At 45.8% G+C, this 552,637-nt stretch overlaps 19 protein-coding genes, 2 long non-coding RNA genes and 1 other non-coding gene across 81 annotated transcripts; 14 read left to right on the plus strand and 8 right to left on the minus strand.

Annotated features, from left to right (window-relative positions):
• Window positions 1-9,663: 9,663 nt before the first annotated feature.
• ARPC2 (actin related protein 2/3 complex subunit 2) lies at window positions 9,664-37,384 on the plus strand. The gene is made up of 11 exons (XM_006046391.4): window positions 9,664-9,824; window positions 10,038-10,119; window positions 18,184-18,218; window positions 19,449-19,561; window positions 23,573-23,618; window positions 25,989-26,175; window positions 26,740-26,833; window positions 32,189-32,315; window positions 33,829-33,929; window positions 34,238-34,338; window positions 36,930-37,384. Exons 2-11 carry the CDS (start codon window positions 10,046-10,048, stop codon window positions 36,952-36,954), a joined length of 903 nt encoding a protein of 300 aa, XP_006046453.1. The 5' UTR covers window positions 9,664-9,824; window positions 10,038-10,045; the 3' UTR covers window positions 36,955-37,384.
• LOC112583103 lies at window positions 12,898-13,034 on the plus strand. Its single transcript, XR_003107450.2, has one exon. It is a non-coding gene; the product is annotated as a small nucleolar RNA SNORA42/SNORA80 family (small nucleolar RNA).
• A 2,640-nt stretch (window positions 37,385-40,024) lies between the features above and the next one.
• Window positions 40,025-46,215, plus strand: GPBAR1 (G protein-coupled bile acid receptor 1). 2 transcript variants are annotated; one of them, XM_044937784.2, is made up of 2 exons: window positions 40,025-43,202; window positions 45,029-46,215. In XM_044937784.2, exon 2 carries the CDS (start codon window positions 45,074-45,076, stop codon window positions 46,061-46,063), a length of 990 nt encoding a protein of 329 aa, XP_044793719.1. In that variant the 5' UTR covers window positions 40,025-43,202; window positions 45,029-45,073; the 3' UTR covers window positions 46,064-46,215. The 2 variants fall into 2 exon arrangements, with proteins under 2 accessions (XP_044793719.1, XP_044793720.1); XM_044937785.2 differs by lacking the exon at window positions 40,025-43,202 and adding an exon at window positions 43,278-43,451.
• Window positions 46,216-46,508: 293 nt separating this feature from the next.
• LOC102403384 (angio associated migratory cell protein) lies at window positions 46,509-51,452 on the minus strand. Of its 2 annotated transcripts, none has more exons than XM_006046396.3 (11): window positions 51,237-51,452; window positions 50,607-50,759; window positions 49,845-49,964; window positions 49,190-49,329; window positions 48,791-48,935; window positions 48,428-48,511; window positions 48,212-48,327; window positions 47,951-48,054; window positions 47,730-47,820; window positions 47,420-47,574; window positions 46,509-46,999 (listed from the first exon to the last, which is right to left on the minus strand). In XM_006046396.3, the coding sequence occupies exons 1-11, from the start codon at window positions 51,355-51,357 to the stop codon at window positions 46,924-46,926; spliced, it is 1,305 nt and encodes a 434-aa protein (XP_006046458.2). In that variant the 5' UTR covers window positions 51,358-51,452; the 3' UTR covers window positions 46,509-46,923. The 2 variants fall into 2 exon arrangements, with proteins under 2 accessions (XP_006046458.2, XP_006046457.2); XM_006046395.3 differs by having other exon boundaries at window positions 50,607-50,762.
• A 278-nt stretch (window positions 51,453-51,730) lies between these two features.
• On the plus strand, window positions 51,731-123,834 carry PNKD (PNKD metallo-beta-lactamase domain containing). 3 transcript variants are annotated; one of them, XM_006046397.4, is made up of 10 exons: window positions 51,731-51,880; window positions 52,636-52,804; window positions 117,653-117,768; window positions 117,886-117,998; window positions 118,574-118,632; window positions 119,247-119,339; window positions 119,703-119,866; window positions 120,559-120,645; window positions 121,557-121,672; window positions 121,899-123,834. In XM_006046397.4, the coding sequence occupies exons 1-10, from the start codon at window positions 51,814-51,816 to the stop codon at window positions 122,070-122,072; spliced, it is 1,158 nt and encodes a 385-aa protein (XP_006046459.1). In that variant the 5' UTR covers window positions 51,731-51,813; the 3' UTR covers window positions 122,073-123,834. The 3 variants fall into 3 exon arrangements, with proteins under 3 accessions (XP_006046459.1, XP_006046461.1, XP_006046460.1); XM_006046398.4 differs by lacking the exons at window positions 51,731-51,880; window positions 52,636-52,804 and adding an exon at window positions 102,146-102,486; XM_006046399.4 differs by lacking the exons at window positions 117,653-117,768; window positions 117,886-117,998; window positions 118,574-118,632; ... (3 more) ...; window positions 121,557-121,672; window positions 121,899-123,834 and adding an exon at window positions 53,920-54,293.
• On the minus strand, window positions 54,991-72,670 carry TMBIM1 (transmembrane BAX inhibitor motif containing 1). Of its 2 annotated transcripts, none has more exons than XM_006046400.4 (12): window positions 72,519-72,670; window positions 63,412-63,644; window positions 62,013-62,113; window positions 60,762-60,826; window positions 60,499-60,552; window positions 59,848-59,898; window positions 59,059-59,098; window positions 58,465-58,502; window positions 58,201-58,288; window positions 57,788-57,883; window positions 56,748-56,801; window positions 54,991-56,367 (listed from the first exon to the last, which is right to left on the minus strand). In XM_006046400.4, the coding sequence occupies exons 2-12, from the start codon at window positions 63,602-63,604 to the stop codon at window positions 56,221-56,223; spliced, it is 927 nt and encodes a 308-aa protein (XP_006046462.1). In that variant the 5' UTR covers window positions 63,605-63,644; window positions 72,519-72,670; the 3' UTR covers window positions 54,991-56,220. The 2 variants fall into 2 exon arrangements, with proteins under 2 accessions (XP_006046462.1, XP_044793721.1); XM_044937786.2 differs by lacking the exon at window positions 72,519-72,670 and adding an exon at window positions 68,442-69,047.
• LOC112582927 lies at window positions 116,136-124,134 on the minus strand. Of its 2 annotated transcripts, XR_006548947.2 has the most exons (4): window positions 124,011-124,134; window positions 118,841-118,972; window positions 116,642-116,827; window positions 116,136-116,253 (listed from the first exon to the last, which is right to left on the minus strand). It is a non-coding gene; the product is annotated as an uncharacterized LOC112582927 (long non-coding RNA). The 2 variants fall into 2 exon arrangements; XR_003107250.3 differs by lacking the exon at window positions 116,136-116,253 and having other exon boundaries at window positions 116,813-116,950.
• A 6,195-nt stretch (window positions 124,135-130,329) lies between these two features.
• Window positions 130,330-136,424, plus strand: LOC102406202 (ciliogenesis associated TTC17 interacting protein). Of its 2 annotated transcripts, XM_025278237.3 has the most exons (10): window positions 130,330-130,456; window positions 130,631-130,723; window positions 131,120-131,320; window positions 131,600-131,655; window positions 131,817-131,903; window positions 132,094-132,261; window positions 133,866-133,990; window positions 134,882-134,958; window positions 135,691-135,779; window positions 136,020-136,424. In XM_025278237.3, the coding sequence occupies exons 1-10, from the start codon at window positions 130,432-130,434 to the stop codon at window positions 136,248-136,250; spliced, it is 1,152 nt and encodes a 383-aa protein (XP_025134022.3). In that variant the 5' UTR covers window positions 130,330-130,431; the 3' UTR covers window positions 136,251-136,424. The 2 variants fall into 2 exon arrangements, with proteins under 2 accessions (XP_025134022.3, XP_045020523.1); XM_045164588.1 differs by lacking the exon at window positions 131,817-131,903 and having other exon boundaries at window positions 131,600-131,778.
• LOC112582928 lies at window positions 133,379-136,038 on the minus strand. Its single transcript, XR_003107252.3, has 3 exons — window positions 135,906-136,038; window positions 134,861-134,940; window positions 133,379-134,462 (listed from the first exon to the last, which is right to left on the minus strand). It is a non-coding gene; the product is annotated as an uncharacterized LOC112582928 (long non-coding RNA).
• An 8,058-nt stretch (window positions 136,425-144,482) lies between the features above and the next one.
• SLC11A1 (solute carrier family 11 member 1) lies at window positions 144,483-155,566 on the plus strand. Of its 3 annotated transcripts, XM_006046402.3 has the most exons (16): window positions 144,485-144,777; window positions 144,984-145,161; window positions 145,318-145,451; window positions 146,481-146,603; window positions 146,914-147,033; window positions 148,137-148,243; window positions 148,667-148,737; window positions 149,077-149,144; window positions 149,516-149,671; window positions 150,281-150,439; window positions 151,779-151,868; window positions 152,012-152,131; window positions 152,541-152,690; window positions 154,168-154,241; window positions 154,632-154,785; window positions 154,914-155,566. In XM_006046402.3, the coding sequence occupies exons 2-16, from the start codon at window positions 145,152-145,154 to the stop codon at window positions 155,025-155,027; spliced, it is 1,650 nt and encodes a 549-aa protein (XP_006046464.1). In that variant the 5' UTR covers window positions 144,485-144,777; window positions 144,984-145,151; the 3' UTR covers window positions 155,028-155,566. The 3 variants fall into 3 exon arrangements, with proteins under 3 accessions (XP_025134024.1, XP_006046464.1, XP_006046463.1); XM_006046401.3 differs by lacking the exon at window positions 144,984-145,161; XM_025278239.2 differs by lacking the exons at window positions 144,984-145,161; window positions 154,632-154,785 and having other exon boundaries at window positions 144,483-144,777.
• Window positions 155,567-158,319: 2,753 nt separating this feature from the next.
• On the plus strand, window positions 158,320-169,214 carry CTDSP1 (CTD small phosphatase 1). Of its 4 annotated transcripts, none has more exons than XM_025278243.3 (7): window positions 158,320-160,473; window positions 161,877-162,025; window positions 162,464-162,565; window positions 162,755-162,811; window positions 163,465-163,557; window positions 163,696-163,881; window positions 167,681-169,214. In XM_025278243.3, exons 1-7 carry the CDS (start codon window positions 160,407-160,409, stop codon window positions 168,107-168,109), a joined length of 1,083 nt encoding a protein of 360 aa, XP_025134028.2. In that variant the 5' UTR covers window positions 158,320-160,406; the 3' UTR covers window positions 168,110-169,214. The 4 variants fall into 4 exon arrangements, with proteins under 4 accessions (XP_025134028.2, XP_025134026.2, XP_006048214.1 ...); XM_025278241.3 differs by having other exon boundaries at window positions 158,326-160,473; window positions 162,461-162,565; XM_006048152.4 differs by lacking the exon at window positions 167,681-169,214 and adding an exon at window positions 164,576-166,290 and having other exon boundaries at window positions 158,377-160,473.
• A 5,466-nt stretch (window positions 169,215-174,680) lies between these two features.
• On the plus strand, window positions 174,681-198,459 carry VIL1 (villin 1). The gene is made up of 20 exons (XM_006048153.4): window positions 174,681-174,763; window positions 179,613-179,698; window positions 180,013-180,087; window positions 181,362-181,558; window positions 182,161-182,269; window positions 182,444-182,554; window positions 184,052-184,254; window positions 184,370-184,448; window positions 184,628-184,726; window positions 185,430-185,583; window positions 186,153-186,253; window positions 186,342-186,479; window positions 187,067-187,225; window positions 189,290-189,469; window positions 190,535-190,680; window positions 191,343-191,487; window positions 191,941-192,129; window positions 193,702-193,770; window positions 195,146-195,286; window positions 198,239-198,459. The coding sequence occupies exons 2-20, from the start codon at window positions 179,624-179,626 to the stop codon at window positions 198,350-198,352; spliced, it is 2,484 nt and encodes an 827-aa protein (XP_006048215.3). The 5' UTR covers window positions 174,681-174,763; window positions 179,613-179,623; the 3' UTR covers window positions 198,353-198,459.
• Window positions 198,460-199,254: 795 nt separating this feature from the next.
• Window positions 199,255-286,479, minus strand: USP37 (ubiquitin specific peptidase 37). Of its 12 annotated transcripts, XM_044937788.2 has the most exons (26): window positions 284,567-284,759; window positions 279,296-279,436; window positions 275,340-275,520; window positions 274,900-275,123; window positions 271,344-271,515; window positions 267,697-267,797; window positions 264,956-265,134; window positions 264,558-264,635; window positions 257,116-257,213; window positions 255,076-255,160; window positions 247,404-247,565; window positions 238,786-238,917; window positions 238,502-238,625; window positions 237,480-237,670; window positions 235,884-236,001; window positions 234,577-234,656; window positions 231,308-231,472; window positions 229,801-229,866; window positions 226,907-227,048; window positions 224,622-224,877; window positions 213,985-214,151; window positions 211,929-211,989; window positions 207,261-207,376; window positions 205,159-205,228; window positions 204,285-204,423; window positions 199,255-203,774 (listed from the first exon to the last, which is right to left on the minus strand). In XM_044937788.2, exons 4-26 carry the CDS (start codon window positions 275,053-275,055, stop codon window positions 203,687-203,689), a joined length of 2,946 nt encoding a protein of 981 aa, XP_044793723.1. In that variant the 5' UTR covers window positions 275,056-275,123; window positions 275,340-275,520; window positions 279,296-279,436; window positions 284,567-284,759; the 3' UTR covers window positions 199,255-203,686. The 12 variants fall into 12 exon arrangements, with proteins under 12 accessions (XP_044793723.1, XP_044793725.1, XP_025134038.1 ...); XM_044937790.2 differs by lacking the exons at window positions 275,340-275,520; window positions 284,567-284,759 and adding an exon at window positions 286,251-286,479; XM_025278253.3 differs by lacking the exon at window positions 275,340-275,520 and having other exon boundaries at window positions 274,900-275,079.
• On the plus strand, window positions 285,197-316,072 carry CNOT9 (CCR4-NOT transcription complex subunit 9). 2 transcript variants are annotated; one of them, XM_006048154.4, is made up of 8 exons: window positions 285,197-285,369; window positions 297,135-297,314; window positions 298,501-298,616; window positions 301,197-301,306; window positions 308,416-308,525; window positions 313,294-313,392; window positions 313,823-313,914; window positions 315,295-316,072. In XM_006048154.4, the coding sequence occupies exons 1-8, from the start codon at window positions 285,346-285,348 to the stop codon at window positions 315,461-315,463; spliced, it is 900 nt and encodes a 299-aa protein (XP_006048216.1). In that variant the 5' UTR covers window positions 285,197-285,345; the 3' UTR covers window positions 315,464-316,072. The 2 variants fall into 2 exon arrangements, with proteins under 2 accessions (XP_006048216.1, XP_025134053.1); XM_025278268.3 differs by lacking the exon at window positions 315,295-316,072 and adding an exon at window positions 314,570-315,017.
• Window positions 316,073-320,106: 4,034 nt separating this feature from the next.
• On the plus strand, window positions 320,107-347,078 carry PLCD4 (phospholipase C delta 4). 6 transcript variants are annotated; one of them, XM_044937796.1, is made up of 17 exons: window positions 320,112-321,926; window positions 322,136-322,279; window positions 327,780-327,835; window positions 327,969-328,024; window positions 329,332-329,560; window positions 330,659-330,788; window positions 331,344-331,575; window positions 338,635-338,836; window positions 339,774-339,918; window positions 340,726-340,878; window positions 342,516-342,683; window positions 343,906-344,062; window positions 344,395-344,511; window positions 344,746-344,918; window positions 345,668-345,803; window positions 346,132-346,281; window positions 346,368-347,078. In XM_044937796.1, the coding sequence occupies exons 1-17, from the start codon at window positions 321,849-321,851 to the stop codon at window positions 346,472-346,474; spliced, it is 2,433 nt and encodes an 810-aa protein (XP_044793731.1). In that variant the 5' UTR covers window positions 320,112-321,848; the 3' UTR covers window positions 346,475-347,078. The 6 variants fall into 6 exon arrangements, with proteins under 6 accessions (XP_044793736.1, XP_044793733.1, XP_044793734.1 ...); XM_044937797.1 differs by having other exon boundaries at window positions 320,115-321,926; window positions 322,140-322,279; window positions 327,969-328,127; XM_044937798.1 differs by lacking the exon at window positions 346,368-347,078 and having other exon boundaries at window positions 320,108-321,926; window positions 345,739-345,803; window positions 346,132-346,275.
• Window positions 347,079-347,770: 692 nt separating this feature from the next.
• Window positions 347,771-367,256, minus strand: ZNF142 (zinc finger protein 142). 4 transcript variants are annotated; one of them, XM_045164591.1, is made up of 10 exons: window positions 367,114-367,256; window positions 366,706-366,858; window positions 363,436-363,746; window positions 360,701-361,300; window positions 359,286-359,420; window positions 357,322-358,151; window positions 354,762-354,934; window positions 350,879-353,801; window positions 350,013-350,118; window positions 347,771-348,643 (listed from the first exon to the last, which is right to left on the minus strand). In XM_045164591.1, the coding sequence occupies exons 3-10, from the start codon at window positions 363,713-363,715 to the stop codon at window positions 348,174-348,176; spliced, it is 5,517 nt and encodes a 1,838-aa protein (XP_045020526.1). In that variant the 5' UTR covers window positions 363,716-363,746; window positions 366,706-366,858; window positions 367,114-367,256; the 3' UTR covers window positions 347,771-348,173. The 4 variants fall into 4 exon arrangements, with proteins under 4 accessions (XP_045020526.1, XP_045020527.1, XP_045020524.1 ...); XM_045164592.1 differs by lacking the exon at window positions 367,114-367,256 and adding an exon at window positions 367,026-367,106; XM_045164589.1 differs by lacking the exon at window positions 367,114-367,256 and having other exon boundaries at window positions 354,762-354,939; window positions 357,327-358,151; window positions 366,706-367,107.
• LOC102395153 (mitochondrial chaperone BCS1) lies at window positions 366,431-371,183 on the plus strand. 8 transcript variants are annotated; one of them, XM_006048161.3, is made up of 8 exons: window positions 366,431-366,551; window positions 368,686-369,054; window positions 369,153-369,292; window positions 369,508-369,702; window positions 369,923-369,986; window positions 370,214-370,383; window positions 370,610-370,727; window positions 370,871-371,183. In XM_006048161.3, the coding sequence occupies exons 2-8, from the start codon at window positions 368,735-368,737 to the stop codon at window positions 371,121-371,123; spliced, it is 1,260 nt and encodes a 419-aa protein (XP_006048223.1). In that variant the 5' UTR covers window positions 366,431-366,551; window positions 368,686-368,734; the 3' UTR covers window positions 371,124-371,183. The 8 variants fall into 8 exon arrangements, with proteins under 8 accessions (XP_006048223.1, XP_006048222.1, XP_006048221.1 ...); XM_006048160.3 differs by lacking the exon at window positions 366,431-366,551 and adding an exon at window positions 367,323-367,546; XM_006048159.3 differs by lacking the exon at window positions 366,431-366,551 and adding an exon at window positions 367,323-367,489.
• A 447-nt stretch (window positions 371,184-371,630) lies between these two features.
• Window positions 371,631-380,642, minus strand: RNF25 (ring finger protein 25). 2 transcript variants are annotated; one of them, XM_006048168.4, is made up of 10 exons: window positions 380,486-380,642; window positions 378,025-378,099; window positions 377,696-377,798; window positions 377,541-377,608; window positions 377,376-377,445; window positions 374,364-374,435; window positions 374,122-374,265; window positions 373,697-373,786; window positions 372,490-372,624; window positions 371,631-372,286 (listed from the first exon to the last, which is right to left on the minus strand). In XM_006048168.4, exons 1-10 carry the CDS (start codon window positions 380,524-380,526, stop codon window positions 371,708-371,710), a joined length of 1,377 nt encoding a protein of 458 aa, XP_006048230.2. In that variant the 5' UTR covers window positions 380,527-380,642; the 3' UTR covers window positions 371,631-371,707. The 2 variants fall into 2 exon arrangements, with proteins under 2 accessions (XP_006048230.2, XP_006048229.2); XM_006048167.4 differs by having other exon boundaries at window positions 373,697-373,789; window positions 380,486-380,641.
• Window positions 380,643-380,652: 10 nt separating this feature from the next.
• On the plus strand, window positions 380,653-407,682 carry STK36 (serine/threonine kinase 36). 3 transcript variants are annotated; one of them, XM_006048170.4, is made up of 27 exons: window positions 380,653-380,787; window positions 381,385-381,554; window positions 382,482-382,622; window positions 382,735-382,812; window positions 383,951-384,081; window positions 384,321-384,570; window positions 387,527-387,620; window positions 387,902-388,071; window positions 388,238-388,425; window positions 388,931-389,030; window positions 390,815-390,958; window positions 395,887-396,066; window positions 396,893-396,990; window positions 397,474-397,579; window positions 399,079-399,229; window positions 399,695-399,822; window positions 400,668-400,772; window positions 401,129-401,227; window positions 401,315-401,403; window positions 401,648-401,711; window positions 401,896-402,006; window positions 403,204-403,278; window positions 403,716-403,890; window positions 404,149-404,296; window positions 404,489-404,636; window positions 405,175-405,921; window positions 407,328-407,682. In XM_006048170.4, exons 2-27 carry the CDS (start codon window positions 381,471-381,473, stop codon window positions 407,469-407,471), a joined length of 3,948 nt encoding a protein of 1,315 aa, XP_006048232.3. In that variant the 5' UTR covers window positions 380,653-380,787; window positions 381,385-381,470; the 3' UTR covers window positions 407,472-407,682. The 3 variants fall into 3 exon arrangements, with proteins under 3 accessions (XP_006048232.3, XP_025134032.3, XP_006048231.3); XM_025278247.3 differs by lacking the exon at window positions 380,653-380,787 and adding an exon at window positions 380,857-380,966; XM_006048169.4 differs by lacking the exon at window positions 380,653-380,787 and adding an exon at window positions 380,861-380,960.
• Window positions 407,683-414,979: 7,297 nt separating this feature from the next.
• On the plus strand, window positions 414,980-451,950 carry TTLL4 (tubulin tyrosine ligase like 4). Its single transcript, XM_025278269.3, has 19 exons — window positions 414,980-415,277; window positions 435,285-436,854; window positions 437,736-437,845; window positions 438,194-438,257; window positions 442,034-442,155; window positions 442,599-442,709; window positions 443,072-443,148; window positions 443,833-444,024; window positions 444,128-444,210; window positions 444,759-444,887; window positions 446,243-446,365; window positions 446,670-446,768; window positions 447,092-447,226; window positions 447,662-447,799; window positions 449,086-449,188; window positions 449,932-450,142; window positions 450,545-450,615; window positions 451,012-451,097; window positions 451,420-451,950. Exons 2-19 carry the CDS (start codon window positions 435,383-435,385, stop codon window positions 451,676-451,678), a joined length of 3,585 nt encoding a protein of 1,194 aa, XP_025134054.3. The 5' UTR covers window positions 414,980-415,277; window positions 435,285-435,382; the 3' UTR covers window positions 451,679-451,950.
• A 19,993-nt stretch (window positions 451,951-471,943) lies between these two features.
• LOC102408966 (sterol 26-hydroxylase, mitochondrial) lies at window positions 471,944-515,389 on the plus strand. The gene is made up of 9 exons (XM_006059025.4): window positions 471,944-472,669; window positions 508,175-508,365; window positions 512,588-512,787; window positions 512,891-513,088; window positions 513,237-513,409; window positions 514,219-514,385; window positions 514,573-514,654; window positions 514,735-514,947; window positions 515,084-515,389. The coding sequence occupies exons 1-9, from the start codon at window positions 472,400-472,402 to the stop codon at window positions 515,201-515,203; spliced, it is 1,614 nt and encodes a 537-aa protein (XP_006059087.1). The 5' UTR covers window positions 471,944-472,399; the 3' UTR covers window positions 515,204-515,389.
• Window positions 515,390-518,242: 2,853 nt separating this feature from the next.
• On the minus strand, window positions 518,243-529,032 carry PRKAG3 (protein kinase AMP-activated non-catalytic subunit gamma 3). Of its 18 annotated transcripts, none has more exons than XM_044937810.2 (15): window positions 528,748-529,032; window positions 527,801-528,058; window positions 526,977-527,034; window positions 526,353-526,508; window positions 525,612-526,015; window positions 524,657-524,738; window positions 524,373-524,431; window positions 524,226-524,271; window positions 523,966-524,020; window positions 523,640-523,766; window positions 523,340-523,508; window positions 522,200-522,237; window positions 521,904-522,050; window positions 521,314-521,545; window positions 518,243-520,731 (listed from the first exon to the last, which is right to left on the minus strand). In XM_044937810.2, the coding sequence occupies exons 2-14, from the start codon at window positions 527,807-527,809 to the stop codon at window positions 521,429-521,431; spliced, it is 1,467 nt and encodes a 488-aa protein (XP_044793745.2). In that variant the 5' UTR covers window positions 527,810-528,058; window positions 528,748-529,032; the 3' UTR covers window positions 518,243-520,731; window positions 521,314-521,428. The 18 variants fall into 18 exon arrangements, with proteins under 18 accessions (XP_044793745.2, XP_045020528.1, XP_044793746.2 ...); XM_045164593.1 differs by having other exon boundaries at window positions 527,801-528,130; XM_044937811.2 differs by having other exon boundaries at window positions 526,977-527,016; window positions 528,732-529,032.
• Between the last annotated feature and the right edge of the window lie 23,605 nt (window positions 529,033-552,637).

Here is a 552,637-nt window from a genome sequence, read left to right on the forward strand (position 1 = left end):
TTTACCTCCGTGGTTATTCTTATTCCTGGGTAATTGATTCTTTTAGATGTTATTGGAAGTAAAACTGTTTTCTTAACTTCCTTTTCAGATTATGTATAGAAATGCAACTGATTTTTGTGTTGATATTGTTCCCCAAAATTTTGCTGAATTCCTTAATTAGCTCTAGCAGGTGTGTGTGTGTGTGTGTGTGTATTCTCTATGATTTTCTTTACTTTATATAGAATCATGTCATTCACAAATAGGGATAGTTTAATTCTTGTGTTCCAGTGTGGATGTTTTTCCTTTATTTTTATTGCCTAATTGCTCTGCTAGGACTTCCAGTACAATGCCAAAAACAATGGTGAAGGTAGACATCTTTGTCTTGTTCCTGATCTGAGGGACAATGTTTTAAGTCTTTTAAAATTGTGAATGATGTTAGTTGTGGGTTTTTTCATAACTGTCCATTATTATGTTAAGGAAATCCCCTTTTGTTCCTAACTTCCTGAGTATTTGTATCATTAAAAAGTGCTCTATTAAAAAAAAGAAAAAGTGCTGCATTACATCAAATGCCTTTTTTGCATCTATTGAGATGTTCTTTATTCTTTTCTTTCATTCTGTTAATGTGATGTATCACATTGATTGATTTTCTTACATCGAACCACCCTGCATTCTTGGAGTAAATTCCACTCAGTCATGATATTCTTTATTCACTAAGTCAGGTCCGACTCTTTTGTGACCACTGGACTGTAGCCTGCCACGCTTCTCGGTCCATGGGATATCCAGGTAAGAATACTAGAGTGGGTTGCCATCTCCTCCTCCAGGAGATCTTCCAAACCTAGGGATGGAGCCCACATCTTCTGCATTGGCAGGCAGATCATTTATCATGGAGCCACCAGGGAAGCCCCGGTTGTGGTATACCATCTTTTTAATGTGCTGTCTGGTTTGGCTTGCTACCATTTTGTTCAAGATTTTTTCATATATATTCATAAAAGATAAGAGTAGTTTGCTTTTCTTGAGGTATCTATGTCTGGCTTTGATATCAAAGCAATGCTGGCTTCACAGAATGTGTTAGGAAGTTTTCTCTTCCTCTTCTGTTTCTTGGAAGAGTTTGGATAGAGTTGGTATTAATTATTCTTTACACAGGGGGCTTCCCAAGTAACTCACTAGTAAAGAATCCACCTCCAATGCAGGAGATGTGTATTTGATCCCTGGGTCAGGAAGATCCCATGGAGGAGGGCATGGCAACCCACTCCAGTATTCTTGCATGAATACTGCAAGAATTGCATACTTCATGCAAATGAATACTGCGTGAATCCACAAACAGAGGATCCTGGCAGGCTACCGTCCGTCGAGTCGCAGAGTCGGATACAACTGAAGCCACTACACACACACACACACACACACACACACATTATTTACATGGTTAGTATAATTCACTAGTTAAGCCACCTGGTCCAGGACATTTCTTTCTCGGGAGATTTTTGATTATTGATTTAATATATTTTTCTGGTTAGAAGTCTGTTGATATTTTCCATTCCTTCTTAAGTTTTGGTCATTTCCACATATCTAAAAATTCTTCATCTACATTATCTAATTAATGGGCATACAATTATTCATAATATTCTCTTACAATCCTTTTAATTTCTGTAAGGGCTTCACTAGTCTGATTTTAGTTACTTGTAACTTCTCTTTTTTCTCTTAGTTGAGTTCAAAGTTTTTCAATTTTGTTGGATCTTTTTAAAGAAAAGAATTCTCCTTTGGGTTTTGTCGGTACTGTGTACTGTTTCTCTGTCCTCTATTTAGCTATGCTCCAAACTTTATCATGGGCTGTCCTTTCTTTGCCAGCTTTGGGTTTAGTTTGCTCTGTTTTCTAGTTTCTTAAGATATGAAGTTAGGGTGCTAATCTGTAAATATCCTCCTGAGGACTGCTTTCAATGCATCCCATACGTTTTGGTATATTTTAATTTTCATTCATATCAAAGAATTTTCTAATTTCCCTAGTGACCTCTTCTTTGATGTATTTGTAGTCAGAGCATGTTGCTCAATTTCCATGCATTTGCGAATTTTTCAGTTTTCTTCTGTTACTGATTTCTAGTTTCATTCTCAAGTGGTAGAAGAAAATGTTTTGTATGATTTTGATCTTTTAAAATTCATCAAGTTTTTTTATGGCCTAACACATGGCTTATCGTAGAGAATGTTGCAAGTACACTTGAGGAGAATGTGTATCTGCTGTTGTTGGGTGGGATGTTCTGTATGTGTTAGGTTTAGTTGATTTATAATAGTCTTCAAGTGCTCTGTTTCCTTACTGATCTTCTGCCTAGATATTCAATCCACTGTTTAAAGTGAGATATTGAAGGCCAACTGCAACTGTCATTGTAGAATCATGTATTTCTCCCTTTAATTCTATCAGTATTTGCTTCTTATATTTTGGGACTCTGTTGTTTGGTGTGTATGTTTGTAATGACTGCTATTTTCTCAATGAATTGATCCTTTTATCAATATATAGCATTCTTCTTCATCTCTTGTAACAACTTTTAACTTAAAATACATATTTTCTGGTGCTAGTATAACCACCTCACCTCTCTTGTGCTTACTATTTGCACAGAATATATTTTTCCAATCCTTTCAACCTATTTGTGTGTGTTCTTCTTAAGTTTCTCTTAAGCAGCGTATAGCTGGATCACAGGTTTTTATATGTTCTGCCAATCTCCATCTTTTAATAAAGTGAGCCTATCAATTTACATTTAAAATGATTACTGATAATAAAGGACTTACTTCTACCATTGTGCTGTTTCTTTCCTTTGTATCTTAAGTCTTTTTTTTCCTTTATTTCCTTGAATACACTCTACTTTTGGTATGACTGATTTTTCTAGTGTACAATTTTGGTCCTTCCTTCTTTTTCTTTTCCATACTTTTTTTTTTTAGTTATTATCAGTGGTTACCCTGGGGGTTACAACAGACATCCTAAATTTATAAAAATCTAGGTTGAATTGATTCCAGGCCCCCAACCCCAATATGACCTCCAGCTTCTGTCTTTAAGACTGAAAGCAGCAAATTTATGGCTGTTTTAAAACAGTCACCTTCCTTATTTTGACCATTGGGGTTCAGCAGAATGAAGGTTCAATCAAGAAGCTACTGTCTTTATTTTTAAATGCAGTGTTAGGTACAGTTTTTTTATACTTTGATTTTATTATACTTGAAACTAAAATGCAGAACTATCCAATTCAGTATTGGATATCTGTATTGCATGTCAAGAGCATGACATTTGGAGTCTAAATCCCAGTTCAATGATCAGCCACATGTAGCTACACATATAGCTTCACATTTGGATACATTTGGATACCTTTGGATACATTCTTAGCCTAAAGGCATCTCAGTTTCATCATCTATAAAATGAACTAATTGTAGTTCCTACTTCTTACAGTTGTCACAGGAATTCAATGAGATACATGTAAAGTTCTTAAAATAGCACCAGCACCTAACAGAATAAATCTTCAACCTGAATAAATGTTAACCATTACTGTGTTTTCAGCTGTCTGCCTCCTGGCATTTCCCTCCCTCCCCCTTCAGCTCTACCCCACAACTTATAGTCTGCTTTTACTTTCTGCAAGATGTCATGTTCTCTTGCCTCTAGGCCTTCATGTATGCCTCTTTATCGACTTGGCTAATTCTTATTTCTAAAACAGTCAGATGTTTTTTCATATCCATCCATTTGAAGTTTGACAATGCCAAGGACAGGGAGTAATAAGAACCCTTGTATGTTGCAAGTGGGAGTATAAATTGGTACAATTTTTTGGAGAGCAATTTGGCAACAGCTGGAAAAGTTAAAGGTATCCATAATCTGCATCTCAACAGCTACACTCCTAGGGATATACATTAAAGAAACTTTCACACCTGTACACAGGAAATATGTATAAGAATGTTTCACACAGCATTGCTTTTTATGGCAAAAATACAGGAAAGAACTTTAGTGTCCTTCAACAGGAGAGTAGATAAGTACCCTGGTGATAATAACATATAATCATATACTGGAATGCTGCTGTTGTTGTTCAGTTTCTAAGTTGTTCCCGTGGACTGCAGCATGCCAGGCTTTGCTGTCCTTCACTATCTGCTGGAGTTTGCTCAAATTCATGTTCATTGAATCAGTGATGCTAACCATCTCATCCTCTGCCACACTCTTCTCCTTTTGCTTTCAATCTTGCCCAGCATCAGAGCCTTTTCCAATGAGTCAGGTTTTCCCATCAGGTGGCCAAAGTACTGTGTCAGGAGCTGTGTTAGGCATTACTGACAAAATGGAGGCACGGCCCCAACCCCCTCTCCTCATTCCGCAGGCACGGTCCCAGGATGAAGGAGTTAAGTTTTGTGATTCTGACTTGTTCTTTCCTTGCTTCGGTTTAGTTGGCTGGAAAGGATGTTAAGGTGCTTATTGTTCTTGAGAGAAGAAGGAGAAAGCACAAAGCCTTCTGCAGTTGTGCCCAGAAAATAATCTATAAAGTAACCATTGACATATGCTCAAGGATTTTTACAAAGAATGTCCCAGGATGAGCACATAGGCCACAGCTTGAGGCCATGGGAAGGATTGTTATCTGAGACCTGTTTGTGAGGGAGATGTTTGTGGCAAAGGAAGTTTGCTGAGTTTAGGGTTTAGGAATAATTAAGAATAGTTGGAAGCCTTTTTAGGAGATAGTGAGCTTACGATACTAGGGGCAAGCAGGATTTAGAAAGATAAGAAATAAACTGAGGAATGTGGAATGCAGCCCAGACATAAGCATGAGTTACAATGTAATCACAAGTAAACATGTTTCTGAGAGAATCGCTGAAGCAGGAACTCTGTTTGAAGGGCAACAAGGAGATAATAAATCTGGGTGAGGGGGAGCTGAAAATGTAAAACCTCTGACCTAATGCTTTTGAAAAAGTATAAAAGAAGACCTGATGCTTGAAATAAACATGTAGTCCCAAACCTCGAGTCAGAGGCTACATCATTCCCTGCCGACAGGGCTCATCCTTCAGGCTGATTCCCTGGCTGCTGGAGCTGGACTCCTGCAGTACTGGAGCTTCAACATCAGCGCTGGAATGCTACATCACAATTAAAATAGCTTCATGTAACAACATGGGTAAATCTCAAAAACATCTTGCTGACTAAAAGAAGTTTCAAAAGGAGATATACAGTATGATACTAATAACAAAAAGCTTAAAATCATGCAAATTTGCTACACATTGTTTATGGATACATGCATATGTAATAACCCACTCCAGTGTTCTCACCTGGAGAATCCCAGGGACAGGGGAGCCTGGTGGGCTGCCGTCTATGGGGTCACACAAAGTCAGACATGACTGAAGTGACTTAGCAGCAGCAGCAGCATATGTAATAAAAGTGTAAAAACATGCCATGGGAATAATAAACACCAAATGCAAGGTGATGGGTGCCTTTGAGGAGGAGGGGGAAGGAGAAAACGGAATAGAGTTGGGTGGGCTTCACAGAAAGTTTCAACTGTATTTCTTCTTTTAAAAAAAGCACTCATGCACATTTAATTATAAAACGTTAAGATTCCAGAAAGCTGGGTGGTGGGACAAAGAGGTTTGTTCAATCAGTCATAAGTTTAAACAAACCAAAAGCCAGATGAAGAAAATGGAAAGATTGGTTGAAAAATCTGCGTAATAAAAAGCCTTTGGCACTCTAGGTTCCCAAACAGTCAAGTGATTACCCCTGTTTCCATCTGACCCATCCATTTCCACCCCTTCCTCCATCTCCACCAACAGAGATTCATTTTCTATACACTCTAGCCCTGGGGAAGGCAGTGGGGAGGCACAGGGCTTACAATGGGATTAAGTGGAAGTGGCTTGGAATTTAGAATGCATTCTTAAGACTCTGGGAACACTCATAGCCAAGTTTATAAGTCCCAAGAAACTAGAGGATGCTTCTCTGGAGAAAAGATCTCCCAATACTGACATTTTTGGGCCCTCTAAGAAATCTGGCACATCAATGCTGTGCTTAGTCGCTCAGTCATGTCCAACTCTTTGCGACCCCATGGACTGTAGCCAACCAGGTTCCTCTGTCCATGGGATTTTCCAGGCAAAGATACTAGAGTGGGTTCCCAAGCCCTCCTCCAGGAGATCGTCCCAATCCAGGGATCGAACCCAGGTCTCCCACATTGCAGGCAGATTCTTTACCATCTGAGCCACCAGGGAAGCCCATGAATATTAGGGTAGGTAGCCTATCCCTTCTGCAGCAGGAATCAAACTGGGGTCTCCCACATTGCAGATAGATTCTTCACCAGCTGAGCTACCAGGGAAGCCCAGCATATCACTGGTACACCTCATAATAAGCCCACTCATCCAGTGCTTCTCACAACGTAAGTTGCATTTGAGTCACGTAGCAATCTTGTTAAAGTGCAGATTCTAAATCTGTAGTTTATGGTGGGACCAGAGATTCTGTATTTCCAAAAAGCTACCAAAGGAAGCCAACACTGCTAGTCCCTTTTGAGTAGTAAGGTGCTTGTCAATGCTTCTTGCCCACACACTCAGCCTCCACTCAGCTTTTTGGAATCTCATCCCTAAATATGAACAGGCTGCTAAAGAAATCAGACTTTTGAGGATGGCCATTAACATAAATGAGACAAAACAAAAATAAACAAGCAAAAAGAAACACAACAACAAAGAAATAGATCAAAGCAAAGAGAAGAAGAAAAACTAAAAGAAACACACTATAGGATGCTTAGAGAGAAGATATTCCTGTCCATAAAATACAATATCCTCTGAAAGATAGAAGATACTCCTGTCAAATAAAACAAGGATAGGAACTTCCCCAGAGGTTTGGTGACTCCCAGTTTCATTCCCTAGTCCAGGGCCCAGGTTCATTCCCTAGTCAGGGAACTACATACCACATGCTGCAATTAAGACCCAGATCAGTAAAGAAAAGAAGCATAAAATAATATGGGAAGGGGAGTTGGGAAAAAAATGTCTTGGGAATTAAAAATAAAAAAACCTGAAACTTAAAATGGTTGAAGATAATGACAAGGAAATATCTCAGAAAAAATAGAACAAAAACAAACAAACAATGGGTACAGAGTTTCAACTTTGCAAAATGAAAAGAGTTTTGAGACTGTTGCATTAAATTCCCAATAAATGACTTAACTGACTGAACTGTACACTTAAAAATGCTTAAGATGAGAAATTTCACATTATGTATATTTACAATTGAAAATAAAAATAAAACACAGCAACCCAAAGCAACAGAAAACAGAAGAAAAAAAAAATGAAAGTATCAATCCAGAAATCTAACTTTTACATAATAGGCATTCCAGAAAGTGAACAAGGAAAATGGAGAAGAAATTATCAAGGAAATAAAGAAAATTGCCTCCAAAGCTAAAGTACATGAGCTTCCATTTTGAATGAGTGCTCAATTCAAAAAAATTAAGTCACAGCAAAGGAAATCATTATAAAATTTCCAACCCACAGCCTAAAGAGAAAATCCTAAAGCCTCCAGAGGCAGAGAAGATGTAACATACAAAGGATCAGGAATATGAATAGGAATCAGGCTTTTCACAATAGCAACCTGGAAGATAGAAGAAAATGAATAATATCCTCAAAATTATGACAGGAAATTATTTTCAAAACTTAAATTCAATAACCAGCCCAACTATAAATTCAACTACAAATCAAGTATTAAAATAGATTTTAAAATATGCAAAGATTCCAATATATCCCCCTATGCCTTTTCCTTTAGAAGTTACCAGAGGCGGTGCTTCAGCAAAACAAGGAAGTAAACTAAGAAAGAAGCCGGCATGGGATCCATGAAATGGGCCAGGAAAATCCCAGAATGACAACTGTACAGCAAGTCTAGAGAGCAGTCAGTTCTGATTGAAACAAGAGGAAGGAGACTCTGGTATGAAGATTCTAGAGAAAAAACAGAACTTATGCATTTGAGTATACAGAAAATACTGCCAGACTTTCGGACAGAGTCTTAAGAGCACTTTCAGGCGTGGGGGCTGCCAACTGTAGATAATACAAAAAACTAACAAGAGAGGGGGAAAAAGGCAATAATTAACTCTAAGAAAAATGAAGGGCTGTATAAATTATAAGGCACAGTTGTAGTACCCATTGGCTCATTGGTAAACAGTATTTGCATACATAATTTAAATGCTGATTATTGGTTTAACTAAAATTTTTACATAAATAAAGGAGGTGGGGAACAGAAGTGATAGACTCATGTTTTTAACTGTCATGGCAGGAAGTCAACAAATAACCCTTAAAATGAATAAATCAAGAATTAGTAGTATATGGATTTATTTAGATATATGGATCTAATCTGGATGAATACATAATAGAGTTGAGACTATCACCTCTAAAAAGTAGGCCAGGGAACAATTTTTTCATTACAAGCCTTCTAGTATATGTATGTATTTTAAAGCTATGTACCTGCATTATTTTAGTTCAATAAACAATGTTAAAACATTAGCATATAATTTGGGAGTAGTTTCAAATAGAAGTTTATCCATGGTCGATAAGCAAAGAAATCCATTTTGAAGGGCTGTCTGGGCCTTGATGACAAGGGCTAGTTATTTGTTCATTTTTGCATTCCCCATCCCTCCCTTTACCAAGAGCACGTGGCAGAAAGTAAATCAATACATGTAAAGAGAACTCAACTACATTTGTTCGATTCTCCTTGGAGAAAAAGACAAAACAAGACGCACAGGCATAAGACACAGACTCAGCACAAAAATGAGTTCATTTTCCACATGCTAATGCTGCTGCTGCTGCTAAGTCGCTCAGTCGTGTCCGACTCTGTGCGACTGGAGACGGCAGCCCACCAGGCTCCGCCGTCCCTGGGATTCTCCAGGCAAGAACACTGGAGTGGGTTGCCATTTCCTTCTCCAATGCATGAAAGTGAAAAGTGAAAGGGAAGTCGCTCAGTCGTGTCCCACTCTTAGCGACCCCATGGACTGCAGCCCACCAGACTTCTCCATCCATGGGATTTTCCAGACAAGAGTACTGGAGTGGGGTGCCATTATGTCTCTGGCAGAGGTACTCGAATGAAAGGGTTTCAAAGGCAGAGAAAAATCATGTTCGGGGCACCTGGAGGCAACTCTAGGCACAGAAATGGAGGCATGACAGGAATCCAGGTAGGCTTATTCACTTCGGTGACGTCTCATTCCTTTCCTTCCTTGACCTTGTTAACAATCTGTAGTTAAATAGAGAATTTGTCCGTTTCCTTCACCAGACTATAAGCTCCTCGAGGGCGGGACCTCATGTGTTTCACTGTATCCCCAGCGCAGAGCAAGAGCCCACTACACATTTGGTGAAATGAATGAGCGACAGTGCCGCTGGACAGCCATTGGTGTGGCACGAGGAAGGGTCACTGACAGGCTGAGAGCAAAGAAGCTGGCTGGGAGATGACACGTGCGAGCTTCTTGCAAGGTCTCTGAAATTACAAGACCGGAAGAGTGGAAGTTAACCTTTGGGGAGTACGGGACCGGACCGCCAGGTGGACCTCGGGGAACTACAGCAGGCCGGGAGACGGTAGGGATACTAGTCAACAGGAGCCGGGACTACCGGAATCGCGCGTGCGCAAGCGCGGCACCACCACCACCACCACCACCACCACCACCTCCCACTACATCTCCACCCCGCCCCCTGCCCGGCGCGATTGCGTGCGCGTGCACGAGGGGTCGGAGCGGAAATGGCGCCGCGGGGCCGCGCGTCCGGGCGGCGAGCGGAAGTGGGTGTGAGAGCGGAAGTGGCCGGCTAGAGCCGGGGGCTGGGCGGGGACCGAGCTTGTCGGTGAGGCGGCAGCGGCGGCGGCGGCGGCGGCGGCTCGGCAGGCGGGTTCAGGCTTCAGGGGCCAGGTCGGTCGGGTGGGGGGTATCTCCACAGTCAGTGCGTGCGCAGGCAGCGCGCAGGTTTTCCCCTTCTCCCACCCCGGTCCCTTTCCCCTTCTCCCCTAACCTCCTACCCCACCCAGCCCCCCTCCTCAAGGGGCAGCAGGGCCGCTCCCTCTGTCCTTTCCTCCCTTACCCACCCTCACCCGCCCTTGTTTCTCCTTCCCCTGTCCGGGGCAGCCGCCGCCATGATCCTGCTGGAGGTGAACAACCGCATCATCGAGGAGACGCTCGCGCTCAAGTTCGAGAACGCGGCCGCCGGGTGAGCGCGCGCCTGGGGCCGGTGGGTGGCGGGGGAGGCAGAGTTGACCCCTAATGATCGTTCAGTCCTCCAGACCCAGAGGAGGGAGGTGGGAGACCTGGGCGGGTGTGGGGACTGCCCCGGCGGGGTTAGACGCGGGAGGTGATTGGGCGCGGTGGGGTGAGGGGCAGAGATGCGTGGGGAGAGGCTCAGAGGAGGGATGCGGAAGCAGTGAGTGGACAGGAGTGCGCGTGCCAAAGGTCAGGAGACCTGTGGGATGTGAGGGGAGCCGGAACTCTCCGCTGGAGGATCCCATTGCCCTCTGGAGCGAGCTGGGGACCACTTCCCTCTGTATTCCCCGTCGTTGTTCAGAACCCAAAGAAAGCCTGTTTGGGATTCGGTTGGAAGGAGTTTTCAGGAATTCCCAGCACTGGAGGAGGAAAGAAGGTGCCAGGCCCAGATTCACCACCCATCTTCTCGCTCCCCACCCCATCTTCTCGTCTAAAGGAGCAGAAGACTGAAGGCAGGTCCTGCCTTGCTGCCGGAAAACCCGTTGATCTCTTTAGTTTTACTTCCCTGAACCCTACTGTTAGAGAGACTGATCATTTTGTTACATTTCTCGAGCCAAGTTAATAGTCCCCCCCCCATATCCACACTCCTTTCTTACGGCTCTTCTGAGGTCCTGATTCTTTTTTCCCCACTCACTGTCCTCTATCTGATTATCTTTTAAATCTTTGTACCGTACCCTGGGTCTGTGATTTCTTCTGTAGTCATTCCGGCCCAGATACGCACGTAAAAGCCTCCAGAGTCTATAATAAAGTTCTCAGATAAGACCTGTTTGTTAACCATTGGCCTTTTTAAAAGTGGGCTTTAGGACATGTTTCTAAGGCAGCCTTCGGTGTCAGACACAAGAATCAATAGAAGACGACCTCCTCCCCCAAAGCTGCTTTGCTTTTCTAATATAATATTTAATACATGAACCAAAGAATCGGTTTTAACTTCTAATTTTTGATGGCTTGTGGCTAGTCCCTTTGCCTCATTTCCCCATGTGTGAGGATGGGAACTTCACATCTTGGTTACACAGTTGAGGAAATAGTGCAAACCGTTTCTGGTGAACTGGGAACTAATAATAAAGTAAGTGCTTGGAAAGCCACCGATGGGAGAGGATTGGTAGAGGGAATTTCTAAGTGGACATAATGAACTTGTGGCTTCGAGGCATTAAAAAAAAAATACTTACTACCTGCCTCTTAAACTGAATATATTGTCTCCTATCTCTTTTATAAGGCCACGGGTTTTATCTGTAGTACAAAGCACAGCTTTCCTTGAAGTAACACAGTGAGCAGTAGTGACTGTTTCCTGCCAGGGGCTGCAGTTTTTTGTATTTTAGGCTTACTTCTTGTCTTCCGCCTCACATACCAGTTCCTTTGCATTTTAAATGTTCAAGCGAATCAGCTTAGTGGCTTATTTTGGGTGATTGCTGTGTACTTTTTTGAGCCGTGTAGCACATAGGAGGAAGTTAAATGAACTTCTGCATTTTCACAGCTTATCTCAAGTGAATTCTCAAGTTTAGACTAGTGAAAAATGAGACCTGGGTGGTTATAAGCTGATCTACAAGATAAATCCTGTGCATTTCAAGTGGAAGCCTGCCTTGTAGTGTAGGAGTACGTTCACATCTGCTTGTTTATTAATAACTTGTGACTCTGAAATGTAGCCCATTATTCATAGCTTCAGCTCTTTTCCTTTTAGAACATTACTCTTAAAAAGAGCTCCTAACTATTTCAGCTGGGAGTAAGTAGTCACACAAGTCTGGAAGGCATAATTTAGAACTTCTCCACTTTTTTTTTTTTTTTTTTTTTTTACAAAGTATATGTTGTAACGATGTTGAATCTTAGGGCATGGCAGCAAATTTTGTTTTTTTTCTGGCCTGTCTTCCAGTTGAGATGTGACTTTAAGTTAGTTGACTCAGAACATACTCTGCTGAAAATCACCTTGAAAAGAGACCATGATATTCAACCTAACAGGTAGGGTTTTCCTGAGATTGCAAATGTAACACCTAGAAGAAGCCTAGAAGTTTCTAGGCATACTAGTAAGGTGAGGCAGCAGTAAAACATTTAAGTATTTATCAAGTAGTTAACTATTTATCAAGGTGCATGCCTAGCCAGAACTTTTAGAGAATGATAACTAGTGTGATAATCGTGAACATTTACAGGGTTCTCTCAGTGCTCAGCCCCAAACAGGAACAGGAAAGGAGGGCCTTTCTAAGGGTATGGCAGCATTACAGAGGACCTAAGGGGAGACACATTTTGGGGTGGAGATCAGAGAAAGATTAAAGAAAGGCAGTAGCTCTAAGGAGAAACCTTCGAGATTGGAAAGGCTTGGCCATTGTGGGAACCTGGCTGGGAGAGGTCAGCTCCGCCCTTCTTTTCCCAGTTGGGGAAATGAGGTTCTGTGCAGCCTTCCCCAGAGTGAAACCTCCAGCTTCACAATGCCCAGTGATAGCCAGTAACTACATGTGGCTAGTCAGGTTGAAATAAAAAAGTGAATTAAAATAATAAAGCTCCCCAGTCACACTAGCCACAGTTATGGGACTCAGTTGCCACACGTGGTTAGAAGCAGCCAAATGTGGGCGGCCAGATGTAGGACATTTCCATTATTGCAGAAAGTCCCCTTGGACAGCCCTGTTGCAGCTACTGAAAACGTGAGCATGAGGTAGTCTTAAAAATAGTTTTGCGGTATATATTTCAGAACACAGTAATTTTCCTTTTGAAGTTGATCTTATTTTAAGTGATGCCTCTCAGAGCATGGTAATGGATTTATGGCAGGTCCTCCTCTGTGGGCCTCTCATAGTGTATCCATGCCAGAGTAAATTGCAGCCTCGAACCATTGCTCAGCCTCCTTACTTGTGGGCTGTGAGCACTGAAGGGGGTTGTACAATGTGAAACAAGAAAGAAAAAAAAATGATGCCTCTCAGATTATCTTGCTGGATCTTCTTGCCTGTGACATCCTTCGAAAAGTCTAAATTTCCTTCAGGTAAAGCAGTTCTGTCATAAATCGCTTAAGAATATACTTGGTCATGAAAACCTTTTAACTTGGAGGCAGTTTTGACATAGCCTGAGAGCCATTTCAGGCAAATTACTTCTTTTTTTTCCCACCACACTCCTGGGAAGGTGGCTTATTGAAATGATTCCTGTATCCCCACAAAATGATAATTATTGGTAAATTGTTTTCTCAACAGCCTCCAAACTGAGAGACTGTCACTGATTAAGAAGCTGTGCACAACACTGCAGATGACCTCATGTGCAGGTCTTGTCAACACTTTCCCCCCCCCCCCCCCCCAATCATTTAGGAATTCTTACTTAGGCTCCCAATTAAAAAAGTACTCTGGCAAATTAATTTAATTCTTTTGTTACTGTATACACACCAAGAACCTTTATAGCCTCCAAAGCTAGGCTTGTCAACTTCACTCTAGTCTGGAGTGCAAAATTGAGGAAATGCTGTCAGATGCGAATTGCTGTTGATTTTAAGTGCGTGCTGGCTCCTTGCCACAGCTGTGCATATTGTGGGGAGCTGTGCTTCTGTGAGGGGGAGTGAAGCTCAGTAGGCAAGCCGTGCCAGTTGGGGTGGGCGAGGACTGTGGGAGGAGAAATTTGAGCGAGGAATAAATTAAATCTTGCTGATACCTTCTCATTCCCAAATATGCTGCATATGTCCTCAGGGAGACAGACTGCTGAGAAGTGATTTGGAATTAGGACATTGTTTAAGCATTTAGAAGAAACTGGATGTAGTGGCTGACTTGCTGAGATGATCTGGTTGGTCTTTTTACCGGTCACTGTAGTCACACACTGCTGCCCACTCTGGCTGCCTTGGAACTACTCTGGGCATGAGGGCCCAGCACTGTGTTCCTTTTGTGTGTACCAAACCTGCGACTCTTAGTGGCAGGGTCTATGGTTCTATCATCTTTGTTTCCCCAGAATTCTTACTGTGTGTATAGTCAGCTTAGTACACTTTTGATGAAGCCAAGTAGAATGGTTCTTAGTTTTTTTAGGAGTTTATCCTTCTTCTGACATTGTGTGAATCAGCTTTTAGACCCTGTTGTTTGGAGACATGCCTTAAGAGAGTAGGACCACCTCTTACCTAATATGATCCATTTTTGTAGGCTTTGCTCAAAAAGGATGATGGGAGCCTTAGAGAGGACTTAAAGGAGATTAATCAACAACTTTATGATGAGATCATGAGCAGAATTCAATAATTCCTCTAATTCAGCTCATAGAAACAGTAACTAGAAGGGGATATAAATGCACAACAAGGAACTGGATGTGTTCAGGAGTAAAAACTCCAAAATCCTTAATGAGCAAAGAGGATTGGATAACAGTTGCCAGGAGTTCTTTAGTGACATTTTACAAACTTCCTTAGAAAAAGGAGAGGAAGAAATTTTTTCTAAAAGAATTTAAGAATGGCTCTTGAAACCCATATGAATGAATTGAGTATGTTTTAGTGTCTTGTGCTGTCCTGTCAGTAACCCTGAGGACTTAGCCACCTGGCTTACTGTAGGATTCCAGACATTGCAGCAGTCTGACACTAATATGGTTCTGTTTCTCCTTGTTTTGCTGACCAATTCCCGATTGTTTGACATGGTTTCCTTCCATTTCAGAATGTGCCTGGGTTACAGATAGCAGCTCTGATTTACAATGGACAAAACTGGGGCTCTTGGGAGTTGCTGAGGGAGTAGATGGATTCAGCATTGTGTAGGCACCCTTCCCTGGTGATTCCTGACCTTGTTATGGTATGTCACATCTGGGTGAATGGTCTAGAGATCTGCCACTGGGCTGCCCTAAGGGCTGTGGGATCGTTATCTCAGCGTATCTGTAGCTGAGTCATAAGACCTTTGTTGGGAAACTGCCATGCATGTAGCTTCTCAGTTAGTCCTCACAGCAGCTTTGTGTGGTAGAGGCTTTTAATCTCCATTTTCTAGAAAAGGAACCTTTGGCTTGCCGATGAGTATCATTGCTGTGGCTACAGTAAGCGGCAGAGCATGAGGTAAAGAGTCAGCTCTGAAAGACATGCTTTTTCTGTGATTAAACTTGCTCTCACTGCCTGAAACAACTATTTGCCCTGCCCTTTTGGCCTAGGGGCTTCTGTGGTAGCTCAGATGGTAAAGAATCTGCCTCCAATCCAGGAGACCCAGGTTCGATGCCTGGGTTGGGAAGATCCCCTGGAGAAGGGCATGGCAACCTACTCCGGTATTCTTGCCTGGAGAGTTCAACAGACAGAGGAGTCTGATGGGCTACAGTCCATGGGGTCCCAAAGAGTCAGACTCGACTGAGTGACTAACATTCTTTTGGCCAGTTAAGAGTACACTTGCTCCCAGACCAATCTTATTCCTGTCTGTGGTTGCTTGTGGTTTAGTCGCTAAGTCATGTCTGACTCTTGCAACTCCACGGACTGTAACATACAGGCTCTTCTGTCCATGGGATTTTCCAGGCAAGAATACTGGAGTGAGTTGTCATTTCCTACTTCAGGGGATCTTCCAGACACAGGAATCAAACACCAGTCTCCTTTGCTACCTGTGGTCTCCTGCATTGCAGGCAGACGCTTTACTAGCTGAGCCACCAGGGAAGCCCTTTATTCCCCAATAGCTCTGTGATTTTTAAACCACAAAACACTTGGTCTTGGACTTGAGCCATGGCCCTGTCATGGTATATTTCCCACTCAGCGCAGTCCCCTTGTTGGGGACAGAGTTAGACAGAAGCCTAACCCCCAAGTGACTTCTCAGGAGGACTCCTTCAGCCCAGTGCTCTCCTCAACAGCCTGCCTGTCTTCTCTGCGACCTCTGTGCAGCCATAAATAGCAAACTAAAATATTAATGACAATGATTTGACAAATATTCCCAAGTCAGGCAGCAAACCACTTAGTATAGATCTTAGCGACTTCTCCCAGTGGGGATCAGTGCTCAGGGAACTTTATGACCTAGAGCAATGCAAAATTTCAGAGTCAAAATGTTGGAACCCTAAGGTTTTTTATCTACAGTTGATCTTTTTTTGGTCAGTTGATGAAGTGAGAAAGTGAGGAACTCAGTCCTTCTGTGGCTGACTTAAAGCCTAAAGGTTAAAAAAAACCCAGCCTCCTCCTAAGTGATACAACATGGGCTTTTATAAGCCTCCACCCTGCCTCTTTGGCACAGCCAGCCTTCCTCAGGAAAGTGCGTTTCAGTGCTTCCTCCCGTTGTGCAGCCTCTTAATGTTTCTTTCAAATGAGCCATAGATTAATGTTTCTACTTCTTCCTTTGCTGTTGTTTTTTCTAGAAGTGAGAAATGGTGGTTGGTCATTCCTCGCATTAGTCACCAGGCTACAGTTACAAATGAAAAATCAGAAACAACTTTTAATTTTTATCCAGTTCTTTCCATCATATCCTGAACTCACTGCTTGTCCATTAAATTTTTATCTAGTTCTTTTCATCATATCCTGAACTCACTGCTTGTCCATAAACCCACTTGATGCTTTAATTCTCAGACACCCAAAGTACTTTTCCTAAGTCATATATGGATGGCTTTGAAGAAGCAGGGTGGAACTCAGTATGTGATTTGTATAGGTTGATTTTACAATGGGGCTAGCATATGTTTAATAGAAGCCAGTTTCCTTGAGAGGTATGGTTTAGCTTTGCAGCAGTGTTTTAACAGTCATAAACCATGTTATTTATTCCGTTACTTCCCAGCAACTCTGGAGGGCAGCTCAATCTTGGTTCCTTCTGCAGATGAGGGAGCAGAGATAGTAAAAGAGATACACATTTGATGGTGAGGTCTTGAGCAAGTTAGGCAAGAATAAATGTGAAAGTGTGTATATCGTGTCTGCTGGCCCATAAAACAAAGTGGAATCATTTGAGTTATAGGGTGTTAGCTAATAAAACTATGGAGTCTTCATTGGTTTCCTACCATTGGGTTTTGAGGAGAAGTGAGGAAAGCATTTGAAGTAGCTTTTCACTGGAGGTTAATTGACCATTATTGTTTTTAACTGGATATATGTCATGCTTTCTGGGTTAATAACTCAGCAGCATTTATCAAACAGAAGTCCATGTACCAGGCTCAGCTGGGAATCACATTGAAAGGCATAGACCGTCAGTGCCTCCCAGGAAAAGTTCTTCCATGTCTGTTCTCTTGTTTTATCTTTAGCAGTTGTGTAAGGTAGGTAGGATCATTTGTGTTCTCCCATTTTAAAGATGAGTAGGTGAGAAAATGAAGGAATGCAGGCATTAATTTGTCTGAAAACATGGTCTTGAAGAAAAGGCTGAAGTTGGAAAACAGGTGTCTTGACTGTTCTCAGTGATTTTGCTCTGTTACTTTGTGCTACACTTTGTAAGAAAGTGCAACACTGAAATTTAAAAACAACACCCCACCCCCACCCCCACCCCCACCCCCCGCCAAAAAAAAAGAAAAAAACAACTAGAGTAGAACCAAAGAGGGCTTCACAAAGGAGAATGGTGAGTACTTAGGTGATGTAAGGGAGAGGGAAACACAGTGTAGAAAGACTTACAGATTGTCTTTGAAATGGAATAGGACTGCTTCATTCTGTGGCCTGAACTCATCCTTTCACTTTACGTAAATTTAAACTGTTCTGCTCTCTGTTTAGCAGTTTTCCTGCTGAGAGTGCAACCAAAAGAGGGCATTTTGTGGGTCATATATACAAACGTGTCTATCATGGTCTTAAAGGAGTTAAGAATTGAAGGTGAGCACCAACCATAGCAGAGATTCGAGCTGCAAAACAAGCTTTTATCTGTCCTTCCTTTTTTTCAGTATTCCACCATTAGTAAGTAGAGACTCAGGTGCATGAAAAAATGAATTGTGTACCTGGATCAAGGTTGTCTGATCTTAAATAAAGCTCAGGAGCCTTTTGCAAGTCTCCCTGAAGGCAGGCAGCAATGTCATTACCCTTTTCTTGGCCGTGTTGCACAGCACTCAGGATCTTAGTTCCCTGACCAAGGTGTGAACCTGTGCCCCCTGCATTAGAAGCATGGAGTCTTAACCACTGGACCACCAGTGAAGTCCCAGCAATATAGTTAGCTAACTAAAGGACTTTTATTTCATTTTGCAGAAACAAACCAGAAGCTGTAGAAGTAACATTTGCAGGTAAGTATCCTTTATCTCACCTATTAAGAGAAGGCACAATATAAAAAATAGAAAAGAAAGTTGTTCCTAAAATAAGCTTTGACGTTTGGGCTCCTGTCTCGATTGTCAGATTTTTTTTTCCTGGCTTTTATTTTAGATCATTATTCATGGATTTAGTGAGCTATATAAAGTTGCCTGCTGATATCTTAGAAGTTTGGGTTTAATTTTGTGGTACAAACTAAGGTTTTTTAAATTTGGAAATATTGTGTTTTTATCTTTAGCCATCATCTTAGTTTGCCTAGCACTTAGAGGAGTAGGGAATTACAAAAATAATCGAGATTTGTTCAACAAGTCAGAGAGAGAGGTTACTGCTTTCTTTTCCCTAGAAAGAATTAGGTACTGACACTACTCACTTGCTCTGTGAACTTTGAGGCGTTGGTCACGCTATTTATTAATAAAATGGGAATGCTTGACCAGGTGATCTTGGAAAACTTTTTGTAGCTCTTCTTTTTGCAGCTCTGAAGAGCTCTGACTTGGAGGCCAGGCACCATCCCCTTCCCCTCCTGCTTACTAGCAATGCCAGAGCTCCCTAAAGTAATGACACTCAGCCCCAGGTTTCAAGAACTTAAGAGCTAGCCAAACACACCGTGTGAGCCTTGGGTGAATCCTAATTCAAATAAGACAACAATAATTTTTTAAAATTCTTGAGGTAATATTTCAGTGCTTGACTGGATATTTAATTTTTTTTTTTTTAATTTAGGCATGACAGTGGAATTGGGGTTATGTTTTTTTTAGAGATGTATTCTGAAATATTTATAGGTGAAGTGACGTGATGTGTAGGATTTGCTTCAGAATAAATCATTGGGAAGGGCTGTGTCTATGTGAAAACAAGGTTGGCTATATGTTGATTAATTGTTGAAGCCATGATGAGAATAGGGGTTCGTTGTATATTATGTTTTTATACATGTTTCAAATACATCGCAATAAAGGTTTGTTTGTTTAATTCTTTCAGCACAAAGTGATGATTAAAGTAAAAATAGCTTTGTAATTTTAGAGAAAAGAGATGAGTACTCAATAATTCTCATCTCAGTGTTTCTACTGATTTTCCACGTGGATTTTAAATGAACGTCATTTTACTTACATGCCTACTTGTAAGGGAAACTTCCTTGTGCCCTGCAACAGGTAGGCAGGCACTTTGAGATGTTACTCCCTATTCCCAAGTTAAGCAAGATTATTTGCCTCTCCTGGCAGATTTTGATGGAGTCCTCTATCATATTTCAAATCCTAATGGAGATAAAACAAAAGTGATGGTCAGTATTTCTTTGAAATTCTACAAGGAGCTTCAGGCACATGGTGCTGATGAGGTAAGTTCCACATCACTTTTCCTTGGGAGTCTTGTTTCCTCCTCACCTTTTCCTGGCAATTTGCCACTCCTGGAAGATCTACGGCACTGAGTCATTCACGTTGGCACTGGCCACTCTGGATGGCTTGCTCACCTAACCAGGGGCTCTTGACTTCATTCCCATTAGTCATAAAGAAGGGTGTTTCTCAGAAAGGGTTTTGGTTCTCTGTTTGACTGCTTTTTACACTGAAGAAATAAAGATGTTCTCTAACCATTGAAAACAAAAACAGATTTAGTTCTTAAAAAATGTAGCAAAGAATACTTCTCCTTGACCAATACAAAAATAGCTATGGCAAGACTGAGATGGATTCAGTTCTATTTCTGTTACATTGTGAAGCAGGTATATAACCTCTGGTCTCTTTCAAGTTTACAGGCTTAATTTCTCATTCTAGAAATTTAGGAACAAATCTGCCCTTTACACTTTTTAATTTAATGCTCTTTAGAACTGGCCTCTGTATCTCTTGTTCCTTACGACTGCCTTAGGGGAAATAAGAAAGGGTGTCCATGTGTTCAGAAACTCTTGGTGGCCATGTTTTATTCACTGACTTCTTTCAATAGGTTTGGTTCCTGTTGAACTGTATTTGCTCTGGGGAGAGCCATTTATGGAAGAAAGAAAATGTTATTACACCAGTGTGTGCACGTTGTGGTTGGGTCTCAAAGCAGGAAGTATGACTCAGTTCCTGAATCAGTTTTCAAGTATCTTCTAGTTTGAACAGAGTAGGTTCTCCTTAATGTGGTGAATGAAGATACAGCCATTTCTATTTTCTTTCTGATTGAGAGTAATGGTAGTTTGTTACTTTTTTAAGTTTATGTATTTTTAATTGAATGATAATTACAGTATTGTGTTGGTTTCTGCCATACCTGAGCATGAATCAGCCGTAGGTATACATATGTCCCCTCTTGAACCTCCCTCCCACCCCCTACCCCTTCCCACCCTTCTGCGTTGTTGCAGAGCCCCATTTTGTGTTCCCTGAGTCATACAGCAAATTCCCATTGGCTATCTATTTTATATATAGTAGTGTATATGTTTCCATGCCACTGAGAGTAGTAGCTTTTAACTTATTTAAAATTTATGTGATGAAAGAGCTGTTTAACAAAAGCATATGATCAAAATCTTGATACTAAAAACTAAAATTAATGTTAACCAAGCCATATATTAAGAGCCATACACAGTCACTTCCCTTACTTCTTCATATGCAGTTGGTTTGCCCTGGAAGTTCAAAGGAACAGCTAAAACCTCTGATTTTGCCTCAAGTTCAAGAGAAGAAGAATGGTTTAGAGAATTTGCATTCAGGGTTATTTTACCTGAAAAGAAAGAGCCTCAGGAGAAAGACTTAAGTCTTTGAACGCATTTGAAAGATTACTAATGTAAGTGAGACCGGCTAACTCTTTACCAGATGAAGATCAAGAGGAAATAAATGGCAGTTAAGGTGGCCCTGCTTTAATGAAGTAGAAGACAACTACCTACAAAGAACATTTCTTTGAAATGTTGAACATTTGAACAGATAACTGAAAACCTGTGCAATCATTCCCCCTAGACCTTCCCCTCTCTTTAAAGACGGTGCAGTAAGAACACTCCTTGGGAGGGAGAGAAAGTGTTAAGCTAGATTTCTTAAATCTCTGTTCCAGTCTGCTTTCCTTACAGTGAAACTCCAGAATACATTGCTATTCTTGTAGCTATCACAAGGGTCAGAGAACCACTCAAGTGGGTGGAATAGGTAACATTGGCTGTGTTGCAGCAGAGTGCAGGGTAAATGGCTCCCTGGGTTGGTTAAACAGTGACCAGCGTGTGATAACCACAGGAAGCTTGTTACTTTGTCACAGGCCTTTTTTCAAAGCAGAAAGCCTCAGCTGCCAGGTGGGAAGGTCTGATTTCCTGGTGTCAGGTTGGAAGAGGGGGCACAAAGTGAATCACAGTTAAAAGTGCAAGTGACGTGAACTAGGAAGCGTTGGCTGGTTTCGCCAAGAGGAGGGAGCAGAGGAGTTGAACTTGGTATAATTTTGGTTCTAAGAACCGCTTAGATCTCAGAATATTAACTTAGTATCTTGGGCTTAAACTGAATAACTTGGAACCTAAACTAGGAGCTGTGGTTTCTCCCACATCTGATTTTCCCTTCCTCCAAGTACACATAGTACAGAATTGCAGATGGTTAAAATTACTAATGGGACATGGGTGCTACTTTTTTTTTCCCTGAAATGATTTAGGAGAAGTGGTATATGGGACACCTGAAGTCAATTCTCTGTGCCACCAGTAGATTCTATGACCTTGAACCTCTCCCTTCAGCTCCTCTTCTGTAAGAGATACCTCACAGTGGGTGTGTGGTCACCAAATAGGAACTACGTGTGGCATTCCTTACCTTTTGCCGTTACATAAACAAGTGTGATCACTGATTCATGCTGTGAAGTCCACCCTGCTAATCCAGGTTTTACACGTTGAGACTTTCTTCCAGCTGTAGGATAACGGTTAAATAAATATGTGGAGTACTAAAAAATATTTAAGAATGAAGAGAAAGAATGTACTATATGATAATTCTTTAAAATGGGACATGAAATAAATGGTTTGCTCCTGGTTTGTATATCGTATGTGTTTTAAAAACCTGGAGAGAACACTGAAAATAAGATTAGAAGAAAAGCATTGACGTTTGCTCAGATCTGTTATCTGAGTCCCCAAATGCTGGAGATGGGCTCTGAGACGACAGGAATGGACCAGACATGGCCCTGCTTACATGGGCCTCCACTCTAGTACTGTCTGTTTTCTTAGTGCTTTTCTCTGGCTAGTGAGATTCTTTAAAACACACACACCACTCTTATAATTAAAGCAAGTTTGTGCTCTTGTTCACTTTTAACTTGGTAACTTATCTTAGATTTGAGTACCTCTTTTTTTGGTATCCCAGAAAATACAAAAGGGTCGTTACTAGTATATTTGTGGTGACACCGTTAAAAATTGGAGGCATAGAGACAAAAGCCCACAGCCTGTTACACGAGTGGGGTTAGTATTGATATATGGGCCTCAATTCTGCCTTCTTGTGGAATAATGCTGACTCCTTCCCTCCCTGAGTTCAAGATTTTATTTTTTTTTTTTTTTCAAGATTTTAATGAGACAAATAATAAGACCTGTCTGTGTCTTGCCTCTAAAACATAATAAAGACTATTAAATACCAAGAGGTTATTGAATTCTAGTAACTTTAATTTTTCTCTCTCCAAATAACTGCCTTTCTCCTGCTTAATGTGTCAATAACATTTAAGTCAGAACTGTTCCTTCCCAAATAAAAAGATTGATTCTTAAACCATGTCAGCCTCAGAGCAGTTCCTACCAGGAAGAGCAATCACACCGGCAGAGAAAAAATAAGAAGGTGTAAAAGGGACTCTTGTTTTATCATTTACTCCAAAAAAGCTGGAAAATAGCCAGCTGTAAGGATTGGTTTTGAGAAAAAAACATTTAGAGAGTACACCCTTCTGTGGACCCCCACAGTATAAATAACTGGCTAAGATTGAATTATCCATTGCTTTTTAAAGCATTCAAGATAAGCAGGCTAACCAGAATCAGTTCCTGACAGTTCTGGTTTTACTGTTTCATTCACCTGAGTTAGTGGTTTGGCCTATATTTGGTTGATAACTAACATGATCAATTCTCACTTTAGTTCGGCATTCTTTTACGCTCTTGGAGGAAAAAAAGGGTAATTATGTGCAATATAAGATCTGGAGGAGAACAGACCATATAAAGGGGGTGACCAAGTGCTAACCTTTTGGAGTTAATCGAAGTTCTGTGAGTAATTTGCTTGATAACTCAGATAAATCTTCTTCCCTCCCTGTATCCTATTTCCCATTCGCCTTTTGAAAGTTAGGAAGAATGCTGGCTTAGGAAGAACTTGGCATGCACAGTGCTTTGAAAATAATGAAATTCTCATGGTCTTTGAATTAACACACTTGTTGATATGTATTTGTATAACATACTTGTTTTTCTATTTTCTAGTTATTAAAGAGGGTGTACGGAAGTTACTTGGTAAATCCAGAATCGGGTATGTAGTAATGTGAATGGCTATGGAATGACTTGGAAAGAGATTCGTCCTGTTTGTGCTATGCCTTTTTTAGCCAACGGATTTTGTTTAAATGTTACTTATTTATGAATATTTCTGCATGAGTTCAGGTCCCACTTCAGCTGTCTCCATAAACATAGCTTTTAAGGGGCTTTGCGTTGTCCAGTAATGGATACACGTTATTGGTGTAGTCACACAGAGAGTTGATGTATGCTGTTTTTAACATTTATTGGGTAAGATCTAATGACTCTTTGTTAATGTTTCAGCCAGAGGGCCACCTTTGTTTGCCCGTAGTGATTAACATGCCTTTTGAGAAGATTAAGCCAATATTGATTCTCCCTCCCAGCTCCCAGTAACACCTTTGTACACTGCACATTTGGAGAAGGAAAAGGAATATTCACAGCTATTTTCACATTTTCAAATAGAAATTTCAGCCCCTGTAATCCATTCTTCTAATCAGTGATCTGTGCCTCCTTGATTAGAAGAGCTATATTATACAGCTTTAAAGGAAGCTTAAAGAGGAAAAAAACTGAACAGTATTTTTATCCCTACGATTAAGTAGTAGTTTCGAATTCTGAGGCATCTACAGCCAGATCCCATAGTGAGGACCAAGTTGTAAGATTGCTTGAATGTAATATTTATTACTCAGATCCTATGACTGGTACCTTGACTTAAATCTTTCTAAAAAGGAAAGTGTATCTGTCTCTTTTTAACAGTGGTTACTTAAAAAAAAAGGCACCTCACTTGCTCATTAGAATACCTTCCCTTGACTTGTATCTGCTGTTCTGAAAAACAAAGTATCTAATAAAGAAAAGTGCCTTCGAAATGTAACTTGTTACTTGGAGTGTTTGTCTATGAGAACTTTGTACTCCATAAAGAATACTGAAATTTATTATTCCCCAAATTGATGGTACAAACATATCTCAGAAATAAAAGCCAAAAGATAAATAATAGTGTAGGCTCTAAGAAGAATCGGGGAATTTCAGAAAGAAAACTAACTAGAGCAGAAAAAGCATAAAGGAACCCTTGGCTGTGCTTGTCACCACTCAGATCCTAAAATCTATCAGAACAAGCAGAGTGTGACCTGGATTTTTCTCTATGGGTTTATCTAGACAAGTTTGGAAAACTCGGCTGGCCATACTAGATTTTACTTTTCTTCATTCACATCATGTTCTCTTCATATATTGGAAGCCATACTTAAGTCTGGCTTCAGTTATAGTTTTATTTAGTTTGTTTTATTTGGCTTCTTAAAACTAACAAACCCCAGCTTTAAATATTTTCTTCTTCTTTTTTTTTTAATCTAATCTTGTGGTCCATTTGTTTATCTGGTTTCCAGGTACCCAAAATGGAAGGCTGATTGATATTATTTAATATTGGAGTGCCAAGAATGTGCTAAACCCTGTCTAGAACAGAGATTTAGATAGCCAGTTGATGCTCTCAGTGAGGATAGATCCAACAAAACACAGACCTCAGGAATGCTCTTGGAAAAATACTAAATGGTAACAAAGTATAAAGGTCTAAGAAACTCAGAAATGTGAAGTCTATACAGTTCTGGTAAAATTATTCCCATCATCTGTTTAGAATATGAAATGATCCTCAGTGATGGACAGATATTTTTGCAAAATCATTTACAGGCTTTTGGGCAGGTGTAAGTCATTGAATTACATAATAAAGCATCCTAGACACTTGGCTTCTTTGAACCTTTTTTTCCCTCTAAAGTGAGAATAACTGTATCTGGCCTATTTCATACAACTCATATGGTGATTAAATGAAGTAAAATGTTTTAAAACACTTGGAAAATTTTACAGTGTACACAAATAAATTTTTTGAGGTGTATTCAGATTTTTTTTCCCTTTTAGGTTTTTGCCATATTTCCATTCTCAGGGCTTACAGTGGCATGCTGACAGGTATATTTTTTCATCAAAAAGCAACCAAGCTGCTCACCATGTTGGCACTTGGCATGATAAACCGTCAGAGAAAAATATGAAACTCATTAATAGGTTGTTAGCATATTCAGCCCGCTTTCACAATTATGTCTGGAACATTAAATTTCTAAAAGTTCCAGGATTATGACTTCCTCCCATTCCTTATTTGTAATCAGTCATCTTTGATACAGATTTAGATTTTTGCATGGTATCTGTTAATTAGCTATATATATATTTACAGTAATTTTACAAGAATTAACGGTTTTATTTCACTTCATTTGCCCTTTGAGGAAGATGGGAGTGGATTGCATTCTCCTTAGGTTAAAAGTATGGACACTGAGACAAAATCAAATGCCTTTTGAACCCAAAAAGCTTTTTTTTTTTTTTTTTAAATATACCTACTGGGTGTTTTTTTTGCCCCCTCCAGGATACAATGTCTCTTTGCTGTACGACCTTGAAAATTTGCCTGCATCCAAGGATTCCATCGTGCACCAGGCTGGCATGTTGAAACGAAACTGTTTTGCCTCTGTCTTTGAGAAATACTTCCAGTTCCAAGAAGAGGGCAAGGAAGGAGAGAACAGGGCAGTTATCCATTATAGGGATGATGAGACCATGTGAGTATAGAGAGAATTTGGTCCTAAAACTTGGTTGTGGCTGTCACATGTGCTTACCAAAAGATATTCAGCTAAGTCAGACCTTAGACTATATTGTGTGAAGCCCCCCAAAGTGTCTTTCTCATAAAATTCTTTAACCCAGGATATAGATGGTGTGGCGAAGGAGAAGGCCACTTCTCCTTGTCTATAGAAAGTTGGCAAAAGATAAAAAGAGAATCCAGCACTTCTTTAAGACACTAACATTTTGAGTCCCCTTCTGTAATTTAGCTAAGTAATCAGGAGGCAGAGCGTGACTATAGGTTCTAAGAAATATTTTTTAAAGTGGGGTTCTGAGAATCAACTAACTCTGGACTCCATTTGGGTGCTTTTCATCTCTTGCCTCATGTAAAGTTTGCATTTATTGTCCTGACTTCGTGGCCATAATTATTCAGTCTCACTAGCACACCTTGTATTATGAATTAAAAGGTTTATGATGGCTTTACCCTCCTGCTTCACTTGTAGATCAAGTTCTTGACAAAACCCTGTTCTGATTCTGTACTTACTCGTGAGTTTTGTTCCCCTCAGGTATGTTGAGTCAAAAAAAGACAGAGTCACAGTAGTCTTCAGCACAGTGTTTAAGGATGACGACGATGTGGTCATTGGAAAGGTGTTCATGCAGGTATGGAGCAGACATCTTGGGGCAGAGAGTAGGGGGACCATGGCCTAGTGACTTACACCTTGGCATCAAAGAGACTTCCCTTGTGGTCCAGTGGCTAAGATTACTCACTCCCAATGCAGGGGGGCCCAGGTTCGATCCCTGGTCAGGGAGCTAGATCCCACGTGCCACAACTAAGACCCAGCACAGCTAAATAATAAATAAGTCAATATTTTTTAAAAAAGGTAAGAACTGGCAGCCCTATTGATGTTGAAACTTGATTTAGTTAAACAGTCCCCCATCAAACTCACTGATTTTTTTTTTCCTTAGTGGTTTTAGCCCTTTTGCAGGACTGAACTAGAGTTGGTTCAGACAGTAACGAATCTACCTGCAGTGTGGGAGACCTGGGTTCAATCCCTGAGTTGGGAAGATCCCCTGAAAGAGGAGCCCCTGGAGTGGCAGCCCACTCTAGTATTCTTGACTGGAGAATCCCCATGGACAGAGGATATAGTAACAAAATGACTGAATATGAAGCATGCTTCCTGCCATGGGGTCTTTGATTTAAAGCTTGGTCCTGTTTCCTGCCCGCTTAAGTTTTCTTAAAGCTTCTAGCAAGGTCTGTTGGCTTGGCTTATTAGTCCTAAAGTCTTTTCAGAATGGAGTCTGGAGAAAATTCTTAGGTGGTAGGTAATGCATTAATAGTGTAGAGTTGTCAAACTGGCAGTGAAGAGAATGGGCCTGCGTTTGGCTGAGGTGCCCACGGAGCGCCCTCAGAAGCAACTCATCCACTAGAAGAGTAGTGGGGGTTAGCAGAACATTTTGTAATTGGATTTCTGGTGTGGTTGGACTCGAGTCTGACACAATAAAACCACTGTGGCTTTGTCATGCTGTCTGCTAACCAGTTGCTGGCTTTAGGACATGAGCTCTCACTGGTGAAGTGGTATCCTGACTGGTTTCTTATGAGACAGCTCAGCATTCAAAGTCTAGTACAGAAGTTAAATTAAAAAAAAACAACTTTGTTCATTCTGTTCTTTGGCAGGGTAATGAAGTTTAAGAATTCCAGGACAGAACCTCTTTTGCCAGGTTGAGTTGAAAAATAATTGTGCTTAATATAGTGAGAATACTTTATGTGTAGGCATTCTGAGTGGCTAGGGAAATCTTCAAAAGGGATATTCTCCATTTGACCATCTGTAGTGGCTTTTTGTGTTAAGCTAATTTAATCAGAAACTAATTTTTTAGTCCCCATGCAGAAAAATTGGAATATTGACACAACATTTGAGAGTACTAAGCTTTCAAAAGTGTATGGTTGTGCACATACCTAAGACATATGTATGTCTTACGTCCTAAATGTAAACCTCAGACAGGCATTTCATGTGTTTTTATGCAGAATTGACAGGGGAATTAAATGCAGTAGCTCAGAAATTGGGCTAAATCCAGACTGACAACCTAATTTTAAAACCTATGAAGTATATATTTAGATTTGGCTGGTTTTTTTTACCAGTCTTCTTCCATTTTATTCCAGACAACATCTTAACTTATTTTTATACTTTAAACAGATCTTGTCTTGGAGAGTGTACTGGAGATTTGTTCCTTAGAAGAATTTTGAGTATTCTTTTTTGCATGTGAACTTAAACGCTCTCCCTCAGAGTCCATGTGATGGGACACTTGTCTAAAAGGGAAAAGAACATTTGCATTTTTGTACCGGCAGTGTCTCCAGTGAGTGACAGGCCTGGCCCCATGTGAAAAGGCAATGCCCAGGAAGCCGTCTGCCCTTCCTGCCTCTCCAGACTCAGAGGCAGTAGTAATTTAACTTGAAATGACCTTAGTAACATGGACTTATTTTGCTGGTTTTCCCCTCCAAAATAAATCAAGCACTGTCCTAGGCCTAGTTACTTTAAATTTCTGGGAAAAAGGAGGACGGTGGATGCCTAGCCTAGAATGCTGTGACCTGGGGAGGCTGGTCGTGGTCACTTGTCTGCCTGCCGTGGGTCCTCGTTTCCTGTGCCGACATGCACCTCCAGCCTAGTCAGAATGCCATCCCTCCGTTGTCATTTGGCAGGCTAACTTGGAGGGATGCTTATTGCTGTCATTTGGAAAAAGACAGGGAGGGGCCATTCCCCACTCTTATGGATATGCTAGTGCTCAGCTTTGAAGGCATATGAGCTGTGAGCATCAGAGAAAACCTGGTAGATGTTATCGTTTCAACACTCATTACGTGAAAAGCAATAGTTACCCTTTCGGAGATTGGTGAACTAAAATTGTTTATATTACTAGATCTTCAAGTTAGTTCAGTAGGTAAGAGAAATTAAGTGGAAGCCACTGGCTACTATATGTTCAGGGACAAGACAAAAGCAGTTTTCCTCGTAGGCAGTAGTGAAGATGTCATTTTGAGGATCCTTGCTGCCTGTATACATGTGGGATTATACCTGTGGGATATTTTCCTGAACTGAGGACCCTGAGGCGAAGTGAATAATTTTAGTAGCATTGCCCAACCCCTTCTCCACAGAGGTTATGCCATTTCCCTCCCACCTCCAGTGCATGAGTGTCTATTTTCCCAAAGTGGTGTTGAACTTTTGGATTTCTGCCAGTCTGACAAGTTAAAAATGGTGTCTGCCTTCTCTTATGAACAAGGTCAAACTTTTTTTTTTTTAACGCTGAAGGCTATTTTGTCTTTTCTTATGAGATGTCTCTTGATGGCCCCTACCCATTTTTCTATTGGGTTATTGATCTTCTTGGTTTCTTCATGTACTTGGGAGACTGGCCCTTTTTCTCTGATAAGAATTGCAGATTTTTTTTTCCCAGTTAGTCATTAGACTTCTTGGGTTGTTTTTGTTGTTTGGTTTTCCCTCATGTAGAACTTTATTTTCATGTAGTGAAATTGATCAACCTCTATGGCTTCTAGATTTTGAGTCATAGTTAGAAACACCTTCCCTACTGAAAGGTTGTAAAGAAATCTACCTGCATTATTTTCCTGGTGTTTTTATACTTTGATATTTTATGTGTAAATCTTACTACTTACGTGTAGTTTCTCTTGGTGCCTGATATGAAAGGCGGAGCCATCTTTTTCCTAAGTGACTACTGCCTTCCCAGTGGCAGCTACACTGCTGGCTGAGACGCTGCCTTTATCATATACTTAATTTCTGTATATATTTGGGTTTATTCTGAGCTTCTGTGGCCAGTTGTGCTTTGATGGAAGAAAGAAATGATATTGTGATGCCCCAAAGAGAAAAAAAGGAAGAAAAAAGAGGCAGTATTGCTGATACATATGTAACAAAGACTCTAAGGCAAAAAGCTGCTGGGTTGGTGGGTTTACTGGCTTTTAAGTGTTGTGTAAGAGAGAAAAACCAAGGAGAAACAAAGGCAGGAGATTGCCTAAATTACAGCCCGGAGTCAGTATATTGTTAACCAACTCTGAAATGTATCACTCTCCATGTACAAAACTGAGAAATGCTGCCAAGTCACCACGGGTTTACAGATACTCCATCTGGTTGTGAACGCCAGCCACATGTACCAGTGAACTGGAGCGTTCAAGAAACTTATGAAACACAAGAAAGTGCTGGCAGGCAGTTTTTATCTGTTCTCCCCGCCGGGGGCTAAAAGAGGGAAACTGATAGAAATTAGAGAAGGTCCCAGCCCAGTTGCAGAATGAAAGGTATTTTCTAGAGGAGGGCAATTTCAGCAGCTTTGCTTTAAGGATTTTCGTTTTGAATTATCTTGAATCCTTCCCTCCCTCTTCAGATATTTTTCCTTTGGGGATCAAAGTTCAGAGGGGAGCTCACCTAACCCAGTGATGTTATTTCCCACCAACCTTTGGAAGCTACACAAGGAGTTCAGAAGGCAGGGGCTGAAACAGACGAGCTCCCCGACTGGGCATTAGACCGCCTCAGGTAGTATTCTTCCTTCACACATCTGCTGCTGAGGGCTTGCCCATCAGTGTGTATCCTCCTGCTGCGGGTGAAATGCAGTCCCTGCTCCTTCTCATACAGTGTGCTGACACTGTCAGCTAGGGAAGTGGTACTTTCTTTCTCATTCTTGTGCTAGACAGTCTCTTTTAAGGGCAGAGGACTAGATACAGAGATGAATAAAAGAATCCTTGACTTGAGGAGCTTAAAACCTGGTAGGGAAGCCAGATGCATTCATGAATAGTGAAATATCACAGTAGAGGTTTGCAGAAAAGCTGTGGGAACCCCCACAGGAGAGCAACTAGCTGTGCCCAGGCTGTTGGAGAGAGCGTTATATCTGGACAGCAGTAGAAAGAACGTTGTAGACTAAAGGGCTGTATAACTTGCTCTCAGTACTCTCAGAAAACTCAGGGACCTTGGAAAACTTTTGATTCCATCCTTCTGTCCTTCAGAGAGTATAAACCCTAGGTTTTACTGGCGTTGCTGGAAAGTCCAGTCCTGTTATTAAGATCTGAGTTGAAACGGGGATGCCTTGTATCACTTACCTGTTTATACAGGAATGTATGGATTGGGAAAGCTTGAGACGTGGGGGTTAGGACAGGGAAGAATGGCTTTGTTTTCACATCCTTAGGCATTTTTCTGTGGTTTGCTGGGGGTGGATACATTTTGTCAAGGGTGAGCTCTTACTTGAGCTCCACTTGATATCTTAATCAAATTTCCTGAAAAATACAACCTCCTTTCATATTAAATCAAAAGAAACTAATAAACTGTCATCCTTATCCTGAACGTAATCTGGTTCTCTGAGTGCTTTGCAATTTGTTATCTGTTTAGCCTCAGAAGTAATTTTATCATGCATATTTTTCCAAAACAAAAGAAGAGGATTAATAGTGCTTTTCTTTGCCTTTGAAGATCGGACTTGTTAAGTACTTCGTGATCTCTCCTCTTTGAATCTGAAGTGCACTGATGGCAGCCAACACTGGTAATATTTCACGTTGTGCTGTGCTGAGTCGCTCAGTCATGTCTGACCCTCTTCGACCCCATGGACGGTAGCCCACCGGGCTCCTCTGTCCATGGGGATTCTCCAGGCAAGAATACTGGAGTGGGTTGCCATGCCCTCCTCCAGGGGAATCTTCCCAACCCAGGGACTGAACCCAGGTCTCCTGCATTGCAGGTGGATTCTTTACCATCTGAGCCACCAGGGAAGCCCAAGAGTACTGGAGTGGGTAGCCTATCCCTTTTCCAGGGGATCTTCCCGAGCCTGGAATCGAATCCACCTGCATTGCAGGTGGATTCTTTACCAGCTGAGCTACCAGGGAAGACCAGTATTTCACATTAGGTGTCATTTATTTTTAGCCTCTGCCAGTCAGAGAGCTCAGAGGTCACATCCACAGGGCAAACCCCAGAGCATAGGTTGCTGTTCTTGCTGTTCATCTCACACCAGATTCTCTTCTGGTTGCTTTTTGCTTCATCCTGGCAGGAGTTCAAAGAAGGACGCAGAGCCAGCCACACAGCCCCACAGGTCCTCTTCAGCCACAGGGAACCTCCCCTAGAGCTGAAAGATACCGATGCCGCCGTGGGTGACAACATCGGCTACATTACCTTCGGTGAGCTGGGCAGGGTTGCCGCATTTGCACACCTTGGTGGGTTCATACTGCAGTTGAAATGGGGCTGAGTGGCAAAAGCAGGTGTGCCAGAGTGTTCCTGTTGCCGGTGCCATGACTGTAGGAGGCATGTCATGGGGCACTAATACAAGTCATGTGCTATTTTTATTTTTATACAGTAATCATTTTCCTTTTTTTCCCTGTTTTATCTAAATCCTCAGGAAAAAAAAAAGGGGTAGCCTAGTGTGAAGTAGGAGGGGTTAGGGCCACATAAGCACTGCTAAGCAGCTGGTTGGGGTTCTCTGTCCTTTGGCGCCTGTTGGGTTTTTTTGCTCATTGGACCAGAGCTCTACCCGAGATTCACTTACCCACTTTCCCTCTGGAAAGATTCATATCCACCCCTCTCACAGTTTGCTTCAGCCTAGTGAGCTGGTTCATTGATAACAGCTGACAATTTAGAATCGCAGCTCATGCACACACTGACCCTGACAGCACTAAAATGTCCCCTTTTCTGAAGTTCTTTAAGTCACCAGAGTGCTGAAGATGCATCAGTTTATTGGAGATAAGCGGGTTGATGAACCAGGTTTCCTTAAGTCTAGTCTACATGTTTTTTTGGTGGGGTGGGGGGGCACATTACTCTCTCTGAGGTTGGGACAGCCTGTTACAGTTTAATTAGCAATGTCTCTCTTTGTGGTACATAAACTGATGGTGAACTTACAGTCATTAGCATCTCAGGACCTCTGCAGTATAGTTATCTCCTGGCCTGGCGCTCTTTTCTCTTGAGGGCAAGTTGACACACAGTGGTCCCACCCTTTCTTAGGAGGCATTTCAGTTCGTTTCAACAAAACCTGATACTCAAGGACTTTGCAGATGCTGAGATCACTGAGAAGTGTAGATGCAGAAGATAGAGGGGATTCCCAGGAGCCAGAGGGAGAGGCGTGCAGGTCTGCCCAGGTGTGAAGCTGAGTGACTGACTGCTCAGGACTTCATGGGGCCAGGCAGTGGCAGGGGCTTTTCTCAGCCCCCAGCCAAAGCAACTCATCCTGCCATTCCTCCTCAGGAGTGCTCAGGTTCTTTCCCTTCCTGTTTGGTGTTCACCACAGACTACATGATCCTGTCTGGATCTAGTTTCTCTGAACGCTTACTCTGCTTCAGCACCAAGGGCCTACAACAGGCAGGCTTTGTTCTCTAATCCCCATTGCTCCAGAGTCCACCCAGGTAGCCAGGTGTGTCATTTTCTAGAGAGACTTCTGAGAATCAGGAGCTAGTAGATTTCGCAGTGCACAGCCGGAGAATCCAGACCCAGAATGAATGCCAGGACCAAGCCCTTTGCCGAGGGAGCCCTGGTTTTTGGCCATGGTCTCCTCCATTTGCACTCCCTGGCAGAAAACCCTAATGAAACAAGTGGACGGTCCCAAAGCAGGGCGAGATGGGAGCTGCCGGTAGGCTGCTGGTCTTTCCACCCTTTGGCATTGGTGTAATTAGACCTTGACACCCTGTCTGTGCCCCCACCCAGTGCTGTTCCCTCGCCACACCAACGCCAGCGCTCGAGACAACACCATCAACCTGATCCACACGTTCCGGGACTACCTGCACTACCACATCAAGTGCTCGAAGGTGAGTGAGAGCAGCCACAGCACCGGTGCTCCGGGCCATTCTCTCCACCAGAGCTCATGGCATCAAGTGCTCTCTGGTCCGGGCTGTTGCTAGGAACTCTACAGAGATGGTTCTAGAGGCTTTGAATCATGGCCTTTCTCCATCTCTCTCACTCCATAGCAGAGAGGTGAATATATGCTTCCTTGCACAGCCCTATGTCAACCCCAGGGTGGATGTTCCCAGACCTTTCTGATAATTTCCACTACTTAGAGCAAAGCTGTCTTTCTGGAACATGACTCTGCTTCAGTACCCATTGTGTTTGCCTCCAGGCCTATATTCACACACGTATGCGGGCAAAAACATCCGACTTCCTCAAGGTGCTGAACCGTGCACGCCCAGATGCCGAGAAAAAGGAAATGAAAACAATCACGTGAGTAGCACCATTCTGCAGCAGGACTGCCTTCCTCTCCTAAGCTTACCAAGGAGGTCATGGGTGTCGGTGACCCAGGTGTCTGTGCAGTGGCTGCAGGTGAGACGGGCAGTGGGGCGCCTATAGCTGCCTGGCAGACTAAAGATGAGATAAACAGGTTTTCACGTCTGAATGGGCCTCTTTGTTTCCACATCTCTGTGATCGAGTAGAGTGGCTGCTAGAAAGAAACACAGACCTTTTTACCAAGATGAACTATGTTTTCTTTGGGTCTGAGTTGAGAGGCCTATCTTAACTGTCTTGATGTTTTCTTGTAGAAATGGAATAATCTGCTTGAGGACATGTAGTTGCATAAATAGGCCTGGAACTGTTCCAAAGCATTCTTTTTCCTGGTCCGAGTCTTGGCAGGAATTTTGCCTAAAGAGGAGGTCAACTTTATCTGAGATAGAGATGATGAGGAGATCCCTAAAGGGTGCAAGACACTGTCTGCAGTAGAGCAGCATGGTCGAGGGCCTGGGGGTTTGGTTCTGTGTCAGATGCCAAACCTTGGGACCCCCTCTGGTAAGGTTTAGGCCATCCTGTTCTCCAAGTAGAGTAATGGGTGCTGGTCTCCTATCACTTGTTCCCATTGAATTAAACGTCTTGAGGTGAACTAAGCCTTTCCACAACCCACACAGCCATTTCCAGCACCCACACTCTTGGGATAACCTTCTATAGGTATGTTGTGCCTAGGCCTTCAGGCTCCTTCCCTTGGCCTCTTCTACCAAGCTAGTTTTTGCTGCCATTTAACAAGATGAGAGAGGGTCTGACTCTTGGGTGCCTGGGCAGAATGCTTTTAATCTCAGAAGCATCAGACACTTATACAGAGCAGTGTAAGTCACCCCTGCCTTCTATACTTGAGAGGCTGCCTGTCTCACTAGGAAATTGATACCAAAGACCTTTCTCTAGAATAGCTCTTCCCACTGCCCAGAGCCAGCAGAGTGTTCAGTCCACAGCTGGATCCTCTGCTTAGAGAGAAGTGCCCAGGTGCCATTGGCAACACAGTGGCAGCATCATTCCTTCTACTATGCAGCTTTGTGGCACAGCCTAAAATGGGCAGAACTCGAAAGGTGGGGAGGCGGGAAAGGTGGGGGGCACGTGCTTTTGCTGCCCTGCAGACTCATACTTCTATCATGGAGTTGACAAGTCTCCCTTTCCTTTCCCTGCTTGCTTCTCTCACTCATACCATTTTGGTGACCCTGAATGTGAGGCAGCCAATTTTGTGCCACTTTCAGGGCCCCGTTCAGTAGAGGCTAGGAGGTGAGCCAGCAGCCAATACAGCAGAAGGCAGCCTGACCCACCAGCCTGTCGCCCACCAAATGGGGGGCTGGGTGTCATAAATAGTCAGGAACTTCTGTCGCCTTCAGCCCTGTAACTGCCTGTCCGTTGAGGAGAAGCACCCACCAGGCAACCACTACCCAGTGTCTCCCCCACAGGGCTTCTCCCCTGGTTCCGTCACACAGCTCAGCAGCCTGGAGTGGGGGGTTACTGCAAAGCAGATGCAGTGGAAGGCAGGAACAACTCCCTGTCCTGATGGGGGACTAAGAAAAGATGAGTCCTTGAAATGAGCCAGTCGTCCATAAACTTCCTTCCTGGAACTTAGGGAGAGCAGCTTTGCCTTTTTCCATCCTGTGACCTCTCTTTGGCAGAGGTGAGTCCCAGAAAGGAGAAGCAGGAGGTAAACAACCCTGAAAACCAGATTGAGTTCCCAAAGCTAAGCAGGAGAAGCCAGGACCCCTCTTCTGCTCTGGCTTCTTAGAACCTGGACCAGCATGAAGCAGGGTGGCAACCCTTCTGTGATCAGAAGCCAGCCATCAGCACCCCACAGAACTCTGCCGGAATTGAGCTTTCTACTGGGGAATGGATAACAAAATATTTTAGCTTCATCTGTGGTAGGGTAAGACATTCCAGAGAGGAAAAATCTTAGTTCCCATAGTCCTCTGCTCTAGCTTCCATCCAGGCTTCTGTGCCAGATAGGTACCCTCCATCTTTAGGAACCATTCCCAAAGTTGGCCTTTTTAGAATGCTGGGTAGGACAGGACACCCCAGCTCAGGAGCCTAAAGCGAGGCAAGTGTTTTGTGACTGAGTGTAGTCACCGTATGACAACACAAAACACGCTTAAACTTGGAAAGTTTGGAGGGTTGCTTCTTCTGACACTCTGGCCCCATTGGGAAAGATTTAAGGAACTGCTGTCTGCTAGGCTGAAAAAGTATAAGCTGTGTTAGGAGGACCCCAAATTATTTTACTCAGAAGAGGGTTGAGACCAGTCTAAAAGGCAGGTAGATCTAGGCCATCCAGAAATTGTGGGCAGGTGATTCTCCTGTCTAACTTGGTATATTTACTGTCCTCATGGGCTTATTACTTGGTACCCTGAAGTATTCAATAGGAAGAAAGAGCTGATGGGTTGTTTCTGTGAAAGCCGGGCCTTAACCCTTGCCTGGAGTTCCCGAATACCTCTGCTTGAGAAACATGGACGCCATCTCTAGTGCAGAGCATGGAGTGGATGGGAAGGGGAGCAGAAACGAACCTTCACACTTAATCTCTGCTTTTGAAGGGGGAAGACGTTTTCATCCCGCTAACTCTTGGGAACAGGAAGAGGAAGCGGCTGGCAACTGAAGGCTGGAACACTTGCTACTGGATAATCGTAGCTTTTAATGTTGCACCTCTTCAGGTTCTTAAGGGATTCTCAGTTTTGGTTCCATTTTGTACACGTTTGGAAAATAATCTGCAAAAACGAGCTGAGCTTGCAAGGACTTCATGGTTCCCAAGAATTAAAAGAAAAAAAAGAATTCTACTTGATCAACTTAATTCCTTTTCTTTATTTTCCCTCCCTCACTCCCCTTTCCTGCCCCTTCTTTTCCAAGCTGTTTTGCTTTGCAATATGTTACTGGTAATGAGTTGCAGGATAATGCAATCTTAACTTGTTTTCTCTTAAGTATTTGAGTTCAAAACTCCTGTATCTAAAGAAATACGGTTGGGGTCATTAATAAAGAAAATCTTTCTATCTTACATGAGAATTCACTTGGTTTCTGGACTGGGAGTCCAAAAAAAAAAAAGGGATGAAGGATACATCAGTACTGCCCTTGAACCTGCAAACATGCGCTGGAGAAGCTCAGGTTCAGGAGCCCCCCACCCCCACCCTCCCTGTAGAGGGGAGAGAGGCTCACTGGTGAGCTCTTAGTTGGCATTTCTAAGTAAACTTGAATGTGCACTGCAGGCTTTTTAATTTGTCTCCATCAAGTTCATTGTTTCAGACTGGTTTGAAACTGTCAATGAGTTGTGAAGTCTGGTATTTCCTCAACAATTATGAGGTATTTGTAGATTAACTGCAGTTGTAAGAAACAGTGCTGAAATCCTGTAATACAATATAATTGCCAGGAGGAAGCTGATGTTAACAGGATCACAGCCTTACTCATATTTCCCCAGTTGTACATGCAGCTCATCTGTGTGTGTGTGTTGTTTCCTGTGTGTTTTTTTCCACATATGTGACTTCATCTTCAGTGTTTTAAAATGGAATAGTAGAAACTGTTGTGTCATATATGCTGAATACATCACTCCTATTATAGGTAAGTACTGATTCTGAAATATGTCTTAGTTGTGGACATATTGACTAGGTCATAAAAATGTCTTTACTGTGGGTCATGGTCAGATTTGAAGGGACAGGTTGTTTAGTCATCAAAACTTCACTTTACTCTTTGTCAATGAGATCCTGGAAAGCTCAGGATCAGTTATGTTCCCTTGCCCTCAACAACCAAGTGCCCTGGAGAGTGCTCTCCCTTTGGGGAGGCCAACCATGACCTGCAGTGGAGAGAGTTCACTGCCAAGGCTGCCCCGTGTTCTCCTGGGATGCAGCCCCTCATCACCTACTGCTGGTGGATGGAAAACTGGGCTAAGGTAGATCTGTTAGGAGACAGTGACATAGCTGTGCTCTGTACCCCTGTGTAAGGGGTTTGTGAAGGGAATTTTGCTAGAAGGTGTGTTTGCCATCCCGCTGAGTTTAGAACAAACCTTCTTAGTAAGTTGGAACTCAACTGTATTTTGCCAATAATGGAGATTGGATTCCTGAAAAGTGCTGTACATGGCAAAACCAAAATTGCTTAGAAGATACAGAGAAGAGGAGGCATTAAGTATTTTTTACAGTGGTAAACCGTAAGGAATTGTCTTAATTCCAAGACTTCATCAGCATAAAAACTCATACTGTTGAAAACCCCCTCCAAACTGGCTCCTTTGTCTACATCTGTTTCCAGGGCACACTTAACTCATTCTCAAGGGCCCGCCTTCACCGTTATGGACAAAGGCCCACTGTAACTTCAGCCAAAGCCCATTGGAGGAGGACTTCAGCACACTGGGGATGTGGGCTGGGGAAAAGGGGATCTAATCTCAGTGCTGATTTGCTCCTTTGCCCAAAGGTCCATACCTGGGAGGTGTAGATGAGCTGGGATGTAAACTGGAGAGTTGCAAAAATGTTTTTTAGACAGACCTGGGTTTGAATCCAGGTCTCCAATGCGGGGAAACCTGGGTTTGATCCCTGGGCTGGGAAGATCCCCTGGAGAAGGAAATGGCAACCCACTCCAGTATTCTTGCCTGAAGAATCCCATGGACGGAGGAGCTTGGTAGGCTACAGTCCACGGGGTCGCAAAGAGTCGGACACGACTGAGTGACTTCACTTTCCACTTAATAGCTATGTGACTGAGCGGATTTCTTAATCTGAGCACCAGTGGCCTCATCTTTGGTTGGACATGACTCCACCTATCTCACCAGGCTCTTAAAAGGAACAAACAACAGATAAGTACCTATCACATCAGATCAGATCAGTTGCTCAGTCGTGTCCGACTCTGTGACCCCCTGAATCGCAGCGCGCCAGGCCTCCCTGTGCATCACCAACTCCCGGAGTTCACTCAGACTCACGTCCATCGAGTCAGTGATGCCATCCAGCCATCTCATCCTCTGTCATCCCCTTCTCCTCTTGCCCCCAATCCCTCCCAGCATCAGAGTCTTTTCCAATGAGTCAAGTAGGCATTTATAATGAGTGAAAAAGTTGGCTTAAAACTCAACATTCAGAAAACTAAAAGATCATGGCATCTGGTCTCATCACTTCATGGCAAAACAGTGACAGACTTGATTTTTGGGGGGCTCCAAAATGGTGACAACAGCCATGAAATTAAGATGCTTGCTCCTTGGAAGAAAAGTTATGACCAACTTAGCATATTAAAAAGCAGAGACATTCCTTTGCCAACAAAGGCCCACTAGTCAAAGTTATGGTTTTTCTAGTAGTCATGTATGGATGTGAGAGTTGGACTGAAAAGAAAGGTGAGTGCTGAAGAATTGATGCTTTTGAACTGTGGTTTTGGAGAAGACTCTTGAGAGTCCCTCGGACACCAAGGAGATCCAACCAGTCCATGCTAAAGGAAATCAGTCCTGATTATTCATTGGAAGGACTGAGGCTGAAGCTGAAACTCCAATACTTTGGCCACCTAATGCGAAGAACTGACTCATTTGAAAAGACCCTGATGCTGGGAAAGATTGAAGGTGGGAGGAGAAGGGGACGACAGAGGATGAGATGGTTGGATGGTATCACCAACTCAATGGAGATAAGTTTGAGTAAACTCCAGGAGTTGGTGATGGACAGGGAGGCCTGGCGTGCTGCAGTCCATGGGGTCGCAAAGAGTCGAACACTGCTGAGCAACTGAACTGACTGATAATGCCTATAATTACAGTTGATAATGCTTTCTAATAAATCTTAGTTCCATTCTTACACTCCCAAGGAGATCAGAAGGGGCAGCATAAATCAAGGTTATTCTGCTTTGGGGTTTTTCAGGTCCTCCCCCAAGATGGTGATATTTTTTGCTGGTGGCCCTCATACTGCAGTTTGAGGTGAGGAAGGTGTTGCTGGGTATCTCCCAAATCTGGAGAAAGTAGGACCTGGGGAAGCTAAAATCCAGGAGCTTGGTGGGAAGACAAAGACGATAACAGGAAGTGGATAAGTGGACGTGTGGAACCAGAGGGCGGGAAATTGAAGCCAGGAAGAGGAAGTAACACCAGCTACTGTGTCAGCCCACATACCCAGAGCTGCTTCTCCTCTGTTACCATTTCAGTTCCTTCAGCCTCGTTCAAAGTAGGCCAGATGGACCCTCAGCCTAAGCCCAGCAGCCACAGAGGCCCTAGACCCAAAGCCTGGGTCCATTCTGGGGGCTCTTCTGAGTTCAAGCAATGCTGCCCCCTTCTGGGGATTGCTAAAAGCACTGTTAAATTTCTGTGAGAGATCTGTCATTTATCCCTAACGGGAAGGACAAGTTTCCTCTGCTCATACAGCTGACTTAGGGCTTCCTCAGTCTTGGTCATAGTATTGCGCCCACAACCCTCCAGAGACCCCCAGGGGCTCGTCTGCTGTTGCATCTTGGGGAGGGTTGAACAGTTCCATAGCCACTCATCACCCCTTTGCCTCTGTTCATCCAGTCAGTGAGTACTCACCACCAAGTCCCAGACACCCAGGGTCAACAGAAAAGTTAAATACCCAGGAGAACAGAGTGACAGAGGAGACCCAGGTGCATTTTCTGCCCCTGTCCACATCGGGCATCGTGAAAACAGGCTGGACCTAAGGAGAGAAGGGGGACGGGTGGGGACTCTAGGGCCCGAAGAGTCAGCTGATTGGAGCATCTGAGGACTGCCTGCATCAGAGCCCTCCTGTGAGCAAAGGAGAGAAGGCTGTGGATGAGTCAGTCCCAGGGATTGATGGAACAGAGGAACCAGACGATCAAGTCAGGAGGAAACAGCTGAGTGGAAGACAGAACCCAGGCTGCCCGGCTCCTGCTCCCAGAGTTGTTCTTTACACGTCATCCCACACACTGTTTAGACAGAGCAGTGGAGAAGAAACACAGACATCCTGGAGGCTGCCGGGAGGAGGCCAGGGTTGGGAACAGAAGGAGGTCTGTTTATTCTTGGCAGTCCAGTATCCAAGTATCCACTCCCACTTCTGTCCAGACCCCAATCTGAACTCTCCCAGAGCCTCTCGACTTCTGCCCAACCAGAGAGCATGGGGCTGGGAGCCATCCCCTGGAACGCTGCGTCCTCCTAGCCCACAGCTCCCTAGAGGACAGGCCTGAGACTGGATGCTTCTCCCACTTTTTGTCCAGAGACCCTTCTCTCCAGGACCCCTGACTGCCGTGCAGAGTTGGCAGAGCCAGACCTCTCAGGCCTCCCGCCCTTCAGGCCCAGGTCATCCTGGGAGAGGGCAGAGGACCCCTTGCTCCATCTTCATGTGCTCTTGAACAAGAAAGCTTTTCCTAATGTCTAACCTCCAGCTTTCTTGCTGAAGTTTTAGCCTGTTTCCTCCCATTTCAGGTCTCAAGAAAATGTAACTGCTTCTCTCCCTCTCCCCAAAGTTACACTTGACACAAGGTGGAAATCAGGGCTTCCTGGCCTTGAACTTGCCCTTCCACTCACTCAGTTTCCTGTGTTTCCTTGTGGAGTGAAAGTGTCATTACCCTCTTGCTATTCACAAGCTCTTCGTCCGCTTATTTCAATGGAATTCTCAGAGGGGACGTGCAGGAAAGGCCAGAAGTTCCTCTCATTGACTGCTTCTGTGCCAACCACTGACCGAAGTCCTTATTACACTTTTTTTTGCCCACACCACGTGGCATGTGGGATATACCCCAACTAGGGATTGAACCTGTGCCCCTGTAGTTGAAGGGTGGAGTCTTAGCCCCTGGACCTCCAGGGAAGTCTCCCCACATTTTCTCATTTAGTCTCACAATAGACGAAAATGGTACGAGCCCCCATTTTACAGATGAGGAAACTGAGGTAAGAAAATTTAATAATTTGTTCAAGTTTACACAGCCAGTAAAATAGGATCCAAGTAGGACTCTGAGATTTAAACCCAGGCCTTCTGATTCAAGCACTGGCTGTTTCTTAGTCTTCATGGAGGAGAAAAGAAGGATGTCATTTGTTGAGACCCCTCCCCCAGTTAGGTGTCCGGCAGTGGGATGTATGCAGTTACGTATATTATCCCATAAGACTCCTGGCAACACTGACTGATGGTTTGCCTTGCTCCCATTTTACAGGTGAGAAAATAGAGGCCCAGAGATAGCTTGCCCAAGAGCCATTCATGCCTCAGCCCAAAACGTGACTCACAAAGTAATTGAGAAAAGTGCGGAATGAACCCAGATTCTAGGAGGTAAGGCTGGCTTTATAAGCTGAAAGTTCCCATCAGGTAATAGGAAGGGGAGATAGTAAGGATTCTCACGTTCCAAAGGCCCCCACCACCGCCACCATCAGACTGTACTCAGCAGAGTGGCAGAATTACAGAGCTGGATGCGCTATCAGCTGGCTGGCCACTGATATATTTATAAAATGTAAATATATCAGCCGGGAGATGGGGAGGATAGACTAAATCATTGTTCACTAACTGGAGTGCATTTCTCAGATTAGCTAACCAGCAGCAGGCCAGAGAGCTCCAAGCTGCCTCCTTGGAGCCAAGCTATGTCCAGTGGCTGGAAACAGGGCCACTGGTATGGGAGGAAGACGTGGAGGGCGCCCAGGGGAAAGGGGAGGAAGCCTTCCCAGCACAGCAGCTCAGGGTGTGTCGGGCCCCACCCCCAGAGGCGGGGCCAGGCTGGGTCCCACCAGCCTCAGCTCCATCCCAGGCGAGGGCAGAGCCAGGGCAGCAGAGAGCTGGGGGCCCTGCTGTCTCCACACAGTGGAGGTACCATGACCTCAACGGTCAGGACACCAGACGTCGCCAGAAGCCCTGCAGCACTGGCTGGGACAACTCCCTGACACTCGGAGGGAAGCCCAGGCTGGACAAGCCACACCTGTCACCTACAGTCATGTGAGTAGCTACCTAACCCTAACCCTAGCCCCCACCTGGCCCCCGGGCCACACCTGGAGACCTCAGCCGCAGGGCCTGAAGAGGCCTTGCACCCAGCCCAAGCCACCTGAGCCTCCATGGTGTGACTGCTGAGAAGTCCCCCCACCCCCAAGGCTGACCCTGGCTGTCTTGCTGCTCTGGTGGAGGTGGGGTGGGAGACTCACTCCCAGCGAAGAGCTGGGAGTGCCAGCCCGTGACTCCAGAGTCCAGGTTTGAAGTCTCAGGTCCCTGAGATCTCCTGGGGTTTGAACAAGTTAACAGTGTGGGGATGAAGGGGAACAGAAACCAGAGGGCCGCTGGAAGGGAAAGATGTTCCCAGCAGAGGGCACTGGGGGACACTGAGAAAGAGGAACCAGGCTGAGGGTAAAGGGGTGCAACGGCCTGGGGGAACTGGGGGAGCTGGGAATAGAAGGGGGAGCATCTCCTGTGCTCAGGGTGGCCTTGAGGCCCTTCGACCCTCTGACCCCGGGGAGGGGGCAGGTAGGAATCCTTCCCTTATTGACTTTGATCCTAGCAACAGCAGCTGCTCCCCTGTTGACAGAAGCAGGAGTTTCCCACAGGGCCCAGGCAGGATACCCCCTCCCTCATCCCCATGATGCGGCGGCAGGGCCAGGGCATGGGAGGACTGGGACAGGTCAGAGCCACGGAGAGGCCAGGCGCTGCCCAGCGGCTCCCCCTCCATCTCTGGGCTCACTTCAGCCCCCCTTGCCCTCCACACTCACTACCAACCCTCCCCCTCACTCAGCAGCTCTTCCCCTCCTCCAGTTCCCAGGAAAGGCCCCGTTGCTAGCTGCTAGCCTGGTGCGGACGTCAAGTTTATGGGCTGGAAGTCCTACCCGGAGGCTGCTCACTGAAGTGTAACCAGCCACAAGGCGGATGGAAGGGAGGTGCTGGGGACAGGGCAACCCCTTGGTGCTGCTAACTCAGCGAGCCCTGCCTCAGACTGACTTCTGCCCCCCCCCACCCCCACCCCCCAATCCTTAGTAACCTACCACTTTTTAAGACACTGATGCCAACCAGCCTGCAAGCATCTGAAGACAGGGACCACTCTCCACTCTCCCACCCCTCCCCACCCAACCCCAGCCCTAGCCCCTAGTCCAGGGCCCGCCCATGGCCCAAAGAAGGCTGTCAGCTGTTGGCTGGCCAGAGGATCACTACACACCAGCCAGACTCCATCCTATTCCTTTAGCTGATTTAGACGCCTCACCTGGTGGAGGCAGGATGGTCCAAATGCTGTGGGGATGGGTGTGTCTAACCAGAGGCATAAACACCGCTGCCCAGAGAGGGTCAGGCAGGTAACAGAAATGGGGAAAGGGCTGGGTGGGGAGCTTTCTGAAGGCAGTGACAGCACAACTCTAGCTGGTTGCTACTACATAGGCCCTGATTGTTTTTTTTAACCCAAAATATGAATTTTTATGTAAATTTTAATTGGCAATTCATTGGAGGAAAAATGTGTATCAGCAAACAGGATATGGTCCACAGTCCATTGGTCTGCAACCTCTAGATAGCTTCCCTTGTGGTTCAGAGGTAAAGAAATCCGCCTGCCAATGCAGGAGACGCGTGTTCAGTCCCTGACTGGGGAATAGCTCAATAGTTCAATCGAGAAGGGACTAGCTACCCACTCCAGTATTCTGGCCTGGGAAATCCCACTGACAGAGAAGCCTGGTGACCTACAGTCCCTGGGGTCACAGAGTCCGACATGACTTAGCGACTAAACAACAACTTGCCGAGAGAGGACAGTGATCCGCAGGCCCATCCTAACTCCAGCCACCCCATCTTCTGTCCAGGCATGCCTGCTGCTGCTCCAGGTCTCCCCCGTCCCCAGGCCCAAGATGACATCCAACAGCACCAGGGAGGTGCCCAGCCCCGTTCCTGCAGGGGCCCTGGGGCTCTCTCTGGCCCTGGCAAGCCTCATCGTCGCTGCCAACCTGCTCCTGGCCCTGGGCATCGCCGGGGACCGCCGCCTGCGCAGCCCGCCCGCTGGCTGCTTCTTCCTGAGTCTTCTGCTGGCAGGGCTGCTCACCGGGCTGGCGCTGCCCGCGCTGCCCGTCCTCTGGAGGCAGAGCCGCCGGGGCTACTGGTCCTGCCTCTTCCTCTACTTGGCTCCCAACTTCTGCTTCCTCTCCCTGCTCGCCAACCTCCTGCTGGTGCACGGGGAGCGCTACATGGCCGTGCTGCGGCCCCTGCGGCCCCGCGGGAGCATGCGGCTGGCCCTGCTCCTCACCTGGGCTGCCCCCTTGCTCTTTGCCAGCCTGCCTGCCCTGGGCTGGAACCACTGGGCCCCTGGTGGCAACTGCAGCTCCCAGGCCGTCTTCCCAGCCCCCTACCTCTACCTCGAAATCTATGGGCTCCTGCTGCCGGCTGTGGGCGCGGCTGCCCTCCTCTCGGTCCGCGTGCTGGTCACTGCGCACCACCAGCTGCAGGACATCCGCCGGCTGGAGCGGGCCGTGTGCCGCGGGGCGCCCTCGGCCCTGGCCCGAGCCCTCACCTGGCGGCAGGCCAGGGCGCAGGCCGGGGCCACGTTGCTCTTCGGGCTGTGCTGGGGGCCCTATGTGGCCACCCTGCTGCTCTCTGTCCTGGCCTTTGAGCAGCGCCCGCCACTGGGGCCCGGAACTCTGCTGTCCCTCATCTCACTGGGCAGCGCCAGTGCGGCGGCCGTGCCCGTGGCCATGGGGCTGGGTGATCAGCGCTATACAGGCCCCTGGAGGGTGGCCGCCCAGAGGTGGCTCCGGATGCTGCGGGGCAGACCCCAGAGCAGTCCTGGCCCCAACACCACCTACCATACCAGCAGCCAAAGCAGTGTGGACCTTGACTTGAACTAGAGGGAGGGCCTCTGCTCATTCCAATTAGAAGCATCCATCCATCTTGGCTGCCAAGCCCGTCTCCACATGTCCCCACAGATTTGGATCATGGATCAGAGAGTGTCCCTGTATGACCCCACTCTGACTGAATAAAGCTCCTTTGGCCCAGGTGATGGTTATCTCATTCTGTGTCTTAGCCAGGGAGGGACAGGTGAACAGCTGGGGAAAGAACCTAGAGGATCCAGGGAGATTCCATGTCTCAGCCAGGGAGGGACAGGTAAACAGCTGGGGAAAGAACCTAGAGGATATATATCCAGGGAGATTCCTGGTAGGCAGGCAGTTGTAGGTGAGGGCGGTGAGTTGAGGAACCCTGAAATCCAGCAGAGGGGGAGGGTAGCAACACCCTGACATGCCCCTCACTGGTTCCTCCTCATGTCCAGCCACAAAATCCACACAGACACGCCTCTGGGAAGTATATTTTATTTACATTTTTAAAATCTGTTAACTAACATCTCTTCCTCCTTTCCACCCCCAGAGACTTGGGAAGGGAAAGAACGGGAACTTCAAAGACCTACTCCCCACATACAAACACACACCCCCATGGCTCACACCAGCAAAGGAAGTGAAAGAGAAAGAGGTCTGAACCTCCCTCTGAAGTATCCGCCAGGTCTGGGTGAGGGGAAGGGGAGGGGGGAAAGGAGGGGCCCGAGGGGTGGGTTTCTTAAGAAAAGGAAGAGACAGAGAGGGAGCAAGTCAGTTTGAAGGGGTTGGAAAGTAGTCTGAGGCCCCTCCCCTCCTCTTCCCTCCTACCCGACCACCTCTGCTGTGGGGGGTCTCCCTGCGCCCCCTCCACACCAGACACAAAGCAGACGCTGCAGCTATTAGCGGTCAGGTCTCTGGACACAAAATACTTTTGCTTTGTGGTCTCCTGACGTGGTCACCACCAAGGAGGCATCTCTGTGGACAGAAAGCACGGTTGGAAAGGACTGGAGAACCTAAGGCCCACCCCAAGCCCACCACCCAGGGGCCCTTTGGGGGGCTTTTCCAGTGTATCCTCAGCTCTAGACCGCTAATGCCTGGCACTGGGCTCACCAGCCCACATCCGGTGAACACTCCTGAAGCCAGCCATCAGCCTGGGGATCAGGGGAGAGCTGCCCACATGGGGGAGGCAGTCCCAGCCCCTGAGCCCGAGAGTGAGATGAGAGGCCATACCATCAACAGAGGACGACTCCCGCAGGCCCCCAGCACAGCTGCCTAGGCAGGCCCAGGCCTTGGGTCCCAGCTTCCTTTAGCAGCCCTCCCACACTTTAAGAGCCCCACATGCTGCTCTCACCTTTCAAATACGCAGAGACCCTAGCCCATGCCAAATTCACTTACTTGCTGAGGGCAAAGTCCAGGATCTCGGCCGTGTGGCCCCGGTAGTCAGTAAGCAGGCGGCCAGTCCGAGCATCCCAGAGGCGCACGATGCCGTCCAGGCTGCAAGTGTAAACCACGGCGGTGCCTGCCTCCCACAGCAGCTGCACAATGCCCGACTGCAGAAGGGTACACAGAAGCGAGGTGCGTCATGGGCATCTGCTCCCAACTCTCAAGGAGGGAGTGGGGGATGATGGACCATAGGGAGGACTGGACAGGAGCCATATCTGCGGCAGATGCTCCCAGAGAACCTGGGCTTCCCCACAGCCTGTACCTGGTGCTGACACTGGTGCCTGAGGGTCTGTGTGGACAGGTCATAGATGGCCAAGGTCCCATCCAGGTAGCCAACAGCTGCCAGAGGCATCCTGGCAGAAGAGAGCATCACGAAGGCTCGTGGGGGGACCTGCACTTGGACCCTCTGTCCTCCCTGGTCCCCAGCCCCCTCCCCCAAGCCCCCTGCTCATGTGTCCAGGCTGAGGCCGCGCTCACACTCACACACTGCAGAAGCCCAAGGACTCCACGGAGTTGGACTCACTCTCCTCCCCTTCTCCCAGGCTCGGCTGGGAGGCCACAGTCTCGGGTCTGAAAACGCCCACCACCTATGAGCCAGAGGAGAGGATCAGAAGAGAGCCTGGAAACATGATTCTCCAGTAAGAGAAGAAAGGCACCAGGGCAAGGAGGCTGAGTGAAGAAAAAGAAGAAACGGAGACGTGGAAAGCAGAGGGCCCCACAGCCAGACTTCCAGGTCCCACTCACCTTGCCAGTGGTGGCACTGACCAGCTTGGCCTGGCAGTCCACCGAGCCAGTGAGGATCAGGCTGCCATCCTGGTTGGTGGCGACACAGGTCAGAGGGCCCTGGTGACCCTCAGTCCCTAGGTTGAAGCAGGGAGGAAAAGTCAGGCTTCATCCTGACCCAGGTCTCGGCCCTTTCCCCACAAAAGCCTAGGTTAACACCTTCGCCACCTCCAATACCTTTTAGTACGTGGATAGAGTTTCCCTGTTTCAGGTCCCAAATCCTGATGGTGCCATCTTCATAGCCAACTACAGCTCGCTTCCCTGAAGGATCAGAGATGCAGGTGAAGAGACGACAACCAGCACAGACACACCAGCACATCAGGCAAGAGAAGAAGGAGGCAGGCAAGGAAGCGAGGGAACAGACAGTGCCCCAGGGAAGACCCAGTTCCGGGTGAGAAAGGGGAAGCTGTTTGCTCTGGTCCTGGGAGGTCACTGCTCTCAACAGCAGACCTCGGAGTTTGCTGACCGTGGCCCAGGAGGGTGTCAGGCATGTGTGGAACCCAGACCCCACCTGTCCACACTCAGGAATGCTGCTCTCACCATCAGGGAGGACTCGGCCGCAGGTGGCCGGGCAGTTGGGGCCCTGGAAGGTCTTGCAGTCACCAGTCGGAACCTTCCACATCCAGGTGTTGCCATCAGCCGTGCCCGCCAGGAGGACAGGTGCCCGAGGGTGCCACTCCATCCACTGGGCAGAGACAAAGGCTCAACAAGGGTACCCCTCATCCCATCTCACCTAGGAGTCTGCCCCCAGAACCCCACCAAGCTCTCCCTGCTTCCCAGTCAGTGGGGACATCCCAGGGGACGGGCCCAGACACTCCTGCTGTCCCCTGGGAGAGCACTGGCTCAGAGCCGGCTTGATCCATTCAAGGTGGTATGGGCCCCCAAGCTCTCCCTACTCCACCCGGCACTCAGAGTTGAATCCCACTGTGACAATCTCACCTCTAGATCTCCTGCTTCAAAAGACCAGACCTCCTCCTTTGTGTCCACCTGCCACACTTTTAAGAGACCACTCATGTCTCCTGTGGCCACTAGGGTAGAGTCATGGCTGAAACCAGCACAAGTCACAGAGTCTTTATGGCCTGCAGAGAGTGGGCAGAAAGAGAAGAGAATGTCAGGGAACCTGGTGCTGGGGATACAGGACCCAGGTATCTGGCCCCCAGAAAGTACCAGCTGGGAAAAAAAGGATGAGTCCCCACAAAACAGGCAACCAAACTCAGAGCTGCTGCAGAAGCCAACTGCTGCAACCCCCAGCTCTCCCCAGGCAAGACACTACTGGGCCCCCACTTGACCATGTGTAGCCCAGACCTATGTCTTCCCCATCCTGTCCGCACTTCTGCCTGAAATATCCACAGCCTCCTTCCCACGCCCATTCTCCGTCACTAGTGTCGCCTCCTCCAGGTCTTTCCCTGACTCCCTCGGCCAGTCAGTGTCTCCCTCCCCCACACCCACAAAAGACTAGGATATTCTTTGGGGCTCTGGGGCCAAGCATAGAGCTGGCAAAACAGGGGTCAATAAATGGCTGCTGGATGCACAACCACTGCAGGCCAGCCCCCTAAGACCTCCAAAGAGGCAGGACTTCACCGAGCTCCCTCACCTGCACACTCAAAGAGCAGTTCCCCATCGCTGAGCCTCCACACAAAGGCTTTGTCGTCTTCACCTCCTGTCACTGCCAAGGTGTTGGTCTTGGGATCCAGGCTCACACAGAACACTGATGCTGTCCCAAGAGATATTCCAAGAGTAAGGAAGTGGGGATCCCACCTAGAGTCTTGTCCTTCAGGACCTTTGGGGAGCCCACCCCCCTTCCACCTAAAGCAACATGTCTTTCTTCCTGGAAAAGAAGGGTGCATTCAAGCTCTTCTAAGTTTCAAGCATTCGGTTGTTGGAGAAGTCCCTCCCCAGGACACATCGCTCTCCTGTACTCTTTCTTCCATTCACCCCACATTTCTGTGGTGGACAAGAGGAGGGAACGAGTGTAGGGCTTACAGTTCTCAGAGTGGGATGCCACCAGGTTGGGGGCTGAGTGAGAAAAGCCTGCTTTACTGGTTCCTTATCAAGAGTTAATATTTAAGAGGATTATCCAAAAGATGATCTAAAAGGTACTATTACCCCTAATTCAGAGTAAAGGAACTTTTATCAATGACAGCTTTTTAAAACGAAACTAAAGCTCAGAGACGTCAATAAAGATCATAAACAACCAAGTAGCAGAGACAGGATTTGAACCCAAGTGTGTCTCAACCGACTCCAGGAGCCAACAGCTCCTCCACCACAAAGGCAACATTTTCCCACCGCTACACGGCGGATGATGTGCAAATGTCCACCTGGACTGAACTTAGGACAGCTCTCCCCAGGGACCTACCAGAATGCAATGCAAAAGTGACCTCGCTGTCGTCGGGGCCCTCCATGCTGCCGACCACCCCTTCCTGGGGTTCCAGGACCCAGCCCTCCTCATTGCCCTCTTCTTCTTCCTCTTCCTCGAAGTCCACATCTTCCATCTCCTGGACCAGATCGTCTGCTTTGGGGAGAGGGTTAACAGACGGTGTGCGGCAGGCGGGAAGAGGGATGACAAGTGTGGGGAGGCCCGAGGCTGGGGTGGTCATGTGGCGAGAGGGCAAGGTGAGGTCAGACAGGAGGGGTGAAGCGGGGGGTGAGAGGCGGCAGGGAGGAGGGGGCGTGCAGAACGGAGGACCGGAGAGCTCTGAGGACCTGGGGTTGGCCCGAGACCGTGTGGGAAGGGAGGACCGAGGGAATGATGGGAAGGGGGTGTGTGAGGGGAAGGGCCAGGGGAGGCGTCAGGGGAACCCCCACCCCGGGCCAGGCCTGAAAACTAAGTGTGGGGTTGGGGGAGAGGGGAAGGGCGAAGGAGGTAGGTAGGAATGACAGGGGGGGTGGGGTGGGGTGGGGTGGGGAGCAGAGGGGGGAAAACCCGGGGTCAAAGGCCAGGAGTAAAAGCCTCTTGTCCCATGGCCTGAGGATCCGCAGCTCTTACCCGGGTCCGGCGGACCAGGATCCAGTTCTACCACCTCGATAATCTCTTCATCACCATGGAAGCTTAGAGTCTCCAACGGGGGGGTGTCAGCAGCGGCCCCGCTCTCCGATTCGGACTCCATGCGGCGCAAGCGGCGGACCCACTTCTCTGGGCCCAAACGCCTCCCAGAGTCAGCTCTGCGCGACGACGCGGAACTCGAGCCCCTCCTCCCGGGAGGAAGTAGGCGTAGGCGACTCCCCGGCAGGGAGAGCGACGGCCTCTTGACCAATAGCGAAAGGGGTGGGCCGGCTGAGTCACCAATCACAAGGCAAGAGTGGGAGACGAGGCCGAGGCGTGGCGAGGAGAACCCAAACTCCGCCCAACCTGACTCCGCCCCCAACAGGAGGGAAACAAGCGAGCGTGCGCGCTTCCGGGGCTCTCCTGGGAAGAGTAGTTCTCCTGGGTCCGCTGCTTGGGCTTCTGGGAGTTGTAGTTTCTGGTCTGTAGGACGGGCAGATACAGCGGGGGAGGCCCCTTACGCAAACTACAATTCCCAGCGGGGACTGCGGTGAAGGGGGGGTGGGATTGGGATCTGAACATGGCGGCGGTGGTAGCTGCTACGGCGCTGAAGGGCCGGGGGGCGAGAAATGCCCGCGTCCTCCGGGGTAAGGAGAGGGACCCCGGGGAGGGCAGGACTGGAGGGGATACCCTTTTTTTTCACATCCCGCTAAGCTGTAGCAGGAGTTCAGGGCTGTCGATTGCTGCCCGCATCCCTCTGCAGGATTTTAAAGAGTCTGAGGGCTAAAAGGTGCTCTTTAAAAGTCAACCAGTCCATCCCTCAGCCTACGACACCTCTGGGGTCTTGCACGGAAAGGGAGCCTCAAGGAAGCCTTTTAGACTCCCGCGCTCCAGGTGTTTCACACTCACCGCAGTGCAGAGGAAAAGAGCCCTGGGCTTCTGGAGGCTTGGGTTCTAGCCCCGGATAATTAGCAGTTTGACCTTGGGCGAAGCAGTTCGTCTCTTGGGGCTTCAGTTTCCTCTTCTATAAAATGAGGGGATGGAGTAGAATACCTTTAAGCTCCCCCTCCAGTGCTAAAATTCTGCAGTTTGCAAGCCATTTCTCGGGTTTTCTTTCATACGTCTCACGCGAGCCCCACTGCAGTCCCTTCACATCCTGAGGTCTGAGGAGATGAAGAACAGCGAAGCTTGCTCTCCCGGCACCAGGGTGATGAGCCCGCAGTGACGTGGAAGCGGCTTTCAAAGGTGCCACCTCGATGGCGATTCTCCCATTTCCCTCTGGACTCGCCCAGGCACCTGTTACTCCAAATTGCAGTCACTCCCCTTCCTCAGATCTCAACCACTCTTCCCTAGGCTTTCTTCTCCTCTTCTCTTAGCTGACCTTCTTTGCATCCATTCACAGGGATTCTCTCAGGAGCCACTGCTAACAAGGCTTCCCAGAACAGGAGTCGGGCACTGCAAAGCCACAGCTCCCCAGAGTGCAAGGAGGAGCCTGAGCCCCTCTCCCCTGAGCTGGAATACATCCCCAGAAAGAGGGGCAAGAACCCCATGAAAGCTGTGGGACTAGCCTGGTAAGTTTTAACTAACTCTTTGCCCACTAATGGGGAGTGGCACCAGGGGCGGGTGGGACCCAGAAACTTCTCCAAGTTTCAGGTGATGAACTGAATCCAGGGTTGCCGGGACAGAATGGCTGGGTGTGAGGACTGGAACCTCAGAGGACTGGAGCAGGGGAGGGAGGTGGCAAAGTCTGTGAACTGGAGAGAGAGTGGGTTTTCTGTGTGCTGAGCTGAGGTAATCTGATTTCAGATTTCGGTCTATGGCCTCATCCTCTCTTTTGGGAGCTTGGGGCAGGACCCAAATGAGGTTTTAATTGAGATCATGCAAGATTATGTTAGTTATACAGTAGCAGCACCTATAAGATGTTCAGTGCATTGTTATTTGGATTTGATTCTGATCTTAATACATTGTTGTTCAGTCGGTCAGTCGTGTCCGAGTCTTTGCAACCCCATGGACTGGAGCTTGCCAGGCTTGAGCAATATTAAAAGCAGGGAGAAATTAATATTTTTTTCCAGCACCCGAGGTGTGCCAGTCCTTTACTGTGTATTGTTTTAGTCTTTCTGAGATAAATAGGACATCCCTATTTTACAGAGGAGGGAACTGAGGCTCAGAGCTGGGTTTTCACCAGGTCTTATAACTCCACGCCCTTTCCCCATGCCAAGTGCCTCCCACATAGCAGTTGCTCAGGTTAAGGAGAGTCAGGGATGGGGTGTGGGGCAGTTTAGGCAGAGGGAACTTTTGCCAAGACTTGGAGAGGGAAAGAGGATGGGCTGTCCGGAGAACCCTGCACAGTTGTTAGGGCAGGCTGGCAGGGCTCATGCTAAGGAGTGTCAGACTAAAGGGAAAAGGAATGATAAGGTGGGCAGAGACCCAACCACAAAGCCTTTTGTGCCATGCCCAGGAGTTTGGTGGACTTGGCCGGGAAGTGATGGAGAGCTGTTGCGGTGTTTTGGGCAGGGTAGTGGCAGGATCCGATTCGCGCCGGGGCCTTCCAGCAGCCAGCACTGAGGCTGAATAGATGCGAGTAGCATTACAGTGTTGGTGCAGTTGATGAAGCCGGAATGAGGTTCTGCCCAGCTCCTCTGGCTGAGGCTCGGCCCCTCCCCAAATCCCATCTCCCCACCCCTAGGGCCATCGGCTTCCCTTGTGGTATCCTCCTCTTCATCCTCACCAAGCGGGAAGTGGACAAGGACCGTTTGAAGCAGATGAAGGCTCGGCAGAACATGCGGGCATCCAACACGGGCGAGTATGAGAGCCAGAGGTTCAGGGCCTCCTCCCGTCATGCCCCATCTCCTGAAGCTGGGTCGGGGGTGCAGTCCTGAGGAGCACTGCAGCCCTCCCCTAAACTCTATTGACTGTGGCCTGCAGACTGTCCAGTCCTTTCTGGTCCTTGCCTCTGAGGCCCACCAGAGGGCGCATGAAGCCCAGGCTCCTGCCAGCCCCATTCCTCCTGAAAACCCAGCAAAAGGCAAATAAAGTTACCAAGTGTCTGAGTGGAAAGGAGCCAGGACTGGGTTTGTGAGTCCCCTGGGATGGGAGGGGCACAGGGTGGGGTTGGTTACTCCTGTGTACGCCCTCTCACAGAAGCCTCAGTGTTCTAGGCTGAATAGTTGGGGAAACCACAGAGACTTAAGTACAAGCCTAGGCTCAGGCCCTGGGGAGTGAGCCCTCAGAGCTGCTGGCCAGGAGGGTGGGGTTCCACTCAGACTAAACAAATAATAAAGAGAATCAAAGAGGGTGTTCAGGGTGTGGAGTTTTTAAAAGACACTTAATCTCAGCTGAGTCCAAATGACTCAACCTCTCTGGGCCTCAGTTTCCTTATTTGTAAGAGGGATTGAACTAGTGATTTCTAAGGTAGGAGTTCTAAACCTGAACACTGTGGTCCATTCCCACCCCCACCTCCACAGGCAAAACTGTGTGTATACATAGAGCTTTGAGGGGAAGACCATTTATAGCTCTCGTGTGCTTTTGTGAAGGGTCTGTGATTCACAAAAGGTCATGTGCTATGAATCTGAGCAGTACCTGCCAGACCTGGGGTTGAGCCATCCATCACCAGGAAGTGCTGGGACAAAGTATATTTGGTTATCATAGAAGGTACCAAGCCAGAAGGCAAGGATAGGATATGGATGTTTGGGGCAGAGCCAGACTAGTTCTCCGAGAACTGACCCCTTAAAGTGAAGAAAACCAGACCCAAACAGGGTTTTACCTTCTAAACATAAAATTTTATTTCTAGTTACGTCCCTTTGTGGGATATACTTAGGACCAAATACTTAATAAAGAAGTCTTAATTATATCCTTGGGCTGTTTTGGTTTCCACCCCCACCCCGTAGAGTGACCCTTGTCCCCCTTCCCCATGCAGCTTGAGGCACTTGGTGTCATGAAGAAAGCGGTAGTTGGCTGGAGAGATGGGGCATCTTAAATCCCCTCAGCGTGAGTTCACAGACTAAGAGGGGCTTCTTCCTCTCAGGGCCCTCCCCAGTTAGCAGAAGGGAAGCCCGTTGGGTACCACATAGGCTTCCATATCTGTCTGACAGGGTGGGGGACCCTGCCCACACCCTAGGCTCTCTTCACCCTAGTTACTTCCTGGCCATAGTGATCCTACACACCACCCCATCTCCTGACTTCTGCCCTCACTTTCTACTCTGAGCAGCCTGAGCACAGGAAGCAAGTGGTCCCACAGACTATAGAGATCTCAGAAGTACCAGAGAGGCCCCGGGCAGCTGTGCTATGGCTATCGGAGAACCAGGTGACTGCCAGGGGGCCTGCTCTCTACCACACAAGCCCTGAGGAAGCTTGGACAGATGCTGCTCTCAACTGGCCTCAATGTTTGATTTGGCTCACTCTCCACTTCCTCCCCACCCCTGACCCAGAAGACCATCATATATATGCTATCAAAAGAAGGGGTTGAAGCAAAGGAGACAAACCCCCTCTACCTTCCTGTGTTGAAAGGTGCCACGGGTTGCCAAAAAGTACAAGATATGAGTCCAGGAGGCAGGGGACAGCTCTCCGGGTTTGTTGGGATTGAGAGAGGAAAAGTGTTCCAGCTGTCAAGCCCAGAAGCCCATGGCGGGAGTGGGAGGGGAAACCTTATCACCAGGAAGTCCCTTCTCCTTCTCATGTTCCCTTTGAGCTACAGAATAGGCTCTTTTCACCCCACCCGACTCCAACCCCAGCTGTTAAGGCTTTGGTGCCCTGTAGTGGAGTGGAGGGAAAACACACATCTTTGGCCCAGCTCTGTCCACTAAGGGCAAGAGTTAGTCCCTAGTTCCTCCAGCCGCACCAGGTGCCTATACATCCACAGCGAGAGAAGCTGCCCATCCCGGGACAGAAAGAAAAATGGGCGTATTACTTGAGAAGGAAATGGGTGTAGGCCCAGACCAGGATCATAGGGCCCAGCCCTCTAGGGAAGGGAAAGCCCTGGAGGTGCTCCTTAATCGCGACTCCCCACGAGCTGCAACACAAAGGTGAAGATGTAGACGATATCTGTGTAGATCTGCAGGGCACCGGTGATGTAGTCCTCCGGGCTGATGGTGTGCTTCCGGTTCCCCAGGACCAACTGTGTGTCATAGGCCAGGAACTGCAGGGACAAAAAGCCACGCATGAGGATCCAGGGGCTCACTGGCCCACAGACCTGTCCTGGGAGCCTCAGGGCCATGAGGTGTGCTTAGGGAACACTTTAACAAACAGCAGAAGGCACAGTCTCTGTCTTTAAGCAGTTCACAGTCCAGAAAGGGAGAGGGACACTGGAAAAGGGTCGCCTCTGGAATATGGCTTACTGAGTATTCTCAAAGCAAGCGATGTGAATTAAAGACAGGAATGCCCAGGAAATCAGTGGAACCTCCAGACAGTAGGGAAAGGCAGCCGTGGCCCCCCTTCCTGCCTCTCAAGCAGCCTACATTCAGCACCCACCCGGTCCCATACCTCCCACTCCCCTTCCTAGAGTGGGCAGGATCTTACCAAAGTGAAGCAAATGGCCCCCAAAGCGGCATAGACCATGTGCAGCCAATAAACCTGGGGAGAGAAGACAGGGATGGCATTAGGAAACTTGGCAAAGCCCAGACTGAGGCAGGCACTCAGGACCATCTTCCCCCCTGGGATTCTGGCCACGTGGGAAGATCCATGAGAGAACTACCTCTCCCTTCCAGATCCTGGGAGAAATTAAGAATGCTAACATGTTTGGCAGAGAAAACAGAGGCCATCGTCCAATGGCTATATGAAATCAATCACAGCATCTTTTAGCCAAACCAATTTCCAGTTAGTCAAGGTACAGAGGTGTCCACTCTGCTTCTGGAAGAAAGTGGTTGAGCTATGGCTCTGGGAGGGGCAGGCCCAGCCGTGCACTCCTTGAAGAGCCCCATCACCTTTACCCTTGGTCACGTCAGCAGTCACTAGACCATGTTCCTGCAGCCCAGCCTAAGAGGGACACCCCCTAACCACCAGGTGAACAGCAGAGTCGGGGAGCACCCCCAGGGCAGCCCTGTCAGCAGCCCTCCAGGGACCTGTCCAGGGCAGGGCCAGCCGGGGTCACATGGGCAGGCTCCTGTCACGTTCACTCTCCCTCACGGGCTTCCCCTTCCCACCGCAAAGCTACCGTCAGCCGAGGGCCTCACATGCTGCCCCCTGCTGCCTGGAGAAAAAAGGAGATACAGTGGTCCCTAAGGGCCCTTCCAGCTGAGCCCATCTCTGCCCTCTGGATTCCTCTGCCAACCTTCCTCCGAGAGCCTGGTCTCAGCTGTCAGATAGATCACACTGCTGCTTCTCATAGGAATCCCATGATGCTGTCTGGGGCCTCAGGTGCTATGGCTCCCAGGACCTGGGTCTCCACTGATACCCCAGTCCAAAGGATGGCGCTTCAGCACAGGTGCTTTGGCTAGCCAGTTGAGAGGTTCTGGAACCCAGAGCCGTCCAGAGGCCCATGGGGCCTGCCGCACGGAGATACACAGAAAGTCTGCCCTGAGCACTGGGTTCACCAACCCCAGCTCTGCCGGGACACTCACGTATTTGAAGGCCAGCACAATGACAGTGATAATCCCAGTCACTGTCATCACTATTCCCAGGACACAGAAGAGGCCTGTGCACGAGGTGAAGTCCACCTGCCAGGAAGAGAGAGGGAGGCATGTGTCAGACGGCCACAACTAGCAGCCCGGCCAGCCAGGCCCTGCCTCCTCCAGGGGGCTCAGTGCTGCCTCCTGGGGCACTCGGGAGTGACCATGGCATTCTAAGGACAGACACAGGAAGCAGAGTTGTGGATGTAAATGTGAAGGGAAGGCTTCGGGTCTCTGAGGGAGACCCCTACTATAAGGATCTGGGCCCTCCCAGGCCTGCTCAAGTGCCAGGCCCAGAAGATCAGGTCTGTATAAGAAAGGGGGATGGGGTGGCCAGGGAGGGGCCGGCCCTCCAGTGCCCTCACCTTGGTCTGGAAGCAGAAGATGGTGACTGAAATGGACACCACAGCAGTGATGATCATTGCAATGATGACGGCTTTGGTTTTATACACACTGCAGGGAAGGAATTAAGAGAAGCCAGAGGCATAAGCCATGCACAAATGACTTCAAAACTACAGCTTTCTGGAAGTACCGTGCCCAGCATGCAGCCATACAGGCGGCTGCCAGCCCAGGGGTGCCCCAATCCCCTATAAAACACACCACCGTGTACTGACTGCCCCTGAACGCACCTGGAGATGGTGCCAGTCATGTAGGCCATGGCAAGAGTCTGAGGGAAGAACAGAGACGAGTGAGACACTTCATGGAGCCTGTGGGACATCCCCGGTGGCTCAGTGGTTAAGATTCCAAGCTTCCAAGGCAGGGGGCGCCAGTTCATCCCCTATTCAGGGAACTAAGATCCCACATGCCTCGTGGTGTGGCCAAAAATATATTTTTTTTTAAAAAAAAGAGAGACTTCCCTAGTGGTCTAGCAGTTGGGACTCTTTACTCCCAATGCAGGGGCCCAGATTTGATCCCTGGTCAGGGAACTAGATCCCACATGCCACAACTGAGACTCGGTGCAGCCAAATAAATAAATCAACAACAACAAAATTAAAATCAATTTTAAAAAGAGGGGGCAGACAGAGCCCTGGAGGCATGGTGGGGACACTACCACAGCTGGTGGTACGTGTCACCTCGCATGAAAGTGGCAGCCACAAGGAAACCGAGGGCAGAGTCAGGTCAGGGAGAGAGCCAGGGCCATCTTCCCCCACAGGGTCCCATTCCTTCCCTGGGCCCAGCCCTCCCTCACCAGCTCCACCCCCTCCCTCGACCCTCTGACTCACAAAGAGGATCAGCAGGATTATGTTCCATGGGAAACGGCGTCTGAAGGGAAAGAAACCATGACTTAGTGGCGTGTGGCCGGCCAGGTCTCAGAAGGAAGTTCCTGGCTTGTGCACCTCGAGAATGAGGCTTGGACTCGAGGGAGGGGAGGCTGGCATGGCCCTGGGGACCTGCTCGTGTTCTATGCAGAGACAGCAGGGGGAACAAGACAGACCTGGGCTATGGGGCCACAGAGACCTGGATTCGTCTGCAGCTCTTTGACTGCTTGTGTGACTGTGAGAAAGTTCCTTGGCCTCTCTGAGCCTTGGGGTCTTCCTATTTATTAAAGGGTTAAAATACCACGTATCTTGTAGGGTAGCTATAAGAATAACAGCTAAATAGCTAAATAGATCCTGCACACACAAGGCACTTGGCACCCGGCTGAGCAGTAGCCAGTAGCTGCCACCACCATCTTCTTCACCTTCATCATCATCATCATCACTGCTGGTTAAGTCTCCACTCAGATGCTATAAGGGGGCTTCCCAGGTGGCGCCAGTGGTAAAGAACCCGCCTGCCAAGGCAGGTAGACATAAGAGACTCAGGTTCGAACCCTGGGTAGGGAAGATCCCTTGGAGCAGGGCATGGCAACCCACTCCAGTATTCTTGCCTGGAGAATCCCATGGACAGAGGAGCCTGATGGGCTACAGTCCACAGGGTCGCAAAGAGTTGGACATGACTGAAGCGATACGGCACACGTGCACGTCCTTGCCCCCCCGCCATCCCTTCCCATAGTCTAAGTCTCTGGGACTCACCTGGGTCCCTGGCAGCAGGCGAGGGTCAGGTATGTGACCAGGAAGACAGCACTGGGAAGAAAGAGACAGGGAAGTAGTCTCAGGCCCACTGTGCCCCTCAGCCCCCTCCTGGCCCAGCCTGGTGGCACTCACCAGCCCGGCAGCCTGGAGGCCCAGAGAGGCATCTAGAAGTCTAAGGGGAAGCTGCCCAGCAGGACAGGATCACCCTGGCCATGGGCACTGAGGCCATCAGTAACAGGAGGCCAGGCCTGGGAGGCGGAGGAGGAGCCGCCAGAGAGAGAGGCGGCCAAAGCATGGGCCTGGCCTGGGAGGAGGCCATAGGAACCACAGAGAGGCGGCCGGAGCCTGGGAGGAGGCCACAGGAGCCACAGAGGGAGGTGGCCGGAGCGGGGGCCTGGCCTGGGAGGAGGCCACAGGAGCCACAGAGGGAGGCGGCCGGAACAGAGGCCTGCCCTACAGGATGCACGCGGCCATGGGTCCCCCACTCCCGCTCTCAGGAGTCCCCTGACACTCACACTCAGTGGCACACACCACACGGCCCAGCACAGCTGGCAACTGGGACAGCCCTCCCTCCGAAAGGATTCTGATCCCTGCTAGTCAGTTGTCGCCCCTCGTCGCCCAGCCCCCAAGCAGAGAAGAGCGCACACTCACTAGGATGCGTAGTACACGGCCATGTTTGCCCTCACGAAGTCACCGACCGGCTTCCTGTGGAGCAGATCAGACACAAGAAGAGTCATGCCAAGGCTGTCCGCCCCCTGCCGAGGCCCTACCCCCATCTTCTCTGGGCACCTGCAGCCAAGCCCCTCTTCCTGTCCATGGGTCGAGGGCCCACCCCAGCCATGCTCCCAGCAGGGGACCCAGAGTCCAGGACCCCAGAGCCGCCTCCAGCTGTGCAGAGAGGCCCAGAGACTCACACGAAGGTGAAGACAGCGATGATGCCCACCGTGACGAGCAGCTGGACGGAGATGATGGTGTAAACCTGGAATAGACACACCGGACAGCACCGTCACCAACCTCCGCTCCCAGCCTTCCCCCAGGAAGCAGCCAGCCCCGAGACCAAGGAGCCCAAAAGACCTTACCACCCGAGGTCTGCTCCCATCTTCCAGAGGTAGGGAGGAGGTTCCTTCTTCATTTTGAAGGATCTACTCTTCTTTTCCACCTGAGAGCCCACCCCAGCTGCACTGCAGCCTGCCAGAGAGGCCAGCCCAGTGACAAGTCTGGCTCAGATGCTGTGCACACCCGCAGGGCTGATCCCACCCCGCTGCTCCTGACATCTCCCCTTCCTGGCCCAACACCTGGCCTTCACTGACATTCACTGCCCTGCCTCTGCCCTGCCCCACCACACTCCCGGGTATGGCCTCTGCGCCTGCAGCAATTCAGCCTGAATGTTGATCAGGTATCTCTCTACCCTGAGCAGGTGCTAGGGCGAGGTGAGATGGCGGGCAGGGGCCTGTGAGTGCATGCGATCAATTCTGGCTTCAAATTGCTGCAGTGTAACAGGAGAAAGAAGTTTGCAGAGGGCAGAACACTTCAGCAGGGCTGTTCAGATTGAACCTGCCCCCCAAAACAAGGGCAAGGAAGAAACAAGCAAAAGCAGGTGAACACAGCTTAGAGGAGCTGGAGTTCCCTCAGAGGAGAGCGCAAGGCTAAAGAGGACCAGAGGACCGCCATTCCTGTTGAGGCAGTCCCAGCGCAGGATGGAAAAGAATTTCCCGACACAGAGTATTGCAGAAAGGAGTTCAGAACGAAGAGCACAGATAAAGTGGGCACTGCAAGCTCAGCAGCCGACAACTCCTGAAAAGCCAGGGAGAATCGACAGTTTTCATGGGTTAATAGCCAATTTTTATAGCCTCAAGACAAAGAAAATTCCTGGAAGGTTGGCGTCAGGTGACTGGTTGAAGCGCTATAGAGTGTTTACTGCAGTCGGCATCTTTGCCTAATTGGGAGTCAGGAAGCTTGTTAGTAATGATTAGGGGGGCTTTTGGCATTGGGGCTCAATTAGTTTTGGAGGTAACCTTGGTTCTGGGCTCCACTTCTGTGGCCTTGGTGCAAAGCCTCCCACCTGTGGCTTAGGGCAGGACTCCACATTCACCCCTCTTCTTATCAATGGGCCAATTCACAGCCCCAGTGGCCCAGATTCACCTGCCCACCAGCCCATATCTCACCTTTCGGATGAAGGCGTGTCGGACTTTCCTGTCATCCCAGTCTCCAGATCCAAAAGTGTCACTCACTGCTCTCTCCCCGCCATCATAGCCATGGCCTGGGCCTGGGGACAGATCACACATGACCAACTGGGGAACCGGGACCTGTGGCCTCAATCCCCAAGCCTCTGGAACACTATCTCAACAGTCTCAGGGATCTCCAGCCAAAACTCAGGAATTCCTCTCCCCAGCTGGCCCTCCAGGTGCCCCCGGAGTGACCTGAGTGGACACTATAGGGAGCGATAGGTCCCTGGCCGAGAGGGCCCTGAGGTGTAAGCACTCCATCAGCATGATTCCACTGAGGGGTGTGAATACCCGCCGCCCCTGCCGGCAAGGGAACACAAAATCTTAAGGAAGCCAGGCAGGTGTGGGTCAGAGGAGCTGGTAGGGTCAGAGCAGGGACTCAGGGATCGAAGGAGGGAAAGGGAGACAAAAATAGCACATGCGTGCAGAGGACAGAGTGTGCAGACTGTGGTCTCCATCAGGCAAGCGTTAGGATTCTGGGAAAACAGAAACGTCAGGGCTATCTGTGCACAGGACAAAGCATCGTTGTAAACGTGACTGGTGTGCCGGTATTCACACCAGAACACGAACGGCCTGATGAGAGCTGGCTGCACTCCAGGGTTCCAAAGATGCTGCAGGGGCTCAAAGCATTCCTCAAGTGCCTCCCTGGGATCTGCTTTCAAAATCCGCAGGCGAGCCACACAGGAAAATCTCACCACATTCTAATATCATTTCTCACCAGATTTACCAGCCATGACGTTTATCAAACATCCAAACGGGTTCTGGATGTTTGCAAGTCAGATGTTACCTTAAAAGATGAGGATCCGTCAGCACTGAGAATATTAAAAAAAAGAAAAAAGTGCTTCAGGTTCCAGTGAAAAGTGTTAGTCGCTCAGTCATGTCTGACACTTTGCAACCCCATGGACTGTAGCCTGCTAGGCTCCTCTATCCATGGGATTCTCCAGGCAAGAATACTGGAGTGGGTTGCCATTTCCTTCTTAGCGGCAGTTCCTAAAGAAGAGAGGGCTGTGGGTGGGTGGCAACTGCCTAGCAGGGAAACAGAAATGGCCTCCTGAAGTAATTCCTTCAATAGCCACTTTCTCATCTGATGTGTAAGTTCTGGTGTGTGTCTTACAGACTCAGTCTCCTCGCTGAATAAAGGGGCTGGCAGGTGGCCCGGAGATGGGGGGGCTAGGAGCTGAAGGAAAAGGCAGAGAGGTAACAGAGATGGGGAAATAGAAGGAGAGAGCTAGAGAGAAGATGAAAAAGGAGATGAAGGAAATTACGAAGGAAAGAAAGGAAGTGGCCTCATCAGTATTGCCTCTTCCCACCCACCCTCAGCTGCCCTGCAGGGACTTACCATAGTTCATGGGCATCGGGTGGACTGGGGGCATAGGCTGTGGGTAGCCAGCAGGGTGACCGTAGCCAGGCTGTGGGTAGGCGGGATACCCCCCGGGCACGACAGACGGCTGCCCGTAGCCCCCTGGGGGTGGAGAGCCAGGGTACAGGGGGCTGCGGTCCTCATATGGAGGAGGGGCACTGGGATGGGACATGATGGCTCAAAGGCTGAGGAGAGACCCCAGCTGCTGAGACCTGAAACAGAGATGAGAAAAGTAGTCATGAGTGCATAGGCCCAGCTCACTGAGCCCCAATCCACCCTGCCTCTGCAGAGAGGACACCTTCAGTCTCTCTCCAGCACCAAGTGTCATTTTCCTGCAGGCCACTGTCCCCACCCCCGCAGTCCCGCCCACCCCACCAGCTCAGCCCCTGCCCCTCTGCCCTCACACCAGCCCCTCCTCACTGTGCAGTTTCCTGTCATAGGAAAGCAGCAGGTGGGGATTTAGCGCAGGAGCCGGGGCAGTCACATGGGTGGTATGAGAGCAGGGGGTTCTCTTAAGTGATCACTTCCAGTGACCAGGGAAGGAGCCCGATGACCCCAGCAAAGCCACTGGTTGAGTCACAGAGCCAGCCAAGACCCACTGAAGGGGGCAGCCCAGCCCCCACAACAGTTGGCAGGAGCTGCAGGCCTGAAAGGCAGAGCTGGGGAGAAGCCAAGGCCTCAAATGGAAGACAAGCTGGTCCCAGGGCCGGAGCTGCCAGGCCCAGAGGAGGAGGGCACGAGGCTGTGGAAGGTGTCAGGCTGAGTCAGGGGCCGCCAGAGAGGCCTGAGCATGTGGGTACATGGGCTGACCCCTGGGGGCTGGGAGGCTGCACAGAAAAGCAGGTTGGAGACAGGACTTTCTGGTTCCTTCAAATTACAGCCGAGGAGGAGCTTCAGGCATGTGACAGCCTGTGGCTGCCACCAGTGGCTTCAGGGCCATGCCAGGGAGTTGAATGCCAGGGAGTTCAGGGCCCTCAAACCCCTGGGGAAGGGTCAAGATGCCAGGCCCTGGTGGCCCTGGGATTCCTGCCTGTTTGCCCCCAGGGTTGGAGGCTGAGAAAGGCTAGACCACTGAGAAGTGATGCCAGAGCCAGCCAGTGCCCTCTCTGAGGCAGGAGAGCCCCATGGCCGGGGAAGGGCAGAGGAAGGAGGGGAAGGGAACCCCAGAAACCATCCCAAAGGGACCCCCAGACTGTACAGCCCCAAGTGCTCAGTTCCACGGGGGGACTCAGGCCCAGAGCAGTAAAGTGACTCCCAAGATCACAAAACTAGCTCATTTAATAGTCCAAGAGCCGAGGTCTTCCTGCTCCTGGGTAAAAGTGAAAGTGTTAGCTTCTTAGTCATGTCCGACTATTTGCAACCCTACGGACTGTAACTCGCCAGGTTCCTCTGTCCATCGGATTCTCCAGGCAAGAATACTGGAGCGGGTAGCCATTTCCTTCTCCAGGGGATCTTCCCGATCCAGGAATTGCACCAGGGTCTCCCATTTTGCAGGCAGATTCTTCACCATCTGCGCCTCCAGGGAAGTCTAGGTGTCTGCTCTAGTATGCGGTGTTCTCTATGCCTCTTATGCCAGATAACTGTCCTCTGGACCTGGTATCCCCCTCTGAGGTGGCAGAGATGGGGGCTTGGGAAAAGTTGAGGAGGAGGTCCCTGGAAGGGCCGAGCCCTGACAGAGTCTGGGCCCCTTCAGAGGGCCACAGCCGCCCCTAAAGCGTCTCCCAAGGGCACATCTTCCTTCAGGACCCCACAGGGAGGATACATGCCCAGGTCAAGGTCAGCAGACATCCCCAGAGGCTCTGCCAGAAGGGCAGAACAGACCCTTCTTTTTAGGGCCCCCTGCACAGTTCAGGGAACAGATAAAGGACTGTCCTAACTAACTTCTCTCTCAACTGGGATAACGTAGAGGGGAGGGGAAGGTGGCAGGGAGGGGTGGGGAGGAAGGCTCACGTAACAGGCCAAGTCTCTTAAAAGAGTTATTTTGAGGAAAGCCGTTCTCCATTTTCCAAGAATGAACGGACCAGACAGCAAGAGTGTGTCAGGTCAGAAATAAGAAGGACCTTCCTGACAAGGTATGGCAGCAAACCATGGGCCATGGTGGAGGCCCCACACGCTGGGGTAGAGCGCTCTGAGGAAATGGAGCAGAGGGAAACAGGAAGACCCAACGCTGAGTGGTGTGAGTTCAAGAAACAGAGCAAGCAACTGTTTTTGAAACCATTTGTGGTTTATGTCAGGGTAGCATAAACAGTTACAATATGTATATCTCCTTAACAGACCTTCTTAAAAAAGGAAGGAAGAGAAACCAGACCCTCCTCCCTTGAAGCAAGAGTCTCCTCTCCCCACCACCCCCTCTCCCCAAACACCCCTTTAACTCCACCAGGAAGACAGCTCCCCATCTGCAGGAAGCGGGAAGGGCAGGCCACCCATGGAGTAGGGGTATCTGTCATTACTGCCCCGGACCCAGCTGACAACAGGGTCAACACACCCACGAGACACTGGCAGGGAGGACCCTGTGGTCGGAGGCCCCAGCTGGCTGCCTGACCATGATGTCACCATGACCCGGTCCTGTCAGCAACTCAGGGTGCCCCTCTGTGAAATGGGGTGAGGGGCCCAGATGATCCTTGAGCTCACGTCCAGCTCTAACAGACTCCAGGCCTGGGACTTATCTGAGGAGCCCAGTTATGTGGGGCCTGTCCTTTGCCCGACCGGCCAGCTGCCCCACCCCCTCAAGCCAAGCCAGACAAACAGGTCCCTCCCCAAGGGAAGCGCAAGGCCGGCCTTGGATAGGCCCCCAGGACGCCACGGTTCAGGCCTGGCACAGAGGGCCGTTGACTCGCGGAGATGCCCTCTGCCCTCCCGCACCCCTCCCTGTGATGTTCCTGGTTTCAGAGGAGCCAGACCTTCTGCAGGGGGTGCGGCAGCTCACAGCCCAGTTCTCTGGGGGCTCGGCCACCAGCCCATGCTCACCAGAGACCAGCATTAACCAGTTTACCTCACTGTGTCTCAGTTTTCCCACCTGGAAAGTGGATTTACCACTACAATAGTACCCTCCACAGAGCTGTTACAACATTTAAAAGAGAAAATATGTGTAGAGTACTTAAAATGGTACCTGAACACTACCTGTAGTTGTTATTTCATTAAATTCTTATGATATCCCAATAGGGTGGATACATTATTACCTCTGTTTACAAACAAAAAAATAGAAGCTTAGAAGAATTAAGTCACTTGCCCAAGGTGACTTAGCTAGGGTGTGATAAAGGCAAGACTCAGCTCCCAAAGATTCCAGAGCTCTGAACCCCTCTGCTTTCCTCCTCATCCCCCTTTCTGTCCACTCATCACTTCTCAGCTTCCCATCTCAGCCTCTCTACTGACAAAAGAGGGCTCACACAGCAAGTGCACACTGAACCATTCAGCCCCTTCCATCATCCCCATGGTTTCCAATCTCTGTGCAGCCACCAGAAGAGGGTGGTCAGAGATAGAGATTCTTAAAACGTCAGCACTGAAAGGAAACTCGATATCTAAGGCAAGCTGACCCCTCCCTTTAGCAGCCAGTCCACCACGGTTGGGGGTGAGGGGGTGTAGAGGGACCTGTCCCGGGCCATAAAGCAGGGGCCAGGGCCCAGAACTACATCCCAGCTCTCTGGTGTAGAGGCCTGTGCGCAGGAGACGGCGAGTGTTCAGGCCAGTCAGGGGAGTGCTAGGCATAGTCACACCCCCTCTGAGCAGGACCAGATGGGCAGGAACCTCGGGCCCCAGGGCTGCCAGCATGGGCAGCTTCTGAGCCTGCTCCCTGGCCAGGGCTTGACCTACCTGCGGCCCTGACCCCTTCCCCATCATCAAGGCCTCAGCTGGGGATGAGTTTGGGGCTGGTAGGTGACCAGGAGTAGGGAAAGGCAGAAGTGGTCTGAGTCTACTTTCATGACTAAAGGTGGAAGCTGCAGGAGAAAGTGGAGTCCAAAGGAAAGGGGAAGAAGAAGTGGGAGAAGATACAGAGACAGAGTGCAGATACTTGATGCCCAGAGACCAGAAACCAGGAATTGGGTCATTTGAATTCCACCGGTAGCTAATGGAAGGGCTCAGTCTCCAGGGGCTAAAACGGACCTTCAAGGTGTCCCATCAGAAGTCTGAATTATCCTAAAACACAGTAGGCATTCGGTTTCTACTGAACACACTCCCACAACAGGAAGCAAGACTGTTTTGTGGCAAGGAGCTTGAATCATTACAACATGCTTCCTCACGATGCCTTTTATCAAGCATTCAGGCTCCACCGCACCCTTGTCAATTTAGATCTAACCTTGCTCCCCATTCTTGTGACCCCCATTTTCATGACCCATCAGGAAGGAGCCAGAACCTCTCCTTTCTCCTACACGATCCCCAGACCCAGCCATCAGAAGTCGGAGGGCCCAAACACAGGACTTGTTGGCTGTCCAGGTTTTCAGAGGCAGCTTTGGGGAAACCAGCTCCTTCCCCTGGTGCTGTCTCAGTGTGGCCAGTGTGCTCTCCGCCAGCTGGGGCCCAGGTTCAGGCTCCCTGGGAGGAGGGCATCTGAAGGGTTAAGCCTCTGGAATCTGCTGAGAGGAGGCTGGATCTACTGGGGTTACAGCAAAAGGGTGTGTGTGTATGTCTGTTTGTGTGTGCTGGAGGGAGGGGTGGAAAGGAGCAGCTGACTGGTTCTGGCAACCCGTGCTCCTCTCTGCCAGGAACGGGTGCCCAGGGCCAGAGTGGAAAGAATAGCTCAGGGTGAGTATCTCAGGAAACCCCACCCAGCAGGAAAGCCCCTGGCCCACTGTGACCAAGTGTCTCGTGACAGCCTCCTCTCCCTTTCCCTACCCCAAACCACCCCCCACCCCAGCTCTCCACTCCCCTCCAAGAAAACACTTGGCCCTCCTAACCCAGCACAGAGCCAGGAGGGCAGAGGAGTAAAAAAGATCCACCAAGGAGTGGCTGGGCTCGCCACCATGTCTGACACAACACAGACCAAGGGCCCAGAATCAACTTAGCCTTCTGACCATCTGGCCTCGGAGGTCAACAGGATGAAGCCGAGAGGATCTGAAAACTGAAAGCGTCAGAGCTGGAACAAACTTTAGAAATCATCTGGTCACTTGACAGACTAGGAAATCCCAGAGCCAAGGAAGTTCCTGCCCAGCCAGTGAAAGGCCCTCTTGGTCATGGGTTTGGAACTTTCATTCCCAGCCCTGCCCACTGTCGGAGAACACAGAGTAACAGACGTCAGCGCACACACCCCTGAGGCGGAGCCACAACCAGCTCCCCTCCCCCAGTTCTCCTGGCCCTCCTGCTCAGAAACAGATAAGGCTGCCAACTCAAGACCTCCCTCCCAGCCCTGGTCTCCAGGAAACTGAGGTGGCTCTAGTCTCCCGGGAAGGGGAAGCCATGGGAAGACCCAGGCACCCAGTACTCCCATAACCCTTCAGCATCATCAGTGCGGGTGATTTCCGAGACCCCAGTCAAGCCAGAACAGCTCGGAAGTCCAGATAAGGAAAACAGGTGGCATTAACCGGGGCTGGATGCAGCTTCAGAAACACAGCCCCATCCACCTCCTTCTTTGTGTTTCATCTTCTGCCTTTTCAGTTCAGTTCAGTTCAGTTCAGTTTCAACTCCCAGATGAGGCGGGGAGAGGCAGACAGATAATTAACAACCCCTAGTGGAGAAGGGAGATATACCCCCCTCCTGCAGTGGGCAGGGAAGGAAGAGAACCACTTAGAGCAGCAAGTACTGTCTACTATCAGGTACCAAGGACATCTGCTCCTCACAAGGGCGCTATGAAGTGCAATCCTTATCCCCACCCTACAGATGAGAAAACTGAAATTCAGAGAGAAGTTGATCCAAGGTCCCAGAGCAGGCAAACAGCAGAGATAGGTTTGAACCCAGATCTGAAGTCTGACTTAAGGTGCCGTTTGGTTTTACATCTGCCTGGAGGCAAAGTCCCTGAGGCCCCCATCAGTCGCCTGTGTGAACAAGCCAACAACACATGGATGGACTGAGGAAGTAAAGACCTTTCTCTCGATACCAATTCCTTTCCGCTTGTCAATCCGAAAGTCAATCCTTGTCAGAGTCCTGGCTTACAACGCAGGGAGCTGAGTTCTTGTCCTGGTTCTGGTCCTAACTCCACTGTGAGAGTCAGGATGGGTCTTTTCACATCTCTGGACCCAGTTTCCTCATCCATAAAACAAGTGTCATGTCCAACTCTTTGTGACCCCATGGACTGTAGCCCGCCAGGCTCCTCTGTCCATGGGATTTTCCAGGCAAGAATACTGGGAGTGGGTTGCCATTCCCTTCTGCAGGGGATCTTCCTGACCCAGGGATCAAACCAGGGTCTCCTGCATTGCAGGAGGATTCTTTACCATCACCAAATGATCAAAGTCCATTCAGACTCCGAAAATGTCTGCTTTTGAATGAACAGCTAACAGACCAGAGCAGAAACCTTCAGGGCAAAATGTCTTGCTTCCTAAAGAGTTTCTGCCAGATGCAGCCTCATCCTTATCCGGTCTGGAGGAGGCTGAGGCACAGGGTATGCACTGGGTGTGGGAGTGGCCACAACTCCCTCTCCTACCTCTCTGGACTCTAGAAAGCTAGAATCATCCAGCCAGGTGTTTCCCAGGCTGCTCTAAAGAACACGAGATGTTCTCCTCCCCAGGAGATCTCCTGCCCCAGGAGATGTTCATGGATGAGCTCAGAAACAGAGAATCCATATCCCCTTTTGGAAATTCACAAGACACCATGACATAGGAAGCTTCCAAGTTCTGCAGTGAGCAAAGCTATTCAACTTTGTTTCCTTCAAACTTTCTTAAGCCTGAAACATTTTTATACAGTCACACCTAGTTGCCATCCTGTGGGCTGCTGACCAGGCCACCTCTGTTTTACAGATAGCCCTGGGAATGATTCATGTCCTAACTCATCACCTTGTTAAACCCCTGTCCTTAGCCAGCCCCTCAGAACAGCCACACTCAGTACCAGCTGTGCCCCCTCAACTTGTAGGGCCAACTCAATGCCCTGATCCTCTGCGACGGTTCTTCCTCTCTGCCATCCCCACACAGCTGCTCTAAACTCCAAAGTGGAACTCACTGCAAAGGGCTGGGAGCATCTCCAAGCAGCAAAGAGCCAGGAGGCTGCCATTCCTAACATCACCTTCATGTAATAGGAAAAATACCAATCATTATATATACAAACAAATGGGCTTCCCTGGTGGCTCAGCTGGTAAAGAATCCACCTGCAGTGCAGGAGATCTGGGTTCGATCCCTGAAGAAGGGAATGGCTGCCCACTCCAGTATTCTGGCCTGGAGAATTCCATGGACAGAGGAGCCTGGTGGGCTAAAGTCAATGGGGTCACAAAGAGTTAGACACAACTGAGCGACCATGACTGTCACTTTCACATATATAAAAACAAGGACTTACTCTCATCCTCCTCCCTGACCAATGTACTGACTATCCTCCAGGTACCCAGCACTGTGGCCTGTGGATTTCTAGGTATCATTTCTACTTTAAAACAAGACCCAGGTTTGGGCCCAGATCCCCAGAATCTTAGGGGTGGAAGAGTCCATAAGGGCCATCCCTTCCTCTGCATTCCCATCAGAATACTCCAGAAAGCCCACATGAAGGTTAGCCATATGGTTAGCAGAGACCTTCTCCCCCAGTTGCTGTATGAGCTTCCACTCTCTGGCCCTTCGGGTGCGGCTCTCTAAAGACACACAGTATGTGTCCCTTCCCTGGGGCTTCTGCTCTTTCTGAAGGGTCCAGGGTGACAAGTTTGGGGAATGTAAATGCTCTTCCAGCTGAGCCATTCCCATGGGAGGAGGCTGAGCTGAGGTGGCTATTACCCCAGCTCATGACGTGAGGTTCTCCCCACACTGGAGGTGTACCCCGTCATTACCTCTCTGACGTGCCCACTTTTACAGGTGAGGCCCTGAGGTCAGGGCACAAGAAGAGAGGAAGTCAGGGCCCCTGACCCCTTGTGTGGTCCCACCACTTTTAAGTTATAAACCAGGTCTCTGGAGCCTCGTGGCTGGAGAGACAGAGTGGGCAGGTGAGGAGGAAGTATGGCTGCGCCCTTGCCTTTGCCCCAGACAAAGCAGCCCCAAGGGCTCCTGGCTCCTCCTGCCACCACTGGCCAAACCAAAGGCGCCAGCTTTGAAACCAAAGCTCACCAGTGAGATAAATATTTCAGAGCCCCAGAGAACTGGACACCCGAGGGACCTTCCGTGACATCTGGCTCTGACCCTAGTTCCCAGGCCTACCCCCACCTCCCCCAATCCCATGACCAGGCTCCTCGGGGCAATCCCAACCCCAGAGGCCACTGTGGGGTCAGAGGGGATGGCGACCCCCGGGAAGACAACAGCTAGAGCAAAATCCACAAGATCAGGGCAAGCCTCCGAACGGCCTGCCTCCACTTCCCTCCTGCTGTCTCCACGGTTCTCCCCGCTCACGTTTTCCTGCTTGGTTTTTACTCCCACCCAAAGAGGCCACAAGGAAGAGAGTACTGGCTAGTCCTTTTCAGAACTCAGCCTGAGGGCAGTGGCCAGACCACTGTAGGGGAGAGGGGACTGAGGCAAAGGCCTGGTGACAGAGGTGACAGGTTCCCCACACCAAGGATGTGAGCTGCCGGGGCTTCCCAGCGGCGCTCTCCCTCACTCAAATACCCGGTCACCTGTCTACACCCAAGCTGGTACCAGGGCGTCAGAGGCGGCCAGGCCAGGCCCGGGCCACCTCCCCTCCCCCTCCCACCAGCTGAAGGCCCGACACCCTTTATCCCACGCACAGCTGGCCACCCTGGGGCTGGCCCTGTGGACACGCCCGGCGACAGATCCGCGATAGGAAGCAGGGGCCCGGGACACCCTCAGAGTCCCCGGCCTGATCACCCGCGCCCACAACCCCGCGGCTGAACTCCCAAAGCTAAACAGGCGCCACTCGCCCGCCGGGGCGCACAGAGAAAAACTCAAAACTGAGGGCGACAGAGCCCCATTCCGGCCCGCCGCGCACTCCGAGAAAGTTTGGGGCGCCGCCCAGTCCCCGTCCGGTCCCCGCCGGTCTGCGGTCCCCCGCGCCCGCCGGCCCCGGGGCCCCTGGCTTGCCTGGCGCTCCGGACGGTGCGTCGCCGGCCTCCTGGTGTCGCGAGTCCAGCACAGCCCGCGCCGGCCTGGGCAGGGCTGGGGCTCCGCGCCCCGCCCCGTCGCGCCGGCCCCTGCGACGCGCTGGGGCCCGCCCCGGTCCCGCCCGCATCCGCCTGTTCCCGCTCCTCCCAAGTCCGCCAGGACTTACCAGGATTTTCGGATTTTAAAGCAATACGTGGTCATTGTTGAAAACACAAAACTACAGGAAAAGATCACGTCTTTCCACTCCTCCCGACTCCCAGCGGCCAGCGCTTGCTGGTGATGCTTCTCTGCCTAAAGATCTACATATTTTCCTTCTTTTTTTGCGCGGTGTTTTGCATCAGTTGACCATGATGGCTACTCCATTTCTTCTGAGGGATTCCTGCCCGCAGTAGTAGATATTATGGTCATCTGAGTTAAATTCACCCATTCCAGTCCATTTTAGTTCGCTGATTCCTAGAATGTCAACATTCACTCTTGCCATCTCTTGTTTGACCACTTCCAATTTGCCTTGATTCACGGACCTGACATTCCAGGTTCCTATGCAATATTGCTCTTTACAGCGTCGGACCTTGCTTCTATCACTAGTCACACCCACAACTGGGTATTGTTTTTGCTTTGGCTCCATCCCTTCATTCTTTCTGGAGTTATTTCTCCACTGATCTCCAGTAGCATATTGGGCACCTACCGACCTGGGGAGTTCCTCTTTCAGAATCCTATCATTTTGCCTTTTCATACGGTTCATGGGGTTCTCAAGGCAAGAATACTGAAGTGGTTTGCCATTCCCTTCTCCAGTAGACCACATTCTGTCAGACCTCTCCACCATGACCTGCCCATCTTGGGTGGCCCCACGGGCATGGTTTAGTTTCATTGAGTTAGACAAGGCTGTGGTCCTAGTGTGATTAGATTGACTAGTTTTCTGTGATTATGGTTTCAGTCTGTCTGCCCTCTGACGCCCTCTTGCAACACCTGCCGTCTTACTTGGGTTTCTCTTACCTTGCATGTGGGGTATCTCTTCATGGCTGTTCAGGCAAAGCGCAGCTGCTGTTCCTTACCTTGGACGAGGGGTATCTCCCCACTGCTGCCCCCTCTGACCTTGAACGTAGAATAGTTCCTCTAGGCCCAGCTCCTTGGAGGTGGGGTTGCTCCTCCTGGCCGACGCCCCTGACCTCAGACATGGGGTAGCTCCTCTCGGCAGTTCCTGCGCCATTGCATTCTGGCACTCTTGGCCGCTGCCCCTGACTTCAGACGTGGGATAACTCCTCTTGGCCGCCTCCTCTCAGGCATGGGGTCCTCCCGGCTTCTGCCCCTGACCTCGGACGTGGGGTAGCTCCTCTCAGCCGCGCTAAGTGCGCAGGTCGCAGCCGCCAACGCTGCGAATGATCAGAATGATCTCTTCGTTTCAAAGGCAAACCATTCACTATCACAGTAATCAAAGTCTATGCCCCAACCAGTAACGCTGAAGAAGCTGAAGCTGAACGGTTCTATGAAGACCTACAAGACCTTTTAGAAAGTGAAAGTGAAGTCGCTCAGTCGTGTCCGACTCTTTGCAACCCCATGGACTGTAGCCTGCCAGGCTCCTCCATCCATGGGATTCTCCAGGCAAGAATACTGGAGTGGGTTGCCATTTCTTTCTCCAGGGGATCTTCCCAACCCAGGGATCGAACCCACGTCTCCCGCATTGCGGGCAGACACGTTAACCTCTGAGCCACCAGGGAAGGCACAAGACCTTTTAGAACTAACACCCAAAAAAGATGTCCTTTTCATTATAGGGGACTGGAATGCAGAAGTAGGAAGTCACGAAACACCTGGAGTAACAGGCAAATTTGGCCTTGGAGGACGGAATGAAGCAGGGCAAAGATTAATAGAGTTTTGCCAAGAAAATGCACTGGTCATAGAAAACACCCTCTTCCAACAACACAAGAGAAGACTCTACACATGGACATCACCAGATGGTCAATACCGAAATCAGATTGATTATATTCTTTGCAGCCAGAGATGGAGAAGCTCTATACAGTCAGCAAAAACAAGACCAGGAGCTGACTGTGGCTCAGACCATGAACTCCTTATTGCCAAATTCAGACTGAAATTGAAGAAAGTAGGGAAAACCACTAGACCATTCAGGTATGACCTAAATCAAATCCCTTATGATTATACAGTGGAAGTGAGAAATAGATTTAAGGGACTAGATCTGATAGATAGAGTGCCTGATGAACTATGGACGGAGGTTCGTGACATTGTACAGGAGACAGGGATCGAGACCATCCCCATGGAAATGAAATGCAAAAAAGCAAAATGGCTGTCTGGGGAGGCCTTACAAATAGCTGTGAAAAGAAGAGAAGCAAAAAGCAAAGGAGAAAAGGAAAGATATAAGCATCTGAACGCAGAGTTCCAAAGAAGAGCAACGAAAGATAAGAAAGCCTTCTTCAGTGATCAATGCAAAGAAATAGAGGAAAACAACAGAATGGGAAAGACTAGAGATCTCTTCAAGAAAATTAGAGATACCAAGGGAACATTTCATGCAAAGATGGGCTTGATAAAGGACAGAAATGGTATGGACCTAACAGAAGCAGAAGATATTAAGAAGAGGTGGCAAGAATACACAGAAGAACTGTACAAAAAAGATCTTCACGACCCAGATAATCACGATGGTGTGATCACTGACCTAGAGCCAGACATCCTGGAATGTGAAGTCAAGTGGGCCTTAGAAAGCATCACTATGAACAAAGCTAGTGGAGGTGATGGTATTCCAGTTGAGCTCTTTCAAATCCTGAAAGATGATGCTGTGAAAGTGCTGCACTCAATATGCCAGCACATTTGGAAAACTCAGCAGTGGCCACAGGAGTGGAAAAGGTCAGTTTTCATTCCAAGAAAGGCAATGCCAAAGAATGCTCAAACTACCGCACAATTGCACTCATCTCACACACTAGTAAAGTAATGCTCAAAATTCTCCAAGCCAGGCTTCAGCAATACGTGAACCGTGAGCTTCCTGATGTTCAAGCTGGTTTTAGAAAAGACAGAGGAACCAGAGACCAAATTGCCAACATGCGCTGGATCATGAAAAAGCAAGAGAGTTCCAGAAAAACATCTATTTCTGCTTTATTGACTATGCAAAAGCCTTTGACTGTGTGGACCACAATAAACTGTGGAAAATTCTTTGAGAGATGGGAATACCAGACCACCTGACCTGCCTCTGAGAACTTTGTATGCAAGTCAGGAAGCAACAGTTAGAACAGGACATGGAACAACAGACTGGTTCCAAATAGGAAAAGGAGTACGTCAAGGCTGTATATTGTCACCCTGCTTATTTAACTTCTATGCAGAGTACATCATGAGAAACGCTGGGCTGGAAGAAGCACAAGCTGGAATCAAGATTGCCGGGAGAAATATCAATAACCTCAGATATGCAGATGACACCACCCTTATGGCAGAAAGTGAAGAGGAACTAAAAAGCCTCTTGATGAACGTGAAAGAGGAGAGTGAAAAAGTTGGCTTAAAACTCAACATTCAGAAAACGAAGATCATGGCATCTGGTCCCATCACTTCATGGGAAATAGATGGGGAAACAGTGGAAACAGTGTCAGACTTCATTTTTGGGGGCTCCAAAATCACTGCAGATGGTGACTGCAGCCATGAAATTAAAAGACACTTACTCCTTGGAAGAAAAGTTATGACCAACCTGGATAGCATATTGAAAAGCAGAGATATTACTTTGCCAACAAAAGTCCATCTAGTCAAGGCTATGGTTTTTCCAGTGGTCTTGTATGGATGTGAGAGTTGGACTGTGAAGAAAGCTGAGCGCCGAAGAATTGATGCCTTTGAACTGTGGTGTTGGAGAAGACTCTTGAGAGTCCCTTGGACTGCAAGGAGATCCAACCAGTCCATTCTGAAGGAGATCAGCCCTGGGATTTCTTTGGAAAGAGTGATGCTAAAGCTGAAACTCCAGTACTTTGGCCACCTCATGCGAAGAGTTGACTCATTGGAAAAGACTCTGATGCTGGGAGGGATTGGGGGCAGGAGGAGAAGGGGACGACAGAGGATGAGATGGCTGGATGGCATCACTGACTCGATGGACATGAGTCTGAGTGAACTCTGGGATTTGGTGATGGACAGGGAGGCCTGGCGTGCTGCGATTCATGGGGTCGCAAAGAGTCGGACGCGACTGAGCGACTGAACTGAACTGAACTTGCATCAGTTTCCTTCTTTAAAGGACATTTTAAAAATGCTGTTTCCCATTTTTCTCATTATTAGACAAAAATCAATGATGAACATCTTTGACAATTATATGCGTTTTTGCCAGATGTACTTTTCCAGTTTAAAACTTAAAATTTGCAAATGTAGAAACAAAGTGTTAGTCGCTCGGTTGTGTCTTTTTTTGTGTCTTCATCTTTGACAATTATATGCTTTTAAGCCAGATGTACTTTTCCAGTTTAAAATTTGCAAATGTAGAAAGAAAGTGAAAGTGTTAGTAGCTCAGTTGTGTCCGACTCTTTTCCACCCCATGGACTGTAACCCACCAGGCTTCTCTGTCCATGGATTCTCCAGGCAAGAATACTGGAGTGGGTAGCTATTCCCTTCTTCAGGGGTCTTCCTGAACCAGGGATTGAACCTAGGTCTCCCATATTGCAGGCAGATTCTTTACAAAGAACATAGCAATAGATGGAACTTAGAATTTCCTGAGAATAAGACATTTCCTGCCTCAAGTTACTTCAACCAGCAAAGTAGGTGTTTTAGAGTCAGAGATCCTATAGATAACTAAGTCAACGCACAACATTGGGTTTGAGGCTTTCCCCCGGTAGTCTGAACCCTCGCAGCCACTAATGGTAGAATGTGCTAGTCTTCCATTTTAGAGACAAGGAAAGAGACAAGGAAATAGATTCTGGGAAGTTTTGTAGCATTACCAGAGATTTCATAGTTCCAAAGTCCATGTTTTTGTCTTTTTTTTTTCATTAGGCCAAGACAGCTGGTAGAATGACTGTATTTAACGTGCTTATCTTAAGCTAGTAGCTTCAGGTTGACACTGCCACTGAATGTCATTCACAGCCTGTAGACACAGTTCCTTTCTGAATGGGGGTGAGATGACTTGACAAAACACAGAAATGAATGCAGTTAGACAGCCAGGACAACCTGAGCACCTACTGATTCCAAACCCAACAGGATGCACTTTGTGATCTTCAGGGCCAGTCTCCCTCTTTCACAGAGCTAGGCTTAGGAAACAAGAGCCCAAGGACTTATCTGGAAGCTCGTCTGCATACTAAGCATTAGTGAAAGCAGGGTTTTTACTACTAGAAAGGATAATAAACAAGGTTAGCACTTGGTAAACAAAAAAAGATGTTTTTTGTTTTTTTCAAAGATGTTTTTAAAGTCCCCCCCTCCACACACACACTATGTGTGTTTATTTGTATATAACTTAAATAGAAGGTTACTTAGGACTGGTAGACATTATGGAGGGCTAACTCCCCCAGCCACCTTCAGTGTAAGTTCCATGTGAGATCAAAGAACTCACTTGAGGAAAGTGAAAGTGTTAGTTGCTCAGTCTTGTCCAACTCTTTGCCACCCCATGGACTGCTCTGTTCATGGGATTCTCCAGGTAAGAATATTGGAGTGGGTAGCCATTCCCTTCTCCAGGGAATCCTCCTGACCCAGGGATCAAACCCAGGTCTCCCACATTATGGGCAGATCCTTTACCATCTGAGCCACAGGGGAAGCCCTAAACATAAGAATAGGGCTTCCCTATGGCTCAGTGGTAAAGAATCCATCCACCTGCCAGTGCAGGAGACACTGGTTCAATCCCTGGTCCAGGAAGCTTCCACATGCCTCAGAGCCATTAAGTCCATGCATCGTGACCACTGAGCCTGTGCTCTAGAGCCCGGGAACTGCAACTACTGAAGTCATGAGGAAGTCCTCTCCCAAAGCATGAGCATGGGAACAAGAATGCAATGGGGAAAGGACAGTTTTGGTCAGTATCAATTTTCCCCTGGATCACAGAGTCCTCATGAGCTACAAAACCCTGCAGTATTTGGCTGGGTCTCCTAACATTGTTTCATGCTCTCTGCACTTGAACCCTTTTGCCAGAAAGTACCCTTCACTTTCTGAAACAAAGGGGTTCATTTTCCATCTAGCAATCACATTTGCCCCCCGAAAAAGTGGACAGTGCGGCTGCACACAGACAAGCCCCACACAAGCCTTCCTGAAGGTTCTTTCTCCCGTTGACTAAAAAAGATGCACAAGGTGAGAGTGGCGAGTTAAGTTTTATTTGGGGCAAAATGAGGACTGCTGCCTGGAAGAGAGCACCTCAGATAGCTCAGATAGACTGCTCCAAAGAGGCAGTGCTGTGCTTAGTCACTCAGTCATGTCCACCTCTTTGCAAAATGGACTGTAGCCCACCAGGCTCCTCTGTCCATGGGATTCTTCAGGCAAGGATACTGGAGTGGATTGCCATGCCCTCCTCCAGGGGCTCTTCCCAACCTAGGGATCAAACCCAGGTCTCTTGCATTGCAGGCAGATTTTTTACCTTCTGAGCCACCAGGGAAGCTCAAAGAGGCAGTGGGGGAAGGTCAATACGTAAGACTTTGGTAAAGGGGGAGTGCAATGCAGTCAAGCCCTTACTTTACAAAAGGTTTTCTGCTAGTCCTGAGGAGCTTATGTCACCATGAAGGGATTTCGTGATTTTCTAGATATGAGGAGATGTGAGGATTAGGATCATTAAATCAGTTCCTGAAAATGTTTAACTATTTAAAGACCTATTTCATCAGATTCCCTGGAGCACACAGTGCTTCACTCTCCACCCTGAACCCCCTCAGCGAGTGTTGAAGCTACCGCTGCAATGTCACAGTGTTCAGTCTCTGCAAAGGCAGGTGGCAAATGCCCTTGTTGTTCAGTCGCTGGCAAATTCTCTTTGTTGTTTAGTTGTTAAACAACCGTTTAGTTGTTAGTTGTTTTTGAGACCCCACGGACTGTAGCCCACCAGGCTCCTCTGTCCATGGGGATTGTCCAGGCAAGAATACTGGAGTGGGTCACTATGCCCTTCTCCAGGGGACCTTCCAAACCCAGGGGTCGAACCTGTGTCTCCAGCTTGGCAGGCAGATTCTTTACCACTGAACCACCTGGGAAGCTCAGCAAATTCTCTTGGCAAGTGCCAATTTGTAGTTGACACCCCTAAGCCCATTTATTTATCTTTGGCTGTGCTGGGTCTCCGTTGCTACAAGGGCTTTCTCTATTGCAGTAGCTTCTTTTGTGAAGCACAGGCTGTAGGGCGTACAGCTCAATAGTTACTGTGCACAGGCTTAGTTGCCTGGAAACATGGGGGGATCTTTCTGTAACAGGAATGGAACCCATGTACCCTGCATTGGCAGGTGGATTCCTAACCACTGGACCACCAGGCTTCCCAAGTGGTACAGTAGTAAAGAGTCTGCTTGCCAGTGCAGGAGACTCCAGAGACTCTGGTTTGATCCCTGGGTCAGGAAGAGCCCCTGGAGTAGGAAATGGTAACCCACTCCAGTATTTTTTATTTATTTTATTATTATTTTTTGGCTGCACTGGGTCTGTGTTGCTGTGCCTGGGCTTTCTCTAGTTGCAGAGAGTGTGAGCGGGGACTACTTTTTGTTGCGGTGCGTAGACTTCTCACTGTGGTGGCTTCTCTTGTTGCAGAGCACAGGCTCTAGGCAGGAGACTTCAGTAGTTCTGGCGAAGGAACTTAGTTCCTCTGGGGCATGTGGAATCTTCCCAATCCAATGATCAAACCCACGTCCCCTACACTGGCAGGCAGATTCTTACCCACTCTGCCACCAGGGAAGTCACACTCCAGTATTCTTGCCTGGAAAATCCCATCGACAGAGGAACTTGACAGGCTACAGTCTATGGGATCACAAAGAGTCGAACACAGCTGAGCGACTGAGCATGCAGGCACGCACAGACCATCAGGGAAGTCCCTCCTGAGCCTATTTTCTGATCCTGAAATTGTTAGGGGAAGCACACTGATTGAAACCGCCCACCCTGCCAGGCACCATAGTAACTATTTGCATGAATTGTTTTACGACAGGAGGTCTTGGTAAGGAACAGGGAACTAATAGGCCTCCACCAACCAGAAGAGTTCGGGAAAGGTCAAAAGGAGACACCACCTGTCCGACCACCTCCCAGAATCCTTCTCTCTGGTATCCATCTTGGCTGAGCAATGCGTGCTCCACCAGGAAAGACTCTGAATTAGAATTATTAGCCAAACACCACCCGGAAACTAAGCCCATCACCATAAAACCCGAGACTGCGAGCCACGCGGCAGAGCAGTTCTCCTGGGTTCCCTTACCCTACTGCTCTCTACCCGGGTTCTCTTTCCCAGTAAAATCTCTTGCTTTGTCAGCACATGTGTCTCCTCCGACAATTCATTTCCGAGTGTTAGACAAGAGCCCAGTTTCAGGCCCTGGAAGAGGTCCACCTTCCTGCAACAAAATCAAGATTATGTGAACTGAAAGAAAAAACACACATTAAAGTTGTGAGTTAAGTTTTATTTAGGGTACCTTACTGAGGACCTTAGCCTCTCAGATAGCTCTGAGGAACTGCTTCCAGAGAGATAAAAGAGGAGCCAGAATATTCAGGATCTTTTTTTTTGGGTGGTGGGGGGTGGCGCTGGAGAAAAAAAAAAACCCTGCTTTTAAGCAGAAAAAGATAACTGTTAATTACAAAGAACAGATATGTCAAGTTAATGACTTTAGTGCTTAAAGGGACAATGCAAGAATCTGGGGTCATTAAAATTCTTCCTTAGATAGGTATCTTAACTATCTACGAACTCTTGTATCCAAAGCAGAGAATGCATCATTGTGGTTATTTTTTTCCCTTCATCCCCGCCTCAGGGTACACTGTTGGTGGGCGACTGCAGAGACCAGTGCCTCGATCCTGTAGTACCAGAATGGCAGGCATCATTTTTTTTTTTTTACAACTGTAATTCTAAAAGAACATCTGCAGAACCAGGCCCAGAGTGACCATTCACACTAGGTACTCAATAAGTGATGTCTTCTTCTCTGGACCCTATCTTATGCCTGGATAAAAGAGATAAAAGGCCTTTATCTCTTAAGACCCTTAGCAGATTATTAATTAAGCCCCTACTGTCTGAGAGTAACCATCTTGTCGAAGTCTGGATGCCAGTTTCTTTTATAGAATCAGAGAGAAAGAAGCAATGAGGAACTAAAATCCAAAGGCAGAAAAGAGAGGGAGATGCGGCAGGGAAATAAAGTGATAGGGTCTTCAGTTTGTGTGCAACTCAGTCGTGTCCAACTCTGCAACTCCATAGAGTGCAGCACGCCAGGCTTCCCTGTCCATCACCAACTGAGACACTAGTCTGGCGTCTTCTCTGTCAGTGGGTTTTCCAAATAAAGTCGTATTCCCTGCCTTAACACTTCTCTCGGATTCATTGGCCTGTTGTGCAGCGAGCAGAGGGAGCTTGGACTCTGTAACACTATCTCCCTTAGACTGTGAAAGGGTCTTCAGTCTTGCAAAACATCTACAAGGGAATGGCCAGCCTTTGGAAGTGGGGTGTTAATCTCTTCTTTTGTTGCAGCTATTCACAGGTGGGCAGGGTCAGATTATCTCTCTAGGAGTTGAACAAAGGCCCTTTAATTTACAATCAGGCAGAAGGGCAGGGTCTTCTGAGGCAGGCCATTATGTATGATTGTAATAACAAAAGCAACAAAAAAGCAAGTCAAAGAAATAGTTTCAACATGGAGTCAGAGTTGGCTTCTTCACCTCAACACTAGTAAAAGACCAAATAATTGCAGTCTTGCCAATTTTACCAGTGCTGGGATAGAGGAGTGCTCACTTGCATTGATGGAATCCCAGAGAAAGGAGCATGGGGAGGGAGTGAGGGGATATTTCAGGAAAGACTCTTGAGGGGGAATTCCCCAGTGGCCCAGTGGTTAAGACTCTGCCCTGGGGTGGGAGGATCGCCAGGTTCCATATGTTTTTTGTTGTTCACTCATTAAGTTGTGTCTGATAAAATGTGCCTATTCACCATTTCCATGGAGGCAAAATATATTTCTCCCACACCACTGATTTTGGACTTGGTCTTGTGACTCACTTTTACCAATGGAATGTTAGCGGACATGATACAAAAGAGGTCTTAAATGTGCTATAATGGTTAACTTGGACTCTAGCCACAACTTTCACCATGCGAACATTCCAGGTAGTCAGTTGCTAGGCTAAGGAGAGTCAAAGACACATAGAGGCGACCTGGACCCACTCACAGCTGGAAGTCAGCCCAGCCCAGTAGTTGTTCAGTCGCTCAGTCCTGTCCAACTCTTTGCGACCCATGGACTGCAGCATACCAGGCTTCCCTGTCCTTCACCATCTTCCTGAGTTTGCTCAAACTCATGTCCATTGAGTCGGTGATGCCATCCAACCATCTCATCCTCTGTCACCCCCTTCTCCACCTGCCCTCAATCTTTCCCAGCATCAGGGTCTTTTGCAATGAGTCAGCTCTTCGTATCAGGTGGTCAAAGTGTTGTAGCCACACATTCCGGGAAACAAACTCACTCAGAAGGGCAATGCAGATGGTGGAGTGCAGTTTATTACACCAGTGGGTACAAGGCAGTCTCCTCTTAGGACCCCAACTAGTTTTTGTGAAAACCTTATATACCCTAAGTGTATAAGGTTCCCTGAAACTAGTCTGAACAAAGGAAAAAGAAAGATACAATCAAAGTTAACACGTGATCAAGATACAATCAACGTTAACCCGTGATCATATTCCTTAAGCCTGGGTAGTTAACAGTGGACAATTATCAATACGCCTGTGGTCATACCCCAGTAAGCATAATAGAATGTATGATTCTATTCAGTTACACAGATAGTTAGGGTATTCTTTTAGGCAGTGGAGAGCCCTGGAGCTCTTCCTTCCGGAGGCCTGGTTTTCCAGTTGGTATGTCGTTACCATAGATACATAGATACCATAGATACTGGGCATACAGCTCAAAGTCCACAGTCCGGCCCAAGATGGAGTCCTGCTTTCAAGATAGAGCCTGTTCTGTTTCCTCCTTCAAAAGTATTGGAGCTTCAGCTTTAGCATCAGTCCTGCTGAAATCGTTTACCTCAGACTGGGACTTGAACCTACATGGCTGGGCTCTAACCCGGCCAAAACCCACAGTACCTGGTTTCAGAACCTAATGAAGGTCAGGTTCTTAATGTCTCATCACAGAAAGAATTCAGTGAGAGACAAAGTGATAGGTAAGAAGTGGATTTATTCAGACTCAGAGAGAAGGACACTCCAGAGTGTGGGCCATTGCAGAGGACGAGTGTGGGGGCCCCGAAATGTGGCCTGGTTAGTTTATATGAGCTGGGTAATTTCATAGGCCAATAAATGGGAAGATTATTCCAACTGTTTTCGGGAAGGAGTGGAGATTTCCAAGAATTGGGCCCCTACCCACTTTCTGGTCTTTTGATGGTGCCTTGGAGCTGTCATGGTGCCTCATTTAGCTTGTTGAGGATCAAGATCTAGTGGAAGTTGACTTGTCTGCCATCTTGGACCCATTTTATTCTTTTATTTTTTTGATATTTATTTATTTGGCCGTGCTGAGCTTTAGTTGCAGCACGTGGGATTCTTCATCTTTGCTGGGGCATGTGAACTCTCAGTTGTGGCATGTGGGATCTAGTTCCCAGAGCAGGGATCAAACCCAGGCCCCCTTCACTGGGAGCTAGGAGCACAGACGCTTAGCCACTGGACCATCAGGAAACTCCTGATGGATTTGATTATAATTGGTTTATGCTGTATCCTTGGGCTATGTCATTCTTTTAAAAGTTGTGCCCTGCCCCCTTCCTTCCTGTTTCCCTTCCAGTGAATATTCAGGGTTGATTCCCTTTAGGATTCACTGGTTTGATCTCCTTGCTGTCCCAGGGACTCTCGATAGTCTTCTCCAACACCACTGTTCAAAAGCATCCATTTCTTCTTCATGGTCTAACTCTCACATTCGAACATGACTACCAGAAAAACCATAGCTTTGACTATATGGACGTTTGTTGACAAAGTGATGTCTCTGCTTTTTAATATGTCTTGGTTTGTCATAGCTTTTCTTCCAAGGAGCAAGCTTCTTTTAATTTCATGGCTGCAGTCATCGTCTGCAGTGATTTTGGAGACTAAGAAAGTAAAGTCACTATTTCCACTTTTTGCCCATCTATTTGCCCTGAAGTGATGGGACCGGATGCCATGATCTTAGTTTTTGAATGTTGAGTTTTAAGCCAATTTTTTCACTCTCCTCTTTAACCTTCACCAAGAGGTTCTTTAGTTCCTCTTCACTTTATGCCATTAAAGTGGTATCATCTGCATATCTGAGATTGTGGATATTTCTCCCAGCAATCTTGATTCCAGCTTGTGAGTCATTAAGCCTAGCACTTCACATGATGTACTCTGCATATAAGTTAAATAAGCAGGGTGATAATATACAGCCTTGACGTACTCCTTCCCCAGTTTTGAACCAGTCTGTTGTTCCATGTCCAGTTCTAACTATTGCTTCTTGACCTGCATACAGGTTTCCTAGCAGGCAGGTAATGTGGTCTGGTATTCCTATCTCTTTAAGAATATTCCACATTTATTGTGATCCACACAGTCAAAGGCTTTAGCATAGTCAGTGAAGCAGAAGTAGATGAGATTTTTTTTGGAATTCCGTTGCCTTTTCTATGATCCAGCATATGTTGGCAATTTGATCTCTGATTCCTCTGCCTTTTCTAAATCCAGCTTGTACATTTGGAAGTTCTCAGTTCACATACTGCTGAAGCCTAGCTTGATGGATTTTAAGCATAATCTTGCTAGCATGTGAAATGAGCGCAATTGTACTATAATTTGAACATTCTTTGGCATTGCCTTTCTTTGGGATTGGAATGAAAACTGACCTTTTTCATTCCTGTGGCCACTTCTGAGTTTTCCAAATTTGATGGCACATTGAGTACAGCACTTTAACAGTACTTAGCACTTTCATAAAGAAATAGGAATAGATAGCTAGTTGGAAGCTGCTGTATAGCACAAGGAGCTCAGCTGGGTGATCTGTGATGACCTAGAGGGGTGGGTGGAGGGAGGGAGGCTCAAGAAGGAGGGGATATACTTATACATGTATACATACAGTTGATCCACTTTGTGGTACAGCAGAAACACAACACTGTAAAGTGATTATACTCCAATTAAAGAAGAAGTAATAGGGAATAGAAAGAATGGCAGATTCAACATCCCAGGAGCAAGGGTGTATCCCAGCTTTGCCACAGAGGGGCTGTGAGACCTGGGCCCAGCTCTTTTCCTATAATGGGTTTAGTGGGTCTAATCCTACTGCTCTTTCCTACCTCCTATGACTTACACATTGTGATGTTGTTAGTGACTCTACTAGATGAGTCTCCAAGAGTCAGACATGACTGAGCCACTGAACAATTCTTAGATGAAAGAGAACTGGAATCAGGTGTGAGAAATATGCTCACCAGCCCAAACTCAAAGATGGACTTGGAAACACAAGTTGCAGCGGGAAGCAAGCCTTTAATGACAGTCTTGCAGATGTCTGGTGGGCCGGCACACCCAGAGCTCTTACACTTGTCCTTAACACGCAGGTTCCCTCCCCTCGTTCCTCACTGACTGACTACTCTGGGGTGAACAATCACCAAGGTTTGTTCCCACCCTCTTTATGGGCTGGCCCTTCCCTGACATCATCTTTCCTCCTTTCCTGCGGACCTATTCCTGTTCTGATGTTTTGAATTTACCAATAGAATGAACCTTTGTGAAAATCCTAGGCATCCCACCCTCCATTTGTTCGTCTGGATTTTCCAGTTTTATAACCCTTATGAAAGTGAAGCTGTTAGTCACTCAGCTGTGTCCCATTCTTTGTGACACCATGGAATGTAGCCCACCAGGCTCCTCTGTCCATGGAAGTCTCCAGGCAAGAATACTGGAGTGGGTTGCCATGCCCTTCTACAGGGGATCTTCCTGACCCAAGGACTGAACCTGAGTCTCGAGCATTGCAGGCAGATTCTTTATCGACTGAGCCACCGAGGACGCATTTGTAATCCTTACAGCTATCCGCTATTACATCATCAAAGCTGGCTGTTCTTGAAAATGGACCACTGTAACTTTTAAGCCTTCCTCAGCGGGCAGCTCACTCCAGTACTCTTGCCTGGAAAATCCCATGGACGGAGGAGCGTAGTAGGCCACAGTCCATGGGGTCGCAAAGAGTCGGACACGACTGAGAGACTTCACTTCAGCGATCAATGCAAAGAAATAGAGAAAAACAACAGAATGGGAAAGACTAGGGATCTCTTCAAGAAAATTAGAGATACCAAGGGAACATTTCATGCAAAGATGGGCTCAATAAAGTGCAGAAATGGTATGGACCTAACAGGAGCAGAAGATATTAAGAGGTGGCAAGAATACACAGAAGAACTGTACAAAAAAGATCTTCACGACCCAGATAATTATGATGATGTGATCACTCACCTAGAGCCAGACATCCTGGAATGTGAAGTCAAGTGGGCCTTAGAAAGCATCACTACAAACAAAGCTAGTGGAGGTGATGGTATTCCAGTTGAGCTATTCCAAATCCTGGAAGATGATGCTGTGAAAGTGCTGCACTCAATATGCCAGCAAATTTGGAACACTCAGCCATGGCCACAGGACTGGAAAAGGTCCGATTTCATTCCAATCCCAAAGAAAGGCAATGCCAAAGAATGCTCAAACTACCACACAATTGCACTCATCTCACATGCTAGTAAAGTAATGCTCAAAATTCTCCAAGCCAGGCTTCAGCAATATGTGAACCGTGAACTTCCTGATGTTCAAGCTGGTTTTAGAAAAGGCAGAAGAACCAGAGATCAAATTGCCAACATGCGCTGGATCATGGAAAAAGCAAGAGAGTTCCAGAAAAACATCTATTTCTGCTTTATTGACTATGTGAAAGCCTTTGACTCTGTGGACCACAATAAACTGTAGAAAATTCTGAAAGAGATGGGAATACCCACCTGACCTGCCTCTTGAGAAACCTATATGCAGGTCAGGAGGCAACAGTTAGAACTGGACATGGAACAACAGACTGGTTCCAAATAGGAAAAGGAGTACATCAAGGCTGTATATTGTCACCCTGCTTATTTAACTTCTATGCAGAGTACATCATGAGAAATGCTGGGCTGGAAGAAGCACAAGCTGGAATCAAGATTGCCAGGAGAAATCTCAGTAACCTCAGATATGCAGATGACACTACCCTTATGGCAAAAAGTGAAGAGGAACTAAAAAGCCTCTTGATGAAAGTGAAAGAAGAGAGTGAAAAAGTTGGCTTAAAGCTCAACATTCAGAAAACGAATGGCATCTTGTCCCATCAATTCATGGGAAATAGATGGGGAAACAGTGGAAACATTGTCAGACTATTTTTGGGGGGGCTCCAAAATCACTGCAGATGGTGACTGCAGCCATGAAATTAAAAGATGCTTACTCCTTGGAAGGAAAGTTATGACCAACGTAGACAGCATATTGAAAAGCAGAGACAATACTTTGCCAACAAAGGTCCGTCTAGTCAAGGCTATGGTTTTTCTACTGGTCATGTATGGATGTGAGAGTTGGACTGTGAAGAAAGCTGAGCATCGAAGAATTGATGCTTTTGAACTGTGGTGTTGGAGAAGACTCTTGAGAGTCTCTTGGACTGCAAGGAGATCCAACCAGTCCATCCTAAAGGAAATCAATCCTGAATATTCATTGGAAGGACTGATGCTAAAGCTGAAACTCCAATACTTTGGCTACCTCATGTGAAGAGTTGACTCATTGGAAAAGACTCTGATGCTGGGAGGGATTGGGGGCAAGAGAAGGGGACAACAGAGGATGAGATGGCTGGATGGCATCACAGACTCGATGCACATGAGTTTGTGTGAACTCTGGGAGTTGGTGATGGACAGGGAGCCCTGGCATGCTTCAATTCATGGGGTCGCAAAGAGTTGGACATGACTGAGCGACTGAACCAAACTGAACTTTTATTTCTTACATCAGGTTAGATTAGAGCTTCTCCTTCCTACAAGGAAATGTTGCTATGTGAGGAAGAGCCACAGAATCAGCCTGACATCCACCTGGGGCACCACAGTGGTTAGCCAGGGTGGAGGGCAAAATGTTTTTCAGTCTCTCCTGACTATCAGAATCCCCTGAGGAGCTTATGAATATAATATATAGATTCCCTTGGCTCTGAATCAGAATCTTTAGGGAATATAGTAATGAATGCCTGAAGGCAAATCCAATTATCAGCCAGCATTGGTGCCAGATAGAGCTGTTGTTCTGTCACTAAATTGTGTCTGACTTTTTATGACCCCATGGACTGCAGCACGCCAGGCTTCCCTGTCCTTCATTATTTCCTGGAGTTTGCTTGAACTCATGTCCATTGAGTCAGTGATGCCATCCAACCATCTCATCCTCTGTCTCGTCTGCTTCTTCTCTTGCCTCCAATCTTTCTCAGCATCAGAATCTTTTTCCAGTGAGTCAGCTCTTTGCATCGGGTGGCCAAAGTATTGAAGCTTCAGCATCAGTCCTTCCAATGAAGGAATATTCAGGGTTGATTCCTAGGGGCTTATGTAACATGAAGGCTCTCTGTCAGGAGTCAGTGATGAGGAACAAAGGAGTTAGGACCTTAATTTCTTCCTCTTGCATTGTTTCAAAGACCGTAGCCTAGTAATTGAATTCTTGAGCCTTCTTTCTGATATGTAACTACAAGGGGAAGGATGTTGAAGGGGTAAACACCAGATACATGATGTATTTAGCATAGAGTCAAAGGAAAATAGGTGTGAAATGTAGCTCTTGCAGAGTTAGGGGCAGAAAAGCAAAGATAGTTACAGACATGCAGAGTTAGGAGCAGTTAAAGTAAAAAAGACTAGGAATGTTCAGGCCTGCTCACTGTTCTCTTTATATTCTTTGTTATCAGGAAAGGGAAAGAAAAGAGCCTCATTCCTCTTCTTTTTTCCTTTTCACTGCAACACTTCCTTTGTCACTGAGCAAAGAAAAAAAAACAGAGAGAGAGAACTGCCCCCTGTATCTCCACTTGGCTATCGAATAGGTGACTGCTTCTCAAATTTTTGGTGCAAACAAAACATGTGTTGTGTGCGTGCTAAGTCGCTTCAGTTGTGTCTGACTTCATGACCCCATGGACTGTAGCCTGCCAGGCTCCTCTGTCCGTGGGGATTCTCCAGTCAAGAATACTGGAGTGGTTTGCCATTCCCGTCTCCAGGGTATCTTCCCGACCCAGGGACTGAACCCGTATCTCTTATGTCTCCTGCATTAGCAGGGGGATTCTTTACCCCTAGCACTACCTGTTGTTGCTGTTGTTCAATCACTTAGTCATGTCCGACTCTGGGACTCCATGGACTGTAGCACACCAGGCTTCCTTGTTCTTCATCATCTCCAGGAACTTGCTCAAGCTAATGTCCACTGAGTCAGCGATGCCATCCAACCATATCATCCTCTGTCATCCCCTTTTCCTGCCTTCAATCTTTCCCAGCATCAGGGTCTTTTTCAATGAGTTGGCTCTTTGCATCTAGTGGCCAAAGTATTGGAGCTTCAGCATCAGTCATTCCAATGAGGGTTAATTTCCTTTAGGGTTGACTGGTTTGATCTCCTTGCAGTCCAAGAGACTCTTAAGAGTCTTCCCCAACACTATAGTTCAAAAGTATCAGTTCTTCGATGCTCAGCTTTCTTTATGGTTCAACTCTCACGTCCATACATGACTACTGGTAAAACCATAGCTTTGACCTCAGAAGCCCATAAATCATGTGGAGATCTTGTTAAAATGCAGATTCCGCTTCAGTAGGGGCTTGGGGCCTGAGAGTCCACATTTCTAATGTGTTCCATGTTGTGCTGGGCTGTGGGTGGGAGGCCCACACTCTTAGTGGTGAGGTCATGGGCATCTCAACCTTAATAGGTCCACCATTTAATTCCTAATTCCTCCACCTATCCAAAGCCCAGTCTGAATGAGGATTCTTGCAACTTCCTCCATCCTTTCTCCATCAGGGATGCAAAATGCACAGGAGGGGCTGGAGGAAGGGACATGAGAAGGAGCTTCAGCTTTGTGAGTGCTGTCCAACAGAAATACAGTGTGAGCTACATGAGTAATTCAAAATGTTTCATTAAGCACATTTAAAAAGTGAAAGGAGGGATTTCCCAGGCAGTCCAGTGGTTAAGAGTCCAAGCTTCCAGTACAGGGATATATGGGGCTCAGGTTCGATCCCTGGTTAGGGACCTGAGATCCCATATACTGTGCAGTGTGGCCAAAAAATAAAATAAAAAGTAAAAAGAAACAGATTCATTTAATTTTAGTAATATATTTGTTTAACCCAGCATATCTAAAAATAGTATTTCAACACTTAATCAGTATAAAAATTATTAATGGGAATTTTTTCCATGCTAAGTCTTTGATTTTTTTGTTGGGGCGGGGGGTGGTCTGTGCAAAGCACGCAGGATCTTACTTCCTACGTCACTTCCCCTGTAGTGGAAACACAGGGTCCCAACCACTGGATCACCAGGGAATTCCCTCATGCTAAGTCTCTGATGTCCAGTATGCCGTGTACACTTATAGCATATCTGGATTTGAAATTTTCATCAAAAATATGGAATCTTTAGTTTTTATTAAATGTACAGTTGAAAAAGTGAATTCACATATCAAGTTTGTTCCAAACATATTTGAGTGTTTTCCAATAACTGAAAACATTTAAAATACAATTAAATTAATAGTAAATTTGTTAGTTGCACTGCTGCTGCTGCTGCTAAGTCCCTTCAGTCGTGTCCGACTCTGTGCGACCCCAAAGACGGCAGCCCACCAGGCTCCGCCATCCCTGGAATTCTCCAGGCAAGAACACTGGAGTGGGTTGCCATTTCCTTCTCCAATGCATGAAAGTGAAAAGTGATAGTGAAGTCCCTCAGTCGTGTCCGACTCTAGAGACCCAATGGACTGCAGCCTACCAGGCTCCTCTGTCCATGGGATTTTCCAGGCAAGAGTACTGGAGTGGGGTGCCGTTGCTAGCCGTACTGAAATATTTAGTAGCCAAATGTAGCTGCTGGCCACATTGGACAGCACAGACCTAGAGCAATTACGATGTGGTCATCAGTTGGGAGAATATTCTTTGGGTCGAGGTCTATGCTGTAATTCTTCTCAGACCCCAAGGCTTCAGATCCATGGCCTGCACTCAGAACTTATTACTGGAAAAGAATGTATTCCCCACCTTGTATTCCTCTAAGACACGACCAGTTTCCAAACGCGACCACTAGGGGGCAGGATCTGACTATCATTGGCAAGGAAAGGCGCCCCCCCGCCCCCCAACCCCCCGGCCGCACAACGTTTTTCTAGGTGGAAGATGGTTGCAATGTAGCGTTTTTCATACTGCTGGTCGTGACCCATTAGTAACGTCAATTAAATGGATAATGCCAACATTAAAAAAAAGGACTAGAAAAAAATGAGAATATAGGCATTGTTATTGTTTTGTGGAACTTTGATTCAGTCTTATTTCTGTATGTATTGTATATGGGTCTTCATTTAAAATGTCTTTCTTACTGTGAGTCAAGGCCAAACAAGCCTTAAAATCACTCTAATTTCCCTTGTCTACAGATAACATCCTTACAGATATGGGTGTGTGGTGAGTGTGTGTCTGTGTGTGCGGTGGCAGGCATGCTGTTACTATTCTCTAAGTGACAAGCTATGTAAAGGTGGTGGAGGCTACTCAGAACTGAAAGGGCTTGGGATATTCCAGAAACTTCCAGGAGAGCTGTGTGCCTAAAGAGCGGGGAGCACTGGGCATGGCCTAAGAGGAGGCTGACTGAGGACATGAGCAGGGCCTGGTCTGCAGAACCTCCAGGGCCTTGTTAAGGATTTGGAGTTTCACTGTATAGGGAAGCCACTGACTGGTTTTGAGTAGGGGAAGGACATGATCTGCTCTGTATTTTAAGAAAATCCCCTGGTTCTGAGCAGTGGATAGGATGAGGGGTCAGTTCAGAGCTGTCTCAGTCAGTGGATGAAAGGTGGTGTCTGGCCTTCACCTTTAAAGGGCCAGTACGCCCCACCCACAGTCACCCGCCCGAAACCCATGTGTCTTCTCTGGCCTCGTTTGGCTAGCTCCCTTCCATCTGCCCCCCACACCCATCTCCACCCTCCTCCCACTGGGCTCAGGGCTGGCCTGGGTGGACATGGCAGGGAGCCCTTTGACCTCCAGCCTCAGCTAGGTTTGGTCAGTGGAGAGCCCCACAGGAGAGGGGTGGCCGGGAGCCAGTGGAGCTGGGATATTTGTTCTTCCTCCCAAAGGGTCACCAAGGACTGGCTTATTCCACAACCAAAGGTCACAGCGGCAGTCAGGTGGCCCTGTCCCAGCAATTCTCTCCCTCCAAGTTCCATAACTGCTCCCTACCTCGCCTGTCAGGCCTACAGGCAGTGACAGCCCCACTGCCTCTAGCCCTGGAGAGCCACGTGTCCCCTGCCCGACGCCTGTAAAGTAGTCCTTCCATAAAGCTCTCCTCTGGTTACCAGTTTGAGGAAGTCATCTGTTTCCTGGCTGAATCTGACCTAACCACCCCCTACCTTACTCCCTACCCCAACTGGCAACATGGCATCAGTGGATAGAGCTTGGACTCTCTCTCTCTCTAAGTCACTTCAGTCGTGTCCGACTCTGTGTGACCCCATAGACGGCAGCCCACCAGGCTCCCCCGTCCCTGGGACTCTCCAGGCAAGAACACTGGAGTGGGTTGCCATTTCCTTCTCCAATGCATGAAAGTGAAAAGTGAAAGTGAAGTCGCTCAGTCGTGTCCGACTCCCAGCGACCCCATGGACTGCAGCCCACCAGGCTCCTCCGTCCATGGGATTCTCCAGGCGAGAGTACTGGAGTAGGGTGCCATTGCCTTCTCCAAGAGCTTGGACTCTGGGGTCAGATAAAACCAGGACCGGATCTGGCTCTGTCACTTATGAGCTCTGTGATGAGGTACTCCGCAGCCTCTCTGAGCCAGGGCGTTCACCTTAATTGAGGATACGGCTAGGGTGATTAAATAATACATGTGAAGACTTGTATGTACATGTCTAGGGCTTAACGGACAATCAAACTCGCTGGTTCTAGTCTTCCTTGCCCCGTACCCAAGGAAACACTTAGGCCTCTGTGATACTAGGTGCTAGGTGCTGGATGAGGCGCAGACCAGGAAGCACAGGGCATCATTTCTGCCCACAAGGAAGCCACGGTGGCACCCCCCACCACCACCCCTGAGCTGGACTCCCCATAGTTCAAAGTGGAAAGCAATAAGGCTTACATTTCAAACTATTCATTTCTTTTTGACTACCAGGTGGCAGGCAGTTTTCCAGAGTCTGGAGGAAGAGTAGTGACCAGGCACTGCAAAGAGTTATGGTGATCACAGGGGCTTCAAAGAGGATGTTCGACTTTCAAGGAACTGTTAGTCAAAGGTGGGGGCATCTCAGTCTCTCTGGGCTTGAACTCTCCTTCTGGAAGGGCCTCCTCCCTCCCTCCTCCTGGGAGAACCTGCAAAACTTCCCAGACCAAGAGAACCTGGCCCTTAATTGGTTGCAGTTATCCTGGAAAGCTTTAGATCATATCCAGTGTGCTGGGGCAGAAGGTGAGCCCTAAAGGATTTCTCCAGGTGGTGGGGCAGGGGTAAGGGGGCAAAAGTATAGGAAAATGACTGCTGCAGGCTGCCTGAAAGCCAGGGACATGGAAGGGAGCGGTGTGAGCACAGAACACTGGAAAACTGGGTTGAGACTGTATTGCTAAACCAAGTCAAACGAATGTAATGCTGTAGATACTGGCTTTGAGCAGGAGGCAGATCTGATTCAGACCTGGGCTTTCAAAGCCTTTGTCTGATAACCTATGTAAAGTGGACAGGGACGGGGAGGTAACCACAACGGACCATGTGTTGGGACTCAGGGCCCAAATTCGGGTGATGACGGAGCACTCACAGGGACCAGACCTTGATGTTGCAAGAATGATACAAGGTGCAATAACTTCAACGAACGTTTAGTGAGTACCCACAACAAGCTTGGCACTATATCCTTTACTTGGGTAATTATGCTGCTGCTGCTGCTGCTAAGTCACTTCAGTCGTGTCCGACTCTGTGCGACCCCATAGACGGCAGCCCACCAGGCTCCCCCGTCCCTAGGATTCTCCAGGCAAGAACACTGGACTGGGTTGCCATTTCCTTCTCCAACGCATGAAAGTGAAAAGTGAAAGTGAAGTCCCTCAGTCGTGTCCGACTCTAGCGACCCCATGGACTGCAGCCTACCAGGCTCCTCCGCCCATGGGATTTTCTAGGCAAAAGTACTGGAGTGGGGTGCCATTGCCTTCTCCGAGGGTAATTATAGTTAATCCTTAATAAATACTTGGTGCAAACTATCTGTTCTTTTTACAGAGGAGACTGAGCCCTCCCCATCCCCTCCCCCTGCCCCACCACACCTGGAGATGACCAGAAAGAGGATGGGCCTTTAGGTTTGGAACTAGAGGGGGAAGCTGGAGTGGACACTTCTCTTTGGGAGTGATGAGTGATAGCAAGTGATTGAAGTCAGGGGAAGCAGTAAATGTGAGGGATGACAGCAGAAGGGGAAGCTGTAGGGGGTGTGAGAAGGGAACCAGAGGACAAACACAACGTTGATAAAGGAACTGTACTCCAATTTAAAAAAAGAACAAGGCACAGTCATGACCACTGGAAATTTATTTCATTGCTTAAATACTCTTCCACACATCATGGGACACATGTTTTCGATCGGAAAGCAGAGCCTTGTAAGAATTCTTTTTTATTCATCATATTATTTATTTGGCTGCGCCTGGTCTTAGTTGTGGCGTGTGGAATCTATAGTTGTGACGTTCAAACTCTTAGTTGCAGCATGTGGGATCTAGTTCCCTGATTGGGCATCTCTGAACCTGGGCCCCTGCACTGGGAGTTCAGAGTCTTAGCCACTGGATCACTAGGGAAGTCTTAGAATCCTTTTTTTTTTTTGATAAATAAAATATGTTTTATTTCTTCACACACACACAAAAAGACCCAGAGGACACCATGACATGGAAGCTGAAGGCTCTGCTCAGAGGTTAAGTGACAAGGACAGAACAGTGACAAATTTGTTGGAGGTTCCTGTGGTCAGAGTCAAATTAGGATTGAATGATGAGGGCAGAGGCTCAGGAGAGGGACCCAGGAATTGATGGGAAGTGAAAATGAGGCAGCAAGGAGGACTACTTTCTTTGTTTTAATAAAATAATACTTTTTAATTAAAGTAGTAATTCCTTCTTATCATAGAAGTTTAGAAAATATTTTTAAAGCATAAAAAAGAAAACAAGTGATACCCCATTAGTCAATCAATTAAAGATCATCATTATAGCATTTTGAATATTTTTCCATGCATTTTTGTTTATAGCCATCATATCAATTACACAAAATTTCTACAATTTTGTATCTTGTTTCCCCTCCCCTTCATTTTAGATTAAAATGTAAAATTTATCTATAGGACTAGTTTGGGTGTTTTGGCTGCAAGTATCAAAAAAAAAAATTAGAAGTGGCTTAGACAGTAACAATAATATTTAGCTCACATAACAAGAAATTCAGGGGCTAATCCAGACAGGTTAATTCAGGGGCTTGGTACTGTCTTCAAGGATGCTAGTTCCATCCACACTTTTGCTCTGCCATCTTTAGCTATTGGAATTGCCTCTTGGGCTGCTCCCTCATAGACCTAAAACGGCTGCCATAGTTCCAGGCATCACAGGCAGGCAATAGCATCCCAGAAAAAGAAAAGAGCAGAGCCCTATTATATTCTGTTTTGACAACTATGAAAAGCCTATTTGGCTCAGATGATAAAGAAACTACCTGCAATGTGGGAGACCTGGGTTCGATCCCTGGGTCGGGAAGATCCCCTGGAAAAGGAATGGCAATCCACTCCAGTGTTCTTGCCTGGAAAATCCCAGGGACAGAGAAGCCTAGGGGACTACAGTCCATGGGATCGCAAAGAGTCAGACATGACTGAGCAACTAACACCTTCACTTTCCAGCCTATTTCCCTCCCCATCTCAGCCTGGAGCAAATCACCATGTGACCTGGAGGGACTGACTTGGTATTTCGGTGCCCATGTTTTATCTGTGCTAATGGGAATTATATCCATGTTTGATTCATAGGGTTGTCGAGAGAACTGACAGTTTAACTCTGTAAAGCACTTACAATAGTGCCTGGCACATGATTTGTGCTATATAAATATTTGCTATTATTATCTAATGGCAAGAACTGTCTCATATTCCTGAGTCTAATCAATCACTTGGCAGGGCCACGAGAGCACCAGTTGGCTTGCACCAATCGGGAGGAGGGGCTCACATGGGAGCCCTAGCTGTTCACAGGCTCAACAGGGGTTAATAAGGAAAGCAGGGAGGGTTGGAGAATGGGTATCAATCAAGCAGCAGGATCAACCACACCGGTACTGTTTTTTAAAAACGATGTTTATTGACATATGAACTCTGTTCTGTTTGTGTGTATTCTGTTCTTTAAAAAAAACTTTTTATTTTGAAATTACTTCAGGCTTAGAAAATATTTGCAAAAAATACAAGGCGGTCCCATACACCTGCCATCTAGCTTCCCTAAATGTTCACTTCTTACTTTTAACTACAGTGTTAGAATCAAAACCAGGAAATTAACATTGATACAAATCTAAAAACCTCTCTACAATCATTATTCAAATTTTGGCAGTTATCCCCCAGTGTTCTTTTTCTGGTCCAGGATCCAATCCAGGATCAATCATACCACCGGTTCTAACTATAAACACCATTTTAGGGACTTCTTTGGTGGTCCAGTGGCTAAGAATCCACCCTCCCAATGCAGGGGACCGGGCTTCTGTCCCTGGTCAGGGAACTAGATTCCACATGCCACAACTTAAAAAAAAAAAAGACCCTGCATGCCACAACTAAGACCTGGAACAGCCACATAAATAAATAAATAAATATAATAAAAGAAAAGTGATGACTCACACATCATCTTTAAACGAAATAGAATAAAAAATAAACATTTTAAAGCCACACAGAGGATCATAGAACCTCAACTCTTCCCTTACTGCCTGACTTCTTGGCTGTTTACAGCCTCACCATTGTGTACATTAGGGGCAGATCTTTTGCAGGTTGCTAAAAAGGAATTATTGAGTCAAAGGATGTATATTTTTTAAAACCTTGATGCATATTGGAATTGTTGTCTAGAAAATTGTACAAGTTGATACCCAATCTGTATGAATCATACAATTCATACCAATGTATGAATACTCAATGTATGAAGCTTTTGACAGAGTGGATCACAACAAACTGTGGAAAATTCTGAAAGAGGTAGGAATGCCAGACCACCTTACCTGCCTCCTGAGAAACCTGAATACAGGTCAAGAAGCAACAGTTAGACCCTGACATGGAACAACAGACTTGTTCCAAATTGGGAAAGGAGTATGTTAAGGCTGTATATTGTCACCCTGCTTATTTAACTTCTGTGCAGAGTACATCATGCGAAATGCCACACTGGATGAATCCCAAGCTGGACCAAGATTGCCAGGAGAAATATCAACAACCTCAGATATGCAGATAATACCACTTTAATGGCATAAATTGAAGAGGAACTAGAGAGCCTCTTGATGAGGGAGAAAGAGGAGACTGAAAAAGCTGGCTTAAAACTCACCATTCAAAAAACTAAGATCATGACATCCAGTCGCATCACTTCATGGCAAGTAAATGGGGGAAAAGTGGAAACAGTGACAGATTTTATTTTCTTGGGTTCCAAAATCACTGCTGATGGTGACTGCAGCCATGAAAGACGCTTGCCCCTTGGAAAGAAAGCTATGACAAACCTAGACAGCATGATAAAAAGTATCACTTTGCGGACAAAAGTTTATCTACTCAAAGCTATGGTTTTTCCAGTAGTCATGTACAGATGGGAGACTTAGATCATAAAGATGGCTGAGTGCCAAGGAATTTATGCTTTTGAATTGTGGTGCTGGAGAAAACTCTTCAGTTTCTTGGATAGCAAGGAGATCAAACCAGTCTATCCTAAAGGAAATCAACCCTGAATGTTCACTGGAAGGACTGATGCTGAAACTGATGCTCCAATACTTTGGCCACCTGATACGAAGAGCTGACTCATTGCAAAAGACCCCGGTGCTGGGAAAGATTGAGGGCAGGAGGAGCAGGGGGTGACAGAGGATGAGATGGTTGGATGGCATCACCAACTCAATGGACTTGAGTTTGAGCAAACTCTGGGTGATTGTGAAGGACAGAGAAGCCTGGAGTGCTGCAGTCCATGGGTCGCAAAGAGTTGGATAGGACTGAGCGACTGAACAACTACTGGGCTGGGCTGACTTCCAGCTGTGAGTGGGTCCAGGTCGCCTCTATATGTCTTTGACTCTCCTTAGTCCAGCAACTGACTACCCGGGATGTTCTCACAGTGAAAGTTGTGGCTAGAGTCCAAGTTAACCGTTACAGCATATTTAAGACCTCTTTTGTATCATGTCTGCTAACATTCCATTGGTAAAAGCAAGTCACAAGACCAAGTCCAACATCAGTGGTGTGGGAGAAATATATTTCACCTCCATGGAAATGCTGTGTAGTCACATGGTGAAATGTATATTTTCAGGGAGAGATGAAGAATTGAGAACCAAAATGCAATCTATTAATACCACACACAAGGAGAAAGCCTTTCAGGAAACTAGGTTGTGTTAAGATAAAGGCAGAACATAAATTAGATATGGACCCAAGGTCAAGGCCAGATTTTGTTTTGTTTTGTTTTGGTTCCACTACATGGCTTGTAGGATCTTAACCAGGGATTGAACCCTGCTCTGTGCAGTAGAAGTTCAGAGTCCCAAACACTGGAAAGTGAAAGTTGCTCAGTCATGTCCAACTCTTTGCAACCCCAAGGACTATACTGTCCATGGAATTCTCCAGGCCTGAATACTGGAGTGGGTAGCCTTTCCCTTCTCCAGGGGATCTTCCCAACCCAGGGATCGAACTCAGGTCTCCCACATTGCAGGCGGCTTCTTTACCAACTGAGCCACCAGGGAAGCCAACCACTAGACTGCTAGGGAATTCCCAAGGGAAGTTTTTAAGGCAAGGAGATACTTGAGTTTGCTTATAGAGTGAGAAAAAGTGGAGGCCAGGAGAAACACTGCTTGACAATATGAATAAGAAGAGCTAATAGCATTTCCTCTAAAAATTTTGTATGTAAGTCGCAAAATTTGTAGAAGGCTGGCTGGGCAGGGAAATTACTTCTTCTAAGAAGCATATTGGCTGAAAGCAAAGGAACTGGAGCTGGGCCTGAGGTTTTCAATAATAACTGTGGATAATGAGAGGAGATCTCAGCAAAATAAAAGCTCTGCCAAGCGCAGGCTGATCTTCATTTTAGCAGTGCCCCCCAAGCCAAATGTCTGCAAGCAGTGAGGTATTACCAGGTATAAAGTGCAGGACAGGGTGAATAATGAAGCATCAATCTGGCTAGGACAAAAGATTCTCATGGGAGAGGTGTGTGTGCGCTCAGTGGTGAGGTTGTGTCCAGCTGTTTGCAGCCCCATGGATTGTAGCTTGTCAGGCTCCTCTGTCCATGAAATACCGGAGTGGGTTCCCATTTCCTACTTCAAGGGATCTTGCTAACCCAGAGATTGAACCCATGTCTCTTTAGTCTCCTGCATTAGCTGGTGGGTTCTTTACCACTAATGCCACCTGAGGTGAAACCAAAGTGGATTTGGAGTGAATATTGAACATCTTCCAGAATAGTTCAAGAGGGGAGGGTAGTTTCCTGGCCCTGTGTGAATTCTCCAAAACACCCACTCTCACTGCTTATCCCCAGCTTTGTCCAGCTCCTTGCATTTCATAAAATGTATGTTGGATGATTAGCTACAATCTTGTAAATGTGTGTATAGCATGAGATAGATTTAGCCTTCAATCATTTCTGTATCTGCAAGCTCATGCTTGAGCCTGCATTTCCTGTTTCAGATGTCAGGGACTGTGTTTTGATTTCTCAATATCATGCCTGGCACAGCCATACCTGCAGAAAGGTGTGTTCACAGTGACTTTTGACCAGGCTCCATAATTCTTCACTTTGCATGTATAGACACGGACTTAGAGACACACAAGCTCCCTTGGCCCAGAAGGGCCTTCTACAAACTAGCTTGTTAGTGTTCTCAGCCCCGCCTCTTTTGCAGCATACACAGGGGTTTAATTCTTTTCGATCTGATTCTTGTTTATTGGGAGCCCTTTATGTGCCAGGCACTGAGAAGAAGCTGAATTATGGGTATGGAGACAGGAAGGGAGAAGGCTATAGTTCTGACCTTTAAGATAAGAGAAACTTAACTGTCTGGAGTTACAGAATGAAACCCAGGATTGGGTGTTGGGATTATAATTCAGTTTGGGGATAATTTAACATGTATCTTGGCTTTTTCTTCAGAGGTGGGTGAGGAGTGAGGCCTCCAATTCATTGTGCATAATGAGCCTATACCTGGATGCTCTCCATACTGGGAACTCACTCAATCTTTAGATCCAGTGATCTACTCAGAGTACATCAGAGGGAAAGAGAAAATGTGTGGTTTGGGGGTCAGGTTATTCAGCCTCTCTCAAGCCAGAGCACAGGCGGAAGCAAAGAAACAGAAGAAAACAAGAGCCCTGCCTCCCCTGCTCCCTCCCCAGCCATCTTCCTGCAGGAGAGATCACTGCCTTCACTGTTTGCAGATTTCCTTCCCTCCCTCTGCAGGGCTAAGGCTAGGGTTGCAGCTGGAAGGAGTCCAGCCCCAGTTCCAGTTTGCCCACATTTATAAAGATCACCATGCCTGTCTTCACATTTTCTTCCAGCCCACTGATCTTAACCTCTGGAAGTCATCTGGAAGGCAGTATGGTGGGGGTGGAGGGGTCAGTGATGTGGAAATCCCACCGGCTTGGGCTATTTTGGGTCCTATTCCAGTTTCTGCCATCATTTTTGTATAATCTTGGTGGAATCACTCCCTCTCAGCCTCTGTGACTTACCATTCGGGGCATGGCTTACATTTCACTTGCTCAGGGAAGCCCTTCCACATCTAAATTGGCCCTCTCTGACCTCCATAAACCACAGTGTTATAATCACACAGCAGGTAGGTATGTATGTGTATATATACACACATATGTATATGTATATATATATGTGTGTATATATACACACATGTGTATATGTAAGTATAGTAAGTGCACAGATAATTGTTTGCTTATTTGGTTTGTTTCTCCGAGAGATTCTAGGCTCCAGGAGTGCCGAGAATGTGTGTCTTTGACCCTTGCATCCTCAGATCCTGGCACGGAGCCTGGCACAAAGGAGGACACAGAAAATTCATTTAGTTAATGAATAAATGAATGAACGGCAGCTGACCTACGTTATCCCCCAGGTTCCTTCCAGCTGAAAAAGTTTATGAGGCTAAGGTTTCCTGCCAAGAAGACGTCCCCAGGACCTCTCCCAGAGCTCCCTAATGGGGCAAGGTGGGGTGTAGGGCCGAGCTCTGGGCTCTGGCAGTTGTACACCGGGAATAGCGCAGGTCGGATGCTGGCTCCGGCGCGGCCCCGCCTTCCGGCCGGCCAGCCCGGGGCGGGGCCAGGCCGCCTCCAGCCGGGTGGTATTCGGGGCGTCCACAGTACCCAGGGTGGCGAGTGGGCGGGTTCGAACTCGAGTCAATGGAGGGGCGGTGCCAGAACGCCCCCAGTCTCCCCGCTGGCTGGTGCAGGGGGCGGGGCCCCAAGACCTCAGGTTCGCCACGTGGGGGCCTGGGCCGAGCCGTCGCCTAGCAACGCCCCGCCCCGCCCCCTGGGTCGCGGGCGCCTGCCCCCAGCATGGCCTGGCGAGGCTGGCCTGCGTCGTGGCTGTGGGTCGCCAGCTGCGGGCTGCTGCTCCTAGTCTTCGTCCTGCTCTTGAGCCCCCGCAGTTGCCGAGCGCGGCGGACCCTCCGCGGCCTGTTCATGGCGCGTAGCAAGAGGCTGCTCTTCCGAATCGGGTTCGTGCGGGGCTCCGGTGGGCTGCGGGGATTAGGAAAGCTGGCGTGCTGGAAAAGGGACTAGAGGAGGGGTGCCGGGGGAGGGCTTAGGGGTTCTGACAGGGCTAGGGCTGGGGGATCCAGGGCCGGAGCTAAGAACGATCGAAGAGGCAGGCTAGAGAAGCTACTGATTTGGCGAGGGGGCGGCGTGGGCTGACGAAGTGAAGAAACTGGGGGTGAATGGAAAATTGGGTTGGGCTGGGGAAAGCAGTTTGCTGGGGGAAGCAAGTCGGGGTAGCCAGAGAAGGGGGCTTTGAGAGGACCTCTAGAGAAAAGAGCCAGATGAGGGGTTGGAGACAAGGGAGCTGGGAAAAGAGAACAGGTGCAGGATCCCGGGCTCCGCCCACTCCCCAAGTTCCCTCCGGTGGGCAGGTGCTGGAGAGAAGGAATGTCAGACGACTGAGTCTCACCTGAAACCGCTAACTCTTTCCGTGTGTCCCTGGTCCTCTCCCCATCACTCAGCTTCCCACCACTCAATGCAAGCACTTCTGTCCCAAGCGGGATTCCCCACTCCCACTCTGTAGGTCAGTCTGTCCCTTTCTTTCGACATCCCTGTCTCCCCCACCGCCCTTGTCATAAGCCCCAGGCTGTGAAATCCGACCCTAATCACTCAGCCTGACTTGTTGAAGGTTCACTGACCTCCAGTGACTTATTCCTTTCTGACCCCCACCCCTTAACCCCAGTCTTCACTCTTCTCTTACCCCTACTTCTCCTGACAGGACTGAGTAAGGATGGTAACCAGCCCTGTTCTGCCTTATAGGCAGTAAGAGTCAGGGTAGGAGTCACAAGAGGAAGGCTTCCTAGGGTCTCCATCCCCTTCCCAGGACCAGCAGGGCCAGGGGGCAGGCCCTCAGGCCACACTTGAAGGCCAGTGAAGTTGGCCTAGGAACTGTGGGAGCCCTGGCCCAAGGCCAGGTTCAGGCGAGCCGAAGCTGGGGAATTTCCTGAGTTTCAGAGAAGAGGTTGTACAATTCACCCCTCCTCTCGTGATCACCCCAGATAGCCCAGAAACTTTATCCCTAGGATTATCCTCACTCAGTCTAAGACAAAGAGATGTAAGGGCCCAGTGGGGGAAAAACGGAAAAAACAAGGGGTGAGGAGGAATCCTGTGTGTGTGCCTTATGGGGGCATTCACATCTCTAATAACCCACACAATGGTCACATTCTCAATAATGCTCCAGCTAAGTCACCATTGCTGCAAACAGCATTAAAATAATAAGATTCACAAATAGTTAAATATTTCCATATGTGAGATTAAAAAAATATATTGCTCCTCACAAAATTTCTGAGAATTTTATAGCTCTATTTGGGGAAAGATTTTTAAATCTATTTCTAGCTTTCAACATCGGTAACATTAAAGTCATACAAATAGCCAGAGGAAGTGAAAAAGTCTCCACAAGTGACTGGAATCAGAAGTCCTGAGGTCAAAATTTCCAAGATTGCCAACTCAGAATCTGGAAGGTTTGGGTATTCCTAGAACATGGGATCTGGGTGTTTCCAAATACTCAAACCTGGAATTGTCTGAGAGCTTCTCAGGAATTCAGTAATCCATGAGCTTTTCTGTGGCTGGATTTCAAGGTTGCCTTGGAATCAGCTCCCCAAATTTGCAGAGCAGGAGGGCGTGCCTGGAATCAGAGTCCCAGATCCTGCCTGTCCAGGATCTGGGAAACAATCAGTCCAGTCCCTCGGGGGAGAGGCTGCTGGCTGCTGGGAGGGACTGCGGGTGTCAGCAGGAAACTGGTCTGAGGGAAATGGGCAGGTGTTGATGCTGTGAGGGCGCCTCCAGGAAGGATGGAGAGGGAGGGGCTGGGATGGGGCGTGACGTGAGGGGAGGGGCAGAGCGCATGGAACACTCCACCCTGAACGTGTGGCTGAGGACCACAAGGAGAGGGCTGTACTGGGGGGCTGGAAAGTGGACAGTGGAGATGGGAAGCTGTACTGGGAGAGGAGTCCTTGCTGATGTTATCAGTAGTAACAGTACTCACTGGTATTTGATGTTATAAAGTGTTATAAAGGGCTTTCTTCAAACATAACCACCATTGTCTTGGGATGGCGATAACTGGGCACAGCAGAGGGTCGATCTGAGCTAATCTGACGTGGACACACGCATTCAAGACTCTGCAGGGCCTGGGAGGCAATGTGCGGTAGTTAAGCGCATAGCACTGGGGTCAGATAAATCTGCTTTGGAATCCCAGCTTTATTGCTCAGTAGCTGTGTGACCTTGGACAAATAACTCCGCCTCTCTGTGCCTCAGTTGTTGGCATCTGTAAAATGGGCCTGGTGATAGTGCCTACCTCAGAGGGCTCCTATGGGGATCAAATGAAATTGTACACAGAATCTGGCTTGTAGTAAGTGCTCAGGAAATGTTAGCAATTATTCTTTCTAAATTATGGGGGATGTGGAGAGGGAAGATACATGGCATTAGGCCAGCCGTGGCTCCTTCTGGAGCTTCCTTTTTTTTTTTTTTTTTTTTTGGCCACACCATGTGGCATATGGGATCTTAGTTCTCTGAGCAGGGCTCGAACCCATGCCCCCTGCAGTGGAGGCACAGTCTTAATCACTGGGCCACCAGGGAAGTCCCTCAATTTCTTTTTTTTTTTTTTTAAGCTTCCTTACGTGCTTCTTCCCAGGTGGCTCAGTAATAAGGAATCCACCTGCCAACGCAGGAGCTGCAGGTTCAATCCCTGGGTCGGGAAGATCCCCTAGAGGAGGAAATGGCAAACCACTCCAGGATTCTTCCCCAGAAAATCCCATGGAGAGAGGAGCCTGGTAGGCTACAGTCCATGGGGGTCCCAAAGAGTCGGATGCAACTGAGTGACTGAGCACACACACATGCTTCTGTTGTCTTCCAAGTGTATCCTGCTCACTTACTCTCAGGAAATCCCACATCCCTTCATTCATTCAGTGACCCCCACCCCTCCTTACTGCCCTGGGTCAGGATTGCGGGATCACTGATAGGAGCTGTTCTCAAGGAGTCAGAGAGAGGAACAGGGACCCTAACTGGCCAGAGACACAGGGCATGATAGATTCCCCAAGAGTGACAGGGTGTGCCTGGGGAGGCTAGGATTGGGAGTGTGTGCTCCCCTCTGTGTGCCCCCTGCCTCATGCCTCAGTTTCCCTTTTGCCCCTTTGTCTTCTCAGTGGTAGTTGAGGAGGTTTGGTTAGAGAACAGAACCCTGAGCAGGGCCTGTCTGCAGAGGGACCAGTGAATGGGAATTAGGCTGGGTTCCTGCATGCAGGGACGAGAACCGTCTTTCAGAGCTGAGAAAGTGGAAGGCAGCCAGCCTCTGAAATGGACAGTCCGGCAGACAAAACCCTCCCACCCTCCCTGACCAAGTCCCCTCTTCATTCCTAGGCATAGAGGATCTTTCTTGAATCTCCTGACCCAAGTGAAAAGCTGTCCCAGGACAAACCTTGCTTGCTCCACTTCTGCAAGAGAAAAGCCCTTCTCTGGGGCCAGTGAGGACCAATGGTTTGATTTCAAAGAGGGGGCAGGAGTCCTGAGCTGAGGACCCTAGAGTGAATGGCCCACTTGCTTGTGGCCAAGGCCACACAGAGGCAGTGGGCTGGGCCATCCACAACACAGCCTTCAGGAGGGAAGCAGGGAGGGTCCTCTTCTGCAGGCCTTGGAGCCCTGGAGAGCCACAGCACCAGCACCCATAGTGGCTCCTCTGCCGTATGTCCCTGTAGGTGTGCCCTTCCCCAGGCCATGCTGCCTGCAGAATGGAGTCCACACCCCTCGCCCAGGCCTTTGGGGCCCTCCCACACCCCCTCCAGAGCTGCCCAATCCTATCTTCCCTAGGCCCTGTGCTCTTGCTGTACTTCTCTCTGGGGTCTGCCAGACCTTCCTCCCTACATCAAATATCATTTCCTCGAAGCTCATCCTCAAACTATGCCCAATATCTGAACACTCACCCCACTTCCACTGCTACGACCCTGGGCCAACCCCAGGTCGCCTCGCACCTGATCTCCTAAATTGACAGCTCCCTTCAGCCTTTGTACCCACAAGAGCACTCTCAGCAAGGCAACCAGAATCAAACCTTTAAGATTTAAGTCAGAAATGTGCCACTCCTCTGCTTAGAACCCTCCAGAATGGCTCCCTCTGGACCTGCCCATCCTCCACCTCACTGTTTTTGGTGGTTTTTTGTATGCCCTTCACCTTGCTCATTGGATTTCAGCCACAGGCCACTTTGCTGTTCCTCAAGCATTCTGAGATAGTCTCACCTCCAAGCTCTTTTGTCGCTGTTCTCTCTCACTAGACCCTTCTTCCCCCAGATGGCCACGTGGCTGTGCCTGGCTTCCTTCAGGTCTCTGCTCAGATTTCACTGTGTTAAAGAGGCCTACCCTGACCACCCTGTGTAAAAATAGCAGGGTCCCAATGCCTGCAGTCTTACTCCACAGCATGCTCACGTGCGTGCTCAGTTGCTCAGTCACGTCCAACTCTGCAACCCCATGGACTGCAGCCTGCCAGGCTCCTCTGTCCATAGGATTCTCCAGGCAAGAACACTGGAGTGGGTTGCCATTCCTCCTCCAGGATCTTCCCGACCCAGGGATTGAACCTGGGTCTCCTGCATTTCCTGCATTGGCGGGCAGATTCTTTACCTCTGAACCACCTGGGAAGCCCATTCTCCACAGTACATATCACCATATGACATCCTATATATCGACTTGCCTGTTGTTTACTGGCTTTCTCCCTCAACCAGAATATGAGCCAGATGAGGGAAGAAACTTCTTTCACTACTGTATCCCAACTTCTAGAACAGTGGCTGGCACAGAGTTGCCCTCATTAAAGGGCTTTGGAGTTAATAAAAAGCTTGGCCCAAATGCTATCTCCTCCACAAAGCTTGTCCAGCCTCTTCAGTCAAAGTTCGTCACTGACTCCAGACTGACCCGTGGCATTGTCTCCCCTCCTAGAGCTTTCATTGTGTATTCTTGCTTGTTCCTGCGTCAGGTGTTCATAGGTGTGATTTCCTCACTGGACTCCCACAGGCCAAGCCCAGGGAACAGGGCTGAATCAGGAGGGCCTGGGGTTGGGGTGAGGAGGGGAGGGATGGAGGCGGGAGGGAGGGCCAAGAAACAGACCCACACCAAACAAAACCCTAGGGCCTTGGCTGGGCAGGTGGCCTGGGATTTCAGGCAAGGAGACACAAATAGTCCAGGCCTCCTGCTCAGGACTGAGATTTGACTACCTCTGGTCCTCCCCGGGAGCCCTCAGGAGCCACTCCTCCTCCCCTTGGGAAAGATGCTGAAGGCTGGAGAGGGCTGCAAAGTCAGCAGAGGACCGAACCGGATGAGGGGATGGGTATGAAGATGGGGCCTGTGGTCTCCCAGTCGGGCCTGTGTCTTGACATGTTGCAGGCACTGCCCCTCTCCTGGTCATGGGGAAGTTGTCCCCCGACCCCTCAAGGCCTTGCTGGCAGCTTCAGGAAACTCTTCACCCTCTAGGGCCTTTTTCGCTGTCTTGTTATCTTCTTCAGTTTCCTCAATTTGGGGAAAGTGCAAAACATCTCGTGGCTCAGTTTGTTCCTGAGGGGCCTCCGAGCGGGCTGTGCTCCAGCAGGACTGTGTGTCCTGGTGGAGTCCAGGTCCCTAGGCCCGCAGACAGGCATTTCCTGTTTGCTTTCATAAAGATTGCCTGTCGCTGATCAGATGAAAAGCCTGGGAAAAGCTGGGTCCCGGGTGGAGGCCGGTAGGGGAGGTGGGCAGGAGAGGAGAAGCCAATAGCACCCCTGACCAGAGTCCTCTCAGCCTGGGCTTGTTGTCCAGCTGGTGGAGTCTGGGGCCAGGGCCCAGCTGGGACAGGCAGCCCCCAGGCCTGTCTCAGGGCTGCCCGGGATGGCGAGACTGCTCTCGGGAGGAGGGGGGAAAAGAAGAGCTTCATTGTGTGCTCTCCACTGTGTGCCAAGAGAAGGGGGTGGGGGGAGGGCAGTGTGTCGCTCTCCCCAGCTGTCCCTTGGGGCCTCCCATGGGGCCAGAGGCTCAAACTGATACCAGAGAAGCCACGCTCTGGTTCAGTGAGGCGAGGAGTGAAAGGTATGCCTGTGGCCCCCAGTGGGGATGGCAGGTGCTTCATCCTGCAGCCCTGACCCCAGGCAGAGGGCCCCTCAGGCCCCTGCAAGGCTGCCCCAGGCCGGCTACCCCCACCCCAGCCCCACCCAGTAGAGTGTTTTTTCTGTCGCCCACCTGGGTCCCAGAGGACCAATTAGGAAACTTGCTTTTCTTTTTGGTGAGGTGATGGTGGGTAGTTCCGGGCCCCAGAACTGCTGAATCAGAGTCCACGAGTGGGTGGTAAACAGAAGAGGAAAAGGTCAGCATCTTCGGGTTCCACCAGCACCCCCAGATCATACTGAGGCACTCTGGCACATTCTCATGCTGCAGGGAGTTTGAATCCCACATCAGGCCCTGCAGAGATCCATGTCATTGTGTAAGTCACCTGAACTTTCTGGGCTCAGCTGCTCATTCAGAGGGGAAGAGCACTTGGTTTTACAGAGTGGGAAACTGAGGCTTGGGGAGTGAGTTTCTGCTTCTTACCTCGGGCAGCAGAAGAAAGGGAGCTGTGAGCCCCGTTACAGGGGACGGCGACATCCTAGCAAGATGCGGGGCTAGGAGATGGGAGGCAGGTTCTTCCCAGGGACTCATTCACTTTTGCATTTCCCCATCTTTTTTTCCTAAATTCTGTTGTCCATCTGGCTTGCGCTGCTCCCTGTGGAACCATCCACCCAGTCATGGTTCAGGGTAGAGAGTGGCAGAGCCTAGACTGAAAGAGGTCTCCAGGATTCTCCACTCAAGGTACCTTCTCCTGAGAGCTGCTGGGGTCTCAGACCCTCTGCAGTCCTCAGGAAAACTGCGCATGTGAGGAGGTGGTCTGGGGAGAGAGTTCACAGGGTTCAAAGGCTTGTGTCTCATAGAGACTGAAACTAGTGCTCCAGGAGGTCCCAGAGGCCAGATGCCCGGCTGTGTCTGAACACTGTAATTACCCCGACAAATATGTTTTCCCAGCAAAGGCCCTCAAAGGAATTGAGTCTGACCCCAAATGGTTCAGGCCCACTCATCTCATCCTACCTGCTAATAAATTATTAGGGGGTTGCAATGGTTAAAAGTGTAAATGAACTCCAGGAACTTTCCTGGTCATCCAGTGATTAAAACTTCGCGCTTCCACTGCAGAGGGCGTGGGTTTGATCCCTGGTCAGGGAACCACATGCCATTTAAAAAAAAAAAAAAAGAAGAGTGTGGGCTCCGGGGTCAGGCTGCCCAACCACTCAGTCCACCTCTCTGGGCTCCGTTGGCCTTATCTGTAAAGTGGAGGAAATAATGATACCTGACTCGGGGTTGCTTGGAGGATGACAGGAGATAACCAACGAGAGGCACTGAGCCCACTGGTGGGGTCTGGGAAAGCTGAGGGAAAGGTCATTCTTATTAAAGATGAGGCCAGTGGGCTCCGGAGAGATGTTCTAACCTGTGGGGCAAAGCCAGGACTGCGGACTTGTCTTCAGACCCCCTTTCCTCTGCTCCCCCATCTCCTCCACTTTAGAGGCCCTGGGTCCAGACCCTAGGCCGGGGAAGTTGAGATTTTGTGCCCCATTGACACAGCCTCACCCAGGCCCTTGGGTCTAGATGACCTGCTTATCAGAGCACCCTGCTCCACCTTGTGGGTCCCACCAGGAGAGGGGAGGGACTTGGAAGCAGGTGGGTGAGGTGGGAAGGAAGAGCCAGGGCAGAGGTGGCTGTAATTCGGGCCTCCGATACCCTCACTGGGCATCACAGCCTGGCCTGGGGCTAGTTAGGTGGAGCCGCAGTCAGTGCTGACAGTCCGCTTTCTATGCCCGTCACTTTTATACTTACATGCCTGGTCCTGTGCTGCCTTTCCTGCTCACTTAGCCAGGGTTTTGTGAGTCCCGGTTCTGTGCTGGGCCACTGCTAGGGGATTGCAGAGGAGCCACGAGAAACAGGCTGGTGACAGCCCACCCCTTGCGGGCGCTGCATGGCACTGCATGGCGCTGATTAGGGCACCAGGTAGAAGTTGATAAGGTGCAGCCGCTGCCCCGGGGCTCAGCTGCTCCTGAGCGCCCCAGATGGAGCAGGGGATGGCAGCTTTCTACCAGGATAATCAGGCCCTGGGGTTGAGCCCAGCCCTGAAAAATGCTTGTATGTGTGTGTGTTAGTCACTCAGTCGTGTCCAACTCTTGGTGACTGCATGGACTGTAGTCCGCCAGGATCCTCTGTTCATGGAATTTCCCAGGCAAGAATATTGGAGTGGGGTGTCATTCCCTTCTCCAGGGCATTTTCCCAACTCAGGGATCGAACCTGGGTCTCCTGTTTGGCAGGCAGATTCTTTACCATCTGAGCCACCAGGGAAGCCGTGAAGGATGCTTGGGGTTCCTGCATGGTGCTGATTAGGGAGTGGGTAGTGGTCCAGTAAGTTAGGCCTGGAGGCTATTCCAGCCTGAGACCTGTGGGAGCCAGGCAGGACTGTAGTTCTGAAATTTTAATGAGCTATTTCAGGCATTCAGAAGACAGATAAAATAATACTCCCAGCTTAAGAAAGACAATGTTACAGACCCTGTGAAGCTCGGCGCCCACCTCCCCAGCCCACCTTCCCCCTCTCCCAGAGGAAACCCTACTAACCATGCTGACCATGCCTTCCCCTCGGCTGCCTTTATTCTTTTACTATTTACTTTATTCTTTTACTATTTACGTCTGCATACCAATGATGGTTTTGCTTGCTTTGGCCTTTTTTTTTTCTCCTAGCCACACCACGCGACATGTGGGATCTTGGTTCCCTGACCAGGGATTGACCTGCACCCACTGGACCACCAGGGAAGTCCTTCTTTGGCATTTTAGGGAAATATTGTCAGGTTGTCTGTTTTCTGTGGCCCGTCTGTTAGCTCAGTGTTACGTTTGAGCTCTGTGCAGGCTGAGAACGGGTAGCCTAAATCATTCACTCCCCTGACGTGTAGTTTTCCATGGTCGGAATATGTCATAATTTATTTGTCCATTGTGCTATCAATGGACATTTGGGATGTCCACTTGTTCACTCTTGGGACACGGGGTTTCCATGGGGCCATATTGGGGAGGGGACAGAGGCTTGCCTCCTCCCGGTCCACAGAGGGCCTGCCTGGGGGTTGGACACTCTCCCACCAGCCCTGGGGAGCCACTGAAGGCTGTTGAGCAAGAACAGGATGCAGTCAAAAGTGGTGCTTTGGGAGTATGAGCATCTGCCAGTGGTTTGCAGTTTGGTTCAGTGAGTCAGAGAGCTGACTAGAGGAGGCTTTCGTTAGGGCCTCGCCAACAGTTTCTCTTTGCAGGGGTGAGCCCATGAAGGGAAGTGAGAAATGGAGAGGAATTCTGTCCGAGTCACCGAGGAAAGGGTTAAATGGATGCTTGAGTTGTGAAACTAGGAGGGTGACAGCGCCTTTCCCAGAAAGAGAGGCAGCAAGGGGAAGAGCTGACAGGCATGGTTATAGACCCTGGTGATGCAGCCAGCCCGCCAGTGGAGGGGGAACAGAGCTCAGGGACTGGAGAGAAGCACGAGGAATCCTTTGTCTGCAAAGAACCAGGCCCCATGCAACCGGGTCCTCAGGCCCCTCCCCCCTGCTCTGTGCTGCGATCCAGACCTCAGGGCCACAGGGGCCACCCTGGCCAGCACAGATCTTGGGTCTGACAGCCATCCCACCACCACCTTTCTCCACCTGCAACACCTCCTCTAGTCCAGGCCCTTGTCGTGTCCCTCACTGCGTGACTCCCCATCCCCCTTCCCCTCCGCTCCAGTTCATTCTACCCTCCACACAGCAGCTGAGCAAGCTCTTAAAAAGGAAGTTAGAACATACGCTTCCCCTCTTTCAAACCCACCAGCAGTTTTCCACCCCCTCTCCATGGCCTGACCCCTGCGCACCTCGCTGACCCTTTCTCTGCCTACAGGCTTCGAGGTCTCTTGGCAGCTCCTCGAATGTGCCCCACTAGTGCCTGTATAGGGACGTTGGTGCTGCGCCCCCCACAGTCAGTCAGCACCGCTGGCTGCCCCATCTGTCTGTTCCCTGCTCAAGGGTCGCCCTCAGAGAAGGAGCCTTTTCCAACCACCCAGTCTACTGGGAAACCATCTTCCTTTCCCACCACAGTTAAGCGCTTGCTTGTTGATTGTTTTGTTTTCCGGTTCAGTGTCTGTTGGCTGCTCCTCTCATTATGTTGGCAGGGAGCCATCTGCCTTGTTCTCTGCCTTCTGTACCCGGTCCAGCACGTGCAGTAAATATTTGCTGGTTAAAGCCAATGGAAGAGCAGAGCCTGGTTTACTGCAGCTTCTTACTGCATAGTCCCTGCCCTTGTACATCTTGATCTTTGTTGGAGGACAAAGTACGTGTACTAAGTATCCAATAAGGGAAGACGGGGAATGTTTACCAGTCCCTCCCAGATTGTGCACAGCCTTGTTCTAGCAGCTGTGAAGGGTGTCCTGCTGAATTTGGGAAGGAAACAGCAGTTGCTAAACTCCTTCCACCCTTCAGCCCCTGGAAAAGGCTAACATTTGTCATCTTGTTTTATGTCACTTAATCCCTACACAGTCCTGCAGGGGTAAGTCGTGGTATCGCTATTTCATAGATGAGAAGTCTGATCTGTGAGACCATTGACTAGCTCAAGGTCTCAGACCAAGGACAGCCCAAGCCGTGATGAGAACCCAGAGCTTCCTGTTGCCAGGGGTCCTGCGCTTCCTGTAAGCCTAAATAGGAAGAAATGAAGTCAGGAATAGGGCCTAGATGCCAAGTGGTGGCTGGGTACAGAGGCAAGGGTGATTTTCTTTTCTTCTTTATTATTTTTAAAATTTTCATTTTGAAATCATCTCAGATTTGCAAAATTTGTGCAAAGAATTCCCATATACCCCCTCACCCAGTTCTCCGAAATGTTAACATCTTCCATAACCATGGTACAGTCATGAAAACCAAGAAATTAACATCCATCCAAACCACTCTCCAGACTCCAGTGAAATTCCATGCATCATCTCCCAAACGTTCCTTTTCTGGTCTACCGTCCAGTCCAGGATATGTGGGTTGATCCAGCCAGTCCCCTCTGTGCTGTGCCGAGTGTTTGTTGTCCCAGCGGCACAGCAGGCGGAAAGGCAAGAACCAGCAGCTCCCACCAGCGCTCACCCAGTCTTGGTGTGCCTTCCCCAGGTTCTCACACGTCCTGTCCCCTTTCCTTCTTGGAAGTGTCACCTCCTCAAAGAGGCCTTCCATGACTGACCATCAGATCTAGAATAGTAGCTCTTGTCCTCCTTCTCTATCCTTTCGCCTTGTTTATTTTGTCATCTTCTCTTGACAGTGAAAGTGAAAATGAAAGTCACTCAGTCGTGTCCTACTCTTTGCAACCCCATGGACTACACAGTCCATGGAATTCTCCAGGCCAGAATACTGGAATGGGTAGCCTTTCCCTTTTCCAGGGGATCTTCCCAACCCAGGGATTGAAACCAGGTCTCCTGCATTGCAGGCAGATTCCTTACCAGCTGAGCCACAAGGGAAGCCCAAGAATACTGGAGCGGGTAGCCTATCCCTTCTCCAGCAGATCTTCCCTACCCAGGAATTGAACCAGGGTCTCCTGCATTGCAGGCGGATTCTTTACCAACTGAGCTATCGGGGAACAGTGTGTTTATTTATTTATTTATTTGGCTGCCTCGGGTCTTAGTTGTGTTGCACAAGGTCTTCATTGCATCTTGTGGGATCTTTCACTGCGGTGCAAGGACTCAGTTGTTGTGGTGCGAGGGCTCAGAAGTTGTGGCCTGTGGGCCTAGTTGCTCCATAGCGTGTGGGATCTTAGTTCCCCAACCAGGGATCAAACCAGAGTTCCCTGCTTTGCAAGGCAGATTCTTAACCACTGGCCCACAGGAAAGTCCCTTGACAGTATGTTTACTGTCCTGTCTGTCCTGCTAGAGTAGAAGCTGCAAGAAAGCCGGGACTCTGCCTTACCGCTGTGTGCCCAGAGCAGGCTAATAGCAAGGCCTCACTAAATATTGTGGAATGAGTGAAAGTAGGAAGTGGTCGAAATTAATTTTAAAATAAAACAAAAACAGGACCCATAAAAAACAGTCATGAAGACTCCTAAAGGATGGTAGAACCCCTCCACAGCGCATTCAATTTCCCAACTAAAACAAGTGCTCAGGCACACAGAGCTGGGACAGCAGTGATTCACCTTCAGCAAACTGTTATGGAAACATGCTTGCTGCTGCTGCTAAGTCGCTTCAGTCCTGTCCGACTCTGTGCGACCCCATAGACAGCAGCCCACCAGGCTCCCCCGTCCCTGGGATTCTCCAGGCAAGAACACTGGAGTGGGTTGCCATTTCCTGCTCCAATGTATGAAAGTGAAAAGTGAAAGTGAAGTCGCTCAGTTGTGTCCAACTCTTAGCCACTCCATGGACCGCAGCCTACCAGGCTCCTCCGTCCATGGGATTTTCCAGGCAAGAGTACTGGAGTGGGGTGCCATTGCCTTCTCCATGGAAACTGCTTGGTTTTGATCAAATCAGCTTGCCCTTCCCAAAGGGCCCTCCCCCTACCCCTGCCCCCCACAGACACAGTAAACCTCTGTAGGGATTTGGGGTCCTTCATCCAGCATCCCAACTTCTACTTTTCTGTCTCAGGCTTGATCAGCCAGAATCCCACCCCCATTACCTCCTGCCTTGCTGTGTAAACCTAAACACTGACCAAACCCACCCACAGCCTAGCCTGTCACCCTCCTGCGACCCCAGGGCCCGAGATGGCTCATTCTTCACAGGGCCCAGTATAAAATGGCATTTGGACCCTCTTGCTCAAAAAGCAAGAAAGAGGTGCCACATCCGATACGAAATTATGAAGACTTTCCTTTGTTCTACAATCTCTCTCTCTTGACTTGCCATGATGTTTTTAATTTGCTACTTAATGTCATTTGAGTAGGGGAACATTTAAAATGTTAATTATTAGCATGAATTGTGCCATTCATTATATATCATGCAATGTCAATTTTAAATGCAAATATAAGAACACTTGGGGCTTCCCAGGTGGCTCAGTGGCAAATGAATCCACCTGCTAAGCAGGAGATGAGAGTTCAATCCCTGGATCAGGAAGATCCCCTGAAGGAAATGGCTACCCACTCCAGTATTCTTGCCAGGGAAATCCCATGGACAGAGGAACCTGGTGGGCTACAGTCCATGGGATCGCAAAAGAGCTGGACCTGGCTTAGCAACTAAACAACACCAACAGCAACAATAAGAACATTTAACTTATACGTGGGATCACTGAAACTACGTAACTCACATTTCTTAGCTTGTACACAGATATGTGTTATGTTCTTACCAGAACAGTGGAAGTGTGGCAGCAGACCTAACTCAGCTGTTTTTGTTTCACTTCTTGATGCATAGCATTCTCAGCTCTCTCTGCTTTCAGCTTTCTGATGAATGAGGAATAGCTGGAAGGAAAAGGACAGATCCGTGGCCTCTTTCCCTTCCTTTCTGTAACAGCATCATTTGCAGCACTAATGGTAGGATTATACATAAGAAAGGATGTGGTAGGGTTCCTGTGTCTCTTAGAACACCATTGCCTCTTGATGCATTTTAAGCAAATTCCTTTTTTTATATAAGATTTTTTTTTTAATGTGGACCATTTTAAAAGTCTTTATTGAGTTTGTTACAATATTGCTTCTATTTTGTGATTTGGTATTTTGGCCACGAGGTGCATGGGATCTTTGCCTCCCAACCAGGAATCGAACTCACAACGCCTGCATTAGAAAGCAAAATTTTAACCACTGGACCACCAGGGACATCCCACAAGCAAATTCTAGTTTGAACCCAAAGTGTGGCTCACAGGTCAGCTATGCTAAGTCACTTCAGTCGTGTCCGACTCTGTGCGACCCCATAGACGGCAGCCCACCAGGCTCCCCCGTCCCTGGGATTCTCCAGGCAAGAACACTGGAGTGGGTTACCATTTCCTTCTCCAATGCATGAAAGTGAAAAGTGAAAGTGAAGTCGCTCAGTCCTGTCCGACTCTTAGCGACCCCATGGACTGCAGCCTAACAGGCTCCTCCGTCCATGGGATTTTCCAAGCAAGAGTACTGGAGTGGGGTCAGCTAGTGCCCTCCAGCCCTTTACTCATAGAGGTACACTCACTTGTCTTCACCTTGGGTCTTGAATTCCCACACATAGAGGGTCCACCAGAATTCTGTGCTCATGGCCATGGTGAACACGGTGTGTGAAGCAGGGTCAGGGCAGCAGGGACCGAGCAGACACGTGTGATGTGACGTGATGATATGTGCATCACCTCTGCCCATGTGCATGTTCCGTTGTCCCATCAGACTTCATGTTCAAGACACAAGTTCAAAGAGAAAATCCTTAAGGATTTCAGGATGGTGGCAGCAGAGCGTCATGCCCAGTGTGGGGCCCTCGGTGACTGCCGGGTCGCGCATCTGTAAAGCCGCCCTGTGTGCCAGAATCCTGTGTTGGGGGACTCTGTCACTCATGAGTCCCCTCTGTTCCACGTGCCCCCTTTTCACTGTGTAGCCTAGAACGTGGCAGGTGGAGGGAGGGAGTGTGGTCAAACCATCCAGCCTCACTTCTGCTGGCTTCCTCCACTAAAGAGCCAAGCAGAGCTTTCTATCATTTCCCTCAGTGAACCCTGCTGTCTGCTGTCCCTGGGCCTGGGCCTGTTGTTTCCTCTACCCTAGGGGTTCTCAGCCTTGTGGTCTCTGGGCCAATAGCATCAACATCACCCAGAGCTTGTTAGAAATGCAGATTCCTGGGCCCCACTCAAACTGCCTAAGACTCAAAACGCTGGGATGGGGCTGAGGAATCTGGCCTTCAGTAGGTCCCACGCGTGACTGCGATGCACCGCTGCTCTGCCTGAAATAGGGTTCCCACCTCCTAGCGGCTTCCTAACTCCTGTACTGCCTTCACTGAATAAAGCCCTCATCCTCAGATCTCTTCTGTGAATTCCTCAGTTCACATCTGGCCTGATGAGCTTTGAGCTTGGGGTCTGTCTGTTTCATTTTGCATCTTGTCCTGAGTCCTGAGCAAGGCAGACAGTCGGCACGCAACAAGTGGCGGTGGAGTTGCACTGGCGCAGGGGGTGACCGAGGCCGTGGAGACGTGGGGCCTGGGCTGAGCAGACGTCCCGCCCCGCAGGTACAGCCTCTACACGCGCACCCGGCTCGGGTACCTCTTCTACCGCCAGCAGCTGCGCAGGGCTCGGAATCGCTACCCCAAAGGCCACTCCAGAACCCAGCCCCGCCTCTTCAATGGTGAGCTCTGGCCGCCCCAGGCCAGCAACCGCCCCAGGCTGTGCCCACCCACCCCATCTCTTCCCCCAGTGGATGGGCTACCTGCCCTGCCCCCCAACCCACATCTCTATTCCCCAGGAGTGAAGGTGCTCCCCATCCCCGTCCTCTCGGACAACTACAGCTACCTCATCATCGACACCCAGGCCCGGCTGGCTGTGGCTGTGGACCCGTCAGACCCTCAGGCTGTCCAGGTGAGGGGAGGACGAGGGCAGTGGGACCTGGGCTCACCTGGGGGGCTGGCAGCTTCTTGTTAGAGAGAGGCTGACCTTGCTCTCTGCCAGTGGGAGGTGCCCCCTCCATGTGCACTCACACAGCACACCCTGACCGCCACAAACACACGTGACCCACTGGGGAAGGCTCAGTGTGCAGGGTGTGGCCGGGGGAGGAGGGGAGGACAGCAGTGGGAGAATCAGAGCTGGAGGGAGAGTGGTGCTGACCCGGGGCTGTGGGTCTAGCCGGCTTCCTTCTGCCTCTTCCTCTCTGTGGCCCCCTCTCTGAACCTTGCCTCTGTCTGTTGTGTTTGGGTCCCTTCATCATTCTCTCCATTTCTTATGTCTCTGTGTACATGTACCTGTGTATCCACCTGCTCTGCCAGTCTCCCTCCACCCTGTGCCCGTGCTGGGGCTCAGGTGCCCCCCTTTATCCAACCCCCTCTTCCCTACCCCCTTCCCATTCTCTGGCTCCATCGCCTTCCCCACATCTCTCCCTGCTCTCCTCTCTACCCAGCATCCCGATCCCCAGTCTGACTACCTCCTCTCTCCCCCAGGCTTCCATTGAAAAGGAAGGTGTTAACTTGGTTGCCATTCTCTGCACCCACAAACACTGGTAAGGGGCTGAGGTGGGAGGTCTGAGTGCAGATCATCTTCCCTTGGCCGGCCCTGGCTCCGCTGGGCTTTCCAGGACTGGGACCCATGAGAACACACTGGGCTGCGGGTCAGGGATCAGGCTGGGGGGGCACCATCCTCATGAAGTCACTGGGGCACCAGGGGAGGGGGGGAAGAGGGAGGGACGGGTCTCCCCGTCTTCTACTTACCAGGCTCCTGAAGCACCAGAGGAGGACAGGGCAGGCATTTATCTTTCATTCCATGGGCATGTCTGCTGGGCATGGGCAAACCTTGTCATCTCTTTCATCCAGGGAGGTTTTAGTCCAATAGGGAAGACAGCCCTGTGTGAAAGTATACAAACAATCACAACTGTGGCAGCCAACACAGGGTTTGGGGGGCAGGGGCACTGGGTGGGTATGATGAGATCCACGTGGAGGAATTAGAGGGCAGGATGACAGCTTGAACAAAGGTCTGAAGCGGAGCGGATGGCTTGGTTCAGTCCAGGAGCCAGGAGTCGCAGGGCTCAAAGCCCTGGAGATGCTTTGGGAAGAAAGAGGCTAGGAGGCCCAGTGCAGCTGCCCCTTAAAGCCCCTGCCTGTCTGTGCCATCCTACAGGGACCACAGCGGAGGGAACCGCGACCTCAGTCGGCGGCACCAGGACTGTCGGGTATATGGGAGCCCTCAGGACAGCATTCCCTACCTCACCCAGTAAGTCCCTGACCCAGGGGTGGGATGGCCCTGTCCTTCACCCTCATCCTTCAGTTATGTGTTTCAGGGCTATCAGCAGTTGGATCTTTGCTGATGCCCTTCCTGGCCCTTCAAGGGCAGATCACAGCCCATCTGAAGCATAACACTGTCCACCCCACAACTGATCCAGCCATAGTCCCCCAAAGAGGAAGCAGAAGGGCTTGAATCTGAAGCCCTGGGCACTGAGGGGGCCCATCTTTCTCTGGTGGGGAAGCCCTGCCCTTGCACATCACCTATCCCCTTGGGCCTGGGCAGTGCAGGGGAGGGAAGAGGAACGTGGCCCAAGTTCTAGTGCCTTCTCTCCACTGTTGCCTCCCTCCTCAGTCCCCTGTGTCATCAAGATGTGGTTAGCGTGGGACGGCTTCAGATCCGGGCTCTGGCCACCCCGGGCCATACACAAGGCCATCTGGTCTACTTGCTGGATGGGGAGCCCTATGAGGGTCCCTCCTGCCTCTTCTCAGGGGATCTGCTCTTCCTCTCTGGCTGTGGTGAGTCCCCCAAAAGGGAAGGGGGAGTGCGGGGATGAGAGGGAGGAAGAGAGGCCAGGGCAGGGGCCTGAGGACAGCCGCAGCCCTACGCAATGCATGGAAACGTTGGTTTCCGCACACGTGTTGCCTTAGCAGTTATTTCCACCTTTGTTACCTCGATTTTTCTTTCATATCCTCATGACATCCCAAAGGGGATGGATGGAATGAGGTGAAGCCTATAACTGAGTACCGACCTCAAAGAGCATTTGTTTCCATTGGGTGGAGCCGGGTTCTCTGATAGAGTGACTGGCAAGACCAGTTACAAAAACCTGAGAACCCCTGAGTGACAGGCTGATCCTGTGGGTGGGGGATCACCAGTCCCAGGCAGTGCAGGCAAAGAAGGCGGTGCTGTGTGCAAAAGCACAACCTTGCCTGGAGTGGGCCTGGAGCCACAGAACTCAGCCTGGAGGCTCCACACCCCCTCTCCCGCCACGTGTCAGTCTGTGCCCTCAGACAGGCCCAGCTAGGGCTGAATGTTTGGGTCCAGCTCTCAGGGGAAGGGAGGGATCCATGCCAGACAAATGGGCATGGCAGGGGCACGGGTGAGGGCTGGTGGTCAGCCCCAGCTATACAGGGGGGTCCCCACCCCTCTCCATGGACCTTACCCTGCTGTGTGATCCTTGTTCCTCACACATACCCGCTGACCCTACCAGGACGGACCTTTGAGGGTACTGCAGAGACCATGCTGAGCTCACTGGACACCGTGCTCGGGCTGGGAGACGACACTCTTCTGTGGCCTGGTGAGGTTCCCCTCCATCTCTTCCCAGCCCCTCACACACCCAGAGTCCCAGCCGACCCAGTTCCTGACCCAGAGGTGATACAGCTCTACCTCCAGTGCTCCTGGGAGCCATCTCCAGCAGTGGGGCACACTCCCTTCTTTCTGGAGCACTGGCTGTGTAAGGCCTCTTATGTCAGCTGCCCCTGGCAGCCAGCCCGCAGCCTCTGGGGAGCCCTGTAAGCCCCAGAGTGTCCCCATGGGATGGCTGATTTCTCATAGCCAGAGCCTAGAACAGAAAATAGCCTTTGCTTAATGAGGCGCCTTAAATCCACTCTGAATGGATCATTACCTGTGTCCATCACACCCACATGGCACACCCATCATCCATATGCATGTATGTGGAATATCCATCCATCCATACATACATACATGCATGGGTACATTGCATATCTGTAGTTTCTAAAACACATCTACTAATATCTCAGTCAGTCCTCAGAACATATATTCATCCATTCATTCCATTCAACAAATACTTTGTTGAGCACCTAACGTGCACCAGGTCCTGATCCCAGCCCCAGGGACACATAACGTTCTAGCAGCATTATTATTTTCCCCACTTGCAAAGGAGAAAACGCTGGCTCAGAGAGGGGCCATGACCTGACTGAGGTTGCACAGCTGGGCAGAACCAGCAGCACTAGAATGCAGGTCTTCTGGCTCCAGGTCTGTGGTTTTCCCCCCTCAATTGCTTCTGCAGCGTCACTCGTGGCTGACTTGTGTTTATAGAAGCAGCTCCTTGTGGTTGGGCTTTTTCTAGAAGCACTGTCCCTCCTCCTCAGTTGTTAGGTTACCCATTGGCCTGGGAATGGGAGGACTTTTCCTAACCATAACCTGTCTCACTCTGCCCTGTGTCTCGGCCCCCATGGCCATCCTTAGGCCACGAGTATGCAGAGGAGAACCTGGGCTTTGCAGGCGTGGTGGAGCCCGAGAACCTGGCCCGGGAGAGGAAGATGCAGTGGGTGCAGAGGCAGCGGATGGAACGCAAGAGCACGGTGCGGGGCTGGGGTCCAGGAGGGGCCGGGGGCACTCCCCAGAGGGATCCCATCTCTGCTGAGCCAGGCCCTGCAGGCCCCTCCCCAGAGCTCTGGCCTGTTTGGCACAAGGGCCTTCCAGTGAGAACTCCTGAACCCCAGGATGGGGCAGGAGGTGGGGAGGTTTCCCTGGTCAGATCCGTTTTCCAGATCCTCCCCACCAAACCCCGTGTCTCTCCTCCCACAGTGCCCGTCCACCCTGGGGGAGGAGCGCTCCTATAACCCGTTCCTAAGGACACACTGCCTGGTGCTGCAGGAGGCTCTGGGGCCAAGCCCCGGCCCCACAGGCGACGATGGCTGCTCCCGGGCCCAGCTCCTGGAGAGGCTCCGCCAGCTGAAGGACCTGCACAAGAGCAAGTGACCCCACCCTGGCCCGGCCCAGCCCACATGCCGCGGTGGGGAGACCGCCCATCATCGCCCACACCACACCATCCCTCTCTCTGCTACCACCCCACCTCCATCAGCTCGTCAGCGGGCACCACCCGGACACTGGTCAAGGGCAGAGGAGGGACAGGCGAGGAGACCCTGAGACCGAGAGGAGGCCAGCTTACGGAAGGCTTGGGGACTCCACGGGGTGAGGCTGAGTCACCAAGGGCAGAGCTGACACTGGGAGTTAGTTCCCCCTGTTCCTGCCATGGCAGTGAGGACGCAGAGCCCTTGCTCTCGCTGCAGCCTCTGAACTCAGGGCAGCAGGAGTCCCAAACAGGGTGAGTCCATCTTCCCCTTCCTCCCATCCACGGCTGGGAAAGAAACTCGCTCCCCCAGACTGGCCTGAGGTGAGGTGCTTTGGAAAAGCAGTCACTCAGAGGGGCACCTGGGCTCTGGTTTTCTGAGCCTCCGCCCCTCCTCCCCTAGGCATTTTTGCACAAGAGCAAGGCACCCACAAGAGCAAGGCCACCCCCGCCCCCACAAGGGCATTTTTTTTAAACAGAGCCATTTCTGAGAAAGAGGAAAGGGCTGGAAGCCTGGCTGTGGACAATCTGCCTCTGTGACTCCCCTGCTGCCTGGAAGGGGGAAAGTCCCGGTTGCCAAGGAGACACCAGGAGGCTGGGACTGGAGGCCCACGGTCATGTAGGTCACACATGCTCCCTGCACAGCTGGCCTGGTCCTGCCCGCTGGCCTCTGCCCTTGCCCTGGGCCAGCAGGGCCCCTCCTTCCCTGGGGACCAGAGAGCCATTGTCCACCAGGTCCACTGTGGTTTTCTCATTGTGGCCCTTATTCTTAGAAACTCCTGCTTCATCTTCAACCCTTGCCCCTTTCACTTAGTGAAGCCATTCATCTGGCCCTTTGCAATTGGCCAACAACATCGCCTTGTCATTTCTCATTTGCCCTTGGCCCCATCCTGGCAGGAGCAGGGGGTCTACACAGCAGAGAGCAGAAATCAGAAGTCCAGGAGTGGACAGCTCTCGAGTGAGTGGCAGCTTCTAGGACCCCCGGTCCGGGCCCTTCCGCTCTGCTCAGCCCTCCCTCAGCTCAGCTCCTCCTCTGGCCTTGGGTCCAGGTCCCTTTGGGGCCACAGTGAGGACAACGATGGTCCTCAAGCAGGCGTACCTGGGGTCAGCCAGGAGCCTTCTCTTCCTGGGTGGAAGCCTTCCCTCAGGCTCTGCTCCCCACTGGGGAGCCCCCGAGATGCCCCTGCCCTCAGTTTCCCTCATCATCCTGCCTCTGCCTCCCTCTTCGGCCACAGCCACTGGTACCAACTCTAGCAATACCGCCAGGATAGTCAGAGCTCCCCGCCCCTCCAGACCTGCAGTTCCTGCCTCTGTGCCTTCGCTCCTGCTGTTCCTCAGAATGGAATGCCTTTCCCTTGCTCCTTCTGCCTTGTCTGCCTGGCAAACACCTAGTCATCTCACCAATCCCCCTCAAGGTCCCCCTCCTCCAGGAAGTCCCCCCTCCTCCTCCCATGCCCCTCCCCCTCCAGGCTACCTCTGCTCTTTGTCAATGCTTCTCTTGCGGCACTTATCACACTGTATTTTACTTGTTTACACATTTGTCTCCCCCTTCTTGACTGTGAACCCTTCAGGGCATGGACTGTATCTTATGCATCTCTGTATTTTTGCGCCTAGCACGGTGCCTGGCACACAGTAGGCGCTCAATAAATGTTGAATGAATGAATGATTTAACTGAAGCTTGGTCCCTCAGTGGGCTTGTCTTTATTGGTAGCTCTGTTTCCCTCTCTGGGTTACAGTTCTTGCTTACTCAGAAGGACTGCACTTCTAGAACTCTGGGCAAAAACAAAGCTATAAATATATCCTTCCATGGCTCATGAGAATTTGTTCAGGGTTTATGATTTGCTTACCTTGGTGTTTTCCAAAGCTTGAGATGCACAGATGCACCGCTAGCTGCAGGGTCACCACCCATGCTTCAGGGACAAGGCCTGGGCGCTGACCCCTCTTTAAGGCCCTTTAAGGCCTCTGCAATTAACAGCCGGACTCGTCTGTTAATTGTTAAACAGGTCGGCTGTCAAGCCTGGCAGCTATCTTGAGTTAAACTTTAACAACATAATTTTGTGTTCCTTGTATTTATCCTCAGGGTCAATATTTTTGACAAGTGACACCAGTTTTCAATTCATGTAGGTGATTAAAGGTACAGGCATATCTCATTTTACTGTGCTTCACTTTAGGGTGCTTTTCTGATAATTGCATTTTTCTTTTACAAATTGAAGGTTTGTGACAACCCTGCATTGTCAGATGATGGTTAGTATTTTGATCAATAAAATATTTTTAATTATACTTTTAATTAAGGTATGTACCATTTTTTAGACATAATGCTGTTGCACACTTAACAGACTACAGTATAGTGTAACATGTGTTTTCTTGGTGGCTCCAATGGTAAAGAATCCACTTGCAATGAAGGAGACCTTTGTTCAGTCCCTAGGTTGGGAAAATTCCCCTGAAGGAGGGCATGGCAAGCCACTCCAGTATTCTTTCCTGGAGAATCCCCATGGTCAGAGGAACCTGGTGGGCCAGAGTCCATGGAGTCACAAAGAGTCAGACACAACTGAGCGACTAAGCACAGCACAGAGTGTAATAAAACTGTGTGTGCACTGGGAAAAACATTTTTTATGTGACTCTTTATTGCGACATTCATTTTATTTTGGTGGTCTATAGCTGAATCTGCACTATCTCAGAGGTGCGCTTGCGTTATTGAAACAGGAAAATATGAAATAAAGGTGACACTTGGCTTTAGCAGAATTCTTGAAGGTGACCTTGTTGTGGCTGAAGACTGGGAAACACTGGTTTAGCTCCATATTTCCTTGGGCCCAAGTCCGAGTTTTCCCACCCCTGGTAGTACCTCGGCCTCCCATCTTGGTGTCCCTCACCCTGAGCCAAGGACCTTGGCACTGGCTCCCGACCCCACCCTGGCTCAGGGTTGCACCAGGGTGGGATTGAGGGAAGAAGCGGTAGTCCTTACCTTCCTGAAGAAGGGCGAGTCTCTGCTCTGTAACTGTCTCTTGACGGGCCAAGCCCCAGGGCCAGGTCACTCTGGGTGTGCCCAGTTTTGAAGGACAGATGGTTCTCTAGGGCTTAGTGAAGCATTTTCTGCAGCCTTGGCCAATCCTCCCACTGGGGCACCCGTCCTGAATGACGGCACGTGCTTCAGCTGGAACCAGCACTGACCAGCAACAACTAGGACACCTGCTCTTTGCAGAACAGCAACAGTGACAACTCGTGTTAAGAGATCTGATTTCTAGTCCCAGCTCTGTCACTCAACATCCAAGGACCTTCATCTCAGTTTCTTCATCTTCCAATGGAGACAACTTTGAATGAGACAGAACCTTTACTGTGTATGTACTTTCAAGTGCAAGTGACAAATGCTCGATAGAAAGGGGCTCAAACCAAAGGGGAAATTTATCAGCTCATGAAGTTGAGAAGTGTGGGATTACATCATGGTAACTTCAGGCATGGCTGGATCCAGGGATTCAAAAGCAGTTTCGTCATTCAGCTCTGCTTTCTTCTACATTGATACCATTCTCTATCAGTCTTTTTCCCCATAATGGAAAGATTTTCTCTAGAAGTTCCAGGTTTACAGGCTACTAGTTCATCAACTAGGTTTACAAGTTAATAGCAGAACCTCTAATAGTCCCAGGGACTGAGTTTCATTGGTTCGGTTTGGATCATGTGCCCAACCCTAATCTATCATAGGAGTTAGGGGAATGGGCTTCTCTGACTGGCCAGGTTCAATGACATGACCACACCTGGAAAGCCAATGTCAGACTCAGTTGAAAAACAGTGTACTGGGAGTGGGGAAAGAGTTCCTCAGAGGAATAGGGGGTCTGATATCAGAAATGATGCAAAGCAAAATCATAAACAATCACCAACAAGTCCACTTATTTGGAGGCTATTAGAAGAGTTAGATGAGAAAGGCATATAAAGTCACTTTGGAAAATGCTACGTCTGATTTCTGGTGCTGTGATTCATTATATGAGAAGAAATAGAGGTAGACTCGTGGTCTCACAGGTATTTGAATACTGCATAATTTTAAAAATAACCTGTAAGCACCTCCATCTTTTTTCCCCTAAATAATAGTCTCTTTCTTTCTAAATCACAGAAAAAGAAAAAGGGAGGGGTATGTTAAGTGGGCAGCCTTAGAAGTTCCAGGGAAGGACAGAGAACAGGATAAGTTGTAGATGTGAACTTGAAAAGCCCTGTGTGTACACTTGTGTGTATTGGGGGAGGGGGTCATCCTAGTCCTCCAAGGCCCTGGCCACAAATGGAGTCTTTGGAAGCAGGTGGAAAGCTAACCCTGATGGTCAGTAAACCCTAGGCTTGGGCCAAAGCAGGGACAATGTGGGAGAGAGAGGACTTGGACTGGTCTGGATTTGAATACAGACTCTGACCAACCATGGGTAGCACCAGACAGGGGACTTCTGTCTCTTAGCCTTCTTCTGGAGTGGCTGGGGAGCCAAATGAAATGCACATAGGTGTTCCATGAACAGTAGTCTCTTCTTCCTCTTACTGTTCTTAAAAAACTTGCTGCTGCTGCTAAGTCTCTTCAGTCGTGTCCGACTCTGTGTGACCCCATAGACGGCAGCCCACCAGGCTCTCCTGTCCCTGGGATTCTCCAGGCAAGAACACTGGAGTGGGTTGCCATTTCCTTCTCCAATGCATGAAAGTGAAAGGTGAAAGTGAACTTGCTCAGTCGTGTCCAACTCCTAGTGACCCCATGGACTGCAGCCTACTAGGCTCCTCTGTCCATGGGATTTTCCAGGCAAGAGTACTGGAGTGGGGTGCACTTAGTGCTAGTCTATCAGGGACAAGAGGACTTCCCAGGTGATGCTAGTGGTAAAGAACCCGCCTGCCAATGCAGGAGACCTCAGAGACACGACATGGGTTCAATCCCTCGGTCGCCCCTGGAGGAGGGCATGGTAAGCTACTCCAGTATTCTTGCCTGGAGAATCTCATGGAAGAGTAGCCTTGCGGGGGATCACAGAGTCGGACACTACTGAAGCAACTTATCACACACCCACAGTCTATCAGGGACAATAGGGCAAAGTGATTAAGAACATGGACTTAAGCCAGCCCATCTGGGGTGAAGTCCACGTCTTCCATTTATTAACTGGGTGACCTTGGGCAAGTTACTTAACCTTTCTGTGCCTCCACTCTTCATCTGTCCAATGGGGTTGATGCTCACACCACCTGAGAAGCTGATTGGAAGGATTAAATGAGTTACACCCTGTAGAGCCGGGCACATAGGGCACCCTCTCTGCAGCAGTGGCTGTTGTTCAGTAGATGCCCACCCCAGCCACTGGGAGGGCACTGGCCATCCACGCTACAGGCTCAGAGAGGCCAACCTGTCCAACACAGCTGCACAGCTAGTACGTCAACTTCTCCAGAGCATCCTTCCACTGGTCTATCAGGCCCTAAGCAGCAGTGGTAACAAGGGTCCCTAACAGATGACTAAGAAAATAGACAAGAAACTGGATGTTGATCCTTCTGTGAGTCTACGGCCATACCACCCTGAACGCGCCCGATCTCGTCTGATCCTTCTGTGATCCACCTTGCCAACTTGCTCTTTCCCCTAAGCGACCAGGAGGAAACAGCCAGAACCCAGGGGAAGGGAATTAGGGGAAGTGAGAGAGCTCCCCACAGGAGGCGGGAGCCTGTCAGGACAGGTAACTGGGGGATTCTGTGCAACTGGAGAGCCTGAGCAAGGGGAGGTGAAGGAGAGCTGGAGTGACAGGAGAAAAACTCTAAGGGATAGAGGGCTCAGGGAGCAAATTTTCCCTCAGGCCAGGAGTCCAGAACAGCAGGGATACGGGGTGCAATAAGGAGGGGGACTGTGTTCAGTTCAGTTCAGTGAGCATCCCTTAAGGAACAAAAAATAGCAGTTTGCCCTTTTTTTGACCTTGCTGCATGGCATGTGGAACCTTAGTTCCTGGACTAGAAAGTGAACCCATGCCCCTTGCAGTGGAGTCTTAACCACTGGACTGTTGTGGAAGTCCCTGCTTCTTCTTCTTTTTTTTTTAAACTTTGCCTAATAGAAAAGATTTTGTCAAACTTTATGTAATTCACACATGAAAGCAATAGGTTTGTTTTAAATCATCTTTTTATTATTTTTATTGAGATACAATTTATATAATACAAATGACACCCTTTTAAAGTATACAATTCAGTGGGTTTTAATATATGTGCAGTTTTGCAGCTACTGCCAACAATCTAATTTTAGAACATTTTCAACACTCCCAGAAGAAACCCTGGGACCTTCTGGTGTCAGGTGCCTGCCTGCCTCCACGCCCCACCCTTCCCCCACACCAAGCAACCACTGATTTATTTTCTGTCTCCATAGATTTGCCTGTTCTGGGCATTTAATCATATAAATGGAATCATACAATATGTGGTCTTTTGTGACTGGCTTCTTTCACTCAATACATTTTCAAGGTTAAAGCATATTATGGCATGTGTTAGTACTTCACCCCTTTTTACGGCTGGACAATATTCCATTATATCTATCTATCTATCTCACATTTTGTTTATGCATTCACCAGTTGATGAACAATTGGGTTGTTTCCACTTTTTGTGTATTCTGCATAATGATGCTATGAATATCTGTGTGTACGTTTTTATGTGGACAGATGTTTTCAGCTCTCTTGTGTATACACCTCAGAGTGGAATTGTCATATAGTAACTTCACATTTAATATTTTGAGGAACTAACAAACCACTTCCCAAAGCAGCTGTGAATTTTCTTAATGCCACCGGTGGTGGCTCATGTGCAGAGAAAGACTTATTCAGAATTCACTTGGGCTTTTAAAAATTAGTGCTCGATGTTTTAAAATGCAAATTTTAAAACATAAGTATTTTTAAAACGTCTAAGTTCAATTTTGTCACATCATTCTAATTATAAACCTAGCTAATGCTTTTTAAATGTATTTATCTATTTTTGGCTGTGCTGGGCCTTTGTCGGTGCTCAGGCTTTCTCTAGTTGCAGTGAGCGCTGGCTATTTGTTGTGTGCATGGTCTTCTCATTGCAGTGGCTTCTTCTGTCGCAGAGCACAGGCTCTAGGTGCTCAGGCATCAGCAGTTGCAACCTGTGGGCTCTAAAGCTTGGGCTCAGTACTTCTGGTGTACGGGCTTAGTTGCTCCTCAGTGTGTGGAATCTTCCTGGACCAGGGATCAAACCCATGTTCCATGCGTTGGATTCCTAGTCACTGTACCACCAAGGACGTCCTAGCTAATATTAACTTTTAAGGGGACTTCAATTAACAATATGTCCTCTTTACAAAATTAAAACTGCTTTAGGCAGTTTGTGCCTTATTTATTCATTCCATATATTCTACTACTTTTTTAAAAGCAACTGATTGTTATATGCCAATTATAAAAAGCAGAGACATCACTTTGCTAACAAAGGTCTGTATAGTCAAAGCTATGGTTTTTCCAGTAGTCATGTGTGGATGTGAGAGTTGGACCATAAGGAAGGCTGAGCATCAAAGAATTGATGCTTTCAAACCACAGTGCTGGAGAAGACTCTAGAGAGTCCCTTGGACTGCAAGGAGACCAAACCAGTCAATACTTAAAGGAAAGCAACCCTGAATATTCATTGGAAGGACTGCTGCTGAAGCTGAAGCTCCAATACTTCGGCCACCTGATGCAAAGAGCTGACTCATTGGAAAAGACCCTGATGCTGGGAAAGATGGAGGGCAGGAGGAGAAGGGAGCAAAAGAGGATGAGATGGTTGAGTGGCATCATCAACTCAAAGGACAGTGAAGGACAGGGAAGTCTGGCATGCTTCAGTCTGTAGGGTTGCAAAGAGTCAGGCACAACTAAGCAACTGAACAACATATCCTGGTAACGTTGGAAAAAATAAAGGAAAAATAATTCTCAATTTTTTTTAACAAATTGATAAACCAGCTTCCCAAGTACTTTTAATGCAATCTAATAAAAGTATACATATAAATACAGTAAAATTTAAAGTTTTTTTTAAAGTATTGGTTCTATTTACAATCCCAGTAAGAACTGAACTCCAAAGTACAGTTGTATGTTACAGCTTCCAAGGTCATTGTAAATGCTCATGTCATCCCCTCTGCCACCTAAGAATGTCAAATACTCCCTCTGCTGGACAGTACCTCAAGTTTGGGCTTAGCCCAGAAGTCACAGTTCCAACCAGCTACTCGAAGTTCTGGGTGTTTAGTGAAATGGGTTGATGGCCCTTTAAGAGGCGGTAGGGAGCTCCCAGTTGCCATGGAGACATCTGGATACAAAGCGGGTAGCAGCAGGCAGCATGTCCTCTAAAGTTCAATCCAAAGGTGAGAAGGGGGCTGAGGAGTTGGGGGGTGGGGGCCTGGAAAGTGAGGGGGGCATCTCTCCCTCATCATCCCCCTTGGGGTGGCCTTGGAAGATTCTACTCTTGGGACTCTGGCCCCATCACTGTCTTTCTCAGGGCCCACCATCTGCCATCTCAGCCTCTCCTCTCTCCATAGGCTCCAAAGCCAAGGACCACCAACCCTCAACCCAGGAGAATCTGCCACCCCCAGAGGCCAATGCTGAGGCCATCCACTTCCTCAACTCCCTCCGTGAGCCTGGGCGGTGAGGGTGGAGGGGGTGGACAAAACTGTGGACCAGAGGGAGGAGAGAAAGCCCAGACATGGCCACCCCTCTCTCAGCCTTGAATCTCCAGGGACTCAGAAAGGGCCTGAAGCATATTGGTTGATAGTCTTCAACTAATGGAAGACCCCAGGGACACAGTGGGGGTGGGGATCGCTGTGCATGTGTGTGTGTGAGGAGGGGTGGGTGTGTCTTCACCTCTGACCCCTGCAGAGGCCAATGGAGGGGAGGCAAGGGCTGCCTGGGAGACGTGAGATGAGGAGAGGGTGGGTGGAGACCATGGGGGCACTGCTGGCCAGGGGGTCAGAGAGTTGAGGGCTAGGAGCTGGGGCTTTAACTGTTCCCACGGGACCCTCACTCCGCAGGGCAGGAAGAGCTGCTGCTGCTGTTCTTCTCGGAGACTCTGGTCATGGTCTCGGACACAGGGGAGCCTCAGGGAGAGCTGACCATTGAGGTGCAGAGAGGGAAATACAAAGACCAATCTGGTGTCATAACGTACTTCCCCTTCGTGCATGCCTCCAGCCGAGGCTTCGTGGACAAAACACTCTGCGGAAGCTCCCTTCTGGGTAGAGTTCCTGACCACCGCCACCCCCCCCAACCCCTACCGTCCTACCCTGCCCCCCACTCCCAGCCCCTAACTCCCAAGACGTTCACTCAGTACCAACCCTTTGATTTCACCTTGGGACTAGAACAAGGCAAAGAGAAAGCATGGGTTGTGGGGTGACAGCAAGATAATCACAGTCTTAGTTTTGACCTGTGGCCACCCTACTCCTGAGTTGTCCAGCCCAGGCCACCACCTGCCCTTCCCACAGTCTCCAGCCCTGTCTCCACCTCCCTCCCCCCAGCCTATCTCTCGTGGAAACTGGAGGTTGTGGAACAACAGAGTCAGGAGTTCATCAAGGTACCTCCTGGGCCCCCAGCCTTGACCACAGATGGAAGGTTTTCTATCCACATCTCTCCTCGGTTTTCTCTTTATGGAGGACGGACAAGGTGGCCTCCGGGGGATCTCACTCATATACAGTCGGTGAGTCCCTGATTCTCCCCTCCTGCTCTGGCCCCTAGTTCCACATTCTCCCCATGGAACAGAAGATGAGTTTGCTGAAGCAGGATGATCAGCTGGCCATGACCAGAATGGTCAAGGAGGGTGAGGTAAGGTGAGAGCCAGGTGGGAGCCATAACTCAACATCCTCTTTGGAACCACAAACAGGGGACAGATGGTGTCAGGCCAGGAGCCTGCCCTGGGAACCATAGGGACTGGACCGGATGCTCAACATCTGGCTTGCCCAACCTCCCCCTACTTCCCAGCTCAAGGTCCCTGACCCAGATTTGTCCTGAACAGGAAGTGAAGACCGAAGTGACTTTCTTCCCCAGGCCCTCCATTGAGGGCTTCGTCTCCCAGGCCGCTAACCTGGTGTTGCTGAGGGTGATGGCCTGGCGGCATACGGTGCCCAGCAACGCCCGTTTCCTGGCCTTGGACACTGAAGGCAAACTCTGCTGTTCTACTTACGTGAGCCATCTCCCTGGGTGGGGACTTGGTCTGCGGGCAAACTAGAGGGGCAGAGCTGATTTGGGAGAAAAGGCAGCTGTGGAGTGGAAGAGCAGGTGGGGTCGGGATAAACCCCGGCGTGTGGGGGTGAAACTTCCAAGGGCAGGAGAAAACAAGATTGCATTTGTTAGAGAGAAGACCAAGGCAAGTGGCGTGAGGAAGATAGGGACTAAAAAGGTGGGAGCAACGGAAGAAAGTGATGCTTTTTGCACAAAAGTCAATACAGGAAAAAAAAACATAGTGTGGGGCCACTTTTAGAGACTTTTTTTAAACATCAGGAAATTTAAATCTCCAACTTCACTTGAATTTTATTTTATTATGTCTCAGCCCCGAAGGGTGCTTCTTTATTTTGGCTAAACTTTCATCACCAACCTACCTAGGACTTCCTGCAGTATGTGATTTTGAAGCTGTGTCTGTGGACATACACTTTGGGGGCTGATTTGACCAGCTTTGTAAATGACACGGGAGTCTCTTCTGTCACAAACATGACAAACAGCAATAAGTTTGCACAAACAGGCACATACCATGTCCCCCCAATTTTCTCTGAAATGTTTTTATGTTAGCACTTTTCTCCTCGCAGCCATAGCTGTAATAGGGATTTAAGTTTTAATTACAACAGGTAGTTTGCATGGGTCTGAGACAGCCCCAAATCTCAGTCTCAATTCTTTCTCCTTGGAAGAAAAGCTATGACAAACCTAGACCACATGTTAAAAAGCAGAGATAGCACTTTGCCAACAAATCTCCATATAGTTAAAACTGGTTTTTCCAGTAGTCATGTGCAGATGTGCGACTTGGACCATAAAAAAGGCTGAGCACGGAAGAATTGATGCTTTTGAACTATGGTGCTAGAGAAGACTCTTGAGAATCCCTTGGACAGCAAGGAGATCAAACCAGTCAATCCTAAAAGAAATCAATCTTGAATATTCATTGGAAGGACTGTTGCTGAAGCTGAAGCTCCAATACTTTGGCCACCTGATGTGAAGAGCCTCCAATACATTGGAAAAGACCCTGATGCTGGGAAAGATTGAAGGCAGGAGGAGAAGGGGGCAACAGAGGATGAGATGGTTGGATGGCATCACTGGTTCAATGGACATGAATTGGAGCAAACTCTGGGAGATATTGAAGGACAGGGAAGCCTGGCATGCTGCAGTCCATAAAGCTGCAAAGTGTCAGACACGACTTAGAAACTGAACAATAAAAAAGTCCCTCTCTAGAGCCTCACTACCTTCTATCCCCCCAGTAACCCAACCCCTGCCCTCTCCCACACTCACACCTAGTTGGTGTTACAGAATCTGCCAGCTAGAAGCAGTTGGTCATGGAGCTGGCATGGACAGGGGTTGAGGCAGGAGCAGGGTGGAGCTGGCTCTCTATGAGAGGACCTCAACTTAACCCGGGGCTTCAACCCAAATCTTGTGGAGCCTAAGGGTCTGGACAGCCAAGGGTTGCTTATCACCAGTGAACAAGCAATGAAGCTACAAGATGGAGAGAGGGGCAGGGTGAGATGCAGGGGGAGGTCCTGGTGGGCATCCGCCTCACCTCCCTCCCTTCATTTCTGTTGCTGCCAGCAAGCCCTGGGCTCCCAGACAATCCAGGTGGGCCATCAGCAGGTGGAAGTGTTCATTGTGGAGCAGATGGTACACTCAGAACAAGGCATCCCCATGTCCTGCCAGTTCTACCTGCTCTCTGATGGGTGAGCTACTGTCGGTGAGGCCAAGGGGGCAGTACTGAGCACAAACATGGGAGCTCAGTCACCTGGGCGGAGAAGGGCCAAGTCTTCCTTCACTACCAGGGAGACTTGTTGTTGAGATCGGAGTGCCCCCAGCGTTACCCACTCATTCACCTTTTTCCATATACTCACTCATTTTCCTGATCTTCACAATGCCTCCCAAATCTCATCAAAGAGCCCTGAACAGCTGAGGGAGTCAAGGTCAACTTCACAGGGGATAGCTAAAGTAGCTGCCACAGGTGTGGATGTAATATTGAAAAACACAAAAGTTTGAACAGCTTTTCACTCGATAAGATCATCAGGTTGGAGGAAGCATCTTAATACACTGCCAAGCTGTCACCAGCAAAGCACAGGCACCGAAATCCTGAGAAAATTCGGGAAGGGAGAAGAGCTTTGTTTCTTGAAATTTCCACGGAGGTACTGACAGAATCACCAACTGGGAAAAGCAAACAAACAAACAAATTAGAACTTTGTTGGCTTTCCTTATTTCATAAATTGGCTTGCCATTTCTTTTTTTTTTTTGGCTGTACTTCATGGCTTGTGGGATCTTAGTTCCCCAACCAGGGATTGAACCCAGTCCCTTGGCAGTGAAAGTGTGGAGTCCCACTGGTGTGCCAGGGAACTCTTTCGTGGTTCTATTAGCACGCACACCTATAAAGGTCTTGCACATGTGCACACATCTTCAAAGTAGACACAGTCCCCATTATCTGGGGATCTAGACATGAACAGCACCCTGGAACTCAAAGACAAGTGGGGGAGGGGGAGAGGACGGCAGTAAAGGGAGGCCCCCAGGACACCCTTCAAAGGAGCCGGCTGGTATAGGAAGACTCACACCTTTTCCGTGTTGCACTCCAGGCACCTGGCCAAGAGGATCCAGGTGGGCTCCCCGGGGTGCTGCATGATCACCAAGGTGCCTGTATTGAGGGAAGAGGGTGAGTGAAGCCGCCGAGCCTCCCAGGGTGCAGGGGCTGCCTTGAGTGCGCCATCTCTGGGGTGGGAGGCCAAATGAGACACAGAGGCTTTGCTTTCCAATAAGTGCTTGGTCCCTCAGTCATGTCTGACTCTTTGCAACCCTATGGACTATAGCCCGCCAGGCTCCTCTGTCCATGGGGATTCTCCAGGCAAGAATACTGGAGTGGGTTGCCATTTCCTTCTCCAGGGGATCTTCTCAACCCAGGGATGGAGCTCAGGTCTCCTGCATTACAGGCGGATTCTTTACCATCTGAGCCACGAGAGAAGCCCTTGTTTTCCAGTCCCTGTCCCTAATTAGGAGAGGATCACTTTGCTGGGAACTCTGCCCTTATGGGCAGCCAGAACCCTGAGGTTTTCCCTGAGCCTGCCTAGAACAGGTGTCCTCCAGTCATCCCTCTATATCTGAGGAAGGTTCTGGGGTCGGAATAGGCATGCAGCCTTCCTCCCACCCAGGGGCTTCCCTGGTGGCTCAGTCGGTAAAGAATCTTCCTGCAACGCAGGAGACCCAGGCTCTATCCCTGGGTCGGGATGATTCCCCTGGAGAAGGGAATGGCAACCCACTCCATTATTCTTGCCTGGAAAATCCCATGGACAGAGGAACCTGGCGAGCTACAGTCCGTGGGAGTCGCAAAGAGTCAGACACGACTTAGCGACTAAACCACTACCACCTTCCTCCCACGGGACTCCTTCAGATGATATTGAGCCTCGCCCAGTATTTACGAAGAAGCCCCTGGTGTGGGAGGAGGACTTGGAGCTCTACTCGCGGTTCCTGGACCGAAAGGTGAGGAGCGGCTGCAGGCAGCCTGAGGTCCCCACCCCTCCCCAACCCCCTTAACCCCCTACCCCCGCCCTGGGCATATATTCCACCCTTGGTCATCACTTTTCCTGCCCGGTTGAAATACTGCACCCCGAGGGGTTGGGGACCCCAGCGTTCCTAATCCCTCCATGGGTCAAAGGAGAGGGGTGCGCCCCAGGGGAGCGGGAGTCCGGGTCCAGCTCAGGCTCTTCACGGCACCACCAGGAGGAGCTCCGTCTCAGCCACAACAGCTATCTACGGCAGCACCCCGAGGCCCAGGCGCTCATCTCCGACTTCCTGCTCTTCCTGCTGCTGCGCCAGCCGGTCGACGTGGTCACCTTCGCCGCCGAGTACTTCGGCCCCTTCGCCAAGAGACGCTCGCCCACCCCAGCCTTGCGCTCCTCCAACCGGCCCAGCCCTTTTCGCGAGCTGGAGCCGGAGCGAAGCGAGGCCTAGGCGGGAAGCACGGCGGGCCCGGGGCCTCCCTGGCGGGCACTGGACGGGAAGCGGGGGCGTCAGGGCTGGGCTGGGACGGGACGCGGGCGGGACGCACCCCGGAGGCACCATTTCCTGCCTGCGGTTTCTAATGGGAATAAACGGGGCGCTCCCCAGCCTCTGCTGTGACCCGGATCCTTCTCTGGCCAGCGTCTGGGGCTAAACATAGGAAACGTGAACAGGGTTTATCGAGCGATTTTCAGCCCTTCTTCCTAGGTTTTTATTATGATCAATATCCCTATTTTGGGCTTCCCTGGGGGCTCAGTCACTAAAGAATCTGCCTGCAATGCAGGAGACCCAGGTTCGGTCCCTGGGTCGGGAAGATCCCTTGGAGAAGGAAATGTCAACCCACTTCAGTTTTCTTGCCTGGAGAATTCCATGGACAGGCGAGCCTGGCGCTACAGTCCATGGGGTTGCAAAAGTCCGACACGACTGAGCGACTACACCGCCACCATCCCTATTTTACAAATAAGAAAATAGAGGCACGAAAATGTTAACAGAGTTAACACGTGGGAAATAGGATTCAAACCTGGATGTTGGATCCCCAAAATGGACATTTTAGGAATTTCTCTGGTGGCCCATTGGCTAAGATTCCAAGCTCCCATTGCAGGAGGTCTGGTTGGATCCCTTCTGAGGGAACTAGATCCCACTGTGTGTGTTTGTGTTCAATATAGCTCAGTCATGTGGGACTCTTTTCAACTGGAAATCTTTGCCATCTCATGGAGTACCAGGTTCCTCTGTCCATGGAATTTTCCAGGCAAGAATATTGGAGCTGGTTGCCATTCCCTTCACCAGGGGATCTTCTCAACCCAGGGATATAACCAGCATCTAGGGCTCCTGCATCGGTAGAGGGATATTCTTTACTGCTTAGCCTCCAGGAAAGCCCTTAAGATTCCCCTAACCCTAACCCAATTAACAATTTGCATGCTGCAAATAAAGATCCCACAGGCTGCAACTAAGACCTGATGCAGCGAAATAAACAAAATAAGAAAACCCCACATTTTTAGTCCCTAGGTTAGTCAGGATAGAGGGGCGGGGCTTTTGGCAAACAGAATAATTAATAGAGCCCACTCAGCATAATTGCCGGCTACCATCAAAGAAACAAAGAAGTCAGTGTGTTCACCAGCAGCCTTGCTCAACAACACTCCGGAAGCTTTCCAACCCTCCCTCCCTCCCCATGCCACCAGCTTACCTTCTTCCCCCCAGTCTCCACTACACATAGGAACCCCTAAACTGCATGGAGAGTCCCCAGTTACAAAGGGTAGGCAGGCGATCATCACCTCTTTTTGGCTCCTTGGTTAATGACAGTTCTGGCCAGTGACTTGTTTCTGCCCAATACAACTCAGTAACAAATAGGGGGCCACCCCCAATGTGGCAGCTAGTAATTGGTACATAGACTCCATCCTTCCATCTGTTCATTCCTCCCACCAGCTAAGAGACAAGGGTCCCAGAGCTTTGCACTCCAGTGGACAAGAGGGACCAATATCTACAAGACTGTAATGATAGAAATGTTCTCTACCTGCCAATGTCCAGTAGGGTAGCCACAAGTCACATGTGGCCACTGAGTACTAGAAATATGATTAATATGACTGAGGAACTGAAGTTCTACTTTAATTTTAATTAATTTCCATTTAAATAGCCACACGTGGCTAGCGGCTATCAGCCTGGATAGCAACAGCTATAGAGGATGAGGTCTTTCGTTCAGTCAGGCAATCAGCTCAACAAATATCGGGTTCCTTCCATGCTCCAGGATTGTTCTGAACACTTGGAGATCAGCAGGGACAAGACCAAGTTTCTGTCCTCACGGCACTTGCAGATAGCATGAGGAGACAGACAGCAAACACAAAAGATCATTTATTATGTGAAATTTCAGATATTTTTATGAAAACAATTATGGCCGAGTCATGGACAGAAAGGGATTCATGCGTGGAGGCTTAAGGGAGGGTTTCTCTGATGTCTCAGCTGAGTTGGGATCAGGAGTCAGACCTGTGAAGAGCTGTGGGAATAGCAAGCCAGAGGAATGGCAAGTGCAAAGGCTCTGAGCATGGCAAGTTGGTGTCAGAAGGCCAGCAAGGCTGATCCACAATGGGGGTGGGGCAGGAGGGAGAAGCTGGTGTGAAAGTGCTCAGTCATGGTGAGGTAGGGACAGCTGGGTCTTGAAGAGCCTCCTAAGCACTGCGAGTTCCCATCCGTGGAGAACTGAAACCAAGGTTGACCCAGCCCAGTGCACCCAGAATGTTCCTGCAGAGACCTTGAGGGCTCCCTCAAGTGCCTGATGCTTTGCTGTGGTCGGAGGGAAGGGAGGGCAGTAACGTCCAGCCCACAGACATCCTTCCTCTGCAGAGCATCAGGTGACTTGGGAAGGGGTCTGCCACTTCCCTACCTTCTCTCCCATTCCAAGACCAGTTTGTTTTTAGATTGTATCATTTGTCCCCAGAACTTCTATGACTCCCTCTTCTTACTCCATACTCCTAAGCTATATATCTCTCTGAACATATAGAAAACTATAATACAATATGGAACATCCCTGGTGGTCCAGTGGTTAAGAATCTACCTGTCAATGCAGGGGACACGGGTTCGAACCCTGATCCAGGAAGATCTCACATGGAGCAACTAAGCCCACATGCCACAATTACTGAGCCTAAGCTCTAGAGAACCGTGCTCCGCAACAAGAGAAGCCCAAGCACCACAAGGAAGGGTAGCCACCAGTCACTGCACCTAGAGAAAGCCTGCATGCAGCAACAAAAACCCAGCGCAACCAAAAATAACTAATTAAAAAACTAAAAGACAATATCACAACCAGGATTTTTTCCACATTTTTTTTTTTTTTTGGTGGTAATATATACATAAAGGGGCTTCCCTGTGATTCGGCTGGTAAAGAATTCGCCAGCATTGTGGGAGACCTGGGTTCAATTCCTGGGTTGGGAAGATCCCCTGGAGAAGGGAAAGGTACCCATTCCAGTATTCTGGCCTGGAGAATTCCATAAAGTGAAAGTGATAGTCATTCAGTCGTGTCTGACTCTTTGTGACCCCTGTGGACTGTAGCTTGCCAGGCTCCTCTGTCCATGGAATTCTCCAGGCCAGAATACTGGAGAGGGTTGCCATTCCCTTCTCCAGGGGATCTTCCTGACCCAGGCATCGAACCTGGGTCTCCTGCACTGCAGACAAATTCTATACTGTGTGAGCCACCAGGGAAGCCCAAAATATACGGTACCCTTTTAACCATTTTTAGGTGCACAATTCACTGGCATTAAGTACATTCACATTGTTGTACAACCATCACCATCTGTTTCTGGAACATTTTTGTCATCCCAGACAAAATCTTTGTACCCATTAAATAATAGCTCCCTTTTTTCCCCATACCACAGCCTGTAGTAATCATTGTCCTGTTTTCTGCCCCTGTAAATTTGCCTTGTGTAAGTGGAATCATACAATATTTGTCCTTTTGCGACTGGCTTATTTCACTTAGCATAATGTTTTCAAGGTTCATCCACATGGTAGCATTTATCAGAATTTCATTTCTCTTTAAGGCTGAATAATATTCCATTGGATAGATATAGCACTTTATTCCTCTTGATAGGTAATTGAATTATTTCCTCCTTTTGGCTACTGTGAAAAACGTTGCTCTGAACACAACTGTACAAGTATCTGTTTGAATCTCTGCTTTGAATCAACCAGGATATTGACCTTGACACAACCCACAGCTCTTTTTTTCAGATGTCCCTAGTTTTACTCTTACTTATGTACAGATGTTACATAATGAAAGAGTAAAACATGAAAACTTTACAAATTGATTTTTTTCATTTAGCATGATTTCTTGGAGATTCTTCCAAGTTACTGTATCAGTAGTTTGTTCCTTTCACAGCTAAATAGGAATCAATGGTTTTACTGCACTTAGTTTAACCATTCTCCTGTTGAATGACAGCTAGGCTAATTTTAGTTTGGGGCTATTAGAGATAAAGCTGTTATCAACATTCATATACAGGTTTTAGTATGAACATAAGTTTTAACCTCTCTGGGATACATGTATACCATAGTATAGTATGAATATCACAGTACAGTCTATGGTATGGATGTACTGTACTTTGGTTAACCATTCACCTGTTGAAGAATGGTATGGATTGTTTCTAGTTTGAGCTCTTATAATTAAAGCTGCTATAAAAATTTGTGTACAGATTTCTGTGTGAACATAAATGATCATTTCTCCAGTTTTAAAAAAAAATGCCCACGAGTGCAGTTGCTAAATCATATAGTAGTTGCATTTTTAATTTTTGGGGGGAGTTATAATTTTATTTATTTTTGGCTGTGCTGGGTCTTCATTGTTGTGCCTGGGCCCTCTCCAGCTGTGGCAAGTGGGGGCTTCTCGTTGCAGTGGCTTCTCTGTCCCTGAGCACGGGCTTCAGAAGGTGCAGTATGCAGGCTGCCAGGCTCCAGAGCACAGGCTCAATCGCGTGGAGCTCCGGCTTAGCTGCTCCACCGCACTGGAATCCTCTAAGATTAGGGATGGAACTCATGTCTCCTATATTGGCAAGCGGATTCTTTACCACTGAGTCACCAGGGAAGACCACATTTTTGATTTTTAAAGAAATTTCCAAAGTATCTCCTGAGTGGTTATACCATTTTATATTCCCACAAGCAATACATGAGTGATTGACCTAGTTTCTCCACATCCTCATCAATATTTGATATTGTGACTACTTTTTATTTTATCCACTCTGATTGGGATGTAGTCATATCTCATTATGATTTCATTTGTATTTTCCTAATGGCTACTTTGGCCACCTCATGCAAAGAGTTGACTTTTCCAATGAGTCAACTCTCATTGGAAAAGACTCTGATGCTGGGAGGGATTGGGGGCAGAAGGAGAAACGGACGACAGAGGATGAGATGGTTGGATGGCATCACTGACTCAATGGACGTGAGTTTGAGAGAACTCCGGGACTTGATGATGGACAGGGAGGCCTGGTGTGCTGCAATTCATGGGGTCGCAAAGAGTCGGACACAACTGAGTGACTGAACTGAAGTGAACTGAACTGAATGGCTAACAACACCGAACATCTTTTCATTTATTTGTTTGCCATCTGTATGTCCTGTTTGGTGAAGTGTGTGTTCATGACTTCTGCCCATTTCTTTTTCTTTTTTTTTTTTTGGCCACACCACGAGACTTGTGCGATCTCAGTTCCCCAACCAGGGATTGAATCCCTGGTCACAACAGTGAAAGCACCGAAGTCCAGCCACTGGACCACCAGGGAACTCCCTGCCCATTTCTAACTGGGCTGTTTGTGTTTTCACTCTCGAGTTTTAAGAGAGTTCCCTATTTCTAGATACTGGTGTTTTGTCAGATATGTGGTTTGTAAATATTTTCTCTGAATTTTTAGCTTTTCTCTTAACATGGTTGTTCACAGAGCAAAAGTTTTCATTGTGATAAAGTCCAATTCATCCTTTTCCCCTTTATCAGTCACGCTTTTGGTGTCAAGTCTAACAAGTCTTCATCTAGTCCTAGATCCTGAAGATTTTCTCCTACTTTTTTTTTTCTTTTTTGTTTTGGGCCATGCTCTGCGGCTTACGGATCTTAAGTCCCTCCACCAGGGATGGAACCCGAGTCACAGCAGTGAAAATGCAGAATCCTAACCACTGGACTGCCAGGGAATTCCCTCCCTTACTTTTTTTCTAAAAGTTTTATAGTTTTAAATTTACGTTTAAGTCTGTGATCCATTTTGATCGAATTGGGCTTCATGCAGTTTCATTCTATGCATGTAGGGCTTAGTATTCAGCAACAACTCCAGTTCTGAGGGGACCACTATGCAGATTTCCAGAGCTCTGGCTCATGGAGACACTGGCCAGAAAGCCCTGCTCTTAACCATTACACATACTGTTTCTTGTGTAAAGCAGAGTTTGTGCTGGATTTAATCAGTCATTAAGTTACACTCACCAAGTTCCTAACTATAGGGCAGGCCTCAAAAAATGCAAAGAGGAAGACCTCTGTCTTAGGGTCTCCAGAGAAACAAAACCAACAGAAAATATAAATAGATAGGCAGATAGATAGATAATAAGGAACTGGCCCATGAGAGTATAGAGGTAAAGAAGTCCCAAGATCTGCAAGCTGAAAACCCTGGAGTCAAGGGCATATACAATTCCAATCTGAGTCTGAAGGTCTGAGAAACAGGAGGGCTGATGATATATAAGTTCTAGTCCAAACTAAGTCTGAAGACTGGAGAAGACTAGTGTTCCAGTTCAAAGGCACTCATCGAGAGAGAGAATTCTCCATTACTCAGCCTTTTGTTCTTGTCAAATTCATCGGATGATACCCACATTAGGGAGAGAAATCTGATTTACTTAGTCTACTGCTGCTGCTAAGTTGCTTCAGTCGTGTCCAACTCTGTGCGACCCCATAGACAGCAGCCCACCAGGCTTCTCCATCCCTGGGATTCTCCAGGCAAGAACACCTGAGTGGGTTGCCATTTCCTTCTCCAATGCATGAAAGTGAAAAGTGAAAGTGAAGTCACTCAGTCATGTCCGACTCTTAGTGACCCCATGGACTATAGCCTACTAGGCTTGCAATTAAAATATTAATGTCCTCCAAAAACACCCTCACAGACACACCTAGAATGTTTGACCAAATTACTGGGCTCCCCATGGCTCAAATTGACATACAAAAATTAAACCATCACAGCCTCCTACCCCAGCCCTATCCCCCAGCCACCCCACGTGAGTCCAAAGTAGTGATTGCAAACCTGTGTAAACCCTAGAGGTCAAGGCTGGTGACTTGAGCAACGGGATTGCACAGCGACAAACCACAGTGCTGCTCTCTCATTCGTGACTCAACCTTTCACCCCTTTACCCCTGCCTCTCCTGTCCCTCCAGCCTCTCTCATCAACGAGGAGCCAGGAAATCGGCTGCCTCCCCCCATCCTGGGGTTCCAAGCTTTGGCTCAAGTTTTTGACTCAACCTGGGGAAACATCACATCCCAGATCAAGCCTGGGCTTGGGAACAAGCCCTGATTTTCTGTGTGTCTGGAGGTCCAGACTTTGGAGTTGGAAACACCATGACAATTCTAGTTTTGAATCTTCTTGGCAGAAAAGAAAGGATACAGGATAGAGGACATGAGTGGGCATGGCAGGGAGAAGACTCCGAGGGAGGTAAGTAGGGGGATAAAGGAGCTGGCAGCTGGCAAGGAGAAGAGATTGGGAGCTGGAAGGGTCTAGAGCTAACAGATTGATCATCCTAAAGTGGAATCTGGCCTATAGAAACGCTTGCTTAGGTCACCCAATATTTGCAAAACATTTGAGCCCAGTATTCAAACAGCATATGTTGCATAAATTTTCCAGCATCCTTGACAAAACAGACGACTTAGTGACAGTGGACCCACATCCTCACATGACAACTGGCTGGAACTCTGTGAGCACTGCCCTCTTCAGACAGAGTTTATGACCTTTGTCTCCATCATTCCCTCCCTCCCTCCCTCATAGCTCTGTTGGTAAAGAATCTGCCTGCAATGCAGGAGACCTGGGTTCGATTTCTGGGTTGGGAAGATCCCCTGGAGAAGGAAATGGCAACCCACTCCAGTATTCTTGCCTGGAAAATCCCATGGACAGAGGAGCCTGGCGGGCTACGTCCATGAGGTCGCAAGTGTTGGACACGACTTAGTGACTAAACCACCACCACTCCCTATTACTTCCCCCGATACTGAGGCTGAGCATCGTTTGTCATTGAGCACTGAGCCAGCACTGTTCTTCTCATTCCCAGCCTGTCTCATAGTTTATCTTACCTGCCTGGCCTCCTTGGGTACCTTTTGACCTTTTAGCTAGACTGAACCCTTCTTAACAGAAGGAACAAGGTCAGAGACAAGACGTGATCTGGTGACAATGTCAAGTGGATCGGTGGCAGAACCAAGACCAGAATTCCAGTGCCTCTTTCTTCTGGGGATCTCTTTGGCCTGAATCTTCAATGTATGTCCCCGTGGCAGTGGCCGGAAGATCTTTCCCTCTAAGGCACTCAGTGGGACACTGAGACCTAGACAGCCATCAGAACTCCCTTCCTCCCAGTGGCCATGGGACCCAAGATTAAAAAGGAGAAGGACCTGACTGCTTGTACAGGGTGAGGGTGGGCTAGCGGGCAGTCACGTGATCTAGACATGCATGCCCAAGTGGCAGGAAGTTGTCCAAAATCAGAGCTAACTTGGGAGAGGTGCAGAACTCGGGGTGCCTGGAAGGGAGCCAGAGGTGTTGTGGGGCTCAGGCCAGGAGGGGAACAAATGTCCTTACTGTGGCCACCCAGACCCTTCCTCCAGAACTGGCCACTTCTGCCTTTGGAAAGTGTTTCACAACGTGCCTGCGTGTGAGGACAGCTGAGGATGGGTAAGAGGGCGTGGACCCACACAATCGCCACTGCCTAGAGAGGAAGCACAGGCTTGCCATGCCCGTGGGGGGCTGCCCGGCACGCCAGCCACTCGCACAGAGAGTGCCCGAGCCTGCGGTCCTCATGTCAGGTGAGCAGCCCCCTCCAGGGACAGAGCCTGAGTGGGGACGTGATGGGGAGAGTCAGGGCGGGCAAGGGAAGTCCCTGCTGCAGCGTGGGGGTCTGGATCTCAACCACAATCCAGACACCAGCCTGGGGCTGGGCTCTTCACACCTCCAAGGGCAGAGCCTCGTCTCTGTGAACCCGGAGCCCTTGCAGCTTCCTTGGCTCCTGCAGGCGGCAGGGATACAGCACGCGGTGGTGTCAATATTGCCTACTCGGAACCCACGTCCCTCTCCACATCCTCCGTGGAGAGAGAAGTAGATCTGGGAATCTCTGCCCTCCCATGGAAGGAGGGAACCCTGAAGGCTCCACTTCTCACACGTCTACTGGAGTGTCTGTTCCATGGGTGGAGGTGATGGACCCAAGATGGGAATGAAGGGCTCTTATTCGGTGGGGCCTTCATTTCTCCTGTCTGCCGGGAGGAGGTGGGGAAGAGGACAGATGGCTTTAACCCTGGGCCAGCAGAAAGAGGCAGGTCACTCACCAAGGCTCATGGGGCCCTTCGCAGGTGACACAGGCCCCTCAAAGCAGGGAGGGACCAGATATGGCTCCATCTCCAGCCCACCCAGTCCAGGGCCACAGCAAGCGCCTCCCGGAGGGACCTACCTAAGTGAGAAGATCCCCATTCCGGATACAGAATCGGTGAGAACGCTGGAGACTTCCTGGGGTCTTTTAGGATGCACCGGATCATGCAAGATCTCACAAGCCTGGGGAGGGAGGGAGGTCTCCTGAAGATCAGGGCCAGTCCCTCTGGGCTCTGAACAGCTGTGACAGACAACGGGAACTGGCGCCCTCCTGCTTCTGTCCCCAAGTGCTTAGCTGGGGCGCTTAATATTTGTCTAAAAATTACCAAGTGACTTTTTAAATGACTCTCAGCTCTCCTAGGAAGGGGAAAGGACCTGGGATGAGTTTGGATTGCAGCCTCAGGGATTTGTTGTAATATTTAAGGAAAGGAAGCAGACAAGGGCATGGGGAGAGGTGAAGCTGGCGGGCTGGCTTCTGGGACAGTGTGTGTGTTAGTTGCTCAGTCATGTCGGACTCTCAGCGACCCCATGGACTGTAGCCCACCAGGCTCCTCTGTCCATGGGATTCTCCAGGCAAGAATACTGGAATGGATAGCCATTCCCTTCTCCAGGGGATCTTCCTGACCCAGGCATCGAACCCAGGTCTCCTGAACTGCAGACAAATTCTTTCCAGTCTGAGCAACCAGGGAAGCCTAGGACACATCATCCTGCATTTCCAGAGTCTTCAGAAAGACTCAGGCTCCCCGGAATGGGGGTGGGGAGACCCTCCGCTTGGTGGACTCCAGAGAGGAGGCCCTGTGGTCTGAGAAGGGGCTGCAGAGGGAGGAGTTGGACCAGGGAGGTCTGACCCAGGAAAGCTCCCCTTTGGGCTCTGAGGATCTGCTGAGTCAGGGCCTGCATGAAGCGGGCCAATCAGGTGCAGACTGCAGAACTGACCCATCCAGACAGCCGATCTGCCGTGACTCAGCAAATCCTAAATCCTTCCCACCCCATGTGCTCCACTAACCCTCCAGGTGATAGCTCCAGGAAGGGGAAATCAGGGCAGGGCTGGCCAGCCTGGGCTCCTGAGCCTGGGAAGGTGTCAACTGGGGGCTGGCCAAAGCCAGCTGGACCCACCCAAGACCCCTCATTCCACTCCCCTCCACAGGGTGCATTCAGCCTGCGGAAGCTGTGGGCCTTCACGGGGCCTGGATTCCTCATGAGCATCGCATTCCTGGACCCAGGAAACATTGAGTCGGATCTTCAGGCTGGGGCTGTGGCTGGATTCAAAGTGACGGAGTCGGGGCACCATGGGGAGGGCAGTGACCAGGCTTAGTGGGTGGAGACCCCCAGCTTTGCCACAACTCCCCAGAGTCGCCTGCCTGGCCAGTGTTGCTGGGAACAGGTGTTAAGTTCAAATGGGCCAGAAAAGGGTCTCCAAGGCAGCCGTGCCAGAATGTGGGGTGTAGGGGGCATTGTCTTCCAGCTTTGTCTCCCCCATCCTCTCCCCAGTGAGTGTCCTAGGTTAGAAGGTCCCAGCAATTCGGGGGTTATAAGAAACTAGCCCCTCTGGCTGATGGCCTCTCCCTAAATTCTCGCAGCTGCTCTGGGTGCTGCTGTGGGCCACAGTGTTGGGCTTGCTCTGCCAGCGACTGGCTGCCCGGCTGGGTGTGGTGACAGGCAAGGACTTGGGCGAAGTCTGCCATCTCTACTACCCTAAGGTGAGCTTGGTGCCCCTGGACAGGAAGCATCTGTAGCCTTGAAATCCCAAACAGCCATTGAAAGCTTCGATGATCAAATAAAAATATCATCTCAAGTGGAGCATTGCAAGTCCACGTGATAAATAAGGCTGAGGCTCAAACGAATAGAACGCATAATGAGAGGGACACTAGAGGTATCTTGTTCTTTTTACCGAAAAGGACATTGAAACCTGGAGAAGTGACTTGCCTAAGCAGAAAAATGGTTGGAGGGGGAGGCGCAAAATTGGTGTGAAATAACCATTGGCTGGGGTGGACACTGGGGACTAGGCTGTTGTCAGCGTCCAGGCAAGCAAACAGAAATTATACCACTGGATCGGTCAAAGGCATCTAATACAGGATGTAGTCCCAAAGGTGTTGACAGAGTTGAAGGAGCAAGAGAAGGAGGTGTTACCCAGAGATCAGAAAGCTGCTGGACAGAAACCCGAGGACCATAATTTGCTGTCGAGCTTCTAGAAACATTGCCACCACTGCTGATTGGAGCCCAGACTATGTAGTGCCCTTGCTGGGGCCAGCTCCAAAAGCAGAGGGAAAAGATCTCTACCTGTTTTTTAATTTTCCTTAAATATTTCTTACTGTTGACCTAAAACATATATTTTAGGTCAGATATTTGTCCAGCAAAGATGGGTTTATTCAGAAACAGCAGAGAATGATAATTCAGGGTCTTGTAGCCATGGGGAGCCACCTGCAAGGTCTCTACACAGCAAGGGAAGAAGAACGCTTTTATGGAGGGAAAAGGGAAGGTGGGAGGCTGATAGCAAACAAAGAGTCCATGACTTTTCAGTGCCTAAGTCCTTTCCAGGAAAGAAGAGTCTTCTTTCTCTTGGGCTGTGCTATCTTTGAAGGGTGTGGAAGCTTCCCCTTCTTATCTCCTGACTCTATTTAATTGAAGTTTCTGTAACTAATTTTACATGTGAAACCACCATGGCACCATGAAGCCAACTGGCAAGGCCAACTTGCAAATGTAGTTTGCAGGCTTCCAGGCATATAGGTGCCAGCTGCAGACAGGTGAGTCCAGGACTGAGACAAGAGACAGCCTTGCTGACGGGACTACGTCCTCCCCGTAGGTGCCCCGCATTCTCCTCTGGCTGACCATCGAGCTAGCCATCGTGGGCTCAGACATGCAGGAAGTCATCGGCACAGCTATTGCATTCAGTCTGCTCTCCGCCGGACGGTACTCCAGAGGGGCCCTAGTTCTTCAGCCCAGGGCTGGGAACAACTGCCGCTTCCTCCCCAGGCCTTCTATTTCCCCCTGGCCACTTCATCCTGCAGTCATCTCTGACTCAGTTATTGCCCAATCTACCAGATGGGGAAACAGAGACCCAGATATGTAAAGCGACTTGCTGCAAATCAGACAGATGTTGGTCATCTTGCAGGCTTCAATACTGCAGCCTCAAGCTCCCTACCACGCTGGTCCCCTGCCCAGCATGGAGGTGCCATTTTAGGTCTCCAGCACCCTGGCTCCCCTCTCCCTCAGCTGTCTGGGGCCCCTTGAGTGCCTGCTCCCTGGAGGCCCCATTCCACGGCTCCAGCCCTGAGGGTGGGAGATCCAGACTCCTGAACTGGGCTAGGCTGACCCAGGCCACTCTGGTTTCAGAATCCCACTCTGGGGTGGTGTCCTCATCACCGTCGTGGACACTTTCTTCTTCCTCTTCCTCGATAACTACGGTGGGTGTGTGCCCCTCATCCCCAGCGGGACTCGGGCGAGGAGGGGGCTGGCAATGAATGTAATGGTACTTTGGTGAACTGGGAGAAGGGCTCTGAGCAACCTTGCTCTGCACAGCCTTGAGCAACTTAGACTAGTGTTTCTTCATCTACAACACGTAGATACTAGCACAGAGGTCACAGGGCTGTGGGGAGGATTCACTGCGGTAACACTGGTCAAGTCCGGGGCACAGTGCCTGGAACAAGTGCTCAGGATATCAGCCATTAATAATTGCTTAAGTTACAATTTTGGTTTTGGGTGGTTTTTATTGTTGTTGTTCAGCCCCTTTGCTCTCTCCCTAGGGTTGCGGAAGCTGGAAGCCTTTTTTGGATTTCTTATTACCATAATGGCCTTGACCTTCGGCTATGAGGTGGGAAGCCAGAGCCATAACAGGGCCCTGCACCATAGCCACCCTATTCTGCCCCATGCAGAGCCCAACAGGACAGGGGAGAGGACCTTAGCTACGCCCTACCCCCGCCCCACCTCACCCCCCATTCCCGCACCCCCCACCCCACTAGTCCCTCTCCCCTACTCCAGCCTCCGGAAGTGGACTGGAGGGTAAGAACGGAGGCTCGGGGTGGAGTGGGGCCTAAGGAGGCTCCTCCCCACAGCACAGGAAGATCCCCTGGAGAAGGGAAAGGCTACCCACTCCAGTATTCTGGCCTGGAGAATTCCATGGACTACAGTCCATGGGGTCACAAAGAATGGGACATGACTGAGCGACTTTCACTCACCCCACAGTACGTGGTGGCTCAGCCTGCTCAGGGAGCATTGCTTCAGGGCCTGTTCCTGCCCTCGTGCCGAGGCTGTGGCCAGCCCGAGCTGCTGCAGGCCGTGGGCATCATTGGCGCCATCATCATGCCCCACAACATCTACCTGCATTCCTCCCTGGTCAAGGTGAGTAGACTGGAGGGGAGGGAGACATGCTCTCTCCCTTAGAGCCATGCTGGCCCCGCCCCCAAGGCTGAAGCCACGCCCCCTCGACTCCTGCCTCTGAATTGAGGAGGGAAGTGAATCACTATTCACTATACAATAATAGAGAGGGTCTACTGTGTGCTGGGAGCTGAGGATCAGTGAGGGAAAAGATAAGTCTTCTGACTTCTTAGAGCATGCATTTCTAGTAGGGGAGGCAGACCATGAGCAAGTCAACAGTAAAGGAAAGAAGTGGATTGTGAAAGATGCTCTGAAGGAAACGAAACAGAGCAGCATGATGGAGGATGACTGAGCAGGGGGCTCCCCTAGAAAAAGTAGCCAGCAAAGGCCTTTCTAAGGCAGTGGCTTTTGAAACATGAAGGATGGGAAGGAAGATTAGGGGAGAAGATATTCTAAGCAGAAGGACCAGCAAGTGCAAAGGTCCTGAGACAGAAACAAAGGACTATCCTAGACTATCATGCAAGGGGGCTTTAGAGAGAGCAGGGTTTGGGGGAACGTAAGCAGACTGTGAGGGTAGAGAGTTCTGGGACAATGCTAAGGGACTTCGATGCTTCCGTCCTTTTACCTTCGTAGTCTCGAGAGGTAGACCGGTCCCGGCGGGCGGACATCCGAGAAGCCAACATGTACTTCCTGATTGAAGCCACCATCGCCCTGTCTGTCTCCTTCCTCATCAACCTCTTTGTCATGGCTGTCTTTGGGCAAGCCTTCTACAAGCAAACCAACCAGGCTGCGGTGAGGCACACCCCATATATTCATGCCCCTCAAGTTCTGCAGGGGACTCCAAAGAGTGCAGCTAAGCCCTTTGAGTCGCTGTCTTGCACTACAGGCACTGGTAGGGCAGGGAGTCTTGACACTGGCCTCTGTCTGGGAGCCCCTTTCCCACCCCACTGGGGAGACACAGCTGCCCCCTGTAGGCTTGTAGAGGGTCAACCCCCACATCAGGGGCTCCAAGGCACACACATCCAGGGGAGGTGATGGCGGGGGGCGAGGAGCTGAGTCTTGGAGGACTCAGCATTCCAGCTGCACCTGAAGAATGGGCAGGATTTGCCCAGCCAGCTGTGGCGAGAAACCTCTGGGAGGGGGTCCTGCCTAAGGATGAGCATGGGGTTGGGAATATGCAAGCAGTTTCTTCTCCTGAATTTCTAGTGATAGTCTTCATTACTGGCAGATAAACCATCATTCATTCAGCAAATATTTATTGAGCATTTGTTATGTATCAGCCAGTGTCTTAGACCATGGGAATACAACAGCCAATGATACAAAGGCTTTGCCCTCTTGTAGATTAACTTTGAAGGCAGTGAGTAAACTGGAAAAAAATCAACCAATCAGTTGACTGATTTCAAAGGAAAATATGAACAATGTTGTAAAGAAAATAAAGGGGGTGATGAAACATAATTGGGGGTGTGGTGGGGGAGGGGCTTCTACATTAGCCCAGGTGGCAGGAGAGGCCTCTAGGACGAGATGGCATTTGAGTAGACTCTGAAAGAGAAGGAACCAACCAGCTCCTCCCTGGCTTTCTGGGATTTGGGACCTGGGTCTGTCTCAGTTTTTGGGTAGATCTCTATCCAGAGGCACTAAAGGGGGTTGATGGGGTCAGAACAGACTAGTCAGGACTCCGAGCACACAGGCACTGTTGTGTGCCTTGCTGTGTGACCTTGTGAGGTCATACCTCTCTGTGAGTCTCTACTCCTTAGCACAAGGAGAGAGATCTAAACAGGATGGCAAACTATAGTCACACATTGTCTTCGAGACCAACCGAGTCACAGAGCTGTGGGAAGTCCCAGGGCCTGTGGGTCTGCTTGAGTCACTGCCAGCCAGTTGCGTCTCTGTGGTAATGCCAGCTCTCACCATCAAAGAGAAGCTAGAAACCAGGCTTGTTAATGCATCTCAATTGTAAATGTTGTTAACAAATTCACATTAAAGAAAAACATTTGTTGGCCAAGCGAAATATGTCGTGCTGGATTCAGACTGTGGGCCACCAGTTTTCAACCCTTGGTCAAGGCTTGGAGGTCTGATTTTCCAGTATTGAGTGTGTGCTTCACATCTCCTTCCTACTGCCCGGTGCCCGCAGTTCAACATCTGTGCCAAGAGCAGCCTCCACGACTACGCGCCGATCTTTCCCAGGAACAACCTGACCGTGGCAGTGGACATTTACCAAGGAGTAAGCAAGCGAACGGCAAGGCTGGGGCTGGGCGAGGAAGGGCTCCATCCAGCAGGAACCCCCCCCTCGCCACGCCCACTCCAGGGGCGGAGCCTGCGTGAGAAGGGGGTGGGTCCATGGCCTGACCACACCCCTCCTCCCAGGGCGTGATCTTGGGCTGCCTCTTTGGTCCTGCAGCCCTGTACATCTGGGCCGTGGGTCTCCTGGCTGCTGGGCAGAGCTCCACCATGACCGGCACCTACGCGGGACAGTTTGTGATGGAGGTGTGGCTGGGCCGGGCTGGTGTCTGAGCACAAGGCAGACCACTCAGGACTCGGACATGGGCCTCCTTGATCCTTAAGGCAGCCCAATGGGTACCCTTATAAGCCCTACTATACAGATGAGAAAACTGAGATTTAGGGAGGTGAGGCCTGAGACTCACCCAGGACTAATAGGAGCCTTTTCTCCAAAACCGTTTAGGCTTCAGCAATCAGCTGTAGGGGGGAAAACCTCGCCCCCAATTTCCCCCCATCTATCCCTTCACCACCAACTATAGACAGAGCTGCCCCCATTTCAATGATGGAAAAATAGAGGGTTCCTGCAGGTATCAGATGGGCTGAGGGAGGATGGAGGATTCGTCCCCTGGAACCCCAGTCCTGCATCCCACCACCGAGTTCCCCCTGCATGCCCCAGGGCTTCCTGAAGCTGCGGTGGTCACGCTTCGCCCGAGTCCTGCTCACTCGCTCCTGTGCCATCCTGCCCACTGTGCTCCTGGCTGTCTTCAGGGACCTGCGGGACCTGTCAGGCCTCAACGACCTGCTCAATGTGCTGCAGAGCCTGCTGGTGAGCCTGCGGGCCCTATCACCCCCTCCACCCTGTGGGGCCAAACAGGAACCACAGCAATCCCCTACCTCCCTAGACTCCCCCACCTCCCAGGCACTATTCTAAACACACTTTACCTACAAGTTTCTGGTACTACCCATAGCTGCCCCAGGGTGTAGGAACCACCATTAGCCCCATTTTGCAGATGGAAAAACTGATGCATGCAATTAAGTGACCAGTAGCAGAGCCAGGGGGCTTCCCTGGTGGCTCAGATAGTAAAGAATCTGCCTGCAATGCGGGAGACATGGGTTTGATCTCTGGGTTGGGAAGATCCCTTGGAGGAGGGCATGGCAACCCACTCCAGTATTCTTGCCTGGACAATCCCCATGGACAGAGGAGCCTGGTGGGCTACAGTTTATGGGGTCACAAAGAGTCGGACACAACTGAGTGACTAAGCACAGCACAGCAGAGCTAGGATGCACACTCAGATAGTCTGGGGCCAAAGCCCCCAAACACTTCCTCCTGCTTTGGAGCCCCCACAACCTTGGGGCTTCCTTGGTGGCTCAGATGGTAAAGACTCTGTCTGCAGTGGGAGATCTGGCTTCGATCCCTGGGCTGGGAAGATCTCCTGGAGAAGGAAATGGCAATCCACTCCAGTATTCCTCCAAAATCACTGCAGGTGGTGACCGCAGCCATGAAATTAAAAGATGCTTGCTCCTTGGAAGAAAAGCTATGACCAACCTAGATAGCATACTAAAAAGCAGAGACATTACTTTGCCAACAAAGGTCTGTCTAGTCAAAGCTATGGTTTTTCCAGTAGTCATATATGGATGTGAGAGCTGGACTATAAAGAAAGCTCAGCGCTAAAGAATTGACGCTTTTGAACTGCGTGGTATTGGAGAAGACTCTTGAGAGTCCCTTGGGCTGCAAGGAGATCCAACCAGTCCATCCTAAAGGAAATTAGTCCTGAATATTCATTGGAAGGACTATTGCTGAAGCTGAAGCTCCAATACTTTGGCCACCTGATGCGAAGAATCGACTGGAAAAAACTCTGATGCTGGGAAAGGTTGAAGGCAGGAGAATGGGATGACAGGATGAGATGATTAGGATGGCATCACTGAGTCGATGGACACGAGTTTGAGTAAGCTCCGGGAGTTGGTGATGGACAGGGAAGCCTGGTGTGCTGCAGTCCATGGGGTCACAAAGAGTCGGACACGACTGAGTGACTGAACTGAATTGATTTTTGCCTGGGAAATCCCATGGACAGAGAAGCCTGGTGGGCCATCGTTTGTGGGGTTCCAAAGAGTCAGACACAACTGAGTGGCTAGCACACACAGTGGAAGCAATGGATGTGGAGAAACAGGTTCAGAGTGGTTAGGGGACTTTCCCAAGGTTGCACAGTGAAGCAGAGGGTGACTGGAGCCCTGGCCTGCTCCTCCCCTCCTCACTGTTTTCTAACGGCAGGGTCCTTCAGCCCCTTCCTTCCAACTCTCCCCAGCTTCCCTTCGCTGTGCTGCCCATCCTCACCTTCACCAGCATGCCCGCCCTGATGCAGGAGTTTGCCAATGGCCTGTGAGTACTCCCCAACCCCAGCACTGGGCTTATCGCACTTGATCCTCACAACCACCAAGAGGTAGGAATTCTCACTATTCTAGATAAGGAATATCTGATAAGATCAGAGAGGTTAAGAAACCTGCCTAGGGTCACACAGCTAGCAAGGGGAGGAGCCAGGACTGGAATCCTGAGCCAGGGGCTATTTCTAGAGCTTGAGCTCCTCCCCCTCACCTCAGCCTGTACTCTTGCCAAGTCCTGCTGGTGTGGTGCCTGGCCGGCCCAGGAGGCAGAAAATGGCCAGGGGTCTACACCAGACCGCACAGCCCAGGGAAGCCCTAGTTACCTCCAGGCTGACTGTGGGCCCTGAGGGAGATGCAGCCGATCCTGAATCTCTCTCTCATTCCCAAGGGTGAGCAAAGTTATCACTTCCTCCATCATGGTGCTGGTCTGCGCTGTCAACCTTTACTTTGTGATCAGCTACGTGCCCAGCCTCCCCCACCCTGCCTACTTCAGCCTTGTAACACTGCTGGCCGCAGCCTACCTGGGCCTCACCACTTACCTGGTACTGCTGGGTGGGCGGGTGCCTGGGGGATGGGGAGGCAAGGAGAGGAGACCACAGATGGGGGGCGTAGCGGGGATGCACCCGCCCTCGTAGGTCTTCTCCCCTCCTCATAGCCACCCCTCCCTCAGGTCTGGACCTGTCTCATCACCCAGGGAGCCACTTTTCTGGCCCACAATTCCCACCAACGCTTCCTGTATGGGCTTCCTGAAGAGGATCAGGAGAAGGGGAGGACCTCGGGATGAGCTCCCACCAGGGCCTGGTCACGGCTGTGATGAGTGGGCATAGTGGCCTGTCAGACAAGGGGGTGTGTGTGTGTGTGTGTGAAGGCAGCAAGACGGAGAGGGAGTTCTGGAAGTTGGCCAACGTGAGTTCCAGAGGGACCTATGTGTGTGTGTGTGACACACTGGCCTGCCAGACAAGGGTGTGTGTGTGTGTGTGTGTGTGTGTGTGTGTACGCACAGCAAGACGGAGAGGGAGTTCTGGAAGCCAGCCAACGTGAGTTCCATAGGGACCTGCTATTTCCTAGCTCAGATCTCAGTGTTATTGACTATAAAATGGGGACACCTACCTTGGAATGGTTGTAAATAAGACACTTGAACGCAGAGCCTAGCACTTCAGATTTAAAAACAAAAGAATCATAATTCCAAAAGTTACTGAGCACTAACTATCACAGGAGTGACCTGACAGACCCACCCAGTCCAGGGTGGGACCCAGGCTCCAAACTGACTTAAAATAAGAGTCTGAAAATGCTAAATAAATGCTGTTGTGCTTAGTCTCTTCAGTCATGTCAGACTCTGCTTCCCCATGAACCGCAGCCCACCAGGCTCCTCTGCCCATCAGATTCTCTAGACAAGAATACTGGAGTGGGTTGTCATGCCCTCCTCCAGGGGATCTTCTCCACTCAGGGAACCGCCATCTCCTGCATCTCCTGCAATGCAGGCGGATTCTTTACCGCTGAGCCACTGGAGAAGCCCAAATAAATGCTAATGGCACCCCACTCCAGTACTCTTGCCTGGAAAATCCCATGGACGGAGGAGCCTAGTGGGCTGTAGTCCATGGGGTCGCTAGGAGTCGGACACGACTGAGCGACTTCACTTTCACTTTTCGCTTTCATGCATTGGAAAAGGAAATGGCAACCCACTCCGGTGTTCTTGCCTGGAGAATCCCAGGGACGAGAGAGCCTGGTGGGCTGCGGTCTATGGGGTCGCACAGAGTCGGACACGACTGAAGGGACTTAGCAGCAGCAGCAGCAACAACAACAACCGCTTAAACCAAAAGAGAAGGAAATGGAGACAGGCAAGCACAAGATCCCTGAACTATCAAGTGTCCCCCGTCCTCGAATGTCTGCCTCTCGCTCCTACTCTCAATGGAGTGGCCTCAGCCTTTCGGTTCCACCCGAAACCCATTTTCCAGGCAGTAAAACGGAGGCGTGATTCTCCTCCCTTCGGGCACCAGGTCACAAAGAACCCAAGAGTCCATGCCTCCGAGGCCCAATTCATTTGCCATCTCCCCAGGGGACCAGGCGGCCGAGACTCCCACGCCGCGCAGTAGACGCCCCCAGGGCGCTGTCTCCCAGCTCCCCCTAGGGGCAAGGGACGGTCCCGAGCGCCGGTACTCTCCGCCTCCAAAGAGGAGGCGGACACTCCGGCCTCGCGCCCGGGGGCCTCGGAATCCGCCCAAGCTGGAGGTAGGGGTGAGCTTCGTGGGCTGGGAACCCCCTTGGCCGTAGGGAGCGGCCCGGCGCCCCTTCGCCCCTTACAGGGACTGCACTTTACAGACGTTCCCTGAGCTGTTTCTAGGCTCCCCCAAGTCCCTCCTCCAGCCTCTTCAAGTCTTTGGGAGCCCCCCCACCCCGCCTCCACCCCGCTCCCAGCCCCGGTGGCGAGCAGCGGCGTGGAGGGGCTGCCAATCTTTCCCCCTAGATTGAGCTTGGAGTGGGCGGTGTGCCTGGAAGCACCCCTGATTTCCCGGGGATGCGGCGGGGCAGGCAGTCGGGCTCCGCACTCAGGTTGAGGCGCTTGTTTATGAGAAGAATTTCCTCTTTCTTAAAAGGGCAACAAAACAAGTGGGGCCCTCTGAGAGGACCGGGATGGGACAGGTCTGGCTCACCCCACACAATAGTGGAGAGGTACCCAGACTAGAAAGCTGCCCAACCCTCTTCTCCTGGCTTGGCCCTGGAGAAGATGGGGCCCACGGGAACTGGAAGAGGGGATGAATGGGGGCCAGGTAGCCGAGAAAGGGGAGACCCTTTTTCCTACTTCCTGGAGGTGTCCCAGCTGTACCCCCTGTCCACCTCTTTAAACAATTCTCGAGGCATTAGTTTGGCACCAGGCCTGTGCTGGACATGGGGGAGGGAGGCACAGTCTCTAAATAAAGACTACCTGGCGGAGTTGGGGCGGGGGCGGGGGGCGGTGGAGGATAAGTAAACCACAACTCACCGATGTGACAGCACACCTGCAAAAAACGAGGCAAGGTCCAGAGATCAAGTACTAGACAGTATTTTGAAAACTGAATAGATGGAGGGGGAACCCTCAAGGGGGAGGTGAGCATGCCAGGAGCTGGGGTTGTGTATTGGTGTGTGCAAAAGCTAGAGACATGCAACCTTGTTGGGAGTTCCCCAGAGAAACAGGCCGGCTGGTCACATGAGTAGTCAAGCTTGGAACTTAGAACTTGGGGGGAAAAGAAGGGGGAGGGGACCAAAGGGCCAGCTAAGGGGTTAGCCATGAGGTCAGGCCAAGGCCAGTCATTCCCCTGCCTGGACCCTTCCCTACCCAAAAGGCTGCCCCTTCCCCAGTAGCTCTGGTCCTCCTAGCTTTTCCCCACCCCCTCTTGCCATGTTCAGATCTAACTAGAGAATCCTCCAGCCCCTCCAGCTGGGAGTGGCCTGACACCTTAACTCTCCCCCAAAACTTCCACCCACAACTCTTATCACTACACACCCCCAGACCTCCTGACTCACTCGGCATCCACCCTGCCCTGTGGGAAGGTGCACCAGGTGTGCCTCGGGCAGGGCCTCCAGTCTTTCTCTCCACATGCTGCCTACCCACTTGCCCGGGTGGGACCTCAGCTGTCAGATGGGGGAAGCTGAGATGCTGGATGATGTCCCGAGTTGCCAGACCGAGCCTGGCTGAGTCCCAGTGTTTCTTGACTCACAGTCCCCATGACTTGATTTCTCCTGGAGTGCAAACCAACGAAACACAAAACTAAACTGCACAGCGAACCCCACCTGCTGTAGCAGAGAGGGTAAGGGAGACAGCAGCTGGGTGTGGGTTTCCTTTCCCGGGGAAACCCGAAGAACCCGCCCCACCCTCCAGAACGCTTCCACCGGCAACTCACTCCCCACAGACCCCTAGAGCCCGCACTGCCCGGGTGTCAGGACTCGGTCTGCATCCACCCCGTCCGCGCGGAGGGGGCACCTCGGCGAGCCCCGAAGCCGGGGGATGGTGGTGGGGAGGGGTGGGCGGGGTAAGCGGGGTAGGGCAGGTCTCCTGGGAGGAGTCAACAATCTCGAAGTCTTGGAAGGGACGATGGGGGTGTGTCTTAGGGGCCAGAGGTGAAGAGAATATCGACTGGGCGGGCGGGGGGGCGCGGTCCTGCCCGCCCTATCCCCGCTCCTCTGACCGTCGTAGGGACAGCCGGCCAGGTTCCAGCCTCCAGAGAAGGGGAGGGGAGGGGAAGGAAGGCGAGCCGGTCAGACTAGAGACGAGGCCAGGGTTTCGCTCAGCCCTCCGTCGCCCATTTCCTTTTGGGGTCAGCACCGGCTGGGCATCCAGAGATAAAGTCGAGGCGCCGCCCCGGGGCCGCACCGTAGGGGAGGGGACTCCGCCCGGCAGCCGGAATCCCACCTCTGTTCCTGCCGCAGGGCTGGCTGAATCGCTCACTAGTGGGGACTCAGTTTCTTTATCTGTAAAACGGGTTTTTAAAGGAGTCGTTAAATGAGATGAGGGGCGCAGCCACAGCCGGACCCAGAAGTAAGTGCTCGCAGCACGTTGGCGATTATTGTGACTAAAAGCAGAAAGCGAGTCGTGCTGTCCAGAGGATCCATAGACCCCGACCACCTCCCCACCCCGCCCTGGACCCCAGGCCCGAAGCGAACGCGCCCTGGGGCCAGCTCTGCTCACGACCCGTCGCCCGCGCGGGGCCTCTCCCTCCAGGGCGCCCTCTCCGCCTGGCCGGGAGAAAGCGCGCCGCGCTCACACCGGGCTGCCGGACGGGACACGACGCGCCCGCCCCGCCCCGTCCCGCCCGGCGGGGGAAGGAAGTGCTGGGGCGTGTTTATCAAGCCTTGGCGTTATTAATATTTTTAAAATGTGAACACAAAACAGTAACGACAAATATAAGGAACTTCATAGACAGGAAAACAAACCAACCCCGCCCGCAAACCTCACCGCGAAGCACACGGGAGTTTTGCTCGGGAAGAATCCGCGTGGAAACGCGAGCCCCGCGCCCGGGGCGAGTCTGCACGGACCTGAGTGGAGCGGGTGTGCCAGTGGATGTCCGTGGTCCCCACGGTCCGGCATCGAATCCCACTGTGTGGGGCCGCGGCCTGATTTCCCCTCCCCACAGAGGGGCCGGCGGGTGGGAAGCAGAGGAGGGGGCCTGGGGAAAAGGAGGGTTTCATTTCTTCGAGGTCGGTAGGATTTGTCTATGCGAAGCGGTAGGAAGTGCATTCAGGCAGGACGAACAGCACGTATAAAGGCCATGAGACGTGGAGGCCCTTGGCTTCAGGCAAGAAAACCAGGTGGCTGCAGTGGGTATGGGGAGTGGACGTGGCCGGGCGCCCGGTGAGGAGAAGTCGGCAGGGGGCACCCCGGGGCAGACAGCTGGAATTTCTACAGCTCCGGGTTTAGAGAAAAGGAGCCGAGACTGAGGGTAGGTCACGGTCTGGTTAGGGACCTAATTGTGTGGATCTGCATAGTCGTTGGGAGGTGCAGCAGAGGCTTTGCACACTCACGACTTCCCCTGCGACCACCGGAGAGAAGACCCACTTTTCAGACCAGATGGTGTTATCCCCATTTCCCAGATGAGAAGACCGAGAAGCTGCCAGTCCCCGACCTTTGGAATGTTCAGAGGTGGAGTCGCGCTGCCTCGGGGCACTCCCGGGCGCGGGCGCCCCGGGCGGGCCCTGGTCCCGGGCCGCTTAGCGCGGAGAAGCGTGGGCCGGGGTGCCGGCCCTGCCACGCAGCCGCAGAGGCTTGGCCTGGCTGGCTGGCGGGCGGGCGGCGGGAAAGGAGGCGGCGCCCCCGGGAGCGCGGCAGGAACCTGGCCGGGCCCGCCTCCTTGCCCGCCGAGCAGCGCCGGCCCCTCAAGTGATGAAAGCCCCGGCCGAGTCCAGGTCACGCTGAAGCCGTTGCCCTTTTAAGGGGGAGCCTTGAAACGGCGCCCGGGTTCCATGTTTGCATCCGCCTCGCGGGGAGGAAACTCCATGTTGTAACAAAGTTTCCTCCGTGCCCCCTCCCTCCCCCTCCCCCTTAGAACCTGGCTCCCCTCCCCTCCGAAGCTCGCGGGGATCCCTCCCTCCCACCCCTCCCCTCCCCCCCGCGCCCCGATTCCGGCCCGAGCCGGGGGGGAGGCCGGGCTCCCGGGCCAGAGTCCGGCCGGAGCGGAGCGCGCCCGGCCCCATGGACAGCTCGGCCGTCATTACTCAGATCAGCAAGGAGGAAGCGCGGAGTCCGCTACGGAGCAAAGGTACTGGGGCGCGCGGAGGGGAGCTTAGACCCGGCGCCGCAAAGAGGAGGGAGCCGAGACCCTCTCGAGGGCGACAGTTGCCGCCACCGCCCGGGGCGCCCGCCTTGGCGGGACCCGGAGCTTCCAACTGGAGGGGAAGCTGGGAGAGAGTTTGAACTTGCAGAGACTCGGAGACCTGGGGCGGGGCCTGGCGCGTTTTGGGGCGCTTCGGTCTGCTCGAGGTGGGGAAACTGAGGCAGGGGTGGAGCACGGGGCGCCCTCCAGGTTTCCCAGACTGGGTGTGCGCGAGGCCGAAGAGTCGTTTCCCCCCCCCCCCCCCACTCCCCCATTGGCGCCAAGGGGGCTGGGAGATGGGGGGGCTGAAGAGGGCGCCTTCAGGCCACCAGCTGAGACTCCACCCCCTCCGGGCCGCGGTCTGGCTGGGTCGCGGGAGGGGGCGCAGAGGTGACAGCGGGCTGGTGAGGGTTGGAAAGATCTCCCGCTAACACAGGGCCACGTTCCCCACAAACTTCCGCGTCCCGCGTGGAGGCGCGGAGAGAGACAACCACTTCTAAGGATCGCCCGCGCGCCCGCAGAAGACGCGTGATCGGACCGCGCACTTGGCTCCCGGAGCCGGTGGGCGCCGTGTCTGTGCATACAAGCAGAGACCCGAGATGCCGCCAGCTTGGGCCGGGCACCCCGGGACTGATGGTTCTGGTCTAGGGGGTCTGCCCCTCCCTGTCCTCGTGTGGACTTAAGAGGCTAGGAAGTCCCTCCAGGTCTGTCCACTTGTGGCCGGGACCTAGGTCCGCCCGGGATCGGGGGTGGGGGGTTGGATAGGGGGTCGGGTGGAGGGTGGGCCAGTCTATCAGCGGGATCTAGGTTGGAGGTCCGGGCGGGGGCGGAGGAGGAGGAGAAGGAGGGGCCAGTAGATGGCTGCAGGACGCTAGCTTCAAGCCCCCACCCCCTGTGTCTGGGCCCAGCTTCAGGAAGGACTTTGGACCTTTGGAGGTGGAGGATGGAAGGAAGGCGGGAGTGGGCCCCAGGGCCCCAAGCCCCAGCCCTCTTTGGTAGGGGCCCCACTGACCAGGGGCTGCTCAGGTCCGGTGGGTGTCAGGAGGTGCCCCTATGCACTGCTCCCCCGGCAGAGATGGAAACTATTGGGAAGAGAAAACACCTCCTGTCCCAGCCTCCAACCAGCCCACTCCCTAATGTGGGTGACGTTGTAGCCACATTAGAAGAACTTGTGGGGAGCGGAGGGATGGCCTGGAGCCAAGACTGTCAGGCTGCCACCTTAGTGTGTCTCCCTCAATGAAGGAACCATGGCCAGATCCTCTCAGCCCAGGGGTTGGCAGCTGGGCATATAGGCACAGCCCTGCAGGCCAGGCAGTGTGCATGCCCCACCTTGGGCCTCCCTGCTTCAGGTGACCAGAAGTCAGCAGCCTCTCAGAAGCCCCGGAGCCGGGGGATCCTCCACTCACTCTTCTGCTGTGTCTGCCGGGATGACGGGGAGGCCCTGCCCGCCCATAGCGGGGCACCCCTGCTCGTGGAGGAGAATGGTGCTGTCCCCAAGGTGCGTGCTGGCCAAGTGGGGGCTATGGGGGCACCTGGACTCAGCCCTTTGGGGGGTGTAGGGGAAGGGGGCTCTTCATGACGTGCTGCTAGGCCCTGTGGAGGAGGGTGAAGCTCCCCCTACCCCCCACCAAGCCCTCCACCCTCCCAGGCCTTCCCAACCCTGACTGCCTCCTAAGGGCCCCCAGCCCCGAGGATTCTGAATTTCCCCTTCAGAAGTGGAGGCTTTCCTCTGCGTTGGTTTCCCAGGTCAGGAAGTGAAGCCCCGAGAGCCAGGCAGCCTACCCCCAGGCTCCAGGGTTGGCAGGGGCAAAGCTGGGAAGGGGCTGGTGTTTCCACTCTGTCCTTGGGGCTCTCCAGGAAGAGGGCTGGGGTAGGAGAAATGACTGGGGCTTGAGAGAGGTGGCAATAACCAGCTCCCCCCTTGTCCCCACAGCAGACCCCAGTCCAGTACCTGCTCCCTGAGGCCAAAGCCCAGGACTCGGACAAGATATGCGTGGTCATCGACCTGGATGAGACCCTGGTGCACAGTTCCTTCAAGGTGGGCCCCCACCCAGCAGCCCTCAGGCCCCGGTCTCTGAGCCCTAGATGGGATTTTGATAAATGTGGAATTGTCAGAAGTCCAGAGAGGATGTGAGACTTGGCTGAGGTCACACAGACCCTGGCCTGGCCTGGGAGGGTGGTCCTGGCGGGCCTCGCCCCAGCTCCAGCAGCTCTCTTCCCTCTGCAGCCAGTGAACAATGCTGACTTCATCATTCCTGTGGAGATTGATGGGGTGGTCCACCAGGTGAGGGGCTGGGGGTGGGGGGGAGGTGGTAGGGTTGGCATCTGTCTTCCAGACCCCAGGTTCCTCCCACCAGTCCTGAGAGCCCTAGATGGGATTTTGATAAATGTGGAATGTCCGGGGCCCAGAGAGGGTGTGAGACTTGCCTGAGGTCACACAGACCCTCAGGGACTTGGCCCAGCTCCAAGGCCTGCAGGGAGTGGGGTGGGGGGTCTTCCTCGGTGCCCCCTCGCCCCCACCCTGCCCGGGACCCAGTTCAAGTAATTCAGGATAGGTTGTGTGCTGTCCAGCCTGTTCTCCATTACTTGGCTCGGGGGCCGGTGCCCTGCAGCCTTGGGGTGAGGGGGTTGCCCCAGGCCCCCACATCCGGCGGAGGCCCTGGCGGAGGAAGGGGTGGGAATTAGTGATTCCCTCTGAGGTAGGGCCCAAAGACAGGAGTCGGAGGTTATTTGATCCTCTTCGGGGACAGTGGGTGGTTTACCTGGCGGTGGTGGGGGTGGCTGGCCAAGTGGAGCCCACGGGCCCTGGGACCAGCTGCCCTCCTGTGCTCCTCTACCTCCTGCACCTAACTCCTGCACAGCCCCCCGGCCACCCCACCCTGCCCCACCCTGCCCAGGCCCATGGGCCAGCAGTCCCCTCACTGGCCCACCCCCCAGGTCTACGTGCTGAAGCGGCCCCACGTTGATGAGTTCCTGCAGCGGATGGGGGAGCTCTTCGAATGCGTGCTGTTCACCGCCAGCCTGGCCAAGGTGAGCCTTCCACCTTCCGCAAGGCTCCCTGGGCACCTCTGCTTCCTGTCTGCCTCCAACACACAACCACTGGGCAGAGGTCTCTGGGTCCCTCTTGGCGCCCTCCCCGCCCCCGATGACCCACCTCCCACCCCCCAGTACGCAGACCCGGTAGCTGACCTGTTGGACAAGTGGGGGGCCTTCCGGGCGCGGCTGTTTCGGGAGTCGTGTGTCTTCCACCGGGGGAACTATGTGAAGGACCTGAGCCGACTGGGCCGAGACCTGCGTCGGGTGCTCATCCTGGACAACTCGCCCGCCTCCTACGTCTTCCATCCAGATAACGCCGTGAGTGCCCAGCAGGATGGGGGTTGGGGCCCTGCGGGGGTCTGGTCCCTCCCGTTCCTCCCTCTTTTCTCTCCTCGGTGGCCCCTGGCTGCTGCCTGCTCACCTTGTCCATCCACAGCTGCCCCAGGTCTCTTTTCAGTCACTCAGCCCATTCTGCCTGCATGGACAGGGGGCCTGCCATGGGTTTGGGTCCCTTGCTGGGCACTAGAGCAGTTTCCACTTCATCCTAACAGTTGTGAACTGTTAGTGGATCCCAGAATTAACTTTTTTAAAAAATGAACCGAAACTGTCCAAGTGCTTAGCACACAATAGGGTAAGGGCTTCCCAGGTGGCACTAGCGGTAAAGAACCCTCCTGCCAAAGCGGGAGACATAAGAGACGTGGGTTGGATCCTTGGGTCAGGAAGATCCTCTGGAGAAGGGAATGGCAACCCACTCCAGTATTCTTGCCTGGAGAATCCCATGGACAGAGGAGCCTGGCGGGCCACAGTCCATGGGCTCCCTAAAAGTTGGACACGACTGAAGAGACTGAACTCAAACATGCAGGGTTGAGTATGGTTCCCTAAGACTTCTGCTCTGACTTGTGTGGTCAGTGCAACTTACTGGGAAACTGTAAGTGACGGTGCTCGGGGCTGATGTGGACGCTCTGTGCCCAGGGCCCCCTGCCCCCCTCATTGCCCCACACCCATCTTCCAGGTACCAGTGGCCTCATGGTTCGACAACATGAGTGACACAGAGCTCCACGACCTTCTGCCCTTCTTCGAGCAGCTCAGCCGTGTGGACGACGTGTACTCAGTGCTCAGGCAGCCTCGGCCGGGCAGCTAGTTAGGCGCCACGGGGCTCGGACCTGCCCCTGACCACACCCGCACCCCTCTCACTCGGACTCTGCCTTAAGAAAACTCAGTGCCATGGGGAAGCGGGGTCTCCCCCCACCAGCCCCCCCACCAGCCTGGCCAGGCTCTGGAGGGGGCAGCAGGCTGCCCGGAGGGCGATGAGCCCCTGGGTCCCTGAGTCAGTGCCTTAGAACCTCCTCCTCGGGGGACCTGTGGGGCTCTGCATGCCACTCCCCCTTCCTTCCTCTGTCTCTTTGCACCGCCATGTTTCTCTGCTGCCAAATTGGGCCCCTCAGGCCCTTCCGGTTCTGTTTGGGGGAGGGGCAGGGTTTGAGCTGCCCTCTGCCTTGGACCCCCCTCCCCGCCCCCCAACCTGGGAACAGTGGACACCAAGTGCCTTGCACAGAGCCCTCTTCCCAGCCGATTTTCCCAGGGCCACAATCTGGGTCAGCTCTGCCCGGAACAGCCTTCAGGTTGCTGCAATCTAGGCTGGTGGGGCAGGACTCAGTCTCCCCACCTCTTCCCTGGGGACTGCTGCAGGCCCCCCTCACCCCACCTCTGCCTAGGGCGGGGAGGGTTGATCTGTTTTCACTTGTGAAGGGAGCAGGGGTCTGTTGTTCAGGACCCCAGAATCCAGCTGCTCTGGGCTCACCAGCTGCTGTGGGCTACTTCCCACACTGCCCCAAGTTCCAACCTCTCACCTCTGCCTTGGCCGCCCTGGAGGCCCTGGGGCTTGGTGCCCCCAGCTCCGTGTGGGGGCCCAGGCAGTATCCTGCGGTGCCGTATAAATATGTATATGTGTATATAGACTTTTAGGGGAGGGGGAGAGGGAAGGATCCAGGTAGAGACACCCTTCCCTCGCCCTTTCCTGGGCCCATAAACAAGGGGGGGAGGAGGGAAAGGATTTTTACATTTTTTAAACTACTATTTTCTGAATGAAGCAGGCTGGCCCAAGGGGCCCCAGGCCCTGTCCTTTGTCCCTCACACCCTCTATGCTCCGTTCATTCATTCATTCAAGAAACATGTATTGAGCACCTTTTCTGTGCCCAGTGCTGTGCCAGGCCCACCAGCGGAGTTTGTGTGTGGGTCTCTATAGACCACCTAACTGGTGCCTCCCCACCCCACCCCATACTTCACCGGTGCCTTTAGGGGATCTGTAGGAGGTGGGACCCTTCTTGTGGGGTTTGGGGGTCTCCAGGAAACCTGGCCAAGCTGTCCCCCAGCCCCTGTGCCAACCCCACCCCTGCAGCCCCTCTGCTTTGCCCCCTGCTGGCTGGGGGCAGCTCCCAGGACGTCCTGCCTTCCAGCTTTCAGTCCTTTATCTGGAATCCCTCCCCCAAATGCTGAGTCTGGAGGCCAGGGCCTTGGGCTCTCCCAAAGGCCTAACGGTTAAGGGGACCCACATACCAGTGCCAAGGGGGATATCAGGTGGATGTGTCATTACCCTCCACCCCAGAGAGCTGGGGATGGGAGGGAGGACAAAGTTGGTCTGACTCAGGTGACCCTCCCATCTAAGTGCCTTCTCTGTAACGGAGAACCCCACAGTTTGATAAGAACTAAAGCTAAAGCCAGACCCCACTCCCCCAGTTCTGGCTGTGTGGTTATTGATGGGAAGGGGGCTGTTGAAGTTGGGGGGATGTCCAGTGAAGCCACACCTGCTTCAGCAAACCCTGTGGAGGGAAGGGCTGCCCTCACCCTTCCAGGGGCATCAAGCCTGAAAATGCAAACTTTGAATGGGTCCGAGTGCATCTGTACCGTTTGCTGTTTAGTCACTAACTCGTGTCCAACTCTTCTGAAGCCCTGTGGACTACAGCCCACCAGGCTCCTCTTTCCATGGGGTTTCCCAGGCAAGCATACTGGAGTGGGTTGCCATTTCCTTCTCCAGGGATCTTCCCTCCCACCCGGGGGTCGAACCTGTGTCTCCTGTATCGTGTGCATTCGCAGGCGGATTCTTGACCGCTGAGGCACCAGGGAAGCCCGAGTTCATCTGAGTGTTATTTAATTCTACCCGTTTTGGCCTCAGTTATCTGATCAGCAAAATGGAGCTAGGCCCTCTTTGCAGAAGTGATTAAATAATGCCTGCATCGGGAAGACTCCATAAGTATTAGCTCTGAGGCGAACTGAAATGCGTCCCTAGGAGAGGCCCCTGGAAGGTATTTGGAGACTGGAGGGGTGTGGTCTCCGCCACGGAGTGGAGGGGAGGGACCCGTGAGGCCCCTGAGGGTGGAGGGGAATGGGGCGAGCTAGAGGGAAGCCAAGTTCAGCTCCAAACGGAAGAACTTGGAACGCGGCTGACCCAGGCCGCGCGCGGACGGCCGAGGCGTCGCTGGCAGTGCTGCGCCGCCGGACCCGGCTGCGGGGCCCCGCGGGGGATGGGTGGGGTCGCGGCCTCGGTCTGGTTCACCTCCGTGGCCCTCCCCCGCTCCCGGCCGCAGCCTCTCACTACCCGCCGGCCGCACCCTAGCGCGAGCCTCCGGCCCACTTCCTGCCTCCGCCCCTGCGGCCCTGGCAGAACTTCCTTTGCGAAACTGGGCTGCCCCGGGCCTTGGCAGGAAGTGCCCTCCGGGCTCGCCGTCGCCTGCTGGCCGCTAGAGGCCTCTCTGTCCTCGCGGAAGCCCGGGCTCCCCTGCGCCGGGCCTCTCCCGCCGGCCCCCTGCCTGGGCGCAGACCCTCTCCCTGGGGCTGGAAGGATGAGGGCCGGCCTAGAACGAGGCCCTCTCCCGGGGGTGGGTAGCTTTTCCCCCAACCCCCCATGCACTGGGGAGAAGGAAGATCTGCCCCTCTCAGATCTGATTCCGGGGCTCCGCTCCCCCCATCTCCACCCTCTGCCTCTCCCAGCCCTCATCCCCTCACCTTGTGACTTCAGCCTCCTGGCGCTCCAGACGCTGCCGTGTCCCCCCAGGTCTCTGCAGCGTGTGTGTGATGCTGCCCCCTCCCCCCTCTCTCTCCCCACTACTTTTCCTGGTAGAAAAGCGTCACGAAGCCATCACCCGGGAGGAGAGCCCGCAGAACCCTCGCTCGGCACCCTGAGCTCCAGTCCCAGTCTGAGCCGAAGCCCGAGAGCCCTTGGCCGGGTCAACACCGATCCCTCCCTGCCTCCGGCCCGGCCCTCCTCGGGGTCCTGCTCTATTTCCTGCTCTCCATGCAAACACTCGCCCCCCGCCAGATTTGCATCCTGAAGGGCCTGTCACTGCAGAGAGTCACCACCGCTCCCAACTTTGAGACCTCAGCCAGCCTTCCACACACAAACACACACACACTCTTCATCCACAGAATTCAACGCGACAACGTGGATTGTGGTGCCAGGCACTGGGCCAGGACCTGGGGATACGCCATGACTAGGATGCGCTTCTGCTCTCAAGGAACTCACATGCTAGTGTGGAGAACAGACTTCTGAACATGCTGTCCAAACCGGAAATGCTGCAAATGGGTCGGGGGCGGGGGGGGGGGGGGAGGGGGCGGGAGGCAAGAGATAACATGGGGGAGGAGCACAGGGGACACGGTAACCTCCCCTGGGGGTACATGGGGAGCCTGGAAATCCTTGCCAAGGATTTGGGAAGGAGGCAAGGTTCAGGGGAAGGTGGTCAGTGCAGAGAGGTCCAAAGGGAAAGGAAGCCAAAGCCTCAAGGGACACACTAGGGAGCGTGGGAAGTGACAGTTTCGAAATTGCACACAAGAGGGGAAGGAGGGGAAATGACACTGCAGAAAAGCAGGAGCGAGATAATGCAGATCTGTAGCCAGACCAAGGGGGTGGCCTTTTCCTTGCAGGGAGGGGGGTGCCACAGAGGGACGCTGAGCGGGAGAGAGGCACATGCAAGCCTGGCAGCCACCCGTTGGAAGCTGCATTGGGGGGTGTGTGTGTGTGTGTGTGTGTGTGTGCTGTTCTGTCCAATTCTTTGCAACCCAATGGACTGTAGTCCACCAGGCTCCTCTGTCCATGGAATTTTCCAGGCAAGAATACTGGAGCGGGTTGCCATTTCCTGCTCCAGGGGAATCTTCCCAACCCAGGGATCAAACCCGCATCTTTGTCTAGTATGTTGGCAAACAGATTCTTTACCACTGAGCTACCTGGTTAGGGACCTAAGTCTCTCCCTAAGGGGAGACCACAGAAATGGTTTCAAAGACAGAGGATGAAGACCTGAACTGCAGCCAAGACAGTGAAGAGGGAAGGACAAAGTGATGGATGTGACACAGGAGATGAACTTGGCAGGAAGCTGCGGCTGGTTGGCTCTTGGGACGGGTGGAGGGAAAGGAGGAAGGCAACCTGACTTCTGGCTTTGGAGACTGTGAAAATGTCTCTACCTGAGGGGCTTAGTTACTTACTGTTTGCTTGTTACTCATAGAATCATGGATACACCACTGCTGACAGGAGTGTACATTTGCTGCAGCCTCTTTGGAGAATAATTTGACCGTTGAAAATATTTTTAAAATGCAGATACTTTTTCATCTGGCAGTTGGATTTTTAGGAGTTTATGTGGTAGATAAAATGTATATTCATGTAACTGTATGCATATGGGTATTAATTTTGTTGGTAATACCTGATGCGAAGAGCTGACTCATTTGAAAAGACCCTGATGCTGGGAAAGATTGAAGGCAGGAGGAGAAGGGGACAACAGAGGATGAGATGGTTGGATGGCATAACTGACTCAATGGACATGAGTTTCAGTAAACTCTGAGAGTTGGTGACGGACAGGGAGGCCTGGCGTACTCCATGGGGTCCATGGGGTCGCAAAGAGTCAGACACGACTGAGTGACTGAACTGAACTGAGCAGCAAAGCACTTGAAATAACTTCAGTGTCCAAGAATAAGGAACTAGTTAAATACATGTCGCTGTATCTATACCAGAGAATACTATATAGTGATGAAAAACAATGAGGTGGAACTATCTATCTACAGATAGACATAGACCGTTCCATGTCTGTCTACAGATACAGAATGATCTCCAAGATAAACCAATCAACAAAGCAAGCTTCCTAACAATGGTGATGGTGGTTTTCCACTAAAGAGAAATATAAAAGTAGATACAAATACATGTATATAATTTTGTATACTCCTGTATGGTACACAAGAAATGGAAATTGTGGCTAACTGTGGGTAGCAGAGATGGCAGACTGGATGGGAGTCATTTAAGATGGGAGCAGTTGTCTCAGCGTGAATGATGCAAAGTTTGATCCCATGTAATATAACACATTATATTATATATCTGTTTATATTGGGAATTATTTTATCAGGTCCACTTATTAATTTTTAAAAATAAAAATTAGCTTAAGTTAAAAACAGCTTTCTAAATATATTATCAAAGATAGAGATCACAAATTTCATTTCTTTTTTCAGTCATTGCATGCCTGCTCCATACCAGGCGCCACAGTATAGCAGTGAGCAAAACGGACACTGTGGGGGGAAAAAAAACAGGTATTAACAAGTAATTACATAATAATATTACAAAAGGAGAAGTGCGTGTGTGCTCAGTCATGCCCAACTCTTTGTGATCCCATGGACCAACTGTAGCCCACCAGGCTCCTCTGTCCTTGGAAGTTTCTAGGCAAGAATACTGGAGTGGGTTGTCATTTCCTTCACAAAAGGAGAAGTAGAGAGTGGTAAATAATTGGAAACTTGTGCTGCAAGTGCCCTGGGATGACTTCAAATTGCCCCAAGATTACTCCAGTTCAGTTCAGTCACTCAGTTGTGTCTGACTCTTTGTGACCCCATGGTCAGGCTGCATGCCTGACCCCCTGCAGCATGCCAGGCTTCCCTGTCCATTACCAACTCCCGGAGCTTGCTCAAATTCATGTCCTTTGAGTCGATGATGTCATCCAACCATCTCATCCTCTGTCATCCCCTTCTCCTCCTGCCTTCAATCTTTCCCATCATCAGGTTCTTTTCCAATGAGTCAGTTCTTCGCATCAGATGGCCAAAGTATTGGCCAAAGATTACTCCAAGATGACTTCTAATTGTAAAGGGGAAGGGTGCCTTTAGGGTGGCAATCTCTGGCAATAACTGCCATAATCAAGGGATCAAACTTCACATCACTCATGCTGAGATGTCTTGATGCTGGGCAGAATGAAGTGCATAGCAACACCTTTGACCATGTTGCTCACAGTGTGGTCCAAGGACTGGAACATCAGCACCACCTGGGAGCTCGTTAGTAACGCAGTTTCGGACCCCACCCCAGACCTATGGAATCAGAATCTGCACTTCAAATAGATTCCCCATTGACTCTTAAGATATTATAGCTGGAGAAACATGGCTCCTTTTTACATATTCTTGAAAAAAAACTGTTAAACCAGAACCTAACCAAACCTTCAGAGGTGCTTTCAGTTTGTGGGAAATACAGGAGGAAGAGGAACAAATTAAATAGTACACAAAGAAAGACTTAGAGAAATCCCAATGTGAACATTCTACTACACACTGCCCTTGATGTGGGTAAGTCAGCTTCAGGAAAAAGTCGGGGCTATTCTAGATTTAAAAGATACTGAAGAGATGTAACAGTCAAAGAAAGTGCATGATTTGATCAAGAATCAATGAAACCAGATATTACAGTCCTCCTGGGAGGAACTGACTGGATTGAGTAGAAGATGATATTAGACATAATTATTAATGTTCTCAGTTGTGAAAATCTTATTACAGTTATGAAGGAGACTGTCCTCGCTCTTAGGAGATGAATGACAAATATTTTGAGCTAAAGTACAATAGTATCAGCAGCTTACTTCCAAATATGTATATGTTGCAGATCTTAATTCTTGAGTCCGTGGCTGTTTATTATACTATCATACTTACATATTTATACTTTTCAATATGTTTGACATTTATCAAAATTAAGAAATTGGGAATAATTTTTAGAAACATACGTTCTCTGGACTTCCCTGGTGATCCAATTGTTAAGACTCCGTGTTTCCACAGAGCACAGCTTTGATCCCTGCTTGGAGAACGAAGATCTCACACACACACACACAAAACCACAAAACACATATGTTTTCACCCAAAATTCTGAGGCTAAATTAAAAGTTTAGCAACTAAATTAGAGAAAAGTATGCCCTAAATGACAGGCGGGTTACAAACCTTGATACATTAAATATATAAACAACTCCAACAAATCAATTAAAAATTCACAAAAGACATAGCCTACATATATGTATATATACACACACACATAATATAATATATATATTTATGCCATGCCCTTCCCACCTAACCACTGGATTGCCAGGGAATCCCCCAATAAATATATTTTTAATGGTCTATCTCGCTGGTAATCAAAGAAATATAAATTGACACAATGACAATTAACACTGACAGAAATTTTCTTAAAAGCTGGAGTTCAATGCTGCGGAAACCAGGCAGGTGCCACTAATACAGATGTGGCTATAAATTAATGTGACTTTTCTGGGGGACAACTTGACTAGTCATATCTTTGACCCAGCAATGCCACTTTTAGGGAGCTTATGCTAAATAAATGATAATAGATGCAATCTATTGGCAAAAGTTTAGTAATAATACTTACCAAGGCATTCTTAGTAATTTCAAATAATTGGATATAATTTGAGATATTGGTTACATAAACTATGCCATCTATCTAATGGATTACCATGAGACAGTTAAAAGATAGATGACAGATACTATATACATATAGTATACTTATAGTATATACATGTAGTACACATATATAAATATGGTATACATATATACATAGAGTATACACCCCCAGCATATGTACTGGGCAGTACCTTGAAAGAAATACTCCAAAATACAAAAATACATTACTCAGATTTATCTCTGTAGTGGAATTAGGAGTTTTTTCTTTCCTTTTTCCTGTCTGTATAATTAAGGACTAGAGGCCATCAGACTCCTCTGTCCATGGAATTCTCCAGGCAAGAATACTGGGAGTGGGTAGCCATTGCCTTCTCCAGGGCATCTTCCTAAGCCAGGGATCCAACTCATGTCTCTTGTGTTGCAGGCAGATTCTTTACCATCTGAGCCACCAGGGAAGCCCATATAATTAAGCGAATATATATGTTCCCTGGAGGACGAAATGGTAACCCACTTCAGTATTCTTGCCTGGAGAATCCCATGGACAGAGAGCCTGGTGGGTTATAATCCAGAGGGTCTCAAAGTCAGACATGACTGAAGCAACTTAGCACACACACACACATACACACACACATATTGGTTGCACTGCTGGGCATGTGGGATCTTAGTTCCCCAGTTCAGTTCAGTTCAGTCGCTCAGTCATGTCCAACTCTTTGCAACCCCTTGGACTGCAGCATGCCAGGCTTCCCTGTCCATCACCAACTCCTGGAGTCTACTCAAACTCATGTCCATTGCTTCGGTGATGCAATACAACCATCTCATCCTCTGTCGTCCCCTTCTCCTCCCACCTTCAATCTTTCCCAGCATAAGGATCTTTTCAAATGAGTTGATTCTTTGCATTAGGTAGCCAAAGTATTGGAATTTCAGCTTTAGTTTCAGTCCTTCCAATGAAGATTCAGGACTGATTTCCTTTAGCATGAACTGGTTGGATCTCCTTGCTGTCCAAGGGAATCTCAAGAGTCTTCTCCAACACCACAGGTCAAAAGCATCAATTCTTCAGTGCTCAGCTTTCTCTATAGTCCAACACTCACATCCATACATGACTACTGGAAAAACCATAGCTTTGACTAGACGGACCTTTGTTGGCAAAGTAATGTCTCTGCTTTATAATATGCTGTCTAGGCTGGTCATAGCTTTTCTTCCAAGGAGCAAGCATCTTTTAATTTCATGGCTGCAGTCACCATCTGCAGTGATTTTGGAGCCCCTAAAAATAAAGTCTCTCACTGTTTCCATTGTTTCACCATCTATTTGCCACGAAGTGATAGGACTGGATGCCATGATCTTAGTTTTCCGAATGTTGAGTTTTAAGCCAACTTTTTTCACCCTCCTCTTTCACTTTCATCAAGAGGCTCTTTAGTTCCTCGCTTTCTGCCATAAGGGTGAGGCAGATTTGATCCAACCAGGGATCAAACCCCCTGTAGAAGTGTGGAGTCTTAACCACTGGGCCATCAGGGAAGTCCTGAACATATACTTTTTATTCACACAAAAAAGGTGCTTTTAAAGAAACCAGATAGCACCTGAACTGCATTTACTCCTCTTACCAGACTGCATGAGTTCACACACGCACACCTGCACACACATGCACAGATGTTCACATATGTGTACATCTGGTCTTGAGAACTCTTGGGAAGGTATGGCCAGAAGTAGCAGCTGGCCTCACCCCGCCCACTTCAGCTCACCTCCCTAAGGACCACCGTGCAGAGGTGACAGGAGAATCTCTGCAGGGGTGGAGCTTGAGGGACAGCTGCCCAGGGGGCTGAGTTTGGGGGTGATGCTGATTGCTGAGTGAGACTGGTTCCTTTCCCATCTTGAGCGAGAAGCCCCCTAGGATCAGGGTTCAGAAATGCAAGACGTGGCTTCAGGGGAGAACGGCAGAGCAGAGTCCAAAGGAACCGGTTTATTGCAGCTCATAAAAGCTGGAGGAGGAGCCAGCGCCTCTGGAGGGGCAGACAAGAAAAGCTCTGTGCCCCTTGGAGCAAGCGAGCGACCTCTAGGGGTGCTAGGGTCCCGTCAGTCCTGAAGGGCCCTAAATTCTTGTTCCCCCACCCCTGGGTCACTCCCCCAAGGGGAGGAAGGAGGACGGAGGAGAATGCTCCTCTGGTTTGGTAGGATGAAGGGTCCAGGCGCCCCTACCTTTCCTGGCAGGTGCTGTCCACCTGCAGCGAGCATCTGGGCCCCGGGCAGAAACGTATCCCATCCCTGGGTGCTTGCCGGGGAACCAGGGGTGGGGCCCCTCGGCTGTGGGTGTCTGGCAGTCACTGGGCTTCTGGCTCCCAGGGACACGGAGGCCACCTGCCTCCCCGCCCCCTCACCCATTCCCTCTCTCCCTGGGGCCCTATCTTCCCTTATATGGTGAAGGCAGTTCCTGGGGGGGGGTGGGGGTGGGGACAAAGGTCGCTCTCCTCCAGCCAGCTTGCCACAACTCCCTGAGATCTCCCAGGTGGCAGCTGCCTCCCCCAGACAGGTAAGGCCACCCTGCGGGGACCCAGCACCGTAGGTGGTGGGAGAGGGCAGGACAGGGTCGGCTGCTTCCGGCCGCGGGCAGCCTGGGGCCTCCTGCAGTTTCTTGGCGCAGGGGTGAGGGAGAGGCTTGGCTCTCTGGAGAGTCTGGAAAGGGCAGGGAGCACAGGGTGGCCTCCCAGGCCTCCAAAAGAAGGACAGTGGAGCTTCCACCCCAGACAACAGCCCTTTCCTACCCCACTGCCTGCCATCGGTCCCCACCCTGTGTTGGGTGCCACCTGGCCCGGATCGCCCTGGACAGAGAAGAATCTGAGGACTTGTAGATGTAAAACCCGCCAGTCCTGGGCCATCGGGGAGCAGCTGGTCACCCTGACCTCCCTCTCCCCCTCCCCTGGCTCCCACCATCTTTTTGCTCATTTCTTCCTCATCTGAGATGGTTTTTTTCTCTGCATCTCCATTTCCTTGTCACTCCTGGGACCTCAGCACTCTTGTCTCCTGGATACCAAAGTGTGAGCAACAGGCATCAGGGATGGAATGGGCAAAGACAGAAGCAGGGGCAGGGGGCTGGTGGTGGCAGGGCCCGGGCCCCCGTCTACCCTCGGCCGCCCTTGCAGGCATGCTATCCCATCTCTCCTCCCCCGGACCCAACCCCTCAGTCTCACCAGGCCCTGTAGCCCCATTCAGCTGAAAGGAGGTGGGGCAGGGGAGTGGGGGCAAGTCCAGGTAGGATCTTGGGACATACTGACCACCCGCTTCCCAGGAAGCCTGTTCAGGTGCTCTTCGGTGGGGGTGAGGCTGAGTCTGCAGGCTGGAGGGCTGGGATATGTCACTCGCTCTGCTCTCACTGGCCTAACAAAGCAAGAGTGTGTCCTTCGTTTCGAATACTGCCACATCCTTGTTCTGCTCAGAACTGCGTGACTAGGGACAGAGAGCAGTGGGAGCACTCTGGAGCTCTTTGGAGCCCGAACTCCCAGGACCATGGGGCAGCAGTTATAAAGGGAAGATGGGACCCAGGGGACAGCAGGAACCCTAATTCTTCCATGGCCCTAAGAAGGGCCACTCCTTTCATTCTACAGTTCAGTATTTCTGCTTCAAGAATATTTATTGAGCACCTAGTATGTGCTGGGGGGCTTCCCAAATGGTGCTAGGGTAAAGAACCTGCCAGGCAATGCAGGAGACTTAAGAGACACGGGTTTGATCCCTGGGTTGAGAAGATCCCCTGGAGGAGGGCATGGCAACCCACTCCAGTATTCTTGACTGGAAAATTCCATGGACAGAGAAGCCTGGTGGGCTACAGTCCATACGGTCTGCCAAGACCTGAACATGACTGAAACGACTTAGCATGCACGTGTACTAGGAGCTAGGGGTTACATAGACAAACGCGTCTGGGTCCTTGACCTTGGGAGCCTCATACTTACAAACAGAGCCTATCACCATCCTGTGGCGAGAGGACCAAGAGAGGCATTTTTTGGCCAGGATGGCTTGGGGTCCCTGAGGACAGGTCTCTCGTCTAACTTGAGGATTCTAGGAAGGCATCTTGGAATAAATGAGACCTAAGTTGAGACCAGAAGAGCTTGGGAGTGTTGGCCAAGTGAAGAATGGTGGGGAGTGCATTGGAAAGGAAAAAAGAAGGGACATGAGGGGAGAGTGAGAAGCAGCATGGGGCGGGTGGGTGTAGCCAGGGCCAGTGAATGGTATGCTGTTACCAGAAGCAGAGAGGGATGGGGGTGTGTTGGAGGGCAGGAGAGGGAAGGTTTCGGGGTGTGCACCAATGGCTGACTTCGGGGTCCGGGAGTGATTGTGCCCTTCATTGAGGTGGGGACAGAGGAGCGCGGGGACCAGGAGTGAGGGGGGAGCCAGTGAATTCAAGTTGAGGGAGAAGACATCACATATTCAAACCCAGGGCAGGGCTGTGCTATGGGCAACGGGGGGTCGGCATGGGCCCCCTACTCCTCCCAGCAGTTCAGGAGATGCAAGGCTGGAGAGGGTCCATTGGAGTGGGGGCACTGTGGGACAGAGGCATCTGCTCTAACCAGCATCTACGAGGCAGGAGCAGCTGGCGAGTATCCATGGGGTACTCTTGCAGTGTGAGTCCACCTCTTGGGGCGGCTCTCCCAGAATCTCCTTGCCCACCTCTGCCCTCTTCAGGCTGCTGGAGGTCCCCAATCCTGATTTCTCTCTAGGGAGGCAGAGCGCCAACTTTTTCAAACCCCTGCTCCCCTGAGTCTCCACTGTTTTGATGGACAAGAAGGGCCTCATCTTGTCTGCCCTCTTTTGCTTTTGCTGGTCCCTCCTAGATTCAGAACACATTCCTGATGGGACTTTTTTTTTTTAATTTTTCATTTATTTATTTTGTGCCACACTGCATGGCACCTGGGATCTTAGTTCCCCAACCAAGGATTGAACCTGTACCCCCTGCAGTGGAAGTTCAGTCTCAACCCCTCGACCACCAGGGAATTCCCCCAGTGGGACTTTAGGGATCACCTGGTCGTCGACTGCCAACCTCATAGGTGAAGATACACACCATGTTCACACAGCTAGTGAGGGTCGGTCTGTTTTGGCAAAAAGAGGGATATGGGCAAAAGTGGTGATTGAAATAAGAGGAAACATTTTCTTCATTTGTACCCAAATTGGTTCAACTGAACAAGGAGTCCTGGGAACCCTGAGGTCTCCATGGATTGAGAAATATCTCATGGAGGAGGCCCTGACCCACAGGGATATCAGACAGGACCCAGGCATTAGGGGCTCCTACAGGTGCAATGCTGGCCATCAGCAGGTGGCCCTAATTTGCTGGAGGGGGCGCTAATCAGAGACTGGGAAGGAAGACGTTGTCCCCAAATTCCACAATGCCAGGGAGAGGGTGGTCACCCTTCAGGAGTCGGAAGAGGGAGTTTATCAGCAGTAAAAGACCAGGTCATTGTTCCAAGGGGTGACTCAGAGTCCAGGTGCAAGGAGAGATTAGGTAGGTTCCAGCTGTCAGAGCACGGTGGTGGGGGCCACATGATCTTTCATTCATTATTCATCGGTTCAAGGAGCATTCATGGAGGGCAACTCCAAGCCAGGCTGGGTGGTAGACTCCATGGGGAATGGGATGCCCTCCAGACTGGGAGGGAGGGGCAGGAAACCCGGGACAAAAATTACTGGGGACAAGTGACTCTCCTCCCTAGCTTATCAGAATCACTGGGGAGTTTTGAAAGCACCTCTGGCTTGCCTCCCCAAAGGCAGAAAATAAAGTGCCCAAGCCTGGGCCCCACCCTGGCCTAATTAAATCAGAATCCTTGGGGGTATGAGATAGCTTGAGCATCAGAGCACCAATGTTGTTTAAAGCTCCCTAGGCGATTCTGATGAGCACTTGGAGTAGAGAATATAGCTAGAGGTCAAAGGAAAAGAGCCATAAAAGAGAGCATGAAAGAAGATAGGGGAGAGATTTCTTCAAGCTCAGTGGGTGGAGGGCGGTTCCCAGTGGGAAAGGTTCATTCATTCATTCATTCACTCATTTATTTCCTCATCCATCCACTTAATCACTTTTACCCACAAACTCAGCCAACCACCCAACCACCTGACCATCTACCCACACACCCATTCAACAAAGTTCCAGCAGAGCTGGAAGCTGGGGATTCAGCACTGAACAAACAGGGCCCTACCCTGGTGGGGTCCACATCTTGTGGGCCACCAGAACAGTAATTGAGGGGTGTTTGAGGGTTTGGGACTTCCCTTGTAGCTCAGCTGGTAAAGAATCCACCTGCAATGCAAGAGATCTGGGTTGGGAAGATCCCCTGGAGAAGGAAAAGGCTACCCATTCCAGTATTCTGGCCTAGAGAATTCCATGGAATTTAATGTCCATGGGGTCGCAAAGAGTCGGACATGACTGAGCGACTTACACTTTCACTTGAGAGTTGGGGGTAGCAAGAAATAGGAAACTGCTGCACACACTTTTCTATTGTGATAAAATACACAGAACATAAGACTTACCATTTGAACCACTTTAAAGCATACAATTAGGGGGCATTCAAGACATTCAAAATTCTGTGCAGCCGTCACCGCTGTCTAGTTTCAGAATATTTTCATCATCCCAAATGGAAACGCCACACCCACAAGGGGTTACTTCTCATTCCTCCCTTCCCCGCAGCCCCTGACAACCACATGCTGTCTCTATTGATTTGCCTGTTCTGGACACTTCATGTAAATGCAGTCACACAAAATGGGGCCATTGTGTCTGGCTTCTTTCACTCGGCATCTTGGTCAAGGTTCACCCACGATGCAGGGCGTATGGTGCTTAATTTCTTCTTATGGCTGAGTACTATTCCATTGTGTGGACAGACCACCGTTTGTTGATTTAGTCATCTGTTGATGAACATTTGGGTTCTTTCCACCTTTTGGCTCTTGTGAATAGAGCTGCTATGAAACTTCATGTACAAGTTTTGTTTGAACACCTGTTTTTCTTCAATTCTTTTGAGCATGTATACTTTTCAACCCTTGTTTATTCTTTGCTTAAAAAAAAAAAAAAACAACTCTGTATGATATATATTTTTTAGCCAGGCATGACTTTGATCAAAAATTTTTAGGCAGAAAAATTGTTTGGGTCTGCATCAAGAAGGACCTTGCGTGCCAGGCTTAGGAGTGGAACCTTTTTTCAGTAGGTGATAGGGAGTCAGGAAGGGTGTTTGAACAAGAATGACAAGATCAGAGCCAGGTGGGACCCCCCTGGCCAGTCAGGGCCCAGGGTGGGGACCTTCTCTCAGAGCCCTGAGCCCTGGAGAGAGAGGAGCTCTCCGGGGCTGGGCTGGAAGAGTGGCTCCTGAAAGCCAGGGTTCCCAGGTCTTCTTCTTGCTCCCACACCACTTCTCCCCTAGGCTCATCCGCCATGACCAAACTGAGCGCCCAAGTCAAAGGCTCCCTCAACATCACCACGCCCGGGGTGCAGATATGGAGGATCGAGGTGAGGATACTGCCTGGTCATAGGGCGGGCACTGCAGGCTGGGGATGTACTGAGGCGAGGAAGGCTTGACTGTCCTCCACCCTGCCCTCCTGGCCTGTGAGCCCCTGGTGCCATCCCCGCCCTGTCCTCAGGCATCGACCCCTCCTCCAGCTCCTTCCTTTCCCGGCCCGCCCTCCTCACATCCACCCTCTTGGTCGGTTTTCTCGTGCTCTCTTCCTGGCTCTTCCTTTCCCAACTCTCCGTTTGGTTAAAGGGAGGCAGGGAAGCTGGGGGTCCTGGGTGGTCAAAAGCTCTGACTTCCCTTCTCTCCTTAGGCCATGCAGATGGTGCCTGTTCCTTGCAACTCCTTTGGCAGCTTCTTCGATGGTGACTGCTATGTAATCCTGGCTGTAAGTGGGGAACGGGCAGGGGAGGGGGTGCAGCAGAGAGCAAAGCTTAGGGCAGCAGCAGGAGGAACTGTGAAGCTGGGGGCAATGGGGACTGCTGCCCAGCTTCATCCCAAGATAGTGTTCAGTGGGCGTTCCCAGCCTAGCCGTAGCACCAGAGAGTCAGAGATCTAAGAGCCAATTGCTGCCCTTGAACCACTGAGCTCCCAGCTGGGGTGACTCTCTGTGGATTTACAGTCTTGGGCGAGCTTCTGAACTGGGGGGTTGTCACCCTACTTTGAGTCCATGTTCCCAAAATCTGCAGTCAACTTCATTTGACTGTCTTGGTTTCTTCTGCATCCTGTATCATTAATGCATTTGTACTTTTACTGATTCACTTTTAAAATTTAAATCTATTTATTTAAAAACTTAACTCATGGAGAAGGAAATGGCAACCCACTCTAGTAATCTTACCTGGAAAACACCATGGACAGAGGAGCCTGGCAGGCTACAGTCCGTGGGATCACAAGAGTCAGACACGACTTAGCGACTAAACCATCCACCACTACAAAGTGAATATATGCCTAAAGATAATATGTGAAAAGAATATTTGCCATATACTAGCTAGTTTTTTGGTGGGAGGGTGGGAGTCAAGGAAGACTTGGGATTATTTTTTCATCAACTTCCATTTTATACTTATTTATAATGGCCATTATTTTTACTAATACCGTAAAACTATGAAAATGAATAAAATACTAAAAGTTTCATATAAAAAAAACTTAACTCAGTGTCATTATCACAAATGGAAAGCAGTATCCCGTTTCACAAACAGAAAGTAGCTATAAAATATTTCCATAATCAGGGATTTCCTGGAGGACCGCTGGTTAAGACTCCACACTTCCACTGCAGCGGACGTGGGTTCTATCCCTGGTTAGGGAACTAAGATCCCCTATGCTGAGAGGGGTGGACAAAAAAAAATTTCCAAAGTCATCTCACTGTATACTACCAAGTCACCTCCTAGACCTCTGATGGTCTGTGCACATAACTTTGGAAAATGCTGCCGTAGTCCAACCAAGTTATTTCCAAGGCCCAGGGGAAGACACCTGCCCCATGTCTCAGAGGGTCTGAGGAACTACAACAACGCAGGGCTCCTGACCACTCGTCCCATGAACTTCTCCATGCCAAGCTCCCCTGTGGTGCTGGCCCCACATGTTCAGGAGACCATGTAAAGCAGGGAGGCAGGGAGAGGGCTGTGGGAGCCCAGGGCCTTGGGTCCACTGGACGTGTTCTCTCCCTAGATCCACAAGACAGGCAGCAACCTGTCCTATGACATTCATTACTGGATCGGCCAGGCCTCGTCCCAGGATGAGCAAGGGGCGGCTGCCATCTACACCACGCAGATGGATGACTTTCTGAAGGGCCGGGCCGTCCAGCACCGTGAGGTCCAGGGCAACGAGAGTGACACCTTCCGAGGCTACTTCAAGCAGGGCATTGTGTACGGAGGTGCACGCTACAGGCTCGGGAATGGAGCCAGGGCTGGGAGGGACACCTGAGGCTGGGGGGCAGACCTGGGGCTGGAAAGGGAGCCTGAGGCTCTGCAGGGAGCCCATGAAGGTAATTTTTATTCACCTTTCCATTCCCCACCCCCATCTCTCCTGCTGCCCTGTCCTTGGTCTTCAGCCTTGAGTTTGGGAGGAGACACAATTCTGTCTTCAGCATTTCCCCTCTTCCCTTTGCTTCAGCCCCCCTGTCCTATCCTTCCACATGGCCCCATTACCATGCACCCACCTTTTGCAGGCCTCTCAGCAGGGCTAGGACTAGGGTGAGGCAAGCGAGGCACCTAGGGTACAAAGTCCAAGGAGGCACTCACGGCCAGGGTCATGCAAACGGAGGTGATAGAGTGACCTTGCACTTGCATGGCCCTGAGAGTGAGTGCCTTTTTGGGGTTTGTGACCCCAAGGCCTCAGGCACCCCTTTACTCCCAGCCCCAGCCCTCAAATGGGCCCTGTGGCAACCACATCCCCAGGATCTGGGAGGACGGGGGGTCTGTCACACCTCCCAGCCCACTCCCTTGGGTCAGTTCACATCTCTTCACAGGATCCGGAAAGGGGGCGTGGCTTCTGGCATGAAGCAAGTCGAGACAAACTCCTATGACATCCAGCGGCTGCTCCACGTAAAGGGCAAGAGGAATGTGGTGGCCGGAGAGGTGGGCATCAACCAGGGCTCAGGGGGCAGAGCCTCCTCTCCTCCTATCCACTGCCCTGTCTGGGCGGAGGGCAGAAGCTGAGGAGGGGTGAGGGGCAGGGAAGGGGTGGGGGAGAGATTGATGGATGATGGACAGGGTCTGAGTGGGGTCTGTGCCTGCCCCATGGCTCCCCAGGTGGAGATGTCCTGGAAGAGTTTCAACCGTGGGGATGTTTTCCTCCTGGACCTTGGGAAGCTCATCATACAGTGGAATGGGCCGGAGAGTAACCACATGGAGAGACTCAGGGTAACCCTGCGCTGTGCCCACCCCCAAATCGCACGTTGCTCCTCCCTGCTCCTGCCTCCAGCACCTGGCCTCCCTCCCAAACTTGCCAGACTGCTGCCACGCCTCCACCAGCCCCCATTTCCTCAGCGCTCTCTTCCCTGACTGTCCAGGGTGCTATGTTTGAAGGTGGATCTGAGTCTCCATGTGTATGCAGTGAGGTATGCGTGCAGGAGTCCGCATGCATGCACTGTGGTGGATCCACTAACGTCTGATGAGTCCCTGCTTGTGGCAGACGCTGTGCCCAGCACTGGGAGCCGGTGGTCAATGAAATGGGCAGAGCCCTGCCCTAGCTCTGGCGTCCAGTGGGCCATCCAGGAGGGGAGACAGATGTGAAGGGAATATTGGAGAAGTGAGGGGTGGGGAGTGTGGCTCTCAGGGTTCGGAGGGGTCTAAGAAGGCTTCTGGGAGGAGGGCAGGTGGGGAGGAGCGGGCCCTAAGGCAGGAGAGAGGTGTATGGCAGACAACCTTCCAGCTCAGATGAAGCCCGAGACGGGGACTTTGGGGAGTTTGGAAAGAAGGGTGGGGGTGTCTCAAAGGATGTGCTGTGTGGTCAGGAAGCCATGTGAGAGGGCTGAGGTTTGTTCTCAGTGCCTGGGATGCCGTTGAAGGGCACCCTGACTTCTGAGGGGCAAGGGGAGCGGAGGAGCTGAGGGCACATGCCTAGGTGAGGAGGGGGCTGGGAAGGTGGAATCACAGGACGTATGTCAGGTTGGGGGTGACAAGAGAGGAAAGAGACAGAAGTCAAAGGTTGTGCTTTTTGTGGGGATGGTAGGGTCCCATTTTCTGAAATGGAAAGATCAGGGAGCAACAGAGTTGGGGAGAAAATCAAGGTTGGGTTTGGGGCATCTTAAAATGGGGCTGTCTTGGGAGCTGGATAAATAGGGCTAGGCTGGAAACAGAAATGTGGGCCTGGCAAGGGGGACAGTGGGGTGAAGGGAGCAGTGGAGAGGGGAGGGGGCCAGAGTGGAAAGGCCGGGAACTGGGTAGGAGACGCTGGGCTGAGAGAGTGAGCCAGGCTGTGTGTGTGTGTGTGTGTGTGTGCACATGTGTGTGAGCCCATGTGAGGCTTTGTGTGTGTGTGAGTGTGTGAGGGTGTGTGTACACGGCTTTGGGACAAAGAGACAGGACTGTGATCTTCAGGGCTCACCTCTCATGCAAAACTTTGAAGCAAAATCACATATTTCAAACAATGTCAAAACCAAAGGCCTGGCAAGTTCTGCCCCCTCACCAGACCCCCTCTTGATCATGAAGAAGACTGCTTTTCCTGAGGTTTTAGCTTGGCTTCCTGACACACATCTTCAAAGCCTGGTCCCCTCCTTGAAAGGGAAGCGCCAGGCAGGTGCCTCCCCCTTTGGGGCTGCTGGGCTCTCCAGGTCTGGGGTGGCGGATGCTGCCCTGTCCACCGCCACCCTCCCCGCCCCCTAGCCAGACTTCATGCGTCCTGGGGCCTCCCTGCAGGGCATGAACCTGGCCAAGGAGATCCGCGACCAGGAGCGGGGTGGGCGCACCTACGTGGGCGTGGTGGACGGGGAGGACGAGAAGGCCTCACCACAGCTGATGGCGATCATGAACCACGTGCTGGGCCAGCGGAAGGAGCTGAAGGCCGCCGTGGCTGACACGGTGGTGGAGCCGGCCCTCAAGGCTGCCCTCAAGTTGTACCAGTGAGTGCCCGGCTGCGTGGGGCTCCTCCTGGCACAGGGGGTACCTCCTGGGGGAGGAGACCCCGGGGCGAGTGTCCAGCATCTTCCTTGTCTATGCCACATCTTTGTCTTGCAGTGTGTCTGACTCAGAGGGAAAGGTGGTGGTCAGAGAAATCGCCACGCGGCCACTCACACAAGACCTGCTCAGTCACGAGGTGAGAGGGTCCGGGGTGCCCCCAGCCCCAGCTCCCCATCACCCACCAGCCCCCTGTCCACTCTCCACCAGTGGCCTGGGGTGGTTGGGGTGGGGTCGCAAGAGGCAAACTTCTGTGTCTGCAGCCCCCCCAGCCTGCGCCCTCAGGCTCTTGCCCTGTGCTTTCTTTCCCGCCTCCAGGACTGTTACATCCTGGACCAGGGAGGCCTAAAGATCTATGTGTGGAAGGGGAAGAATGCCAACGCTCAGGAGAAGAAGGAAGCCATGAACCAGGCACTGGTGGGTCTGGGCGTCGAGGAGGAGAACTTGGAGGAGGGGCAGAGAAGGCCACCCAGCAGGGAGAGGGCAGTGGGGGCCAAAGACCAGTGGTGGCTCTGGGGCTGACTTAGCTCTGGGGGGTCATCTTGAGGGTTCTCTGCACCCCAGGAAGCCAACCACCCAGCGACCTCAAGAATCATCACAAAAAGGGAGCCTCCTCAGGGCTTGCACCTTGAGCTTGGCTCTGAAAAGGGAGGAAGAAATGGAGGCCAGCCTCCTTACAAGAAGCGGGGTGGGTCAGCATGGGGCTGAGGCCAAGTCAGAGTTTGGGATCATTGTAGGAGCTGGAGTCAATAACCCTGAACTGGGTGGGGGTCAACGTTGGATTGGGGGTTGGGCTCAAGTTTGGAGATGGAGGCTGGGGTCAGGTTTGGGTCAGATATGGCCTTGGAGTGAGAGGTCTGAAGTGGGTTTGGGGGTTAGCGTTAGATTCAGGGTTGAGGTCAGGGTTAGGTTTGAGGTGGAGTCTGGTGTGACCTGGGGTGGGAGTCAGCTGGGTTAGGTTTGAGGTCAGCACTGGGACAGTGAATAGAGTCTGGTTTGGGCTTGGGGCCAGGGCAGGTTAGAGGTGGGTTCTGATTGGGGTTACAGCCAGGCTTTGGCTCCTGTTGAGGGGTGGAGGCTGGGGGAGGGACACATCCCAGCCTCCTCCTTCTCTTCCCAGAACTTTATCAAAGCGAAGCAGTACCCACCGAGCACACAGGTGGAGCTGCAGAATGACGGGGCCGAGTCAGCTGTCTTTCAGCAGCTCTTCCAGAAGTGGACAGTACCCAACCGGACCACCGGCCTAGGCAAAACCCACACCGTGGGCTCTGTGGGTGAGGGCTGGCCTGAGGTGGGGTGGGGCCGGAAGCGGGCAGTGGGGCCGGGAGAGCACTAGACCTGCCTCCCACCCTCCTTGAACACTCCTCTCGTGCACACTTCACCCTGACTCTGGGCTCCCCAGGTGGAGGGGCGTGGACACAAAGGGACTTGGATAAACTTAAGAGTTGTCACAAAAAGGAAGCTGAGAACAACTCACCTTTCATTTGGAGTAGTGTTAGGTCTCCTCAGAACCCAAACCCAAACATCTCCAGTCTTCCAGACAATATTTGCTAAGGACAAGCTCCATGCCACGCACCCGGGGGAGGAGAAAATGTCCCTCCCGTGGCTGCTCTGGGAAGCCCCGACGAAACGTGAGTCTTACTGGAAGGAGATAGGGTTCTGTGTTATAGCTCTGCCACTGGCTAGCTGTGTGACCTGGGATAAGCTACCGAATCTCTCTAGCCTCAGTTGCCTCATCTGTAAAATGGGTCTAAGAATTGCAGCTCCCACTCAGGGCTGTTGTGAGAACCTGGGGGAACTTAGCTGGTGACACTGGGTGTCATGATTTCCCCCCTCACTCCAGCCAAGGTGGAACAGGTGAAGTTTGATGCCATGTCCATGCATGTCCAGCCTCAGGTGGCTGCCCAGCAGAAGATGGTGGACGATGGGAGTGGGGAGGTGCAGGTATGATGGGGGGAGAGAGGCCCGGGCCGGGGGGGCGGGGTTGGTGGAGTCTGTCCTGGACCTCACACTAGCCTGGTACCGGCCCCAGATGTGGCGCATCGAGAACCTAGAGCTGGTGCCTGTGAATACCAAGTGGCTTGGCCACTTCTTTGGGGGCGACTGCTACCTGCTGCTCTACACCTACTTCATCAGTGAGAAGCCACACTACTTGCTCTACATCTGGCAGGTCAGGCCCCACCACCCTGTTTAGAGCGCAGCTGCTCAACCCCACTTCACTATACCCCTGCCAAGCGGCCATCGCCCTTGAGTTGAATACCTCTGGTGTGGGTATCTTACCCCCTTTCCATTTTGGAACTGCTTTGGCTGGGAGATCCCCCTGACAATGGGTACCTCCACTCACAACCCTTCCCCTTTGGCTCTCTGAGTCTCCTTTCCAACTTCCATGGCTTCCTGTGCCTTCTCTTCACCCGCTCTGACTGTGGGTTTCTATGTCCAGATGTGAGGGAGCGGGAGATGTTTGGTGGTGCTGGGGGGTGAGTGGGGGGTTGTTGTGGTGTTTCCTCAAGAAAGGTGCAGTAAGCGGGAGAGGAGGTTGGGGGTCAAGGTGGGTTGGGGTGGACTGAGGCTGGAGAAAGATTAGGTGTGGGGCTGGGATCACAGCTGAGGTCTGGATTGTGGGGGGGTGGATTTTGGTTTTGTTCAGGGTGGGGTTTGGTGGGGAAGACAGTTGGGTTTAGGGCCAGTCAGAATTGGATATGAAGTTAGAACTGGGAGCTGGCCTCACCTCACCCCTCCCACCCTGCACATCCCCAGGGCAGCCAGGCCAGTCAGGATGAAATCACAGCCTCTGCCTATCAAGCCGTCATCTTGGACCAGGAGTACAACAATGAACCGGTCCAGATCCGGGTCCCGATGGGCAAGGAGCCACCTCACCTCATGTCCATCTTCAAGGGATGCATGGTGGTCTACCAGGTGCGGCAGTGAGGTGGGGTGGGCTCCAGGAAACAGGGGAGAGGACGTGGGGTGGGGGACAGGGCTAGGGGGCAGCCTACTCTTCCTGGGAGGGGACTGTTTGAGGCTCCATCACTGATGTGCAATGGAAATAGAAACAACTACTCAATATTTTAAAAAATCCATTTAATAAACATTTAACATATATAAGACTATTACTCTCTACACCCCAACTCCTCTTTAGATTAAAAAAAGAAGTTATTTTGGATAGATTTGCCGATTGATGAACCTAAGGTGCCCTGGCACCCTTTTTTTTTTACTTTTTATTTTGTATCGGCGTGTAGCCAGTTAACAATGTTGTGATAGTTTCAGGTGAACAGCAAAGGGACTCAGCCATACATATACATGTATCCATTCTTCCCCAAACTCCCCTCCCATCCAGGCTGTCAAATAACATGGAGCAGATGTCCCTGTTGAAATAGCCATCTCTTGCATTCCTTTAGCAATAACCTATTTATTGAACACTTACTAAGTACACAGCCCTCTGCAAAGACCGAGGGGGAGAAGAATGCCATGCTAATGCTGCTTACCATCTTGCTGAACGAGCAGTGAATCAACAGTCCAAGGCAGTGTGTACATCAGTTCAGTTCAGTTCAGTTGCTCAGTCATGTCCGACTCTTTGCCACCCCATGGACTGCAGCATGCCAGGCCTCCCTGTCCATCACCAGATCCTGGCGTTTACTCAAACTCATGTCCATTGAGTGGGTGATGCCATACAACCATCTCATCCTCTGTTGTCCCCTTCTCCTCCTTCCTTCAATCTTTCCCAGCATCAGGGTCTTCTCAAATGAGTCAGTTCTTTGTATCAAGTAGCCGAAATATTGGAGCTTCAATTTCAGCATCAGTCCTTCCAATGAAGATTCAGGACTGATTTCCTTTAGGATTGATTGGTTTGATCTCTGTGCTGTCCAAGGGACTCTCAAGAGTCTTCTCCAACACCCCAGTTCAAAAGCATCAATTCTTCAGTGCACAGCTTTCTTTATAGTCCAACTCTCACATCCATACATGACCACTGGAAAAACCATAGCTTTGACTAGACAGACCTTTGTTGGTAAAGTAATGTCTCTGCTTTATAATAGGCTATCTAGGTTGGTCATAGCTTTTCTTCCAAGGAGCAAGCATCTTTTAATTTCATGGCTGCAGTCACCATCTGCAGTGATTTTGGAGCCCCCCCACCCGAAATAAAGTCTGTCATTTTTTTTTTTTGTCATTTTTTTCCACTGTTTCCCCATCTATTTGCCATGAAGTGATGGAACTGGATGCCATGATCTTAGTTTTCTGAATGTTGAGTTTTAAGCCAACTTTTTCACTCTCCTCTTTCAATTCATTAAGAGGCTCTTTAATTCTTCTTCGCTTTCTGCCATAAGGATGGTGTCATCTGCATATCTGAGGTTATTGATATTTCTCCTGGTAATTTTGATTCCAGCTTGTGCTTCATCTAGTCCAGAATTTCTCATGATGTACTCTGCATATAAGTTAAATAAGCAGGGTGACAATATACAGACTTGACGTACTCCTTTCCCGATTTGAAACCAGTCTGTTGTTCCACGTGTGCTTAAATGCCAGAAATACGTTTCATTCAAAGGGGCTCGTGAATACAGTGATCAGTGAACAGGCCGAGTCCATGGTGGAAAGAGGGTTGGGAGGAGATTTTGACACTGGGGGGGGGGGGGCAGGGGTCAGAGCTCCGCAGGGGTCAAATGAGGGCGATGCAGAGGCATAGCCAGGATGAAGGCCCAGGGGAAAGGCCCTGTGGGGAATCATGAGAAGCTTGGCTGAGCTAAAAGGAGGGTTTGGAGAGCTGAGAGTGACCCTGGAAAGGCAGGTTGCCTCCTCATGTGAGGCCTCAAATGACCCCCTGAAAGCTGGGTTCCGGTCTGTAGACCTAGAATGGTTCTAGTCTGAACCAAGCTGTCAGGCAGGGGAGTGCCCGTGACCAAAGCAATGTTTTGGGAAGACCAGTCAGGTGATGGTGTATCAGAGGACCACCTTTGGTAAGTTACTCCTGCCTGTCTCTCCCTGCAGGGAGGCACATCCCGGGCCAACAGCGTGGAGCCTGTGCCCTCCACCCGGCTATTCCAGGTCCGAGGAACCAGCGCCAACAACACCAAGGCCTTTGAGGTCTCACCCCGGGCCACCTCCCTCAACTCCAACGACGTCTTCATCCTCAAGACTCAGTCCTGCTGCTACTTGTGGTGTGGGAAGGTGTGTGCAGAGTTGAGTGGCCTCCCCCTCCAACTCCCCCGGCCCCCCCATAGGCCCCGCCTCCTGGTTTCCCAGCTGCCTCTGGCCCCGCCTCCCGCCTCCTCAACACTGGATCTGGATCCCTACTCTCTGCCCCTGTGTCTGAGTAGGTCTTTCTCATTCTGTTTGTCTCTGGTGACTCCTGTCTGTCCCTGTGTTGGTCCGTCTTCATGGTTTTTTTTTAACCCTAGCCTGAGATCAACACGTGCACAATGCTGTATTTATTTATGGCTGCGCTGGATCTTCATTGCCGCATGCGGGCTGCTGTCTGGTCGTGGTGCGCAGGCTTCCCATTGCAGTGGCTTCTCTTGCACAGGCTCTAGGCGCACGGGCTTCAGCAGTTGCAACACTGGGGCTCAGCAGTTGTGACCTGCTGGCTCTAGGGCTTGAGGGCTTCAGTAGTTGTGGCACAGAGGATCATTAGTTGTGGCTCTTGGGCTCTAGAGCTCAAGCTCAGTAGTTGTGGTGCACAAGTCAAATTTGCTTCGTGGCATGTGGGATCTTCCTGGATCAGGATTCGAATCCGTGGTCCCTGCATTGACAGGCAGATTCTTATCCACGATGCCACCAAGGAAGAACATTTAAAAAAAATATTTATTTACTTATTTGACTATGCTGGATCTTAGTTGCAACATGTGGGCTCTAGGTCCTTGATCAGGGATCAAACCCAGGCCCCCCGCATTTTGAGCACAGAGTCTTAGCCACTGGACCACCAGGGAAGTCCCCCGTCTTTATGTCTTGGGCTCTCTGACTCTCCCTGTGTGTGCCTGTTGCTGCCTCCCCCTTTATCTCTGTCATGAGGACTCAGTCTCTTGGAGGCCTCCGCCTGTCCACTGGGAGGGCAGTCTCCCTTGTCTCCTCTGCCATCCTTTGGAGCATCAAGGACGCTGGGCTGTGTGCACAGGGCCTTGATCCAGGAGAGCCTCTCAGGCCCAGGAGCTCTAGGCCATTGAATGTGGTGGAAGGAGGGGGAGGCGGGGCACTGGAGGTGGACCCCCCCAGCACAGCCACGCCTCCTTTTTCCAGGGTTGCAGTGGGGATGAGCGGGAGATGGCCAAGATGGTTGCTGACACTGTCTCCCGGACTGAGAAGCAAGTGGTGGTGGAGGGGCAGGAGCCGGCCAACTTCTGGATGGCGCTGGGCGGGAAGGCCCCCTATGCCAGCACCAAGAGGTAACTCCCAGGTCCCTCGACCTCCTTTTGAGGCTGGAGAGCCTCCCAGCACCTCTACCCGCATCACCCAGAGCCTGCAGCAGGCGTGGATTGAGGACTCAGTGTGTCTGGCTCACAGGGCTACCAGATGAGGAAGGGGCAGCCGAGGCTCTGGGAGCCTCTTGGCACAGGGGCTGTGTCTGTGCTACTTACTGTGGAATTCCCAGGGCCTGGGGTGGATATTTCCTGTAAAGGGAGTGCATACCCAGAGGAGGCAGCTCAAAGAGAGGGGCGGGACTCTAGGTGTGCCCTTTGGGAGGAAGATTCCAGGGTCCCATCAGCCACTGTCCTTCCATGCTGCCACAGGACCAGATGCTGAGGAACACAAGTTGTAAGCCTAGTTTTCTGAAGAAGGTCCATGATCCACCATTTCCTCAGTTCAAAAGCAAAAGGGCATGTACAATATTAGCAGCAAGAGCGATAGAGGAAAGATATTGGGAAGAACTTCCTAACAGGACTATAGAAGAGCCCACTGAAATGCTTGTCCTGGGAGAGTAGTGGGAATTTCTCCTTTGGAGGGCTCCTGGACTTTTGGTAGGATGGGGGACTTTTGGTGTGATCAGAAGAAAGAGCATTTTCCTAGGAGATGAGCTTTCCGACACAATTTCCTTTCCGTCTTGCAGGCTGCAGGAGGAAAACTTGGTCATCACTCCCCGGCTCTTTGAATGTTCCAACCAGACCGGGCGCTTCCTGGCCACAGAGATCCCTGACTTCAATCAGGATGACTTGGAAGAGGATGATGTTTTCCTGCTAGATGTCTGGGACCAGGTAGTTTTGAGGCCTGGGGACCTCCCTTCCGACCACCCTAATCCCCAGGGCCAAGAAATAGTGGCTCTAAGGATAGGTAAGGTTTGATGTTTTCTTGGCTTCCATATACATTCTCTCTGAGATTGGTGTTACGAACAGCAGGAGTATAAGAAAGAAGAAGGCAGGTCGGAGAGGAGGATGCCCAGTGGGGCTGCAGGGCACGACGTGTACTTCTCCCAAAGTCCAATTGATTTCATGAGGCAGAGGAGTGTTTCTGGGGGTCTTTGGCTCTGAAGAGGCTGGGAGTCACACATCTACAGAATATTGAAGTAGAGGGCATCTGTCCAACCCCAATTTCCAGAGGCAAAATCAAGGCCAGATGGGGCTTGCCCAAGGTCAGGGTCCACAGCAGGATGTCTGAGCCTGGGTGAGCCGAGGGAGGGCAGGGGAGACTGACTCTGGGATGCTCTACAGGTCTTTTTCTGGATTGGGAAGAATGCCAATGAAGATGAGAAGAAAGCTGCAGCCACTACGGTGCAGGAATATCTCAAGACCCACCCCAGCGGCCGGGACCTTGAGACCCCCATAATTGTGGTGAAGCAAGGGCACGAGCCCCCCACCTTCACAGGCTGGTTCCTGGCTTGGGATCCCTTCAAGTGGAATGTGAGTGGCCCCGGCCCACCTGGTCCTCCCACCCCCGCACATGCTTCATAGCACATGTGAGGAGGCCAGGGTAGACTCCTGGGTTTTTCTGTTCATTGGGATAGATGACCTGTGATGTATTTGTAAAGGGGCTTGAAGAGACTGAGAATGGACAGTAAGGCTGAAGGAAGACTATGAGGCCCCCTAGTAAGGGAGAGGGAAGAAAGTCCATCAAAAATTTAGGCTAATGACAGTGTCTTGCTTGTACACTAGATTTAGCTCAAAGCTCCTGGACATTATTGGGAAGAGCTGTACTGATTATTTAAATGCAAATGAATTGAAATTAAGCAAAATCAAAGAACTGATTTCTCACATTTCTCACTAGTCATGTGTGGCTGGTAGTTGCCATACTGGACAGCACAGAAAAAGAACGTCCATAATCATTGTGGAAACTTCTATGAGATGGCATTGATGGGTCCTCCAAACACATCAGTTCTACATGTCTAAATATGTGTCTTCTAGCACTAAATTCTAAGCAAAATGGGTCCTATACGTGATCCTGACCTGAGGAACAATGAAGTAGACTTCCACAGAATTTTCCTAAACAGGCCCCAGAGAGAAGCAGAGGGCAGGTCCTCAAAATGGAAAAGGAAATGGCAACCCACTCCAGTATTATTGCCTGGAAAATCCCATGGACAGAAGAGCCTGGCAGGCTACAGTCCATGGGGTCGCAAAGAGTAGGACACAACTTAGTGATTAAACCATAAATCACAGTGAAGGTTTTCTGCAGGAAGAAGGAAAGCTAAGGTAGAATGAGTGTTACCCTGGTGGCTTTGGGTACACAAAATTGGCACAACAGATGAGATTAGGGAAACTGAGAGCTTAATTTCCTCAAATGCATTAAAAAGAATCAGTGTTTGATGAGCTAAGTTAAGTCTTGATGAGGGAGCCCAACAAATCTCAAGTCTGCACACCTAGATGTGTCCAGAACTTCTCAAACCCAGGTCAGTGTCCCACATCAACAACTCTGGCAGGTCTTCCCCCACCCAGATCTGTGCGGGTTTCTTTCTCAGACTCATTCATGTACTCACTAGTTCATGCTGTCAGCATAGCTGCAACTCATAATGTGCCATGCCTGCTGCCAAGTCCTGGGATGTGGAGATGGGGCTCCCCATGGAGCCAAGGTCCCCTCTATTCCTTTCACTCCTCTGTGACAGTGTCCCCTCCAGGCTCCGAGGGGAGCTCCCCAGTTCCCCAGGACCGCTGAGTCCCCCACAGTGTGGGTAGGGTTTCCAAGGCTGCGTGTAGCTTCTTAAACTCAGAGGGTGGGGAAAGATCATACTCTCCATCTCCGTGGTGGGCTGAGCGAGGCAAATAGTCCCTTGCCCCAGCCAGTTACCTGTCAGCCCTTCATGCTCATCCTTACCATCCAACCTGATTTTTCAGGGACAGCCTCCAGCCTCCCCCTGATTCCCCCTTCCCCTTCTCATCGCCCCTCGGCCCTAGAGCAGCCTTCTTTCAATGCCTGAAGGAAAATGGTCCTGTCTCCTCTGCTGAAACCCAGGTCTAATTTGTCACTTACTTTATATGCAGAACTCCAAATCCTATGAGGACCTGAAGGCGGAGCTTGGAAACTCTGGGGACTGGAGCCAGATCACTGCTGTGAGTACGGGGCAGGTGGCAGGGGCCCCCACAGTGTCCACTGACAGTGGTCAGACCCACAAAAGCTGAGAAAGCTCCAGAGAAGGTGCCAGGGTCTTCTGCTTTCTTTCCACCATTTTCTCCCTCTTCTCCTGGAAGTTCTTCTTGTTATTTAACTTCAGTGTCTCGCGTGGATTTGTCTCCTCCATTCCCTAGTGAAATGGTCCCCAAATTTTATCATGTGTAAGAGTCTGGGTGATGGGGAACTTGGGGGTGGGGGAAGCTTATTGAAATGAAGATTCTGGGACTTCCCTGGTGGTACAGTGGTTAGGACTCCGTGCTTCCACTGCAGGAGGCACAGGTTCGATCCCTGGTCAGGGCACTAAGATCCCACAAGCCGTGTGCACCCCCATCCACAAAGAAGGAAATCCCAAAGTCCCATTTCCTGAAATTCTGGTTTGTAGAATTGGGTTGAGACCTGTTAATATGTGTTTTTCACAAAGGGCCCAGGTAATTTGATCCAGTTAGTCCTCAGACCATGCTTGGAGAAGTAATGATTTCTCTACTATCATCACCCTTCTTCAGGTAGAAAAACCTTCTCCTTCGATCTTTCAGTTAGTTCATAGAGATATGTTCAGCCTGCAGGCTTAGAATGTGGAAATATGAAGTCAAAGATGTTCACAGGCTTGCAGGGGAGATAAGACCAAGTAGACTCTGCAGAACTGTGGCCAGTACATGAGAACAATTTCCCAAGCACACCGGGGTTATCAGCAAATAACATGTGAATTCCTCAGACCCACCCACAGCCTGGGAATCCCATGGCACTATTAACCCTTCTTGGTTGACTGATGGTGCAGGCAGGAAAGCATAGGTAGTTAGGTCAAGGCTAAGAGAATTTATGGTTGACAGTTTCATATCAGATAAGAGAAAGGTCATAAATGTCCAAGGTAGACCTCGAACATTAGGGGTAGCCATAGAGAAGTTTATAAGTCATAAAACAAAACAGTGTTGTTTACGTGTTTTTCAAAGCTGGTCATAGAGCCAACCAGCTTTGGTTGAATGTAGACCTCCAAACTTTAGCTTGTGGATCCTGTCCAGTATGCCATATTCTTATGAAGAGTGTGTGTATATGTATGTGGACAGTGGGAGGCAGGGGTCATGGAAGGCTTATATTTTTTTGGTCACACTGCACAGCTTGAGGGATCATAGTTCCCTGACCAGGATTGAATGTGGGCCCTCAGCAGCGAACGTGCTGGGTCCTCACCCCTTGACTGCCAAGGAACTCCACAGAGGGCTTCTTGAAGGTTCCCTAGGGTCATTGATGACTTCAGAGAAAAATGCAGCCTGGGAGGCAGCCACAAACCAGCTGAAGTAACGTTTTCTGTTTCTTCCCCAGGAGCTCACAAGCTCTAAACCGGAGGCGTTCAATGCTAACAGCAACCTCAGTTCTGGACCTCTACCCATCTTTCCCCTGGAGCAGCTGGTGAACAAGCCCACAGAGGAGCTTCCTGAGGGCGTGGATCCCAGCCGAAGGGAGGTGGGTCAGGGCCTGATTTAGTCAGAGATTTTTTCTTGAAAGATGAATGGCAATTATTCAGGCAGAGTGGGATATTCTTGGAGAAGGGAACAGTATACATGGAAGCCCAGAAGTAGGATGTAAACACAGCTTGGGTGAAAGGGCAAGGTGGCCAGAGCAAGGGGTGGGTGGAGCTGGGGAGAGGCAGCTGCTGGGTGGAGGGGGGCACTGGGCAGCACCTTTTTAGTCAGGCTGGGGAGGGTGGTGTCCACCCTAAAAGTCAAGGGGAACTATTATGGGTGAAGCAAGGGAATGGCCGTCAGGTTTACATTTTTCAAAGCCCACTCTAGTTGCTCAGTGAAGAATGGACTTGCTAAGTCTCCTTTAGTCATGTCTGACTCTTTGTGACCCTATGGACTGTAGCCCGTCAGGCTCCTCTGTTCTTGGGATTCTCCAGGCAAGAATACTGGAGTGGGTTGCCATGCCCTCCTCCAGGGGATCTTCCTGACCCAGGGATTGAACCTATGTCTCTTATACCTCCTGCACTGGCAGGCAGGTTCTTTTCCACTAGCCCCATCTGGGAAGCCCAAGAATGGGTGGGGATGGGTGGAGATGGTTTCGAGAAGTATTTAGGTTAAATCAGCAACACTTGGTAATGACTGGATAAATGTCATGAGAGGGGGGGTAATTGTGTCATTTTCTGAGATTAAAAAATACCCTGGGTCAGATCCAGCTTAAGACAGGGACAATCATGAGTTTAGTGGCACCGGGGGGACACCCAGGTTGGAATATCACTATGTGTATGGTAGGCCGGCAATTCAGAGGCGTGCCAGGGAGGAGACGAGTCAGCACAGGGTCCCTCAGGGAGAGCAGCTGCTGTCTGTGTGGTTTTGGAGGAGAGAGTTTGGCAAGAAGGGCATGTTTTAAAAAACACATTTCTAATATTCACTCTCTCTTCATGAAGATCCAAAGTAGACTTCAAATCTAGCTTGAGAGGCTATTGAGAGAAAATTTCCCCAGTGTACAATAAACCATAAAGAAGCCTCAGAAATGAATTAAGGAACCTATAGATGTGAGTTGGCTATTTCCTCCAGGAACATCTGAGTCTGTTATGGGTTTGGGCCCAATATACACATAAGTGTATTGTTTCTAGAACATTTGCATCCTCCTTGTCACCTTTAGACCCCTTTATGCATTACCTGTGTCTTCACTGTAATATTGGGATGATCCTAATAGCATATATTATTCTTAAAAATATTACAAATATTATTTCCCCAGCCTTGGTCCATAGGAAGTGTTCTGTATGTGTAAGCTGTGATTGTCATTGCTTGTTTTACACCTCAGAAAACTCAGATCCAGAGCAGGGAAGTGACTTTCCCAGTTAGTAGTCAAGTCAGAGCAAGAATCAGGTCTTCTGAGTCCCACTCTTACTGTCATATCACATAACACACAGAAAGTATTTCTAAAGGGAAGGGTAGCCAATATTATTGGGCCAGGTGATTTAAAGGAGGCTAAATAATGACAATGTACTTTGTTGGTAAGGCTGTGGAACAACATATATTATTTTGCTGTGAGGGCAGAATGTTACTACCCCTGTAGAGGGGAATTTTGCAATATCTAATAAAATATACATTAGCCCTTTTTTTTTTAAAAAAAGGTAAATAGATCACTAATTTTGAATATAAGAAACAGAGTCAAGACAACCCCACCATGGTAGAAGCGGTCTGAAAGGCTTCAGTTCAGTTCAGTCGCTCAGTCTTGTCCAACTCTTTGTAACCCCATGGATCACAGCACAGCAGCACGCCAGGCCTCCCTGTCCATCACCAACTCCCGGAGTTTACCCAAACTCATGTCCATCGAGTCGGTGATGCCATGCAACCATCTCATCCTCTGTGGTCCCCTTCTCCTTTTGCCCCCAATCCCTCCCAGCATCAGGGTCTTTTCCAATGAGTCAACTCTTTGCATGAGGTGGCCAAAGTATTGGAGTTTCAGCTTCAGCATCAGTCCTTCCAATGAACACCCAGGACTGATCTCCTTTAGGATGGACTGAAAGGCTTAGATTCTTTTAAAAATTTTGTCACCGATGATTGAATTGTGGGAGTAGTGTGCATTCTTATAGAAGAGTTGAGGGTTCCAGGCTAAGTTGGGAGAGTGCACACACTCTCTGGCTGCTCCAAACTCAGAAGGGAGGGCCAGTAACAGTGAACAGTGGGCTGGTGGGTCTCGCTGCAGGCAGTAGCAAGAAGGGCAATCCGAGTACCCATGAGTAAACCACAGAGAGGCGGATGTGGGCATGGGTGAGGCTAGTAATCAGCTGGCAGGACCGCAGGGTTCAAGAACAGGACCAGTGGAAAGATACAAGTCCACTGGGATGGGCAGTCCCTGCTATCTTGCCTGGGGGGTCAGAGTCCAGAAGTCTCAACCAAGCTGCAAAGCCAGCTTGGGTGGGACAGAGGGCACCTTAAAGCATTTGCAGACCATGGACACAACCACCATAGCTGTCAGGGACCTTCTTCCAAAACAAAGTGCTCCACCACCCTGCCTGGGGGATTGGGGAGCTCAAGGCTCCAGGAGCATTGAGCAGAAAATGCCCAGAGGTGGGAGGCAAAGGATAACAGGTTAGAAAACCGGAGCTTCAGATCCACCTGAGTTTGAACTTCATCTAAAGGTGTTTACTAAGAAGCTGTTCTGTGCAACCTGGGCTTGAACTCCACCTACAGGTGTTAACTGTAAAGCAGCTGTTCAATTCAGGGCTCTCTGCAGGAGTCAAAGAAACTTTCTCCAGGGCAATCCTACAGAGCAGAACAGCCCCAGATTGAAAAGAAATGCCACCTCCCCCCTCCCTGTCCCTTTCCTGACCCTCACCATGTTGCCTCTTTTTGCTCATCATCTGATTTCTGTGCTACACCTCTGTGACTCATCAGAGCTAACTCTAAGCAAGAAGCTGACCCTCTGGTCCCTCTCCTCTTCCAGGAACACCTGTCCATTGAGGATTTCACCCGGGCTTTGGGGATGACTCCTTCTGCCTTCTGGGCTCTGCCTCGATGGAAGCAACAAAACCTCAAGAAAGAAAAAGGACTGTTTTGAGAAGCAAAAGTAGCTTGTAGTTTAAAGTAGTACCCTACCCTGCTTGCAGAGCTTTGTTTTGTTATTAATGGTATCAGTAAATTGAAGTCAGTCAACTGAAGTGAAAATCCAGTCTGGTGATGCCGCTTGTTTAGTATCTACCTGTTCCTCCAGAAAGATGATTCCTCTATAAGGAGACTGTGGTCCCAATTTCAGCTCTCAGGAAGTTGGCTGCATTGTTTTTATCCAGGGGTGTTGCATCACTTTCAATGCCTTCTGCTCTAGTGCTTTCCCTTCTGAGACGAGCAACCCAGCACTCCATGGAACCTCAGTTATGGAGTGCCTCCCCTAGGGCTTTATCATGGCTCATCTTTAATTACAGCAGGTGGGCTGAAGCATTTTTCAGTTTTACATATTTCCCAGAGTAATAGCTTTTCCTTTTCACATGTATTTTATTACTGCCTTCCTCAGGTTATAAGTTAAAGGGACTTGTTCTTTGGAAGAGCTGAATGGTCCAGGTGATGGCCCTATTTAGGAGGTTCCACAACACTCACTAACCAGTACCCAGTGAGAAACACATACCCACTGGGCCTGGGCTAGGGGTCTAACAGCAAGTATGAAATGCCAACACTATTTCACCTTCTCCCTGATACTCTTAATAGTAAGGCAAAGGAAGAACAGAGTTTAGGCCAATGTTGGATTTAAAAACTGTTATGCACAACCTCTGCAGAGCTTCACAGGCTCCTCAGAGAAGGTTGGTGCTGACTCAGCCATACTCGGTGTGCGGTCCCACTCCCTTTAAGGTACAACAGTGTTGCTTCAAAGTCCAAGTCAGAAGACCAATAGAATGTGATTTTCACAACTTCAACAACTGGTTAGGTGTCTGCAAGAATGTGTCCTCAGAAATAAACAGTCGAACAACACAAGGTTAATAAAGGCTTTAATTTCACACACAAAAAAACTCTATGCATAATTTAAAAGGTAAACAAAAAAATAAGAAAAAACCGTAAGGGGTACAGAGGAACAGTTCTGCTAAAACACAGATAAAGTGCCGCTCCATACAAAATAATGAATCAGAATCAAAAGTCACTCTGAACACAAAGAAAATCACCTCACAAATAATGTGGCCAAAGCTGCCAGGTTTGCCTGGTAGTGGCTCAACTAGATAAAGATGAAGAAGCTTACTTCTGTTCTCCTCTCCGTAGCATAAACAACACTGAGATAGGTCAGAGAAGTTGGAGATGGAAGGAAAAAAGAGTGGGGGTAAACCTAAAGACGAGGTGTGTCTCTCTTCCACCCCTCTGTTCTTGAGACAGACCAGTTCAGATGACTGCTCGTTTTGGCATTGGACCCTGATCCAGACCCTCATCTACTCTATTCAGACAGCAGTGGACATCTACTTCAAACCCCTGCACTTCTTAAGTCCAAATGACTGAAATCAACTGCTTATATCCATACTGGCACATTTTTTAAACTTCAAAACCTCAGATACATAGCACACACGGAAAGGAAAATTTACTGTGTATAAATATATGTGATACAACAAAAGAGTCTGTCTGAAGTTTAGTAATCAAAGCATGCCATAAAGGAGTCAGTGGTCGTGGTGAGACACAGCAAAAGAAATCTGTCACAAAATTCTCAAGGCCTAACAAACTATTGTCTTCCAATAAAATATATATATATATATTTTTCAGATGTTAATAAGACACGGATAGAGACAAAATTAGAATTCTGAAGTAACACATCAGAAAGATGTTAAGAGGGAAGAAATCTGTTTAGTTTTTGTACACAATTTAAAGATCATTATTTGGTGTAAAGCAAGATGGGGAGAAAGAAAAAGATGTATCTGTTTTGGGGGGGATACTTTTATGTGACTTGCATCTAGTATTGGGTTGCTGGTGACTTTTCTGAAAATCTCCATGTGTATACAGGATCCACTTGGAGATCCAGCTCTGCTTCCCTGACTTAAAATAAAAGACCACTTCAGGGGAATCACTTAAACAAGGCAAAAAGTACTAAGAGCATCCACTATAGTTACTCCAGAGGACAGAGAAGAAAGGGGAAGAAGGGTAATTTTTATTTAGTATAATCTCTTTCTAGTAGATCACAAATGAGTTTACAAAGTACCTTTTCTTTCCCTGTCTCCAACCCCCATGCTCTCTCTACACTCGTCATGCTCAATTACATATGAGAAACTGCCAAGAATCTCTTTAATTTAGGTGTTTCCAAATAGTTTTCATTATATAACTACATATTCAGCTGTACATGTGTAGAGCTGTATTTATATAGATACATAATGGTAACTGCAGTATGGAAGAATAAGTAAATTCATGAATTCACTTGCTGAGGTCTTACAAGTTTTTCTTTTAGAAGAATTTTACACTTGATCAAGGAGAGAAATAAATATCTAGTACTTGCCTCCCAGAGTTAATGAACTGATCTTTAAGTATCACTGTATACTTCTTAAAATGTAAACATATTTACATTTGTTATTGAGCCATTAAGTTAGGTCTGAAATTAACAGACCACGGCAAGTAAACAAGTAGCTCTTGGAATCAAAATACAAATAGAAGAATAATTCATGGATTTGCTTCTTATTCTATTTTGCTGAGACAAAACTTCAGAGTTTGTACACACATACATATTCCCAACACAACAGAATCTATCTTCCTGTAGGCCTAAATTATAGTTTGGACTTCTAAAATGATAGTAACATCTGGCCACATGCAACTTCCCAATCCTTTGTAGTAATACTAGGTGGTAAGAATTAATGTTTGAATTTTAGTTTCATTTTCCCGTTCAAAATATTCCAATTAAGATGAACTGTGTGTAAAATTAAGTACTGTCAAGTTTCAATTCAAAGTCATTTAAAGTAATGTAACCGTATTTGGTATTTTCAATAGAATATTAGTTATTGTGCAAGCTGCCTGGAACTGAAGCACTCTGTCCTTATCTACTTTGTCCCTTTCTGGCACTAACATGTCAAGTGCCCCATCTCCTGATTCTGAGCAAACTGCACAAAAAATATAATCTACCGGTAATTTTAAAATAAATACTGTCAGCTCAAAAAAACAAAAAACAAACCCCATCAATATGGTCTGGCTGAGCTTTCCATCTGTAGTCATTAACCCTTCACGGAACCAAAATGAGAAATTAACTTAGTAGTGAAAGGGGTAATAGTTGAAGGAGTGAAGGGAGAAAGGAAGGCTGACCAGGCCAAAACAACAGATGTATCAAGGAAACTTCAAGTCCCAAACATGCAAGTATACGAGCAGTGAGATAACTCATCTCCTAGTTTGATCTAATAAGTCCTGCCCGAGACATGAAGAGCAAATTAAATTAGGTTTAAGCCAAGTGTACTTCAAAACCATACACACAAGCTACGAAAAGCAAGTCAAACAAAGATACTTCACGGGCAACCTGGGCTTACGGCATCACTTCTATTTGTTTAAATGCCCTAAATGCACCCACTAACGTCAAATCATTCCCATTTTTAAAAGCACCTCTCTCAAACTCTCAAGTATAGACACAGAGAAGTAATAAATAACTAAAGAATTTGATTACCACTTCACTCATATATGAGAAAACAGTTTTTTCCCCAAGGGGAAAAAAAAAGCCTCCCTAGTGGAAACAAAATTTTAAAAGCTAGCTTTTTAAACAAGTATTTTCCCCTGCTCTATACTGCTCCTGCATATCCTACCACCACACCATTCAGCAACATTCACTACATTGACAGGTAGGAGACAAAGCTTTCATCAGTAGTTAAGCAAAAGTGCTGGGGCCACTTACAATAGAAAGATTCAGCATTTTAGAACAGGTTACTATGTCAGAACATATCCAAGTTTCTTTTTTTTTTTTTTCCCATATCCAAGTTTCAGGAGTAGGGCTGGAGCTCTCTTAAGGCAATCTTCTAGAAAAGATGTTACATTTTCTGTGATGATGGGCTTAAAAATGAAAGAAAATGTTGAAGGTTTCATTTTGCTATACTTAACTCTGTGTGATCCTAATGATTCCTGGGCTCACAAAATTATTTTAGGAACAGAGAATTCTACTCTCAAACTCATTCTTTATATGGTTTCACAAGCTGCTTAACCAAGCAGGTTATGTCAGCTGAGTGATATAACTCACTTAAATGTTGCACCCCTATTTGACCTCAACTCAAAGCACCTAAAAAGTAATAAATCTATTATGCACCTTTGTTATTCGTTAGCTTCTGGAATTACCTAAACCTATCACATTTTAATTCCCACCCTGTTTGAATAGCAAGGCAAATGATTAATGGTTAAGCTTTTCCCGCAGCTCACGCGCTCAATTTCACCTTTGCAGCAGGGCTTTCAGCTTTAGTGGTCCAGAGTTTCAGCTTGAACACAAGAATACTCCTCCTGACCTCTCTATGTCTGGGAGACAGAGATGCTAGTATTCTTCATTTTCCTTAGGTATTCTTGTTGGGGAGTCCCAACTGGGACATCACTTTCCTACCTCTTACAGTTTTTCTTCAGTCTGTTAGGGTAATGCTTGCTCCATGGAAGAATGACACAGAAGAAAAACAAAAGATTCTATCTTCACCACAATAATACAGATGATACACAATGAACATACTGTGTGAAGATTCTTTTGAAAGAAAACAAAGTGTACAATGAATATCAAATGTGGCAACACAGCACATTCCAAAGCACCAAAAATCCATTTCTTGGGACTGCATGTAAACAGCAAAAGCATTACAAATCCATGAAATATATATTTTTTTATAAAAGCTCCTCAAGTCAGATGGCAGAAATGCCCCTCCTTTGCCAGGAGGACAAACTGTCATTAGTGTAACATGGGGAGCTGGCTTTCCAGTGTACTAATAAGAAACACACATGAAAGATCAGACTTGAGTGAAATCACTGAAGGAACATAAAAGCTAAATGCCAAATGATATGTATATCTGCATACATTTCTCAGGTGAATGGACTCTTTGACAACTTTTCTTTTCCAAACTGCTGTGCTATTAATTTTGAGCAGGCATACTCTGGTGGCCTATTCTAACTGTTTAAGGCTCCATTCATTCCACAAATATGTGTGTATGTACATATATATATATATTTACAACATGTATTCCTAAGACAAAAGGAAGTGCCACTCTTGTAGGAGAAAAAAAAGGATAATCAGCTACAGATGTGAGACCAGTTTCCATAAAACAATTAATATGGAGCGTTCCGCATAATTGCAGTTCTCGTCTTTTGGTTTGGCCCTGAGCTGTTTGTTGCTCCCGCATCAAGTAGAGTTCCAAATTCTTCTCAGGCAGAGGAAAGAGAAGTGGGTGGCAGTAAGAAAGAATATGCAGTGCACACTGCCAACCCAGGGGTTTGTTCCTCATGAAACCTGACGAGTGGTCTTCCCCACTTCCAGGTTAAGTGCCTGAGAGTTCTTTTCTGTTTCCAGCAGCTCATCAAATATCTCCCTTAAAATAAAACAAAAAAAATTAAACAGGAAATTCAATGAGCAAATACAAGGACAGACAGAAAAATAGACATAGATAAAGCCCGCATTATCCCATTTGATGCCTAAATTGTATTACATAAGCAGCTCATTCATTTTATTATCATCTTAACCCCATGTGCTGATTCTTGAAAATACTTAGGGGGGAATGGCAACAGCTAGCTTTGATAGAAAGGCTATGTATTTCCCATCTATGGAACTCAGATCTTCTAGCTGATATAATGCAAGACAATAACAGGACAGCTTCCATCATAATAAGCTCTTAAGCTCTATATCTACATTTTACTGTGAGATGAGTAATAAATGCTGAGTTAAGAGAAACATCATTTTGGAAATATCAAGATATGAGCCCTAATAAAAATAATAAATTGTCAACCAATTTAACTGATGGGTACATTTTATCCTTAAAGGAAAAAGAAAAGAGTTTAGGAGATTTTTAGCCAAAAACTTCAGACTGGGCAACGCTTCTTACTTGTGCATATAAAAGAAGATGTAGCCACTCCGATCTCGATCGCTCTGCACAGAAGCCTCTTGGATTTTAGATACCTCTAGGTCATTATATGTAAACCATGCCTGCTTCTTAATGTCGTACACATCACTAATGTAGTGACCTGAAAGAAATAAAAATTAAATTTTTAAAAATAAAATATTGAATTATTCTCAGGTATAGGAAATGGCAGAAACAGTCAACCTCATTTCACCTTACTTCCAACAATATTTCTAAAACCCATTAAAAAATTACAGAAATTTAAGGGGGGAATACTGGAGAAGGAAATGGCAACCCACTCCAGTATTCTTGCCTGGAGAATCCTATGGACAGAGGAGTCTGACGAGCTATAGTTCATGGGGTTGCAAAGAGTCAGACACGACTGAGCGACTAAACAGAAAGGGGCAAATATGCTATGCCAGGACAACTTTTTTGATACATGTATTTTGCTTAGGAAAATCTGGGTCATTTGTGAATAGAGAAATCAGAACAGCTGCACCTATTAACACATACAATGTGATAAAAGAAAATATTTCAAAGTTTTTCTTTTTTCTCAAAAGATTGATTTATTGCGCACCTCCTGCAAGTGACACACCTTTGCTCTGGTGCCTCATGGCACCCCAGGATGACCCTGGGCTGGGGTCACTTATGTGGACTTGGGCCCAATCTCAAAGCTGGCGTTCTTTCCTCCTCAGCAGTCTGCCTCTTGGCTAAGGCTCTGAGAAGGGGCCCCCAGGGTTCAAAGTTTTCTGTGATGCATTCAACTCACACCTCACAAAGCTAGGCTCAGAGAAACTCAATAAGGAGTAAATGCTAACTGGTCCATTTATAAAATGCTGAAATCCTAATGTCCGTTTACCTGAAGACGAAGTGCTACCAATGTGACTGACAACACTGATGAGCCGATAGGAATGAGGAAGATTTCCTGTCTGGAAAACAGAAGTGGGCATGACTTTTAACTCTTAATTTGTATAAAAGCAAAACACAATTTATTATCAGAGCTGACATGGGGAAGTTTCAATGTGTGAGGGGTTAGATTCAATAAAAAACTCAGTGGTTGGTACTGTTCATGTCCTTTGACCCAAGAATTATACTCCCAACTAAGAATTTATTCTAAGAAAATAATTAAAAAGAAGAAAATGTATATATGTATAAAACTATTCACTGTAGTATTATCTATAATAATGAATAACTGGAACTAAAAATACATCCAGTAATAAAGGTTACAGGTATTTCAACACAGTTCAATATTATTCAGTTATTTAAAGAAAAAAAAAAAAACCATGGTTCAGCAAAATGTTAACTTGTTTTTAAAACCTACATGAGCATACACAATATAACTACAGATCTCTATGAATAGATAATGTTAATGGTTAAGTACTAAAAAACAGAATGAAAATAATGAAAAGAGTTGCTATATTGTTGTAGGGATTATAAACTTTTACATTTTAAATATTTTAAGGAAAAGAAAATAAAACTGAAAAGTGATATTCATGCACTTTAGGCATTACTATACAACATAATTTTGGGAAAAAATTGGAAAGAAATATAGCTATAGGTAGTCAAGTATGGATGTGAGAATTGGACTGTGAAGAAAGCTGAACGCTGAAGAACTGATGCTTTTGAACTGTGGTATTGGAGAAAACTCTTGAGAGTCCCTTGGACTGCAAGGAGATCCAACCAGTCCATTCTGAAGGAGATCAGTCCTGGGTGTTCTTTGGAAGGAATGATGCTAAAGCTGAAACTCCAGTACTTTGGCCACCTCATGCGAAGAGATGACTCATTGGAAAAGACTCTGATGCTGGGAGGGATTGGGGGCAGGAGGAGAAGGGGATGACAGAGGATGAGATGGCTGGATGACATCACCGGCTCAATGGACATGAGTTTGAGTGAACTCCGGGAGTTGGTGATGGATAGGGAGGCCTGGCGTGCTGCAATTCATGGGGTCATAAAGAGTTGAACACGACTGAGCAACTGAACTGAACTGAAGACAGAAACAATTAAAATGTTCAAATACTCTGATGCAGTAATTTATTTCTGAGGATTTCCTTAAAGAAGAAAATCCTAAATATAGAAAACATTATAATCATACACAGTTCCTTGATATTATAATGAAAAAAGAAAATTTAAATGCTCAGTGTTAGCTAAAAATTAAATAAAATAAACAGAAGTAAGAACAGTGGGATCTGGGTAATTAAAATTATTAAAAAAAATTGGAAAATGGGAAAAGAGCAATTATTTAGGGGAAAAGGGGTTAAAAAAAGATTCCAAGTGCTCTAGTTAAAAGTTATTAATTCAACAGGTTTCACTGAGTAACAACTAGTTTTAGTATTTAACCTTCACTGGGACGACCCAGAGGGATGGTACGGGGAGGGAGGAGGGAGGAGGGTTCAGGATGGGTAACACATGTATACCTGTGGCGGATTCATTTTGATATGTGGCAAAACCAATACAATTATGTAAAGTTTAAAAATAAAATAAAATTAAAAAAAAAATAGTTTTGGTAAAACTGAAGGTGATTTAACATATATGTAACTTTGAGAGCTATTACTAAGTTATTACCTAAATGGCTGGATGGCAACACCAACTCGATGGACATGAGTTTGAGTGAACTCCGGGAGTTGGTAATGGACAGGGAGGCCTGGTGTGCTGCAATTCATGGGGTAGCAAAGAGTCGGACATGACTGAGCGACTCAACTGAACGGAACATGTACATAAGGCTGTCAAGGATGTATTTCTGTTTTTTTTGTTTGTTTGTTTTTCTCTTTCATTTTGTTTTGAATATTCTGTGTAAGTAATGAGAAGTAAAGCTCAAGAGAAAAGTGAGGACCATTTGATGGCTGCCAAAGGGGCAGAAATGAACCTGCAATGGACAATGACCGAGTCCTTTGAAGATAAGGAGCAGGAGGAGGAGTATTGATAACGTGACCAGTTGTTTTACAAAAGGAATATGTCACTCACCTCAGCATTTCTTTTCAGTTCCTCAGCTTCAGCTTCTGTGTACTCCATATCTAAAACATCTTCATTTCCAGAGTCCTCATCAGAGCCCAATGAATCCACAAAAGAGTTGTTAAACTCTAAAGAACACAAAGACAAAGTCTTGTAAAAGCTCTCAGAATAGACACAAAGAGAGACAGTTGGGAAAAGGAAATACATCTGGAAGTACATATTTTATTATCCTAAGAAACAAAAGACATATTATTATTAGGGTTCCAACTCACCCAGCCTACTTTAGGGAATAACAATTCAGGCACCAGTTATCTGTAAAAGAAATGTTTCCCTTTGTTTTAAACATATGTATATCAAAGAGGACAATACTCTTAAGAAAGGAATGAAACTGAAAAAGAGAATATAATTTGTTCAGTTCAGTTCAGTCACTCAGTCGTGTCTGACTCTTTGCGACCCCATGAATCGCAGCACGCCAGGCCTCCCTGTCCATCACCAACTCCCAGAGTTCACCCAAATTCACGTGCATCGAGTCGGTGATGCCATCCAGCCATCTCATCCTCTGTCATCCCCTTCTCCTCCTGCCCCCAATCCCTCCCAGCATCAGAGTCTTTTCCAATGAGTCATCTCTTCGCATGAGGTGGCCAAAGTACTGGAGTTTCAGCTTTAGCATCATTCCTTCCAAAGAACACCCAGGGCTGATCTCCTTTAGGAGGGACTGGTTGGATCTCCTTGCAGTCCAAGGGACTCTAGAGTCTCCTCCAACACCACAGTTCAAAAGCATCAATTCTTCGGCGCTCAGCTTTCTTTATAGTCCAACTCTCACATCCATACATGACCACTGGAAAAACCATAGCCTTGACTAGACAGACCTTTGCTGGCAAAGTAACGTCTCTGCTTTTCAATATGCTATCTAGGTTGGTCATAACTTTCCTTCCAAGGAGTAAGCATCTTTTAATTTCATGGCTGCAATCACCATCTGCAGTGATTTTGGAGCCCCCCAAAAAATAACGTCTGACACTGTTTCCACTGTTTCCCCATCTATTTCCCATGAAGTGATGGGACCGGATGCCATGATCTTCATTTTCTGAATGTTGAGCTTTAAGCCAACTTTTTCACTCTCCTCTTTCACTTTCATCAAGAGGCTTTTTAGTTCCTCTTCCCTTTCTGCCATAAGGGTGGTGTCATCTACATATCTCAGGTTATTGATATTTCTCCTGGCAATCTTGATTCCAGCTTGTGCTTCTTCCAGCCCAGTGTTTTTCATGATGTACTCTTTAGAGAAGTTAATTAAGCAGGGTGACAATATACAGCCTTGACGTACTCCTTTTCCTATTTGGAACCAGTCTGTTGTTCCATGTCCAGTTCTAACTATTGCTTCCTGACCTGCATATAGGTTTCTCAAGAGGCAGGTCAGGTGGCCTGGTATCCCCATCTCTTTCAGAATTTTCCACAGTTTATTGTGATCCACACAGTCAAAGACTTTGGCATAATCAATAAAGCAGAAATAGATGTTTTTCTGGAACTCTCTTGCTTTTTCCATGATCCAGCGCATGTTGGCAATTTGATCTCTGGTTCCTCTGTCTTTTCTAAAACCAGCTTGAATATCTGGAAGTTCACGGTTCACGTATTGCTGAAGCCTGGCTTGGAGAATTTTGAGTATTACTTTACTAGCGTGTGAGATGAGTACAATTGTGCGGTAGTTTGAGCATTCTTTGGCATTGCCTTTCTTTGGGATTGGAATGAAAACTGACCTTTTCCAGTCCTGTGGCCACTGCTGAGTTTTCCAAATGTGCTGGCATATTGAGTGCAACACTTTCACAGCATCATCTTCCAGGATATGAAATAGCTCAACTGGAATTCCATCACCTCCACTAGCTTTGTTCACAGTGATGCTTTCTAAGGCCCACTTGACTTCACATTCCAGGATGTCTGGCTCTAGGTGAGTGATCACACCACCATGATTATCTTGGTCATGAAGATCTTTTTTGTGCAGTTCTTCTGTGTATTCTTGCCACCTTTTCTTAGTATCTTCTGCTTCTGTTAGGTCCATACCATTTCTGTCCTCTATCAAGACCATCTTTGCATGAAATGTTCCTTTGGTATCTCTAATTTTCTTGAAGAGATCTCTAGTCTTTCCCATTCTGTTGTTTTCCTCTATTTCTTTGCATTGATCGCTGAGGAATGCTTTCTTATCTCTCCTTGCTATTCTTTGGAACTCTGCATTCAGATGCTTATATCTTTCCTTTTCTCCTTTGCTTTTTGCTTCTCTTCTTTTCACAGCTATTTGTAAGGCCTCCTCAAACAGCCATTTTGCTTTTTTGCATTTCTTTTCCATGGGGATGGTCTTGATCCCTGTCTCCTGTACAATGTCACAAATCTCCATCCATAGATCAGGCACTCTATCTATCAGATCTAGTCCCTTAAATCTATTTCTCATTTCCACTGTATAATCATAAGGAATTTGATTTAGGTCATGCCTGAATGGTCTAGTGGTTTTCCCTACTTTCTTCAATTTAAGTCTGAATTTGGCAATAAGGAGTTCATGATCTGAGCCACAGTCAGCTCCTGGTCTTGTTTTTGCTGACTGTATAGAGCTTCTCCATCTTTGGCTGCAAAGAATATAATCAATCTGATTTCAGTGTTGACCATCTGGTGATGTCCATGTGTAGAGTCAGACATATATAAATTATTTGTCTAGAATATAATTTGTTCTAACATATAATAAAAATATGTTAGACCATTCAGATTCACTGAATACCCATATGTATATGTTAGATTTAACACATCTGTTGCATATTATAGGTGCCACCAGCAAACATAAAATATCTCATAGAAAAGAGACCATAAAAAAATCAACATCCTTTCATTTTCTTCAATATTAAATCATACTTTGAACAAAAATAATGGAAATTCAACATTGAACTAAGTTTTACCTAAAATACACTAAATAGATAAATAAATCCAAGATCCATTTTTTTTCCCCTCCTTAATGATGTGCTTGCACTGGAAGAATCCATCTTTACTAATGGCTTCAAATAAAAAATCCCAGGAGCATTTGTACAGAAACAAAGGCTTGTTTTATGCTTGTTTAAAAGTCATGAATACTTAAGAATGGGAAGAACAGGAAGAGATTATAGCATCAAAATTCTGGAAGCTGGAATGTACAGGGGTGACAGACTTAGCAGACCTAAGATAGTCAAAGCCAAAACCTAAGTCAGTAATGCAAAAGTTGAGAACCAATCCAATTTATATCACAGGGTCTTCAAAAGACACAACTTGGAAATACCAGGTACCTCTGAAATTGGAGGCTAAGAAGAGGATAAAAATAAGGATTAGGGAAAAGCTGTTTGAGTTACAGACTCCTAGAGCCACCCCTGCGCCCTACTTTATGCTGCTAGCCAATGACAGAAGTCTAGAGCTTTGCTCTCTGGAGAGTTGGTAAAACAGTCTCTGGATTGGGGGATTCCAGACACAAGGGACTACCATACCGAAAATGGGAGGAGTCCACAGTGTGCATATTCAAAGATGTAACTCCCACCCTGACCCGCAGCAGGCCCTATTCCTATACTTTGCTTCCAGAACTCTGGCAGCAACATCTTTTACCTTTAGGCAAAGGCATAAAACTAGAACACTTTCTTTAGGAATCTAACCAGCCCAAGAGGAGGCCTAAAATATTAATACCATCCCCTAAATAGCAAAATCCTATAAAACTCAAAGTTGACAAGCTCTAGCTATTCATATACTCAGAGCTTCCAATAATCTTTTTAGTCCCTTACCCTTTTTTTAATAAAAAAGATTTATTTATTTATTTTTTGGCTGTGCTGAGTCTTCACTGCTGTGCGTGGGCTTTCTCTAGCTGCGGTGAGCTGGGGCTATTCTTTGTTGTGGTGCATGGGCTTCTCACTGCAGTGGCTTCTCTTGTTCACGGCTCTCAGGCTATAGTGTAGGCTCAGTAGGTGTGGTGCACAGGCTTAGTTCCTCCATAACATGTGGGATCTCCCTGGACCAGGGATTGAACCTGTGTCCCCTGTATTGGCAGGCAGAATCTTAACCAATGGACCACCAGGAAGTCTTTAGTTCCCTAGTCTTAATCATGAATTGACAGCCAAGGATCACTAGAGACTGAGGATTACTAGATAACTGAGGAAAGGCTCTAACACGGAATATAAAGACAAAAATAAACACATAGGACAGAGCAAAATGGAGAAAAGAGATCTACTCAGGGAGATGAAAACATCAAATACACACAAAAAATGAACTATGTTTAATATCCTCAGAGTTGAGATGGTATTGCTTTCATGAACCACCCTACCCCAAAATCTTATAAAATGTAGCAATCACAAACCAGTTCTTGAAAATTAGAAATATAATAGACATAAAATACTAAAAAAAATTTTAAGTTGGTGATAATGTTGGAGAAACTTTCCACAGAGTAGAGAAAAATAATAAAAAGATGGAAAACTAAAGAGATGAGAAAATTATGTTTGAGTGTTTGGTTTCCTCCGGGAGGGAGGGAAGGGGTATACAAGTAACTTCTAAGGTTCTATTTCTTTACCTGGGAGGTGTTCAAATTTGTTATTGTTATTAAAAATGACAAAAACATTTGATATACTCCTGTGTGTGATACATTTCATCATACCAAAAAAAAAAAAAAAAATGTAATTAAAGTAATCTCCATACCTTGAAGACTTAACTCTGTAGCTCTTTTGAGGTCATCATCTTCTTTCTGTTCCCAAGCCTCCTAAAGGAACAAGGACAAAACTAAGGTATTTAAAGAAGTACTGATTAAACTTACTTAATAAGGATAAAGTCAGCTGCTCTGAACGTATTTGCTAATAATGCTTTCTATAAAATTATGAATGTTTAGAATATGACCTCTTGAGAGAGATGGAGAAGTTCTTTACTTTTTCCAAAACCGTCTTCCTACTATGGCCAGTTTTAAGCTACCAATGTAACTCTGCAGATTTGGGAAGAGCTATGTATAGTGGGCTCTCTTAGGCTGACAGGGAGCTGGCTCTACCACATCACTGAGCCTACATCTATGACAACAAGGTAAAACAAAATTTCCACAAAATACTATTAATAGATTTCTATGCTTTTCTAATATATCTGAGGTTTTCTTTAAAGAAAAAAAAAATTACCTCTGAAAATGTCTCAACTAGATACTAATTATAAAAAGGAATAGGAAAATGTTAACTACAAATTTTCCCTTTCATCTTGAGAGAAAAGATCATTTACAAAGGATGCATGATTAATGAAAAAAGTATAAAACTGTTTTTATACTTTTGTCAATTCTAGACTTGTTTTTAAAGCTAAATATGTAAGAAGCTTAGAATGAGCTATTCTGCATTATAGTCCTAGGAGCAATAATACTGTGTTCAAGAAAGTCACAGAGGTGTTCTCTAAGAGGAAATATGATTACTTAAATTTATCCAAGTATATAAAGTCTACATTGAGACAAGATGGTAAAGGACTCTCTTTTAGTAATTAATAGAATTATGCAGGGCTTCCCTGGTGGCTCAGCAGTAAAGAATCTGCCTGCCAACACAGGAGACATAGGTTCAACCCCTGGGTTGGGAATATCCCCTGGAGAAGGGAATGGCAACTCATTCCAGTGTTTTAGCCTGGGATATCCCATGGACAGAGGAGTCCCGGGAGCTACAGTCCAGGGGTTGCAGAAAGTTGTGTGCACAACTTAGCAACTAAACAAGAAGGTGTGCCAACTAAAGAAACCTTCATCTCCTAATCCTCACATCTGAGAAAAAGAAGACAATTTTAACCAGGTCAGTTGACAAGAAAAGTATGTCTTTGTGAAAAGGAAGGTTGCTAAAATATTTTCTTTTTCCTTCTTTTCTCCTTTTCTGCAAAGGGCAACCCACCCCAGTATTCTTGCCTGGGGAATCCTATGGACATAGGAGCCTGGGGGGCTACTGTCCACAGGGTTGCAGAGTTGGACATGCCTGAGCACGCACGCATGCCCTATGAGGAACTATTGCTAAGAAATAAAATTTCTTTTCCACTGAAAGTAAGTTTTCTGAAAGAAATGATTACTATTCACAATCTGTAAAACAGTTTGACATATATATATATTTTTGATGACAAGGCAATTAGGGAGGTACTTTTTATAAATAAAAGGATACAGAACAGCTGGTTCTGAAACAGTTTTAAAGCAGCAGTTCTCCACACTGCCTGCACATTAGAATCATTGCTGGAAGTTTAGGAAAATAAAAAAGAAGAAAGAAATCTAATCACCCAGACCACATCTGAGATCAATTATATCAGAATTTCTGAGGGAAAGAACAACCCCGGCATCAGTATTCTTTTTAAAGCTCCCCAGATAAAATGCAGTTAAAATTAAGACCCGATATTCTTTGCCTTAAAATATTAATGATAAAATCATGATCGCATATTGGCTGTTTTAACTGCTTACAAAATAAAACTGGATTAGGAATGATCTCCAATAATCCATCTTGCTTTAGCACGCAACAAGTCATTGTAATAGAAGGTAACCAACAAGACATTTTGTTGCCACTTGGATTAAAAGAAAAAAAAAATCAGTAATTGTTTCAAACCTAAGGAAAAGGCCCAAAGCAAGTTTAGTTTGTTTAGGTGGCTCAGTGATTTACTGTATGTAAATCACCTGGAACAATGCCTGACATAAAGTGCTTAACAAATGTTTTTTACTATTATTATTGCTCTATCTCTTGGAAAAGACAGATATGGAGATATTTCTTACTTGCTCCTGGAGGCTCTGAGCCAATGCCTGCTGAAGCTCTTGTTCCTCCCTCTCACGCTCCATATCATACTGCTGGAGCCAATCAACCTCTCCTTGAGATCCTTCTGGAGTTTTGTTCTCTTTATTTTCATCACAGTCTTTAGTTATCTCAGTAAAACTTGCAGGATCTGAGGAAGCAGAAGAGAACATCACTGGGAAATTCTCTTATAAGCTGAAATCTCTGCACTAGAGTAATATGTATTATTCAGAGTAATGTATCCTAATCCCAGACATAACTTGCTTGGGACATACAATCTCCCCTTGCTATATCTAGATCAGGGCTTCCCTATCTCAGTACTATTGGCACTTTGGGTGGGATTTTTGTCTGGATGGGGAGAGGGCTCCCCTGTATGCTGTATAATATTTAGCAATATCCTTGACCTCTACCTACTAGATGCCAGTAGCAACCCCACCCTCCCTAGTTGTGACAACCAAAAGTAACACTGTTAAATGTCCCCTGGGGAACAAAACTGCCCTCAGTTGAGAACCAGTGACCTACAGTAATGGTTCTGAACCTTAACCAATCATTAGAAGCACCGTGGTTAAGGATAGAGACAAAAAATAGCCATATTCATAGGTTATGTCACATGACAAATTACTAGAAATAAAGTATTGTTTAGGGTAAATAAAGTAAGAATTAGGATAGAATGATTAGGCTAATTATTGAGATTTTCCCTTACTACATTGTATATCATGAGTGTTTTTACATTAACAATCCTATGAGCCTTGTGCATATTCTAAATAAAAGAGCTACATAAAATACGTAATAAACAGTTCATGTACCATACAAGTATATGACAACATATTATGTTTAAAACATTTACCCATGGAGATAAGAAAAAGATTAATCCTTCATTTTTTTCTGTTCATTCTCAATTTCTAGATTAGAGCCTCCTAGTGCTAATACCCAGATAAGGCAATGGCACCCCACTCCAGTACTCTTGCCTGGAAAATCCCATGGATGGAGGAGCCTGGCAGGCTGCAGTCCATGGGGTCATGAAGAGTCGGATACTACTGAGCGACTTCACTTTCACTTTTCACTTTCATGTATTGGAGAAAGAAATGGCAACCCACTCCAGTGTTCTTGCCTGGAGAATCCGAGGGACAGGGGAGCCTGGTGGGCTGCCATCTATGGGGTCGCACAGAGTTGGACACGACTGAAGTGACTTAGCAGCAGCAGCATCGCTAATGCCACTGCCTCATACGTCCAAACAACGAAGTATGATGTTCCGACCATTCAGTCAGTGCATGTTCTGAGTTCTAGTAGCAGAACTCCTTATACTTACATGGATTGGAGGATAGCCAGTAGAGCACCCATTCATCACCACTGGACAATTAGCATCTATTATATACTTTCTCCTTATTCTAGTGTTAGCCAGAATAAACAGTATAGGTATAATTTTATTCTGGTTACCTGAAATTTCATTGTAATTTTTAATACAGGTAAGAGTGGGGAGAAAAGCAAGGAACCTCCTTCCCTCTTTCCCTTCTCAAACATTTTACCAAAGCAAAAACTTTCACCTCAACAAGTTAAGGAAGTTCTCATAAAAAAAAGTTTAGCCAGTCAGTAAGAATTTTGACTTTACAGGCTTATTTCATATAGACTGTTTTAAAATTAGTGTGTGCTCTTTACCTGCCCCAATACTGCATTGGAACCATTGGAAATGGTAAATACTTTTCCATAATACAGACAACTCAGAAGCTTACAACATCTTGGTTTTAGACTAAATCAGCAACTAGTCATTTTTTAGTTGAACTGACTTACTGACTGAATTAGAGAAAGAAATAGCAACCCAATCCAGCATTCTTGCCTAGAGAATCCTGGGGACAGAGGAGCCTGGTGGGCTGCTGTCCATAGGGTCACAAAGAGTTGGACACAACTGCAGCGACTTAGCATGCATGCATGCATTGGAGAAGGAAATGGCAACCCACTCCAGTGTTCTTGCCTGGAGAATCCCAGGGACAGAGGAGCCTGGTGGGCTGCCGTCTATGGGGTCGCACAGGGTCGGACACGACTGAAGTGACTTAGCAACAGCAGCAAGTGACTGAATATTTACCATTAAAACTAATTCTGAATATTCATTAAAAGAAACTCAGGATATATTAAGTGCAAAAAGCAGTATGATTCCAATTAAAAAAAATTTTTTTAACTCCTCCATTTTTGGAGAAACAATCATTTCCAAAGCCTAGAAGGGGTGGCTCTGAAGCATATAAAATCCTGCCTGTCCCTTTGGCCTTAGCTTACTGGACCAGGAATGAATATCTGAGAGAGTTAACCAGAGAGTTAAATTCTGGAAATTTGGAACCGAGACATTCAAAGTTAGTTGATGTTAAGCACTTCAAGTGGAAAAAAGATTTGGGAGTTGAGGCTGCTATTTTAGGAAATAAGATGAACATTATTACTTTTATTCAAAACATACTCATAAAAATAGGTGACAGAGGCACAATTCTTAACCAATAATTTTCAGCACTCAATGTACCAATATATCTCATACAATCCTAGAATTACACTAGCAATTAATGCATGTGATAGCAAACAGGTGTAAGAAACTTTGAGAAGCTAAAAAGCTCAATATACATCTGTCTTCAGAACAAGATTATCAGATGGATACAAAAAACAGTTTAGATCTAGAAACAAATAAGACTATGAGATAAAAAACAAACTTTAAAGGAACTGGCACAGTGGATCAGAGGGGGTGCATGTGATAAAAACTCAACATTCTTATACTAAGTAGATCATCTGCTGCTTCTCCCATCCCAAATGAAAGCTGCTGCTTCTTTTCTACATTCTGTATTTCAGTCAAGGGATAAGTGTCCACCCAGTTTTTTTTTTAAGACAGAAATCTGGGAGTCATTCTGACTTCTCATTTACCCACTCATATTAGATAAAGTGTTATTTCCCATCTCTCTCTCAAATCCATCAACTGTTATTTTTTTTCCAATGCCAAATGTTGCTTCAGGGTACATTAACTTTTGGTTTGGGCTACTGTAGTAACTTTCTAACAGTTCTCACAGGATGCTTTGGTTCTTCTTTAAATTATGCACTACACTGCAGTGAATTATCTTTTTCAAATACAAATCTTTATCAAATACCTTTTGCTTAAAATTATTCAATAACTTCCTAATGCTTTTGAAATAAAAGTCCAAACTTCTAAACATGATTTTAGGCCAGGTAAAAACTGGAGTCTGTGTAACTCTCTGGGCTCATCTTTTGCTTTTTCCCCCTCAACACTAATGTTCTAGCCATGCAGATCATTCTGAACTTTTAAGGTTCATTAACTTACCATGGCCTTTCTCACATCTGGACCTTGGCACACACACTCTCCCCCCGTCTTTGGTTAACAGTGAAATCTTACTTAACCAGTCTTTCTTTCCCTCTTCAGTTGATTCAAGAGATGAGCAATGTGACGCACTCCAAATATTTACTGAGAATCAAGCTAGGTGCCAGGTACTGCTAAAGAAGCTGAGGATATAGTGATAATTAAGGCAAGATGACCCTTTCCCTGAAGGAGCTAAAGTGCAAAGGCTTGGAGATGAAAATGAGCTTAGCATGAGGGACACACAGAGAGAATATTAGTATGGCTAAAACAGCAGAGTGAAAGAGGGGCAAAGGTGAAGACAGGCCATAGTGAGAAGCCTGGATTAAGTGTAATGGGAAATCACAGTAAGTTCAAGGCAGAAGGGTAATGTATGATTTATGCTTCAGAAAGATTACGCTGGCAGCTCTGCTCATGAAAGAAGGTCTGTAGTGGGGTGAGAGTGAAGGAAGAGACATTAGGAATCAACTGTAGTGGCCCAAGTGAGAGTTGGAAGACTAGAGTTATAGTTATGAAGATGTTGATAAGTGACTGGATTCAGGATATATTTTGGAGGTATAGTAGACTAGACCTATTGACGGACTGAATATGAGGTATAAACAAACCAACAAAAAAAACCAAGGGAGATATATTTTTGGCTTGAACCAAAAAACGGTGGATGGTGATACCACTTGCTGATATGGTACAAGGTTACTGGGGTGGGGGTGGCAGCTAAAAATCAGTCAACCAAATGGACATTTCAAGTAGGCATTTAAATATGTAAGTTTAAAGCTTAGGGGAGAGATCTAGGCAAGGATATGAATTTGATATTCCATCAGTATGTGAGGTTATGGGAACATGTAAGATCACTTAGAGAGAGAGCTTTAGAAAAAAAGATAGCTAAGGATAGTGTTCTGGGAATATTCCAACAGTTACAGTTCTGATGAGGAAAGCAAAATCAAAACCAAAAAAACCCTAGGATGAATGGTTGGTTTAGTAGGAAGAAAAAACCAGGCAAGAGTAGTTTATAGAAAAAAGTTTATAAAGCTTTAAATGTTAAGGAGGGAGTGGTGGAGTTTATGAAATATTGCTACTATAAACTTGATACATTTTAGTGGAGTGGTGGAGTTTTAAAGCCCATTTTGAGAGCGTAGACAAGAGAATGGGAGATGGTAAGAAAAAAGAGAGAATGGTTAAAACGACTCTTTCAAAGGATTTTTCCGGGAGGGGAGCAAACAAAAGGGGCAACAGCTATAGGGAAACACAAGGTCATAATAAGGTTCTTTAAAATGGGTAATATTAAGAAACAACAGAGTGATTTAGAAAAGATGCATAAGAGAAACAGTATAACATAACAGTATAATTTCAACACAGTCTTTAGAAGGCACAAGTAGATGAGATCCTGGATATGAATGAATGAAGGGACTGGCCTTAAATAAGAATAAGGACATTTCCTCCATAACAAAGATGAAGGCACAGCTTTCATCTGATTGCATCTATTTTCTTTGAAAGACCTACAGCTAAGTTGTGAGCCCAGATCATATGTGGAAGGAGAACTATAGATTTAAGACATTATGGAGACCAAGAAAAGAAATTTACTAAGGAACTATAACAGAACTGACAAGTAGAATTTAGTGCCCATGTTACAATGTGGCTGTAAATTTGAGGAAAGTATAGTCATCACAGTTTTGTGATTTTTCTCCAGCAATCTTTAGCTGCTTGGGTGAAGGTATGGAGTAAAAAGATGGTTGAGCTGCGAAATGGGATTTCATTAGGCAACATAGGAACAAACAGAGGAAAGAGAGAAGAGAATCAGAATATGGCATATAGGCTGGGGAGGGAAGTGATAACAAAAGGGAGGTGATGAAGAGCCAAAAAGTAGAAGACAACAGACTGGAAGTCTTAATGAGATCAGGTAATTGTTGAAGTAAGTTTTTGTTGTTCAGTCACTCAGTCGTGTCCTTTGTGACATGACTTGGACCTCTTTGTGACCTCATGGACTGCAGCATGCCAGGCTTCCTTGTCCTTCACCATCTCCCAGAGTCTGCTCAAACTCATGTCCATTGAGTCAGTGATGCCATCCAACCATCTGATCTTCTGTTGTCCCCTTCTCCTCCTGCCTTCAATCTTTCCCAGCATCAGGGTCTTTTCAAATAAGTCAGCTCTTCACATCAGGTGGCCAAAGTATTGGAGTTGCAGCTTCAACATCAGTCCTTTCAGTAAATATTCAGGACTGATTTCCTTTAGGATGGACTGGGACTCCCAAGAGTCTTCTCCAACATTACAGTTCAAAAGCATCAATTCTTTGGCGTTTAGCCTTCCTTATGGTCCAACTCTCACATCCATACATGACTAGTAGAAAAACCATACCTTTGACTATACAGACCTTTTTGGCAAAGTAGTATCTCTGCTTTTTAACATGCTATCTAGGTTTGTCATAGCTTTTCTTCCAAGGAGCAAGCATTTTTAAAACTTCATGGCTGCAGTCACCATCTGCAGTGATTCTGGAACCCAAGAAAATAAAGTCTGTCACTGTTTCCCCATCTATTTGCCATGAAGAGATGGGACCAGATGCCATGATCTTAGTTTTCTGAATGTTGAGTTTTAAGCCAACTTTTTCACTCTCCTCTTTGACTTTCAAGGGTCTTTAGCTCCTCTTTGCTTTCTGCCATAAGGGTGTTATCACCTGCATATCTGAGGTTATTGATATTTCTCTTGGCAACCTTGATTCTAGCTTGTGCTTCATCCAGTCTGGCATTTTGCATGATGTACTCTGCACAGAAGTTAAATAAGCAGGGTGACAATATACAATACAGCCTTGATATACTCTCCTCAGTTTGGAACCAGTCTGTTGTTCCATGTCAGGTTCTAACTGTTGCTTCTTGACCTGCATACAGGTTCCCCAGGAGGCAGGTAAGGTAGTCTGGTATTCTCATCTCTTTAAGAATTTTCCACAGTTTGTTGTCATCCACAGTCAAAGGCTTTAGCATAGTCAATGAAGCAGATGTTTTTTCTGGAATTCTCTTGCATTTTCTATGATTCAACAGATGTTGGCAATTTGATCTCTGGTTCCTCTACCATTTCGAAATCCAGTTTGAACATTTGGAAGTTCTCAGTTCACGTACTGTTGAAGCCTAGCTTGGAGAATTTTGAGCATTACTTTGCTAACGTGAAATGAGTGCAACTGTGTGGTAATTTGAACATTCTTTGCCAAGAAATAAAGAGAATAGAAGAATGACATTACTTGAGCTAGGAGGAGAAATGGGTTAGAGAAAGATATTTGAAATTAGTATTTCAAAGGTGATACAGTTACTGATGATGACAAAATCTAGGGAGATAGTTCTCAAACTTTGGCATCAGAATCAACTGGAATCAAAAGACAGAATGCTGAGCCCCAACATCCAGAGTTTCTCATTCATTAGGTGAGGGGTGGGGATCAAGAATGGCATTTCCAGCAAGTTCCTACATGATACTGATAGCCTGGAGATATACTGTGAGAACTACTGGTTTGAGTTTCGTCAGTTGTCAAGATGGGGAAAAAGAAAAGTTCTTTGGAATTCAGATTAGGAACTGAGAAACCAGGTGGTTGATACGGACGTTTAGGAGGATGCTGAAAGCCCTAAGAATGCTGATGGGAGTGGAATGATTGGAAGGTAAAAGATAGCTATAGAAAGAGATAATATGGCAAAGTCAGAAGTTACATGCTTCAAACGAGCAGGAATGTTTTTTAGGATGAAAGGAGACAAGCAGTTGGAATTGGCAATGGGAAACAAGGAGAAAAATGATCCCATCTCCATGCTCTGATGTTTCAGGGTATGAAGTGGGGGGGGGGTGGAGGGGGGTGCAGAAGAATCCAAAACAGCTGTTAAAGAATAGTAGGACAATTCATAATGGGAGCTTTTCAAAGAAAAATTGGCCTTGACTAGAGACTAAAGGGACCTAACAACAAAATGCAATGGGTAAGCTTTGGATTTGAGTTTTTTTTTCAAAGTGTAAAAAATACGTTACAGATCAATGGGAAAACGTATATGTGGGATCTCTATATATGGAATTATATATGGAATCACTCTTAACATTCTTAGGTATGCTAACTGTTACATAAGAAAATTTGCATGTTCTTAGGAGAGTCAGGTTGAAGTGTTTCAGGGTAAAGTGTTATGATACTTGCAATTTCAAATAGTTCTATTAAAAAGAAGAGTGTGTGCATGCTCATTCTCCAAAGATGGCATCCAATGAACCATGCATATAGGTATTCTAACTCTGTGTAGTCCAACTCACAGTGAACACTTGCAGATCCTGTGAGTGCTTTAAGAAAATGTGACAGAACTGATTCTGTCCTAATTTTGAGCCTATACATTAAGGGCTTCCCTGGTGGCTTAGAGGGTAAAGCATCTGCCTGCAATGCGGGAGACTGGGGTTCAATCCCTGGGTCAGGAAGATCCCCTGGAGAAGGAAATGGCAACTCATTCCAGTACTCTTGCCTAGAAAATCCCATGGATGGAGGAGCCTGGTAGACTATAGTCCATGGGGTAGCAAAGAGTTGGACACGACTGAGAGACTTCACTTCACTTCATACATTAAGGACCTGGCAGATGCCTCTTTTGTGTTCTGGGGAGCCCTGAGCTATCGTGTAAGACATTTGGCTACCATACTGAAGAGACCACATGGAAAGGGAGAGTCCCTGAGATTATATGAAGGGATGGAAAAGATGAAGAGAAGAGGAGGAGAGACATGGCCAGGGAAAGGGGACCAGAAGAACAGAGAGGCTATCTAGGCATCCCAGCTGATCCTTCTCACCAATACCACCAAGGCGCCAAGGTGAGCCTTCTTGAATGTTACTGCCCAGTCAACAATACAGGGAGCAGAAGAACTACCATCAAAGACCAGTCAATCTATAGAATTATGACATATTAAAATAGCTGTTTTAAAGCACTAATTTTGGGGTAACTATTGCACAACTACATATATACATGGGGGTGGTGTGGAAGGGAGAAGAAAAAGAAAGTTACAAAATGTTAATGAATCTAGGTGAAGGGTATAAAAGTGTGTATTTTATTTTTCAACTTCTCTCTGGATTTGAAATTTTCAAAATAAAAACCTTATGGAGGGTTTGATCATATTTGATCATTCCTTAGAATTATTATTACTTTTTAACGTATGATAATGATATGGAGGATATGTTATTTTGAAAAGAGTTCTTATCTTTTAGTGATACTGAAATCCTGATTCACTTCCAAAGGCAGTGATTGTTAGTTTAGTAAGAGAAGGGGACTTCATAAGGATATTTACCATCAAGAGATAAAAAAATTCTATCATATACTAGTATTGTCTTCACTTCCAAAATCCTAGGCTTGACATACTGACACACATTAGCTAGCTATATAGATATAGATACTAAATCCTTAGTATTTAGTACCAGCAGAAAAAAGTCAGACATGGCCAGAAGGAGAGGCAGTGAAAATTCTTTACTTAAAAATCTTAAGACACCTGTAGCGCAAGGCAAGGAGGTTCAGTTCTGTTGTTTGCAGTGATAGCTTGAGAAACAACAAAATGTGAGTAATAATTACCACAAAAATATTTGTATCTGTATAGCACTTAACATAATACGTATGTATTATTTAACATTTTACCCCAACCATCTGAAGTATGTCTCATAGCTATCAAGGGGTTAAATCACTTATTTAAAAATTTATAACTAGTAGGTGGTATAGCTAAGACTAGACACCCAAGACCTGCTCTCTTAGTTCAGTGGTTTTTCCACCATTTTAAAGGGATGAACCCAAAGAAGAATGGAGAACTTGATTTATACATTAGAACTTGGTATAAGTTCAGATATGAAAAAATGAAGAAAGAATTATACAAATTTCTGAGAGAAGTGGTAAGAAAAAAGTGACCAAAAATTGACACAAACAATTTTTAAATGCAGGAATACCAACATTTCTTTTGATGTACACCTACATCCGCTGGATCATGGAAAAAGCAAGAGAGTTCCAGAAAAACATCTATTTCTGCCTTATTGATTATGTCAAAGCCTTTGACTATGTGGATCACAATAAACTGTGGAAAATTCTGAAAGAGATGGGAATACCAGGCCACCTGACCTGCCTCTTGAGAAACCTGTACGCAGGTCAGGAAGCAATAGTTAGAACTGTACATGGAACAACAGACTGGTTCCAAACAGGAAAAGGAGTACATCAAGGCTGTATATTGTCATCCTGCTTATTTAACTTATATGCAGAGTACATCATGAGAAATGCTGGGCTGAAAGAAGCACAAGCTGGAATCAAAACTGCCGGGAGAAATATCAGTAACCTCAGATAAGCAGATGACACCACCCTTATGGCAGAAAGTGAAGAACTAAAGAGCCTTTTGATGAAAGTGAAAGAGGAGAGTGAAAAAGTTGGCTTAAAGCTCAACAATCAGAAAACGAAGATCATGGCATCCGGTCCCATCACTTCATGGCAAATAGACGGGGAAACAGTGGCTGACTTTATTTTTGGGGGCTCTATAATCACTGCAGATGGTGATCGTAGCCATGAAATTAAAAGACGTTTACTCCTTGGAAGGAAAGTTATGACCAACCTAGACAGCATATTAAAAAGCAGAGACATTACTTTGTCAACACAGGTCCATCTAGTCAAGGCTATGGTTTTTCCTCTAGTCATGTATGGATGTGAGAGTTGGACTATAAAGAAAGCTGAGTGCCGAAGCATTGATGCTTTTGAACTGTGGTGTTGGAGAAGACTCTTAAGAGTCCCTTGGACTGCAAGGAGATCCAACCAGTTCATCCTAAAGGAGATCAGTCCTGGGTGTTCATTGGTAGGACTGATTTTGAAACTGCAACTCCAATACTTTGGCCACCTGATGCGAAGAGCTGACTCATTTGAAAAGACCCTGATGCTGGGAAAGACTGAAGGCAGGAGGAGAAGGGGACGACAGAGGATGAGATAGTTGGATGGCATCACTGACTCAATGGACATGGGTTTGGGTGAACTCCGGGAGTTGGTGATGGACAGGGAGGCCTGGCGTGCTTCGGTTCATGGGGTCGCAAAGAGTTGGACACAACTGGGCGACTGAACTGAACTGACACCTAAAGGGACAAGGAATACTCTACCACTAGCCTCTGACACTAACTCACAATATTCACTTATTTCTGTTAGAAAAAGAAGAGAAAGAGCACAAAAATATTATAGCTCTATTATACAGATCCATCTCATCTCCCATTATGTAGAAGTCATTTGCTATTACAAAGCTTTTAAAACAGTTGTGTCTTATTTACCAGATGTTTATCTTTAAACCTACCAGGCTCTGTGATTGTCTTCGGCTTCTCAGTTTCCACAGAGTCTGGATTTTCAGGCATTTCTTGAATATCATCTTCTGCAAATCCAGTATCAGGGCTGCTAGTTGGTTTCTCATCATCTTCATGACTGAGAGATGGTGAAGCTTCTCTTTTACTTATCTCTAAAACAGCTGCTAGAAGCTCCTCTTCACTCATTCCGTCAAATCCAGAGTTTTCCAATTCAGATTTATCAGGTTCTATTCTGCATGATTTTGAATCCTAAAGAATAGAACTCCTTTTAGAAGAAAACAGAATGCCTACAAATACAGCAATCTTAGAGTTTAAAGTGATATGTTCATTTCTAAGAAGTTTCCTTTCCTTTTTCTTTTTCTGGCTGCGCCACGTGGCATGTGGGATCTCAGTTCCATGCCCTCTGCAGTGGAAGCGTGGAAACCTAACCACTCATCTGCCAGGGAATTGCCTAAATTTCCTTTCTTTGATGTTTTGGGTTATTTAACAACTAATAACGAATAAATAGTCACTGGGAAGCCTAATTTTCTTTTAATTTTTTATGTATTAACTACATATAAAGATACATGTTTACTTGCTTGATTATAATAAATGTTAAGTATACTCTTTGTATACATTTGGAAAACACATAAAAATAATAAAATAAACTCATTCAAAAATCCACCACTCAGAGATATTTAAGTGTTTTTGGTATATTTTTTCCAGATATACATGGATCACACTGTAAATATTCTGTCACTATACCTAACATTCTTTTTAAAATGTGGGTAGCTCTCATTCCTTTTTTTTGAATAGATGAAAAAAATAAAAACTATCAAGATTTTATAAATATTTAGAAGTTATTTTCTGAATAAATTTCTCTGATTTCTGGGAGAATTTTTCACTTTGTCATTTCTCACTCAAGGTCAGCAACCACAAACTACCTCCAACTTTAAAGACAGGAAACAGTCTGAACAAAAAGTAACTACTGAAATAATTGTTATTTTACTGAAATGAGGTTTAAAATCAGTTTCATGAGATGATGCAAACTCCTAAAAAACCTTGTATCTTCAAAAATGTTAACTATCATTATTATGTGTCAAGACTGAAGATGCTGAAAGTTGTGCCTTCACACCCATCAAACGTTTAGACTACCTAGTTGGCCTGTTAATGTAAAATATTTACTATGGTTCCCTCGTATTAATAATTAGTATCAAAATAATGCAAGTAATTATCTGAGGACCTGGTGGCTCAGACGGTAAAGAATCTGCCTGTAATGTGGGAGACCTGGGTTCAATCCCTGGGTCTAAGATCCCCTGGAGAAGGGCATGGCAACCCATTCCAGTATTCTTGCCTGGAAACTCCCCATGGACAGAGGAGCCAGGCAGGCTACAAAAGGGGTCACAAAGAGTTGCACATGACTGAGTGATTAAGCACACACAGCACATGTAAGAGTAGCTCTGAAGATTAATATTAATAGGAGGAAGCTATTTATTTACAACAACTTTCATTTCTTAATGTATCAATCTTGGAAGCAACCTAAGTTTCTACTGATGGATGAATGGATAAACAAGACGTGAAATGAGTGTGTGTTTAAGTGCGTGCACACACACATGATGGAACATTATTCAACCATGAAAAAACTATGGAAAACAATGAAATTTTGCCATTTGTGACATCACTGAAGGACCCTGAGGGAAATAAGTTACATAGAGAGAAAGATAAATACTGTATGATTTCACTTACATGTATAATCTAAAAAAACAAACAAAAAAACTAAGCCCACAGATACAGAGAACAGACGGTGGCTTCCAGAGGTGAGGACTAGGGAGTCAATGAAATCGGTGAGGGGGCAAAAAAGTACAAATTTCCAGTTATAAAATAAGTCATGGGGATGTAATTTACAGTTAATAATATTGCATTGCATATTTGAAAGTTGCTAAGTACGTCTGAAAAGTTCTCACTCACAAGAAAAAAAATTTTTTTGGTAACCAGGTATAGTGATAATGTTAAATAGATTTCTTGTGGTGATCATTTTGCAATAAATATACACAAATATATCATGTTATACAGTTGAAATTAATCTCATGTTTTATGTCAATTATACCTCAATTTAAAAAAAAGTCTCAATCCACGTTTAAACACACAAGTTTTGTAGCTACAAACAGCAGACTCTTAAAATTGTTTGAACAGGTGCATTAAGTTTACGATCTATTGTATGTATTTATTAAGTTTGCCGATGTTGCTTATGAAAGGCATTGGTTTCCATAGTCAGATATTTTGGTAAGAAACCACTTACCTTTTCCAGGTCCTCCTGCTGCTGTTCACTGCCTGACATTTCACAAAGCCTATGGCTAAGGGCCACAGAGCGTTTAAGCTCATCTTCACTGTCTGAATCAAGGGATAAAGCCAAGGAGGTCTTGGATTTGAAGGTGAAATTCCTATTATTTAAGAGAAACAAACAAACAGACAACTCTATGTAAGTGATAAGTAAATATCTGTCCTTGTTATTTCTTTGAAGTATAAATATCAAAATAAAAGTTTTTCCATTATGGAGAATGATTTAACAGAGAAAAAAAAAATATATCAAAAGAGGTATATTTAAGCATTACCTTTGCCCTACTCCAAAAGAGCCATGCTTTGAAAATCAGACAACTCTTATGCTATTTTATATTATCAGTAAACCAATCACTTCGTGCCTTTTTTCTTTTAATGATCAACTCCAAAGAAGTTTGTTACTGTCTTTATAAAGCAAGTACTCTACTGAATGCATGCAGACATAGCAATGAATATGTTTTTGACAACAGAGTGTATGAGGACTAATTTTTGCTCTTTAAAATTATGATCCATGTACTTTGAAATTAACAGTAACATTCCACTTATCCATTTATATGCACGTCCAACTTCTGGCAACCTCTACCTTCTAGAACACAGAGACTCAAAAGGTTAAAAAAAAAAGGCTTCTGAGGAAGGCAGTAGTTTCAAAGCTCATGAACTTTACTGTTTAGACAGGGACCCTTCCTCCCCAGGAAATGGTGAGCAAAATAATGTAGCAAGTTCATCAAGAAATGAGAGCTAAGAAATGAGAGAGAATAACCACCAAAAGGACAATAAAGAGCTATAAAGTAATTTAATGTAAAGGCAAACTGTCTCATAAGAATTAAGAGCCTCTGAGGGCATTACCATATTAAAACACAGTGTAATAATGGATACTTACAATGCTGGTTCTAAGTCATTACAATATATTTAAATTATCTTCAGTGTGTTTCATTTAATAACATAAGGAATTCTGCAAGGTTACAGAGATATAACCATCTAAAATGGTTAAAACATTTTAAAGATTAAAATTAAAAAGGCAATGTTTTAAAAGGCAAGCTTCAATCATATAAAAATTTATTTATTTGGAATATGAAATATTATTTTTCAATGATACTAGATAAGTAAGGTGTTACTGTGTTGTCTTCTAAGTGAGCCAAAAATAAACTAAAGGAAAAAGTGGTAAAGGTAAAAAAGCACAAACTTTCTTTGATGAAGGTTAACATAAATTCATATGCTATACTAAAAAAAAAAGTCAAATGGAAGTTAGAAAATGCAATAATCTAAATGTGAAAACTATAAATAAACATATAGAATGATGTCATCAAGAAATAAGAGGCCACAGTGGAAACCAGGAGAATGTATAGCAATGTAGATCAAAGAAAAGAGGCAAGTGGTCAGCGATAAGCCCAACCATGGTCTTTGGCTGAGAGCAGTCAGGGTATCACTGCACTTCAGCCTGAACACTTGAATAGCCTCCCAATATGTATTTAAAAAGTTTTTAATATAACTTCAAAAAAGCCAATTAGCCATCTTAATTCTTCATTTCTGATTCCATGCTCACCAAGCAAAACTGAACATACCATTTATTTATTTATCTGTGTAAATACTTTGCTGAAGGAGGGTGACACCTGGCTACTAATATACCAGGGTCAAATGTGACAAAGAATATTACAGAAGAACCAATGGTATTTTGGTTCATAATTCAGCCTCTTTTAAGTTTGATCGGCATGACAGGTCTTCTAGGGCCTAGTCATCTTTATTGACCAACTCTCAAATTCTCATACCAGTAAGACCCTGGAGAACAGATTGACCATGCCAAGTATAATGATGCCCAATGAAACCATCTCTTTCTTGAAACTATAGTGATTTGGTACATAAAGAGTGCATTCCATTAATAGTTACTATATTCACAGAAGGCAGCTTGCCTGTAGTAAGGAAAAATATTCATCCTGTAAAGGCATCACTTGCTCACTTTCTAAGCAGCCAAGTGGTATTGCTCATTTGTATCTTGAGAACGGGCAAGAGTATTCATATCGGTACCATTTCAGATTTCTAGTCAGTTAGTCATCTGGTTCTAATTGCACTGAAAAATAATTAACAGGAGGAAAAGAAAACAGCAGTTCCCAAATGTCATTTTATGGTTATATAAGCACCCCAAAAGCCCTTAAACAACAAAAGTGTCTCTTTTCTAAAAGTACTTTGGGACATCAGATCTTTAGAAAAATTAGTTTTAAAGTCAAATGACAACCAAGTCATTTAGAAATGTCTAATCAGGAACTGTAGTTCTAGTCAAATCATTGAGGAGGTATATTAAAAAAAATAGTATTTGTCTCCTTCTTGGACAAACTTCTGGTCTGAAGCAAAAATATATAAAATATTTGTAGAATAGCTACATTCTAGTATGTATTTGTTTTCCTGTCCCCTTTCAGAATGGCTCCAGTTCAGTGTCTAAGATAAAAAGTCCCACACTAGTTAGCTATAGGTGAAAAGATATTTTGAGATCTCCATGCGTGTATTTGAAGAATGGTGCTTTTTATACCAGTAAGGGTTACTTTAACTCTTCAATCCTAAAAATTCCTTGTCATCAGTCAATTTCTAGAGTTGTAGGATGAAAATATTACATACAAAAGATGATCTAAGAAGTTTTAAAGCAAAATTTTGAGAGGATCATCAGAACTTGCTTCAGTGTTAAAACTTGATATACCCTAATTACAGTTCAAAGCAGATTTAGGAAAATTCCAAAATACAGTAATGCAGAGCAGTTATCATGCAAAAAGAGAAACAATATGAAAAGGGAAGGGGATAATCTTGGAAATTAGGGTAAGCCAAATCCTTAAAAATACAAATTTTGGGTACACAAGAAATATAACTCACTTTGAAGGTGTAGAAGGGCTGGTGATGCAGGAATTCACCATTTGAGAGGCTTTCAATGGTCTAGAACTATCAGAAAATTAGAAAATATATAATGTATATAATTACATTACTAAAAAAATATACACTTAACTTATAAAATGAATTATCCTGTATTACAGTCCCTTATATCCTCTTGAAAAGCAAACAATTATACTTTTCAACTAATAATAGAGGCCAAAAGAGAAAACAAAATACTTTCTCTAGGCTTTGCCTTATCTAATGATCTAAATAAATAATACTGGAAATGAAGTCAAATACTGATACAACAGGAAAAGAACAACTTGGGAAATTCTCTTTGTCTCAGTTCTTTTACGCAATAAAATAGTAACAGCTCTCATTTATTGAGGACTTACTAGATGTCAGGCACTATAATAAGAACTCATACATATCTCATTTAAAGTTCACAACTACTCTGTTATTTTCTCTACAGACAGGTCAAGGAATTTGTCCAAAGTCTCCAAGGTATTAAATTGTACAGTCAGAGAGCCCAGTTTCAGGCCTGTGATCGTAAAGAGCCTTGGCTACTTGTATGAAATGGTAATATTTCCACAAAGAGTACTAGCTCTACCAGTAGAGGGCAGTTTGCATCAAGCAAAAACATCCATTCTACAGAAAGGCCATCAGAGAACATCCAGAAACACTGACTCTCTGGAACATGTTATTGACTCAGTGAGGCGTTCAGTGTAAACCTATACGATGTAGAATATATTTCAAATATTAATCCAAAAGGGAAATAATTTTTACAAAACTTCATCAATTCATTTTAGCAAATGTTTATCACTTAGTGTGTAGGTATAAAATGGAACTACAACATATGGCTCAAAGTAATGCAAGTATGCAGAAACATCTGAAGAAATCTTTTCCCAGGATTCATGATGATAAAATAAAAAGTTACTTCTTTTCTCATGGAAAAATTGTAAGGCACCATTGAAGTTCTTTGCTCAAACTGGAAATACTTTTATGAAGACACAATCTATTTTAAAGGTCCCAGCATAATATTTAATATACTGTTTCTCAAGTTTGCATACTTCAAAGAGTCAGCAAAGACATTCATTAAAAATACTGATTCCCCAGTCCTATATCAGATTTGCTGAAACAGAACTTCTAGGGAACAAACACAGGAATTGGTATTTTTAGTGTTCAGGGGACTCTTAAGACCATGTAAATTTGGTTTGTATTCCTCAAATGTATAAAACTGTCTTCCAGTGATCTAAAAGAGTAAGGAGTACTCCCTAAAAAGGTAATTTATTATGAAAGGCAATTAATGCACATTGAAAATTGTTATTAAAGCATTTTTTCAATTACTTAAATCACATAGTAATTTAGCACAGAATCCTCAAATAAAGCAAAATTAAAATCTTCTTGGTATGATTTTACCTGCAGTCGTGTTATCTAATTCAGTCATTCTTCTGATCAGATAGTAGAAGTCTTTCTACTTCAAAAGGGAAAGAAATTCTCAAGGACTTACACTGCCATCTGTGCACTCCAACCAAGGTTAAAGGGTGGTTTCGTATTTTCAGTGCAATGAGATGAGAGGGTCAGGTATCTTGGAATGATGACTTGCTGCCCAATCTTGTTGTTAAGTGAGAGAGCAACATTGAAGCTGTATCGTTTCAAATGAAGTATGAGGATTCTGAAAAACAAGATGATGACACTACTAGTTCGAATATAACAGAGATAGCTCTTTTACAGCTAAGAAGAGATCACTTAACTAACCATGTTAGACAGCTTTTGATTTAAAGACTACAATAGGCCAAACTAAAGATCTGTCAAGGAACATTTACTGAATACCTGCCATGCACTAGGCATTGTGCTAGATACTAAGAACACAAATAAAAATAAAACACAGACACTGGGTAGATACTATTAATTGAGAGGCTTGGGTAAAATAATGTTACTAGAAAAAAACCAAAACATCAGTTCAGTTCAGTCCCTCAGTCATGTCCGACTCTTTAAGACCCCATGGACTGCAGCACGCCAGGCTTCCCTGTGTATCACGAACTCCTGGAGTTCACTCAAACTCATGTCCATTGAGTCGGTGATGCCATCCAGCCATCTCATCCTCTGTCGTCCCCTTCTCCTCCTGCCTTCAATCTTTCCCAGCATAAGGGTCTTTTCAAATGAGTCAGTTCTACACATCAGGTAGCCAAAGTATTGGAGTTTCAGCTTCAGCACCAGTCCTTCTAATGAATATTCAGAACTGATTTCCTTTAGGATGTACTGCTTGGATCTGCTTGGAGTTCAAGGGACTCTCAATAGTCTTCTCCAACATCTGAGTTCAAAAGCATCAATTCTTTAGCGCTGAGCTTTCTTTATAGTCCAACTCTCACATCCATATATGACTACTGGAAAAACCATAGCTTTGACTAGACAGACCTTTGTTGGCAAAGTAATGTCTCTGCTTTTTAATATGCTGTCTAGGTTGGTCATAACTTTTCTTCCAAGGAGCAAGCATCTTTTAAACCAAAAGATATCAGACAAGAAAACTGAATTTTAAAATACTGTATTGATACTGGGTCAAATCCTTATTTATTTCAGTGTTATATAGTTTATAAAAAAAAATGGGTGTTATATAACCATAAGGGTCTACCCTGCAGCTCAAATGGTAAAGAATCTGCCTGCAACACCGGAGACCCGTGTTTGATCCCTGGGTCAAGAAGATCCCCTGGAGAAGGGAATGGCAGTCCACTTCAGTATTCTTGCCTGGAGAATCCCATGGACATAGGAGCCTGGCAGGCTACAGTCCATGGGATTGCAAACAGTCAGACACGACTGAGTGACTAACACTACTACTATATAACCATAGATGGTAATTTAAGTGTTAAACAGCCCTTATATTTGATAGTGAAAAATTTTTAAGATGACTTTTGATGAGAACTATTCTTATCTCTTCTCTAGAGAAAACAGAGAAAACAAAAAGTTTTCTCCACATTCAAAAAAAGTTCTATAAAATGTACATGCCCAATCTGGTTTGTGGATCTGAAAAGGCTTTTAGCTCTGTAGTTTTTTAAAATTACTACTGTAGCAACCATTTTACCTCTAATAAAGAATATAATCTGTTTAATAGACTAAACATATTTCATAGCCCACAAGAACACTTTCAAAATTGAATTTCAGAACACTTATGGGAATAATGTTTATGGAAAACTGTTTCCTTTCTTACTATATATACCTTCACCAAAAAACCACAAAGTCAAAAATTTGTAGAAGTTACTGACTGTACTTCTGTTAAAAAGTACGCAAGAATTCATAGCCTTCAAAATCACAACTTGAGAGAGTGCAAGAATCCAACTGATGTGAAGAGACTAAGATGAATGTCAAATGTCAAATATTTTGACTAAACTTTCAAATGATCCCACCAAAATAAAGGGTAATATGATACAGTCAAATTATCACTCATCTGTAAAGGTGAGGTGGACTACAAATGAACAGTTTTGATAAAGATATCAGGGCCTTCAAGAATAAAACAAACTGATATAATACTGAAATGAACAAAATAGAGCAAGTCCAGTAATTAGGATTTATGACACAAAGGCTTGACTGATTTCCTTAGTTAGTGACAGCTGGTAACAATCAATCCTTTTCCTTAAGATTTATTCCCCCGACTCTCTTGCCTTCCCTGATGGCTTGGGCTTCCCTGGTGACTCAGACAGTAAAGAGTTGCCTGCAACGCGGGAGACGCAGGTTCAATCCCTGGGTTGGGAAGATTCCCTGAAGAAGGGAATGGCTACCCCCTCCAGCATTCTTGCCTGGAGAATTCCATGGACAGAGGAGCCTGGCAGGCTACAGTCTACGGGGTTGCAGAGATTCAGACATGACTGAGTGACTAATGTTCTCTTGCCTTAAAACACTCACAAATAGGAAAGAATAAGTCTCTTAAGGAAAAAAAGACAGACTATGGTCAACAGAATACTGCTATGATTTAGAAAGCCATTTCTTTCAAAGAAATTCATTTTCTAGAAAGGCACAGATACAGAATGTAAAAGAACTAGTCCCTAGGGGCTGGTTCCAGAAACTCCATATTCACTCATAGAAAACTGAAGCTTCTAAAAGAAAGTAAGGCAATCTGAAGGCAAAGTGCCACATAAATACTTAATGTTAATAATAATCTTGTTTGTGGTTGAGATCTAATCTTGGAAAGAACTGAAAGCTGTTCTACAATCATATGACATTTTTTAAAACTAGTTTGGCTTTATGTTTGTTTATACAGATTAATACAATATAAATTAATTTCCTTCCTAATTCATAATTCTTATGACTACCATTGTTATGAAAGAATTCTTATGAAACTTACCAACTTACCCTCTGAAAAAAAAGAAAGCACAAATTGCAAAAAAAATAACTTTTATTTTCACATGCACATGTGTATGTGTCTGTAGCATATTTTTATTGAAGGTTTGGGTAAGAGAGGGAAATTACAGCATGACAGATTTTAACTAAGTGGTACACATTATTGAATTAAAATTTTACTTTACTATCTAGTTTCTATCATTATTCCAAAATCTCATCAGCCTCATCCTCTTGTTGCCAACTTCTTGGGGCTCTCAGGTTCCCTCTCTTTTTCAACATTCCAAATTCTCTTCCTTTCTTATACAAGGGAATTCTAGCCTTCCATTCTCTATCCTCTTCGTATCTTAGCTTTGCTAACCTTTATCAATCCATCTGATAAGCCTCATTTATTCACTAATATTTTTCAGTACTTTAAAGAAGAAAAAATGAAGAGACAATTAATCTTACCTGGGTAGCCTGTTAAATTTGTGCCTGACAAGAGCACATTTCCCACCACATTTCTCACAGGAATACTCAAGTTCTTCTGCCTGTTAAAAAGACAAGAGGGAAAAATAAAGAAGTATGAAGATGAATTAGCACTGCCACAACTCCACCCAGTTTAAATTTTGTGTCCAGAAGCACAAGCCTTATTAAATTAAGACCTAATCCTCAAAATATAGTGTAACATATGCCCTGTTTCACAATTTCTAATTTCCTTTTTTTAACCATGGAAACAGCTCAATTTATAGTAGTAACCACAGTAGCAGATTCCCCATGGATACCTTTTCCCCATGGATACACAAGAACCACTGCTAGAGTATATCCAGATTTTAACATTTGGCCATAGCAGAGATAAGATCACCTTCAGGTTAGGCGGAGTTCCTGGTCTGTTAGGTGTAACTCTACCCCTTTCTTATAATGGAACTCAATCTTCTGGTGACAGCCCACTAAGAACAACTGCTCTAAAAGGACCAAAGTTTGGGGCAGATATCATTACCTAGAGAAAACTGAAACAAGAAATCCTTAAAAAATGGGGGTAAAGATACACAGGAAAAGCTACAAATTCTATGATAACAACAGGAATAGTAAAGAATGATTAAAAAAAAAGAAAAGCAGAGTATTCATCTCTGAGTGGAGCTGAATTTTCATCATTTTAAGAACAGAGGTTTTTTTATTTTTGAATCTTAGAGTGATAACCCTGCCTATCTACTACAACAAAACAAGAAACACTATTATATAGACTAAAGGTGATCCTGGCACATTTCCATCAATTATAAGGACTACTACACAACAGTTCAATTATGTCCCAGAAAATTTCAGAATATCTATAGCACTGAATCACATATGCAAATATTCATCTATAGCTCTACAGCTCTAAAACAAACACGACTCCCCCTTTCTAACAAGGCACATATAACCTAAAGAAAAGCAGAGTATTTTTTCATTACTCAGATCTTAGTATACTAACTCTGTGCCTCCAATTCTGATTTGCATTACCCAATTTTAGCATGTATCACTCTGTATTATTAGTTTCTAAGGTTGCCTAAAACACTTGCTGTTGAGTTAGATGTATAATCCACTTGAGCAATGGATTTTCTTCTACACTCAGTTAACAACCATATCTATTAAACTTTTAAAAATAAATACTATTTATAAATATTTCTCATTTGTTTCCTCTGCAAGTATTTTGTCAAACTCAAGAAAGCAACTTCAAATACGATTATCTATGATATATAAAATTTAGTTATGTGAAAATACCAAAAAACAGTATTTACTCTAAAGAAAAGATCAAGGGAATCTTGAATTGAACGAGGAGGGAGTGGCTTTTTCCTTCGAGGAAGGTCAATGGAGAGGTCATTAAACTGTTCTCTTTTGGGAATAATCTCTCCACATCTGCAAGAATAAAAGAAGATAAATGTAAGAATTCAGAAGCCTAAGTGTGCAATACTAAATAAAAATATACTTCAGAAACACTGTTCCCCCAAAGAATTTCTCATGACTAGGCATAAGAAGGGGCTTAAAGTGTGGCGCCAGTGGTAAAGAACCTACCTGCCAATGCAGGAGACATAAGAGACTGGGTTGGGAAGATCCCCTAGAGGAGGGCATGGCAACCCACTCCAGTATTCTTGCCTGGAGAATCCCATGGACAGAGGAGCCTGGTGGCTACAGTCCACAGGGTCACAAAGAGTTGGACATGATTAAAGTGACTGAGCAAGTGTATGGAGGCATGAGAGATAAACGCTAAATTTTAGATTTTTTTATTTTCCCAAACCCCACATGCCCCTAAGCCAGTGTGCCCCAACTATTGAGCCTGTGCTCTAGAGCCCAGGAGCCACAATGACTTGAGTTCTTATGCCCCAGCTACTGAAGCCCACGCACTCTACAGCTCATGCTCCACAACAAGAGAAGTCACTGCAATGAGAAGCCCATGCATCGCAACTGGAGAATAATCCCTACTCTCTACAACTACAAAAAAGTCTGTGTGGCAATGAAGACCGAGCACAGTCAAAAATAAATAAATAAAATTATTTTTAAAATAATTAATATAAACAGAAAGAGAGAATTTGCTCCCTCTGCCTAACTACTTGAGCCGGACATCAGTAGTATCCTATCCTGGGATTGGTACTTACTCCGTTGGTTCTCTGGTTCAGATCTTGGAACTGTGCTTGTGTGTTCAGTTGCTTCAGTCGTGTCCGACTCTTTGCGACCCTATGGACTGTAGCCCACCAGGCTCCTCTGTCCATGGGATTTTCTAGGCAAGAATACTACAGTGGGTTGCCATGCCCTCCTCCAGGGGATCTGGAGGGATTGAACCCACATCTCTTGCATTGCAGGCGGATTCTTTACTGACTGAGCCACCAGGGAAACCCCCATATATAAACAAGATTAAAAAGCATTGCAAAAATTAAAAATAATTTATATTTTAAAGTATTTTATAAAAAACACATTTTTAATAAAAACAATTTGGTTCAACAAAATAAACAACTAATAGGAGGGGGTATTTTCAGGGCATGGGCACACACAAAAAGTAGAGCAAAATTAACCATTCAGTCAGCACTAAAGCATTTAACAACTATTTAAGTTCGCTTTAGTTCTCACCCCATCACGCATCTTCATAGAGGATAGAGATAATGAACAAAGATATTTATACTCATGTTTCCCCATGACACAGGAATGAAGATAAGAATTATACCCTTCTAGAACAGTTTGGACAGAGAAGTCTAGCGGGCTACAGTCCCAGTCCATGGGGTCGCCAAGAGTAGGACATGACTGAGCAACTAATACTCTCAGAGAAGAGTTTTAGTCACTTGCCATAAAGAATTAAAAGGAAAAAAGGTGTTGTTGTTGTTTTTTTTAAAGAGATTACTTACATTTTACAGATGATGGAGTGCTGAACTTCAAACTCCAAATTAGTAATAACAGGGCAAGTGTATACTCTAGTAGCTGAAATATCTGGTGAATTTTCTTCTCCAGGAATAGGTTCAATCTTCCAAGTTTTATTTAATTTTTCCATATCTTCTTTCAGCTGGTCTAAGCACTGACTTAAAAATTCATGAGCATCCTAAGAAGGTATAATATCCTTAATCAGATCAAACCATTTCTTGCTACAATAATAGGTTAGTAACATTGTGATCTATAAAACTAAAGCACTTGGAAGTCAATAACATGTGGAAAAGGTCAGATTTACTCTAGTGCTTTAGGGTACATATTTTGTGAAAAACGACAACAAATGACAGATTTTACGCTCCTAATTATAAGTTAGATTAGCATGACTAATAAGTGAATTGTTCCTTCATTTGTTTTTTAAAAAAGAGTGATTTTTCTAAAACAGGCTTTGTAACTAAAATAGTCTAAGGTCCTAAAATGGGGCAAATCACATCTATATTATTAAAATGATAAAATACACAGAATCATATTGAGCCTTACTGGAAGTCCTCCAACCTGTAATGAACACATGTATACAAATCTCATTTTAAAATAAAATTGCGATTTCCTTGGTGGTCCCGGGGTTAAGAATCTGCCTGCCAATGCAGGGGAGATTGGTTCAATCCCTGGCCTGGGGAACTAAGATCCCACATGCTGTGGGGCAACTTAAGTCCATGCATCACATCTATTGAGCCCATGATAGAGAGCCTGTGCTAGAGAGCCAGTGCTCCGCAATAAGAGAAGCCATCACAATGGGAAGCCTGCGCACCTCAACTACAGAGTAGCCTCTGTTTACCATAACTAGAGAAAGCCCATTCGCAGCAACAAAGAACCTATGCACCATAACAGACACCCAACACAGCCAAAAGTAGATAAATAATAAAATAATAAGATAAACTAAATTGGGTGAGTAAAATCATCTCCATTTTCCTGATCTCTAAGGTGTTTAAAAACAATTAGTACTCACATTCTGCATATAACCAGAGAATCTCTCTGCTGTAGCTGAAATGGCATTTTTAACCTTCTTGAGTAAGTCTTTTTTGGTCTCTGAATTACAGATATCTTTTTTAACAAGCAAGTGTGCAAAGCGTCTGATAAAACAAAAGAGACAAGTTTAGCAGGTTTTATAGAACACTGGAAGGTGTATTTTAAGGACTGCTAACAATGGCACATAAAATTTTAAGTCTCTAAAACGCCATTTATTCTATAATCGATAGTTAAGAGGTTACTCAGTAAGTATATAACAATTACCTGATAAGTGCATTGAGTGGAATTTTCTTCCATGGGATACCTTGTTTGAGCAAGTCATTTGCAAATGATTGGAGTGAAAATAGAGATTGTAAAATAGCATTCATATAGCAGGTATTTCCCAAATTGGAGAAGCTGAAAATGAAAGAAATGGTACTTTTGAAGACAACAGTACTTCCTAAAGTATGCACTTGAGCAGGGGTCCTCCACTATAGTATGCATCAGAATCACCTGGAAGGCTTGTTAAAGTACATACTGCTGGGCCCCAACTCCAGAATTTCTGATTCTGTAGGTCTGGACAGGAAACGAGCTAAAATGTGCGTGTCTAAAAGGGTCTCAGTTGATGCTGATGCTGCTGGTATGGAGACCACACTTAGAGAACCACCACAGTATAACATGATTACACTTTAGTTTCAACTCAAGGAAAATTCTGTTTTCAAATGAATGCTAAAACAGGATTGGGGACTTAGTCAGAACATATGTATGCTTAATGGGTACTGTCAAATATTATTCCAAAGTACACTGTTTTTTCCCAAAGTTTGAAAAAAATGTTTATTTGTAAACATTCTCTAACTTTCAGAAAAGTTGCACAGAAAAATATTTTTTACCCAGACTCACTAATTTGTTAACCCTTTTGTTACTATATGCTTTATCATTTAAACATCTCTCCCTATATATTTTTCCTGACCGATCTGAGAATAAGTTGCATAGATCATAGCCATTTAGCTCTAAATACTTCAGGATATATCTCACAAGAATAAGAATATTCGCTTATATAGCTAGAGTACAGTTACAAACATTATAAAATTTAATGCTAACATAATACCTAATATACTAAAAAGCCTCTTGATGAAAGTGAAGAGGAGAGTGAAGAAGTTGGCTTAAAGCTCAACCTTCAGAAAACTAAGATCATGGCATCCGGTCCCATCACTTCATGGGAAATAGATGGGGAAACAGTGGAAACAGTGTCAGATCTTATTTTTTTGGGCTCCAAAATCACTGCAGATGGTGATTGCAGCCATGAAATTAAAAGATGCTTACTCCTTGCAAGGAAAGTTATGACCAACCTAGAAAGCATATTAAAAAGCAGAGACATTACTTTGCCAACAAAGGTCCATCTAGTCAAGGCTATGGTTTTTCCTCTAGTCATGTATGGATGTGAGAGTTGGACTGTGAAGAAAGCCAAGTGCCGAAGAATTGATGCTTTTGAACTGTGGTGTTGGAGAAGACTCTTGAAAGTCCCCTGGACTGCAAGGAGATCTGACCAGTCCATTCTAAAGGAGATCAGTCCTGGGTGTTCTTTGGAAGGAATGATGCTGAAGCTGAAACTCCAGTACTTTGGCCACCTCATGTGAAGAGTTGACTCACTGGAAAAGACTCTGATGCTGGGAGGGATTGGGGGCAGGAGGAGAAGGAGATGACAGAGGATGAGATGGCTGGATGGCATCACTGACTCGATGGATGTGAGTTTGAGTGAACTCCGGGAGTTGGTGATAGACAGGGAAGCCTGGCGTGCTGCGATTCATGGGGTCGCAGAGTCGGACACGACTGAGCAACTGAACTGAACTGAATATACTTTCTTTAATCCAATTTTCTCAACTGACCCAATGTCTTTATGTACTGTTTCTCCCTAAGCACAAAATTCAGTCCAGGATAACATAATGCAAAATTTAGTTTTCATGTCTCTTTAGTTTTCTTTAATCTGAAACAATTCTTCAGCTTTCACTTTCAAGACACTGACAATTTGTGCAGAATGCAGCACACCCCTCTGCTCCCCACACCATGCGCCCCATCCATCCTGGTTAATGGAATGTTCCTCATATTGGGTTTGATATTTCCTTATGATAAGTCAGCTCAGACTGAAGTCCACATAGTGATACATAATGCTACTATGTCCTTCCAAGGGCATCACCTTCAGAGGCACATATTTCTGTGTTGCTCATCAGTGACATCAACTTTAAATACCCTTAAAAACTTCCACTTCAGACTGTGAGAAAGTATCAGGATCTGGAATATGACACAAAGAAAAACTGGACAACAGGCAGCACAGGACTGCAATCCTTAAGAGAAGGCAAGCAAATACTATCAGCCCTACCATTTACGCAGGGTTTCAGCCTGGAAGCAATTTGTAAACTAGAGTTCAGGGGAGTTCAGGGAGTGGTACCCAAACAGAGCCCAGAAATCTTGCTGAGTTGAGTTGAAAGAAACTGGAGTTTGAGATGCTGAAGTTGTTAAAGTTTCTGGGACAGAGAATCTGGGAGAAAGAAACTGTACAAAGGAGGAGCTACAGAAATCTGCACAGGGGTCTGCTTGAGCATTAGATTGAAAAACCAACTTGTGTATGCATAAGGTGAAACCCCAAGATAGCATGCAAGAAGAACTTCAAGGAAAAGAATGATTACTGGAAAGCTATTAGCCAAACACTTTCCAGAGCTCATGCAGAATCTAAGTTTTTAGGTTCCCAACAGTCAGAGTAGAGAGATGTAGATGAATTCATGGAGCATTAGTAGAGACCACAGAGGGCCCATGCTTCAAGAAAGGAATTAAATCAGCCTTAGAATAAAGGCCATTTAAGATTCGACCCCAAAGAGCTTAAACACAAGTCTCAAAACAAACCCAACAGCAGACAGGGATATTAAAACAGCTATTATAAATATGCTTCAAGGATGTGAAGTATGTGATCAGGATGTATGTGATCAAGTACATGATCAAGGATGTGAAGTAAAACAAAAACACTAGGAAAGAAATGAAGATATTAAAAACTGAATTTCAAGAAATGAAAAAAATATTTGAAATGAAATTTTATCGAATGAAATTAATAGCAAATTAAACACTGAGGAAGGAAACAGTGAATCTGAAGATACAGCAACATGAAATATCAATAAAGAAGTATCTACTTACCTTATATTTAATATAAAATATTACTTTTATAATTTAAAATAATTTCTATACTTAAAATACTGAATATATTGTATAACTATATTTTATATAGTATTTTAAATCTATATATATATACATACATAAGCAAAGATACATGTCTTTTCTTATTTCCCCTTCTTTCTTACACAAAGGTAGTATACTACTATATACTATTCAGCAATGTGGTTTTTTTTTTTAACTTACCAAAACACCCTTTGTTATTTCAGGGGTTTTTTTCTGTTTCTTTCTAAATTACAGCCATACTAGCGGGTATAAAGTGGTATCTCACTTTGCTTTTAATTTCATACACCTACTTCTTACTTTCTTTACATTTTTTTTTCCTACAACCTCACAATTTTCCATTCCTTACAGGAATTTGACCCTTTCACCTAGTTATCAAATTTGTTGGATATTCTCTTATAATCCTTTTTATCTTAGTAATGTTGGTGCAATGTACTTTTATTTTTTTATTTTAGTGATTTGAGTCTTCATTCTTTTTTCTTTGCCTGTTTATCTAAAGATCTGTCAATTTTGTGGATCTTTTCAAGGAGGTAACTTTCGGTTTTCTCTATTATTTTTCTACTCTCCAGGCTGTTGATCTCTGCTCTAATTTTTATTATTCTCTTTCTTCAGCTAAATTTGGGCTTCATTTGTTACTCTTTTTCTAGTTCCTCAAAGTGTAAAGTTAGGTTATTAATTTGAGGTCATTAAAAAAAAATCATAGTAAAATACATAAAACACAAAATTTACCAAAAAACCCATTAAGTGTACAGCTTACAAGGCATTAAGTACATTCACCACCATTCATCTCTAGAATTTTTTCATCTTCCCAAACTGAAATTCTGTACCTATTAAACAATAATTCTTCATTCCCCTTTCTTTGGCAACCACCATTCTACTTTCTGACCCTACAAATTTGTCTACTCTAGGTAATTCATTTAAGTGGAATCATATAGTATTTGTCCTGTGGTGACTGGTTTCACCTAGCATAATGAGTAGATTCACGGTTCATTCACACTGTAGCATGTGTCAGAATTTCTTTCCTTTTTAAGGATGAACAGTATTCCATTGTATGTATATATTAATAACACATTTTGTTTACCTACTCATTCATTGGTAGACACTTAGGCTGCTTCCACCTTTTGACTATTGTTTATAATGCTGTTATTAATATGGGTGTACAAACATATGTTCACATCACGGCTCTTAATTATTTCAGATATATGTGCTGGATCGTATGGTAAATCTATTCTTAATTCTTTGAAGAACTGTCATACTATTTTCAATGGAGAAGGTGATGGCACCCCACTCCAGTACTCTTGCCTGGAAAATCCCATGGATGGAGGAGCCTGGTAGGCTGCAGTCCGTGGGGTCAGAAAGAGTCGGACACAACTGAGCGGCTTGACTTTCACTTTTCACTTCCATGCATTGGAGAAGGAAATGGCAACTCACCCCAGTGTTCTTGCCTGGAGAATCCCAGGGACAGGGGAGCCTGGTGGGTTGCCATCTACGGGGTAGCACAGAGTCGGACACGACTGAAGCTACTTAGCAGCAGCAGTAGCAGCAAGGATCACTTAATAGGGTTTTTAGAATTTCTAGTTGGAAGTTACATTTTTAATATTTAGTTTCATGTTTATTATCCAGTTTCATTTCACTGTGATCAAAAGATGGTGGCTGTCCCATTTCTACTTTATGGGGTCTCCTGATTTTTCCTTTGTGCCCTGACATATGATTACTTTTTGCGAGTGCTCCATATGTGCTTGAAAAGGTCTATACTCTATGATCAGAGTATGGCATTTACTATTTTCCGCAGATCTATCTGATGATGTTTTTTATCTTTTATGTCCTTAAATATTCTATGTTATCAGCTATTAGGACTGCAACCTCTGCTTTCTTAACTGTTTCCATCAGACGGCCAAATTGCTTTCCCTCCCTTTATCTTACAACTTTAAAAATCACTGTTCTAGGTATATCTCTAGTATACAGCATAGAGTTGGTTTTGCTTTCTGAGCTAATTTGAAAATATTTTTCTATTAGATGTGTCAGCCCATTTACATTTCTTGATGTGACAAATACATTTGGACTCAACTGTGTCACATTGGTATATTTTACTTATTCATCTGGTGTTTTAGAGATATCTTGATTTTAAAAAAGGTTTTTTTAAAAAGTGGTTGTATCTGTATTTGTACTTTTTTATAGTGCTCGTTAATTTTTTTTTTTAACTAATCTGTCCATTTTAAATAGTACTTTTTGACTTGCACTTATTACTGATGACAGTCAATTTAGTTATTCTACTTTTCTGCTTCCATTTTTAGTTACAATCATACTCCTTTGTCAGAAGAGATAATATCTATATGTCATCCTTATATATTGGTGTTTCCACTATTGTTTTAGTCTTATCTCTATAACTGAATATATGAAATATTCACCATCTATCTTTTGCCAGTATCTCCTTCATTACCTCTTGGCTGGATGAAGCTCATACCCTATAGAGACCTAAGGAAGAGCTTATGTGTACATTATTCCAAGTTCTTCCACTTTAAAACTTATTTTTTCCTAGCCCACATACCTGACAGCTTAGATTGGCATATCTGTTTATCCTTTCTTTCATCAAGTTTCTTGAAAATGATGTTCTTTTTTCATCTGCTTTTAATGATGACTGAGAAGTCTATTCCTCTTTCCCTCACAAATTATTTCATCTTTTGACTCAAGGCACTGAGGATTTTTCCTCATCTTTAAAGTCTTATACTTGTACTAAGATGTGTCTTATTCATTCAATATTCCAGGTACTTGGAGGGCTTTTTGAATGTATAAATTCAGTAATTTTATTTCTGAAAATTTTATTTCAAAGTTTTCTTGGGTTATGGTTGTAAATACTAGTTCTGTTTCACTGTCAGGATTTTTTTTTCTTCAGCGATTCTAATTTTATGTGCCATGGGACCTTCCTTGTCTGTTTTCTAATTCAACCACTTCCTCACTGACCGCTTATACTTCTTTATCTTATTTTCCTCCTTGTTTTTTCCTTCAAAGTCCCTTATTAAATTTTCATTTGAACTTATTTTCCCTTGGGGAACTTTCATTTAGACTTAATTTTTGATATGATGTTGTCTTTCTTCCTCTCTCTCTTTTGTGTTCAAGCAACTGTCATTTCTTCCTGCTTGCCCATTCTGATTGTGGGTTAGAATTATTGATTTATGGTGCTTTTTTTCATATCTTCAAATGCTTATTTGAAGATATTTAATTCAGTTTTGAGTGCTATATGACAATTTTCTTGCAGTTCATATTGGTTTTGGGGGCAGAATTTTTACTGGACTAAATATTTTGATTCATATTTCTGTTTTTCACTTCTAGTCTATATAGAGGTGGCCTGTTTTTTAACATTTGTATTCATTTTGTGGATCTGGTGACTAATTCAAGCACATCCTCTTCTGTTAGTTTAACAAAGTGCACTTTCCTTAATGGGTGGTGGTGGTAGTAGAAGAATTACCAGATGATCCAGCAGTCTTACACCTGGGCATGTATCTAGACAAAACTATAATTAAAAAAGACACATGCAGCCCTATGTTCACAGCAGCACTATTCACAGTAGCCAAGACATGGAAACAAACCCAATGTCCACTGACAGATGAATGGATAAAGAAAATGTGCTGTGTGTATGTATATATATGACTACTACTCGGCCATAAAAAAGAATGAAATAATGCCATATGCAGCAACACAGATACAACTAGAGATTATCACACTAAGTGAAGTAAATCAGAAAGGGAAAGACAAATGCCATATGATATCACTCATATATGGAATCGAAAATACATCACAAATTAACCTACCTATGAAACAGAGTCATGGTCATAAACAACATCTGGTGGTTGCCAAGGGGAAGGATAGAGTTGGAAGTTGGGGTCAGCAGATCTAAGCTATTATATACAGAAAGGATGAACAGCAAAGTCCTACTGTATAGCACAGGGAGCTATATTCAATATCCTATGATAAACCATATGGAAAAGAAAATTTTAAATATGTATAACTGAATCATTATGCTGTATAGCAGAAATTAACACAACACTGTAAATCAACTATACTTCAATTAAAATTTTTCTTTTTCTATTTATGTAAGATGACTGATAGTCACTAAACTTACTGTGGTAATCATTTCATGATGTATATGAGTCAAATTATTATGCTGTCCAATTTAAACTTATACAGTGCTGTATGTCAATTATACTGCAATAAAGCTGGAAGGAAAAAAATGAAAGAGGGCTCCAACTGCCTAGATTCACTATTAGTGTATTACAACACCTCAAGTAAGTTAATGAATTCCTCTAAGCCTTAGTTGTGCTGCACTGTGTGTAGGCGCTCAGTCACATCTGACTCTTTGTAACCCCATGGACTGTAGCCCGCCAGGCTCCTCTGTCCATGGGATTCTCCAGGTAAGAATACTGGAGAGGGTTGTCATGCCCTCCTCCAGGGGATCTTTCAACCAAGGGATCGAACTCAGGTCTCGAACCCAGGTCTCCCACCCTGTAGGCAGATTCTTTACCATCTGAGTCACCAGGGAAGACCAAGAATACAGGAATGGGTCTCCTATCCCTTCTCCAGGGAATTTCCCCGACCCAGTAATTGAGCCAGGGTCTCCTGCATTGCAGGTGGATTCTTTGCCAGCTGAGCTACCAGGGAAGCACAAGCCTTCCTCCCTTAATCTACAAAAACAGATTTTTAAATACATCTAGCTCAGAGAGCTACTGTGAGGATTTAAAGACAAAATTCATTGAAACACAGTTTCTGGCACATAACAAACACTTTAGCTATGATTGATATTATTATTATAGCTATTATACCATGATCTCATTTTTTATGGTTAATAAAAATAAAAGCATGAAGGGGCTGGGAAAGAGAAAAATAAAATAAATACTGAAGTATCTAAGGAGATGGATGAAGTATATGAGATTTAAGAATACGCATTTTCTGCTTTATGATGTTTCATATATATATACACATTTGGAGGAGCCTGGTGGGCTACAGTCCATGGGGTCGCTAAGAGTCGAACACAACTGAGCGACTTCATTTTCACTTTTCACTTTCATGCACTGGAGAAGGAAATGGCAACCCACTCCAGTGTTCTTGCCTGGAGAATCCCAAGGACGGGGAAGCCTGGTGGGCTGCTGTCTATGGGGTCGCACAGTCGGACACGACTGAAGCGACTTGGCGGCAGCAGCAGCATACATTTACAAAGAAACACACACACGTGTATTTTGTTTTCAAGGTCCAAAAATCAGAGACCAGATAATGAACGGAACTTCATGGACGTGATAAATCTTTAATAAGTGAAAAAATATTTGAGAACTATAATTTATGACTCTTTTAATCATTTTTAATACCAAGTAAAAGGGCTTCCCAGGTGGTGCTAGTGGTAAAGAACTGGTCTGCCAATACAGCAGATGTAAGAGACCAATATAGCAAATGTAAGAGATGTGGGTTTGATCTCTGGGTCAGGAAGATCCCCTGGAGGAGGGCATGGCAACCCACTCCAGTATTCTTGCCTGGAGAATCCCCATGGACAAAGGAGCCTGGTGGGCTACAGTCCATGGGGACACAAAGAGTCGGACACAACTGAAGAGATTTAGCATGCACACATACCAAGTAAAACATACTTCAGTTGAATCACTTTATAAAAAGAAAGCAAAATAAAATAATTTACCTACCCCTGCAGTTGCTGCTGTTGGTGAGAGGAAAGGGGCACTCTTGGCTTGTTCCAGCCAGTGTAATCCTGGTTACACCTCAGTTTTTTAACAGAAAGAGGAGCTGGCTGAGGAAGAAATCCCAAACTTCTTTTGGCAGATGGAGTTTGGCTTGAAATATTAGTCCTATGAAAAAGAAAAAATAATGAAGAAACAAAACAAATTTGAATACTGCTTTCTTCCCCTACTAGATTCAGAGAAGTCAATGTCTAGGGGAAAGTAAATATCCTAAATTTGAGGAAATATCAGTAATAATGATCACTTGGGAAAAAAATTTCACAAATGTAAACTAGCAAATCTGGTGATAGGGAGCTGAAGAGGCAAATAATATGGTAATGTACAATCAAAATAAGCCAAATTAATGGCTTGAGAAAAAATAGTTTTACTTTTTATTCACTTTTATCCACTCGATGGCTATCATACATCAGTTTACCTAGTCTTGAAAACCTTTAGGCAGTGAACTCTTTTCACTATTATGCAACATATATTCTTACCCAATCTCCTTGAGAACTTACTCTAATTTATATGCTTAGCAGTGAAAATGTTAGGAATATTTCTAATTTTCATTTAAAATTTTCCTAGCTAATGACTGTTTCCCAAAAATGCTGTACCAATTTATATTTCCACCAATAAAGAATTTCCCCCAATAGAGAATTTCCCCTTTTCACATAGTCTCCGTTACAGTATTATCCCTCTAATGAATGGAACATGATTTCATTGTTATTTTATAATTTCCTCATTATTACCTAAGTTGAACATATCAGTCTTTCTTTATGGTTTCAATTTCTGTCTTAAGAATCATTCTATAAAGTAAGGTCAGAGAAATGGTTTCCTATATGCTTTTAACAATTTAAAATCTTGTTTTCCCTCCTATTCAGGTCTTTAATCTGCCTGGACATTTACTTTTTGCATCCTATAAAGCAGGAATATGATACACTTTTTTATAAGGAAAAACCAACTGTACTCGAACAACTTACTATGTGCCAAGGACATCTGTTAGCCACTGTTTAGTTTTTTACTTAAAAAAGAAAATTGTGAAATAGAATAGAAAAGTCCAATGTGTAGCACAGTTGTTTAAAGTGTGGAGCTTAACATATTTTTATAAAGCAAACACATAAGTAACAACTATTAATGTCAAAAACCTCCAAGTGCCCCTTCCCAATCATAACCCTGAAGTTATCATTAGCTTTCTATCAGCTTTATTCCTTACTATGTACTCCTGTACACTATAGTTTGGACAAGACAAATGTATATTTTTTCATCCTTCTGTTTTCAACCTTTCTCCATCTTTATACTGCAGTTCTCTTTTACATAGCATATAGATTATTATTCTTCCTTTAAAATCCAGTCTTTTACTGAAACATTTAGTGTATTTATACTTACTGCCATTACTGATGTAGGTTAATAACCTAATACCCTTGGTCTACTAATTCAATCATGTGTCATTTCTGAGTCAGTATTTATTAATTTTTCTCTTCCTTATGAGTTGTTTTTTCCTGTTTCTTTGTACACTTTATAATATTTTCTTGGATGCCAGACACTGTGAATTTTATCTTGTGGGGTATTGGATACTTTTTATTTCTATAAACATTCTCAAATTTTGTTCTGGGATGTGGTTAGGTTACCCAGAAACAGTACAATGTTGGATTTAAGGTCTGTTATCTGGAAGCAGAGCAGCAATTCGTCTAGGGTAAGTTTTTCCTCATTAATGAGACAAGTCTTTTTGTAGGCATTCAAACTGTCATTAGGGAACAGGAACTATGCCTGGCTTTATGTATATTCTAAGTATCATCCACTTAGATCCTTTAGGGTGGTTCTTTCCCTGGCCTTTACCAGTCTCCTCACCTGCACATGCTGCTCAGCACTCAAAATGAATACTCAAGGGGGACTCTGCAGATCTCTACAATTCCTTCTTTGTGTAGCTTTCCCTTCTAGTACTCTGCTCTGTGAATTCTAGCCACCTTGCATTCCCTAGTTTCCTAGCTCTGCTTCCTCAACTCAGGAAGAGCCCAGGACTGGCTCTGCCTGGTTCCCCCTCCCTGTGTGGCAACCTAGAAACTTTCACTAGCAAGCAAGCTAACATAGTCATAAGGCTAATTTGTTTCCCATCTCTCAGGGATCACTGTCCTTCACTGATTCATGTCCAATGTCTTGAGATGCAATGTTTCACATAGTTTGTCCAGGTTCTTGGTTGTTTAAGGAAGGAGGATAATGTGGTCCTTGACAGTCCATCTTGGACAGAAGTGGAAGTCATCTTTAACTTTTTAATGTCTAAGTTAATGCCAAAAATGTCCTTTTCATCATAGGGGACTGGAAAGCAAAAGTAAGAAGTCAAAAGATACCTAGAGTAACGTTTGGCCTTGGAGTACAAAATGAAGCAGGGCAAAGTCTAACAGAGTTTTGCCAAGAGAATGCACTGGTCATAGAAAACATCCTCTTCCAACAACACAAAAGATGACTCTACACATGGACACCACCAGATGGTCAATACTGAAATCAGATTGATTATATTCTTGGCAGCAGAAGATGGAGGAGCTCTATACAGTCAGCAAAACAAGAATGGGAGGTTGAGTGGTTCAGATCATGAACTCCTTATTGCCAAATTCAGACTTAAATTAATGAAAGTAGGGAAAATCACTAGATCATTCAAGTATGACCGAAATCAAATCCCTTACGATTATACAGTGGAAATGACAAATAGATTCCAGGGATTAGATCTGACGGACAGAGTACCTGAAGAACTATAGAAGACGGAGGTTCGTGACATTGTACAAGAGGTGGTGATCAAAACCATCTCCAAGAAAAGAAATGCAAAAAGGCAAAATGGTTGTCTTAGGAGGCCTTACACATAGCTGAGAAAAAAAGAGAAGTGAAAGGCAAAGGAGAAAAGGAAATATATAAGCATCTGAATAGAGTTCCAAAGAATAACAAGGAGAGATAAGAAAGCCCTCCCAAGTGAACAATGCAAAGAACTAGAGGAAAACAACAGAAAGGGAAAGACTAGAGATCTCTTCAAGAGAGTCAGATATACCAACGGAACATTTCATGCAAAGATGGGCATAGTAAGGGACAGAAAAGGTATGGACCTAACAGAAGCAGAATATACTAAGAAGTGGCAAGAATACACAGAAGAACTATACAAAAAAGATCTTCATGACCCAGATAACCATGATGGTGTGATCTCTCACCTAGAGCCAGACATCTTGGAATGTGAAATCAAGAGGCCTTTAAGAAGCATCACTACAAACAAAGCAAGTGGAGGTGAAGGAATTCCAGTTGAGCTAATTCAAATCCTAAAAGATGATGCTGTGAAAGTGCTGCACTCAATATGCCAGCAAATTTGGAAAACTCAGCAGTAGCCACAGGACTGGAAAAGGTCAGTTTTCATTAAAATCCCAAAGAAGAGCAATGCCAAAGAATGTTCAAACTACTGCACAATTGGACTTATTTCACATGCTAGCAAAGTAATGCTCAAAAGTCTCCAAGCCAGGCTTCAACAGTACGTGAACCGAGAACTTCCAGATGTTCAAGATGGATGTAGAAAAGGCAGAAGAAACAGAGATCAAATTGCCAACATCCGTTGGATCATCGAAAAAGCAAGAGAGTTCCAGAAAAACATCTCCTTCTGTTTTACTGATGTTGCCAAAGCTTTTGACTATGTAGATCACAACAAACTGTGGAAAATTCTTCAAGAGATGGGAATATCAGACCACCTTACCTACCTCCTGAGAAATCTATATGCAGGTCAAGAAGCAACAGTTAGAACTGGACATGGAACAACAGACTGGTTCCAAATTGGGAAAGGAGTACGTCAAGGCTGTATATTGTCACCCTGCTTATTTAACTTATATGCAGAGTACATCATGCGAAATGCTGGGCTGGATGAACCATAAGGTGAAATCAAGATTGCCAGGAGAAATAGCAATACACAAATGACACCACTCTTATGGCAGAAAGCAAAGACGACCTAAAGAGCCTCTTGATAAAGATGAAAAAGGAGCATGAAAAAGTTGGCTTAAAACTCAGCATTCAAAGAACTAAGATAATGGTATTCAGTCCCATCACCTCACAGCAAACAGATGGGGAAACAATGGAAACTGTGACAGACTTTATTTTCTTGGACTTCAAAATCACTGCAGATGGTGAATGTAGCCATGAAATTTAAAAAGATGCTTGATCCTTGGAAGAAAAGGTATGACCAACTGAGAGAGCATATTAAAAAGCAGAGCCATTACTTTGCTGAAAAGGTCTGTGTCATCAAAGCTATGATTTTTGCAGGAAAATCAATTCTGAATATTCATCGGAAGGACTAATGCTTAAACTCCAATATTTTGGCCACCTGAGACAAAGAGCCAACTCATTAGAAAAGACCCTGATGCTGGGAAAGATTGAAGGCAGGAGAAGGGGACGACAGAGGACAAGATGGTTGGATGGCATCATGGACTCAAGGCACATGAGTTTGCATACGCTCCAGGAAATGTTGAGGGAGGCCTGGTGTGCTGCAGTCCACAGGGGCTGCAAAGAGTTGGACACAAATGAGAGACTGAACAACAACAAAGTTAACTGTGGCCTCCTCTCAAACAAAATAAGGAACTTAAAATGTTTTAATTTCCCATACTCTTCTCCACTCATTTATTGTAACCTCTTATTAGTATACTATTCTGTTAATCTTTTGTTTTCAATCCTAATCATTTTTATAAAAACTATTAAAATATATTTAGATGCATAATAAGTCTGGAAAGATATTAGTAATAGCAGTTGCCTCCTGAAAGAAAATGAACAAGTAGGAGTTAGGAGAGATTTACTTTTCACTGCATGCACTCTGTAGCTTCTGAAGTTTCTACCATATGCCCCTATTACTTCTACAAAAGAATAAATTTTAAAGGTACTTAATTTTTAAATATGCTTAAAATTTTTTTTGCTCACTGATTTTTCTTACTTCTACTCCTTCCTTTGTTCACTTTTCTTCTTGCTAAATAAATTCTGTCCTTGCATTTTTGAATGAAAATTTAACTGGATGTGTAATTCTTTGATATCCTCTGTCCCTACTGTTGCTGATGTCAGTCTGTTTTCGTTTTATAGATGATATTTTTGTTTCTGGCAGCTTTTAAAAATTTCTTTACCCATCATCTTCCACAATGTAGATTTAAAAAATATGTATCCGCTGTTTGGCATTTGTTGAGGCTTTTCAGTGTGGACTTTCATCATTTTCATCCAGTACTTCTTTGACAAATTTCCTTCCTTTATTCTCCTTAGTCTATTTTTTTTCTTCCAAAATGCTATTAAGACATAGTTAAGTTCAGTCGCTCAGTTGTGTACGACTCTTTGCGACCCCATGAACCTCAGCACGCCAGGCCTCCCTGGCCATCACCAACTCCCCGGAGTTCACCCAAACCCATGTCCATTGAGTTGGTGATGCCATCCAACCATCTCATCCTCTGTTGTCCCCTTCTTCTCCTGCCCTCAATCTTTCCCAGCATAAAAAAAGAAAAAAATGGAGGGTAGACCAAGAAGCCCTACATAAATCTCTTTTTTATAAATTCATAGATTTTTAATGAATTTGAAATAAATTTTCCATAAATCTTTTTAAATAAAATTCATTTACATTTACAATCTCTTTATCTATGCTACATCCTATGATCATGCATTTTTGCTTGTTTAGTAGCTGTCTCAGTCTGGACCTCTAATCTGCACAGGACTTTGTATCAGGGGTTCAGAATTTTTGCCCCTACATAGGGAACATTAAAGCAGATACCAATTAGTGCAAACCCCATTTTTGGATATTTGCTTTCTATCAGGCTTCCCCAGTGGCTCAGTGGTAAAGAAACTGCCTGCAATGTGGGAGACGTGGGTTTGATCCCTGGGTCAGGAAGAGCTCCTGAAGGAGGGAATGGCAACCCACTCCAGCATTTTTGCTGGGAAAATCCCATGGACAAACGAGCCTGGTGCGCTACAGTCCATAGGGTTTGCAAAGAGTTGGACACAACTGAAGTGACTGAGCACAAGTAGAGGGAGCATCAGGTAAGCAGCATATTTAAGGTTCCAAACGTAGGCAGTTACACAGAAGTGTCTGGGCTTGGTTTACTAGCACAATGGAGAGGGAAATGGCAACCCACTCCAGTATCCTTGCCTGGAGAATCTCATGGATGGGGGAACCTGGTGGGCTGCAGTCCATGGGGTCGCAAAGAGTCGGGCATGACTGGGCGACTAACACTTACTTACCAGCACAGAGGGCAGTTCGAGATATCCAGCTTCATGTATCTTCAGATAAGAAATCAGGTTCTGATTGGGGGTCATGTTCAGTTTCCAACCTCATGTTGGTTTTGAAGACCCAGCCCTAAATACTTGACTCCAGTCTGGGTTTTATACGTGCTTTATGGCTTCAGCCTTTACTCAGCACTATTTTTCTTACCAGTCTGAAAATTTTCATCGTCTCTTTGAGGGCAGTTTTGTATTAAAAGAAATTTTTATTTCTTCAATAATTCCTGTGTGCAATGAATATGCTCATTCTATTACTTTGAAAAGAAATCTGTATTGTATTTAAATAGTTGAAAACCAAATTTAGTTTTTTTTCAACTTGGATTCCTTTAAGATTCTTCTAATAAGCAGAAATATATTAAGCTTCCTCTTTTAAATTCAAAGAGTTAACCATTGCATTCATAAAGTGCTCGAAAGATTCCACCCAAGGCTGAGTATATCTAATATCAAATTCTTTAACTCACCTTAATCATTTAACACAAATAATCTAGGTGTTTTTACCACTTTGAATTAAATTCCAGCAAAAAATAAAATATGACTTAACTGGTCATTATCTATGAGTGGTCATTATGCTATATAATAGCATATTTATACTCTCACTTTTTACAACTGCCCTTCTGTGTGGCAATCTATGAACACATCTCTTTGACAAGTGCTTAGCAGTTGTCTTATATATTCATACTCAATAAACCTCAAAAATTTAACCTACATCTCTGTGTGTCAGTCGCTCAGCTGTGTCCGACTCTGCAACTCCACGGACTGTAGCCCACTAGGCTCCTCTGTCCATGGAATTCTACAGGCAAGAACACTGGAATGGGTTGCCATTTCCTTCTCCAGGGGACCTTTCTGACCCAGGATCAAACCCGGGTCTCCTGCATTGCAGGCAGATTCTTTTCCATCTGAGCTATATTTCTAGAATCACCAAATTAAATTTCTGACTAGCCTTTTCCAGTAAAAGATACTAAGGTTAAACTTTTTGCTCTTTTAGGAAAACACCTTAAATTCTGGTAGGTAGCTTAACAAACATGCAAGCAATAAAGGCAATTTTAAAATGTCTCAGTGGGGAATTACTTTACTTGGGATGATGGAAAATACACTGGTCTAGAATCTGATCACACTGCCAGTCACAACCTGTGGCCTCAGGACAAGTCTTCCTAGACATCAGGTTTATACACGTGTTGAAAAACATAAAAGGTAATAGTTTGAACTAAAACACTTCTAGAGTACCCTGTAAGTAAAATGTCATGAATCTGTAATTTTCATCTATGTTGTTAAATACACTGGTATTCATTTAGAGCACAACACATAGATCCTCCCATCATTTAATATTCTGAAGAAAACTCTTTAAGTTCTCACAAGGCATATAGTCAGTGCATACCTGTCTAAGTTAGTGCTGCCAGGAGAATAGTCCTTGGCTGCAGTTCTGCTACCATAAAAAGATGACGACTGCAAAGGTAGAAGCCCTAAAAAAATGAACAGACACAGGAAAAATTTAACTCCTAAATCAACCATTCAAGTTCATTTAATAATAAAATTACGCATTGGGCTTGTTTACATTTAACTCTATTTTCCCCTTTCTTTTCATCAAAGTAATACATACATATGCATGTCTGAAGAGCAAATGCTGTGAAAAAGTTTATAAGAGGTTACAAAAGAATATTCTCTAGTCCTAAAGCTCCACAAATTTTTCTCCCAATTTCTAACCAGTTTTTGCAATTCAGTTTCTCTGATTTCCTCCATAACATTAGGTATAATTTATATAACATTTGTATAATTTCTCAATTTATTAATTTTAAACAGCATCAGCTGGCTCCCTCAAGAAAAATTAGAATTTCTCATTTATATCATCTCTACTCTTCTTCTCTTCTCTCCAACCAATTATCAGTTGTGTTATTTTATTATTTTATTTATTTTTTGTCTGTGGCTTGTGAGATCTTAGTTCCTCGACCAGGGATTGAACTCCGGCCAATGACAGTGAAATCACCAGGTCCTGACCACTGGATTACTTGGGAACTCCCCATCAGTTGTGTTATTTGAGTTCTACTGATGAACTTTGCAATGTTAACACACTTAAAACTCTCTACATTTTGTTCCATGAAACTTTTTACCACCTGACCCCTTATACTTTCCTCTCTCTCTCCTCTTCCACATCAACACTTGTAAGATGTACCATAACTTCAACAGTATTAAGTATTAATGCATCTATTAAGTATTAATACATCTTTAAGTATTCTGTTTTCTAACTATAGTGAAAGTGAAAGTGACGTTGCTCAGTCGTGTCCGACTCTTTGCGACCCCATGGACTGTAGCCTACCACGCTCCTCTGTCCATGGGATTTTCCAGGCAAGAGTACTGGAGTGGGGTGCCATTTCCTTCTCCAGAGGATCTTCCCGACCCAGGGATTGAACCTGGGTCTCCCGCATTGTAGGCAGACGCTTTACTGTTTGAGCTACCAGGGAAGTCCTTTCTAACCATAGGTTGATTGTAAAAGCTGAAAACCAAAAAACAGAATTTATATAATGAATTATTACTTCAGAAGTGATAATTATATTAGAGCTTTCTCTTTCTGTCAGAGTCTCTAGAGTTCAGATGAAATGAATTCTCTCCAACTCCCAATTTATCAAAATCATGCCGTATTTTAGCTTTCTTCAATTTCAAGTTAAACACAATATTCAAATCAATACTAGATACATGAGTCTCTAAGAAGTTCAGAGGACCAGAGTGATGCTAAGTATAGGAAGCAGCAATAAAAATTCAGAGACAATCTTTTAGTTTTTGTTAAAAACAAGGTGAGCTTATACAACTGCTTTATGCGATAATTACAAGATCTTCTGGAACTTCTAATAACCAGCAACACTGATAAGTTTTAATTTCAATAACTTTAACTCCTTGGATTCATTCCATGGTCCAGGTACTTTGACAATGAAAGAACTTAATTCTAGGTAGTTGAATAGGGAGACGTAAAGCTTAAATTCCTTGTAAGCAAAATAAAAATTCCCTTATAGTTCTAATATTTTAAAAAATATTTTAGCTAAGTACTAGGATACAAATTAGGACTTCCCAGGGGACTCAGTGGTAACTAACCCTAACCTGCCAAGCAGGGGACATGGATTTGATCCCTGGGTTGTGAAGATCCCCTGGAGAAGGAAACGGTAACCAACTCCAGGATTTCTGCCTGGGAAATCCCATGGACAGAGAAGCCTGGTGGGCTACAGTCCATGGGGTCACAAAGAGTTGAACACAACCGAGTGAATAAACAGCAACAACAGGATATAAATTGACATCCAATAACTAGTACAAAATTTATGCAGTGTTCCTAAATATGTGAGAAATATGCCTCAGTTTACATTTCTATTCCTAGTCTAATACTATATATCATATCATAAATGAGTAAATTATGCAAAGACCAAATACTTACCTGATGTCCTATTCTCTTCTGACTGTTTCAAACTCAGTTGCTTCTCTCTACTGCTGGTTAAATACTTTCTTGAGGGATCTGTCATAGCCTTGTTGTTCCTATAGTTAATAATTTAATTCAAAACATATATGTATAAAGATATAATTCTTAATTTTAAACAGTTGTCATTAGAATTTACATTTCAATTGCTGAATTAATTGATGTGCTTAGAAGTTACGCTACAAGGTGTTAAAACCTTATGCAAATGAGAATCATAAAAACAAGCTTTTCATTACCTAGTCAAAAGTCAATCCAATCCAAAACCCTGGTTATTAGGCAAAAATGAAGGAGCAGTTCCTTTATAAAAAAGTCAAATCAGAGACAGCAAGAATATATAGGTTTTCTTTGCCAAAAGCAAGCCCAGCTGAAATGACTCAGCTACTAAGACCAAAAGAATCAATTAAGAACTAAAGTGAAAAAATTAAAAGTAAAAAAACATTGAAAATAAGTAAATAAAAAGAAGCAAACCATTCAAGCTTGATAATGAATAGCTCTAAAAAGTAAAATAAACAAAATCCAAAATGTTCTTATAGTCTATGTAATTTGAAATGTTATTTACTAAATGTCAACATTTCAGTTCACAGTGACTAAACTACTTTAAGTTCATGAACATAAAGTTAAAATTTCTTAAGCCCCTTTCCCCTGATCTATTATTCCCAAATACCTGAACCTATATTAAGTAAAGAGGGTCCATTGAGAAACATGCTCATGCTTTGATTAAAAGTGCTTATTTTAGGAGATCCATCATGAATAAAGCCTACAAGCAGACAATGTAGATGCTCCACCCAGATTCCCTCTGATTTTATTTTTGTATCTTCTCCTTCACACCAATTAAAGTTTTTTTCCTCCCAATTTTTTTTTTTTAATATTAGAGTATAGGTGATTAACAATGCTTTGTTACTTTCAGGTGTACTGCAAAGTGATTTAGTTATGCATATACATGTATCTATTCTTTTTCAAGTTCTTCTATTTGGGTTGTTTTTTAAATTTTTTTGATAGCCAGTACCTAGGGTTCCTCTTCACAAGATTGTCCTCAAGCTACTAGAGCCTTTGCCTGCACTCTCAGAGTCAAAAGTAAGGTCAGGTGCTAAAGGATAGAAGTCAAGCTCCCCTGCCTTGGATTAGAATAGTTTTAAGGTGAAATGCATGTAACAGATTTTCTCTCTGGGATTAGGATGAAGCCTGAACTCTGCATTTTTCTGGTCAGAGATCAGATTTCTGTCTGAGATCACACTCACTCATTTTCTCCTGCACTGCAGTATCTTGCTTCCCCCAGTCCCTTCCTGGTATCCCCTGGGAATAATTCCTAACTAAATCACCTGGACACTACTCTCCATTTCAGGGTTTGTTTCTGAGAAACTTGAACAACAGTTAGTGCTAGAAAAGGGTCTAGGAAGCACACTCTAAGGACAAGATTCTGGAACTGGATCAATTGTTCGGCAATGGTAGCAGAAATACCATTGGCTGGTGGTAAAATCTTTGGTATCCTAAAGTGTAATACCACCAAGACTTTTCATTTGTAGTGAACTGCGCTGGGACAAAGTAGAAGAGGATATAGCTCATGCAATCTTTCCATCGTCTGAAAAATGTGGTAGACAGCGTTTGAAAAATGCGGTAGAACATAGAAATGTTCTAAAACTGGATTATGGTGATGGTTGCACAACTCAAAAAATTTACCAAAAATACAGAATTATACATTTAAAACAGGTGAATTTTATGGTGTATAAACTGTACCTCAATAAAGCTGTTGAAAAAAAAAATCCCAAATTATTTCCTTCCTTGTATCCAAGCCCTCTATTATGAAATGCCATCTGTTTCCCTATCCCTTAATGAGGCTGGCCTTGTGATTTCCTTTTCCCAAAAGACTCTAACAGACACAACAGTACCTGAGTCCTGATTCTAAGGCTACAGGCACCTTGCAAATTTTCACTCATTCTTTTGGAACCCTACCACTGCCATGTGCTTAACTCCAGGGTAATCCTACCAGGTGAAAAAAAAAACATGGCTAGTCTCCTGCATCACCCCAACCACTAGACAGCCAATGGCCAGTCATACAAGGAATGCCACTGTGGACCAGCTAATCCCGAGCCAACTTACCAAATGACCATGCATGTATGAGAAAATTAGAGAATCCAGTCACAACTGGCCAAGACAGGCCTAGATATACAGAACCACTTAAGTGACCACTGACTTATAAGCAATAGTAAACAGTTACTATTTTAAGTATATCGTTATTGCTACTGCTAAGTCATTCAGTCGTGTCCAACTGTGTGTGAACCCATAGACGGCAGCCCACCAGGCTCCCCCGTCCCTGGGATTCTCCAGGCAAGAACACTGCAATGGGTTGCCATTTCCTTCTCCAATGCATGAAAGTGAAAAGTGAAAGTGAAGTCGCTCAGTCGTGTCCGACCCTCAGCGATCCCATCAACCGCAGCCTTCTAGGCTCCTCCGTCCATGGGATTTTCCAGGCAGGAGTACTGGAGTGGGGAGCCATTGCCTTCTCCAAGTATATTGTTATACAGCACTAGATAACTGATATAGTGATATGGGTTAAATAATAATCATAAAGACTATGGGTCATCAAGGAACTATGCAACCAGAGCAAGCCATCATAAGCTGGGTGCTATCATATCCATGAAGTTGTAAGATCAGGAAGTTACAGCAGTAATCCATCATAAAATGCAAGTGGTATATCCAAGTAAACAAGAATAGATAATGAAAACAGATCTATGAGGATTCTGGTGACCAGACAGAAGAAGAAAAAAACCTGTGCCTGATTCATGGATGGATCGTCTCGGTACATTGATACAAGCTGAAAATGAACTGTTGCTGCATTGTAGCTCCACTAAGGGACTGCCCTGGAACACAGGACTAAGATGAAATCCTCCACTGTACAGAGTTTGAGAAGTGCACCTCACTGTCCATTTTGTATGGAGAGAAACGTGGGCCAGAGGAACCCTGGATGGTGGTAAATGGTCTAGATGGATGATCAGGGGCCTAGGAGTAAGCCTGGAAAATCAGGGAAAAAAGATTTATGAAAGAGGTTTATGCACAGTATGTACAAAGGGTGAAGATCTGTTTCACATGTTAATGCTCACCAGAGAACTTCACTGAAGAGACATTAAACAATCACCCATGGTAACTTGTCTAGTGGATGCCAGTCAATCTCTGTACTCAGCCATCCAAATACTTCCACAAAGGGCCCATGAGTAATAGGCATGGTGGTAGAGGTAAAAGCTCCAAGTGCACCCTAAAATAGGGGATCCCTTTTAATAAGTCTGGTTTAGCAACTTATGCTGCTCAATGTCCAATTGTTCAGCTACTCTAGAGGCTGATCCCTGGCCCTTGAATGAATACTATCCCCTAAGGAAACCAACCAGACATTTGGTGATAAGTTGATTACATTAGATTCCTTCCATCCCAGAAAGGGTAGCAATTAATTCTGGCTGGGACTGGCATATTATTTAAGGTTTGCTTTTGCCTTTCCTACCCACAGTGCCTTGGCTACACTGCTATCTGAGGGCTTTATAAGAGTATATGATTTATTAACATGAAATCTCACATAACATCATTGTGGAATGAGGAATCCACTTTACACAAAAGAAAAGGAGGAAAATAGAGTAAGGGCATATGGACCAAAGGATCCACTGGCCCTACTGCAGATCACATTTACCTCAAAGCTGACGGCCACAGCCTTTTAAAGGTGTAGATTAGAGATGATCTCGTTAGGAACTGGGTGCCCTTCAAGATGCAATATATAACATAAACCAACAGGCCATTACATTTATAGAGAATACATGGGTCTGGAAACCAAGAAGTAGGAATGCCTCCGCTATCAGTCTTAACAACACACTTGGAGAATTTGTGCTTCTTGTTCCTTCAATTTAGATTTTGTGGATCTAGTGGTTCTGGTTTCCAGAGGAGGAAATTTTTCACAAGAGAGGACAAGAAGAATCCCATTTAATCTAAAGCGATGGCTGCTACTCATTTTGGGCTTCTCATGCTGGCAGAGCAACAGCCAAGGAAAGGAGTTACCAAACTGTAACTGACTTAAATTATTATAAAACAGCAGGGTAGCTGCTACATGATAAGAGCAAGAAGAATATGTCTGGTATAAAGGAAATTCACCAGGGAATCTCTTGGTGCTTTCAAGCTCAGTTTTAACTCTGAATGGGTAATTGCAGCAACCACAGCCTGACAAGTGCACAGTGACCATGGGCTCAGATCCCTCAGGGAAGAAGATATCAGTCATACCACCAGGAAAGTCATCAACACCATTAGAAGTGTTAATGAAAAAAGCAGCAAATCCAGAATGGATCCTAGAAGTAGATAATATAAGTTATAGCCTCAAGGCTATTTGTAGCAGTAAGGACAAAAAGAGCTACAGCTCATCCCACTAATCCTCCTTTTTAAATATTCTCACCCAGAAATTGAAAAGCATCAATGTGAAGAACCTATAATAAGATGGTGGGGCTTTCCTGGTGGTCGTGTAAAGAATCAGCCTGCCAATGCAGGTAACATGGGTTCGATCCCTGTTCTGGGAAGAACTAGCTCAGTAGTAAGACAGAGGGTAAAAACACAGATATTACTGACTGGAAAGCTGGTGAGCACTGTTATATCTCAGCAAAATAGTCATAGAACTGTTACCTGTAATGTCTTAGGAGGCAGAACTCAAAGGAAAAGACTGAGACAATTAAGAACACTGGTCTGTGTTAGTGCTTTTTACTGCTCTCAGCAAGTTCTATCCAAGACAGATAAATCTGGGTTAGAACTAGCAGGTTTGCAATCAAGGTTGAAAATGAATACATCTCTCTGTGCCAATGTCCTAGAATTAAAATTGTGTGGTAAGTGGAGGTCATATGGGACTAAAAAAATCCAATTGCTTCTGATTCTCAAACTAAGGCAATGCTAAGAGGTAACTAGAGAAGTAGTTTGTGAAAAACTGATGTTAATATTAGGGAAAACTGGATGAGGGGTATATAGGCACATCTCAATATTATCTTTGCAACTTTTCTGTAAATCTAAAATTATTCCAAAATTTAAAAGAATCAAAATAATAATTAATTAAAAGAATCAAAATAATAACAAAAATACTGGCCCTAATTATTTCTCAAGCCTATAAAACCCTGCATGTTCTACCTTTAAAAAAACTTCTAAAACTTTTACATTTCTAGACTTTTCTAAACTTCCAGGACTACATCGGCATCAACTAGGCTACAAAGCTGCATGGCTCCAAAGAACAGAGTCTTCAAAACCCCCTTCAGCTATGGCCTTGAAAGATAACAGACAAAGGGAATCTGTTAAAGGGCAAAGCCACGAGTCATATGAAGTACAATGAGCAAGGGTTCCTCCCAGAGGATCGGACAGACTGTTACAGGGGTTAATTAAGAACTTATTCCACTGCTTTCACTGTCTTCACAATTTCTGCCTAACAAGATTTTATCTCTACTATAGACCAGTGACTCCTCAGTTCCCAATCCTTGTCTTTTCTAAATGGAAATTTTTGCTGTGGTTATCCTTTGCTTACTCCAGCAATGTATAATAAATGCTATGTGTGTGGAGACAGGAGTGAGGAATGCAGATTAACTTGCTTTTTAGTTTTTTGGTACAACACCACTTTGCCAACAAAGGTTCCTATAGTCAAAGCTATGGTTTTTCCAGTAGTCATGTATGGATGTGAGGGTTGGACCATAAAGAAAGCTGAGCACAGAGGAATTAATGCTTTTGAACTGTGGTGCTGGAGAAGACTCTTGAGAGACCCTTGGATGGCAAGAAGATCAAACCAGTCAATCCTAAAAGAAATCAACCCTGAATATTCATTGGAAGGACTAATGCTGAACCTGAAGTTCCAATACTTTGGCCACCTGATATGAAAGAACTGACTCATTGGAAAAGACCCTGATGATGGAAAAGATTGAAGGCAGGAGAAAGAGACGAGAGGATGACATGGTTGGATGGCATCATCAACTTGATGGACATGAGTTTGAGCAAGCTCCAGGAGTTGGTGATGGACAGGCAAGCCTGGTGTGCTGCAGGCAAGGGGGTTGCAAGGAGTCAGACACAAATGAGCAACTGAACTAAAGTGAACAAGACCATGAGGTGTATAATCCAAGGCACAGCTGGACCTTATGGAGAGAACTGCACATAACCCAGAGATCCTGGACTCTGAGCTGGATATAATGACTAAATGAGATTTAAAGGCTGTCTCCATCAGGGTGAAGGTAGGGGTACTCTGCATATGGGAAGAATGATTAACAAAGGTAAATCTTTAGCTAGAAGGGTAAACTATGGCAGACTGTTGTCCCCAAATAACCACTGTACTCCTTTGTCATAACAGTAGAATTTGGGCGAGGCATACTTCCCAGATCTCCTCGTAACTTGATATAACCACATGACCAAGTTTTGGCCAATGTAATATGCATAAAAGTTATGTATACAAATTTTCAGCCTACACAAAAGCTGTATGCCCTCCCTTTGCTCCTTTCCTCCTTCCCAGTAGGAATATAGATATGAGAGTGGAGGCTGAAGCTAACTTGGTTCATCAAAGGGAATATACTTATTAAGAATGGCAGATAGAAGACAAAGGAACCTGAGACTATGGTGATTGTAGTTTAAGAGAACACACCAGTCTTATCAGCTACCTAGATTTTTGTATCTGTTACAGCAATAGAATCAAGAACTCAAACTATAAAACGTTTCTTTAGCTTTTTTCCCAACTTCTTTCTGGTGACCCTTTGGCCTTCAACACCAGTTAACTGACTACCAACCGACTTCTGTTAAGGTATTAACTGGCAACTGTGTAATAAGTTTTCTCTCTCAGAAGACAGAGACAAAAAAACAAAATCCACAAGTCTCCCATTATGAGGAAGAGGATTGTGAGCTAGTGACTGTCCTACTGCAGGCATGCTCTTTGTCCTACTGCAGGTGTGCTCTTTTGTTCAACCCCAAAAGTAGCTCTAAAAAGACTGATGCTCCTTGCCTAGAACCTATGCTGGTTTTAATACCCTTTTACCCCTAAGTTAACTTTTCACACAAATAAGGTAAAAATTGTACTTTTTTTTTTTTTTTTTTACAGGTAAAGGGAAGAAGGAAGGAAGGGGGTTCGTATTAAAAGAGCAGCAAACAAAAAAACACTTACATAGAGTTCTTCAGCTCTATCCTTATTATAAGTGTTGCAAACAAATAAAGCTAAGATGGGAGAAGTGCACCAAAATGACCAAAGCAATACTAATGGCCAAATCCTCTCTCTATTGAGCCTACAGTGTACTGTTACCAAAATACTCTAAATCCTGTTCTGTCTTTGCGATTCCCATAAACTGAAGACCATCCCAATTTTCTCTAGTGGTTGTAATTATTAATGGAAGAAATACCGATTAAATGTTATATAAGTTCTTAAAACTTACGATGATGAATCATTTTCCTTAGGGTAATCTTCATTCAACTCTGAGCCAGATGACAGCATTCTTTTTCTCTTTTCAGTCCTACAGAGAATAGAGAAAAACGGTTATTTCACATTATTAAAAAAGTATAAACCAACATACTCAAGAACAAGAACTGTGACTACTGCTATCTAACTCTATACACCACATTTAAATATACTGTGTGTCTGCAAGCTCTATACATGTCACTAACATAAATCACAAAAGACAAATATTATCTCCAAAAAATGCGCTTTACAAGTTGTTTTTTAACTAGAAGTCTCCTTCTTTTCCCCAAGTTATTGGACTTTCTAAAAGGCCTAAAAGACATTTCTAAATAGGCAGAGTTAATGACTAAGAAAGAAAAAAAAAATCTTTCATACCTATTTTCTAATAACCCTGATCTAAGAGGTGTGGATGTAGATGTCAAAGAGGGAATTGTCCGGGCAGGAGTTACTCCATTTCCTGCTGCAGCCTTAATCGATCCTCTACTTGGATTACCAAGAACTTTTCGAAATGGAGTATCATCTTTAGTTTCCAAACTTCCTCTTTTTGAAGAGACCTATAAGAATAAAGTTTAACATAGCTATTTTTTCACATTAATTGGCATATGTTTAGACCAGTGATCCTCATATATGGAATTTTAAAAAAAATATCCACAACTGGAGACCCATCTCCAGAGATTCTAGCCTATCTGGTCTGGGGGTAAGCTCCATTCATCAGTACTTCTTTTTTTAAAGAACATTAGGTGATTCTAATCAGTGTCAGATATTGAGCTTGACATGTATTTTCCTATAGTACTCTTGTAAGCTTAGAAATTCCACAGCATACCTAGAAGCAGAAAAGAATTTGCTCTGAATTACTGATTAAAAAAACCAAAGAAAATAACTTCACAGACATAAGAGCCACATGAAAGTAGATCTGTAAGAAAGAAAATCCAATTATGAGTAATTTAAAGTGAGCTTCCCTGGTGGCTCAGCTGTTAAAGAATCTGCCTGCAATATGTGAGACCTGGGTTCAATCCCTGGGTTAGGAAGATCCCTTGCAGAAGTACATGGCAACCCACTTCAGTATTCTTGCCTGGAGAATCCCCATATACAGAGGAGCCTGGAGGGCTACAGTCCATGGGGTCACAAAGAGCTGGACACGATTGAGCGACTAAGCACAGCACATTACATCAAAGTGACATAAATGTGAGAAAAAGGAGCAACAATGACATTTGGTTGCCACAATTTAAAAGCCAAGTCACATGTACAGCATATGATTTTTGAGGGGGTTCTAGTATGGAGAAATGAAACAAATACATATAATGATGGGGAGATTGAAGGTGAGACAGAACCTACTGGCAGAAGATGAATCAAAGAGTCTACCCCAAAACACAGCAAAAATATTCAGAGAGAATACACACTTTAACTCTATGGAAAATTTCTAATTACTTTCCACAGAATTACAATCTTAGAATAAAAAAAAAGAATCTGAGGTCATCTGGATGAATGATTTAAAAAGCTGATTTTCAAATGAATAATTGATTCTCAAGATTAAAAAAAAAAAATCAAAACACTATTTTAAAAGCCATATACTGAGAAGTCTCTTTTATCACCCCAATGTCATTCACTCAGTTCTTCTACTTCCCATCCTCCTACACCTTGTAAGTATTCTACATTTTTAAGGAAATGAAAATCAGTATTTTATTTTTCTAGTTACACAAATGGTAGCATGCTATGTGCATACTGTTTTGCATATTTTTCAACCTTTTTTGACCATGACCCCACAGTAAGAAATATTCTACAACGCAATCCATTATACATACATACAAATAAAACAGAAAATTTCAAAAATCAGTACTTATCCTTACTGTGTAGAATATGTTCTCTATTATTTTCTATTCTATTTTATTTAATGGTAGTCACAACCCACAAAATTGATTTTATAATCCCACTATTAATAGAAATCATTATTTGTGAAAGTATAAATATTTGCTTCTGCTAGATACATTAACACTTACAATTTAAATATTCTAACACTTAAAATTTCTACCTGTAAGTGGATGAACCTCAAAGTAATTATGAGTGAAAAACCCAAACAAAAAATTATACACTGATTCCACTTATATAAAACTCTAGAAAATGCAAAGTAATCTAGAGTGACAGAGAGCAATTCAGTAATGGCTTAGGGATGGGGCCAGACAGGGAGCTGGAGAGAAGGATTACAAAGGGGGGTGAAGAAGCTTTCAAGGGCTATGGCTATGTTCACTAGGTTGATTATGGTGATGATTTTGCAGGTACGTACATAAATCAAAACATATCAAACCGCACACTTTAAATATGTGCAATTTACTGGATATCAATCATACCTCAATTAAAATGTTAAAAAAACAAAAACAAAAAACACTCAACTTGTAAAAAGAAGCTAACAAAAAGAAATCTTATTCACTGATTGCTTAGTCCAGTAAATGGTTTAAGTAATCAACCCATCTCTACACAGTCAAACAGAATTCATTACTTACAGGAGAGTTTCAAAGTTTCTCTATACACCTGGTTTACCTTTGTAAGACAAATTAAGAGAGACATAGGACTGCTAAGGTGCAATAATGCAACGTAAGTCTCAGGACTGGCTGAATATTTATGAAAGAAAAACTATTAAAAAGCAAATAGAAGACCCAACAAATCAGTCTAATATCATATAGTATAGGTAAAGTTCATAATGTAGAACAGACTCAAAAAAGCATCAAAGAAATAGCAACAGCAAATATTTACAGGCTTGTTAGTGGTATTGGGGGCTAAGCATTTTTATAATACACATTATTTCACAGCAATGCTTAAAGTATTTTTGCTGTCTCAATTTTACAGATGGGTACTAAGGCTTGAGATACTTAAGAAGGAGCTTCTCCAATGGCCTATAACTAGTAAGAGGCAGCACCGAATCTCAAACCCACATCTAACTTCAAAGCTATGTTTTCAAAAACTACACTGTGATAAATTTCAGGTATGTGGAAAGTATCCTTGTGATAATGCCAGAATTATTAGACATTACAATCTAAATTCTACTTCCTGCAACTACCTTATAGAATGTCTAAAATTATCATCTTTAAAAAAAAAACCTAGAAAGATTCAAATGAACATACCTGATTGTCTGAATAAGAAAGCTGCCTGTTGGTTTCCTTCTGTGAGGTCCTGCTGCCCAGAATAGCTCCAAAACTACCAGAACCCTGAGAAGGTTTCATGGCTGGTAGGGGGGAAAAAAAATCCAATCAATTACTTTACTAAGAGATTTGTCATTATTATTATTTAATACTAAGGAAACAGAAACAGGAAAAATAAAACAAATCTAAGTGCTTATCTAACAGAAAATAATTCTGACATGTACAGTGACAATTTAGAGCTAGGATCAAGCAAAAAATTAAGTAACAATGCAAAAACTTGGAAGTATGTAATGGAAGGATAAATTTTTGAACGCCAGAGATTCTCCTGTATAAACATTTGCTAATTAACACTACAGCAAAGTCAGTCAGTGAACTAACTTTGGACACTGGATGCTAAGCACATGTCAGAACCAGTGACCGACATACTTTTAATAATGCATACCCCAAAACTTTCAAAGTTCAGCAAAGAGAGTAAGTGGCTTTTTTTCTAAAGAAATCAATGCTAGTTTAAAGGACATGCAAGGTAATGTATAAATATGGATTTTTATATACTTTAGAAAGTATTTCAAGGAAATTTCCTGGCAATTCAGTGGTTAGGACTCCGTGCTTCCATTGCCAGTGGCCCTGGCTGGGGAACTCAAGATCTCATAAGCTGCAGGTGGCCAAAAAAAACTCCCAGTAGTCTATATTTTAATTTTGTTAATTTCCCACTGAAGATCATTTAGAATGTTTTAATTTAGAAACATTGCAAATAATGCCAAACATCTTTTTACATATCTTCTTGCACTACTGCAACAATTTTCATAGGATAAAATTCCTTAGAATAAGAATTGTTGGAAAAAAAAAAAAAAAGAATAGTTGGGGTAAAGGATGTACAATTTTAAACTAAATTGATACTACCACTATTCCTCAAAAAAAAAAAATCTCCAAGCTCCTACCAAGTATATTAGAATATCTTGCCTCCCCTCACACTACTGCCAAGGTGATAAGAATTTGATTTGTTTAATTATTGGTGAAGCTGAGAATTTTTTCACATTTATGAGACACTTGTTTTTCTTCCTGAGTTTTCCTATATGTCTATTTCTCTACTGAACTGTCTTTTTCTTACTGATTTCGAAAGTCAGTATTTAGCAATATTAGAGTTCATTAATGTAAGTCACAACCGGTATTTGATAGGTACACAGTAAAATTTAGCAATATTAACTCTATCACTGTGACTAATACTTTCATCTTTTCTTCTTTCCTTGTCACAGAGATCATTTAAATTTTTTACACAGTCCAAGTTATTAATCTTTTCCTTTATTGATTCTGGTTTTATGTCTTACTCAGAAAGGTCATTCCCATTCACATAATATGTTAAAATCCATTCTACTCTTCTAATAATACTTTTATCACTTTTTTTTAACACTGAAATCTTTGATCAGTGTAAAATCTATTTAGATGAAGGAGTAAGATAAGGACTCAGTTTTACTATCTTCTTAAACGTTAGCTAGTTGTCCTATTTATAGACAACACTGTTCATCAACCATTAGTCTTTTTCCCATTGATTTCAAACACCACACATTATACTTTAAATGTTTCAAAGTGTTCTTATATTCATTAACTTACACTTTGGGGCAGTTACGGCAACTTAAACCTAAAAGATTAAAACAACTTGCCTAAGGGTACAGAATAAGTTAAGTCCACAGCTAGTCACTCTAAAAGCCACAATGACTTACTGTGTACCTATCAAATATCGGTTGTGACTTACATTAATGAACTCTAATTTTTTATTAAGCACTGAAATTAAGGTAAGAAAACATTCATTTTAGAGATGAGGAAACTGAAACTCATTTATTAAAGGAACTGCCCAAAATTGCACAGGATATAATGAGCAGGGCTAGGATTCAAACCCAAATCTGTTTAGGTCCAAAGTGTTTTTCCATTACACCATGTTGTTCAGACTCAAATCTGGGCCCCAGTCTGCTGTGCTTTCCACTCTAATACATTCAGAGACATACTTTCTTACATATGTCAATTTTTAAAACAGTGGTTCAATTAATATGATGGAATAAAACAAAAATGTAAACAGAAAATAAAACAGAAAATAAAATAATAAAATAAAAAGAAAAGAAAAATAAAACAGAAATGTAGACATAATCCCTAACATATTCTAAAGCTTTTAAATGGCACTCAACTCAATTCTAAAATTCAGTATTTAGAAAACTGACATGGTTCATTCAGATTTGGTAACATGAACACATGATGAATATGAACCAAATGGCAAACAACCATAAAAAAATTTTTTTAAACAATAGTTTATCAAATAGTGATTAAATTCAAGCAAAGAGGCACTGCTACATCTTTATTTTCTAAATGTTTTTAATGTGTTATATTTGTTAAAAAAACACTCAGCAGTTTTTTAACTATAAAATACCAGTAATAACAAAGTTACTGATGATGACAGAGCTGGAGAGTAATAAAAATAAGAGTGAAAAACTCATTTTGAGCAACAGATTACTCCTAAAATGATGCTTATAAATATGTGTTCTTTAAAATCAAAACATTTTACATGAAAGGGGTTGGAGGAAGTAGGGGAATCTGATCACACTACTTGAATTTCTATGGTACCTTCTGTTTTTATAGAAAAATAAAACCTCAGAAAAAGTTTCATATAAAAAAGCAACTATATAACATTTATGTAACAAGTTAAGTTTTCCCAAATGTAATTTAAATCCTACTCCTTCCTTAGACACACACTCTTTTGTGGAATCCTTAGGGTGTTCTACATAAACAATCATATCATCTGACAACAAAGACAAATTTACTTCTTCCTTTTCAATTTGGATTCTTTTCATTTCTTTTTCTTGCTTAAGTGCTCTGCCTAGGACTTCCGGAATTATGTTGAATAGAAGGGGTAAAAGAGGTCATCCTTGCCTTGATTCTGATTTTGGAAAACCTTTCAGTTTTCTATCACTGAGCTACTGGCTTTTCATATAAGGCACTTATATGTTGAGGTAAGATAGATTCCTTAAATTCCAACTTTGTTGAGTGTTTCCATCATGAAACAAAGTTAAATTTTATCAAATGCTTTTAATGCATCAAGATGATCATGTGGTTTTTGTCCATCATTCTGTTAAATTTGATGTATCACACTGCCAGATTTTTCCCATATCTTAAACTATTCTTGCATTCCAGAAGTAAATCCCACTTGGTCATGGTGTATACTCCCTTCAGTGTGATGTTGAATTAGGTCTCCTAGTATTGTGTTGTTGGGAGAAGGCAATGGCACCCCACTCCAGGACTCTTGCCTGGAAAATCCCATGGACGGAGGAGCCTGGTAGGCTGCAGTCCATGGGGTCGCTGAGGGTTGGACACGACTGAGCGACTTCACTTTCACTTTTCACTTTCATGCATTGGAGAAGGAAATGGCAACCCACTCCAGTGTTCTTGCCTGGAGAGTCCCAGGGACGCGGGAGCCTGGTGGGCTGCCGACTATGGGGTCACACAGAGTCGGACACGACTGAAGTGACTTAGCAGCAGTATTGTGTTGAAATTTTTGCATCAATATTCAAGAGGGATACTGGCCTACAATCTAGTAATATTTTTTATAACTGCTAATGTTAGACCCTCGGATGATTAGTGCTTACCTGCATTAAGCCTGTTTTGATGGACTGCATCTAGAAACAACCTCATTTCCTCTGCATCCTTACTTGGTACTTTATCAATAGACAAGAAGCTGTTATCTTGTAGAGTTAACATTAAGCGGCTTTGCTTTGCTCCACTGGGTCGAAGCACCACATTTTTAATGTTATGACTTAGCTGATCAACACAAAAGAAGAGTACCATTAAAAATGAATTATAATGAAGCATAATAAGTTGTATAATGAATACTAAAGTTTATACGTTCTAAGATACATTTCTTACTCTTTCCCATATTAATTTAGTTTTTTTTTCTTTATCCAATCAAAAAGAGTTTCCATTTCTTGATACATTTAAATCAAAGATTTCATTTCTAGGAGAGGCAAACACTATTAAAATTTTACAGAGTAATCCTAACACTCTTGACTTTTTTGGTAGAAACTGCATATTTTCAGGTATAGTTACAAAAACAAAGAAGTTAATTTTCTAAGCCTTGATGGTTATACCATCACCAGTTTAGAAAGTCATATTGGATTAGAGGTTTTTTTTCTTTTTAAACAAAAGCTTATAAAATATCTAGGAAGTGGTTTATGTAGTTGCAATGAAAAAGGATATTCTGATCCAAACTATAATCCTGAAAAGAATTCTATTTCTCAAAAACACATCAACATAAACCTTTACCTACATTAGAACATCTTTTTTTTTTTTTTAAACTATCTAAGCAGGCTCACTTAACTTTCAATCACAAAGCTCATAAGTTCTCTGGAACTCTCTTAGCTTGCTTCTCCCACTCCCCAGAACTGGTTCAGTACTTCTCTTATACTCTTCCAGACTCTGGATATATGCTATTAAGTGATAACTTTTATTTTTTCTTGAATGAAATTTTTCCAAGACTAAATCAATAAATCTTGAACTTTATCTTAATAATTCTCACAACCAGTCATCCTTATTTTCTAACATTCTCCCTCAGCAGGCATATACAGAGGTTTCTAAAGTTGCCTTTTGCTGAAGACATACCCTCTGAACAGCATAAAGAAAGAAGTAAAAGCATCTCACAATTTTTAAAATTAGGGATAAGTGACCTTGTGACATTACTTTGTCAACAAAGGTCCGTCTAGTCAAGGCTATAGTTTTTCTAGTGGTCATATATGGATGTGAGAGTTGGACTATAAAGAAAGCTGAGGGCAGAAGAATTGATGATGCTTCTGAACTGTGGTGTCGGAGAAGACTCCTGAGAGTCCCTTGGACTCCAAGGAGATCCAACCAGTCCATCCTAAAGGAGATCAGTACTGGGTGTTCACTGGAAGGACTGATGTTGAAGCTGAAACTCCAATACTTTGGCCACCTGATGCGAAGAACTGACTCATTTAAAAAGACCCTGATGCTGGGAAAGACTGAAGGCAGGAGGAGAAGGGGACCACAGAGGATGAGATGGCTGGATGGCATCACCAATACAATGGACATGAATCTGGGTAAACTCCAGGAGTTGGTGATTGACAGGGAGGCCTGGCGTGCTGCGGTTCATGGGGTTGCAAAGAGTCGGACACAACTGAGCGACTGAACTAAACTGAACCGACCTTACGACAATTTTTAGATAAAGATGAAAAAACAATTTACCAGACTTAATTTATATTTCAAATTTAAACAGGTTTTAGACTCAAGCAGGTCTTTCCCTCACCTCCCAAATCTAATATTAGAGTTAAATCTTGAAATCTCTTGAAATCTGTAGTTTCTTCCTTTTGCTTCTTTCACTGTCTTATCCTTTGCTCAAGATTTTCATTTCTCATCTAACTCCCACAATAACCTCTTACATGTCCTTATTCTCCCACTACCTCTTGAAAGTCATCTGCCTAGCTGCCAAAGGAATTTAAACTTAAGATTCTTGGCTCCCTAGTAACTGAGTTCCCTTTAGTATGACAAAGAAGATCTGGATATTTCAAGATCTGGTTTCTATGTAGCTCTTAGCCTCTACTACTGCCATTCACTCTCCACTGTGCATTTACTTTAAAATAATTTTCTGGTTTCCTGAATGTTGATTCACACTAGCATGTGTCTGTACATTATAGAAATCATCTTCACCTTAACTTCACTGTGTCTAGCAAATTCTTACCTATCCTTTAAATCCTCAGAGCACAAAACACTTCCTTCTTTATGTTACATCAGTATCTCTGAGGTATCTTTACAGATGAGAATGCATTTGGTTACTCTTAAGTTTGAGAGGAAAAGTGCCTCACTCAGCTCTGTATTCTTAGCCCAGTACCCATCACAGTAATCTACAGGTGGTTAACAAATGAATGCTGAATGCAAAACTGATCTAGAACCAAGATGAAAAGTTTAATCACAGGTAGACTCATCATGCTTCTAAAGATCTATGTTTGCTTAAGTATTTAAATATTTACTGAATGCTAATTTGAGTTGAGGACTGAAAGACTGAATCTCTGTTTTAAAAAAATCTTTCATTGAGATGGTCATATGTATATGAATGTGGTAGAAACTATTGTTTCTATTACCCATGTCACCACCTACAATCTATTTAAGAATACTTTTGATACATAAAATCATAACCAATTTATTTTCAATAGTTTAAAAGCAAAAATTAATAGAAACTTTACTTCAGCTCAAGTTCTCAAGCATAAAGTTTTATAAATTAATCTTCAAAAGAGTACTTTAGAATATTACACTTTTATATAATCTAATTAACAAACATAGCATTTTTAAGTGTAGAAAATGTAAGGCATTAAATTCAACTCATATCAACAGAAGTAATTCTTGGCTGTACAAGATAAAATTGAAAACAAAATTATTTTTTACAGTGATAAAATAACGAGGTCCTTCAAAAGTTAACAGAAGAGGGACTTCCCTGGTAGTCCAAAGGTTAAGAATCTGCCTTACAATGCAGGGGACTCGGGTTTGATCCCTGGTCAGGGAACTATGATCCCACATGCCGCAAAGCAAACTAAGTCTGCACACCAAAACCAAAGAATCTCTGCACTGCAACAAAAGACCCTGCATGATGCAAAGAAGATCTTGTGCTGCAATTAAGACCCAATGCTGCCAAATAAACAAATAATTTTTTAAAAAAAGTTAACAGAAGAAAACGGCTGTAAGGATGACCCTGAATATCATCCCTGAATGGTCCATACCACAACCTTTGGCAGGATTAATTAGGAAGACGAAATTAAAAAGACACTAATGAATCCTATTAAAAGCTAATACTAAATAGTGATGAATTTATCACATATGTTGGTTGCCGGGGGGTGGGGACATAACTACATAACTGAAGTTATCCTAATGTGGTTTTAAAAATAGCTTAGACAGTATCCAGACTCAGTTTCTCCCAGCTTCCTGTTCCCACCAGTTTCTTTTCAACAATGGTGACTACTTCCTACTCTTTATTATACACCATCAACAATTCTGCTGAATAATTTTTAACAGTATTAGTGACCTGAAAATTAAACAAATAGTAATCTAGTAGGGGTACTATGATACTTAGTGTGGCAGAGAATAGCTGTTCACTAAAGGATGTGATTTGAAGGTCTATTCCAAATCAAAATTTGGTAATACCTGAAATATCCTTGGAATCCCTCCAGTATTGTAGTGAACTACTAGGCTGACTTTATTCTCTTTTTCCACAACTTCAAAGGATCCTTCTTTCCATTTTGTAATCCCAGTCTGCATACTTCGAATTCTGATAGGGCCATGTATCTTCAGAGGAGACATATTTTCTTTAAAAATAAATTGCTTCTAGCCAAATTAAAAAGAAAAAATACACCTTCACCTGACAGAGTCTAAGGAAGAAAAATAAAATAAAATAATAAGTTACAACTTACTAGTGATTAAAACAAGAGTTTGAAAGAGAAGATTTAATGAACCATCATACGTCTTTTTCTCCATTTTCAATAAACTACCTTTTATTAACCCTTAAAGGCTCTGATTAGCTGGATAGCACTGGTAAGAAGAACAAATGAAGGAGTCACTGATGTTCAGTGACTGAATTTACCCACCTTTTATTTTTTCTGTACATGCTCTCTCCTTAGCCATGTACCTGAGTCCATTTAGTGTCTAAATTTTGCATTTTGCAGCATTACCAACCATGACAATCAGGAATACTAAAGGTTCCATTCTCAATGTGAGTGCCCATGGCAATATGGCCAACTTTTACCTTCCTTCATGATTCTAAAGGATCTTGAATTTCAAATATAAGTAAAAAAAATAATTCAGTCAGCTGATTCCATTCTTTAGAATTGAGTTCCTATTGAAACATCAAATCATATCACCTAAGCATATCCACATGTATAAAACATATTATATGAATAAATAATTGTGAGAATAATCAAATTAATTTAACCTCAACAACTACATTGAGAAAATCATTTATTCTCTAGGGAAAACTAACCAAAAAACCCCTCTCCCTAAGATCCACCTACCATTTATGTTTAACTCTACCATTCTTGGAAAGAATTTTTACCAATTTTATCTTTCACAAATATTCAAATTTCCCAAGTGAACTTCTGATACTTATAGATATGACATAATGTCTATGACTCTTAAAACTAGCTTAACAGATGTCAGCAAGTAAATACAATTAAACAGCAGAAAATGATTATCAAATAGTGTGTGATACACATATACGCAATCAAATAAAATTAAAACAAAATTTACACTACAGCCTTCAAATCTCTAGAAACATGGCCTCTAATACAGATTCTTGTTTATAATTTAATACGTTAAAAACCATTAAACTTTGCCTCTGCCTGAACAACTCAACTAGAAAAGATAAAAACAGTAATATATGTACAAAGGAAAAACATACTAGATCTAGGTATCAGGAGCCAGCTCTGTCACTTACTAACTTTTAACTTACCTTTCCTCACCACTAGTTTTCTCAGTTGTAAAACAGCAATGCTACAGTGTTGCAGAATTAAATGAAATATTGCTAAAACTCATTAGGCACTCAATAGACAGCAGCTTCAATATGAATGAAATTAGTGTCCACTTTCTGAATTTATTCCTTGTTTGCAACACATCTTTCTCCAAAGATCGCAGACAAATAACAACGGTCACCAACTCACTGTCTATAGAGGCTAAACAGGTGACACAAACGATTTCGACAGGCAAAATATGAACACTTCTATTCAAAGCTAGCCAGCTTTGCCATGAACCCAGCATTACCAGATCATCTAATTCTTCAAGAAAATGCAATCAAATTTTTATGTCAAACTGCCCATTTTAAATTCTGGACAATGAATTCAAAATTTCAAATCAAACAAAACCCACCTAGAGGTAAGATATAGACTGGAGAACCCTAGTTCAAGGCCCCTAGGTGCTATATATCAAACAACTAGGAATAAATTTAAAGAGAGATAATGAAAACACTTTGAATTGTTTAAGGTGTTTTACATCGAAAGTCCTCTAGTATTATTCAGTGATTGAACTTTTTGAGTGCCTAACTGTGGCCAGATTTATATACTCTAATTAGCTGGGTGTATGAATCCATCAAAGTAATAGAGGCCACTATTGTTCACAGACCTGTTTGTTAATGTGACATTTTGTTCCAACTAGTAACTACAAAATCAGCAATGTGTTTGTAATGCCTTTTTTTTTTTTTACAATTAATAATTTAATGCTTTACTGCTTGGATATAACCTTGAGATTTTTTCCACTCTGTCTCATAGCACTGCCAAGAATATGTGATCCCTCTCCTACTCCAGTTGTCCATGCCAGAAACATGAGTTATCTTTAACACCTCTCTTTATGATTATTAGTACTGGACTGGAAATGCAAGGTAAAGTTGTCAATTTAACCTCTATATACCTTCCAGACATCTTCATAATGAACTTCAGATCAACTCACATCACTATCCACAAAATCATTCAACAGCTCCCCATGCGGGCTGCAGTCCATCGGGTCACAAAGAGTTGGACATGACTGAGCAACTGAGCACAACACAGCACATGCCTTCACAATAAAATCTACTCATTCACATGACATAAACACCCTTCATGATTCAAGCCCTGCTTACCTCTCTAACCCCAATAAACTCCAAATTCAGCCATCTAAACTATTTACAATTTTCCTTAAAAAGGCATATATTCTCATGCCACTATACCTTTGCACACACTGTGGTCTACATCTGGAGGATTTTTTACCTACTCTCCCCATCCTCCCCTTTTAAATTCTCCTGGCTATAAAATCAAAAGTCAATTTAGATACTATCTTCTCTAAGAAGCCCTTTCTAGCTATCTTTCAATTACTCTCTCATCCCATATACACACGGAGAGCATTTAATGCTTTGCTCTTCTGCTGTACCCTGCACTTACCTCTAGTAGAGCGTTCATCACATTGTATTATAAACTATCTATTTACCTCTTTGTCTCTCTCTTCTATGTGGGATAGAAGACAGGCCCAACTGTCCTAGACTTATCAGTTGGGGTATGATGGATGTTGAGAAGCTCACCCCAGTGCTCCCTACAGAGAGCCGCCAAATGAAAATGGAAAACTCTGTTATTTGAAGACAGGGAATATGTTCTTTATCTTTGCATCCCCACTAGGACAGTGTCTGGCACATAAGAAACCACGTCATTATTCAAGAATAATAAATCAGCACAATCAATTTTATCATTTTCCAGTTAAAATATACAGCAGCAGATACTAGAACCATAAATCCCTTTTATATGGCCAGTATAGGATTAAATTTATTAAGCTCTTTATGGGAGCATCATTCTGTACTGTATATCTCATTCTTTGAAAACTACTTCCAGGCTTTTTCTATGTGCATCTGAATTTCTCCTAAATGCAAAGCTGTCCACATATCAATGAGAAAAACAAGAATATGCAGTTACAGAATGCGTTATTAAAACAAAAAACATTAGCAAACTTGTCTAAACTGGGATTCACATAATCTACTGCTCAATGAAGAAACTATACTTTAAGAGACTTATCAAATTATCTCATCTTTTCTTATACATTTAGGATGCCAAATTATAAGGGAATAGTTAAAACCCCATTGTCTCAGTGTTTTCCTTACAGACCAAAAAGTAAATAAAGGACATTGACCTTGAATTCCTCCAACAAAAACATATTTTTAAAAATTAGATTATTTAACAAGATTTGGAGATAAAGATTTCAAAGTTCAATAAAGTATGTAGGAAAAAACTTTATTGGTTACTTCTGTTTCCCTCTATAATTCTCTCTACATGTAATACATGATTTCTCTAGATATAATTCTCAAATATTCTGATGATGAGTTTTGGTTAAGTGCATAAAATTTTACTTCAGATATTGAACATTTTCTTAACCATTTCTACTAGTAATCTCTTTCTTCTAAGAGAAAAACCTAAAAGGTACAAGACATAAAATTGGCAGAATCAATACAATTTTTTCTTAATGTCTCTCTCAATCCAGTCCATTGTCTGCTCTTGCACTAAATGAGTTAACTGCATTTACTTTTGTACACTGATCATATTATCAGTTTGCCCTATTTGGTTAAGAGAAAAAAACACTAAGTTTCCCATCAAGTATCTAGCATGATCCAGTAACAGTTCAACTTTCTATGAACCTAACAAAGACAAGGTTTCATTAAACTCTGTAATGCTAATTCACTGTCAAAGTGATATTAGGAAGACAAAGTACAAGAAAAACCAAGTATTCTTTAGGTATATCCAAAGAGATTTGCTTTTCCCTAAATTTCTTCATCATTTTTGAAATCACTCTTCAATTCTGAGCCATCTGTGAAAGCTCAATAACATTGGCAAAAATGTTTTTATACCCTTTACAGTTATTTAAATGCTCTTATTTCAGGTACTGCTTTGAAAATATTCTTATGCAGAGGGTATTCTGTGGTTTAAGAAAGCATGCGAAAACACAAAAATTACTGCTACAAAATAGAAGAAAATGGTCAGTTCTTGCTAGTTAGCATACTCTTGGAAACATATATATCCAAAATAAAAACATTACTTACTTTTCAGAGACTTTTACTGAAAAACCCTATGTAATAACAGTTCACCTTTATTCTGATCCTTGTGCCAAAGGCAATGCACTCTTCTTGGGGAACTACTCATATTCTGCAGCTATGCCAGTTCTCCAGGTGCCATCAACTCAGCTAAAGGAAATATAAGTGTGCCTTTTTAAAAAAAAATCTCATTTACAAAATTACAATTTTCAAAAAGTGCTCATTTACACAACGAGGATTAACCTTCTATTTAAAACTCACAAACTACTAAAAACATTTAAAGTATAATGCTCAAGATACACTTGTACACATACCACACACACACACACACACACAAACTCAACAACTTTAGGAATATATCTGCTGTGCAAAATAAGGGACTCCCAGAGCCTGCACCTATTTGGTTTATTTATTCCTGTTACATTTTGAAACTAAAAAGGCAGTATTCCTTTTATTAACTTTACAAACATTGTTACATATCATGGTTTTAAATCTTAAAACACCACTTCCAAAAGATGTTGATACAAATTTCAAAAGGTGGGTAAACTTGGTTTTTACTTTTCTTTTAAAACTAAATTCATGGGCTTGTTTCTCAAATTTAGGCCTCTTAAAAGCCTCAACTTTCCCTGAAGTTCTTTTACCCAAACTTTTCTCACTATCTTATTAACTGTTACAACATCAACTCTAAACTCCTTTGTTCACTTGGTAAAAAATCATTTATTGAGTTACTCCAATTTGATGGCACTATGGTAGGGACACAAATGTGAACATGACACAGTCCAAGTCCTCTTAAGAGATTCCCCAGACTTTCCTGCATTTGTCTTTCCACTGTCATTTAGGCAAAAAAAAAAAAATCTCTGCATCAGATTTAGCCTTGTTCTTATTTATTTCAAACAGTCATTCATCACTACCACCCTAATTCAGAAACACATCACTTTGCTAATCCTTCCCACCTATTATTTATTATGCAACGTTTACTAAGCACAGTATGAAGCACCACACATGCAATATTTCATAATCCTTACAATAATCCCGAAGAACAGGGATTATTAATATCACTAATTTACAAATGAGGAAACTGAGGCTTAGATTACGTAATTTATCCATGGTTACTTAAGAGTCAGTAAGAGACATACCAGATCTCCTGTTTTTAACTGCTACCATACTACATCCTCAAAGGTTTGTAACAACCACTTTCCAGTCTTCATTCTCTCAAGATTTTTCTATCCAACAAATCCTTTATCCTATAATAACCTTTTCTAAGGACTTTTGAAAAATCTCTTACCAACTCAGGTGGTGCTAGTGGTAAAAAACCCACCTGCCAATGCAGGGGACATAAGAGACGTGGGTTTGATCCCTGTGTTGGGAAGATCCCCTGGAGGAGGAAATGGCAACCCACTCTGGCATCTTTGCCTGGAAAATCCTATGGACAGAGGAGCCTGGCAGGCTACAGTCCATGGGGTGGCAAAGAGTCAGACAAGACTGAATTGACTTAGCACACAAACTAAAGCGTGCGCAAGTTCTCTCAACTTTCTCTCTCAAGGGGAAGGGGGAGATGGAGGGGACCTGTCTTATTTTCTTTTTAACTCCAACAAAACAATGGGTACTTAGTAAATCCTAAAATACTTGCTACTGAGGCTAATTCCCCTCCCAAACATTAAAAAATTTTTTTAATCTTATTGTGGTAAGAATATTTAACATGAGATCTACCCTCTTAACATTTAAGCGTACAATACAGTATTGTTAACTATAGGTACAATGTTGTACAGCTTATCTTTAGAACTTATTCGTCTTGCTAATTGAAACTTTCTCTCAAACATTTTAACAGCTCATCACTGCCTATCAAATCCAAATGCTTCTGTGTTTGGCACTCCTTTTTTTAATTTTCTATTTCTCTACACAAATTTTGTTCTACACACTGCTGCTGCTGCTAAGTCGCTTCAGTCGTGTCCAACTCTGTGCGACCCCATAGACGGCAGCCCACCAGGCTCCCCCGTCCCTGGGATTCTCCAGGCAAGAATACTGGAGTGGGTTGCCATTTCCTTCTCCAATGCATGAAAGTGAAAACTGAAAGCGAAGTTGCTCAGTCGTGTCCGACTCTTAGCGACCCCATGGACTGCAGCCCACCAGGCTCCTCCATCCATGGGATTTTCCAGGCAAGAGTACTGGAGTGGGGTGCCATTGCCTTCTCCGATTCTACACACACAACTTATTAAATTTTGGTATTCTCTTCCATAGCCACCACCAGCCACTTACTTAAACATGAAATTTTCCTTTATGTATTTTTGGAAACTTCTTTACTGGTCTTGCAGTTTAACCTGTTGTTAAAATATGCAAATCACTGCTTTGATTTTTAAGGGCTTTCTTTCCTAAAATGAGCCATAAAACTAATGCACAAAGAGATAAAATTGTGTGGTGGCTGAAAATAAAAAGAGAAGCTGACCTTAATGAAATTTTTCTTCAATTCAAAGAATCTAAAACCTGAATGATTCTATGATCTAGGAACAGGTAATATTGCCCAAAGAGGTAAACTTTGTCTTTTTGCATCTTTTGTCTGTGGAGTGAAAAAAGGTGCTTGTCATCAGATGACAAAAATATCAGTAAGCTGGTGTTTCCCAAAGACATGATGGTTCTTCTAGCAAGCTCCAATTTATTTATTCATTTCAACAAATTCTTGAGAAATAGAAATGAAATAATTTCTAACCCATATTCTAGAAGATAGACTTTAAATAATCACACAAGTAAATATATAATTAAAAGTACTGAATATGGTATAAAGTTCAGGGCATCGTGAGAAATTATCACAGGGTACCTAATTTAGGATTGGGTAGGGGGATACACGGAGAATGCAATGGCACCCCACTCCAATACTCTTGCCTGGAAAATCCCATGGATGGAGGACCTGGTGGGCTGCAGTCCATGGGGTTTCGAAGAGTCTGACACGACTGAGCGACTTCACTTTCACTTTTCACTTTCATGCACTGGAGAAGGAAATGGCAACCCACTCCAGTGTTCTTGCCTGGAGAATCCCAGGGACGGGGGAGCCTGGTGGGCTGCCATCTATGGGGTCCCACAGAGTTGGACACGACTGAAGCAACTTAGCAGCAGCAGGGGGATACAGGTTAAAGAGTATCAAGAGTAGGCTTCTCTAAGGAAGTACCACTTCAGATGAAAATTGAAAAATGAGTTAATTGAGAGATAGTCATTCTGGAACAGTCCATAACCAACATGCAAAGGTTCTGTAGTGGGAAATAACTTTGTGTAACTAAGCAAATGAAAAACATTGTGGCTGGAGTTTAGTGAGGGAAAAGAGAATGGTGCAAGATGAAGTGGGAAAGAATCAGGTTATGCAGAATCTTACACACTGTAGTAAACATTTTGAATTTTACCCTAATGTAATAAATATTTAGTCATGGGAAATCCACTGAAGGTTTTTAAGCAGACAAATTACATGTTACTGCTAAATGGAAAAGTGATGTGTTTTGCTTGGGTTTGGGAAGGAGAGTGACAGAAGCAAGAATGAAAGAAATTAGAACCAGACAGGACAGTATTGAAGTGATTCCGCTTATAACAACAATTACAATAATAGTTAATACTCACTGGCTATTTACTTTATGTAATGTGCTTACCATGGTTATTTCATTTAATCCTTATAGCAGTCCAACAAGGTGATCATTCCCATTTTACAAATGAGAATATAAGGAACATTAAGTCCAGGTGAAAAAGTGTTGTGGCTTGAATTACAAAAGTGATAATGAAAATGTACAGAAATAGATCCAAGACACATAATGGAAATACAATAAAGGGAACCTGAAGAGGGTATAGATACATGGGATGACGAGAAGTCAAGAATGGTTTTCAAGGTTCTAGACTACGTAAATGGAAATACCACTTAATTAAATGGGATACTGGAAGATAACACATTTAGGTATGGAGAGGAGACTGGTTTCAGGTTTGTTCTTCTGAAACTCCTAAGGAAAAAAAAATCAAATTAAGATGTCCAGCAGACAGTTAGCTATTTAGACTTCGAGCTGAGAACAGAGGAAACACACTGGAAATAAAACTTCTCAAGTCATCTATTATTGTTAAGTCACTAAGTCTGTGTCCAACTCTTTGCGATTCCATGGACTGCAGCACACTGGGCTTCCCAGTCCTTCACCATCAACATACAGGTAGAATCTAAAGCTTAGGGTGGAAGGGAACAGTAAAAGGAGAACAAGACTGCACCCAGATATCCATTTTATTCCATCAAACATCTCTCACTATCATCATCGATTACTTTGATGTCAACAGGCTTTTCAGTCCTCATTTATCTTTCAACAGAATTCAACATTATTGACAACTTCTTTCACCTTTTCTGCAAAACTTGTACTCCTCTATCAGGTACTAAACACCAAGAATCTCTCAGCGCTCCATCCTAGGTCCCTTTCCTTTTTAGCAATGCACTCTCCTCAGGCAATTTCATCCACATCCATGGCTTCAATTACTATCAACATGGCAGATGATGTCTATATATATATATATACACACACACATATTTATCTATGCATCCAGCTTACTACTAAGCTCCAACCCCAGTATAATCCAATTGCCTACTTGACATCCTCTGTTCAGACAGCTCTTCCAGTTAGAGTCATGTCAGACACTGCCACCCCCAAGAGGCATTTACACAGAGCCTAAATTTTGAAAGGATTACAAAACCACCCACAGACCAACTTTCTAGACAGAGGATTTTGTCATCAATTATTATTTCCTTTCACAGATCATGACCTAAAATAGGTAAACGTGACAACCTGATTTGATGGCCAGAGATGGGGAACAACCAAAGGCACGAAAAAACTATATAATCCATGCCTTAGAGTGAAAGATGACTAGGATAGAGGTGAAGAAGAGCCAAGAAAGTGAAACAGTATCATATCCCAAGGCCCGATGGACATGCGGCAACGGAAGTCACCTGAAGAGATAGCAGGCCTCGCTAAGGTGCGAGTGACGGACAACGACAACCCCCAGCAAAGAGGGGCCAGGTTCGGGTCACGGGGGGAGCGAGTGACAGTAAAGACCCGGTCAAAGAAGAGGAAAAGCCTGGGGGAACACCCAAGTGGAGTACCTGTGCGGCGACAGACGGCGTCGCGGGAATGGGGGCGGGCTGAACCGCAGCCGGTGAACTCCAGAAGAGTGAACGCCGAGTGGGCGGACCGCACGGGGCGAGAAGTGAGGGGCGGGGGGGGGGGGGGGCAGGGTAAAACGGCTCCGTTGAGACGCTCGCCGGGCCCGCCTTACCTGTACCTGCGAGTCGGAGCTTTGGACAGGCCTGCCGGAAGCACGGAGTCCGCGTGGAGGGGGAGGAGCTGGGGGTCACGAAGGAAGGGATACCGGGTACGGAGAGGGGCCGCTCACTCCCCCAGTTAGGGAGAGCGGCTGATGGCGGGAACTGTGACCACACGCAAACACGCACGCACGCACGCACACCCGACGCGACCAGGAGAAGCGCGTGCGCGCAATCCTGGAAACTCCGCCCCCTCTACGCCCTCTCCCCGCCCCAGTACCGGGCGAAATCACGCCGAGGTAGCCCCGCCCCTGCCCTGACCGTAGTACGCACGCGCACTTTCTACTTCACGCCCTTTTTCGCTTTCCTACCATTTCCCTCCTACAGAGTCCAGTTGGGCATGCGCACTAGTTGTCCTCCCGGACTGCCTGGTTTTTCCCGCCCTTCACTGGCCTCCGGAGGAAGGTCAGAGTTCACGCCCCTCTCTGGAGATACCTGCTCCAAGCCGGGGATGGGGAAGACTAGCAGGAGGCGGGTGTCCTTCCGGTCCTGAAACTTATGGGACAAAACAGACTCGAGGATTAACTCCAGAAGCTGTGGGGGGGGGCGGGGGCGGGAAGAGGTTGTGTGGGCGGTGTCAGAGGTGAAAGGTCAGAGGGCTGCGGAGGGGGCGGAGCGAGCCGGAGGCGGATGGCGGCTGCGGCGTGTCATCATCTTCGGCAGCTGAGGTGCTGAAGCTGGGACGCGGCTTGGTGCGTCCGGCAGTGGGAGGAGAGCGGCGTCCGCTCCCAACATGCACAGTCTGGCGACGGCTGCGGTAAGTGACTGGGCCCCCGGCTTGGGCCCCAAACCTCTTCTCAGCCCCGCGTTTCGGCCTTCTCTCCTAGCTCCCTGTGGCAGGCTGAGAGTCCTCCAGCCCTCAACCTGCGAGCACCCGGCCCCGCTCCTCGCTGAGCTTGGCTGTGACAGAGCCGGCCCCCACTCTCCCCGCCGGCCGGCTCTCGCGGCCTCTGGCTCCGTGTAGCGCGTACTTTTCCGGCCCCGGGGCCTGGTCGCGCGGCTGGACCGCCTCCCTTGCGGCCCAGAGGGTCCATTCATTGATTCATTGCTCTACCAACAGTTTTAGGCCGCCGTTTGCGTGCTTGGCGTTGGCGGGGGCGAGGGGACTTCCGAGGTGCATCTGACCCTCCCTGCCTAGCCACATCGCGGCGGGGAGGAAATGGCTTCTAGCTCAAACCACTTGCTTTACAAAGATACAAAATCCGAAACCTAAACAAGTGACTAGTTAGGATGTCTGGCTTACGGTTCTCTGCGTTTAAAACCTTTTTTCATACATCTCGTTTTACCAGCGTGATTTTTGACCAAGAAAAACAGTGTAAACTCCTAATAACCATCCACTGTGGCTCAGAGGGTAGAGTCTGCCCGCAATGCGGGAGACCTGGGTTCGATCCCTGGGTCGGGAAGATCCCCTGGAGAAGGAGATGACAACCCACTCCAGTATTCTTGCCTGGAAAATCCCATGGACGGAGGAGCCTGGCAGGCTACAGTCCGTGGGGTCGCACAGTGGCGGACACGACTGAGCGACAAACACACACACAACCTAGCTAAAGTAATCCTGCGGTTTCCCGTTTTGTTGAGGTAAAACCCAAACACTTTGCATTGCCTACAAGGCCCTCCCTGAGCGTTAATGTTCCTTACCCCTGTTTTCAGTCTCGTCTTCTATCACATTGCTTTGCAGGCTCCAGCTACAACTGGCCGCCGTTCCATCTTTTCTGCTTAAGCTTTTCCCAAGTTTTGGTTCATTTACTTGTTTCTTATTTGTCCCCCTTTTGAGGTCAGAGACAGGGATCATGTAGATCCTGTTTACATGATTACTTCAGTGCCAGGACCGTTCCTGGCACCAAGTAAGAGCTCAAATATTTTTGCTGAATGCCGGGGTATTGATGAGGGCGGTGACCACTGAGAGCAAATAGCCGTGATGGGCAGACAGTATCATGTGATTTGAGCATACTCTTCTGAATGCTCATCCAACTTTTTTCAGTTGCATCAAGGCGAAGTGGCTTAAAGAGAGAATAATATACTGAAGTTGCATTACCAGATAAAATGACATAAATCCTCAGTAGAGGACAAAAGTTAAATTTAAAGTTTAAAAGTGAGTTGGGTGTGACTAGGTTACAGACAGCCTTGTCATTTCCCGGGTTAGTGGCATCTCTGCCTCCTGGCACCTTCTTTCTAAAATGTTTGAAACTTCACGGGGTGAGGTACTTTTTATATAATCTCTTAACTCGGTGACTGCAGTTTCTCCAGCTTTTTTGTTTATTCCACGTTCTACATGTAATATGACAGTAAAGAATCTGCCTGCAGTGCAGGAGACCTGGGTTTGATCCCTGGGTCAGACCCCTTGTAGAAGGGAATGGTTACCCATTCCAGTATTCTTGCCTGGATAATTCCATGAACAGAGAGGTTGCAAAGAGTTGGACAGGACTCAGTGACTAACATGAGAAGAAGCCAGTCAGAAAATGAGGTTGCTGCTGGTTGGAGGGGACAGTTTAAACAAAGAATTCTAAGGTTGGCTTGTCTATGTCTCAGAATCTGATTGTGACTTCTCTAGGTTTTGATACCAAGCTGCTGTTTCCCCTGTGCCTCCTCAGTCTCTACCTATTCAACTTTTCTTTGCAGTTGCTCCCTAATACATCTTTGAAACAGCCATTAGAGCTCTGGTTCATTACTTAAAATATTCAATGCATGTTTCTTCAATTAGATTTACAGTGAATTACCTTTATTAGGAAATTGAACTTTTGGTGTTTTTTTCACCCATTTTTCTGTTTGGACTACACAAAAGCTCTAAGTTCATTTGTACCATTTATTCACTGGAATATTTGGTTAATGAAGAGACTGAAGCGAAAAAAGGTTGAGCCACCCCTTTCCCAATCCTTAGTGCCTTCCTTTAGGCTAAACTGACTGTATTGTTCTCATCTGGGTAAAGGGACACTGATGGTGTATCAGTTCAGTTCAGTCGCTCAGTCATGTCTGACTCTGCGACCCCATGGACTGCCGCACGCCAGGCCTCACTGTCCATCACCAACTCCTGAGCTTACTCAAACTCGTGTCCATTGAGTCGGTGATGCCATCCAGCCATCTCATCCTCTGATGGTGTATATTCCTCACTAAAAATTGTGTCAATAAGACATGCAACAGTGCCTGCAATAATCTAAACTGCTTGAGAAGATGCTTACTTTTTGTCTAATGATGAAAATTTGTATTTGTGTATACCTTTATTTCTTTTTTAAATTGCAAATAAATAATGACTTCATCTAGGGAGACAGTAGTATCAAAGGAGAATGTGATCGCATATGAATGCAGTATGTTATTCACTGGAGGAATTGAGATCATTTGGGATATCTTAAATTTTCACTCTTTTAATATTTTATTATGCCAATAATTTCAAGTAGATCAGACTCTTTTCATTCTTTACAGAATACTTCGTCCTAACGTCTTCATTATTGCCATCACAGAATATAGTTACGTTCTCAAATCTAACAAATAAAAACAGAAGTACCACACAGGATTGTATTAAATAAGAATAAGAAAGTGCTAAGTGGTTGACTGGGTTCATTCACTGGTTAAATGACTTACTCCCAGAATTTAGCCTTCGGACTCTTAATTCTTGCATCAGCAAAGTAGCAAATCACTTACTATGGACCTTGAAGTTTGCTTCAGCTTAATAGAACCACAAATTTTCACATATACCATGGATCTTCTGTAACAAATGTTATGCTAGTGATCTAAAACAGCCAAAGGTAAGCCTTTAGGAAATGCACTGTATATGCTTTTTTAAAAATTTCCAGTGGCAGTTCTAACATCCTTAAACCCTTGTTTTTCCCTCACTATGTAACTAGCAGCTGCATTAGTTATTTCATATCTCTGTTGAAGCAGTGCTGGACTCCCAGATACCCTCCTCTTTGGCAAGTAAAAAGAACATTATGCACTCTGAAGTATCTAATTTAGACACTATCTCCTTCTTTGTCTCCTTTTGAAGTTTTAAGCAAGTTGACCAAATTTTCTTTGTTTATTCACTTCCATTTTTAAAAAGTTATTTTGAAGAACATTCTGGCCCGTCTTTTATGAAGATAAAAATATTAAGCTAATTTGATATTTCCCTTTGGCGCTGTTAAGAAAGTGAGTTTTCTTATTGTATCATCATTATATAGACACTGAAAGCCATGTGTTGAGCCTTCTCCAGACTTTGGAAAATAATCTCTATTTCAGTCAGGATACAGTCTAGAATACAAAATTCTATTTTGTATTCACAATGGCACCCCACTCCAGTACTCTTGCCTGGAAAATCCCATGGATGGAGGAGCCTGGTAGACTGCAGTCCATGGGGTCACGAAGAGTCAGACACAACTGAGCGACTTCACTTTCACTTTTCAGTTTCATGCATTGGAGAAGGAAATGGCAACCCACTCCAGTGTTCTTGCCTGGAGAATCCCAGGGACGGGGGAGCCTGGTAGGCTGCCGTCTATGGGGTTGCACAGAGTCGGACACGACTGAAGCGACTTAGCAGCAGCAGCAACAGGGACTGGCACTTAGTATGTTCAGTAAATATTGCCTCCTATTAAAAGTTCCTAGAAAAGTCAAACCTAGTCTATGGAGGGCTGAATGTGGGGTTTACTGAAAGAAGTATAGAGAATTTGGGGGGATAATGGAGTGTCCAGTAATGTATCTTGATTGTAGTGGTGGTTACTCTGGTATATAGATATCTCAAAATTCATTGACATGTATACTTAAATGAGTACATGTAAAAGTTTTATTGTATGCAAATTATGCCTCAATAAAATTGTTTGGTAGCCATTTAGTCTCTCACTTTTAACTAAAGGAAGAAAGTTCTGAGATTTTAGAAGCAACTAAAACTTAATTATTTAATATAGTTCTCTCATCTAACCAGTGAATATTGAGGCTCAGAAAAGTAAATGGTTTATTCTAGGTTGCGCAATTATAGAAATGGCAAAACCGTTTTGAAACCACTTCTAGCTCCCAATCTAGTGTGCATTCCAGTTAGGTACTTGTGTTGTTACTTGCTAATTGAGGTCTTTCTGATTTTTTTTTTTTTTTTTAACTTTTTTTGGCCACACACAAGACTCAATCCAACCAACAATTGAACCTGGGCCCCCTGTAGTGGAAGTGCAGAGTCCTCTAACTACTGGACCACCAGGGAAGTCCCAGGGTCTTTCCTATTCTTAAACCTGATAAACAGTTTCTTAATCCTGGGTCTATTAATGGATTACAGGTAGACTCTATGAATTCCCTGGAATTATTTGTAAATTTTAGGGTAAATGTAAATTACATGCAAGACAGTTTACAGTTGTTTATTTTTCTGAGGAAATGATCTAGAAATTTCATTTGATTCAGAAATTGCTAACCTCTGCTCGTGTGGTAGTGTTCTGCTGTTAGTGTGTTTAAGTTAGGTGGTTTCCAAAAGGTGAAAGTGAAAGTCGCTCAGTGGTGTCCAACTCTTTGTGTTCCCATGGACTGTGGCCTGCCAGGCTCCCATATCCATGGAATTCTCCAGGCAAGAGTACTGGAGTGGGTAACCATTCCCTTCTCCAGGGGATCTTCCCAACCCAGAGATTGAACCTGGGTCTCCTGCATTGCAGGCAGATTCTTTACCATCTGAGCCACCAGGGAAGCCTCAGTTTCCAAAAGGTAAATTAGATGAATTTGCTTCTTTGTCACTGGATGGTATGTGCAAGTAGATTGAGTTTGTATCAGCCACAGCCTCAGAGGTATATTAGTAAATTATAAATTAGAATTGTAGCAACTGAACTAAGAATCTTTAGAGGTGATCTTTAAATAGAGAACTGGAAGAGGGCAGAAATCTGCCCACTGTTTACTCATAGTTCCATCAGCTGTAAAATGAGGGTGATACCATGATGCTGTGATCATTCAGTGAAACCATGTTTTAAAGAGTACAATTCAGGGCTTTCCTCGTGGTTCACTGGTAAAGAATCCGCCTGCCAATGCAGAAGACCCAGGTTTGATAACTGATCCAGGAGTATCTCACATGCCAAGGAGCAGCTAGGCCCACAGCTAGTGTGCCACAACTGTTGAGCCTGTGCTCTAGAGCCCAGGTACCACAAGTCCTGAGCCCACATGCTGAAACTACTGAAACCCAAGTGCCTTAGACATTGTGTTCTGAAACAGAAGCCATGGCAATGAGAAGCCCCCACCCTATAACTAGAGAAAGCTCACGAACAGCCAACAAAGACCCAGCACAGGCTAAGTACATAAATTAATTAAAAAATAAATAAAAGTACAATACAGTTACCCTCTCTTTCCTCATCTACCCTACCTTCTCTTTTACATCCCATTCCCTTTTAGGAAGTCATCAATTTTCAGATTCTAGTATTTTTGTGAAAGGTGTACCTAAATAGTCTTTGGACTTCAGAAGAAGAGGCAGATGCATCGGGCTTTTAGTTAATATGGCCATCAAGATCAAGTGAGGACTTCCCTGGTGGCACAGTGGATGGGAATCTGCCTGCCAGTGCAAAGGAAACTGGCTGATCCCTGGTCCTGAAGGATTCCACGTGCTGTGAAGGGACTGCGCCTGTGAGCCACAGCTACCAAGCCCGCATACTACAGCTTCTGAAGCCCACACACCTAGAGCTCCACTGCAATGAGAAGCCTGCCCACTGCAACAAAGAGTAGCCCCTACTCACTGTAACTAGGGGAAGCCCTTCAAAGCAACAAAGACCCAGTGCAGCCAAAAATAAATAAAATTAAAGATCTAGTGAGATGCTAGAGTTGTGCCTTGGGGTTTTATTCAGGGATGATGTACAAAGTATTTTATCAATTGTCCAGTAATATAAATTAATATGGAAATCAGTGCATAGTTCAAAATGTAAAAAGTAGGGAATGCCCTGGCAGTCCAGTGATTGGAACCCAGCAATTTCACTTCCAGGTCCTAGATTCAATCCCTGGTCAGAGAACTAAAGATCCTGCAAGCCTCAGGGTCAAAAAAAAAAGGGTTGTAATATTTTTATTCTCCAAAAACCTAAATTTCCTTGTTTGTTACAAAATTATTTGTTGATATATTGGTAGAAGTAGGGAAGGGGTATGTATGTTTGTGTGTGGGTGGGTGTTGGTGGCTAGCACTAGCTAAATTATGCCCATCTGAGCCTTGATTTGATACAGGGAATTATGTCAAACGATTTAATTGACCCTTCCCATTACAATGATGGTTATTAAGTACCTCAAATCTCATTAAGAAGAAAATTTCTCAATTTTGATATTGGGATCAGTGATATTGGGTGCTGGTTGTTTATCAGATTCTGCTGAACTAACAACAGTAGTATTTTCATTTTTGTTTGCGATTTTTATGTATTCCCTATTTCTATCGTCACAGGGTCACAGGAAATAGTTTTTTTGGAAAGTTGTCTTTAGATTAGACCTGATCTTTAAGGAAGTAAGAAGCAGCATTCGCAAAGCAGTTAAGAGTATGGACTTTGATGCCCGACCACCTGAACTCAAATCCTGAGCTTTGCCACTTAACCTTTAAGTAACTTCTCAGTTTCTTCATCTAAAAAATGACTGTGATAATAAACATTTATTTAAGAAAGTGCCTAATAGAGTAAGCGCTATGTATGTGAACTCCCACTTTTAAAAAATAACTATTCATCCCATAACAAATAGGTATTCAGTGGGTTTAAACTAACTTCTGCTGTTAAAATCTGGGGCAGAATTCACCAGGGGTGATGAAAAGGAAAGTCCCTACCTCAGCTATTTTCTGGTACCAAACTGCCCTCACTGCCTCCTTCTCCTTGTTAGAGTGGGTGCAGAACTCCTCTCTAAGCTTGTACCTGAGGGCCACATTACTACCCACCTGACCTCCCAAGACCTTCTAGAACTAATCTCCAAAAGATATGTCCTTTTCATCATAGGGCACTAGAATGCAAAAGTAGGAAAGCAAGAGACACCTGGAGTAACAGGCAGATTTGACCTTGGAGTACAGAATGAAGCCAAGAGAATGCACTGGTCATAGCAAACACCCTCTTCCAACAACACAAGAGAAGACTCTACACATGGTCAATAACGAAATCAGATTGATTATATTCTTTGCAGCCAAAGATGAAGAAGCTCTATACAGTCAGCAAAAACAAGACCTGGAGCTGACTGTGGCACAGATCATGAACTCCTTATTGCAAAATTCAGACTTAAATTGAAGAAAGTAGGGAAAACCACTAGACCATTCAGGTATGACCTAAATCAAATCCCTTATGATTATACAGTGGAAGTGAGAAATAGATTCAAGGGATTAAATCTGATAGAGTGCCTGAAGAACTATGGACAGAGGTTCGTAACACTGTACAGGAGGCAGTGATCAAGACCACCCTCAAGAAAAAGAAATGGAAAAAGGCAAAATGGTTGTCTGAGGAGACCTTATAAATAGCTGAGGAAAGAAGAGACGTGAAAGGAAAAGGAGAAAAGGAAAGATAAAGCATCTGAATGCAGAGTTCCAAAGAATAGCAAGGAGAGATAAGAAAGCCTTCCTTGGTTATCAGTGCAAAGAAATAAAGGAAAACAATAGAATGGGAAAGAATAGAGATTTCTTCAAGAAAAGTAGAGATACCAAGGGAACATTTCATGGAAAGATGGGCACAATAAAGGACAGAAATGGTATGGACCTAACAGAAGCAGGAGATATTAAGAGGTGGCAAGAATACACAGAAGAACTATTAAAAAAAGATCTTCATGATCCAGATAACCACAGTGGTGTGATCACTCACCTAGAGCCAGACATCCTGGAATGCAAAGTCAGGTGGGCCTTGGGAAGCATCACTACAAACAAAGCTAGTGGAGGTGACAGAATTCCAGTTGAGCTATTTCAAATCCTAAATGATGATGCTGTCAAAGTGCTGTACTCAATATGCCAGCAAATTTGGACAACTCAGCAGTGGCCACAGGACTGGAAAAGGTCAGTTTTCATATTCCAGTCCCGAAAAAGGGCAATTGCAAAGAATGTTCAAACTACCCCACAATTGCAGTCATCTCACATGCTAGCAAAGTAATGCTCAAAATTCTCCAAGCCAGGCTTCAACAGTATGTGAACTGTGTGTGAGCTTCCACATGTTCAAGCTGGATTTAGAAAAGACAGAGGAACCAGAGATCAAATTGTCAACATCTGCTGGATCATAGATAAAGCAGTAGAGTTCCAGAAAAACATCTACTGCTTTATTGATTACGCCAAAGCCTTTGACTGTGTGGATTACAACAAACTGTGGAAAATTCTGAAAGAGATGGAAATACCAGACCACCTGACCTGCCTCTTGAGAAATCTATATGCAGGCCAAGAAGCAACAGTTAGAACCGGACATGGAACAACAGACTGATTCCAAATTGGGAAAGGAGTACGTCAAGACTGCATATTGTCACCCTGCTTATCTAACTTATGTGCAGAGTACATCATGCGAAATGCCGGGCTGGATGAAGCACAAGCTGGAATGAAGATTGCTGGGAGAAATATCAATAATCTCAGATATGCAGATGACCCCACCCTTATGGTAGAAAGTGAAGAGGAACTTAAAGAGCCTCTTGATGATAGTGACAGAAGAGAGTGAAAAAGCTGGCTTAAAACTCAACATTCAGAAAACGAAGTTCATGGCATCCAGTCCCATCGCTTCATGGCAAATAGATGGGGAAACAATGGAAACAGTGACAGACTTTATTTTGGGGGGGAGCTCCAAAATCACTGCAAATGGTAACTGCAGCCATGAAATTAAGACACTTGCTCCTCGGAAGAAAAGCTATGACCAACCTAGAGAGCATATTAAAAAGCAGAGACATAACTTGGCCAACAAAGGTCCATCTAGTCAAATCTATGGTTTTTCCAGTAATGTATGGATGTGAGAGCTGGCCTGTGAAGAAAGCTGAGCACTGAAGAATTGATGCTTTTAAACTGTGGTGTTGAAGAGGACTCTTGAGAGTCCCTTGGACTGCAAGGAGATCCAACCCGTCCATCCTAAAGGAAATCAATCCTGAATATTCATTGGAAGGACTGTTGCTGAAGCTGAAACTCTAATACTTTGGCCACCTGATGTGAAGAACTGACTCATTGGAAAAGACTGATGCTGGGAGAGATTGAATGCAGGAGGAGAAGGGGACGACAGAGGATGAGATGGTTGGATGACATCACTGACTCAGTGGACATGAGTTTGAGCAAGCCCTGGGAATTGGTGATGTCCAGGGAAGCCTGGTGTGCTGCAGTCCATGGGGTCACAAAGAGTTGGACATGACTGAGCAACTGAACTCACTGACCTCCCTAGCTCTCTTAGAACCAAAGTCTCATAGAGGCTAAAATTTCCACGAGTAGTTTCAAAAGGTGGAGTATTACTAGCAGCCAGTGGTCATGGCCGTAGGGAGCACCAGACACTGGCCCTTTAGAGTGCCAATATCACTCCAGGGGCACAGTCTTCTCTGTTGGAGTCAAACCAGCTCTGGAAATGGGAATATGTGGAGACCAGGCCTACAGTCCCAAATCCATTATATGCTAGCTGGTACCTACCACTGCAGCCTGGTGGTGTTCACCTAGAGTTCCCTGGGATGGGATAGGGTATAGGAGTGCTGGATACAAGTCATAGGTTGACTCTGGAGAGGATGGTGGAGCTTACTGATGGTAGTATCTGGATGGCAGGCCTCTAAGAGTGAGTAATGACTAATCAGGATAGATGCTATATCGCTAGAACATTGTCGTGGGGCCCTCTTTAGGATTGTAGGTCATCCAAGGGATTCTGGGCAGGAAACCCAAAGCTACAATTTTAGCCCTTGTTTTCACTGAGCTTTTAAGGTGATGTAATACTCTAAATAAATATACCCTATCTTCTTGCGGAATTACATTTCCAAAAATAATTTTTAAAGTTGAAGGCCTATCTGTGGCAGCATAGAAAAGGCAGATGCATGGAACATACTGTTATTGCTATTGGGAATGGGGATCAGAAAACTACCCTATTCCTTCTACATCATTTAGGAACCTCATGTTTTCTTGAGCATCAGTGATGGGAATTACAAAACAGCTTTTAGCAGATTACTCTGAGACACTTAAGGAGGACTTAAGTTGCAGGGTATATAGTCCATTTAGCAGAACACTTTGTGGTTCACTCTAGCACACAAGAGAAATGATAAACATTAAGCTGAAAGCTTCTAATTGAGCTTCTAATTATAGAAGGCGATTGTTCAGCTTGAGTAGAGTAAATGTGAGTACTCCTCAAAGTCCACCTTAGACTTCATTCTGTTTTTCAGCGAAGACAGTTGTGCTTTTTGTTCCTCATCTTTATATCATGTGGGATGGGTCGATCATTATTCTATCACACTAAGGTGTTATGGGAACAAATAAATACTATAAGAAGCTGTGTAATATGGTTCAGGAAAGATGAGAATATGCAACTTTGTACTTGTGTGAACTGAGCAAGTTGATTCCTCTGAGCATTCGTAGTCTAATCTACAAGTGTAGATCTCTTTTCTATCTACCTACTCTGTTAATCCTCATGGTTGGGGGGTGCGGGGAATGAAGTGAAACAATATTGGGCTAGGGATAGAAATAGCTATGAATTTGTTAGGACTTCAGAGCCTGAAGTAGCAATGGTAATCATTTTTCTAGTGTTTCATCTTACTTTCCAGGTAAGAATAATTAAGGAACTTAACCAAGCCTATTTGAAAATGTGAAGAATTATAGAAGTGCTCAAATTTTTATTGGAATATTGAGATTCTTTATAGCACAGTAATGAAAGATTCTTTATATAGTTTATACATGAGTAAGAAGTGAGTAAATCTCCAAGGGATGGAGGTAGAGTCTGTATAAGAATCATTAGAGGAGGGAGCTTTTCCAAATTATGAAAGTTTTCTCCTTAATGGAGGGGGATGCTGGAGTTACTGGGGAATGAAGAGCAGTTGGGGGGTGACTTTTTTTTTCAAACACCATGATAGTCACATGGTTAAAAAAATTTAAACTGTATGTAAAAGATTTTATTGTGTACAATAAAAATAAGTCCCCCATATAGATTCTAACCTTAAAGGTAACTACTGTTAGCAGTTTTTTATGTGTCCTTCTAGAAATGTTGTATGTAAATATATAGGAATACATGTGTGTGTTAATGGAAGCACGTAAGCTATTTTACACTCTTTGTTTTTTTTGCTTCTTATTTAGTATCAGCACAGTATAGAGATAACTTTTTTAAAGGGCTATGTAGTATTCCAAATAAAGATGTACCCATAATATTTAACCAGTTCTTTTTTGATAGATGTTTATAGATTTCAAGTTTTCTGCTTTTAAAATAGTACAACAGTAAACATTCTGATATGTCTTCAGTACAACCCAAGTATACCTGTAGGGTAAATGTCTAAATATGGTATTATTAAGGAGTGTGTGTGTTTTATTGAATTAGTTTACATCAAATATATGTTTCTAGAAAAGATGCCCTCTTATTTACAAAAAATATATTCCCTCTAAAGGCTACAGCAGAGTTAGACTTGGTTTGATGCTAATGAAACGCACATGTTTCCTTTTACTTTTCTTACTTTCACTTGCAGCCTGTGCCTACTGCACTGGCTCAGGTGGATAGAGAAAAGATCTATCAGTGGATCAACGAGCTGTCCAGTCCTGAGACGAGGGAAAATGCGTTGCTGGAGTTAAGTAAGAAGCGAGAATCTGTTCCTGACCTTGCACCCATGCTGTGGCATTCATTTGGTACTATTGCAGCACTTTTACAGGTGGGTGTATATATCCATGAGTTGCATTTCATTCCTAATTATCGCAATTGTATCTCTCTGCCTTTGTACAAATGATTTTGAAAACTTTGGTAAGTATTTTTTTTTTAAGTGTTAACATTTGTAAGAATCTTGTTTTAGAAAAATCTAAGATACTCATTAAAATGAAATTCTTGGATTCTACCCAGGAGATTTGATTTATTTAGTCTAAAATGAAAAATCTGTATTTTTAACAAGCAGCTCCTACTCCCAGATGATTTTGATGTAGGTGATGTAAGAACTGCACTTTGAGAAACACAGCTTTAGGAGTACTGTAAAATAATACTGCATGACAAGGTGGACTGGGGATGGTGGTGGGGAGAGAGGTATAAGAACTGAAAGGTATATTCTGGGTAAAGAAAATGCTAGGGTAAAGACATAACAGCCATAGGAGTAAAGGTGGGTATTCTTGTACATTAAAGAATAAATAACTAATATTTGATTCTGACTAGAACAGTCATTTCCGGGGAATAAATTGATATGATGTAGTCCTAAGAACCAAGATGTGATCATCTTCTAAAGTATTGTCCACATTCCTAATAATTAGATTAATTTTTAAAATCTGTTGAGTAAATTCATATTCTATGTATACTGCATGTACCCAGGAAACTAGTCTTTCTTATGTGTAAAAATTTTACAGTTAAGATAAATGGAATTGTGTTCAGCAAATCATCACCTTTTGACAGAGAATACGTATGTTCTCTGCTGTTTGTACATATCCCCACACATATACGCACTTTCTTATCTCCCCCTTTTTGCACTTGCTGCATGACCAAACAGAAACTTTATGAGTTAAAGTGGTTGATTTACTGACATTTTCTGGCCAAGTGTCTCATCACTACAACCTAAATAGGGTGTTGACAAAGGTGGGGGAAGGGGAGTCCCTCAAGTGAAAGCCTCAACAGATGATACAGAATATAGGGAAAAGTATGGGTAACCATAGTTACCTCCTTAGAAATCTTCCTAAGGATAATATATGTTTCAAATAGTCTCAGTCAGGTATATTTGTGATGAAAGGAATATTGTTTATTTCTGCCCCCTCTTTGATGGTTCTGTTCTTATTGGGTATACAGAGTTAAAATTGTTGGCTTTCATACCATGGGAATTAAAGTTATTCCGTGCTCATAGGGTGTTGATTTCCATTTTTTAGGAAATTGTAAATATTTATCCATCTATCAACCCACCCACCTTGACAGCACACCAGTCTAACAGAGTTTGCAATGCTCTAGCATTACTGCAATGTGTGGCGTCACACCCAGAAACCAGGTAAATACTTTGGATGGATGTGTGGGTAGAGGTTTGTATTGAATGTGGTCCTAAAACTTCTGAATGATGAGAGGAGGGGCTTGCAGGAGGGTGCACCTGTGTGGGTATGGATCTTCAGGATTCCTACTTTTTTTTTCCTGAAGAATTTCTGGTTTCTAATTTCACCAAATTTTGGTGTAGTGGCAATATGGTATTGTTTAACATGTTGTGTGTTTCTTTTTTTACTTGAAGGATAATTGCTTTACAGTATTGTGTTGGTTTCTGCCTAACATCAACATGAATCAACCATAGTAACATGTTCTTTTACAATTGATTTTTTAAATTGTGGTAAAAAAATATAAATAACATAAAATATATCATTTGAACCATTTTATTTTTATTTATTCATCTATTTTTGGCTGTGTTGGGTTTAGTTGCAACATGCAAGATTTTCATTGTGGCTTGCAGGCTTCTCTCTAGTTGTGGCATATGGGCTCAATAGTTGTGGCACATGAGCCCAATTGTCCTGCAGCATGTGGTATCTTACTTCCCCAACCAGGAATCAAACCCACATCCCCTGTATTGCAAGGCAGATTCTTAACCACTGGACCACTAGGGAAGTCCCGATTTTAAGTGTTCAGTTCAGTAGTTTTAAATACGTTAATAATGTGCCACTATCACCAGCATCCATTTCTGTAATTCTATTCATCCTGTAAAACTGAAACTCTATACCCATTAAACAATAACTTCCCATCCCCCTGTCCCCTAGCTCCTGGCAACCACTGTCCTGCTTTCTGTCTATGATTTTGACTATTCTGAATACCTCATTATAAATGGAGTCATATAGTATTTGCCTTTTTGTGATTGGCTTATTTCACTTAACATAATGTCCTCAAGGTTCATCAGTACTGTTGAATATGTCAGAATTTCCTTCCTTTTTAAGGCTGAATAATATTCCATTGTCTCATTTACTTTTTGCCTGTTATTAGTAAGTAACTTTAAAGCAGTGGTGATCACCTCTCAGGAAGTCAAGTATACAGCTACTACTTGCTCCTGAATCCATGGTAGGCATCACTATGCCATGCATGAGGCACAGTGCATTGTATTTAGTAGGAATTCAGTGTCTGTACTCAGCACTTTTTCTCACATAGTAAGCCAGATTTGGCTTCAGAACCTTTTTGAACACAGGATTCTAGTCAACCTCTGTCATAAATGAGAACTGATACGCAAGTTGAGAAATTTTTGCCTTGCTGCTATATCTGACAAGAAAGGGGAGATTCTGTTCAGAAATCTGCTCTGTGGCTTTTATGGACTTAAGGTGCTTAATAGTCATCTTATTAAAGCCTTTCCTCTCTTTGTCAGGTTTTCCTTATAAAATCTGAGTGCTGGATTAGCACTGACCTTTTGGAACGTTAGAAACTTTGCTAAGAAAATTACTTTTAAGTACTTAAGAAAAATACAAGAGTATTTGGTTAAAATTTTGGAGTATTGACTCTCCTGTAAGGTGTAACAGTTATAAATTATATAAAGTAATACACTGATTCCATATTAGTTGCTGAACATTCTCAGTTCAGTTCAGTCGCTCAGTCGTGTCCGACTCTTCGCAGCCCGATGAATCGCAGCACGCCAGGCCTCTCTGTCCATCACCAACTCCCGGAGTTCACTCAGACTCACGTCTATCGAGTCAGTGATGCCATCCAGCCATCTCATCCTCTGTCGTCCCCTTCTCCTCCTGCCCCCAATCCCTCCCAGCATCAGAGTCTTTTCCAATCAATCAACTCTTTGCATGAGGTAGCCAAAGTACTGGAGTTTCAGCTTCAGCATCATTCCCTCCAAAGAAATCCCAGGGCTGATCTCCTTCAGAATGGACTGGTTGGATCTCCTTGCAGTCCAGCTGCAGATAAAAGTGTTTCTAGGATACTTGGTTTATCTGAAAGCTCTAACAAAGAAGTATATTTAAGTGTAACAGATAAAACCTTGATAGTGGCTGCTTTATTTTGTTGTCTTGGTTTATAAGGCTTTGTCAGCTTGTACCTGTGAATATTATTAATATTGTTATTCACTCATAAATTAGGTGAGAGAAGACATATAGGAGAATCTCTTGTGCACTTAAGTACATTTTATGACCTATTTTTAAAATTTGCAATTGGATATTTTATCAGTTTTTAAGTACTTGGTACTGGTTTCAGGGGAAATTTTGTGTTCTTTTAACCATTGGCCTAGGCTAGGGTTTTTCAGCCTTGACACTGTTGACATTTTGGGCTGGATTAAGTCTTTGTGGTAGGAGGAGGGGGAAAATGGGACTGTCCTGTGCACTGTAAAAATTTTTTAGCAGTATCCCAGTGTCTGCCCAGTGGATGTCAGTCGCTTCAGCTGTGACAACTAAAAATATCTCCAGATACTGCCACATGACCCAGGGGGTCAAAATTACCCCAGCTGAGAACCACTGGGCTAAATTAAAAACCAGTAATGGTCTTCCCTAGAGATTTCTCGGTCAAGCAATATTAAAGGCCTTACAAAATTAACCACCTGGAAATTTGAATGTTCAGAATCCTTATAAATTAGCTCTAAGCTCAGAATGCAATTCTTTTTTTCTTTCAGGTCAGCATTTCTTGCAGCACACATCCCACTTTTTTTGTACCCCTTTTTGCACACTGTCAGCAAAACACGACCCTTTGAGTATCTTCGGCTAACCAGTCTTGGAGTTATTGGTAAGTTATTAGGATCATTCTGCAAGCCTGGAATCATCATCATTCATAATAGTGGTCCTGGCTTAGGTGTTTTGTCTGGTCTTTTATAGCTTTTGTTTACCTATTGTTTATTTTTGTCTTTGGGGTTGAGTCTAATAAAACAGTTTTTACTAATGAATATCAGGAACATGGTCGTTCTTACCAAGTACCATTCTGAGTGTAAGGCTATGAGGCCCAACATTTGGGATTAAATTCAGTGTATATGTAGAAATGTTTATTAATTGTAGGAAAAGTAACATAAAAGAGCATTAATCAACAAAGAATATTGTTACAGGAATAAGAGTTTTAGTTTGTTATTTTCATTTGATTTTTCATCTTTCTCACTTCTAGGCTGTTCTCCCCTAATTCCAGGGATTTACCTTCTATTTTACCTTGTTGAATTTTTGCATGTTCAAGTTAATGTTTTCATATGCATTTATTATTGGACATGTATCTAAAATATTTTTTACTCAAGCAAATTATATATTAGCTATTTCACATCTCAGGCTCCTCGAAAGTAAAATTGGTAGATTTGTGAAATGTAAATACAGTCAGGAAAATTTCTTTCTTAAATTGGCCCTTCCTTTTTTCAGTGTCTTTTTCTCATAGTTTTTGCTTGACATAATAACCAAGTAATAAGAACATCAATTATAGAAGCTTTGTTTTGTTAAATTATTATTTTTATATTGAACCTGTCTTTCATCCTTATGATTGTAAACCATGAATCAGGAGGTATAATTTGAAAGTTTGGTATTTCTCAAAAACATTTTATTCTACTTTGAAGGAGTATCTGTTATGAATGTTATGGTTTTTTACATCTTCTCCTAAGAAGTCCTCTAATTAGAAACTTTTTTCCCAGTATATTCTTTTCTGCTTTTAAGATATAAAAGCTTCTCATGTAGGCTTTGAAACATCAGCATGATTCTAGCCAAAGGAAACATTTATGTTCATTATTCTAATTCAGATCATCCTACTGCTATGGTTGGATGCTGCATTTATGTTAGGATAAAGGTTGATAGTGGGGAGGTGTGGGAAAAAATAGTTGGATGGTATTAAGTTAGTTGTCTATCCTTGCATATATTTTTAGAAACTCAGTTTCTCCCAAGTCATTTGAAAGAACAAGCAGAAGGTGAATGTTTGTGCCTAGACTCTTTCCTACAATTCAAGGCTTATCAGATCAGTTTGAATATAAATGAAGTGATAAATAGCATAAATTAGAGAATACCTGAAACTGAGTAAAAATAAAAATAAAACATATCAAAATTTGTAGCATCCAGATTTAAGCAGAGCTTAGAGGAAAATTTGTATCATTAAATGCTTATACTAGAAAGAAAGAGGTCTTCAATCAGTGAGCTAAGCTTTTCTTTAAGAAATTAGAAAAAGGAGCAAATTTAACCAGAGCAAACAAAAGGAAGGAAATAATAAAGACTAGCTATCAATAAAAATGGGAACAGAAAATCAATAGATGACATCAGTGAAACCAATAGCAGGTGTTTTTTTATTGAGACATGACAAAAACACTGTATTAGTTTTTGGTATACAATATGATGATTTGGTATATGTATATATTGCAGAGTGACCACTACAGTAAGTTTGGTTAACATCCGTCATTACATAGTAAAAACTTGTTTTCCCCTTGTGATAAGAACTTGGAATATGGAATGAAGCAGGGCAAAGACTAATCAAGTTTTGCCAAGAAAATGCACTGGTCATAGCAAACACCCTTTTCCAACAACACAAGAGAAGACTCTGCACATGGACATCACCAGATGGTCAACACCGAAATCAGATTGATTATATTCTTTGCAGCCAAAGATGGAGAAGCTCTATACAGTCAACAAAAACAAGACCAGGAGCTGACTGTGGCTCCGATCATGAACTCCTTATTACCAAATTCAGACTGAAATTGAAGAAAGTAGGGAAAACCATGAGACCATTCAGGTATGACCTAAATCAAATCCCTTATGATTATACAGTGGAAGTGAGAAATAGATTTAAGGGCCTAGATCTGATAGATAGAGTGCCTGATGAACTATGGACTGAGGTTCGTGACATTGTACAGGAGACAGGGATCGAGACCATCCCCATGGAAATGAAATGCAAAAAAGCAAAATGGCTGTCTGGGGAGGCCTTACAAATAGCTGTGAAAAGAAGAGAAGCGAAAAGCAAAGGAGAAAAGGAAAGATATAAGCATCTGAATGCCGAGTTCCAAAGAATAGCAAGAAGAGATAAGAAAGCCTTCCTCAGTGATCAGTGCAAAGAAATAGAGGAAAACAACAGAATGGGAAAGACTAGAGATCTCTTCAAGAAAATTAGAGATACCAAGGGAACATTTCATGCAAAGATGGGCTCGATAAAGGACAGAAATGGTATGGACCTAACAGAAGCAGAAGATACTAAGAAGAGGTGGCAAGAATACACAGAAGAACTATACAAAAAAGATCTTCATGACCCAGATAATCACGATGATGTGATCACTGACCTAGAGCCAGACATCCTGGAATGTGAAGTCAAGTGGGCCTTAGAAAGCATCACTACGAACAAAACTAGTGGAGGTGATGGAATTCCAGTTGAGCTATTCCAAATCCTGAAAGATGATGCTGTGAAAGTGTTGCACTCAATATGCCAGCACATTTGGAAAACTCAGCAGTGGCCACAGGACTGGAAAAGGTCAGTTTTCATTCCAATCCCAAAGAAAGGCAGTGCCAGAGAATGCTCAAACTACCGCACAATTGCATTCATCTCACATGCTAGTATAGTAATACTCAAAATTCTCCAAGCCAGGCTTTAGCAATACGTGAACCGTGAGCTTCCTGATGTTCAAGCTGGTTTTAGAAAAGGCAGAGGAACCAGAGATCAAATTGCCAACATCCGCTGGATCATGGAAAAAGCAAGAGAGTTCCAGAAAAACATGTATTTCTGCTTATTGACTATGCCAAAGCCTTTGACTGTGTGGATCACAATAAGCTGTGGAAAATTCTTCAAGAGATGGGAATACCAGACCACCTGTATGCAGGTCAGGAAGCAACAGTTAGAACTGGACATGGAACAACAGACTGGTTCCAAATAGGAAAAGGAGTACGTCAAGGCTGTATATTATCATTCTATTTATTTAACTTATATGCAGAGTACATCATGAGAAACGCTGGACTGGAAGAAACACAAGCTGGAATCAAGATTGCCGGGAGAAATCTCAATAACCTGAGATATGCAGATGACACCACCCTTATGGCAGAAAGTGAAGAGGAACTAAAAAGCCTCTTGATGAAAGTGAAAGAGGAGAGTGAAAAAGTTGGCTTAAAGCTCACCATTGAGAAAACGAAGTCATGGCATCCAGTCCCTTCACTTCATGGGAAATAGATGGGGAAACAGTGGAAACAGTGTCAGACTTTATTCTTCTGGGCTCCAAAATCACTGCAGATGGTGACTGCAGCCATGAAATTAAAAGACGCTTACTCCTTGGAAGGAAAGTTATGACCAACCTAGATAGCATATTCAAAAGCAGAGACATTACTTTGCTAACAAAGGTCCGTCTAGTCAAGGCTATGGTTTTTCCTGTGGTCATGTATGGATGTGAGAGTTGGACTGTGAAGAAGGCTGAGTGCCGAAGAATTGATGCTTTGGAACTGTGGTGTTGGAGAAGACTCTTGAGAGTCCCTTGGACTGCAAGGAGATCCAACCAGTCCATTGTGAAGGAGATCAGCCCTGGGATTTCTTTGGAAGGAATGATGCTGAAGCTGAAACTCCAGTATTTTGGCCACCTCATGGGAAGAGCTGACTCATTTGAAAAGACCCTGATGCTGGGAAAGACTGAAGGCAGGAGGAGAAGGGGACGACAGAGGATGAGATGGCTGGATGGCATCACTGACTCGATGGACGTGGGTCTGGGTGAACTCCGGGAGTTGGAGATGGACAGGGAGGCCTGGCGTGCTGTGATTCATGGGGTCGCGAAGAGTCAGATGCGACTGAGGGACTGAACTGAACTGAACTGAAGATTTCTCTTAGCAGCCTTCAGACATACACTACAGTGTTGTTACTGTAGTCACCATGCTATACATTATATCTCTGGATCTTACTTACCCTGTAACTGAAAGTTTATACCTTCTGACCACCTTCACCCATTTCATCCATCCCCAATTTTTTGTTGAAAAAAACAATGAAATTAATAAACCTCTAACCAGACAGACGAGGAAAAAAAAGGACACAAATTGGCAAATGTGATAAATGGAAGGGGATACATTGTGTAAGACTCCTCAGACAAAAGGATAATAAGATAATACTGCTAATAACTCTCTGTCCATAAATTTGACCACCTAGGTGAAATGACAAATTCTTTGAAAAATACAGTCTGCTAAAGTGCACTTAAAAAGAAAAAATGTTTAAGACTTTTCCAGAACGTGCAGAGGGGGCTTCTCAACTCTTGATGAAGACAGCAATACTCTGATAATGAAAACTTCAGTTAAAATTTTTTTAAAAGAAGCAAGAATAAGATTGTCTATTCATAGACAGCCTGTGTTGAAGAATCGACAGAAAAAAGCTACTAGTACTGGTGAACTTAATAAGGTTGTAGGATACAGAGTTAGTACATAAAAGTTAGTCATATTTTGGTATGCTTGAGCTAAATAGAAATTGAAATTTTACCAAAATATTTGAAAAACTTGGGTGTAAATTTTACAAAATATGTGCAAAGTCTGTAGTTACAAACTATAAAGCAGTGATAAAATAAATCAAAGAAAACCTAAATAAATGTAGAGATAAACCATGTTTATCAGTTGGTATATCAGTGATTCAATATTACGATGTCATTCTGCCCACAAATGATGTATAGTTTTAGAGCAATTCTAACAAAATTCCAGTAGAAGTTTTTAATAGAAATTGGTGATCCTAGTGAAAGTCTCTCAGTCGTGTCCGAGTCTATGTGAGCCATGGAATTCTCCAGGCTGAATACTGGAGTGGGTAGCCTTTCCCTTCTCCAGGGGATTTTTCCAACCCAGGAATCAAACCCAGGTCTCCCGCATTACAGGCAGATTCTTTACCAGCTGAGCCACAAGAGAAGCCCTTGGTGATCCTAAGATTGTATCTGAAAAGGCAAATGAACTAGAATATCCATTTTTTAAAAAGAAGGATATAAACTTGGAAGATATAGTCTACCTAATTTCCAGATCTACTGGGAAACTACAAAAGTCAAGATATTGTGGTGTTGGAGAAAATAAGGACTTACAGAGCAGAGTGGAGAGTACAGAAATAAACCCACACAAATAAGGTCAATTGGATTTTTGACAAAGGCACAAAGAGAATTTAGTGAAGAAAGGATAGTCTTTTCAATAAATGGTGGTAGAACAATTGGATATTCATATGTAAAGCAATGAACCATGACCCATATCTTGTACTCTATAAAAATTAATTCAAGATGGATTTTAGACCCACATGTAGAAAGTCTAAATGAGATAGTAATTTGACATCTGTTGTAGGCCATGTTAGTTAGTTTTGGTTTGTGCTGTTTAAAGATGTAGTATTTGTAGATTGCCAGTTCTGATTAAAGCAAATGATACCACTCTCTTCTGAAGTAATTGACTATAGTTATTACAGGTCGAGTTAACTAAGGCCTTTGATACAAAAGCTAGCAAAGCATTGGACCACTCAGGGAACAGTCATTTGTTTAATGGGACTTTGACTCCCTGTATACAGAATGAAGAGGATATCACTGAACTGTGTCTGTCATCTGGTCAGTGGTGTCAGTTTAGAAACCAGCAGAGTAGTAGAATTGGGATAATTTTGGAAATTATTTGTCTAGCTCTTATTTCGGAGAAGGCAATGGCACCCCACTCCAGTACTCTTGCCTGGAAAATCCATGGACAGAGAAGCCTGGTAGGCTGCAGTCCATGGGATCACTAAGAGTCGGGAACGACTGAGCGACTTCACTTTCACTTTTCACTTTCATGCATTGGAGAAGGAAATGGCAACCCACTCCAGTGTTCTTGCCTGGAGAATCCCAGGGACGGGGAAGCCTGGTGGGCTGCCGTCTATGGGGTCGCACAGAGTCCGACACGACTGAAGCGACTTAGCAGCAGCAGCAGCAGCTCTTGTTTATTAAAATAGCAGAGGCTTGCAAAGTGAAGGTAACTTTATCAAACTTCGGTGGAACCAGAATTAGAATCTAGGTATGTGTTTCTTGTTTAGGTATGCCCTACAGTGTTTTGCTTTTTGGGGAAAGAGGGGCAATTAAATAACCAGGAAGTCATTTATACATATTGTGAGTAGGATTCAGAGGGCATTGTTTCTTTGTACCTGAGAGTATGCTTTAATACTGATATAGAACTTCTCTCACCAGGGCTTCCCTGGTGGCTCAGACTGTAAAGAATCTGCCTGCAATGCAGGAGACCTGGGTTCGATCCCTGGGGTGGAAAGATCCCCTGGAGAAAGGAATAACAACCCCCTCCAGTTTTCTTGCCTGAAGAACTCCATGGACAGAGGAGCCTGGCAGGCTGTACAGTCCACGGGGTCACAAAGGGTTGGACATGACTGAGCGACTAATACTTCACTACTTTGCCCTGGTGGCTCAGGGGCACAGAATCCACCTGCCAATGCAGGAGATGCAGATATGATCCCTGGATCAGGAAGATCCCCTGGAGAAGGAAGTGGCAACCCACTCCAATATTCTTGCCTGGGAAATCACATGGACAGAGGAGCCTGGTGGGCTGTGGTCCACGGGGTCGCAGAGTCCAACATGATTAAGAAACTAAGACAACAATGATGACAAGAATTCTCTCTTACCTAAAGTACATGGAGAAGAGATGGTGATATTATTGTGTGATTGTCTACCAAAGTGATAGAATAATTACTTAAGTAGCTGAACTGATGCTAACTATGTGATGGACCAAACTTTGTACCTGATCTTTTAGTGTCAACAGTCAACCTGTGCTTTTCTTGCTCCCTTTTTTTTTTTTTTAAGCCAGGGTTTGAATCTGATTCTCTGACATATAAACCACAGTTTGTGTTGTATGTTATTAAGTTCCACAACTAGACGGATGAACAATTTTAGTTGGAAACCCTGACTCTGAAGTAATTTCGTTTGTCCATATTTTCTTTAGGGGCTCTGGTGAAAACAGATGAGCAGGAAGTAATCAACTTTCTATTGACAACAGAAATTATCCCTTTGTGTTTGCGAATTATGGAATCTGGAAGTGAACTTTCTAAAACGGTGTGTGTTTTTATCTTAGATTCTATGTTGTGTTGACTGTTGGACTACTTCGTGGTTGAGTTATCTTTTTCTGCCTACCTTCAAGGTTTTGAAACTTTCGTGAATGTTTTTTTCTCTTTTGAATAAAAATTGTTATATAATGATGATTTAAGAACCTAGAACCATCAGAAGAATATATTAAGTTAAATATTAAATTTCTCCCTTTTATCTGAACCCCCTTCTGACTCCACAGGTATATTTTTCCAGACATTCTTTATACATAATCAAGTATGTATATATATATATATACTTAAGCTTCTGCCTGCTTTGTATTTTAACCATGGATGATAATGTAACTGGTTATAGAATTCTCACCTCTGTCTTCCCTCTCAGAACTCTATTATCATAGCCATGTTGTCTTCTGGTACTGAATGTTGTAGTGAAATCTTGAGTCAGCCTGATATTTTCTTTGTCAGATTTTTTTCTGAAAGAGCCTACTCATTGTGTCTTTTTTGTTGTTGTTAATTTTTATAGTTTCCTCTTTGTTTTGGCCTCTTGCTTAAGCAACATCAGTTATGCTGTATTGTCTATTTTTCATGTGTCTCTTCTTACCCTCTAATTACTTTCTATCTTTAATTTCATATAATGTAATTTTTCTCAAGGCTACTTTTCCATGTTGCTATTTTTAGCAATATCTAACCTCTGCTTCTAAAGTATATCTGGTCATATTGACTATTCACTTTAATTTTTAATTAGGTAAGTATTGCTGAGTTGGATATAAGCAGATGTAATGATTTAAAGTTTGTTTGTTGTGAATATGCAATACAAATAAAGTAAAAATTCATATGCTACTACAAATAGGTATACAAGCAAATAAATGTAAGTCTTCTACCTTACCTCTCAGTTCTTCTCAGTAGTAGCCAGTATTACTACTTTCTTGTAGAATCTTTCCATAAATATTTTATGTATACATGTAGCAGTTTAATTTTGTATTAATTTTTATTAATTTGTATTAATTTTGTGTTAATTTTTGTATTAATACAAATTGTATTGTATTAATTTTTTTCCTCTAGTCTGTGCTTCTCACTTCTCCTGTTTCAGCTCTTCTTTGAATTTTGTATTTTCTTTTAACTTTTTAAAAATGTTTTTTTAAAGTTCATATTAGCTTCAGTTTCCTTGAAAATGCAGATAAGTATTACTTGCTACCGTTTCTTGGGTTATATCTCTATAAAAGTTTCCCTGTGGGAGTCTTTCTATCCAGGATTGCTATTTGTTTAAAAATAATGGATGGAAAGAGAGATGTTATGAGCTGAAGTTGGCAGTTTTTAAGTCAAGTGTTTTGCCTCTGAATACTTTTCCACCCAGCCTGCCAGTCTAGGGTGTGTGTTTTAGGGAGGATTTATACCTCTGCCTTCAACTTTCTACTAAACACACAAAGGATAAGTGACATGTGATCTGTGTTCATGCTTTTCTTTTCTCATTTCTTCCTTAATTTTATTTATTTTGTTAATTTCAGTGGATTTCTGGGACAGGATTGGAATGGGTACAACTGTATTCTGTTGTTTTTAAATTCGTAGTTGCCTGTGAATAGGTGTTTTTCAAGTTGGCTTCTTATGGCTGGGACAGTTTTCTTCTTTTGTGACATTTCTTCCAGGAGCCCCCATCCTAACAATCCCTCCGTTTTCATTCCTTGCCCATTACTAAAATTAACTCATCCTTGATGTTTAGAAGTTCCCATCAACCTTTACACTTCAACTAGAATGCTTCTCCTATCCTGCCTTATAACATGGTTTGTAGTCAGTTCCTGGCATGTCTGTCTTCTTTTGGTCCATGCAAGTAAAGACCTTGTCGTGTTAACTTTTCATGTACAAATCCTTAGTCTCAGGCCTTGTCATAGTAGGCATCAGGTGAAACAGAGGTTCTCAATCAAGGCTGTGTGACATGATCACCTGTCAAGTGTTTTAAAAACATCAGTGTCCAGGTTCCATCTCTGACCTACTGAACCATTGTCCAGAGTGATAAAGTATGGACATTTTTGTGGTTTTTTTTTGTTGTTTTTTTAAATCCCTCTGGATAAGTGTATAGTATGTAAGTTATTTTGGAAAGCTGTTTAGTGGTACCCACTATAAACATAAGTCTACCCTGTGACTCAGCAGTCCCACTCCTGCATATATACCCAAGAAAAATGAGCTCTACAGAGTTCCCTGGCGTTTAGGACTCCATGCCTTCACTGCCAAGGGCCCAGATTCAATCCCTGGTCGAGAAACTAAAGTCCCACAAGGCACGTGGCACACACACACACCCAAAAAATGAGCTCTTATGGGCCATCAGAACATGTATAGGAGTGTTTATGGCACTTTTGCTCATGAAAGATAGAACTGTAGTATATTACAAAATAAACTACACAGTAGTTAAGAAGAATGAACTGCTGATATATGCAGCATAGGTGATATTACATCAGATGAAAGAACCCAGGCACATATGAGTTCATACTGTATGACCATGTATGTGAAAGTCCAGAGTGGTCAAAACCAGTCAGTGAGGATAAATCAGAATAGTGACTCCCTCTCAGGGAAGGATATGACTGGGGAAAGGCACACGGGGATCTTCTGGAGTGCTGAAAATGTTCTATATTTAAAATTTTTATTTTATTTTTATTAAAGTATAGTTTATAGTTGACTTATACAATATTGTGTTAGTTTCAGGTGTACAGCAAAGTGATTCATATATATATATTCTTTATATATCTCTATATATAGAATATATAGATATATATTCTCTTCCACTGTAGATTATTACAAAATACTAAGTATAGTTCCCTATGCTATACAATTGGTCCTTGTTGGTTCTCTGTTTATATTGTTGTTGTTCAGTCACTCAGTTGTGTCTGACTCTTTGCAACTCCATGGACTGCAGCACACTAGGCTTCCATCTCCCACAGCTTGCTCAAACTCATGTCCATTGAGTCGGTGACGCCATCCAACCATCTCATCCTCTGTAGTCCCCTTTTCCTTCTGCCTTCAATCTTTCCCAGCATCAGGGTCTTTTCTAATGAGTCAGCTTATAGTATTGTGTATATGTAAATCCCAACTTCCTAATGTTCTGTATTTTAATCTGGTTGTGGTTCACAGATGTGGAATAAGTAAAAATCAAAATACACTTAAGATTAGTACGCTTAACACATTTTACTGTGTATATGTTTGTTTGATTTTCTTATTGGTGCTATAAAAGATTGTCACAAGCTCGGTGGCTTAAAACACCACCAGTTTATGGAAGCCAGAAACCATAAATTCAGTTTAACCAGCTTAAGTCAGGGCGCCCGTAAGGATGGCATTGCCTCTAGAGACTCTAGGAGTGAATCTCTTCCCTTGCTTTTTTTCAGCTTTCTTTCTTTCTTTCTATATATATATATGTATATGATTTTATTTGTTTATTTTTTGCTGTGCTGGGTCTTTGTTGCTACACACGGGCTTTCTCTAATTGCGGCGAGTGGGGACTCCTCTTTAGTTTTAGTGTGTAGGCTTCTCATTGCAGTGGTTTCTCTTGTTGCAGAGCATGGACTCTAGGGCTTAGGCTTCCATAGTTGAGGCTCCTGGGCTTCAGAGCATAGGCTCAGTAGTTGTACATTGGCCCAGTTGCTCTGAGAAATGTGGGATCTTCCCAGATCAAGGATCAAACCCGTGTCTCCTGCATTGGCAGGTGAATTGCCTTTTTCGGCTTTTAGAATTGCACATCTTGGCTATTCCTCCCTCTTCCATCTTGACAGCCAGCAGTGTAGCATGTTTAAATCTCTGCATCTGTCATATCACCTTCTCTATGGTCACATCTCCCTCCACTTGCCTTTTATAAGAACCCTTGTGATAATGACCTTTAGGGCCCACCTGGATCATCCAAGATGGTTAATCCCCCCAAGATTCTTAACAATCACATCTGCAAAGTACCTTTTGCCTTATGAAGTAGCATCCCCAGGGTTTAGTGATTACAACCTGGATATGTTCGGGGGCCATTATTTAGCTGACCACAATGTTATACACCAGTAAAATAGTAAAATAAAACAAATAATTCCCACAGTTGATTCTGATGAGCAGCTAAGGAAGAGAATCATTATAATAATCATTTGACTTGAATTAAAACTTTTTTAACCCCATCTGTGTAAGAGTTAATGAGCTTAAATCAAGCTTAAATTGAGTGTATTCTTTATTACTGTTGGAAGTTTTTGAAGGGAGGCTTAAAAATCTTATTTTCTTAATGGTCTTTTAAGAATAGGAAAAATCTTACCTAACTCATTTGGAAGAGATGAGGCATGGCTGCATTTCTGAAATCATCTTGGCCCATGGAAAACTGGGAAGCTCTGTGTTTAACTAGGTTTGGATCTCAACTCTGATTTAGTCACTTTGTTGCTTGGGATCTTAACCTGGCAAGTTAAGATTGATTAACAGTTATACCTGGCACATAGGTGTTCAATAACTAAGAAAACCTCTCTGTTTTTAGACTCTGATGATTACCTGCTCTTTTTAAGTAAAAGAACAATGGTACCTACCTCATAGGTTTGTTGTGAAAATAAGATAAGACATGTTACAGCTTTAGGAAAAATTCTGGCACATAAAGTTGAATATGGTAATATTTATTAATTTTTTTGTACTGTGCATAAGTTGTCATAATTAAGTTATCTAGAATGCAGGGGTATTTTCTTAGTTTTCTGCTTCATGGTTATTCCTAGGAGAGGAGTAGACAGTTGGAAGACAAGTCTGAACAATGTTTTAGACTCCTTAATTTTGTTTTACTCCAGGTTGCCACATTTATCCTCCAGAAGATCCTTTTAGATGACACTGGTTTGGCTTATATATGTCAGACATATGAGCGTTTCTCCCATGTCGCCATGATCTTGGTGAGTTCTTTCCTTTACCTTTTTTATTTATTTGGCCATGTTGGGTCTTAGTTGTGGCATGGGGGATCCTCTGTTGCGGCGCGTAGGCTTCTTTCTAGTTGTGACACCCGGGCTTTAGAGCTCACAGGCTCAGTAGTTGTGTAGGCTTAGTTGCCCCAGGACATGTGGGATCTTAGTTCCCCAACCAGGGATTGAATCCGAGTTCCCCTGCATTGCAAGGAGGATTCTTAACCACTGGACCACCAGGGCTTCTGATCACACAACTTAGTTTCTTTGCAGTCGACATTGAGCTACTTCAGTCTCCCAACAGGAAACAACAACCATGAAACCTTGTATAACAGTTCTTGCAATATCTGGTCTCTGATACCAACTAGGATTATGTTGTGTTTTGTATGTTCTCTCCTACCCCACCTTGTTTTGCGGAAAACAGGGTAAGATGGTCCTGCAGCTATCCAAAGAACCTTCCGCCCGTTTGCTGAAGCATGTAGTAAGATGTTACCTTCGACTCTCAGATAACCCCAGGTAAACATTTATAGAATTTAGAGGACTTTGGGGAAATACTCTGATGAGCGTCTGCCCCATTTCATGTCATGGCTTCTGTATCTTTAGGACAGGGAAGGGATAAAACTTCAGGTCGTCTGAGACAGACCTTGATTAATTTCTTTTAAAATCTGAAATGCTAAATTTAAAAATCCATCAGTGTTGTCTCCCCACCAAAACTCTGTACCCTACTCTAAAATTCCCGAGAGTTCAGATAGTGAATCTCATGATCCATTACTCCTGTGGTTTGAGCTTTCTGTTCTACTCTAGGCAGTCAGAAAGAAAAGTATATTTTCAAAGATCTCTTAAGAAAGGAACAAGCCCAGAGGGTTCTTGAATTGTATCTCTAGTTCTCCTCTTGATTCCTGTAAAGTCCTTTAGCTAATTATTTTACCTCCGTATTTCTTTCTGCCAGAAATCATACATTGTAGATACAGTGCATTTTAGAAAAATTTGACCTTTTGCTTTGTAAATCCATAATTCATGCTGAAAGCCACTTGCTCATATTCTGCTAAACCACATAATGGGATGATTTCTGTGTTCCTAGGAATGGGGATAACTTGATTAATGTGAACTCCTGCCACTGAGGTTATTTAAGCCCTAAGTATTTCTTTGACCATTTTCTCCTGTTCTTTAGTGGTTCCTGATTTCACCAAGTTTGAAAATACGTTTATTTAAAACTCTCCTTGTAAAAGAAACTAGGCTAAGTACAAAAGCCATAACTTTAAAAAAAAAAAAAAAAAAAGCCTTATAAATAGTTAATTTACCTTAATGAGTTTTCAGATTTGACTTTTACTGGTAATATTTTAAAGAAAATGAAATATTGGAAAGTTCATCTGATAATAACTTTATGATAGTTTTACTGCTCATCTCTTAAGAGTTTTAACATAAAACTGAAGCTGTTTTTGGAAAGACACAAATTTTTATCAGTTTAGAGTTAAAAGTTCATTAACTTATCCTACTATGAATCAGGTCATATCCCCTGTTATTGTTCTGATTTTGGAATGTTTCATTTACTATCACCCATGTATTTTTAACATGAGTATTTCGACAACTGTAATAAATCAGAAAGTAGTTTGAATTGAGGTAAATTGTTGCATCATTTTATTCTATTTGCTTTGTCACAAAGTTCAATGTAGGGGAAACATTCTGAAAATGTTTACAGACAACAGATCCTGGAGGTCTCTAAGCCTGTGTCTAATATAAGCTTTAGATAATTTTAATGGCTTATTAAAGTACTTGACAGAGCCATAGATTCCCAGGATTCTTTATATTTATATCTAAGAAAAGGGCTCTTCCCTGTCCCCCAATATGGGTTTATTTGTTTGGTCTCCCTGGTTGGTTGGTTTGTTTTTGATGTAGGGCACGTGAAGCACTCAGGCAGTGCCTCCCTGACCAGCTGAAGGATACGACCTTCGCCCAGGTGCTAAAAGATGACACCACCACCAAACGCTGGCTTGCACAACTGGTGAAGAACCTGCAAGAGGGTCAGGTCACTGATCCCCGGGGGATTCCCCTGCCCCCTCAGTGATCCTCCCCCATCCCCTCCCACTACTCCCCCCAAGTTGGGGGAGGGAGGGGAAACCTGCAAGGAAAACAGCTCAGGTTTTATCGCCGACTGGGAATAGACGACCTCAATGCTGAACTGCACTGGAGAAAAGGGGCACGGTACCCCCGCTGAGGTGTATGAGCTGCCATCTCAGGCTGCCTTGAGGACCTGGGCTCCCTCTGCTACTCCCAGGAAACGGGTTCCTGACACAGCAGTCTGCCACCATAGCCAAGGAGGGTGTCAACACCAGCAAATGCTGTATTTGCAGCAGGCCCACGATGACCCTTCTCCCTCACCTCTACCCAGCCACTGGCGGGAGGGAAGACTGGTGGCAGCAGCAGCGCTCTAGGCACGGTGAACGCCTGGGACCAAACCATGTGGCGTTTTCTTATTTTGCCTTCCTGGAAGACTCAAGATGTGTCACTTCATCCTCTCTCTCAGTATTTGTTTACTTTGGTTTTTTGTTTTTAATCTTAGAGAGAGGTGTGTTTAGTGGACACAAGCTGTTATATTCAGCAAACCTTTGTCAGTTGGCACTGTTTACAAGTCTGTTAGCTGCATAAGCTCAATAAAAAGTTGGTCTGGGCATTACATCCCCTCTAGGAGGCCAATAGCTGCGTGAGCTGTTGGGGGGAATGGGAGGCAGGGGAAGGATATGAAGCCAAAGGACAGCAGGAACCCACCACCTATTTCCCTTCCCTTCTCCATTCTTCTACCCCCAGTTCTGGATGCCACAAGGACCTTAACCTTGCTTCTGGCTTTCGCTGCTAGCTTTTCCAAATCTCAGTGCTCTTCCCTTGTTCACTTTCCTAAACTTAAAACAGGCGTCTTAATTCACCAGACTGTCCTGGAAGGATATTGTATTGAGAGGAGATGATGAATGTCACCTTCAGTTCAAGTCCTCAGAGACATTTCCTGGATGACTTTTAAAAGGAAGGTTATCTGGGCTTACGATGATAGGCTCCTTGATCCTATTCTTTGCTTTGGTGTGAATCTACAATTCCAAGTGTCTTCATGATTGTACTTGAAGCAGTATTAACTGAATGAGTTAATTTTATTCAGATTTAAGCTAGAGCACTGGACTCGGCTTGCTCAGTCTTGTTGGGTTTTTTGTTTTTTTTGGTTTTTTTCTTTTGTTTTGGACACATTCCCTTATTGTCTGTGGGAATTATGAGATTGTCTCTGTAATATTTTTCACTTTTTCGTACTGTGTCAGAGACTCTCCGTTTCTTCTGTGGATCTTTAAATGACTCTGTTCATAATCTAGAGGTTTGAATCTGCAGTCCAATGTAAATTAAATTGCCTTGCTTTCCCCCAGTCCTTCCACCTACCATTACCTACTGTCTCTCTAATCCCCATCTGCAATCAGAGATGGAATTTATAACCCAACTAGAGAGACCAAATATTTTCAGTCCACATCTTACACAGTTGAAGGTGAGTCTGAACACATTTGAGGAGAGTTACAGGGGGCAGGCTCAGAAAAACCTTTGCAGGGGCAGTTTTGCCAACCCAAGGGCTCTTTCAAGCCGACTTTCACAAAGGGAGCCGGCCTTATTAGTTGGCTTCTGTCTCTCTAGAGCCAAGAAAGTAGTAATGAAGTAGCCTAGATGTAGGAAGGGTAGAATAAGCACTTACTCCGCAGCTTTCAAAAATGAAGAGGAGAACCAGACCAGCTCTCACTAAGCTCAAGCCTGAGGAGAAGAAGCCTTGGAGAAAGCAGAGAGCAGCATGGACTAGATAAACGTCTTGACTCCCTTCAGCCCACAGTTTCCTGCAGACTCCAGCTAGGTTAACCCTGGTTTTTGCCAACCGCCTTCCTGCTGAGCCAAAGTTTTCTCATTCCCTCTCCTTTGGGGAAGCAGTTGAGGCCCCAGGCCCCAGGCCATGCTCCCTGAGAAATTCTCTTCTCCATCTTTCGGTGCATTGGCCATTGTACTGTGCCAATAGTGTCTTAATTCTTGTACCATCTAATCTCAGCGGGCCTTGGACCCCACGTAGGAGTTGAGGGGAGGGGTGGAAATGGGTATTGTTCCTTGTAGTTGGTCCTGATGTCGTGTGTGAATAAAGAGACCCCCTCCCCTCACTTTGTGTGTTCTGTCCCTTTCACTCTCTCAACAGGACTGAAATAAAAATGCTTCTGTTTTTGTAACAATAGTTTTTCCTTTAAACTATGGAGATTGGATTTTGTCAATGTGGAGGTATCTAGGCACTTTGGTCAGATGATCCTCGTCAACCTTGCCTCTCTACCTCTGTGCACCTACACACATGCACTGTCCTGCCGAGAGGGCAGTGATGGTTCCTCTGTGGCTAAGTCCTTTGGAAGAGTCTTACTGATGTGTAAAAACTGTTCGGGAGGCTGGGGTGGCATCTTTTTTCTGATAAAGTGTCTTGCTTAACAGAACTTCACTCCTGGCTGTAGTGGCCAGAACCTAGTACTGGTGTGGGAGAGGCTTCCATAAATGAAGAGATAAAACTTGAAACATTTTACCACCAACTTTAATATCCATTTCCTTCCGGAGTTCAAGACTTCTTCTAAGTAAAATCCCAGCAGGTTTATTTTTGTGAAGATTGACAAGGTGATTCTAAAATTTGCATGGAACTAGAGAAAAGCCCGAGCAAAGCAATGAAGACCCAGCTCAGCCAAAAATAAGTGAATAAATAAAATTAACTTTTTTTTTATTTCATGGAAATGGATAGTGCCAAAACAGCCAAGACAGAAAAATGAGATTGGAGTCCTTCCACACCCAGATACCCTCCTTTAACCTTTTAGACCCACCTTCCTGAGACATGACTTATAAATAGCATACAGTTGTATTTTATTTTGTGAACTTTTCTGAAACTTTTATCTCTCACAGTGGTATATTATACCCTTTGCATTGTAGATTTTCTTTTTGGCTGTGCTGGGTCTTTACTGCTGCATAGGCTTTTCTCTAGTTGTGAGTGGGGCCTACTCTCTAGTTGCAACACGCTAACTTCTCATTATGGCTTCTCTTGTGGTGCACAGGCTTAGCTGCTCTGAGGCTTGTGGGATCTCCCTGGACCAGCGATCAAACACATGTCTCTTGCATTGGTAGGCAGATTCTTTACTACTGAGCCACCACTGAAGCCCTGGCTTTTGCATTTTAAATTCTAATCTCTATCATCTGATCTCTTGTTTCTCTTATACCTCCTTGCCCCCCCCCACCTTGATTTTTTTGGGGAAGGGGGGTTATTTTGGAGGTTTTTGTGAGTGTTTTCTCTGGAATGGAAGTGTCTGTATATTCTGTTATCTTTCAAAGTTATATATCCTGGCTTTTAAGTTAACAGGTGTGCTTAGTCACTTCAATCATGTCCGACTCTTCATGACCCCATGGACTGTAGCCTGCCAGGCTCCTCTGTCCATAGGATTCTCCAGCTAAGGATACCGGAGTGGGTTGCCATGCTGTCCTCCAGGGGATCTTCCCAACCCAGGGATTGAACCCAAGTCTCTTGTGTCTCCTGCATTGGCAGGTGAGTTCTTTACCACTAGTGCCACCTGGGAAGTCCAAATCAACAAGTGGTCTCACAGATTATTTTTTAGGTGAAACTTAATACTTTAAGTATTCCTTTTTGACCAATGAGAAAGGGGAGTTTTATTTCAGAAGTGTGAGAAGTTAGATTGGATGGTCTGGGAAGTAAGTCTCTGAAATCCCAGCCCTGAAGCAGAGAAGTTTAAGGCATCTCCTCTGGGAGTCAGGAGGAGAGCCTAGGCTTGCCTGTGCAGCAGTGTCAGGGTACACTGTTTAGGTCTTCCTCTTTGCCAGCTGCCCCTTCATTTCAATTTAGGGCTTCTAGGCCTTTCCTGGGCATGGTTCCCAGAAAATCCCTCTGCTGCTGCTGCTGCCCTGATCAGGTTTCTGCATCTGTTAATAATAGACAAGAGTGTGGGGATGGGACAGGATCATTATGGAAAGAGGAGCAACTAAACCAGATGGACAGCTCCTGTGCTCAGGGCCCTGTCTGCCTGCTTCTGTCCTGGATCTGAAGGAGATCCTGCAGTGGACCTGTCTTCTAAGTCATTCCTTGGAGCCACAGTAACCTTGTGAAGGTTTTCTAATGGCTTTCCCCAAAATCAGAATACATAATCTGGAGTGCTTATAAGAACACTGAAACAGAATGTTTGAGATTTGAACTCCATCAGAAAATCCAGGAGGAGTGATAACACCTCTCACAGAACACCCAGAAGAGTATGAGGTTGTGCTGCAACTAGGTGAGGCAAATAGTGACTCAGAGAGGCAAACCATATGTATACTCCTGGAGTGTATGGACTTCCCTGGTGGTTCAGTGGATAAAAAACCACCTGTCAATGCAGGGGACATGGGTTCAATCTCTGGTCTGGGAAGATCCCACCTGCTGCGGGGCAACTAGGCCCCTGCACCACAACTACTCAACCCACGTGCTCTAGAGCCTGTGAACTGAAACCACTGAAGCCTGCCCGCCTGGAGCCTGTGCTCCACAACGAGAGAAGCCACCACCATGAGAAGCCCACACACCACAACCAAGAGTAGGCTCTGCTCTTTGCAACTAGAGAAAGCCCGTGCACATCCACAAAGACCCAGCACAACCAAAGATAAAAATAAATAATTTTTTAGAAAAAGAAAAAGAATTTGCCTTGCAATGCAGGGTACTTGGGTTCGATCCTTAGTCAGGGAACTAAGATCCCATGTGCTATGGAGCAGCTAAGCCCATGTGCCACAACCAGAGAGTCCATGAGCTGATCATGAGATTATGATCATGAGAATCCATGAGATATCCCACATGATGCAGCAAAGATCTCCCAGGCTGCAACTAGGACCCAAAGTAGCCAAATTAAAAAAAAAAAATCCTGGAGTGTAGAAGGGGAGTGTGGAAGGGCTAGTATGGAAAAATAAGGACAGGACAACGTTGGAGGAGTGGAAACAGAAGAATAAGACAAGCATGGGAAACAGCCTCTATGAAGTAAGATATGAAATCAGCACAGTTTAAACTTTAGTGCCTCCTAATCTTCCTGTTCCCCAGGAATGGCCTTCCCTCTTCTGCCTCTACTCCCTGCATATTCCTTTTCCTTTATTAAAACCTGCTGTCAGTGCAGTAAACTCAGCTTAGGTATAAATTTTGAGACTTGTAAGGCTTCAGAAATTACCAGTTACTAAAACATGAAACCCTTTTGTTGTAAAATATAACAAAGCTACAGAAAACTACATAAAACGTATAGCTTCATAAGTTATTATGAAGACCCTTATCAGCAACCCAGGACCAGAAACAGAACTTGGCCAGCTATTTCAGAAGCCAGCTATGTGCCCCATCCCACCGCAATGCCTCTCTCTTCTTCAAAGTAACCACTATCCGGACATTTATGGGAATTACTCAGAAGGATTTTATTTTAATGGGACTAAAGGTTTAGCTATAAATAAGCACTAATGGTAGAATATTAGGCAGTTGAGCGATGTTTGGAGGAGCCACAAGAGGCAGCCAGGTCCCAGCACACTCAGAAATGACACCACTTTGTACAGTTAGTTCCCTCTGTGCCTGTGATTAAGACACAACTCACTGGGAGATGAGCCCACAGAAGTCCAAGTACAGAGCTGTGCCCCTACCCTCAGCTCCATTCTGTCATACACTGATCCAAAAAGAGCCATACCCCGCAGTCTTCCCAAGGCAGAGCAAAAGTAGGTCCCAGCTCACAATACTGGGGAGAGTGTAAGGGACTGGCGGTCTCTGCTCTGACCTGTGAGTCCGGGCCATTGCTGAAACTTCCCTGGGCCTCCGTTTCTCACTGTGAAGTATGGAGCCGTAATAAAGCCCTTGACAATCCCCTATTCCTCTCCTAACTTGGCCCCCTTTCCTCAATCTTGGTGTTTGTTTCCGCTGCCTATTCATACACGCTTTAAGAAGTTCATTACCTTGCTTTCCCAGCTGGATGTCTTTCCAGCCTTGTGTTCCTCTTTTTGCTTTTGATCCTTATACACTATGAGTCTGCTTCATTTCTACATGTACTTTATAAACACACAGATATGTCCTTGCCTGTTAGAGATGCTGAACAAACGGTTGTAGGATGAATGAATCTATGAAACAAATTGTCTCCTACATTCATATATACATTCCTTCAATATTCAGCAGATATCTAATACATAGAGAGACGCCAACCTTTCCCTCTACACTCTAAAATCATTCTTCCTCCTTTTGTCCCCTTCCCCCTTGCTCACCGTATCTTTTCTCCTTTCCCTGAGCCATAAAGTTAGACTGAGTGCTCAGCAAGACAGGATACAGAGACACACAACCAGGCCAATGGAAACAGACACCATGGAAGGGAGCCAGATGAAATAAGGGCAAAGACAGCTGTACAACATGCAGAGAGAAACCAACCAGAATGAAAAACAGTGATTCATGGAGCACTGCCACTCGGATACTCCTTGGGTTTCACTCTGAAAGCTACTGCGAGATTGAGGTCAGTGAGGGCTGGCATGGAGAAGGGCAGACAGGCTCCTCCTCCCTGGAGATGCACTGCTCGTCAATCCCTCCCCTTAATCCTGTGCTACCCACCCCACCCCCACGACTCCCTCACGCTGACCAGTGTCCTGGGCCTTTAAGGGATGGGCTGGACTGAGGAGAGAACTCACACCTCTCCCCACCCCACTCCTTCCATCTGGCTGTAAGTCAGCCAGCGACAGCAGCAAACTGCAGCAGAAGAGGGGAGGAAGCCAGCGAGTGCAAGAAGAGCAAAGGAGCCCCACTGGATTTCCTTGCTCCACGGCGGAGAGCATCCCAGAGCTCAGACATAGGACGGCTATCCTGCCCACGGTAAGGGCTGGAGGCTCTGACCAGCCTCTGCTCCTAGCTCCGACACGCCCAAGTCCTTGCCCGTGGCCTCCACATGCTTATTCCCCCTGACTAAATCATACCCTGGACTCCTTTGCCTGAACAGGTTTACAGGCCCCCGACCTGCTGGTTTTCTCTAGCTTATCCACTTGGACTTATAGTTTTCCTACTAGCTATATCAGTCACCTTTTTATATGAGGACCTCTTAGCTACCCAGGGCTGCCACTGTGTAGATAAGTGGTGATCCCACCCCAGGAAGGGGAGAGAGAGAACTGAAGCAATCATGCTTCAGCATGAATTCATTAACAGATTGTTGAGGATTACCACATGAGGGTTGACCAAGACCCACGGCGGGGGTGGGGGATCTTCTATTATCAGAAACCCCTGGTAATAGGCAGAGAGTTGTGAGACTTCCTTGGAAAGAGCCAGGGTTTGAGTTCTATGCCTCATTCTTAGCCTGCTCAATGATCCAGGGCACTTTGTCGGTGCCCATGAAAGAGAGGCCTAATGGGAAGGATTATAGAACCGAAAAACTGATATTCAGACAAATTGGTGTTGAGACCAAAACAACAATTCACACTTCAGGGACTCAGTCTGACCTATTCCCAGCTGCCTCCTAGGTCTGACCAAGTGCTGTCAAATAGGAGGCACTTGAGAATTTATGGGATGAGTGGAGGCATGAACAAATCTGGTTGATTCACAGGCGTCCATGAGAACATTAAATTGATGTGCACAAGAGTACAACAGAATCTTTCTAGGCACAGGAAACATTCTTTCATTTTTACTGTAACTTCTCTTTAAATAAAGCTGCCTTTTTGGGGAAGCATTATAAAAAAAATATTGGGAAGAGTACCCTCTCCTAGTCCTGTCTCTGATGTTAACTAGCTCTTTGACTTTGGACCATGGCTTCCTGATCTACTATGGGGGGAGTAGAGGGGTCCCTAGATTTGCTTGTGTCTCAGGAGCCCTTGTTAAAAATGAGTATTCCTGGGCCCCATCCTTAGAAACTCTGATCTGGTAGATTTGAGGTGGGGCTAAGGAATCTCTATTTTAAGACACTCTACAGGAGACATTGATATAACCAGGAACCACTAGATTGATGTGTTGTATGAGTCTTGAAGCTCTAACATTCTGAAGGCTATGACCTGTGACTGGAGCCATTCTGTCCTCTTCATATGAACCAGGTTTGTCATAATTCTGCTCCAAAGAAAGAGAGTAGACAGGATGAATCTCTTCCATCCTGCCCTCAGAGAGACTGTAGACACCTTGAATTCCACTATAAGCCACCGGCAACTCTGCCAAAGTCCATCTCCAGGTGATATGAAGCCACCTGTCAGCTGAGGACCAAATCTTGCTTGGCAACCCTTGGCCACTTCCTGCCCTATTTGTGTGTCTCTTTTCTCATCTGTATTATAGAGGTAATTATCTGTATCCTCAGGGAGCTCCATATATGTGCCTAGGCATAAACAGTTAAGACCCAACCTCTCTCTCAATCATTATCCTCTGATTCTTGCCTCTTTCTCTTGCTCCCACTCCCAAATCCTTTTTCCCTCCTCTCCAAACTGTACCTGCCTCAGCTGTGACCATCCTCCCCATTCCACCTTCAGGTGCCAGAGGAAACACCAAGACCTAGAACACCTAGGTTCTAAGTTGCATTCTCTGAGTAGTTTAGTCGGTCTCCTAGGATACAGGGGAAAATGAAGCTGAGCAGAAGGATCTGTTACTCAGGATCCCAACCCAAGAGTCCCTCTTCCTGAACCAAAGTCTCAAGCGCCTTTCAGGGGACGAGAATCCGAGTCATTGCAAATTAGAAGAGAAAAAAAGAGCAAGGAGTAATGAGGAGAAGGGATGAGGAGAAGGATGAGAAGTCAAGAGCAAAGAGAGGCTGACTTAGGTAAGCAAATAGGAAGGCAAAGGGAGGGTCAGGAGAGAGAAAAGTGAGCTAGGAAGAAAGGAAAAGGAAGGGGTCAGGTAGAAGAGGGGGAAGGGGAAGAAAATAGGAAGAAGGAAAAGAAAGGCTGTTGAGTGGGATATGGTAGGAACAGAAAATGATGGGGTGGCGGGGAGGGAGAACAATGTCCCTCACTGGGTCCCAGCTCTGCTTTCATCAGCTTGCTAGAGAAAGCCTTTTCTAAGGGTAGTCTCGGTGAGGTCTCTGAGTTGGTCAAATGGAGACCTCAGTTCTAGCCCCAGTTCTGCCACTTAATTCGTTAGGTGACTGGCAGTTCAGCTAGCCTTCTGGCCTTTTATTTTTTCTAACAAAAGGGTTCCCATACTTATAACTGAGCTCCATAGACCGCTGGTGGGGAAACAGAAAGCACCGGGAGCCAAGCATTTCGTCTCCCCTGTGAGTTGTTCAAAGAGCGGTGATGTTCTGTGATCTGGTTGGTTAACGTACAACCTTAACACAGGATAAATGTGTGCCACTTCATACGTGAAGCTTCTGACACAGCCAGCTTGGTTCTTCTCCAGTGTCTTCTCTTGGAGTTGTATCTGATTACCTGTTTTCATTGGAATCTATTGAGGAATGGGTGATTCTGCTTTTTTTCGTGGTCAGGAGTTGCCTGATCCTGAAAGTCTTGTGAGAAGACATGGTGAGGTGCAAACTCAATCACACGTAGGATGGCAGAGAAAAGAGCTCCTCTGTCCCTTTTCTACAAAATGAAGTCCAGCTCTGACATCCTGTGGCTCCCTGAGTTGAACCTAGCCCTCTATCGGCCACGTGTCACCTAGATACAGTTTTAAAACAGTGACTCAAGAATGGGAGCAGGGCACGCCAAGCTCTGAGGTTGAAAGAGTTTGACAAAAGAGTATAAAATCATTTTCTAAGGCTGGTTTGAGACGCGGTAGGGATGTTCCTGTGCTTGGGACTGTTCTCAGACCTCCCATGTCTTGACATTGTGGTGAGGCTCCCAGACACAGGCATATAGACAGAAGGTAATTCTGTCTTCTCCCAGGGCTAAAGCCCACCCATCCCAGAAGTTCAGAGAAGAGAGGAGGCAGAATGTTGGCAAAGGGGATTAGACTTCAGCCCCAGGTTGACCCCAACCCCTTTTAGAGTCTGAAACTCTAAGACATTTAATGAAGATCTATTACTTTTTAGTCTTCATAGAACTTTTGCAAACCTTGGATTCCAAGCTGTGCAACACCACCCAGCAAAGCAGAGATGCTTTCCTGTCTTCTTTCCTTCCTTCTTCCATCCAGAGGTCTCCTCTGGTCTCACTCAGGATTCTACATTCAGCCTCAGCCAGTAAAACCTTTCCCTCTTGGGACTGAAGCTGTGTTCTTGCTCTCCTGAGAGTTGCCTTATCTCTTCTGCTTAGACTCAGATTGGTTTCCTGCACATTCCTACTCCTTTGGAAAGTCTTCTCTAGGTCCTTCAGTCAGGAGAGCTATAATTTCAGTGACTTCTACATCATTCCTGAAGATCGTCACCCTGGGTGGCTTTACAGGCTCTTCCTAATTAAGGGAGATGGGGCACTAATATGCTGTGTGACCTCAGACAAGTCACATCATGTTTCTGGACTTCTGCTCTAACGTAGGGAGTTGAACTACATGATGTTTAAATGGAGTACTAACTGAATAATTAGTTGAAGGATTCTTTCCTTTTTTTTTTTTTTTTTTTTTAGATGTTCACCACTGACAAATTGTTAAACTTATTCAGGGATGTTCCTGGCAGTCCAGGGGTTAAGACTTCACACTTTCACTGTAGGAGGCACAGGTTCGATCCCTGATTGGGGAATTAAGATCCCACATGCTGCAAAGGGCAGCCGGAAAGACTTTTTTTAAGTTTAAACTTACTAATTAAAACCCACAATATTTCTCTTCAAGCATGGATCCTTTGCTTATACAAAAGCATAAAGCTTTATGTTCCATGGACTTTGCCAGTTTCAGCATGATTTGCTTTAAGCACTGAGTATATTTGTTCTAGGCACAAAGCTAGGATCAAAGTGGCCACAAATCAAATCATCCAGTTCTTTTCAAGGCAAGTTTGTTGTTAGCTCTTAGGATAACTTCAGTTCAGTTCAGTCACTCAGTCGTGTCCAACTCTTTGCGACCCCATGAATCGCAGCACGCCAGGCCTCCCTGTCCATCACCAACTCCCGGGGTTTACCCAAACTCATGTCCATCGAGTTGGTGATGCCATCCAGCCATCTCTTCCTCTGTCGTCCCCTTCTCCTCTTGCCCCCAATCCCTCCCAGCATCAGAGTCTTTTCCAATGAGTCAACTCTTCGTATGAGGTGGCCAAAGTATTGGAGTTTCAGCTTCAGCATCATTCCTTCCAATGAACACCCAGGACTGATCTCCTTTAGGATGGACTGGTTGGATATCCTTGCAGTCCAAGGAACTCTCAAGAGTCTTCTCCAACACCACAGTTCAAAAGCATCAATTCTTCGGCATTCAGTTTTCTTTACAGTCCAACTCTCACATCCATACATGACTACCGGAATAACCAGTCCTAAATGAGCAATGGCACCCCACTCCAGTACTCTTGCCTGGAAAATCCCATGGATGGAGGAGCCTGGTGGGCTGCAGTCCATGGGGTCACTAAGAGTCGGACACGGCTGAGCGACTTCCCTTTCACTTCTCACTTTCATGCATTGGAGAAGGAAACGGAAACCCACTCCAGTATTCTTGCCTGGAGAATCCCAGGGACGGGGGAGCCTAGTGGGCTGCCGTCTATGGGGTCGCACAGAGTCGGACACAACTGAAGCGACTCAGCAGCAACAGCAAATGAGCATATATTTAAAGGTAGGAACTCTCTCTACTCAAGTAGAGAAAACTTGAACATGCTGTTCTGAGACTATGTAACTTATCTGGTCCATTAAAACTGTGAGAATTACTATTATGAATAAGAGTATGAGCTACACTTTATCATGTGAAGGTAGAAGTGGCTTATTTAGCAAGGCGCAGTTCTAAGTGTGGTAGAAGAGACAAAAGAAATACTCTGGCCTAGCCTGTCCAGAGCTGGAGGATCCACACAGGAGCGTGGAGAGGGCTCCTGGAAGGGAAGTTGAGATGATTCTGCTTGGAGAAGGAAAGGCTAGGAGGCAGAGAGATTCCAAGTTCTGGAAGGGGGAAGCCAGCAAGTCAGTGATTCCTAATAATGGGGAACTGAGAGAGGTGTGGTCAACATGACCTCGTGGATTGTAGGGTGTTGGGAAAGAAGAGGGTATTTGGCAGAAACCCCTGGGTTGGCCCTGTCGGAGATGGCTGTGGGAAACGGCAGAAACTCTGAAATCAGATATATTTGGGTTTAAATTCCAAGTCCCTGTGTGATTGAGACAAGTTTCTTAGCCTCTCTAAGCCTCAATCACTAAACTCAAATTAGAAGTGAAAAGAGCTACAAATTATGTAGATGAAGTAGCTGACACAATGCAGGCAGTCAAGGAACACTAATTTCCTTCTCTTCCTCCCTTGATCTATTACTGTAAGCCCTCAAGATTAACCTGAAGTCTCTTGCTGCTCCTCGCTCCTTTAGGTGACTCTGGCATCAGCTGGTGAAGCAGTGGGTGATGGCGTATCTGCTGCAAGGCCGTGAGTACCCCTGCAGAAGAGGCTTGGGGAGACAGCCCAGAGACAGGGAGGAGGCTGGACTCCTGTTCCAAAGCTCGTCCTGGGCCCTCCACCTTCCCTACCAGCTACTCAGTCCCTTCTTCTCCTGGCTCAGGGCTGCCCATCAATCAAGATCTGCTGCTGATGCAGAAAGGCACAATGATGCGCAAGGTGAGGTCCAAAAGCTGGAAGAAGCTAAGATTCTTCAGACTTCAGGATGATGGCATGACAGTCTGGCATGCCCGGCAGGCTGGAGGCAGGGCCAAGCCCAGCTGTGAGTGATGTGGGTAGCCAGGGGTGGGCATGTGGGTGGACAGGACCTTACAGGCCCAGCAGCTTGAGGGCAGAGGAGTGACCAGTGTCTTATGATGTGCCCTGCTCTGGTCTCTTTAGTGTCTTTATCTGAGCCTGTAAAATGGAAATTATAACTGTACTAGCCTCTTCAGGGTGTTACAAGGATCAAATTGGTTATGGCATGCAAAGATCTTCCAAGAGTCTTTGCCACATAATAAGGCTCAATAAATCATAGGTTTTATCTTATTACTATCATCATCATCATTATTATTATAGCATGATCTCGGGTAGCCAACTGTCTAGATAAAAGCCCTGGCTCTGCCAATTTCTAGCTGAGTGACTTTGGACAAGTTATTTAACTTAAGCTAATATAAGTTTCCTCATCTATAAAATGAGGATTAAACAGCCTAGTACATTACAGGAGCTCAAGAACTTAATGTATGTAAACCACCTAGCATGAGGCCTGAAACCCAGATGAATTTAGTGAATTAACCATTATAGTGAATATTTCTAAATATCGTAAATGTGTCATAACAGTGTGCCTCCTATTGGCCAAACACTTTATGATCCCTCTAAAAATGTGACCACAGGACTCACTTAAGAGAATCTACTTTAGAGACATAACCAGAGCTTACGATCCACACCAGCCCCAGCTGAAGAAGCGGGGGGAAGGATTTCTCTGGCTCCCTCCCAGACATCTGGAAAGAGGAAGCCCTCAAACCTGGAATGAGAGAACTGAATTTGGGCGCGTCATGCTTTGGTGTAACTGCTTCTATCCTGCAAGTGTGCTTCCACTTGTCAGCCCCACCAGTCTTCCTGTAATTGATCACCATGTGGATTGGCCATGGAAGGGACCATCCCTTATTTAAGATTAGGACACTGAGGGGCTACGTCATTTTTGTCCCTGTCACACTGCTAGTTGGTGGCTGGAAGCCAGGTCTTGCCATTTCCAGCACAGGCCCCTTGTCATGCTGCTATGAAAACAATGACTCATGTGGCAATCTGAATTCCAAGACTCTGCATCTCCCTGTACTAAGGCTTTGGGGGTTTTAGTCTATGGAGGCTGGGGTCCCTCCTCCTGTGGTTTCAGAGAGAAAAAGGGGGAATACTGGTCCTTGGCTCTCAGCTGCTGTGATTTGTCAGACCCTTTGCTCAGGGCCCCCCACTCACTTCTTCCCTGGCAGTCTCAATCTCCGACGTGGACACAGTACGTGAGGGCCACGAGTCTGAGTTGCTGCGCAACCTGGCAGAGGAGTTCCCCCTGGAGCAGGGCTTCACCATCGTCTTCCATGGCCGCCGCTCCAACCTGGACCTGGTGGCCAACAGTGTCCAGGAAGCCCAGACCTGGATGCAGGGGCTCCAGCTGTTGGTGGGCTTTGTCACCAACATGGACCAACAGGAGAGGCTGGACCAGTATCAGCAGGATGGAGTCAGAGTGGGATCCAGGGGTCACTGAAGGAGCCAGATGCTGAAGGGCTAGGGACAAGTAGGAGGGGGCACAGGGCTAGAGAGTCCAGATGGGGTGGCCAGGGACAGCTTGGGCTGATGTGAGGCTGAGATACTGAGGGAAGAATGGAGGCCTGTGATGGCACAGACAGAGTCACACAGAGTTTGGAGAGGAATCAGGGCCCCCAGGATTGGGTAAAGGGACCGTGAGAGGCAAACTAGGAGCTGATCCTGAGAGCTGAACAGAAGATCCCAGTGGCATTAACTCCCATAGGGATGGGGAGCAACTCCTTAGGGGGCTTAGTGGGATCAACTCACTTCAAGTTTCCTAGACTGTATTCACCTTCTATGCTGGTCCATTCATTTATTCACCATCTATTAAGTAGAATGTAAGAGGCACTATGCCAGGCTTTAGGGATACAAAGATTAATGAGGCTCAGATATTATTTTAGTCAGCAGAGAAAATAGAATTGTGTGAATAATTTAATTTACCAGCATTACAGTACTTAGCTGATATGTGGGTGTTCAAAGGAAGGAGAAATACTTATTTCTAGCTGAGATGGTCATGAGAAAGCTTCAGGAGAAAGTAGCGTTTGAGCTGAACCTTGAAAATGAGTAGAATTTGAACTGAAGGGAAGAGGAGGGGAAGGCACTCATGTCTGAGGAAACATCATGAATAAAGGCCCAGAGGTAGGAAGCTGAAGAGCTGGGACATCACCAAGCAGGGGCTTGCTGAATCTGTCTGAGGTGCAAGGTAGTCATTTCTGTGTTGAGAAGGCTGGTTTGGGGCCAGATCACTGGGGTGAAGGAGATCTTAATTTCTATGTTAGGGAAGTTGGGCTTCTTTTTGCAGGCAACCGGGATGTCCCCAAAGGCACCTGAGCCATGCAGGGGCAAGATAGATTGGTGCTCTGGGGAGATTATTCCAGAAGCTAATGTGGAAAATGAATTGGCTCTGGGGAGGGGACTGGCAACAAAGACAGGGGAGCAGTCAATGGATGAATGTGCACACACATCTGCACACACAAACACACACTCAGTGCTTTTGCCTTGACTCAGACCTGGATGGCTGAGTGATTGGTTCCAGCGCGGAGACAAAAACCAGGATGGTCGGATGAGTTTCGGAGAGGTCCAACGGTTATTGCACCTGATGAATGTGGAAATGGACCAAGAATATGCCTTTCAGCTTTTCCAGGTGAGTCTTCTGGGGAAGCCAATCAAGGCCACATTCTCCCTTAGCCAGAAGTCCTCCAACCCTCTCCAGCAACACACAGCTGTTGAATCTCTCCTACTACGCCAGGTTCATTGGGAAGTGTGGGTAGGACATGGTTCTTACCCTTCAGTCTTGTTGGAAAGATGACTCATAATCTTATGAAAGGTAAATAACAACATGTTATTACATCAGACCTCAGGGACCTCTCTGTCCTTGGCCAGGATTTCACAAGTGCCTAGTACAGTGGAAAACTCCAACTGGCATGTGAGTAAATAGAAAAAGGGATCTTCTGATCTTTTAGGGACATGTTGGGGGCATTTAATTCTTTCTAGTTGAAATTTTTCTCTAGTAGCAAATGGTATGGCCGAAATTTTGCTTTTTACTTCCTGTAGTGGCTTTTCCTATGAACACTAAATGTCAGGAGTTCTGTGGAAGCCTGCCTGGCTCCATCAATAATAACGCCCTTACAAGGAAAGTCAAAACTGCAACATCTGCCGTTAAAGGGTTTTTTACTCTCCTCTAAACCCTCTTCTGCAGACAGCAGACACATCCCAGTCTGGGACTCTGGAGGGAGAAGAATTTGTAGAGTTCTATAAGTCATTGACTCAGCGTCCAGAAGTGCAGGAACTGTTTGAAAAGTTTTCATCTGATGGGCAGAAACTGACCCTGTTGGAATTTGTGGATTTCCTCCAAGAGGAGCAGAAGGAAGGAGAACGGGCTTCTGACCTTGCTCTGGAACTCATCGACCGCTATGAGCCTTCAGAAAGTGGTAAGAGGACTAGGGTGGTGAGGCAACACACATGGGGGCCAGATGAGGGACCAAGAGACAACTAGCCTTCTGCCTAACTAAGGGAAAATTCAGTCCCCCAGACCCCCTTCCCAATCATCTTCATCTCATTCAATCACTCCTCCAGAAGGAGAAAGCCATTTCCTGCCCACATAAGACAGGAGTCTCCTCTGTAGTGCTGTATCTCTTAGGAGGAAGAACATTCCGTAAGTCCCCTTTCCTCTACCACGCTCATATTTCTCATCCTTCACTTTCACACTGTTCTTCCTGATATCAACCTTTGTCCCAGTGGAAACATAAAATCCTGCTCCTCTTACTTTTGGCTTCTTCTCTAGGGCATGTGATTCCTTTCCCTTTAGTTCCCTTCATGGTTCCTGTTTGCTGTCTCTTTAAGTGCTGGCTCTCTGCCGTTTCCTGGACTTTCTCCAAGTTCCCCAGGTGGTTTTTGAGTCCTAAGTCCCTGAGCTGAGCACCTAGTCAGCCCCTGGCTGAGGCGGATGATGAGGTAGACAATCATTTGGCTCTTAACAAGCAGTTAAAATATGCCCTCTCTGCCCTCAAACCTTCTCCTTGCCCCTTTAGTAGACACCTTCCTGCCCTTCATTCCTTGCAGAGCATGAAAAACTTACATTATTAATATAAAGAGGGCTTCCCTGATAGCTCAGTTGGTAAAGAATCCGCCTGCAATGCAGGAGACCCCAGTTTGATTCCTGGGTTGGGAAGATCTGCCGGAGAAAGGATAGGCTATCCAGTCCAATATTCTTGGGCTTCCCTTGTGGCTCAGCTGGTAAAGAATCCGCCTGCAATGCAGGAGACCCCAGTTTGATTCCTGGGTTGGGAAGATCTGCCGGAGAAAGGATAGGCTATCCAGTCCAATATTCTTGGGCTTCCCTTGTGGCTCAGCTGGTAAAGAATCCTCCTGCAATGCAGGAGACCCCAGTTTGATTCCTGGGTTGGGAAGATCTGCCGGAGAAAGGATAGGCTATCCAGTCCAATATTCTTGGGCTTCCCTTGTGGCTCAGCTGGTAAAGAATCCGCCTGCAATGCGGGAGACTTAGGTTCAATCCCTGGGTTGGGAAGATCCCCTGGAGAAGGCAAAGGCTACCCACTCCAGTATTCTGGCCTGGAGAATTACATGGACTATATATATAGTCCATGGGGTCGCAAAGAGTCTGACACAACTGAGCAACTTCCACTTTACTTCACTTTATAGCTCTTACATTATTTAGTCCTTTGTGTGTGTGTGTGTGTGAGTGTGTGAGTGTGTTAGACGCTCAGTTGTGTCCAACTCTTTGCGAACCCATGGACTATAGCCCACCAGGCTCCTCTGTCCATGGGATTTCCCAGGCAAGAATACAGGAGTGGGTAGGTATTCCCTTCTCCAAGGGATCTTCCCAACTCAGGGATAAAACCCCAGGTCTCCTGCACTGCAGGCAGATTCTTTACCATCTGAGCCACCAGGGAAGCCCTTAGTACTCACTGCTGCTACTGCTGCTGCTAAGTTGCTTCAGTCGTGTCCGACTCTGTGAGACCCCATAGACGGCAGCCCACCAGGCTCCGCCGTCCCTGGGATTCTCCAGGCAAGAACACCGGAGTGGGTTTAGTACTCACTACATCCTTGTAAATCAAAAGCAATAATCTTTATTGGGCCTTTGCTAAGCATCCCATAATGTGCTGATGATATCTCTACATGCCTTTTCTAATCCTTCCAACAACCCATGGAAGTAGATTTCTATTATCAACTCAGTTGTACAGAAGAGGAAAACTGAGATTCAGAAAAATTAAGTGACTTGCTTAAAGTCAACAGTTAATGAAATGAGGAATTGTAATTCAAAGCCAGATCATTGACTCTTACCTGGTGCCTCTCTTGAGAATGAGAATAAGACATGAGAGGAATGTGAGCTGGACAGGTGACCCAGGTTTCTTAGGTCTCAATTCCCATTCCCTTTCATTCATTGATTCATTCACTCGCTACTTCAGCAAATGCTCACTGAGTACCTGTAATGTGCCAGGACCAATGATAGGCAACAGAGATACAGTAGTAGGTCAGACAAGGACACTACCCTCATGGACCGTGGAGCCAAACAAAGTGTTGGAATCACTGATTCCAGATTTATGTGGGTGCTTAGAGAAGAAAGGGGCTGTGAAGCAATCTTTTCAGAAAACTAAACAGAAGAGGAAGTTGAAGGGTTAAGACAGGATCCTCTGTTTCCAATGAAGAATCCAGCATACATCATTACATTTATTCTGCCTGTGTGCATGCTCAGTCACTCAGTTGTGTCCAACTCTTTGTAGCCCATGGACTGTAGCCCAACAGGCTCCTTTGTCCATGGAATTTTCCAGGCAAGAATACTGGAGTAGGTTGTCATTTCTTACTCCAGGGGACCTTCCCAACCCAGGGACTGGATCCTTGTCTCTTGGGTTTCCTGCACTGGCAGGCAGATTCTTTACCACTGAGCCACCTGGGAAGCCCCACATTTATTCTATCCACCCTTTTTGGAGTTCTTTCCCTTTTCACTTGATTATCAGATACAACAACACTGTGGCTGCAAAGTGTGGTATCAGTCAGGAGACAGAGGCTCAAGTCCCCACTCTGCTTCTTAGAGTACTGAGTTGCTTAACCTATCAGAGGCTCAGTTTTCTCATTTGTAAAATAACTGGTGATCAAATGAAATAAAGCACATGAAAAGTACCTGGTAGCTATGGACTTTAGCAATTTGCAATTTGAGTTATTACAGTCAAGAATGAAACTTTGTGGGATTTCTCTGGCAGTCCAGTGGTTAAGACTTTGAGCTTCCACTGAAGGGGGCATGGATTTGATCCCTGATCGGGAAACTAGCACCCTGCATGCCTCAAGTCCGGAGAAGGCAATGGCACCCCACTCCAGTACTCTTGCTTGGAAAATCCCATGGACGGAGGAGCCTGATAGGCTGCAGCCCATGGGGTTGCTAAGAGTCAGACACGACTGAGCGACCTCACTTTCACTTTTCACTTTCACGCATTGGAGAAGGAAATGGCAACCCACTCCAGTGTTCTTGCCTGGAGAATCCCAGGGACGGGGGAGCCTGGCGGGCTGCCGTCTATGGGGTCACACAGAGTCGGACACGACTGAAGCGACTTAGCAGCAGCAGCAGCATGCCTCAAGTCATGGCCAAAATATAGAAATAATGAAACTTTGCGCCCAACTTCTTGCCATTTCCACCATTGCCAGGCCTTGTCACACCTGGAATGAGGAAGCTAGGCATGAGAGTCAAGCTGTTCTGCCTCCCCTGTAGCAAAGTTATCCTCAGTGAGACTTCACAGTCCAACAGTGTAGAGCAGACTCTGACATCTGACTCCCTGGGTTCAAATTCCAGCTCCTTCACTTATTAGTTATTAGTTATGTGACATAATATTATACAGGAGGCGGTGACCAGAACCATCCCAAAGAAAAAGATGTGCAAGAAGGCAAAGTTGTTGTCTGAGGAGGCTTTACAAATAGCTGAGAAAAGAAGAGAAGCAAAAGGCAAGGGAGAAAGGGAAAGATACCCAACTGAATGCAGAGTTTCAGAGAATAGCAAGAAGAGAGATGAAAACCTTAAGAGAACAGTGCAAAGAAGTAGAGGAAAACAACAGAATAAGAAAGATTAGAGACCTCTTTAAGAAAAGTGGAGATATCAAGGGAACATTTCATGCAAGAATGGGCACAATAAAGGACAGAAACAGTGAAGACCTAACAGAAGCAGAGGAGATTAAGAAGAGGTGGCAAGAATACACACAAGAACTGTACAAAAGGTCTTAGTGATCTCGATTTCCACGATGGTGTGGTCCCTCACCTAGAACAAGACATCCTGGAGAGTGAAGTCAGGTGGACCTTAGGAAGCATTACTATGAATAAAGATAGTGGAGGTGATGGAATTCCAGCTGAGCTATTTAAAATCCCAAAAGATGATGCTGTTAAAGTGCTGCACTCAATATATCAGCAAATTTGGAAAACTCAGCAGTGGCCATAGGACTGGAAAAGGTCAGTTTTCATTCCAATCCCAAAGAAGGGCAAAGCCAAAGAATGTTCAAACTACCACACAATTGCCATCATTTCACATGTAGCAAGTTTTAAATGCTCAAAATCCTTCAAACTAGGCTTCAGTAGTACACGAACTGAGAACTTCCAGATATACAAGCTGGGTTTAAAAAAGGCAGAGGAACCAGAGATCAAATTGCTCACATTCTTTGGATCATAGAAAAAGCAGTAAGGGAATTCCAGAAAAACATCTACTTCTGCTTCATTTATTATGCCAAAGTCTTTGACTGTGTGGATCACAATAAACTGTAGAAAATTCTTCAAGAGATGGGAATACCAGACCACCTTACCTGTCTCCTAAGAAACCTGTATGCAGGACAAGGAGCAACAGTTAGAAATGTACATGGAACAAGGATTGCTTCAGAATTGGGAAAAGAGTATGTCAAGGCTGTATGTTGTCATCCTGCTTATTTACCTTATATGCAGAGTATCTTATGTGAAATGCGAGGCTGGATGAATCACAAGCTGGAATCAAGATTGCCTGGAGAAATATTAGCAGCCTCAAATATGCAAATGATACCACTCTAATGGCAGAAAGTGAAGAGGAACAAAACAGCCTCTTGAGGGCGAAAGAGGAGAGTGAAAAAGCTGGCTTAAGACTCAACATTCAAAAAACGAAGATCATGGCATCTGGTCCCATCACTTTGTGCAAATAGAGGAGGAAAAGTGGAAACAACGACAGATTTTATTTCCTTAGGCTCCAAAATCACTGCAAACAGTGACTGTGTGCATGCTAAGTCACTTCGGTCATGTACGATTCTGTGCAACCCTAGGGACTGTAGCCTGCCAGGCTCCTCTGTGCATGGAACTCTCCAGGCAAGAATACTGGAGAGGGTTGCCATTTCCTTCTCCAGGGGATCATCTTGACCCAGGGATCAAACCAGGGTTTCTTATGTCTCCTACAGTGGCAGGCAGGATCTTTACCACTAGCGCCACCTGACAGTGACTGCAGCCATGAAATTAAAAGACTCTTGCTCCTTGGAAGGAAAGCTGTGACAAACCTAGACAGCATATTAAAGAGCAGAGACATCACTTTGCTGACAAAGGTCTGTATCGTCAAACCTATGGTTTTTCCAGCAGTCCTGTACAGCTGTGACAGTTGGACCATAAAGAAGGCCGAATGCCTTGAAATCGATGCTTTTGAGTTGTAGTGCTGGAGAAGCCTCTTGAGAATCCCTTGGACAGCAAGAAGATCTAACCAGTCAATCCTAAAGGAAATCAACCCTGAATATTTACTGAAAGGACTGATGCTGAAATTTCAATACTTTGACCACCTGACATGAAGAGCCGACTCATTAGAAAAGACCCTGATGCTGGGAAAGATTAAAGGCAGGAGGAGAAGGGGACGACAGGAGATGAGATGGTTGACTGGCATCACTGACTCAATGGACATGAGTTTGAGCAAACTCTGGCGGACAGTGAAGGACAGGGAAGCCTGGCATGCTGCAGGGCTGCGAAGAGTCAGACATGACTGAGCGACTGAACAACCACCACAGATGTGACCCTGGGTATGTTACCTAACCTCTCAGGGCAGATTATATTATATCCACCTGATTGTGTTGGTGAGAGCATTAAGGGAGATGCTGCATGTTATGTCCTTGGCAATGCTCAAGAAACCCTCAGGCCATAGTAGGCAGTAGCTACACAGCCCAGGGCATAACACACAGGTACCTTGGTCTTGGGGCTTCCCAGGTGGTGGTAGAGCTGAAGAACGTCTGTGCCAATATAGGAAATGTAAGAGATGTAGGTTCGATCCCTGGGTTGGGAAGATCTCCTGGAGGAGGCATGGCAACCCTCTCCAGTATTCTTGCCTGAAGAATCTCGAGGACAGAGGAGCCTGGCAGGCTACAGCCCATAGGGTAACAAAGAGTCTTCAGACGTGAAGCAACTTGGCATTCATGCATGCACCTTGGTCTTGTCACTAACAAGTCTTTGACTTTGATCCTTTCTGAGCCTCGGGTGCCCCATCTATGAAATTAGTCCTTTGGACTAAATACTGTGCTGTCCTTCATGGTAACCCTGAGCCCCATGTGACTATTTAAATTTAAATTACAGTCGGCTCTCTGTATGTACAGGTGCCACATCGCAGATACAGAGGGTCGACTGTACCATGAGATTCTGTGTAAGGCGCTTGAGCGTCCATGGATTTTGGTATCTGCTATGGGGAAGGGGCCGGAGAAGGCAATGGCACCCCACTCCAGTACTCTTGCCTGGAGAATCCCAGGGACAGGGGAGCCTGGTAGCCTGCCATCTCTGGGGTCGCACAGAATCGGACATGACTGAAGCGACTTAGCAGCAGCAGCAGCATGGGGAAGGGGCGGAGAAGGCAATGGCACTCCACTCCAGTACTCTTGCCTGGAAAATCCCATGGACGGAGGAGCCTGGTAGGCTGCAGTCCATGGGGTTGCTAAGAGTCAGACATGACTGAATGACTTCACTTTAACTTTTTACTTTCATGCATTGGAGAAGGAAATGGCAACCCACTCTAGTGTTCTTGCCTGGAGAATCCCAGGGACGGGGGAGCCTGGTGGGCTGCTGTCTATGGGGTTGCACAGAGTCAGACATGACTGAAGCGACTTAGCAGCAGCAGCAGCAGCAGCATGGGGAAGGGGGAAGTCCTGGAGCCAATCTCCTGTGAATACAAAACTGTAATTCAGTTCCGCAGTCACACAGCAACATTTCAAATGCTCAGTAGCTTTATTTATTTAAAGGTTATCGTACTGGGCTGTGCAGACCAGAGAACACTTCCATCACTGTAGAAAGTTCTGTTGGGCAGCACTGGACTAGCATGATCTTAATAATTCCCTTTGTATCTTTATGGTTCTCTGAGGATGGGGATGCTTGAAATGACAGGCTGGATAGGGCAATGGGGTCTGGAGGCTGGGAGTGGACACCATTTGAAAGGCTGGGCCCTGGAGAGGGGTGGGGTGCTCTGAGCACTGCCGCTGAGAGCTTCTCACTCTAGCCACTCCACACCCCAGGAAAACTGCGGCATGTGCTGAGCATGGACGGCTTCCTCGGCTACCTCTGCTCAAAGGACGGAGACATCTTCAATCCAACCTGCCACCCCCTCTACCAGGACATGACTCAACCCCTGAACCACTACTACATCAACTCCTCCCACAACACCTACCTGGTGGGGGACCAGCTTTGTGGCCAGAGCAGCGTGGAGGGATACATACGGTGCTGTGGGGCTGGGGGGTGAAGGGGTCCAGCTCATGAGATGGAAAGATCTGTGGGAAGTTGGAGAGGAATTGTTAGTTGACTGCAGGAATTGAAACGCTGTTGTGGGGGGATTTGAGCTGAGGATTCCTTGGTCCCTGAGAGACTTGGAGGAGATATTGAAGACTGGCAGGAGAGTGCTGTGGAAACCCTGCGGGTAAACACGGCTTCTCTTTCATAGGACATGAAATTACCTTGGCACCAGAGGTCCTGACAGATTTATTTTGAACAAATGAATAAACTCAATGTTAAATGGGAGGCAGTAGGGAAGAGGATTTAAAAACATAGGTTCTGGAGTCAGACCATTTGAGATAAACAACTAGCTCCCTCACTTGGTACTCTGAGGTCAAATACTTAACCTCTCGCTGTCTCAGCTTCCCTATCTGAGACACAGAGATGATTACTATTCTGTCTATTCTGTCTGGCTTGTTGTGAGGATTCAATAAGGTAATTTATGTGTCAATAGGTAATAAATGGTACCTGACTTTATTGTGATTAACCATGCAATAGATCAAATAGTCAAGGCATCTTTGTAATGCCAGCAGCTGAACTAGTCACTTCAAGTGCAACTTCCCTAGGAAGCCTAGCAAGGAAGTAAAATGTAAATTTACCAAGAGTTTGAATAACTCAGGTGTCATATAAAGATATACAAGCAGAATACCAGAAGGCAGTATGTGATGGCTCCCTAAGGGAGGATTGTTGAGTAGGGCCTGGTGGAGATCAGTGTGAGCTGCAGGTGTGTCCCAGCAGACAGACAGGGGTCCACGGAGATGTAAATTGACAGAGTCTTGATGTGTGAGTGCCGGTGAGCACTGTTCTCTCCAGAGAGGGAAGAGGGTCCCTATGTGAAAGATCACACCTTGACCCCTCCTGTCCCTGGGGGGTGGGGTTCTTGCAGGGCCCTGAAGCGGGGGTGCCGCTGTGTGGAGGTGGATATATGGGATGGACCAAGCGGGGAACCTATTGTTTACCACGGACACACCCTGACCTCCCGCATCCCATTCAAAGATGTTGTGGCCGCTATAGGACAGTATGCCTTCCAGGTGGGAGCCTCAGGATGGAAATACTGGTGATTAGCAAGAGGATCTGAAGGAAGAGACTCTGGGTCTGGGGTTGGGGAGGGATGCAGGGGAAAGTAAAAGTATTAGTCACTCAGTTGTATCCAACTCTTTGTGACCCTATGCACTGTAGCCCAACAGGCTCCTTTATCCATAGAATTCTCCAGGCAAGAACACTGGAGTGGGTATCCATTCCCTTTGCCAGGGGATCTTCCCGACCTAGGTGATGTCAAATGACATATACGTAAAAGAGATTTTAATTGTGAAGCATCAGGCAAACATTAAGGGATTATTATGAATAAGTGTTGGATGTGTTACTAGTTAAGTAGTCATAGAAGTAATTGCTAACTGTAATGATTACTTCTAAAAACTTCTGTCACCCACCTGGGAGATGGCGGAGGAGGAAACAGACAAACTGGTGGGTAGAGCTGGGAGGCAATAGCTATCTGGGGATGAAAGTCTGAAAGTGTAATGTGAACATGTCAGGGGCACTGGCCTGGCTTTCCCACTCTAAGCCTGAAAACTCAAAGGTCCCATAAGGACCTGAGTCAGACCTGGCACAGATCTGAGATTTGGGGTCCCAAGAGTGACTTTTAGATGTGGGGTGCCTAGACCCAGGCAGATCTCCTGGAGGCCTGGCATGGAGTCAGAGGACTTTTGGCAATCAGGGTACTCAGTTGAGTAATTGGCAGGGGGTGGGTGGTGGGGTGGTGGGTGGGGGTGGAGCTGGAGAAGCAAGAGGGTTATAGGCCTCAGAACTTTGGCTCCAGCATGCCTTCCCCTCCTGACCAGACGTCAGACTATCCAGTCATCTTGTCGCTGGAGAACCACTGCAGCTGGGAGCAGCAGGAGATCATCGTGCGCCATCTGACGGAGATCCTGGGGGATCAGCTACTGATGACAGCCTTGGATGGGCAGCCTCCCACTCAGCTGCCCTCCCCCGAGGTAGGGACCCTGCCCTTCCAGCCCAGGCTTCCCTACCGGCCTTGGCTTTTCCTTCCAGGCCCATCTGTTCCCTTCTTCTCACCCTCAGATGGACCATCTTGCTCTTTAATATTCTCAGAGACAACTTTAATTTTTAAAAAATTGAATTCAGGGTGTTCCAATGTGGCCTAGTGGTTATGATTCCAAGCTTTCACTGCCAATCCCTGCTCCAGGAACTGAGATCCTGCAAGCCGAGTGGCATGGCCAAAAGAAATAAAAAGAAATCTAATTCAACATAAAATTCCAGATATAGCTTTCTAAATTTAAAACCATTTGTTTACTTTATATTTCTTTTTTCAATGGAAGATCTTTTTTTTTTCCTGATAGTTCATTATTATAGGCTCTATAAATATAAAGGGAGAGTCCCCCACCATAATCTCAACCTCTCCAATAACAGCTGCCAACATTATGGATTTTTTACACACTTATATAGACATATATATGTATATATGGTTACATTTTTAAAAAATGTGAATGGGATCATCCTTTCTATCCCTTTTATATATATCACAAATATTTTTTCATATATATTTTCTTTTTTAACAGTTCTATAGTATTGTACTTTATGTTACTGACCATAATTTACTCAACCAGTAGGTGGTAAAAATAACCAGTAAATGGTAAAAATTTAGGTTGTTTATAATTTTTCATTTGTACATAGAGCTTTGCTCATTTACTCTTTCTTTGAAATGGATTCCTAGGAAAAAAATTGCTGGGTTGAAAACTGCATGTTGACATTTTTGGTTATTATTGTCAAGTTGCCCTCGTGGTAGGGGGGCAGGGTGCAGAAAAAAAACAAATTTCACTCCAACTGAACAGTGTAAGGTAATGACTACAAACAATTCCAGTAGTGAGATGATTCGTAATGGCAAACATGAAAAAAAAGTTTTTAAAAAACAAAGGTCTGTTTTATTCTTTCAAATTAACTGATATTATTTACAAACTTTTTATATTAGAGTTTATAATTTTTCTTGATATATAACTTTAAAAAATGTTAAAGATATTAATGCTTTAAAAATACTTTTTTGCAGTCTATTGGGGCAGAGGGTGGCCACTCTGTGCGACTTGGATGACCTAGTTCATAACCAGGGACTGAACCCAGGACACAGCCGTGTGGAGTCCTAACCACTGGACTGCCAGGAGACTCCCCTTGCAGTCTATTTTTTCTTTTTGTCTTCATAGCCTCTTCTGCTCTACGGGTTTTTAACCTTTATGTAGTCACCTCTGCCAATCATTTTTTATGTCTTCTGAGTTTTCAAAGGCTTTCCTACCTTGAGGCTTTTCAGAAAGAGTCTCTATCTTCCTCTAATACTCTAATGTTTTTTACATGTAAATCTTCAATCTATGAGGAATCTTTATGTCTCAAATGTGAGGTAGGGGTTCGCATGTATTTTTTACCTTAGAGATGTTACAGGTTGGCTTAACCATAAGAAATCCCTGCTGTATGTATCAAGTAGCCTTCCTGTGGGAACTTCCGACCACTTACTTGCTTCCTTTGCCTTTGAGGTGGTCCTGTGAGAGCTGCATAGGAGCTACACGACCCACAGGAGGGGCCCAGAGCAGACAGGTAGACAGGCCCCTCTGTTTTCATCCCCTAGGACCTTCGGGGGAAGATCCTTGTGAAGGGGAAGAAGCTAATGCTTGAGGAAGAGGAGGAAGAGCCAGAGGCTGAATTGGAAGCGGAGCAGGAGGCTAAGCTGGACTTGGAGGCCCAGCTGGAGTCTGAGCCCCAGGAGCTGAGCCCTCGCAGTGAGGACAAAAAGAAGGTAGGCCAGAAGGGTGGTCTTTCTGCTCTGGTGTTTGATTAGTCAGTACTACAAGCTGAGACCCCATGTGTGAAGAGACTGGAGCCAGGCAGGGTGGAGAACCAAGGAGCAAAATGCTCCTTGCCTCCAATGACAAGAGGCATGAGAAGCCATACACAGCATCACCATATAGATTGCCATATACAGACATATGGCAGTGGCTTTCCAACTTCTTTGTTCTGTGAGATCTTTTTTTTTTTTTTTTTAATGAAATTCTATATGGAAGCTCAGGACACAAAATAGATATATGCAGAGTCATTCTGGTTGAAGTACTTCTTTGGCTCTCTCCTGGGTCTCCCAGGTGACTTCTGAGACATCTTTGTACTACTTCCCAGTCTCTTTAAATGATACTTCAAAAACCACTGATGTGTGCGTGTGTGTTGTTATATTAGGTAAGTAGGGCTTACTAGAGTGACTGCTATGACCTCAACTAAAGTGAGTTTATTGCTAGAAAGTTTCTTGGAAAAGGTGAGTCTAAAAAGGGACCAAAAATAGCCAAAGAGGAGGAGCATGGAAGGTTGGGGAAGGCCTGCCAACGGTGGGACCGCCAAGATCTTGCTTTGAAGTCTGCATTTCTCTCTCTTATGCACTTGCTTGGCTCAGCTGAATGACTTCTAGCTTATTATCCTGTTCTCTCTGGAGCTGTGTTGTCTCACCTGCTGCCATGCCCAGGGATGGAAATGGGAATTCAGAAAAATCTATAGATGTTACTCTGGGACTCTGACATCCTTCCAGGTGTGAGTTCCATGACCATTTGCATAACTTGATGTATCTGGATTCATATACATTTTGATAAAAAATTAATTTGTTTTAAAAGATGAGAGGTAGTGAGGATGACATCTCTGTTTAGCAGTAATAAGTTAAAGACCTGTTACCTGCACAGTAACCCTTCAAGCCCAGAGGCTGAAACTGATCCCTTTAGTATACGCAGACTGCTTTTATTCCCATTCCCATCCTCAGGTTGTGATGTGCCCGCTGTTGTGTCGGCCTTTGTGTTGTCAGATTATGGCCCAGGCTCCTATTTCCAAGCCTGGGCTTCTTCTGTTTCCCAAGCAGGTGAGGCAGGAGGGAGGCAGCGGGCAGAGCCTTAGGTTGGGTGGGGAAGTTCAGATCTTGGCCACTGGCTTCTTCCCTCTCGGATTGCTAATGGCTCAACTCTATCATCCTCTCTCTCCTTTTCCAGAAACCCAAGGCCATCTTGTGTCCAGCCCTCTCTGCCCTGGTTGTCTACTTGAAGGCTGTCACATTCTACAGCTTCACTCACTCGAGGGAGCACTACCACTTCTATGAAACATCATCTTTCTCTGAAACCAAGGCCAAGAGCCTCATCAAGGAGGCTGGTCAGGACCAAGAGGGAGGGATGGAAATGGGATGGGTAAAGTCAGGTCTGACGGGCAGGAGGATGAGTTCCAAGAAAGAGGATGAGGGAGCAGAGGGACGTTGAAGTTAAGGAACTCCCCAGACCAGGTATGGGGATAGGAGGTGAACAGTGGACTCAAGGCTCTAGGGGAAAGACAGCTGGGGGAGGTGGTCTGCATGGAGCAGAGACAGTCACAGCCTTAGGAGATGCTGGAGAGAAGAGTGAAGTAGGCGGGCGGGGGCCTTTGAGACCAAGGAAGTAGGAGGGTCCACTCCACCCACTACCATCTCGGGACCCACACCCTCTTTACAGGCGATGAGTTTGTGCAGCACAATGCCTGGCAGTTAAGCAGAGTGTATCCCAGTGGCCTGAGGACGGATTCATCCAACTACAACCCCCAGGAATTCTGGAATGCAGGCTGCCAGATGGGTGAGGGAGTGGTACGGACAGGGAAGAGGGAGTGCAAGGGCAATGGATGGGAAGTCGGTCCCTGGGTGGCAGTGGGGCCAGAGAGTGCTTCAAGGGGAGTGCCGGGCTGAGAAAGACATTCTCCAGTGTTGCCAGCAGCCCTTTTACACCCCAAAAGTTCTGTCTGGTTTCCCTGAAAGATGGCTGCCTAGCCCCCAAGGTGACTCTTTCCTTTTTTTCTCCTGGGGCCCTCAGTGGCTATGAACATGCAGACAGCCGGGCTGGAGATGGACCTGTGTGATGGGCTCTTCCGCCAGAATGCTGGCTGTGGCTATGTGCTGAAGCCAGACTTCCTGCGCGATGCCCAGAGTTCCTTCCACCCTGAGAGGCCCATCAGCCCTTTCAAAGCCCAGACCCTCATAATCCAGGTATAATGGAAAGAAAAACCACTGGGAAGAAACTGGGATAGCTGAAATAGAGCCTGGGGCAGGGGCGGCTAGGTCTGACAGGAGTGTAATAGAGGGAAAGTTCCTCATGGGGCAGCATAGACTTTGGAGTCAATCGCCTAGGTTCAGACCCATTTACTAGTCATGTAATGTTTGGCAAACTTAACCTTATTCTCACCTGCAAAGTAGGGGTAATACTGCCTACTGTACAGGACTGTTGAGATTAATCTGTGTGTGTGCTCGGTCCTGTCTGACTCTTTGTGACCCCATGGACTGTGGCCCACCAGGCTCCTCTGTACATGTAATTTCCCAGGCAAGAATACTGGAGTGGGTTGCCATTTCCTACTCCAGGGGATCTTCCCAGGGATTGAACCCGAGTCTCCTGCACTGGCAGGCAGATTCTTGACCACTGAGCCACCTGGGGAGCCCCTCGTTAATCTGAAGTGCTAACAACGGTGCCTAGGGCACAGAAGTGCTAGAGAAGGGTTGCTGTCGTAATTTTCCCCCTTTCAGACCTTATTAAATTTCTACTTGGATGCATTTTAAATTGCAGGTGAGGTACTAGAAGAAAATATATTACCCATGAGAATTAGTTTTGTAAACCATAAGCATATAGTGCAAGGTCCTATGTCTCCCCCTCCCCTCAGCCTTCCTCCTCCCCCCAGGGTGTGAGAGCTGGAGGGGGGCTGGGCTGAGCAGGAACTAGTGAGGTTCCAGAGCCCTGGTTGCAGGTAATCAGTGGTCAGCAACTCCCCAAAGTGGACAACACCAAAGAACAGTCCATTGTGGACCCCTTGGTTAGAGTGGAGATCTTTGGCGTCCGCCCAGACACAACCCGGCAAGAGACCAGCTACGTGGAGAACAATGGTGAGACGCTGGGCAGTGCTGGGGAAAGTGGGAGGAGCATGGCTGTGGTTTTCCCACTGTCCAGGTCTCTGTTAAGCACAGTCCATCATCCTTCCTGCCCCCTCCAGGGGAAGCAGTGCAGACAGGACAAAGGATGAGGACTTGGGTCTGAAGCCAGGTCTCTCACTTACAGTGACCTAAGCAGACTGCTTATCCACTTGGTTTCCTCACCTGTCAAGTGCTGACTGCTCTGAAAATGAAGCAAGAGAACACAGGGCAAGCAACTCACCAGCGCGGTCAATAACGTCTGTTCCTTCATCCTTTCCCTCACTCACCCTCCCTGGCTCAGGTTTTAATCCATACTGGGGGCAGACACTGTGCTTCCGGATCCTGGTACCTGAACTGGCCCTGCTGCGTTTTGTGGTCAAAGACTATGACTGGAAATCCCGAAATGACTTCATTGGTCAGTACACCCTGCCGTGGAGCTGCATGCAGCAAGGTGAGATGGTCCTCCCTCTCCCGGCCCACACCCCAGCTCTGGCCGTCTTCCTGATGCTGTCCTCTCCACCCTCCAACCACCCCCAGGTTACCGCCACATACACCTGCTCTCCAAGGATGGCCTCAGCCTTCACCCAGCTTCCATCTTTGTGCACATCTGCACACAGGAAGTGTCAGAGGAGGCTGAATCTTAAGGCAGCCACTTCACAGGCAGAGTGGATTCACTGGCTGTAGATGGTGAGAAAAATGAAAAAACCTGGAAGGATGCTCCAGAAAGCAAACAGTGGTAAAAACCCAAGCTTTGGACTGTGCCTTCTCAGGCACAAAATGACTTGGTCCTTCCTGACAAGCAAATGTAGGACCCGATTTTTCACCTTCTTTCTCTTCCCTTTCTTCGTTGTCACAAGCTTCTGGCATCATTCCTGTCCTTTCCCTCTGCAGACTCTACACTGGAATTCCTTCCTTCCTCTGGCTATAGGCTCAACACCATACCCAGATCTAGGACAGTGCTTTCCCACCAACTCTGGCTCAAAGGCACATTGCAGCTAGAAATCCAGAGAGGGACTTGGGGGCAGAGAAACCCAAAACCCAAACCTCCACCCCTAACTTCCTCAAAGTCCAGAGCCAAGGGAAAGACAAATCAAGCCTCAAGTCTCCCCAGGCAAAGGCGGGGGAAGGAGATCTGATCCCCTGTATTGACTCTCAAGAGAACACTGCATGGCCCTGAGAGTCCCCACTGGACTCCTGCTCACTTGTGCCACCAATATAAATAGAGCTTCTCTCTCAAATTGGCATGAATGTGGTCTCTTATTGTTGGGCAAGGAGATATGAGGGTTGGGGGACATTTGGGTAAGACAGGTTGGGTAGAAAAAAGTGGGAAAACAGGGTTTCCCAGGCCCCTCAGGATTCACTACACAGAAAGAGTAAGAAGTATGACTTCTACGTGGCAGGGTAAAAGGAGAAGACAGAGAGTTACGTGATCCCAGCCTTCCTAAAGAGTTGGCCTGGAATAGTCTTGCTTTATGTCTGGTGTCTCAGCATAATTATTAATAGTACCCTCTTCGATTTTCCCAGTGTCCCAGTTTAGATGATTCATGATACAGTCACTGTGAAGCACCGACAGAATTCTGGGTGAGAGATTTACCTCCCCAACTGTCTGTCTTCCACTATCCTGTGCTTCAACTCCAGTCCAGCAGCTGAGCTGGTCTGAGGATGCTGCTGAATTAAAGCTGCTTCTACGAGAAGGCTGAATGGGTAGCAATCCTCCCTCTACTGGAAGACAAAGGGACTTGGAAATAAGGAGCAGGCAAGGGCTAACTCAGGCTCTAGGACAGACAGAAGGCAGACCTGGTCCTGTTTCAGAACCAATCACTCAGCGAAGATGAAGGAGACAAAGGAGTGAAGGAAGCCTGAGAGGGGACAGGGCACACTGAGAGACAGCCTGGCAGTATTAAAGTCGGGGACATGGAAGAGTCTATATAAGCTACGAATCATTTAACCATGCTTTATGGAGCAGGGGGCACGACGGCACATGCGGTTAGATACAAATGTTTTCAGGATGCTGAGGAAATAGGAACTTGACACAGTTAAGAAGGAAAGAGATGAAATGGGTAATCCACGATCTTATAGCCAGGGACTTTGGTGGGGCGATGGTGAAGAAATTAAGCACACACAGGTCAAAAACACAGTGTGCCTCAACAGAAATCAATTTGTGGTCCAGATCTCGCTTTTACATCAACTTCCAAGTACTACGGGCCAGATTCCCAGGAGGGTTCCAGCCTCATTTATGCCCTGAAGCCAGCCCCTCCCACAGCCCTGAGCTCCTCAGGCTAGCTCTGGGTCCAGTCTGCACATGGGTCCACACCCTCCTCGTGTCTGGGAGGTGGGGGGTGCTCAGCCCTCAGGTCCAGTGGGCGGAGCAGCAGGAGCGGGCGGGCCAGGGTCTTCCAGTTGCACGTCGTGCAGATGCACCGTGGGAGTGGTGGGGTCTTTGCCCACGCCTTGGTTGGGGTCAGCCTGGTCAGGGTGGTGCCTGCGCACATGCTTGACCACCTGGAATTTCTGCTTGGCCTTGTAGCTGCAGAGGCGGCAGAAGAAGGGGTGGCGGTCGGTGTGGGTGAGGGCGTGATGGCGCAGGCCGGCGGCCCAGCGGAAAGCCCGGTGGCACACGTTGCACACGTAGGGCTTGGCCTCACTGTGCTTGCGCAGGTGGGTGCGCAGCAGGAAGCGCGTCTTGAAGGCTTTGCCACACTGCTCGCACATGAAGGCCCGAGCTTCCCGGTGCCGTGTCTCCTGGTGCACGCGCAGTGCGTCGGCCCGGTTGGTGCAGTACTCACACTCGGGACACTGGTATGGCTTCAGTCCTGTGGAACAGGGGAAGGACAGGGAACGGGTTGCCACTGAAAGAGGTGGAACAAGGATCCGTGGACCAGAAGTGCCACTGTGATCCTGGCACATAAGGAACGCAGCCAGCCAGCTGACAAAGGACCATGTCTCTGACATGTTCCGATCCTGTCTAATGTGCTCCCGTTCTTCCACACAATCCCTTGTAGACAGTGGGTGCTCAATGGATGCTGGTAACTAACTGGACCCCTAAGTAGCCATCTGACAGCAATAAAGACTCAAATATACTAAGTTTTCTACATGCGGAATTCCAACCCCCTTTTGGTCCTGGGTCTTCCTCCCAAACCCCCACATCAAGGCCACCACGAGAAAACCACCAGAGAAATCCCAGCTGAGGGACCTTCCACAGAATCCCTGAGCAATCCTCAGAATTGTCAAGGTCATCAAAGTACAGGAAGTCTGAGAAACTGTGCGTCCCAGAGGAGCCCAAGGAGACATGACAACTCAAGGTCGTCGTGGGGAAAAGCAAGACAAGTGAAATCAACTCTGGGCTTCCCTGGTGGCTCAGATGGTAGAGACTCTGCCTAGAGTGCGGAAGACCTGGGTTCGATCCCTGAGTCATGAAGATCCCCTGGAGGAGGAAATGGCAACCCACTCCAGTATTCTTGCCTGGAGAATCCCATGGACAGAGGAGCCTGGTGGGCTACGGTCCATGGGGTCGCGGAAAGTCGGACACAACTGAGCGACTTTCACTTTGGTCTTAGAGTACTCATGGAACTGGGAATCTATTTAAATACAATTCCTTGTTCAACTCAGGAAGTAAAAGAAAATACTTAAGAGGGGAGAGGTAGAGGTAAAAGGTAGTGGCATCCATAGAAGCAGAGGGTCTTGAAATGCACCTGGTTAATTCCCTTACAGGGTGGGCCATATGCAGCAATCAAGACACACCATCATTAACCCATCTCTGAGAACCTGTGGTCCATGAACTCTACTCAGGAGGGAAAAAAAGGACAAGTTAAGACAGGCAAGCCCTCTACTTTCTCCTCCTCACTCACAATAGTTCCATCCTGTTTCGACAGGAACCAGGTAGATCTGGCTCCTCATGCTCAAGTTGGGGGTTCTCAACAGGAAGGGGGTGACCGTGTGCCACAATCCCCTGGGAAGGTTTTGCAAAGCACACATGCCCAGACCCCCAGGTTCACCTCTCCTGATTCTGATAGGCTTTCAGTGGGTTGGGAAGTTATTCTGGCTTTTCAACTGACCCACTACCTTGATGTGAAAACTGATATGCACCCCAAATCTGCATAAGGACATACACCACCTCGGGGAGGCTGGGTGTGCCAGGGCACAGGGGAGCCCCTCGGGCCCGTGGAAACCACGCAGACTCACCTGTGTGCTTAGTCATGTGGTACTTGAGCTGGTTGACCCACTTGCACTTGTAGCCACAGTCAGGGCACAGATACTTCCGTTCCTCCTTGTGGATCCGCATATGGTACTGGAGGAGAGAAGAGCAGAGAGCACCCAGAGAACATGTGCCTAATGGGTACTCACTGGATGTGGAAATAGGACTAACAGGCAGAGAAACTGCTGGCAGATAATCCTGTTCCCTGCACCAAGCCGACCTATTCCCCCCACTGCCAATCAGGTCCCCTAGGCCAGTCACTTGGACACCACCTTGATCCATTTGGCCAGTCTCAGGTATACCCAATCTCAGCTCTGCCACTCATTTAGCTGTGTCTTTGGGCAACCTAACCCCTAATTCTCAGTTTATTAATCTGTAAAATGGGAAACAGTGAAAGCAACTATATTTCATATTTTCATAAGGATTAAAATTAATGCCCAACATACAGTATAAGTGATCAAAAAATGTTAGCTATTATTATCTAGATTATCTACAACCTATTACATGGCTTTATCGTATGCCAAGCATATATTACGGAATTTTTTTTTTGGTTACGTGGCATGGGGGATCTTAGTTCCCTGACCAGGGATTGAACCCATGCCCCCTGCACTGGGAGCACAGAGTCTTAACCACTGGACCACCAGGAAGTCCTTGAATTCTACCTTTGTAACAACCCTATGCAATATTATCCCCTTTTCTCACAGATGAGGAACCTGAGGCTTGGAGAAGTTAAGGGACTTGACCCAAGTCACAGAGCTAATACTTGGAAGAACCAGGATTAGAGAACCTAGGTGGTTTTAACTCTGCAGCCTGCTTTCCTTCCGTTTCCGGACCCCATGGCCCCTGACCTTACCTTGAGGCGAGAGGGGTCCGCACAGGCATAGGGACAGAGGTGACAGCGGTAGGGCTTTTCCCCAGTGTGGATACGGCTGTGCCAGGTGATCTTCTGCCGGTTCTTGGTGCTGTAAGCGCAGTCCGTGCACTTGTAGAGCCGGGTGCCCCCATGCCCTTTCACGTGGTGATCGAGCACCAGCTGGTGGCGGCAGGCAAAGTCACAGAAGGGGCAGCGCAGAGGGGGCTGACCAGAGTCCCCCTCCCGGGCTGAGGCTGCCGCTGCCTCGGAAGTCTCCTCGTGCTGTTCCAAGTAGTGCTTCACCAGGCCCACCCGCTCCCGGGCAGCAAAGTCACAGAGCTGGCAGCGGTGGCTGAAATGCTGCTGCCTCCGGTGCTCGTCCAGTGCCGGCCGGCTGGGGAAGGCCTCCTGGCAGGCCCCACACTCGAGCCGGGGGTGCTGCTTCCGGGTGTGCCCCCGTAGGCTGGCGGGGCTGGCGCACAGCAGCCCGCAGCGGGTGCAGTGCAGGGGGCCCTCAGTGGCCTCCGCCGGAGAGCCAGGGGTGGGCAGCGTGGGCTCTGGATGCCGGCGCAGCGCGTGCTGCTTGAGTGCGGTCTCGGAGCTGAACTGGGCCTCGCACTGAGGGCAGGCAAAGGCCGGGGTGCCCTGGTGGCAGCTGTTGACGTGGCGGGTGATGTCATGGCGGAGGTAGCCGCTGTAGTCACAGAGGGGACAGAAGTGGGTGGGCGTTTTGTCGTGCACCCTCAGCCGGTGCAGGCGCAGTTTGGAGTTGGTTCCGAACGTCTGAGGACAGGAGTTGCAGCGGATGCGGCCAACCCCTGTGTGTCGGGACTGGTGGGCCTCGAGCCGGTACCGTCGGGTGGTGGAGAAGTCACAGAAGGGGCACTGATGCGGCTTCACCCCCTCGTGCTTCAGCCGTCGGTGCTGCTGCAGGCACCGGCTCTGCTTACAGGTGAAGCCACAGTCCCCGCACTGCAGAGGGGGCCGGGGGCCTCGGGCCGGGGTGGCGGCGGGGTGCCGGCGCTTCTGGTGGAGCTTCAGGGCAGCAGGAGCGGGAGCAGTGAAGGGGCAGAGGCCGCAGCGCAGCTCTCCAGAGGGCTCCAGGGGACAGCCCCGGGTCTGGTGAGTCCGCAGAGCCCGCTCCTGCTGACAGCTAAAGGGACATGTGGGGCAGGAGAAGCGGGCCGCCTTCTGCTTTGGCAGCAGAGCCGGCTCCCCATCCCCTGGGCTGCGCTCTGTAGTCCCACCGCTCAGGGGTGCAGAATCCCTGCTGCTCAGTGGGGACAGGGCAGACTGGGTCTGGACGGCCCCTCGCTTTCCTCCCCAGCCACGTCCACCCCGGCAGCCCTCAGCCACGTGAGAGGTGATGGAGGAGAGGCGAGAGCAGAGGAACGCGCATGAGTTGCAGTGAAACTTGCCCTGCTCAAAGTGGAACTTCTCAGGGGCCTTTGAGGGCAAGGAGTCTCCCACAGGAAGGACTGTAGAGCCAGAGAGCAAGGCAAGAGGCTCCCCTATCTTCTCTGGCTCTCTAGAAGGCTCAGGAGCATCTCTTGGGAGCATGATCTCTTCTAATGGTGCAGCTGGGGGCTTCCCACCTTCTGCATCCTCTGAGGCCGCGGTGCTTGGGGGCAAAGGCTGCAGAGTGATGGGTGAATCTGGTCTGGGCAAGCCCTTGTTCTTTCTGAGCAGAATTGGGCACTTCTTCAGCAGGTGTGTGCTGAGGCCACGCTGCTGCTTAAAGCTAGCACCGCACTCGGGGCAGAGCAGGGGCTCTCGGCGGCCCTGGCACCCAGCCCTGGAGTGCAGACTCAGGGCTTTCTCCCGGCGGGTGATGAATGGGCAGTGTGGGCAGCGGAAAGCTCTCCCCTCTGCCTGAATCACGACCATCTGGACTCGCCCTTCTAGCACCAGTGCCTCTGCCTGCTCTTTGTCCTGCCTCCTTAGGGCCTTGAGTAATGACTCGGATTCAGGGAGCTGGGGCAGAGGTGCTGTCTCGGTGGCTGTAGTTGCCTTGAAGGTTCCCACCCAGCCATCTGGGGGCTCCTCTGAGGAAGGAGGATTGGTTGGGGGCTGAGAGACTGACTTTTCCAGAATGGGTTCTTCAGCACCCAAGTCAGAAGTTCCAGCACCCTCAAAGGTAGACAGCTCTGTCAAAGTTCCCTCTGGCCCTTCCAGGCTCAGGGGCCCTGGGGGGTCCAGGGGCCTGAACTCCACAGGAACTGTTTCGGTGACTTCCTCAAGGGGCGGGTCAGCCACAGGTCCCAGCTCGACTCCCAGGGCCTCGAGGTGTAGTGTGCAGCTGCCCTCGTCTACCTCCACTGGACTGGGGCTGCCAACGAGGTCATCCCCCTGGGGAACCTCGCTGCTGTCCTGTTTCCCAGCACTGCCCTCCTCGCTGGTCTCTGGCAGGGCCTGGATCAGGGTGGGGTCCATCACAGGCCCGGGATCATGGTCCGGCCCCTCAGGCTGGGCAGACGGTTGACTTGCAGTCTCTGAGTCTGGTGAGGTTGTTGGGCACTGCCTGGCCCCTTCTGGCTCCTGGCTGGCACCGCGGAGCTGCCAGACCTGGTCGCCGGGCACGTAGCCATGGGCCTTGCGCTTGTGGAAGAAGAGCGTGGTGTTGCTGAAGGTGCGGTAGTCACAGAGGGCACAGCGGAACTCGCGGAGGCGGGTGTGCTTGCAGTTCTCGTGGCTCAGCAGCGCCTGCTTGTGGCGGCTCTGGTAGCTGCAGTAGCGGCAGGGGTAGAGTGGCACTGGAGTCCCCGGGTGGTGCTGGGAAGCCATGTGCTTCTGCAGCTCGTACTTCCGCTTACAGGCGAAGGCACACACCTCACACATCAGGGACTTGCCCTGGTGCCGCAGTTTGTGGCTGCTCAGCTGATCAGCCCGGTGGCAGCGATAGGAGCACTGGTTGCACTGGTATCTGGCAAAGAGGGAAAGATCACAATTATTAAGTTAATCATAGCCACTACCAGTCACTCATAAATTCATACCATGGGCCAGGTTCCACATTTACTTGTACATGTGTCATCTGATTTAAAACATTTTCTTAAAAGTCTTTATTAAATTTGTTACAATATTGCTTCTGTTTTGTTTTGGTTTTTTGGCCGTGAGGCATGTGGGATCTTGGTTCCCCAACAAGGGATCAAACCCATACCTGGTGCATTGGAAGGCAAAGTCTTGACCACTGCACTGCCAGGGAAGTCCCTTGTCATCTAATTGAATCATCTTTTCTGCTACCCTATGAACTAGGTATCTCCATTTTATCAGTAAGGAGACTAAGGCATAGAAGTTAATAACTTGCCTCAAGTTACAAAGGAAGTGAAGGGCAGTGACAGTCTAGCTTCAGGGCTTGTATTCTAACTCTTAATCTATGTTTCTTCCTAAAGGGAAGATATGAATCAGCAAACTTCTGCAGACTTCCAGGGTGCTGACATGGCTACAGCCCCTCGGGCAGGTTTCTGCACCGAGTTCCCATTCTCCACAGAGGAGTGAAAGCTAAGGAGACACTCCCTAGCCAGCTGAACCCACTGGTCAGAGGGGAACTTGACAGGATGTGGAAGTGCCAAGGTCGGGGTCACAAGCATAGCCCATCTGTCACCAGGACTGGGCTCAGAGCTCAAATGACACCTCAGTCTCGGGGCCTCTCCTCTGGGTCTGCGCTCCCTTCCCTGAGCCCAGAGAGGTCTCACTGGGCTCAGGTCTCAGCCTGGCCCACAGGCAGGGATCAGTTGGAGGCAGTGGAACAGAGATGACAGGAGCAGAGGGGTGTGAGGAGGAGTCTCTCGGAGCCAGAAGAGAGACGGGGCTGGGAGCCGACTTCAGCCAGCTTAACCCCCGGCCACTGGGGGAGGGAGGGAGGGAGGCACACGTGCGCGCGTGCCTGAGGTCGCCTGCGTGCTTGCGCATGTGCACGCTGAGGTAGTGCTTCCACTTGGTGACGTAGCCGCACTCAGTGCACATGTAATCCTTGGTGCTGGAGTGGGTCAGCATGTGCTTGGACAGGTAGCTCACGTCTCGGCAAGTGAAGTCGCACAGTTCACACTTGTGGGGCTTCTCTCCTGTGGGGGTGGGGTGAATGGGGAGAGGACACAGGTCAGACATGGACCAACTGAGGATGCCCTGATGCCCGGCAGGAGTGGAAGCTGAGGTGCTGATGGCAGAGTCAACTGCCCCATGGCCCTCTCGGATGACCACACCTCCACCCCGAAACCAGGGAAGATGGGCGGAAACAAAGACCCAGCTTTTTTCAAAGTTGGTTCTAGATTTGTTATACAGCTTGCTGGCACTGGTGGCCAACTGCTCCACTTAGCCCAATCCACTTCGTTTTGTGGAAGAGGAGGAGGAAAAAATTAGGTAATATGACATAGTGGTTAACTCTGGAGTCCAACACAGTCACAGAGATATTAATAGCTGACATTTACACAGTGCTCACTATGTGCCAGGCGCCTTTCTGAGCACTTAATCAAAATGCCTCCCCTTACTGAATCTTCACAACAGCCCCACGAGGCAGGTGTTCTGATTACCCCATGTTACAGAGGAAGAAGCTGAGGCACAGAGAAACCATAGAGCTATTAGGCAGTGGTTGAAATTCCAGTTTACTACTGTGTGGCCTTGGGCAGGTCATTTATCCCCTCTAAGTCTCAGTTTCCTGGTTTCCCAAAAGGTGGGGGGAGGGGAGGGACACAAAAATACTGACCTCACACAGTAGACATAAAGTTTAAATAAGATGCCCCAGAGGACTCCAGGACGAGCTGTCCGTGTAAGCTGGTCAAGACCTGGCACTGACTGGTGAGGCTGGGGCCATATTCCTTTCAACACCTTTCCCTGAGGCCCCTGCTACCCACTCAGCTTCTCCCCTGGTGGTGAAAGAAAAGCAACCAGCTGGCTCTGGTTCTAATACCAGCTGGTTGTGGGATCCTGAAACAGGCCATTTAAATGTTCAGGGTCTCTCATCTTTACCTGCCTCCCTCACAAGATTGTTATGAATAATAAATATGAAAGAACTCTGTAAACTGTAAAGGGAAAGGGAAGTCGCTCAGTCGTGTCCGACTCTTAGCAACCCCATGGACTACAGCCTACCAGGCTCCTCCATCCATGGGATTTCCCAGGCAAGAGTACTGGAGTGGGGTGCCATTGCCTTCACAAACATCTCAGAGACATTATGGGCTCAGTTCCAGACCACTGCAGTAAAGCATATACTGCAACAAGGCGAATCACACAAATTTTATGGCTTCCCAGTACACATAAAAATGTTCTGTTCACATGCTGCACTGAAGTCTATCAACTGTGTAATAGCATTCTAACAAAACAATGTGCATGCCTTGATTAAAAAATACTGCTAAAAAGTGCTAACCATCACCTGGCAATGCAAGGTTGCCACAAACTTTCAATTTATAAAAAACATAGTATCTGCTAAGAATAATAAAGTGAAGTACAATAAAAGAAAACATGCCTATATTGATGTGAGGTTTTAGGAAAGGCCCCCCCAAATGAGATTTTGTGACAAAAGCCTATATAGTAATGAACTGTTTAATGGGAACAACAATGGCTTTGCCACAAGCTGCCTAAAAACTGTCCTCCCAAACTAAAGAATCTTTGATGAGATTTCTTTTAAATGTCTGGTCAATCCACCGATACTTACATAGAGATCACAAATGGGCAGATGCTATATAGCCAGGGAGCCTGATTTGGTTTTTACTCAAAGTACCAGTAATGCTGATAACGAATTAAAAAGTCTGAGTTGAAAAACCTGCAACTTTCAGGTCATGAGACATGATCATCTTTCAGTGTCATGGCTGCCAAGACTGTACCATATAAGGATGGCTCAGTCCCGTCAGCCCCATCTCTCACAGCACATCACAGAACTAGAGTTACAAAGACAGGCATCTGTCCTGGTTTGGGCTTCTTTGCTTTAACAGGCTAGGTAAACATGCCTGACTAGGGGTGGGCAGAACCCACCAGGGCATTAAAGGTGAGGCACAAGAGCACAGGGTCTGAGGAAAGTGAAAGTGAAGTTGCTCAGACGTGTCCAACTCTTTGCGACCCCATGGACTGTAGCCTACCAGGCTCCTCCGGCCATGGAATTTTCCATGCAAGAGTACTGTAGTGGGTTGCCATTTCCTTCCCCAGGGGATCTTCCTGACCCAGGGATTGAACCCAGGTCTCCCGCATTGCAGGTAGATGCTTTACCGTCTGAGCCACCAGGGAAGCCCCTGGGTCAGAGGGCCTGAATTCAAACCCCAGCCTGACCACTTTCTGAGTTGATGGACTTTCAGCTTAAGGCTCATTTGTGAACTTCAGATGCTAGATTTACCTCATGAGTCCTATGCAATGTATGCAAAGCCCCACCATGTGCCTGGCACACACGGAAAGCTCCCATTTGCCGCCATCATCACCGTCATCGCCCCCACTACATGGAGCGAGGGAAGGGCGGAAGCCACCTCACCGGTGTGCAGCAGCATGTGGCGGATGAGCACCCTCTTGTGGGCGGTGGCAAAGCTGCACTCGGGGCACTGGTGGATCTTCTCGTGAGCGTGCATCTTGCCCACATGGTCCTGGTAGGCCACCGGGTTGAAGGTGGCAAAAGGACAGAAGGTGCAGCGCAGCTCTTCACTGCCCGGGTGGCCCTGCTTCTTGTGTTTGCGGAACAGGTGCTTGTTGGAGCAGGCGAAGTCACAGTGCGGGCAGTGGAAGGCATAGTGGCTCTTATGGTGGGCTTCCATGGCTTCCACCGTGGCGAAGAGCATGGGGCACGAGTGGTGGCGGCACTCCACGGCCCGCACCCCGTGGGTCTCCTTCAGGTGCTTCATGAAGGCCTTGCGGTCGGGTGCCGTGTGGCCGCAGCCCTCCTGGAAGCAGCGGAGGGGCTGTGGCTCAGCCGCGGCAGCCACGGTGTGGCTCTTGAGGTGCTCCTTCAGGGCCTGGCTGAGGCGGAACTCCTCCCGGCAGACGGGACAGGCGTAGGTGTCCGAGTAGAAGTTGGAGATGTCCTCGTGCATGCTGGCCATGTGGCGGTTGAGGGCATTCCTCTCCACGGCACTGTAGTGGCACAGTGGGCAGCGGTGGGCCTTCTGGCCCAGCTCCCGCAGCAGGTGGGTCTTAAGCTTGCTCTTACTGGTGAAGAACTTCTGGCAGTTGGGGCACTGGAGACTGGGGTCTGGGAAGTGGAGGTGTAGGTGCTCCACCAGGTGAGTTCGCTTCTTGAAGCAGCGCTTGCATTCTGGACACATGTGGGTCTTGAAGAGGGACTCGGTGCCAGAAGCTATAGTGCCTGGGAGAGGGAAAAAGGAGGGGAGGGTTGACAATGAGATTCTTCAATAGGCCAGGGACTGACCATATAATAGGAGAACCACAGTCTGCCCAGACAAAACATGCACGCCTGCATGGCCTTGCTCCTTTCTCTCCAGGAAACCAAACAGTAGCATCTCAAACTCTGCAGGCTCAAAGAGGAGACAAGACATTCAAATATTTAGAGAAAGAAAATCACAAGGACTTCTCAGACCATGCTGTGGCCTGTAAGAAGTGCTTCACCCAGCCACCCTCTATTCCTAAGACTCTATCCAGAAAAGCTCAAAAGAACAATCTTGATGGAACATTCTTGTCCCTCCTGCCCTCCATGGGGGCAGTTGGAAGAATCAGGAGGGCTGGTTGGAAGGAGAAGGACCTCACAGGGAGTGAGCAGAGGGAAGACAAGGTAAAGTACTCTTACTTCTGAATACTCCGGTCAGAGAGCTGGTAATACATATAATCAGATCCTTCCTGGTCATCTGTTGGTAAATATGCTCCCTGTGGGAATGGGCTTCAAATGCTGTTCTACTCAGATGGAAAACTGGGAATGCAAGGGTTCAGAAATGCAGTCTTAGGGGGCTCAATGTCAGACAAGACAGGCTGCCAGTTGCTAACCTCTGGCATCTTCATACTATGAATATCACCCTCTCTCTCCTCACAGAAGAGCCTTCTGCCTGAGGAAAACCAACTCTGAAAGCAAATGCTATTTACCTTTCCCCGCATCACCAGGGGCTTCCCAGGTGGTACCAGTGATAAAAAACCTGCCTGTCAATGCAGGTAGATGTAAGAAGCACAGGTTCAATCCCTGGGTTGGGAAGATCCCCTAGAGGAGGGCACAGCAACCCACTCTAGTATTCATGTCTGGAAAATCCCATGGATAGAGAAGCCTGGCAGGCTAGGAGGTCGCACAGAGTCAGACTGAAGCGACTTAGCCCGCATGCACTGTGTCACCAGGGACTGTGCCCATCTATCACTTCCCCAGTAGCTGTGTCGAAGAAGAATGTTAGCAACGGAAGGATGTGAACCAAAACTCAGAAAACCAAACCCCAGAGCCTCAATGCCAGGCCCTCCAAGTCTGTTCCTCCCCACCAAGAGGTTCAAGCCCATCAGGCATTACCTTCCAGCTCCATGGCTTTCTGGGAGCTCTTCTGGCTACCACGCTCCTCTTCCTCCTCTTCCACTGACTCCTGCCCAGGTGAGGGTGCTCCTGTCTCCTCTGAAGGCTCTCCCATTCCTGGAGGCACTTTGGGAGCTGCAAGTGCAAAGAACTTGATGACTAGAGAAGCCAGCGCAGCACTGAGTGCTTGAATTTCCCTCTTACTGGCCGGGAAGAATCACCTCTCACTGTGAAGCGTAAGAAAATCCTGGGTTCTAAGCACATACGTTTATTCCCACGGGGACAGAAAGACCAGGAGCTAAGCTGTTAGTAATGCTCCAATCTAAAGTAAATCAAGGGCTTCACTAGTGGCTCAGACAGTAAAGAATCCATCTGCAATGCGGGAGACCTGGTTTCCATCCCTGGGGTGGGAAGATCCGCTGGAGAAGGGAACAGCTACCCACTCTAGTATACTGGCCTGGAGAATCCCATGGACAGAGTAGCCTGCCAGGCTATAGTTCATGGGGTCACAAAGAGTTGGACATGACTGAGCGACTTTCACTTTCACAAAGTAAATCAAACCTCAGATAACACCAAACTCAGACCCCTTGAAGGTAAGAGCTTTGAGGTCACTGGAGTGGGGAGAGGGGCACAGAGTAGAGGAGGACAGACTAGACTGTACTTCCTTGACTCAGGTCTCCAGGGCTAACAGCTGGTGGCTCAGTGCGGGCAAATATCCCTGACGTCTAAACGTCTACTGAGAAATCCAACTTAGCAATTCAGGGACATAGCCTGCTCTCCAAACCCATTCCTTCTATTCCTCAATAGAGACAGCTGCCACTGTAAGGCAAAGATGTATGATTTTTTCATTCCAGGAAAGAAGAATCTTCTGTTTGCCCCAGAGCACAAATCAGTGTTAGCAAGCCAAATTCTCTCATCAGAACCCTGGCCCTGCTGGTCTGATTTCTCTATTTCCTCCTGCTCCTCTACTCACCTCACGCTCTCTTTTTGAGACCAAGAGGAATAAGAATCATTGAAGCACCACCTCCAATGAAGATTTCTTTTTAAAATAACCCCAGCTTCTCCTGCCCAATTCCACTTGCTCTAACAGGAGTCCACAGGCATTCCACCAGTGGATATAGCCACTGATGGGCAGGGCAATTTAGCTTCTGCCCTCTAAAGTTCTAAGATGGATCAGAAGAGATGTTGGTTAAATCACTTCAGTGCAGCCTAAGCCAATCTTCAGTCACTGCCTGCCTGGTCCAGGATGTCTAGATGCCCTCCCACATCAGTCAGTAATCCTGACCTCCTGAGCTACTACTCTGGATTCTCTTAAATTCATGCATGCATTCATGGCATCTGTAACAACTGCCTCTTCTACAGACCAACTGCAGCTGTGTTCCAGGCAGGAGACTGCTGGGCCCTTGACCTCATACCTGGCAGTAACTCCTGGGAAGGAAGACCCGTTACAGCATACAGTTCTCGCTGCGTCCCAGCCCCATGACTCCGCTGATGCTGCCGGAAGAGTTTGACGTTGGAGCCCACGAAGCTGCAGCGGTTGCAGTGGAAAGGGTAATGGGTCTGCCGATGCAGCTCCATGCCCTGCTGGCTCCCAAAGAGCAGGGGGCAGCCCCGGAAGGAACAGGGCACCGGAAGCGCTCTGTGGGTCAGCCTCAGGTGCTGGTGGAGCTCCTTGCGATCTTCAGTGGAGAACACACAGCCAGACTCTGGGCAGGAGAAGGTGTCGGGGGTGCCCCAGTGCATCTTGAAGTGGCTCTTCAGGGCCTGGGGTTGGGCAAACTCTTGTCTACACACAGGGCATGGCAGGGGGCTATCTGGTGGGCTCTGGACCTGCAGAGGGCTGGGGAGGGTGAGGTTGCTGGGGGGCAGCTCTACAGAGCAGGGTGGGGTAGGGAGGCCCTGCACGGGCTGCATAAGGGTCTCAGTGCACTGGTGCAAGGCCAGCAGAGTGGGCTCTGCGAAGCTCTGCTCACAGCGCTCACAGAAGTACACCTCCATCACCTTTACCAGGACACCTGTAGGCAGAGGACCGGCAGAGAAAGGCACAGAATCAGACAGAATGAGACTCAGAGGAGTTAGTTACCAGCAGAAAATATAAGTGGATCTTTTCATGTCTGCGGAATGGAGATGGACTTACGTCTGATTCTACACCTGACTGTAAGCCCCTAAGGTCAAGGACAGTCTATCTTACATGATACTCAGCACAAAATAGGCATTTCATAAATATTTGTGAAGTGAAAGTAACAAGCATTAACCAAATCCAAAAAGCATTAAGAAAAGGTGATATATTTTGCCCAAACGAAAAATTAGAAACTCTCACAAGAAGAAAATGACGATCTGGGGGTAATGTCTGTGACATACATGACAATATATATGTTTACTTTTATATTCTGTGAAAAGACTTTCAAATGCACAGTGACTCATAAAATGGAGGACAGCCTTTCTGAAATGAGCCAAATCACATTCATAGTAATTGCTGCCATTTCTTAAGTAATGGCAGGACCTTGACAAAGAAAGGCTTAGGAAACACTTTTACTTGGTCCTCCAAATGCCCTATGAGAAGAGGGACCTGGGATTCTGCAAGGTTAAGGCCACCATGCTTGTTAACAGTGGAGTCCAGGTTTGTCCTGCATTCTGGTAGTCTTTTTTCTCTTTATATTTTTCTTTGTTTAAATAAAAATTCAGTGCAACAGCACATCTATATAAGAATATCCACCTCCCAGTCTCACACACACAATTTGGTCTATATCTTTTCAGGCCTCATGGGGTCACATTTTCATAATTTTTTTTTTTCTACTTGCTATATATCAAAGATATTTTTATCTAAAAGTAGTACATTTAGATCTATCTCATATTTTTTTTTGTCCAGTTCACGATACTTCAGAGCATGGATAGAGCAAAATGAAATTACCCTTACTGATGGATATCTGGGTTGTTTCCAAATACTGTAAAGAAAGCTGCCCTACACATCCTTATTCCTGTATCTTTGTGTGCATATGTGACACATTCTATAGAACAGATACCTAGAAGTAGAATTACTGGGTCAGAATACACTCATTTAAATTTTGTTATGTGGATAAATTGACCTTCAAAAGATCACGCTAACTTATACTCTCCATAAACTATAAGATAGGGTCTGCTTCCCATAGCCTCACCAACACTAGTTTTATTAAAAAAAAAAAAAAAAGAAAGCTTAATTTTTGCCCAAGTGTTGCAAAACAGAAGTGGCACCTCATAGGTACTTTTAACTGGAATTTGTCTGTTAGTGAGATTATGGTTAGAGACTTTTTTTTAGTGAATTGCATGTAGGTTTCCCCCTCCCCCCTCCCCCCACCCTTTTTTTAAAAAACAAAACAAAACAAAACTGTTTCTTTTTCTCATTGTGCAGCTCTTTGAATTTTAAAGATATTAACTCTTCTTATATATTGCAAATGTCTTTCTAGGTTCCTTCTCAATTTATTTACTATTTCTTTCACCACATTAAAGTTTAGAAATGTTATAAGATCAAACCAGCTAATCTTTCCCAGTATTCTTTGCACACTGACAGGGAAAATTGGTACAACTGTAGCTGGAAGATGACAGTTAAAAAATAGGGAAGCTACCCAAAAATAAGAAGTTGTAGATGTAGGAAGAATAACAGGGAGAATCTTTCTTCTAACATAAATTGTTCAACTCCCAGTCATAACGCATGCCTTGGGAGTTATCCACAAGAAATCAGAGCAGGGAAATAGCAGATTACCTCTAGGAAGCCCTGCCAAGCCCTGGGTTTGGTAGAGAGAGGCTGGGCCTTTTGCTTAAACCCTGGCGGCAGTCCCTGGGTGGGAGGGTCAACGTGGAGAAAAGAATCCCTGAGGATGATAGCAGTAAGAATTGGGCAGAGGTGTCAGAAAGGTCTTCCCTCCTGGATTACTGCCTAGCAGACATAAAGCCCTTTCAGGGAGACTGCCAAGAGCTTGGTACAAGTTGTGCACCACCTTGCCAGCCTCCAATCAACATTCACCAACTGCAAATCAAATTACAACATCTCTAAGTATAAAAATAGGATGCTACCTTGTGTCTTCATCTTGTTTACAGGCAAGGATCAAAAATAGCACAGACAAAAAACTCAGGCTTGCTTATCCTACTGCCCTGCTAGCAACTGTGTTTATACCTGGAGTCTCTCCAGGAGCACCTGGGGACAGATTTCCAGCTACTGCTTCCACAATGATCTCCATGTTCCCTGTATCCTCTTCAGTGGCTGTGGCTTCTACCAACAGGCAGCCTGGGTCAGGAGGCAAAGGTGGAGGGTTCCCAGGACAGGGGCTATGGACAGGCTCTAGGATTCCATGGTTAGAGAGAGGTGGGGGGATCAGCAGTAGCTCAGGGCACAGTCCATCCATCTCCCCAGCGCTGTTGGCTGGCTGTGAGTTCAACACGGTGTCCGTCATCATCACCAGTTTCTGTGCTGTGGCCTCTTATATGCTGATAAACCAACCAGAAGAAAAATCGAACAACATATGATTAGATCTCTCACTTTCTTCCCAGTTGGGGTGGGTGCACAGCCCAATGCCTGCCGCAATTAGGCATATCCTTGCATGGCAGCATGCCATACCTAGTTAACATGGACATTTTCTTTTTAAGACAATGTTTACCTGGAGAAGGAAATGGAAACCCACTCCAGTATTCTTGCCTGGGAAATCTCATGGACAGAGGAGCTTGGGGGGCTACAGTCCAGGGCATCGCAAAGAGTTGGACACAACTTAGCAACTGAACAACAACAGCAACACACAATCAGATAGATTGTGATTTTTTTACTTTACAAAACTGTATTGGTTTTGCCATACATTGACATGAATCCGCCATGGGTGTACATGTGTTCCCCATCCTGAACGCCCTTCCCATCTCCCTCCCCATCCCCATCCCACCAGCCCCGAGGACCCTGTATCATGCATCGAACCTGGACTGGCGATTCATTTCACATGTGATAATTTACATGTTTCAATGCCATTCTCCCATATCATCCTGCCCTCGCCCTCTCCCACAGAGTCCAAAAGACTGTTCTATACATCTGTGTCTCTTTTGCTGTCTCGCATACAGGGTTATCGTTACCATCTTTCTAAATTCCATATATATGTGTTAGTATACTGTATTGGTGTTTTTCTTTCTGGCTTATTTCATCTGTATAATAGGCTCCAGTTTCAGGAAATATCTCTTGACAGAAATGTGGCATAAAATGGAAAGTGAAGTGACCTAGCAATATGGAATATAGAGTTTTGTAAGAAATTAAAATTTGTGTATAGAATAATAGTTGCAAATATTCAAACAATAAAGTCTATGGCTAAAGGAGAAAAACAAAAGAAGACAATGTTTAGAACAAAGGCATTAAAATGATAATAGTGGTCAATATAGCAACGAGACAAGAAATTGTGACCCATATACTAAACATTGTTTCTTGGAGCTAAGTGACCTTTGTCATATCAGTAAGCAATCTGGGTCTCAGTTCTCTTATCTGCAACAAAATTGGGTAGGGCCAAGCTATCAGGGATTCCCTGATAGCTCAGCTGGTAAAGACTCCACCTGCAATGCAGGACACCCCGGTTCAATTCTTGGGTTGGGAAGATTCACCAGAGAAGGGATAGGCTATCCACTCCAGTATTCTTGGGCTTCCCTTGTGGCTCAGTTGGTAAATAATCTGCCTGCAATGTGGGAGACCTGGGTTCGATCCCTGGGTAGGGATGATCCCCTGGAGAAGGGAAAGGCTACCCACTCCAGTATTCTGGCCTGGAGAATTCCATGGGCTGTATAGTCCATGGGGTTGCAAACAGTCAGACACAACTGAGAGACTTTCACTTTCACTTTCAAGGGATCTCAGAGGTCCCTTCCCCTCTTAACATCTTAGGATCTCACTATTCCTTAGCTCAAAGCCCTTCCTTCATGATCTGGTCCTGCTGCCCTCTCTAGATTCATCTTCCACCTCTCTCTGCAGAAGATCTCTGAGCCAGTGATTCAACTTTTCATTGATTTGCCCTTTCCCAGACTCACCACATTCTCTTCTGCTTCTATATACTATACATCTCTCAGCTTGCTGGGCCTTCTCCCCTTTGTCATCTCTCTTGTCTGGCTAACCAACTCCTAACTATCCTTTAAGAATCTGTACAGGGACTTCCCTGGTAGTCCAGTAGCTAAGACTCGTGCTCCCAATGCAGGGGGCCCTGGACAGGGAACTAGATGCCACATACCACAACTAGGAGTTTGCATGCCACAAGTAAGATCAAAGATAACTCAGACCTGGAGCAGCCAAATAAATAAATGTCACTTTACTATGATGGCATCCTGACACGGTTCATCTAAGTTTCTCTCTCTAGGGTCCTCATGGCACTTCGTACATAGTTCTATCAAAAACATGTCACACTGCACTACTGTTTACTTGTCAGTCTCCCTCCCTAGACTTGGAGCTTTCTGAGTGGATTTTACGGGAAGTTATCACTTCACTGAACATAAACCACAACAGCCTATGCAAGTCAGACAAGGGATTCTAATGAAGAACTGTGATGCAGTGGTAAAGAATCTGCCTGCCAATGCAGGAGACACAAGAGACATAAGTTTGATCCCTGCATCGGGAAGATCCTCCGGGGTAGGAAATGGCAACCTATTCCGGTATGCTTGCCTGGGAAATTTCAAGGACAGAGGAGCCTGATGGGCCACAGTCCATGTGGTCACAAAGAGCTGGACACAACTGAGCACACACTTACACACAGTTAAGAACTGAAGACACAGAGATGCAAGGCTAGGCTTCTACTAAGATAACAAACCAGAGGCGCCTTATGTATAAAGTAACACACCTTGAGAAATTTCTCATTCATTGACTATGACCTAATATTGAACACTGGAACTCAACTCAGAAGTGAATGTCAACTAAATTGCATATCCTGTTATACATTGCTAAAATTTGTTTGCGCTGAGTAATTAGGAATTAAGGATGATAGTATAATCACTCCATGAAACTGAGCCATGAAGGTCAGGGAAGGGGCGCCGAGGGCTAGAAAATCATTTTGTGGGTGAGAATTCTGCAACTCAAAGACTCAGATTAGGGAAATTCAGAAGGTGGTAGAGCAGCGCACTTCCGCCCTCAGAGGGTTCTCTGGAAACCACAGACTCCAGGTATCGCTGCTCTAAGGAATCTTCCAGCTCCAGTAATAATTGCCTTAACGGGGAGCCAAGGAGGAGGGGGTGTCCTCCAGACTGAGAACCGTCAGCCGCTGGAAGGCCAAGTGAGGTGGGACACAGGTGGGCACAAGAGAAGAAATGAGGTTATCTTCGGGGCAGCGGTACCGAGGAAAAGAAAGGACACATTAAGGCAGAGAGAAGGCCTGGGGAAAGGGTGAGATCGGGTCTGGGGACCAAGGCACCCCATTTCCACTTGCCTGTGGGCTCTACTCACCGCGTGGCCTTGGGCAGATTGTAGTCCCCTCGCTTCCCGGGCCGTCAGCTTTCCTGTTTGTAAAGTGGAGGCGAAGACAGCCTCCACATCGTTGGGCGGGAGCGGGAATCACTATTGCCGGCAAACGGGAAAATCGTTTTGTAACCTGCAAGGCTAAGGAGGGAGCATCGTCATGCTTACTGTCCTAAGGAGAGGCAGCGTGTAACCGGGTGGGGTCCACAGCAATGACGCCGGGGTTGCTGATCTGATGCGCCCGGGCCTCGCTCGTCGCCGCGCTCCCTTCTGCACTTCTCCCGAGCATTCCCATCGCCCAGGCCTACCCCTCATTCTGCGGTTTGAGAAACTTTTGCCTCCGGCCTGCTCCGCCCGCGCTCCCTATTAGTTCCCGCCCCGCAGCCTCCGGCTTACCTCCGGCCCTAGGCGGGCAGGAGCCTCATCTCTATGGTCGTCCAGCTGCTGGAGTGGCCTCCCGGGACTCTCTTTGTGCGACCGCCTTCGGCCCAGAAGCCTCTAGGACCGCGGCATATGGAGGCCGCTCTCTCTTTCTTTGTGAGGCTGGTGGAGTACTCTCTCTATGGTTCTTCCTATCGTTTCCCCCCGCCCCCACCTCCCCTCGCCCTGAAGCCCAAAGAGTACCATCGAGAGTTGTGGAGCAGAGTGGTGTGGCCGTCTCGGTGGGTGTGACGGGAAGTAGATGAAAGAACTCAGGGGCGAAGCCAAGTGGAGAGTGCCCAAAGAGCCGAGGGGTGAAACCATCGAGAGGAAGGGCCAGAGAGTCATGGCGGTAAGGGGGAGGAGTGACCGATTGCTGCAAACCACGCTGCTGGAGGCGCGAGCTGGGGTGTGGAGGGGGTTCGGGAGGAGGCTTCTGGGCGTCCGACAAGGACCGGGAGCTGAAAGGGCTTTGTCTGTGGCCTTCCACGCATAGGAATTTTGGAATTCTGGATCCTGTTCTGAGCTTCAGCAGAGTTCACTGCTGTCAGTTCACCGCACTGCGTGCCGGCATAAAGCAAACCGGCGAGGGGTCGGGTGAAGTGTGCTAGAAACGATTTGACCTCCTACCCACTTCGGGATCTTACAGCCTAGAATCAGGCCCAGTTACATTTTATTGCGGGGCGGGGAGTGGAATTCGGGGGAATCTCCGTGGAAAAGGTAGCAGATGGGCGGGATTTGAACTCTATAGAGATTGGAGGAAATAAAATGGGCATTCCGAGTCAAGGAGGAAGGAGGCTTGTATATTTGTTCAACAGAGAATATTGGGAACTAAGCTATTAAAGGTACATGGGCCCCGTGTTGTGGTGGCCGAGTTTTCACCTAATTCAGGGACCTGTTGAGAGCCAATCATTGGAGGTGCTGGAGTAGGGAAACTAATGGCATTGAAGCAGAGCCTTATGAAGAAAACTCTCGACCCCTGTATAGCAGTTTGGTGAAGCATGACCAAAGTGGAGATCCACTAAGATGCCACTTAAAGAATTAAAATTAATTTCGAAGAGACAGTTTAGATGGGAGGTAATAAAAGGGCTAAGAGGACATTAGAATGTAAAGTAGATGAAAGGATACCTGAAAGACGTGATAGCAAGGCATGAGGATATTGACAGATTGACAGAAGAGAGTAACTTCCCTGCTCATCCTGGCCAGTGGTCCCCTGTCTCAACTGATCCTAGGGACCACAAAAATGCTGTCCATCTATTATTCCTGAAGTCGGTTATATCATTCAGTCAAGTTTAAGGAATTCCAGGATAGTATCTGGCAGGACACAGGTATGAAACAGGATAATGAAAGGCAAAATGGGACAAGTGGCTCAGAGTCTCATCCCTTGGGTCCAACACCAGCCCCACCCCACGAAGGGAGGATATTGAAGCACATTGTAATACTGACCTGTCATTCCTCTCCCAGCTTCTGTGGGGCGGGAGAGGAATTTGAGTCCTTTTTTACAACTAATTAGTGCTTTATCCCATCTCTACTGCTCCCCATCTCCAGGTCTTGAAAATGCCTCGGGGCCTGTGAGGTTCAGTGTTTTCCTTTCAAGATGCCCCTCTCAGACTTTGTTCTGGCCCTGAAGGACAATCCCTACTTTGGGGCTGGATTTGGGCTGGTGGGTGTGGGCACTGCCCTGGCCCTGGCCCGGAAGGGCGCCCAACTGGGCTTGGTGGCATTCCGGCGCCATTACATGATCACACTGGAAGTCCCTGCTCGAGACAGGAGCTACGCCTGGTTGCTTAGCTGGCTCACCCACCACAGTACCCGAACTCAGCACCTCAGCGTTGAGACGACGTACCTTCAGCATGAGAGTGGCCGCATCTCCACTAAGTTTGAATTTGTCCCCAGCCCTGGAAACCACTTTATCTGGTAAGGCTGGAAGCCAGAGAGGGCTCTGAGAGTGGAAAAGAATGAGAGGAGGTGGACTTGACCTGTTTGTTCACCTCATTTTGCTCATTCTTATTCAGGTATCAGGGGAAATGGATCCGGGTGGAACGGAGCCGAGAGATGCAGATGATAGACCTGCAGACGGGGACTCCTTGGGAATCTGTCACCTTCACGGCTCTGGGCACTGATCGAAAAGTTTTCTTCAATATCCTGGAGGAAGGTGTGGGATGGCACAGACAGCCTTTTTGGGGGTGGGGGTTGGGGGGTGGCAGTTGCAGGGATGGAGTATTTGACATCAAAGGAAGAGAAGCTTGGAGAGGCGGAATAGGAGGATCTGGGCCCATGGAGCAGGGCCTGGGGACTGTTTGGGCACAGCTCTGCCTAGTAGCATGGCAAAGGGTAATTATGAGTTTTGTCTCATCTTCCCCCTCCCAGCTCGAGAGCTAGCCCTGCAGCAGGAGGAAGGGAAGACAGTGATGTACACCGCTGTGGGCTCTGAATGGCGCCCCTTTGGCTATCCACGCCGCCGCCGGCCACTGAATTCTGTAGTTCTCGAACAGGGTCTGACTGAACGAATTGTCAGAGACATCCGGGAATTCATTGATAACCCCAAGTGGTACATTGACAGAGGTGAGAAGCAGCTGAGGTCTTGGTGGCCAGATGGGGCAAATATAAAGCTCTATCCTCATTCCCAGAGATGAAAGGGAAAGAAAGGTTGCCTAAAAGGAATGATTGCTTCCAATGCCAAGGCCATCAGGCCTCCAGGGAGCAGGGTTGGGGATGAATGTGGACATCTAGGGCAGAGTACATGATTCATTTGCCTTGACGATCATCCTGGCTGTATTCCTAGGCATTCCCTACAGACGTGGCTACCTACTCTATGGGCCCCCTGGTTGTGGAAAGAGCAGTTTTATGTGAGTAGAGTCAAACTTGTCTTAACCCTCAAACTAGAGAGAAATTGGGCTGGTGGGGTTGGAAAGGGAAATAAATGTGGGGAACAGGAAAACATGAGACACATGGAGCACTAGTGTGAGGTGGTGGAAGGATTAGGCCTCAGATTCAAAGCTAGTACTGGGAGGAACAAGCAGTTGGACCCAAGGACCAGTTCCCAGCTTGCCAATTACCTATCACCCCTCCATAGCACAGCCCTGGCTGGGGAACTGCAACACAGCATCTGCCTGCTGAGTCTCACGGACTCCAGCCTCTCAGATGACCGGCTCAACCATCTGCTGAGCGTGGCCCCACAGCAGAGCCTGGTGCTCTTGGAGGACGTGGATGCTGCCTTTCTCAGTCGAGACCTGGCCGCCGAGAGTAAGTGAGGGGGTGTTCACGGCACAGCGGGGAGAGGGGGTATTTCTAAATGAGGAACAGTGGAATAAAGGAGAAATCCAGAGAGCAGGTGGAGGATACCTGGGTTAGCAATCAGAGTCCACTGGAGACATGGATAAGTAGGGGGCACGGTAAGCAGGGAGCAGAGAGGGGTGCTAATTTGAAGTAGGGCTGTGATCACTCATGCTTCCTCTATGCCTTCCTCCAGACCCAATAAAGTACCAGGGTCTAGGCCGGCTCACCTTCAGTGGCCTGCTCAACGCCCTGGACGGTGTGGCTTCCACCGAAGCTCGCATAGTATTCATGACCACCAACCACATCGACAGGTACGGAGTGAGGTACTCAGACCTGGAGGCGAGACTCCATCCCCCTCAGCCTCTCTGGAGGATCAGGAGGTTCGGAGGAACCATTTTGGGGGGTGCCAGTGGCACTGCTGCTCACGGCTGCTTTCACTGCCTTCTCTTTTTAGGCTCGACCCTGCCCTGATACGCCCCGGGCGAGTAGACATGAAGGAGTACGTGGGCCACTGCTCACGCTGGCAGCTGACTCAGATGTTCCAGAGGTTCTACCCAGGGCAAGCAACTTCCCTGGCTGAGAACTTTGCAGACCGTGTCCTTCAAGCTACAACACAGATCAGTCCTGCCCAGGTGCAGGGCTACTTCATGCTGTATAAAAATGACCCTGCAGGGGCCATTCAGAATGCAGAATCTCTGAGGAGTTGACAACTGGGCTGTGCCCAGCTTTCTTCTCCTCCAGAAGATCAATAAACACCTGCCAAGCTACTCTAGTGTCTGACTTCCCTCCTACCCCCCCCATGTTGGCACTTGAATAAAATCCTGGGGCTGTAAACATAGATGCCTCCAGGGACCCTCAGGTATCCACGTATACAAATGCTAGGGACACAGCCTGCCTAAGACAAGGTGGGAAGAAGAGAGACTGTAGTAAACAGGAAAGTACTATCCTCCACCTAAAGGTATTCAGATAGACAGAGAGATGTGGCTGCATGCACAGTGGCTTATGTAGCAGGGTGGGGCCTGCATATTCTGCTTAAATGTTGGCCTCTTCTAGTTTTCCTTGGAACCCACTATTCTAGCTGAGATGTCAGACTCTTCCTTTATCCAGACCTCGATCTCTTGGGAGAAGAGATTTCAGAACAAAATTGGGGCTACTCTGGCATGCTCGTCTTCCTGGAAATTTAGAAAGAGCCACACTTCAAGGTTAGGCACTGGTGAGTAAGGAAAGCCAAACAAGGCCAATCTCTTTATTACCCATTCCCGACCCAATTCCCTGTCCCCCCACAGTACTGCTAGGAACCATCCTCTGACTCGAGGCTCACAGGTTCTCTTCGAGGACCAGGCCGGTAGGCTCCCCGACCCCGAGGCAGGCGGGGATAGGAAGAAGCTGGTGTCCAACTCTTGGTGCGTTCCCAGTGGGCACAGTCCCGAGTCCTGCGGGGTGGGGGACCCTGCCATTCGCCAGGCCCCTTATCTTGGGGAGAACCTTTACCCCCTTGGTTATGAGACTCTGGCTTTAGGTCCATGGACTCCTTGAGGGGCCCCTCAGGAGACTGCAGTTCCTGGGTGTCACTGGTACCTTTGAGGGTATTGCACTCCCCTCCTTTCAGGTGCCTCCGTTCAGGCTGTCTCCATGGGCCTCGACTGGCCCGGCGGGGATCGAGCACAGCTTTCTGGGTCTCGCCCAGCTTTGGCAGATGTGGCCCAGCCCCTGGAGTCTTCTCACATGTGTACTGGGAGGCCAGAGGCAGAGAAGCTGACAGGGCAGTGTGAGTAGCTGATGTGGTGGATGGTTCGGTGGCAAGGGCGCTGGGCTGGTGGGATCCTCTGGAGACATCTATAGCTGACTCGGGTTCCAAAGGGGCAGGAGGCTAGGAGGAAGTGAGCAGAGACAGTGATGGAGATATAGTTCCTTAGAGCAGAGAACTGCAGGACCCTTGCCCAGAGTCCAAGCCAACCGCCATCAGCCTAGACCTCCCAGGGTAGAGCAAAGCTCACCCATGGGCCATGGCAGGGGGTTGCTGGTTAGGAAGGTAGCTGTCATCAAGGGAGGAGAGGGAAACTCTTCTCTCACCTGCTGAAGGCTGATGAAATACCGGTTACGCTCAGCCTCAAGGTCGATGATGCCCCCCCTCTCCTGCTGTCTCTGGTACAGCCTCTTGCGCTCTTCTTGCTGGCGCAAGCTCTCTGCATCAGGCTGGTACAGCTCCTGGAGGAAAAGGAGCAGAGTGGAACAAAGGGAAGAATAAACAGAAGGCAGACCTGAAATCCCTGCTCTTCCAGACCGCCTCAGGAGATGGGCTCAAGGTTCTTGGTTTTATCCCCTGGATTAGGCTCATTAGAGGGCTTCCCTCATAGCTCAGTTGGTAAAGAATCAGCCTGCAACGCAGGAGACCCCGGTTCAATTCCTGGGTCAGGAAGATCTGCTGGAGAAGGGATAGGCTACCCACTCCAGTATTCTGGGCTGGAGAATTCCATGGACTGTATAGTCCATGGGGTCGCAAAGAGTCGGACATGACTGAGAAGCTGTGTTGGAGAAGACTTAGAGTAGTGCAGCCATGAATTAAAAGACGCTTACTCCTTGGAAGAAAAGTTATGATCAACCTAGAGAGCATATTAAAAAGCAGAGACATTACTTTGCTAACAAAGGTCCATCTAGTCAAGGTGATGGTTTTTTCAGTAGTCATGTATGGATGTGAGAGTTGGACTATAAAGAAAGCTCAGCGCTAAAGAACTGATGCTTTTGAACTGTGGTGTTGGAGGACTCTTGAGAGTCCCTTGGACTGCAAGAAGATCGAACCAGTCCATCCTAAAGGAGCTTAGTCCTGAGTGTTCATTGGAAGGACTGATGCTGAAACTGAAACTCCAATACCTTGGCCACCTGATGCGAACAGCTGACTCATTTGAAAAGACCCTGATGCTGGGAAAGATTGAAGGCGGGAGGAGAAAGGGACGACATAGGATGAGATGATTGGATGGCATCACCAACTCAATGGACGTGAATTTGGGTAAACTCCAGGAGTTGGTGATGGACAGGGAGGCCTGGCGTGCTGCAGTCCATGGGGTCACAAACAATCAGACATGACTGAGCGACTGAACTGATTAGGCTCATTTGGAATAAATTTTAGATTTCTGCTGGGGGCCACAGCTTTGCAGAGGGGGCCCAGGCAGCTTAAGCCCAATTCCTGAAGTCCCATTCGAAGCAGACAAGATGCCATTGATCTTTTTTTGTTTTTTTTTTTTTCCATTGATTTTGATTTAGACTAAAAGAGTTCTCTTACCATGGGCTGCTGGGGTTCAGGGGCTGCTTTCAGGGAGGCAAGATCGTACACGAGTGGCTCTCTGCACACTGGGCACTGCACACCAACGGCCTTCTGAAAAGAGAGGTGAAATCACACCCCAGCTTCCCAGCCCAAAGCACTCGCTAGCTGACCAGCCTCAACTGCAGAGGGTTGGGACAAAGGGGCATGGGCCCACCCACGCAGCAGTGAGAGGGGACAGAGCGGGGGCTGCTGAGCTAGAGGTCTGAGAACCTTCTGAAACCACATGCAATATGATTACGCAGATATAATGATGCCCTTTCTCCTGGACAGAGGTGAACTTTCATTCATCTCAAAGGTACCTATGACCCTGAAAAGGCTAAGAAGGCCCTGGAATGGAGGGATAGAAAGGCTGTGAGTCATGTAAACAGGGGTGAGGAGTCGACCTGTTCGGGTGCGGCGTGCTGCCGTTCCTGCTCTCGCTCCCGTCCCTGGGCCTGCAGCTCATGCTCCATGTGCTGGATGTACCGGGCCAGGCAGTGGCAGTGGAAGTAGTGGTAACAGGGTGTTTTGGTAAAGGCCTCCTTCTCCTGGAGGGACGGTGGAGGGGGGACACTGTCAGCACTCTCCTCACTGAGCCCCTGTGTCTGTCACCTGCAGACCCCCAGGTCCCAAGAGAGTAACCCACCTGGAAACCATAGAGGCAGATGACGCACTGGCCATGGGGGATGTTGTTATCTGTGAGAATTTCCTTCCCTTTCTGAGAGGAGAGAAAAAGCTGTTCAAATAGGGAGGCAGGGGTGGGAACTGGGAACGAAGCTTGTCAAGCTGTTCCCAGGAGTGACTGGCAGGGCTGTCTCCCAAGGGGCCAGTTTATCTCGTGGTCATGCATTTCAGTCTTGGTGATCATTTCTGCTTAGAATCAATCCTTCCCTATGTGCCACCCCTCCCCTGCAAATCTACCTAGCTCCAAAATCCAATTTAATTGTTTTTCCACTCATTAAGTCACTTGAAATACTGGGGATGAAAATAAAAACAACTTAGAAAAAAAAGTGTTCAGTTAAAACTCACATCTTCTGGGAGGCCTTTCTTTAAGTATCTCTCCCTCAATGGGCCTGTTGTGGAGTCAGCTTTCAGAAAGAAAGTGAAGGCATGGACACCCGAAACGGACAGAGAACTGGAAAGGCAGCAAGCTATGAAATACACATGCACACTGTCACTTGGATAGCGACTACTCTGGAATTCCACAAAGTTCAAAGCTGCATTGTGGAGGCTGATTCAGAAATGCTACAGTGCTCCATGCCCATTCTGACTCCAGGCCACCCACCTTCATTCTTTTATGAACATTTTCCTTAAAAATTGAAAGCAGAGGAAAATAAGGCTGCATTTGTGTTTCTGATCTCAAACAAAAGTTAGCTGTGTATATTAACTTGTAGCTCTAGGCATAATTTCATCTGGGTTGTTTCCTTCATTAGGGTAGAAACTCTGAGGAAAAGAACCAAGACTCTTTCTAGTCAGCTCCACTGGCAGACTACCAGAGATCTCTTCAAGAAAAGTAGAGATATCAAGGGAACATTTCATGGAAAGATGGGCACAATAAAGGACAGAAATGGTATGCACCTAACAGCAGCAGAAGATATTCAGAAGAGGTGGCAAGAATACACAGAATTATACAAAAAAGATCTTCATGACCCAGATAATCACAATGGTGTGATCACTTACCTAGAGCCAGATATCCTGGAATGCAAAGTCAAGTGGGCCTTAGGAAGCATCACCACGAACAAAGCTAGTGGAGGTGATGGAATTCCAGTTGAGCTATTTCAAATCCTAAAAGATGATGCTGTCAAAGTGCTGCACTCAATATGCCAGCAAATTTGGAAAACTCAGCAGTGGCCACAGGTTTGGAAAAGGTCAGTTTTCATTCCAATCCTTAAGAAAGGCAATGTCAAAGAACACTCAAACTACCGCACAATTGCACTCATCTCACACACTAGAAAAGTAATGCTCAAAATCCCCCAAGCCAGGCTTCAATAGTACATGAACCGTGAACTTACAGATGTTCAAGCTGGTTTTAGAAAAGGCAGAGGAACCAGAGATCAAATTGCCAACATCTGTTGGATCATCGAAAAAGCAAGAGTTCCAGAAAAACACCTTCTGCTTTATTGACTATGCCAAAGCCTCTGACTGTGTGGATCACAACGTGGATCACAACAAACTGTGGAAAATTCTTAAAGAGATGGGAATACCAGACCACCTGACCTACCTCCTGAGAAATCTGTATGCAGGTCAGGAAGCAACAGTTAGAACTGGACATGGAACAACAGACTGGTTCCAAATAGGAAAAGGAGTTCGTCAAGACTATATATTGTCACCCTGTTTATTTAACTTATATGCAGAGTACATCATGAGAAACGCTGGGCTGGATGAAGCACAAGCTGGAATCAAGATTGCAGGGAGAAGTATCAATAACCTCAGATATGCAGATGACACCACCGTTATGGCAGAAAGTGAAGAGGAACTAAAGAGCCTCTTGATGAAAGTGAAAGAGGAGAGTGAAAAAGTTGGTTTAAAACTCAACATTCAGAAAACTAATATCAGGGCATCTGGTCCCATCACTTCATGGCAAACACATGGGGAAGCAATAGAAACAGAGACAGACTTAATTTTTTTGGGGTCCAAAATCACTGCAGATGGTGACCACAGCCATGAAATTAAAAGACGCTTGCTCCTTGGAAGAAAAGTTATGACTAACCTAGATAGCATATTAAACCGTAGAGATATTACTTTGCCAACAAAGGTCCATCTAGCCAAAGCTATGGTTTTTTCCAGTAGTCATGGATGGATGTGAGAGTTGGACTGTGAAGAAAGCTGAGCACCGAAGAATTGATGCTTTTGAACTGTGGTGTTGGAGAAGACTCTTGAGAGTCCCTTGGACTGCAAGGAGATCCAACCAGTCCATCCTAAAGGAAATCAGTCCTGAATATTCATTGGAAGGACTGATGCTGAAGATTAGCTCCAATACTTTGGCCACCTGATGCGAAGAACTGACTCACTGGAAAAGACCCTCATGCTGGGAAAGATTGAAGGCAGGAGGAGAAGGGGATGATAGAGGAGATGGTTGGATGGCATCACTGATTCAATGGACATGAGTTTGAGTAAGATCCGGGAGTTGGTGATGGACAGGGAGGCCTGGTGTGCTACAGTCCATGGGGTTGCAGAGTCAGATGTGACTAAGCAACTGAACTGAACTGAAATGTCAGACTACCCTTCAAATGTTCATTTATGGCTAGACCCTCCAGGCAAGATCTCTAGCTACTATCAGTTGCCAATGCCAGAACAAGAAACGCACTCTTGGTGAAGCATGAGAAATACAAGTTAAAGAGGAAAAATAATTTTGTCAAGATGCTGGTACACCCGTGGTGGATTCATGTCAATGTATGGCAAAACCAATACAATATTGTAAAGTAAAAAAAAAAAGATGCTGGAATAGGCAACTTGGGGAAGCTACAGTGCTGTCTTTTGGGGAGATTTTTTGAAACAGAAGACAGTCTCATCTTCTGGATCAGTTTAGGCCTTACCCAAACAAGAACTAAATGAATGTCTCCAAACATATTTAAGATTCTAGGCTCAAAACCTCTGTTGAGAGACACTGCTGTAGCTGGAAGGGAAGGAAATTTCCCCAGGCTAGCACATCTCTTACCTCGATGAGTTCATAGAGCATGGCAGTACCCAGTCCAGCCTCAGCCACGTGACTCAGCGCCTGTGAGATCCTGGCGGGAGAGGGCAAAGCAAACATGAGGCTGCCCTGCCCGCTCCAGACTGAGTTGTTTCCCACATTTTCCCTGCTCTGACTAGCCCGACTCACTTGTGGATCTGTTCATCTGAGAGTCCTCGGGGGTTACGGATAGAGATCTGTGGCACCTCATGGGGATACTAGAGGGAGAAAATAACATGTTACTGCTAAAGCCCTCTACCCCCAAGGCCTCTCCCTTCCTCCCGTTGCTGCCATAGAGGCCTCACCTGTGTTGGAACCTGAAGCACCAAAGTGAAGCAGACATACTGGGAATCCTGGTCCTCTGCAGTGGCAGGGTGCAGGGTGATGTAGATTTCCCATGGTGATGACCTGCAGGTGGATGAAGTGGAGACCTGGGATGTGACTGTGCAGGGGCTTAATGGGAAGAGAGTGAAGTGGGCAGAAGAAGTGAGCTTCAGGCTCTTTCTTTTGGGGTGATTAAAGGAACAGTGTTTGTCCATATGACAGAAATATTTTTGAATCAAGGCTCACAGATACTGCATGGAATCCTCTTATTACCAAGGGGACTCCTGCCCATCTCCAGTTGAACACATACCTGCCATTTCCTTTAACCACCTGTAGTTCGTCCAAGTAGATAGACTCTAACACTTCAACTTCAGAGGGAAGGACCCTAGAGAGACCGGGGGAGATTGACTTACTGTTACAACTCTTCATATTAAGTCCTACTAAGGTCAAAAAAGGCTGGCTTTGTAGAAAAATGGCCATCTGTCTGAGTGTATTCTCTTGCTGACCTCCATAAAAATTCAGGAAATGTTTGTCAAGTGGCCAGATAGGAAGCATGGGAATCAGTGTTTTAGAGATCATTTCTGCCAACAGATGGGCAAACAGATTCCCAAAAAGATGAAAAGGCTAGCCCAAATCTCAAGGCTTAATGGAGGCAGAATTGGGACCAAAGCGGTTTCCAGCTGCCTGTTTTAAGTTTCATTGCACTGTTGGCTGTTTGTTAGTGGCCATCTCCCTGACCCAGAAATATGACATTCATTGATTAGCATTAAAGTTACCAATACCACTTCTGGCTTTCCTTACACCAGTGTTCATCATGGATCCCAGCGTCTACGCACACTGCCAATACGAGTCATTGCAAACCTCCTCAAAGGAGATACAAACTTGAACAGAACAGATCTATGTGCTGTAAAGGCTGTGCTGCAATGGAAGAGCCATCAGCCTTGGAATGAGGAACAGGTACCAATCACTTACCAGCTACGTGATCTGAGTAGTTTCTTTTATCTGTCAGCCTGAATTACCCCGTCTACCACATATAGATACTATCACCCACTCCAGGGTTATCATAAGAATGAAAGGTGATTTGTTTATGTGAAGTGCCTAACAGTATTCTGACTATAGTAGTTAGTCTATGTCCCCTTTTTTTCCTGTTTGTGTATAACCTTTTCCCATAAAAGGAAAGACAGAAGGATGAGGTTAATACTCAATATATTTATGGTCCCTGTTGTCTGACTGATCTAGCTCAACCTGTCCAGGTCAGGATCCTGTGGTCCTGATGTAAATCAGAAGACACACGTTTCCTTAAAAGAAACAGGAGATGTAATGCCACTGAAGATGAGTGGCTGGCTTGAGGGCACAGCTTTACCCAGATAATATGTGGAAAGATGCATGTTTGGTTTGCTTTCTCATACTTATATCTTACCCCTTCTTCACTAAGAACAGAGTTACCCTAGCTTGATATATGTGTGTGTGTGTGTCTGTGTGTATACAGAGAAAGATTGATTCTCAAAGCTTTAAAAGTCTTTTTAAGTCTTAAGCAGACAATATATAAAATAGATAATGTAGGTAACAGTTGAGTAGTTCCAGTTGGCAAGAGAGTCAGAATGTTAGAGCACCACAGACTAGCTGTACAGTCAGTACTGCCCTTGTCATGGCACAAAGTGTCCCCTTAGAATCTTAAAGTCCCCCTGAATAAGTTGTAAACCACATCTAGGAGGTCTCAAAAAAGGCTAGCACTGGCTGGGCTCCCTGAACCAATGAAACACTGAGGTACAGCCTCCATCAAGAGGTCCTTCAATACTTCCCACATCCTACCTGTGACTTGGGCTCTGGATGTGAGATATGGGATGGGACGGTGGTAAGATGGTGACAGATAAAAAGGGAAAGGGGAACTGTAAAATGCCCTAGAACTAAGAATGTAAGTTTTGGAATCAGATAACCTGGATTCCTAGTGATTACTATGTACCTTTTGGCAAATCATTTAATCTCTTCAGGTCAGGTCGTCTCAGGTGCTATACTACAGAGTTGCTAATGAAAAGGAGGCTTCTGTATGTTACAAACCAATCTTGATTTTCTCAGCTATTCTGAGGTGGATGACACACCCACTTTTTTAACATTTAAGGACACTGACTCACAGAAGCTAGGTGGCCTGGTCAGCATCGCATAGCTAATAAAATGTGAAGTGAATCCATATTTATTTCCAAACCCCAGAGTCCTTCCAGGTTTCTGGTCCCCTTGTTAAGAATGTTTAAGAGAAGGACTAGGAGAGCTTTTGTGAGGTGTAAAGCTTTATTCAGACAACAGTCCTCATTAATGCTATCGGTAAGGGAGACGGCTGAGGCTGAGGAAAGCCTCAGCGAAATAGACTGATTCAAGGGGAACGAGGAACGGGGGGCTGACTGGAGGATATCGGTTCCGGGGATAAGGGATGGGGGAGAGATTTGATAAACTGGCATTCCTCCGCATCGGGACCCTGAGCAAATCCACTTCAGATAGAGAAAATGGGACGGGGTGAAGTCGGATGATCGAACCAGATAAGGCGCGGCCCGAACTGGCCAGGCCGGCGCTGATGCGGTCTCCCGGTCAGACAAGCGCCCCTCCACCACCCACCCGCTCCTCAGTCCAGAACTCTCTTAAGTAGAAATGTCAGCGTCTCTAACATCCCTCATCCTTCGCCCCGCCATACACGCCCGCCGTACGGACCATCCGCGGCTGCCGCTAGTCCCCTGGACCGGATTCAGGCGGTCAGCCAAAGCCCATGCCCCCAAAGTTACCAGTCCTCATCCCCTGCAGCTACCGACGCAGACACCGCCATGTCTTCTGCGGCCCGCAGCCGGAACCGGAAATACTCTTCGCGCAGTCGGAGGCGGCGAGTTAAACAGGGGAGGGAGGGTGGCTAGCGGCCGTTTCTAGGCAACCGCCGAGTCCGGGTCCTTAGATGGTCCTGATGGCCAAGGGACGGTTCGGAAGTGCCCGTAGGAAGTGCCTATGGGCGGCCCACTGTCTCGCCCACACCCCTGAACCTCTTTGTTCTCCGAACCTCTGACCAGTTCTACCGAGTAAAATTGGTAACAGTGTGAGTCTAAAGAGACCGGCAGTGGGGGTGGAGAAGAACGCTAACTCAGGCAAAGTACGAAGGCAGCCAGAAGGGGCGGAGCTGAAGGCCAGGGCCGACGTCCCTCGGCCTGAGGAGCTTGAAGCTCCTAGGCTGGGAGTAAGGGAGGGACTCCTGTCCGCTGAGCGCGCGGGGTGAGGGTGCAGAGGAGGGTGGCAGTGGCAGGAACTTTGGGGTGGCTGGAAGGGGCGGGGTCGGTGGGCGAGGCTGGACGGAGAGGGGCGGGGTCGGCGGGAGCGAGGCTGGGCGGAGGGGGCGGGGTCGGGGGGGGCGTGAGGCTGAGTAGAGGGGGCGGGGCCGAGGGGAGAGGCCGAGTGAAGGGGGCTAGGGTCGGGCGGGCTAGGCTGGGTGGACGGGGAATGGGTCTCGGGGTTGGGTGGGAACGAGGTTTGGTTGGGGGGCAGCAGGAGAAAAGGAAGACCTACAGGAGGCGGTCTGCTTCAAGATAACATCTTTTCATCCACTACACCCTACCTTGTTTATGAGACCTGGATTGTTACGAAAAAAAAAGAAAAGGCAAGGCGGCTAACGTTAACCTTTCTTCTGTGCCCGAGCCAGGCCTCCCAGATGTGTGGAACTGTCCCTGGAGCTGAAGCCCTTCGTCACCATCTCCCTTCCTTCAGAGTGATCCTGAAATCTCTGTCATGGAAAAGTACCACGTATTGGAGATGATTGGAGAAGGCTCTTTTGGGAGGGTGTACAAGGGTCGAAGAAAATACAGTGCTCAGGTGGTGAACAAGGAGGGACATCTCTTGGGTGGGATTCCACACTCTGAACCCCAGTGGAGTATGGGACCAGAGCAGTGACCTGTGTTCCTAAGACACTGACTCCTTCATACTTATGGAATATGAGCTCTGAAATTGGCTTACTTGGGTTCAGATCACAGCTCCACCACTTTCTAGTCTTAGAACTATAGACAAGTTACTCAACCTTTCTCTGTCTCAGTTTTCTCATCTACAGAACGAAATTAAGAATAGTGTCTGAGTGATGGGGTTTGAGGATTAAGTGTGATGTCACACTGAATCACTTGACACAGTGTCTGGTACCTAGCAAACAACAAGTTATTGTTAGAAGTAGTAGTAGTATCTGGGGCTTCCTGGGTGGCTCAGACTGTAAAGAATCTGTCTGCAGTGTGGGGACCCAGGTTCAATCCCTGGTTTGAGATCTGGAGAAGGGAATGGCAACCCACTCCAGTATTCCTGCCTGGGAAATCCCATGGACAGAGGAGCCTGGTGGGCCACAGTCCATGGGGTCTCAAAGAGTCAGACACGACTGAGCAACTAACACTTCCACTTACCATATAGGAAGGGATAAACCACTTGAGCTCTATTCTACCCTCTTAATTTTTCCTTCCTTCCCTTTCTCCTAAATCCCTTAAACCTTGAGTTCTTTATCCAGATCAGAACACCTGTCCCAGAATCCACCAAAAGGATCTAACTGACAAAGGCAGTTTCCTCCTAGGGCAAGAGGCAGGGGAAGCCTGGGTAAGGTCAGTTGGAGGCTACCCATGGAGGGTACCATGGGTAAGGTGGATTGGGAGACTAGCAAAGTACAGTGAGAATTGTTCTCAGACAATCTAAAGTCAGCTCCAGAGCCCTGATGCTGATGTTTCAATAGTTCGATTAGGCCTTGACTCTTGACTTTACCACTGACAGGTGGTGGCCCTGAAGTTCATTCCAAAATTGGGACGCTCAGAGAAGGAGCTGAGGAATCTGCAACGGGAGATTGAAATCATGCGGGGTTTGCGGCACCCCAACATTGTGCATATGCTTGATAGCTTTGAAACTGAAAAAGAGGTGTGCTTTGGTTTGGGGGGTCACTTCTCCCCAAGAGGAAGGGTCCCAGGAATTTCCCAGCCCCAAAATGCATACATTTGGAGCCATCAGCAGCACTGCCTATTCCCTGCAGGTGGTGGTAGTGACAGACTATGCTGAAGGAGAGCTCTTTCAGATCCTCGAAGATGACGGAAAACTTCCAGAAGACCAGGTATTCCCGGCTCAAACTTCTCCCGCCCCTGACCTCTCCTCAGGTTAAGAACTGTAGGGAGAGCTGAGGGTGCAGAGAGTCTCTATTCTGAAATCTCCTGAGTAAAATATAAGAGTCTGTGTGTATGTGGAGGCAATGTGGTATGACAGTAAGGTATGTGAAAACTGGAACCCAAGTTCTCTGAATACAGAGATTAGGTCTGACACTTTCTAGCTGGGTCTTCTTGGGCAACTTAGTTTAGCCTCTCTTTACTCAGTTTCCTCATTTTAAAATGGAAATAATAATAATGTCTACCTCGTAAGGCATTAATGGGAAGATCAATGAGTTGATTCATGTAAAGTGTTTGAAAGAGTACCTGACACACACTATTCAATAGTTAGCTATTATTTTAGGGAGCTAATATTATTCCTGTTGTTAGGCACCTTTAGGAAAGAAGTCCAGGTGTGGTGGTACCAGAGAGACAGGAAGGGATAAGAGTTGTGGTTAAGGCAGGATTTACCACCAAGACACAGTAGTTAGCAGTAGGTTGAACACATTCTCCAGCCATATTCATTCCAGGGATTTTTGTGTACTCTGGCAAGTAGGCCCCCATCAGGACTTCCCTGTCACAGCATTCTGCTTCCTTCCAAACAACCATCATTATTTGTAAGTCATCACCTTGTTTATTTTGTCTGTCTTGTTTGTTTGGCTACAGCTCTTGGGAACAGGGACTTTGTTTTATGTAATAACAGTTAATATATATGAATATATAATTCATATAATATATATGAATGCTTACTAAGTTCCAGGCACCATTCTGAGTGTTCCATCACTTTACATGCTTGAACTCATTTGAATCCTCACAATCATCCTATGAGACAAGTAAAATCATTATTGTTGCCTTATCAATAGATGATGAATCTGTGAGGCACAAGAAAATTTGCCTGTGGTCATGCAGCTAGTCAGTGAGACTCAATTTATTTTCCTCAAACAAATGAATAAACAAATGAAATACAAGAACTAGGAAAGATATGGTGTGATGCTCTGGAAGAAAGGGAGGGAAGAGAAGGTCATGTCTACAGAACTATTAGGGTGGAGTCCTTGGGCTCCTTCCTTTTACCTCTCCTTGCTTCCTCCCACCTGACTGTTTGACCTGTAGGTTCAGGCCATTGCTGCCCAGTTGGTGTCAGCCCTGTACTACCTGCATTCCCACCGTATCCTCCACCGAGACATGAAGCCTCAGAACATCCTTCTTGCCAAGGGTGGTGGTATCAAGCTCTGTGACTTTGGGTGAGGAGCCTGACCTTGTGTCGCCACTTCTGGTTTTGCAGGGAGCCGTGTACTGTATACTTGACTTCCCTGGGCCTCCTTTTAGAACCTGGGCTGGAGAATGGGATTCCTCCTGGGTCTTTTAGAAGGCATTCTCTCTGTTCAGGTTGGGGAGATCTCACACAGTAATAGTTAGCAGTGAGCAGCTCTAGTTTTTACTGAATATCTTCACTCCATTGCCATTCCATCATCTCCTGCAGGTTTGCCCGGGCTATGAGCACTAACACAATGGTGCTAACATCCATCAAAGGCACACCACTCTACATGTCCCCAGAGCTGGTGGAGGAACGACCTTACGACCACACTGCGGACCTCTGGTCGGTGGGCTGCATATTGTATGAGCTGGCAGTAGGCACCCCTCCCTTCTATACCACGAGCATCTTTCAGCTGGTCAGCCTTATTCTCAAGGACCCTGTGCGCTGGCCCCCCACCATTAGTCCTTGCTTCAAGGTAATGGATACTGACAGATTGCTTTTGCATCAGAAACCTGTCTCTGTCCTATTCCCTTTTCCACAGTTTTTTTTCCCAGAGCTGGGGTTGCACTTTGAAGTTACTGAATTAATGCAGGAGCTGGGGCAAGCTGCCTTGCCTTTGTACTGCAGGGGCTTATTCTGGGAGGGTGACCTAAGGTCTGCCAAGCCTTCGAGTCTTCCAGGTGGTCCTATATCAAAATGAAGAAGAAATGTCAAGATCCCAGAAACAGTTACTGCTCCCTTTCAGTTCAGTTCAGTTCAGTTCAGTCACTCAGTCATGTCTGACTCTTTGCAACCCCATGAATTGCAGCACACCAGGTCTCCCTGTCCATCACCAACTCCCGGAGTTCACTCAAACTCAAGTCCATCAAGTTGGTGATGCCATCCAGCCATCTCATCCTCTGTCGTCCCCTTCTCCTCCTGCCCCCAATCCCTCCCAGCATCAGAGTCTTTTCCAATGAGTCAAGTCTTCGCATGAGGTGGCCAAAGTATTGGAGTTTCAGCTTTAGCATCAGTCCTTCCAGTGAACACCCAGGGCTGATCTCCTTTAGAATGGACTGGTTGGATCTCCTTGCAGTCCAAGGGACTCTCAAGAGTCTTCTCCAGCACCACAGTTCAAAAGCATCAATTCTTCGGCGCTCAGCTTTCTTCACAGTCCAACTGTCACATCCATACATGACTACTGGAAAAACCATGGCCTTGACTAGACAGACCTTTGTTGGCAAAGTAATGTCTCTGCTTTTTAATATGCTATCTAGGTTGATCATAACTTTTCTTCCAAGGAGTAAGCGTATTTTAATTTCATAGCTGCAGTCACCATCTGCAGTGATTTTGGAGCCCAAAAAGTAAAGTCTGACACTATTTCCACTGTTTCCCCATCTATTTCCCAAGAAGTGATGGGACCAGATGCCATGATCTTCGTTTTCTGAATGTTGAGCTTTAAGCCAACTTTTTCACTCTTCTCTTTCACTTTCATCAAGAGGCTTTTGAGTTCCTCTTCACTTTCTGCCATAAGGGTGGTGTCATCTGCATATCTGAGGTTATTGATATTTCTCCTGGCAATCTTGATTCCAGCTTGTGCTTCTTCCAGCCCAGCATTTCTCATGATGTACTCTTCATATAAGTTAAATAAGCAGGATGACAATATATACCCTTGACGTACTCCTTTTCCTGTTTGGAACCAGTCTGTTGTTCCATGTCCAGTTCTAACTGTTGCTTCCTGACCTGCATATAGGTTTCTCAAGAGGCAGGTCAGGTGATCTGGTATTCCCATCTCTCGAAGAATTTTCCACAGTTTATTGTGATCCGCACAATGGCTTTGGCATAGTCAATAAAGCAGAAATAGATGTTTTTCTGGAACTCTCTTGCTTTTTCCATGATCCAGCGGATGTTGGCAATTTGATCTCTGGTTCCTCTGCCTTTTCTAAAACCAGCTTGAACATCTGGAAGTTCACGGTTCACATATTGCTGAAGCCTGGCTTAGAGAATTTTGAGCATTACTTTACTAGCGTATGAGATGAGTACAATTGTGTGGTAGTTTGAGCATTCTTTGGCATTGCCTTTCTTTGGGATTGGAATGAAAACTGACCTTTTCCAGTCATGTTGCCACTGCTGAGTTTTCCAAATTTGCTGGCATATTGAGTGTAGCACTTTCACAGCATCATCTTTCAGAATTTGAAAGAGCTCAACTGGAATTCCATCACCTCCACTAGCTTTGTTCGTAGTGATGCTTTCTAAGGCCCACTTGACTTCACATTCCAGGATATCTGGCTCTAGGTGAGTGATCACACCATCATGATTATCTGGGTCATGAAGCTCTTTTTTGTACAGCTCTTCTGTGTATTCTTGCCACCTCTTCTTAATATCTTCTGCTTCTATTAGGTCCATACCATTTCTGTCCTTTATCGAGCCTGTCTTTGCATGAAATGTTCCCTTGGTATCTCTAATGTTTTTGAAGAGATCCCTAGTCTTTCCCATTCTGTTGTTTTCCTCTATTTCTTTGCACTGATAGCTGAGGAAGGCTTTCTTATCTCTTCTTGCTATTCTTTGGAACTCTGCATTCAGATGCTTATATCTTTCCTTTTCTCCTTTACATAGTCTCTATTCTCCTAATTTCCTATCAGATGCAATGTCCGAATGATTTCTAGATTTGCCAACAGAGCCATCAGTCCTCTTCCTGAAAGGAACAATCTTTAGATATCCAAATGGCCAGAGCTAGTGGAGCTAGCTCACTTATTAGGAGCAGAGTATAGAGATGGTGACTGTTCATTGCAGTTAAATCTCAGTAGGCCAGGGAGGGAGGAAAAAGAGTTGACCCTTTTTATTTCAAGGGCCTGATTTGAGCCTTCAATAAAGTCTAAATGCAGCCTTCTCCCAGAGTAAAATCTCATTATAACTTTCCTTTATTTTAGCTAAGATGAAAAGAGACAAGTTTCTCCCAAACCTATTTAGTTAAGGAGGCCCAAATAATGACCAAAAAGAATCTGAACAAAGGAGGGACTTCTTTGGTGGTCCAGTGGTTAAGACTCGGGCTTCCACTGTAAGGGGCATGGGTTTGATCCCTGCATGGCGAGCATACAATAAATAAATGTGTGTGTGCTCAGCTTTTAAGACATGTCTGCTGGAAGAATGCACTCTGGGGACTTCCCTGGTGGTCCATTGGTTAAGAAACTGCTTTGCGATGTAGGGGACGTGGGTTGGATCCTTGGTGGGGGAACCAGGATCCCACATGGCATGGAGCAACTAAGCCCATGTGCCATAGCTAGAGAGTCTGTGCTCTGCAACAAAAGCTCCCAAGTGTTGCAACTAAGATCCAACACAGCCAAATAAATAAATAAGTTTTTTTTTTTAAAAAAGTCTTGGTTGACCAGTTCTGATGAGTTTGAGAGCCCATGGAGAAGCGCAGACTGATGAGGTATCCTTTCTTTCCACAGAACTTCCTTCAGGGACTGCTCACCAAGGACCCCCGGGAGCGTCTGTCCTGGCCAGACCTCTTACATCACCCCTTTATTGCTGGTCGAGTCACCAGTGAGTCCTTAGGGTTCCCAGCGCTCTCGCACTTCTACCCAATATAAGCCCTGGCCCCAACATCTGGATCCAACGTATATTCTTTACCCCTCCGGCTTGAATTTTCTTTTTAGCCTTTTGCATGACCCTTGCACTTCCCTTGCAACCCCCTTCCCTCTTTGTCACTTTGACTGAAGGGCCTCTTTGCACAGAAGCCTGAAGATGCTACCATTGTTTCTGGCCAGGTGGAAACAGTGGCACAGCTCCAGCATGATCATGTGTTCCCTCTTCTCTTTCTGCAGTACTAACCGAGCCAGCAGGCCCAGATTTTGGTACCCCATTCACCAGTCGCTTACCCCCAGAACTTCAGGTCCTAAAGGACCAACAGGCTCATCGGCTGGCCCCCAAGGGCAATCGATCTCACATATTGCGGCAAGCCTGTAAACGCATGGCTGAGGAGGCCAAGCAGAAGGTGAGTGGGGGCAGAGGGGTATGTGTGACCTAGCCAGACTAGTGACTGGGGAAGCTAGAGCAGGAGGGTGACTTTCTAGGGTTGGGAAAGGGCTTCGAATGAAATTCATAGTGTCTTATGGCAACCAGATAGTTCTGACTCAGTGTCTCCTGCCCATTTCCTGCAGAAACACCAGAACACAGGACCTCCCCTTGAGCAAGAGGATAGGACCAGCAAGGTGGCTCCTGGCACAGCCCCTCTGCCCAAACTCAAGGACACTCCTCAGGAACCAGGCCTCTTAACTGGGGTTGTAGCATCAGAAATGAAGAGCAGCTGGGCTGAGTGGGGTGCTGGAGAGGCGCCCCCTGCACCTCGGTGAGGAGGGTAGAGCCCAGGATCTATAGGATGACATGATTTGCAGAGCTTTGGCTCCAGTCAAAGCAAATGCAGCATGGTTCCTGTCACTCATCACTGCCTAAATGTGGACAGGGCTCTGGGAGTCTAAGTTTTGGGTTCTTGAATTCTGATTCTAGATGCTTTCCTGATTTCATCAGGAAACATGGTAACTTTCCTTTCTCTATGTCTCAGTTGTACATTAACCAAAAAGAAAAAAAATCATCTCCAAACACACGGAAAGATTATTTGAGTTGAGAGCTACAGGGGAAAACCACCAAGGTAGATATGAAAATAAGGTTCACAGTGGGAGGCAGTCAAGGATATGTGTGTAATGAACATATGCTGTCCTGGCCAGATCCTAGAAGATCTCCTCTAGCCAGTCCTCTATGGCTTTCCATTCCTACACTGGACCTAGAGGGAGGGACAAGTTAACACTAAGCCTCACAGGTCTGGAACTCATCCTACTCCCTGCTTCCTCTGGCAGGGAAAACTGGATCACTCAGGACTGTGAGCGAGCGTTCCCAGAGCTGAGGCCAGAGGTGATGGGCCAACAGAGCCTTGATGCAGTGGATCTGGAAAATGAGGTGAGCCCTAGAGGTTCCTCTTGACTTTGTGCCTGCCATGGGTGTTAGGTCTTGGTAGTGGTTTTCTGTAGCAGTGATTCCCAACCATCTAAGGATGAGTCCCCTTGTGTTAAAAATTGCTTCCTTCTTATTCATAGATTTTAATTGCATAGTATGTGAACATTTAATTATAAAAAATTGGAGTACATTAGTAAAAAGGAAAGTCCCCCTTAGCCTTATCTCAGTCCCAAGGTATCTGTCTCCTTCCAGACTTTCTGTGGTTTTATATGTATGTATGTAGCTACATAGAATATATCGTTTGGCTGTTTTTACATTACTGAGTCCAGACTGTAGGTATTGTTTTGCCTCATGCATCTATTACTGTATAATCTGTTGTTAAGATTTTTCTACATCTACTTTAATCTTTTGTTTTTTTAGGGTTTTAACTTTTTATTTTGAAAAGGTTTCAAATTTAAAGAATAATTGTGAAAATAGCACCAAGAATTCCTATATACCCTTTTACTCAGATTCACCAGTTGTTAAAATTCATTTTAGGGTGAGTTGCAGATATGCCCCTTCATTGCCAAAGACTTTAGTGCATATTTGCTAAGAGCTAGGTGATGCACTTGCACTACCTCAGTACAATTTATAGAAGTCAGAAATCTGACATTGATATGGTTCTGTTCCTTAATCTACAATCTATATTTTGATTTTCCCAATTGCTCCAGTAATGTTTATAGCAAAAACACATTTTCCTCCCAATCCACAATCCAGTCCAGTGTCATTCATTGCATTTAGTTGTTATACCTCTCTCCTTGTTTTTCATGATTGACAGTTTTTAGGTGCCCAGGTCAGTTATTTTGTAGAATGTTCCTCAGATTGATACTTCCACATGGTTAGATTCAAGTCATGCATTTTTGGTAAAAACGGTACATGAGTGATGCACTGTTAGTACTACGATCTTTTTTTTTTCCTAAGATTTGCTTGTTTGTTTATTTTTGGCTGTGCTGGTTCTTTGTTGCTGCATGCAGGCTTTCTCTAGTTGCGGCAAGAGAGGGCTACTCTCTAGTTGCAGTGAGCAGTCTTCTCATAGCGTGGTGGCTTCTCTTGTGGTGGTGCACAGGATCTAGGACACATGGGCTTCAGTAGTTGTGGCATGTAGGCTTAGTTGCCACACGGCATGTGGGATCCAACCTGTGTCCCCTGCTCTGGCAGGCGGATTCTTAACCACTGGACCACCAGGGAAATCCTAGTCTTTTTAATAACTTCTTAGTGTTTCCTAACATGGATGTGCCATGATTTATTATTCCCTTACTGACTAGCTTTATGATGTTGTTATTATAAACCATGCAGTGGACATTTTCCTAGGTATCTCTTTATGTACACATGCTAGTGTTCTCCAAGAGACTTTTCAAGACCTCTCACATACTGCCAATTGTATCTTTTTAAATTGGTGGCTGAAAAAAATACAGCTGTGCCAAAGGAGTCACTGGCTTTTTGCAGTTACTTCATGATTCCCTGGGCTTCCCAGGTAAAGAATCTGCCTGCAATGCGGGAGACCTGGCTTGGATCCCTGGTTTGGGAAGATCCTCTGAAGAAGGGAATGGGAACCCACGCCAGTATTCTTGCCTGGAGAATCCCATGGACAGAGGAGCCTGGGGGGCTACAGTCCATGGGGTTGCAAAGAGTCCATCATGACTGAGCAACGAACACTTTCATTTTACTTTCATGATTCCCCAGGGTGGGAGCTATTGCCTCAAACCTAACACACGCCTCCTGACCTCTTTCTCTCCCCGATACCTCAGGAGCAAGACAGCGATGATGAGTGGCAATACCTGCTAGAGACTACCGAGCCTGTGCCCATCCGGCTGAAGGCCCCTCTCACCCTGCTGTGCAATCCTGACTTCTGCCAGCGCATCCAGAGTCAGGTGCATGAGGCTGGAGAGCAGGTAACTGGCAGAAGGATACCATGGATGGGACTGGAGACTGTTTTCACAGATGAGGTGTTAAAAAACATTAATTAGCATAAGGAGAAAGTCCCTTTCCAATGTTCTTTCACTACTGTCTGTTTAATTCAGGGAGGCTTGGTAATTTCTTTTAGTAATACAGAAAGAGCAGACCTTGGGTTTCTCTTTCTAAAGGGAAAAAGTATTCTTCAGAGCAAGGATAAGAAAGCTTTCAGCTGTAACCTTTTTAGGTATTGACTGCCAAGAGGGAAAAAAATGGAGGATATCATTTAATTGTTTCTTTTTTTTTTTTTAAGATTTTTTAGATGTAGACCATTTTTAAAGTCTTTATTGAATTTGTTACAGTATTGCTTCTGTTGTTTTATATTCTGTTTTTTTGGCCAGAGGCATGTGGGAGCTTAACTCCCTGACCAGGGATTGAACTCACACTCCCTACACTGGAAAGCAAAGTCTTAACCATTGAACTGCCAGGGTAGTCCCATAACTACTTCTCTAATGAGAGAAAACACATTTCTACAAAATTTTTGACAAAATTAAAAATACAGATGTAACAATTTATTTTATTTTCTAATACAGATATATTAATGATCACCATAATTCAGCTTTAGAATATTTTCATTACCCTAAAAAGGTAATTCCTAGCTATTTACAGTTAATCATCATTCCTACTCATAGCACTTACAAGGAGTTTCTGTCTCATAGATTTGCCTTTTCTGAACATTTCACGTAAATGTGATCATACAGTGGATAGTCTTTGGCTTCTTTCTCTTAGCATGTTTTTTGAGGTTTCATTCATGTTGTAGCCTGTATCGGTACTTAGTTCCTTTTTATTGCTAATTAGTATTCTATTGTATGTATATATCACATTTTGTTTATTTGTTCCACCAATTGATGGAAATTTGGGTTGTTTCCACTTTTTGGCTTTTATAAGCAATGCTACTTTGAACATCCATGAGGAAATCTTTGTGTGAACATATGTTTTCCATTTCGTTTCTGGAAAAGGTCAGTTTTCATTCCAATCCCAAAGAAAGGCAATATTCAAACTACCGCACAATTGCACTCATCTCACAGGCTAACAAAGTAATGCTCAAAATTCTCCAAGCCAGGCTTCAACAGTATGTGAACCGAGAACTTCCAGATGTTCAAGCTGAATTTAGAAAAGGCAAAGTAACCAGAGATCAAATTGCCAACATCCATTGGATCATAGAAAAAGTAAGAGAGTTCCAGAAAAACATCTACTTCTGCTTTATTGACTACGCCAAAGCTTTTGACTGTGTAGATCATAACAAACTGTGGAAAATTCTTCAAGAGATAGAAATACCAGACCACCTGACCTGCCTCTTGAGAAATTTGTATGCAGGTCAGGAAGCAACAGTTAGAACTGGACATGGAACAGACTGGTTCCAAATTGAGAAAAGAGTATGTCAAGGCTGTATGTTGTCACTCTGTTTACTTAACTTCTGTGCAGAGAACATCATGCGAAATGGCAGGCTGGATGAAGCACAAGCTAGAACCAAGATTGCTGGAAGAAATATCAATAACCTCAGATATGTAGATGACACCACCCTTATGGCAGATAGCAAAGAGGAATTGAAGAGCCTCTTGATGAAAGTGAAAGAGGAGAGTGAAAAAGTTGGCTTAAAACTCAACATTCAGAAAACTAAGTTCATGGCATCTGATCCCATCACTTCATGGCATGTGGAAGGGGAAACAATGGAAACAGTGACAGACTTACTTTTCTTGGGCTCCAAAATCACTGTAGATGGTGACTACAGCCATGAAATTAAAAGACTCTTGCTCCTTGGAAAAAAGCTGTGACCAACCTAGATAGCATATTAAAAAGCAGAGACATTACTTTGCCAACAAAGTTCCGTCTAGTCAAAGATATGGTTTTTCCAGTCGTCATGTATGGATGTGAGAGTTGGACCATAAGGAAAGCTAAGTGCCAAAGAACTGATGTTTTTGAACTGTGGTCTCAGAGAAGACTCTTGAGAGTCCCTTGGACAGCAAGGAGATCCAACCAGTCCATCCTAAAGGAAATCCGTCCTGAATACTTATTGGAAGGACTGATGCTGAAGCTGAAGCTACTGTACTTTGGCCACCTGATGCGAAGACCTGACTCATTGGAAAAGACCCTGATGCTGGGAAAGATAGAAGGCAGGAGGAAAAGGGGACAACAGAGGATGAGATGGTTGGATAACATAATCGACTCAATGGTCATGAGTTTGAGTAAGATCTGGGAGTTGGTGATGGACAGGGAAGTCTGGTGTGCTGCAGTCTATGGGATCGCAAAGAGTTGGACACTATTGAACAACTGAACATTTAGTTTTGAAATGAAATGAATTTTTTCATTTCTCTTGGCCCTATGCATGGGAGTGGAATTGCTGAGTCAGATAGTAAATTTATGTTTAAGAAACTGCTAATCGGTTTTCCAAAGTGGCTATACCATTTTGCATTCCCAGCAATGTATGAGGGTCCTCATTTCTCTACATCTTTGCCAACATGTATTCAGTTCAGTTCAGTTTAGTTCAGTAGCTCAGTCGTGTCCGACTCTTTGTGACCTCATGAACCACAGCACACCAGGCCTCCCTGTCCATCACCAAATCCCGGAGTTTACCCAAACTCATGTCCATTGAGTTGGTGATGCCATCTAACCATCTCATCCTCTGTCGTCCCCTTCTCCTCCTGCCTTCAATCTTTCCCAATATCCCATCCCTCCCAACTTCTCTCTTTTCAAATGGGTCAGCTCTTCACATCAGGTGGCCATAATATTAGAGTTTCAGCTTCAACATCAGTCCTTCCAATGAACACCCAGGACTGATTTCCTTTAGGATGGACTGGTTCGATCTCCTTGCAGTCCAAGGGACTCTCAAGAGTCTTTTCCAACACCACAGTTCAAAAGCATCAATTCTTCGGTGCTCAGCTTTCTTTATAGTCCAACTCTCACATCTGTATATGACCACTGGAAAAACCATAGCCTTGACTAGACGGACCTTTGTTGGCAAAGTAATGTCTCTGCTTTTTAATATGCTGTCTAGGTTGGTCATAACTTTCCTTCCAAGGAGTAAGCGTCTTTTAATTTCATAGCTGCAATCACCATCTGCAGTGATTTTGGAACCCCCAAAAATAAAGTCAGCCAACATGTATTATTATCTGTCTTTTTGAATATAGTCATCCTAGTGAGTGTAAAATAGTATCTCATTGCTATTTTAATTTGCATTTTGCTAATGACTAATGTGAGCATTTTTTCGTGTGCTTACCAGCCATTTGTAGATCTTTGGTGAAATATCTAATCATTTGCTTTGCTTATTTTAAAGTTGTCTTCTTATTGAGTTGTTAGAGTTCTTTATATATTCTGGATATAAGACCTTTATCAGATATGCGATTTGCAAATTTTTTCTCCCAGTCTTAATCTGTCCTTTTATTCTTAGAAGAATGTCTTTTAAAGCACAAAGGTTTTGGAGTTTGAAGTCCAGTTACCATTTTTTCCCTTTGTGGATTTTGCTTCTGATATTATATTAAGAAATCTTTTTTTAAACCCAAAGTCTTAAAGATTTTCTCCTATATTAAAAAAAAAAATCTTTCCAGAATTTTAGCTCTGATGTTTAGGTCTCTGACTCATTTTGAGTTGATTTTTATGTGTATTTTGAGGTAGGGATCTAAACTCATCTTTTTGCATGTGGATATATAATCATCCCAGCACCACTGGTTGAAAAGACTCTCCTTTTACCATTGCATTGTCTTGGCACCCTGCACCTCTCATTTGGCCCCTACATGGCCTCCTTGTGTCAGATAATTTTTCAGTGGGAAAGGAGGTTAACAACTCTGCCTCCAGGGTAAGACTTTCTGAGTTGGAATTCCAGCTGAACTACTGTGTGTGTTTATTTATTTATGGCTGTGCCAGGTCTCTTGCTGCCAGGCTTTCTCTAGTTGTGGTGAGTGGAGACTACTCTTGGTGGCAGTACAAGGGCTTCTCATCGAGGTGGCTTCTCTTGTTGTGGAGCACAGGCTCTAGGGTGCATGGGCTTCAGTACTTGCAGCTCCTGGGCTCCAGAGCAAGGGCTCAGTAGTTGTGGCGCATGGGCATAGTTGCTCCTCCTGGGATGTGGGATCTTCCAGGACCAGGGATCAAACCCACGTCTCCTGCATTGGCAGGAGGATTCTTTACCACTGAGCCACCAGGGAAGCCCCCTGTGTGTGATTATTGACTGTTTACTTAACCTGTCTGGAAGCTTCAGTCTGCTTCTCTATGAAGTTGGTAATTGTATTTACTCTACAATAACTGAGGTTATTGTAAAGATTTGAGTAAATAAATGAGCAGATTTAGAACGGTGAGTGGCATATTGTCAAGTACTTGATGTAAATGTTAGTCTTCTTTTGAAAAATAACCTTGTAAAAAATAACCATTTAAATATAGTACTGTCCTTAGCTTATAAGCTGTATGAAAATAAGTAGTAGGCTGGATCTGGCCTGCAGGTCGCAATTTGTTAACCCCAGAGGCAGAGCTGAATAATACTGTTTTGTCTGTCTGGAGTTGAACAGCACTGTTTTGTGCCCATTGTTTTTAATTGTCAGAAATGTGCGTGTGGTTTCATTTCATTTTATTTTAAGGTGAAGGGCTGGAGAAGGAAGGAAGCAGATAGGAATGGTGACTAGGTCTGTCACTGACTGAGGGGGAGATCCCGCTCCCCCTTAGTCACCTCTAAGTCAGGGGCCCTGGCCACCTATAGTTCCCTTTCCTGGTGCACTTTCCCTGTTTCTCTGTTCTCCTTCTCTGGGTTTTAGATTTCCAAAAAAAGGAGTAAGAACACTGGGTCTTCTTTGTCAGCTTCTTGGGGACACTTGGTATCTGTAACTCTCTTTTATCTCTCACAACATGGATTACTGTCTCTTTCCTTCGTGTCACCCAGATCCTAAAAGGCGCCCTGGAGGGTGCTCCCCGCATCCTTCCTGCACTCCGGGTACTGAGCAGTCTCCTCTCCAGCTGCAGTGACTCTGTTCCCTTGTATTCCTTCTGCCGTGAGGCCGGGCTCCCTGGGCTGCTGCTTAGTCTCCTCACACACAGCCAGGAGAGCAACAGTATCCAGCAGGTAAGTGCTGCCTCTCAGGACTGACCGGCATTTCTTCTCTTTGGATTTCTTTTCTTCGAACTGCCATCTCTATCGGCCCCTCTGCCTTTTCTTTCTCTTCTTCCTATCTACTTAGTAGATTATGAGTTGCAAATTCTCACGCCTTCCGAGGCCAGGCAGATAACGTCATCAGGGGAGTAGACTGTGTGTGACTGTATGAATAGCAGGAATGTGAAGAACTGAGGTCCCGTGCCCAGGCCCATCCAGCTCACTCTTGCTCGGTGGGAAAATGGGCTTATGGTGCCACATCTTCCAGTTTTCTGAGAGAAGCTGGAAATCCAGATTTTTCTGTGTAATTTCTCAATATTCATAGATTAACTCACCCACAGACACTATCCTGTAAATGGTCATGGAGACGACCAGCAGGAGAGCTCAGGTTGAGACTCAACATCCATGTGCCCATGCTGTGTCCCGCCGCAGCTGAACCGAGAGGCTGGAATGCAGAAGTGTTTACTGGGCCAAGGCTCAGGTGGCTGGAAGTGCACTCTGCTGATGAGTGTTAGTCTTGAGTGTTTTTAAGGCATTTAGAAGAGAATTTGTGCTATTTTGAAAAATATAACCTGCTATACTCCAAAATGTTGTCCAGACCAAACAGGACACATTTTGGGCTGTTCATAGCCTGTTGGCCACCACTTGTGACCTTGAGATCTCCTCTCTCTGTCTAAAGGTTCTCTTCACTCTGTCCCTTTCTGTTTGGTCAGCCTAACTGGATCTCTGACCCATTTTTCCCTTGGTCTTTGTTTCTGTCCCCTGAGTTTCGCTAACTCTCTGTCCTCTTCCCTGGCAGCAATGTTGGTATGGGGCCTTCGTACGGGACCTGGTGGCTGTGATTCAGGCCTACTTTGCCTGCACCTTCAATCTGGAGAGGAGCCAGACAGGTGACAGGTGGGATGAGAGGCAGTCTTGCGCTGCTGGCCAGTTTGGCTTCAGTTCCTACCCCCATTTCTTCCCCTCCCCATTATGAAGAGCCTAAGTAAGGAGAAGCCATGATTTGTGACAGGTTTAAGGGTCAGCTGAGTGACCTCTCAGAGTATAGCAAGTCCTTTTTTTTTTTTTTTTCCAGCAAGTCCTTTTAAGGACCTTGAGTCACCTCCAAATTTGCCCACAGAATTTCAGGTTCTAAGGGTCAGCAGTAGTCACCATACACTGAATGGAAGGCTCAGGGTGGGAATAAGCTAGAGAAAATGGCAGAGAAGAGGCCTGGAGGTGTGTATGTGAGACCCTGTGTGTATGTGTGAGGAGAGAGAGGGAGAGCATTCTGATGTGTTCCTTTGCAGAGATTTTCCTACCCGCCGTGAACTGACCCATTCACCACATGTGGGCATTTAATAGAGAGATGAGAAGAAACCAGGACTCATTTTTTTCCAGCCTACAGGTATTTCAGGAGGCCGCCAGCCTCTTTCTGGACCTGTTGGGGAAACTGCTGGCCCAACCAGATGACTCCGAGCAGGCTTTGCGGAGGGACAGCCTTATGGTAATCTGCTCTCCCTTCCAGATTTCTATTTCTGTTTTTCTCCATATTCCTCCCATTCTGTTTCTCATGACTGTATAGAGTTAGATCAAGTAATACAACAAATGTCTGTTGCCTGCCAACTATGTGCTGTATACCATCTGAGTTAGAGGAAGTCTGTATCTTCAAGGGTCAGGGCTAGTCTAGTAGGATAAATGTGATAAAGGACAACAGTGTGAAAAGTACAGTAGAAGGACTTCACTTGTGGTCCGGTGGCTAAGACTCCAGGGAACTAGATCCCACATGCTGCAATCAAGATGGTACAGCCAAATAAATAAATATTAAAATAAAATGTATAAAAGTAATAAAGTAAATTAAAAACACTAGAACTTCATATAAAACACAGAAGCACCACTGAGGAAGACTCACACTACCTGGAGTGTCATAGGAAAAGTCTTTTTTTTAGTTTTTGGCTGCACCACACAGCATGCAGGATCTTAGTTCCCTAGCCAGGGATCAAGTCGGGACCCGCCCCCCCCCCTCCCCTCCCCCCTCCTTGGGGAAGTGTGGAGTCCTAACCAATGGATTATCGGGGAAGTATGTAGGATCATAGAAGAAATCTTGAAGAAGGAAATCATCTCTGCTAGGATTTGAAGGATGCCCAGAAGTTTGCCAGGTGGATGAGACAAGGAAGCAGGCAGGACGTTCCAGGCAGAAACAGTAATGTATATTAAGGTGCAGAAGCAGTATGCAGTGTGACCTATTTTAGGGAACCACAAATAGAAGTAATTTCTTCTTGAATAGACTTACAGATCAGCTAGTATTCCCAACCTTGTTTGTCCTACAGACTAGCAACCTAGATGGATCAACTCTGCATGTGAGGGACAGGAAGGGAGGATTGAAAGAGAAAATAGCCGAGTTCTGACTGGTCTCAGAAGAGACAGTTAAGAGAGGAACGTGTGCAAGGAAGGAAACAATTGTCTGATTAGTTTCAGACTGGCAACTGGGAGCACAGATGTGGGCTGCAGTCCTACCTTCAGCTAGCAGTCCATTCAATCCCTTCTAGTCTGGGAGCCTGTCTTAACATCACTCATCCTTTCTGGTCAGGAAGCTGTTAATGTCTAACCTAAATTTTGGCCAGTAGTGACTCCCATTATTGGTCAGCACTTCTCATATGTCACTGTGCTGTGAGTAGCATGGGGAGTTTGGAATAAATTCTGAAGACCGGGTTGGGAAGGACCCATGAATCCCCAGGAATTCTTATATTCGGGGTCCACGATACTACTTTGAGAAATATCATTTAGGGAGCAGCTGATCAAAGTAGGATTGACACCTAAAAATCCTGTTCCCAAACATGAAGGCAATTACTCTGCACTTTCTCTGTGAGGAATACTTAGAATTCAACAACTGGTCCCCCTGGGTTTTCCTCCTCCTTTCTCAGGTTCTCCGGGAACGCTTGCTCCTTACCCTGAGTCCAGTCTGGTTTCTGATGTGCTAATGTGAACCCTGCCTGTCTCCCCTAGTGCTTTACTGTTCTGTGTGAAGCCATGGACGGGAATAGCTGGACCGTCTCCAAAGCCTTCTACTCCAGCCTGCTGACTACACATCGGGCTGTGTTGGACGGGCTCCTTTATGGCTTGACAGCTCCACAGCTCCCTTTCCATAGCCCCCCAGGTAACGGAAATGGGGAAGGGAGGTTCTCTTGACTGACTTGTCAGCAGGACCAGCACTGCTCTTTTTCCTGCCGGTTGCCTAGAATAATGTCTGGCATTTAGCGAGTGTTAAGTAACTATGACGGAGAAGGCGATGGCACCCCACTCCAGTACTCTTGCCTGGAAAATCCCAGGGACAGAGGAGCCTGGTAGGCTGCAGTCCATGGGGTCGCAAAGAGTCGGACACGACTGAGCGACTTCACTTTCACTTTCATGCATCGTAGAAGGAAATGGCAACCTACTCCAGTGTTCTTGCCTGGACAATCCCAGGGATGGGGGAGCCTGGTGGGCTGCCATCTATGGGCTCGCACAGAGTCAGACACGACTGAAGCGACTTAGCAGCAGCAGCAAGTAACTATGAACTGAGAGAAAGAAGGGAGAATTTGAAACAACCCATGCCTTTCTGCATTCTTTGCCTTTTGCACAGGAGCCCCCCAGGTGAGCCAGCCGCTTCGGGAGCAGAGTGAGGATCTGCCTGGAGCCATTTCTTCAGTGCTGGCGGCCATGTGCACAGCTCCCGTGGGGCTGCCAGGCTGCTGGGAAGCCAAGGAGCAGGTCTAAGCTACAAATTTTTTTTCAATTTTTATTTTAAATTTTATTTATTTATTTATGGCTGCTCTGGGTCTTGGTTGCTGCATTCAAGCTTTCTCTAGTTTCAGAGAGTAGGGGCTACTCTCTAGTTGCAGCGAGTGGGCTTCTTATTATGGTAGCCTCTGTCGTTGCAGAGTAGAGGCTCTAGAGTGGAGGTTCAGTGATTGTGGTGCATGGGATTAGTTGCCCTGCTGCATGTGGGATCTTCCTGAGCCAGGGATCAAACCCGTGTCCCTTGCACTGGCAGGCAGATTCTCGACTACTGGATCACCTGGGAAGTCCTGAACTACAGTTATTTGTTCTTGTTGTCGCTGTTGCCAGAGTTGGGGAGGTTGGCCCCAGTGTCTCAGAAAAGCAGAAAAACAAGCTTCTCTGTCTGCCTTTACTCAGTACTTCCAGAAGCAGATGCTAACGACTAGGTTTGGGCTACTTGTCGAACATGATGTAGCCAGAATCCCAGGGCCCTTGGCCAGCTGATAGAAGAGCTCCATGACAAACTGCCCATGTGGTGGGGTGGCTGATCTGAAGCCACCAGTGATGCTTGCTCAAGGGTTCAGGGTTCAGATTTCCCACTCCCTTTGGCCAGCAACACTTTCCTCTGTACCCACCTGCAGTGGGACTTACCTAGGCCTTGTCTTTTGCTTTTCCACTGAGCATGAAGACTGGGGATAGAATGAGGTCTGAGGTTCCTGGTGAATCTGGGGAAGTGTGGCAAGCAAGGGGTTGAGAGTCCTGATTAGTTGGAGATATGAGAAGAATAGGATTGGAATAAAGGGAATGGGATTGAGTCTTCAGGTATGTCTCCACAGATCGCTCAGCATCTGGCTGATCAGCTCACCAAAGACAGCAACCACCTGAGGTCATCCCTCATCTCTGCCCTGCAGCATCCCATCTTGTGCCTACCCCTTCTCAAGGTACTGCCTGCCCAGAACTCTTGGCCCCTCAGATTTCTTTTTCACTTCCAGGAATGAGAAAGAGAGAGAAAGAGACACTGAAAGAAACAGAGAGAGATGAGAGACATCCCCCCCTGTTGCCCTCCCACAGAGGAGGACCCCTTTTTGCTTTTAAATCAGTTAAGCTGAGATAGCCCAGCTGTCAGCCAGTCCTCACTAGAACTGAGACATGTCTGTATCTCAGTCTCTCAGCAAGAGGTGAACATGGCCTGAATTTCTCTGACACCCCTAGATCTGTCAAGAGGCTAGCCTGCTTTCAGCTGAGCCTTCCGGTCTAGGACCTGCCTCCCTGACCAACTGCTTCCCACACCCCTTAGGTTCTCTACTCCTGCTGCCATGTTAGTGAGCGCTTATGCCATCTTCTTGGGCAAGAACCCCTGGCCTTGGAGTCACTGTTGAACTTGGCTCAGGGCAAGGTAGGCCAGTGGCACAAGTGGGCATCTCTTAGGGGGTCCCACCATCTCAATCAGAGGACACTCTGATGCCTTGGGTTTCCTTTATAGGTAAAGGTAGTAGATAGGGAAGAGTCTACTGAAGTGACTCTCTACCTCCTCTCCCTTCTTGTCCTTCGCCTCCAAGATCTGCCTTCTGGGTGAGTCATAAAGTAGGGTCACCCTGACATGGATTATGTGGAGTGACACCATACAGCCTGTCCTTGGGAGGGACTAGGACAGAGTGAAGGTTTCTCTGCAAAGAAGAGACCTAGATTCCCACCAACTCTGTGCCCTGGAGGTGGACATGCAGCTTTGGTGGAAAGCGCCATCCACGGGAGAGGGCAGGTCACTCAGCAGCCTCCTTTCACACGGCTGCATCCCTGATGTATCTCCTTATTCCAGAATGGAGAAGCTAGGCAGTGAGATTGCTACCGTCTTTACGCATTCGCACGTCGTCTCTCTCGTGGTGAGTTCTCAGCGTTCATCTTCCTCCCCTTTTCACCCTATCATCCCACCTTCTGGGAGCGGGAGAGTTGTTTCCTAATGTGCAGCTGTTTGTGAGGCATTCTTCTGGAGACAGACACCCTCTCCACCTGTCCTGAGTACCATTCAGATTGGGACATTCCTCCTCCTCATCTGACTCTCCACAGAGTGCGGCGGCCTGTCTGTTGGGGCAGCTTGGTCAGCAAGGGGTGACTTTTGACCTGCAGCCTGGGGAGTGGATCGCTGCAGCCACACATGCCCTGTCTGCCCCTGCAGAGGTGAGTCCTCCCAGCGCTGAATGCAGAGATGTGTTTTCTTTGAGTCAGATAAGGTCTGTGTTCAGGGAGAAAAGCCTGAAGTTCCAGTAAGCCTGGAGGGAATCCAGGAGTCTTTCCTGTCCTGTCGTTCTGCACTCAGATAATATAGGTCCCTCTGAGCCCCGACTGTCAGGGCTTTAGATTTATTGTTAATACACAGGACCTCTGAAAGGGGAGGAAGAGGCATCGTCTTTCTCCCTCCTTCCCTCCCTCTTGCTCTCTCTCTCAGGCTCTGGCCCTTGCCTCCTGAAGGATCTCTACTCTCTAGTGTTCTTCCCTGATGCCAAAGTGAGCTTTCTTAAAGGAAAACCTGCCTATTGCTCAACCAGTTGTTATTTCACACATAAATATGTGCTGAGTACCAGGCACTAGTCTTACCTATATGGATGGAGCTTGTGTAGGTCCTCAGTACCTTCCCACGGAGTTTCTGGGTTAATGACCACATTTGCTAGCAGGCTACACAGAGCTCATCCATTACCCCTGGGCTCTCTAATCCTCCTCTACCAAAGAGTCCACATTTCAAAAATTCACTGTGGCCTTTCATGACCTGTCTTTTATATAAGCTGTGCCTTCTTCCTTCCTTGTCTGCCTTTGAAACTTTGAATCCCATCCGTTTCCTACCTCTAAGGGCAAAGTTAGCATCTCAGCTATCCCTCCTCCCTCTCCACAGCCCCTACCTCACAGCCTTTTATTCAGTCAGTGTCTTCCTAAACTGTAATTGTTTGTGTGGCTGGTTACCCTACCAAACTGCGTGTCTTTAGGACAGATATAGTTGTTGAATGAATAGGCAGGAACCAAGACACACAGTGATAAAGAATCTGCCTGCCATTGCAGGAGCTGCAGGAGATGTGGGTTTGATCCCTGGGTCAGGAAGATCCCCTGGAGGAGGAAATGGCAATCCACTCCAGTATTCTTGCCTGGAAAATTCCATGGACAGAGGAGTCTGGCAGACTGCAGTCTGTGGGGTCACAAAGAGTCGGACACAATTGAGCACGCTGTGCATCCATCCATCCAAGACTCCTAAGTCCAGAAGAACTCTCCCCACTACTCTGGGCCAAAGAAGAGCTCCTTCTGCCTGACTTGGAGTTGGCTGTGCAGGTCTGTGCGGTCAGCTCACCCCTCTCAGGGATCTGCTGTCTTCCTGACTCTCTCTACCAGGTCCGGCTGACTCCACCTGGTGGCTGTGGATTCTATGATGGCCTCCTCATCCTTCTGCTGCAGCTCCTTACCCAGGTACAGCTGCATCCCAGGATGCGTGGGAACTAAGGAGAGAGAAACTGGGCGCTTTGGGGGGCCGCTGGCCAAGAGGAAGGAAGAAACCACACAGTCACCTCCCCTCTCAGAGTACCAGTGATGGCCTTAGATTGGGCCCATCTGCACCAGTACAGACCCTTTAAGGGGAACCATTCAGCTGCATCCCTTAGGATTCAGTGGAAAGAAAGCTGTAATTGCCTGGTTTCCAGTAAGCATACACATGGGTTGAGAGGTCAAGGGGGTTAAGATGTGATAAGAGAGAAAACTGAGACAACAGGGAAATCTTAGGTGGGAAAACAGGAAGAATTGTTTCTGGGACTCCCCTTCCTCATAGATCAGGAAGAAGAGTGAAAAAAAGGCATTTTTGACTCCTGACTTGGACCTCCCCCTTCTCCCCTTCTCAATTTTGGCTTTAGCAAGGGAAGGGTAATCCGATAAGGGACATGGCCAGCTCAGAAATGTGGACCATTCTGTGGCACCGCTTCTTCATGGCTCTGAGGCTCCCTGAGGAGGCATCTACACAGGAAGAGGAGGTGTCGCTCTCCAGCCCACAAAGCCCAGAGCCAGACTGGACACTGATCTCACCCCAAGGTATCTCACTTCCGACAGCGTGGCTCCTTTTGTCGGGCCAGTGTACTGATCCCTCTTCAAGAGGAAACAGCCTGGAACTGGGTTGGCCTATGGCGAGGGCTACTAGTGCTGCTGTCTTGGGAGGGGATGGCAGAGTCTGTGCGGGAGCTGCTGTAGGATGGGGAAGGGATCAGGGAACAGGTGGTGCCCCTGAGAACCATGGGGATGCATCTAGGCCTCTTACCTGCTCCACTGGGTCTCCACTGTTGGTGTTTTCAGGCATGGCAGCCCTGTTGAGCTTGGCCATGGCCACCTTTACCCAGGAGCCCCAGTTATGCCTGAGTCACTTGTCTCAGCGTGGAAGTATCCTCATGTCCACCTTGAAGCATCTGCTTTCGCCCAGCTTCCTGCATTACCTGGGCCAGGCGTGAGTTGAAAATTTCAATTCTGCTATTATGGATGGGATGGACGGGGGGGGCAGGCAGGAGAGAAAGAGCTGACAGCTTGAGCTGTGAGACAAGAAATATGATTACTGAGGTTGGGGAAGGAGGGTTGGGGGAAGAATATGGAAGGCTGGGTGAGCCAGACCGAGTCCATCCTTCCACTCTGCCCTCCTTAGGCCACAAGGGTCTGAGTTTCTCCCCGTCGTGGTGCTCTCTGTCTGCCAGCTCCTCTGCTTCCCTTTTGCCCTGGATGTGGATGCTGACCTCCTTGAAGGTGTCTTGGCTGACCTCACAGACTCAGAAGTCACCGCCCACCTACTGCAGGTACCAGGGAAGCCACCCAGGCAGGAAGGTGGTCAACCTTGTGTCACATTCACTTCTTGACAGCTCTAGGGCTCTCCCAGGTCCCTGGAGGCATATAGCATCTGAGACTGGAGTGGAGGAAGCATGCAAGCCTGAACAGAGGCCTGTGGTGGGAGCTTGGGCTGGTGACTCCTCTCTCCATCAGTCCCTTGTCTGGATTCTCTTGATTCTCTCATCCTGGTCTGGGCCCTGGAGACGCTGCTCCTAAGCCAGGAATTGCTTCTCTGGCGATTGTTGGCACTAAACAGTGAGTGAGTCTCTGAAGGCAGAGAGACCGAGGCCTTGCAGACTGCGGCCTGGCCTTGGGAAGGACACGTTCTCCCAGGCGCCAGGTTGTGTCTGTCCCGCGTGCGGTGCTGTAACTCAGGTCTTCCGTCCCCCTGTGGTGTTCTCTGCAGAACTTGGCTTCTCTCCCAGGTTTTGGGCTCCTTGTTATTTCTCAGCAGTGCATTCTCCCTCTCCCTCAACTGTTTTGCCCACACCCCTCCCCCTTCTTCAGGTCTGCTGCCACCATCTCCCATTGACACAAGCCGAGCTGCCCATCAGTCTCCTCACACGCCTGGCTCTCTCAGATCCCGCTTTTCTCAACCAGTTTGTGAACACAGTGGTTGCCTCCCCTAGAACCACTGTCTCATTCCTCTCCACTGCCCTCCTGGGTGACCAGCCTCTGCTGACATCTGACCTTCTCTCCCTCCTGGCCCACACTGCCCGGTTACTGTCTCCTAGCCATTTGTCTTTTATCCATGAACTCCTGGCTGGCTCCGATGAATCCTATCGGCCCCTGCGCAGCCTCCTGAGCCACCGAGAGACTTCTGTGCGAGCCCGTACTTACGGGCTCCTGGGACACTTGCTCCAACACAGCATGGCCCTGCGTGGGGCCCTGCAGAGCCAGGCAGGACTGCTCAACCTTCTGCTGCTGGGGCTCGGAGACAAGGACCCTGCTGTGCGGCGTGGAGCCAGCTTCGCTGTAGGCAACGCAGCCTACCATGCTGGTCCCCTGGGACCTGCCCTGGCAGCCGCAGTACCTGGTATGACCCAGTTGCTTGAAGATCCTCAGGCTGGTATCCGGCGCAATGCCGTATCAGCTCTGGGCAACCTGGGGCCTGAGGGTCTGGGGGAGGAGCTGCTACAGTGCCAAGTGCCCCAGCGGCTCCTGGAGATGGTGTGTGGAGACCCCGAGCCAAATGTGAAGGAAGCCGCCCTCGTTGCTCTCCGCAGCCTCCGACAGGAGCCCTGCATCCATCAGGTACATCCCAGGGGAAGTGTGAATCACCACAACAGGGCTGTTTTCACATTTTTTCTGAGATAGTCTAAGGAATTGGGACATCTGGAAACCCAAGCTGCCTCCTTCTCTGGGAGCAGGAAACTCAGGGGGCATGACTTGGACATGAGTTTTTCACCTAATATCTCCCACCGGGAGATGGGAAGGGGCCTGAAGAGGGCTCCACTGGGCTTGGAAATGCTTGGGTTGTCAAGGAGCAATGTTACTCTCTTCTGGAAGCTATGCAGGAGAGGGGGAGGGAAGACTAGAGGTGCTGAGGCAGAGAGTCATTTTTTTCTGAGGGCTATGAAGATGCTATCTTTTCTAGCGCTTACCATATTAAAAGTACCATGCTTAGCATTTTAGCTTCATTATCTGGTTTAAGCTATGCTTCTCACTTGGCAGGCAATGAAACTGAGGCACAAAGAATTTAATCACTTGTCCCAGTCACACAGCTAACATGTGGGATTGGACTTTTGAACTCAAGAGTCTGAGTCCAGAGCCCATGTTCTTTTTGGTCATGCCATTTGGGATACCAGATCTTAGTTCCCTTCCTGATTGAACTCGTGGCTCCTGAAGTAGATGCTTGAACTCTTAACCAGGACCCCTGTTCCTAGAGCCCATGCTGTTAAGCACTGCTTTATTCTGTTGTTGTTTTTTGCTCAATTTTCAGTATATAAACAGCCCAATTGAAAAGCACACATCTACCTAGGATAAAGTTGTGTGCTGTGAGTGCTTAGTCGCTCAGTCGTGTCCAACTCTTGAGACCCCATGGATTGTTGCCCTCCAGGCTCCTCTGTCCATGTAGATTCTCCAGGCAAGAATACTGGAGTGGGTTGCCATGCCCTCCTCCAGGGGATTTTCCCAACCCAGAGATTGAACCCAGGTCTTCCACATTGTAGGCAGATTCTTTACTGTCTGAACCACCAGGGAAGCCCATGATAAAGCTAAACCCCCAAATTATAATAGCTCCGTGTGGTGGCATTGGGCAGTTCTTGCAGAAGAGAAGTTTTGACAGGATGGTGATGATATATACTACAGAATTTTCTGTAGTCTGTGTGGGGAAATAATAAAAGGGATTTTTGGTGGTAATTCACACTGGTCTAGATCCATGGTTGGGAGTCTCACCTTCTGGCTGCTGCGTTTGTTATCTCTTCCTGGGGACAAGTTCATGGGTCCTTTGGTGCCTTGGTTTCATGGTCTGTGACCAAAGAGAATGGAAGTAGTCTGGTCATAGTGGTTCCTGTCTCCAAAATCTTTCTTTTCCCACATAATCTATTTTGAGTCCCCGAGAGCTCATATTCTTTTGCTTTCTTTTCTAGAGTGGGAATTGCTTGGCCAAACGAGAGTACTCTGCATGTCGTGTTTTGTCATCTCTCTCTGTCCCACAGGTGCTGGTGTCCCTGGGCGCCAGTGAGAAATTAGCCTTGCTCTCTCTGGGGAATCAGTTACTGCCACACAGCAGTCCCAGGCCTGCCTCTGCCAAACACTGCAGGAAACTCATCCACCTCCTGAGGCCAACACACAGCACATGACCCCAGCTTCCTGGGGTCCAACCTTCGTTGCCCTGCTGTTGCCAACCCTTCCTTCTACTCAACAAGCCACCTACTAAAGAGACTGAAACAGACAAGCTGCCAATCCACTGATTTGAGAACGAGAACCTAGAAGAGATTTATGTATAAAGCTCCTCCTTTCCCCCAGATTCAGGATGATTTTAACCAGTAAACTTCATGATTGTTGGTGCCAGAGGAGATGTGTTTTTTCTCTACATCAAAGGGTCTTTTCTCCAATAATGTGCCTTTAAACCCCAGGAGCATGCTTCCAGGACACCTTCTGCCTGAGAGGTTTTCTTCCTTTCTGGAGCTCCTGAAATTTTCCCAGCAGGTTCTTTTATTTAGACCTTATTTTCATTGCCCATTGTCTGTATTTATATTTTGGCAAAAATAACATGTTTTCTAGAGACCACCATAATTTCTTCCTATCCAGATTATTTCATTTCAATTCAACATATTTATTTGTTTTTTTAATTTATTTTTAATATTTATTTATTTTTAATTTATTTATTTGGTTGTGTCAGGTCTTTGTTGTGGCACACAGGATCTTTTTTGGGGGATGCACAGGTTTCTCTAGTTGTGGGGCGTGTGGGCTCAGCAGTTACAGTGAGCCAGCTCAGTTGCCCCAGTGCATGTGGGGTCCCAGTTCCCCAACCAGGGACTGAATTCATGTTCTTTGCATTGGAAGGTGGATTCTTAACCACTGGACCACCAGGGAAGTCCCTAAATTTATTTTTTTATTGAAATATAGTTGAATTACCATGCTGTGTTAATTACTGCTGTATAGCAAAGTGACTCAGTTATATATATATGTATATATATATTCTTTTGCTGGGAAAGATTGAGGGCAGGGGGAGAAGCGGGCAACTGAGGATGAGATGGTTGGATGGCATCACTGACTCAATGGATACGAGTTTGAGCAAACTCTGGGAGATAGTGAAGGACCAGGAAGTTTGGCATGCTGCAGTCCATGGGGTCACAAAGAGTTGGAGACGACCGAACAACAGTTCTTTTTCATATTCTTTTCCATTATGGTTTATCACAGGATATTGAAGATAGTTGACTGTGCTATATAGTGAGACCTTTTTATTTATCCATTCTGTATATACAGTTTGCATCTGTTAAACTCCCAATCCAACCCTCTCTCATGCCCCTCCCCACTTGGCAACCACCAGTCTGTTTTCTACAACATATATTTATTGAGTCCTTTCTATATGCCAGATACTACTCTTGGCATTGGAGGTAAAGCAGTGCTTGTTTGTCAGAGACTTTCTATTCTGGTCAGGGAGATAGAGAGCTTATTAAAATAAGTGAATTGTTTAGTATGTAGGAATGTGGTAAAAGCTCCAGAGAAATGTAAAGCAGGAAGAAGGGGATGAGGAGAGCTGAGTTGGATAGCGGGGGTAGGCCTTTCTTAGAAGGTGACGTTTGAACAAAAACATTTGAAGGAAGCAGTACAGCTCTCTCGGGAACGACTATGCAGGGAGAACGGTCTTCAAAGGCCCTGAGATGGAAGCATGCCTGGAGTGCTGGAGGAGCTACGAGGAGGCCATGTTGGATGAAAGACGTGTAGGAGGGGGGAATCGTAGGAAATGAGGACAGGAAGGTAATGGGAACCAGATGGAGGCCTTGCAGACCTTCTACTTTACACAGAGCAGGGATCTATTAGAGAGTTTGATCGGAGGAGTTCTAAGATCTACCTTATGTTCTAGAAGATTGCCCTTCATTCTGGTGTTGTGAATGGACAGGGGAATGGGGAGGATGGGAAGTAGGGGGAGTACTTAGGAGGCTTTGTAATACTCCTCATGCGAGATAATGGTGTCCTGGACTGGGGTGGTGCCAATGGAATGGTAAAAAGTAGCCAGATTTTGAATATATTCTGAACATGGAGAAAATAAGTTTTCTGGACTGATTGGATGTCAGAATATAACAAAAGAAAGCAGTCAAGAATGACTTTTTGGCCTGAAAAGTTGGAAGGATGGAATTCCTGTTAACTGAAATGGGGAAGGCCATTAGTGGAGTGGTAATGGGTAGGGAAACTCGAGTTTAATTTTGAACATATTATGTCTATTAGTTGGAAACTTTCAAAGGTACACACAAAAAGATTAGTTCAGTGAATGCCATCGACACTTCAGTAGCTACCTTATCCTTTTTTTACTTGAGTATTTTAAAACAAATCCTGGACAACATATAATGCTATCCATGAGCACTTTGATTACTTGGAGTACTTTTATCTCTAACAAATTAAAGCTTTTGGGTTTTTGGTTTTATCAAAACCATAGTACTTCCCTAAGACCTGTCTACCTTAAGACAAATATGTAAACAGTATTGTGTCTTTAAATCTGGATATTTTTTTCCTAAAAGATAAATGAAGGGGAAATTACCTTGTAAAAGAATTGTCTTTTCCAAATAATTTGTTAGATACTAGCTTGAGATATCTTGCTTATCTGATACATAAACAATTTAATGTAGAGAAGTCACATTTACATCAAAACTTTCTAGGCCATGTATTGCATCAAACAACAATCAGTTTAGAGGACTCATAATAAGAAAATACGTTCCCATCCCTGTGAGTTTATAATCTAGAGGATTAGAAATATGTAAACAGTTTTACACCCAGCAGTTATCACAGTGCTGAGGGGATTTGGAGTGAAGTCTGAGTGGTACCTGGGATTTAGAGAATGTCTGGAAGGCTTGAGGATTTGTGCTTCTTTTACATGCATACGTGAAGGAAATGGCAACCCACTCCAGTATTCTTACCTGGAGAATCCCATGGACAGAGGAGCCTTGTGGGCTACGTCCATAGAGTCGCAAAGAGTCTGATATGACTGAAGCAACTGAGCATACATGCATACAAGGGTGTATGTATTTAAACTTTTGGGGAGGGGAGAAGGAGATTAAAGTTTTCAAACACAAAAAAGTAGAATGGCAGGTGGAACACCCATGTCCTGATCTCACAAATTAAGCCACCATCAACATTTTGTCACACTGGTTCTACCTTTTCCATTTTAAATTTTGTTACTGCTATCTGTTAGCATTGGGTCGCTGAGTCGTGTCTGATTCTTTGTGACCCCACGAACTGTAGCACACCAGGCTTCCCTGTCCACTATCTCCCAGAGTTTGCTCAAATTCATGTCCATTGAGTTGGTGATACCATCTGACCATCTCATCCTTTGTCACCCCCTTCCTCTCCTGCCTTCAGTCTTTCCCAGCATCAGGACCTTTTCCAGTGAGTCAGCTCGTCACATCAGGTGGCCAAAGAATTGGAGTTTCACCTTCAACATCAGTCCTTCCAGGGAATATTCAGGGTTGATTCTCCTTTAGGATTGACTGGTTTGATCTCTTTGCTGTCCAAGGGACTCTCAAGAGTCTTCTCCAGCACCACAATTCAAAAACATCAATTCTTTGGTGCTCAGCCTTCTTTATTGTTATTGCTATAGTTTTAAATTATTTTTTGGAAATAATAAGGACAGTGTGAAGAATTCCCATACACCCTTCACCCAGATTCACGAATTGTTAACATTTTGCCACAATTGGTTTTATCATATTTTTCTGAACCATATGAGGCTAAGCTGTAAATACCATGCTCTTTTACTGTTAGAAAACTTGCATTTCAGGGACTTCCCTGGCAGCCCAGGGGTTAAGACTCTGCAGTTCCAGTGCAGGGAGCACAGGTTTGATCCCTGGTTGGGGAACTTCCCTGCATGCCATGCAGTGCAGCCCCCCAAGACTTGTATTTCTTAAGATCAAGGATATTTACTTATATAATCACAGTATAAGAAATTCAACATTGATATAATACTATTTAACCTACAGCCATCATATCCCAGTTGTTCCAATAATGTTCTTTATACCAGTTTTTCTCCTGGTCTAGGTTCCAACCCAAGATCATGCTTTGTGTTTGGTTATGAGATCTCTTTTTGCCTCAAATCTAGAACCATTTCTCATTCCTTCCTTAGTTTTATGATCGTGATTGATATTTTGAGTGTGTCTGATATTTCTTTGTGGTTTGTGTAAATCTGATGTTTGGGTGTATCTGATTTTCTGTGTGTGTGATTTGATGCTGGTTATACATTTTTGGTAGAAACACTATGTAAGTGATGATGTTTCCTCATAGTACATTGTATCTGGAGGCTGATGATATAACTTATTCCCATTATTGGTGAAGTTACATCTATGATTTGGTTAAGGTGGATGAGGCAAATTTCTATTGCTAGGTTTTTGGGGTTTTTTTAGGATTATATATAAAGACTTTATATTTTAGAACAGTTTTAGATTTACAGAAAAATTGAGCAGATAGTACAAAGAGTTCATATATTATACCTTGCCTCTATCTATACACAATTTCCCCTATTATTAGCATCTTACATTATTTTGATATATTTGTTACAATTAGTGGAATCAACATTGATACACAGTCGACCCTTGAAAAACTTAGGGCTTGGGGGGCCATTACCCCCATACAGTTGAAAATCTGAGTATAATTTTGTAGTCAGCCCTCCATAACTGAGGGTTCAACCAACTGTGTATTATCTAGTACTGTAGTATGTATTTACTGAAAAAGATTCACGAATAAGTGAATTCATGTGGTTCAAACATTGTTTAAGGGTGAACTGTATTATCAGCTAAAAACCTGCATTTTATTCAGAGTTCCTTAATTGTTACTTAGTGTCCTTTTTCTGTTCCAGGATCTCATTACACATCATTTAGTTGTTTCCTTGAGCTCCTCTGGCTATAAGAGTTTCTTTAGAAATATCTCGTTTTTGATAACCTTGACAATTTTGAGAAGTACTGGTCAGGCATTTTGAAGGATGCTCCTCTATTGGAATTTGCCTGATGTTTCTCACGACTAGACTGGAGTTACGAGTTTTGAGGAGGACAATCACAAAAGCTAAATGCCATTTTCATCATCTATCAAGGGCATATACTATCTACATGATGTTGACCTTGATCACCTGGCTGAAGTGATGTTTGTCAGATTTTTCTACTGTTACTACTTTTGCCTTACGCTACCCCCCTTTTCATACTGTACTCTTTGGAAAGAAGTCACTCTGCACAGCCCAAACTTAAGGAATGTGGATTATTCTTCCCCACCTTTAGGGCTGAATATCTACATTTTTTCTTTTAATTTTTCTGCATAGGAGATTTGGCTCTTTATCACATTTGTGAATACATTCAACCATTTATTTATTTTAAAATTTTATTTATTTTTGGCTTCATTGGTTCTTCATTGCTGCATGCAGACTTTCTCTAGTTGCAGTGAGTGGGTTTCTCATTGCGGTGGCTTCTCTTGTTGCAGGGCATGGGCTGTAGAGCACATGGACTCAGCAGCTGTGGCACAAGGCCTTAGTTGCTCTGCGGCATGTGGGATCTTCCTGGACCAAGGATCAAACCCATGTCTCCTGCATTGCTAGGCAGATTCTTTACCACTGAGCCACCAGGGGAGTCCTCAACCATTTATTTATACCAGTGACTCATGGATATTTGTTTTATACTTTGGGTTATAAAAGCACTGTTACTTTAATTTTAGTGCTCAAATTGTTCCAACTTTGGGCATTGGGAGTTCTTTCAGTTAGTTCCTGTTACATCTTCCCACCAGTCTGTTGTTTTGGTTTGTTTTGGTAACACTTTCTTTCTGGCACTGCCACGTACTTCCAGCTCATTTTGTGTATTTCCTGCCCTAGTCCTAGAATCAGCCATTTCTCGGAGGAGGCCTGGTTCCTGGTAATGGAGTGATATTAGAAGCTAAGACCTGGGTGTTAGGTGTGCTCATTGCTACTCCAGTGTTTGCTGTAGTATTTTAAAGCACACACACACACACACACACAAGCAATTCCTTGGTATCATGTCATTTAATACCTTAAAGTATCTGGTAAAAAATAAGGATATCTTCTTAAATAATGTCACAATATCCATCCTGTGGCTGCCAACACATTACCACAAATTTGGTGACTTAAAAGAAAAAATTCTCTCGTGGTTCTAGAAGCCAGAATTCTGAAATCAGCCTGTCTGAAGAACCTCATTTCCTCAGAAGATTCTAAAGGAGAATCCATTCTTGTCTCTTCCACCTTATGGTGCCCCCAGACATTCTACTTTGCTCTGATCTCTACCTTCTTGGTCATAAGTCACCTCTTCCTTTTTTCTGTGCCTTCTCTGTGTCTCTCCTATCTCTTTCTGCCTCACTAGGGATTTTTCTTATTGGATTTAGGGCCCACTCAGATAATCCAGGAAAATTCCTTAATCCTTTCAAGATCATCTCAAAATCATTAATCACATATTTTGCCAAGTAAGGTAATATTTACAGGTTCCTGGAAGTAAGACAAGGATATATTGGGGGGAGGGGGGGTTGTCACCATTCAATAAACTAACTAAAAAAACTTAATAATGATTTCTTAACGTTATCTATGTTCTTAATGTCCCCTGTCTATATTCAGATTTCTCTATTGTCTCAAAAGACAATTGCAGTTGGCTTATTTGAATCAGTATCTAAACAAGGTCCACTCATTGATGTGATTATGTCTCTTAAGTATCTTACAACATAGGAAACCTCACTCTTTTTTTATACTCTGAATTTGTTGAAGAAATAAGGTCATTCCTCTATACATTGGCCTACATTCTGGATTTGTCAGATGGCCTTCTTGTGACAATGTTTCTCTTTATTTCCTATAAACTGGAAGTTGGAGCCAAAAGCTTGATTAGATTCAGATTCAACTGATTTTTAGACAAAAATATACTACTTTCTAATGTTACTGTGTAGTTCAAATTGCATCGCATCATGAGATATAATTTATAGCTGATCAATGACTGTTGCCTGAATCAATTATTTATTAAGCATCTTTGCTGTGGCCCAGATTGTTTTCCTTAAATTAGTTTCATCTCTTATAGTTCCTATTATTTCTGTAGCGGACTATTTAGAAAAGCTCTTTTCGCCCTCCAGTTCTTTTAAGATCTCTAAATTTGTTAGAACCAGGGACATCTGAGTCTGAGGGGGCAGTATCTATCTTGCCTGGGGAGATAATTAATTGAGTCAGTGTTTGCTAATGTTCACACTTGAAGCTCAGAAAGCAGGTGATTGTAATTGGAGCCTGCTGCTTGGGCTGGGGTTAGGGGAAGGTAGGAAGAGCGAAGCATAGCGGATCTGGCGATCTCTTCTTTCCTGGGGTCAAACTCAAAGGCTTTTAATTGGAAAGTGCTACAAGAAAATTATTTAATGAACTCTAAGTTCTTTGGTTTTAGAGGAGTGAATTAAGGCACGGCCAAATAAAGAGTCCATAGGGGTTCAGATCAGATCAGTCGCTCAGTCGTGTCCGACTCTTTGCGACCCCATGAATCGCAGCACGCCAGGCCTCCCTGTCCATCACCAACTCCCGGAGTTCACTATGGTTAGGTAGAATCAAAGTATAGAGGGTCGTGGCGTGCCGGAACGTAGCCTTTCAGGGCTTTAACCTTGAGACTACATCTCCCAGAATTCCGCTCTGCGAGTCCCACCCGCGTTAAAGTGGCTGCGCGTGCGCGAGCCCTGTGACCGCCGCCTTTCCAAGCTCCATTAGCCCCGAGATTCCGCGCGCCTGCCTCCCTCCCGCTGGGATCGCCCCTTCAGGCCCTCTGTGCGTCCGCTGGGGGCGCGCGCAGTGCGTGTCTGGTGGCAGCCGCGCTGGCGGCTGAGAGCGCGGGTCGCGTGGCCGTGCGTGGTTGCTAGGGGAGCCTGAGGCCGCCAGCTCGCCCGCAGGCCGAGGGAGGAAGCAGCGCGGAGCCGGCGCCCAGCCGCGGCGAAGCTGAGTCCGCTGGGTGAGTGTGGCCGAGGAGCCGGGGCAACGGACCCTCTGCTGGCTCGACTCTCTCTCCCCTTCTTCTGCCCCGGGCCTTTTGACGCGGCCTCCAGCCCTCTGGCCGCTCCTGCCCAGCCCTGCTTCCTGCCAGCCACCTCTCCATCACCTGGGAAGAGAGGGATCCGCGGCCTCCTACCCTGCCAGGTCTTCGCGCCTCCTCGCAACTCCTCTGCACCCTTTCTTGCCCCCTTTCCCGCCGCGCCCAGTGAACTTAGTCGCTGCTCCTCTGGTTCCCCGAACCCTGCAGCATCTTTTCACCCTAGGCCTCGAGCTTCCTTTCCCGCCCCGCTGTAGTTTAAATTCCCCTCTCTTTAGTGTGAGCCCAAGGTCCTCTCAGGCCTCACGGCTGAATTTAACATGAATACCCCGCTTTTAACTTCCCCATCTTCACTGTCTGTAGAGAAATACTTTCCTTAACTGTGTAGAATTTAACTCTTCATGTGTTCATCAATCCATTATTTCCTTTAATCATTCAACAATTTTTAATAAGCATCGACAAATACTTAGTGAGCCAGGGCATTATGGAAGGCACTAGGGGATACAGGGATGCACAGGGCAGGCGTGTTTGCACAGAGTTTACGGGAAATTTTAAGCCTGTAAACAGCATTTGTCATATTGTGTGGTGTGTGTTCTAATAGAACATTAGAAAAATATTTAACCCAAATTTATTTGGAAAACTGTATTATCTTCACATTTCCATTCTGCATCTAGGAAATGTTTTAATCCTTCCTTCCTTGGGGAGTTACTCCTATCTACTCAGATACTCCAGATTCCATCCTTAAGTTAATTACCTGTTGATTTAGGCAGTCAACAAGTAGCAGGGGGGCCCTTTGGGAAAGTGTTCTATCCTTAGTTATTTGCAATAAATACTGAGGTACTGTTTGTATGAAAACCACCCCCTCTTAGTTCCCAAGAGTTAGGAGCTCTTTATTGATTGGACTGAATGTAGCACTGAAAAATCATCAAGTGTTTTCTGGGAATAAAGAGGTGAGAGGACCTTCCAGATACAAAGTATCTTTAGTAAAGATACAGCAAGGCCTGAAAAGAGAACTGGAAACAGTCTGACAGACCTGAGCTGGGTTTGGAGGGAACTTTCCTGCTCAATTCTATCCTACTCTTTGCTGCCCAATGGACTGTATCCTGCCAGGCAGGCTCCTCTGTCCATGGGATTTCCCAGGCAAGAATACCAGAGTGGGTTGCCATTTCTTTGTTCAGGGAATCTTTCTGATCAGAAATCAAACTCGAGCCCCGCTGCAGTGGAAGCTTAGTCTTCAGCACTGGAAAACAAGGGAAGCCCCACATGCAGTTTTAGAAGAATCAATTTCCAGATCCTTAGCTTCCAAATGAACTCTTCTAAAACTGACCTTACAAAAAAAGGGGTAGAGAGTATCATATCTGTTATGCTTCCAAATTTTGCTGTAGTGTGTTATTCTGTATATAAAAACTTCAGGTTGGGGGCGGTCCCAAGATGGCAGAGGAATAGGACAGGGAGACCACTTTCTCTCCCACAAATTCATGGGAAGATCATTTGAATGCCGAGCAACTTCCACAAAACAACTTCTCAATGCTGGCGGAGGACACCAGGCACCCAGAAAGGCAGCCCATCCTCTTCGAAAGGAGGTAGGACAAAATATAAAACACAAAAAGAGAGACAACAGAGTTAGGGATGGAGACCTGTCCTGGGAAGGGAGTCCTGAAGGAGGAGAAGTTTCCAAACAGCAGAAAACCCTCTCGTTGGCGGCTCTGTGGGCAGTTTTGGAATCTCAGAGGGCTACATAACCAGGAGGAAAAAAAAAAAAACAAAAAACCCACAGAATACACGCCTAACCGCAACTTCCAGCGGAGAAGCAGCCTAGTCACAGGCATGCATCCGGCACCAGCGATCGGGGGGCTGGACAGGGAGGCGTGGGCTGCATGCTTTAGGGTAAGGACTGGACCAGAATGCCCTGAGGACCATCTGAGGGAGCTAACGTGAAATAGCAACCCAAACCATGGGATAGCCAGAGAGGGGAAAAAAAAAAAACTTTCCCGCGAAAGGCTCTAACCTAACCCAACCTGCAGCCTGGCTGACTCATAGAACAAAGGATTGAGCAAATACCAAAGGAGAGCTAGCTGGCTGCACACAGGCTCCTCCCCGCACCAGAGGCAGAGAGGCAGGTGTGTGACAGCCAGAGCCAGAAGGCAAGGGGCAATCTTGGCCCCAGAGACTGGGATCCTCCACCAAACTGTGAGCAGGCTCCCAGTTGCTAACCACGTCTTCCTGGGATCCTGGATGGTTGACATCTGCCAGGAGGGTCGCAGCCTGAGATCATCTCCCCAGAGGAGACATGGCACACCTGAGATGGTGCTCTTGTTACGCACCTGGGAAACAGAGCGGCTGGACCAGGGAGGTGATTAAGACACACGGCCCACCTGGGACAGTGTGCTCACCAATCACCTGGTCACCTGAGCTGCTCTGACCTGGGAAGGGCACAAAATGCACGCCCAACTGAGTCTGTGCCCTTGTGGAGTAGCCGAGAACCTGAACCTGAGCAGCTTAGACCTGGGAAGTGCACGAAACACAGGGCCCACTTTAGACAATACCCCTGCAGAGCAACCTGTTGCCTGAGCATTGTAGACCTGGAAAGCATGCGCTGCCGTGAGCTGGGGCAAACCCAGTGTGGTCCATACATTGCAAGCACTCCCCACACATGCCAGTGATATTTGTTTGCAGTGTTCCTCCCTCCCCACAATACAGCTGAACAAGTGAGCCTAAATAAGTGACCACCTTCGCCCCTTTGTGTCAGAACGGAAATTAGACACTGAAGAGACTTGCAAAAAGAGGAAGCCAAAATAAACGAAGAGGAAACCACTCTGGAAGTGACAGGTGCAACAGATTAAAAACCTGTAGTTAACATTGACTAAGCATTGGAAGGGGCCTATTAGACCTCGAGAACAAGTACAAGCTGGAACAAGAAACTATCTGAAACTGAACTGACCCCACACAGCCCACAACAGCTCTAGAGAAATTCCTAGATATATATATATATATTTTTAATTTTATTTTATTTTTAAACTTTACAATATTGTATTAGTTTTGCCAAACATAGAAATGAATCTGCCACAGGTATACCCGTGCTCTCTATCCTGAACCCTCCTCCCTCCTCCCTCCCCATACCCTCCCTCTGGGTCGTCCCAGTGCACCAGCCCCAAGCATCCAGTATCGTGCATTGAACCTGGACTGGTGACTCGTTTCATAGATATATTTTTACTATTATCATTTTTTAATTTTTAAGTTCTCTATTACTCCTTTAATTTTCATTTTTATAACTTATTATTACCTTGCAAAAAAAAAGACTGCATTTTTAAAGCAAATTTCATATATATATATTTTATAATTTTTGTGATTGATTTTGTTTTGTATTTTTAACGTATTTTTGAGAGTCTAACCTCTATTCTAGATTGTTAATCTTTGCTTTTTGGTATGTGTTATCAATTTTGTACCTTTAAGAATCTAATCTTCAGTATCTTTTTTTCACTTAGGGGTGTGATTACTGCCTTGATTGCTCTCTCTCCTTTTGACTCTCCCTTTTCTCCCCCAGGTCACCTCTTTCTCCTCCCTCCCCCTTCTCTTCTCTGCTTAACTCTGTGACTCTCTCTAGGTGTTCCAGGCTGTGGAGAATGCATAGGGAACTGATTACTGGCTAGATTGGTCTTTCCCCTTTTGACTCCCCCCTCTTCTCCTCCTGGTAACCTCTGTCTCCCTCCTCCCTCTTCTCTTCTCCATGTAACTTTGTGAACCTCTCTGGGTGTCCATCACTGTGGAGAATCTTTTCACCATTAACATAGATGTTTTATCATCTGTGCTGTCTTGAAGCTACTGTAAGAATAAGACTGAAAGCCAGAGGCAGGAGGCTTAAATCCAAAACTTGAGAACACCAGAGAACTCCTGATTCCAGGGAACATTAATAGACAAGAGCTCATCCAAAAGCCTCCATACCTACACTGAAACCAAGCTCTACCCAAGAGCCAACAAGTTCCAGAGCAAGACATACCATGCTAATTCTCCAGCAATACAGGAACACAGCTCTGAACATTAAAATACAGGTTGCCCAAAGCCATGCCAAACCCATAGACACCCCAAAATTTACTACTGGACACTTTATTGCACTCCAGAGAGAAGAGATCCAGTTCACCCACCAGAACACAGACGCAAGCTCCCCTAACCAGGCAGGAAACCTTGACGAGCCACTAGACCAACCCCACCCACAGGGAGCAAGCTCCACAATAAAGAGGAATCACAGACTTACAGACTTACAGAAAGGCCACCCCAAACAGCAATCTAAACAAAATATAAAGGCAGAGAAATATTCAGCAGGTAAAGGAACATGATAAATGCCCACCAAACCAAACAAAAGAGGAGGAGATAGGGAGTCTACCGAAAAAGAATTCAGAATTATGATAGTAAAGATGATCTTAAATCTTGAAAACAAAATGGAGTTACAGATAAATAGACTAGAGACAAGGATTAAGAACATGCAAGAAATGTTTAACAAGGACCTATAAGAAATTAAAAAGAGTCAATCAGTTATGAATAATGCAATAACTGAGATCAAAAGCACTCTGGAGGGAGCCAACAGTAGAATAACTGAGGCAGAAGACAGGATAAATGAGGTGGAAGATAGAATGGTGGAAATAAGTGAAGCAGAGAGGAAAAAAAAAAAGAAAAGAGGACAACCTCAGAGACCTTTGGGACAGTGTTAAACACCCTAACGTTCGAATCATAGGAGTCCCAGAAGAAGAAGACAAAAAAAAAAGGGCATGAGAAAATACTTGAGAAGATAATAATTGAAAACTTTCCTAAAATGGGGAAGGAAATAGCCACTCAAGTCCAAGAAACCCAGAGAGTCCCAATCAGGATAAACCCAAGGTGAAACACCCCAAGACACATATTAATCAAATTAACAAAGTTCAAACACAAAGAACAAATATTAAAAGCAGCAAGGGAAAAGCAACAAATAACACACAAGGGGATCCCTATGAGGATTACAGCTTATCTTTCAACAGAAACTCTTCAGGCCAGAAGGGAATGGCAGGACATACTTAAAGTGATGAAAGAGAAAAGCCTACAACCTAGATTACTGTACCCAGCAAGGATCTCATTCAAATATGAAGGAGAAATCAAAAGCTTTACAGACAAGCAAAAGCTGAGAGAATTCAGCACCACCAAACCAGCTCTTCAACAAATGCTGAAGGGTCTTCTCTAGACAGAAAACACAGAAAAGGTTTATAAACTTGAACCCAAAACAACAAAGTAAGTGGCAGCAGGATCATACTTATCAATAATTGCCTTAAATTTAAATGGGTTGACTGCCCCAACCAAGACAAAGACTGGCTGAATGGATCAAAAACAAGACCCCTATATATGCCGTCTACAAGAGATCCACCTCAAAACAAGGGACACATACAGACTGAAAGTGAAGGGCTGGAAAGAGATATTTCATGCAAATAGAGACCAAAAGAAAGCAGGAGTAGCAATACTCAAATCAGATAAAATAGACCTTGAAATAAAGGCTGTGAAAAGAGACAAAGAAGGACACTACATAATGATCAAAGGATCAATCCAAGAAGAAGATATAACAGTTACAAATATGTATGCACCCAACATAGAACCACAATATGTAAGACATATTCTGACAAGTATGAAAGGGGAAATTAACAATAACACAATAATAGTGGGAGACTTTAATCCCGACTCACACCTATGGCTAGATCAGCCAAACAGAAAATTAGCAAAGAAACACAAACTTTAAATGATACAATGGACCAGTTAGATCTAATAGATATCTATAGGACATTTCACCCCAAAACAATTAATTTCACCTTTTTTCTCAGGTGCACATGCAACATTCTCTAGGATAGATCACATCCTGGGCCATAAATCTAGCCTTGGTAAATACAAAAATATTGAAATCATTTCAGGCATCTTTTCTGATCACAGTGTGGTAAGATTAGATGTCAACTACAGGAAAAAAAAAAACTATTAAAAATGCGAACATATGGAGGCTGAACAACATGCTTCTGAATAAACAATAATCACAGAAATACAAAAAGAAATCAAAATATGCATAGAAACAAATGAAAATGAAAACACAACAACCCAAAACCTATGGGATTCAGTAAAAGCAGTGCTCAGGGGAACGTTCATAGCAATACAAGCTTACCTCAAGAAACAAGAGAAAAATAAAATAAATAACCTAGTATGACACCTAAGGCAACTAGAAAAAGAAGATATGAAGAACCCCAGGGTTAGTAGAAGGAAAGAAATCATTAAAATTAGGGCAGAAATAAATGAAAAATACACGAAGGAGACTGTAGCAAAAGTCAACAAAGCTAAAAGCTGGTTCTTTGAGAAGATAAATAAAATAGACAAACCATTAGCTGGGGAGAAGAATCAAATCAACAAAGTTAGAAATGAAAATGCAGAAACCACAACAGACAACACAGAAATACAAAGGATCATAAGAGACTACTGTCACCAACTGTATGACAATAAAACGGACAACTTGGAAGAAATGGACGAATTTTTAGAAAAGTGTAACCTTCCAAAACTGTACCAGGAAGAAATAGAACATCTTAACAAACCCAACACAAGCATGGAAATCAAAACTGTAATAAAAAATCTTCAAACAAAAGCCCAGGACCAGATGGCTTCATAGGTGAATTCTACCAAAATTTAGAGAAGAGCTAACACCTATACTACTCAAACTCTTCCAGAAGACGGTAAACTGCCAAACTCATTCTATGAGGCCACCGTCACCCTAATACCAAAACCAGACAAAGATGCCACCAAAAAAACTACAGACCAGTATTACCGATGAACATAGATGCAAAAGTTCTCAACAAAATTCTAGCAAACAGAATCCAACAACGTATTAAAAAGATGATACATCATGACCAAATGGGCTTTATCCCAGGGATGCAAGAATTCTTCAATATTTGCAAATCAATGTGATATACCACATTAACAAATTGAAATATAAAGACCATATGATTATCTCAATAGATGCAAAGAAAGCCTTTGACAGAATTCAACATATTCAAACCCTCCAGAAAGCAGGCATAGAAGGAACATACCTCAAAATAATAAAAGCCATATATGATAAACCCACAGCAAACATTATCCTCAATGGTGAAAAATTGAAAGCATTTCCCCTAAAGTCAGGAACAAGACAATGGTGCCCACTCTCACCACTACTATTCAACATAGTTTTGGAAGGTTTAGTCACAGTAATCAGAGAAGAAAAAGAAATAAAAGGAATCCAGATTGGAAAAGAAGAAGTAAAACTCTTACTGTTTGCAGATGACATGATCCTCTACATAGAAAACCCTAAAGACATCACCAGAAAATTACTAGAGCTAATCAATGAATATAGTAAAGTTGCAGGATATAAAACTAATACACAGAAATCCCTTGCATTCCTATACACTAACAATGAGAAAACAGAAAGAGTAAGTAAGGAAACAATTCCATTCACCATTGCTATGAAAAGAATAAAATACTTAGGGATAAATCTTCCTAAAGAAACAAAAGACCTATGTATAGAAAACTATAAAATACTGATGAAAGAAATCAAAGATGACACAAATAGATGGAGAAATATACCATGTTCATGGATCAGAAGAATAAATATAGTGAAAATGGGTATACTACCCAAGGCAATCTATAGATTCAATGCAATCCCTATCAAGCTACCAACAGTATTTTTCACAGAACTAGAACAAATAATCTCACAATTTCTATGGAAATACAAAAAACCTCGAATAGCCAAAGAAGAATGGAACTGGAGGAATCAACCTGCCTGACTTCAGGCTCTACTACAAAGCCACAGTTATCAAGACAGTATGGTACTGGCACAAAGACAGAAATATAGATCAATGGAACAAAATAGAATAGATCAATGGAACAAAATAGAAAGCCCAGAGGTAAATCCACACACCTATGGACACCTTATCTTTGACAAAGGAGGCAAGAATATACAATGGAGAAAAGACAATGTCTTTAACAAGTGGTGCTGGAAAAACTGGTCAACCGTCTGTAAAAGAATGAAACTAGAACACTTTCTAACACTATACACAAAAATAAACTCAAAATGGATTAAAGATCTAAAGGTAAGATCAGAAACTATAAAACTCCTAGAGGAAAACATAGGCAAAACACTCTCGGACATAAATCACAGCAGGATCCTCTATGAGCCACCTCCCAGAGTAATGGAAATAAAAGCAAAAATAAATAGGACCTAATTAAACTTAAAAACTTTTCCACAACGAAGGAAACTATAAGCAAGGTGATAAGATAGTTTTCAGAATGGGAGAAAATAATAGCAAATGAAACAACTGACAAAGAATTAATCTCAAAAATGTACAAGCAGCTCCTGCAGCTCAGTACCAGAAAAATAAATGACCCAATCAAAAAAGGGGCCAAAGAACTAAGCAGACATTTCTCCAAAGAAGACATACAGATGGCTAAGAAACACATGAAAAGATGCCCAACAGCACTTATGATCAGATCAGATCAGATCAGTCGCTCAGTCGTGTCCAACTCTTTGCGACCCCATGAATCGCAGCACGCCAGGCCTCCCTGTCCATCACCAACTCCCGGAGTTCACCGAGATTCACGTCCATCGAGTCAGTGATGCCATCCAGCCATCTCATCCTCTGTCGTCCCCTTCTCCTCCTGCCCCCAATCCCTCCCAGCATCAGAGTCTTTTCCAATGAGTCAACTCTTCGCATGAGGTGGCCAAAGTACTGGAGTTTCAGCTTTAGCATCATTCCTTCAAAGAAATCCCAGGGCTGATCTCCTTTAGAATGGACTGGTTGGATCTCCTTGCAGTCCAAGGGACTCTCAAGAGTCTTCTCCAACACCACAGTTCAAAAGCATCAATTCTTCGGCGCTCAGCCTTCTTCACAGTCCAACTCTCACATCCATACATGACCACAGGAAAAACCATAGCCTTGACTAGATGAACCTTTGTTGGCAAAGTAATGTCTCTGCTTTTGAATATGCTATCTAGGTTGGTCATAATTTCCTTCCAAGGAGTAAGCGTCTTTTAATTTCATGGCTGCAATCACCATCTGCAGTGATTTTGGAGCCCAGAAAAATAAAGTCTGACACTGTTTCCACTGTTTTCCCATCTATTTCCCATGAAGTGGTGGGACCGGATGCCATGATCTTCGTTTTCTGAATGTTGAGCTTTAAGCAAACTTTTTCACTCTCCACTTTCACTTTCATCAAGAGGCTTTTGAGTTCCTCTTCACTTTCTGCCAAAAGGGTGGTGTCATCTGCATATCTGAGGTTATTGATATTTCTCCCAGCAATCTTGATTCCAGCTTGTGTTTCTTCCAGTCCAGTGCTTCTCATGATGTACTCTGCATATAAGTTAAATAAACAGGATGACAATATATAGCCTTGACGAACTCCTTTTCCTATTTGGAACCAGTCTGTTGTTCCATGTCCAGTTCTAACTGTTGCTTCCTGACCTGCAGCAAATTTCTCAAGAGGCAGATCAGGTGGTCTGGTATTCCCATCTCTTCAGAATTTTCCACAGTTTATTATGATCTACACAGTCAAAGGCTTTGGCGTAGTCAATAAAGCAGAAATAGATGCTTTTCTGGAACTCTCTTGCTTTTTCCATGATCCAGCGGATGTTGGCAATTTGATCTCTGGTTCCTCTGCCTTTTCTAAAACCAGCTTGAACATCAGGAAGTTCATGGTTCACATATTGCTGAAGCCTGGCTTGGAGAATTTTGAGCATTACTTTACTAGCGTGTGAGATGAGTGCAATTGTGCAGTAGTTTGAGCATTCTTTGGCATTGCCTTTCTTTGGGATTGGAATGAAAACTGACCTTTTCCAGTCCTGTGGCCACTGCTGAGTTTTCCAAATGCACTGGCATATTGAGTGCAGCACTTTCACAGCATCATCTTTCAGGATTTGGAAGAGCTCAACTGGAATTCCATCACCTCCACTAGCTTTGTTCATAGTGATGCTTTCTAAGGCCCACTCGACTTCACATTCCAGGATGTCTGGCTCTAGGTCAGTGATTACACCATCGTGATTATCTGGGTCGTGAAGATCTTTTTTGTAGAGTTCTGTGTATTCTTGCCATCTCTTCTTAATGTCTTCTGCTTCTGTTAGGTCCATACCATTTCTGTCCTTTATCGAGCCCATCTTTGCATGAAATGTTCCTTTGGTATCTCTAATGTTTTTGAAGAGATCCCTAGTCTTTTCCATTCTGTTGTTTTCCTCTATTTCTTTACATTGATCGCTGAGGAAGGCTTTCTTATCTCTTCTTGCTATTCATTGGAACTCTGCATTCAGATGTTTATATCTTTCCTTTTCTCCTTTGCTTTTCACTTCTTTTCACAGCTATTTGTAAGGCCTCCCCAGACAGCCATTTTGCTTTTTTGCATTTCTTTTCCATGGGGATGGTCTTGATTCCTGTCTCCTGTACAATGTCATGAACCTCAGTCCATAGTTCATCAGGCACTCTATCTATCAGATCTAGGCCCTTAAATCTATTTCTCACTTCCACTGTATAATCATAAGGGATTTGATTTAGGTCATACCTGAATGGTCTAGTGGTTTTCCCTACTTTCTTCAATTTCAGTCTGAATTTGGCAATAAGGAGTTCATGATCTGAGCCACAGTCAGCTCCTGGTCTTGTTTTTTCTGACTATATAGAGCTTCTCCATCTTTGGCTGCAAAGAATATAATCAATCTGATTTCAGTGTTGACCATCTGGTGATGTCCATGTATAGAGTCTTGTGTTGTTGGAAGAGAGTGTTTGTTATGACCAGTGCATTTTCTTGGCAAAACTCTATTAGTCTTTCCCCTGCTTCATTCCGTATTCCAGGGCCAAATTTGCCTGTTACTCCAGGTGTTTCTTGACTTCCTACTTTTGCATTCCAGTCTCCTATAATGAAAAGGACATCTTTTTTGGGTGTTAGTTCTAAAAGGTCTTGTAGGTCTTTATAGAACCGTTCAACTTCAGCTTCTTCAGTGTTACTGGTTGGGGCATAGACTTGGATTACTGTGATATTGAATGGTTTGCCTTGGAAATGATCAGACATCATTCTGTCATTTTTGAGATTGCATCCAAGTACTGCATTTCGGACTCTCTTGTTGACCATGATGGCCACTCCATTTCTTCTGAGGGATTCCTGCCTGCAGTAGTAGATATAATGGTCATCTGAGTTAAATTCACCCATTCCAGTCCATTTGAGTTTGCTGATTCCTAGAATGTCAACATTCACTCTTGCCATCTCTTGTTTGACCACTTCCAATTTGCCTTGATTCATGGACCTGACATTCCAGGTTCCTATGCAATATTGCTCTTTACAGCATTGGACCTTGCTTCTATCACCAGTCACATCCACAGCTGGGTATTGTTTTTGCTCTGGCTCCATCCCTTCATTCTTTCTGGAGTTATTTCTCCACTGATCTCCAGTAGCATATTGGGCACCTACTGACCTGGGGAGTTTCTCTTTCAGTATCCTATCATTTTGCCTTTTCATACTGTTCATGGGGTTCTCAAGGCAAGAATACTGAAGTGGTTTGCCATTCCCTTCTCCAGTGGACCACATTCTGTCAGATGTCTCCACCATGACCCACCCGTCTTGGGTTGCCCCACGGGCATGGCTTAATTTCACTGAGTTAGACAAGGCTGTGGTCCTAGTGTGATTAAATTGATTAGTTTTCTGTGAGTATGGTTTCAGTGTGTTTGCCCTCTGATGCCTTCTTGTAACACCTACCATCTTACTTGGGTTTCTCTTACCTTGGGCGTGGGGTATCTCTTCACGGCAGCTCCAGCAAAGCGCAGCCATTGCTCCTTACCTTGGACGAGGGGTATCTCCTCACCGCCGCCCTTCCTGACCTTCAACGTGGGATGTGTGTTATTCAATCAGATAGTTAAAACTCACTAAATCATCATGAAATATTTGTTTAAATTACAGTTAACCCTTCCTTAGTTCTTTCTATAAATTGTTTAGTGTTTTCTACCTTCTCTTAACAAAAGGATAAACTTGTGATGAAAAATTTTAGAGTTCAACTTTAAGATGTACAAGGAATACATGGGTTTAATTTTTTTTTTTTTTTTTTTTTTGGCCTGTACTATCTGGCTTGTGGGATCTCAGTTCTCTGACCAAGGATTGGAACCTAGGCAGGCCATGGCAGTGAAAGCCCAAATCCTAACCACTAGTCCACCAGGGAACTCCCTAAGGAATGTATGGTTTTAAACATTCCTTGGGGAATTCTTGGATAAAATCTGAAAGAGTATATTGCGGGAAAACTGTGGAATGATAATTAGCAGGAAGGTAACATCAGATCTGTCTTTAAGGTTACTGTAGTGTCAGTGTGCAGTTTGAATAAGTAAGATTTTAGACTGAAATCTGGAAGTCAGTGAGAAAACTAGAGACCAGGCCAGAGACCATGAGGGCTTTATGGTGGTTGTAATGGGGGAGAGGGTTTAGAGAGAGATTAACAGTGGTAGGGGCTTCCCTGGTGGGTCAGCTGGTAAAGAATCTGCCTGCAGTGTGGGAGACCTGGGTTCGATCCCTGGGTTGGGAAGATCCTCTGGAGAAGGGAATGGCTACACACTCCAGTATTCTGGCCTGGAGAATTCCAAGGACTGTATAGTCCACGGGGTTGCAGAGTCAGACACAACTGAGCGACTTTCACTTTAACAGTGGTAGAGTGGACAAAATCTGGTGGCAAAGTAAATGTCAGGAGAGTGGGACCAGGAGCAGTCTAGAATGATCCTAGGTTTCTGAATTTAGTGATCAAATGGGTGGTGCTGCAGGATGAGGCAGAAGGAGGAGGGGCAGCTTTGAGGACAAAGATAAAGAAGTTACACTTTGGACATGGTGAGTTGAGGCTCCTTCAGCTTGAGAGGTTGTTCTGTAGGCCTGAGAGATGGAAGAAAATTGGAGAATGTAGGATGTGGTTGAGGTCATGGGATAAAAGAGGCTGCTCTGAGAGAGTCTGTGTTAATAGTTGAATCTGCCATTTATTGAGCACTTATTGTGTGCCTCCTTTGGGGGAAGGGGGAGAAGGGAGAAGACTGCATGTGGAGGACACTGACTTTGAGGGAGTAGATAGGGGAAAAGGGATGGAAGTAGGAAGGCAGAATATTTAAAGTCAGATCCAAAAATGAGTATGTAAATGAAAAGTAACTTTTTCATTGGCAAAAGTTTTTCACTGAAAAACTAAGTGTTAGTTGCTCAGACATGTCCAACTCTTTGTAACACCATGGTCTGCAGCCTGCCAGGCTCCTCTGGCCATGGAATTCACCAGGCAAGAATACTGGAGTGGATAGCCATTCTCTTCTCCAGAGGATCTTCCCCACCCAGGGATCGAACCGGGGTCTTCTGCATTGCAGGGAACCTTTAACCGCAGGATCTGGTACTTATTATGTGGAGTTGAGTTTAGCTTTCCTGTTAGATTCCTTCATCCTATGATAACCTTGGAATTGTCTAGTCATAAGCTTTCTGGACTTGAGCATGAAATCAGATGCTTTGATCTGTCAGTGAAATGTGAGAAAACTTTTCTTTAATGCTCTTAACTTCTCACTGTCTCTTCTGGCAGAACTGGGAAGCCAGACCTGGTGTTTTGGAATAAATACTGAGAATACTAATTTCTGTTAGGCCCTGAAATGAAAAAGACCTCATCCTTAGGAGCCTCTTGGATACTCTGGACAGGCAATGCCATTGTAGACCAGAGCTTTCAAGCTTTTTGGTCTCTTATGTGCACTTTTTTATTAAAGATTTTTGGAATCTGCAGTATATTCTTTTTAATGTGGAATATGTATCTACTCCACATTAGAAATTGAAGTATTTATTAATTCAGTTAGAAATAATAAACTCATTACAAATAAACATAAGTCACATTTTTAAAAATGAAAAATGCTATTGTTTCAAAAATGTTAGAAGAGTAGCATTATTTTTGAGAATCTTAATGTATGGTTTAATTGGAGACAGCTGCATTTTCCTATTTTTTTCTGTTGTTTCAGTTGGTTCAGTGTACTGTTTGGTTGAATTATGTGGATTATCTAGCCTCATATAGAGGATTAGTTGGAAGAGGGAGGAATGTTTGTGTAGCCTTTTCAGATAGTGGGTATTCTTTGGTGCTGCTGCTGCTGCTAAGTCGCATCAGTCATGTCCGACTCTGTGTGACCCCATAGACGGAAGCCACCAGGCTCCCCTGTCCCTGGGATTCTCCAGGCAAGAACACTGGAGTGGGCTGCCAACGCCTTCTCTGATTCTTTGGTACTACACAGACGTTAACAAGGGGTGGTGTTATGAAGGTTAGCTGCTGTGGAATCTGAAATGTTATCAGGGAGCTTTTCATACTTGGTTACATTAGAATCCATTATGGTCTATCTCTGACCAGATCTTTTACCCATGTCTGATTTTTTGACATTGTGTGATAGATAATTTGGAAAATACTGGTTCATTGAGTTGTTGCCACATTCTATTTGACAGTATAAAAAAATAATATCACCACAGTCATCAGAAAAATGGTTAAGTATTGGGAAGCTGTCAAGCTCATGGTGGCAGATACAATTTTGCCCAAATTCTCATTTTCTCTTGGAAGCTCAAATTTTATCATTGGCAACAAACACTGTCAGTTGTTTCCTTTGAAGTGACAGGCGTCCTCTGTTTCATTTTCTAGAGAACGCCTGCCAAGTGTCAAAGTCTGAATAACCATCACTTGTGTATCCTTCGTTCTTTCAAGTAAACATGATGTTCCACAGAAAAATTTTGCAATTCAAACAAGTGCTTTACTTACAGATAACCGTTGTCTTCTGTTTTATATGTACTTCTTATTTTATCACACAGAATGTTAAAAAGATATACTTGAGGATTGGGATTTCATTTTTTACTGTGTCATCAAGGACATTCTTAAGTAAACCTGGCACTTCTTCCTTTGCTGTGCCGTGTAGAAGTGTGTGGTGGTGAAAAATCTCACGTGGTACCTTTGGCTTGAATCCTACTCGGGAAACAGCAGTTTGACCCACCATTGCTCTTGCACCATCAGTGGAAAGGCTGGCACAGTTAAAAAGGCAAATCACATCTTAGTTTTGTTATGGAAATAGTTTCACCTAGCGGAACCCCTGAAAGGGCCCACACTTTAAGGACCACTGCCTTCAAGCTCACCCAAGGTTTCTTTCTGAAGCTGCTGAAGGTCAGGGCTTCAGGAGAGCTAGTCACTTAATTATGTTAGGATGTACTTAATCGCTCAGTCATGTCCAACTCTTTGCGACCCCATGGACTGTAGCCCTCCAGGCTCCTCTGTCCATGGGATTCTCCAGGCAAGAATACTGGAGTGGCTTGCTATTCCCTTCTCCAGAGGATCTTCCCAATCCAGGGATTGAATGCAGGTCTCCTGCATTGCAGGCAGTTTTTTTTTACCATCTGAGCCACCAGGGAAGCACCTAATTATGTTAAGCCTTCAACTGTTTCCACTTTTCAGTAATTTGCAGATGGACCTCCTTTAGCTTTAGCTGCTATAGGCTGTTTTTTCCCCCTGAGGTTGGCTAACTTCTTTTGCAGTAACAGTGTTCTGCAAGAGCCGCCCCCTCAACTTCTATTGGCCCTCCCTTCTCATTAGGTTGGCGTGTGGGCCTTTCTTTCTCAATAGGGCTTTACAGAAGTTCCATGCTCCTCCAACTTTCTTTAGGGAGACAGAATTTGGGATTTATCTCTTAAGAGAAAATGTGTCTGATTCCTACACTCCTCATTCTGTTTGATTCCAGCCAAGTCACTTCTATCTTCTTATATAACTATTGGGCAACTAAAGTGATCTCATCAGAGATCTTGTGACTCTAGACTCTGAACTGTTTCTGATGTTCTGAGTTCCTCTAGTGACTGAGTGAAACTCTCAGATGGAAGAGGAAAAGGAAACTGCAGATCCCAAGAGCCACACACTCCTGTAATATAGGAGAGTGACACAGTCAATGTGTAATGAATAATTACTTTCTGTAGAAATAGATACCTTGTCCAAGTTGGTTTGGTCTGGCCTGGCCTCTGGAGACCTGGTGGTTTGAGACAACAGTCATAGTTTTTCTAGCATAGGCTGCTCATCATTCACTCTCACTTAAGGAAGAAACTTGAGGCAAAACGCCCCATAAAGAGTGGAAGGCAGAATGAGATGGACAGCTTCTGAATGTTGTTTAAAGATGGTGGGGCAGGACGTTGAGATTCCTGAGACTGGTTGCTTTAGAAGAAGAGAGGTTGGATCCAGGGAAGGCAGGCAGGATGCTACTACAAATGCAGGCCTGCATTTGGTGAGGCAGGTGAGGGACTAGGAATTGGACAGAGCTAGCCACACAAATAGAAAGAGATGTTTGAGGCCATTTTGTTTATCTTCAGAATGTTCTGCAGTTCTTTACTTTTCTTATTCCCTCAGGGGAAAAAAAAATTGTTTCATTTTTAACAGCTTTGTGGAGGTATAACTGACCTAGAAAATATTCATTACCCTGAAGTCAATTATTTTTTAAACTTTATTCTAGGAACTCTTAACATCTTATGATATTTTAGGGGGAGGAAACTTGGGCAGCGTTGCTGAGAAGGAGGCCAGACTAGGGCAGTGATCTTCCAACTTCTACTAACATAGCTGTGCATTTATCTATTACAGATACACAAGATTTCCCTATAAAAATCATCAGGGGCTTATGAAGTATATTCATATGAAAAGAGAACAGTGGTAAAAGATAGCCTTTGCAAAACATTAAATTAGAGGAGTAAATACACAGCAGATCTTCATGGGTGGGATGGGGTTTGAGTTGGGCCTGGAAAAGGTAAATGCCGGGCCACTTGCGTCCAGTGTTTCTGGCACTGAGGATTCATGCGGAGGGATGCAGAGCAGTGTGTGCGGGAGGTGAGTGGAACGGTTGTCTTCACCCAGCCCTAAGGGGGTGTGCAGTGGGGGCCCGTGGCTATGAGGGAAAGCAGGCTTGGCTATGGTGCAGATGAGGACACAGTGGTGGGCTCTTGGGTGCTTCCCCACAAAGGGGTTCAGCATAGTGTTTCCAACCCGCCTTTTGTCTTCCACCTGAAGGTTAGGGATAAGTTTGGAAACAGGGCCTAGGTGTGTGTTTCATTTCTATTTAAGAGGAAGCGTGGAGCCAGACAAACTCAAGTTTTAATTTGGCCACTCCTTGTTAGTTGTTTGTTTATCACCATAAACAAGTTACTTAGCTTTACTGAGTCTCGGGTTCATCATCAGCAAATTGAGCATAGCTCAAATTGAGGATTAAATGAGCATAGTACCTGGTATTTGCTAGGTGCCCAAACTAGCCTTCATCAGTGCTAGTGTTCAGTTCAGTTGCTCAGTCGTGTCTTTGCAACCCCATGGACTGCAGCACGCCAGGCTTCCCTGTCCATCACCAACTCTCGGAGCTTACTCAAACTTATGTCCATCGAGTCGGTGATGCCATCCAATCATCTCATCCTCTGTCGTCCCCTTCTCCTCCCACCTTCAATCTTTCCCAGCACCAGGGTCTTTTTTCAGTGAGTCAGTTCTTCCCATCAGGTGGCCAAAGAACTGGAGTTTCAGCTTCAGGATTAGTCCTTCCAATGAATATTCAGGACTGATTTCCTTTAGGATAGACTGGTTGGATCTCCTTGCTATCCAGGAGACTCTCAAAAGAGTCTTCTCTTGGAGAAGTGCTAGTGTATTTCCCCTTTATTTACTTTTTTTTTTTTCCAGTTTATCCAGTCAACAGAATATTGAGCACTTACTGTGGGTGAGACCTTGTACTGGGAACAACATGTTCGTTGCTCCTAGTCAGATGAGTAGTCCTTGTTAATGTTCAGTGTCATAGAGACAGCAATGGTGGCCAGCACAGAGATGAGGCATCCTGTTTGAACTGGGGAGTCCAGAAAGGCTACCTAGAGATGGTGACACAGCCTTTGAGCTGTGTATTTTTAAGTCTAGTAGACAAGGAGGAAAGGGCTCTAAGGGCACCCAGGAGCCCACCACCATGTCCTCAGGTGCACGGTAGCCAAGCCTGCTTTCCCTCATAGCCACGGGCCCCCACTGCACACCACCTCAGGGCTGGGTGAAGACAACTGTCCCCTTCACCCCCTGCACACACACTAGGAAGTGACACTTGTAGAGACCTGAAGGTCTGTGATGGCAGGATGCACACGAGAAGTTACACGTCGAGTGACATTCAGGGGGCAGCAGCATGAAATCTCGTTTCCTTATCCCTTTCTGCCATCACTTTGGTGAACCTGTTGTGCCTCATTGGTGGGGAGAGATGTGGATTCCCATAAGATGACTACGTAAGTTGGAACGTGAGCCTGTTATGTGTACATGACACACACTCAGGTGTGTGGTCTTATAAAATCACCACAGGGTCTGACCCCTCCCTTTGTGCTTGTCTCCCATAAGCGCGCAGAGTGTAGCTGTGCCCTGCACAGTATTTCCATAGTTTGGATTTGGTGGAGGTCCATTTTCTGTTACCTTGAGTTTGCATTTACTGGCATCAAATCTGGTTTTAGCTGTGATGCTATTTTTCACCCACTATCATTTTGAATAGCGGCAGTGATTTTTTGGTACTCTTCTTGAGAAGGACTCCCACACAGGTCAGTCTTTGCAGGAAAAGAGGGCGATATCACATGGCTTTTGTAGGCTTTTTGTTGGTGGAAAACAGCAGCAGTTCCTGTAGCCATAGGCAGGAATGAGAATCTTCCTTGGCCATTGTTCTCCTATCAGAATACAAAGCCCTCTCCCCATTGTCATTTGTGTCTTAAATAAAACTTGAGCAAGAAAATTCTCTGCTATTTCCTTCCCTTTAGCCACTGTGAAAATACTTGATTAAGATGCCAGCATTTCATTCAGAATTATCCCAGATGTATGACTTCTTATAGAAGAGTCTTGTGTTTCTCCCCTGGATGCTGTCATAAAAGCAGGCTCACCCTTCCCTGCAGGTGTAAAAAACTGCAGAATATTTTTCATTTAGAAATCAAATGACCATGCAAAACTGACTATTTGGAACCCAGAGCTATAGACTGATTCAGCGGTTTTGTTTTAGAGGAAAGATTGAATTAGGGAATGCAAGAGACAGGCTCTCTCTCCCCAAGATGAGCCCAGACTGAAGCCTGGGATTTGGAATAAAGAAAGTTTCTCTCTTCTTCTTGCCTGTATATTCTACTCCTGGACCTCTCCTGTCCCAGTGTGGCTGCTAGAAATAAAATCACTTTAAGTAAAAAGAATGTTGATATCTAATTCCATCTTGTTTCTTCTCTTTTCCACCAACACATTGGTTGGAATTTAAGCCTGTATAGTTGGCTAGACTCTTGAAGAGATGAAATTACTGTCTCAGCTACAGAACGCACCCCAGAGGTCAACAGGAGAAATCCATGCTCTTGTCTGAACTTGTCTCACTTAGTCTTTGGAAAGCAGACCACATCAGGGGCAGCTTGAGAATTGGTGAGGGAGCAGTACATGTAAAATCTTCTCACATGATCTTTGAGCATTCAGAATTGGTTGATGAGGAGGAAGGTGTTGGCTGGCTTCTCTGCCACACCCAGGCTTGCCTTATTCCTAGGCACACGGGTGTCAGGTGATGGAAGGAAGCCACTCATGTAAACTTGTGAACGATGAGGCAGAAAGGTGTGAATTTTTCTTTGGAGAAAGAGGAAAGAGCTCTCTGAGAGAAAGGGAGCATGTGAACAGATTTCACCCGGTGGCACCTTAACGTCCCAGTCCTTGATGAAGCCAGCTCATCAAGGCATGAGGGCAGCAGGAAGTCCACGGAGAACACCCTCGAAATCTAGTGTTCTTCTCTCAGGGCCCCAAATGATGACTGAGACTGGTTGCCCAAGAAGTGCTAAAGCAGGGCTCTTGCTTGCCAGGGTACCACTGTAGCCTTGTGTCTGTCCTGGGACTGGAACATTCCCAGCTGTCTCTCTCCCCTTCAGGCTGACGGACTTCAAGCATGCAGCTGCTACTGCTGGAGGCACCTGGCACCTCACCTGAGCCGGGCCATGAGGCCATGTGGCCGTGATGTGGGCTCCTCATGGCCTCAGCAAGAACAGAGCACTACGATATCAGCCTCCGCCGGGGACACAGCTTGAAGCAGAGTGGGCCCACGGGCACAGCACCTACCCCATCACCCGAGAAACCCTCCGAGGGCAAAGTCTGGGCTCAGGCTCATCAGCAGGTGAAGCCAATCTGGCGGCTGGAGAAGAAACACGTGGGGACACTTTCAGCAGGGCTGGGTGCACCCCCGCAGCCAGCGTACTTGTTTTGCCCCAGCACTCTAGGTAGCTCCGGGACCTCGGCTGTCACTGCGAGCCACGGCAACTGCTGTTACCTGCACTCCCTCCCAGACCTGTTCAGCAGCACCCTGCTGTACCGCCGCTCCAACTACAGGCACAAAGCATACCAGCAGCTGGAGTCTTTCTGCTTGCGTTCAAGCCCGTCAGAAAAAAGACCTTTCTCTCTCCCTCAAAAGAGGCTCCCTGTCAGACTCACTGCCAACAAGGCCACGTCTTCCAAGCTCATCCCCATGGCATCCTCATCCACGGAACCGTACTCCTCACTGGGAGCGGCCGGGGAAAGTCTTACAGGGAGGAGCCTGGCCTCTGCCATCTCAGGGAAGACCCCATCTCCACTCTCCTCTTCTTCCTCTTCCTACAAACCCATGCTGAACAACAACTCCTTCATGCGGCCAAATAGCACTAAAGTGCCTTTATTGCAGGCCACAGAGGGCCTGAAGCCAGTATCCTCACCCAAGGTCCAGCTTATCTCCTGGCAACACTCAGGGGGCACCGGAGACTGTGCGTTCCAGTCTGTTGAGCACAAGGCGCCCAAGAGCAGTGGCCCTGCCCTAGACGACGCCCCTCCCCACAGCATGCTGTCTACCCCCAGCTCCTTGGACACCTCTACCACCAGTGTTGCCTCTTCCCTCTACAGCCAGAGTAACTTAGTCACCAGGACTCAGTCGTATCCCTGTGGCCTGGAGGGTGACCCTGTTTCCCAGACTCTGACTAAGGAGGTTCGGTTCACTGAGGCTGTGAGGAAGCTGACTGCAAGAGGCCTTGAGAAGAAACCAAGGCAAGGCTACCATTTTGAACAGACTTACTTCATGAATCCCAGCTTGCAGTGGGATCTCCTCAACCAAAACAGGCAGTGGAAACCTCCTGTGGCCAGCCAGCAGGTCCCTCAGGAGGACGCTGGAGCAGACAACAGGGCCCTCCCTGCAGTCTCGGACCTCGGGGGCTTGGACAGTGCAGTCTTCTGTACCAAACGCATCAGCATTCACCTCCTTGCCTCACATACCAACGGGCTCAGCTATAGCCCTGCCTGTGGATCTGCGATCGACTCCCCACTTCTTGGAGAAGACAAGACTCCAGTTCTGCCTTCTCCACCTCAGCCCCTTGGTGTAGCCGAGGTGGCCACCCGCCTCTCTTCCATCCATCTGGGCAAACTTGGGAGAGAAGGGCCTAAGGAAGCCAGGGAGCTGAACTCACTTCCTAGGACTATTGGGTAAGTTGAAGAAAGTGTTTGGATCATTTCAAGTAGTAGAATGTATACACACCTGGTGACACTGACCCTGTGTCTCTGAAGGTTGGTTTGTATTTTTTAAGTGCCCTGGAATGTTGGTTTTCACTTTAGGGCAGAGATTGGCAAGCTACACCTTTCAGGCCAAATCCTGCCCTCGGCCTGCTTTTGTAAATAAGGCTTTATTGAAATGCAGCCTTATTCATTTTCTACTGTCTATGACTGCTTTCTTGTTTTAATAATAGGGTTGCATAGTTGCAACAGACTGAATGACCCACAAAACTGAAAATATTTACTCTCTGGTCCTTTAGAGGAAGAGTTGGCTAAGACCTGCTTTAGGTTATAACCAGGGAAAAATAAGAATTTCCAACATCATGTGTTGGGGACTGTGATTTCTCTACTTAATTCCAAACCAAATCAGGTTCTCAGTCATTCCTGGTATGACAGCTGTTTCAGAGTTAGGACACACACTTAACTGGCTTCTTGTGCCTTGTTATTTCTCTGGAACCATGGTCCACCAAGGCCTTTTCTGAGTTTCTAGAGAGAGGTCCAGGGACCTTTGATGTCTGTTACCACACATTGACTGATGGTGTTTTATATTCAGAACTTTGTATTTATATACTATGAGGGACTTCAAGGAAAATGGAAGGCAGAGTACCTCTCTGTGGAGTCAGAGACATGGGGTTGAGGAACTGTGGCCAGGCCGAAGCTCTGAGAGCAAGAGGAGTGGGTTGTAAGGCCCAGGCAAGGGCCAGCAGACTAGTGACTAAGGAAGAGACAAACACTGGGAAATGATGAAGGAAGGAGAATCCAGCGTGACCTCTCTTACGGAGCTGGCTGGGCTGGGGCATGATTCTTTCTTACAGTTCAGCTACTGACCTCCAGCTAGACCCGGTTGAAACTGAAGATCTGGAAGAAGAACTACTAGATGGTTTGGAAGACTGCTGCAGCCAGGATGGGAACGAAGAGGAGGAGGGTGAGTAGAGGACTCTCTCCTCCAACTGGGAATTGGTCACCACTGCTAGGGAAGGGGGGCTAATGATTATATACCAGCTCCTCAACTCACTTTGTCACCTGCATTTATCATTTACTTTGGGGGTCTGAGGGCGGGAGTGGCTTTGGGGGGGCTTGTTCTCTAGTCCCCTGTCCCCCGAGTCTTGCCTTCTCCTTGCAGCTTTTGAGCTCAGGGGAGGCGGTGCAAGGCAGCAATGGGTGCTTGTGGCTCTTCGAGAAGGCTGAGCCAGGATGTCTGAGGAAGAGCCGCCTGGGCGTGGTGACTGAGTGGCAGCCTCTCCCACCTGGGCCTTCTCTGTTCTTCCCCCAGGAGACTCAGAGTGCTCCTCGTGCAGTGCCGTCTCCCCCAGCGAGTCGGTAGCAGTGATCTCTCGGTGAGTCCTGACTGTGTAGGTTGTTGGCAGACACTCATTTACCTTCTCTTGAGGATTATAAAGGGAGGAATCACCCAAGTTATTAATTAATGGCCCTGAATTTTTATAAGTAGGACTTTAGTTTTCAAACAGGAATCAGTGGGAGGGAACAGAAGTATATTTTATCAGCTGAGCTTAAAATCAGTACTGTGTTTCTTGTGCTGCGATTCAGTCTTTGGGCTCCAAGAAATTGTTCAAGTAAAAAGCAAATAATCTCAAGAGGTAGTTAGAAAATTAATAACTAATTTCACGAAGAGACAATGTTTGAGGTAGATTCTTAGTTAGGCTGCACACATGAGGATATTTGCCACCTTGCCTTTTAAATGTGTCCCAAAGTCAGAAACAGTTCTGAGATAGATAATATCACTAATTGGAGCTTTTTTTCAGTGCTCTTTTGCTTCCTTTGAAAGTTGGTTTTATAAGACTAAAGTTGACCTTAGTAATAAATTTAATTTAAAATTCTGTAGCTAGAATCTAGAGTATTTTATTGACTGCCCTTCATGGAATCTGAGGGATACCTATCTCTGCCTAGGAAACCAAGAAGTCCATGTCTTAATGTAGACCCTTCTTTTGTAGAACACATAATTGTAGAATGGTGCATAACTGAGATGTGGAATCAGGGGGAGGAAGGAACACAGGACACTGTAAATGAGGACATGTCTTTATGCTAAAGAGTTTTAGAACTTGCTTACAGATCATATAGACCACCTCTCTGGGTAGAAAGTTAACATTCTTCAGTATAATCTTCCTTGTTTCCTTCATCACTTCCAACTTTGTCTCAATATGAGGCTCTTATCTTCATTAATTATTTTTAGATATTTAAAAAAACCTCACAAAGTACCAACCATTAAAGTTTTTTTCCTTTAAAAAATAACTTCTACTGAAAGTGTAAAAAAAACAAAGTTCCTATTCTAATTTTAATTCTACTCTGGCCATACATGTCAAGGCTTGCCTAGCATGTGGAGCAGCCAAACTCTGGTTGCTTTCCTTTGTGTTGGCTCTGCCTTAGATGAAGCTAAGAGGAAGAGTTAGTCTCATCTAAGATTAGTATGGACGAGGCAGGCTGCATCTCTGAATGTGATGGTGGCTGCATCTGTCCCAGTTTTAGAGTTCCAAACCAGCAAGGTGGAGAGAGTTGTTTAGAAAATGGAGAGACAGAATAGGGACTTTCTGTGAAGGTTGGTAGAAATCCTGTCATAGGTATCCTGTATCTGGTGCATAAATTCTGTTACTTTAAGCCTAACCCATTGCTCTTTCAGATAAGCAAATCTACTCCTGGCCGTATATATTAGATGTTGACCAAGGACTTCCACTCGCTCAAAGAGAAACATTTAACGTTTAATTGACTTGGAGCCTCTTTTCCACACTTCAGGGTTATCTAGGTTTGTCTTCAGGCCTAGTTCAAGACAGCTGCACAGCCCTTTGTTTAACCTTTCTGATTTTTAAGATAAAATTCACAAAAGGTGTTTGTTAATTCTATGTTCATTAATTAATTTCTACAAAATGCACAGTCTATATAAGGCTTAAAACATGAGGTCAAGCAAATGGAGGTTAAAGAATTCTAAACCACTTTGCATTTTGACTAAAATCAGGCATCTTTTTAGATTGCTGAAATCTTATTTTTTCCCAATTATGAAAGATTTATTTATTATAGAAAATTTTGCACAGAAAAATCATTGAAAACACTACCTGTTTCCTCTGTCCAGCAATAGTATGTTACATTTCCTGTTGAATATTCTTTTTCTAAGAATCATGTGAAATTAGAAATGGCATTGGTCAAGTTCAGCCTCTGTTTTTTCAGATATGAAAATTGAGGAACAGGGAAATTAAGTAACTATTTGCAAGGTCAAGGTTTTTAGCACCACTAGACCAAAAGTCATGCCTTTTGAGGTTAATTTCAGTACTCTTGAGAGGCAGCTAACAAAGATTTTCTTTTCTTTTTTTTTTAATTAAACTTTTGATTTTGAGACATTTATAGATTTTCATGCAGTTTTAAGAAATAATACAGAGAGTCCCTGAATTCTTTACCCAGTTTCCCCTGTGGTAACATCTTACACAGCGATAGTACAATATAATGTGACCAAGACATTAACGTTAGTGAAGATGTGAACGTTTCTGTCACTGCAAGAATGCCTCCTGTTGCCCTGAGAGCTGCGCCCACTTCCCTCCTACTCTCATCCCCTTCTTAACCCTTCATAACCAATAGTTTTGTTGTTTCAGGAATGTTATTCAAATGGAATGATAGCCATATGTAGCCTTTTGGGATTGGCTTTTTTCACTCAGCATATTCTCTACAGATTCATCCAAGTTGTTACACGTATGCATAGTTCATTCCTTTATATTGCTCAGTAGTGGCCCATGATATGGATGGACCACTTTGTTTAACCAGCCACCTGCTGAAGGATATTTTGTTTCCAGTTTTTGACTATACAGATAAAGCTGCTCATTGTGTACATATTTTTGAATGAACCTTTAAGTCTTCATGTCTCTGAGATAAATGCTGGGTTCTATGATAATTGCATGTTTAATTTTTTTAAGAAACTTCCAAAGCTATTTTCCACAGTGGCTGTACCATTTTACATTCCTGTCTTGCCTTTGTTTTTAAATATGAACTCATTGTTTTTGATTTTCAACAATCTTAAATTCTAATATTCAGTAAATGGAAAGTCTTTAAAGTAAAAAAATTTGGAAATGAGGAATAGAGTTGAATTAATTGGATTTATTTAATTAATTGGAATTAATATTTAACTCAACCCAATAAAATTCATTAAAATTTTCTCACGTTTGAAACACTGAGGTGTTTTATGTACAGTGCCTATTTCTGTTGTGCTGAAAAATAACAGGTAGAGTATTTCTTTATAAACTGAAAATTAATCTTAAATAATAAATATTTGTGGATCACATCAGCCTGAAATAGAGGGTCATAACTATCCTCTCCATTTTCAATGTTATCTGAAGAAATTATCTGGGTCTGTCAGCTTGTGTCCAATAGATAGTCTACGTCTTCCTATTTGAGACTCCTTGAGCTAGCCTTGATCAAGACATTATTGGAATAACAGTAGGGACCCCATGGCCCACTGCTCCAGATTCCCAGACTGTCTTACTGCCACACTGTTACATAAAAGTCTGATGTCATGAATGTCTGATGTCTCTGTTTTCAAAACAGAGAAGAGCATTAATCATCCATATATCTTCAGATAAATATAAAATGAGTTAGAAGTAGCACTGCTTCTTTTCTTTCTGTTGCTTTTTCCCCTTTTTCTTTTTAAAAACCTCTTTACCTCTTCTTAGTTCTTTCTGTCTTTTCTGCTTTTCCTCCTCTTTTTTTATCCATATCATTCTTTTTCTCTCCTCATCTATTTCTCTTTGTCTAAGCGTAGCATATTCCTCTACTGCTGCTCCTGCTGCTGCTAAGTGCTCCATCCACTTAAACTCCTTACTTACTCTCAGAGCCACTCTTTTCAGGGACCTCCCCAGCCTATAGCTCATCACAGGAAATTTTAGTTGTATCATAGAATGCAATATTGGAAAACTTTGTCTTTAGGTGACATTTATGGTGTGATTGTATATAGGTTAGCCTTAGCATGGATTAATATTTGCAGAGTAATTATTGAGCACTTGTTTCTGTAGAATCGCAGTGTAGAAGATAGCACCCTGAAAGAAACGATGTGTAACGGTAACAGCACTCCAAGTTGTGGCTTTGCCTTTCTCTACCGAATGGCTGTTTTTCATTGTAGGAACTGCATGGAGTTTCTGACCAAACCCCTTTCCAATGAGAAAGTTGTTCGACCAGCCCTCATCTACAGTCTCTTTCCCAACGTGCCCCCCACCATCTATTTTGGCACTCCAGATGAGAGAGGTAAACCTGGCCGAGTGTCTACCTGGAACAGCCCCAGGAGAAGGATGCTAGTGAAGCTGGCGATAGGGTGGAAGGGGTTTCCAGAATGGCTGTGTTGGTGCTTGGTTACCCCCCTGGTCCACCAGTCTGATGAGGGGATCTTTATCTGGTCCATCCTTTAGCTGACCCTCTCGGCCCCATAACCTCATGCTTTACTCTTGACCTTTAACCTTGTGTCTCTCCCCTTTTCATCCTCTTCTTCTCTCTGTGTTCCTCATTCCTGTGCAGTCCCCTTTCTTTCCCAAAGTGTGCTCCTTTGAAACTCTGACCTGGAATAATACTTACTGACTTGCCTACAGGGAATGTTGAGCAACAGTGCCACCTCTTACTTTTACTCACCATGACTCTCCTGCTCTTCTCTACACCCTCCCTGCCCCCCACCCCCTGCCCCTTGTTTTCCCCAGTGGAGAAACTTCCCTGGGAGCAGAGGAAGCTGCTCCGGTGGAAGATGAGCACAGTGACCCCCAACATTGTCAAGCAGACCATTGGACGTTCCCACTTCAAGATCAGCAAGAGTGAGTCACTTGCCTTACTTCAAGCCTGTCCTCTGCCGCAGCAGATGGGCCCTGGGCAGGAGGGAACCCCTAGATTAGCTCCTGCTGTGTGAGGACCCTGTCCTGAAGTTTCCAACTTCATAAGAGGACATAGGTCTGAAATCCCTCTGCCTGGAGCCTGTTCCTCAAAATTGGAAGACAGAGGGCCATTGTTCTAGTCCTGACCCCAGGGCCTCATGTAGGACAGCTCCATGGCAACTCCTAGAAAACCGGGGCTGGGAGCCATGCCCAGGCTCTGGTGGTATTTCTGGGGCCTCTGAGCCACTCTCTGTCCCAGGGACCGAGCTGCTAGTAAGACTGACTTCCTGATGTGCCTTTTATAGGGAATGATGACTGGCTGGGCTGCTGGGGTCACCACATGAAGTCTCCTAGTTTCCGATCAATTCAGGAGCATCAGAAGGTAGGGGCCTTTTCTGAGCTGCTCTTCCCCTGGACTTGGGCAGAGGAAGGTTGGTAGTAGAAATAGGGAAGAGGAGGATGACCATAGTGAAATCAGGAGGGCTCAGAGGGTGGAGAAAGTATGGGAGGTGGGTGCTGTGTGAGCCCCCAGTGGATCATGCTCACCTAGTAGGTCAGCTACAGTGTCTTGGACAGATAAAGCATCTAAGACACTTTTTCCCTGGTGTATCTTGAGATGCAGTGCCTGTTTTCAGTTTATCATGTTTTTCCTCTAACCACTGCATATTGCCTCTGTTCCTCCAAGCTGAATATGTGTAAAGAGGTCTCATTTGGAGTGAATAGTCCCTTTTCCCCAGGAAAGCCAGGTGCTTTTCTTTGTCCTAGAGGCATGGAAAAAGACTTAACAGGTTTTCCTTTACTTTTACGGTGAATGTTATGTCTGTCTTAGTTACTCTTTTACGTCGTGAACTATTGACTCCTAAAGGGCACTACATTGTGTTGTGTTTGTGTTTTAATCATGTTTTTGGTGGATGCTCAGCGCGGGATACTTAAGGACCTTTAGACAGTGACAGTCAGATGGAACAGGAGTTTAGAATGTTGGAATGGTGTAGTGAGTCTTGCTGTCTTCCTCGTGGTCTCACATGGCCCTGTCTCTCCCTGCTCCCACCCTCTGTCCCCTCTGCAGCTAAACCACTTCCCAGGTTCATTCCAGATTGGGCGCAAGGACCGACTGTGGCGGAACCTGTCCCGCATGCAGAGCCGCTTTGGCAAGAAGGAGTTCAGTTTCTTCCCCCAGTCCTTCATCCTACCCCAGGACGCCAAGCTCCTGCGCAAAGCCTGGGAGAGCGGCAGCCGCCAGAAGTGGATTGTTAAACCAGTGAGTGGTCCTGGCGGGCGGCAGGCAGGGCCTAAGAGTGGGAGCGCCAGAGTATTGGGCCAGGTAGGCAAATCCTTTCCTCTCCTCTCCACTCAACCTCTAGCCAGCGTCCGCTCGAGGCATCGGCATCCAGGTCATTCACAAGTGGAGTCAGCTCCCCAAGCGGAGGCCCCTTCTGGTACAGAGGTGAGCCCGTCTCCAGCTGTGACCCCACTCCCTGCTTCCCACCTCCTCAGCCTCGGAGGGCCCCTTTTCACCATGTTCTTTTGTCCTTTGTCCTCCCAGCCAAAGACCTTCCTCAGCCCACTCTTTAAAGGTCTTTATCCTGGGAACCCAGAGAAGGCAATGGCACCCCACTCCAATACTCTTGCCTGGAAAATCCCATGGATGGAGGAGCCTGGTAGGCTGCAGTCCATGGGGTCTCGAAGAGTTGGACACGGCTGAGCGACTTCACTTTCACTTTTCACTTTCATGCACTGGAGAAGGAAGTGGCAGCCCACTCCAGTGTTCTTGCCTGGAGAATCCCAAGGATGGGGGAGCCTGTTGGGCTGCCGTCTATGGGGTCGCACAGAGTCAGACACGACTGAAGCGACTTAGCAGCAGCAGCAGCAGATCCTGGGAACCATTAGCTGGCTTTTGCTGTGGCTCAGTTACCTGCCAAGCCCTGTCTCATCTGTCCTGTCCCTGAAGCTGGCCTTCTGTCTTGTCCCTGAAGCTGGCCTTTCTCTTTGTAGGTATCTCCACAAACCCTACCTCATCAGTGGCAGCAAGTTCGATCTGCGGATCTATGTTTACGTCACCTCCTATGATCCTCTACGGATTTACCTCTTTTCAGATGGACTCGTCCGCTTTGCCAGTTGCAAGTATGTGGTGGTGGTGGCGGCTCACCCTGACAGCCTTGGGGATTTGCTTTTCCTCCAGGGAGGGAAGCTGGAGAACACCAAAGAGGAAAATAACCTATGTTTTGGTAGTTTTTATTAGCAAAGGAGAAGGTGGAGTGCCTTTGGGAAAACCTTGTCTTTCTTTTCTTCCATGTGACAGCTTTACTTGTACATCAAACACTTCTGACACCACCTATAACCGGATGGTGGGTTTTTTTCTCCCCACACAAAGCATTTCTATACAACACCAACTGGCTGTCCTACAGTTGAACTCAATTCTGATATGTCTGTCTGGGGACATCATCAGATCCCATGGGTCAAGGGCTGAGTCTCACCAGGCTGCCCCTCCCTCCACCACCTGTGATGCCAGTCACAGGTGCGGGCGGCTCCCTGTGCGTCTCACCAGTGGCTGTAAATCAGAGGTTCCCATGAACCCCTCCTCAGGGCTGGGGGTATCAGTTTGGTTAATTTTCTAGAGCAGCTCACAGAACTTAAGAAAACACTGCTTATATTTATTGATTTATGAAAAATGGATGTGATAAAGGATACAGAACAGGGGGATGGAAGAGATGAACAGGGCAAGGCGTGTGAGGAAAGGCACCAAGCTTCCATGCCCTCTCTGGGCGGCCGCTCTCCCAGCATCTCCACAGGTTCACCCACCTGGAAGCTCTCATATTTGCGGAATTTTTACAGAGGCTTCAGCACTTGGGCTTGATTCATCATTAGCTCCATTTTCAGCCCTTCTCCCTTTTTTAAGATAATGGGAGTTGGGTGGGGCGAGCTGAAAATTCCAACCATCTAATCATGTCTTGGCCTTTCCAGTGACTGGCTGTCATCCAGGAGCCATCAGGAGCTCACCCAGTGTCGCCTCGTTAGAACAAAAGATGCTCCTATTACCCAGGAAATTATAACGGTTTCAGCAGCTCCGTGTCAGGAACTGGGGTCAAAACACCAAATCTGAGAACAAAGTTGCTCCTTATACTTGTACCACTTAGGAATCTACAAAGGTTTCAGGAGCTCTATGTCCGGGAGTGGGGCAGGGTCCAATATATACATATTTATTATTATAAATCACAGTATTACATGCAGAATGGGAAAAAAGGGGGTTCTCTACTTCACTAAACAGGGAGGGTCTGTCTACAGAACTGAGGTAGGATAAAATAGGAGATAAGTTTAGCTGTAGTGTTCTAGAAACCTTACCAGAAGATGTGCTTCTCAGACTCTTTTGCATCCGCAAAGATCTGTCCACTTTACCTGCTCAGGATCTGGAGACATGTTTGGACCATTAACCATCTGCTGTATCACCATCTCCCCTCTGCCTTTCCTCTCACTTGTAGGTATTCCCCTTCCATGAAGAGCCTTGGCAACAAATTCATGCACCTGACCAACTACAGTGTCAATAAAAAGAATGCCGAGTACCAGGCCAATGAGGATGAAACAGCCTGCCAGGGCCACAAATGGTACCCAGACAGTGTCCCCATCAAGTGGAGGCCTGCAGGAATACAGGGTTCTAGGGTTTGGGGAGGTTTCAGGGGAGTGGTGAATGGGAGGAGTAATATAAAACCCAAAGATTATATCATATAGATACTTGGCAATTCAGAATTGGTCTCTTTGTATCCAAACTCCTCTCTGTCCTAATTCAAAACATCAAAAGAAGACATATGAAGGAGATACCTTTGGGCCTCTTACTCCTTTTTCTTCCTCTTCACTGATCATTCATGGATTCTAACCCTAAATACTCCCTTCTTCTCCCCCGCCTCACAGGGCACTGAAGGCTTTATGGAGCTACCTGAGCCAGAAGGGAGTCAACAGTGATGCCATCTGGGAGAAGATAAAGGATGTCGTTGTCAAAACCATCATCTCGTGAGTCACACTGCCACCCTGGGTGGGGCCTGCCACCAAGTCCTCTCTCTCTCGTGGGCCTCCACACTGCTGTTCTCTAAACTCTAGCCCATGCTGTGTTTCCGTTTCTGAGGACAGGGTTTAGGAAGGAAGAGAGAAGACTTAAATCCTGCTGTACTGAACTGCATCCCTAGAAGCTGGCTCCAGGTCACAGGCATCTCTAGAGCTGCTTTTCTTGGGTGGCTTCCTTTTTCCCATCTCTGAGCCACTCCATGGGCCTAGGCAGCTCTAGGCAGGGTCTTTGGGAGGAGCTGAACTGAATACTTTATCCTCTCTGGGACCAGGTCAGAACCCTATGTGACCAGCCTGCTGAAGATGTATGTGCGGCGGCCTTACAGCTGCCACGAGCTCTTTGGTTTCGATGTCATGCTGGATGAGAAACTCAAGCCCTGGGTTCTAGAAGTGAACATCTCCCCCAGGTAGGTGTTCTCAGGGAGCACAATAGGAGCCTTTCCCTGGCCTCCTGATGCTATTTCTGCTCCAGTCCTGCTGACTTTGGGAAGACCTTTCCTTCCCTAAATCCCTTCATAGTTAGTTTACTGTTTACTCTTTGTTTGTTCTTGCTATCATTTCAAGGTTTTCTGATATTGGAGACAGGCTGTTAAAAGTTGCTCTTTTAAACTTGATACCTACTGCATACTTTTCCTCTAGCAAACCAAAGTCACAGGCAGGAACCACCCCGATCGAGGTTATTCACTACCTGTGGGGCAGGAAGACCCCCATGATGATCATGAGTTTGGGTGTAAATGCGGCTGGTGTTGACTTGGACATGTCAGTTTTAGTGTCTGGAAACAGTTGGACTGGAAACAGTTTTAGTGTCTGCTTGTAGCACTCTTTGTATGCTTTCCCCAAAGCCTCCACTCCAACTCTCCGCTGGACATCAGCATCAAAGGCCAGATGATCCGTGACCTTCTGAACCTGGCAGGCTTTGTTCTGCCCAATGCAGATGATATCGCTTCCAGCTCCAGCAGCTCCAGCAGCTCCACCACCAGGTCAGCCCCCTTGCTTGTCTGGGAAGGGATGGTGTCTGGGTGTTCCTTCCTACTTGGTCTCCCTTGCTGCTCCATCTCCCACTGCAATATATCCACACACCACCGCCATGTCAGTGTTCCTAAAGGCATGTTTGGTTAATTGCTCCCCTGCCAAGGAATCCCTACAGGGCCTAGGAACCAGCTTTAAATTCCTCAAGCAGACAGTCAAGGCCCTAGCCGGTTTTTCCCAGGCACCCCATCCTTTACTCCTCTTCCCAGCTCATGTGCTCTGACAAACTGGATCACGCTTAGAACCTCAGGGTTGGAAGGATCCTTAAGGATTAGTTAGTCCAGTCTCCTCTCTGAATCGTGTGCTGCCTCTCATTGTTCCCCTATGGTGTCCCCTCCTCTGCTCATGGGGTTCCTTCCTCCTGAAATTCCACTCAGCAAGACCTCCCTGTTTTGACCTCACCCATCCATCCAAGCCTAGCTGAAGGCAACCTCTTCATGAAACCAGCTCAATGTGTGGTCTCTCCTCCACACTTTCAAAGCGCTCAGAACCACACTTGAGGAAAGGGAGCTAATATTTAGTTGGTATCTCCTCTGTGTACAGAAAAGCCTAAAGTTTATCTCCAAAGTAGCCCATGAAGTTGGTATTAGTATCCTCAGTTTACAGATGAGGAAACTGAAAAATCACTGGGATTTAAGTGACCCATCCAAGGTCATTCATCTGCAGAGCTATAGAGCTGGGCTTCAAATCCTATGGGCTTCAAATCCTAATTTGTAGCAACAAGACTTGCTTTCCACATTGTACCTTATAGTTTTAGACTTGGCTCTGTGCTGTAGTTGTTACTTGATCCATGCCATCCTGTGAGCTCCTTGGAGGCTGTCTTTGTCTGTCAGTAGTAATTGTAGTAATGTGAAGTAAGGGGCAGGGCGTCAGGGATCCTGTCCAGGATCACACAGCCAGTAGGGCCAACCTGGGTATTTAGTAAGTGTTCACTCAGTTCAACTACACTGAAGTATACAGTGATTATTCCATGGTCTTTTTTTTTTTTCCATTTAAATACAACTTAAAGAGGATGCTTTGTACCCTTTTAGTTCTTTCGTGGTGCTGGATCTTTGACTCTTGGGCTATATGAGTGTAGTGCATTGCAGTCTGATCTACTCCAATAACAAACTTCTGTCCATCTTTCTTTGTCTTCTCCTGAGGAGGGTGTCTTTCTGGGCTGAACCTTCTCTCTACATGTACTCAGGATGTGAAGCTGCTGACCTTACCCCTTGCCCCCTTCCCACCCCCGTCTTAGCTTGCCCAGCTCACCCAGGGACAGATGTCGAGTGGCCCCAGAGTACTTCACTGCACAGAAGATGAAGAAAGCCTATTACCTGACCCAGAAAATTCCTGATCAGGTAGGAGACTGCCTTTACCCCAGTGCCAGCAGAAAGCTTCCCTGGTCAAACCTGTGGGGCCCCAAGGCAAACAGCTCTTCATCCCTCTCAGGCAGGATTTCTTACATACCCACATGCAGGGATTTGCTGGCATGTATGTCACTAGAGAGGACTTCCCTGGTGGCTCAGATGGTAAAGCGTCTGCCTACAACGCAGGAGACCCGGGTTCGATCCTTAGGTCAGGAAGATCCCCTGGAAAAGGAAATGGCAATTAGAGGAGAGAGCTGATGGCCTTTAGTATGTGTTCAGCAACCACTGTTCTTAGCAAAATACTGTGCCAGTCCACTCTTCTTGTAGACCTGTTGACCCTATGGGTTTCTTTCCCAGAGGGGCACTGAGCTCCTGGAAGGCTTAACTTTCTCAGCAGATAAGGGAGTCAGACGGAAGGATGGCAGACATAAGGCTGTGGCCACATCTGAGTTGCTGGATTCTGATCTTGACTTCATCCAACAAGTCATTTAACATCTGTGCCCCCTGGCTCTCCTCACCACTGCCAAGAATCTCTTCATCCTCTGAATAAGCTCAGTAGATCTGGGAATAGATGAGGTCCAAAGCTAGCCATCCCAGCCTGCCCTAGTGGTCTTTGGAAAGTCCTGGAGCCTTAGGACCCTGAAGCCATGCTTCCTACCCCCAGTTTCTTCATTCTCTGCCTCTGCCTTACATGCTTTGCCACCCGTTTTCCCCCCCTGGTCTTCGGGCCGTAGGACTTCTACGCATCTGTGCTGGATGTCCTGACACCAGATGATGTTCGGGTTCTAGTTGAGATGGAGGATGAGTTTTCTCGCCGTGGTCAATTCGAACGCATTTTTCCATCTCGAATCTCTTCTCGCTATCTCCGCTTTTTTGAGCAGCCACGATATTTCAACATTCTCACCACCCAATGGGAACAGAAGTACCATGGCAACAAGCTCAAAGGTGATGTGTCTTCCCTGCCCCCAGGAGGCCATGTTTAATGAGAGGTTAAATCCCAGTAGACCAAGGAACAGGCCTCCGTGGCAAGAAGAATAGGCCAGTTGATTCCACCTTCTTCTTTTTTCTTTTAAGATGACTCTTTTATTAATTAATTATTTTGGCTACACTGGGTCTTTACTGCTGTGGATGGAGTTTCTCTAGTTTTGCGACAAGCAGGCTCTAGGGCCTAGGCTCAGTAGTTGTGATGCATGGGCTTAGTTGTCGCACAGTATGTGGGATCTTCCCAAACTGGGGTTCAAACCTGTGCCCTTGCATCAACAGGCAGATTCTTAGTCACTGGACCACCAGGGAAGTCCGATTCCAATTCCATCCTCTTGAGTCCCACCCTTGTTAATCTCATCCTAGGAGTAGATCTGCTTCGGAGTTGGTGCTACAAAGGGTTCCACACAGGAGCCATCTCTGATTCTGCTCCAGTGGTGAGTGATGCTGCCAGGATACAGGGGACAGCCCTGCCTCAGCCCCTCCCTCTCCCACCCTAACAGTTCAGCCTGGGTTGGGTGCGGGTCCAGACTCTCTCACTTCTTCCTAGGGTTCCGCAGGCCTCTGTGTCTCAGGACCCTTCCCTTTCAAGGGATACTTGCCTCCGGGATTCCCTGGATGCCTTTGTTTCAAGGATCAAAAGTGCTTTGTACCCTCACCTTCTTGTCTGGATCAGGAGGGGGCCAAGACTTACTCTCCCCAACATGGGCCCATTCCGGCAGGGTCACCCTTTAGTCACTCCAAGGTAGAGCTGGAAAAGAGGCCTAAGACCCAGACACTCTCCCCTGATCTTGACCTAGCCCTTTTGGCCTCATTGCTTCCTTTGCTTCCAGTGGACTCTCCCGGCCTCAGTTCTGACTGTCCCAAAGGCTGATGCGACACTCAGTGCTTTCTCCAAGCCAGAGACTGTCAAGCTGAGGTGAGTGCTGCCTGGACAAGGGAAGGGTGTTGGGGGTGAATTCAGAGAGTTTCCTTCCTTCCTCTCTTGCCATATTCTGATGAGATCAGTATTCTCCAGCTGGGGGTTGGTAGGACTATCAGAATACTCTGTCACAGCCTCTTCTTCCAGGCGGCTCTTGGTATGCTCGGTAAAGCTGAGCTGGAGCACAGAAGCAGCCACTTTCAGCCATACTGCAATGAATACTGTGAATGCCTGCTCTAGACTCCAAAGGGAGCAGACTGTGGGTTAAAGTCTCAGTTACACAGAGTCTCAGCCATTTCTTTCCTCCTATTCCCTTCAGAAAACATGGCTCCACTGAGCGAAATATACCACTGTCTGAAGATGGGACCATGCCCAAGCTGAAGAAGACCCAAGCTGGCCTTTCCTCTCCTCCCAGGAAACTCAGTTCCTCAGAGGACAGTGAGGACACCAGCAAAGAGCCCAGTCTCTCCACCCAGTTGTTACCTGTGATCAAGTTCTCTGGGCAGACTTCGAGACTCTCCGCTTCCACCAGCTCCCAGTCAGCTGGTGGCTCCCTCCTGGCTGCTGTGAGCCTGTGACAGGCCTCTCTCCACTTGCCTGCCCAGGCATACCAGCGTCAGCTACCTCACGGGAACCGGCCGGCCGGGCAGCCTGAGCCCCCACCCCCTCCACTCTGCCCCTCCTCAGAGTATTTTTTGAAGTGGTTGAATTGTAGAGATGGGTATTTGGCGGGCTGAAGGGGTGGTTGGGAGGGGGAGAAGGTGAGACAGGTTCACTGGCTGGCACCTCATATCTCAGCAGAGAAGCTAATGATGGCTACTCAGCCTTATAAAGCAGGGTTTGGTTTCTACCTTCAGAGAGCCACGTGTGGTTTGTTCTGGTGCAGTGGTGTGGAGTTATAACTCAAGAGGAGAAAGCATATTGAACATATTTGGGCCTGAAGTCCCTTGCTCTCTATATAATTGAAGAGATTCCTCTGAGGGTCCTTATTTCCTCAGGTCTCACCCTCTCCCCTTCCCAACCCCCATCCTGAGGAGTCACTTTCAGAAACCTCCAGGCTTCCTCAGTACTTGGGCAAACAGAGACCATGACATGCAGAATCAGTTTCCTGTCGTCCTTGTCTTAAGGACATCACCACCTCCAGACTGTTTTTCCTTTCATGTACCCACCCATCCAGTAGCCCTTGGTCTTCCTGCTCTGACCTCACATCACTACTTGTTCAGCCTTCTAGACTTCCCTCTCATGGATGTTACCTCTTCAGCTCTTAGCTTTCTGTGAGGCGAGAGCTTCTGTGAACTTTGTGAATTTCTCATGGCTGCAGTAAAGGAGCCCAGATAATCCCAAGAGAAGGGTGGAGGAGCTGATGTTCCCCCTTCACTCTCTCTGGTGATCGGGGTCTGGCTCACAGGTCTCTGGGGCATGCAGACTCTGGTGGCCTGGCGGGCAGGTTTCAGAAACAGCCAACATTGTAGCATGAGCTACCAGTCAGGCTCCTGGCTAAACTCTTACACACTGAACTGGATCTACCTCCTGCCCCAAGACTCAGCCAGCAGTGAGTGTTCAATAAATGTTGTTCGAGTGAACTAGAGATCTCACAGGATGTGAACACCTAAACCAGATTTCTTCCTGCCTGGGCTGAAGTGCCACCCAGGGGGAAGCCAAGGTGGGAGAGTTTGGACCAGAAAGGTTGTTTTCACTTGAACTATGCACCTCCTTAACTTGACACCTCCTGGTTGCCTCTCGGCCCCCTCCCCAGCCCTACAGTCCCTTCTTACTTCAGTTTATTTTTCTCCCAGCATGGCCCAACAAGAAGCCAATTGGTCCCTTGATTCTGACACCCAGGTTTTCCCTTTAGTGCATCAGGCAGGAAGCTCTGCTCACAGTCTGACCCCAGACCATGAACAAGGCTTTCTCTGCCTTTGTTCTTGAGCTTTGGAAAGATAGCCTGCTCCATTCCCTGCTCTGGGAGTTCTGTGGTGAGTTGGAAGGGAACCCTGGAAAAAGCCCTGAGAGGCCTGACTGGGTTCAAGGCCATACCGCTGATATGTGAAGGCCATGTTGACAGCTGTGGAGAAAGCTGCATAGCGAAGTCCTGGGGCATCGCTGCTTGATGGCAAGGACTTCAGAGTCAGGGCCGCAGGAGAGGTGCTTGACGGTCCTGTTTGTTCTCTTCTGATAGCCTGGAAGCCAGTTCCCTCTTGTCCTCTGTGGGTGCCATGTCCTGGTGCAGATGTCAAACCTTGTGACAAGGACAGGAAGCAGCCTTCCTATGAGACCAGCCACCCGCTTAAGCTGTTTGGCTGTGGCTGGTCTTCTGGTGCAAGGGCTTAGGTGCGGAGGCCTGACTGAGCTGTGCTACTCCCTGGAAACCAACTTCAATACCATGCCTCCGAGAATCCCCAGAGAGCACAACTACTTCCGTTCCCATAACTGGAGAAGGGACCGGCCTTGCAGTATGATAAGAGGCAAGGGAGTAAGTGGTGGGGAAATTAAAGGAGTGGTGGGGATAGACTGTTTTCAGTAGTTTAAAGGGCTTCCCTGGTGGCTCAGACAGTAAAGAATTCACCTGCAATGTGGGAGACCTGGGTTTGATCCCTGGGTTGGGAAGATCCCCTGGAGGAAGGCATGGCAACCCACTCCAGTATTCTTGCCTAGAGAATCCCCATGGACAGAGGAGCCTGGTGGGCTACAGTCCATGGGATTGCAAGGAATTGGACATGACTGAGCACCTAAGCATAGCAATAGTTTAAAACATGTTTGTACTTTTTAAAGTTTTCATCACCTTTGAGTGTCTGATAGATGTGAGTGTGTTGCTGGATGGGAGAAAGGAATGAGGTTTATGTATCATACTTCTCTTTCAGCCTTGAGAGAAAATGATCTTGCTTATTAACCATTCAGCATACATACTTAGCAGTGCATACCCACAGTATAAGGTGTTTGGCTAAATAAGCAATTTGAGGGAAGTAATGAGATTTGGGGGAAAGTTTAAATTTGAGAATATTGTTGTTGTTCAGTCGCTTAGTCATGGTCCACTCTTTACGACCCCATGACTTAGAGCACACCAGACTTCCCTGTCCTTCACTGTCTCCCCAAGTTTGCTCAAACTCATGTCCACTGAATCAGTGATGGCATCCAACTGTCTTGTCCTTTTTCACCCCCTTCTCTTGCCCTCAATCTTTCCCAGCATCAGGGTCTTTTCCAAGGAGTCACTTCTTCACATCAGGTGGCCAAAGTATAGGAGCTTTAGCTTCAGCATCAGTTCTTCCAATGAATATTCAGGGTTGATTTCCTTTAGGACTGACTGCCTTGATCTCCTTGCTGTCCAAGGGACTCTCAAGAATCTTCTCCAGCACCACAATTCAAAAGCATCAATTTTTTTGGCACTCAGCCTTCTTTATGGTCCAACTCTCACATCCATACATACTAGTATGTCCATCCATACTACTGGACAAACCATGGTTTTGACTGTATGAATCTTTGTCAGCAAAGTGATGTCTCTGCTGTCTAGGTTGGTCATAGCTTTTCTTCCAAGGAGCAAGTGTCTTTTAATTTTGTGGCTGCAGTCACCATCTGCAGTGATTTTGGAGCCCAAGAAAATCAAGTCTGTCACTGTTTCCATTGTTTCCCCATGTATTTGCCATGAAATGATGGGACCGGATCCCATGATCTTTGTTTTTTGAATGTTGAATGTCAGTTTTTTCCTAAATTGATAATGTACCTAGTCCTTGTTTGGAGAAAGGGGAACAAGTGCCCTTGAGGCAAGAAATGCCATGTACCGGGTATTTCTGAAGCACTGGAGCAAGGACTTGAGGGCAGGGGCAGCAGCAAGGAGGGTGATCACTATTTGTTTACTTCCGATTTACTCAAGCTTGATCAGACACTAAGGAACTTAGAATGAATACTTAATAGAAACATGGCATGGGGCTAAGAAAAGAGCATGGATCTTGGGAGTCTGACATCGGGTTCAAATCTCTGTTCCTCAGTGCAGCCTTGGGCATGTCATCTAACTTTTTAAAGTTTTACAGTAATATGAATTTAATATCTGCATTGCAAGGTTACGTAAATTATGGGTAGGGAAAAGCAGGCTAGAGATGTAAAACCCTTTCCATGGGGGAATGAAGGCACTCTAGAGACATTTTAGAAGTGAAGAGGCCAGGACAGGGTTTAGATACCTTATCACGCCTACCTCCACCCCAGTGAACAAAGAAACCCTATCACCGTTATTCATTCTACTATTTCACTCTTTGTTGGGGATTTATTTCTTTGGTTAAATATTTACAGACAGAATGCAAATTAAAAGTATGTGAATTGGGCTTATTCAGTTCTATTCAGAGAGAAGCTTTGATTTAAAAAGGGAATGCAACCTACATGTCCATCGGCAGACGAATGGATAAGAAAGCTGTGGTACATATACACAATGGAGTATTACTCAGCTATTAAAAAAATGGATTTGAATCAGTTCTAATGAGGTGGATGAAAGTGGAGCCTATTATACAGAGTGAAGTAAGTCATAAAGAAAAACACCAATACAGTATATTAACGCATAAATACGGATTTTAGAAATATGGTAACGGTGACCCTATATGTGAATTAGCAAAAGAGACACAAATGTAAAGAACAGACTTTTGGACTCTGTGGGAGAAGGTAAGGGTGAGATGATTTAAGAGAATAGCATTGAAACATGTATATTACCATATTTGAACTAGATCACCAGTCCAGGTTCGATGCATGAGACAGGGCGCTCAGGGCTGATGCACTGGGATGACCCTGAGGGATGAAATGGGGAGGGATGTGGGAGGGGGGTTCAGGAAGGGGGACACACATACACCTATAGCTGATTTATGTCAATGTATGGCAAAAAACCACTACAGTATTGTAAAGTAATTAGCCTCCAATTAAATTAATTTTTTAAAAAAGTCTTTTTCCTCTCAAAAAAAGAGGGGGGGGGGGACTGCAAGGGAGCAGTGGATGCCTAGAGGCTGGAGAAGGGAGGAGCAGGGCACAGAAAATAGAGACCTTGAACTGGAGTCAAAGAACATGCACCAACGCAACAGCTGTGCCAAGGGACGCTTGTGGTTTTAGGTCCATTCTTGTGATTTCAGGCTATTTATTAATAGGTGAGGGTGATTGTGTCTCCTGTCACCCTCTTGAGAGGACACACCTGATTGTGCTCAGGGACCATCCAGTACCAAGCCAGTGAAGGAGGCTGATAATCCAGGGACACAGCTGAATCAGTTACCCAAATAACATAGTCACTGAAGGCAGCTGGGGGACCTCCCCTCCTGGCTTCATCTGGGTTTGTCCTAAGGCTCAGCTCTGTTTACGGCTCAAATCCTCGACTGCTTTGGAACACTGATGGTTTTCAGAGGTGTGTAGCAGAGGGAGCTCCATTTCATGCCACTTGACATTCTAATCCAGCCTCTTGAACAACACTCGGCCTTTGATCCCTGTGTAGCAGTTTGCACCCTTGATAATGTCAGGCTCATTTGACTTGACTCTTCATCAGCTTTGGAGTCTTGAGAACTGCGAGCAACCTTAGGTTGTCCTCGGCAGATTTCTCATAGGTGGAAGAATTCAAGAAGCATCAATAGCAGGGCGGGTGTTTTCTAAAGCTCATTTGTGCCTTAATTATAATGGACTGAGATGCATGAAATGCTGCAGACTGTCATGGGGGAAATCTAGCACAATTTTGTAAAGATAATGATCTAAATTGTAACTAATATAGTGGGGAGACCAAAGCCTACCTCCATGGGTAGTTATGAGGGTTGGGAAGGGAGGGGGTATACATAAAGCACCTAGCAAAGTACCTGATACATATATAGTGCAGATTTAAAATCGATTCTAAACAAAAAAGCATTAACACTACCAAAGCCATTTTCATAGAGGAGCAGTAACTATGTAACAGCATGTTACTTTACAGTGGTTTTATGATACCAGTATAGTAGCATTTTGCTGTTATAAAACTGTGATAAACGTGGAACAGCAAACAGGTGATTTAATCAAGATAATTCGTTTAGAAGGATTGAAGTCCTTCAGTTCAATTCAGTTCAGTCTCTCAGTCGTGTCCGACTCTTTGCGACCCCATGAGTCGAAGCACGCCAGGCCTCCCTGTCCATCACCAACTCCCGGAGTTCACTCAGACTCATGTCCATTGAGTCAGAGATGCCATCCAGCCATCTCATCCTCTGTCGTCCCCTTCTCCTCCTGCCCCCAATCCCTCCCAGCATCAGTCTTTTCCAATGAGTCAACTCTTCGCATGAGGTGGCCAAAGTACTGGAGTTTCAGCTTTAGCATCATTCCTTCCAAAGAAATCCCAGGGCTATCTCCTTCAGAATGGACTGGCTGAAGTCCTTAACATTAGTTAAGTCAGAGAAGTGCAATTAAACCTGTACCGATGCAGGCTGAGGAGCCAATAGGGAAAAGCTACCACCTATGGGATTACGACTGCACCTGTAAATAAGAAGCACACCAAGGCAGAATCACAGGGCAGGCCTGGCTGAACTTCCCTTGGCCAGTCCCTCAGTCCCTGATTCAGGCAGGTGGCCAAGCTCTCCTCTCCCTTCCCTGTGAGGCCCACAACACACTCAGGACCATGGCCTGAGCCAAGAGCCTGTATGTAGTTCAGAGAAAGGTCTTCCTCCTCGCATGTCACTCAAGGCACGTTCCTGGGAACCTGGTGCTGAAGCATATGTAGACAGCCTGCTTCTGGGTCAGGGTTTCTGTGTAGCCGAACAGCTCACTGTGATCTATTGAAAGTCAGCCCTCAACTTAGGGGTTTGGTGGGTGGGTGGGGGGCTGTTGGGGGTGGGGCATGGGGAGTCTTAAGAAAAAAAAAAACTACAAGGAGACACCACTTACACAAAACGGCTCAAATGAAAAAAGACTGAAAATACCAAGTGTCTGTGAACATGGAGCAGCTGGAACAGATACATTGTTGGTGGGGATGCAAAATGGCACATTGAAAAATAGCTCAGTAGGTTCTTACTAAGTGAAGCACACTCAACATATGACCCTGCAGGGCAAATGTTCACAGATTTTTTATTCATAATAGCAAAACCTTGGACACAACCCAAATATCCAGCAACTAGTGAGTGAATAAATTGTGAATGAATAAACAAACTCAATATGACTTAGGTATAAAAAATGAATAAATCGACACATGTAACAACATGGATAAATCTCAAGATTATTATGGTGAGTGGAAGAAGCTGGAAACAAAAGACTACCTACTTTATGATTCCATTTATGTAACATTCTAGAAAAGGCTCACTCATGATAGCAAGCTTATATGTGGTTGCCAAGGACTAGATGACAGAAGTGACTGTTGTTGGAAATAAAACTCTATGCCTTGATTGTGATGCTGGTTTACAACCGTTACGTTTGTTGAAATGGATCAACTTACAGACTTAAAATGGATGAATTATAAGTAAATAAATCTGACTTTAAAAAGGCCAAGGAGATTCCATTGCATGATGCACATTCAAAATAGAAGCACAATGAGAGAACACTAAAAGAGTTAAAATTTAAAAGACAGCCAAGACCGACTGTTGGAGAAGATGTAAAGCAATTGGGGCTTTCGCATAAGACTGGGTGCAGGTGCAATCGCTGTGAAAGCTGGAAGCTTCTTATAAGTTCACATACATCTCTACCTATGATATGACTTGGCAATTAACTACCTACCTACCTATGACTCAGCAATTCCACTCCTCGGTGTTCTCTCCCCACCTTAATCAAATCATATGTCCATCAAAAATGCTTATTGTGGCTTTTTAATAATAACAAAAATTTGAAAGCAATTCAAATGTCTCTCAGCAGGAGATTAGATAAACTGGTTTGGAGTACTGCTTAGCAATAAATCTCTGATTAATGCAACATGATTCTCAAAAACATCCTGGGTGAGAGAAGTCAGACACAAAAGAATACATACTGAATAATTCTATTTATATGGAGTTCAAGAGCAGAGGACACTAACCTATATGGATTAAAATCAGAACAATGGTTCCCTCTGGGAGTTAACGGTATAGTAAGAAAAGGAGTACAAGGGAAATTTCTGGAGTGATGGCAGTGTCCTATTCTTGACTTAGATGTTGTAGGTAATGCACTAGTTAAAACCCATCAGACAGTATACTTACCTGTGCCTTAATTAAGATAGCAATTGTTTTAGAAATAAAAGTGAAATTAATGTAACATAAAATTAACTGTTTTAGAGTAAATGATTCAGTGGCATTTAGTACATTCAAAATGCTGTGCAACCATGACCTTTATTTCAGAACATTTTCATCAACCTAAAAGGAAACCAAGGCTCTTGGACCCCTAACCCCTGCTTTCTGTTTTCTGTTTCTGTGGCTTTACTTATTGTGGATATTTCAAATTAATATAGACGGACTCATACAATATGTGATCTTCTGCCGCTGACTTCTTTCACTTAGCATGTTTTCAAGGTTCCTCTACTTTGTAACATCTATCAGCATTTCACTCCTTTTTGCGACTGAATAATGTTACATCATATATGTTTACTACCGTTTATCTGTTGATCTTGGAGAAGGCAATGGCAACCCACTCCAGTACTCTTGCCTGGAAAGTCCCATGGATGGGGGAGCCTGGTGGGCTGTAGTCTATGGAGTCGCTAAGAGTCGGACAAGACTGAGCGTCTTCACCTTCACTTTTCACTTTCATGCATTGGAGAAGGAAATGGCAACCCACTCCAATGTTCTTGCCTGGAGGATCTCAGGGATGGGGAAGCCTGGTGAGTTGCCATCTATGGGGTCGCACAGAGTCGGACACGATTGAAGCAACTTAGCAGCAGCAGCAGCAGCATCTGTTGATCTACTGTTGAGTATTTCAGTTCAGTTCAGTTCAGTTCAGTCGCTCAGTCATGTCCGACTCTTTGCGACCCCATGAATCACAGCACGCCAGGCTTCCTGTCCATTACCAACTCCTGGAGTTCACTCAGACTCATGTCCATCGAGTCAGTGATGCCATCCAGCCATCTCATCCTTTGTCATCCACTTCTCCTCCTGCCCCCAATCCCTCCCAGCATCAGAGTCTTTTCCAATGAGTCAACTCTTCGCATGAGGTGGCCAAAGTACTGGAGTTTCAGCTTCAGCAACATTCCTTCCAAAGAAATCCCAGGGCTGATCTCCTTCAGAACGGACTGGTTGGATCTCTTTGGAGTCATATCTTTTTACTGTTGTGGATAGTGCTGTTGTGAACGTGTGTCTGAGTATACGTTCATGTTATGTATATGTTCACGTTGTATGTATGTTCATGTTGTGTATATGTTCATGTTGTGAGTATGTTCTTGAGGACCTCTTTTCTGTTCTTTTGAATGTTCTATTACTTTGCTAGGGTCCTGTAACAAAGCACCACAAGTTGGGTAACTTAGAATAATAGTGAAATAATAGTCATTTATTGTCTCACAGTTCCAGGGGCTAGAAACCCGAGCTCAAGGTGTCAGCAGGGTCTTTCTTCTGAGGGCTGTGAGGGAGGATGTGTTCTGGGCCTCCCTCCTAGTTTCTGGTGGCACGGTGGCAGTCTTTGGCATCCCTTGGCTTGTAGACACATCCTGCCAATCTCTGCCCTCACATTCACATGGTGTCTTCCCTGTATGCATATCTATCTCCAGATTTCCCCTTTTCATCAGGATACCAGTTATGTTGGAAGAGGGGCCCACCCTACTCCAGGATGGGCTTCCCAGGTGGCACTTGTGGTAAAGAACCTACCTCCCAATGCAGGAGACATAAGAGACACAGATTCGATCCCTGGGTCGGGAAGATTCCCCCGGAGGAGGGCAAGGCAACCCACTCCAGTATTCTTGCCTGGAGAATCCTGTGGAGAGAGGAGCCTGGAGGGCTACAGTCCATGGGGTTGCAAAGAGTCGGACACGACTGAAGTGACTTAGCATGCACGCACATTACTCCAGTATGACCTCATCTTAACTTGTTACATCCGCAATGACCCTGTTCCCTAATATGGTCACAGTGTGATCAGAACGTCAGCACATGTATTTGGAGGCACACAATTCCCTTCATCACAAATGTATACATCAGAGTGGAGTTTTCCATGTCAGGTCCGCTGGAAACCAATCATGAGATCAGCAGATAAGGCTGTAATAATGACATTATCAGTCTTAGTACACAGATCTCTGGAGTAATTTATGCTATACATGGTATATGTAGAATTTGCATTTCCATGATGCCTAACATGAGAGATTGTTTTTTTCCAAAGGTAGCTGCAACAATTTCAACACACATGCAGATCTACAACTGACCTTGCCACTCTTTCATTAGGAAATGGAGTCTAATATCCTCCCCCTTGAATTGGGGAGAACACCTGACTGCTTTGACTAAAGAGTGTAGCAGAAGTGATGCTGTGTCACCTTTGAAGCTGGGTCATAAAGTATCACGCAGCTTCTGCCTTATTCTTTGGAGCATTCACGTTTGCAGCACTGAGCTGCCATGTAGTAAATCCTATACTCTGTGGCTGCCATGCTATGAGGAAGCCAAGCCATATGAAGGGGCCATGTGAGGACACATTAGGGACAGCAGTCCTTGCCTCTGAGTCATCAGTCGTTTCCAGATTCTTCCAACCCACGGTCTTTAAGTCTCCCTAGCTGAACTCTCAGACATTACGGAACAGAAACAAGTCATTCCCACTGTTCCCATTCTAAATTCCTTATCATCAGCCTCCGTGCCTATAATAAAATGACTGTTGTTTTAGTTGCTAAGTACTTGCGCAGTTTGTTAGGCAGCAATAACAAAAGTTTAACATGCATTATTGGTTTTATTGCATAATGCTAGAATGTTCAGATCCTCTAGCTCCATTTACCCTTTCCTGCCTTTTGCATTATTATCATGATTAATAAGAAATACGTATGTTATTTTTCAGATAACCAAAATGTATTTCTCATATATCCTTGGTCTTCATCCATGGTTCCTGGCTCACACACCCAAGACTCTTGGAATGTACTAAGTGATAAGAGCAATGGGAGAATCTTCTGTTATATTTGGTTTCTTGTTCACAGTTCCTGAAAATGTTTCAGAACTGGAAAAGTGAAATGGTTATCTTGTATAACGAGCCCCTTTCCTCCACAACTGTTTGTTAATGAGATGACTTTTGGAAAAGCCCTAAGGACAGGGACTGGTTGCCAGAGAAACCAACCTTGAGAGATGGAACTTTCAGTTCCACCCCCTGAATTTCAGGGAGAGGATGAGGCACTGAAGTTTGAATCAGGCACCAATGGCCAGTGATTTCCTTAACCATGCCTATGTAATAAAGCCTCCATAAAACCCAAAGGAAGGTTTTGGAGAGCTTCCAGTTAGGGAAACAATGCTTCCACATGCCACTGTGCCAGGTCCAAACTATATGGGGACAAAAGTTCCTTTGTTCCAGACCTTGTTCCAACTAGTCCTTTCATCTGTTGATTTGTATCCTTTCATATTTTTTGTAATAAACCAGTAATCTAATGAGTAAATGGGTTTCCTGAGTCCATGAAGTGCTCTAGCAAATAAATAAAACCCAAGAAGGGAGTCGTGGGAACCTCTGATTTATAGCCAGTTGATCAGAAGCTGAAGGGCTTCCCTTGTGGCTCAGATGATAATGCGTCTGTCTACAATGCGGGAGACCCAGGTTCGATCCCTGAGTCAGAAAGATACTCTGGAGAAGGAAATGGCAACCCACTCCAGTACTCTTGCCTGGAAAATCCCATGGACGGAGGAGCCCGGTTGGCTACAGTCCATGGGGTCGCAAAGAGTCAGACATGACTGAGCGACTTCCAGATAACAGCCTTGACTTGTGACTGATGTCTGAAGAAAAGGAGAACTTCCAATCTGTAGCTGGTTAGTTAGAGGCACAGGTAACAATCTGGACTTGTGATTGGCATCTGAAGTGAGGTTTAGTCTTGTGGGACTGAGCCTCTAACTCATGGAATCTGATCCTCTCTCCAGAGTAGCTAGTGTCAGAATTGAGTAGTTATGGGACACCCAGCTGGTATGGGAACATTGTTTGGTGGTGTGGAAACAACTTCTATTCCATTGGACTTGGGAACAGAACCTCTTAATTCCTGAAACATTGGTTGGCCAAGAAGTTCACTGGGGGTTTTCTACATGGAAAAACTCAAATAAACTTTTTGGCCAAGCCAGTACATTGTAATGCTACATATATCTCAAGATTGATGAAAGCAACATTCGGCTTTGTGGAGGGTTTTCTCCTTAGATTTCAATCTCCCATTCTGTACATCTCCAGAGTTTGGTAAAGGTCTTTAAGGGAAAAGTGGTTGAGTGCTTGAGGGTGCCTCTCCTTCTTAGTAAAACCTGAACTTCAACCTCCTGCCCATTCCAGGAATTCACAAATGCTCCCAGTATGAAAACATCAATAAGTAATCAGCTATAAGTTCATCCTCACTGGTGTCTTCATCCCTGTAGACCCTGCTACTTAGCACATGGTTTTGGGCCAGATGTCTTGTCATTACCTGGGTGTGCTCAGTTGCTCAATTGTATCCGACTCTTTGCGGCTTCATGGACTGTAGCTCTCCAGGCTCTTCTGCCCATGGACTTTTCCCGGCAAGAATACTGAAGTTGGGTGTCATTTCCTCCTCCAGGGATCTTCCTGACCCAGGGATCAAACCCCACGTCTCTCATGTCTCCTGCATTGGCAGGTGGGTTCTTTAATACTAGAGCCACCTGACAAGCCCAGCAGGGGATGATCCAGAGGCAATTCTTGAGAGCTACTTGGCACCAAAGGAACATTCTGGAGTGTAATGGAAGATCAAATTTCCAACTAAGTTCTGTAATGTAAAGAATGTTGCTCCCAAATAGGAGATGGGGTATCCATCAAACTCCTGAGCTATCATTTAATAAAATGTTGGAACAATTTATTATTTAAATTGTTATTATTTATTTAATTAATAAATTATTTATGGATATTATTTAATTAAGTGAGGTGGGAATAATTAGATAATAAGATCCTAGATCACACCAAAGCCAAAAATTAATTCCAGATGGATTGAATTGCTAATTGTGAAAAAAAAAGTAGCAGGTAAAAAAATGAGATTGTCACATATAAGGTACAACATAGGAGGATTTTTTTCCCCCTAATAATCTTGCGGCTGTCCCAAGCAAGATATGAAACCCAGAAGTCATAAGGAAAAAAATGCTAGATTGAACCACACAGAAATTAACAAAGTTACCCTAAATAATAGCCAAGATACAAAGAACAGACAACCAGGAGGAAATACTTGCAATACATGTAACAGAGCTCCCTAAGTAGAAAAAGAACACCAACAAACTAATAAGAAAAGGCAAAAAAATCCAATAGGAAAACATCAAAGGATATGACTAAGGACTTCATAGAAGAAATCAGATCAGATCAGATCAGTCGCTCAGTCGTGTCCAACTCTTTGCGACCCCATCAATCGCAGCACACCAGGCCTCCCTGTCCATCACCAACTCCCAGAGTTCACTCAGACTCACGTCCATCGAGTCAGTGATGCCATCCAGCCATCTCATCCTCTGTCGTCCCCTTCCTCTTGCCCCCAATCCCTCCCAGCATCAGAGTCTTTTCCAGTGAGTCAGCTCTTCGCATGAGGTGGCCAAAGTACTGGAGTTTCAGCTTCAGCATCATTCCTTCCAAAGAAATCCCAGGGCTGATCTCCTTCACAATGGACTGATTGGATCTCCTTGCAGTCCAAGGGACTCTCAAGAGTCTTCTCCAACACCACAGTTCAAAAGCATCAATTCTTTGGTGCTCAGCTTTCTTCACAGTCCAACTCTCACATCCATACATGACCACAGGAAAAACCATAGCCTTGACTAGACGTACCTTTGTTGGCAAGGTAATGTCTCTGCTTTTGAATATGCTATCTAGGTTGGTCATAATTTTCCTTCCAAGGAGTAAGCGTCTTTTAATTTCATGGCTGCAGTCACCATCTGCAGTGATTTTGGAGCCCAGAAAAATAAAGTCTGACACTGTTTCCACTGTTTCCCCATCTATTTCCCATGAAGTGATGGGACTAGATGCCATGATCTTCGTTTTCTGAATGTTGAGCTTTAAGCCAACTTTAAATAGAAACAGTCAAAAGGCATATTTTTTTAAAAAAAAGACCTGAGACTTTATAATATTTAAAAGAATTTGCATTAAAGTATCAACATGATTTTTTCACCGACAGGTAAAAAACGGGTTTATATAAATATAGAACAGGGTCTGGAAGAATACGCAGTAAATTATGAGCAGGAATTCATTTTAAAGGAATGTAACTGGGGAAGTAGAGCAGAAGTCTTTCAATTTGTTACTTTATATACTTTTTCAAGTGGTGGTTTATTGGTGATTTTTACTTTGGGGATGTTTTGCTGTATAATTTAATTCCTTTGGAAGCAATGTAAACATAAATTGTCTATGCTCAGGAGGCTTAGAAAGCTTTTGTTTGTTTATTTTCATTTGCAAAATCACAAAAATGTATGAGTTAATTAAAAGAATCAGACTAGTTTTTACCTACTCTCATGTCTCAAACCATTATTTATGCATATTATTTGTCTTTGTACTTAATTCCTGGATATCTTCAAATATATGTTTTTCCCCAAACACTTCTTTCTAGATACCGCCTTCCCCTGAAATAGGAAAGAAAGAGGAAAAAAGAAGTAAAGAAAGAAAAAAATAAGGTACTATATGTATGTAAGGATTTAATTGTTTTAATACATTATTAAAAGACACTTGCTCCTTGGAAGAAAAGCTATAACAAACCTAGACAGTGTATTAAAAACCAGAGATATTACTTTGTCAACAAAGGTTTGTGTAGTCAAACTCATGGTTTTTCCAGTAGTCATATATGGATGTGAGAGTTTGGATCATAAAGAAGGCCAAGCACCAAAGAATTGGTGCTTTTGAACTGTGGTGTTGGAGAGGACTCTTGAGAGTTCCTCGGACAGCAAGGAGATCAAACTAGTCAGTCCTAAAGGAAATCAATCCTGAATATTCATTGGAAGGACTGATGCTTAAATTGAAGTTCCAATAATCTGGCCACCTGATGTGAAGAGCCAATTCATTAGAAAAGACCCTGATGCTGGGAGAGATTGAAGGCAGAAGGAGAAGGAAATGACAGAGGACGAGATGGTTGGATGGCATCACTGACTCAATGGACATGAGTTTGAGCAAGCTCTGAGAGATGGTGAAGGACAGGGAAGCCTGGTGTGCTATAGTCCATGAGTTTGAAAACAGCTGGACATGACTGAGTGACTGAACAACAATTACTTTTAGGTGAGGACCCAAGTGACCAAATTAACAGTCAGATGTCACATTGGGAAACAAATTTCCAGAAATGTCAAAAGAAAATGGTTTACTATGTGCTTGCTATGTGGCTTCTCTTGTTAGAGGCTTTTGAATAAGCCATTTGAAAAAAAAAATGGCCTATTACAAGACATATTACACAATTCCAAGAGCCAAAAAGCGTCCTGTGAAGTTATGTCTCTGTCACCTTCGTCCTAAAGGCCATTACTAATAAAAATTTCATGTGTATCCTTCCAGAGATATTCCATGCATATGCAAACATTATGTGGTAGCCTACCATACCATTGCATCTTGCTTTTTATTTTTAAAAATATATTTTGGAAGTTGTTGTGTATCAGTACATCTAGAGCTGTATCACTGTTTCTTTTTTAAAAGAGCTCCAAATGATTCCAATCCATGAATTTATTAGATCTTATTTCATTATTCCCTTATTGATATGTTCAGGTTGTTTCCATTATTTTCTTTATCTGTACAAACAACGCTGTAATAAGTATCCTTGTATACTTGTGATTTTGAGAATGTGCAAGTATATTTGTAGGAAAAAATTTCCCTACAAGTAGGACTTCTGGCTCAAAAGTAAGTACACCTTAAATTTTGAAAACTCTGCAGCAATTGTACTCTCTTAAACCATGATGGAGAGTTTGTTTCCCTACACCCTCAAGTGCATAGTGGTATCAAACTTTTAATCTGTGTCAGTCTTATAGGTGAAAAATGGTTTCTGATGTAATTCTGATTTGTCTTTCTTGCAAGTAAAGTGGAACATTTTTGCATGTGCTAAAGAGCAATATTGCTTCCTCTAGGCATATTTCCTCTTCTATGAATTATCCATTAATTATGCTTTTTCTTTCATTTATTTACTTTTAAACTTTCATTCAAGTTATAAAAATAATGTTTGCTATTTAAAGATTCTCTTCTTAGGTAAGAAAAAATCTAGCTACATGGTATTTATAAGAGATACTTCTAAATCAAAATAATATAGAATGACTGAAAAATAAATAAAAGATATATCAAACAAATGTATAAAAATAAAGTAGGAGTACGAACAAAGCTAGTGGAGGTGATGGAATTCCAGTTGAGCTCTTTCAAATCCTGAAAGATGATGCTGTGAAAGTGCTGCACTCAATATGCCAGTGCATTTGGAAAACTCAGCAGTGGCCACAGGACTGGAAAAGGTCAGTTTTCATTCCAATCCCAAAGAAAGGCAATGCCAAAGAATGTTCAAACTACTGCACAATTGCACTCATCTCACACGCTACTAAAGTGATGCTCAAAATTCTCCAAGCCAGGCTTCAGCAATATGTGAACCGTGAACTTCCAGATGTTCAAGTTGGTTTTAGAAAAGGCATAGGAACCAGTGATCAAATTGCCAATATCCGCTGGATCATCGAAAAAGCATGAGAGTTCCAGAAAAACATCTATTTCTGCTTTATTGACTATGCCAAACCCTTTGACTGTGTGGATCACAATAAACTGGAAAATTCTTCAAGAGATGGGAATACCAGACCACCTGACCTGCCTCTTGAGAAACCTATATGCAGGTCAGGAAGCAACAGTTAGAACTGGACATGGAACAACAGACTGGTTCCAAATAGGAAAAGGAGTACGTCACTCTGCTTATTTAACTTATATGCAGAGTACATCATGAGAAACGCTGGGCTGGAAGAAGCACAAGCTGGAATCAAGATTGCTGGGAGAAATATCAATAACCAGATGACACCACCCTTATGGCAGAAAGTGAAGAGGAACTAAAAAGCCTCTTGATGAAAGTGAAAGAGGAGAGTGAAAAAGTTGGCTTAAAGCTCAGCATTCAGAAAACTAAGATCATGGCATCTTGTCCCATCACTTCATGACAAATAGATGGGGAAACAGTGAAAACAGTGTCAGACTTTATTTTGGGGGGCTCAAAAATCACTGCAGATGGTGATTGCAGCCATGAATTAAAAGACACTTACTCCTTGGAAGGAAAGTTATGACCAACCTAGACAGCATATTAAAAAGCAGAGACATTACTTTGCCAACAAAGGTCCGTCTAGTCAAGGCTATGATTTTTCCTAGTCGTGTATGGATGTGAGAGTTGGACTGTGAAGAAAGCTGAGCACAGAAGAGTTGATGCTTTTGAACTGTGGTGCTGGAGAAGACTCTTGACAGTCCCTTGGACTGCAAGGAGATCCAACCAGTCCATCCTAAAGGAGACCAGTCCTGGGTGTTCTTTGGAAGGACTGATGCTGAGGCTGAAACTCCAATACTTTGGCCACCTCATATGAAGAGTTGACTCATTGGAAAAGACTCTGATGCTGGGAGGGATTGGGGGCAGGAGGAGAAGGGGACGACAGAGGATGAGATGGCTGGATGGCATTTCCAACTCGATGCACATGAGTTTGGGTGAACTCTGGGAGTTGGGGATGGACAGGGAGGCCTGGCGTGCTGCGATTCATGGCAAAGAGTCGGACACGACTGAGTGACTGAACTGAACTGAACTGAACAATATTAAAGTCAAACAAACTAAATCCAAAGCAATTTAATATTTCAAATTTATAAAAGATGCTATCCATCAAGAATATACAACAGTCATGAGTTTTTATGAAACTAAAAATGGATTTTCAAATATAAAACAAAAGATGTTGGAAATAACAAGAAAAATAGATATTCACAAATTCATAAAATTTGGGGAATACCTGAATGGGCTTCTCTCAAAAATTAACATAAGTAAAGCTACAGAGGATTTAAATAACAAAATTGATAAGTTAATAAACAGAAAATACATCTATTTCAAACATGCATGTGAAACATTCAGAAAAATAAAGTGCTAGAACATCAAAGACATGTTAATAATTCTAAAAAACAGATCATATACACTCTGAACACAAAGTAATAATATTATAAATTAATAATAAATGAATGGTCCTTTTCAAAGCAAAAGGAAAACTACAACCATTTAACAAGTAAATAAAGAACTTTCTTTATGACTGTTAGATTAAAAAGAAAATCAAATGGAAATTACAAACTATTGGGAAATGAAGAACAGTGAAAGAAATTGAATATTGATCTCATTGGATATGGCCAAAATAGTATCATGAAAATATGGGGACTTTGCTGGTTGTCCAGTGGCTAAGATTCTGCATTCCCAATGCAGGGGGCTGGGGTTTGATTCTTGGTTGAGGAACTAGATCCCACGTGCTACAACTAAGCACAGCCAAATACATAAAATATATTAAAAAAAAAAGAAAATATGCAGCATTAAGTCCATTCATTAGGAAACAAAATTGTATTAAACAATGATTTTTTTTTAAAGGTTAAAAATATAATCCGATTTCCTGGTAGGAATCAAACGGTAGAGTCTGCCTGCAGTGTGGGAGACCTGGGTTTGATCCTTGGGTTGGGAAGATCCCTGGAGAAGGAAATGGCAACCCACTCCAGTATTCTTGCCTGGAAAATCCCATGGACAAAGGAGCCTGGCAGGCTATCATCCATGGGGTTGGGAAAGAGATGAACATGCTGAGTGACTTCACATCAACAAAAATAAAATATATCAACAAAATGAACCCAGAAGGCAGAAAATGAATAAAGATAAAAGCATAAATTGGATTTCCACTTCTGTTAATACTGGACTTAACTCTCTTTCAAAGGATAACTTGAAAAGCTGAATCAAATATGACCAGCATTCTCTTAAAGGCATCAGCATCAGAGAATGAACAAGGCAATAAAGGGTTATCAGATAGAACTCCCAAGGTAAGTTAGGTGTTAGGTACCACTGTCCTCTTAGTGCATGCTGCTCAGAAGCTCAGGCATGTCCAACTCTTTGTGACCCCATGGACTGTAGCCCACCAAGTTCCTCTGTCCATGGGATTATCCAGGCGAAAATACTGGAGTGGGTTGCCATGCCCTCCTCCAGGGGATCTTCCTGACCCAGGGATGGAACCCACATCTCCTGCTTGAATTCAAGTGTCCTGCATTGGCAGGCAGATTCTTTACCACTGAGCAACTGGGGAAGCCCGTTCCTCAAAGTAGTATTTCCCATTTTCAGAAAAAGAAGCTGAGAAGCTGAGTGGTTTAGATTCATGGGGCTATCTGAAGTATAACTGAAGTCCATAACCCAAAAGTATTAAGGACCGGAAATACACTAGCCTTCTAAAGGACAGCAGTACAGCTTCAAAGCATCTCATTTCCTTGAAACTGGAATTCTGGTGATTCTGGATTGTGGTTGCCTTTAGGCAACTGTCAATAAACAAAAGTAAATCTTCTGCGAGGAAAATGAAATCATCCTAAGCTTCAAATTTGTTCCACCAGAAACTTAAAGAATACATTTTCTGAATGAACACACAATCAAAAGAAATCAGGCCCAGGAAGAAACCTGACAATATACACAAAACCACCAGAAATAATGGACAATAGAAATTGTTCCACATAGCTTCCATATATTGGAGTTATTGGTCATAATCCTTAGAACTTTTGTAACTATGCTTACAAAAGTAAAGGGGATAAGAAAAAATAAAATTAAGAATTTGGTACAAAATTAGAAATATTAAAAAAATAGATTTAAGAAAACTAATCAAAATTGAAAACTGAAAAATACAATAATAGAAATTTAAAATTCAATGGATGGATTTAACATAGACACAGCTGAAGAGAGAATTAATGAGCTAGAAGAGACTAAATGATAGAACAGTACAGAAGAGAGGGTAAGATACCCGGAGGATACATTTAGAAAGTCTAACATATAATTTGAAGTCCTAGAAGGAGAGGAGAAAAGTAAATGGGGTAGAAGGAAAGTTGGAAAGTCTGAAAACTTCCAGAACTAATGAAAGATATTCAGTCACAGAGTCAAGAAACTCTATGACCCGCTAAGGGGATAAATAAAAAGAAACCCACAACTAGCTACATGAGCCATCAATCTAATTTTCGCCCTCTTGATCTTAACAGGCCATTACTGCCTCTGCCTGCCTATAAATAACCAGTTCTTCAAATGCTCTTAGAACAAACTTTATCCTCCTGCTGGTTCAACCTCTAATGGGTTGAGTACACTTTGGCTCCTTGTTTATCTTATATGTGTATGAGTCATGTTTTTAACATTTCGAAACTTGTACTTCGAATATACATATATGAAACAGAGATTTCATGAAATAATTCTTCTCCTTCTTGAAATATTTTCTGTTCTATTTTATTCTTTTCCATCTTATTAAAAGTTCATTTTGGTCACATTCACTAAACGTAATCTCAACCCGGTAATCTCAATTTGCCTTTTGAAAAATCCTGCCTCAGCTGACAAGGGAGTGAGTGGGTGATGGGGTGGGAGAGGGGGTAGAATTGCATTTAAAAAAAAAACAACAAAAAAACCCTAATACTTAAATTAGTTACTTTGGCTTCCTCCCTCCAAAGAATCAGACTACCCTGGATACAGGATCAGGTTTTCTGGGATTTTGTTTTTCCTTTGGAGGATTTTTTTTTTTTTCCCCCCTCTTTCTTGCTCAGCGCTCGGACTCCGGGATTAATCCCCGGGGACTATTTGGAAAAAGCCAGCGGCCGGCTCCATTTGGCCCCTGGGAAGAGAGGAGGCCAGCCCGCAGGACAAGCGAAGGCCGGTCTCCCTGGGTGGGGCCTCGCGGCCTTGGAGGGCTCCGGGGTTGTCCAGAACTTCGCTGCACTCCTCGCCGGAGTTGAGACCAAGCGAACTTCGAGTTCTCCTCGAGAGCTCGCGGAAGTGCGAGATGGGCAGTCGCGGAAGGGGCGGCCATCGTTAGAGCTCCGTCGGGCTCCCCTAAGTCCCCCGTGCATCTTTTGCCTTGGGGTTGTCCGGCCCCTTCCCGAGCCAGGAGGCTTCCAGTTGGAAAGGGTGACTTCTGTGAGTCCCTTAGGTCATATCTGGAGGGACTGAAGACCGCGAGGAAAAGGGAACAATAAGGGCCCGCCTTAGTCCGGCACGCCCTGGGCCACCGGTACCCTTGAACCCGCCCCTGCTGTTCTGTCTCTGGGCAAATTCCAGGCGCTCTGGCTCGAGAGCCAAAGGCGCGGCGGGGCGAGCCATGAACCGAATGGGCGCTCTGGGCTCCGCGAGGCTGCGATGGGCGCTGCTGGGGACGCGGGCGGCACTCCCTGGCCTCGGCTCGTACGGGGCCAGAGCCAAGGCGGCGATCCCCTCCGCCCTCCCTGCGGCCCAGGCGGCTGAGGCTCCCGGAACCGGGCCTGGCGATCGGAGGCTGCGGAGCCTGGACGAGATTTCAGGGCCAGGGCAGCTGCGCCTCTTATTCCAGCTGTTGGTGCAAGGCTACGTTCTGCATTTGCACCAGCTCCAGGTAACCGAGCGAGGGTGGTGGCGGTGGTGTGGGGCTCGCGTCAAAGGGATGCGGTGAACACCGGGACAGAGAGGCTGGGGATGAGGAGACAATGAACAAAAAGTGGAGGACATCAGGAGAACGTAGCCCGGACCGACTGGGGCTGTGGTCATAACCCTGGACGTGTGTAGCGGTTCTGAGTTGAAATGAACAAACAAGTCAAGGAAGGGCATGAAGCCGTAGGGCACAGGTAGGAGATACGTCGGGAGGCTAGGATTAAATTGGATAGAGGTTGGGAGAGAAGGGAACTGTCTTGGTAATAGAATAGCAGTTGCAAGTGTGCAAGCTGCGGGATGTTATAGAACCACTTTTTCTGTGGTGATATCCCTACCAGACTTCTTTCAAAGGAAGTGGTTTCTGGAGGATTGCAGAGGTTTGGCAATTTGCAGGGTAAATTTGCCCTTAGTGGAAAGAAAGATGTCATTGCTTAAAAGAGTGAAAGCAAAATCATAGACATTAATGAAAAGGCACATTTTTGTTATTAAGAAATCAATATCCAGTGAGAGGTTTATCCGGTGGAACACTGTTATGAGGCACGGATGGATAGCCCACTGTCAATGGACAGAGACTGGAAAACCCAATGTTGGTTAAGTTGGAGAGGTTTTAGGAAGTGAACCGAAGAGATTCACGTGGGATCTGTCTTCCTGAGAACTATTAAATATTAACGCACCCACTCTGCCCCGGGAACTTTTCTAAGAACTGAGCTTCAATAAATTATGGCCAATACCCACATGCGGGTTAAATGCTCCTTTTGGGGAAGAGGGGGATTATTGTTGTTCAGTCATTAAGTGGTGTCTGACTCTGCCACCCCATGAACTGCAATACGCCAAGCTTCCCTGTCGTTCACCAGTTCCTGGAGTTTGCTCAAACTCATGATGTCCATTGAGTCAGTGATGCCATCCAACCATCTCATCCTCTGTCATCCCCTTCTCTTGCCTTCAGTCTTTCCCAGCATCAGGGTCTTTTCCAATGAGTCGGAGTAAACAAATCAGTAATCAACTAATTTCAGAAAGACCTGAGTGCCCTGGGAGGAGAAGCCAGTCTGGGGATGGGGGAGAAGTGGGACCTTTGATTAGACTGTGCCATCCAGGCACATGTGAGGTTATCAGTGGTTGACAAGAAGCATCGACAGCCCTTGGGCTGGGCTGATTAACTGATTGGTCACCTAGTGGCTGTGCTGGGCAGTAGTAAAAAATGAGGAGGAACTGTGGGGACTTGGGATATGACAGGCCTTTGAGGAGGGCCTTGAAGGCCAGACTGCGGGTCCTGGGGGTTCCTCTGAGGGGTCATGGTGGGCTCTTGAGCAGGCATGGGGAGAAGATGGCTTCCAAGGGACACTGCCCAGTTATGTGCCATGGGATGGATTGGGCAAGAGAAGCAGAGAGAGCCTCCGATAGCAATAGAAATGGCAGTATTTGAGTAACCACCTCCCCTCCCCCTCCGGAAACTGGACTGAGAGTTAACAATGAGAGAGAAAATGACTGTGAGGCTTTGAAAGTCCATACTGAACAATTTCTCTGCACCTGGCTGGGCCACTGCCATCTCCCCTGGGATCTTCTCTGTTGGGTTCATGTTTTTGAGATATGGTGGGCAGGTCACAATGCACTCAGAGATGGTTAAAAAAAAATCATTTGCTGTGTGCTCCGCTCCAAGAAACCAAGTAAGCCAAGAAACCAAAGTCCTAAGAGCTTCTCCTGCTTGATTTAACCTCTAGAAATGTGAGCAACCCAGTGGATGCCCCAAGGGTGGGTTCTAAGACTTCTTACCATTTCTTAGGGAAAGTTTACTGGAAAGCTTTCCTCAGGATTATCTCTATAGCAGTAACTACCAAAGAAATTCTCGACTGCCCTAGAAAGTGGAAGACGAAGCAGGAGAAAGCCAGAAATGCGTGGCCTTTTAAAGGAGAGATCAGGACTCTAATTTTGCAGAGCCTCCTGGCTCTAGCCTTTGTATTTCAAAGATCTGGAGTCACGTGAACCTGGGCTGCTCCATGGGCAATATATTAACTCCTCCGCTGTGTAGCTGGTGTGAGTTAGTATAGAGTGGAGGGCTGCACATCCTTAAAAGCCCATTAATACCCTTTTTTTGAGGAAGAGGATGCTTCCAGTGACTCACTTTTTATCAGTTCAGATCTGTTTGGTTGCCATTCTCACGGTTTTAAACTATAAACCAGCTTTATTGGTTCCTATTAGAAAAGTCTAATAATTGTGTGCCCATCAGGTATATTTTGCTCCAGGTATTCATGAGACCATGCAACCCACCATTTTGGTCTTCTGAAGTTCTCTTGGCTCTGCTGTCTCACAGAACTTAGTTGATTGGCCCGGGTTAATCGCCCATTCCTGAACCCATCATAGTGGCCAGAGGTGTGCTATAGCTTAGACTCATGCAGGCTCACTCCTAGAGCTGGGGCTGGGATCCCTGCCACCTAAATAGGTGTCGACTGCATAGGAGGAGGAGTGGAACTGAGATAAGGGTAGCCGACCATAATGTCCCCTGCACCATCAGTCGTCCAAAACTGCATATTACACATAAAATTAATAAAATCAGCTTAGGGAAGCATTGTAGGACTTTAAGGGGTCGGACTGGGAATTGAGACATGTGAGAATCATGCAAGTGCATAAATGCCAGTTCCCTTCTCTTTTCTAACTAAAATAATGAGAAAGAGTGTTGAAAAAGTGAAATGTGAACATATCTTAAATTTATATGTAAATTTACAACAAATTGATATCTTTCAAAGGTGTGGACCCTGAGAATGATAAGGTCAACTGTCTATTCTGTAGCTCTGATTGTGGACTGCCTGGGTTGGTGACCCCTCTTCTGTCTCCCTAATGCTTCCTGTACATATTTGTCATTTCATGCATCATCTTTTTTATATATGTATATACTTAAGAAAATTTTTTTTCCTGTGAGAAGCACTTTGAGATTTACTCTTTCAGCAACTTTCAAATATACATATGGTACTGTCATAGTCACCGTCCTGTGTGTTACACCCTGGGAGGTAGTCCTGTAATCCCCACTTACTTATTTTATAACTGAAAGTTTGTACTTTTTGACCACCTTTATCCATCTTGCCCTCCTCCCATCCCTTACCTCTGGCAACCGATGGTGATGGGTTTTCTGTATGTTTGAGTTTTGTTCTAGTTTGTTTCGATTTTAGATTCCACATATACATGAGATCATTCAGTATTTGCTTTTCTCTGTCTGACATTTCATTTAGCATAATCCCTTCAAGTATATCCATGTTGTAAATGGCAAGATTTCCTTGTTTTTTTATGGCTGAATAATATTCCTCTGTGTGTGTGTGTATGTGACATTTTATTTAGTCATTTATCCACTGATCAACACTTAGGATGCGTCTATGCTTCTATGTCTTGCCTATTGTAAATACTGCTGCAGTGAACATTGAGGTATATAGTGTTTTCATTTTCTTTGGATAAATACCGAGAAGTAGAACCACTGGATCATATCATAGTTTTATTTCTAATTTTTTGAGAAACCTCCATACTGTTTTCCATAGTAGCTGCACCAATTTACAGTCTTACCAACAGTGCACAAGAATTCCCTTCTCTCCACATCCTTCCCAGCGCTTTTTTTTTTTTTTTTTTTTGTCTTTGAGCCATTCTGATAGGTACAAGTTGATATCTCATTAAAGATTTAATTTGTATTTCCCTGATGATTAGTGATGATGAGTACCTTTTCTCTTACCTGTTGGCCATCTGTATGTCTTTTAAGGAAAAATGTCAATTCAGATCCTCTGCCCATATTTTAATTGGATTTTGTTTGTTTTACTATTGAATTGTTTGAGTTCTTCATGTATTTGGATGTTAACTCCTATCAGATATATGATTTGCAAATATTTTATCCCATTTGGTAGGTTGTCTTCTCATTTTGTTGATGGTCTCCTTTGCTGTGCAGAAGTTATCTGGTTTAATGTAGTCCAACTTGTTTATTTTTGTTTTTATTACCTTTGCTTTTGCTGTCAAATCCAAAAATAATCATCATCAAGGCTAACATCAAGTAGCTTACCACCTGTGTTTTCTTCTGGGATATTTATGGTTTCAGATTTTATGTTCAAATCTTTAATCCATTTTGGGTTAAGTTTTGTGTATAGTGTAAGATAGTAATCTTTTGCATGTGGCTATCCAGTTTTCCCAAAACCATTTATTGAGGAGGTTGTCCTATTATATATTCTTTACTCCCTCATCATAAATAATTTATGATATATATATATATATATATATATATATATATATATGGGCTTATTTCTAGGCTCTCTATTCTTCCACTAATCTGTGTATATGTGTTTATGCCAATACCTATTGGCATAATAGCTTTGTAATATACTTTGAAATCAGGACACAAACCCTCCAGCTTTGTTCTTCTTTCTCAAGATTGCTTTGAATATTCAGGGTCATTTTTAATTACATGTAAACTTTAGGACTGTTTGTTCTATTTCTGTGAAAAATGTCATTGGAATTTTAGTAGGAATTGCAATGAATCTGTAGATTGTTTTGGATAGTATGGACACTTTAATAATACTAGTTTTTCCAATCCATGAGCATGGAATATCTTCCCACTTGTCTTCTTTAATCTCTTTCTTCAATGTCATAATTTTCAGTGAACAGGTTTCCAGGATATTTTATTTTTCTTGATACGACTGTAAATGAGAGTATTTTCTTAATTTCTCTTTCTGGTTGTTTGTTATTAGCTTATAGAAATTCAACTGATTTTTGTATTTTGATTTTTTATCCTGAAGCTTTACTGGATTCAGTTATTTCTTCTAATAGTTGTTTTGGTAGAGTCTTTGGGGTTTTCTGTATATAATATCAGGTCATCGTCAAATAGTGATAGTTTTACTTCTTTTCTGATTTGGATACCTTCTTTTTTTCTTGCCTAATTGCTCTGTCTAGGACTTCCAATGCCATGTTGAATAAAAGTGGCAAGAGTGGGCATCCGTCTTGTTCCTGATCTTACAGGGAAAGCTTTCAGCTTTTCAGTTGACTATGATATTAGCCATGGACGTGTTACATATAAGCTTTATTATGTTAACAGTTCAGTTCAGTCACTCAGTCGTATCCAACTCTGTGACCGCATGGACTGCAGCTTGCCAGGCTTCCCTGTCCAGCACCAACTCCCAGAGCTTATTCAAACTCATGTCCATTGAGTCGGTGATGCCATCCAACCATCTCATCCTCTGTTGTCCCCTTCTCCTCCTGCCTTCAATCTTTCCCAGCATCAGGGTCTTTTCCAATGAGTCAGTTCTTCATATCGTAGCCAAAGTATTGGAGCTTCAGCCTCAGCATCGGTCCTCCTAATGAATGTTCAGGACTGATTTCCTTTAGGATTGACTGGTTTGATTTCCTTGCAGTTCAAGGGACTCTCATGAGAACTCCTATGTTAACAGTACATTCTCTCTGTATCCAGTTTTGTTAGCATTTTTATTGTAAACGAATGTGGAATTTTGTCAAATGTTTTTTTCTCTATCTGTTGAGATGACCCTATGATTTTTATCCTTCATTTTGTTAATGTGTTGTTACATTCATTGATTTGCTGTTCAACCATCCTTGCATCCCTGAAATAAATCCATCTTGATCATGGAGAATGTTTTTTTTTTTTTTTAATATGTTGTTAAATTTGGTTTGCTAATATTTTGGTGAAGATTTTTTCATTTATAATCATCAAGAATACTGGCCTGTAATTTTCTTTTCTTGTAGTGTCCTTGTCTGGTTTTAGTATTAGGCAAATTTCAGCATCATAAAATGAGTTTGAAAGTGTTCCCTCCTCCCCTCCCCCACTTTTGGGGAAAAGTTTGGTATTAATTCTTCCTTAAATGCTTGGTAGAATTCCCCAGTGAAGCCATCTGATCTTTGACTTTTGTTTGTTAAGAGTTTTGATGACTGATTCAATCTTTTTACTGATCTGCTCAGATTTTCTATTTTTCTTGTTTCAATTTTGGTATGATGTGTGTTTCTAGGAATTTATCCATCCCTTCTAGGTTATTCAATTTGTTGGCATTTAGTTGTTCACAATAGTCTCTTGTGATCCTTTGTATTTCTATAGTTCAGTTGTAATGCCTCCTCTTTCATTTCTGATTTTATTTATCTGAGTTCTCTTCTCTTTTTTCCTTTGTGAGTCTAGCTAAAGGTTTGTCTATTTTGTTTGGCTTTTTAAAAAGCCAGCTGTTAGTTTCACTGATCTTTTCTGTTGTCTTTTTAGTCTCTATTTCTTTCTTTTAGATCTTCGTTTTTTCCTTCTGTAACTTTGAGGTTAGTTTGTCCTTCTTTTTTCTAGTTCATGAGGTATAACATTATGTTGTGTGAGACCTTCCTTGTTTTGTTTTGTTTTTTCTTCTTTTTTTACATCATTCTTATTTCTTAATGTAAGCATTTATTGCTGTGAACGTCCTTCTTGAAACAGTTTTTGCTGCCTGCCATCAATTTTGGCTTTTACCACTCTTTGCACCCTTTCTGCAAAGCTTGTTCCCACCTTCTACTGGACATTAACATCAAAGGCCAGATGATCTGTGACCTTTTGAACCCAGTAGGCTTTGTTCTGCCCAACACAGAGGATATCATTCCCATGTTCAGCAGCTTCATCACCATGTCAACCTCCTTGCTTGTCTGCATCTTGGCTGGCAGCATGGGCAGCCCCATAGTGACTCTGGAAAGGGATAATGTCTGGGTGTTCCCTCCTGCTTGGTCTCCATTGTTGTTTGATCTGCCCCAACAATCTACCCACACACCACTGCCACGTCAGTGCCCCTAAAAGCATGTTTGATAAGTTGTTCACTTGCTCAGGAATCCCCACAGGACCTGGGGAATCATCCTTAAATATCTCAAGCAAACATTTGCATCCCCAGCCTCCTTTACCTAGGCACCCCTTCCTTTAAGTTTTGGTATGTTGTATTTTCCATTTTCACTCATCTTTAGTTATTTTAATTTCTCTTTTGATTTCTTCTTTGACTTAGTAGTTTCTGTAGCATGTTGTTTAATCTCCACAATCTCCATGTTGTTTTATCTCTTTAACCAGTATTTGTGAATTGTCCAGATTTCTTCTTGCAGTTGATTTCTAGTCATTCTATTATGTGGGAAAAGATGCCTGATTGGATTTCAGTCTTCTTAAATTTATTAAGATTTCTGTTGTGGCCTAACATTTGATCTATACCGGAGAATGTTACATATTTGCTTGAAAAGAACATGTATGTTGTCGCTTTTGGGTGGAATGTTCTGTGTAGATCTGTTAAGTTCATCTGACCTAATGTGTCATTTAAAGTCAATGTTTCTGTATTGATTTTCTGTCTGGATGATGAAGTGGATTTTCTGTCTCCTACTGTATTGCTATCTTTTTCTCCTTTTAGGTTTGCTATATATTTAAGTGCATGTATTTCTTTCTTTTCTTTTTAATGTTTATTTATTTATTTGACTGTGCTGGGTCTTAGTTGCAGCTCATGGGATCTTTGATCTTCATTGCAGCATGTGGGATCTTTAGTTGTGGCATGCAGGTCTTTAGTTGCAGCATTCTAATTCTTTGTTGTGGCATGTGGGATCTAGTTCCATGACCAGGGATTGAACCCAGGCTCCCTGCCTTATGAGCACAAAGTCATAGCCACTGGACCACCGGGCAAGTCCCCTAAATGCATTTGTTTCTTATCATTGCCTATTTATGTGGCTTAGAGACTGGGGTGTGAAGTTCCAAGGGATGGGCCTATGTTTTTCCCAGCTCTGTGTCCCGCCAGCACCAGGCACAGTTCTGGGTACAGGGGAGGTTCTTGGTAATGTTTGATAAATAAATACATTTCATGTACCAGTCAAAAGGCTGTGAGTGGTACTCAGCAGTAGCTACATCTGGTGGTAAACTTTGTGAGACTCTTCTCAGCTCCCTAATCTGAATTGTTTGACATAAGATAGAGTGAAAAACAGACGATGATGGAGATGGGCATATTGATCAAGACTGGCCCTTCAGGTTTTAGCTTTGCAGGTTCAGAAACTAAATTTTGTCAGTTCATTCAGCATGGGTAGACTATTGGGGACTGACCCCCATTGGCCAAACCCACAGAAAGAAATTGTGGATTGGAGTATTTATTTACAAGACTTAGCCCTCCAGGGATCTTATACTTCATCACACAGAAGCCCCCTATTCTAGTTACTCCTACCTGTCAAACTATCCCCAAACTTAGCAGCTTAAAGCAAAGTTTGTTATTCTCCTCATGATTTTGTGGGTCAGGAATTTGGGTAGTGCGTATCAGAAATGGCTTATCTCTGCCTCACAGTGGAGTGGAGCTTTGGTTTGAATGGGTGAAGATGTCTGAGATGGATCAAGTAGGGCCATATATTTGGGCCTCAGGTCTGACTTTTAGCTGGTTTCCTTAACTTTTCTCCATGTCACATATGCTGAGGCTGGGATTTCCAAAATGGCGTCTTCAGTTGCATGTTGGGTGCCTGGACTGGTTTGACCAAAATGGCTGAGTGTCTCTTTCTCCACATAGCTAGCCTGGGACTTCCTCACAGCATGGTGGGTCTCTGGATAGTCAAGATTTCTTCCAGGGTGCTGGTTTCCCCCAGAGTGGAAATTCCAAGAGATGAAAGTGGAAGTTGCCAGTTTCTTAAAGTCTCTGTCTGGAAACTGGCATAGCATCATCTTTGCTGTATTCTACCCATCAGAGCAGTTACAGAGCACACCCAGAACCTAGAGAAGATGGAGACCTGACCTATTAATGGCAGAGATATCAAAAAGTATGTGGCCCTCTTTAATAGGCTTAACCTCTTCCTAGAATCCAGGTACCTAGGGAAAGAAATTAGTAACTGCTTTAATGGATTGCCTGGTGTACAGAACTAAAGCATAGAATTGCATGGGAAAAAATTTCATCTAGGCCTTGGAGAAACCTGTTTGAACATGCTTCTCTGGTGCCTGTTCATTAGATTAAGTATCTCTCTCTCTTCAGAGATAAACACTGCCTAGTTTTGCTGTTTGGCTCCTCCTTCTGGGTTTTGTAATGACCTCTCTCATCCTGTTAACACATTCTTTCTTCAGTTTGGCTAATACCGTTGATTAGATGGATTTTCTTTCCCAGTGCTCAGGTTACCATCAAGCCTTCCAGAGATTATCCTCCAGTTACCTTGACTTGGCTCAAGTATTCCTCAGTCTCATCTGGCAGACATTTACAAATTGTCCCTGAGACTCTGGTGGAATCTAATGTATTGCTTTAAAGCCTCAGGGATGGGAAATTTGAAACTAGGTATTAGGGTATAGGTGGCTCAGTGGTAAACAATTTGCCTGCCAATGCAGGAGCCGTAGGAGACTAGAGTTTGATCCCTGGGTCAGGAAGATCCCCTGGAGAAGGAAATGGCAACCTACTCTAGTATTCTTGCTGGGATAATCCCATGGACAGAAGAACCTGGTGGGCTACAGTCCGTGGGATCACAGAGTCGGACATGATTACCGTTACCATTAGGGTATAAAGTGTCACTTATACCAACTTAAGCAAATGCACTGCCAGAATTTTTATCTTACAGATAAAATTTGTGGTCATTGAAATATTCCAGACTATTCAATATAGCAGTATTTCTGATTGGGAAATGTTAGAATGACCTACATTGCCGACGTCCAGCCCCGGCTGATCCAGGGTATTCGAAGGAGAGACGGCCTAGGCGACTATTTATATGTTAATTAGAGATAATAAAGGTGGGAAGATTTGGGAGAATGGCATTGAAACATGTAAAATATCATGTATGAAACGAGTTGCCAGTCCAGGTTCGATGCACGATACTGGATGCTTGGGGCTGGTGCACTGGGACGACCCAGAGGGATGGAGTGGGGAGGGAGGGGGGTTCGGGATGGGGAACACATGTATACCTGTGGCGGATTCATTTTGATATTTGGCAAAACTAATACAGTTATGTAAAGTTTAAAAATAAAATAAAATTTAAAAAAAAAAAGAGTAATAGAATGAGGATAGCTCAGTAGGAAAATTAAGTGGAGAAAAGAAGCTGAGTGGCTTGGTTTACACGGAAAATCAGTATAACCCGTGACACCAGGTTAGCTCTGACCACGGAGGCCGCAGGCGCCCTCTCGAATAGCGGAAGGTGCCCCACCTTAGACACCTTCTCGAGTGGGTCTTAGAAGCCCAGGCAAATAAATGGTCGCAGAGGATATCCGCGCTCCAGATGGACACTCAGCTGGAAGTTAAAGGGAAGAATGACATGGGGAGACCAAGCGTTGGTGAGCAAGGCCCATAGCTTTATTTTCAACAGGGGCTTTTATACCCTAAGTTACACATAGAGGATAATAGGGGATGCAAAGTCAGCAGTCTTTGATGCTTATCAAAAACCAGGGTTTCTTTCCTGCAAATTTATCGTATACAAATGGTTTAGGTGATTTACATCATCTTCTGGCCAGAAGGCCTATTAACATTTTATGACTCTTGACAAGGACTTATCAACAAAGACTTATTTTCTCTAAGAGTAATTATTTTAAGGTTTGGTGCCATCTTTCGAAGATAAAATTGCATTCTTATAGGGCGGATGTGTAATGGGTTTACAAAGGAAAGAATTTATTACCTTAAGTGTCTAAAGTTACTAACACCAAGGCCACTACTTATTTTTTCTACGTACCAACTATATTAATTAATACACATTCAAGGATACAATTCAGGGGATGTGGAAACTTGGCAACAAACATTGGCTCATCAATGAAATCTTTTACTAGTTTTATTCTGACAGTTTCTAACTCTCTGAGAGGCTCTAAGCTATTTGAATATCTTAAGCTTCCTGTGCCTCTTGAGGCTGGGAGACTGTAAACAATCATATGCATAGCTGTAGGTGTCCGGGTAAACTTGTCAGGCGAGTTAGAGAGCCATCTGAGGGGTTTGGATTTAAACACTCCTAATTGCCCAGGAACTTTATTAATTGAAGCTGTAAGTTAACTCTTTGACAGAGAGAGCGAGATGGTGGCGGGGGACAGCTCCCAGTAAAGTCAGAGGTGAGAGCACAAAGCGATAAAGTAGGCAGACTCTGGTTTTTTGGGGGTAGATGCCCGAGAATATCCGGGGGCACTCCCGAGGCTCGATCCCGCCTTTGCGTATGCCGAGCCTCCTTCCTCATGACCTTTGTCACGAGTGGAATGTCTCTCGCCGGCTCCCGGCACTACATGTCGCAGTAGGGAACTAATTAAGTTGTAGTACATTCATACAATGGAATTTTATGCAACCATTAAAAAGAATAGAGGCACGAAGTCTTTCCTAGTGGTCTAGTGGTTAAGAATCCGCCTGCCAATTCAGGAGACATAGATTCGATCCCTGGTCCAGGAAGATTCCACATCCTGTAGGACAACTAAGCCCGTGCACCATAGCTACTGAGTCATCACCTGAGAGCCGAAACTTCTAACCCTACGTGCTGCAGCTGCTGAAGCCTGCATGCCCTAGAGCCTGTGCTCCATAACAAGAGAAGCCATCGCAGTGAGAAGCATGTGCACTGCAACTAGGGAATAGTTCCTTCTTGCTGCAACTAGAGAAAGCCTGCACGCAGCTACAAAGACCCAGCAGAACCAAAATAAAAATAAACAAATAAATTAAAAACATCTTAAAATGTTAAATCTTTTAAATCTATGTGTATTAATATGAATTTCTTGCTATGATATGGGAGGAAAGTAAGGTCCAAAACCATATAATATCCCATCATGCTTAGTCACTCAGTTGTGTCCAATTCTTTGTGACCCCACGGACTGTAGCCCGCTAGGCTCCTCTGTCCATGGAATTCTTCAGGCAAAAATACTGGAGTGAGTAGCCATTCCCTTCTCCAAGGGATCTTCCTGACCCAGGGACTGAACCAGGGTCTCTTGCATTGCAGGCAAAATTTTTTTACTGTTTGAAATTTTTTTACTGAGAGAGAAAGAGAGAGAATGTGTATAAAATATCCCTGGGAGGACACACAAGAAATTGGTAATTTCAGCTGCTTCTCTGTAAGGGTCTTGAGTCTGGAGATGAGACTTAGGAGAAAGACTTAACTTTTTACTGCAGGACTGCTATGAACCTCCATCAGAGTTTCCTCTGGCTTCATCCTGCCCAGGCATAATTCACCAACTTTTGAGTCTTTTTGTACCCTTTTTGTACTGTTTACGTTTTAACAGTGTGCATATACATATTACCTTTAAAATTTTTAAGAACAACAACAAAAGAATGGAGAGCAAGAGATAAAAGGATGGCTGACCTAGCTTCCTGGTCCAGCATAATATTTTGAAGTCTTTAATAGGTCTTCCTCTTGTGCCCCTGTTTGGCTCTGTGTCCTTACTTTTGATGTCCACTTCTGCGTCTGCACCCTCTTTTTAGTTCTGTGTCCATTGCTCGTCACCTTGTCCTTATTCTTGGAACACTCTCATTGTTCCACTCCAGAACAGCCCAACTGGCAGGTGTACACAGTGTACAGAGGTTTGCCTCTGGGTGTGTCAGGAGTGTGGCTTTGGGATGGGAAATACTTCTGTTTTCCTAATAGCCTCTCTGAAGATGTCACAGGCAATGCCTTTTCTTGGATCACCTTTAGATCTTCCTCTACTCTCAGCCCATTGTTTCTCTACAGTAAACAGTCAGAGGGAAATTCTTATTGTTCACCTATCCTGTGCATGTCTTTGTAACCTTATGACAGTGTTTCTGTCTTGCATAAAAGCAGACATTTTTATGATTATCAAAGTAATGGCTGCACACATGCACAAAAGTGTTTTTTTTTGTAGCTTTGTTTGTAAAATAAAAAATTCAGAAGCATATTAAATGCCCATCAACAGGGTAGATAGATTGTGATATAGTCATATAGTGGAACACTATGCAATAGTTGTAATGCATGCACAAGGTTTTATATATCAATATAGAACTTAGCAGGGAGAGGGATAAATTAGGAGTTTGGGATTAACAGATACACCCTACTATATATAAAATAGATAAACAGCAAGGAGCTACTATATACCACAGGGAATTATATTCAATATCTTGTAATAACCTATAATGGAAAAGAATATGAAAAAGAAAAATATATATACATATGTGTATATATATATGTCAAATGGAATTACTTTTTGTACACTAGAAACTAATACAATATTGTAAATCAACTATCTTCCATTAAAGAAATAGGACTCAGAACCAAAGTTGAGTATAAAATGATATGTGTTGTTGTTCAGTTGCTCAGTTGTGTCCTACTCTTTGCAACTCCATGGACTGCAGCATGCCAGGCTTCCCTGTCCTTCTCTGTCTTCTGGAGTTTGCTCAAACTCATGTCCATTAAGTCGATGATGCCATCCAACCATCTCATCCTCTATAACCCTCTTCTCCTCCTGCTCTGCCTTCAATCTTTCCCGACATCAGGATCTTTTCCAATGAGTTGGCTCTTTGTATCAACTAGCCAGAGTATTGGAGTTTCAGCTTCAGCATTGGTCCTTCCAATGAATATTCAGGTTGATTTCCTTTAGGATTGACTGCTTTAATCTCTTTGCTGTCCAAGGGACTCTCAGGAGTCTTCTCCAGCATCATGGTTTGAAAGCATCAATTCTTTGGCACTCAGCCTTTGTTATGGTCCAGTTCTCACATTAGTACATGACTACTGGAAAAAACCATAGCTTTGACTATATGGACCTTTGTTGGCAAAGTGATGTCTCTGGTTTTTAATATGCTTTCTAGGTTTGTCATAGCTTTCCTTCCAAAGAGCAAATGTCTTTTAATTTCATGGCTGCAGTCACCATCTGCAGTGATTTTGGAGCCCAGAAAAATAAAGTCTGACACTGTTTCCACTGTTTCCCCATCTATTTCCCGTGAAGTGATGGGACCGGATGCCATGATCTTCGTTTTCTGAATGTTGAGCTTTAAGCCAACTTTTTCACTCTCCTCTTTCACTTTCATCAAGAGGCTCTTTAGTTCCTCTTCACTTTCTGCCATTAAGGTGGTGTCATCTGCATATCTGAAGTTATTGATATTTCTCTCAGCAATCTTAATTCCAGAGTGATTCATCCAGCCTGGCATTTTGCATGATGTACTCTGCATATAATTTAAATAAGCATGATATGTAAGATACTGTTAATATTTCTAGAAATTAAAAGCCACATGAAGATGATATGAGCTATCATTGTGTGTGTATATAATATTACATATTATATTACATATAATATGTAATAAAATTACATAAATATTGACAGAACAAACACTTTTCAGATTCAAGATAGTGGCTGCTCTGGGGCCAGGGCAAAGGGAAAGATAAAAGGGGGACTTTGAAATGCTTTCATGTTTAAAAAATATTTAAAACAAATATGACAAATATTAACAGTTCTTGATTCTGGAGGGACAGTATATAGTGTTACTTTTTAAATCACCCACATTAAAATATTCATAATAAAAAATACAAGTAATCATGCTCGTCATGAGTCCATATGGATGCCTGGCTTGGTCTGATCTTCGAGAAGAGCGCTCAAGGCAAGATTCAGAGCAAGGAGAACCTGGGAATGCTGTTAACTATTTAGCACCTTCTGTCACTTGGAAATGTGAATTCCACTTGTGTGAGGGGGTTGAGGCTAAACCCCAGATGGCACTTGGACAGCACTGACTCATGACTGTCCCGCTGGACTCCTCTTCACCTTTGACCCTAAATGATGCCTCTTGCTGGCATCTGTCAGGGGAGGCAAAAGGGTGCCCTGTGCCTGAAGTTACATCTCTCCGTCTGTTTATCTACTAGATGGTTGCCAGCTTTTCGGGCCAGGTTTGTTGACACTGGCCAAAAAGCACTTGGTGTTTATGAGTTCACTTTTGTTCTCAGGACTATTTACTTGCTGTTTCAGTGTTGTTTTTCCTGTGCTGAGAGCCTGCCTAAAGAACCCATCATCAGTAAACCAAACAGGCCCCTGAGTAGGAGAATAGAACATCACAAGGCAATATTCCGTTTTTTTTTTTTTTTTTTTTGAAGGGAGATTTTAGACTGTAAAGAATCTGCCTATAATGCAGGAGACCTGGATTCGATTCCTGGTTTAGGAAGATCCCCTGGAGAAGGGAATGGCAACCCACTCCAGTATTCTTTCCAGGAGAATCCCATGGACGAAGGAGCCTCGAGGGCTACCTACAGTCCATGGGGTCGCAAAAAGTCAAACACGACTGAGTGACTATCACTTTCACTTTTAGATGATTTTAATGTGTTTTTTTTTTTCCTTCTGACAGCTTTCTTGAGATATAATGACATACCGTACAGTCCTTCAGTCTCTCATGTTCCAGGAGGATCACAAAGTCTGCCAAAACTCATGTTTTAAGCTCTTAAGCTGTAGCTCAGGTCTTTGAATGTGTGGATATGTGTGTGAGTTTGCCCCATGGCTCCAACCCTGACCTTTCACTGATCCAACTAAGGATTCTCAGGGGCAGAGATCACCCCATCAGACAGACATTCTAAATATTTACTTTTATATATTTATTTAGCTGCATCGGGTATTAGTCTCAGCATGTGGGATCTTAGATCTTCATTGCGGCACATGGGATCTAGTTCCCGGACCAGGGATCAAACCCTGGCCTCCTGTATTGGGAGCACGGCGTCTTAGCCACTGGATCACTGGGGAAGTCCCCAGATAGATATTCTAATTTTACTGTTAGGAGCTCATACCAAATCTGTTCTGTTTGTCTTAGGCACCATCAGGTGGAAGTCACTACAACCATGACTCTCTCTAGTTTGACTAGGCCTATTTGGACTGCAGCAGACTACCGGCGAAGGCAATGGCAACCCACTCCAGCATTCTTGCCTGGAGAATCCCAGGGATGGGGGAGCCTGGTGGGCTGCCATCTATGTGGTCGCACAGAGTCCGACACAACTGAAGCGACTTAGCAGCAGCAGCAGCAGACTGCACCCAGGCTCCCCGTTCAGGGGACGACTGGAGTTGTCAGCAACCACACCTCCCCCACCTCAGCTGGGCCACAGAAGTTCTGGGCAGTGTGATTGTCTATTGCCACCCATGCTGAAGCGTGTAGAACAACCCGTGACTCATGAATAAACAAAAGAGGCCAACGGTAGCAGGATGAGGCTGAAGAGGCCAAATCAATGTTCAGAAAGTTAATCTCGCTCTGTCATCTTTAGTGGACACTAGTTTTCTGACGTCACTGGATCTTGGGACATTTCTGAGAGTTTTCAGATCAGATTCTCTCTGGCCAGTGGTCAAGTTGAGGGTGGTGACAGCAGTCTGGATTAAACTGGTGAGATGTCTGTAGACAAGAACTGAAAGAGAGAGATTAGTAGTCCCTCCCTCCACCCCCAGCCTCCCGGGTTGATCTCCGATGTCCCACGCTACAGGCGCACCTGTCATTTTCACGGCCACATGACCAGTTTGAGCAGTCTCTCTAGCAGTCACTCTATTCTTTGTCCCCATCCTCCTGTGTCTTACCCTCACATGATCCCGGTTTCTCCTGAGGTGCCTCAGTTGTTTCTTTCTTGTATACCTGGTACCACCCTAGAACATCTCCCACCTCCTGACATGGGGGCCACATCAAGACCACCTTAGGAGTTGTCACCTCATATCATGGTCATTAGCATCAACATCTATGATTGTGCAATAGCGGCAAGCAAAGATGGTGACTGAAGAAGCACCAAGTTGGAGTAGTTCACTCCCTGACTCATCTTTCTACTTGCAAATTCCGGTGGCCTCGTTTCCCAAGGGGGTAGGTGTGGGAAGAAAAATGGAAGAATGAGAAGAAGGAATTATGTAGTTCGGGTGTCTTACAGCCTATCTGGACCTCTTGCCACCTTCCCCATATCATAATGAAAAATTGCTTAAACAGGAGGTGCTCTTCTGGTGAATTGCCACATTTATAGTCCAAACTGATTTTCTTAAGTGTCCACTGGGAACTGAGCCTTGGTTGTCCAGTTATCTTATTCAATTTCTCCTTTAAGTGTCTATTTCCTCTTTCAATGGCACCTGCTCCCTGGGAGTGATATGAGGCATGAAAGATCCAGTGAATATCCCCAAGTAGCTGCCCACTGGTAGGCAGTTGTTACTATAAAGGTGGTGCCACTGTCTGATTGGCTGCTCTTGGGAATCCAAATATGTAGTAGAGTCCATCTAAGAGTCTTTCACTAGTGCTCCACCCCCATCTGCTGTGTGGATGAAGATGGCAGTGCCATGCCTTGAAAAGGTATCTACTGCAGCCAGTGTCCAATGCCATCCTTATGAGAATGATAAGGGACCTACACAGTCTATTTGCCAGGACAGGCCAGATCCAGTACCCCTTTGCTATGTGCCCCAAAGTGTCCTTTGCCACTGGCCTTTGTAGCTGGCAGTCTGCCAGTCTTTCTTGACTTTGTGTGCTCAAACAACTTGTTTTGGGGCTCAGTCTTGAATTGTGAACCATTTACCCTGCCTTGTGCAATGGGCATCCCAGATCTTATCAGTTTGCTGATTCCACTGATGTTCATCCAAGAACACCTTTTCCATAGACATCACCTGGGTCACAGACAGGGAGTGTGGATCTTGTGTAATCTGCTGCCATTATGGTATCTTCAAAAAGGCTGAGACTTGACCATCTAGGCATCCTGCAGCCAGGTAACAGCCCAAACTGCCCTGAATCAGTGAAAATGTAACAGGGTATTTATGCATAGGTCTTTTCAAAGCAAGTTCCATAGCTCGTAACTCTGCCCAGTGAGCAGCGTTTCTGCGCATAGTTTTTTTATTTCTTTGTCTGCACCTTGCAGCATGCAGGATCATAGTTCCCTGACCAGGGATTGAACCTGTGCCCCTGCATTGGGGACACAGAGTCTTAACCACTGGACTGCCAGGGACCCCCCCCTTCCATGCATAGCATGCATAGTTCTAAACATTTTTCTTCGTGTTGCACAACAGTAGCTGCTCAGTACACCTCACGGCCTTCAACTTAGCTGATCCATCCATGAAACAGGCCAAGGCTTTGTCAGGAACCTCAGTGTGTTGAAGCCCCCAAGAAACCCAACGTTTAAGTATATACCCTGCATTTGAATCAGCACATCTAGAGAGTGACTAACCACTTAATGCTAGGTTTACTTCTTTCCTGGACATTGTTCTCATTTCTTTCTCCCCTACCCCCTACTTTTTTTTTTTTTTTTTTTTTTTTGCCTTGCCGTACAGCTTGTAGTATCTTAGTTCACTAACCAGGGAGTGAACTTGGGCCACAGTAGTGAAAGTACAGAGTCCTAACCACTGGAGCACTAGGGAATTCCCCTGGTATTCTCCTTTCTGACTCACCTCCTGAGAGGCACATCAGGGTGCAGCAACACTTTGCTTTGTCTATCTCTCAATGTCCACCAGAACTCAAAAACAAGCCAGGCAGTATCTTTCAAATGGCGTGTTCTAAGTGGTGACGTCAGGCAAGCACCATGTCCAAACCCCTAGAGAGCCAGTGCCTAGTGGCCACATAACTTTGCCACAGCTCCTGTCTGCATAATTGTTAGTCACTGGCACAGGCCTTGTAGATGACTATCATCATGTTCACGTGGCATTCTCCCCTGAACTTATGTGCGTCTATGTCCAAATTTCCCCTTTTTATGGGGGCCCCAGTCATAGTGGATTCAGGTCCACCCTTATGACTTCATTTTAACTGGATTACTTCTATAAAGACATCGTCTTAAAATAAGGTCACATTCTGAGGTACTAGGCTTAGGACTTCAACAGATAAATTTGCCAGTGGGACCCAGTTCAAGCCATTAACACCCTCTCTTAGCCTGAAGGGCACTTATCTCGATCTGTGTCTAGGCTTCCATTCTGGAAAATTGGTTGCCTAGAACCAAATAGTTTTCCAGCGTCTCTCTTTGGGGCACAAGAGAAGATCTAACTGTCCCTCAAAGATTGATGGTACCCATTGAATAAACTGCTCCACCTAACCATCATCTGGGCATTCGTGATTTCCACTATAAATCCAGGCCTGAGTTACAGTGGCCCTCCAGAAAGTTATAGTTTCCCCTCTGAGGGAAATTGTGAGTGATTGTGGGTGATTGTGAGATGATGGCTTCATTGTGGATATAAAGACTCACTGCAGCAAGCCCTAATTAGTCTTTACCTATTCTTCCTCCACCCTCATGTCATCAATAATGTATTCATGGCCAGAGTGGCTAGGAGCTTCAGTTCAGTTGCTCAGTTGTGTCCAACTCTTTGCAACCCCATGGACTGCAGCACGCCAGGCCTCCCTGTCCATCACCAACTCCCAAAGCTTACTCAAACTCATGTCCATTGAGTCGGTGATGCTATCCAACCATCTCATCCTCTGTTGTCCCCTTGTCCTCCTGCCTTCAATCTTTCCCAGCATCAGGGTCTCTTCAAATGAATTAGTTCTTCACATCAGGTGGCAAATTATTGGAGTTTCAGCTTCAGCGTCATCCCTTCCAATGAATATTCAGGACTGATTTCCTTTAGGATGGACTGGTTGGGTCTCCTTGCTGTCCAAGGGACTCTCAAGAGTCTTCTGCAATACCACAGTTCAAAAGCATCAATTCTTTGGCGCTCAGCTTTCTTTATAGTCCAGCTCTCACATCCATACATGAAAACTGGAAAAAGCATAGCTTTGACTAGAGGGACCTTTGTTGATAAAGTAATGTCTCTGCTTTTTAATATGCTATCTAGGTTGGTCATAACTTTTCTTCCAAGGAGCAAGCATCTTTTAATTTCATGACTGCAGACACCATCTGCAGTGATTTTGGAGCCCCCCAAAATAAAGCCTGTCACTGTTTCCACTGTTTCCCCATCTATTTGCCATGAAGTGGTGGGACCAGATGCCATGATCTTAGTTTTCTGAATGTTGAGCTTTAAATCAACTTTTTCCACTCTCCTCTTTCACTTTCATCAAGAGGCTCTTAAGTTCGTCTTTGCTTTCTGCCATAAGGGTGGTGTCATCTGCATATCTGAGGTTATTGATATTTCTCCCAGCAATCTTGATTCTAGCTTGTGCTTCATCCAGTCCAGCATTTCTCATGATGTACTCTGCATATACGTTAAATAAGCAGGGTGACAATATACAGCCTTAACGTACTCCTTTTCCTATTTGGAGCCAGTCTGTTGTTCCATGTCCAGTTCTAACTGTTGCTTCTTGACGTGCATACAGATTTCTCAGGAGGTCGGTCAGGTGGTCTGGTGTTCCCATCTTTTTAAGAATTTTCCACAGTTTTTTGTGATCCACACAGTCAAAGGCTTTGGCGTAGTCAATAAAGCAAAAATTTCTGGAACTCTCTTGTTTTTTTGATGATCCAGTGGATGTTGGCAATTTGATCTCTGGTTCCTCTGCTTTTTTTAAATCCAGTTTGAACATCTGGAAGTTCACGGTTCATGTACTATTGAAGCCTGGCTTGGAGAATTTTGAGCATCACTTTGCTAGCATGTGAGATGAGTGCAATTGTGCAGTAGTTTGAGCATTCTTTGGCATTGCCTTTCTTTCGGATTGGAATGAAAACTGACCATTTGCAGTCCTGTGGCCACTGCTGAGTTTTCCAAATTTGCTAGCATATTGAGTGCAGCACTTTCACAGCATCATCTTTTAGGATTTGAAATAGCTCAACTGGAATTCTGGGAGCTTGAAGTCAGTCATTAGGTGATGAATTGATTTCCATCTGCCTTCTCAACAAGCAGAACTGATGTGGCTTTTGCATCTGCTACTGGGAGCAACCAAACTTCTAGAGTCTCATTAGATTTTTAGCCAAATCTATCTCCAGTTTCTCCTTTCCTGCTCCTTTTAAGAAGGGGTCTCAGTCTATCTCTGAGGAGCTGATTGCCCTGGATGAATAAAGATATTTTATGTATGGTCACAACCTCCTGTCCTAGCCAGGCAATTTCACTTTCCTGGTGATACAGAAGGGAAAGGAATAATCATGGAATGCTTCTAAAAAATTGTGTGGGGTCCTTTCCCCTTTAAAAGGACTTACCTGGTGGCTCAGATGGTAAAGAATCTGCCTGCAATGCAGGAAACCTGGGCTCAATCCCTGGGTTGAGAAGATCCCCTTGAGAAGGGAATGGTACCCACTCCAGTATTCTTGCCTGGAGAATTCCATGGACAGAGGAGCCTGGCAAGCTAGTCCGTGGGATCGCAAAGTCAGACACGACTGAGCAATTAACACTTTCCTCTTTAACTCTAACCACCAGTAGAATTCATTAGGCTCTCAGGACAATGGTTAAGGACTCCTGTCCCCTTGTCGCTAAGTCCACCAGGAATCAGGTCCTGCCACTGCCCACTGGGATCCCATTCCATACCTTGTGAGTTGGCCTGCTGGGGTCCCACTTTCATTTTTCTAAAAGGATGTTGTGACTTTATCAGCTTTGGGGAGGTTGTTGTTTTTCAGTCCCTAAGTTGTGTCTAAGTCTTTACAACTTCATCAACTGCAGCATGCCAGGCTCCTGCGTCCTCCACTATCTCCCAGAGCTTGCTCTGATTCATGTCTGTTGAGTTGGTGATGCTATCTAATCGTTTCATCTTCTGCTGCCCTTTCTCTCTTTGCCTTCAATCTTTCCCAGCGTTAGGGTCTTTTCAAATGAGTCAGCTCTTCGCATCAGGTGGCCAAAGTATTGGAGCTTCAGCTTCAACATCAGTCCTTTCAATGAATATTAAGGGTTGATTTCCTTTAGGATTGACTGGTTTGATATCCTTATAGTCCAAAGGACTCTCAAGAGTCTTCTCCAGCACCACAATTCAAAAGCATCAGTTCTTTGGCGCTCAGCCTTCTTTATGGTCCAATTCTCACATCTAATACCTGACTACCGGAAAAACCATAGCTTTGACTATATGGACCTTTGTTGGCAAAGTGGTGTCTCTGCTTTTTTATACTCTGCCTAGGTTTGTCATAGCTTTCCTTCCAAAGAGCAAGTGTCTTTTAATTTCATGGCTGCAGTCACCATCAGTGGTGATTTTGGAGCCAAAGAAAATAAAATCTGTTACTCCTTCCTCTTATCCCCTTCTATTTGCCATGAAGTGAAGGGACCAGATGCATGATCTTAGTTTTTTGAATGTTGAGTTTTAAACCAGCTTTTTCACTTTCCTCTTTCACTCTCATCAAGAGGCTCTTTAGTTCCTCTTTATTTTCTGCCAATGGTTATCATCTGCATATCAGAGGTTGTTGATATTTCTCCCAGCAATATTTGGGAGGAGAGGGTTCAAAATCCCATATAGTCCATCTGTCAGGAGCAGGGGGGCAACACCCCTGGAGTATGGTTCCTTTTGCAAGTACAGTATTTATATCAGGAACATACTGCTTTTTAGTTGGTAAAAGATAGCAGTTTTTCTTCGACTGCCAGAGGGATTCTGTGTTATCACTCCAACATTGTTTCCAGAAACCACTTGACAAGCTCACTCCAAACCTTGTTGGGGCTTAGCAGTCAACCCTGCTGAGATCTTTATCTTGCTAATCAAGATTTCCTTTCGGGGCTTCCCTGGTGGCTCAGTGGTAGACAATGCAGGAGACACGGGTTTAGGTTTGATCCCTGGTCCAGGAAGATCCCGTGTGCTGCGGAGCAACTAAGCCCACGAGCCACAAGTATTGAGCCTGTGCTCCACAACGAGAGGAAACCACTGCAATGAGAAACCTGCCCACTTCAACTAAAGAATAGCCCCCCACTCCCCGCAACTAGAGCAAGTCCATGCAGCAACAGAGACCCAGCACAGCCGACAATAAATAGATAAATAAAATTATTTTTAAAAAAAGACATTACACATTGGACATCAGAGGAAGTTTCCTAACATTTTGGAAAGTCACATAATTAAACATTGTATTACTGGTTTCACATTTTTGCCAAAGTAGTAGAAGGAATGGCCTCAGACTCCTCACTTGCAGGATCACTTCCCCTTTTGTTCTCTCTTCACTGTAGTTCTTGCCCCAAACTATTATAGTTGCCTTTTTTTTTTTTTTTTTTTACAGAAACCCAGACACAGGAATGTAGAACAGACACCTCAGGAATTCCACAGTGGCTGGAAGCCCAGGGGTCCAGCGCAGGCAGCCAACCCCACCCACTACCAGAAAGGACAAATTTGCACTTACTTTCAGTTTTCAGTGGCCAATTATGGACAAAATAGATAGGACTGTGAGAAGACCCCCTACTCCTCTGCAGGATGGGTCTACTCTCTCTTAACCTGGCCACCCAACCCCTCCACCCACCACCACTTTCCTCCTCCCCTCACACGCTAAAGAACAGCCCTAAACAAAAGGAGTCAGATGACTGCGATGCTGAGTTGTGGAGTACCAGGTTGTTGGGGAGCCCCTGCTAGCCTTCAGGAAGAGATTTTATTATCTGTAGCTCTTTTCTAAGAGAGGAGAACAGCACAGCCACATTGGTCAGAACTCAGAGGCCATGGGAAACTCTTCAGGATACCGGGTCTTATGCCTGTCAGGAGATATAGGGGACATAGGGAGGGAGATAGCTGGGTGACAGCTACATGTAGGTCTCCAGTTCTGTTATGGGAGGAAAGGGCATTCAGCCTCAGGGAAGGCTGGTGTGGACAAAAAATGTTGCCTGCCGTATCAGTCAACACAGGATACTGTGGTCATTAAGTCACTGGCCACTGGACCTGCCCCCAGCAATCGGCTGAGAGGGGATCCAGGGTAGAAAAGAGCAGGATACTGGCCCTAGGTAGCTAAAGTGCATATCAAAGGAATGATTTCAATGAACCCAGACTCTTGCATATATGTGACAGGGACAGAATAAAGGGACAAAGTAGATAATTAAATAATTAATCCTACTAGGGGATTATAAGTAGAAAAAATATGGGATACCCTTGTTAAATTAATGATTACTTAAGAAAGCAGGTTTACTTAACCACAAAACCGAGCAAGCTTGCTTAATGAGCAACACAATCATGCAATAGAAACATGAGACAGGCCCCGAAACAATAAAACAACAGTGGCATGAGGCCCACAGCCTGCCCAGTGAGCTCAGTAAGTTAGGACACGCTCTCTACACACATAAAAAGCAATAATTTGTGGACCTAGCTTGACCATGTAAGGACATGAAAACTCCCCTGCTCAACCTGGAGGAGGAGCTAATGATGGAAGCATGACATCTACTCAAGAAAAACAAAAAGGTCTTCTCCCACCACCCCGCTTTTCCTTTTATTATAAAACTGTAGCCAAGTAAGTTCTTGGGGTATAGCATCCTCACCTGGCTGCTTGTAAGCCTCACAAACATCCTATTCTAATAAACCACTTCTTGTCATTACTTTGCTTCTTGTGGAATTCTTTCTGCACCGAGACATAAAGAACCACACAGAGCTCTTCAGAGGACCCTCAAAATGCCACCCAACAGTTTCACATAGAAAAGCACTAAGTTCATTAATTGCAGATGTCTGGTTTTCTTTAAGTAACAGTAATCTTCTCATGTTCCAACTACCTGGGTTTTGTTGCAAAAGCTGCTACATGTACTGTTTCCTCACTTACCTCTTTGGAGCAGTCCCTCAGAGCTATCTGAGAGGCTGCCTTCTGGGCTTAAGTCTTCAGAAATTTCACTGAATAAAACATAATTCTCAACTTTTAGGTTGTGCATTTTTCTCGGTTGACACAGGGTTCAAACCTTTGTGTCTGCAGACAGAAAGATCAGGAGGGTGCCACTGCCAGTCTATTACCCAACACAGTGACAGAGCCCCTGTGCTGGAACTGAAACTAGGGCAACAATCTCCTTCCAGGCAATCTTGACCCCTCAGCTGAAATGAGCAGGACAGCTGTGGATGACTGACTTGAAATCAGAACCCATGACAATGAGACAGGCACATTTTTTTTCCTATAAAATGACCCTTGTTCTAAAAACAGGCAAATAAATATGAGTTGCCTACTAATTATTTGTGATTACATAACACATTTAAGAGAATGTCATTTTGACTTAATTGAAGTAATTTGCAGAGGTAATACCAGATAAATTTCTCTATTTATCGTACAGAAATCAGAAAATATAAAGACACAAAACAAAGAAAATCCAAATCTTCCATCTCAGCACCCTGTACCTATTAAGTGTCTGGCACACATAGGTGTTAATAAGCTTTTGTGGGCTTTCCTGGTGACTCAGTGAAAAAGAATCCACCTGTCAATGCAGGAGACATGGATTCAGTCCCTGGTTCAGGAAGATCTCACATGCCGCGGAGCAACTAAGCCCATGTGCCACTACTCTTGAGCCTGTGCCCAAGAGCCTTCCTGTGCACTGCAAGAGAAGCCACCACAATGAGAAGCCTGCGTACCGCAACTAGAGAGTAGCCTCTGCTTGCTGCAACTAGAGAAAAGCCCACACAGCAATGAAGACCAGCACAGCCAAAAATAAATAAATAGAATTTTTTAAAAAAGCATTTGTGAAATGAATGCATAAATATACACATAGTCTTCAGGGTATTACTCCTGCTTGTTTGTCTTTGGTGAATAGACTTCCACGTTTCCCCCATGCGTCATCCACATATTTACTTTTTGAATGAAAGCATACCATATACTCTCTTTTATAACCTGCCCTTTACTAAAATATGAATATCTTTTACTATCACTTGAGTAACAATTTTTAATGGGTATTGCATTGTGGCTACATGAGAATATACTGAAGCTTGTTATATTGTTATATGTTTAGATTTTTTAATGTATGAAGATTTGGTAAATATATCTATTGCTAAATATCCTGCACATCATGAATTAGCTCCTTAAAATAAATTTTCCTAGAGATGGGAATACCAGACCACCTGACCTGCCTCTTGAGAAATTTGTATGCAGGTCAGGAAGCAACAGTTAGAACTGGACATGGAACAACAGACTGGTTCCAAATAGGAAAAGGAGTACGTCAAGGCTGTATATTGTCACCCTGCTTATTTAACTTATATGCAGAGTACATCATGAGAAATGCTGGACTGGAAGAAGCACAAGCTGGAATCATGATTGCCGGGAGAAATATCAATAACCCCAGATATGCAGATGACACCACCCTTATGGCAGAAAGTGAAGAGGAAGTAAAAAGCCTCTTGATGAAGGTGAAAGAGGGAGTGAAAAAGTTGACTTAAAACTCAACATTCAGAAAACGAAGATCATGGCATCTGGTCCCATCACTTCATGGGAACTAGATGGGGAAACAGTGGAAACAGTGTCAGACTTTATTTTTTTGGGCTCCAAAATCACTGCAGATGGTGACTGCAGCCATGAAATTAAAAGACGCTTACTCCTTGGAAGAAAAGTTATGACCAACCTAGATAGCATATTCAAAAGCAGAGACATTACTTTGCCAACAAAGGTCCATCTAGTCAAGGCTATGGTTTTTCCAGTTTTCATGTATGGATGTGAGAGTTGGACTGTGAAGAAAGCTGAGCGCCGAAGAATTGATGCCTTTGAACTGTGGTGTTGGAGAAGACTCTTGAGAGTCCCCTGGACTGCAAGGAGATCCAACCAGTCCATTGTGAAGGAGATCAGCCCTGGGATTTCTTTGGAAGGAATGATGCTAAAGCTGAAACTCCAGTACTTTGGCCACCTCATGCGAAGAGTTGACTCACTGGAAAAGACTCTGATGCTGGGAGGGATTGGGGGCAGGAGGAGAAGGGGACGACAGAGGATGAGATGGCTGGATGGCATCACTGACTCGATGGACGTGAGTTTAAGTGAACTCCGGGAGATGGTGATGGACAGGGAGGCCTGGCGTGCTGCGATTCATGGGGTCGCAAAGAGTCGGATACGACTGAGCAACTGAACTGAACTGAACTGAAAGTGGAATTGGTGCAGTAAAAGATTTCCTCCAGTGCCGGGAGCCAGCACGGGAGTTCCCACCCATGGCAAAGGTCATGCGGAGAGTTCTGGTGGGCAAGGCGAGCCAGAACTCTAGGGGTGCCCCTCTGGGCCTGCCTGAGCGTCTACCCCAAAACCAGAATCTGTTTTACTATTTCACGACTTTCACCAACTCCTCTGACAGTGCCCAGGGGGCTGTCCCCGACCACCTTTTCTCTGAAGGAAATCAACTTAGAGCTCTAGCTAATTAATTAACCTCCTGGGCATAATAGGAGTGTTTAAATCCAAACCCCTCAGATGGCTCTCTAACTTGCCTGACAGGTTTACCCGGACTCCTACAGCTACGCATACAATTGTTTACAGTCTCCCAACCGCGGAGAGGCACGGGAAGCTTAAGATATTCAAATAGTATAAAGCCTCTCGGAGAGTTAGAAATTGTCAGAATAGAACTAGTAGAAGATTTCATTGTTGAAAGATTTCATTGTTGAGCCAATGCTTGCTGCCAAGTTTCCACATCCCTTGTATTGTATCCTTGGAAGTGTATTAATTAATATAGTTGGTATGTAGAAAAAATAAGTAGTGGCCTTGGTGTTAACAACTTTAGACCCTTAAGGTAAATTCTTTCCTTTGTTGTAAACCCACTGCACCTTTGCCCTATAGGAATGCAACTGTATCTAACACCTTTGGAGGATGGCGCCAAACTTTAAAATAATAACTCTTAGAGAAAATAAGTCTTATGGTTGACAAACCTTTATCAGCGTCATAAAATGTTAACAGGCCTTCTGGCCAGAAGATGATGTAAATCACCTAAACCATTTGTATACGATAAATTTGCAGAAAAGAAAGCCTGGTCTCAATAAGGATCAAAGACTTCTGACTTTGCATGATTTCACACCCCCTATTATCCTCTATCTGCAACTTAGCGTATATAAGCTCCCTTTGAAAATAAAGCTACGGGCCTTGCTCACCGAAGCTTGGTCTCCCCGTGTCATTCTTTCTTGTTTCCTTTTCCTCCTTTTCTCTTCTGTTCTTCCTTCACGCCAAAATAATTGGAGTGTGGGGGTCCTCTGCGACTACTTATTTGCCTAGGCTTCTAAGACCCACTTGAGAAGGTGCCTAAGGTGGGGCGCCTTCTGCTACTCGAGAGGGCGCCTGCGGCCTCCGTGGTCAGAGCTAACCTGGTGTCACAGGTTATATTGATTTTCCGCATAAACCAGTTATTATTGAGCATCTAAGAAATCTCTGCTTTGCTATTCTAATCGCCAACACCGTCCTCCTGAGGGAATCCCTGGAGCCAACGGGGGCTGCTGCTGCTGCTGCTAAGTCGCTTCAGTCGTGTCCAACTCTGTGCAACCCCATAGACGGCAGCCCACCAGACTTCCCTGTCCCTGGGATTCTCCAGGCAAGAACACTGGAGTGGGTTGCCATTTCCTTCTCCAATGCATGAAAGTAAAAAGTGAAAGTGAAGTCGCTCAGTCATGTCCGACTCTAGCGACCCCATGGACTGCAGCCCACCAGGCTCCCCCATCCATGGGATTTTCCAGGCAAGAGTACTGGAGTGGGGTGCCATTGCCTTCTCCGCCAACCAGGGCTGGACCCCAGTAATCCAGGCCTTTGATATATATTGGCTGCCAAATCATCCTCCAGAAGTTATAAGGGCAACAACTTTGTGCAATAGGGGGAATTCCCATTTCTGAAAAAAAGACTCTGCCGGTATCTTCTTCCCAGAGCAAATAAACAGATGAGCAAACACCCCTTAAAACCTGATCTTTAATCCTATATAAGTAGCTGGCAAGGCAAAGGAAAGGTTGGTCTAGTCCTCTCTTCTTCTTGATTCACAAGAGAGGAAGTCTTGGAACCACAGAAGAGCCAACTCAGGGGAAGCCCCCTCACTCCCTTTCTGTTCTCTCTTTGCTGAGGGGAAATCTCAGCAGGGCCCTTTCTGAGCCTCTGGAGGTTTTAAGTATCACAAACTTCTAGGCTTTTTCTTAGGGGAAATTCATGAAGTATAAAACAATGAACCATTTTAAAGTGCACAATTCAGTAGCATTTAGTGTATTATTAATGTTATAAAACTACTGCCTCTCTCTAGTTTCATAACTTTTTCAAATTTTGATACCCTAGAAAGAGACCCTGTTATTAGTCACTCCTCATTCCCCTTCATGCCACCCTTTGGTATAAACATTAATTTGCTTTCCATCTTTATGGATTTGCCTTTTCAGATATGTCATATAAATGGAATCATACAGTATGAGACCTTTTGTCTCAGCTTCTTTCAGTTAGCATATGTTTTCAAATTTCATCCAAATTTTAGCTTGTATTGTACTCCCGTACTTTGTTCCTTTTTATGGTGGAATACTATTCCATTGTATGTATATCCCGCAATTTGCTTTCCCATTCATCAGTTGATGACTTTCAGGTTGTTTCCACCTTTTGACGACTATAAGTAACCCTGCTATAATCATTGCTGTACAAGTTTCTGTGTGGTATATGTTTTCATTTCTCTTGAGTATATACCTAGGAATGGAATTGCTGGATCATATGTTAATTCTTAATGTTTAACTTTTGGGGAACTTGCCAAATGGTTTTCTACAGCAGCTGCACTATTTTTACTTTCCCATCAGCAATATACGAGGGCTTCAATTTCTCCACCTGCTTGCCAACAACTTGTTACATTCAGTTTTTTGGATTTAAGTCATTCTAGTGGATATAACCCCCGGAGAAAGAAATGGCAACCCACTCCAGTGTTCTTGCCTGGTAAATCCCTTGGATTGGAGGAACCTGGTGGGCTACAGACCACGGGGTCACAAAAGAGTCAGATACAACTTAGTGACTAAACAACAAGTGGATATAAAATGCTTCCTTTTTATGGTTTTGATTTGCATTCCTTAATGATCAGTGATGTTGAACATCTCTTTGTGTGTTTATTGGTTATTTGTATGTCTTTGGAGAAATGTCAAGTGATTTCATCCTTTGAAAATTGGATTGTCCTCTTGTTAAGTTTTAAAGAGTTGTCTGTATATTCTGGATATTAAACCCTGATCAGATATATGATTTGCCAATATTTTCTCTCATTATGTAAATTGTTTATTCACATTCTTGATAAAGTCCTTTGATATGCAAAAGTTTTAAATTTTTATGAAGTCCAATTTTTTAATTTTTTTCCTTTTATTGCTCATATGTTACTATTCAAATCTAAGAATCCATTGCTAAATCCAAGATCATGATGATTTACCACTGTGTTTTATTCTGAGAGTTTTATGGTTTTAGCTCTTTTATTTAGAGTTTTGGTCCATTTTGAGTTAATTTTTGTATATGAAGTGAGGTAGGGGTCCAACTTTGCTCTTTTGCACTTGGTTATCCATTTGTCCTAACACCATTTATTGATGAGATTGTTCTTTTCCCCCTAAATGATCTGGGCACTCTTGTCAAAAATCAATTGACCATAGATATTTAGGTTTATTTCTGGATACCTTTGATTCTAGTCCATGGGTCTATATGTGTATCATTATGGAGAAGGCAATGGCACCCCACTCCAGCACTCTTGCCTGGAAAATCCCATGGATGGAGGAGCCTGGTGGGCTGCAGTCCATGGGGTCGCTAAGAGTCAGATGAGACTCAGTGACTTCACTTTCACTTTTCAGTTTCATGCATTGGAGAAGGAAATGGCAACCCACTCCAGTGTTCTTGCCTGGAGAATCCCAGGGACAGGGGAGCCTCATGGGCTGCCGTCTATGGGGTCACACAGAGTCGGACACGACTGAAGCAACTTAGCAGCAGCATGCTATTACCAAACTGTTTTGATTACTGTAGCTTTGTAATAAGTTTTAAAATCAGAAAGTATGAGTCTTCCATCTTTGTTTTTCTTTTTAAACATTGTTTCAGCTATTTAGGGCTCTTGCAATTTCATATGAATTTGAGGCTTGGTTTCTGAGAAAAACCCATGAAAATTTTAATGGAGATTGCATTGAATCTGTAGGTCACTTGGGAGAGCAGTGCCATTTTAACAGTATTAAGTTACCCAATCTGTGAACATAGGATATCTTTCCATTTATTTAGGCCTTTAATTTCTTTCAGCAGTGTTTTGTAGTTTTCAGTGTACAAGTGTTTTACCTCCTTGGTTAAATTTATTAGTAGTAATTTTATTCTTTTGGATGTTATATATTAGTTTACTTTGGCTGCTCTAACAAAATACCACAAACTGGGTGTCTTAAACAACAAAATTAATTTTTTTCACAGTTCTGAAGGCTGAAAGTAGAAGATAAGGTACCAGCATAGTTGATTTCTGGTGAGAGTCTTTTTCTAACGGGTAGAGCAGGCACATGCCCATTAGCTGGAGACTGTTAGTGTTACACCCTTAGCACAGTAGTTTGAGGTCCCACTATACCAACAGTGGACCTCACTGTGGTCCTTGTGGTAAAGGGTACAGTAAGAGGTGGATCGTGGTCTTCTCCCCAGGGCACTCCAGGCTCTCAGGCCTTGGGGCTGTTGGGGTGATCTAGAGAGGCCCAGGGACGGGCTGAAGGCTGGGGCTATGTCCTGAAGAGCTCCTGAGTCCTTGCAAGGGCTGCCCGCTGGCTAAGCCCAGGCTTCAAGGCATCAGTGAACTTCTCCCATATCCCCACCTCTGTAACCTAATGGCAGTGACAGTATTCATGGGTCACAGTCCATGTAGGCCTCAGAAACTGGACACTGCCATGAAAGTCACCTTCATCCAACTTCAGGCTTTCCATTCAAATAGTTTCAAAAATAGGTACAGTTTAGATTGGTTATCTACTCCTAGGAGGTGACCAGAGGTCAGGGTTAAGTTGAAAGGACATTTCACGTCACTACTTCAGGTCCACCTCTGTGGTTGGGGCTGTTTTCAAAGAAGGGTGATTCTTGTGAGCTGGTTGGTATGTGCTACAACAAGTATTCCCATTGATCCTATACAAATGATTGTCTCAAGTGAAAAGCCTGAGGGCCAGCTCGGTCCTGGGTACCTGGCTCCCTCAGTGATGACAGCTGGGCTGAGCCTGGAAACCTGGCCCTGAAGGTGCCAGCAGCTGAGAACCGCCTCTTCAGCCAGGCGTGGGCACTGGCGGGAGGACCCAGACTGGGTACTAGATGAATGCTGCTGAACAGGGTCATGAGCCCACACAGGGACCCCCTCCTGTTAGCCAGGGCCTGGATCTGAGAGGGTGAAAGTTGAGCCATGGGCCCTTGCCCGTTTTTGTCAGAATAGAGAATAACATTTGTCTTGGTGGAGGTTTATAGATACATGGTGACCGGACTGTGATCTGACCTCAAGAACAAAGGATCTGACACCAAGAAATTTTTTTTTTTTTTTTTTTGGACATCAAGAAATTTGCAACAACTAAACCATGCCCTGGGCTTCCCAGGTGGCGCTAATGGTAAAGAATTGGCCTACCAATGCAGGAGATATAAGAAATGCGTAGTTCGATTCCTGGGTCGGGGAGACCCCCTGGAGGAGGACATGGGAAACTACTCCAGTATTCTTGCCTGGAGAATTCCATGGACACAGGAGCCTGGCAGGCTACGGTCCATAGGGTTGCAAAGAGTCAGACACGACTGAGCAACTAAGCACGCAGGCACAACCATGCCCCTCCTTCTCCTTCATCTTTCTTATAAAAGGGCTTTGCTGAAAGCTTTCAGGAAGTTCAGGGATTTTAAGGCATGAGCCACTCACTTATCTCCTTACATGGCCCTGCAGTAAGCCTTTCTCTGCTCCAAAGTCTGATGTTTTGGTATTGTTTGGCCTCATTGTGCATTGGGCACACAGACTTGCATTTGGTAACAATTTTTCTGGCTTGCAGACAGCTACCTTCTCCCTGTGTACTTAAATGATCTTTGCTTGGTGGGTGGGTGTGTATGTGCACACACACAGAGAACTCTCTGATGTCTCTTCTTAGGAGGATACTTACTGATCCTACTGGATCAGGGCCCCACTCTTATTTAATCTTATTTTCTTAGATGTCTCTTCTCTAAATATACACTGAGGGTTGGGGCTTCAACCCATGAGTTTTGGAGAGATGCAAACATTCAGTCCATAAAAGATGCTATTATAATTATCTATTAGAATTATTCTCTTAATTTCCTTTTCATATTATCCTTCCAGGCTTTCTAAAATTAATGCCTGCCCCAGTGGAGCCGCTGTTATCAGTGTCCTATGTATCCTCTCCCCTGCTTCCTTTCTGACTCTGTCTCATAAGCTCTGTTTTATCTGCAGCTTGTTATTCTTCCACTTGATTCGTTGGCAACTGCTAAATATTTACCGAGTGCCTGTAATGTGTTTATCAGTGTGTCTAGCAGTAGGGGAGGTATAAAGAAGTACAACATGGTTCCTGTCCTTGAAGACTTTCAATTTAGTTAAAGAAACAGACATCTACATCTACAAAATAATTTCGGAAATGAACTTCCTTGGTGGTCCAGTGACTAAGACTTCAGCTTCCAATGCAGGGGGTATGAGTTTGGTCCCTGTTCAGGGAACCAAGATCCTGCAAGCATCTCAGGCAAAAAACCAAAACATAAAATACAAGCAGTATTGTAACAAATTCAATAGAGACTTTTTAAATGGTCCACATTAAAAAAAATCTTTAAAAAATTTAAGGAACCATTTATAAGCATAAGTAATCCAATTCTTAACTATGTGGCTCATGCCTTAGGATGTAAATAAACTGTAAAAGAGTAGGTCACAGCAGTGTCCCCAGCCCCTAGATCAGTATAGGAGGAACAGGATATGAGCTCAATAAATGAGTATTGGATGAATTTAATACTGTCCATCTTTGGAATTTCATCTGGCAGAGGCTAGCCCTCCCATTCATCCTGGAAGATGATCCCCAGGGGACTCTGGTCTGCAAAGGGGCATTTAGATAGGACGTATCTGAGAACGCTGGGGCTCTCTAACTGGTTCAGGTTACGGCTTAATGGTAGGCTCACAGACATAGCACACATCTCTCAGCAAGTGTTCTGGTGTCTTTCTAAAATAAGTTCTTACATAAATAGATCCTTGTTAAGTTCCACCGAGTAAACTAACTGAGAAGAGGCGTATGAAGGAAGAGGGAAGAAAGCAATGTCTAGGCATGGGGGAAAATGTCCCAGAAAATTCCAAACCAATAGCCAGGAAGTGGTGCCAGGAGCTTTGGATTCCAGGCAAGAAGTGCTGCCCAAGCTTATTAATCTGATCCTTGAAAATATGATTTTTTTTCTGATTCCAAGATGAAGGTAGAATACTTGAAAAACATATCACAGTATAAAGAAGAAAGTAAACTATCTATAAACCATGACTTAGAGATAAGTATTGTTTGCATCATTATATAAAAACATTACATGTCATTTTACTTGAACTTAACAGAAGGAAAAGAAATCAAACTTCAGATAAGACCCAGTGAAATTGATGATTCTGTGGACTATGAGTTCTATAATATGCATAAAAATCTCTTCTCTATAATTAAAAAAAAAGTTTATTTATTTTATTTTTGGCTGTGTCAGGTCCCAGCTGTGGCATGAAGGATCTTTGTGTAGTTGTTTTCTCTGTAGTTGTGGCACACAGCTTGGTAGTGGCAGCAAGTGGGCTCAATTGCCCTGTGGAGTGTGGATCTTAGTTGCCAACCAGGGATCGTGTCCTCTTTATTGAAAGGCAGACTCTTAACCACTGGACCACCAGGGACATCCCTTGTGTCCATAATTACAATGTTTCTTTTATAGAAACCCTTTGGACTAATTTTGATATTGGAACACATCTGATCCTCTTAAAACATATTCAGTAACAGATTATGAAAGATGAAGTACTTGGGAAACCACTATGTTTCATTTTATTTCAGGGTAATTTAGCTAATAAATTTAATCTTAGTATTTCTGGATTTTTTTAAGTTTTACCTCCCCCTGCCAAAACATATTTGTTTTCTCCCTTATTTTCAACAACTTTAAAAACATCATTCATTTGCAATGTCAATTTCATAGATGTTATGTGTCTCAACTGTCAAGTGCTGTAGAAATTCTAAGATAAAATATTGAGAATATATACTTTCCTTAACACAGCTAATAAAATTTTTTATTAAAAAAATTCATGCCACATCGTTTACTTCATACTTACATCTTGATTTTCTCATTCAGCTTCTTATTTTTCCTGGCATTTCTAATTGTGTTTCTTTTTTCTTATTGGTTACACGAGATGCTTATCTTCTCATGTTTGGAAGCAAACTGCAGGAAATTTAAATGCCTTCTATGACAGGAGGTACAAGAGATTCAGGTTGGATCCCTGGGTTGGGGAGATCTCCTGGAGTAGGAAATGGCAACCAGCTCCACTATTCTTGCCTGGGAAATCCCCTGGACACAGAAGCCTGGCAGGCTACAGTCCATGGGGTTGCTAAGAGTCAGACATGACTGAGCAGCTGAGCACACACACATGAAGGGGCCATAGACATTCTACTATACTTCACTAAGGGCTCAGTTTCCCTAAAACCCTGGACCCCCAATACCCATACCTCAGCCTACTCCAGTTTCACAGGTATCTCATTTTTCCAAAATTTCATTCCTCTAAGACCTTAGTTCCCCCAGTTCTGCCAGCTACTCATTGCTCTCAATACTTTAACTCCTGTGTAGCTATTTTGTCCAGTGTTCTCCTTTTAAGACTACAGGCCATCCCAGCACCTACCTCCTACACAGTGAGTTTTGCCCAGCCCACCTGCTCTGGTGTGGCCATCGGACATTTCCTCTATCCTGTTTCTCCTCTCCAGGAAGTGCCTGCTTGCCTAGGCCATGATGATTCAGCTTTGGTTGAACCCTACAGGTGCTGAACAAGGCCAAGTACGGCCCAATATGGATAAACCGAGTAGGGCCTCAGATGCACGTGCACCTGGCCAGTGCCCCACTCCTGGAGCAAGTGATGCGCCAAGAGGGCAAGTACCCTGTACGGGACGACATGAAACTATGGAAGGAGCACCGGGACCAGCAAGGCCTGTCCTATGGGCCCTTCACCACGTGAGCTGGGGCTGGAGGGACTGGAAGAGGGCCCCAGAGGCCAGGCACAGGAAGTGGCACTGGGCAGCCAGAGGATAATGGGCAGAGTAGGATCTCCCTGTGTCCTCCGAGCCCGAGTCTGGAAAAAAGCCTCTGTGTCTAGAAAGCGGTGGTTGGGTTGAACTGAAGCCCATGGACCATTCATTGGCTTTTCCACTAATATAGCCTATGACTATGAACAAATGAATAATATACCCTCCTTGGGCTTATGTTTCTTATGTATAAAATAGGAAACTTGAATTACAGGATCTCCAAGGTATCTTTCAGACCTTTCAAGCTCCATGATTCTGTATTATGGTTGAAAATATATTAACTCAAATCCTACTGGGACATATTTACTTATAGTTGAAAAAAAAAACACAGCAGCATCATATTAGTTGGGAGGGCTCAATTTAATTTTAAGAATATTTTCCAAATTATGTATTATATGCTTGTTGTTGGTTATAACTTTCATGGATGCTCTCAACACGGAGAGATACGTGTAGGTTTTAGCCTCAAAGTCATACCTAAAAAAGTTAAGATTATTTTGGCAGTGACACATTGAAAGATAAGCTGAGTATATTATATATTCAAATACCAATTAAGGTAAATAATTGAGAATCATTGGTGATAAACCATTCCCAGTGCCACAACTTGTAATTGGGTATATTACAGGCTTCTTTTTGCTATAGTATGTTAAGAGAGCTTCCAAAACAATGAATGGCTTTTTATTTTCCCTAGTTGTCTGACATCCACGTTTCTAAAGTTATTTTTTTAAGGGATTAAAGTTAATCCAGGTGGTTGAAGTAATAGCAACAACACTGATAATAACTGAGTGTTTATGACATGCCAGACATCAGGCGAGTCTCTTTACATTTATTATTTCATTCTAACCTCACAACAAGGCCAGGAAGTAGATAGTATTATTAATCCCCATTTTACAAATAAAGAAACTGAGGCCCAGGAGGGTTTGGTTTTTGCATGACTTGCCAGAAGTGACACGGTGAGTAGTGACATAGATATCTCTGATTCTGAAAGGCAAGGACTTACTGCCTTGATGTGTTTGGAAAGGAACAGACTGGTTGGAAGGTTCATTTTCTATGTCTTTGATGCCTGTATGTTCATTCTGTCATTTCATACCTTTCTCTTTTCCTGGTTCCTTCATAGGTGGGTGGTTTCAGAACTTAATTCCTTGGTCCTTTTTTCTAAGTTCTGAGAAGAGAATAGAGAATGTTCTTTAAGAGCTGTTTAGCCTGATATCTGACCTTGAGGGCAAGATTTGGGTCTCAAGGATCCTGTACAATATTTGAGACCCAAATCTTGCCAAGAGAGTAAATCCTTAAAGTTTATATTTTTATGGTGACAGATGGTCAGTTCAGTTCAGTCGCTCAGTTGTGTCCGACTCTGCAACCCCACGGACTGCAGCGCACCAGGCTTTCCTGTCCATCACCAACTCCCAGAGCTTACTCAAAACTCACGACCATCAAGTCGGTGATGCCATCCGACCGTCTCATCCTCTGTCGTCTCCTTCTCCTCCCACATTCTAGTCTTGTTATGGTGATCATTTTGCAATGTATTCAGATGTCAAATCATTATATTGAAACCAATATAATGTTGTATGTCAATTATAAATCAATAATAATAATAATAAAAGATTTGGGTCTCAGTTTTTCACCAGGTCAGGCCATCACTGGACTTGATGGTTCAGATTTAGAGCTGGAGCTAAACATATACATATATATATATATATATATATATACACACACACCCCTTTGTGATCTATTATACCCATTTCCTCTAAAGCCAGTTTCCTAAATATGTTATATAATATATGTATTTAAAATCTATTTTGCTAACCTATGAGACTTTTTTGTTTTAACATATATATATATATTTAAAATCTCATTTTCTGAAGCATTGTTTCCCAAGAAATATTTTAAAAACCACAGAAAGGTTCTCATTTAAGTTCTGCAAATCTATTCCTATTGTTGGGAGAGTTTTACTCTTGGAGAAGCACCCAAAACCTGGAGTTCCAATAAATACGTCTGTTCTGGTTTTCATTTTTTTTCTAGCAACACTTTTAGTTTACCTTTTTGCAGTTTCCCCCAACATAAGATGTCGCTAGTGTAAAGAACCTACCTCCAAATGCAGGAGACCTAAGAGACGCGTGTTCAATCCCTGGGTTGGGACAATTCCTGGAGGAGGGCATGGCAACCCACTCCAGTATTCTTGCCTGGAGAATCCATGGACAGAGGAGACTGGTGGGCTCAGTCCATAGGGCCGTAAAGAGCTGGACACGATGGAAGCAACTTAGCACACACACCAATATAAGAAAGAAAACTCCTAGGGTTTGAAGTTCATTTATTTATTTATTTAGTTTGTTTTTTAGGGTTCATTTAAGTAAAATATATTTTTCAAATTTATTGAAGTATAGTTGGCTTACAGTGCTGTGCTGTGCTTAGTCACTCAGTCACATCCAACTGTTTGCAACCCCATGTTTTGTAGCCTGCCAGGCACTTCTGTTCATGGGGATTCTCCAAGCAAGAACACTGGAGCATGCCCTTCTCCAGGAGATCTTTCCAAACCAGGGATCTGACCTAGGTCTCCCACATTGCAGGCAGATTCTTTACTGTCTGAGCCACCAGGGAGCCCAATAGTTCAAAATAAAAAACTTGATTCTTGCCTTAATACTTGTGAATGTTTTTCTTTTTTAAAGACCGTATGAATTTTTAAAATTCAAAAGTAATATTTATTGTAAAAATTCCAGTAATAAAATATTGTCTCCCTACCCCTTGGTCCCATCCCATCCTCCTAAGTAATCCTGACAATTTGGTGTATATTCTTATCTTGTTGTTGTTTAGTCGCTAAGTTGTATCCAACTCTTTGTGACCCCTGGACTGTAGCCCTCCAGGTTCCTCCATCCATGGAATTCTCCAGGCAAGAATACTGTAGTGGGTTGCTATGCCATGCTCCAGGGGATATTCCCAACCCAGGGATCGAACCTGCCTCTCTTACATCTACCTGCATTGGCAGGTGGGTTCTTTACCCCTACCGCCACCTGGGAAGCCCTATATTCTTCTGTGTGAACATACAGATATGCATGTAGATATATATAGGGTTCCCTCTCTTCCTCTTAAAATTTTACCATGTTATACTTATTACTCTACATCTAGCTTTTTAAAAAATTGACCCATACCCAGCTTGCTTAGGAAAGGTAATGGGTTTAGGGGACTGCTGAAGATGGGAGTAGCCCCTGAAAATTAAACCCCTGAATGGGAAGTGTGTGTCCATCCCCATGAGCATCCCTGTCTAACCAGGGTGAGGACCCAAATACCTACTGCATGGCTATGGCAAGAGGACCTGGAGCATCAGCCAGATAACGCTCTCCATCTCCTTGGTGCCTTGAGCCTAGCAGAGCACAAAGGTCCTCTGAGCACCTCAAGAACCCTCAGTTGCTCTCTTTTATCCCTCAGCCTCAACACAGAGGGACCAGAGCCACTGTAGCTGCCTAGCTCATTTCACATACAGAAGATTATAGAGTTGTGTCATCCTAAGATAATCACAGTCAACATTCATTAAGTATTCACCCATTTGCCAGGCACCAATCTAAACACGTTAATTATCCTACTAAGATAGGTGCTCTTATTACTTTCATTTTACAGAAGGGAAACTAAGGCACAGAGAAGTTGAGTCACTTGCCTAACGTCACTCGGCCGACATCATCTGACCTATGATTTGACCCTAGGCAGATTGGTTCAGACGGCTTCCCAGGTGGCGCTAGTGGTAAAGAACCCGCCTGCCAATGCAGGAGATGTAAGAGATGGGGGTCAACCCCTGGGTCTGGAAGATGCCCTGGAGGAGGACATGGCAACCCACTCCAGTATTCTTGTCTGGAGAATCCCCTGGATTGGAGGAGCCTGGCTGGCTATAGTCCATAGGGTCGCAAAGAGTCGGATACAACTGAAGCGACTTAGCATGACACAGGTTGGTTCAGATGCCCACCTTAACTACTTCCTTTATGCTGTTAGTGAAATTCTGAAGTTTTGTGATTTGAAGATTCTGTCATTTGAGAGTTTGTGATTCCATAATTCTAGATCTAGGAGTCTGAGATTTTCCTCAACTCTGTAAGGGTCTCAGGGTGGGAAGATACCACCTAACCCAGTCCCCACCAGGTACTGACACTGGTGTCACTCTTCGTCTGCAGGATGGGAGAGCAGTGGTACCGGTTGCGCCAGACTCTGAACCAGCGGATGCTGAAGCCAGCTGAGGCTGCGCTCTACACGGATGCTCTGAATGAGGTGATCAATGACTTCATGGATCAACTGAAACAGCTGCGGGCAGAGAGTGCCTCAGGGGACCACGTGCCTGACATCGCTCACCAATTCTACTTCTTTGCCTTGGAAGGTACTCTGGTGGGGAGAAGGGACTGGTGGGCATGTGTCAGGGCTAGGTGTGGGTTAGGGGTAGGCTGTACTCCCCCCTGATAACAGCTGCCATGTACCTCCAGCTATTTCCTACATCCTGTTTGAGAAACGTATTGGCTGCCTGGAGCGCTCCATCCCCAAGGACACCGAGACTTTCGTCAGATCTGTGGGGCTCATGTTCCATAACTCGCTCTTTGTCACCTTCCTCCCCAAGTGGACTCGTCCCCTGCTGCCCTTCTGGAAGCGGTACCTGGATGGCTGGAACACCATATTCTCTTTTGGTGAGGAGTCCAGGGGAAGAAGTGGGGGCATGGGTCCCAGGCTCGATGCAGTAACAGCCCCCAGTACTCTCTCCCAGGACTTTCTCCCTCGGTCCTTGGAGAGCATGGCTTTTGGCCGCATCCTCCTGGTTCCCCATTGTCCCTGTAGGAAAGAAGCTGATTGATCAGAAATTGGAGGAGATAGAGGCCCAGCTGAAGACAGGGAATCCAGAGGAGACCCAGATATCTGGTTACCTGCATTTCCTGCTGACCAGCGGACAACTCAGTCCTCGTGAGGCTGAGGGCAGCCTGCCCGAGCTGCTCTTGGCTGGAGTAGACACGGTGCGTGAGTGGGGCGGGCGCGGAGGCCAGGGCCTCCCAGCTCTCATCCTGGGCCAGTTTCCCACTATCCTCCACCTGAGCCTGACCTTCGTCCCTCCAGGTACCTGCTTCTCTTTCTGTAATGTGGATTTAGAGCTGGAAGGAAAATGGGGGTCATTCAGCCTCGCGGAGGTGGGCCAGGAGTGGTTCCAGTGTGAGGGATTCGCTCACTCCCTGGAGCCTCTCTGACAGCTGGGAAGTTTCATCTCATACCTAATCTACTCCTTCATGCTGTCATCTAAGCAGAAAGTTGAAGAGCTTGCCCATAGCACCTTCTTAGTAGGGCCTCTTTTGTGTGCTTTTGTCCTGTTAGGTTTCTCTGTTAGTCTCCTTTGCTGTTACGGTGTGATTCTCTATCATATCAGTCCTTATCCTGCATGAAGCCACGTTGAGCATTGGAGAGAGGGTCCTATAAACCCTGGAGTCTAATCCTGCTGTGTAAAAGTGTTAGTCACCCAGTCATCTCTGACTATTTGAGACCCCGTGGACTGTAGCCCACCAGGCTCCTCTGTCTATGGGATTCTCCAGGCGAGAATACTGGAATGGGGTGCCATTCCCTTCTCCAGGGGGTCTTCCTGACCCAGGGATTGAGCCCGGGTCTCCTGCATTGCCGGCAGATTTTTTACCATCTGAGCCCTCCGGGAAGCCCTGCCATACTCGAAGCAATTTAATTTCTCTCCCACATTTTGCAAACATGCAAACACCTTCCCACCATCTAACTGGGCCTCTTTCCTAGAAATCCCTGCTCACTTCATCTCTTTACCTCCCAGACATCCAACACGCTGACATGGGCCCTGTACCATCTTTCAAAGAACCCAGAGATCCAGGCGGCCTTGCATAAGGAAATGGTGGGCGTGGTGCCCGCTGGGCAGGTGCCCCAGCACAAGGACTTAGCCCGCATGCCCCTGCTCAAAGCTGTGCTTAAGGAGACCCTGCGGTAGGATACTGTCCCTGGGAACAAGGGTCTGTGTGTGGAGGGGAGCTCAGAGACAGGAGTGGGAAGTGGGGGCTGAGGGACTGTGGCCAGGGTCAGAGATGAGATGGGAAGAGGGGACTGGGGGACCAGAGGGGTGTGGCCGAGAGGGTGGGCACTCTGACCCTCCTGCACTTTCTTTTCCTTGCAGTCTCTATCCTGTGGTCCCTGTGAACTCCCGGGTTGTCGTGGACAAGGAAATTGAAATTGGTGGCTTCCTCTTTCCCAAGAATGTGAGTAGGGCTGGAGAACCAGGGTTCCCGGGGGCACCTCACAGACCTACACTGATGTGCCACCCAACCTGTGTGTGCAGACCCAGTTTGTGCTCTGCCACTACGTGATTTCCCGGGACCCTGACATCTACCCTGAGCCTGACAGCTTCCAGCCCCAGCGTTGGCTGAGGAAGAACCAGCCTGATGCCCTCAAAACCCAGCACCCATTTGGCTCTGTGCCCTTTGGCTATGGGGTTCGGGCTTGCCTGGGCCGCAGGATTGCAGAGCTGGAGATGCAGCTGCTGCTGACAAGGGTGAGTGGGGAGAGGCTGGAGGGGTATGTGGGCCAGGGGAGCTGATGGGGGAGTGAGGCACGGGTGGGGGTATGCTAAGGAGGGCAGTGGATGGAGGTCACAGACTCTAAGCGCCCCTGTGCCTTTTACCTCCCAGCTGATCCAGCACTATGAGGTGGTCCTGGCCCCTGAGACGGGGGAGGTGACGAGTGTGGCTCGCATCGTTCTGGTTCCCAACAAGAAGGTGGGCCTGCGTTTCCTGCAGAGACAGAGCTGAGCTGGGCCCTTGTTTCCCCACTTCCCTGGCACAGGGAGATGGAGAACCTCAGTGTGCTTCCTGCAGAACCTGAGCTTTTGCTACTTTGTATCATGTTGAGCATCTCCCTCTCAGACAGAAGGCTGCTGCCATGGCACATTGCTAACCTTGAGGGAAAATACTGAATAAAGGGTTTTTTATTCATAACTGGAGATCTTTGTCATTCTTGTTGACAACCCAGCATCTGAAGCTCTTTCTGTGGTTGGGGAACACGCTCTCCCACTTAGGAAACTTGGTGGGAGGTATAGCCGCCTCCCTCCATGGAAACTGAGCACATCCTATGCTTTCCCAGACCTCACAGAGAAGTCTTGGCCTTACCTAGCATTGGCTGAGGCCCTATCCAGGCGGAAGCTGCCAGTCCACTCCCCAGGCACAGAGAGGACACCATATTTTGAACAGAAAGTGCTTAGATACAGGCAGTGAGGTCACAAACATGGTCGGAAGAGCTCTAGGATAGGCTTACAGGAATGATTCTAGGGGCACCCCTGGGGAGGCTCATCAGTCCCAGAAGCCACACTCAGAAGGATGGGGTTTGGGAACTACGACTGTTGGCCCCAAAGCTACTCCATGTCTCCTGGATCTGTGCTGACTAAACAGAAAAAGAAAAGATGCCCCCTCCTCCCAACCGCCCTGACAGCAAAAGGAACAGGAGCTGCAGAGGGTGGTCTCTGCCTCATGAACACCTTTCAGATCTCTTGCATACAGTTAAGAGGCAGAGCCTAGGTCCTACCTGGGACTCCAGCTTTGAGACAGTCTGTGGATTGTAGTATTTAATTTTCCAGCCCCTTCAGTACAGGAAGCCAACTAGAAGGAAAGTGGGTTGGCATGGAGATCCAGTGCTCAGTAACACAAGCCTAAAAAATCAACTAATCCCAGCCTCGAGGAGGCCCAGCCCCAGTGGGAAATTTCTGCTGAGTCACAGAAACCTGGACTTTCTTATGTCTGTGGGGATTTGAGTTTGAGCCTACTAAAAAAAAAAACACAAAAAAAACACATCATTGCCATGATTAACATCCTTCCACGGCTCCTCAGTCCTGAGTCAAGGTCTCAAGTCCTTACGGTGGCTTAGAAGGCTGGTGTTCCAGCAGCCTGCTCTGTGCACTCGCCCACCGCCTCCACCCTTTCCACAGCGGTGCCCCAATTCCTTGTATCTCCCCCGAGCACGTTCTGCTCTTTCCAGCCTCAATACTTGGTACTTCATGTCCCGTCTCCTTGGAACACCCTCTTCACCAACTGGCGTATCGTCTCAGAGAACTTGCTTTTCCTCAGGACTCAGCTCAAATGTCACCGCCTCTGCAAAGCCTTCGCTGACCTCTCTGGGTGAGCGCGAACACTTCCTCTTGTGCTATCCCCTGTCCACCCATAAAACCAAGCACTCAGCGTGTTCACTGCATTCTAGACCCGAATGTCTCCCCAGCTAGCTGGGAACCCCACGGAGGGCACAATCCCAGTGTCTGACTCTGTGTCTAGCACAGAGTTAATCAAGGTAATGAATAAATGTTGAATGAGAAGAGACTGGACTAGAAGGAAGGAAAGGAGAGTGGAGGCTACAGAGCTTTCAATATTAAAAAGAGAAACCTGGAGAGAACTGAGCGGGGATGCTTGATTACAAGCCCATGACTCTCAAATCCACCAGTGTAGGGCTTCACCAGTCAGAGCTCTTTGTAAATGTACAGGATGGGGCTGGGCACTGAGGGGGCCAGGATCTCTGCACAAAGTTGACCAGAGCAGACTGCTGCCTTTCCCAGTGGGCTGCTCCTCCAGACCACTAAGGGTCAGCTGCCCAAACCACGGGGACCCCTCAGTGCTTGCATTTTGGGTCGAGGGTGGAGGGGAGGAGGAAGTCATGTGATGTGGCTGGGATCGAGGTTTTTAGCAGCTGCAGAAGAGTGTCAGGGTTCATGGTCTGTGGCTCAGTTAATGAATTTATAGGCTAATCTCACATCAAAATCTCTGAAGATCTGGTATATCTGTAGGTTAGAATACTATTCAGCCATAAAAAAGGAATGAGGTACTGATTCATGCTACATCATGGATGAATTTTGAAAACATTATGTTCATGAAGGAAACCAGACACAAAAGACCACATCTTGTATGATTCCATTGACATAAAAATTTCTAGAATAAGCAAATCCATAGAGACAGAAAGTGAGCTAGTGGTTGCCCGGAGAAGTGTGTGGGGAGTTTCTTTGGGGTGATAAGTGTGTTCTGAAATTGGATAGTGGTGATGTTTGCATGACGAGGTGAATATACTAAGTACTGCTGAATTGTACACATTGAAACAGTGAATTTAACAGTATGTGAATTACATCTCAATTTTTAAAAATCTATAAAGACCAGTTTGGTGAGATTATTGTAGAAATAGCTGCCCCTGGAAGTTATACCTCCAAAGATACCACAGAAAACTGAGGCAGCAGTGCCCTGCTGTCCATCTGAAGGGCCTGAAATCCAGTCTCTAATCAGAAATCAGAGATGCAGAACCGAGACAAGAGCTCAGAGAACGGGTGATGTAATGATGTCCTCGTGAGGCTGAATCAAGAGCCGGCTATATCCCCTTACATTTTGCTGAAGTGTAGGCAGAGCCTCAGAGGCTTCCCCCCTGCAAGTGACAAGTGACAGGTTGTGTTCTAAAAGACGAGCTGAAGTGCTATTAACGTAGCTGTGAAACCTTGCCCAGAGTTTGCTACTGGAGAGTCCACAGACACAGCTCTGGGAAGAAAAGTGTCAAAGACTCCTACTCAAAACAGGAAAAGACAATATTCAGTATGGGCATGGTCAGAAGCTGTCTCTTTATACTTGAGGTTCTTTACATTTTTAAAAATTTATTTTAATTGAAGGATAATTGCTTTACAGTATTGGGTTGGTTTCTGCCATACATCAACATGAATCAGCCATAGGTATACATATACCCTTCCCTCTTGAATCTTCCTCCCACCTCCCTCTCCATCCCACCCCTCTAGGTTGTCACAGAGCCCTGGCTTGAGTTCCCTGAGTCATAAAGCAAATTCTCACTGGCTATTTATTGAAATATAGAAAAACAAATATGGCAGTTAGCATACATGAAGTTCTTTGGCTTTTCTTGGGAATTAAAAATGGCATCTCTCAGTTTATATTCCATCTCATTGCCTAGACAAGACACTTAGCATAAATGGAAAAAAATTACTTTCTTTGTCAATGATTCATTCAAATATATAAAATTCCTTTTGGATACAATGTTGTAAATAAACTCGGCTTCAATTAAAAAAAAAAACAACCCATAAGGCTTAGAAAGCATTCACGGGGATTTCCCTGGTGGTCCAATGGTTAAGATTCCATGGATTTGATCCATGTCTGGGAACTAGAGTCCGAAACCTACAACTGAGAGCTAGCACAGTCAAACAAATTTGAAAAAGAAAAACACACACCACAAGATAGATGTGATATAATATGTGGGCTCTTTCCCATGCAACTTTCTCTCTGGAGAGTGAAAAACCAGGCCATCAGCCCTGGTTTGAGCCATGTGGGGCATGGCCTCGAAGACAGACCCTGCTACACTCATCCTAGAGCTGGGCAAGACAGCTCTCCCCAAGTCCCCAAGGACACTCACTTGAGACAGTGCTGAGGGCACCCCCATCCCATCCTCCCACTTGAACCCAAGACCCAGGACCTTTCTAGGTGGGGCCAGAGCAGAATCGGCGCTGATGCACTGGTTATAGCAAAACTGGAAACGAAAGTTGAGTGTCTATGAGAAAATGCCTTCACTTACTGCCTGACTCATCAGCACAGATGGCCCCACTTTGTTGCTCTGTGAGGTAAACAGGGTAGGATCATATTCTAGAAACACTAACCTCCCCCCCCCACCCCCCACCCCCACCACCGCAACAGCAGACCTGCAGTATCGGTTATCACAGGGGAGGGGGTGACACAGCAAAGCCCAGCCTGACTCAGTGGGGCAGATGGCAAGAACTCAAGATGCTTACAGTGCATTTGGAAGAATGTATGACGGGCTAGAGCAAAAGGCCCCTTCTTTCCCCATCTGCATAAAGATTCCACAGGCTGGTGGGAGTTGAGGAAGCAAAGAGACTATAGACCGACATTTGGCAGGAGGGATGAGAAAAGGAAGCAGTGTCTGAAGTGAGAGGGGAGTATGACAAACACCTCAGAGAAGTTCAGAGATGAGAAGGGTAGGAAAGCTCTGGGCCCCATGTTTCCCAGATAGAGGCTGAGCGAACAGGAAAAGTCAGGGTAGACCAGACCGCTTGCTGCCTGTCTCAGCAGGTGGGCTTAGGATGGCCCCACAGAGCTTCCTGAAGTCTAGAGGGGTGTGGGACCAGGAGCTAGAGTGTCCTCACACCCCAGCAGGCAGACCCAAAGAAGCTTCATGGTGGGGAGAGAGGGGGCACCTAGCAGGGGCCACGCCCACTGGTAACCAACCAAGGGACAGTCACATGGAAATGGGGATGTTTCAGCAGGTGCTGGCATGGGTAGATGATTGATGGCTGAGGAGCAAAGTCTTACATCCTAAGACTTCCCCATCACTGAACTGAACCCTGAGAAAAGGTGGGAGGGGAACCCCAAATTGACTGAGATTAATTTCTACCACCTGGTGAAATGGAGTTCATAAAAGAAGTTACATTCAGTGTTAGAAAAATTATAAGTTTCTTACAGGTTAGAGTTTGAGGTCTGAATTGTACCCAGTACATAAGTAACTAACATTTTCTTTATAATTTTGTTATAAACAAATGATGAAAAAGATGTTTCAGTAGAATAATACTCCATAAGCAACAGAAATGCCACTTGCAGAGTTTGTCAATTACAGATTTCCCTTCGTGTCTTTGAATTCAGAAAGGACGGCGTGGGGTGGGAGTGGGGGGTTCTTGCCACGAGTTCAGATCAGATGACCATAGCATTTTCTGAGTGAAAATGATAAAATCTGAGTTCATGGGCTGTTCGTTCCCTTTTTGTTGTCTCAATGGTTCATCCTCAGTGATCCAAATGCAGGCCCTCCCTGGAGACTGAGAACACTGCTCGATGGTGAGAGCTAAGGCTGAGAATGGAGCAGGAACCCCACTCCAACCGGCAGCTCTACGAAACTGCTGCTCTGTGGGGCCCTGCAGGCAGCCCTGAAATGCAGGGCTGGGGGAGCAGGAGGGCAGTGACAAAGTCGGGAGGAACCGCTAGGGCAGCGTCCATGGGGGAAGCACAACTGGGACTCCAGGAGCTGGGGGCTTGACGCCAGGTAATCCAGAAGCAGAGGAATCCAGAGCCCCTGCCTGAACTCCAGAGCCCCTGACTGAGGGCTCCCCACCCCACTGGGGCCAGGTGGGGGAGAGCAGCATGGGTGGCACAGAGCAGGCAGCCCCGGGAAATCCTAGTGCCTCTGATTCCAAGAGCTCCGGGCTTGACTCAGCTGTTCTCTTTAATTTCATCATTCACGGTAGACCAGGCATTCCTAAGGGCTTCTGGGAGCACAAGCAGGGCAGGGGGCAATTGGGGAGGGCTAGAGAAGCCTGTGAGGGAAAGAGGAAGACTAAATAAGGAGGGGAGGTTGCCTTTCCAATAGGAGAACCTCAGTCTTGCCATCCTTTGCCAAGCAGGTGGAACCTGTGCCCCCACCCTCTGCACCCCCCTGGCAAATGTGCTGCCAGGAAAGAGTGTGAGATCATGTCCAGTGGACTGCGATGATTACTTAGAGAGACAAGCTCTCTCCTTTCAGCCTTAGTTCTTACTGGGTGTGGAAATTCCATTCAGCCCAGGTTTAGTAACTGGCTCTCTCCCAGTGGAAGCCCAAGCAGAGGGAAATTGAACGGTGAGAGGGCAGGTCAATTTTCCTGGGGGCCCCTGAAGTCACATCGCTGCCCTTGCCTTTACTGTGGCCCTTGTCCACCCCTCTTGTGAGGGCCTCCTTCACCTCAGCTGAGAACGGGACAAAGCAGTGGCCCGCAATGAGTCCTGATACTTGCAGTTTTCATGGGGCTGCTCAGGTCCGAGCTGGGCCCCTCCCCTCCTCAGCGGGCCCCAATCTAAGATGTGGGTTCCCTGGGGAGTCTGAGGGGCTGGGAATGAGGTCACTAGTACAGAGCAGAGCCTACCTGAACAAGAGCGGAACCCACAAAAGGGGGTGGGGGAGGGGAAGGCCGAGTCCCTGGCTCCCTTCACTGGCTTCCAGGTGTGGAAGGTGGCCCGAGAGTGAGGACTCCGATGTTCTCAGGCCCCAAGGGCGTCGATGCCAGCGGGGCTGAGCACTAGAGCTTGAAGGATGTCAGAGAGGGACACCACGCCCAGGAGGTGCTGGGTTTCATCCACAAGCACCAGCCGGTGCACCTGTGGGTCCACAGAAGCTCAGTGAGGGGGCGGCACCATGTGGCTACAGCAGCTGATGAGGTTGACACCAAGAATCAGGGACAACAATTTGACATAACTGGAAGAGCAAGAGAGTGTCTCCTAGTAAACTAGTGTCTCCCAGTTAGCAGGAGCTCTGCCTGCCCTGGGGTGGTCACCGGCTGGGGCCCTTGGCCCGAGGGCCCCAGGGACAGGACCCATCGCCGGTCAGTGTGGACACTGAGAGCTTGGCCATGTGATGGGAGGATGGGGCAGGTGCCTGATGGATAGAGCGAGCTGGAGCTGCTCATGAGAAGGCTGGCCCCACGTGTTGGGAGCGTGTCTGAAGGGGTGTGGGTACCTGCTCCCGGGCAATCCGGTCGATGACTTCCCCCAAGGTCTCGTGGGGCTGGCAGGAAAGGACTCCCTCCAGACACAGCGTCCTCCGCCTCAGTGCTTCTCCCACACTTATGTCCAGGTGGTTGTACGTTTGTTGGGCTGCCAGGTGCTGGGCAGGGAGGGAGCAGCGCTCTTCATCAGCCCTCAGCCAGGCTCCAGCTCCTCAAAGCTCAAGGACCCCCTGGTCATCCCTATCCTCACACCACAGCCTCCCTGTGGCACCCCCAGCACTTACAATCCATCCCTTCATGCACTTACAATCACATCAAAGCGGGAGTAGAGGCCCACAACCTGTCCTGCAGGAGTTGGAGGGGCAGGGGGAAAGGTGAGAGAAAGACAGGGGAAAGATTCAGGTCAGAACCAGGATGCTGTGCAAGGGCCTAGCGTGGGCTTTCAGAACGAACTCCTCAACATCCTCCCCACCCCTCCAGGTTGCTGGCTTTATAACGAGGCATCAGGCTGCCACCACCCTGAACCCAGGGATAAAACAGTGTCTCAGAGACAGATACCCGACACCATGCCTCCCGATGTGACGAGATATGAGTATGTGGCATCACTTCTGAGATAGTCTAGCCTCATATATATAGCCTGAATCTGCGTGAGCCTTTAGATCTAATTTTCAGTTTATAGGAAACACAGGAACAGAGGACCAATGTAAAGGCCACCTGCAGAAAGCGAACAGGCAGATCTCTGGAAACGGGACATGTTGCAGAACGCAGGCTTCCCATCATCAACACCATGAAAATTAAGTGGGGAAGGAACTGTTCTAGAATAAAAGACACTTAAGGGATAAAAGAAGCAAATTCAAAGCATAGACCTTAATTGGATCCTGATTTGAACAAATCAACTGTAAAAAAATAATTATTGGGAAAAACGGGGAAATGAGAGTTAGGATAGGATTTTTAGGTAACATCAATACATTATTTGTAATTTTGTCAGGTGATGTAGGAAATATACTTATTTGAGAGATGCAGATGAAGTCTTGAGGTGAAATGACATGATTCTATACTTTACTTTAAATTACTTCAGCATAAAAAAAAAGAGGAAGAACTGGTTATGGCAATGTGTTAATAGTTAATCCAAGTGGATCCATGAGGTTCATTACACAGTGTTCTCTACCATTTTTATACATTTGAAATGTTTCATAATCAAAAATAAAGTAAAACATTTCTTGATAGCCAACTTCATTATGCTATTTTTAACTTTGAAGCAGTTTACAGCTGATTCTCAGAGCAAGAACCTGACATCTGGCTTAGAGAGGCTAAATAATTGATCTAAGCTCAAAGCAGGCAGAGACTTCCAGCCCTGACTCCATCCTGGATCTCGAGCTAAGGTCACATAGACCCTGGCTCCCCACAGCCCCACCCCAGCCAGAATCCCCATCCTGGGTGCAGGTACCAGCTTCGTTGATCACCGGCAGCGCAGACACGCGCCGGTCCACAAAGATGTCCAGCGCGTTGAGGATGGGTGCCGTTTCCAGCACCACGGCCAAGTCTCGGAATGTGCCGATGCCCAGATCTTGGATGGTGCGGGAGAGGAAGGAGGGCCGGGGCAGCAGGGTGCGCTGCTTGGGTTGGAGACAGGTAGGGTTTAGGGTGGAATAGCCCCCAGGGGGCTCCCAGCTGCTCCCTCCCAACCCCTAGGGCAGAAGCCTTCTCTGCCCCTCTGGTCGTCCCCTGAGGCTGTGCCCGGGCTCACAAAGATGTGCAGGAACTTGAGAAGCCGTTTGTGTGTGAGGATGTGAAGCACGGCGCCTGAGACTGGGTCCAGGACCGGCAGGCGGTGGATACGGTTCTTGATGAGGGTGTAGACAGCTTCGAACAGGCTGCAGAAGTGGGAGCGATGAGGCTGGGGCTGCCTGGGGAGAGGTGCCTTTACCCCAGCCCCAGGGAAGGAGGACAGGGTGCTGAGGCTGCCTTATCTGCAGTCCACCAAGAATGAGCCCATGACTTCAGAACTGAGGAGCTGGCGAGGGGGGTCTGTGCAGGGCAAGGAGGCTCAAGTGATTGTCTGGGGACGCTTACCTGTCACTGGGAGAGATGGAGACCAGAGGCTTAAAGCAGCCTTGAAGGTAGATCTCTGCAGAAAAGCAGAGTCAGGGCAAGGGGCTACCCTGTCTCATCCAGCAGCCCCCAGCCTATCTCCCCTCCTTTGGGCCCTCTGAGTTCTCTATTACCCTTCCCTTCCCCACTCCAGGAGCTGCCCCCTGCCCATCCTCTACCCCGGGTCCTTGGCCCCACACATCCTCTACACAGCCCCTTTGCAGGACCCTTTACCCACTCACCCCTCCAGGTCTCAATTTTGTGTTCTTCAATCTCATAGATCTGGACCTAGAACACCAACAGAACTCCCTAAGTCAGACGTGGGCTCCCTGAACTCCTTCCGCCCCAGTCCAGATGGGTGCCCCCAGGACCCTGAGCCCACTCCTCACCAAGGGGGACCGGTAATAGCGATGCAGAACCAAGATGAAGTCTGTGATAGTCAGCATCCCTGCGGGGGGTGGGGGAGGGCAAAGAGAGGAGTGGGGTTCACCCTGGACCCTGTGGCAGGAGGCAGGTGAGGGCTCAGCCCCTTCTCCATCAGCTGGTCACAGCTGCCCCACAGATGGGGGTCTCCCAGCCAGCCTGTTCCCCCCAAGCCAGGGCCCTGCCCCAGAGCCCAGCCCCAGAATCGCCCCACAAGGTCCCCCTTTTCCCCTTCTTGGCCCCTCCTCACCCACGAAGCTCTGCTTCTTGCTGTCCCATAGAGGTGCGGCACGGACGCCGTTGGCCACCAGGGCAAAGAAGGCCTTCTTGATCTGAGCCACAGGGAGAACAGTTGAGGGTGAGTTGCTCACCACCCCTCAGAGTCCCCTGTCCTGACCAGGGGCCTCCCAAGGGGCCTTCTCACAGGCCCTCCACTCCAGGAGCCTGCCTGACACTCGACACGACCCTCATGGGCACATTTGCTAGAGATAAGGCTGCAGGTGGCCGGGGGCACTAGGTGACCCCTTAACAGGCACACCAGGGTGAAAATGTAGGAGACAAACCCAGTATTTCTACACCAAAGTCCTAAGTGTACAGACGCACACAGGATAATTTGTGCCAATCTAAATACTAGAGGTGTAATTCTCTGATATTTACAAAATATTTTTCTCTAAATATATTTTACATTGACTCATTTTGGCCTCATCTGAGGCGATACTTACTATCCATACGTGCTGGTTGTAGCTTTGTAACACATATCAAAATAAATACAAAGCTACTAAATTAAATATTTTTGCTCATATACCGCTAGAATCAAAGTGATATACCTTGTTTCTACCCTACACTACACCCTGCTCTTCAATACACAGCAAGAAGAAAATGCTTTCTATACAATTCAGGGTGTGAAAAATGCTCCCAGTCATCCTGGATTGGCCCAGGAGTCCTCTGAAACTTGTAGGGTAAAGCAGGCATTCCTGTCCCCATTTTAGAGATGAGCGAAGTAAAAAGACCTACCCCAAACCCTATAGATACTGAGTTGTAGAGCTGAGATGACAATTAGGGGGTGCACACAGAGAGCAAAAGCTCCCCTCCCCCGGTCTCCGTGGTGCCAAGAAGGAGTTCTGGAAGGGATGTGTAGTCGGGCAGGGCTGGCAGGGGATCCTGGGGGCTGTGAGTATGCAAATGGGGCAGAGCGGCTGCCTTACCTGTAGCATGGTGTCGAAGATGACCAGCTTGGAGCTGGTTGCCATGGCATCGTAGCAGGTGTGCTCCTGCATGAAGTGCATGTAGACCTGGGCCCCTGGCTTCCGCAGCTCATCGTCCCAGCCGAGCCTGAGCACCGGCACCTGCGGGGACGGACACTGGGCCGGCCTCTCTTCCACCAGGCCAAGCTCATCCCCCCACGCTGCTGGGGCTGAGAACTCTATGCCCAGATCCAGATCGTCTGTGCTGGAGCTGGAAGCGGAGGCTGTACAATCAGCGGGGAGGCTGTCTCGCTCTGTTGTGGGGGTGCCCACCGCGGACAAGGGAGTGGCTTGGGCCAAGGGTGTGGCCTTGGGGAATGTGGCCTCCAGCCCGGTGGACTCGGCAGCTGGCCTGGACTGGGGACCTGTTCAAGGGGAGAGGACAGTAACTCCATCTTCCAAAGCATGTTCCCATCTGTTGTCTCCCTTCATCCTCAGAGCAGCGTGGGAAGCCTGGATGCTGAGGTCCCCATTTTGCAAGTGAGAGAGCTGAGAGAGCCACACCAGAGGGTGGCTATGTCCTGAGCTGGCCTTGCTGGGCCCCCGGATCAGCATTGCAGTTGCCCTCTCTCATGTAGGGAAACTGAGGCCACAGAATGTCATGCGTTGTGTTATGGAGGGATCCAGGGCAAGGCCAGCTCCAGTCTCGGGGACTTCCCACTGCCCCCATTCCCATTTCCCCAGAACTGGCCGTGGCCTCACCTCCCTCCAGGCCTGGCAGCTCCCTTTCCTCTACATCCTCCTGGCTTTTCCATCTTGAGACCTTGGTCCTCTGTTCCCCAAGGCTTATTTCTGTGCTGGTGGTCATGGCTGGTGATGGCCATGAAGTGCTGTCTCCTTGCTCTAGGAAGCTCATCTCTGGAAGGGGGAATGGGGCCTGTTTGGTTAATGGGGAGTAACATAGTAATACAACTGAAATGTTATTAACAATAATATTCAATATTTGCAAACGTCCAAAGGTCTTTTCCTCCAATGTATTTCTCATTCAAACCTCATAGCAAGCAATCTTATAGTATCATCCCTATTTTACTAACAAGGCACCTGAGATCAGAGAAGTTAAGCAATTTGCCACAGATCACACAGCTAACATGTGATCAAGTCAGGAGGCTCCAAATCTTCAGACTCTAGATCCACCCCGCTCCTTTCTTCTTCTGAAAGAGGAAGGAGGCGAGAGGGAAAAGGAGGAAGAAGAAGCAAGTAGGAACAAAGAAGGAAAAGGAGAAGAAGCCAGGCTAGTGGGGTGGGGGAGATTGGGAGTCTAGAGATGTGGGAGGAAAGGAAGTGGAAGAAGAGGCTGGGCCCATGAGGAGGGGCAGCCCCACCTACCTTGATGCTCGGGTCCCCCAAAGCTGCTCCAGGAGGGGGTCTGTGTGGAGAAGAGTGACTGAAGAGGTGGGGAGAACATCCTACACTCAGAACCACAGGAGCTGCCCTTCCCGCCACACACACCCCCACAGACACACATAAACACATTCAACCCACCCAGAGACTTACATACACTCAGAAACTCGCATATTCAACCCTCCCCAGACACACGCACGAGCACACAGACTCACACCAGGAATGTACACATGCAGACAGCCTCCTGCTCCTATACACAGAGAAAATCGTGGTCAAACACACCCACATGCACGCACACACGCACATAGCCATGCGGCAGGGTGCTCTCAGCCCTGTGGCCTCAGCTGCCCCAGCTCCCGGCCCCCCAGGACCCCAGTACCCCGCACAGCGCGTGCTCCAGCTCGGCGGGCTCCATGAGCGAGTGCGCAACACTGTATCTGGGCAGCACTATTCTGGGCCCGGCCCCTGGCACCCTGCCCTCCTGGATCGGGTTCTCTCTGATTGGGTGTCAGGCACTGGGGAGGAAGGGGTCCACCCGTGCTTCTGCTCCAGCCCTGAAGCCTGGGGGCTGCTGGGGAGGTGAGGGGAGGGGCGCACATGGAATCTTGATGCCCGGTTCTGTCTGCCTCCTGGGTGTCCGATGATGGGAGAGAAGGATCCTGCTGTGGGGGGAGGGTGGGTGCTGGAGTGGGAGGAGGGGGTCTCTCAGAGCCCTGGGGTTTCTTCTCTGAGAGCCCCTCTCATCTTTGTCAGGTGCCAAAGGAGGGAAAACAGAGGCAGTTGAGCTGCACTCTCTTCCTTGTACAAACCTGGGTCATGGGTGGTGCTGGAATTAGAAAGGGCAGGTTGCAGCCGGCTGGCAGGCTGGGACTAAGAGGTTTGTGGTGGTACTGGGAGAATGGCCAGTGTGTGTCCTGATGTCACCATTCGAGCCCCAGGGGCCCGTTCTTCTCTAGGTGGAGGAGCTGGAACTGGACGGTTCAGGCAGGTGGGGAGTCCTGAGAATCACCTTGACGGCGTGTGGTGGGCTTGCACTTGTCTCCAGTGTGACAGACACCTGTTTGTGCCTGTGGAGGTAGGTCCAGGTGTGCAGGAGCCACTGTCCCCTCATGCCACTGTGTGTGCTGTTCCTACGTCTCCTGGAGCCAACAGGATCCCAGCTGGCTCTGGTGGCTGCCCACCCCCCACCTTCCTTAGCATTCCTGGGGCCTGAGTCAGTGTCCAAATTGGGAATGCTGACCCAGCTGCTCCAGCTCTCCTCTCTGCTCCCCTCCCCTTCCTCTTCTCTTTCCAGCCTCTTCCATCCCCGTTTCACCATGGAGTGAACGGATGCTCCATAATGGGTTATTGGATTTCTTGCTGAGTTAGTGAACGTATGTCCCATCATCCCTCAAAGCCCCTGTACTGCCTATGGGGATGGTGGAGGAGAACAGAGCCAGGAAGAGGCTGGCCTGCCATGTGTGTCTTAGTCAGTACTGGGGCTGGGTGCAGTTCCCCTTCTGCAGGGCCCCTGAGGCTTGTTCCTGTCTGGTTCCAGATGATGGAATAGCAAAGGCACAGCCAATGGGACATTTCAAATGGGGGAAAGGTCACGTAGACCATCCCTGGAGATAGGTAGTGCCTAGGTCCCGTAAAGCCCTGTCCGCTTATCCTCTGGACACCTTCACAGCCAAGCCAGATATATAACATGTGCAGCTCACACCACTGCCTTCCCCTGCAATACCTCATTCTCCCCTTTACCTCAGACATATTTCACCTGCAAGACCAGAAGCACGGGCTCCTCTTCCAATAAAGTCTCCCTTGATTGCATCACCCTTATTGTGGTTGTTCAGTCGCTCAGTCGCTCAGTCGCTCAGTTGCTCAGTCATTTAGTCGTGTCCGACTCTTTGCGACTCCATGGACTTCAGCACACCTGGCTTCCCTGTCTTTCACCACCTCCAGGAGTGGTAGTTTGCTCAATCACCCTCATTGCACTGATGCTATAGCCATGCTCTGTGTGCACATCTCAGTGTACACTGGGCTGGCACTCACATAATTATTCATGTGTGAATGTCTTTTATCTCTTAGTAAACACTGGGTACCTTGATGACCACACTATGTTGGTTGGATGTGAGGGAAAATCTGTTTTGGGGTCAGATCGACCTTGTTAAAATTCTTTTTCTGCCATTTGACCTTGGAAAGCATTGCTTGTTCTCTCTGAGCGTGTTTCCACGAATGTAAAATGAGGATAAAAACATTCTGTGCCAGACACTGCCAGTTGCCTCCTAATAATTCTTTCTCTCTTCTTGCTTTTGTAATAGAATCACTTGAATTTTAACTGGAATGGCTCCCTATAACAAAGACCTAAATTCCCAGCTCTTGCAGTTAAATCTGGCCTTGAGACTTAATTTGACCAATGTGAGTGGTAGTGATGGGAGCAACTTCTGGATCCGGATTTAAAAGAACGAGCACAAGTTCCTTTCCTCCTCTGATGGCTGGAATGCTAAAGTGATGGCAAGAGCTAGAGCAGCTATCTCACAGCCAAGATGGAAAATGCTTGTTCAAGGTTTCAGAGTCACCCTTCCAGGTTTAGACTGTCTGGAGACTACAACACTAGAGAAGTAAACTCCTTTGTTTAAGTCATCCTTAAATTGACTGTTTGTTATAGCAACCAAACATGTATCCTAACTAATGCAAAATCTGATATCTGGAAATAACACTGCTTTAAAAGCCTAAAATGAGTGGCATTGGTTTGGGAATTGGACTTCAGGTAGCAAAGAAAACTATTGCATGCTGGTAAGATGGTGACCATTGTTATGTTACAGCAACACATATGATCTGTCATCTATGATGCCTTGAAAGGTCATCATATGCTAACAGAGCCTGTAGCTCATGGAAACTGGTATGTATTGGCTTCTGCTGGCTGCTACAGGCAAAGTCTTAAAAGAGAAATGCACTCAGGCAGCGAGTTGTAAGTGGTGGCTTGAAAGAGGCAACCTTAGCAAGGGTTACAAACCTTTCTTGAGTGCACCCAATTCTGTAGATAATGGAAACCAGTCCCATGGGCAAAACAGGAAAGTTCCCTGGTGGCTCAGACAGTAAAGAATCTGCCTGCAATGCAGGAGACTCAGGTTCACTCTCTGGGTTGGGAACCCCATGCCCTGGAGAAGGGAATGGCAAACTCACTCCAGTATTCTTACCTGGAGAATTCCATGGACAGAGGAGCCTGGTGGGCTACAGTCCATGGGGTTACAGAGAGTAGGACACGACTGAGTGACTAACACTTTACAACCAAGCATATTTTTTTGACAACCTCAAGGTAGCCACCAGCAGTTCAAGAGAGAATGGGAAGAATGCCAAGTCCAGAATAATCAAGCAGGAAAATGAGAACTTTGGCTGTGGTTACACAAATATGAAGTCAATCAGAAGCCTTGGGAGATTTTAAGGGTGTAACATTGGCAGAGAAACTACAAGCCTGGTCAGCAAAGACTGGTTTGCTCCCCCACCCGCCCAGTTGTCTCTAGCCCTCAAAATCTGCACCAGCAGAAAGACTGCTGTGTAAGGTCCGCAAGGACGGCCATGTTCACCAGCAGCCTAGGGGATGTCGCATGAGACATAACTTCCAAGAGGCAATGGCAGAAGCCACTAGGAGAGTAGAAAGCTTCCCTCCCAGAGAGCAGGACCAGCAGTGGCTGGATGAGCCATTCTAGAACCGACTCCTCTGTGGGGGAGCCATGCTGCAATTCCTGTCCAACTGGATTTAGTTATCGCTAAAGATCAGGTGACTCCTGGGTGTTTGCCATTCTTCGTGTTCTGGAGTTTATTGTTCCTCCTCCACTTTTACCTTGGGGAGGGGGAGGGACAGATTACCTGCCTTTTGGTTCACAGGGCTTTAGACTCTGAGGATCCCATCCATACCCAGGCCCTCACATATTCTGAGTTCTGAGCTGGAGCTGAGTCTAGATGGAACTCTGCCTTGCCTCTCTTCATTGTTATTATTGTTCAGCCTCCCAGTCATGTCCAATTCTTTGCAACTCCATGGACTGCAGGACGCCAGGTCTCCCTGTCCCTCACCATCTCCCGGAGTTTGCCCAAGTTCATGCTCATTGCATTGGTAATGGCCTCAACTCTGGTGGCTCGGATGGTAAAGAATCTGGCTCTCTTCAGAAGGTGCTAAATGCAAGGTAGGGTGAGGGGTGGCCCAGTATGGGCTCTGGCAAAGCAATAGTTATTTTCCCCTTCTTCTTCCTCTACTGCTAATTCCCCACAATTTTAATGAAGTGCAGGATTATATTTCCCAGCTTTCTTTGCAGATAGCATGGCCATGTGACTAAGTTTGACCAATGGGATCCACACAGCAACGTTATCTGCAACCTCTAAGGATGCCCTCAGGAGGAAGGAGCAGATTTTCCTCCTCCTACTGACTGGAATTATGATATGATGGTGGGAGCTGGATTGGTCATTTCAACTCGTTGGTGGAAGATTGAAAATAATAGAATTGAGGTTGAAAATAATAGAATCCCATCCACTCCCCATCTCTGAACTGTTATGTTATAAAAAGAAATAAACATCTATCTTGTTTAAGACACTAATCAATAGAAACTTTGCTACAGCAGCTAAGCCTCTGTATAACTAATGTATTTACATGGCAGGATCAGGGTAGGGTGAGAAATTACAAGTGTATATAATGATGCTTCATATGTATGCAGTGCTAAAGATCTGCCAGACACTGCAAAACACGTTGTGGGCAGTATCCCAGGCAGTCCCTCACAACCCTATGTGGTGAATGCTTTACTGCTATGATTCTACAGATCACACGATCAAGGCACAAGGGATTAAGTAACTTGATCAAAATCCCAGAGCTAGAGAGATGAAAGTAAAAGTTGCTCAGTCATGTCCGACTCATTGAGACTCCATACAGTCTATGAAATTCTCCAGGCCAGAATACTGGAGTGGGTAGCAGTTCCCTTCTCCAGGAGATCTTCCCAACCCAGGGGTGGTCTCCCACATTCCAGGTAGATTCTTTACCAGCTGAGGGAAGCCCAAGACTTTGCCCAGGGCCAAACCCAGTGTTTCTGAACTAGCACCACACTCTCAGCCACTAAGCGTAATATAAACGAAGCACAGGCCTGGCATGTAATATATGCTCAGTAAGTGGTTACTATAATTACTACCTCACTACCTGCTTCCAGTCCCCCTGACTCTCTAGCTACAGGGTTCTTAAAGCAGGTAGGCTGGGGGTGGGAGAGGGTGGGGAGGTCTCTGACTCTCCAATAGTCATCTCATGGTGGCACCGAGGTTGGGATGGAAGAGGGCCAGGCTGGGGCACACACTAGCACTGCCCAACACTAAAATCATAGTGACTTTCCAGTTGTGAAAAAGGAGCTCCCATACCTGCTCTTGCAGCCAGCCCAGCCCCACCCATCCTCTTCGGCTGGGCGAATCAGCAGAAGGTACTGGCTTTGGTTGGGAAATAAATACTCCTTGGGTGTTAGAGTTTAGTCTCTGGTAATGGTATCATATTTCTTGAAACCCTCCTTCTCGGCTCCATCTCAAAACTGGGGGCAATAAGGACACTGCCCTCTGACCCTATGGTGAAATTGGCCACCATCTCTGGATCGCTGATTTGTCTGGGACATGAGGTTGGGATCCTGTTTAAGTGTTATTTTTATATCAGAAGGAATAAAGCAGCTGGAGGGGGTCAAGGGAATAGCCTGGATGAGACCATTACTGATAAATCACAGATGGGGTCCCCTGTGCCAGAGTGGTTGGGAGGCTGTGAGAGCAACCTTTATGCCTGTCACCCAGACCCCAGCTCCTGTCCTGTCTGTGTGTAGCTGAAACCAAGCAGCTTCTATGCCAGTGTCCCAGGGACCTGGACTGAACCAGCACCTTGCTACTACAATTTAGTCAGCCCCGCAGGCCCCATTACTGGGCCTTTTTCTGTCAACTGTTGGAGATTGAAAGGGACAGATGGTGCTTTTGTCTACCCAGGATCCATTTCACCCCTCTTTTGGCAACCCCCCAAGTTTTCCTTCAGGGGACCACATTTCCTCCAATCTCAGAGCATCTGAATCTCAGAGGAGCTCACCCATCAGTTCCAGGAAGTATACAGCTGACTCAGACTTAGCCAATGAGCACATCAGATTCCCCTGACCACAGTGAAGGGACATGGACTGAATTAGCCCAATAGAAGTGAACCCTGGGACTTCTGCTACAGGTAATGGGGACTCTTTCCCACTGGGTTTGGAGCTATGAGGATGTATGTGTGGAGATTCTGCTACCACACAGAGCAGAGCTGCTTGAAAATGAAGACAAAAAAGAGAGTAAAAGAACCACGATATAATAAGAAAGATCAGGTCCTCTTGACATTCATTGAGCCCCTGGATCAAACTGTACCTGAAGACTTTATACTGTTTTTTTTTTCTGTTACATTAACCAATGGAATCTTTTTGTTGTTTTTTTTAATGCAGTTTGAACTGAGTCTTCTGCCATCTGCAGCTGAAACAGCCCTGATACCAGATTTAACAAAGAAACAACCCCGAGATACTTGCAAAAGCTTCTGGGCGTGATGTTCATTCACTACACTTTCCCAAGAAAAGAGAGCACATTTGAAAACACAATTAGAATGATCAAAAAGATGTCAGGGGATAGCAGGCTAAAAGTTACTTTGATAAAATGCAGTAAAAGAATTGGAATGGGACAAAGTTAGAGAAGGAAGGCCTCATAGAGAATATGAGTTTGAACATAGCAATAATAATCATGACAACAGCAACTGTTTGCTGAACCCTAACTATGGACTAGGCACCAAGTTAAGCAGTTGACATATGTGAAGGGATAATATTTTGAAATAATATCCAAATTGAAGGGTACTTCTTTCTCCCCAATAGTCATTTGCCCATTTGAGTTTCTCTGCTTATCGTCTCAAGGAAGAAATGATTGCTTTTGAGTTTCCAAAGTGATTTAGTCTTCTGGGAATACCTTTGGCTTAAACAAAAGATTTGAGAGCTTTGACAGGCTAGGTTATTGAGAAAACATATTCCACTAAAAACACCTAGTGAATAAAGAGCATCTTCTTAAAAGCACGGAAAAAATAAGATAGTAAAGATTAGGCCCAACTGAAAGGAAAATAGGCACACAGTGAAGTTAGTGAGAAAAGAGGTGGCTTTGCTCTAGGGCAGAGGTCCGAAAACTCTGGGATCTAATGCCTGATAATCAAGGTGGAGCTGATGTAATAATAGCAGAAATAAAGTGCACAATACATGTAAAGTGCTTGAATCAGCCTCAAACCATCCCTTACCAACTCGGGTCCATGGAAGAATTGTCTTCTATGAAACTGGTCCCCGGTGCCAAAAAGGTTGGGAACTGCTGCTCTAGAGCATCTGCCAATTCTAGCAAGAGCCATATGGGGTTATGGAGGCCAAGGACTCATACAAGTTGGGAGTATGTAGGAGATCCCATCTATTAAAAAACTGGGATCTCAAAAAACCACATCCTCTATGTGTATACCGGAAGCAAGCTAACTCTTACACAGGTTGGCAGTCATTGTCTTCCCTGTCTGAGCGGTTCAGGGAGTGTCAAGGTTCAAATTTGGTTTAGGGTCTGGTAAGGTCAGTAATGACTGCAAGGCCTGGCAGAAGCAAACAACAAATGTTCTCTGGAAAAAGTTATCTCTTCCAAAGCCACAAATAATTTCAACAACATCCAGCACATAGTTGAAAATAATTAGATATACAAGGAAACTAGGAATTATGAACAAGAGCCAGCATAAAATACACATAGCAGGAATAAACCCAGAAGAATTTCAGAAACTGGAATTACAGACACTTTATTTATAACAAATGCTTCTTTAATAAAATAGGAGACAAGTTTGAAAAAGCCTGGAGCAAATGCAAAGCTATAAAAAGCAGAAGACTTTTTTTTTTTTTTTTTTTAAAGCAGGGACTTGCCTGGTGGTCCAGTGGTTAAGAACCTACCTACCAATGCAGGAGACACAGGTTCGATCCTTGGTCCAGGAAGATTCCTCATGCTGCAGGTCAACTAGGCTTGCACCACAACTACTGAGCTTGGGCCCTAGAGCCCATGCTTCTCAACAGGAGAAGCCACCGTAATGAGAAGCTCACGCACTGTAACTAGAGAATAGCCCCTGCTCGCCGCAACTAGAGAAAGCCTGCCTGCAGCCATAAAGATTAAATAAATAAGATAAAAACGTAGAAAGTTATTAAAAAAAATTTTTTTAAAGCAAATAGGAACTTCCCTGGTGGCTGAGTGGCTAAGACTCTGAATTCCCAATGCAGGGGGCCCAGGTTTGATCCCTGGTCAAGGAACTGGGTCCCACGTGCCACAACTGAAGATTCGATGTGCTGCGACTAAGACCTGGAGCAGCCAAACAAATAAATCATTTTTTTAAAAAAGCACATAGAACTAGAAATGAATGAGAAATACACAAATGAAAGCAAAAACTTAATAAATGAGTTTAACAACAGATGAAAAGCAGCTCGAAGAGAAAACTGAATTTTGGGTCAGGATTTACCCACAGTGTAATACAGAAAGCTTAAAATTTTGTAAAAATACATATGAAAGAGAGTGAGAGGCATGAGGTTAAGTTGAAAAGCCTACAATATACTTAAATAGAATCTCAGAAGGTGAGTAGAGAAAGAAAGGGGTAAAAGTGCTTTTTGAAGAGATTAGCTGATATTTTCTGGAACATATAAATGATAATCATCACTTGATAATCATCATTTGATAATCATCAAAAGCCTATGAATCCCAAAGAGGATAAATGAAAGAAACCCACATGTAGAAACATCATAATGAGAACTGCAGAAAATCAAAGAGAAAAAATGTGAAAAAAATTACAGTCTAATAGTTGACTTCTTGGTAGAAAATGGAAATCCAGAACTGAGTACAGTGCCTTCAGAGTGCTGAAAGAAAGTAACTTCCAACTTACAATTTTATACAAAGAGAAAATATATAAGGAAGAGAAAAAAAAAATTTTATGACAAGCAAAAACAGAGAGTTCATCTCAGGAAAGGAAATTGCTAAAGAATGTGCTTCAGAAAGAAAGTGATCCCATATGTTAGATATGAGAAATAAGGAAAATGGTTTTTAAAAAATAGATAAATCTAAATGAATCATAACTGTAGAAAACCACATTAAGCCTAAGAATTATAATGTCCTGTGAGATTAGAATTAAAATACTGCCAACCATAGCATACAAATCAGAGGTGGTGAAAATGGAGTATATGAAGTATTTGAAAATCTCTGTGTTATCTGGGAAGAGGAAAAAGTTTTGATTAACTTTTAATTTTTATTTATTAATCATGCATACTGTAATGTCTAGAAAAAGCCCTAAAAGAACAGAAACAGAGCTAGCAAATAAAAGAAGGAAGAAATGGGAGAGAAAGAAACAACAGAACAAATGGGACAAATAGTACCTCTGAAGAATTTCAGAAGATAAATATGAAACAGAGTGACTTCTGTAGCCCCAAGAGGAGATAAAGATCTCATGGTTTGGCAGGAAGAGAAGAGTTAGATGGGAAGCAAGGGTGAGCAGCTGTGGGTCCCTGAAGAGGGACAGCCTATCTTTTGCCTCCTACCTGTACCCCCTAACCCCTCGCCCTGGCTAGTGTGTTAGGTATCTGAGAACAAAGGTGGCCTGTGCTCAATTCCGAGATAAAATCCAAAGTAGGAAGTGTCACATGGTGTTATGTGGGGAGAGGGGCCCTTAGGTCACTTTACAGAGTTTCCCCAAAGCCAGCATGGTAAGAGGAGCATTCCTTGGATTCTAGCACCCAAAAGCACTGCAGGAGGCCAAGCTGTTGAAAGTCACATGACTTTGATCCAGTCTAACATCCGCATGGCAAGAGTGTTTACTATGAGACCAAGAGTGGGACAGAAACGGAGAGAGAGAGAGACAGAGACAGAAGATGGGAAGGAGGAACAGCATGACAGCAACCTATATGGTCCATCAGCTAAGGACCATGTGGTGTGATGGATGCCTCTGTGGGTGCCCAGGTGGACAGCTGATGACTGAGAGCCCGAATACCTACTCTGGCATTCCAACCTCAGCTTCGTGTAAGTACTCAGAAACTTAGACACAAACCCAGGAGAGTTGAGGAGACCCTGATTTCACTGAGATTAAATTTCTTAGAGGGCAGGCTGTATCAGCATCAGGCACAAATCATAGAAAACTCCATTCAAATTGGTTTAAACCAGATGGAGATTTTCTGGTTCACTTAACAGGGCGTCCAGGGGCAAACTGGGCTTCCAGTGATCTTGACCCAGTGGCTTGGATATGCTTGGATATACTTCCCCTTGATCGTCTTAGTCGTGGTTTTCTCTGGTGCCAGCTTCAACTACTGAGGTGGTAGCAGCAGTTTTGAACTCCTTATCAATGCCCAACCACATCCAGAAGAAAAGAGACCATCTTTTCCTGTACTTTCTTTTAAGAGAAGGAAATACCTTCCAAAAAACCTCCGCAAACTTGTTTGTATCCTATTGGCCCAAAGTGAGCCATGTACGTATTCTAGAACCAATCCCTATCACCAGAAGAACACAACTGACATAAGACTCAGTTCAGTTCAGTTCAGTCACTCAGTCATGTCTGACTCTTTGTGACCCCATGGACTGCAGCATGCCAGGCTTCCCTGTCCATCATGAACTCCCAGAGCTTGCTCAAACTCATGTCTTTTGAGTCAGTGATGCCATCCAACCATCTCACCCTCTATTGTCCCCTTCTCCTGCCTTCAATCTTTCCCAGAATCAGGGTATTTTCCAGTGAGTCAGTCCTTTGCATCAGGTAGCCAAAGTATTAGAGCTTCAGCTTCAGTCCTTCCAGTGAATATTCAGGACTGATTTCCTTTAGGATAGACTAGTTGGATCTCCTTGCAGTCCAAGGGACTTGCAAGAGTCTTCTCCAACACCACAGTTCAAAAGCATCAATTCTTTGGCACTCAGCTTTCTTTATAGTCCAACTTTCATATCCATACATGACTACTGGAAAAACCATACCTTTGACTAGATGGACCTTTGTTGGCAAAGTAATGTAAGACTAGTTGAGATTCATCCTTGACTGAGGTCAATCCTCCTAGTGGCATGGCTGCTACAAAAGAAGGAGGAATGGAATGGATTCACAGGAAGACCACAACTACGGTCCTCCACTTTAGCTGCCCAGTATTCACACTCATCCTCCATGCTTCGTTACACACACTTCAGAAACGCCCATACCTAATGAAATGTGCTCCAGCCTTACTGAAAAAAGCACCATCCAAACTTCATCTCATTATGTATCCAGGTGCAAACCCAGCATTTCTGGGAGATGTGCAGGTCTCTCCATCGAGTCAGCTACATGCACCTGATTTAAGAGAAACTGGCTGGGGGAACGAAGTGATTGTTTCTTGTTACATGCGTTTAGAGAACTCTGAGCCTAAGCCTCCTCAGATTAAAAATGTCTGCTATGGAGGCCGCGAAACTGATTTAAACTAAAAAACGACAAAAAGAAGCCAATATGAGTTGTGTGTACTCATTTCTCACCTGCTGATTATAATAACCGTACTGCTTTTGCATCTGATATGCCAAAATCCCTGAGCTCAAAGTGATGTCCTTTGATTAGCAAAAGACCTATTATTTTCCTCTGGGATTAGCCCTTCCCCCAACTCCTTCTCTGAGCTTGAGTTTGTTCCGCACACAGTCAGTTCTTTCATGTTGGCTGGGGTCCCGTGGGCCCTGCTGCCCTTTGCACTAGCCACCCTCTCCACCGGCTGAGGTCGCCCCACTGCCCACACCACTTCCTATGCCATTTCCTTACTCCTCTGACCACAGACCTCTGGGGCTTCTATCTCTCTCTTTGGCCAACAGAAACTTTCCACCTACTTCAGATCAGCTATTTCAAAATGGGTTCTCATAGTCAAACTTCTGACCCCTAGAAATATCCTTCATTCCCTTGTACCAGAGCCTCCTTCTTCCCAGAGTCTCAGGGTGTGGAGTGCAGACTGGATTATGGTCAAGTACAGTCTCACTTCCTTAGCCTCCCAGGCGGCGTTGGTGGTATAGAACCTGCCTGCCAATGCAGGCAGACGTAAGAGACTCGCTAGGTCAGGAAGATCCCCTGGAGAAGGGCATGGCAACCCACTCCAGTATTCTTGCCTGGAGAATCCCGTGGAGAGAGGAGCCTGGAGGGCTACAGTCCATGGTGTCACAAAGAGTCAGACACGACTGAAGTGACTTAGCATACATGCACACACACAGCCTCACTTCCCACCTGGCTTCGCAGCATCCTCCAGCATCCCAGCCCTGCTGCCCAGTACAGATTTCTTTCACAGACTGTGATTTTGCCTCTGGGCTCGTTAGCTGGCTCGCTTTCCCCTGGGCGCCCTTCCCAGTCTACCTTCTTCAGGAAACCCCAGCCCACCAGCTGCACATGTTTAAAGGCCAATGACAGGTCAAGTTTTCTCCTGCAGAGCCCCTTGGTGGCATGCAAACTCAAGGGACTTCGGTCCTGAGAGGTCCGATTAGTCTACCTAGAAGCACAGAGAGAGGTCTTTTGAGAAGTCTGGGCCTCAGCAGAGCTTCTGCTCTGCCCAGCCAACAGTATCCCCCTGCCTATGTAATTTTCAGCAAACCGCTTATGTTCTTTGAACCTTGATTTCTACATCCCTAAAATGGCTAAAGCAGTGCTGAGAGAGAAATTTATAGCATTAAACACGTACATTAGAAAAGGGGGAATGAAGAAGATGGGAAAGATATTTTTAGTAATACAGAAAGGTATTCAGGACACACTGTTAAATGGAAAAAGTTTAGTTGATAAGTCGCGTCCAATTCTTTGTAACCCCACGGACTTTAGCCCCCCAGGCTCCTCTGTCCATGGGATTTCCCAAGCAAGAATACCGGAGTGGGTTGCCATTTCCTTCTCCAGGGGATCTTCCTGACCCAGGGATGGAACCTCAGTCTCCTGCATTGGCAGGTGGATTCTTTAGCACTGAGCCACCAGGGGAGCCCATATTTTATGGTAGTATATGCTATAATATAGATAATTATTTCCCATTGAAATTTGTTTATAGCTTTTTTAGAAAAACCCATTACTGGTAATATACTAACGAGCTGTCTTACTTAAACAGCTTAAAATTTTAATTTTTATAATGTGAACTTAGATGAGTCTTGTGGGGAATACAATAGTTTCCTCTGTTGCTACGTTTCTTTTCCTCATGTATTTAAAACTATTTTTGTGAGGGCAGGAGAGAGAGAGAGGAAGAGAGACAGAAACAGGGAGAGAGAGACTAATTTTCAATACCAGCTCAATTAATGGAAGCTCCTAAAAGAATGCAGGGCTGGAATGGGAAAGATGCTCTTGGATTCTGTCGGTTTGGTCTCTCATTCCAATTAGCCCAGAGAGATAAATGTCCTGCCCAGAGCCAGGCTAGGACACTGCTCGCCCTGCGTCCACACGGAGCTCTTTCTCCTGAGCAGTCCTGCCCCTCCAGTCAGTCCCCTGGCTACCCCGTCTCTGTTGGCAGCTGTCACTCTTCCTGTCCCGCTGTGGCTATCTCCTCCCTTTACTGGGTCTGAAGGGTGCCTCGAATCTGCTCCTTGGGGTCTGGCGCCCTCTGCTGGCTTTGAAGATTCACCACAATCGTTAAAGGACCACCCGACCTGCCCTGAACTTGGCAGCTCATTCATTCCCCAAAGTCATAGGGGAAACTGAGGCTGCAAGTTGGGGGAGTGACTGGATCCAGAACACAAAGCAAAGAAACTTCTTGGGCTAATACTTGGGCCTTCTGACCCTTCTTTCTGCACTCTTTCTGGCACACCGTCGTTGGAAGAAATGAAGACGTAGGTGATGGCAGACTTGACTCCAAGGCTGGTGAAAAGTCCACCTTCCACATGTATCTTCAGGAGCCCTCCTGCCATGTTGGGGAAGGACTGAATGTTGAGCTGGACTTTTCCATTGCTGTATTCTAGGGCAGTGGCCCTACTTCCCTCTCTTAGTTTAGTCAGTTCAGTCGCTCAGTCGTGTCCAACTCCATGGACTGCAGCATGCCAGGCCTCCCTATCCATCACCAACTCCTGGAGTTCACTCAAACTCATCTCCATTGATTCGGTGATGCCATCCAGCCATCTCATCCTCTGTCGTCCCCTTCTCCTCCTGCCCCCAATCCCTCCCAGCATCAGGGTCTTTTCCAATGAGTCAACTCTTCGCATGAGGTGGCCAAAGTACTGGAGTTTCAGCTTCAGCATCAGTCCTTCCAACGAACACCCAGGACTGATCTCCTTTAGGATGGACTGGTTGGATCTCCTTGCAGTCCAAGGGACTCTCAAGAGTCTTCTCCAACACCACAGTTCAAAAGCATCAATTCTTCGCCTCTCAACTTTCTTTATAGTCCAACTCTCACATCCATCCATGACTACTGGAAAAACCATAGCCTTGACTAGACAGACCTCTGTTGGCAAAGTAATGTCTCTGCTTTTTAATAACCTCAATATTCCCATCAGAGTGTGGATGGATTTAATGATGCCCTAAGGCATAGCCTGTGCTTCCCCAAACTCCATCATTCACAGCTTCCTTCATGGATTTTGCATGTCCACGAGTCACTCAGACTATAATTTACTTAATATGTTTCTCTAAGGTGTCTCATTTTAAACTTCAAAGTCTGCAGGAATGAATCACTTTTCCCTGGGTGATGACCCATAGATGCATCTGGTTCCCTCGGAATTGCCTTTGAGCCCTTGCTGTCTGCATTTAGTGCAAGAAGACTTGATCCCACACAGAATTCTTCCCTTTTAAAACAAAATAAAAACCATTACTTGCTGGAAAGGGTGTGGAGAGAAGGGAACCTTCCTACACTGTTGGTGGGAATGTAAATTGGTATAGCCACTATGAGGAACAGTATGGAGGTTCCTTAAAAAATTAAAAATAGAGCTAACATATGACCCTGCAATCCCACTCCTGGGCATTTATCTGGAGAAAAACATAATCTGAAGGATACGTGAACCCCAACATTCATTGTGGCACTGTTTACAATAGCCAAGACATAGAAGCAACCTAGACATCCATCAACAGAGGAATGGATAAAGACATATATATTATAGAGGTATTTACCTGGTGGTCCAGTGGCTAAGACTCTGAGCTCCCAATGCAGGGGGCCCAGGTTTGATCCCTGGTGAGGGAACTAGATCCCACATGCTGCAACAACAACAAAAAAGATTCTGCATGCCTCACCTGAGACCTGGCATAGCCAAATAAATAAGGAAATAAATAAATTTATTAATACAATGGAATATTAGTCAGCCATTTAAAATAATGAAATAATACCATTTGCAGCAACATTGATGGACCTAGAGAGTGTCACACTAAGTCAGATGGAAAAGGAGAAATATCAAATGACATCGCTTATATGCGGAATCTAAAAAGAAATGATACAAATGAACTTACAAAATAGGAAGAGACTCACAGACTTAGAAAATGAACTTATGGTTGCTGGGGGAAAGGGATAGTTAGGGACTTTGGGAAGGTCATAGACACATTGCTGTATCTAAAATGAATAACCAACAAGGACCTACTACATAGCATGTGGAACCCTGCTCTGTTATGTGCCGGCCTGGACAGGAGAGGGGTTGCAGGGGAGAATGCTGCTGCTACTAAGTCGCGTCAATCGTGTCCAACTCTGTGTGACCCCATGGACTGTAGCCTATTAGGCTTCTCTGTCCCTGGGATTCTTGCCCCAGGCAAGAGTACTGGAGTGGGTTGCCATTGCCTTCTCCGGGGGGTCAGGGGGAAGAATGGATACATGTATATGTATGGCTGAGTCCCTTCGCTGTTCACTTGAAACTACCACAACACTGTTAATCGACTATCAGTTCAGTTCAGTTGCTCAGTTTTGTCCAACTCTTTGTGATTTATGGACTGCAGTATGCCAGGCTTCCCTGTCCTTCACCATCTTCTGGAGTTTGCTCAAATGCATGCTCATCAAGTTGGTGATGTCATCCAACCATCTCATCCTCTGTTGCCCCCTTCTCCTCCTGCCTTCAATCTTTCCCAGCATCAGGGTCTTTTCCAAAGAGTCAGTTCTTCGCATCAGGTAGCCAAAGTATTGGAGCTTTAGCTTCAGCATCAGTCCTTCCAATGAATATTCAGGGTTGATTGCCTTTAGGACTGACTGGTTTGATCTCTTTGCTGTCCAAGGGATTCTCAAGAGTCTTCTCCAATACCACAGTTCAAAAGCATCAGTTCTTCGGTGCTCAGTATTTTTTATGGTCCAACTCTCACATCCATACATAACTAATGGAAAAAACATGCCCCAACACAAAATAAAAAGTATAAAGTTTTGGGGAAAAAAACAACTATTACTAGGGAATGAGAAACTGGTATCCTTCAGGTACCATTCTCAGTCTTCACTTACTCTTTGGGGGTAGCTACTATCTAAATTGAACATCAAGGCACAGACAGACTAGTCCAAGGTCTCCTAGTTGAGAAATAGTTGAACTGAACTGGATCACACTCTACTTCTAAAGCCAACTGATGTGAACTTGCTGATGTTTTGAAATTAAAGGTAAAATGGGGGCTTCCCTGGTGGTTCAGTGGTAAAGAATCTGCCTGCCAATGCAGGAGACATGGGTTCAATACCTGGTCCAGTAAGATCCCACATGCCACAGAGCAACTAAGCCTGTGTGGCACAATACTGAGCCCATGTGCTGCAACTGCTGCTGCTGCTAAGTCGCTTCAGTCGTGTCCGACACTGTGCGACCCCATAGACAGCAGCCCACCAGGCTCCCCTGTCCCTGGGATTCTCCAGGCAAGAACATTGGAGTGGGTTGCCATTTCCTGCTCCAATGCATGAAAGTGAAACGTGAAAGTGAAGTCACTCAGTCGTGTCCGACTCTTAGCGACCCCATGGACTGCAGCCTACCAGGCTCCTCCATCCATGGGATTTTCCAGGCAAGAGTACTGGAGTGGGGTGCCATTGCCTTCTCCGGTGCTGCAACTACTAAAACCCAAATGTTCCACAAGAGAAGCCCCCCAATGGGAAGCCCATGCACCACAACTAGAAAATAGCCCTCACTCGCTGAAACTAGAGATAAGCCCACGCAGCCATGGAGACCCAGCACAGCCAAGTAAATAAATGCAATTTTTAAAAAGTAAAATGATGCAAAGCAATAGTAAGAGATAATGACCAGTGTGGCATCTGTGCTTTGGAGGGACTCATTGTGCAGGTGGGAGGCAGACAGCAGACATAGGAATACAGGGGGGTGGGCCGTGTGTGATAGCGACAGGGGACCAGGAGCAACATCCAGCATGTGGGAGTATAAGAAGATCAGAGAAGATGTGGGTCCTAAGTCCCAGGGAGGTGGAGTGGGCAAGAAGAGCATTCCTGGCCATGCTTTTCCGATGCCACAGGGAATGGCATTGACACTGCTGGGTCCTCTGCAGCCCCTTTTGATCACTTATAGATCATCCAGTAACATTTATCCATGGGACCCCTTCTTGATGGGGTAGCTCTGCCTTCAGCCTTCTCCTAGGGTAGGGCTGTGTCCTATGGGACAGGCAATCAAGGTGGGGGTAAAGGTGCAGGTGGAAGGATAAGCTGGACTCATAGTTCTACCTCTTGATGACTATGACCTTGGCCTCAATTTCCTCATCAGCCAAAAGTCCCATAGAGGTGCCCCGTGCTTCCCCTTCATGGAACAACCTGCTGCCCATCTATGGGAAGTGGGGTCAGCAGCCTCCAGCTGTCCACTGCTTGAGGATCAGCTGCAGAGAACCCACTCTCCCCTTCTCCAGGCTGTGGGCACATCTGACGACTGAGTGAAGGTGGGGGGGAAAGGCCCAGCCATTTTAACCCAGCAAGGGACCCTCCCTCCAGAGCTCAAGGTCCAGTGTCGGTGGAGACTTTGTTCCACTTCTGCCTCTGTCCAGGGCAGAACAGGGGCTGATTCCAAATAAACCCTTGGCACCCCAGACTCCCTCTCAGTATCTGTTTCTGGAGAACCCGATTTGTGACGTAGCCGTTTTACACACTCAGGACAGAGGAGGCATGCTGCCGGTTTTGATGAAACGAGGTTGGATGTTAATCTAAATGTGAGAGTTGTCCAACTCATCGGGACCTACCTTCTGACCAGACCAAGAGTCATTTTGGGAGGAGGCACTGAAGGATGCAGGACAGTCAGGCAGCCTTGCTGCGTGATTTGACCTCACAGAACCAGGGCAAATCATTTGAAAACAAAAGGGCTAAAGGGCAGTCGAAGGAGGCTTTGGAGAGAGAGCGGTGCTGAGACGGGTGATGTTTCCAGCAGTGCGTCACTTTAGGTAGTAGCTCCACAGACACTCATTGAACATACATTACGTGTGAGAGCGCATGCTAAGAGGTGAAAAGTTTTGGAGAAAAGCCTCAAAGAATTTCTCTGACCCTGACTGTCCCCAAGAGCTATTCCTTAGCCCTATGAGCTCTGGACATTTTCCTAAACAGTTCTCTCCTTCTTTGATTTCTTTTCACTGAATAACTGAAGCCTCTATAATAAAAAATGAACTTTAGCCAAAGAGTAAATAAATAAGCAAAAAAACTCAAAATGCTTTTTCACCACTGAATATAGCAAATTGTTCAGTCGCTCAGTTGTGTCCAACTCTTTGTGACCCCATGGACTGCAGCATGCCAGGCTTCCCTGTCCTTCACCATCTCCCAGAGTTTGCTCAAACTCATGTCCATTGAGTTGGTGATGCTGTTCAACCCCGTCATCCTCTGTCGCCCCCTTCTCCTCCTGCCTTCAATCTTTGCCAGTAGCAGGGTCATTTCTAATGAGTCCGCTCTTCACATCAGGCGATCAAAGTATTGGAGCTTAAGTCCTTCCAATGAATATTCAAATTTTATTTCCTTTAGGATTGACTGGCTTGATCTCCTTGCAATCCAACGGACTCTCAGGAGTTTTTTCCAACACTACAGTTCGGAAGCCTTAATTCTTCGGTGTTCAGCCTTCTTTATGGTCCAACTACTTGTAAGATTTAAAAAGCCTCCCCTGATCCTTATTGCTGCACTCACTGTTTCTACTGCATAGTCTTTTAAAAAGCTTATTTATTTGTTTTTGGCTGCGTTGGATCTTCGTTGGTACTGGGGCTTTCTCTAGTTGTGGTGAACAGGGGCTACTCTTCTTTGCCACGCATGGTCGTCTCATTTCTTGGCTTCTCTTGTTGCAGAGCATGGGCTCTGGGCATACGGGCTCAGTCGTTGGGCTTGCGGGCTCGAAAGCAGGGGCTCAGTAGTTGTGGAACACGGACTTAGTTGTTCCATCGCACTAGTATCTTCCCGAACCAGGGATAGAATTTGTATCCCTCGCATTGCAAGATGGATTCTTAACCACTGGACCACCAGGGAAGTCCTGCATAGTCTTTATTGTAAAAATAACAATTTGGGTGCTCTTTTGTTCACTTGGCATTATTTTATAGGAACTGTTCTTTGTTTCAATACAGTGAATGTATTTGTCACTGTCATGCCTGCACAATATTCTATTGAATGGTCAGATCATACGTGGTTTAACTAAACCCTATTACTGGCTAAGTACTGCATAAACTTCTAGATCTTCACAGACATAGAAAAACATATTTATAATTACATTTGTATGCATAGAATAAGTTGTTTTTTTCCTCTTAGGTAGCTTACACTGGGTATCACCCCAGAGGTAAAATCATGCAAAGCATATGATTGATCAGTTTTGTCAGCATGTCCTCTGGAAAGCATGGTCAAATTTATAGTGCCACAAGCAATATGCAAGGGTTTTCTCGGTCAGTTTTGAATTTAGAAATACCTTCTAAAATTTTGTTACTGACTTAACAAATTGATGTTCTTCTTGGTTCTAATATTTTTTAAATTTGCAGTTCTGTTATGGTGACCTTGCAGAAAGTATTCTCTTAAGGCCTAGGGACCAGTGTCCCATCTTGCCAAGAGATGGCGCTGTGACTCTGTGCTTAGGCTTCCTGAGACAGCCTAAGCAGCCTGTTAGCGGTGGGGTGTGTGTGTGTGTGTGTGTGTGAGTACCAGGAGAGGGGATGTCAAGAAATCCTCTGGTTCCCCCCCACTGGAACCCCAGTTTCACACCTGAGGTCCGAAAGACCTGGTTTTGGTTAGGAGGTGACACCCCACCTGCTGAATCTGCTTTGCCCCCCGGCCCCCAGCAGTGTATCTACCACCCTCTCAAACTCAACAGAATCCAAGTTCCACTGCAGGCCAGACATAGACCTGTTCAGGCACTACGTCCTGTCTGACTCTTTGCCACCCCATGAACTTCAGCACGCCAGGCTTCCCTGTCCTTCACCATCTCCCAGAGCTTGCTCAGACTCCTGTCCATTGAGTCGGTGATGCCATCCAACCATCTCATCCTCTGTGGCCCCCTTCTCCTCCTGCCTTCAATCTTTCCCAGCATGAGACTCTTTTCCAGTGAGTCAGCTCTTTGCAACAGGTGGCCAAAGTATTGGAGCTTCAGCATCAGCATCAGTCCTTCCAATGAATATTCAGGGCTGATTTTCTTTAGGACTGACTGGTTTGACCTCCTTGCAATCCAAGGGACTCTCAAGAGTCTTCTCCAGCACCACACTTTGAAAGCATCCATTCTTTGGCACTCAGTCTTCTTTATCATCCAACTCTCACATCCATACATGACTATTGGAAAAACAGTAGCTTTGACTACATGGACCTTTTGTAGGCAAAGTGATGTCTCTGCTTTCTAATATGCTGTCTAGGAGCAAGCATCTTCTTTTTTTAGTGTCTTCTAATTTCATGGCTGAAGTCACCGTCCACAGTGATTTTGGAGCCCAAGAAATAAACTCTGTCACTGTTTCAATATTTTCCCTATCTATTTACCATGAAGTGATGGGACTGGAGACATAGATCACACCTTCTCAAAAACTCACAAGCAAGTGGAGGACAAAATCAACTTGAAATGCTGTACTTTCTATAAGACAGCTTCTAAGTGCACTGAGGGATTGGGAATTGGAAAGATTGTCTCCAACTACAGGATGGGGTCTTGGTGGATGTTGGGGCTGAGCTGGGTCAGTTGGGACGAGAGGCGGGTGAGCAGAGCATGGAGGGGAGGAGGTGGGGGCCAGGGGTGGGGGCCTGACCAAGAACCTTTGTGAGTCTGGAGCTCTGGTGGAGACTAACAGGCAGATGAGGTTGGGGAGACCCCAAGCGAGCCCAACTGTAGTGTGGCCTGAATGCCACGTTGAGAAGCATGGACTTGGTTTTGTGAGAGGTATGCTCATGGAGGTGTCACGGCAGTAAAATGGTGGGCTTATCCTTGTGCTCTGGCAAAAAGCAGCCTGAGATCTAACTGATTCAGTGGTTTTCCTAAGCATGTTCTGTGGATACATCAAGGGGCATAGCCCGTCAGGCTCCTCTGTCCTTGGGATTTCCCAAGCAAGAATACTGGAGTGGGTTGCCATTTCCTTCTTCACGGGATCTTTCTGACCCAGGGATCCAACCAGTGTCTCCTGCACTGGCAGGCAGATTCCTTATCACTGAGCCACCTTGGCTTCTGGGAAAGCGTGATGCTTTTTTCCCCCCTCCTGCCTCTGTGGCCCCTCCTCAGTCTCCTTTGCAGCCTCTTCCCCTTCATCCAGCCATGAATCATGACTTCATGAAGGCTGCTCTCACTCCGCACTCTCCTCTGGGCTCAGCTTAATTACACCCTACCTCAGGATGACTCAGGCCTCCCCTCTGAGCTCCAGACCTATATATCCAATTGCCTCTTTGACAGTTCCTTCTGAATGTTTTCAAAGCATCTTTAATTCATGTCTCAAACTCTCCCACTCAAGTTCGCCAAATGCTGGTCCTCTTCCAGCATGCATCGCCTGAGTGGACATCCCAGCATTCATTCTGTTGTGGGGCCAGTTAAAAATCTCAGAGGCACCACCCTTGCCCCCTCCCTCTTCCTCATCCCATTTCCAACCTCTCCCCAAGTCCATTGACTCCACTTCCCCCACAGCAGTCAGCACTGTCGGCTTCTTTCCTTACCTCTGTGTGGTCCACGCAGGTGGAAGCTGCAAAGGCTTTCCTGGACCACTTAGGGCCACTGCAGAATCTCCTAACCGATCTTCTTGCATGCACTCTGGCTCCTCTGCAACCCCCTCTTTTCAAAATGGAGAGCTGATAGTGTCACCCACTGTCCCAGTGAAATCTCCACTGCTTCCCATTGCTTAAAATTTTTTTTTATTAAGATGATACAGAAAAGAGTATAGAACCAATGTACAAATGAAACACTCTTGAAACCAGCTGCCATGAAAGGAGGCAGAACTTGGCTGCCATCCCACTCCATGTGCCACCTTCCCTCACCGCCAGAGAAACTACTAACCTGACTTTTATGGTAAGCATCCACAGATGCTTCTTTGAAATCCAGCATGCATCCTGAAATGTTAGAGTTCCCAAAATATTTTGCTGGTTTTTAAAATTTATGTCTGTTAGTTCTCTTATAATCTAGCAGTTCCCCCCTATCTTTTATGCTCTCTTCTTCAAATGCGTTTAAAAGAATTCCCATTGCTTTCAAAGTAAGAAAAAAATTCCCTTCCATTCCTGTAAAGTTTTGCTTGGTCTGATCAGCCGCCGCTCCAGTCCCTCCAGCCTCTTTCCCACCAGGTTGCTTTCTACTCTCTTGTCAACCTCAAGCCAACCTTGAGTGGGTGCTCCTCCCCCCACCCTGGTGCCTTCTTCATATCCCTGCAGGGATATGTGTAAAAACACAGCTGCTCCCCTGGCCAGAAATGCTCTTCCCTCCCTTGTAGCTCCCAGTTAATTCTGACTTATTTTTGTATCTCACTTGGGGGGTTCCCCCCTCTGAGAGGCCTTCTCCACCTTCCCTGACTTGATCAACCCTGCTGCCTGAGCCTCTCACAGTGGTCTCTCTTCTCTGAAGCGCAGGTCAGAGTTGTGATTTTTTCACTTGTTTGTGAGATGATATGATTAAAAAACATTAGCTCCATGAAAGTGAGGATTATGTTTGCTTTTCCTCACCATTGTCTTTCCACTATTTAGCTGGGTGCCTGGCACATCGGTGGAGAAGGAAATGGCAACCCACTCCGGTATTCTTGACTGGGAAATCCCATGGACAGAGGAGCCTGGTGGGCTACAGTCCATGGGGTCATAAAGAGTTGGACACAACTGAGCAACTAAATAACAACAACTGGCACATAGTATGTGTTCTATAGAAAAATTTCTGACTGTTGTCCAGGGAGAGAGAGCCAGCAGACACCAACGCAGTTAGGAGGGAGTCTGGGTCTGGAGACCTGGGTGGAGGAGATCTGATTCCCTGAGAGGTGAGGGCTGAAGCAGTGAGGATAGGCGGTGTGACCTGGGAAGGAGTGATAGTGTGAGAAGAGGATGGGGTCTTGTCTCCAGAACCCCAGAGGCCATGCCAGGGATCTTCTGCCTACCCCATGGCCTCTAATGCTGGAGCCAGGCCTGGACGGGGATGCCTGGGGAGGTTCCTGGGCCCAACCACTCCTCCTTGGGGCCACTGGGGCTGAGCTAAGTGGAAACAAATGTTCCCTGGCTTCCCACCAGCCCAGTCCTGGTGGGCGAGCAGCAATCCCTCCCTCTCAGCCTCTGCTCCCCCCTCCCCCTGTCCCACCCTCCCACCCCACCGAGTTTTTTCTCCCTTTGACTGATGGAGTGATGCGAAGGCTGGAGCATGGATAGGGTTGAGAGATGTGGAAGATATAAAGCAGGTGGGTTCTACGGGGAACCAGGGCCTGGGGTGGGGGTTCCCTTGGACAAAGGCCCAGAGGCAATCTCAGGAGAAACTTGACCTAGATTGGCTAAAGCTGGGAACCAGGCATTTGAGTTCCCACTCTGGGCTGGAAAGGCACATTCTCATGACTTCAGGTGGGCTGGAAAAAGTTGGACTAGCATCTGGGATTCAGAAAGTAGAGGACAGCGGTTCTTCCTTTCTTCTATCTTTTTCCTTCTCTCCATCTCTCTAGAGGGCTGGCCTTTCCTCTCTCTCTCTTCTCCTGGGACCCAGAGACCCAGGGCCCTGAGGAATTCTCAAGTCCCATCACCACCCTAAAGGAATGAGAGTCAGGTCTCATTGCTGGGGAAGGAGGAAGGGCGGATGGTGGGGAGGGACCGAGAGGGAGAGAGAGGTGACTGGGAGGGGAAGAGTCAGGCCCAAATTCCTGGGCTCCTGCAGCTTCAGTCGTTCTGAGAAACAAAGAAACAGAGAAAATGATTTAGAGACAGACACAAACAGAGACCGAATTATGGAGATGGGAAAGACGTGAAAAGATGCACAGAAAGACAGTGAGAGAGAGAGAGAGAGAGAATCCGACAGAGGGCTCCGCTTTCCCCTGCAGCGAATCTGATGTTATCTATCCCCAGCTGCCTCTCTCCCCCTCCACAGTCCCCACTTCTGCCCCTCCTTCCTCTCCAACCCCATAGCCAGACAACCCTGTTTCTCCTTCCCCGCCTGTCTTTTAGATGACCTAAGGTGGAGGGATGGGGGAAGAGATGGAGGGGGCCTGGAGGACAGAGAGAAAGAGATCAGAGTAGCACTCCATCCATGCTACAGAGGTGGTGTGTGTGTGCACGTGTGTGTACATGTGTGTGTGCACGTGTGTGTACATGTGTGTGTGCACGTGTGTGTGCGTGATCTCCAGGAAAGCCAGCATGTGTCTCAGTCTGAGCCAGCCCACCTATGTGGCCAGCCCTACCTGTGGATGAAAGTTACCCAGTGTCATCTAGGACAGGCGAGGTGTCCTGTGGTTTCTGCGGGGCTGTCTGGAAACCTATGCCCAGCTGTGGGTGTGTGTGAGTGCGTATGCATGTGCATGCATCTTGATCTGTCTTTGTGTGCCTCTGTTTCCATCTCCTAGTTTCCCAGCCCTTCTCCGTGGAGGGTCTTCCAAGGTGATAGTGACGGCTTGAAGCCTCAGGAACATCTGAACTCATCTCTGTGAATGTTTGAGGGCTTCAGGAGTGAAGTTATGGCTCTCTCTCTCTGCCCAGATGCCAGCCAACTCCTAGATGGGGGTGCAGAGAAGGCAGAAAGCAGTGGGCAGAGGCAAGGTTGCCTTGGAACAGAGGCCTTGAGAATTGAGGCTTCAGGAGACCTGCCCATCACAGACTGCCGCCCACCCCTCCCTGCCCCAGTGCTTCCACAGGCACTAGTGGGCCAGCTGTTTCTGGAATGGGATTCTGGGGTGCTTGAGTTGGGGGAAGGATGAGGACTTGTAAATCCAGGGGTGGCCAAATATTCTACAAGGTCTGGCCAGAGAGAGTACTGCAGGAGGGTGGGGTGTTCTGTGTGTGTTTTTAGGAAAGGTGGGGGGTGGGGGCAGAAAGGCCGCCTGCGGGGGAGAAGGCTTCTTGGCAAACGCCCCAGTTTCCTGAGCTGATCCCTGCTCCCTGCCACTGCTCCCAATTCTGTTGTTTCAATAACATCATTTTTATCCACCCCACAGAGAGACCTTGTCTTAGGAGGGGGAGGTGAAGGGCAGGGCTAGGGCATGAGGGGGTGGTAGTGGAGAGAGACTGGGGTCTGGAGAGAGCAGGGACCAGATTTGGGGCGCTCCCTCCTCAGGCAGAAGCAGGGCGGTCCCAGAGCCCTGGTCCCCTGATGACAAAGACAAATACATTAAAATTCTTGCCTCGGAGAAGAATGCAGGATCAGGAGAGCATTTCATAATCTGCAAT

Source organism: Bubalus bubalis, chromosome 2 (genome assembly GCF_019923935.1).
Source record: "Bubalus bubalis isolate 160015118507 breed Murrah chromosome 2, NDDB_SH_1, whole genome shotgun sequence".
NCBI classification, from domain to species: Eukaryota; Metazoa; Chordata; class Mammalia; order Artiodactyla; family Bovidae; genus Bubalus; species Bubalus bubalis.

Excerpts from the sequence above, each read along its gene's own strand:
- ARPC2 (XM_006046391.4), top strand. The coding sequence starts at position 10,046 with ATGATCCTGCTGGAGGTGAACAACCGCATCATCGAGGAGACGCTCGCG. Across the intron at positions 23,619-25,988 it reads CTTGGTAAATCCAGAATCGG|GATACAATGTCTCTTTGCTG; the intron begins GTATGTAGTAAT and ends TGCCCCCTCCAG. Across the intron at positions 26,834-32,188 it reads TTGGAAAGGTGTTCATGCAG|GAGTTCAAAGAAGGACGCAG; the intron begins GTATGGAGCAGA and ends TCATCCTGGCAG.
- GPBAR1 (XM_044937784.2), top strand. The coding sequence starts at position 45,074 with ATGACATCCAACAGCACCAGGGAGGTGCCCAGCCCCGTTCCTGCAGGG.
- LOC102403384 (XM_006046395.3), bottom strand. The coding sequence starts at position 51,357 with ATGGAGTCCGAATCGGAGAGCGGGGCCGCTGCTGACACCCCCCCGTTG. Across the intron at positions 47,575-47,729 it reads GGCACCAGTGTCAGCACCAG|TCGGGCATTGTGCAGCTGCT; the intron begins GTACAGGCTGTG and ends ACCCTTCTGCAG. Across the intron at positions 47,000-47,419 it reads CTGGACTTTGCCCTCAGCAA|AGATGCCTCCTTGGTGGTGA; the intron begins GTAAGTGAATTT and ends TTCTGTCCACAG.
- PNKD (XM_006046397.4), top strand. The coding sequence starts at position 51,814 with ATGGCGGCGGTGGTAGCTGCTACGGCGCTGAAGGGCCGGGGGGCGAGA. Across the intron at positions 52,805-117,652 it reads AAAGCTGTGGGACTAGCCTG|GTACAGCCTCTACACGCGCA; the intron begins GTAAGTTTTAAC and ends CCCGCCCCGCAG. Across the intron at positions 118,633-119,246 it reads CTCTGCACCCACAAACACTG|GGACCACAGCGGAGGGAACC; the intron begins GTAAGGGGCTGA and ends GCCATCCTACAG.
- TMBIM1 (XM_006046400.4), bottom strand. The coding sequence starts at position 63,604 with ATGTCCCATCCCAGTGCCCCTCCTCCATATGAGGACCGCAGCCCCCTG. Across the intron at positions 58,503-59,058 it reads TAATCCTGCTGATCCTCTTT|ACTCTTGCCATGGCCTACAT; the intron begins GTGAGTCAGAGG and ends TTCTTCCCTCAG. Across the intron at positions 56,368-56,747 it reads GGGCCATTTGCTTCACTTTG|TTCCTGGCCTATGACACACA; the intron begins GTAAGATCCTGC and ends TTGTCCCTGCAG.
- LOC102406202 (XM_045164588.1), top strand. The coding sequence starts at position 130,432 with ATGTCCTCTAAAGTTCAATCCAAAG. Across the intron at positions 131,321-131,599 it reads CTGCGGAAGCTCCCTTCTGG|CCTATCTCTCGTGGAAACTG; the intron begins GTAGAGTTCCTG and ends CCCTCCCCCCAG. Across the intron at positions 132,262-133,865 it reads AACTCTGCTGTTCTACTTAC|CAAGCCCTGGGCTCCCAGAC; the intron begins GTGAGCCATCTC and ends TGTTGCTGCCAG.
- SLC11A1 (XM_006046401.3), top strand. The coding sequence starts at position 144,705 with ATGCCCGTGGGGGGCTGCCCGGCACGCCAGCCACTCGCACAGAGAGTG. Across the intron at positions 151,869-152,011 it reads CAGTGGACATTTACCAAGGA|GGCGTGATCTTGGGCTGCCT; the intron begins GTAAGCAAGCGA and ends CCCTCCTCCCAG. Across the intron at positions 152,132-152,540 it reads CGGGACAGTTTGTGATGGAG|GGCTTCCTGAAGCTGCGGTG; the intron begins GTGTGGCTGGGC and ends TGCATGCCCCAG.
- CTDSP1 (XM_025278241.3), top strand. The coding sequence starts at position 160,407 with ATGGACAGCTCGGCCGTCATTACTCAGATCAGCAAGGAGGAAGCGCGG. Across the intron at positions 162,026-162,460 it reads AGAATGGTGCTGTCCCCAAG|CAGACCCCAGTCCAGTACCT; the intron begins GTGCGTGCTGGC and ends TTGTCCCCACAG. Across the intron at positions 162,812-163,464 it reads TTGATGGGGTGGTCCACCAG|GTCTACGTGCTGAAGCGGCC; the intron begins GTGAGGGGCTGG and ends CCCACCCCCCAG.
- VIL1 (XM_006048153.4), top strand. The coding sequence starts at position 179,624 with ATGACCAAACTGAGCGCCCAAGTCAAAGGCTCCCTCAACATCACCACG. Across the intron at positions 180,088-181,361 it reads ACTGCTATGTAATCCTGGCT|ATCCACAAGACAGGCAGCAA; the intron begins GTAAGTGGGGAA and ends TTCTCTCCCTAG. Across the intron at positions 182,270-182,443 it reads GGAATGTGGTGGCCGGAGAG|GTGGAGATGTCCTGGAAGAG; the intron begins GTGGGCATCAAC and ends ATGGCTCCCCAG.
- USP37 (XM_025278256.3), bottom strand. The coding sequence starts at position 275,055 with ATGTCTCCTCTGAAGATACATGGCCCTATCAGAATTCGAAGTATGCAG. Across the intron at positions 207,377-211,928 it reads TACAGAGTTAAGTCTTCAAG|AGTTTAACAACTCTTTTGTG; the intron begins GTATGGAGATTA and ends TGTGTTCTTTAG. Across the intron at positions 204,424-205,158 it reads TGGTAGCACTTCGTCTTCAG|GTCACTACATTAGTGATGTG; the intron begins GTAAACGGACAT and ends TATTTCTTTCAG.
- CNOT9 (XM_006048154.4), top strand. The coding sequence starts at position 285,346 with ATGCACAGTCTGGCGACGGCTGCG. Across the intron at positions 285,370-297,134 it reads ACAGTCTGGCGACGGCTGCG|CCTGTGCCTACTGCACTGGC; the intron begins GTAAGTGACTGG and ends TTTCACTTGCAG. Across the intron at positions 313,915-315,294 it reads CGACTCTCAGATAACCCCAG|GGCACGTGAAGCACTCAGGC; the intron begins GTAAACATTTAT and ends TTTTTGATGTAG.
- PLCD4 (XM_044937796.1), top strand. The coding sequence starts at position 321,849 with ATGAAAAACAGTGATTCATGGAGCACTGCCACTCGGATACTCCTTGGG. Across the intron at positions 331,576-338,634 it reads CTATGAGCCTTCAGAAAGTG|GAAAACTGCGGCATGTGCTG; the intron begins GTAAGAGGACTA and ends TCCACACCCCAG. Across the intron at positions 339,919-340,725 it reads TAGGACAGTATGCCTTCCAG|ACGTCAGACTATCCAGTCAT; the intron begins GTGGGAGCCTCA and ends CCTCCTGACCAG.
- ZNF142 (XM_045164591.1), bottom strand. The coding sequence starts at position 363,715 with ATGATGACGGACACCGTGTTGAACTCACAGCCAGCCAACAGCGCTGGG. Across the intron at positions 353,802-354,761 it reads AAGCACGCAGGCGACCTCAG|ATACCAGTGCAACCAGTGCT; the intron begins GCACGCGCGCAC and ends CCTCTTTGCCAG. Across the intron at positions 350,119-350,878 it reads CGGACCCCTCTCGCCTCAAG|TACCATATGCGGATCCACAA; the intron begins GTAAGGTCAGGG and ends TCTCTCCTCCAG.
- LOC102395153 (XM_006048161.3), top strand. The coding sequence starts at position 368,735 with ATGCCCCTCTCAGACTTTGTTCTGGCCCTGAAGGACAATCCCTACTTT. Across the intron at positions 369,293-369,507 it reads CTTCAATATCCTGGAGGAAG|CTCGAGAGCTAGCCCTGCAG; the intron begins GTGTGGGATGGC and ends TCCCCCTCCCAG. Across the intron at positions 370,384-370,609 it reads TCGAGACCTGGCCGCCGAGA|ACCCAATAAAGTACCAGGGT; the intron begins GTAAGTGAGGGG and ends GCCTTCCTCCAG.
- RNF25 (XM_006048167.4), bottom strand. The coding sequence starts at position 380,526 with ATGGCGGTGTCTGCGTCGGTAGCTGCAGGGGATGAGGACTG. Across the intron at positions 377,799-378,024 it reads GTGGTTAAAGGAAATGGCAG|GTCATCACCATGGGAAATCT; the intron begins GTATGTGTTCAA and ends ATCCACCTGCAG. Across the intron at positions 377,609-377,695 it reads TGCTTCAGGTTCCAACACAG|TATCCCCATGAGGTGCCACA; the intron begins GTGAGGCCTCTA and ends TTCTCCCTCTAG.
- STK36 (XM_006048170.4), top strand. The coding sequence starts at position 381,471 with ATGGAAAAGTACCACGTATTGGAGATGATTGGAGAAGGCTCTTTTGGG. Across the intron at positions 382,813-383,950 it reads GAAAACTTCCAGAAGACCAG|GTTCAGGCCATTGCTGCCCA; the intron begins GTATTCCCGGCT and ends TTTGACCTGTAG. Across the intron at positions 399,230-399,694 it reads CCCTTTCCATAGCCCCCCAG|GAGCCCCCCAGGTGAGCCAG; the intron begins GTAACGGAAATG and ends CCTTTTGCACAG.
- TTLL4 (XM_025278269.3), top strand. The coding sequence starts at position 435,383 with ATGGCCTCAGCAAGAACAGAGCACTACGATATCAGCCTCCGCCGGGGA. Across the intron at positions 444,025-444,127 it reads AGAAGTGGATTGTTAAACCA|CCAGCGTCCGCTCGAGGCAT; the intron begins GTGAGTGGTCCT and ends CTCAACCTCTAG. Across the intron at positions 450,616-451,011 it reads TCTCTGATTCTGCTCCAGTG|TGGACTCTCCCGGCCTCAGT; the intron begins GTGAGTGATGCT and ends CTTTGCTTCCAG.
- LOC102408966 (XM_006059025.4), top strand. The coding sequence starts at position 472,400 with ATGAACCGAATGGGCGCTCTGGGCTCCGCGAGGCTGCGATGGGCGCTG. Across the intron at positions 472,670-508,174 it reads TGCATTTGCACCAGCTCCAG|GTGCTGAACAAGGCCAAGTA; the intron begins GTAACCGAGCGA and ends TGAACCCTACAG. Across the intron at positions 513,410-514,218 it reads TCTTGGCTGGAGTAGACACG|ACATCCAACACGCTGACATG; the intron begins GTGCGTGAGTGG and ends TTTACCTCCCAG.
- PRKAG3 (XM_044937805.2), bottom strand. The coding sequence starts at position 527,115 with ATGTGTGTCTGTGGGGGTGTGTGTGGCGGGAAGGGCAGCTCCTGTGGT. Across the intron at positions 524,021-524,225 it reads CAAAATTGAGACCTGGAGGG|AGATCTACCTTCAAGGCTGC; the intron begins GTGAGTGGGTAA and ends GCTTTTCTGCAG. Across the intron at positions 523,767-523,965 it reads TCCATCTCTCCCAGTGACAG|CCTGTTCGAAGCTGTCTACA; the intron begins GTAAGCGTCCCC and ends CCACTTCTGCAG.